General features: G+C 42.9%; 2 protein-coding genes and 1 pseudogene across 2 annotated transcripts; 2 read left to right on the top strand and 1 right to left on the bottom strand.

Moving 5' to 3' along the window:
* Positions 1-97,693: 97,693 nt before the first annotated feature.
* On the bottom strand, positions 97,694-468,266 carry LOC124805532 (O-acyltransferase like protein-like). The gene is made up of 14 exons (XM_047266101.1): positions 468,157-468,266; positions 458,627-458,970; positions 344,431-344,612; positions 307,786-308,003; positions 245,532-245,620; positions 205,989-206,179; positions 196,202-196,362; positions 180,088-180,256; positions 164,878-165,062; positions 153,571-153,718; positions 148,755-148,938; positions 144,688-144,830; positions 130,931-131,042; positions 97,694-98,692 (listed from the first exon to the last, which is right to left on the bottom strand). Exons 1-14 carry the CDS (start codon positions 468,264-468,266, stop codon positions 98,535-98,537), a joined length of 2,394 nt encoding a protein of 797 aa, XP_047122057.1. The 3' UTR covers positions 97,694-98,534.
* On the top strand, positions 190,342-192,769 carry LOC124805039 (piggyBac transposable element-derived protein 3-like). The gene is made up of 2 exons (XM_047265459.1): positions 190,342-190,677; positions 190,999-192,769. Exons 1-2 carry the CDS (start codon positions 190,548-190,550, stop codon positions 192,681-192,683), a joined length of 1,815 nt encoding a protein of 604 aa, XP_047121415.1. The 5' UTR covers positions 190,342-190,547; the 3' UTR covers positions 192,684-192,769.
* On the top strand, positions 371,368-371,485 carry LOC124709236 (annotated as a pseudogene).
* Positions 468,267-576,716: the final 108,450 nt, after the last annotated feature.

Here is a 576,716-nt window from a genome sequence, read left to right as displayed (position 1 = left end):
ATTAGTTCACTTTACTGCATAAATGAGTAAAGGATCTACTTAACTTTAACAGAGATTTTTGTCACAGGACTGACTGATAAGTTACAACTGTTATTGGCTATTAAAGCTTCACTTGATGCACAGATTAACAAACTGTTCCCTTGCAGTACAATGTTCCATACATAAATTAAAGTCCATCAGAAACAATAACAATCACTTTCGTCCTATCCTACGACGTCGACTCCTTCAAATGAGGTTACGATCTGGGCAGAGCTCTTGGTATCTCTATACTATACTGACTTCCGTTTGAGGGAATTGCTTCACTGAGAGGGGAGGCGTCTCCCATACGTACTTACGGACTGTAGCCGAGCCCGCGCTAAAGTCTGTGGTGTCGATTTGTGTCGCTAACTTTGGTGTGGCACGTGATCTCTGTACGGTACCACATTTATTACGTTAAACGTTACCATAAAATAGTACCTCTTAGTGAGTAGATTATGATAGCATTTTAATTTTGAAATTCGGCCGATAATTATATGGGACACTGACAATCAAATGTTTGTTACTCCTGGAGTCCATTGGATAGGCAATATCCAGCTGGAACTGCGTGACCGGGTTGCCCTTGAATTGTTTAGTTCGTGGAACCAACATGTTCCAAAAGACATGCACAAAAATGCGATTTTCCAGGCTGTCATATCTCGACTTGTATTTGTCACAGTGATATGAGGTCAAGTATTTTGAATAGCCCTCGACCGAGCTACCATTTTTATACCTTTCGGATGAACGGGCATACTATAGCCATCCTACAGTGCGCAATCAAAATTTAAACGTTACACACTTTCAGCAGACCAGCCAACATGAGTAAATCGGTTCGTTCTCTTGCATTAGGTGTGGTCTAGGGTGTACCTTAGGTAACTTGTAAAAGCATCACTTGTTCGTTAGCGGTTCCTGAGAAAACCATGACTATTGGGTACGAACAGTACTACACTCATGTTCATAAATTAAGGGCAATTGCAGCATATGGTGCCACACAACGTGGCATTACACCAAACTGGCGCTAATAGCATAGGTACACAGGGAACACACATGACACAGATCTGTAAGTCCACGGTATTTGTGATAAGTTGAGAAAACCGTCCCGAAACGCATGTGCTGCCAAACGCCACTGTTTCCTGCGCATTTACCCCGACGTCAGTATGGGATATGATCACCATGCATAAGTACACAGGCCGCACAATGGGTTGGCATACTCAGGATCAGGTGATCGAGCAGCTGCTGGGGTATATCTTCCCATTCTTGCACCAGTGCCTGTCGGAGCTCCTGAAGTGTCCTTGGCGTTTGAAGAAGTGCAGCGATACGTCGACTGAGAGCATCCCAGACGTGCTCGATGGGGTTTAGGTCTGGAGAACACGCAGGCCACTCCATTCGCCTGATATCTTCTGTTTCAAGGTACTCCTCCACGATGGTAGCTCGGTGGGGCCGTGCGTTATTATCCATCAGGAGGAAGGTGGGGACCCACTGCATCCCTGAAAATCGGACATATTGGTGCAAAATGACCTCCTGATTCATCTGACCTCTTACAGTTCATATGTCAAAGACATGCAGGGGTGTACGTGCACCAATAATAACCCCACCCACGCCATCAAACCACGACCTCCAGACAGGTCCCTTTCAAGGACATTGAGGGGTTTGTATCTGGTTCCTGGTTCACGCCATATGAAAACCCGACGAGAATCACTATTCAGACTATAACTGGACTCGTCCGTGAACATAACCTGGGACCACTGTCCCAATGACCACCTACTGTGTTCTTAACACCAGGCTTTGCGGGCTCTTCTGTGACCAAGGGTCAGTGGAATGCACCTTGCAGGTTTCCGGGCGAATAAACCATGTCTGTTCAGTCGTATGTAGACTGTGCGTCTGGGGACAACCGTTCCAGAGGCTGCGGTAAGGTCCCGAGCAAGGCTACCTGTAGTAATCCGTGGCTGTCTGCGGGCACTGATGGTGACATATCGGTCTTCTTGTGGTGTTATACACTGTGGACGTGCCGTACTGTAGCTCCTGGACACGTTTGGTATCTTCTGGAATCGTTGCCATAATCTTGAGATCACACTTTGTGACACAAGGAGGGTCCGTGTTACGAGCTGCTGTGTTTGACCACCCTCCAGTCGCCTTAGTATTCTACCCCTCATAACGTGATCAATATGTGTTCTTTGAGCCATTTTTAACACACAGTCACCATTAGCACGTCTGATAACTTCTCCACACTTACTCCCTGCACCGTACTCTGACATGCACCAACACACCTCTGCGTATGTGGACTGCTACCAGCGCCACCGTGCGACGACCGCAGGTCAGATGCACCGCATGTTCATACCCCGAGGGGATTTAAACCCACTGACCCCCACCAGAGTGTTGTTTCACCTTGTATTGGCATTTTCCTTAATTTATGAGCATGAGTGTGGTTGTGGAGATGGACACGTCTGTAACTTCTGCTTATGGTAGATCGTCGAGATTTTTAGCACGTGTTCTTAATGATATTCTCTGGGAACTTCTATAATTTTTCTATATCATTATCCGTTACTGACATCCAGAGGTTCAAAGTTTCTGTTCTTATGCAATTGAAGGGTCACGTAATTATTGGTGAGAGGCTTAATGTAGTCTTGACTGACGTACTAGTCACATGGAAAGAGTTTTACTGTCGTCTCAGTCGTTCTGATGTAACAGAATTATGTTTTTAATCTGCATTTTTTCAGCAATACAATTTATAACCCGCTTCCTCTGTATAATGGGCACTTCACGCCCATACAGATAGGCCCAAAATGGTACACTAGTCACAGAAGAGGGCTGAAAAGTGTCTTCACATTCTTTAAAAGAACTTCAAACAAATGTTAAAAATTACGTGAAACTGAAAAGACAGTAAATTAAGCAAAGTACTTCTTATAACATCTTTACTCTTTTAAGAAACAAAGCATAAACCAAGCGTTTTCGGTGATTTGCGATCGATGAACAAAGTATGCAGAAAAAATTTAAAGCAAACGATTCTCTGTTAATCTTATATTATGTGTACTTATTTGTTACTTATACGTGCAAAGATTATGTGTCTAAGTTTTTCAATATACTGTCAAAACGTTGTTGATCTATAGAATTCGTTTTATATGAGCAGCACATCTTGCACACGTCGGTATAGGGAAGGAGCATTTTGGACCGAAATTTTTAATACTTCTGCTGCCGAGGTATGACGTGGAGAGAGGCAGTGGGAAAGAGTGTGAATATGTTCCTCATTACAAGATCTTAAAGGAAAAAGGGGAAATCAGCTTCCTCAATTCTCATTTCTCCTTCCTCACCAAAAATTCTGCTATGCGATCATATACGAGCTTTATTGTACTGAAAGAGAGTATCAGAGAGAGGCTGTGACGGTGAAAAAGAGAGGAGACAATGACAATAGGTGAGAAAGAGAGCGGATACTGTGATGGTGGTAGGGAGAAGGTGGCAGTGAAAGAGAAAGAGAGTTGGTTGAAGACAAAATCAGTGGGAGCCAAAGAGAGAGGAGGTACTGAAAGTCAAAGAGAGACAGTGCCAGTAAAAGAGAAAGAGAGATGGATGGAGACACAAACAGGGGGACAAAAAAGAGAGGAGACAGTGGAAACGAAAAATACAGATGGTTGGAGACCACAGTAGGCTTTGAGGAATGTAGACCCTCCCAGACCGATGAACTTCAACACCCAGTTACAGAGAGGGCGGATTTTGGACCAAAGTTTTATACACCTGATCGGCTGAGATATCTTGCAGACAATAACAATGGGAAAGAGAGAGAAAAGGAGTCAGCGTTAGAGAGGAGATAATGGCATTAGGATGTACTGTAAATCAATGGGAGGAAAAGGAAACACTGGGAGAGAGTCATATATAGACAGTGGCGTTGAGAGGAAGATGGTTCGTATGAAAGCTTATCTGCAAAGAGAGACTGGGTACAATGACTTAGAATGTTCTGTGTTAAAAGAGCGCTATAACTTTTGATGTCTAAGGCGGAATGAGGACTGAGTCAGCTGGTTCGTCACTCAGTCTTTTAAAGAGGAACATATTCACTTTTTTCCGATGTTAATACACTGGTTGATTCCGTGATGATACAGTCAGGGATGTGGAGGTAAATTTGAGGTAAGACGCCCTGCTCAGGAAACGACGGGTTAGAAAGCTATAAGCGGAAATTGTTCTGATACCTCTGATACCATGAACCATGGACCTTGCCGTTGGTGGGGAGGCTTGCGTGCCTCAGCGATACAGATGGCCGTACCGTAGGTGCAACCACAACGGAGGGGTATCTGTTGAGAGGCCAGACAAACATGTGGTTCCTGAAGAGGGGCAGCAGCCTTTTCAGTAGTTGCAGGGGCAACAGTCTGGATGATTGACTGATCTGGCCTTGTAACATTAACCAAAACGGCCTTGCTGTGCTGGTACTGCGAACGGCTGAAAGCAAGGGGAAACTACAGCCGTAATTTTTCCCGAGGACATGCAGCTTTACTGTATGATTAAATGATGATGGCGTCCTCTTGGGTAAAATATTCCGGAGGTAAAATAGTCCCCCATTCGGATCTCCGGGCGGGGACTACTCAAGAGGACGTCGTTATCAGGAGAAAGAAAACTGGCATTCTACGGATCGGAGCGTGGAATGTCAGATCCCTTAATCGGGCAGGTAGGTTAGAAAATTTAAAAAGGGAAATGGATAGGTTAAAGTTAGATATAGTGGGAATTAGTGAAGTTCGGTGGCAGGAGGAACAAGACTTTTGGTCAGGTGATTACAGGGTTATAAATACAAAATCAAATAGGGGTAATGCAGGAGTAGGTTTAATAATGAATAAAAAAATAGGAGTGCGGGTTAGCTACTACAAACAGCATAGTGAACGCATTATTGTGGCCAAGATAGACACAAAGCCCATGCGTACTACAGTAGTACAAGTTTATATGCCAACTAGCTCTGCAGATGATGAAGAAATTGATGAAATATATGACGAGATAAAAGAAATTATTCAGGCAGTGAAGGGAGACGAAAATTTAATAGTCATGGGTGACTGGAATTCGTCAGTAGGAAAAGGGAGAGAAGGAAACATAGTAGGTGAATATGGATTGGGGGGAAGAAATGAAAGAGGAAGCCGCCTTGTAGAATTTTGCACAGAGCATAACTTAATCATAGCTAACACTTGGTTCAAGAATCATAAAAGAAGGTTGTATACCTGGAAGAATCCTGGAGATACTAATAGGTATCAGATAGATTATATAATGGTAAGACAGAGATTTAGGAACCAGGTTTTAAATTGTAAGACATTTCCAGGGGCAGATGTGGATTCTGACCACAATCTATTGGTTATGAACTGCAGATTGAAACTGAAGAAACTGCAAAAAGGTGGGAATTTAAGGAGATGGGACCTGGATAAACTGAAAGAACCAGAGGTTGTAGAGAGTTTCAGGGAGAGCATAAGGGAACAATTGACAGGAATGGGGGAAAGAAATACAGTAGAAGAAGAATGGGTAGCTCTGAGGGATGAAGTAGTGAAGGCAGCAGAGGATCAAGTAGGTAAAAAGACGGGGGCTAATAGAAATCCTTGGGTAACAGAAGAAATATTGAATTTAATTGATGAAAGGAGAAAATATAAAAATGCAGTAAATGAAGCAGGCAAAATGGAATACAAACGTCTCAAAAATGAGATCGACAGAAAGTGCAAAATGGCTAAGCAGGGATGGCTAGAGGACAAATGTAAGGATGTAGAGGCTTGTCTCACTAGGGGTAAGATAGATACTGCCTACAGGAAAATTAAAGAGACCTTTGGAGAGAAGAGAACCACTTGTATGAATATCAAGAGCTCAGATGGCAACCCAGTTCTAAGCAAAGAAGGGAAGGCAGAAAGGTGGAAGGAGTATATAGAGGGTTTATACAAGGGCGATGTACTTGAGGACAATATTATGGAAACGGAAGAGGATGTAGATGAAGATGAAATGGGAGATAAGATACTGCGTGAAGAGTTTGACAGAACACTGAAAGACCTCAGTCAAAACAAGGCCCCTGGAGTAGACAACATTCCATTAGAACTACTGACAGCCTTAGGAGAGCCACTCCTGACAAAACTCTACCATCTGGTGAGCAAGAAATATGAGACAGGCGAAATACCCACAGACTTCAAGAAGAATATAATAATTCCAATCCCAAAGAAAGCAGGTGTTGACAGATGTGAAAATTACCGAACTATCAGTTTAATAAGTCACAGCTGCAAAATACTAACGCGAATTCTTTATAGACGAATGGAAATACTGGTAGAAGCGGACCTTGGGGAAGATCAGTTTGGATTCCTTAGAAATGTTGGAACACGTGAGGCAATACTAAGCTTACGACTTATCTTAGAAGAAAGATTAAGAAAAGGCAAACCTATGTTTCTAGCATATGTAGACTTAGAGAAAGCTTTTGACAACGTTAACTGGAATACTCTCTTTCAAATTCTGAAGGTGGCAGGGGTAAAATACAGGGAGCGAAAGGCTATTTACAATTTGTACAGAAACCAGATGGCAGTTATAACAGTCGAGGGGCATGAAGGGGAAGCAGTGGTTGGGAAAGGAGTGAGACAGGGTTGTAGCCTCTCCCCGATGTTATTCAATCTGTATATTGAGCAAGCAGTAAAGGAAACAAAAGAAAAATTCGGAGTAGGTATTAAAATTCATGGAGAAGAAGTAAAAACTTTGAGGTTCGCCGATGACATTGTAATTCTGTCAGAGACAGCAAAGGACTTGGAAGAGCAGTTGAACGGAATGGACAGTGTCTTGAAAGGAGGATATAAGATGAACATCAACAAAAGCAAAACGAGGATAATGGAATGTAGTCAAAGTAAATCGGGTGATGCTGAGGGGATTATATTAGGAAATGAGACACTTAAAGTAGTAAAGGAGTTTTGCTATTTGGGGAGTAAAATAACTGATGATGGTCGAAGTAGAGAGGATATAAAATGTAGACTGGCAATGGCAAGGAAATCGTTTCTGAAGAAGAGAAATTTGTTAACATCGAGTATAGATTTAAGTGTCAGGAAGTCGTTTCTGAAAGTATTTGTATGGAGTGTAGCCATGTATGGAAGTGAAACATGGACGATAACCAGTTTGGACAAGAAGAGAATAGAAGCTTTCGAAATGTGGTGCTACAGAAGAATGCTGAAGATAAGGTGGGTAGATCACGTAACTAATGAGGAGGTATTGAATAGGATTGGGGAGAAGAGAAGTTTGTGGCACAACTTGACTAGAAGAAGGGATCGGTTGGTAGGACATGTTTTGAGGCATCAAGGGATCACAAATTTAGCATTGGAGGGCAGCGTGGAGGGTAAAAATCGTAGAGGGAGACCAAGAGATGAATACACTAAGCAGATTCAGAAGGATGTAGGTTGCAGTAGGTACTGGGAGATGAAGAAGCTTGCACAGGATAGAGTAGCATGGAGAGCTGCATCAAACCAGTCTCAGGACTGAAGACCACAACAACAACAACCTCTGATGGTGGAATACACGTACTGTTACTGTTGCTGCTAAGATTGTAGGATAGGAATATTCCAGGGGTGGCAGTATGGACTAAAACAAGGAAACAGTTTCTAGTAAACAATGGAATCCGAAATGTATGGCTTAACAGCTACTAGGATTTGTTCATCTTCGATACTGTGAAACACGTCTCTTCTAGTGCAAGCTCTTTGGTTTCCATATTTTTGGAGGAAGAAATACGGACGGAATAGAAGAGATGTGTTTTACAGTAAAAGCGATGAAGAAGTGCCCGTAGCTCTTAAGGTATGCATTTTAGAGAGCATGTTAACTAGAGCTTTTTTTCTTCTTTCAGTCCATACTACCACCTCTAAAAGTTGCTACCCTACGATTATACCAACAACATTGTTTGTACTTTTATTCCATTACCCGTGGTACCAGAATAATTTTTGCTTACTACATTCCACTTGCTCCTTCCCAGGCTGCGATCCCTCACCTAAAAGTGATAGATTTACACTTATCCATCACCCATGAATCTTTGTAACAACATCACGGAGTCACCTTGTAAATCACTCCGTAATGATGCGGTGTTGGCTGCTGGCGGCTGGGCAGTCGGACAGTATGAACATATTTATAGAGGTGATATAAGAGGGAAATTTGGGCTTAAAACTGCGAAAAAGCTACTTGGTACAATGCCACTCACATGAAAAGGGTACTGAGATTTAAATGAATTTTTGATGATGAGTTGTATGTGCGATGCTTATCCTGTGGACGTGACTGGGAATGTAGCAGCGATGGAAATGTAGCCCAGTGATTGACGTGAGGTGCCTTCTACTGTTTGCCTAATTCGTAGATCGCATCCTTCTGTCGAGAATATCATAGCACCCATTCGAGAGCCTACAAATCCTTCTTCCCCCCGCCCCCCCTCTAAGCGCAGTGACATGGTTGGGCCTATTTAAATCGTGGTTAAGCAGGCGCCCGTCGTAGACTGAATTCTTTGCTAAAAGACCCGCGTTATCACTTGGACGATGCTGGTTCGATGGTAAGCAGAGAAAGTTCCGTGGAATTTCATTCCTCTGTGTAGCTCAACCATCTTCTACACTTCGTTCATAAGAAGAACGTCGTTTAATCTAAGTATTGCCGGGGTGCGGAGGGCCAATAGCATACTTAATGTGTCATATTATCGGGCACTCGTTTAGTCCGAACGAATTGACGAACTGGATAACATGCATGGTGGCGACAGTCGCTGCGCTAAACACAGACATCTTCTGAAGAATGGGGTAAGACTGTCCTTGTGGTGTCGATACGACCCCAGAGAGTACCGCACCACAGTCGATAAGCCGCACTCGAAATACTCGTAACGCAGCAGCTGTATGGGTTGGCAGTACGAATTATACCGAGATCCGCCGGGGGTCGCAGTCGACAACCCGTGGGCATCACGTGTTTCGATAGCGTTTGTTCGATGCCTCTCTAAATACCGGAGAACTGAGCTACGGCGAAGAATTCTCTTCAGTGCGCCGAGTCGTGTACAGTCTCCAGTTACTCAGATGGCTCTGAGAACTATGGGATTTAACGTCTGAGGTCATCAGTCCCCTAGAACTACTTAAACCTAACTAACCTAAGGACAGCACACACATCCATGCCCGAGGCAGGATTCGAACCTGCGACAGTAGCAGTCGCGCGTTCCGGACTGAAGCGAATAGGACCTCTTGGCCACAGTGGCCGGCTCTCCAGTTACTGCCGAGTCTACAAACTGCAGTGTTCATCTGTCGTTTCCGAGTCTTAGGCTCCTTAGGCATCATAAGCCAAGTGATGATTGTACGTAGGTATCACTCAGAGGCACAGTGGCAGGACTTTAATATTTAAGAGGACTCGTACTGATTTCAGAAGTCTAATTGTGCTGGACATATCTCAAAAAGAAGGGTCATTTAAGATGACTATTTCTTAGTATTTAACAGGTATATAATTTCATTATTAATTATTGAGGATGTCTCTAGTTGAAGGTAACCTACGCCGTTCTCTCGCACTCCCAATAGTCCTTATCAGGGCCAAAAGAACGCGCTGTGTTGACCACTTATGGCTGATGTTATATAGAACAAGGTCTTTTACACACATGCGAGTATTACTCATCTCTAACCCGCCAGAGACGTTAAACGTTTATGTTTAAATAATTTAAGTTGTTTACTGTTTTAGTTCTTTCTCACAGAATTGACTTTAATGACGATTGCCTGGTTTAATTTGTAGCCTTTAGTTAGAATGCTATTTACGAAAAATTGTATGTAGAATAATACAAAACTCAGCCTTGAAAACAACTAACACTAGCGTAAACATAGTTAAGCTTGTGGTGCCACGTACTTGCCGGTCATCAGCCAGTGGACAGCGATGTTGAGTAGTTAGCCTCCAATGACGTAATCCCCTTACAGTCTCCGGTCGTGGTAGTTGCTGGGAAACGACTCCGCGGGAAGCCTGTTGTTGGCTAGGACGACGATATGTTGCTAGGCATTGTCCAATGTCCCGCTGTGCATTACCAGCAACAGACTATGCTCGGCGGTGTACTTCCTTTAGTCCACAGGCATCCTGCTGCTGGATAATGACCGAGACGTCAGTGCGGAACGGCTCAGCACTTTCCAACTGCGCCCTCAGCTGACAGGTAAGTGGCGCTGGCTCCGACTGCACTGGGTGTAATACGAATAAGCTGTATGTGAGCGAAGGTTTGCGATTAACAATAAAGAATAGAAGAGTACAGAAACGGGTAGTTTCCCAAGACAACTGCCTCTCGAACGCACAGGTACCTATGGTATATATCGAACGTTCGATTCGATGTCGACCACACGCCTCTGGCGGAAAGAATTATAGTAAATGTTTAGTACGTTGCCAGAGGAACATACTTACCGTTTTCGGCTATGAATAGCACTGAGTGAATCCGCTACAGTTTCCAATGTCGATAGTCTCACATCGTGAAATCTAATTGCTCGGTTATGTAGTGTAGAAAGTTGCTTGAAATTTTGTTGGGACTTCGGATCTCTTCCAAATGAGGGTAGTAGGAGTTGTATAGAATATCATGAACTCAAGTCCGCGAAACTCTGCACATGAACTCAAGTCCGCGAAACTCGGCAAGAAAAGTAAGGATGCTGATTTTCTGTCGCAGTTGTATTACGCTCAGTTTCAAGAGAGAAAATCTATAGAAAAGATGTCATAGAAAGTCCCACATAATTAACTTCAGTATTCCGTGTCTGTTCTCTGTGTTTAAGTTTTTTATGAGTCACATTGCTGCAGTATTCCATGTAAATTTTTAATTTGAATGAATGTAGTCTAGTACGATAAATTTATTGGATCATTAGGTGATCTTTATTTAACAAATACAGTGAGAAGTACGCTGAGGTGTCATTTTAGTGTGATAGTGTTTCCGTTCTATGCAGTGACCAAAGTATTAATGGGATGTCACACAACATGCAGTTTTTTATTGTGATGACGAGTGGTTAGTGCAGACAAGTAAGTCTGAATAAACCAGAAAATTTGCAGCTGGCATCCGATGGTAGTGCCCACGGATGAATCGACAGCACTAATAGATCGACGAACATTTACCGGCACAAAAATGTTCGCTTTCTCTCTTTCTCCCGCTCTCTACAGTTTCAGGTGTCATGTACCAGTGTAGCTGAATGGAGTTTAAAACTTTACCGCAGCAAAACTGTCCGATTCACTGCAGTGAGCGACGGGCCAAAGTATAACAAAAACTGACAGGTCCATGTCATAGCAGACGTGCTTCTGCCAGTGCTGCTTTGAAGGTAGGGAAAGGGGTGGGTCTGGCGGGTAAATACGCAGACGTTATTATTTACACAACGTTTACGGTGCGCTGCATTCGCGCTGCTTGCCATAGGAAAAATAATCCGCATCTGTGTATATTTAATGGTCACCGTTCCTACTCGAATATAACATAAAGGGCGTAATCCTGCTTTTGAAGAACGCAGAAGCAGCAGCGACGAAAAACGTAAATTCGTTATCAATGCTGATAGACTGGTCTGATAAATTTTTACGCAACATTGGGTTTTTGCTAATCGTGATTCATTTTTTTTTCAGACTATCACTCTTATGTTAAACAGACAATGGCACCTGTTACGTAGCAATGGATACAGCACAAAACGTGCGGTGACACATCAGTTTTATCCGCAAATCTTAAATTCGTTATGTAGGGTAAAAAATACAGTTGACGAACATTCTTGGGAACTCTGTTCCAGCACTTAAAACTGTTTATTACTGCACAGCAGAAACGTTGTAAGTACACAGTACGTTTCACAATTTCTGAAAGCCACATTTTTCTTCAAATGGTTCAAATGGCTCTGAGCACTATGGGATTTAACTTCTGAGGTCATCAGTCCCCTAGAACTTAGAACTACTTAAACATAACGAACCTAAGGACATCACACACATCCATGCCCGAGGCGGGATTGGAACCAGCAACTATAGCGGTCGCGCAGTTCCAGAATGTAGCGCCTAGAACCGCTCGGCCACTCCGGCCGGCCACATTTTTGTTCCTTCCGAGCAAATGACCAGTGAAGTTCATGATATTGTGGGCAACAGACCGTCGCGTTAGCTCTTTACCTACCACCCGGCCTCAGAGGCCCGTCCATGTTGTTTAATATCTTCTATGTTAGTAACTATATATTTTATGTTAATGAAATTTTATGACTTTTCCTTATTTGTCAAGTTAGTCGTAATTTTGGAAATAAAATTGACCTATGTCTTTATGTTAAAGTGTTGGTGCACGTTTCCTCCCGTACGGGTTATTAGTAATTTTTCAACAACCGTAAGCCTGACTGCGCAGCGTCTGTTTCACCATTTGCCGTTGTTGACTAACATTGTTATTCTTTCAGTGTTCAACAGTCATCCTTTTGATAAGCACACGTTTATTTTGGTACATTATTTCGTACAACTGTCTGGTCTACAAACTGAAAATATTACGAAGAACAGGACTATCAGATGAGGAGATAAGGGAATTGTTGGAAGAGTCTTGTGATTCTGGAAACCCACCTAGTGAATGTGAATCTTCCAGTGACGACGATAATGAGGCATATGTCGCTGAAAACTTAGAAGCACACGAAAATGATGGTTATGAATAATCCCTATACGAAATGAAGAAGAACGATTTAGGGCTAATTCGGCTGAATGTGACTTTTTCTTTTCTCGTATTGGGAATAAAATACAGGTTACACCTCCTCAAGCTGGAATTTATGGTTGTCGGGGCAAACAGGACGTATCTAAAGAAAACCAGGGACATACAAGTTATTCGATTAGGAACTTTGATAATGAAGAATCTTGTTTTATATTGTTCTTTCGTGTACCCATCATTGACAAAATGTGTATGTGGACCAACAAGGAAGGTCGAATTGTTTACGAGGACTAGATACAGTTATACATGAAATGAAAAAGTTTCTTGGTGTTCTGATCCTGACTGGAGTTTACAAGTCAAGAAATTAACATATGAGTCAACTTTGGAGTGTTGAGAATGGCCGACTACTGCTCAATGAAATTATATCTCGCAACCACTTCCATGCAACTGTGAGAACGTTTTGCTTTGACAGTGGAGTAGCCCAATGAGAACACAGGCCAAGTGACAAACTGAAAATAATCGGAAAAGGTTTTTGAAACGTGGGAAATTATCATCATGGATGCCTAGATTCCAGGATGGTGCATGACTGTAGGTGAACAATTCGCCACATTTCGAGGTCGCTGTCCATTTTGAGAGTACATGCCATCAACACGTGGTACAGAATAAAGTTTTGGTCAATTTGCGATAGTGCAACAAACTACTGCTGGACAATGAAAGAGTATTTGGGGAAGGAAGAAGAAACCAGAGCCGTGCGACTTGGAGAGAATGTGGTGAAAATTCTGGTAACTGAACGTGAAAAGTCTGCACGTAATATTACGTTTGATGATTTTTTTAATATTTCTGCATTTAACTCTTTATTTGCTGTCGAAAGATCTGACACTAGTTGGTACTATCTGAAAAGAACAATGGTGAAGTGCCTGCCGATTTTATTACACGTAATGGACGTGAAGTATACTTTGTTATTTGGTTTTCGTCCAAATGCGATGACAGACTCTTATGTTCCTAAGAAAAACAAAGTTGATATTGTCCTTAGCACTCTTTATGACCAACCAAAGGTGCCATCGTCTCAAGCATATACACCTGAAGTTGTAATGACATACAGCGCCACAAAAGGTGGCATTGTCACCTTGGATCAGAAGACGGGATGCCAGAATGTGAAGAGAAAAACAAGGCGCTCGCCATTGGTGGTTTTCATCAATACGGGCGATGTTAGTGTAATGAATGCACATATAATGTAGATGATGCTGGCTACCAATAAAAAAATGAGTCTTTTACGTTCACTTTGGCAACGCAGCCAACAGGGGTAAAGAAGTCAAATAGCACCGGGTCCAGGAAGGGGAGTTAAATGACCGGCTAAGAAAAGGAGAAAACGTGCATATTGTCTAGAGAATAAAGATAGAAAAAGTCAAATTACGTGTTATAAATGCGCCAAACGTATATGCTAGGATGATTCTGCTGTGTCTGTAGAACGTGCGCAAATTTTCAACAAGAGAAGAAACCACCAATAAAAGTATAAAAATTGTATTTTAAAAAATGTAAACATTAAATACATACAATTATTTGAAAAATATTTATACACCAAAAGTCGTTCACAACAAAGTAGTCAAAATAGCATTAGTTTAGATCAATTTAAGCAAAACGTGCCTGGAAGGGCCGACTGGTAGGCAACGTTATACAGATTTTCTGGTAAGTAGAGGGTTAAAGTAACGGAGATGACTGAGATGGTAGATATCTCATGTGGTTGGCTCATAATATTTTCTCTCTGGAGAGCCATCGTGTACGCCTTTGGGTGATTTTTATGTGGAAATCTACCTCGATGTATTAAATCGTCCACCATCTTACTTATGTCCACAGTCCACTGACTTATGGAACTCGTGTCACTAGATATTTTTCTGTGGCAATTAAGGACCATCTCGTTATTAGGAAAATAGTCGTAACATTTTGACTGATCCGGTTTTACCCAACAAGCTGCTGCACAGCCGATGGATGTGCTGTAATGTTATTATTCACTAACTTTGTTATGCATTTCCTGTACTTGCGAAGATGTAAATAGTTACTGCATTACTTTCTTTGTCCAGGAATACGATCACTCGGTTGGACTCATCTTTCATTCCGCTTCAAATCATCTAAGCTCCTCAGCCACTTCTTTCTTTTTGTACACCCTGTGCCGTGCGCCTCCGTTTAATTTCGCGTAATTCCCGCGGGTTTGTAATCCCTCTGGCTGCAAGAGCGCAATGAGCGTCACTGTCGTCGGTAGAGGGCAGGTCGGAGGAGAAGGCAGTTAAGGGCTGCGGCGACCTGGAGAAATGGAGGGAGTGTGACACGGGCGGCGAGGAGCGCAAGTGAGGCGGCGTGTTGTTGTGGCCAAGCGTCTGCCGTGGCCCGTTGCCTAGAGTGGTGTCTTTGCTCACTGCGGGTTTGGCGGGGACGAGTGTTGGTCGCAGCCGTGAATGTTGCTCGTTAAAAGCTACTTCGGCAGGACGCACAGAATTCGGTGTGTCCTCTGCTACCGAAGCTGCAAGCAGTTTGTGTCCATTAGAGACCGGTCTGACCTTTGCAAGTACTGGACGCGGTGGCGTCTGCTGGATGATAAACGTCGGTTTCCGACTGCGAGTGATCTCCGTTATGTTCTTCTCTCGGCGCTCTCTCAACAAGCGTTTGTCAATGGGCCCTGGATTTTACGAGAAATCACGGATAGGTGATTGTATCTCTTGTTAACTGTGGTCTAGTTTAAGATGCCGGTGCACCATGATTGAAAATTTTAATGAAGGTTTCCATTACTGTGGCAGCGGCAACCGCCGTCCTATGTCAGTAGAGCAGGGGGCTTTATTGCCACTGGCGTTTTCTCTGTCACTGCCTCTATCATCATAAATTTGAACAACATTTGTCAGTCATTTTGACTACTTCTAAGGCAATGGCTTTTTGATGATTACTGGCAATAGACGATAGTTGATATATGTGACATATTCATTTGGTCGTATGTTTTTCTGTTTATAATGTAAATGTATTTTCACTTGTGCAATGTTCTTTACTAAAAGGAAGTGATTTTATACTGTTGCCGTTTTGAGATGTTTACTATCAGTTGTGTAGTTGAAATTTAGTCTTTTCAGTTTTGGTGGCAATTTGTTAATGTTATTCTTGGATTTTTGCTTCTTAAAATTAAATTCATTAGTGTTTTTAGAAATTCATTATGGCTCAGTCCCGTTTATAGTTCAAATGGCTCTGAGCACTATGGGATTTAACATCCATGGTCATCAGTCCCCTAGAACTTAGAACTAGTTAAACCTAACTAACCTAAGGACAGCACACAACACCCAGTCATCACGAGGCAGAGAAAATCCCTGACCCCGCTGGGAATCGAACCCGGGAACCCGGGCGTGGGAAGCGAGAACGCTACCGCACGACCACGACCTGCGGACTACTCAGTACCTTTCCACTCAACACGAGATCCCTGCCGCATTTGATACTCCCGTGATACTATATGTTTATATAAAATAATTAGAAACATTTCCCTCTTTCCTGCTGATAGCTGCGGAATAATCTACCTGTAAACATAGGATTACTTTTTAAGATTAACGTGGCCACAGGCGTTATAGACGGAACCATATTGCACTTCTTCCTGTTCTTTACAAGTTTTGTTACTGCTCTATCACTGGCGAGGTCGTTTCGGGAAGGGAAAACTTTTAAATCTTATCTTCCCGGTACATTTGGTTTCAACTTGAATTGAGTACTATATCTGTTATTCAAACAACGTTCACTTTCAAGCCGTACAGATAGTTCAGTTTCAATGTAGCTGTGGTTGTATTCTGATGGGTCAAACTTTGTGCATGAAATCTGCATCATCCACTGACCTTGCTTCACAAATCATGCTAAGTAATGGGGAACAACCAAGTTTTCTTGCAATACTGAGTTTTAGTTTATGAGATGTCTCAGCAGGCAATACAGGTTGCTTTCTTGGTTCTAGTTCTGCAAGTTCATAGCAGTGCAGAAACATATACACCAGAGTTCACTAGTTAGCTGTGGGACGATGCTGATTAAGTACATAACTTTACGTGCGACATAGAGTTGCAGTTCTAAAATCATAAATATACCTTTGTGCAAGTGTTTCCTAAGTGTAGACGCACCTATATGATGGATTTACACGATGCGTCTGAAATTTCTCTAGATAGTCTCAAAAAATAAAGAAAACGAGGGTTACTGACCAAATATGTACCTTTACCGGCATCCGAAGTAATCATCGTTAGCTACAACACACATCCGACATCGTTGTAAAACTGTTGAAAACTGTCAGCAAACGCTTCTTGTGAAATCGCACGAAGCACCGCGACCACTCGTTCTTGGATATCAGCGTTCTTACAAGAGATCAGACCTGATGCTATCAGTAAGATACGGAGACCAAGCGACAGAAACTGGCATAATGTTCATCGACTTGGCTTCCTGTCTCCCAAAAAAAAAAAAAAAAAAAAAGGCGGATGACAAAAACCAAGACGAAGATGATGTGGATATCAATTACGAATTTCTATCAGAGGAAGGCTGAAAAGACGACAAGCACCGTAGTACTGATTGTCACTTGGTATCCGGTTCGTAGTGCTAGCATCAGGTGTCATCTCCTGTAATGATGCTGATGTCCAACAACATGTGACGACGCTGCTTCTACCGATTCCACAAGAAGTCTTTGCCAAAAGTTTCTGACAACCTTACAATCGATGTCACTCGTGTGTTATGCACTGAAGAGCCAAAGAAACTGTTACACCTGCCTAATATCGCGTAGGGTCCCAGAGAGCACGCAGAAGGGCCGCAGCACGACGTGGCATGGACTCGACTGATGTCTGAAGTAGTACTGGAGGGAGATGATACCATGAATCCTGGAGGGCTGTCCATAAATTCGTAAAAGTGCGGGGGGTGGAGATCTCATCTGAACAGCCCTTTGCAAGGCATCACAGATATGCTCGATAATGTTCATTTCTAGGTAGTCTGGTAGCTAGCGGAAGTGTTTAAATACAGAAGAGTGTTCCTGGAGCCACTCTGTAGCAGTTATGGACGTGTGGGGCGTCGCATTGTCCTGCTGAAATTGCCCAAGTCCGTGGTTATACTTATCGGATACGAGCAGATGCAGGTGATCAGACAGGATATGTGTCACCTGTCAGAGTCATATATAAACATATCAGAGGTCCCATAACACTCCAACTGCACACGCCCCACACCATTACAGAGCCTCCAGCAGCTTGAACAGTCCGTTCCCGACATGCAGGGTCCATAGATTAATGAGGTTGTTTCCACACCCGTATACATCAATCTGCTCAATACAATTTGAAATGAGACTCGTTCTACCAGGCAACATGTTCCAGTCACCACCAGTCCAATGTCAGTGTTGACTGGCAACGGCGACGCTTAAAGCTTTGTGTCGTGGAGTCATTAAGCGTACACGAGAGGGCCTTAGGCTCCAAAAGCCCATATCGATGATGTTTCGTTAAATGGTTCGCATGCTGACACTTGTGATTGCCTACCATCGAAATGTGCAGCAATTTTGCCAAAGGTCTGTACTTCTGTCACATTGAACGGTTCAATTGAGTCATCGTTGGTCGCATTCTTGCGAAATCTTCTTCCGACCACAGCGATTTCACATATTTGATATTTTACCGGATTCCTGATATTCACGGTAAACTCGTGAAACGGTCGTATGGGAAAGTCCTCACTTTATCGACTTTACCTTCACCTCAGAGATGCTGTAACATGTGTGGAACTGATTCTTTTCTGTTTTCCTACCACATATGCGCAAGGGCGCTTTGTGAGTGTTTTAGGAAGACAACAGCTCACCATACAGAGTTTAGAAGAGTGCAGCAGTATGGACAGTTATGTAATTAGATAATGATCATAATGTCAGTTCCACTACACTCCCTGTTTAAAAGCGTTATCGCTAATAGGAATTATTGGATGGGTGCCGGCGTAACTACATGATAGCAAAAAGGAAAATCTTAGATTTTCGTTATTCAGGTTTATAGTTCTACTCTACGTATGACTTTATGACACATCAATCATAATGTTAATACATACAGGGTGCTAAAATATTGATATTGAGCTTTCACAACTCTGAAGCGAAAATCCTAACTATTCTAAGGTTCTTTAATAGTAAGATGGTTGATGACAATGTCTGGGGATCGATAAAATACAAACAAATTGGGGCAAGAGATAACAATTAATGTAGAATGCACAAATAAGATGTCAGTTTGTTTATTCAATTCGCATATCAATATGAATCGTACAATTTCAAGCAACTATGTAAGAAGGTTGTATACCTGGAAGAATCCTGGAGATACTAGTAGGTATCAGATAGATTATATAATGGTAAGACAGAGATTTAGGAACCAGGTTTTAAATTGTAAGACATTTCCAGGGGCAGATGTGGACTCTAACCACAATCTATTGGTTATGACCTGTAGATTAAAACTGAATAAACTGCAAAAAGGTGGGAATTTAAGGAGATGGGACCTGGATAAACTGAAAGAACCAGAGATTGTACAGAGTTTCAGGGAGAGCATAAGGGAACAATTGACAGGAATGGGGGAAAGAAATACAGTAGAAGAAGAATGGGTAGCTGTGAGGGATGAAGTAGTGAAGGCAGCAGAGGATCAAGTAGGTAAAAAGGCGAGAGCTAATAGAAATCCTTGGGGAACAGAAGAAATACTGAATTTAATTGATGAAAGGAGAAAATATAAAAATGCAGTAAATGAAGCAGGCAAAAAGGAATACAAACGTCTCAAAAATGAGATCGACAGGAAGTGCAAAATGGCTAAGCAGGGATGGCTAGAGGACAAATGTAAGGATGTAGAGGCTTGTCTCACTAAGGGTAAGATAGATACTGCCTACAGGAAAATTAAAGAGACCTTTGGAGAGAAGAGAACCACTTGTATGAATATCAAGAGCTCAGATGGCAACCCAGTTCTAAGCAAAGAAGGGAAGGGAGAAAGGTGGAAGGAGTATATAGAGGGTTTATACAAGGGCGATGTACTTGAGGACAATATTATGGAAATGGAAGAGGATGTAGATGAAGACGAAATGGGAGATAAGATACTGCGTGAAGAGTTTGACAGAGCACTGAAAGACCTGAGTCGAAACAAGGCCCCGGGAGTAGACAACATTCCATTAGAACTACTGACGGCCTTGGGAGAGCCAGTCATGACAATACTCTACCATCTGGTGAGCAAGATGTATGAGACAGGTGAAATACCCTCAGACTTCAAGAAGAATATAATAATTCCAATCCCAAAGAAAGCAGGTGTTGACAGATGTGAAAATTACCGAACTATCAGTTTAATAAGTCACAGCTGCAAAATACGAACGCGAATTCTTTACAGACGAATGGAAAAACTGGTAGAAACGGACCTCGGGGAAGATCAGTTTGGATTCCGTAGAAATTTTGGAACACGTGAGGCAATACTAACCTTACGACTTATCTTAGAAGAAAGATTAAGAAAAGGCAAACCTACGTTTCTAGCATTTGTAGACTTAGAGGAAGCTTTTGACAATGTTAACTGGAATACTCTCTTTCAAATTCTGAAGGTGGCAGGTATAAAATACAGGGAGCGAAAGGCTATTTACAATTTGTACAGAAATCAGATGGCAGTTATAAGAGTCGATGGGCATGAAAGGGAAGCAGTGGTTGGGAAGGGAGTAAGACAGGGTTGTAGCCTCTCCCCGATGTTATTCAATCTGTGTATTGAGCAAGCAGTAAAGGAAACAAAAGAAAAATTTGGAGTAGGTATTAAAATCCATGGAGAAGAAATAAAAACTTTGAGGTTCGCCGATGACATTGTAATTCTGTCAGAGACAGCAAAGGACTTGGAAGAGCAGTTGAACGGAATGGACAGTGTCTTGAAAGGAGGATATAAGATGAACATCAACAAAAGCAAAACGAGGATAATGGAATGTAGTCAAATTAAATCGGGTGATGCTGAGGGAATTAGATTAGGAAATGAGACACTTAAAGTAGTAAAGGAGTCATGCTATTTAGGGAGTAAAATAACTTATGATGGTCGAAGTAGAGAGGATATAAAATGTAGACTGGCAATGGCAAGGAAATCGTTTCTGAAGAAGAGAAATTTGTTAACATCGAATATAGATTTAAGTGTCAGGAAGTCGTTTCTGAAAGTATTTGTATGGAGTGTAGCCATGTATGGAAGTGAAACATGGACGATAACTAGTTTGGACAAGAAGAGAATAGAAGCTTTCGAAATGTGGTGCTACAGAAGAATGCTGAAGATAAGGTGGGTAGATCACGTAACTAATGAGGAGGTATTGAATAGGATTGGGGAGAAGAGAAGTTTGTGGCACAGTTTGACTAGAAGAAGGGATCGGTTGGTAGGACATGTTTTGAGGCATCAAGGGCTCACAAATTTAGCATTGGAGGGCAGCATGGAGGGTAAAAATCGTAGAGGGAGACCAAGAGATGAATACACTAAGCAGATTCAGAAGGATGTAGGTTGCAGTAGGTACTGGGAGATGAAGAAGCTTGCACAGGATAGAGTAGCATGGAGAGCTGCATCAAACCAGTCTAAGGACTGAAGACCACAACAACAACATGTAACGCGATGTATCGATTTAACCGGAATTGTTTCAGGAATTCAATGTAAGGTGTGTTATTCGTCTGGCGCATTACAATGCTGTGTCCCATCGCTCATGCGCCGACTATAAGACCACGTTCAAACGCACTTACATCTTAATAACCTGCCATTCTAGCAGCAGTAACCGATATAACTGGGCCAGACACTTGTTATCTTATATTGACGGTGCCGACCGCAGCCAGTTTACATATCTCTGTGATTGAATATGCATGCCTATACAAGTTTCTTTGGCACTTCAGTGTAGTTAATGATGTTTAGGTTGAAATCTAGTAAAGGTATTTGTTTGTAACTCTTGTTTCCTTTGTTTTATGGGTTTCGGGTTATACTGAATATGTCAGGTGTCCACTATACGCAGGAGGCGACTACACGGGTAGTAGGGGCTGTGTGGCGTAGACTGGGCGGTTTTTTAGGTTAGAGGGTCTCGGGAAAACACAAGAAGGGCTTTAGTCACAAAGGGTGCAGGCCGAACACAGGAAGAACGTAGATACAGGAACCATCGGTACAGTAGTTATAAATTGTCGTAGCTGTGTTGGGAAAGTACCAGAGCTCCAAGACCTAATAGAAAGCGCTGATATTCAAATCGTTATGGGCACTGAAAGCTGGCTAAAGCCGGAGATAAGCTCAGCCGAAATTTTTGCGAAGAACCTAACGGTGTTCCGAAATGATAGGCTAAATACAGTTGGCGGTGGCGTGTTTTTGCTGTTAGAAGCAGTTTATGTTGTCGTAAAATTGAAGTAGATACTTCCTGTGAGTTAGCTTGGGCAGAGGTCATTGTTGGCAACCGGAATAAAATAATACTTGGATCCTTTTACCGACCTTCCAATTCAGATGATACAGTTGCTAAAAGATTCAAAGAAAACTTGAGTTTGATTTTCAAACACAAACCCGACTCATACGGTTATAGTTGGTGGTGACTTTAATTTACCCTCGATATGTTGGCGAAGGTACCTGTTTAATTCCGGAGGTACGTATAAAATATCATCCGAAATTGTGTTAAACGTATTCTCTGAAAATTATTTCGAGCTGTTAGTTTATGAGCCCACGCGAATAGTAAACGGTTGTGAAAACACACTTGACCTCCTAGCAGCAAATAATCCTGAGTTAATAACGAGCACCAAAACCGATACAGGGATTAGTGAACACAGGGTTGTCGTATTGAGACTGGATATTGTAACCCCAAAATCCTCCAAAAATATACGAAAAATATACCTATTCCGAAGAGAAAATGTCCACTACTCCCAAATGAATAATGTAAGTGTAGACCAGATAGGGCTTGAATTCAAAGAAATAGTATCGGCAGCAATTCATAGATTTATACCAAATAAATTAACAAACGACGGAGCTGATCCTCCTAGGTACACAAAACGGATCAGAACACTGTCGTAGAAACAACGAAACAGGCATGCCAAATTTAAGCAGACGCAAAATCCCCAAGACTAGCGACCTCTTACAGGACCTCGAAATTTAGCGCGGACTTCAATGCGAGATCCTTATAAAAGTTTCCACAACGAAAGTTTGTCTTGAAACCCGGCAGAAAATCCAAAAAGATTCTGGTCGTATGTGAAGTATGTTAGCGGCAAGAAACAATCAATGCCTTCTTTACGCGATAGTAATGGAAATACCATTTAAGACAGTGCTGCCAAAGCAGACTTACTAAACACAGCCTTCCAAAATGCCTTCATAAAAGAAGACGAAGTAAATATTCCAGAATTCGAATCAAGAACAGCTGCCAACATGAGTAACGTAATAATAAATATCCTGGGAGTAGTGAAGCAACTTAACTCACTTAATAAAGCAAGTCTTCTGGTCCAGACTGTATACCAGTTCTGATGCATTAGCTCCATACTTAACAATCATATACAACCGTTCGCTCGACGAAATATCCGTACCGAAAGACTGGAAAGTTGCACAGGTCACGCCAATATTCAAGAAAGGTAGTAGGAGTAATCCACTAAATTACAGGCCCATACCATTAACGTCGATATGCATCAGGATTTTGGAACATACATTGTATTCGAACATTATAAATTACCTCGAAGAAAACGGTCTATTGACACACAGTCAACATGGATACAGTAAACTTCGTTCCTGTGAAACACAACTAGCTCTTTATTCACATGGAGTGTTGAGTGCTGTTCAGAAGAGATTTCAGATCGATTACGTTTCTCTGGATTTCCGGAAGACTTTTGACACTGTACGACACAAGTGGCTCGTATTGAAATTGCGTGCTTATGGAATATCGTCTCAGTTACGTGACTGGATTTGTAATTTCTTGTCAGAGAGGTCACAGTTCGTAGTAACCGACGGAAAGTCATCGAGTAAAACGGAAGTGATTTCTGGCGTTCCGCAAGATAGTGTTATAGGCCCTTTGCTATTCCTTATCTATATAAACGATTTGGGAGACAATCTGAGCAGCAGTCTTAGGTTGTTTGGAGATGACGCTGTCGTTTATCGACTAATAAAGTCAACAGAAGATCAAAACAAATTGAAAAACGATATAGAAAAGATATTTGAATGGTGCAACAATTGACAGTTGACCCTAAACAACGAAAAGTATGAGGCCTTCCACATGAGTGCTAAAAGAAGTTCGTTAAACTTCGGTTACACGATACATCAATAAAATCTAAAGAGCAGTAAATTCAACTAAATGCCTAGGAATTAAAATTTCGAACAACTAAAATTGGAAGGAGCACATAGAAAATGTTGTGGGGACGCTAACCAAAGACTGAGTTTTACTAGGAGTACACTTAGACTACTAAGGAGACTGCCTACACTACACCTGTCCGTTCTCTTTTAGAATCCTGCTGCGTGGTGTGTGTGTGTGTGATCCTTACCAGTTAGGACTGACGGAGTACATCGAAAAAGTTCGAAGAAGGGCACCGCGTCTTGTATTATCGCGAAATATGGGAGAGAGTGTCACTGAAATGATACAGGATTTGAACTGGACATCATTAAAAGAAATGCGTTTTTCGTTGCGACGGAAACTTCTCACGAAATTTCAATCACCAACTTTCTCCTCCGAATGCGAAAATATTTTGTTGACACCGACCTACATAGGGAGAAACGATCACCACGATAAAATAAGGGAAATCAAAGCTCGTACGGGAAGATATAGTCGTTCGTTCCTTCCGCGCCCTATACGAGATTGGAATAATATAGAATTATGAATGCGATTCGATGAACCCTCTGCCAGGCACTTAAATGTGATTTGCAGAGTATCCCTGTAGATGCAGGTGTAAATGTAGATGTAGAAACACTCACAAATTCTTACAGACACAGCTTGTAGAGCACTTTACAAAGGAGAGCTGAATTAAAAAAAGAAAAGTAAGTAATGCGACTGTTTTGGTTAAATTGTGGCTGATTTGGCACCTGAAGTAGTAAAAAAATTAAATTCTTATTTTGCTTGCGGTCCTCATAATATATTATTGTTTGAAATTGAAGATAATTAAAATATATTATTTTATTGGCTAGTGAAATAGCTCCTTCGGAATAGGCAATCCGTTTAAACGTTCGACAGGCGACTGTAGGTGATTCTAAAGTATATGTAAAAGTTTTCTGAAGCATAGTCTACTGACATTACTCCCCTAACGTTGCTGATAACAGTAAAAGTAAACACAAACTCTCTACATTTTTTATCTACGTACGCCACGCTACTTCTATCCCACACACCCGCTCACCCCCAGCACCCACCCATCTAACTCACACACACAAACACACACACACACACACACACACACACACACACACACACACACACACTCACCGCTTTATTCCTGCCATATTATTGTGGAACAAAAAGTAAAAGTAAACACAAACTCTCTACATTTTTTATCTACGTACGCCACGCTACTTCTATCCCACACCCACGCTCACCCTCCGCACCCACCCATCTTACTCACACACACACACACACACACACACACACACACACACACTCACCGCTTTATTCCTGCCATATTATTATGGAACAAATTATGCTGTTACCTGTGTCCTGTTCAAAACCAGTCTGCTTTGAAGAGAAGATTAAAAATAAACCTCTTCAGGGATTAGGCTTCATGCTTGTTATACCCGGTCGATAGCTGTCTAGAAGGCAGTACGAGGCGTGATCTATGATCGTTGGACTTGTAGTCAGCATGGTGCCAATGTCTCCAGCTGTTACGCCAGTAGATTAATACTGGTGGTGCCTTTGTTTCTGTATACAAGCAGCTCCTCATCTGGCCTGATAAGGCTAGGTGGACCCCACCCCGGAAGTGCCTACCTGGACAGAGCTGAGAGTCCAACATAGGACCATCTGCAAGAAATGGAGTGGCACTATGTATTTATTGACGGAGTGGGATTGTGATATTAGGTGTTTTCCTTATCTTTGGGTTCACACGATTCCGACATCGACTATAAGAACTCAGTTCCACTGAGGCAGACTCTCATTTTAATATGATGCTACATTAACTCAATCTAGCCGAGGGACCTGGCATTGCCCAAATATTTATTTATAGCTATGCCCCCGCCTTCGTACGAGTAGTATTTAGTTTTGACTTATAAAGATTCTTCGTTGGGGGAGTATGATTGGGAACATGAATGTAGAGCTTGTTTCCTTCACTGAAGTGTGAGAGAGCGATGTAGAGCTGGTCATATGAAAAACAGCTGACAGTAAGGTCCGCAACACGCAGCGTCTGCCACGTGCTTTGTTTACTATTATGGCGTAACATAAGCTCGTAGGGGACTGAACAAGTTTGAAGTGAAGTGAAATAGTAAAGTTTCAAGAATAAGCAAGATTCGACGCATAAGAAAAGGCTCGCCTGCTCCACTTCTGATTAAAATTTCTGTTTCTATGCTGGGATAGGGGTGATAAAGTAACTTTGTGAGTGAAGGATTCTGACGAACGAAATAATGTTTGTTGCACTCGATCAGAGCTATGTCGTGCCTCACTTTCGGAAGGACTTCCAAAGTGCGAATTAAAGCCCAATATTCTCGAGCCATAGAAAGTCACATCTCACGATCTTCACTGGATTCTTGAAACTACATAGTCCTCAATCTTTTAGCTGTTATGGTGTTTTCAGAAATACTCCACCGTTTCCTAGGCGTTTTCACTCGTAAACAAAATGAACTTAAAATGTAACTAGTGGCACACAAGTCGCTAATAAACTTAATGAATGCTTATTAAAAAGATGCACCAGAATTTCTGCGGACGATAATTAATCTTTACTAACGACAGGCTGTTTCGGCATTTATCTTCATTGTCAAGTACCCGCGAACACAATTTTGACGAGACTGTGTATGAATATCATTTACATTAAAGTGAGTATATTCTACTTAAGTCTAGAATGATGTAACATCCACATTATACATTAGTGAACTCTCTTATGTCTGTCAATGTTTTGATTACACGGCAGATGACGTAAGTATATTGAAATAGTACGTTACTTATGCTTTGATGCTGACAGTTTTAGTTCTACGACGTTATATCTTTAGAAACATGGAGTTAAAAAAAGAATGTAGATGGTACATAAACTAACGCTGTACGTTGCTTTGAAAACAGCGTGGGCGGGGTCTGCCGCCATTTTAAACAGCCCTAAACATTAGCAGACTACTGTTTACAACACTTTCTTGTTCATTATTTCTGTCGTGTGCACGCAAAAACTCTTTTAAATACTAAAATTTGCAGAACTTATGTGAATAACATTTCAAGTGCTTTTCTGTTCTTGAACGTGTATTTGATCTACTAATACGACACATTTATCCTCGTTAATGTAACTTGTTGTTATTGATATATTTTGAATAACCAAGAAGAGAGGGATGTGATGTGACGAGGATATTTTTGTAATCCATGTAATTCCACATATACTGTATTTGTATAGATAGCAATGAAACTGCAACTCCCAGACCTATGCTTGTTTGCTTGCTGGTACTGCACCTTCTTCGTAACATGTTCAGCTTTCAGATCGTATGCACAACATTTTTTATATTCAGGTTTGCAAAAATCTTACCTGCGTATTCTCCCATAAAAGTGCAAAATGAGGAAAGAAGCGAGACATGCTATCGTATCTTGTTCATGTCAACCAAGTGAACGATTATTGAAACGTCAGAGTAAGAGAACTGCATAGAGATGTACCCCCATGCAGAATATAGTTCTTATTTTATTAGATGGTTTATGCATTAGCCTCACAGTAGTTTACTTATCTCCGCACTTTGAAAGGTTATCTATTATGCGTCGTTCAGTATGTCACGGTAATGACAGTTTACAGAGTAAAAAGTAAGGTACTATTTTTTAAAGATCTTGGAGCGTTGTGGAATACTATAAACGTGATTAAGGGAATCGTCTCGAACGCTTAAGACCCATAACATGGATATTTTACTTCAAGATGTATGTAAACAATTTCTTTTTTAAATAAGCCTGATCTGTATATTACGTATGTCTACCTTTCTAACGTCCGCAGCTCGTGGTCTTGCGGTAGCGTTCTCAATTCCCGCGCATATGGTCCCGGGTTAGATTCCTGACGGGGTCAGGGACATTTCTTGCCTCGAGATAACTGGGTTTTGTGTCGTCTTCATAATCATTATTCAGCCCCATTACGGTCGGAGGAAGGCAATGGAAAACCACCTCCAGTAGGACCTTGCCTAGCACAGCGGTGCGGGTCTCCCGCATTGTCCCCTACCCTCCTCGGAGTATGGGACTTCATCATCATCACCTTTCCAACAGTAGCCTATTTGGCTCGTTTCCCGGCATATTTCTCGCCGGTCTGTCAGTTTTTCAGGAATAACCAAACATACCACAATTGGTATGTACGTCTACTTTGATTATGTGCTTAGTGTTAGTTTTGAATTTAGTTTTGAGATATCAAATTATATGAGGCCGTACCATGCTTTGTGATACCCCAATAGTTAGTTAGTTAGTTAGTTAGTTAGTTAGTTTCATGTTCCATGCATCATTTGCACGATAAATCGTAATGATGTCGAACGAGTCATAACATATATTTTCATAACTTTTTTTGTAAATATGCCTTCATGCCTACATCAGCGCGGTTACGATAATGCGTGTTGTAGGGGTTTGAGACCGTTGATACATTGTGGCTCGGATGTCGGACGGCGGACGTCAGCCTCAAGTTTGATATATCATGACTACTTCCTTCATCTTCTACCTCCAAGTTTACAAAGATTATACAGGTGAAGAGCGACTTTTTACTAACTAAATTTTGGTCACAATCATTTTTCGTTGTTGCAGATATTCTTTCAGATTTATCCTACATACAATGAAGGCTTTCACGACCGAATATTTCAGCTGCTGGGAATTCTTCCGGGTTGTAGGGCCGTGGTCCAAGGAAATCTTCTATCCCCGACGTTTCGTCCAAGGCTACGTTGGACATCTTCGGGGGTCGCTGAGTCTTGCCGACTGGCGAGTCGGACGTCGACGAGCGGCCTAAACACCGTGGAAAATGGGCGTGGTCTGGATTTTACGTGATAGCAGAGATAAACCTTGTAAAAAATAAAATATAACTGTCGATCATAGTACGTCAAAGATAAAAACTTCTCGTCGATTCTGTAGCGCCACTGTCCATATATCGCTGAGTTTCATGGCTTATTCTTTTCCGTTAAAATTATCCCCACGTTTACATATTTCGATGGCTTCTCTGTATAGCCGTGGGTAATAGTTCGTCATAGTACATAAAACTTTAGTTTCCGAAAATTTCACTACGTGATCATCTGACTGGAGAGCATGTTCCGCCACGGCTGACCTGTCTGTTTTCCCTAGTCGGAAAAGACTTATGTTCCTTCAACCGTGTATTCACACTTCTATTTGTAGTTCCAATGTAGACCTTACCACACCTGCACGGAATCTTGTATACACCACTTGCAGAGAGCGGAGGGACGTTTATCTTTAACGGAACGAAGTGCTTGTCCTATTTTCTTAGTTGATCTGAAAATCGCTCGAACGTTATATTTTCTTAAAATCTTGCCGATTGGATCCGTTACTTTTTTGATGAAGGGCAGAGAAACCGTGTTCTTCTATCGCTGTGTCCTATCGTTGTCTTGTTCGCCCCTAGTAGCTGAGTGGTCAGCGCGACGGAATGTCATACGTAACGGCCCGGGTTCGATTCCTGGCTGGGTCGGAGATTTTCTCCGCTTAGGAACTGGGTGTTGTGTTGTCCTTCTCTTCATCATTTCTTCACCATCGACATGCAAGTTGCCGAAGTGACGTCAGCTTGAAAGACTTGAACCAGACGAACGGTCTACCCGACGGGAGGCCCTATCCACACGGCATTTCCATTTATCGTTGTCCTTAGGCCTGCTGTTATTCGGTCGCAAAACTCTATTTATTTCCTTACTAGAGTACCCATTCTCCTCAAAAGCCTGCATTAGATGTTTTAACTCGGCGTACAAATCCTTTCAGCTCTGTCCACTAGACTTTTAATTACACCTCTTTTCTGTTGTGGATGATGACTGGAATCCTTCTGCAAGTATCTGTCGGTATATGTAACCTTCCGAAAGAATTTACGTTTCAAGCTGCCATCAGTTTGTCTCATAACGAAGACATCCAAGAAGGATATTGCACTGTCTTTCTCCATTTCCATGATAAACTAGATTTTAGGATTTATACTATTTACATAGCAAAAGAATTCCTCTAAACCTTTTTACCATGTGACTAAACCACAAATGATTCATCCACGTATCGATACTATCGACATGGTTTCTTATTCGCTTTTTCGAGAGCTAATTGTTCGAATTTTTTCATGTAAAAATTAGCGATCGTAGGACTCAATGGGTTACCCACGGCCACATCATTAACCTACTCATGTTTCGAACGTGGACTAGCCTATGTAGGATATCCACGAAGGAAATTTCAACCCAAGTCGACTGTCAGTCAGAGGAAATGGGAAAGAAGAACCACAGTTAAGCCATGTCCAAAGCACACCTCAAATATCGACGGACAGAGACCTCCGAGCAGTGCAGATGGTGGCTGTAAAAGATCACATGAAATGAGGGAGAGGGATCACGTATGACATCTGAAGCTCTACCAGCAACCCAGCTTTCACAATGACTGTGGGCAGAGAATTAAAACGAACGAGCTACGATGAACGAGCAGCTATTTATAAGCCACACATTTATACGCTCAGTGATGCTTGAGATGATGTGTAGTCCCATTATTGGACTTAATAAAACGCTAAATGCGGACGGATATGATTACATTTTACGACATTGTGTACTGTCTACGGTAGAGGAACAGTTCGGAGACGAATGGTTGTATCAGCATCACAATGCACCAAGTCATAAGGTAGGATCTTTGAGGAAACTGTTCATGGACAATAACAAACAAGAAATAGACAGGCCTTTCCAGAGTCCCGACCTGAACCGAGTTGAAAACTTTTGGGATGAGTCAGAATGTCGATTTCGCTCCGGACTCCACGTCCAACAACACTACCTACTCCGATTTTGGCTCTTGAGGAAGCATGCGCCGTCATTCCTCCACAGTTATTCTGACACCCTACTGAAAGTTTCCCCAACACAGTTGAAGCCCTCATATAGGCGGAGTGTGGACACACTCCATTTTAATGTAAATTAATAGACACCCGGACACTTTTGATGAGATAATGTAATGTCTACCTGGAACCAGTGTGCTTAGAAAGAATCCTTACATGCAGACAGTTAAATGATGCGTTGGAGCATGATCTATGAAGAACTCGGTCTCGCTGAATCTGCGGAATGTTGTAGAAAACTGTCTTTCATTTTTGTTTTATTTTTCTCCGTAGACTTTATACGTAGAAAAATGACGGATTCGTCTATGATATATATCCAGCGATCACAGGTCCTGCAGACCACGCGCTGATTCCACAAACTGCTTTTATTCCTTTCTGTTTTGTGCTTGGTGTTCCTCTAGGTGTCTTCAGTCCCCAGAGCTGCCAGGTCCTTCGCCAGACCTGGCGCTGCCTAGCTCCTTCTATGGTGTGTGTGGTGTTCGGTTTTCCCTGGTTGTTGCACTAAGAGGTAGATTTCCTCATTCCTCTTCCTTCTCCATTATCTTTAACTAAGATTGGTCCTCACATTCTCCTAATTACACTTCTTTCAGATATTAATAACCTTTCCTTTTCGTGTTTTATCATGTTCCAGGTTTCTGAACCGTACATGACTGCTGAGAATATCCCTATGCTGTAGATTCTCATCTTATTATTCGCTGATATTGATTTTGAGCTGAGAGTCTCCCTGAGGGAATACATGCCTTTCGTTGCCATTGCTATTCTTTCCTTGATGTCTATCTCTATGCTGTTGTTGCTAGCAAACGAGGATACCAAGTATCTGAAATAATGAACTCTCTTGAACCTCTTACCATCTGTGTGAGAAATTTTGAGCGACTCCCAGTTTCATGAAGGTAACTTCCCTGGCTGCTATAGCAATTAACATTATGAGCACTTACACTTACGTTGTTATATGTTTCACTCCTTTTCAGTCCCGCTAAACTGTAGAGCCGAATTTGTAGGCTGAGCCTAACCAGTTTAATATTTTTTTTGTGGGATCTGAAATTTAAAAACCTCTCTCACACCGGCCTGATTTGGCTTCACTGATCAGGATAGTAATTTTCATTCACAAAGCAGGCTTATCACATTCACACAGTTCAGTACTGTTCTATCCTGATTAAATTGAGCTTAGATTAAATTCCATAAGGCAGTGAAGCAATTTAGAAGTCTCGGTGCGACGAAAATTGTCAGTCGATCTCCTGAAAACTTTGTTATAATTATTAACTATCGGTGATCACGTGGGGAAGACCGGAGATCTGCTGGTAAGACCGTGTTAGCCTATTTATTTGAAGTAACTGGATATCTTGAGCATACAAAACGGCAGGTTCGTCCAGTGTAAATCAGACGTTCTCCACTGATCCCGTGCTACACAGCGTAGTAAGCAGACACTGTCAATAATAATCAGTTAAATAATACGCGAACACACTTACTTTAGTTTAGTTCATGTATTAAATTCCTTCTCATACAGAATCTCATCAAGATGGCGACTAGCTCAACAATACATACATATACATCCTCCTTCTTTCACGGCTAATCGGAAAGCATTGCCTCATTCTTTTCATAAGAGAAAACATAGATAGCAGAGAAGCTATTCCATGGAGTAAATGGACGCTCCAAGGAATAATATGGCTTGAAACTACTTTGCATTGATAATCATCGTATATTAAAGTTTAGGAATCGGTAAGATAAGAAGAGATATTTCGAGATGTGTACTGAGTTATATAATTTATAAAATTTCTGAAAATATCGCGGAGAGACCGCTGCAAGAGACATTACACCAGGAACTCGCTCTTCTAGAGACATGGGTGCCAATACTGTGTGCGTGCGTCTTTTCAGCTGAACTGCACCACACTCAAATTCTCCGCACGTACGGCCTCCATACTGCCCAGAGGGGAGTTCTCCGGGAACTGCGAGCGCTTTCAAAATTTTACGCTGGGAAGAAGACTGCCTCGTTCCGTGTGTTACAAGTTTATACCGTCTCCGGCTCCAGGGTTTCACCTTCCTTCTCCCCCCTCCAACTCCCTTCCCACCCACCCACGCTAACAGCGTTGCACTTTTGTTACATATAGTAGAATCAAAATATGTGTCAGAGCACTGCAATAACTGGAATTTTCAATGCAGAAGTGATGGCAACAGTTAATGATATTTAAATTTTGCGGCAGTTCAGCATTACTTTAACATGGTGTTTCCTTTGTTACTCTGACTGCATCTTAAGGCATTTTCAATACGAATTTCAAAATTAAATCGTTCTTTGCCTATTGTTGGTTGCTGATGCGCTAAAACCCATCTGGGAGAGTATTGTGAATGATTACTTACGGGCCGACACTGAAGTATTATTGTAGATTGTACAAATAAACTGAGCACTGAGCTCTTCAGTTAAGTCCCTTTCTAACTGGTCTGAGACTGCACCCAGTGCCCTTCGTTGGGAAGTCAGGGCCGGCCGGTGTGGCCGTGCGGCCGTGCGGTTCTAGGCGCTTGAGTCCGGAACCACGTGACCGCTACGGTCGCAGGTTCGAATCCTGCCTCGGGCATGGATGTGTGTGAAGTCCTTAGGTTGGTTAGGTTTAAGTAGTTCTAAGTTCTAGGGGACTGATGACCACAGATGTTAAGTCCCATAGTGCTCAGAGCCATTTGAACCATTTTTGGGAAGTCAGGCTGATTCATTTCTGGTGTACCCACACATTTAGCTGTTGCTTCTGTAAGTCATGTAACGGACCAGTATTGTCCCAAATGGATATGCCTGACAGCCTGCAGTATGACATTCAAGATGACTCTACCTCCAGTTTTTGGATTTTTCTCTTTGGGGTAATCTCAGTTCTGAAGTGCATAGCCTTCCAGTTGAAGGTCTGTGGCGGTGAATTGTACATTCTTGTCAAGGTGCCAGAAACAGTTTGTAATTCACCACTGAGAAGAGTGCACTCTTTCATCCAAAAGCGAGGACAACACGTCGGGAGTGTACAGTAAAGTGTAACGGGTGTCATGCCGAAATACACTCCTGGAAATTGAAATAAGAACACCGTGAATTCATTGTCCCAGGAAGGGGAAACTTTATTGACACATTCCTGGGGTCAGATACATCACATGATCACACTGACAGAACCACAGGCACATAGACACAGGCAACAGAGCATGCACAATGTCGGCACTAGTACAGTGTATATCCACCTTTCGCAGCAATGCAGGCTGCTATTCTCCCATGGAGACGATCGTAGAGATGCTGGATGTAGTCCTGTGGAACGGCTTGCCATGCCATTTCCACCTGGCGCCTCAGTTGGACCAGCGTTCGTGCTGGACGTGCAGACCGCGTGAGACGACGCTTCATCCAATCCCAAACATGCTCAATGGGGGACAGATCCGGAGATCTTGCTGGCCAGGGTAGTTGACTTACACCTTCTAGAGCACGTTGAGTGGCACGGGATACATGCGGACGTGTATTGTCCTGTTGGAACAGCAAGTTCCCTTGCCGGTCTAGGAATGGTAGAACGATGGGTTCGATGACGGTTTGGATGTACCGTGCACTATTCAGTGTCCCCTCGACGATCACCAGTGGTGTACGGCCAGTGTAGGAGATCGCTCCCCACACCATGATGCCGGGTGTTGGCCCTGTGTGCCTCGGTCGTATGCAGTCCTGATTGTGGCGCTCACCTGCACGGCGCCAAACACGCATACGACCATCATTGGCACCAAGGCAGAAGCGACTCTCATCGCTGAAGACGACACGTCTCCATTCGTCCCTCCATTCACGCCTGTCGCGACACCACTGGAGGCGGGCTGCACGATGTTGGGGCGTGAGCGGAAGACGGCCTAACAGTGTGCGGGACCGTAGCCCAGCTTCATGGAGACGGTTGCGAATGGTCCTCGCCGATACCCCAGGAGCAACAGTGTCCCTAATTTGCTGGGAAGTGGCGGTGCGGTCCCCTACGGCACTGCGTAGGATCCTACGGTCTTGGCGTGCATCCGTGCGTCGCTGCGGTCCGGTCCCAGGTCGACGGGCACGTGCACCTTCCGCCGACCACTGGCGACAACATCGATGTACTGTGGAGACCTCACGCCCCACGTGTTGAGCAATTCGGCGGTACGTCCACCCGGCCCCCCGCATGCCCACTATACGCCCTCGCTCAAAGTCCGTCAACTGCACATACGGTTCACGTCCACGCTGTCGCGGCATGCTACCAGTGTTAAAGACTGCGATGGAGCTCCGTATGCCACGGCAAACTGGCTGACACTGACGGCGGCGGTGCACAAATGCTGCGCAGCTAGCGCCATTCGACGGCCAACACCGCGGTTCCTGGTGTGTCCGCTGTGCCGTGCGTGTGATCATTGCTTGTACAGCCCTCTCGCAGTGTCCGGAGCAAGTATGGTGGGTCTGACACACCGGTGTCAATGTGTTCTTTTTTCCATTTCCAGGAGTGTAGTATGTCTTAATGAGGGGTCATTGGTAAAATTTGAACCATTTAGGCGGTGACAGAAAATGTTCGACGGCTGCCCTGGCCAGCACATTCTCCAGATGTCTCACCAATTGAAAACACCTGGTCAATGGTGACCGAGCAACTGGCTCGTCACAATACGTCAGTCACTACTCCCAATGAATTGGTACCGTGTTGAAGCTGCTTGGGCAGCTGTACCTGTACAGGCCCCCAAGCTCTCTTTGACTCAATGTCCAGGCGTATCAAGGCCGTTATTACGCCAGAGGTGGTTGTTCTGGGTACTGATTTCTCAGGATCCATTCACCCAAATTGCGTGAAAATGTAATCACATGTCAGTTCTAGTATAATATATTTGTCCAATGAATACTCGTTTATCATCTGCATTTCCTCTTGGTGTAGCAATTTTAATGGCCAGTAGTGTATTATCATATAAATTTAACTGTGTCATGGTTTGCCGTTCATTTCTCTTCTATCCGTTGTAAAGAAGCAATCACAAACCACCAGTTAGTCACCATGATTAAAGCTGCATTCAATAGTAGTCGAGAGATCGATATTTTCATCACAAAGAAGAAATTTTTCTGAAAGAGACTCTAGCAGAGAAAACCCTACGCTTTGAAAAAAATCAAACCGAACGACTTTCGGAATTAGGTTTATAAAGAATTCGTTTACTTTTTTGGTGTGCGGAATATGAGAAGTAAGTTTGCAAAATCACCTCTACATCGACATTACAGCTATGCTCCCCAGCCCTCTTAAGATGGGTCGGAGAGTTTTCTGCCTAGGAACACCTAATGCGTTAGTCTAGAGACTGATGAAGAATCACATAAGGAATGGGGCACTAGTGACCGCCACAAGAAGTTTCTGCCATTTTACGTAGTTTATGTTGTACTCAGGAATGAGACTGCCTTTTGTGCAGCGTGTGTGACTATTTCACTTTCTATACATTTAAATACTGTATAGTGTATGAAAGTTATTTGGAATATATTGTTAATTGTTCAGGTACAGAATTTTATGGTAAGTAAAAGATTACTTTATAACTATTCGTATAACATGTAGACAGTTAAGTCATACTTCGTCAGTTGTGCACCATCTTGAACCTTGAAACAAATAATATTTGCAAATGAACTGAGTTTCTTTTGTCTTAATAGTTTTACTATATTGAAAATGCAAATTAGTTTAAGTTTCGAGTAGCTTCTATTTCAAAATATATTTGACTTATAACAGGTGTTTCATAATACTTCTGCTTAATTTGATTCAATTTACTGATTATTGAGGTATAGTAGAGTAATAATGTTACAATAATGTTGAAATTTTCTCGATTGCAATGCCTTTAAATTTAAGTAAAATATTTGTTCCTAGTTACGTTCTGCATCCTGTAACACGTTTTCACGTTTGGAATAGCTTTAATTTTCCATAGCAATTTTTGTAATTTTAGAGAAATACAGCATCACATAAACATTGAATACCATAATTTTAATATGGAACAATAAAATATATTAATCTTCTATAAAAGAGCTGGCTAGAGACGTAAGTGTGAAAAGTGTACAAAGCTGCAACACTCTCCCGCACTACCATCCTTCCTTCCCACATCTTTTTCCTGTTCCATTCGAAAATGATGCTTGGGAAGAAGAATTGTCGATAAACCTCCTTACAAGCACTAATTTATCTGATTTTGGTGTCGTGGTCATTTCGCGAGATAGAGAATGCTTCAAATCTCCCTCTGAGGTTTCCTCTTCTATCAGAAACAGAATTGAAATAAGACGTGTTTGTTCGTCCTAACATATGAAAAATGGTGTTTCATTTTAACTTTGAACCAAAACGGGCTGCTAGTGATTGGGAGGCTCGAGTATCTTTGGAAGAGGTTGTTACTAGTTCCTTAGGTAATGCGGCAGACATACTTTACATTTTTATTACAGCCAACACGCTCGAAAATTTAAAGAAGTTAAACTATTTGATGAAACTCAGGTTTCTCATTTTGAACAATCACACAGATTTATAGGTATTTTTCGAAAATTTGCCTGACGTTACCCAGGAACCAGGTGAGTGCATTCAGTGAGAATTGAAACTAATGGAAAGACGGCATTAGGGCCTCTGCAATACCATTATGATGGGAGATGTACTTAAGCTTTCAGTAGAAGAGAGAGAGAGAGAGAGGGAGAGAGAGAGAGAGAAAATGACCAGCGGAATCAGAACTCCCAAGCAACAACGAGATGTTTTCGTGTTTATACTTCAATAAAAACTTCATGAGCATTTAAAACAGTCGTATTTCATGCATTTTGTTGTTTTCCTATTATCTGTCGAATAACTTTGTCATAAAACTGTAAGCTATAGAAAAGAGACCAGGGTCAAATACTAAGTCATTGCCAAGGCAAAACGTCCAATGCACCTTACACGTACGTATCCATATCATCAACACTGTCCAGAAGCCACTTTATTTAGGGGCACTAAGTCTCAGTAGATTCTCATGGCACGTTTAAACTGGCTTCATTTGTAAGATTCACATCCATTGCAGGGTACCGTTTGTATTCGTTACAACGAAATACGCGGCGATGTTGAAGAACGGCAGGTGTATTTTGGCGCCTGTACGTGGCGTGACCTCGCCACTGGTGGGCGTCATTAATCAGTATCAGATGTCAGAGGGTCGCAGCCACTCCCCGCCTGTGTTTGAAGACCGGATGGTGAGGGGAGTGGGAGTGGGGGGGGGGAGGAGGAGGGTGGCAGGCCACGTGACAGCCCGTCCACGCCCCGCTGCCCGTGTCACTTGCCGCGTCGTTAACCCGCGAGCTGCTCGTCCACCGCCAGTGGCTGTTTGCTGATGCTTACCCTTGACAACAAGTACCTAATCGCTAATACACAGCTTCCCTAGAAACGCCCACGAGGCCCATGTATTCATAGTGACTATAAATTATAGTAGCCAACAATATTTTGGCATGTATACTCCTGGGATTAGGCTTGCAGGCTATACACACTATAGCTTAGATACCCCGCACCACAAAAATTCAAAATTTTTTCCTTTTGATACTGTGCTGTGTGATACATTGCAATCGTAAAAGACATACAAGTAATTATCTTGTATAGATTTGTCAGCAGCTTCAGTGCACAGCTGATATGAATTAAGACAATATACACTACTGGCCATTAAAGCTGCTACACCAAGAAGAAATGCAGATGATAAACGGGTATTCATTGGACAAATATATTTTACTAGAACTGACACATGATTACAATTTCAGGTAGTTTGAGTGCATAGATCCTGAGAAATCGTTACCCAGAACAACCACCTCTGGCCGTAATAACGGCCTTGATATGCCTAGGCATTGAGTCAAACACAGCTTGGATGGCGTGTACAGGTGCAGCTGCACATGCAACTTCAACACGATACTACAGTTCATCAAGAGTAGTGACTGGCGTATTGTGAAGAGCCAGTTGCTCGGCCACCATTGACCAGACGTTTTCAGTTGGGGAGAGATCTGGAGAATGTGCTGGCCAGGGCAGCAGTCGAACATTTTCTGTATCCAGAAAGGCCCGTACAGGACCTGCAACATGTGGTCGTGCATTATCCTGCTGAAATGTAAGGTTTCGCAGGGATCGAATAAAGGGTAGAGCCACGGGTCGTAACACATCTGAAATGTAACGTCCACTGTTCAAAGTACCGTCAATGCGAAAAAGAGATGACCGAGACGTGTAACCAATGGCACCCCATACCATCACGCCGGGTAATACGCCAGTATGGCGATGACGAATACACGCTTCCAACGTGCGTTCACCGCGATGTCGTCAAATACGGATGAGACCATCATGATGCTGTAAACAGAACCTGGATTCATCCGAAAAAATGAAGTTTTACCATTCGTGCACCCAGGTTCGACGTTGAGTAAATCATCGCAGGCGCTTCTGTCTGTGATGCAGCGTCGAGGGTAGCCGCAGCCATTGTCTCCTAGTTGATAGTCCATGCTCCTGCAAACGTCTTCGAACTGTTCGTGCAGATCGTTGTTGTCTTGCGAACGTCCCCATCTGTTGACTCAGGGATCGAGACGTGACTTCACGATCCGTTACAGCCATGCGGATAAGATGCCTGTCATCTCGACTGCTCGTGATACGAGGCCGTGGGAATCCAGCACGGCGTTCCGTATTACGCTCCTGAGCTCAACGATTCCATATTTTGCTCACAGCCATTGAATCTCGACCATCGCGAGCAGCAATTTCGTTCAAATGGTTCAAATGGCTCTGAGCACTATGGGTCTTAACTGCTGTGGTCATCAGTCCCCTAGAACTTAGAACTACTTAAACCTAACTAACCTAAGGACATCACACACATCCATGCCCGAGGCAGGATTCGAACCTGCGACCGCAGCGATCGCGAGGTTCCAGCAATTTCGTGATACGATAAACCGCATTCGCGATTGTCTACAATCCGACCTTCATCAAAGTCGGAAACGTGATGGTACGCATTTCTGCTCCTTACTAGAGGCATCACAACAACGTTTCACCAGGCAACGCCGGTCAACTGCTGTTTGTGTATGAGAAATCGGTTGGAAACTTTCCTCGTGTCAGCACGTTGTAGGTGTCGCCACCGGCGCCAACCTTGTGTGAATGCTCTGAAAAGCTAATCATTTGCATATCACAGCATCTTCTTCCTGTCGGTTAAATTTCGCGTCTGTAGCACGTCATCTTCGTGGTGTAGCAATTTTAATGGCCAGTAGTGTACATCCCTGAAACATAACGATTAGTTAGTACTTGCTCCTAGTCAAACGCATGGCAATCTGAATCTCGAAACCGCAAAAACTTTTAAAATAATGGTGAACGAAAATATGTCAGTTTCAAATCAGTTCGATTTTGAGGAAAATTAATTTTATTCTCATTTGATCGAAACCATGAGCCATACAATTTTTTAGTTGCTGGTTATGGGCACAGATTCTTGATTCTTTGAAGGTGGGGAAATCATTTTTCAAATAACTTTATTCACTAATGAGATAACGCAGGGAACTTACAAAATGTCTTATCGTTAAAACGGTCCCAGTGACTTCTACCTCCTGTGATACTCTGATGTTGATGAAGTTTTTTCTTAATCAGGTATTAGTAAAAGCGTATTATTTCACGTTGATGGAAAAACATTTTTGTGTATATTTCAGTAACAACCCCTTCAAAGCGTCGTATTAGTAGGTGCTAATGTTTTCATTGCCGTTTACTCATTTTGTTATTTGCTCCTTCAACTCCTTGTTCCTCACGATTGTCTGCCCGTTACATTCCGCATCCGATTCCCCATGACAGTACCACTCGCACTCTTTCACCTACACATTCTTGCATCATCTCCATTAAAACGTATCATTTCAGTCTGACTGTCACTCGTAAATACTACATATTTCTGAACGCAATCTATCTTCGCTCCATATCTGCTCAACGTGTCCGTGCCCAGCCCAATGTCAGTTTTCCGCTTTGGTGCTAGCAAGAAATCCTGCGCCATTTCAACGTTTCCCAGGTTCATTGTCACATATGCTTATTTATTAACCGGTTTGCTTATTCTGACATTGGACGCTGGCATCGTTATTATTTGAAAGTTCTTCATAAGACGTTGAAATAGTACATTTGATAAATGCGTGACTTTACTGTCGCTATCAATAAGACTGCGCTGAACATTCCACCCATTCTGATTTCTGTTACAGGCTGAAAGCTATCATCTGCCTCCCTATAAATTTCGTCTTCTCCCGACAAACACTGCCTCGCTTCTTTGGTGTATAGATCACTGAAATTCTTGTTCTGCCGACTTTTTCCCATTTATCTGGCAGTTTTTTGAAGGATGACTTTGTTATATTTACTAGTGCTTTTTCTGGTATGTAACTTGTAAGTCCAGTATCGATATTCTCTGTATTTATCTTATATATTCTCTACCCTTTCCTTATATAACTTCTTTGTCTGTTTTTACTTAACGTGACACGTGGATTGTGTGTGTGTGTGTGTGTGTGTGTGTGTGTGTGTGTGTGTGTATGTATGTAAGTTAGGACCTTATGGGCGCTGAACGACGAGGTTTCAGCACCCTTACACTCATTAAAACAAACGAATGTGGAAATAATCCTTAAAATTGCTACACACTCGTGAACTCGAGGTGATCAAACAGTCACTCTCTCTCACATGCGCTAAAACAGCTTACAAAAAATGGAAGTAGCTATATACGAAGTAAAAACGCAAGTAAAGCGACAAATGAGTTAAAGGAAAAACCACAAGGAAACGTAAAAAAATTGAGAAAAATGTTGGACAATTCACAAAACTTTAAAACTCGAGCGAAGTTCGTTTGAACTTTTCTTAAAATAGAGGTCAGATCCGATGGGCAAATCAGTCCCGGCCCTATGGTCGGGTCCGCAACTCGTGGTCGTGCGGTAGCGTTCTCGCTTCCCACCCCCGGGTTCACGGGTTCGATTCCCTGCGGGGTCAGGGATTTTCTCTGCCTCGTGATGACTGGGTGTTGTGTGCTGTCCTTAGGTTAGTTAGGTTTAAGTAGTTCTAAGTTCTAGGGGACTGATGACCATAGATGTTAAGTCCCGTAGTGCTCAGAGCCATTTGAACCATTTGAGCCAGCCCTATGGTCGGAAAATAAAACACAGTCCAGTGAAATCACACTGTACGCCACAGGCATCGCACAGTGGAGGGTCCCTTCACCGGAGCAAGAAACCATGCGTTATAGGGCTGTCGCCTCTGTGAAGACGAGTAAGAAGGAACTCGTCCCATCGACGTGACTGGAAGGAGGTACGCCGCGACTGCGATGTGGGTTTTACTAGAAGGAGCCTACTGTCTGTCACTTCCAGCCACTCATCCTTCCACCGCCGCAAGAAACTGAATTTCAACAGCGAGGTTATAGCACGCAAGGAGATGGCACGGTGAAATAGCTGAGGATCACGACACGCCTCCGTAGCTGCTATATCGGCCCTTTTGTTCCCCGCAATACCTATATACCCCGATATACAGCAGAAAGACACGTCCTGCCTCATTCGTTGTAGTTGGAGGAGGGCATCCTTGATATTGTGGACATCTTTTCTGCTGGATAAAAATGTTGTAGAGACTGAAGGGCACTCAGGGAATCGGAAGAGACGAGAAATTTAGCACTAGAAGAACGTCTCATCTACTGCAGTCCGAGATGTCATATAATTCTGCGACGGAGGCAGTGAAGTCTTGGGGAAAACGGACCTTGAGGACAGGATCCGGGGAAACATCAGACGAACCAACCGAGTCCCCCAGTTTACACCCATTTCTAAAGACAGCTATATTGTTGTGGTTCTCATATAAATTGGCAGAAATTACTGCATTGAAAAAAGAAGCAGGAGTGCAGTCTTTCCTGTACTGTACTAAGTCGAAAATCACTCTGGGCCCCTGCAGTTACTGTGGTGGCAGACGGTTGAAATAGTGGGTTTGTTGCTGTATGTGCTACACACCAAGTGACTCTGCCACACGCCGCACACGGATCATAAGCAACATTGTTGCTCGAGGACGATTAGACAAAAGACGTTCCAGAGGTGGATGAGCAACAGTATGGTATGCAGGTGAATTCGGAACTGCGACGAACTTACATACCTGATGCACCGCGAGGAGCCCGGATCGTGAATGGCCGTACGCCTGCCTCAGCACAGAGACTGTGGATGGGGCTGGTCCTGCAAACACCTATGGCTAGCGTAATCCCCTCATGGTGGATAGCGTCTGTGATCTTCAGATAAGGTGGCCTCGCTGACCCGTACACTGCGCAGCCATAGTCTAGCCTGTATGTACAGAAGCCCTATAAAACTGGAGCATACGCAACCTGTCTGCTCCCCAAGACTTGTGGCAAAACCACTTGATGATAATCAGTATCTTCTGGGCTCTGACTTTCAGGTCTCGCATGTCAGGTAACCACAACAGTTTGTGGTCAAAAACGAGGCGCAGAAACCTCAATGAGTCTTTAAAATTTAGAACTGTGTCCCTCATATACCAGTCAGGTAAGTCGAAAATACGGCGGAAATGATTAAAATGAACACACACACACACTTATCTGCAGAAAACTGAAAACCCTTCTTTGTAGGCCACTCCCCTAACCTCTACACTGTAGCTGCAACTGATGGGTCATTATTGCAATGCTGGATGAGGAACAGAAAACAGCAAAATCGTCCACAAATAAGCAGCACTGCACATAACTCCTTACCATAGACACGAGACTGTTGATGGCTATGGTCAAGAGGGTAACACTTAAAACACAGTGCTGAGCAACACCATTCTCCTGCTCAAAGCGATCTGACTGCACGTCACCAACTAGAGAGCTAAAGAAGTGCGTAGACAGCAAAGGCCATATGAAAATGGGAAGCTGTCCACGAAATCTCCATTGATGGAGTTGCACGAGAATATTGTGTCTCCTAGTAACGTCGTGTGCTTTGTGATATCGAAGAATAATAATGAACGTATATCATTGGTGGCCGGGAGACCCCTCGCAGGAGGGGGGGGGGGGGGGGTTCGGCCGCCACTCCACAAGTTCTTTAACGCCACTACGGCGATTTGCGAGTGAATGAGGATGAAAAGATCATGAGAGACACAGAACACCCAGTCATCTCGAGGCAGAGAAAATCCCCGGTCCCGCCGGGAATCGAACCCGGAACCCCGTGCTCGGGAAGCGAGAACGCTACCGCGTGACCACGAGCCGCGTACATATCGAAGTATATGCTAAGACAGTGCTGTTTACGTAACAAAGCCTGTTGAATAGCCGCTTCTAATAGGGTCAGCTAGTCAACAGTGGAGAGAAATATCCGGAATTCACATTGAAGGTTAAATCATTCAAGAAGGATGTCCTTTGACGCCACTGGCAATTATCGAAGCATGCAGTACCTGATTTGGCCCTGACTGATAGCAGTGTAACGAGTATCAGACAGTGCCGATTGCAGCTGCCACATGGAGAAAGAGGAGCTGAAAGACTCTAAATTGTTGGATCTGAAGTTCAACCTTCTCCACAGTCGCCAGACCGTGGCTTGCATAAGCACTAGTTTTTGCAAAAGTCTCTGCCAGTGACTGAACGCTGTCTCTGGGCGTTGTCTGGAGACAGCACTGTTTCAGCACTGCTGCTAATGGTAAACGACAGTGTTTACTGCAAATCCTCCAGATACCTTCCCTTACATTTGTAGAACAAGTGGAACAGTTGGTGGAGTCCAGGAACGCTTTCCATGAGCTTTTCTTGATCTCCTTAGTTACGTATCAAGCCTTGAATCTCGCGACTCGATAGGCAGTGATATTGTCAGCTGTTAGGTGGCATTTAAATCATCAAAGAGCCACACACCTTGCCTGGAGAGCTGAGTGGCATTCACTGGTCCACCAAGGTACAGGTTGCCTCCTAAGATGAACTGAGGTCTTTGGGATGGATAAGTCGGCAGCATGATGGATGACTCATGTGATGTAGTCCACCCGTTCCTCGACGCTGTCGCGGTGTTCAAACACGGACAGGTGGGTGAACAGTGTCCAATTAGCCCTGCTGACCATCCATTTTAGTGGATTCTCTTCAGGTAATGTTCCATCCAGTAGGTACATGCGGGATAAGATGTGGTTTTTGGAATGAAAGTCGTCAATGACTTCCCACTGAACAGTCTCTACGAGGTTGGAGAACAGAAAGGGAGGTTGGTGGCTTAGAATAACCCAGTTACAGTACCAAAATGGGAGGAAGTACCTGTGTTGAGAACGCACAGCTCGTGAGACATCATGAGGCTCTCCAAAACCGGACCCAGAGGGCAAGTAAAATTCGAGTTCCACAAAATATGATGGGCGTTTAAGTGTCCAAGTAGGAGAAATGATCAGAGGAGTTGTTCCATAAGATCTGTCAAAGCCTCAAATTCTATTGCATCTTGTGGCGGTAGATACAGGGAGAAAATAGTGATCCTCCAACACACATGAATCTCAACAGTAACGGCTTGCAGGTCAGTAGCCAGGGGAATATCAGAGGAGTGCTGTACATTATGGACAAACACAGTGACCCCTCGTTGGCCTTTTCCCCAGTCAGGCCATTCTTGTGATAGAGCATATAGTCCCATAACAGGGACACCAGACGCTTTAAATTGCATTTTCTGCAAAAAAAAGCACAGGGGGTTGCTGTACTAGGAGTTTAAGTACTTCCAAATGTGTCTTGAACCAATCGATGTTCCACTAGAGAATGGATGCCATCTATCGTGGCGGTGGCACTTTATCCTGACTTTCTGCTGGGGAAGGTATGACGATGATGATGATGATGAAGATGTGTGGTCTGTGGGGCGCTCAACTGCGCAGTTCTCAGCACCTATAAAAATTCTCCATCTTGACTCAGTCCAATCTCGCCACTTTGATTATGAAATGATGAGGACAACACAAACATCCAGTCTCCGAGTGGGGAACGGAGTCCACAATGGTTAGAGGCTCAGTTATGAGGCGAGATGATGGCCCCAGTCCGACATCAAGGTCCATCGCCTCCAAAGAAGATTCGAGAGAGCTGTCAGATAGGATGATGTCGACATCGTCGGACTGTGTACTTCCTGTCTCCACTGGGCGATTCTTCACCTTCGACTTCGATACTTTTGCCTGTGGCTGCTTTGGAGCCGCTACCTCAGGAGTGGTAGTGGTAGTGACAGCGCTGAGTGGTGGACAAGACTTGATCTTCGGACGGGCAGTAAGTTCCGCAATGTCAGCAAGCATGACCTTTTCTGTAGCTCTTGGGGAAGGGGCAAGCTTCAAAGGATCTGCAACAGCAGAAGTGCATTGACAAACACAGGTACTAATGCCCACACAAGCAACCTTCTTTTGTGTAGTGGCATCTGTTTTCTGGACTGTCTGTTTGATAATGGAAGCGAAGAAGGCAGTGAACGTGGGTGGTTGCATGGACTCGTATAACTCTTTTGGCTACCCATATGGGTTGCGCTTTCTCGTCTTGATCACCTGGATCTTCCATTCTTCACCGCAGTCCCTACTCAAGACAGGGTGATCCCCAGAGCAGAGGATAGGACCAACCGACTCTGTCGTGGGCGGCCTTACCATATTTATAACAAGTCGCTTCTCCATTGCAATTTCTGGGATTTAAAACACTTAGACGGAGGAAACCAGCCTTGACACGCTCTGGAAATTTGGTGCTGTTAAAAGTAAGGATAAGAAAGTCTGATTTGACAAGATCTCCATCCACCTGTTTCATAATGTTTTGCACGTCGACAATGCATTCCCGGAACCACTCAACTTTCCTCGTACAACTGAGGTGTGGCAGGTTCCCCAGAGGTTGCCCACTAACGACTGTTCCATCTCAACAGCTGCGCACCACATCAGGGTGCAACACACCTTGAGATTGAGGTTTTTGTTACAGAGGTTTATTCCATCCTCGTGATCCGTGCGATCAAGCCAAGACCCTCGTTCCCTGTGACACACAACGCTCCACCGCCGCGAAGCACGGTGGTCGCTGCAGCGTTCCCAAAGCTTACAGTGAGAGGGGACTGGCGGCGCTTACCAGCCCCAGTTCAAGAGCCTCGGGGTCGCGAAACCTGGAAACCTGTACCCAGCAAACGAATGCTGAGCCCCTGAGGGCGTGACATCTGTATAACTTTGTTTTCTGATGCAAGGTGTGAGCACACGTTTATTCATTATTTGAGTCAATATAATTAAACTATGGATGAATTTTAGAAGTAATGTGCTGTAAAAGATAGAAATGTTAAATCTATAATTCTAGCAGTGGATCATACTTAGGGAAATTAGGACTGTTACCGTGTAAAACCTGGCAGGAAGTCCCTCCACTACAAAACTCGCATGATGGGAATATAAAATGTGGATTTGGTTCTAGAACTGCAGGGCTCTTTCGTGGAAAGAGCTAGTCAGATCCTAGCATGCAAAGTATTCACTTCTTACGCTGATCGAAGCACGCCAAGTCTCGGTTGTGGCAGAAAATTGGCCTTTTTTTTAGCAGCCCACAGCCACCATCGGCATACTGTATAGCAGCAAGGATCAGTTACTTGGTTTCTTATCCAAATAATAATGCTATTTTGTTTAAACTTTGTGTCGAAGGTACATGTTTAATCCCCAGGTATTTACGAGGCTGGGTCCTTTTCCAATTGCTACAATGTTTCCGAGTATCCTGTTTTACTGAACTGAGAAGTATTTGCTTGCTTTAACTACATGTAATAAACTCTGCGATGTCGTAAATTTCATAGGTTATTCAATGAAGCCCATTTCTGAAGTCCTCCGCGTGTTTCTCGTAAAAGGGTAGTTACTGTTTCACCAAAGTACAGTTGCAAGGAAATGATCTAAGGTGCTTTTGCTTCAGCGTCTCACTTATTGAAATGTCAGTACAGCACTTAAATTTTTAGTATAAACATAATTTAGTCAGAATACTTGCTGCCTAGTAAAAATGTTTATATTTTAAGATGTATGTAATTAAAAGGTGTTTCTCATTTTGCATATTAACTGAAATGTTCAGTTTTGATCTGAGTCGGTTTGTAAAACAGTTTGTGTACTCATGTCAGTTGGTGAGGCTGCCTTCCAGTGTATATTAAAATAACAGTACTAGAGAAGTGCAACTTTCGTTCTCATCACTTGTGGATGTTATGACAAATAAATGGTTACCACTGTTCAGACTGTAACAGGCCTAGGAACCACATGTTTCGTATAAAGAAGAGAATACTTCTTGAGGAAACAAGTAATAATCGGATTAGAGAATATAATTATCTGGAAACCATTTCAGTGGCACTATTTTCCAGTAATTAAGCTTCTTGTCCAAGTTAGTATTGCTCGACCATTAGTAATCATTCACCTATAACGATCACTAGCTTCCTACAGTAATGTGTAGATTCTTAGTGTTATTGAGAGAAGTTACTGCCGAAACATTTATATTACTTCTGTGTTGTTCACGACAAACCACTGTTGGAGTGATTGTGAAATTGCACTACTGCCTTGTATTTTATTTGTAAAACAGAATTTCAATAGCAAGTAAATTAAACAACATTGTTATCTTTCTTTATGAACAATGCTAGTACTTGGGTAAAAATTTGCCTAATTAGGCTGGCGTCATTTCATTTACGTAATTGCAGTTTACTCTGTTACTGACAGAACCTCGGTTCGAATCCTGTTTGTCCTGCTATTGCTTCCTTTCAATAGAAATCTTTTGAGAAACGGAAAACAGTTAATACCTTTCCATTACACACGATCATGGTCGTTTTAAATCCTTCCTTTAAATCCTTTCTTCAACAGAGAAGTAACATGATTGGCGAGTTGCTAATTTAGTAAAAGCCGGTAGTGTTACAAATTGAGAATCTATTCTTACTTCCTCGTTATCCACGTCCTCATAAGTCTGATCGTGTGGTAAATAATGTTAACTCTTCATCTTCTGTCGCTTTGGTTTTGTAGGTTTTAAAGGTTCCTTTCTCCTTCCAACTGACAAAGTTATCTGTTAATTATATCACTGCATCAAATTCTACTTCCTCTACCTCTTCAACACAACTGTGCTTTCCCTGCTTCTTCTCCTCCTGTTCTTGACGTGAAACCTTTGTCCTATCCTCTTCTTCATCTTCCTTGTCCACATCGTCTCTTTCTGCATACGCTCTATTTTCTCTTCTCCTTTCTCCTCATCTACTTCTCCTTCTTCTACTTCAACCATGTCATGTTCTCCTTTATCGTTCACATCACCTTCCTCGTCTTCATCATCACCCTGTATCCTCTCTCCAACGTCCCACTGCCTCAGTCTCAGTCTCCAGATGCTCTTCCTTCTCTTTCCCAAACACATAGTCTTCCTCCTTTGGTTGTTCTCCCTCATCTCCATCACCTTCACCTCTCAGATAACTTACGTGTTCTTTCATATCTTCTTTCTTCAACAGTGACTTCCACTCCTATACTTTCTTTGTGTCTAATCAGGGATCAAATGAACTCCCTCCAGAACTCTTCCATCATACCAATATTGGGTATTGAATTTCCTTCCACTTCCCTGATATATCTTTGTATTTTCATCTGTCTGTGTTCTCCCCTTCTCTACCGATTTGATATACGAGGACTCTGCTACACACGGGTCATATCATTCATTGTCATATCTATTTTCACCCACTCTGTATCTCTCTTCTCGTTAATTTGCTTCTCGCTGCTAGCTTCACCTGTCTGGCACCTGTGCGTGATGTTAGTTTCTTTGGATCGATACGACTACACCTTTCCATGCGGTTGTTGAGTTTGCCTTGTTTGAATGAATTGTTGTCGAGTCTTTCTACTTCAGTCATTGCTCTGCGTTATTGCCAATGTTAGTATATAATTTGCTTTCCTCACCATCGAGTCGTCATATCCAAGTCTGTTTTACGAATCGTCATGTCATAAATGTGGAATCTATACTTTACACTTATGTTTGTGTAACATTCTTTGCACTGACGTTCCTGATAAATGCAGCACAGTTCCGAATCATCTAGTTGATTTTCTCGGACGTTAGATCACAGCTAGATATCTCCGCAATTCATTTTACTCAGTTTTACTGTTGCTGGGCGGCCAAGTCTTGGCGCATCCATAATAAATCCATGTTCTACAAATCTATCTCGTGTGTCGTTCATTGCTTGTCTAGACGGTGGTTTTGATCTGACATGTCTTCCTCATTCATTAACAGCTGTAGTAGCACCACTTTATAAAATGTTTCTAACGTGAAAATCCTTTTTTTCTTTGGTTAATATCGCGACAATTTGGAGGATTACATCTGTAAATTCGTCTCACAGATCACTCTCCGAACAATTCAACATTTTTATTATTGTTTTTCTTTTGTTTGTCAGTCCATTGTATACTAACATTATAAGGCGTAATTAGCAACATTTGGTAATGACAACTTAAATGGTTAAAACGTCCTTCTGCACTATGTCTTGCTCTTACTTTTGTTGTCTTTCAGCCATCTGCCCAGTGCCTTTGGCGCCACCCCGTATTTTTGAAGCGACGAAGAACTCAGGAACAGCCAACAGTTGAAAATTTTCAGTGTTTATTCCTTACTGATTTATAATTTATCCTTTTCCAGAAGTTATTAAACATTAACACCTGTTAAACATGGAAATGTATATTCGATGTTGGCTCTACCTCACTTCTTCCTCGAATAGGATTATTGTGTGGTAATGGCTATCTATGGTCAGCCATGTTTATCACATTAACTTCGTCCGACGTAGGTAGTAAGATTTTTAAATTGCCTTGTGCCAGTCTGAAAACTGTAGTCACAGGAGTCTAATGCTGACGTGAGCCGTTTTGACAACAACTAGATTTTATTACCCCTCTAAGTACTTTCGCTTGTTACTGACCACAAAAATTACTTTCTTAAGAAGCTCTTAACGTCAGTTGACGTTTTAGGATTCTGCTGTTAGTTGCAAGATTCATATTACGATAAAGTAGTCTGAGAACCGCTTGCCGCAAGACCACTTAATTCGAGCCGCATGTGGCCCGCAGTCCGCAGTTTGACGATCGCTGATGTAGTAGTTTCGCGGTTCTATTGTACTGTTACCGTTGAAGCTTCCCTTCGCCCACTCTACTTTTCTATGGGAAATGCCTGCGTCTCTCCACAGTCCTCCACCAATTAATGCCTGTATCGTGTCTGACAATTTCCTCCGAAATTGCGAAAGTTTAATTGCAGTAGGATCACACGCCTGTATGGCACAATTTATTAACCGTCCGAAAATGGACTGATACTTTTCCACTACAATGGCCTGGACTCCATATAAATTCCCTCACTACATTTGCTTGTGTTTCAGGTGGCTATAATTTCTCTGTAAACTTATGAACTAAATTTTCGAAAGTGTGATACTGTTTTACATTAATGCTCTCTCACATACATGAAGCATTACTCGTGACTTTTTGTAACTGCCAATTTGTCTTACTTATTTTCTGCTTTACTAGCGTAGTCCATTCCTCTACGGCGTCTGTCCCGCTTCAGGCTTTTTCGTACTTATCAACAACCTCCAGCAAGCTACTTTTTACAGGTTTTTCTTGTTCAGTATTCCCTTTTTTTACCTGTTCTACAACATTCGCTATCGGCTTCTCAGTTTTCTTTTTTGTTTATTCTTTTACACCCTCGATTTTCTTGCTAGCGTCTTGGTTCACGGTTTGAGCTCATTCCTCAATTTTAACTTAACTTCAGCAAAGATTTCTTCTGACTTAATGTAATCTGTTGTGCCAGCACGCTTTGGTTAGTTCGAAGTTCCGCTTCAAGTTTGTCTTCATCTGACTTTACTTCAGTTTTCAGTTACGTCTTTTCTATTTCTATTTTTGTTCTATTGTATCTAACTTTTCAATTGACTTTGACATGTCTTTGTTTCATTCATTTCCCTGTCCAATTTGTCCTGAATTATTTTAATTTCATTTTTGTTTATTTATAATGTGATTTCTATTCTCTTTATCTTGCTAAATAGTTGTGCTTCTGCTACCCTCTCTTCTTCCTGTACGGTGCTAGTTCGAAAACCTTGGTTAATTGTCTGGATACCTTTCAGTTTCCCTTGGGCTCGAGCAAGCGTGAACAACCACCTAACCGATACTCTTTGTCCAAAAATTGTCGAACTGGTCAAAGCAAGTGCTGTTAGGTACGGAATAACAGCATCCACCACATGGTCTCGATGTAAAACGGTCCCAGCTCCTTCTAACTTCTGTGAATAACTGGCACTAGATTAGTTAAGACAGTTTTACAAAAGTTAGTTCAGATTGTATATTAATGACGTAATTTGTGATACTCGTAAATTGCTGCGAAATCTACGATACCTGTCACTGTAACTGCTGCATGAGTGCATTTAATATTCTCACTTCTCTACCTGCAACGCTCTGATAGCAAGAGGTTCACTGTACTGTCCCAAATACTTAGCAGATTAAAGCACAAAGTGGTCTCAACACCACCTTACTGACCAAAATCAGCTCAAAGTATAACACCACTTCTACGGATTCACCTTAATACAACACGCTTGTTTACACCAACTAATTAATTTTTCGCCAATAGAATCAGCACTCGCTCACTAGTCATAGCACACCCCTGTTCCCCAGTGAACTAATAACTTATTAAAAAAAACCTTTCAAACTGCACTTAATCTTCTTCTCAATTCCACCTTTCACTTGTTACTATTACGAAACAACTTCTCCTTATGAAATGCAACTGCTTTTCACCAAAAATGGACATGTCACGTCCGTCCATTATAACACATCTGAGTCACCGTTAGGCTGACTCGTTCATCAACTCTCAATATTCTTTGTTACACAGATAAGTTATATCCTGCAGGGCCGAAACTTCTAAAAATACGAAGAGAATATTCATGATTACATTTAAAATAAAATTTCAGCTCAAAAGACATTTTTGCTTTTGTGCATGTCGTACAACTAAAGACACTGAATACATTAAAGAGAAGGAAGGAAAAAGAAAAAAAAATATGTATACGGTTGTACTGCTGCATAAATTTTGAAGGCGTTGAAATATATATGCCCAATGACGGTTTTAGCGGGAATTTCAAATCTATAGTTCAATTCCTTTATCTTGGCGGCTCGCGCATGCCCGCCCAGACGCGGGAGACTGCTGCGTTGCCAGTTGCACACGACGCACGCGCCAATAGAAGCAGCGCCATAGTATAGCTAGTTCGCAAGCTTACGTTTAGGGGGGAGCGTGCAGTTCATGAAGTAAAGCCACCACGGCCGCATTAACCCTTTCGCTGTTACAAAGACGTGCTCCCTGCATTCCGCGCTGTGCGCGATTTTGTCACTGCACTGCTCGCCTGTGCAGACACACGGTGTCCCCACTGCTTTGACACACTTAACATTCGATTCAACAAAAACTATTTGGCCCAAAAATTAGATTTTTACATGTCTTCTTGACTGATACCTTCCCCCCATAAATAACTTAAATTTGTTTCGATGTTCAACGCACTTATTATGCAGCATTAAATGTAGTAAACCATTGCACGAAATTTTGAAGAGTTAGCAGAGGTAGAAGTCCATAGCGTATATTTACGTATGGTCGATTTTAGTTGCCACAGTGTTGAGAATGAAATGTCGTCAAGATACCTAAATTTCATATAAAATTTACTGTATAACAATATCTCATTTAAGTACCACATAGGTGTCGTATGTAATATTGAGAAATATTCCGTCTTTCGCGACTGTAACAAAAGTTTTATTTACACTGAGCACGTTTGGCCTTATTTTAAAGCACTTCAATGAATCAAAAGGAAGTAGACAAAATACATTAAACAAAACTGTGGACTTACAAAAACATTAGGACTTGAATATACCGTCTATCAGTGAAGTGCTCTAGGCTATGTCAAATATAATTTTTTTGTGTGGCCCACACAAACATCATTTATTTGCTAAAACACTGATCAGCCAACACAAACGTTGAATATTGTGTTACCGCAGCACAAAACTACGAAAGGTGACTTGGCAATGGAGGAGACAAAATACTGTCCACTGAAGATGCTTCAAAAGAGAGAAACGCGTCTGGTCTAAATAAGTCGCTTATTACAGTTGCAGAAGAGGAATATACTCGTATTTCAGTACCATTGGTAAAACTGCGACTGTGGAACAAAAACAAGAAAGAGAACATGAGTACCATTGTGTATGTGCCATATCTTTCATTGATTGAAGTGCTTTAAAATAAAGCCAAACGCGTCCAGTGTAAATAAAACTTTTATTACAGTCGCGAAAGACGGAATATTTCTCAATATTACATACGACACGTATGTGGTACTTAAATGAGATACTGTTATACAGTAAATTTTATATGAAATTTAGGTATCTTGACCACATTTCCTTCTCAACATTGTGGCAACTAAAATCGACCATACGGAAAGTATACGCTATGGACTTCTACCTCTGCAAACTCTTCAAAATTTCGTGCAATGGTTTACTACATTTAATGCTGCATAATAACTCCGTTGAACATCGAAACAAAATTAAGTCATTTGTGGGGGGAAGGTATCAGTCAAGAAGATGTGTAAAAATCAAAATTTTGGGCCAAATAGTTTTTTGTGAAATCGTTTGGTATGACTATGAATTACTCATGCTTCGTCGAAGTACAATAGGAAATAAACAATTACCGCTCTTCTTTAGTGCGGAAAAGCGGTTCGTGAGATTGATACAAACACCTTTCCTTGCTATCGCCTGAATTAGGAGTCTTATTTCTTGTTTGGTTTAATTAATTAATAGAATATGAAGCAATTGGTATAAAGAACGCTTTTTCCAAACTTTCTATGTAAGAAAGTCTGCTATCAAGTCATTGCTTTTGTTCTATTACTTTATTTATGACTGAACGTTTCTAAAACTGAAGACACTCGTCCATGCAATGGACTGCAGTCGAGATCTGGCAACGTCGTTCTCTGTTCATTGGCTGACTGTGTTTTGTGACGTCAGATGCGCAGAACGAACCTAAACTCGGCCGCCAACATAAATGACACGCACTTTAATATAAATAAATATGTAGTTTTAAAACACAAATTATTTTTATAAAAATATTGGTGTTGGTCGTGGGCTAGCAACATTCGGAAAATTTGTTAACAATAGGACTGTTATGCCTTAAAATGTAGCGCAATAATCTGAACTGCTGTATTGTCTGTACCATCACTGGAAACGAATGACGATGTAAAAGCAAAGTAGACAGATGACTGTAATAGAACATTTTTACATTTTTCCTTATGCTCTATAAGTAATTAGCGGCGTAAAATACTGACTAATCATCATAAAAAGAAAAGTTGTACCGGAAGAGCCTAGCGATTTTTTTTCATTTTCTAATCTAAACAACTGATTCCCACCTCACACTCCTTGAGTAATGGTGTTAATGAATATAGAACGGGTAATTTGCGATCTGTTTTAAGAAATACTGCTTCTTCACAGATATCGGCCATTATGACGTAACATCTTCTGAATTATGTGTCGTACAGTGACATAAGTTTTCAGCCACATATAGTGGTATACGTGGATCCTGTCTGCAACATGTATTGCGAACAAAATTAGTAGTAAGGAAGAAATAAATTAAAAAGATTACGACTCATGTCTCAGTTTTACTACATAAATAGTGAAAAATAGTGGTAAGGATTTTCCCTTGATTGCACTTGGAGAGGTGTCAGGAAGAAGAAGTTTCATGAACGTTTAAAATTATTTGTAATGTTTGTTGAAAGTCGTAAAGAGCTCTCAATCAAAAACAATAGAAGAATTTTGTCTGGGTAACTTGTGCTTGATGAGTTATGCTGCATGAAAACATATACCCAGATCCTTTCTATAATGCCTGTGTTACTGTATTAAACGTTGAACATGGGTAGCTTATGACAGCATTTTAAACTTTTAAATTTCTTCAATAATCATATAAACAACTGAAATCAGTTTCAGCTGCTTCTGAAAACCATTAGATAGGCAATGTGCAACTGTAATACTGTGACCGTTTCAGCCGTTTAGTAATGTATAGTACTCCATTAAAGCATAAACTGTATTGTGAAATATTATTGAATTAAGTAATAAACCTTAAACGCTGCGGTATAAGCTTTTAAACCGCAAATAGTTCTAAAATACTATTTTCCTGGGTTAGCTATCATCAAGTTTCTTCAAACAGTGCTTGCCAGACAGGTTCAGCCTAGGCTTCTGTACACCCTATATACGCCTATTCTAGGATGTTGCAATTAATCGGGTGACATATGTAATTTGCATGCAATTAGAGTAGCCGCTTGTTGGCGTAAACAAAATTAACATAGCTTGATCTGTTCGTAAGGGCTAACACGGTTGGCTCGAAACAAACACTGTCGAAACGTGTGTGCACACCAAGTCGCCATTAACCGAAAAGGCGCGGAGCTAAAAGGCATAAATCAATGGAATTTTGTCGAAATCTGAAAAGGTGAGACTGCTGTTTGTTTCGAAACTATAGTCTTGTAATTTCACGGTTCTTCACGATTAAAACTACATAAATCTTATGTGTACATGCGAATTTTGCCGATTGTATTTTTGGTGAAAGTCCATTGGAGTCGTGGCTCTCTAAAGCGAAAAACTTTGTAAGAAAAAGATTATTTTAACATAACTGGACTTAGCAATAAATTTAAAAAATGTAAATAACATTTTAAGATTATACCTGAGTTAGTTTTACGTTACCACGAAAAACTTTCATTACCTTTGCAAAAAATCATGTTTCGTCGTGTAGTGAGCAAGATGTATGACTCTTCTGAACGTTGAGTCCCGTACACAGACTCTGCCCCCCGCCCCTCTCTCCCACCTCACACACCCACACAGCTCTATATATTGTTGTCACACGAATGTTTACATACAAAGATGGCGATTTACGAAAACAAAACAGTATCATAGAAATTTTGTGTCAGAGAAGTCACAACAGAATATTTACCAATCATAAATATTTCATTACATGTAATATTCATTAATTCAGCTTTAATTATAACTAATGTAAGAAAATTGAAGAAAAGCAACTCATCACAAAAATATTATGGACTCAAGCACCGATTATCGTATATCTTCATCCATGTCAGTTTTCGCTGCTAGTTTCGATACTCGCCGGCCGGTGTGGCCGTGCGGTTCTAGGCGCTACAGTCTGGAACCGCGAGACCGCTACGGTCGCAGGTTCGAATCCTACCTCGGGCATGGCTGTGTGTGATGTCCTTAGGTTAGTCAGGTTTAAGTAGTTCTAAGTTCTAGGGGACTGATGACCACAGATGTTAAGTCTCATAGTGCTCAGAGCCATTTGAACTATTTTTTTTCGATACTCCCTGTATGTAGGCTTGGGGGTTGAGACTACGTGTTGTTCTATATAGCTGAAAAAATCACAGGTGAAAGGAGTAATTATTTAGATAGACGAGAAACGTTAGAAGCGTTACACTTCCTTAGGGTTAATAAACATCGTTTATTTAGTTATTTTCCAAAACTGATTTAACAAAGAGTTACTTTTTTTAATTAGAACATAATTTTTTTCTGCCCTGTGGCTGCTGTATTCAAACTATCTTTACATAGATCAGTTTAAATCAGATTTCTATCAATTTCGGTTAGAGAACGACCAGTGTTCAAACTTTCAGGACTGGAAGTAAAATGCTGTACATAAATTTGTTGCTGTCATGGGATGACAAGCTTCTTCAATACGGTGTTTCAAATGGCGTTGTTGATTCGGACATATACAAGATTATTTCGATTTCTTCGTAAACAGAAATCTATTCCTTCAATCAGGCGACTGTACAGGCCATTCCTCAGGATAACGGTGCCGTTATCATCTTCCAGAAAAAGTGTTGGCTAGTTCTTGCACATCATCACACTCAAGATGTGTAGCGACAGAGAGTTTGAGTGGTCTATAGGCATACATTCTTCTATATGTGCACAGATACTCGATTAAGCGATGCATCGAGAAAAACATGTTCCTATATATGCGGGGATTATAGACTGTTCCAAGAAAAATTTTACCTAAACATCACACTTTTCTTATGCTGAAATGTGGTTTAAAAGGGATCAAAGTTGCCCTCTCACCTGATGAAGAAAGTCTTGCACTACCTTCGTACCTTGTGTTGTTTTCCTTTTGTAATAGCTGAGTACCCAAGCTTTGATCAGGTATGTATTTATTCCAATTCTGTTAGTTCATCTTCCGTTTCCCCGACCCCCATTTCTCTGTCTCCTCAACCCGTTGTCTATCTCCTCCTTCCCCTCTCCTTCACCCTTTTTCCATCTCCTCCTCCGCCCCCCCCACCCCCACTCTTCACCTCCTCCAACGTCACTCTCTGTCTATCTCTCCTGCCCCTTTCTTTGTCCATCTGCTACTCCCCTCTCTTTTCAACTCTGCTCCTCTCGGCCCTCTCTGTCTCTCTGCTTCTCTCTCCTGTGTCCATCTCCTCTTTCTCCCTCGGTCTATCTCCCTCTCCACTCTCTGAGTCCATCTCCTCCTGTCCAATCTGTTTCTTCCTCAATCTCTTTATCTCCTGTTCTCCCTCCTGTGTCTGTCTCCCCTTTCACTCTGTCTCAGTCCGTCTCCTCCTGGTCCCTCTCTCTTCATCTCTTCTTCCTTTTCTCTCTCCATCAACCCCTCCCTCTCTCTTTGTCAATCTCATCCTACCTCATATCGGTGTTCATGTATGTATTCACTCTCGTTTTCTGTCTGTCTATCTCTTCCGCCCCCTTCTGTCTCTATGTTATCACTCCCACCTGATTAGGAGTTTATCAGGTTTCACCACTACAGTATTTCTTCGCATTTAGTAAGAAATATGTGTACCAAGTTTGGTGCAAATTGATCCAGGATATTAGAAGTAATTTTTTTACGCCGAATTTTCCCATATCTGCACATGTCACATATATGTAACACACATCACCCATTTATGCGCACATATTTCCCCTGTATGTATAACGAATTTCACTCTGCAATTTCGTTTCCTCGTAGCTCAATGTTCATGACTCTGTATGTCTTGAACTATGAGTCATAAAATGATATAATTTTGTAACTGCATGTAGCAGCATACGTGGATAGTGTCTGCGAAATGTGTTTGAAATAGACTTAGTAGCCAGTAAGTAATAAATTTAAACGTCATGCGTGATGCGGTAGTCTCTCGCGCATCTCAGTGTCTGTGATGTCATATCTCCTGAACTATGTGTCGCATAATTCCCTAATTTTCTAGGAACATTCAGCGGCTTATGTAGATCCTATATGTAAAAAGTGTTCTTAATAGAGTTTGTAACAAAAAGGTAGTAATTTTAAATGTTGTGCATGATGTGGCAGTTTCTCTGCATGAACAGCATAGATGCAGTATGCGATAAAATTTTTCCCTTTACCATTTTGTGAGGGGTTGTCAGAGAGAAAAAAAAAATCGTAAAGGTTTTAAATTATGCACAAATTTTGTTGAGAGTTACTAAGCGACCTTGTTCTAAAATGCTGGATGAATAACGTCTGGGTATTCGTGCATCGTGGGCTACATTTATTTTCCGTTCCCATCCCATCCATTTCAAAGGTGAGTGGTTTCTTACAGTGAAGCCAATCTAGTGGGGATGCGAAACATACATACATACATACATACATACATATATATATATATATATATATATATATATGTATGTATGTATGTATGTATATATATATGTATATATATGCACAGATAGTTACATCCATCCATTTGTGCAATGGAGGCCAACATAAACATGCAATCTGAATGTAGTTCAGCAGAGTACACTGCCTGTTCAATAGTCAATGAACAGTGCAATTATTACACTGTTCCATCTTTCAATATGCCTTGAAAGGTCTTTTCAAGATCAGTCCGTGCTAATCGTTACCTTAAAGCGAGAAGTGCTTTCGTTGTAAAAAGTTGTCCTCAGAAATAGCGTATGCTATAACAATGTCTGTTTAACATCCTACCATTATTTTGAGGCGTGAGGGACAAAGCATTGTCCCGACTCAAGCGAGTCACCTGTAGTTAACATCAGATGAAGACCAGCAACTAAAAATGATGGTATGAGAAAACAGCATGCAAAATACAGCTATTCACTACCTTTTAAGAGGCAACTGGGAAGGTAAAGTCGACCTAGGTAGTTCTCATCATGGTCAGTTTCGGCTGTGTGCCTTTATTATGAAGTACAGAACAATTCATAAGCACTGGAACGTGTAAAGGTATTTCGTAAGGGAATATAAGGAATTGAAGGGAATATAAGGAATTGAAGAAAGTGGGTAAATGACGTCGCAGAAGACTGCAGTGGTAAACTCATACCAATGCACGTATGAGGCTTGTCTTTAGCTGGCATCATGTATGTTTGTCAGACGCCTAAATGTACTATCAAGGGCAATCTGTAGAGTGTGCAGTATGCAACAGGTAACTGTAATGCCCTACGGACAAAGCTTCAGCTTTGGGACCGTATTTTAAGTAGAAATTGCAGAAGCTTGCCACTACACCTCCCTCGCGAAATACTTTCTCTACGAGGCAACCTAATGAAATTGCCAGTGATATCTGCCGACTTGAACCTGATTTAGCAGGTTTGGGACCACTTGCTACTAGTAGCGTGACATTTCTGCGCACTGTCATCAAAGAGGGGGACTGGTTTGAGCAGCAGCATTTCGATCACACTGTATGAACCACGAAGTAGTATCCAAGCGTAATACAGTGCACGGGATAGAGCAAAATGATACTGAATGGTACCCAGCATTAGATCTCGATTTCATAGATGTGCGAATATGTGAACTTTCGATAACTGCCTTTACTTCGGTTCTGTTTTTATTTCACATTAAATTTATATTTTGTATTTTTTTAATAATAATTCATTGATTTTCTTCTGCCCTTGATTCTAATACGACACATCTTCCCAGATATTAAGGTGATATAAAACTATTTCTCAGTGGTTTAGAGTCTCAATCCATCGTTAATTAACATGATTGATGCCAATATTCAATGGTCGTTGACAAAGGACAGTAGACGGCACTCTCCCTTAACCGAAGCAGCTTCCTCACTGTAGAAGGTACCACGAAACAGCTCTGAAATGTTCACTTCCTCAGCGTCATCTTGTCGAGTGATGGCTACTACTGTAACCACTGGCGTGCCCCGGTGTTCAGCAAAATTAGAGAGAAGTGGTCAAATGACATCATGTGACTATACTACAGAGAGTGACAAAACGATGGCCTGTTAACTGGACACAGTGAAATTTCCGCCTAGAAAAGATCAAGGAGAGGTCCACTAATACCCATGCCCGAACACTGCAAACTAGTCCAGCGGCCGACGAATCTTACATGTCGTTTTACTTTATTGTAACTACTTGAGAGTTGACAAAGGAAAGACTATTCTGACAAATTTCTTTCAGGAGAAAATAATCATTATTTTCCATCCGGCACAATCATAACGTTTTACTTATGACAGAATCTTCAGAAACTACAATGGAAAAAATGATGATGTAATTACAAACAAAGGTATTGAAGATGTATCTCCTCTACTCGACAAAGTATACTTTAAATCAAACATAATATAAAATATGTTCCATAGCCAAGGATCGACATATTGTACTTTCTCTGTACGTAAAAGGCGTTGTCATAGTAGCTATAAGCCCAAGAGAGTATGTGTATATACGCGACGTAAGGTGCGTATATTATCTCCTCCCATTCCTAGCCTTTCGCAGCTACAGGAAATGCCGAGTGCTGTGTCATTAAGGCCTAAGCCGACTACGTGTGGCGGTATTCTTCTCTACGGGCCGTCTCCTACCACTGAATTACCTTTGCCGACCTCCTGGCGCTGTGGTGAATATTTCGAACATACAGGGATTGGACAAAAATATGGAAACTCCAAAATCACATCACTTTACCATGCCTGATACGATGCACGAAACCCGGTGGCATTCAAAACACCTTACAGTATTCTCAGGAAGGATAAACATGGGTCTTGTATGTCTTTCAAGAGTACCTTACACCACACTTCATGCAAAATAGTGACAAGTTACGGTAATAATACTGGAGGTGAAGTGCTATCACTTAAACTTCTCTCCGAAGTACACCAAAAAGGCTCAATAATACTCTGATGTGGTGACTATTGTGGCCAGGGGAGATGCGCCAATTCATCCTCGTGCTCTCAAAACAAATGCTGGACGATGAAAGATGAGAGAAAAGGAGCCGTGTCGGAACAAAGCATCCCATTTGGGGAACAAATATTATACCTTGGGATGAACCTGATCTGCCAAAACGGCAACGTAATCCTTAGCATCAATGAGACCTTGCAGAATAACTATGGGGCCTGCGGAATCCCATGATGAATGCCGGACATTTGCCACGCAGGACATTTGCCACGCCAGATATTTGCCACACTTGCCACATCGCCAGGTAGCTAGAGTAACGATCCTTCAGGTAAGGGATGCCCTTTCTCGTACTTATTCTGTCCGCTTTCAAACCGCCATCTCCACATCTTACTCGATGCAACCAGTACGTAAGGGACCTTCTTCTTCGACATCTTGGCGAAATACAGAGCTTCTTTTCCGAAATCGAAATATTTATAATTTTTGGGAAACGAAATCAAATCCGACGATTATGTCAGTATGTAATTAGTTCTGCCAAATATAAATATAGATCCCTCTGTATGTACAGTAGCTTCCTTTCGCGCTTACTGATTGCGATAGAAACAGTCCATCGCCATGGGAGCAACAAGAAAGGAACGATGTAAAGAGAATGCGAATGTACGCTAATCATTTCTCTTTGATCACTGCATTTGTGCCTACTTCAATTACTATAACTGCATGCCCAAAAGACAATAAGGAAAGAAGAAATGGGTATGTGAATGTTTGAAAAGAAGAACGACATACTCCATATTAATTTACTCTCTAAAATCCGATATCCCTTGCGGCGAAGCATGAGTTAATAAAGTTTAGCGGGACAATGTTCCAAACATGACTGAAAGTACGTTCATAAACAGAGATAACAACATCTATGATTGACATGTCATCTAAAGTCGACGTACAATTTTAAAATGTTAGAAATGAGGAAATGAAGTAATACAGAATGCTACGCTTGTAACGTACGTTGTTGTACTACTTTGTTTAGCGCTGGTATTTACAGGATCACAGATCAAGCATCCTAGGTTTTGGAGGGAAAAGCCGTAATTGGAATGATCTCCACTACAACAGAAACAAGAAACACAACTTAAGGAAAAATAATGTAATACGTGTTCCAGCTCACAAGCGACATTGAAGCAGGTAGTTCCTATGACTTAGTATGGACAGAGTTTATATTCGACAACCGGAATAAATTAATAACTGGCTCCTTTTACCGACCCCCGGTCTCAGATGAAACAGTTGCTGAACATTTCAAAGAAAACTCGAGTCTCGTCGCAAATAGGTACCCTATTCATACAATTATAGTTCGCAGTGACTTCAATCTACGTTCCGTATGTTCACAAAAATACATTTTCAGACCCTATTGTAGACAGAAACAATTCCCGTAAGTGTTCTAAATGTTTGTTTTAAAATAATTTTGAAAAATTAGTTCACGAGGCCATTCAAATATTAAATGGCTACGAAAACACACTTACGTCTTAGGCACAAATAATCCTGAGTATCACGATGGATACAGGGATTAGTGAACACGCAGTCGTAGCAAGGCTCAATTCCGTAACAAAGAAATTCAGCAAAACTAAACGCGAAATATATCTACTTATAAAGCAACTAAAAATTCTATTGACGTCTTTCTAAGAGACAATCTCCAATCCTTCCAAACTGTGTAAGTGAAGACCATATGTGGCTTAAGTTCAAAGAAATAGTATCAACAGCACTCGAGAGATTCATATCAAATAAATTAATAACAAACGGAACTGATTCCCCGCGGTACACAAAACACGACAGAAAGCTGCTGCAGGTATAATTTAGACGAGCGCAGAATCTCCAAGATTGGCGAAATTTTACTGAGGCTCGAAATTGGGTGCGGAATTCAATGCGAAATGCATTTAATAGTTTCCACAACGAAAATCTCTAGAAATATGGCGGAAAATCCATAGATATTCTGGTCCTATGATAAGTAAACCAGCGGAAAGGCTCAGTAAGTACCTTTACTGCGTGTCGGGCGGCGGGTGATGAGGAGGAGGAGGAGGAGGAGGGGGAGGGGGAGACAAGGGACCCAACCCTTCGGAGCAGGTAAAATCGTGGCAAATGTCGGCCGTGGCAAATGTCCGGCGTGGCAAGTGACCGCACACCGATGTGGATGCCCAAATAATCTCCGGCCGCTCCCCCCCCCACCCCTCCCCCTCTTCATGCTCCCCTTTGTTTCACTCTTGGGTGCTAATCTCGGCCAGAGGTTGGAAGCAGTGCGGAGCAAGACTCACCCGAGACACAATGCCTTTCTTCCACTGCTCTTCGCTCCAGGATTTTTGCTTCGGACTCACTTTTTCCTGTTAGGGGTATTTGCATCACTGAAGAATGGTTCTCGAATTCCAATTCCGTCCAAAATTGCCTGCTTGTGGAGCTCCCTTCCTGTTGTTTTGGTGCTGACAGTCTTCACGAGTGCGACATTGAGCTCTGCCGTGATTTTTGCAGCTGTCGTCCTCTTATTTTTCATTAGAGCCGTCTTCAATGACCGTCAGTCACGATCACTCAACGAACACTTTCTTGCACGTTGCGACTTTACCGGATGATGTTTTTCCGCTTTCCCAGTATGCAGTGTAAATCTTTGTTACGGTGCCTTTTGAAACATCAAACATTTCGCTTTGTTTGGTTTTGAAAGCACACACCATACAAGCGCCTAGATTTTGTCCGAATTCTCTTAGCTCCAACACAATGCACTCAAAGTTACACAAAACACTGTTCTGACCACAACGGACGTGTGCAACGTATCGAGAACATTGCACAGGTGCTGATCATGGTCAAAGACAACAGCGCAACCTGCGGGTTTGGATATCACCTGCATTTGTGTTCAGGTATGCAATTCTTACGCTGTCTCCATAATCTGGTCCAACCTCTGTACTTGCAGCTAAACACTGTACATTTGTATATCCACTTTCTCGACTTCGTCTGTGTTCTTGGTGCATACTAGAACAATAATTCATTCACAAAAATAATCACAAGTGATGTGAAGTGCTTGCGGGAATAGACTGTTGCCGCAATCAAATACGTTTCGAGAGCACAAATAAAATCAACTGTTGTCCAGCAAATTTAAAGGCCACAAATCAATATTATAGAATGCAACATCTTTCCTTTACGCTGGGATAATTTGAAAAAGGGATGAATCTGTATAATGTTTTGTTATGTAACACTATGTAAGCTTTGTATTTACTTGCTTCAAAGAATAGAGTTGCCAACATACTGCATCATATCAAGAGATGTTTCTGTCCCGGACTCTTTAAGCATATGATTACCTTCTACAAGTGCAGTACGTGTTTTCAACGCCCTTCACGTCCCTTGGCAACTTTCACAATAAATAATCCCGATACACGAAGAACGTAAGCTATATATATATATATATATATATATATATATATATATATATATATATATAAAGATGATGTAACTTACCAAACGAAAGCGTTGGCATGTTGATAGACACACAAACAAACACTTGCACGCACACACACACATAACCATCTGCACATATACAAACACAAGCAGACATAACCATCCGCACATATACAGACACAAGCAGATATTTGTAAAGGCCTTTACAAATGTCTGCTTGTGTCTGTATATGTGCAGATGGATATGTGTGTGTGTGTGTGTGTGCGCGAGTGTATACCTGTCCTTGTTTCCCCCTAAGGTAAGTCTTTCCGCTCCCGGAATTGGAATGACTCCTTACCCTCCCCCTTAAAACCCACATCCTTTCGTCTTTCCCTCTCCTTCCCTCTTTCCCGACGAAGCAACCGTTGGGTGCGAAAGCTTGAATTTTGTGTGTGTGTTAGTGTGTCTATCAACATGCCAACGCTTTCGTTTGGTAAGTTACATCATCTTTATATATATATATATATATATATATATATATATATATATATATATATTCGATTATTCCCTTGAGTATTCATGATTTCTTCTTCTTTCTTCGTTCTTTCCAAATTCTCTTCATACGTTCACTGTGTTCTGTCTTGCGTTGTTCCGACCATCTTTTTCTCATTCTGTTGCCCATATGTTCTTTAAGTGTGTGTTTCTGTATGATGTTTCTAAACTATTCTCTATTGTTTATGTTGTCTTGTGTGATCCCCATTTCTTTAATGTCTTCTTCTGCTTCAGTGATCCACTATGTCTTGTTTTTGCTCTTGTTTACTATCTAAAAGATTTGTCTTGTGAGCCTGATTTTATTCATTCTGCTGATATGTCAATAAAATTTCATCCTTCTCTTTCTAATGGTGCCTGTTATTGCTTCTATGTCTTTGTAAATCTCTCTAGTTTGGCTCTTCATCCAAATTGCTTCTCGAAACACTGGTCCATACATTTTCCTCCGAATTTTTTTTTCCTGATTTTCAGTCTCTCTGATTTTAGTATGACGATGAATCACTGTAGTTTCTGCAGCATGAAGTGGTTATGGTAGGACTGCTGTGTTGTAATGCCTTAGTTTTGCATTGACAGAAATATATTTCTTATTATAGTGATTCCAATGAGCTTATATGCTTTTTGTAATCTGGAGATTCTGTCTTTATTGGCTATTGAGTTCAGTCCTGATGGTTGGATTATCTCTCCCATATTGAGCAGTAATGGTGAGATTATCCACAGGTTTGTTTTCCATATACTGTGTTTTCTCGTAGATTTGTAGCCCAGTTTTCTGTGAGATTTCGTGTAGTTTTTTTAATGCAAGTTTGGCTTCCTCTCTAGTGTTCGTTAGAATGGAAGATCGTCCGCGAAAGCCAGACACTTCACCCTAATTCTCTTCTCTTTTTTAATTCCAAGCTGAATTCCTTTTATTTCCTTTTCCCATGTCCTCACAATTTGTTCCAGAACCATATTTAATAGAAGGGGGGACATTCCATCTCCATGGCGAACACCAGTATGGATATGAAATACTTCTGATCTTTCTCCCCTGAATTTAACTCTGGAGGTTGTATGTGGTAATGCCTGACCTTGTTTACCTGTCCATCCTGAACTCCTCTAAGGTGTGAAATAAGGTTTGTCTATCTATTGAATCGTAAGCTTTTTTTTAAAAATTGACAATATATACATATATCCAGCATACTTCTTCATTTGGAGAGACGTTCCAAAATGTGAAAATTTAATTGCACTGAATATTTTTTTACAATACTCAGTATTTATTTTTAATAATTCTTTATGTCCTTAGTCAACTTTCTCTGCCAAAAAATAGGGTACCAAAATAGAATTGCTTAGTCATGCTGGAGTAATTTCATCACATTGTATGAATGAACGATGAATATGTGCACGTCTTGTTTAGTTGGTGTAATGAATCCTGTGTATTTGTTATTTGTGGTATCATGTATCGATACCACCTCACGGGCGTCACAGTTGGCAACGGAATTCCAAAGGTTTGCTGGTTGTTTCGGGAAGGAGACCAGACAGCGTGGTCATCAGTCTCATCGGGTTAGGGAAGGATGGGGAAGGAAGTCGGCCGTGCCCTTTCAGAGGAACCATCCCGTCATATGCCTGGAGTGATTTAGGGAAATCACGGAAAACCTAAATCAGGATGGCCGGACGCGGGATTGAACCGTCGTCCTCCCGAATGCCAGTCCAGTGTCTAACCACTGCGGAATTTCAAAGTTTCCGACCGATGCCAATAACGGTCGCGCTGGATCTGGCGATCCAGTGGTGCGGCAGCCACTGAGCCACACCTCCAGTGGCCCTGTACCACGAGCGGCCTCTGCTGCCACGATGTTGGACGGTCGGCAGCAGCAGCGCGCGGACTTGCAGTTGGAGCTTCTTGGTTACAACAACATCGTACATGCTTAGTACAGCGAATCTCTTCCTTGTAGACATAGAGCGATGAACTCAATTTTTTGCTGCATTATTCGTAATGAGTCTTGACTTGCTTTGAGAAATGCAAGTGGGACCTGTTTACCGTCTGTTGCGTTAACTTGTTCGCCAATCATTTCTGCTAGTGCAAGCTTTCCTACGACGACAGTTGCTGCACACTCGGCGGCCCACCTCTCCTTATCGTTGTGTACACAGTCGAACGTAACAGCATATACACTCCTGGAAATGGAAAAAAGAACACATTGACACCGGTGTGTCAGACCCACCATACTTGCTCCGGACACTGTGAGAGGGCTGTACAAGCAATGATCACACGCACGGCACAGCGGACACACCAGGAACCGCGGTGTTGGCCGTCGAATGGCGCTAGCTGCGCAGCATTTGTGCACCGCCGCCGTCAGTGTCAGCCAGTTTGCCGTGGCATACGGAGCTCCATCGCAGTCTTTAACACTGGTAGCATGCCGCGACAGCGTGGACGTGAACCGTATGTGCAGCTGACGGACTTTGAGCGAGGGCGTATAGTGGGCATGCGGGAGGCCGGGTGGACGTACCGTCGAATTGCTCAACACGTGGGGCGTGAGGTCTCCACAGTACATCGATGTTGTCCCCAGTGGTCGGCGGAAGGTGCACGTGCCCGTCGACCTGGGACCGGACCGCAGCGACGCACGGATGCACGCCAAGACCGTAGGATCCTACGCAGTGCCGTAGGGGACCGCACTGCCACTTCCCAGCAAATTAGGGACACTGTTGCTCCTGGGGTATCGGCGAGGACCATTTGCAACCGTCTCCATGAAGCTGGGCTACGGTCCCGCACACCGTTAGGCCGTCTTCCGCTCACGCCCCAACATCGTGCAGCCCGCCTCCAGTGGTGTCGCGACAGGCGTGAATGGAGGGACGAATGGAGACGTGTCGTCTTCAGCGATGAGAGTCGCTTCTGCCTTGGTGCCAATGATGGTCGTATGCGTGTTTGGCGCCGTGCAGGTGAGCGCCACAATCAGGACTGCATACGACCGAGGCACACAGGGCCAACACCCGGCATCATGGTGTGGGGAGCGATCTCCTACACTGGCCGTACACCACTGGTGATCGTCGAGGGGACACTGAATAGTGCACGGTACATCCAAACCGTCATCGAACCCATCGTTCTACCATTCCTAGACCGGCAGGGGAACTTGCTGTTCCAATAGGACAATGCACGTCCGCATGTATCCCGTGCCACCCAACGTGCTCTAGAAGGTGTAAGTCAACTACCCTGGCCAGCAAGATCTCCGGATCTGTCCCCCATTGAGCATGTTTGGGACTGGATGAAGCGTCGTCTCACGCGGTCTGCACGTCCAGCACGAACGCTGGTCCAACTGAGGCGCCAGGTGGAAATGGCATGGCAAGCCGTTCCACAGGACTACATCCAGCATCTCTACGATCGTCTCCATGGGAGAATAGCAGCCTGCATTGCTGCGAAGGGTGGATATACACTGTACTAGTGCCGACATTGTGCTTGCTCTGTTGCCTGTGTCTATGTGCCTGTGGTTCTGTCACTGTGATCATGTGATGTATCTGACCCCAGGAATTTGTCAATAAAGTTTCCCCTTCCTGGGACAATGAATTCACGGTGTTCTTATTTCAATTTCCAGGAGTGTATGTCATGTGTAGTACAGATATTGTGAAACAGTGCCTTTATTGCCAGCGTATTCCATCATGTGAACAGGTACCCAAAACTCACTAACTTCAAGCGTCTGAATACTAGTTTCAGCACGCAATTCGTATTTTTAGTCCTGCATTACGTCTGTAGATAAATCTCGCTGTCAAAAATCAGAATATCATAATATAATTTTCTATTTTATGCAGAGTGCAGGTTTGTCGTGGTATGTAAGTGATTTTGATAAGACGCAATAGATTTCGCATGCCATCTAGATGGATACTCTGCAAATCGCAGTTTAAGTGCCAGGCAGAGTGTTTATCGAACCACATTCACAATAATTCTCTATTATTCCACTCTCGAACAGCGCGCAGGAAAAAACCAAAACGTATTTCTTTCCGTGCCAGCTCTCATTTCCCTTTTTTCTATTAGGAAGATTATTTCTCCCCATGTTGGTAGGCATCAATAAGATATTTTCACATTCGGAGAAGAAACTTGGCGATTGAATGTTCGTGAGAAAATCCCGCCGCAACAAAAAACGCCTCTGTTTTAATGACGTCCACCCCAAATGCATCCGAAATCATGTATCATGTCCGTAGCACTCTCTGCCCTATTTCTCAATAGTACAAAACATGCTACTCTTCAGACATCCTACCAGCTCAAAATTTTCAAATGTGTGTGAATTCCTAAGGGACCAAACTGCTGAGGTCATCGGTCCCTAGACTTATACTCTACTTAAACTAACTTGTGCTAAGAACAACACAGACACCCATGCCCATAGAGGACTCGAACCTCCGGCGGGAGGGGCCGCGCAATCCGTGACATGGCGCCCTAAACCGCGCAACCACTCCGCGCGGCTCCTATCTGCTAAGGATCCTACACTTCGCGGCAGTACTCCGAAAGAGAACGGACAAGGGCAGTGTAGGAAGTCTCTTTAACAGATCTGTTGCATCTTCTAACTGCTCCGCCAATAAATCACGTCTTTAGGTCACCTTCCCCACAATATTTTCTGTGTGTTCTTTCCAATCTAAGTTGTTCGTGATTGTAATTCCTACGTATTTACTTGAATCCAGGGCTTTTAGATTTGATTGATTTATTGTGTAAACGAGGTATAACGGTTTCCGTCTACCACTCATGTGGATGACCTCACACTTTTGTTTATTTAGGGTCAGTTGCCAATTTTTCCACCATACAGATGTCTTTTCTAAATCTCTCTCATTTGGTCTGTATCAGTTAATCGCTGTCCTTGTCAATGACCTCCTTGTGTGTATTCAAGCACGGTTCACATTGGTTAACGAATTTTTTACTCTGTAGATAGAACTGAACTTTTCATTTGTGTGGTATCGACATCCACGTACAATTGAATCTGTGGTCTATGGTTAGGAATGTTCGTATTACAGAGACTTAAATGAACTGAGCATAACGAACCACCATACCAATGGTAATAATTTCATGTAACAAATGTTATCGAAAATATTGTATTTTGTAGGCGTGCTCTGATTCCGGTATCAGTCCCTAACTATCCTCCCTAATAGCAAAGGGCTAAATTTAGTGAGTGAATCGAACCCAAAAGGTATAGTAACGTTTAAACATGGCGTGTTTCATTGGAATAATTGCGTTTTTATTGGGTGTTACGGACCTGGCTCTCAATTCCTGTGGTGCCCTGTAATCAAAGGATTCTTCTTGACTTGCAGTTCAGAATTAATTCATTCCTCAGCAATTCACGTACAGCATATCCTAAATCCTCCCGAAATTTCTTTTCAGTTGCTTAGGTATTAATACTGTATTTTCTGCGTGTGTATAAGGGACCGCAAACACTGAAAGAAACTGGTATGGACATGCGTATTCAAATACAGAAATATGTGAACAGGCAGTATACGGCGCTGCGGTCGGCAACGCCTATATAAGAAAATAAGTGTCTGGCACAGTTGTTAGAACTGTTACTGCTGATACAGTGTCAGGTTATCAAGATTTAAGTGAGTTTGAACGTTGTGTTACAGTCGGTGCACGAGCGATGGGACACAGCATCTCCGATGTAGCGATGAAGTGGGTATTTTCCCGTGCGACCATTTCACAGTGTACCGTAATCCAGTAAAACATCAAATCTCCGACATCGCTGCGGCCGCAAAAAGATCTTGCAAGAACGGGACCAACGATGACTGAAGAGAAACGTTCAGAGTGACAGAAGTACAATCCTTCCGCAAATTGCTGCACATATCAGTGCTGGGCCATCAACGTATGTCAGCGTGCGAACCATTCAACGAAACATGATCAATATGGGCTTTCGGAGATGAAGGCCCACTAGTGTACCCTTGATGACTCCACGACACAGAGCTTTACCCTCGACTGGGCCCGTCAATAGGGACATTGGACTATTGATGACTGGGATTACGTTGCCTGATCGGACGAGTCTCGTTTCTAATTGTATCGAGCGGAAGGAGGTGTATGGGTATCGAGACAGGCTAGTCAATCCATGAACCCTGCATGTCTACTGTGAATTCCGACGGACTTTGGCAATTGCAGCAGGACAATGCGACAACCTCCACGGCCATAATTACTACAGAGTGGCTCCAGGAACACTCTTATGTGTGTTAACACTTCCGCTGGCCGCAAAAATCCAAAACGTGAGCATTATTGAGCATATATGGAATGCCTTGCATCGTGCCGTTCAGAAGAGATATCCACCCCCTCGTACTCTTACGGATTTATGATGTCGATTCCCTCCAGTACTACTTCAGACAGTAGTCGAGTACATGCCACATCGTGTTGCGGCACTTTGTGCTTGTTCGTGGGGGCCCTACACGATATTTGGCAGGTGTACCAGTTTCTTTGGCTCTTCAGTGTAGAATCAAGTTTTTTACATGGCATATCCATTGTGTTCTGTGGGGTAGTATAGTTTTGTTGTAATAGATCCCCGTCTTTATCAGATATGATCTCCAGTTGACCTAATTCCTTCTATGCTCCGCTTTCTCTTTTAATCTGTGTTAATTCAGTAGGCACAGCAGACCATTCTCAAAATATTATTTTCCACCGTGTCTAATGAGCACCGATACGAATTATAAATCCACAAAGAATCGGTCGCCTCTGTGAAGTCGTACTGAGGTCATGGAGATTTTCCGCTGCGAAACTTAATGTATGATTATGAAGCCCGACAGAGCTTGGTATGTAACTTTAACATGGTTTCGTATGACAATGCACGTACAATGAGGGACGGTAAGACAGAAACGAGAGAAAGGAATCGAATAAATTTCCGTCCCTATCTACTGAGAAAAGTGAGTGAACGGTCGAATCCAAGTCACATGGTGGAAGAGATAATGCCAAGAGAAATGATAATATATGTTACGAAAGAACAGAAGCCCTCACCTGTCTTAGTAAACCTCAATTTACATATAATCATTTGAATAAAGGTAGAGACCACTGTTATTTGGTGACGCCTAGCAATATCGAGCTGCTTCTTACTGACACCATACGTCTTTCCAGTGGACTTAAATCTAGTTCTCATCCTTTCCACTTCCTATGCAGTTTTGGCATGTTGTGCCTATTCCTACAAACAGTGCCAAATGATGTTCGGTTTTTGTGAAGCCGTAAAACAGGTGTGGGCTGGAAAACCATTTGTCGACATGCAGAGTATGCTCCTGTTCAAATTATGGTCTCATACGTTGCCACTCTTCCTTAACTTGTGGAACCCAATTTCTATTGTTGCGTCCTTACATACAAAGAGAACAAAAATGCAGACAGTCTGATAATCAAACAGCACAAAAGTGTTTATACCGGATTTACTTCGACTGAACAGAAAACACTGTTTAAAAGGTAATCGACATTTGAACAACAAGAGAATTTGGTCAATGAAAAGCTCCTGATATGGACTAAATGTATTCTGAAGCGTCGTACAAACTTAATGAATAATATTCTTAATTTTTAACAACTCTCCGCTTCCAATACTTGCAGAGTTCTCACTAAAATGTAACTTTCTCAAAAGTAAAATAAAACAATCTCTCCACAAAATTTCCCTGAAAACTGGAATATAAATTATATCTCGGGACAAATAATAGCTTGTTTACAACTTATTTAAATTGAGCCGTAGAAGATAAATAGCAAAGAAACAATATAGTTCGTCAAATCCAGTACCTTTCCATTTTCGTAGTCGAGAATTCAAAGATTCTTGAGTATTTGCCCTCATGTACATATAAAAACGATTCGTTTCGCTCGCTATAAATTACAACAGGTCTTTTGACAGAAACGTCATAAAAACCGAGAGAATGCTTGAATCATGAACCAGTTGACATTTGTGCATTGAACGCATGCTTTACTGGCTGGAAATAGGTTTGCCTCCAATCCAAAAAGCTATTAAGGGTAACTTTCTGATTCTTCAGATTCTGAATAGCTACTGACCACACTAATGTGGAAGCATAAAACTGGTCTGCTATACTAGCCGATGCACAGGGCCGAGGACTGTTGTTTGTTATTTCATGAGTCTGTTTAAGACTCATCACTGCCACCAACCTCAGAGAATTCACACTCACTGTCACTCCTAGACAGTATCTCCAGGATTTTTCTATCTGTGCAGCATCCACGACGTGACATTTCTCTCGAAGAAAGAACAACTCAAAGTTGAAATTGACAAAAAAGCACAAAGCGAAGTCGATTTCTTCAATGAGAGATCTCAGCTGCAAATGTAGAGGCGCGCTTGAACTGTGCAGCCGAACTCTGAACAGCTATTGGAAGAAAAGTGTGAAAATACAACTCTGTTGCTACACACGTCTTGAGCAAGCACGTACCTGTGACTCAGCGTGCTTAAATTCATCCGTAGCACTAGAAGACTGGTGGGACAGGATGATTAAACACGTCAACAGTGCCACAGGAAAGCGCAAGGAGCGCACGTAAACTCGTCAACATTACCTGAAGTGCTACCTCCCACCTGTCCGCTGAACTGCAAGTTCTCCGGATCACGGAGCACATCAGCAAGGGTTTTAATTCCAGCACGTCGACTGCAGCGGTCTTCTTGGACGTGCAGAATGCTTATGATAAGATTTGGCAGGACAACCTTGTGTATAAGATGTTGACACAAACGACCATCCCTGACATCTACATCAAGATTGTAGATGATTTCCTGCACCAGAGGACCTTCCTCGTTGCTCAGCGGAGAAAGAAAGTGTACGCTTTATGTCGATGGGTATTCCTCAGGGCTCTGTGCTGTCCCCTCTTCTTTTTAATGTCTATGTTAATGACATGGCCGTCATCCGTCACCCATTTGGCGCAATATGCCGATGATATGGTGCTTTATATGACCGGCCGCAATCCTGATCAACTCATTGCTCGCCTCCAAAGGCAAGTGGACGCAACGGTCACTTGGTGTCGCTCCAGTAAGATGGTCCTCAATGCCGCCAAAACTGCGGCTGTGTATTTCACTGAACGGCGCCCTATACTCCGCTACAACATCTCGATCTGGGGCGTCCGGGTCCTGTGGGCCCAAGCTACCAAGTATCCCGGGGTCTGGTTGGATAAGAAACTTTTCTTCCACCGCCGCTCAGAATACATCGCCCATAAAGAGTTAAAATTCACAAAGGCCTTGTACCCACTCTTCTCCACCCGAGAGCTGAATTTAGATACCAAGCTCCGGCTCTATCACTCCATTGTCCTACCCTCACTAATGTATGGTTCCTCTGCTTGGGCCACGATTATAAGTCCCGGATGTTGACGCTCCAGCGCCTACAGAATAAAGTTCTCAGATGGAGTCTTCACGCCCCTCCGTTCACCAGTATTGTCACTCTGCATGAGGGGACAAATACGGCCCTTCTCAAGACGACCATTCGCCGTAAGGCTCGCCACCTATACACTAAGGTGGCCGCCCTCCGTGAGACGGTCGCTGCACTACAAACCATCGGCACCACAGTTCCACGGCGCTAACACCGACACCCCGTTCCGCTCACCATCCTGGTGGACTCGGATTCGGGCTATGACTGACGATAGGCCCAATATGACCACTTTTTCTGTCCGTTTTCGTAAAGTCAGTAGCAGTGGCCTGTTTCTCGCCCAGCCACATTTTTCCTTGACCATGGAGTTGACGCATTAGTGCACCGCTCCTCTGTATTTCCACCGTCGGAGGATGGCACCGAACTTAAAGTTCTACAGCCACACATTGAAAGTGCTACTCTCGGCTGTTTTTCAGCCGTTGCTTTGCGTCTCTTCTCATTTGTCCAGCGAGACAATTGGACCAGATTTGAACCGGTGACGCTGTGTATTAAGCAGTCAAAGGGTTAGAGAAGCATGTGCTCATTCTCTGCTTTTTACTTCTAAACATAAAAACAGTTACCTTTATAATTACAACTCTGCATATCATTGTCAGTAATCCCAAGTGGAAGATATACAGGTTGTTAACGGATACTGCGATAATTGCTACCTTAGTTAGTGTTCACTTCAGGTTGTTAGTTGCTTTTCTCTCTATGTCTAGGAGTCTGTCCAAAAATACATCACATAATTTACTACCTGGTGTTTTTCTGCATGATCGTAACTTTACGATGAAGTGGGCTATGCCTGGCGGTGTAGACACACCGTTTTACGTCCACATATTCATGGTTCATCATCTGACTTGTTGCTCAGGAGAAAATAAACTTTAATGGCTTGTGCCATGCGTACGTGGAGGTACTAACCAACCTAAAAAACATATGTTAAAAATGAACAAAATTAGGCTCAATCGCTTTTTCAAATTTTTTATTTGTTTGCAGCCAGTTTTGACCCTTTCCTCATGCCATCTTCAGGCTTACACCAACATTGTGGCTGCTGGTGGAGGCAGACAGAGCGAAATCTGTAGAAGTACGTTGTGACAACCATACTGAACGAGATCCGCAGAAGTAGGGTGGTCTACGAATCTCGCCCCGTCTGCCGTCACCAGCAGCCACAATGTTGGTGTAACCTTGAAGATAGCCTGAGGAAAAGGCCGAGACCGGTTGCCAACAAACAAAATATCCTAAAATGTGATCAAGTCTTTTTTTTTGAAACATTTCATACCGATTGCTTTGCTCCAGTCGAGAATGATTTCTAAAATTTTAAAAACATATGTCTCATAATAGTTATACTTATTAGTCTGCAAATGAAGTGAAATACTGATGTAACGTTGCTCAGTACACTGTCTCCAGTCATAAGTAGCCATATCGGCCCTATAAACCCCTGTACGAGTTGTATAAAAATGTTTATTAAGTAAGAGATACTTCAAAAAGAAAGAGCATGCGTCACAAAAACCTACATAATAGCAAATAAAACAGTTAAACATAATGGGGCATAACATGATTTCTCATATTAGGAACCATACAACAGTTAAAATCATGATTTAAACGTTTAAACAACGAGGACCAGTGCAACAGGTGTTTGTAAGGGGGCATACCACAGAACATTATAGTGGTACTCATCTTCTGGAAGCAGGATATTTACGTTGCCGGTCACTTACCTGCGGCGTCGATGTGGCTAAGGCAGAGCGACACAGCACCTCACTGGGGGCACGAGCAGAAAAAATCGCTGCACCTCTCTCAGCCGTGTAAATCATCACAAATATTAAACAAGGCATCCGTAAATAATTCAGTTTGTTCATTATGTAGTTTCTATGGGTTCTCTCTTCTTGCACTGCAGACCACCAGTTCTCCTAAAACGTTGTGTAGCCTGTTTTTCCTGTTTTGTGAATTATTTCCAATATTTCTTTAACGTTTTTCATGATAAGTTTCACCTTATAAAAATTCCAATCGTCAGGGGTTGGAAGAAATTATGGAAACTCCGAGAGATACGTATGACTCAACGTAAATGCCGATGCTAGCCAAGCCTGCAGGTAACACAGATGTATTTGATGACGAGCGGCACTTCAGCAATGTGTTCAATGTGGTGAGGGTGTCACTCGTGGTCAGAACAGTATTTCGTGTGCTTGTGTGTGCGTTATGTCGGAGCTACGTGGATGCCAGAGTGGGCAAATTGTTGGTGCCTGTATGGTGGGTGTTCCGTAACCAAGGTATCCAACAGGTGTCGTATTTCAAGAGGCACTATATCAGAGTTTTATACTACTTACGGGAAAAGTGGAAAAAACATCATCCGTTAAGTCATAACGCGGACAAAATTGTGTGTTCGTGGCAGACGGTCATTGAAGATAATTGTCACGGAAAATAAGACCGTACAACCGCAAAAGACTCTGCAAAATTGGATGTCGCACTTGCGAACTTTGTCAGCAGCAAAACAACGCGAAGGGAGCTCCATAAGGATAGACCTGCATGGCGAGCTGGAAATCCTAAAGCGCACATCACTTAATCAAATGACCGTAACCGGAAAACGTAGTGCCAAAGCTATAACAACCTGGACTAAAGAGCAATGAAGGGAAGATTTGGTCAGATGAGTCTTGCTGCACCCGGTTTCCCACACTTGGCCGGGGTTAAAGCACAGTAGTGAAACATGGCGAGGATTCGATGACGATCTGGGCAGCCATATCGTGGTATTCCATGGGTTCTATGGGTGCTCTGTTAGGTCGCATTATGGCCAAGGATAATGTGACAGATTTGGTTGAGCAGTTCCATGCCGAGGTACAATGTTTGTTCCGCAATAGTGATGCGGCATTCACCGCCCGTTGTGGTCGAGCGGTTCTAGGTGCATCAGTGCGGAACCGCGCTGCTGCTACGGTCGCAGGTTCGAATCCTGGCTCGGGCATGGATGTGTGTGGTGTCCTTAGGTTAGTTAGGTGTAAGCAGATCTAAGTCGAGTGGACTGCTGACCTCAGATGTTAAGTCCCATTGTGCTTAGAGCCATTTGAACCATTTTTTTTGATGCGGCATTCGAAGACGACTGGGCTCCTATTGACGCAACTTGTATCATCCAGGACCGGATTTGTGAGAACGAGAATGAATTGTCGCATCCCGTCCGGAGGCCATTGTCACCGGATCTCAATATTTTTGAGATTCGATGTTGTACTTTCGAGAGGACGGTGCGACATCGCTGTCCACCTTCATCATCGTTAACAGAAATTTTCAATATCTTGCAGGGAGAAAGGTTCAAGACTACCTTCAAAACCATGCAGGATCTGTATTTTTCTTTTTTCCATTTCGAGACGACTCTAAGCTGCTTTGAACGCTAGGTGGTTTTGCCCCCCTTCTAACAGCCGCAAGTCTCTAGAGGAACGGAAGGTTCCAAACGATTGGAAAAGAGCGCAGGTAGTCCCAGTCTTCAAGAGGGGTCGTCGAGCAGATGCGCAAAGTATAGACCTATATTTCTGACATCGATCTGTTGTAGAATTTTAGAACATGTTTTTTTGCTCGCGTATCATGCCATTTCTGGAAACCCAGAATCTACTCTGTAGGAATCAACATGGATTCCGTAAACAGCGATCGTGTGAGATCCGACTCGCTTCATTTGTTCATGAGACCCAGAAAATATTAGATACAGGCTCCCAGATAGATGCCATTTTCCTTGACTTCTGGAAGGCTTTCGATACAGTTCCGCACTGTCGTCTGATAAACAAAGTAAGAGCCTACGGAATATCAGACCAGCTGTGTGGCTGGATTGAATATTTTTAACAAACAGAACACAGCATGTTGCTCTCAATGGAGAGACGTCTACAGACGTTAAAGTAACCTCTGGCGTGCCACAGGGGGGTGTTATGGAACCATTACTTTTCACAATATACCGCTATATAAATGACCTAGTAGATAGTGTCAGAAGTTCCATGCGGCTTTTCGCGGATGATGCTGTAGTATACAGAGAAGTTGCAGCATTAGAAAATTTCAGCGAAATGCAGGAAGATCTGCAGCGGATAGGCACTTGGTGCAGGGAGTGGCAACTGACCCTTAACGTAGACAAATGTAATGTATTGCGAATACGTAGAAAGAAGGGTCCTTTATTGTATGATTATATGATAGCGGAACAAACACTGGTAGCAGCTACTTCTGTAAAATATCTGGGAGCATGCGTACGGAACTATTTGAAGTGGAATGATCATATAAAATTAATTGTTGGTAAGGCGGGTGCCAGGTTGAGATTCATTGGGAGAGTCCTTAGAAAATGTAGTCCATCAATAAAGGAGGTGGCTTACAAAACACTCGTTCGACCTATACTTGAGTATTGCTCATCAGTGTGGGATCCGTACCAGGTCGGGTTGACAGAGGAGATAGCGAAGATCCAAAGAAGAGCGGCGCGTTTCGTCACAGGGTTATTTGGTAAGCGTGATAGGGTTACGGAGATATTTAGTAAACTCAAGTGGCAGACTGCAAGAGAGGCGCTCTGCATCGGGGTGTAGCTTGCTGTCCAGGTTTCGAGAGGGTCGTTTCTGGATGAGGTATCGAATATATTGCTTCCCCCTACTTATAGCTCCCGAGGAGATCACGAATGTAAAATTAGAGATTCGAGCGCGCACGGAGGCTTTCCGGCAGTCGTTCTTCCCGCGACCCATACGCGACTGGAACAGAAAAGGGAGGTAATGACAGTGGCACGTAAAGTACCCTCCGCCACACACCATTGGGTGTCTTGCGCAGTTTAAATGTAGATGTAGATTAGACATGGGATTGTGTAGCGTTGTTAGTGTTTCCACATTTTAGTCAACCCTCTCTGCGTTAGATCAGCAGTAAAAAGGATTATGGGTCCGGCAGTAAGCTACTGAGGTGAATGAGGACTTTCGGAGTACAGGTAGACCGTGACACATTGGGAGCGTTTCCGGTGGACGAAAGCTCTCCTCGAGCAAGTAGGTCGTGGCTTATTGACCAGGTAGTTTCCCGGAACACTGGGCACGTATTTAAAAGAGTTTTGTATAGGCACAAGCTTCGTTGGACGCAGTTTTCATATATCTGACTGAGAAATGTCGCCCGACCAAATGCTGGGACTCAGCAGGGTAGCTCGTCGAAAGGTGGCGTTACTGAAAACCCCAATAGCGCCTTTGCAAAGCTGAATTCTCCTGCGGGCTTATGAAACGTTTCTGCACTTGTTGGCACCAGGGAGAACACAAAGGGATCGATCGAATAATGGAGAAGCGAGATTTAATTTAACTTGGGACAACCGGTAGAAGTCAGCTGCAGGCATGTAGTCGGCAGAAGCTGTTGACACCAGATAACGATCCGGCACCACCGAGCCAGGAGGCGTCTTTAATTTCCGACGGCGGCGAGAGCAGAGTGGTGCGCGGTGCGGATGGCTCCAGCACCGTCAGCCGATTCCTATCTTGCACAGGGCGACTGACTGCCTAGTGCCTGAGGTACCAGGTCGGCCTGTGGTGTTCGTGAGGCACGGCCTGTCGACAAACTGAGGACCTAGCAGGCGAGTCTCGCCTCTCTTAACCCTGTTACGTCACGACAAGACTGATTACAAGGTTTGTACCGCAATGCGTCTTTTAGATTAGTAGCGACAGAGTGGGCAGACGTGTGAGGGAAGTCTTTATATTTGACGAAAATCGTTGGTACTACACGAACTGCATTACATATTTACTTTAAAAAATTGCAACATAGTAGATTAAATAATGTTCACATAGCAACATAACTGACAGAATTAAAAAAAAATAAATTATATATTTAGTTCAGTACGGACCACAACTTCTGTCCACAGCTTCTCACAGTCAACTACTAAGTAGAAGGTGTGTTTCAGTAGGATTTTCAGCACCATATAGTAGCACAATTACAAAGAAATTGAGGCTATCCCTCTTTTTCTTTTTTTTAAAGAAAAGAAAAAAAAAGACGGAGAAATATTTTCTCACGGATAGGCTGCGTTTAAAAGGAAAACTTTTTTTGCACAGCTGTAGCTCTAGAAACAATGAAAGAATTTCAATAGAAATTTCAGCACCATGTGCTATCGCTATTAAGAATGCGTTTTAAGCTACGTTTCCCAAAACTGATGAATAATAGGTGGCTGTGAGATAAATACTGAGTGATGTAAACTGTTCAGAAGTATTCTCACACTCGCTGGAGATTTTTCTCGCAGTACGGAACGACGCCTCAGGATTCATAAGCGACAAAGGCTTTGCATTCTATTTGCAAAAAAGTTATCTTGTTTTAGAGTTATTGTTATTTTTATGCAAACATTGATAAACTAATGAAGCAACTCAATGAACACATAAATAAAAGTAACTGACCGTAATAACTAATGTAAATAACACAATAAAGGCACAGAAGAGATTCTACAACCCGCAATAGTCTGCGCTACACTATTGGTCGGGCACCAGAGTCTTGGTCCTCATCTGTGGTGCGCATCCCTGGAAGGGCCAAATCCTCGGCCAAGAGCAGCACCCGTTCTTCAGTCCAAGTGGTGAGTGACATGCGGTATTCGACGATCAACAAGAGAGTTCTCGCCGAATGCCTGAGCGCCGATTTTGCGTGCTCGCCTTTTCCTTTGTCATGCGAAAGTGGACGAATACCCGTCTGGACGCGCTCGTGGATACTGTCTACACATCATCACCGATCGCAGCTGTTCTTAGATAAGCAGTTGTTTGTCAGCGTAATTGTTCGTTATCACACTAACTCTTGAGGAGTTACTTAACTAGCAATTAGCTATGAAATGTACCCTCGTGTTTATTTTATTGATTGTTACCTTCGTTCCCTGGTAATTTCTTTGACTTCTATCATGCAACATGTACACTATCTTACAAAAAAATTAAGCATTCAAAAGAGCTGATTTGATGTCAGTGTAACTACATACAATACAACCAAATATTTACTTCGGATCACAAATTCTTTATCACGAAATATTCAGTTTTAGATTCTCTGGCATTTATATAACTTTTACCCCAAAGGGATAAGACACTGACGATGGTTAACAACACCTTATAAAATGTTCACTAATTTGTTAGATACTACAGCACTCTGTCATTCTAAAAAGAAGATGTCCTTATAATTTTTTTTTTGGTCATGAGTCTACCGACTGGTTTGATGCGGCCCAACACGAATTCCTTTCCTGTGCTAACCTCTTCATCTCAGAGTAGCACTTGCAACCTACGTCCTCAATTATTTTGACGTATTCCAATCTCTGTCTTCCTCTACAGTTTTTGCCCTCTACAGCTCCCTCTAGCACCATGGAAATCATTCCCTCATGTCTTAGCAGATGTCCTATCATCCTGTCCCTTCTTCTTATCAGTGTTTTCCACATATTCCTTTCCTCTCCGATTCTTCGTAGAACCTTCTCATTCCTTACCTTATCAGTCCACCTAATTTTCAACATTCGTCTATAGCACCACATCTCAAATGCTTCGATTCTCTTCTGTTCCGGTTTTCCCACAGTCCATGTTTCACTACTATACAATGCTGTACTCCAGACGTACATCCTCAGAAATTTCTTCCTCAAATTAAGGCCGGTATTTGATATTAGTAGACTTCTCTTGGCCAGAAATGCCTTTTTTGCCATAGCGAGTCTGCTTTTGATGTCCTCCTTGCTCCGTCCGTCATTGGTTATTTTACTGCCTAGGTAGCAGAATTCCTTAACTTCATTGACTTCGTGACCATCAGTCCTGATGTTAAGTTTCTCGCTGTTCTCATTTCTACTACTTCTCATTACCTTCGTCTTTCTCCGATTTACTCTCAAACCATACTGTGTACTCATTAGACTGTTCATTCCGTTCAGCAGATCATTTAATTCTTCTTCACTTTCACTCAGGATAGCAATGTCATCAGTGAATCGTATCATTGATATCCTTTCACCTTGTATTTTAATTCCACTCCTGAACCTTTCTTTCACTTCTATCATTGTTTCCTCGATGTACAGATTGAAGAGTAGAGGCGAAAGGCTACAGCCTTGTCTTACACCCTTCTTAATACGAGCACTTCGTTCTTGATCGTCCACTCTTATTATTCCCTCTTGGTTGTTGTACATATTGTATATGACCCGTCTCTCCCTATAGCTTACCCCTACTTTTTTCAAAATCTCGAACAGCTTGCACCATTTTATATTGTCGAACGCTTTTTCCAGGTCCTTATAATACTAAGACGTTAAACATTGATTCTTTAACTTTCGTTGTTAATTTTGGATTGAATGCAGTAGCAGTTCTGAAATCATTTTATAAAAATATTTCCTATATCAAGAGGTAATTAATTGTCTGTGAGATTTCCAGAGCTAATTATTTTAGGCATTTACCTACACATTTGGGAACCTCATAGAGGAACCGCACATTTAACTCATTACCCGATGACATTTGTTTACCAACAATCCATTTAAATTTGATAAAAATACAGAAATTGACAAATACACTAGAAGAAAAACAAATTATATGTACTATTATGTCGTGATCCCAATTTTGACATAGAAACGAATGAACTACAATCGCTGGTAATAAACTCTTCGGAACCTACTCTTCGAAATAGTTCTACCAGACAGCAGAAATTCACTTAAACGTACGTTTAAGTTATACGAGTGATGTAGTTGTATCTGCTGAAATGAGCTCTGCCTGAAATCCAATAAAATAATAAACAAGAAAAGTTAGATTTCCTGAATAATGCTGTACACAAAAGCCATTTTTGAATACTTACCAGTAAAAGGCCACACTGTCGCTTTGTACACTATGAGTTCAAAACACTCCTACTATGTCGTGCTGTGTGTTCCAAAAACGCTAAACGTGTGCTTGGTACCGTGTAGGGTCACCTGTCGGTGCTACAACAGCGGTTAAAGTTAGTGAGAACCTGGACAAGTTTACCAAGTATACGACCGAGTTGCTAGCAGCGGGAAGAGAAATTCAATGGGCTCAACCTTTCAAATTCACCTGTGTTTCTTCGAATTGCGGTGCTTGCTCTCTGAAGTCAACTGTTATTGTCCTGGCTGAAGAAAATTGGGATAAACTATCAACTTCCTCTTATTCAGCGAATTCCCTGCTCATTAAAGAGTCCGTTAATAAGTGGCAACTGTTCACTCACGAAAATCCTCTCTATAAAACTGCTAAGGTCGCAGGTTCGAATCCTGCCCCGGGCATGAATGTGTGTGATGTCCTTAGGTTAGTTAGGTTTAAGTAGTTCTAAGTTCTAGGGGACTGATGACCACTGATGTTAAGTCCCATAGTGCTCAGAGCCATTTGAACCATTTTTTCTATAAAACTCAACATGGATTTCGCAAACACAGATCTTGTGCATAATAGATCTCTTGATGAAAAGGTCTCGGACTTCCTTCTCGCTCGGTACGTCCTTGAGATCGACAGTGCCATCGGAACCGCCTACCAGGTTGACGTCATGTTCTTTGGCTACAAGAAAACACCCGATACAGTCCTATATTGGTGTTTCGTGAACAAATATGCTTATGGAGCATCGAACTAGATTTATGATCGAGTTCAGGAATTCTTTGCAGACATATTCAACACGTCTTCCTTTACGGAACAAACCCGACAGATGTAAATTTAATATCTGGTTTATCCGGTGGAAGTTTTTCGATACATATAAATGATGTAATGGATAACTTTGGAACTGCCATGTATTTACTCGGATGATGCTGTTTTCTGCACTACACTGAGACGAAAATTTCATGTGATAGGTCCTAATAATGTGTCGGACCCGCTTTTGTCTGACGCGGTGCAGCAACTCGACGTGGCATGGACTCAACAAGTCGTTGGAAGTCCCCTACAGATATAATGAGCCATGCTGCCTCTGTAGCCGTCCATAATTGGGAAAGTGTTGCCAGTGCAGGATTTTGTGCACAAATTGACCTCTAGATGATGTCCCATAAATTTTCTGTGGGATAAATGTCGGGAGATCTAGGTGTAAAACTCATTCATTGGAACTGTCCGGAATGTTCTTCAAACCAATCGCAAACAGCTGTGGGCCAAAAATGCATCGACGTTTGGGAACTTGAAGTCCATGAGTGGCTGAAAACGGCCTCCAAATCAATGATCGGTTGAGGTGGACAAGAACACCGAGCCCATTCCGTGTAAATACAGCTCATATCATTACGGAGTCACCACCAGATTGCACAGTGCCTTGTTGACAAAGTGCGTCCATAGCTTCGTGGGGTCTGCGTCACGCTCGAATCCTGCCATCAGCTCTTACCAACTGAAATGGAGACATCCGACCAGTTTTCCAGTTTTCCAGTCGTCTGCGGCCCAACAGGTATGTTCACGATCCCTGGAGGTGCGTTGCAGGCGATGTCGTGCTGTTAGCAAAGGCAGTCACGTCAGTCGTCTGCTGCCATAGTCCATTAAAGCCAGATTTCGCCGCACTTCCCTAACGGATAAGTTCGTCGTACGTTCCACATTGATCTCTGCGGTTATTTTACGTTGTGTTACTTGTCTGTTAACAGTGCCAACTCAATGCAAACGCCGCTGTCTTCGGCAGTTAGGCGGAGGCCGTCGGACACTGCGTTGTCCGTGGCGAGAGGTAATACCTGAAACATGGTATTATCGGCACGTTCTTGACACTGTGAATCTCGGAATATTGAAATCTCTAACGACTTACAAAATGGAATGTCCTATGCGTTTACCTCCAACTACTATTCCACGTTCGAAGTTTGTTAATTCCTGACGTGCGGTCGTAATCACGTCTGAAACCTTTAACTACCCTTTTATACCTCGTGCACGCGATACTACCGCCATCTAATTAAGTGCATATCGCTACCCCATGACTTTTGTCACCTGAGTGTAAAGCTGCACCGCCAGAAGAGTATGGCCAAATGCATGAATACTTGCGGCATGTCGACGACTGTGTGGTTACTAAGATTCAAACGGCAATAGTGAAGTTACGGCAATAGTCAATTGACCCTGAACATGTATAAATGTAATGTATTGTGCTTAAAGACTCAAAGATGCATTACTATTCCAGTGTGCTTTTGGCGATGAGTTACTGGAATTACTAACAACCGTAAAATACCTAGGAGTAATCGTCCATTGCCACCTCCACTGAAGTCACTATATGACATTAGGTATAGGAAAAGCAGATGACACTGAGATTCTTTGGAAGAATCTTAAGGAAATGTAATGTAATGTAATGTAATGTAATGTACGTTACTAATTATTGAATATTGTTGATCAGTCTGGGCCCTTGCTAGAGTGGATTAATAGAAGAGATAGCGGAGATCCAACGTAAAGCGGCGCGTTTGGATGTGGGATTGTTTAGAGGACGCGCGAGAATTACGGAGATGCTCAACACACTTCACTGGCAGAAGCTACAAGAGATGTGTTATGGATCACGTGGGCGTTACCTGTCGGAAGTCCGAGAGCGTAAATTCGAGAAAGAGTCGCTCAGCGTATTACTTGCTTGTGCATAAGTCTTCGGAATGACAACTACGGAAAATGTGATACGAGCACATTACATTAAAGTTCATACCGGGGTTTACCAACAATCATTCTTCCCACATGTAATTCATGAACAGAATAAGGAAAGTGGAATAGATGGTGTAGTATCAAATATGCATTCCGCCACACATCGTAAGGAGACGATGTAGCTTTAACATTTATTGATATTCTAGTTTCGTGTCTGGTTACTCGTTATGTCGTTGCAGACACTTGTCATAACGAGGGAACAGTGTGATGCACGCCATGCGTCTGTGGACTGCGAAACCAGGTTCTCAACCATTTATGCTGTGCGAACCACGTAGTTTGTGAAAAAAGCTTAGAAGCCTAGTATCTAATATATTCAAGTAGAAGGAGTAGACCCATGTATGTGCTTGTTTATATTGCTGATTCAAATGGCTCTGAGCACTATGCGACTTAACCTCTGAGGTCATCAGTCTTCTAGAACTTAGAACTAATTAAACCTAACTAACCTAAGGACATCACACACATATGTGCCCGAGGCAGGATTCGAACCTGTGACCGTAGCGGCCGCTCGGCTCCAGACTGTAGCGCCTAGAAACGCACGGCCACTCCGGCCGGCTGCTTGTTTATACTTTTTACTTATACATTGATGTAGGGGTCCCGGGAGCATGCAGAAGTGCCACATCACGACGTGGCATGGACTCGACTAATGTCTGAAGTAGTGCTGGAGGGAACTGACACAATGAATCCTGCAGGGCTGTTCATAAATCCGTAAGAGTACGAAGGGGTGGAGATCTCTTCTGAACAAAACGTTGCAAGGCATTCCTGATTTGCTCAAAAATGTTCATATCTGGGGAGTCTTGTGGCCAGCGGAAGTGTTTAAACTCATAAGAATGTTCATGGAGCCACTCTGTAGCAATTCTGGACGTGTGGCGTGTCGCAAGTCCCTCGGAATACACAATGGACGTGAATGGATGTAGGTGATCAGACAGGATGCTTACGTATCACTTGTAGAGTCGTATCGAGATGTATCAGGGGTCCCATATCACTCCAACTGCACACGCCCCAGACGATTACAGAGCCTCCACTAGCTTGAACAGTCCCCTGCTGACATGCAGGGTCCATGGATTCGTGAGTGTGTCTCTACACCCACAATCGTCCATCCGCTCGATACAATTTGCAACGAGACTCTTCCGACCAGGGAAAAAGTTTCCAGTCATCAACAGTTCAATGTCGGCATTCACGGGCTGTTCTATTATCGACATTTATACTGGCAAGATACAGTCCCGAGATTACCAAGACCTTCGAGAATGTTTTCACCGATCAAAGAAAAATATTTTTCTTTTGATATAATTATAAATTAACGCTTTAGAATTTTTTGCTTTACTTGTACAGTGAATCCTTGCTTCTTACCGAATTTCGTTATTCTTGTCCAGCGGGAGGTACCCTGTAGATTTTGATGAGTTAGTTTTTGAGCACCAAAATATGTGACATAAATGGCAATATCTTTTGATTGCACTTACTTAGAAGCTTCAGTTCCTTACATCGGCAAGATACTAAATACTTTAGCATATGATTTAAGTTTTAGTTGATGCGTCTACTCATTCCCGAGGAAAAGGAGTCTTTAACAGATAGATTAACAATTATTTGTGTGACATAATTACAAATTCACAATTTTAGGAGTTTTCCTTTAATTTTACTGTGAAACCTCGTCTCTTGACAAATTTCATGATTCTAAGTCAACGGGAAGCACCCTACACGTTTTGATAAGTGAGTTTTCGAGTATCAAAATATGTGACACTAGCTGTACCTGGCCACAATTTGCCGTGGCTCAGCCTGCTTAAATGGAAAAAGAGGAAAGAAGAAATCACACGTTTCTAACATGTGCGGGAATTGGATATATGTCTTAATGGCCTTCTCTCCTCTATCTCTGCCCATGTCCCTGTCCCCCTTACTTTGTCCATCTCCTCCTTCCCCCTCTGACGATCTATTGTCTCCTCCCACTCTCTCTGTCCAACTTGTTCCCCCTCTACTGTGCATCTCCTCCTGCACCCTCTGCCTCTCTCTTTTTCAGTCGATCGCCACCTCCCCGATTTTTCTGTTGATCTGCTACTCCCCTCCTCTTTCTCCGTTTTCTCCTGCCGTCTGTCTGTCTCTGTATCTTCCTTTCGGTTTTTTACATCCATTTCCTCCCATCCCTCTGTGCACCTCCTCTTCCGCACTCTCTCTGATCTTGAGCCTTGTTTATTGTTACTGCAAATTAAGATTCCGTCGTAGTAGTCTGATCACAAGCCAATAAGTGATAAATACAACTTTCCTGACTTTCCTGTTTGCCAACAACTTTCCATATATATCAACGCATAAAAATTTGAAGCAATTGAGGGTCGTAGATTTTGAGATTTTTCGTAACAATGATTCTCCTTTATATATTAATTATACATATTTATATTTTATATGTATTAAAATATACATAGATTAGAGAATTAGATACGTAAAATCACGCCCGTATTATAATGCATAGTTGCGTTCAAATTTCGAAGTAATCGGTCAAAACTTCCGGAGATAAGTGATTTTGAACAAACGAACATTTATATTTCTATTTATATAGGTAAATGACCGTATCTTTTGATTGCATAGACTTAAAAGCTTCAGTTCTATAATCACCCAGAGACCGAAGACCTTAATATGTGACGCAAATTTCGACTCGATGCGTGTACCCCTTTCTCAGAAAAAAAGGGTTCTATTAACAGTCGGATAGACAAAAAGACAGACATAAAAGTGATCCTGTAAGGGTTCGGTTTTTACCCACTGGTGTATGGAACCCTAAAAATGAAGTCAGGGACGAATGTACCCCTGAAAAACAAACGCATGTCAGGAAGGAGAACAGTGTCACTATAACTCTGACCGGTGAATGTACCGTGTTCAAAGATTTGGAGGTCAGTAAGTCCATTATGACTACTCACTCTGTAAAACCAGGACCACCATATCGTTCATGTTGACAATGTTGCTTGGTACATTTCATGTTCTCATGTGTCGCCATATGAGAGTACGTCCAGAATCACTATTCAGACTGAATCTGCTCTCAGACCACAATAGTACGCGTCCTTACTCTTCCTTGGTACAGCCCGTAGGCCCTTGGCACCATCGCAAACGGTGCCTCGATGTGGGAGTGGAAACGGTCGTTGGGCAAACTGACGAACCTCACGGAGTCGCCCTGCGGCTATTGAATTTGAGATTATGTGTTCTGCAGTCTCGTTAAATGTGATTGCAACTGAACCCGCCCTTTGATGTGGTTCACTTCTCGCTTGTTGCACAGCGTAGCGGTCATCTGCCGCTGCGGTTGACCATGAGCGACCACCTCCTGTCTTTCGGACTGCACTGACTGTGGGTCAGAGACTCCCCATGCACAGGAAGCCATGCTGTGAGCGATACCGAACTCATGGGCTACACTCGTAAAATTTTGGGCTTCTTCCAGTTACCCAATGATTCTTCACCGTGTGAACTTAATCAGATGTTGTCTGCCGGCCATGTTATATGGACAGACATCATGACCCTGTACTGTAACTGCTCGCTGATTGAAATTCACTGTGGTTTGCTGCTCCTTCAACAGTTCGTGTTGCGGGGACATGCCCTGTTTGGAGCTATAGTCACGCTGAACTTACACCACATGACGCCCAGCTTTCTACGTACGTTTGGGGAGACCTCTGGCAACATCGTCTCGCACTTTCGATAATTTCCACCAACTAATTACTATGCTACGTTTCTTTATCTAGCTCACCCTTAAGTTTTGCTGGTTAGTGAGTGTCATTCTCAAAATGCAAGGTAAAAATATCATGCGTGGTAAAACGCAGTCTTAACCTTTCCACTGCAGAGTCCCCGAAAAATCCTGGTAGAGTTACTCCCTTAAATCGGTATAACACGATATTATCACAAACACGCAACATTCAAATGCGATTCCAGAATCAGTACACCGCTTCAAAATTTCTCCTTCAATACAAAATATAGGTCGACTTACTTCCAACTACATTTTTGCCCTTGCGCTTAAATGTTGATCATTTGCATATCCAGGCATGTAGTACAGTGCATGCCACTTGAGGTTTGTTGCATATTACCTTCAAGTTGTTGCAGATTTAATGGCCAGCAGCGTAGATCGAGAAAAGATGCAGTTAGCAGGAGAAGAGGAAGTAGAAGAACAATGAAGGAGCAATAAATGCGAAAAAAAGAAGGAATATAGGTGGGAAAGGTGTGTGTGTGTGTGTGTGAGAGAGAGAGAGAGAGAGAGACAGAGAGAGAGAGAGAGAGAGAGAGAGAGAGAGAGAGAGAGAGAGTGGGGGAGAGAGAGAGAGAGAGAGTGGGAGAGAGAGAGAGAGAGAGAGAGAGAGAGAGAGAGGGAGAGGGAGAGGGAGGGAGCGAGTGAGAAATGCAGAGACAAATAACACTATTAAATCTCGGTAGCTGCAGTATATGTCTGTTATACTTAAGATCACACAAAGACGCCAGATAAGTGAGTGTAGACGACCAGGACTGTACAATGCTCAGTCAGTTGTAATTTTTTTTTAATTAAAAAGTTTACGGTAACACAATATATTATAAGATGGACACGTAAAATATTTCCATGATTTCTGACTTCATGACACGTAAATTAAACACAATCATCTTTTGAAAATTTTAATTACTAAAAGGGGCTCTCTTCGACCATTAAACGCGGTTTCTATTTCATACTGATAAACTTGGTAAAAAGATAACGTTTCAGGCCAGACTCATAATTTAGCAGGTGTGCGGCTTTGCTTATGATGTACGTAGACAGGCAGACATTTATTCGCGACTAAGAGAGGGAAATATTACGGTAGCTGACTGTAGAGAGACGGGAAAAAATTTTATGTGAGGCCCATTTTACCGTGTGGTAATGTTAGAGAACGCAGATTTCTAAGGCTCCGTGCCTTGCCTGTGTAAGGTGGTCCGTTCCCACATCGCTGAAAATACAAGGCGACGCCGATGCATTTGAAATTCAATCTCCCGCGTGGAGGCGCCTGCTCCAGATTGTGATAATGCTCGGAGCTTAAAGCGGCGCTGTTTCAGTCGCAGCGGAAAGCACGCTCCGAGAAACACGCAAAGGCGGCCAAATCATACGGCCGCCTCTTTGATCTGCGCTGCTCCTTTGATATGAATTTCGCATCGCATATTCGTACCCGTGCACGGGACGCAGGAAATCAGATATGCGACAGCGAAAGAGGCGGGGGTAACGAGCCATTCAAGAATGCGGAACCTAGATGCAAAACCGTTCGGAACTGTATTCCGAACGAACGAGGAAGTAAAGATAACAGTCTCACACTAAGAAAATAATCCTTAGAGACATTTCTTGTGGCCAGTGGAACAACAAGTGTTCCATTATAAAGGACTCATAATTTTCATTTTCATTACAAAGAGGACAAGTCTAAAACAAACACTTCCGAGAAAAATTTTAGTCCTCAGACCACTATCAAAAATACAGACACAAAATACAGCACATTATGCGAATACCAAATTGTTAAAATTACGAAAACTCATCAGATCTTTAACAGATTTGTAAAAACAGAGCGCAGCTCATCCTGTCACTAACCTTTAAGTTTAGGGCTAACTCATTACCTTTTAATCCTATAGCATTAACATAAGAAACTGAAATGATGAAAGGATTTACAATAAACAATGGATTTTCAGAAAAATCGATTGATAAACTGTACAACAAAGTACGGGGAAATATTATTAATAGAAGCACTGCAGGGGTAACAACTGACACAACCCATATCTTCACAGACATTCCCTATTTAGGCAGTGCATCATAAAAAATTGCTAACTTATTTAGACACGACAATATTAAAATACCCTTTTCCACAATTAACGAACTTTGACACCACTTACATCACACAGTAAACACAAACATTCCAATAACGGAACACAGTTGAATATGTAAATCACAATCTGAGATTTGCCCTGCATTTTACACAGGCAAAACTGGAAGAACTCTCCATACAAAGAACTCAATCATGCTTTTGGACTTGACCACTTCGTCAGATCCACAACACGTAATAACATGTACCTTCATGAACATAGACTAAGTAACGTTCACAGCAGTGTAACTGTACCCCACGAAGAAAACCACGGTAAAAGAACTTGATCTGTCACAGCAATTAGAAATAATGTTACACAAAGAAAGATCTTCTTACAGCATCTGGAATGAACAAATGGAGTTCAGCAGCCACAGTTTTTCCAGTAATTTTAAAATTTTAGTTTTTCTAAAGAAACAAATATGTAATAGTGCAACTATTTGATAACATACAGCCACATTCGACATATTCACAAAAATTTGTTTATAAAGTGTATGTATGTCCAAATTTGTTTGTAAAGTGTATGTCTGTACAACTAATAATGTAATAGCTATGTGTATTCTTAGAAATAATAACAACTGTGTATTTATATTAATGCTGCATCCTCACATTTGAAATTCTTCGACATGTTTGGAGTTGTGTTTACGAATGTGCTGTAAAATGGAAAGTGTATATATGTGTATTCATTCTGTGCTTAAAAATAATGTATCCACTCCTGAAAACAGTAAGTTATTTTTCGATTTGTCTTTGTTTCGTAACTTATATTCACGACGTGCCAATTCATAAAATACCGTTGTGATTTTATCAGGAGTAGAATTAAAATAAACCTGAAAAATATTTTTTGATGTCGACTGTCAAATCTCCTTAAGATGAGCTCCAAGGGCTCCAAATGAATCATGCATTGAAATAAAATCACTATTATTACTGAAGGCAGTTCTTCTTTATTTTATTTAAGCTTTCATCTATGGCGATTTTTGGAGGGCCTGCTTAGTCATAGGATGATGTTGCGGCGTTTAGCTCAGGTGCGTTGTCCCTGGAAAAGCAACGCTGTCGAAATACCAGCCCCCTGTGTATCTTCGTTGTGAATTTTCTCCGACATCACTGCACTTGAGTTCATTGTATTCACTGATTTCATATTACTCATACGTTCTACAAAACATGTTTAAAATTTAAAATTTAGTTACTGGTTATGTTGTTTATGCTATTTATACATCAAACAGTGAAGGAAACACACTACCGAACGCTTTTATAGCTAAAACATGCCATCCGTCACGTACTGATTACTAGTTTAATATATGATACTGGGTAAATTCTACAAGACACTTATTCTATTTTTTACGTTGAATGTTTCTTTATAATTGGATTACATAATAAAACAAGACTTTAGTACCAAATATGTGAATACTGGCACAGTTGACTTCAATTTTTATTAACTGCTTTTGATGTAACGTCTTACCGCAGATTCTGTAACTCACTGCGGACTTCATTCATTTGATCACCAACTATTGCAAAGATCTCCTGACGAAAATCATTGGGAAAACAACACCTACAAAGAAGAAGATACTTTGCAGCTCACAAAAACGCATGAAAACGCATTTCACTTGTTAATCCAGTGATTGCCGAGTTTTACATATTTACATATTTTCTACGTGATTTGACTACATTAATAATTATGACTGTTCATAGTCCGGACCAGTGACGTGATATATTATTTAGTTCTAGGAGTTCTTAAAGAAACTCTGAATTACGAGTACTGCTGCTACAACGTCAGTAGCATCAACATACACAAATTCTAGTAGCCGTGCAGTTTGAATGACACTGATGTTACCGCAGTGGGACTGAGTAATTATTGCCCAGTAGCTCCTTAGTATTTCATGAGCAATGTCATTACTTGTAATTCTAAATTGTTACTTAAATGTTGTATTCATGTGTGCAACAGACGTCTGTATGTCAAGCAAGTACACTGGCATTGCCACATACCTTCGTTCCGAACACGGTATCCATTGTATGAAGTAGCCATCGCACGATATGTTTCAGGTTGTAAATGACGTTATTTGCGACCCTTTCCCTGTCTGTTTTCCTATTTTTTACAATGCTGCAATGACAATAAAAATAGAGATTATGATTCACCTCTTGTTACAATGCGAGTTATTTCTGCTTAAGAAGGACTCGGGCGTAAGAAGGGATAGTTAGAGAGAGAAAAAAATTGTGAAACAGTGGAGACGTGGGTTGCAAGAGTATTACTTACAAGGGAACCTCCCCATCGCACCCTCCTTAGATTTAGTGATAAGTTGGCACAGTGGATAGTTCTTGAAAAAACTGAACACAGATCAATCGAGAAAACAGGAAGAAGTTGTGTGGAACTATGAAAAAAATAAGCAAAATATACAAACTGAGTAGTCCATGCGCAACATAGGCAACATCAAGGACAATGTGAGCTCTGCAGCGCTGTGGTCCCGTGGTTAGCGTGAGCAGCTGCGGAACGAGAAGTCCTTGGTTCAAGTCCTCCCACGAGGGAAAAGTTTACTTTCTTTATTTTTGCAAAGTTATGATCTGTCCGTTCGTTCATTGACGTCTCTGTTCACTGTAATAAGTTTAGTATCTGTGTTTTGCGACCGCACCGTAAAACCGTGCCTCTCCAATGGCCACCGAAAACATTTGATCGCAAGGTCATAGGTCAACCGGTTCCTCCACAGGAAAACACGTCTGATATATTCTATACGACACTGGTGACGGCATGTGCGTCAAATGACAGGAATATGTTGTCGATCCACTTAACTTGTACACTTGGCGAATGGGTAAAAAGATTCTTCTACCTTGCCCGATTTAGGTTTTCTTGTGGATGTGATAATCACTACAAAAAAAGTGATGAAAACATAAGAGTTTGTCACATAAACTGCAACAAATGAATGCAACAGTTTCACATTTGCACAATGTCCCCTGTGTTCTGTCAAAACATATGTTTTTAACGTTTTCAAATTTTTCCGTGTGTAGACCGTCAAGTCCTGCATATGTCCAAGCAAATCTGAACATGTCCTCGAATTTTGGAGAGAGAAGTTGATTATGTGTGAGTGCCTGAACTTTGATAATTGTCTGAAAATTAAAAATTAAACTTTTCACTCGAGGGAAGATTTGAACCAAGGACCTTTAGTTTGGCACCTGCTCACGCTACTCTCGTTGATGTTGCCTATGTTGCGTATGGACTACTCAGTTTGTATATTTTGGTTATTTTTTCATAGTTCCACACAACTTCTTCCTGTTTTCTCGATTGATCTGTGTTCAGTTTTTCAAGGTCTATCCACTGTGCCAACTTACAATTAAATCTGAGGGGGGTGCGGTGGGGAGGTTCCCTTGTTAGGAACAGAGTGTGCACTGGATCATCGTTTTCACGTGACTACAGAGTGTATCGTAATTAATAGCGTAAACGCATACAGGTGAAAGTAAACGATATTAGAAGAAAAAAAAAAGTCTCTGTAATTACAGATCCGCAAACGAATTGTTTGCGAGATAATTGCGACTGTGTTGTTACCGTCCTCTGCTGACGAGATTCTGTGTACACGCCGCATGCTGGTCAGTGGTGCTGTGTTTGTTTACGTTTCTGATAGTGGAGTTGTAAACAGTGTGGATACGACAGTACAGTACACAGAGTGTCACTCGTGTCAGTTGTTTTCGGGGCGTCAGTTGTGTTGTACGCGCTTTGATGGTGACACTGAACATCACAGTAATGAGGAGGACGCGGATATGCATTTCATGTATTACAGGGCCAACGGCAATGCAATGGAGACTACAGACTTGTACCAGGAAGCTTACCTCGCCCGAGGGAACCTCGAGAATCGAACGTTTACGAGCGTACACAACACCTCCGAGAAAAAAAAATGGTTCAAATGGCTCTGAGCACTATGCGACTTTTGAGGTCATCAGTCGCCTAGAACTTAGAACTACTTAAACCTAACTAACCTAAGGACAGCACAGACGTCCATGACCGAGGCAACGTCTGAGAAACTAGGAGCTTTCTACATGCTAAAGGAGCAGATGATCTGAAAGAATTACACCTGTGCTTGAAGATGTGTTGCTGGAAACAGGCGAACAGTCTAGAGGAATCTCGACAAGGAGACTTGCCTCACAAATTCTTGGAATGAAACACAGTAGTGATTGGAGAATAATGCATTGCAGTGAAATGTACCCGCATCGCCTCCTGCGTGCAGTGAGACGGTCTTTGGTACTAGACCACAACAAGCTGTAGGCAAACATATTCTTGAATATAACATTTTATATGCAAATGAAGAACATTTCCTTCGTGATAGTGTGTTTAATTATCACAACTCTCACATTTGGTATCATCTAGGCTCCACCCTATGTGCTGTGCATGAGTCTCCATGTCAGTAATGTTTTTCATTGAATGTGTGCTTTGGGGTACTAAGTGACCGTCTTATTGGGGCGTTCATGTTATCGAACAAGTACTATGGACTGAATTATTTTCAGTTTCTGCTGCATCATCTTGCATGACTACTTGAGGATGTTCCCTCAGAGCAATGCCACAGAATATGGTTCATACATGATGGGGCACCGGCACATTTCGTTGCTACGGTGACACGATATCTAAAGCGCCGATATGGCCAAAGATGGATTATTGAAGTGGGCATATATCGGGGTCTCCGAGATCACCTGATATGAGCCCCAAGGATGTTGGGTGCAACCTTAAAGGTGCAGTATATGCCAGTCCGGTTAACATGGTTTAAGAATTGGAGCACGGACTTCTCAAAGATTTTCAAGAATTTCAAAACGCTCCAAGCGTCTTTGGAAGGATGCAAGTCATTGCGACGACGGATGGAGGTCTGTATCCGGGTATAAGGACTTCACTTTGAACACCTCCTGTAACTATGAGTACCGTCATGCAACTATTGTTATGTTCATTCAAAGCGCCTGCACTTCTGCCAAAGTATCTCTAATAATTTTTTAAAATGTTGTACAGTCTGTTCCCTTTTCTTAACTGGGATGACGTTTATACAGAATCAAGTCAGTGGTAGCTGATAACCACACAATTATCTCTCTAACGCTTTGTTTGCTGATGTAAGTTTACTAAGACAGTTTGATTCTAGCATTGTGCATTTACGCCATTAATGTTGATACACTCTTTATTGTGTGCAGAAAAATGATTCCTGAAGATGATGAATGTATTCATGGACCAAAGTCAAGGTCCCATTCATATACGAATCGTGGTGACGTTCTTTTGTCCATGGAGTACTCAACTTCAAATGCACCGCCCTTGGAAATCTGCGGCTGCAGTGCATCTATTACGGTAAGACGTTTACACAGTGTCCATGTTTGAACGCTTGGGTTGCAGCAGACCTACTGGTATAATTTAATTTTCGTTTACTTTTTTAGAAAATTTCCAGTTTCTTACCTGTTCATTGCCTTATAATTATCATCATTGTTACAAACTGAAATACGCAACTTGCAGGTATTTCTCGAAAGATGACGTGTAAAAATTCTTTAAAAAAAAATAATTTCCGTACAAACTTTTGTCAGCGTTTCCAGTTTATTCCTCTGTTTATGTGTATCATCACATAAAAGTTTAGTATAGCTGCAAGAATAAATTGAGAAAAGAACCGATGGGGTTTACAGAAATAAAGTTTATTCCAACACTACAGTAGAAGGAGTGGAATAGGATATAGACAATGTTGTACAATGACTGTTCCACTCGAATGCACAGTTTCAATTGCTCTTGAATAGTCAATGTATGTATAAATTGCAAAGTTCTGAAGTGCTCCTGCTCGTATAAGGAGACATGTCGTAGGCGAGAGGTGAACAGTGCGTCTTGAAAATAAGTCCCAACTAGTGGAGCCGGTTGTTGCAAGTAAATGTTTTTGTGACATTGAACTTAAAATTCCGAGTGTCGGTTACTTTTGTTCTTACGTGAATCAGCCTACACTTTCGACATGAATTGAGACTAAGATCGGTAGCAATTAGTGTTTTACGACATAATTTGAAACATCCAACTGTGATTACGGATTTCAGGGTATGCTGACACAATAAATTTATTTCTATATATGGCGTGACTCGTGCTAGCTTTCAGTATCAGAACTAAGAACATTTTGCAATAAAATTTAGACAAAACTTGGCTCATTTGTCTATATGATCAATAAAACAGCGCTAATTAAGAGGAGAATCCAACTCAAATCTTGCTCGTTTCTGCCGATTAGCCTCTGGGAATTTGTAAATAAATAGTAATGAAACGTATACTTGCACGTAGCAGAAATTTCCTTCCAATATTGATAGATACATTTCTAGTCTCACTGGCACAAAACTTGTTTGGATTTTGTTTCCATTCATCCAGCACAGTTTCAGTTGGACGCAAAAAGAAATAATGTCCCTATCAGACAAGCGAATTAGCCGCAGGTGTCATGAAAGTGGCGAAGGTAAGACCTTTCGAAATGAGATAGGAATGAACAGTATCAGTTACGACCCCTTTACTTTCCTGGTGATCACAAACCACGGTTCGTAGAAAAAGAAGTGAACTGTTTTGCTCCACGCTGCTATAGCCAGGCCCACCGTCAACTTGGACAGCCACGATTTTCCAGGTGAACTCTTCTGCACTTCGACTTTGGAAGATGGTGCTGCAACAGATAATACAAATCTTACTCCCGAACAAGTATTACTTAAGAACTAATTCCATTATAAATCCAAGAGGCGAAAATTTTTGTTACTTTGTAACATGGAAAAAGTGGCAAATTTACGGTGGTTGTGGGATGATGAACAGAATAACTGAGGCCAGTCATCTGTTAAGGCAATTACCTTAATCTTAACATCTGTTTCGTCTCAGTTGTTCTGTTGATGTACGAGTGGTTTAAAGTGTTCGTTTTTAACGACATAAGTCACAATACTAGTCAACATGTACGTACGATTGTAGCACATGTCTTAAATAATTTTCATGTGACGTAGTAAGGTATTAAAAATTTTGAAAACAAATCCTACGCACCCGCGTCAACTTTTGATCATCATGAAGTTCCCGGTAACACAATCCAAGACAAATGGAAAACAACGCGCAATGAAGGAATGATCCGAATGGGACGAAAATCAGTAGAAGTGGTGTACATTAACAGGCAGATGAACTGCAATTTCAGAAAAAAATGGAATGGAAAACAAATTGAGCTTCATAGTGTGAGGAAGTCAATAATGCGTTTGGCCAGCTCTGGCCCTTATACAAGCAGTTATTCAGTCTGACAGCGATTAGCAGAGCTGCTTGATGTCACCCTGAGGTATAACGTGAAAAAAAAATCTGTCTAATTGGCGCGTTACAGTGATTTCCGAAAACTATGTTAATTTGGAAGTTGCTCAGATGAAACTACTCCATTTTCTCTACTTACACGTACACTTGATATAAATATCCGTTATATGGTCAGAATGGGTTAAATGAGATCTGGAATCTAAACCAATACGGCAAGCGAAAAATGTACGCAAACAACAGAATGTCGATGTTACACGTGTTTATGCCTTACGGATTCGACATCCGTTCAAGCTGTCGCGTGAGACTATACGCCCAATCCTTCATTCCAATCTGAAACTTCAGAAGCAGCGAAGGAGGCAGAACGCACACGCATTGCACATTTTCCACACGTTTACAAGACATGCTTCAGCAGCATGGTAAGAGATCGTACGAGAGGAATTAACGGATTTTGAACGCTGAACGTTAGTTGGAGCTACACCCGTGGGCCATACAGTTCCGGAAATCGGTAGGGAATTTAATATTCCGAGGGCCACAGTGTCAAGAGTGTGCCGAGAATACCAAATTTCAGGCATTACCTCTCGCCACCGACAACTCAACAATTGAGGGCAGCGGCGTTTGCAATAAGTGAAATAACCACAGAAATCAGTGTGGGACGTACTAAGAACGTATCTGTTAGGAAAGAGCGGCGAAATTTGGCGTTAGTGGGCTATGGCTGCAGACGACCGGCGCCAGTGCCTTTCCGTACAGCACTACATCGCCTGAAGCTTCTCTCCTGGGCTCGTGACCATGTCGGTTGGACTCTAGACGAGCAGAAGACCGTGGCCTGGTGAGATGAGTCCAGATTTCACTTGGTCAGAGCTGATGGTAGAGTTCGAATGTGGCGGAGAACCCACGGAGTCATGGACCCAAGTTGTCAACAAGGCAGTATGCAAAATGGTGTTGGTTCCATAATGGTATGGTCTGTGTTTACATGGAATGAACTCAGTCCTCTGGCCCAACTGAACCGAACGTTGATTGGAAACTGTTACGTTCGGCTACTTGGAGATCACTTTCAGCCATCCAGGGACCTCATGTTCCCAAAGAACGACGGAATTGTTATGGATGACAATGTGCCATGTCATCGACCCACAATTGTTCCCGGGTAGTTGGGAGAACATCCTGAGAAATTCGAGCGAATGATTTGGCTACCCTGATTGCCCAGTATGAATTGCATCGAACCTTTATAGGACGTAATCGAGAGGTCAGTTTACGCACAAAAAGCTGCACCGGCAACACTTCCGCAATTTTAGCCGGCTATAGAGGCAGTGTCGCTTAGTATTTCTGCAGTATTTCCAACAACTCGTTGAGTCCATGCCACGTGTAGTTGGCGACTACGCCGGGAAAAGCAGGCCAAACACGATATTAGGTATCAACAATAGGCGTTCGAAGATTGTTAAGAAACCATATCGTCACGATAATCTAAGACAGTTTGATGAGCACCGGATTTGCTGTTGCTAGTTTTCTGTTCACTTTCCTCACTATAAAGGTTGCGAAATATATGACTCGGCCAGGGAAACCGTGTGAACTAAGACAAATGATTTAAAGGTGTCGTTTGTAAGACACGTCGCGACATTATAATGGAATTATGTCAACTACATAAACCGGGGTGTTGTAGCAAAATGCCAGAACACTGATATTTATTCTTAAAGCAGCAAACTTTTGTTATTTTAGAGGAGTTGTTTATTACATCAACGGTTAAGTAAAGAAATGCAAACAACGAAGGGAGGCCATATAGTAGGTACACTCATTAGTTCAATTCTGAGAGAGGTAAGTAAGTAGGTAGGTACATAGGTGGGTAGGTAGGTGGGTGCAGGGGCAGAGGGACAAGGAGAGAGAGAGAGAGATACGTTTTGACTCCAGGTCATATCATCTTATTACACAGTGTGTAAAGAAAACCTATGAATTGAGTTTATCAAAGAGGAATATTGGAAAATATAACAACAATACACCAGAGAAATAAAATTTATAGAACAAATTACGCTTCCAGAAACACTGTTAAACAGGACTGTTTCCCTGAAAAGATTGGATGGCGTAGAATGAGACACTGTGTTCTGTAGACAGTTAAAGTTTACTTTTATCTCTCACGACGAAGTTCGTGGAAAGATCGCACTGTGAAGTGAAACGTTTGTGTTTTAATGATAGCCACCCCGACTCGCTTATCATGTTCTTCAAACTCACTCTCCTATTTCGCGACAATACAAAAAGGATTTGCCTTTCTTTGAGTTTTTCAGCGTCCTCTGTCAGTTTTATGAAGTCGTGATCCCATACCGTACGGTAATATTCGAGATGAGGACGGTCAAGTAGAGCGTAAGCAGTCTCTCCAGTAAACCTGTCACATCTTTTAAGTGATCTGCCAATAAAGCGCAGTCTTTGGTTTTCCTTCCAGGCAACATTATGTATGCGATGGTTCCAATTTAAGTTCCTTGTAATTCTAATTCCTAGGTATTTAGTTGAGTCGACAACTTTTAAATTTATATGTCTTACAGTGTAACCTAATTTTAAAGTAATTTTACTTAGTGCTCACGTGGAGGACGTGAAGCTTTGTATGGTTCAATGTCAACTGCAACTTTTCGCACCATACAGGTATCTTGAGCTAATGACTTTATAATTCTCATTTATCTTCTGACGAGTTCACTAAAGGGTAAAAGACATCATCGTATGGGAACAATCTAAGAAGGGTGCTGATCTCGTCTCTTAAATATTTTATATAAATAGCAGCAGACTGCTTGTAACACTTGCTTGGGAACCGCAGTTACCACTTACTGACGTCCTGTAAATTACCACGAACTGTGTCCTTTCCGACAGAATATCATGAATCCAGTTAAACTACTGTGATGATCCATAAGTACACTTTGTGATTAAAAGACACTTGATATAAGAGGTGTCAAAAACCATCTGTAAATCTAGAAATACGGAATCAAATGGAGATCACACTTATTAATTCATCTGAATGAAGTGCTAGTTGTGTTTCAGAAGGACGATGTTTTCTGAATCAGTGCTACATATGAGTCAATGTGTTATTTTCTTCGAGGGATTTCGTAATGTTTAACCACAGCATACGGATCAATACCATCCTGCAAATCTTTCTCATTGATATGGGTCTACAATTCAAAGGACATTTTAATGCTTCCTTCCTTGTGTGTTGGTGTGACCTGTGCAAATTTTGAGTCAAGCAACATGAAGATAATGGAATGTACTCGTAAGGATATGTGCCATTTTTCGCACAAACAAATCTTTATGGAAACATCTATGCTTTGCTATACTTAACGAAGTCTAAAGGGCTTCTCAAGTATAAAATATTCACATTATACAAATATTATGGTGCTGGTTTTTTCTAAAGAAGTTTGCTGCCGGAAATTGCAGGAGAGATTTTAGTTATGGTAAATAGCAAAGGGAGTCGTGTTTTTCGAAATACATTACTTGCTTATTGGCAGGGAAGCAGCGGTGTTTAGCGAATGTTACTGAGCGAATGTGCTGCACTTTTTCCTTGTCCGAGAGCTTCCCGAGTGACAACCTGTGAAACTTTGCAGAGGTAAGCACTACTGAATATGGAGACAGCAAGTTCATCTTTCAGAGACACTGAGGCTCAAATGGCTCTGAGCACTATGGGACTTAACATCTGTGGTCATCAGTCCCCCAGAACTTAGAACTACTTAAACCTAACTAACCTAAGGATATCACACACATCCATGCCCGAGGCAGGATTCGAACCTGTGAACGTAGCAGTCGCGCGGTTCCTGACTGAGCGCCTAGAACCGCTAGACCACCGCGGCCGGCAGACACTGAGGCGACGGAGGTCTTGGGATACTTCCTAATGTCGTGTCGGACTCAATAAGTCTTTGTATGTCAATGCAGAAATATTGAACCCTGCTGCCTCTATAGGAGTTCGTAATTGCGGAAGTGTTGCTGGTTCAGGAGTTTGTGCACAAACTGTCCTATCGATTATGTCCCATAAATGATCGATGGAATTCATGTCGGGCGATTGGGTGGTAAATCTTCGCTCGAACTGCCCAGAAAGTTCTTCAAACCGATCGTGAACAATTATGGCCCGGTAACATGGTGCATCGTCATCCACAAAAATTCCATCGTTGTTTGGCTGCAAACGGTCTCCAGGTAGCCAAACGTAATCATTTTCAGACAATGATCGGTTCAGTTGGACCAGATGACGCAGTCCATTCCATGCAAACACAGCTCAAACAATGAGCCAACACCATATTGCACAGTGTCTTGTTGACAACTTCGGATCCACAGCTTCGCGCGGTCTGCGACACACTCAGACCCTACCGTCAGCTCTTACCAAGTGAAATCGGGGCTCACCTGAGCAGGCCATGGTTTTCCAGTCGTTTAAGATCCCACCGAGGTGGTCACGAGCCCTAGAGGCGCACTGCAGACGATGTCGAGCTGTGAGCAAAGGCACTTTTGTCAGTCGTCTGCAGCTATAGTCCAGTAATGCCAAATTAATCAGCACTGTGCTAACGGACACTTTCGTCGTACGTCCCACATCAACTTCTGCAGTTAGTTGACACTGTTTTGCTCGTTTGTTAGCACTGACAACTCTACCCAAACACAATACTCTCGGTCATTAAGTGGAGGCCGTCGGCCACTGCGTTATCCGCAATGAAAGGTGATGCCCGAAATTTGGTATTCTCGGCACACTCTTGACATTGTGGATCTCGAAATATTTAATTCCCTAACGGTTTCTATTATGGAATGTCCCATGCGTCTAGCTCCAGCTACCGTTCCACGTTCAAAATCCATTAATTCCATTCGTGCGGCCATAGTCATGTCGGAAACCTTTTCACATCTGAAAAAAAAAAGATAGCTCTGACACAGCCATCTGTATATGTCCATATCGTTACCTCATGGCTTTGTCATCTCGGTGTATTGTCAACATACACAACAATTAGTGTGCGACACTATTGGCTGTCTATGGGCGGCACACAACCACTGGCAGTCTCTGATGGCCGTGCTTATAAATACAAAATTTTGATACTAATTACTAAATGGACCATTTGTCAAACAAAAACGGAAATGTAGTTTTCGTCTGAAAATTACGTACACCTGTTTCGGTCGACGCTTCCGAATGCATCGAAAAGTCAGTCAGTGCGTAGACAGTCAGATTACTATGGGTTTGAGAGGAAGGAGGAAACAGACAATGATGAGAGATATGACGCCGCGAGAAGAATTGGACAGAACACTGAAGGATCAAAGTCGAAACAAGTCTCCTGGTCTAAACGTTCCCTCTGAATCACACAGATTCACACTGGTTCTCAGAACAATTTACGAGTCAGGCGAAGTACTTTCACACTTCAAGAAGAATATAAGAATTCTAATTCCAAAGAAGGTAGGTAGTGTCATTTGTGAATCTTAGCGAAATAGCAATTTAATAGGTCATAGTTCGAAAATTATGATGCGAATTATTTACAGAAGATTGGAAAAGCTGGTACAAGTCGACGTCGGGGAAGATCAGTTTGACTTCCGGAGAAGTGTAGGGACCAACGCAGTAACACCGCACATACCTCTTATCTTAGAAAATATATTAAAGAAAGGCAAAAACACCGTCCAACATTTGTACACTTAGATAGAAATGGTTCAAATGGCTCTGAGCACAATGGGACGTAACTTCTGAGGTCATCAGAAGGAGATAGTATCAACAGCAATTGAGAGATACATACCACATAAATTAATAAGTGATGGTACTGATCCCCCATGGTACACAAAACGGGTCAGATCGTTGTTGCAGAAGCAACGAAAAAAGCATGCCAAATTTAAAAGAACGCAAAATCCCCAACATTGGCAAAGTTTTACAGAAGTTCGAAATATGGCGCGTACTTCAATGCGAGATTCTTTTAATAATTTCCACAACGAAATTCTGTCTCGAAATCTGGCAGAAAACCCAAAGAGATTCTGGTCACACATAAAGCACACGAGTGGCAAGACGCAATCAATACCTTCACTGTACGGTAACAACAGTGAAGTCACTGATGACAGTTCCACTAAAGCAGAGTTATTAAACACGGTTTTCCGAAACTCCTTCACCAAAGAAGACGAAGTAAATATTCCTGAATTCCAACCAAGAACAACTGCCAAGATGAGAAACATAGACGTAGATATTCTCGGTGTAACAAAGCAGCTTAAATCACTTAATAAAGGCAAGGCCTCCGGTCCAGACTGTATACCAGTCAGGTTCCTCTCAGAGTATGCTGATAAAATAGCTCCATATTTAGCAATTATATACAACCACTCGCACACGGAAAGGTACGCACCTAACGACTGGAAAATTTCTCAAGTCACACCAATATCCAAAAGGGGAAGTAGGAGTAATCCGCTGAATTACAGGCCTAAATCACTAACGCCGATTTGCAGTAGGCTTTTAGAACATTTACTGTATTCGAACATTATGAAGTACCTGGAAGAAAACGGATTCAGAAAATATCGTTCTTGTGAAACACAACTAGCTCTTTATACTCATAAAGTGCTATCGACAGGGGATGTCGAATTGATTCCATATTTTTAGATTTCCAGAAGGCTTTCGACACCGTTCCTCACAAGCGTCTTCTAATAAAACTGCGTGCCTACAGAGTATCGTCTCCGTTGTGCCACTGGATTCGTGATTTCCTGTCAGAATGGTCACAGTTCGTAGTAATAGACAGAAAGTCATCGAGTAAAACAGAAGTAATATCCGGCTTTCCCCAAGGAAGTGTTATAGGCCCTCTATTGGTCCTGATCCATATTAACGACATAGGAGACAATCTGAGTAGCCATCTTAGATTGTTTGCAAATGATTCTGTCATTTACCGTCTTGTAAAGTCATCAGATGATCAAAACGAATTGCAAAATTATTTAGATAAGATATCTGTATGGTGCAGGAAGTCGCAAGTGGCCCTGAATAAAGAAAAGTGCGAAGTTATTCACATGAGTACTAAAAGTAATCAGATAAATCTGAGGGCTGTAAATTCAACTAAATACTTAGGGATTACAATTACAAATAACCTAAATTGGAAAGATCACATAGATAATATTGTGGGTAGAGCAAACCAAAGACTGCGATTCATTGGCAGAACACTTAGAAGGTGTAACAGGTCCACTAAAGAGACTGCTTATACTACGCTTGTCCTCCCTATTCTGGAGTGCTGCTGTGCGGTGTGGGATCCGCATCAGGTGGGACTGACGGTTGACATCGAAAAAGGACAAAGAAGGGCAGCTCGTTTTGTATTATCGCGAAATAGGGGAGATAGTGTCACAGACATGATACGTGAATTGGAGTCGCAGTCATTACAACAAAGGCTTTTTTCGTTGCGACGGGATCTTCTCATGAAATTTCAATCACCAGTTTTCTCATCCGTTTGCGAAAACCTTCTGCTGGAACCCACCTACATAGGGAGAAATGTTCATCACGATAAAATAAGAGAAATCAGGGCTTGCACGGAAAATTGTAAGTGCTTGTCTTTCCCGCTTGCCGTTCTAGAGTGGAACGGTAGAGAGACAGCATGAAGGTGGTTCATTGAACCCTCTGCCAGGCACTTTATTGTGAATAGCCGAGTAATCACGTAGATGTAGATGATTATGACCTTGAGTCCATGATACGACGATTATATCAGGAATACAACAGATGGGGACTACAAATAAGACTCACAAAAACGAGTATCTGGTGGTGAGTAGTGATGCTAAATTAGAAGTACATATCAATGACAAAGCAGTTATGAGACACGTAGAGAAATTTAAATATTTCGGGGAACGTACTGATAAAAATGGTTTGGGCCACACAGAAGTAAAATATAGAATACAGCAATGCAGAGAAGTGTTAGGTTGTATGAATTCTTTTTGGTGGGATAGGAATATTCCCAACAGCAGTAAGAAAATAGTAGGTAAGATGATGGTTGAATCAGTGCTATGCTATGGATCAGAATTATGGATCTTAAATGCGGATCCCAAAAGAAGACTAACAGATCTGGAAATGGATTATTTCCTTAGGAGTGCCAGAATATCAAGAATCGAAAGAAAAACTAATGATGAAGTAAGAGCTAGAATGAAGGCAAATGATACAGTGATAGAATTGAAAGAAAATCATTAAAATGGTACGGACATATGATGAGAATGCCAGATCATCAGTGGTCAAAGAAGGTTTATGAATGGAAACCAGCCGGCAGATGGTAAGCGCGGAAGACCACGACGTTCTTGGACAGACCACGTAAATGGAGTAATGGAACATCGCATAATTGACAAGGATGATGCGCTGGATAAAGAGGCTTGGCGGAGGATAACAGGAATACAACAAGATGTTGTAATCAATTAATCTTTGTATTGATTAATCCTGTAATGATAATAATAATAAATAACAACTTTCAGGTTTTCAGTCGTCATTGTAATTCGACGAGAGATGGCCATGAACTTGGAAGACCAGTGAAACGGAATGGGTCGTATCTTGAAAAGCGATTATTCTATAAGCATTAACAAAAGTAAAACAAAGGAAATGGAGTATATTCGGATTCATCAAGCGATGCTAAAGGAATTAGATTAGGAAATGAGACAACTAAAAGTAGTAAATGAGTTTTAATATTCAAGAAAAACGAGACAGAAAGAAACTTTTGAAATGTGGTGCTACAGAAAAATGTGAAGATTTGACTAATATATCCCGTAAGCTACTGAATAGAATTGAGGTGAAAATAAATTTATGGGTAAATTTAGGGGGAGGTTGATAGGAGTATCAACGAATTGTCAATTTGGTAATAGAGGGAAGTGTGGGGAATGAAAATTGTAGAGGGAGACTAAGGGATGGATACTGAAGGAAGGTTCATATGGTTGTAGGTAGCAGTAGTTCTTCGTAGATGCAGAAGCTTGCACAGGATGGACTAGCGAAGAGAGTTGCATGTAAAAAGTCTTCGAACTAAAGAGCACAACACAACACTCTTACGGATATGAGAGAAAGTAACATAAATTCAAACACAGAAGCAGGCACAGACAAGATTCTATTACTTTTTTAATCTTAGACTTAATAAAGTAGATTCACCGAATTTCAACATGTCAGCATTAGCGTTAGACAACTATGTTAGTGTCCAGCTGCATATTACTCTCGTGTCTACTGAGGTAATTGCGAAGCAAGTATATGGAACAGAGTAATGTGTAGCGTCCATGGCGTGACGTGTCAATGCAATAAAAACTTCACGGGATTCTTCAGCGTTAGATGACAGTGTAAACGTGACGTTTCGGAAAGGCTGCTTGCTACTACCATCTGCTAGCGAAGACTCACGCTGCGATCTCCTGCAGCAAGAAACCCGTGAAGAGTAATTCCTTCTCCATTACAACTTTCGTAATTGTAGGACGCATGTTTTTCCTGCTTTCTTTAAACTGTTAGTGTCAATACGTAACACACAAATCGGATAACATAGTCTAAAATTAAAAATATTTATTGGTTTTGCTTAGTGACATGTATTTTATAGTTACAGTGCTGGGTGAATAGTGTTATGAAGATACAGTGTTATGATTGTTTAATCGGCTTGTATCAAGTGAAAGTAAATCAAGCCATTGATAAACGCCAATATAGCAAAAAGCTTCATATCGAGAAAGCAAAATTATCAGTAGTTCACTACTGAAATTCTCCATTCTCATTATTGTAATTCGAGTCATCTTTCGTTACGAGATCCTTTGAAGTTTTATTCATGTCGGTACTGCAAGTTATTTGTTATATCGAATCGTGACAAACTGTTGCTGTAAACCCTAGCACAGACAGTCTCATTTGCTAAAGCTTGTACAGCAACATAATTCAGTTGTTTACAGAATAAACTAGCGGAAAAATCTGGCGTTGCCCAGGTATTTACTTATAGATGTGGGTCCACGACCGTACCACGCAGCTTCTGGCCTTGTGCTTAATGTCGTTTATGACGTCATGTCCCCTGAACTGTGTGTATTACAGTGATATAGTATTGTAGATACATTCAGCGGCATATGTGGATACTGTCTCTCAAATTTATTGCGAATAGAGTTTGTAGCAAAGACGTAATAAACTCAGACATCATGTATGATGCGGCGGTTTTTCACGTATCTCGTTGTTTATGATGTCATATCTCTTTAGATACAATGATATAATTTTTCACCTACATTTAGAGGTGTATGTGTACTCATTCTGTAAAACATATCGCTAAGACAGTTACTCGTAAAAAAGTAATAAATTATTACATCATGCCTCTTACAGTACTTCTAGTACATGAACAACGGGAAATTAAGAAGTGATAAACACTTTTCTTTTCATCATTCCGTAGGAGTTGTCAGTAAGAAAACAAGTTCGCAAAGGTTTGAACTTAGGTATAAAGCTTTTGCAGGTCGGTAAATGCTTTCATTCTCAAGTACTATGTGAATAAATTCTGATACTTCACGAATCGCTGGCTACGCTTCCTTTTCACTCCCACGCCCATCCCTCTGATAGGTAGGTTAGTTTTTATCCCAACAGCGCTTGTGACCTGACAGTAAGGGGGATATGTGTACGAAAATTGGTTGAAATCGGTCGAGTGGTTTAGGAGGAGATGTGGAATATGCACGCGCGCTCACACACACACACACACACACACACACACACACAAACACAACACACACACACACACACACACACACATTTTTGTAATATGTATGAATTGTAAGTAGGCAGGTATATGTAGAGACGTAGTTCGTTCGTTACTCGTAACACTGGTGCGAGATTACAAATGCTCGTGACGGAGAGGGTGAAGTAACTAGAGTTTTATATTTGACAATACGAGCACATGGTGCTCTGATTAAGGCGTAGAAATAAATCCATGTAATACGACAGAAATCAAGTAACATTAATGCGCGTTATTAAATTAGTCATGTTGGAATAACAGATAAGTATGGAAGGATGTCGTTTACGAAACGAAAGCATCAAGTATTGATAGTGAGATGTTGAAAAAGACTGCTTCAGCTGTGTGGTAAATATTTGTTTATGAACCAACTATTTTCATGGCGTTGCACATCTCTGAAGAAGTGGTTCTAATGACACGAAACTAGTTGGTTCGTGGACAGATATTGACCACACAAATGAAGCGATCTTCATCATCATAGTACAATTCTACAGCTGTTGTTCCCCAGAGTATAAAATTTTATGCAATAGATAATATCTACTAGCGACGATTTAAAGTAACTTTGCAGTGGCTTCTTTTCTGCCAGTAAAACCTTCTACACGATTGTTCTGTTTTTGAACGATAACTAAACAATGTTCAGTTTACTGTGTCTTTCAAGATCACAGTGTGCTCACTGGGTTTGGAGTCCTCTGCAAATAACATCGGACGGCTGCAGAAGAGTTTGCGAAGGAGCCAGAAACTGCCAGACAGTGTGGGACAAGTAGTACGAAGTGCAGAGGAGAAGACAAGCGAAAGAAATCAAAGACACGCTGCCAGATTTACGACTGGTGAATTTAATCAATGTGGGAGTGCCACTCGGAACCTAAGTGATCGGCGACGTGAAGGGATGGAGCGAAGACTGCGATCCTCTCACAGAAGGCAGCGGACAAGTCTCGGAGAGGCAGCACATGCGCCTGGTAAGTTTTTACTGCCTCCATCACATCTGGAAACACATATTTGAAAGTTTTGGGTTCAAAACAGTAAGCCCCTTACTCTCCTAATCTTCGTTTAATGTGAAACAGGTTTAATTATCAGATCTGCATCTTCCAACTTCTACTTATTTTTTTGAAGTATCGTTCCTTTACATTTTTTCTTTTTTCTCTTATTTCACTGCTCAACTAAAAGCCTGAGAAATGTTCCTGGTAGAATAACGCCCACAGAAATAAATAGTTTGTTACCTATATAGAAACAAAGCTCTACTAACTTCGAACAAGAATGTGATACAAACAGTGACAAACTCCATTTTTTGTTACGTTATCCTATCTCACCCAAAGTGGTGTAGATTTTGTTATAACTGTATGACCAAATCAAAGCGATTCTTAACTGAACTGATATTGTGATTATTGTTTAGTCAATATGTTATTAATTAACGGTTGCTTTAATTTACTCAGCTGTCTTCCACCTATTTCTGGAACGGGAGAGGGACAGGAATTCGATTTCGCTTTCCCTTTGGCACAGAAGTTTTTCTGATGATTTTAATTTTTGTATAGCTCCATTAGCATCATCTTCACTTCCAGCGATTAAGGTATCCACCTCTTCCGTCTTCAAAGGCTCATGTGTGGTTTTAGTAGGAATATAAAATACTTTTATCATCGGCATAAGAGATACCGTAGCATATACGTTGTGCAAATCACACTTTGCAATTGGGCATGGTAGAAGATCTGAACGATGAATCACGTTAAAATGTAGAAACATTACATGAGTGTTCAAACCAAAACCCATTTTTTAATAAAGTACATAAAAGTGAAAAGTTTCAATTGCTGTCCCGTTGTTTCTGAAATCGTCCCTGGCTTTTTTCTAAACTTTTCAAAATGTTAAGTTTTTAGTGAAAACGAAGTATGAACCCCAGACTAGAGCATCATTGAGCCTCAGTTTTCTCAGACTCTTTGAAGCAGCCAACATGAAATGTAGGAGCTGGGTAGTCAGCCTCCACCACAACGGATCTCGTGCCAAGCACAATATTGAAGGAAGTCTGGGGCTGATTGTTCGCACAAGGAGATGATTATTAAGCACTTGCAGTAAAGAATGTGACGTTTACCGTTCGCGTGGCGCAAATTACCTTCATGATTAACGCGCTAGAAAAATGAACATCTGGTAGGCACTCCGTAGTTGCACTTAGACATACTACAGGGTAGAGACCACGCAGTAGCGTTACACTCTCGCTTCTCATTTCTCGCAGTTATCCATCTCGTTCATCTCGATTCCAGTGCATTCCTAAGTATCAAAATATATTACTTTTGCAAGCTTTCCTAGACTGATCTTTTCTTTAACATGTGGGGCCTTAAGGCCGATACTTGTGTTCTTCACATCTTACTTCAGTGAAAACATTTCTTTTTCTTAAGCAGATAATACATTTTCAACTATCGAGTTCAAATTGAGCTCTTCACACAATTATGATTTCGGTACGGCCTTTCTACTGGGCCGGCCGAAGTGGCCGTGCGGTTAAAGGCGCTGCAGTCTGGAACCGCAAGACCGCTACGGTCGCTGGTTCGAATCCTGCCTCGGGCATGGATGTTTGTGAAGTCCTTAGGTTAGTTAGGTTTAACTAGTTCTAAGTTCTAGGGGACTAATGACCTCAGCAGTTGAGTCCCACAGTGCTCAGAGCCATTTGAACCATTTTTTTCTACTGGTCCACATTCTGATTATTAACCTAGATTCGACGACGAAATCCAGAGCGCAGTAGACAATGACGTGAAGGATATTGCCTTGACTGCCGTAATTCATTCCATTTAATTCAACAATATCGTTTAGAGAACACTGCAGACGCTATACCGAGTATCGGACCATATCTCTGACTATATCCAGGACTTCCTAAACGACAAAACTCAACATTTCATTCTTAAGGAAATGAAAACTATAGACGTAAAGGTAATTTTAGGAGTACCCCAAGGGAGTGTTTAGAGCACTAAACTTTAATAATATATATGTAAATAATCTAGTGGATGACTTTGGAATTTCTATAAGGCTTCCCTCAGACGATTCTCTTCTCTATAGGAAGGATATGGCGCCAAAACCAAACAACGAAATGCTGGAAAAACTGAGGAGAATCAATGATTGGTTCAGGAACTTGCAATAGAGCCTAAATGTTAATAAAGATAACATTTCGTTCACGTATTGGCGAGGAGTTTCACTACTGTTCGAATACGCTATTTGCGAAATGTCATTGTCAACAATAACAGTCGTAAAATACCTACTGATAACCATTCGGAGCGATCTTAAGTGGAATGATCACATGACCATAAAAAACCACATAAAGGAGATGGCTCGTGCAGCTATAGACAGTCTCGGCCTCGCGGTCCCTGGTACTTAAAATATCAATGGCGGGCTCCATGTGGTTCCCAAGTTGTGCAGCGACCATAAACCATAAAATTACCAAATAAGCAGCAACCAGTCGCAAAATGTGCCCTGACTAGTAATACTGTCTTAAGCAGAGGTCAAACATTACTTTATGTTTGATCCTTGCTTAAGACAGTACTACTACTCAGGGCACATACTCATTGAAAGCACCGATGATGTCTGTTAATTAGTTGAAATCTATTTGCAAAAGTGAATAAATAAAACATGATTTTACGACTAGTTGCTGCTTATTTGGTAACTTATAATATCCTCCAAGTATGTGGAAGCAACTACAGTGGTCGCTCTACCCGCACTGTTTCCGACTGTTGTGCAGAACACCAACGACATATTAGAAATGGGGGACTTGAGAAATGAACAGTTGCGGTGCACAGCCTCACAAATGAACAAAAATACATTCTGAAACCAAAATACAGTTTGACGAAACAAATGTTGTGTCCGAGACTAATACACTAATGAGCCAAAACATTATGACCGCCTGCTTAATAGGTTGTTTGTCTGTCTTTGGAACTAAATACATCACTGATTCTGCGTATAGGGTATCCGACTGCTTTTTGGTAGCGTTGTGGAGGTATGTGGTATTAGATATCTGCGCACAGGCCATGAAATTTGCTTAAATGACGGACCGCTGATTTGCGTACGCGGTGAAAGCGACCGATAGCGACCCAGATGGGTTCCGTAGAATTTACGTCAGGTGAATTTGCTCGGTGAGGCACAAACGTGCGTTCACTACGTGCTCCTCAAACCACAGCAACGCGTTCTGGCTCCGAGACACTGAAAACTATAATGCTGAAAGATAACATCGCCTTCAGGAAATATATCAAGCATGAAGGGATGCAGGTGGTTTGCAGCTGTCAGAGTGTCTTCGATTACTATCACATGTCCAATGTAAGAGTAGCATAAAGTCTTCCATAGATAAAAATGCTTCCAACAGCCTGCGTCCGAGAGGCGCTGCACGTTTCGAACCGTCTTTCACCTCGATGAAGGCGTTTATGGAAACGACGGTCGATGTAGTGAAGCAAAAATGTTATTCTCCAGAAGAGTCAACAGGTTTCCGTTGATCGACGGTTGAATCCCGATGGTCCTGTGCCCACTTCAATGGTAATTGACGATGTCGTTGGGTCAACATGTGTAGACGTGGGTGTGGGCTGCTGCGGACCTCCATGTTCAACAACTACTGCTGGAACTACTGCTGCGAAACACTTTTGGGTGCACCAGTATTGTGATATGTCGGCAGAGATGCCACAGATCACTATCTATTCGACTTTACTGAGCAGAGAAGCCTCCGAATCTCACGTTGTGCGCATGAGTGCGGACTTCCAACTATTGAGTGCCTGGTGGTAACCTCACTGTCCTCGCTCAGAAGACGCTCACGACAGTAGTACATGTACATTCGACCAGTTTCGCCATTTTAGGGCGAATCATTCACAGACTCTGCGTAATAATAATCTGCCTTTTTCGAAGTCGCTTATCTCAATGGATTTTCCCATTTGCAACCATAATCTTCACTAGGGTGATCCCCCGTCCGTGTCTGCTCCGCTTACATCCCGATAGGCCGGTTGTGGCCTGAAGACGGAGTGCTATGGAGACCACACCTTAACAACGTGATAGACTTCTTCTGGACTTCACCGTTGTTACTACACATTATAGCAGATAACGGTCTTACCTGCATACACCAAAGCCAGACCCTGGACCCTTCCATCTGATGCCCACAGGGTACAGTGCGATTCATCACTCCAAATCACTCGTTTCCAGACATCCGCTTTAGAACATCTCAACTGTCACTTAGCATTGACTGCAGTAATGTGAGATTTATGAAGAGGTGCTCGACCATCGTATGACATTCAATTTAACTCCCTACGCAATGTCACTGTGCTAGCTGGATTGTTGGTGGCAGTTTGCAACTCACGAGTAATTCCTTCCAATGGTATCAGGCGATTTATTACAGCTAGCTTCTGTAATGCTCGACGGTCCCTCAACATCAGTAAATGAGGTCTCTCTCGTCTTGGTGTACCTCTGGTCCTAATATTGTCAGTCTTATGGGCTGGAGGTCGCAGCTGTGAAGGCAGTCGTTTTATACAGGGTGCTCCATTGATCGTGACCGGGCCAAATATCTCACTAAATAAGCATCAAACGAAAAGACTACAAAAAACGTAACTTGTCTAGCTTTAAGGGGGAAACCAGATGGCGCTATGGTTGGCCCGCTAGATGGCGCTGCCATAGGTCAAACGAATATCAACTGCGTTTTTCTAAATAGGGACCCCCATTTTTATTACATATTAGTGTAGTACGTAAAGAAATATGAATGTTTTAGTTGGACCACGTTTTTCGCTTTGTAATAGATGCCGCTGTAATAGTCACAAACATATGGCTCACAATTTTAGACGAACAGTTGGTAACAGGTAGGTTTTTAATTTAAAATACAGAACGTAGATACGTTTGTGTGGTGTCACCGCCAGACATCACACTTGCTAGGTGGTAGCCTTTAAATCGGCCGCGGTCCATTAGTATACGCCGGAACCGCGTGTCGCCACTGTCAGTGATAGCAGACCGAGCGCCACCACACGGCAGGTCTAGAGAGACGTACTGGCACTCGCCCCAGTTGTACAGCCGACTTTGCTAGCGACGCCACACTGACAAATACGCTCTCATTTGCCGAGACGATAGTTAGCATAGCCTTCAGCTAAGTCAATTGCTACGACCTAGCAAGGAGCCGTATTCAATTGCTAATTAATATTATGAAGCATGTATCATCAACAGCGATGTTCTACAATTATGGATTAAAGTTAAGTATTCCAGAAGCTACGTACTTTTCTTTATAGCATTCATTACGTATCCTGTTTCAGACCTCACGCCAGCCTGCGTGAGTTTAAGCGCGTGCCTTTCGGCTTCCTCTCATTGTGCCTAGGCTGTCTTGCCTAGACACAACAGTTGGAACATTTTATTTCGGTTTCTACTATGTGATACATGTACCTTTGTGAACTTATCATTTATGAGAACGCATGGTGTTACAGCGTGATTACCTGTAAATGGCACATTAATGCAATAAATTCTCTAAATGATGTCCGTCGACCTCAATGCATTTGACAATACGTGTAACGACATTCCTCTCAACAGTGAGTATTTCACCTTCCGTAATGTTCGCACATGCATTGACAATGCGCTGACACATGTTGTCGGGCGTTGTGGGTGGATGGTGTGGATGATGATAGGAAATATCCTTCAACTTTCCCCACATAAATAAATCCGGGGATGTCAGATCTGGTGAACGTGCGGGCCATGGTATGGTCCTTCGAGGACCAATCCACCTGTCATGAAATATGCTATTCAATACCGCTTCAACCGCAGGCTAGCTATGTGCCGGACATCCATCATGTTGGAAGGACATTGCCATTCTATCATGCAGTAAAAGATTTTGTAATAAAATCGGTAGAACATTACGTACGAAATCAGCATACATTGCACCATTCAGATTGCCGTCGATAAAATGGGGGCCAATTATTCTTCCTCCCATAATGCCGCACCATACATTAACCCGCCAAGGTCGCTGATGTTCCACTTGTCGCAGCCATCGTGGATTTTTCGTTGCCCAATAGCGCATATTATGCCGGTTTACGTTACTGCTGTTGAGAATGACACTTCGTCGCTAAATAGAACACGTGCAAAAAATCTGTCATCATCCCGTAATTTCTCTTGCGCCCAGTGGTAGAACTGTACACGACGTTTTAAGTCGTCACCATACAATTTCTAGTGCATAGAAATATGGTACGGGTGCAATCGATGTTGATGTAGCAGTCTCAACACCGACGTTTTTGGGATTCCCGATTCTCGCGCAATTTGTCTGCTGTGTCTACATCTACATCTACATTGATACTCCGCAAGCCACCAAACGGTGTGTGGCGGAGGGCACTTAACGTGCCACTGTCATTACTTCCCTTTCCTGTTCCAGTCACGTATAGTTTGCGGGAAGAACGACTGCCGGAAAGCCTCCGAGCGCGCTCGAACCTCTCTAATTTTACACTCGTGATCTCATCGGGAGGTATAAGTAGGGGGAAGCAATATATTCGATACCTCATCCAGAAACGCACCCTCTCGAAACCTGGACAGCAAGCTACACCGCTATGTAGAGAGCCTCTCTTGCAGAGTCTGCTAAACATCTCCGTAACGCTATCACGCTTACCAAATAACCCTGTGACGAATCGAGCCGCTCTTCTTTGGATCTTCTCTATCTCCTCCGTCAACCCGACCTCGTACGGATCCCACACACATGAGCAACACTCAGGTATAGGTCGAACGAATGTTTTGTAAGCCACCTCCTTTGTTGATGGACTACATGTTCTAAGGACTCTCCCAATGAATCTCAACCTGGTACCCGCCTTACCAACAATTAATTTTATATGATCATTCCACTTCAAATCGTTCCGCACGCATACTCCCAGATATTTTACAGAAGTAACTGCTACCAGTGTTTGTTCCGCTATCATATAATCATATAATAAAGGATCCTTCTTTCTATGTATTCGCAATACGTTAGATTTGTATATGTTAAGGGTCAGTTGCCACTCCCTGCACCAAATGCCCATCCGTTGCAGATCCTCCTGCATTTCGCAACAATTTTCTAATGCTGCGACTTCTCTGTATACTACAGCATCATCCGCGAAAAGCCTCATGGAACTTCCGAGACTATCTACTAGATCATTTATATATATTGTGAAAAGCAATGGCCCCATAACACTCTCTTGTGGCACGCCAGAAGTTACTTTAACGTCTGTAGACGTCTCTCCATTGAGAACAACATGCTGTGTTCTGTATGCTAAAAACTCTTCAATCCAGCCACACAGCTGGTCTGATATTCCGTAGGCTCTTACTTTGTTTATCGGGGACAGTGCGGAACTGTATCGAACGCCTTCCGGAAGTCAAGGAAAATGGCATCTACCTGGGCGCTCGTATCTAATATTTTCTGGGTCCCATGAACAATTAATGCGAGTTGGGACTTACACGATCGCTGTTTCCGGAATCCATGTTGATTCCTACAGATTAGATTCTGGGTTTCCAGAAACGACATGATATGTGAGCAGAAAACATGTTCTAAAATTCTACAACAGATCCACGTCAGAGATATAGGTCTATAGTTTTGCGCATCTGCGCGACGACCCTTCTTGAAGACTGGGACTACCTGTGCTCTTCTCCAATCATTTGGAACCTTCCGTTCCTCTAGAGACTTGCTTTACACGGCTGTTAGAAGAGGGGCAAGTTCTTTCGCGTACTCTGTGTAGAATCGAATTGGTATCCCGTCAGGTCCAGTGGACTTTCCTCTGTTGAGTGATTCCAGTTGCTTTTCTATTCCTTGGACACTTATTTCTATGTCAGCCATTTTTTCGTTTGTGCGAGAATTTAGAGAAGGAACTGCAGTGCGGTCGTCCTCTGTGAAACAGCTTTGGAAAAAGGTGTTTAGTATTTCAGCTTTACGCGTGTCATCCTCTGTTTCAATGTCATGCCATCACCATCCCGGAATGTCTGGATATGCTGTTTCGAGCCACTTACTGATTTAACGTAAGACCAGAACTTCCTAGGATTTTCTGTCAAGTCGGTATATACACTCCTGGAAATTGAAATAAGAACACCGTGAATTCATTGTCCCAGGAAGGGGAAACTTTATTGACACATTCCTGGGGTCAGATACATCACATGATCACACTGACAGAACCACAGGCACATAGACACAGGCAACAGAGCATGCACAATGTCGACACTAGTACAGTGTATATCCACCTTTCGCAGCAATGCAGGCTACTATTCTCCCATGGAGACGATCGTAGAGATGCTGGATGTAGTCCTGTGGAACGGCTTGCCATGCCATTTCCACCTGGCGCCTCAGTTGGACCAGCCTTCGTGCTGGACGTGCAGACCGCGTGAGACGACGCTTCATCCAGTCCCAAACATGCTCAATGGCGGACAGATCCGGAGATCTTGCTGGTCAGGGTAGTTGACTTACACCTTCTAGAGCACGTTGGGTGGCACGGGATACATGCGGACGTGCATTGTCCTGTTGAAACAGCAAGTTCCCTTGCCGGTCTAGGAATGGTAGAACGATGGGTTCGATGACGGTTTGGATGTACCGTGCACTATTCAGTGTCCCCTCGACGATCACCAGTGGTGTACGGCCAGTGTAGGAGATCGCTCCCCACACCATGATGCCGGGTGTTGGCCCTGTGTGCCTCTGTCGTATGCAGTCCTGATTGTGGCGCTCACCTGCACGGCGCCAAACACGCATACGACCATCATTGGCACCAAGGCAGAAGCGACTCTCATCGCTGAAGACGACACGTCTCCATTCGTCCCTCCATTCACGCCTGTCGCGACACCACTGGAGGCGGGCTGCACGATGTTGGGGCGTGAGCGGAAGACGGTCTAACGGTGTGCGGGACCGCAGCCCAGCTTCATGGAGACAGTTGCGAATGGTCCTCGCCGATACCCCAGGAGCAACCGTCTCCCTAATTTGCTGGGAAGTGGCGGTGCGGTCCCCTACGGCACTGTGTAGGATCCTACGGTCTTGGCGTGCATCCGTGCGTCGCTGCGGTCCGGTCCCAGGTCGACGGGCACGTGCACCTTCCGCCGACCACTGGCGACAACATCGATGTACTGTGGAGACCTCACGCCCCACGTGTTGAGCAATTCGGCGGTACGTCCACCCGGCCTCCCGCATGCCCACTATACGCCCTCGCTCAAAGTCCGTCAACTGCACATACGGTTCACGTCCACGCTGTCGCGGCATGCTACCAGTGTTAAAGACTGCGATGGAGCTCCGTATGCCACGGCAAACTGGCTGACACTGACGGCGGCGGTGCACAAATGCTGCGCAGCTAGCGCCATTCGACGGCCAACACCGCGGTTCCTGGTATGTCCGCTGTGCCGTGCGTGTGATCATTGCTTGTACAGCCCTCTCGCAGTGTCCGGAGCAAGTATGGTGGGTCTGACACACCGGTGTCAATGTGTTCTTTTTTCCATTTCCAGGAGTGTAGAATTTCACTTTCGAATTCACTGAACGCTTCGCGCATAGCCCTCCTTACGCTAACTTTGACATCGTTTAGCTTCTGTTTGTGTGAGAAGTTTTGGCTGCGTTTAAACTTGCAGTGAAGCTCTCTCTGCTTTCGCAGTAGTTTCCTAACTTTGTTGTTGAACCACGGTGGGTTTTTCCCGTCCCTCGCAGTTTTACTCGGCACGTACCTGTCTAAAACGCAGTGTCGGAACAGAAATTTTCGTTTTGATCTGTTAGGTAGTCTGTCTGCAATCTGCCTTCTATTACTCTTGCTAAACAGTTAAACCTTCCTCCCTTTTTTTATATTCCTATGTACTTCCATATCCAGGGATGCTGCAACGGCCTTATGATCGCTGATTCCCTGTTCTGCGCTTACAGAGTCGAAAAGTTCGGGTCTGTTTGTTATTAGTAGGTCCAAGATGTTATCTCCACGAGTCGGTTCTCTGTTTAATTGCTCGAGGTAATTTTCGGATAGTGCACTCAGTATAATGTCACTCGATGCTCTGTCCTTACCACCCGTCCTAAACATCTGAGTGTCCCAGTCTATATCTGGTAAAATGAAATCTCCACCTAAGACTATAACATGCTGAGAAAATTTATGTGAAATGTATTCCAGATTTTCTCTCAGTTGTTCTGCCACTAATGCTGCTGAGTCGGGAGGTCGGTAAAAGGAGCCAATTATTAACCTAGCTCGGTTGTTGAGTGTAACCTCCACCCATAATAATTCACAGGAACTATCCACTTCTACTTCACTACAGGATAAACTACTACTAACAGCGACAAACACGCCACCACCAGTTGCATGCAATCTATCCTTTCTAAACACCGTCTGTGCCTTTGTAAAAATTTATCTCTGGCTTCAGCTAGCATTCTGTACCGATAACGATTTCAGCTTCGGTGCTTTCTATCAGCGCTTGAAGTTCTGGTACTTTACCAATGCAGCTTCGACAGTTTACAATTACAATACCCATTGCTGCTTGGTCCCCGCATGTCCTGACTTTGCCCCGCACCCTTTGAGGCTGTTGCCCTTTCTGTACTTGCCCGAGGCCATCTAACCTAAAAACCGCCCAGTCCACGCCACACAACCCCTGCTACCCGTGTAGCCACTTGCAGCGTGTAGTGGACTGCTGACCTATCCAGCGGAACCCGAAACCCCACCACCCTACGGCGCAAGTCGAGGAATCTGCAGCCCACACGGTCGCAGAACCGTCTCAGCCTCTGATTCAGACCCTCCACTCGGCTCTATACCAAAGATCCGCAGTCAGTACCGTCGACGATGCTGCAGATGGTGAGCTCTGCTTTCATCCCACTAGCGAGACTGGCTGTCTTTACCAAATCAGATAGCCGCCGGAAGCCAGAGAGGATTTCCTCCGACCCAAAGCGACACACATCATTGGTGCCGACTGATGTGCGGATTAGCCGCGACAGCAGCTAAAACACCTACTTGGGCATCATCATTTGTTGTAGATTGTGGCTGACGTTTCACATGTGGCTGAACACTTCCTGTTTCCTGTGTCCGGCGAAACAACCGTCACAAAGAAATTGGGCTCACGTACAGGTTTATCACATACCGTTCTTCTGACGTACAGTTTGCGAATGGAGCAGGGAAGCAGGTGGGAGGGAAAAGGGAGAGGGAGGGAGCAGACAGAAACAGTACGAGAATTAGCTACCGGTGCATATCATAGGGTGGCCTCCGGAGTGTAGGTGCAGATATAAGAAAAATTAATGATGTTTTAATCGATGACTATTTTTCACTGCTGCATCATTCTGTACTGTCCTATGAAGTTAATTTCTGTTGAAATGTAAAATCTGTTTTCGAAGATCACAGGTTATCCAGTGATTCGGAAATTTCTTTGAAGCAGCTAATATCGACAAAGTTAGCTGGATTTATCATCCATTTAGAGCCCAACCTTCAGCTAAATCTATTTTTTGGAAGGGAATTTTATTAAGTTGTTTTCCGAGAGTACACTGAAGATAAAAATATACTGCTTCGAACTTTATCGCTTTTTCATATATATATATAAAAGATGGAGATACGCTGCTTGGCGGTAAAAACTCACCTAACAGCGTTTCCATTTCCAACGCGCTATTTGTGCAAAGCTTTATGGATAGTTGCAATAATAAAGAGTAAATAGCGTCCAAGCATTAACGCGCAACACGAAAGTTAGAGTAACTGCATCGTGTTTGAGTCCATGATTTGATTATTATTTAGTGAATAACAAGCTCATCTATCCTAATAATTGTATTAATGATATTGTTCAACAGACTTTGTTTGATTTCAATTCTATCTGAATATTGATTTAACCGCATCAGCTTCTCCCTTCATTTCGGTTCAATGGAGTAATATTTTGAATTAAGGCGACGTGGGAAATTCCTGATACGCGGTATTCATGGAGCAGAAATTCAAAAGTTTACTGAAACACTGCTGTAGAGCGTATCTGAGGTGTATTGGGAAATGTCGGGCCGTCAATTTATTCCCAGGAATGTGACCGACTGCCAAAATAGTTCTAGAACCGGCATGCAGAGAGAATTCCATAGCAACTTCGAGTTCCCACATCCCCTATTAATGTTGTTGCAAGAAATTTTCTTCGGTTTCGTTACTTTTTACGGAATATCTTCGGGTCGAGAATGGATGATACAGAAATATTCATACGCCAAATGACTTTTAGTTAAATTTTACCCTAGCCTTTAACCTTTCCACGTCCTTTTTGGAAAATTGGCTTTTATTTCTTTGTTGAGCTTACTTCTGAACACCAGTATAACCCTAACTGCATAGGACTGTGTGAGACATATAGCTTACCCTTATAAAAGAGACATGTTGTGGAAATTATCTAATTTGGTCTGATGCAAGAGGGGAAGAAACGCAGGTACGTGAAAAATGTATATATTAAAAAAAAAAAAAAAACTACGTAAGGAGACTACACGCTACGTCAAATTTATCTTGCAAGTTAAGAGAGTGTACTGGTTCGAGGTTCAAACTGAGATCCTGACCTTGACCTGTCAGTGAGCTATCAACTATGCTATCTGAACGTTGATCACGGGAAACTCGAACCTTCAACTTGACACGGCTTTTTATACGTTACTTTCAAACTCTAGTCATTACTCGGTACTAAAATCTAAAAAATCTCCTCGTCTCCCTATCGCTGTTTTATGTGTGAGGCAACTGCCAAAAATGAAATTCCTTTTCAATATAATTCCAATACAGACATACATAGAAAGACTTAAGGGTTCGTTACAGCGCAAAGTACAAAGCGTATGTTACTGAATGCAGATAATTAGGTGTTATTACTGCAGCTAGTTTCCCATATTGATTCTCAAGGGCCAAAGGTCCTTCCGAATCACCACGGCAAGTTGACATTAATATTAATAGTAATCTCATTATCTATTGGGTTTTCCGCAGTGTCATATCATTTAGTATCGCATATTCTCCATTCGGATCTCCGGGCGGGGACTATTCAAGAGAACGTCGTTATCAGGAGAAAGAAAACTGGCGTTCTACGGATCGGAGCGTGGAATCTCGGAATGTCAGATCCCTTAATCGGCCTGTAGGTTAGAAAATTTAAAAAGGGAAACGGATAGGTTAAAGTTAGATATAGTGGGAATTAGTGAAATTCGGTGGCAGGAGGAACAAGACTTTTGGTCAGGTGAATGCAGGGTTATAAATACAGTGTCAAATAGGGGTAATGCAAGAGTAGGTTTAATAATGAATAAAAAAATAGGAGTGCGGGTAAACTACTACAAACAGTATAGTGAACGCATTATTGTGACCAAGATAGCCACGAAGCCCACGCCTACTACAGTAGTACAAGTTTATATGCCAACTAGCTCTGCAGATGCTGAAGAAATTGATGAAATATATGATGAGATAAAAGAAAGTATTCAGGTAGTGAAGGGAGACGAAAAGTTAATAGTCATGAGTGACTGGAATTCGACAGTAAGAAAGGGAAGAGAAAGAAACGTAGTAGGTGATTATGGAATGGGGCTAAGAAATGCAAGAGCAAGCCGCCTGGTAGAATTTTGCACAGAGCATAACTTAATCATAGCTAACACTTGGTTCAAGAATCATGAAAGATATTTGTATACATGGAAGAACCCTGGAGATACTAGAAGGTTTCAGATAGATTATATAATGGTAAGACAAAGATTTAGGAACCAGATATTAAATTGTAAGGCATTTCCAGGGGCATATGTGGACTCTGAACGCAATCTATTGGTTATGATCTGTAGATTAAAAATGAAGAAACTGCAAAAAGGTGGGAATTTGAGGAGATGGGACATGGATAAACTGAAAGAACCAGAGATAGTACGGAGTTTCAGGGAGAGCATAAGGGAACAATTGACAGGAATGGGGGAATCAAATACAGTAGAAGACGAATGGGTAGCTTTGACGAATGAAATAGTGAAGGCAGCAGAGGATTAAGTAGGTAAAAAGACAAGGGCTAGTAGAAATCCTTGGGTAACAGAAGATATACAGAATTTAATTGATGAAAGGAGAAAATACAAAAATGCAGTAAGCGAGGCAGACAAAATGAAATACAAACGTCTCAAAAATGAGATCGAAAGGAAGTGCAAAATGGCTAAGCTGGGATGCCTAGAGGACAAATGTAAGGATGTAGAGGCTTATCTCACGAGGGGTAAGATAGATACTGCCTACAAGAAAATTAAAGAGATCTTTGGAGAAAAGAGAACCACTTGCATGAATATCAAGAGCTCAGATGGAAACCCAGTTCTAAGCAAAGAAGGGAAAGCATAAAGGTGGAAGGAGTGAAATGGCTCTGAGCACTATGGGACTTAACATCTATGGTCATCACTCCCCTAGAACTTAGAACTACTTAAACCTAACTAACCTAAGGACAGCACACAACACCCAGCCATCACGAGGCAGAGAAAATCCCTGACCCCGCCGGGAATCGAACCCGGGCGTGGGAAGCGAGAACGCTACCGCACGACCACGAGATGCGGGCTGGAGGGAGTATATAGAGGGTCTATACAGGGGCAATGTTCTTGAGGACAATATCATGGAAATGGAAGAGGAGGTAGATGAAGATGGGAGATATGATACTGCATGAAGAGTTTGACAGAGCACTGAAAGACCTAAGTCGAAACAAGGCCCCGGGAGTATACAGCATTCCATTAGAACTACTGACAGCCTTGGGAGAGCCAGTCCTGACGAAACTCTACCATCTGGTCAGCAAGATGTATGAGACAGGCGAAATTCCCTCAGACTTCAAGAAGAATATAATAATTCCAATCCCAAAGAAAGCAGGTGTTAACAGATATGAAAATTACCGAATTCTCAAATTAATATATCACAGCTGCAAAATACTAACGCGAATTCTTTATAGACAAATGGAAAAACTGGTAGAAGCCGACCACGGGGAAGATCAGTTTGGATTCTGTAGAAATGAACACGTGAGGCAATACTGACCCTACGACTTATTTTAGAAGAAAGATTAAGGAAAATAAAACCTACGTTTCTAGCGTTTGTAGACTTAGAGAAACCTTTTGACAATGTTGACTGGAATACTGTCTTTCAAATTCTGAAGGTGGCAGGGGTAAAATACAGGGAGCGAAAGGCTATTTACAATTTGTACAGAAACCAGATGGCAGTTATAAAGAGTCGAGGGACATGAAAGGAAGGCAGTGGTTGGGAAGGGAGTGAGACAGGGTTGTAGCCCCTCCCCGATGCTATTCAATCTGTATATTGAGCAAACAGTAAAGGAAACAAAAGAAAAATTCGGAGTAGGTATTAAAATCCATGGAGAAGAAATAAAAACTTTGAGGTTCGCCGATGACGTAATTCTGTCAGAGACAGCAAAGGATTTGGAAGAGCAGTTGAACGGAATGGAAAGTGTCATGAAAGGAGGGTATAAGATGAACATCAACAAAAGCGAGGATAATGGAATGTAGTCGAATTAAGTCGGGTGATGCTGAGGGAATTCGATTAGGAAATGAGACACTTAAAGTAGTAAAGAAGTTTTGCTATTTGGGGAGCAAAATAACAGATGATGGTCGAGGTAGAGAGGATATAAAATGTAGATTGGCAATGGCAAGGAAAGCGTTTCTGAAGAAGAGAAATTCGTTAACATCAAGTATAGGTTTAAGTGTCAGGAAGTCCTTTCTCAAATTATTTGTATGGACTGTAGCCCTGTGTGGATGTGAAACAAGGACGATAAATAGTTTAGACAAGAAGAGAATAGAAGCTTTCGAAATGTGGTGCTACTGAAGAATGCTAAAGATTAGATGGGTAGGTCACATATCTAATGATGAGGTATTGAATAGAATTGGGGAGAAGAGGAGTTTGTGGCACAACTTGACCAGAAGAAGGGATCGGTTGGTAGGACATGTTCTGAGGCATCAAGGGATCACCAATTTAGTACTGGAGGGCAGCGTGGAGGGTAAAAATCGTAGAGGGATACCAAGAGATGAATACACTAAGCAGATTCAGAAGGATGTAGGCTGCAGTAGGTACTGGGAGGTGAAGACGCTTGCAGAGGATAGAGCAGCATGGAGAGCGGCATCAAACCAGTCTCAGGACTGAAGACCACAACAACAACAACATTCTCCACACGTCAGGGTCACAAAGATTTCCCATTGAAAATCTTTTCAGCTGTTAGTGTAAAGCGAAAGTAAGTGAACCGTTCGTCTTACATTTCATTCTACTTCTATTCTGACATCATTTGCCAGTACAGAATATTGATGTGTGATATAAACGTCCTTATGAAATCCACAAAGACTGATCGTGTGAAACGCAAGCCGCGCTGTTAACTCACGAATCACAAAATGCGGTCGCTAAACTTCAGCACTGCCGTTTAATGAATAAAATACGAGCATACATAATATCTGGCCGGTTTTGTTATTGTATTAAAGATATATTAGTAAATACACATTGTGCAACAAAATTAAAGGATCACTTTTCCGAAACCCAGTAATTGTCTCCCACGGCACCAAATTTCTACACAGTTCTGCCACGCCACCGTGTACGTGTCACACAATGAGAAAGAAGTCACAGCCCCTCTTACCCACATTTAATCCCTTCTTTTGACATCCCCGTGATGGATGTCAGAACCGCCACTCCCAGTCTTCAAACAACTCTGTTTCCTTATAGTTCGGCGAGAAAAACGCTCCAGACACACTGCCGCTCGGAACTGACCAAAGAAAATTTCAGGGACTGGCATAAAGGTCGTCAATGAAACCAACCCTTTAACTGGGATTTTGATTCTCACGCATTTCCCAGTCGAAAACGACAGTCCGCAGTACGATGAGCAAGAAGAAGATGGTGTTGCCAACATTTGACACTGCTGACAGCCTCGACCATTTCAGTCATACTTTAACGACGTTTTGGGGCAGCACCCCCACTGAAGATGGTCGCGCCTCTTTGGAGTGCAGCGCGACCGCTATTTTTGCTCACGTATACAGGTTGGAATCGCTCAAAAGCAACCGACGAAATTCGAACATGATCTGAAGCAGGAAAGGTTGCTTGTGCTTTTTCTGCACTTCTGTTTTCCACGACCCTGTGACGTCATCACGCGGGAGTGCAACGTTAACATGTGGGTAAAATGGCAAAAACTCTCTCTAAGACCTTACAGTTTGGCAAGACCCTCGGTGCTACCCAAGCAACGTTGTTGCGCGCGTTACAAACGTACCTTTAAGGAAGGTAACATCCCAGGACTGTCGAAGAGGTTGCATAACTCTCGGGCTGTAGAGCGCTCGCCAGGCTAATTTCGTATCAATGTTTCTGACAGGTATATTTCTAACGTGTTCAATAAAGCTGCGTGGGTGACAGCGAAGGTGGTGACGAAATGGTGAGTGTTATATTCACGCACATATTAATGTTGCACTTCCATGAAATCAAACCACAGGAGAGCGGAAAACACAAGTGTAGAAGAAGCATAAACATCATTTCCTACTTCGGATCACGTTAAAATTTCGACGAATGGTTTTGAACGGTCCGTAGTGGTTCCAGCCTGTAAGCAAGAACAAAAACTGCCGTCACGCTGCACTCCAAAGGAGTGCGACAACATTCAGTGGGTACGCAGCCCCACATATGTCCTTAAAGAAGGGCTGAAATATCGGATGGTGTCAGCAGTGTCAAAGATTGTCGAGAATATCTTCCTGATGCTCATCACACTGCGAACTGTTATTTTCAATCGCGAAACGTGTGAGAATCAACGCCACGAGGAAAGACGTGGGAAATGTTTTCCTCGAGCACCGATAAGATAATGGAATGATTTCAAATTTTGATGTCGCGGTTCTGACCTGCTCCGCAGAGGCGTCAAAAGAAGATGTGACATGTGGTTAAGAGGGGCTGCGAGGACCTTTTCATAGTGTGACACGTCCATGGAGGCGTTGGGTAGTACTTTGTTTGAATTTGGTGTCAATGTGGCATCATTAACCCATCTTACAGCTCACAGGAACTTCCCAGTTGTGGCATTTTCCTAGCATGATTCGACACCTTTCCTTTGATGCGTCTCAGAGCTCGAGGGTAATATCACAGGGTAGTAAGAGTTTGCACCACTACAGAGGAACGCTGTAGGCTCCTTCGAGCTAAATTTAGAAATTACATGTCTCAGTGGGAGGCAGTTATGGGGTTTCGAAAAAGTGACCGTTTATTTCTGTTACATAGTCCCAGTCAACCGAGGTAAATCCTCGTATTTAAAAATAAAATGTCAAAGTACCTCAAGGGAGTGTTACAGAATAATTACATTTTACAGTATAATTAAATGAGCTTGTGCATAACGTCGAAAGTCCCTTGATGCAGTTTCCAGATGATGTCGTTGTACACATATACACAGATCAGCTCGAACATTATGACCACCGGTCTACTATGGGTACAAACCCGTGAAGGCGATAGCAGCGTCTCCTTGCGAGTAATGACTCCTAGTCAGACACAAGCACGGTGCACGAAGTAACAGTGAGCGTGCTGGCCGTGTGTAGAATGGGGAAGGCGTGCGATCTATCGCGAGTTAGACCGAGGGCAGATTATGATGGCCCAGAGGCTCGGCACGAACATTTCGGAAATATCACGACTTGAATAGTGCTCGGGGAGTGCTGTGATGAGCGTCTTCAACACGTGGCGAAATCAAGGCGAGACAACGTCCAGACATCATGGGGTTGCGCGCCCACACATCATTACAGATGTCGGACACCGTAGGCTCGGCAGACTGGTAAAACAGAACAGGAGGCGAAAAGTGGCGGATCTAACATCAGACTTTATTTCTGGGCAGAGTACAAGTCTGTCTTAACGCACAGTGCACCGAAACCTCCTAATGATGGGCATCCGCACCCGACGACCCGTGCACGTGGCGACGTTAACACCATGGCATCTGCAACTACGACTGAAATGGGCTCGTTACTGTCGGCACTCGATGTTGGTGCAGTGGCAGAGCGTTGCATGGTCTGATGAATCCCGATACCTTCTTCGTCATGCCCATGGGATTACGCGAATCCGTCGTCTTCCAGAGGAACAACTTCTTGACACCTGTACTGCGTGACTGAAACAAGCTGTCGGCAGCTCCATTATGCTGTGTGGAACATTCACGTGGGCATCCATGGCTCCAGTGGAGGTCGTTGAAGATAATGCTCCATGTCACAAGGCTAGGAGTGTGATGGAGTGGTTCGAGAAACACAGTGGCGAGTTCCAATTGATGTACTAGTCGTCATACTCGACCAATCTGATCATTGCAAGCATTCACATCCAGTAAGTATAGGGCAGTATGCGTATGAAGCGATTTGCAATGGTATGACTACATTGAACATATCATAGGAAGATGCCAGACAGATGTAGTCCACCAACTAAAGTGGTGGGTTTGAAAGCTTTCGTTCGACCAATACGTGAGCATTTCTCGCCAGTTTTGGATCGATACCTGATAAGTCTGATAAAGGAAATATGGAAAGTATCAGAGAACAGCACATTTCGTCGAAGTTTCGTTTAGTAAGCATGAAAATGAAACGGATTTGGTGATCCAAGTCCAGTATCAGACGCTACTGGAAAAGTACTGTGTTTCACGGTTTAGGTTGTCACTAAAAATCCTAGAGCGTACGTTCATAGAAGAGTGAAGCAAAATATTGATTCCCCGTACGTTTGTCACACAAAATGACCGTGGAGGCAAAGTGGAAAGCTTTCGGTCTCACACAGAAGCTTACCAACAAAATGGTTCAAATGGCTCTGGACACTATGGGACTCAACAGCTGAGGTCATCAGTCCCTTAGAACCTAGAACTACTTAAAACTAACTAACCTAAGGACATCACACGCATCCATGCCCGAGGCAGGATTCGAACCTGCGACCGTAGCGGTCGAGCGGTTCCAGACTGTAGCGCCTAGAACCGCTCTGCCACTCCGGCCGGCCGCTTACCAACAGTCGTTTGTTACACACACCATTCACGACTGGAAAAAGAGAACGGGGAAGTAATGATACAGCAAAGTACCCTTCGGCACACTCCGTATGACAGCTTGTTCACTGTAGAGGTAGCTGTTGATGATGTAATCGAACCGAATGAGGAAGAGAGAGAAGTGGTTATTTAATATCATTACCACTGAAGCACACAATGTGCTGTGTGCGTACCTCTGTTGAAGAACATGTGTCTGGTGAGGGCGAGCATTGGCGCCTCGACCAGGAGATGAAGCAGGAGAGCCAGACCCATGGCAACCACGTAATCAGCGATCGCCAGCCACACCTACAACAAAATATCAACTCAGTAAGACGTCACATATACACTTAGCATTCAAACCATTCTCGTGTATGCACAGCACACTCGTTGTTACTTATCCGTCTGATAACGTTTGAAAAAGAACATATCTCATACACACCCACACCCACACCCACACAAACCCACACACGCAGACACACACACACACACACACACACACACACACACACACCATAATTTAGCCTGGATCAATTACTTCTAGAAGCAAAATTAGTTCCAAAATTCTAAGCATTTTGGAAAAGGTTTGCCTCGGTTATCAGGCAAATAGCAGGACACAATCTCCTTCCAGTTCTAAATACTCCTAAAGAAGATTTACTTTGACCAACCACCAGCGGCCTATGATTTTACTGAAAGGAACACAATACAAACAGCAACCCATCCTACCTCGGGAATGATGGATTACGTAAGGAAAGAGAAAAACATACGCCTTCTCAAAGGAGTAAATATCGTGTTTTTAATACTGGCTAGTTAACGGTATAACAAAAACTTACTTAAGTGAATGCTATATAGAAATAGAAAAATCTTATTTATGTTAGATGAAATTTGAAAAAAAGAGGCTTCCAGGATTCTTTGTAAAATACTGTTCATAAAAACTCCAATATTACAATAAAACATGCAAATGCTTACAGGACATTCAAAATTTGTGATTTAATGCAAGTTTGCACATGCGTAATATGAGTAACATACTTCCAATGATTGTTTAGAACATATACAAAGCACCTGTTGTAGGTCTGGTATACCAGATTTTGTTTTGTAAAACTGCGTATCCGACCTTCCCACATAATCGAAACTCTGTTGATATGAAAGATCAATTGGGCTACACATAGTAGGGATATCTCAGAAATCTTACTTTACAGACTTGGCATCTATAGGTCAAACAGTATCCGTCGAAGACCTTTCGTTTCAACATAAGCATCACAAATGCTCACATTGCTCAGACCCATGAGTAACACTTTACCTCCACCCGCTATCCCATAGAGTGAACTAAGAAAGATTTTTGCCCCCATTTCATGTATTCTAAGAGTGTCTGTCGAAGTTGAAAGTCAACAATAGTTTTAGGACGTACTAATCGTTGTTTCCGTCATCCACCAGTCCCCGCCCCCCGTCCGCCCCGTATCCCACTCCAAGACATAGTGGAGATTCGTATAGCATCTCATTTCTTCATCCTCCTTTCCTCTCTTCCCAGAAGACAGAGTTAGCCGACATTAATGGACTTACCAGAAGCTGCTTCAACACATCCAGCTCACCCACTTCAGTAACACGATAACATCCAGCAAACCCACCATGTACTCAGCCTCGTCCTCCGTATCTGTCTTCCCTCTTTTACGTGAATCGTCAGACACCTGATAACATTCCCCAAATCACATTCTTCTGAGATTCGTCGCGCGAATTCGTAAATTCCTTACATCCTGTAGACTTCAAGACCAAACTGATCCCGTATCTGTTCCTCATAAGACGACGGTACTCCACCCAACATTCAGAGGCCACAAACCCATCGTGACTCCTTACTATTGCTGTCCCACTTGTGGATCACAAAGCATAGCCTCCACCAGTCTCCGCTCCCCGTCCGCCCCGTATCCCACTCCAAGACATAGTGGAGATTCGTATTGCATCTCATTTCTTCATCCTCCTTTCCTCTCTTCCCAGCAGACAGAGTTAGCCGACACTAATGGACTTACCAGAAGCTGCTTCAACACATACTCCACAGCACCAACCGCACCAAAGCCATCTGTTTTTCAGGGAATAATACCGCCAAAAGATAATTTTTATTGAATTTCATTTTTATAGGAGACAGTAAAATAAAAGTGACATACGACAAAAAGTAAAGAAAACATTATTTCAAAAGTACTCGCCATAACTTTTAATACCTTTATCACGTTTTCAAATAAACGGCCAATGCCATCAAGGACAAATATTTGCGGTTTTGTGTGGAACCAAGATTCTAACGAGGCGTACACCTCTTCGTCCGCAGGAAATCGACGGCCAGCTCCAAAAATATAGAAATCCAATGGGGAGATCGGGGCCGTATGGAGGGTGTGTAAGCGTTTCCCAGTGAAACATCTGCAGCATACTCTAAACAACCGTGGCAAATGTTGAGCTTCCCAAAGAGGGATAAATTTTTTAACAGTGTGGAGATTGCTTTTGAAAAAATAAACAGATAACCTGCATTTTTCCGTCTGTCTCGTTTTCATTTGATTGTCCCTTTCACAATGACGGAAATGGAAAATGTTACATCGTGTGTACCTTGACCGAACTCAACCAAACTGATATTGCAATATTTCCATGCTTGTGGCGTATTTCATCCTTAGGCGAGCTTGTTTTCAGTACAGCAAAAAGAAATTAATGCCACTGAAGAACGGTGTTAGTGCGTGGTATTTATTAAGTGGGTCTAACGGTACTGGAAATTTTCAGGTAGAGACTGCATCACAGTATGCCCAGAGGAAGCACACGTGCCTTTCATTAGAATCTTTTGGCCTTGTGTGAAAGGTCGAATCACTAGTGTAAGGGACATGGGAGCATCGTACTGACATATTACGAAGACAGTAGCCTATAGCCGAATGACTGTAAAACGAGTGGTGACGAGAGGGACTCAGGGCAAGGGTGTGGTGAGAAGAGTAGACATGGGTCCTTCCAGAAGAAATACACAACAAGAATGGTTCCTCTGATGAATAGATGGATGACAAAAGCTAAAATTAGAGCAGATTTTATTGAAAGTTGTGTTGACACTTCGAGTACTTCGAGTTGCCATGCGTCGGTGCCGCTGAAACCACACTACGGACAACAAAGACTTTCATGGGGTAAAGTCGTAACTGACTTGGAGAATGACTGGCGCTCTGTGGTGTTGAGGGATGCGTCTCGCTCCTGACTGCAACGATCAGAGTGACGTCAATGTAGCCATAATCAGTAAAATATCTCAATGCTTGGTAATCCTTGATACCTATAGATTTAAAACACCATCAAACCTGGTGTGGGCAGCATAATGTAACATATACTTTAAATGTTTTGCTTGTGTCCCAGGCAGCTGGTTCTACTGTAACTTCGATTAAATCATATAATTTAAATAAAGGTTTCTAAATGATGTAGTAAACGGAAATATGAAAAGAAGTTACGTTTATTGCTTCAGTCAGTTACTAACGCGAGCGCGCTTTTTGACTATCGTCCGCTCCTCAAGGCTGATACAGAACAAGACTAAACACTACAATAAAAATTTTTGAAGGCCTCATCGGTCGTAAAATTAAAGCCAGAGTGAAAATATATATGAAGATAGTAACTGTTCTCGAAAGAACGGATACCATTGAAGGCCGTGCAGCTTCTCTAAAATAAATGATAATTAATTGAAACCCTCAACTACCGACAGGTGTTGTTGATATACCTCGATGTGGACAGTTGAAAATGTGTGCCCCGACCGGGACTCCAACCCGGGATCTCCTGCTTACATGGCAAATACACTCCTGGAAATTGAAATAAGAACACCGTGAATTCATTGTCCCAGGAAGGGGAAACTTTATTGACACATTCCTGGGGTCAGATACATCACATGATCACACTGACAGAACCACAGGCACATAGACACAGGCAACAGAGCATGCACAATGTCGGCACTAGTACAGTGTATATCCACCTTTCGCAGCAATGCAGGCTGCTATTCTCCCATGGAGACGGTCGTAGAGATGCTGGATGTAGTCCTGTGGAACGGCTTGCCATGCCATTTCCACCTGGCGCCTCAGTTGGACCAGCGTTCGTGCTGGACGTGCAGACCGCGTGAGACGACGCTTCATCCAGTCCCAAATATGCTCAATGGGGGACAGATCCGGAGATCTTGCTAGCCAGGGTAGTTGACTTACACCTTCTAGAGCACGTTGGGTGGCACGGGATACATGCAGACGTGCATTGTCCTGTTGGAACAGCAAGTTCCCTTGCCGGTCTAGGAATGGTAGAACGATGGGTTCGATGACGGTTTGGATGTACCGTGCACTATTCAGTGTCCCCTCGACGATCACCAGTGGTGTACGGCCAGTGTAGGAGATCGCTCCCCACACCATGATGCCGGGTGTTGGCCCTGTGTGCCTCGGTCGTATGCAGTCCTGATTGTGGCGCTCACCTGCACGGCGCCAAACACGCATACGACCATCATTGGCACCAAGGCAGAAGCGACTCTCATCGCTGAAGACGACACGTCTCCACTCGTCCCTCCATTCACGGCTGTCGCGACACCACTGGAGGCGGGCTGCACGATGTTGGGGCGTGAGCGGAAGACGGCCTAACGGTGTGCGGGACCGTAGCCCAGCTTCATGGAGACGGTTGTGAATGGTGCTCGCCGATACCCCAGGAGCAACAGTGTCCCTAATTTTCTGGGAAGTGGCGGTGCGGTCCCCTACGGCACTGCGTAGGATCCTACGGTCTTGGCGTGCATCCGTGCGTCGCTGCGGTCCGGTCCCAGGTCGACGGGCACGTGCACCTTCCGCCAACCACTGGCGACAACATCGATGTACTGTGGAGACCTCACGCCCCACGTGTTGAGCAATTCGGCGGTACGTCCACCCGGCCTCCCGCATGCCCACTATACGCCCTCGCTCAAAGTCCGTCAACTGCACATACGGTTCACGTCCACGCTGTCGCGGCATGCTACCAGTGTTAAAGACTGCGATGGAGCTCCGTATGCCACGGCAAACTGGCTGACACTGACGGCGGCGGTGCACAAATGCTGCGCAGCTAGCGCCATTCGACGGCCAACACCGCGGTTCCTGGTGTGTCCGCTGTGCCGTGCGTGTGATCATTGCTTGTACAGCCCTCTCGCAGTGTCCGGAGCAAGTATGGTGGGTCTGACACACCGGTGTCAATGTGTTCTTTTTTCCATTTCCAGGAGTGTATCTATTAGGTGCATTACGTATGTATATCGTGGACAGTTGAGAATGTGGGTCTCACGGGAAGCGTACATGGGATACGTCCCTGCAGTCGCGCTATTAATCTGTGCCCTCGGTGGCACAGATCGATAGAGCGTCTGCCATGGAAGCAGAACATCCTGGGTTCGAGTCCCGGTCGGGGTGCACATTTTTCAGCTGTCCCCATCGAGGTTTATCAACAACACCTGTTGGCAACTGAGGGTTTCAATTAATTATCATTTATTCCAAAGTGAAAACCCGATGAAGCTTTGCACAGAAACATTGCCAAGTGCCTATACTATGTGTGTGGCGCACCACACTACTCATTTTTGAGGACACAGTGAGACTATAAAGATTTTTCAAACGGTAATCTCCTGCCCAGCGTGAGGTGCATGCTGTCACAGCTGAGAGATTTCGCCTGATTTCATGCAGTCCACATAACATACTTGTAGCGCATGAAGACAAAGTGCAGCAAATGTTCTAGGAACTCACAGCGGCTGCAGCAGAGACACTCCTGCTGCGTTTTCAGTGTCAAGTGTTGATCACACACCATATAACCCAGACATGGCCCCCACGATTTTCATCTCTCTGCCCACATGAGCCACTGGACATGAGGATAGCATTTTGGCACAGACAAAGAGTTGCAGACCATCGTGGAGAACTAGTGGAAAGCACAGGCGCCTGCCTCCTATGACGAGATATTGAAAGTTGGTACAACGCTACGACAGATGTCTAAACTGAAACGGCGACTATGTAGAATAGCAGCTGTAAGGTGTAGCTAAATGTTGCAGATAAAAGATTTTTGATTTTCGATATGGTTTACATTTCGCAAGTGGTTGGTTACTAAAAAAAAGTAGTTATAAGTCAAGACAGGTACAATCATGAACTCGATACGCTAAAACAAAAAGCTATGGCTAACGGTTATAAATCAAATTACAACGTTAATATGTATAAAGAATCAAACAAAAGTGGATGAACAGTGTAGATGATAAACGCAACATCCTCTCTCTCAACACACACACACACACACACACACACACACACACACACACACACAAAGAAATTTCTGAACAAACTGCTCGCTCTTTGCCAAGAGTAATACAAAGGTAGTCTTCTTACTGACAATCAACGTCGACATAAATGCGACAAAAATGAAATGAGAATAAAATACAATATAGCTCCTGTCCGAAATTTTTCATGTCCAAAACGGCTGGATCATTTGATGTCCTATTTAGAGTACAATGTAATGTAAGTGATGATAAAACAGCTTCCGGTTCACATTTGAAAAAAAAATGCAAGCATAAAGTAGGATGCATATATAAATTGTTTGATACTCATCATTGTGTTCCTAAGATACGTCATTTGGGAACGCTTGATGACCTTAAATTTCTTACTGATTTATAAAATTTCCATAGCAGTTGTCAATTGAACAAAGTAATTCGTATAACGAAAGTTTTTTGAAGTATTGTCCGGTCTGTTATGATACATCTTCTCTTAATTCTCTTTTCTTTTTCCTTTTAGTGCGTTACTTTTCCTGCTATATCGCACTTGTCTCATTATAGCTTGTTTTACCAGATCTTTCACTCTGTCTGATCAGTGTATACACAGAGTCTTCTGTCTATAGTACACGTCCGGGTTACGCACGTGATTTTTTATACAAGATTTTACTTTGAGAAGATTTTCTTTCAGAAACAGTTTATATTATACATATTTTAATCCTGCAAATGCGATGCATGTATATTGTGCAAAACTTAAGAACAAAAGTATATTTCGCATAATGTGTCATTGCCCAATGACATAGCTCGATTAAACTTTTACCATACACAGAAAGAACTGCTGCATGATACTGAGAAGGTAAGTGAAAGAAATACGAAATGAAATGATCAGAAATGACACTTTTCTTCAAAGGCCATTGTGAGGTATGATGGTCCCCTGCACATTACAAATGGGGGATTTAGCTCTTAATAGGGCGTGTGGTCATCACATAGACAGTAATGCATGCTATGCAATGCGTCCCCATTCTGGTCACAAGGTTGGTAAACAATTCTTGTAGTATGGAGTTCTCATCCGTCATCAGCGCTGTTAGCAATTGTTGGATGGTCATGGACGTGCTCCAGTTTGCCTCCCAAACACATCTTCAACGTGCTACCTGGGATTCAGGTCGGAAGAAGGCAGGCCAGTCCATTCACCGAATATTCTCTCGTTCCAAGAACTCCTTCACCAGCACAGTACGATGCGGTCGCTCATTTTCATCCATTAAAATGACGTCTGGGGCCAATCCCTAACTGAAAGCCTCACACGGGGAAGTACACTTTCAAAATAACGTTGGCTGATGAGAGTACCGTGTTCAAAGATGCCTACGAAACATTATGGCTGCAAAAATCATAACAGCTGGATCACCGAAGCGGTCGTTCTCGACAAATTTCCTGGACGCGTTGCGTGTTCCCACCTCTCGTCATATGAGGTTACGTCCAGCAGTATTCCTCAGATTCAGTCTGTCATCCGAGAAAGTACGCGGCTCCACTCCTCAATGGTCTAGTCCCTAACGCTCTTGGGACCATCACAAACAGTGTCACCAACGTGCGGGCCTCAGCAGAACACAGTGTACTAATCGTCGTCAGGCAGAGAGACCCCCCTCGCGCAGCCGACGTCCCATTGTGGTGCATGAGATTGCATGCCTTGCAGTCCTGTTAAATGTGGTTGGAATTGCACACACTGTTTGACGCTAGTCCTTTCATGCCTGTTGCAGAGTGTAGCGACTATCTGATGGTGTAACTGACCGTGGCCGATCAGCTTCTCTCCTCCGGGCAGTAGTGTCTGTGAAAGGGAAGGCTCCCCACTCATGTGAAACAAAGGTGTGAAGAATACCGAACTCCCACTCTACACGCGTCACACTTCATGCTTTTTCCAGTTTCCCGATGGTTCTTCCTGTGTGAAATCATCCAAATAGAGTCTCTGGGCCATGGTGTAATGAACACTACTAAAGTGCACCATATCTGCCCGCTGACTGACACGTGCCATTTGGTCTTACACCAATGTGACGTCCAAATAGTTGTGCACTACTGGGAAACCTCTGGCGACATACTCTCGCACATTCAATCATAGCCTAGGAATAGTTAATATTTTACGGTACTTTATCTAACTCGTCCTTAAGTTTTGCTGGGTATGTATTAGATGCTCACTGAGATCCAGTATAACAAAATCCACGCCTTTCTCCTGCTTTGTTAGACCTAGAATTCCATACTGTAAATACTTTCCGTGTAGCCACAGAATTCGTATTAAAATAAGGCAAAGTATTTGCCTGAGAGAGCAAAGTGCCTGGAGTTACAGACATGGAACGTCAATGGAGGCGCTGCATCCCACCAGAAAGTTCGATTGCTGTAGGGTACTGAAGAGCCATTGTACGAGGTGCGGCTAGAAAAAAACCGGACTGATGCTGGAAAAAAACATTTATTTACAATTATTTACAATTTCATGTTATCTCCTTCAATGTACTCTCCTCCTCGGTCTCTACACCACTCCATACGAATTTTCCACTGTTCATAGCAATGCTGCAGATCATTTTCGGTAAGTCCATACATTACTTCCGTCGCTTTTTCTTTTACTGCTTCAACAGTCTCAAATCTAGTTCCTTTCAAAGCTGACTTGACTTTAGGGAAAAGAAAAAAGTCACAGGGGCCAAATCAGGTGAGTAGGGTGGATGATCTAAGATGGGAATGTTGTGTTTTGCCAAAAACGTCTTCACTGACAACGCACTGTGAGCTGGGGCATTGTCTTGGTGAAGGATCCATGACTTTTTTCTCCACAAATCGTTCCGTTTTCTCCGTACTCGCTCACGTAGGGTAGCCACGACGCTAATGTAGTTATGCTGATTCACTGTTTGTCCCTCTGGTACCCAATCAATGTGCACAATCCCTTTGATGTCAAAAAAACAATCATCATTGCCTTGAATTTCGATTTTGACATTCGCGCTTTTTTTTGTCGTGGAGAACCAGGAGTTTTCCAATGCATCGATTGGCGTTTAGTTTCGGGTTCGTAAGTAAAAAAACCACGATTCATCGCAAGTAATAACATTTTGTAAGAAGGTGGGATCACTTTCAATGTTTTCCAGGATGTCAGAACAAATCATTCTTCGGCGTTCCTTCTGTTCAATTGTGAGACACTTTGGATCCATTTTTGAACACACTTTGTTCATGTTGAAACTTTCATGAAGAATCTGCCTAACACTTTCCTTGTCAACTCCTGTTGACTCAGACACTGCTCTGATTGTTAAACGGCGATCTTGTAGAACAAGTTTACCGATTTTTTCAATGTTTGCATCAGTTTTTGCTGACAATGGTCTGCCAGTGCGAGTGTCATCACTGGTGTCTTCGCGGCCATCTTTAAATCGTTTAAACCACTCAAACACTTGTGTTCACGATAAACAATCATCGCCGTACACTTGTTGTAACATTGCAAACGTTTCACTTGCAGGTTTTCCTAGTTTGAAACAAAATTTGATGTTAACACGCTGTTCTTTCTGTACACTCAACATTTTCCGACGCACAGACAAAACGTCAACTACTTAAAACAGACGCCACGGGCAGACTGAGTGCAGGAGGCAGATGAAACTCGAGCAGTAGGCGGAGCGAGAGTCACGTGACGGGCCACGCGACTTTCAGCCTTATTGCATTCGTTTTATTGTTTCACCAGTACTAGTCCGGTTTTTTTCTAGCCACACCTCGTATTCCAGATGGGCCGAATAAGCACACACCGTTTGTTGTTGGTCTGAAGGACGGTCATATTTTCAACATAAAAGCGCTAATCGAAAGTTCCTGATAAATGGGCAACTCGACTAGACACAGGGTTTAAATGTAACTCTAGATAATACAAGCTTGCTTTCAGAGAGGAGCTTTCTTGGCGAGTGTGTAATGATTTCAGCACGAGTAAAGAGGGAATTCTGAAACAACAAATAGTTCTTACCAAATAATTCGATTCGAGAGACAAGAAATCCATATTGGTCAACAAGGTGAACGGATATTCTCATAGAAAATTTTGAAGAATGGTAGGGGACAGATGCTCCTAGGGTGTAAGAGTTCGCTGCTAGCAGCTGTGGGAGATACGTCCCTGTTACGCCTGCATTTGTTGGGAGGTCATAGAAAACTTTATTTGTGCACATTAGTGATAATTGGCTATTAAGTCATACTCAGTAAACACCTTTCCCATTCCGATGTAACTGCTGTAACGCTCAATATCTGTTGCTGCTATCAGGTGAAAGGCACGGATGACAACCACCAACTCTGTCTATAAACCAATCAGCATCTGGTGACGACATGCATTAAACCACACCAGTAAAAGTCCATGTCTCAACCATTTGTTTACCTTCGTGAAAAAACTAAAATCTAGGAAAAGAGATTTCGAGACAATTGTTAATGACTAGCTGTTACCTGTGGCTGTTTCCGCAAATCAGTAGTTTTGTTATGATGACTGCTGGTGAGTAAGTAAACTATCTTGTGTGTAATGACGCCAGCTGTCCTCATGTGTGTGCCTGTTTCAAAGAGGTCTGCTTATGATGTGCGACCTCCCCGTCCCCTCTCCCCATCCCCTCCCCCCATCCGTCCCCTCCCAAGCTGTTCAAAGCATAACGTAGCGGCATGTATAGCGTTGCTGCGCAGCAGTAGATGTGGAGCATCACGAGCAGGAGCGCAAATCTATGCATCGGGCTATAGCAATAGTTAAACATTATACAACATGTACTTAATGGAACAAATTTGATAACTTTTCATCATGCTTTATGTCCATGTCCACAAGTGTAAAAAAAGCTATTCCATTCCTTACTTCACCATCTTAGGGATGGATAATTTTTTAACTTTCTAAAGTAGCCTATGTTCTGTCTCACTGTTCCAGTGAACTTCTTACGAAACTTCGTTGAAGTCGGTTCGACAGTTTAGATGTGACAACTGACACAGCTTATTTTGCACTTAATAATAATATATGAGTGTAAATATGGTTTAAGCACATTGAAGAGTGTATAAGCATTGTATTCATTAAATTTAATCATATTACATAGCACATATCAACCAATTAAATCATATCCAAAAATATAATTAACTCAAAAGTCAAAGAGTAAATAACTTTTTCAAACAGTAACTCTTTTTCTCTAATTCGCATAATGTTCCTTTAATCAATAACTATCTTCCACTACTCACATTGTAAAGTAGTCATATTTTTACTCAGGGTTCAAGCTACCACTATACCAAATTCCATCGAAATCTGTTAAGCGGTTTAGTCGTGAAAACGCAACAGACGGAATTCAGTTTCTCATTTGTAACATTATTAGAATGGATAAAAGTTTAAACTATGTCATCTTTTTTTCGATTCTGATGAAATAAAGCCTACAAGTTGCCCCAAGCTACGCTCAAGTTACCTGTGAAAATTCCAGGAATATTCCCTTAGTAGTTTTTGAGATTAGCTTGTTCAACCGCACACACGTGACCCTGTTACAGTTTTATCACTAGTATAGAAGTGCGCTTTTTGTATTTTTTGCAAGATATTAATGCGAAAAGTAGTCTTTCTCTTTGAATTGCATAAATGAAATCTTCTCATTGCTACAACACACCGTGACCCTGCTGATAACTGGAGAAGATTTCGCCAGAGTTATTAATGGTTCATGGTTGTATTTTATAATAAGTAACAGAAATAAAGGATTTTTGATCTTAAAGGAGAGTAATTTGTGAATATAAATGCAACTAAAATGTATTTTATTTACTTTTTAGGATTTTGAAAAACTTACCCTTTTATTTGTTATCGATAGAACATGAAACAAGTACAGGTACTTCTTGATGATAAGTGCAATATAAGTGAAATAGCTTCGAAACATAGGACACTTCTAATCATTTACTACATAAACGACGCCCAAAATGGAACATGACGGTGTTTTTATGATACCAACTCACTGCTCGCCGGCATGTCCCTACAATGATGAAACAAACTCACTGAGTGTTGCTGGGGTACATTCAAGCTGTAGCCGCTTTGCTGGCGGGTTGCTCCTCCATTCTGGTACATCGCATCTCTCTCCTGCCAAGGCAGTGTTGTTGCATTTGCGCTGGAGCCTCGGTACTGACACATCGCTGCTTGCTGGTCGCACGAGGAACCTTTACCCTGCGGCTGTCCACATTGCTAGCAGAGTGGATTACTTGCCGTATGTGAAGCGAAAACTATATTATATGCATCGTCTGATGAGAATAATACTGATTCGTTCATGCCAAAAATGTGGTTGTTTACAACGGGAAAGAAGAAGATATATGTATGCACATTTTGAATGTAGAGCGTCCTCACCGATCATAGTTTTACAAGTTCAAAAATTCTCCAGAGCACTATTTCAAATACTTGCGAATGTTTTAACAAAATTTCCAGTTTATTTGAAATATTATTGAACCATAAAAGCGTAAGATACGAAGATTCGACCCACAAATACTGGCATGATTTGTGCTGAAGAGAAATTTATCGAACTATTCATTTTGAAGTAATATTCAAGTTCTTATCCACATCTACATCTTACAGTACATCTGCCACATTTAGATTTTTGTGCTGATATTCTAACCAAAAAAAAGGAAATGACATAAATTATGTGAAACTGAGGAATTAGTGATCAAAAATTATTACACCTCCTATTATCCATGAAGAAATGGTTATGTAATCTGTGTGTTTGTGGTACCAGATAGCTTTGTGTCCAAAGATGGCTGAAATAATTTCGTGTTTACAAATCATTACTTATAGTCCTCAACAACATTATTAACTTGGTGTGATAGTTTCATTGGTGGGAAGTTACGCACAACCTATCTCTCAAGAGACTACTTAAAAAGTTTGAAGTTCCAGTATTAAGTGAAATTTCTAGAAATATTACTACAAGTCTTTACAGTGCTTGTTGTGATCACGAAGATAAGCCTAATCTAATTACAGTTTCCACACTGGCATTCAGAAGTCATTTTTTCCACACTCTCTACCTCAGTATAAGGTACAATGAGAAGTACCCTGTGCCATGCGATTCACAATTGTGCGCAAAACATGGCTGTACATGGACATATGGTAGCAGATGACACTTTGCAAGAAACCGCGGAATAAGAAGCCGTTAAATTCGGCTCTGCTGGCTTAAAGCAGCCAATCACGGCTCAAGTTTCGGCCCGAAATACAAACCAGCTTGGGTCGAATCTTCATTTATTAAACTATTTAGGTTCAGCAATATTTAAACTAAACTGGAATATTTGTTCTGACATTTTCAATTACCCGAAAAAGTGCTCTGGATAATCTCTGAGGTATTCTTATAACTTGTGACACTTTCTAAAATGTGGACGATTTACATAAAAGCATTCATACATCTCCTTCATTTTCTCGTTGTTAATAAGCACATTTTTGGCGTAGACGAACAAGTATTGTTGTCGTCAGATGATGCATAGAATACAGTTTCTGCTTCACAAACTGCAAGTAATGCACTCAATTAAAGATGTGAACAGTTGCAGGGTAAACTTTCCTGGCAGGACAATCAGCTGCTTTGCGCCCTGCGAGCAGGGATGTGTCAGCAGCACGGCTCCAGCACACATTTCCCCTAACTAAAGACCCTCAAGATTATCTGATACATCACATCGTAGTGTACTGCCACATTCCACATTACAGTATAGGATCCATGCAAGAAGTAACAAACCAAACATAAATAAATAGCATTCTCTACGTTTTACCGACAAACAACTCACCACGTGGATGTGTGACAGGTATTCCGGTGACCTCGCAGATGCGTAATGGACCATCTGCGCGACGGAGTGGGTCAGGTAGAGGCAGTAGGTGAGGCGACTCGGCACGCGGAACACGGGATGCGACAGGATGCCGTCCACCAGTCCTGCAACCACAGGCGACGTCACTCTGCAGGTGGCTATTGTCTGCCCTCTAACCGCTGCTGCCAGCTGCGTTTCTAAATCATTTTAACGTCTTCCCATGAAGGAGCAAAACGATGTCCGTTGCCCAAGAACTAACGCTACGACACAGTATGCCCTTGTTGTACTACATTTTCTTCTAGTGCGCTCGAATTTTCAGCATGCAAACCTTAAGCCAGATATTATAGCAGGCGAACGTCAATGTTTTCCTACTTCGAAGTTAAATTTCTTTCACTTTACTTGTTCAACTAAGGTGCTGTTTGTTAGACCTGCTCTGATAGCCAGTTGGACATTACATGAGCGAAATAAAAGAAAGAACAGTGGAAGACAAAGAGAGTTACCCATGATCGGCAAATAAATACACAGAACACCTCATAACAGTGTTATTGTGAAGGAAGTTTCCCATTACCGTCATAAGACACATTGAGAGACGCCAAGTGTGTGGCAGTGAGGACATATGGGGAGTGGAAAGTTAAAAACCAATCCTTTTTTTATAGTACTTCCTTCATCTGCAAACTATGGTTATGATTATTTCTGCTTTCAGCTTTGTTGTTAAGAGGAACGATGCAGTGCCTCATATACAGTGCCCCTTGTACAACTGATGATTGTACGTATTCGCAACTGCATGTTTTGGTACCACTTGACGTATCACATACTTTCCACAATCTTCGTGTTTTCAAACTATTTTACCAGGAGTAACACGTAAATGCGTTGTTTATTCAATATAGTAGTAGTGGAAAATGAAGTATGAACCATCCGAAGCTACAGACACATATGATGTTTCATTCTTTGTATACTATCATAGTCATATGGCTATTAAAAGATTGTTTTAGACAACAGTTTCACTACCCTTTACGCTCATCTTAGCTGCAATGCAGTGATACTACCGATTGACGCTGGTAGTGGATAAAGCTATCCCATAACGTCAGACACATCCTTAGTGGGAAGAAAAAAGAAAAGAAGATAGTGTTGCATGACGCGTGGTGCAACATTAACTGTACCGCTGGAAGAACACGTCTTCCTCGTGTTGCATGAACAGCTCGATGGTCTTCTTGATGTATCTTGCACTTTTCGATGTTCCCTCAGTGAATTCGATAGCTTCGTTGCCATTGTAGGCTATGTCTTCCGACAACTCAGTACTTCGCTGCCAATACTGATAGTTCCTGCTTATCTGGGGGACACACTACTCACAAAAGACCTACGCAGACTCCTAAACAGAATCTGCCCTCATAACGAGACTGAAAATTACATCACTGATACAACCAGTTCTCTCACTGCACCACCACAAGAAGACTGCACGGTTTGTGAGAGGAAGTTTGTCTAGCTGTACGCTTTTTCGTAATTCAGTTTTGAACAAACGCTTCCTGATGGTCCTGAGTGACGCTTTTGATGCTACATTAGTCCTGACTTGTACTCCAGTAGCAATGTGATCGGCAATGGCTGCTCAACTGAGTCCTTGGTGTGAGTATAAATCTGCTTGATGCTGCCTTCCAAAAGATGGACTACAGCCGTGTCCACCTTCCCCTGTCCACTGGCACCAACACTGATACACACGTGACAACCCACAATACAATCAGAACCGAACTCATTGACGTCATCCTAGTTACAAGTACTGATCGCTAAGGAAGCGATGGGCCGAGCAAATCAACCACATCCCTAAGTATTCTTCTTCTTATCCTCCTTTCAGTATAGGAGGGCTATTCGGAAAGTGAGGTCCGAGAGATCACGAAATGGAAACGACACCGAAAATTTGATGAAGCTTTGTATACATGTGTTGAGCAATGTCTCTAGTATGCCTATCGGACGCGTCACATCGCTCTTTTCAATTCAGAGCACACAGTGATCACGTAATGGTGCCTAAAGCAATAGTGGCCCGCATCATATGTGTGTGTCCGTTGAGAGGTTTCGCCTGATTTCATGCAACAGCTTGCTCTGTTCTTTATGGTAGAGGCTAAAACAGAATAGACTATGCTACGCCGTCCTCGCAATTAACCTAGTATGTCGATCCCAACAGCAGGGTACTGTTCCGGCAGATCAAATACAGACTTAGCGTTTTCATGTACAGTGTACGCACAGAATTGCGCACCGAGTCATTGCCTATTTTACCCTCTACTAAATCTGTAGGAAAAGTGGTGTTTCTGTGAATTGCGCGATATTTACTCCACCCAACTACCCTTCAATGATTTATTCATCATAGAACAAGTTCTGAGAGATCAGCTTTCAATGTGCGAAAACTGGGGTGCTTGAGGAACAATTTCCATAAAACATCGAGAACTATTGTTGAACAGAAATGTGACATTTAGAAATGAGATATGAACTCTCTAAACTAGTTATCTCATAAGTAAACTCGCGAGACCTGTTACCAACCTTATTTACGAGGAATAATGTTCTGAAATCCATAAAATATATTTAAAACAGTACAATTTCAACAGTGGAGGCTATTTATGAAATACTGTTAAATATACATTAAATAATTATAGTATAAAATTAAAGTTTGCTTGTATTATGACCTTATGATAAGGTTAAAATCCCCTCTGCAGGAAAAGACATGCATTACGCAAGCAGAGATCTTTATAAACTCATCTCGTTTCGCCGATTAATAATGTACATAAAGAGATAGACTGTGGCACCCAAGTTGATGCCGATAAATTTCTACGAAGCATTCCTATCAGTTCTAGGAAAAAAATGCTAACATCGGACCGACTTCGTAATTCTATGAAGACTTACGGAGCTTAATTACGTTCTAAACGGAGATATGATTAGACGCTAATGTAGTTTGGGAGTACTCCAGGGGAATATTAAAGAGCCAGAATGTCCACGATATACAGAAAGAGTCAGGGAGATAAGTACATTCTTTGAAGGGTGATAGTATTGAGAATTCTGAACAAAAAGCTTCGAATGAACATTGCCCTTTTCTTAACCTTATTTGACACACATCTGAAAATCACGGTCGTGAGTCATATGCCCTTCTTCACCAGCACTGATATGCGACTACAACCAAAGTGACATTAGGCAACGTAGTGTTACTTGTCATAAATAATGTCAGGGGGAGAAGCTAGATTGACCAGAGAATTTAGTTTCACCCGCGTCTCTGGGAGGAACGTCCCGCCCACATTTTACATTCATTTGCTCAAATAAGAGTGAGCTGTCTACAAGCAGCAGCTGTCTACAAGAGCGGCAAAATTGTTTGCAGTTGACGGTGGACTTTTTGAACATGTTTTGTGAGGAAATGTATACAATTGGACAAAACGTTTGCTCTGTTCTCCACTGTTTTATTTAGTTTGCTCGAAAACTATTAAGAAAAGGAGATACGTTCATTTGAGATTTTGTGTTTAGAATTACTAATACTATCACCAATCAAAGCGTGTTCATTTCCTCCTGACTCACCATGTATGTAAACAATGTAACGGCTAACGACGAAAGCTCCAAAGGGAAATAACAATACGAGAACTTTTTAGAGAAATTCAAAAAGAACTGCAAAGGATCGATGACTGGTGCACGAAACGCAGTTTTCGCTTATTATAGAAAAATGTAAAGTGTTGCAAAAAGACACATTACGGATTAGCTACACAAATGGTGATTAATCACTGGAAAACCGAACAAAATGTAGCAAGCAGATGCCAGAGTGAGATCAATTGAAAAACAAGCCTAAGCAAATGTAATTTATCCAGGAGCGACTAGGAAGTATATCTCGTGGGTCTGTAATCCTCTCCAGGTAAGACTGAAAGCCCGGAGAGATAGACTATCGAGAGGAGGGCGGTGCGTTTCGCCACTGGGACATGTAGTAAGAGATAGAGAGCGTCACGAATCACTTTCCGTTTGACATTTTCAACTGGGTATGACGTAAAATCAGACAAATTCCAGCTCTTAATGGTTTGTAGGCCACTCACCAGCTTGTCCCATGGCGCATGCAGTGATGAGCATACCGACGCCAACAGCGTAGACAGGTCTGTGCAGGCCGGCGTAGGCAGCGGCCATCCACGGCGGCAGCGATAGCGCCGGCTGGTACAGCAGCCAACCCACGGAAACCACGCCCAGAGAGGATAGCATTGTCAGTGGGTACAGGGACAGTACCTGCAGAAACACATATTGCTTTCAGTGTAGGAGCAAGTGTAGTGGCAAGGACGGGTCTGTGCAGCCTGGCAACTGAATCCCAAACTGGTACAGCATCCAGCGTTAGATACTGTGCCAAAGTGAGGACACCAGCGCCACCTAGTACTATTATAGTGCCTCCAGCAGCACATGTGCACGTCACGGCATCTCAGTCTCAACAGTGGTGAAGGGTCAGTGCAGAAAGGACCCATCTGAAAGGTCAGGTTGATGCCAATAATGCAGAAAACACGTTTTTTGGCCTGTGTGGGCAGTGGGAACCTATGACAACAGCAGCTTTAGCCTCACGTGGTACAAAAGCCACCCTATAGATAGAAACCAATTAGGGATGCCACCTGGAACCTCCAATAACATACACGGCTGTTGGAGAACGACAACAGTGTTAGCAGTTAAGATAACCTGGTGCAGGCTGGCGTAGGTAGCAGTGACCCATGGGGCGGGCTGGAACAAAAACTATCTGGGACGTGCCAATCTGATTTAGGACCGAAGCACCAATGAATACCATGACACCACTTACAAGGACGACATGGCTGGAAGAGCAGACTGGCATCAGCAGTGAAGACAAGTCTGTGCAGACTAGTGTGTGCAAAATTTTCCCAAGTTGGCATTTTAGCCCCTGCTGGTTCTGCAGCCAATTTTCAGACACTAATCGATTTAGTACAGCATCGCCAGTGGCCACCAGTTAATTCCTGGAGAAAGGTACATATCTGTCACAGCAGGCCGATGCCAGCGATGAACATTATTTGCTGCACCTTACTACACCATCAGTTCTAGCACCAGCTTGAACAGCAATCAGCCTGCTTACATCCCTTCCAATGAGGACAACAGCAGCAGACGGTACCAGGATATCACCTGCTCAAATGCACATATCTGTCTGAGTTAATCGATACCGGTGATGATCAGAGTCCGATGTCAGCAGCAACAATGCATGACAGCAGCGATTATAGCCCCCGCCAGTACAACAAACTGCATGCAGAGACCGCCTCCAATGAGGGCAACGTCACCAGCAGGTATCTGGGCACTTCTTCAATAAAACAGGTGCTTTTCTAAGTAGGACTACTGCTTTTCAGAACAGGACTATATGAGTCGCACAGACAGGTCAGTGGAGGCTGGCAATGACAGCAGCCTATTCAGCTTAAGCTGGTACCACAGACAACCTGCAGATATGAACTCCATTTAAGACAGTGTCAATGGGTTGCAGAACAGTACTTGTTAGTACATGGGTAACAGAGCAGCTGTGTAAGCTGGCGTTGGGAACTTCAGCTGCAGCTAGTACTGCAGTAAGCTTACGGATATCAACTGATTTATCTCCAGGATAAAAATACGTACATGTGTCATGGCTGGCTAATGACGGCAATGATGACTCAGATCTCTCTCAGGCTGGTGTCATCAACATCCCATGACAGCACGAACTCTAGTCCTAGTCGGTACAGCAACCAGCCAGCAAACACCAACACTATTAAAGATAGCAACGCCAGCAAGTATCCGGGCAGCATGTGCAAGCACTTACAAACGTCTATCTTACCAAGACAATGACAGTAGAGAAGACAATAATAGTAGGGAAGACAGAGTAGGAAGGCAGCCACAGGCAACAATATCCAGGTGCCAAGGCAGCCAGTGTGTGGGTATTTACCCCGTAAAGAGCAGCAATGCCTGTGGGTACCAGAGCAGCACCTGCAGCTAAGACACGGCCAAAATTAATGGCACTCGCACATTTCTGCAGGCTAGCGTTGGCACTACACCTCTTTGTGGCAACTCCAGGGTCGGCTGGTACTGCTGCTATTCTGTAGATACCCATCCTCATTTAGGACAACAGCCTGAGACACTACCAGGATCGTAGCTAGAGGCAAACACTTGGCTGTCAGAGAAGACGGATGCAAGCAGCGAAAATATGTCTGACTGGCATATGTATTCATTTGGTTCCCCATAGTCAGCTGTAGCCTCAGTTGCAACCAGTGCTCATATATCAGCTACTGTGAGGTCAGTAGCGCAAACAGATTCCAGGATAGTATCAGCTTGTACACAAAGGATGAGCAGAGGTGCACAAATCACCTAAATAACGCCACTGCAAATCATCAGCCTTTCTCCTGGTGATTTCTTTTGATGTCTGTATCAGTTATTTAATGAAAGTTTTAATACCATAACACACGAAGTGTTTTAGAAGATGAGTGAAAAGACAAATTGAAGCTTAGATATTAAGTTAGTAAATCACAATAATCGATGTTATAAATGAAGGTATGGGCTTTTACCGATATGATTTACATAATCGCTATCGACAAAGAGAGACATTTATATGTACCTACTCATAACGAGAAGTGTGATATAAAGTGCGTAGAAAGTAACAGAAGTTTCAAACGAAATCTCGAGACGAGGTGGTTTAGTAGTTGGAACGCAGGAGAGTCATTCGTGTTCGTGGTACTCAGAATCCAAACTGCTCATTCTGGTTTTGATTTCCAGCGGTTTCTGTAATTCGACTCTCGCGAAGGCCGAATGGTAATTTTGAAGAATGTACAGTCAAGTTCTGTTTCCCTTCTTTCTCTATTTAACCCATTGATTTGTCACTTATGACCTCATAGTCGATGGGCTCAATCCTAATCTTACTTCCTTATGTTTCTTCCTTCCGCCCCCCCCCCCCCATCCCCCACTCCTCTATCCCTTCCGTTCCCCCGTCCACCACCCCACCCTCTGCACCTCGCCAACCGCTGACGTATAAAATGTTTTCTTCCACCAGGATTAGAAGTGACTATTTCCCAGACGGACACCACCCCATAAGACTGTGTTATCGACTCTTCTTTTAATTCTTTTGATGGGTCGCCTTCCTCCCCTACAGCCCGTTCTCACTCACGTCATCAAATCATGTCCTTCCCGGCGGTGTCAGGGATTTTCTCTGCCTCGTGATGACTGGGTGTTGTGTGCTGTCCTTAGGTTAGTTAGGTTTAAGTAGTTCTAAGTTCTAGGGGACTGATGACATAGATGTTAAGTCCCATAGTGCTCAGAGCCATTTGAACCGTTTTTTGAAATCATGTCCAGATTTTGGAGGTTTCTCCACAGTATTTACCACATGTGACGTCGGCGTGGTTGAAAAGAAAAATGGAGTTGACCAAAAATTAACGTCCTACTCGAGGGAAAATATTCTTTTGAAAGATAAACTGAAATAAAGAAGTTTATGTCCTGTTTACTCTCACACCCAAACTGACATTTCGTCTTCCAGAAAACAAAACAAAAGTTCTCGGCTCTACCTTGGATCTTCTTCCTAAAGGACTACGAAAGATTCCGCTCTCAAAGATATAAGCTTCACTTGAAAATCTAAATAGTGTTCTTCCTAACTGAAAGAAAGGTCTTCATCCAAACACCAGAAATGAAAAATATTTCTTCCGACCGCTAGAATTAGCTTCTAATGGAATTAAAACTCTTCTCTCAAGTTAAGTGTGGGCCAGCCGCGGTGGCCGAGTGGTTCTAGGCGCTTCAGTCCGGAACCGCGCGACTGCTACGGTTGCAGGTTCGAATCCAGCCTTGTGCATGGATGTGTGTGATGTCCTTAGGTTAGTTAGGTTTAAGTAGTTCTAAGTTGTAGGGGACTAATGACCTCAGATGTTAAGTCCCATAGAGCTCAGAGTCATTTGAACCATTTTCTCAAGTCAAGTGTAAAGTTTGCTGGAAACTAAGATTCCTCCTCGGAGAGCCTGAAAAGTCACTTTTAGAGTATGATTACTACATGAAGATAAAGCAATAGAATGAAGGTCTGAGAAATGCTACTGATTTACTTAGCTGAGTAAGGTGATATCATCCGGACACCTGTTATTGGACGTTAGTAGGAGGTGTGTCCACACGTCTTCTTTATGACGGCTTGGGCTCTTCTGGGGACACTTTCAATGAAGTTTCCGAATGTTTGTAGAGGAACTTCCACTGGATCTCCACAGGGTACAGAGTGATTGATCACACCAGTTCATTCGCCTCCAGTCGTCCTCAGTCCCGTAGCATCGCTCTTTACACAGCCTCAAGCATTGCTTAGGACTGACTACAGGAATGTGAGACTTATGAGGAGCTGCTCGACCAACGTATCCCATTCCTTTCAACTCCCTAAGCACATTCAGTGTGCTGGCTAAGACGTTGGTAACACTTTGGAGCACACGAGTGATTTCTTCCACTCATTTTATGCGATCTTTTTATCATCACCCTTATCAGTACTCGACAGTCCCTGTCCGACTCCACTACACCGAACCCAGGGTTGTTGTGCGGTTCGGCCCCCAGTGGACACTGCCCGGGAACGTCTCATACCAGACGAGTGTAGCCCCAATGTTTGCGTAATACAGTAATTTGTACGCGTACGTGGAGAAAGTGTTTGCGCAGCAATCGTCGACATTGTGTAACTGAGGCGGAATAAGGGGAACCAGCACGCATTCGCCGAGGCAGATGGAAAACCGGCTGGCCAGCACACCGCACCTCCGCCGGGCGGATTCGTGCCGCGGACCGTCACATCTTCTCGGTTGGGAAGCAGCGCGTTGGACCGCGCGGCTAGCCGGGCGGGCGTGAAGGTAGGTACTTGACACTGGGGTATAACAGAAGCCGCTGCCAGCGTGACGTCAGAATACTCACGGCAGGCGGCGACTCCCGCTCGTTGGAGGCCCTGAGGCGGTGCAGCCAGCAGCCGAACAGCAGGCCCACCACGAAGGCGCCGGCGCGGCAGTGCGTAGTCACGTATGCCTCCAGGTACGTGCGCGTGGTCGTGTTGTTGCCCAGAGTCCTGTGGGAAAGCCAACAGGTGTCCGCTGATCGCGTGTGTCTCACGGGTTGATGCTCACACCATGTGCTCAGTTGCCCATACATACGAGGACTATTAAATGAGTACACTGCTATGAATAAATAAGAACTGAAAAAAAATTAATTTTGCGACACATTTATCTTCTAGGGATACACAACTATCACGCCATTCTATCCCTTTTTCTACACCTCGAAGTAATAAGAACAGTAATGTCTCTCCCCACGGACCGTGTATTCGAACGTCAGCGTTGAGCATGCCGAGTTCAACATATTGTTGAACGCTGGGAAACGATGCTGTTTGTGAACGCAGTATGTGTATCTCATTGTGGTATATGCCATCACAGCGTGCTCCAGTGGAAGTTATCGGCTGTATCTGGCTTGCAAATTACGCAGTTTGTTTACGAAATGGAATGGCGTAAAATTCCTGCGCCAGCTCTATTGAAACGCTGCCAGAGGTGACACACGGAAAAGAAACTTTTTCAAAGTTACCCAGAAAAATAGAATCGCCAAAATCGTTGAGGTAGATAGAAGAATAGCTATAACATACATAAATAAAAAATTAAAAATATTACCGAAGGTGGCAGATAGTGCGAACTGGTGCCCCTTTCAGATACTATACGCAAAAAAATGAATTTTTTTTCTTTCACGTTATGAGGATGACAGGAAGCAGTTTATCAAGAAAAATTATAGAGAAACTTTGGAACATGAAGCAATAAGTGTGTTGCATAAAGGAAATCAATGAGAATATGAAAGAACTGGAATTAGCCCTAGACGATTTGCAAAGCAAAACAGAAAATTTAAAGAAACTAAAAAATAGAGGAACGACAAGTAATAAGAAGAGTGTTTATTGTTGAGGAAAGACAGAACAGATCAGGACGAATTAAGAGATACTGGGCAGTTCGGAATCAAAGCCTATTGATGATGACTAGAAAATGTTTGACTGAAGTGGATCAATGAGGCCGTAAAAGTTGAAAAAGAAGAAAATGCACATTTCATAACTTGTCCATGCTAGTTATGTTGTTCTGTCTGCAGTACACATAAATAAGAACTTTAATATCTATGAACATGTTGTAAGATTCAAATGGCTCAAATCACTATGAGACTTAACATCTGAGGTCATCAGTCCCCTAGAGTTAGAACTACGTAAAGCTAACTAACCTAAGGACATCACACACATCCATGCCTGAGGCAGGATTCGAACCTGTGACCGTAGCAGCAGCGCGATTCCGGACTTTTTTTTAAAAAAAATTTTATTTTTATTTTATTTTATTAGTTTTTTATTACAGAGGCCAACCGGCTCTCTGACGGACTGAAGCGCCTAGAACAGCTCGGCCACAGCGGCCGGCGAACGTGTTGTAAAACAGAACAGAAAGTTCCGTATACAGTCAGTAAGGGTATCAGATTACAAAATTTCCATTACAGTTAGTGTGATATAGACTTAGAATTGTCTTCGATGTAAGCCCTCTTGTAAATAAAACCAGTTGAGAGAGCGAGAGAGAGAGAGAGAGAGAGAGAGAGAGAGAGTACACTTATATTTACATAACATCGAATATTGCAGAATATACGTGTATTGAATTAATAAGAAAGTCTCAGAATTTATTAAAAACACGAACGTGAGTAAAGAAATTTTAATGTAGTGGAATGCGAACCTGCGACACAGCACGCACCAGTTTTAACTCCGCATCTCTATTTATTATGCTACACTGAACTTCCATATGATGCGACATTGTCTTGAACGTTGGTATCTTCTGCAGGCTTTAATCAAGAAATGTTACTAATTACATGCAACTATGACAAATCGTAGCAAAAAATAAGTGTTTTTGATTGATCTTCAATACGCCTTTGTCTTGAAACAGAATACTTTCATAGCACGCAAGTTACAGTTCGAAAATTGTTGGTCTAATTTCAAATGCACGTTCCGAATATCTGTCATGCAGGATACGCTCTATACGTTCGGAAACTCTCCACAACGTGCTTTTTCCAAACTATGACGCCACATATTTGGCACGCTCAATTTTGACGGTCGAATGCATGGTCCCTGTGCCGACGCCTTGAAAGCTTCCCGATATAGGTGGACAGTCGTCTGTTATTAGGCTTCGTTCACGCCATGTAACCAAGCACGCATCTATGAGCAAATGTCTGTCTCAAGGAACAGCCCACTACAGTAGTTTATCTTCGGATGGGAACCATCAGGTATGTCTTAAGCAAGTCCCCTAACTCTGTGGTGATCGAGTCAACAGAAATGTTTGGCAGGCAGAATCGGTTAGCTAGATCAACGTGATGAGTTATCAGAAACCGCAAAGTACGTTCTTCCGCTCAGTTCCGTGAGGACATGCCGATCGGTTTGGTATAGATGCCGTGTCTCTTGATAAGCAAATGACTGCACTGAAACGTCCACCTTCTGAATTATAGTGATATGGTTCCTTACTTCCACTGCATTGCATACTGGCACTTTGTGGAGCATCATATTTGTTTACGCGAGATACTTTGTAGTCGTATTATACCAGGACAAAATTAGTTCTTCAGCCGAGTTCACAGATTCGTTGCAGCAAGTACGAATCAGTACCCAGTTTCTTTACAGTTATCCGGACCTGTAAGTTGTCTCACTGCTTTTACACCCCTTAAATACAATAATGGATATTAATGTGAATATCATAGGTTGATTTTCCTCTTCTTTTGTATTTGTATGGCCATGTAAAATCAAGTGATCCGTTGAAGGATTACTTTAGGTGAAATATGTGTCTCTTGTATTCATTTTAAGAACGCTAGGCATTCAGTATTCATATCATTTGGAATATTTACGGATTTCCGTGATCTTTATTCAACCATGACACGTGTTTGATTAAGAACAAAATTCTCGTATGAGCTACATTTTGATTTCACTTTATTTCAAAAAGAGAGAGAATATACTGCATTCAGCATTGTGGTGCTTAGTACTTTTAATTAGCAGTAAAACTTCAAGAGATGTGGTTTAGGGACACTATCTCTAACTTTTTCACTATAATAGGTGTTGAGGAATACAGAGTGCAAACACCGTTGAATTGTACGAACTGCAGCTATAAGACGTAATTGACAGACAAATATAGCGACTTTGCTAGATCAGATCCACTGTAAGGACTATGATTTCAGATGTATCTTGATTTAGTTTTATTTAAACCTGCCTTTAATTATTTAACACGTTATAACAATATTCCTTTTCTCTAGGAAATCCAAACAACCTTTATTCAGTTATGAGTCAGATTTCATATGAAAGGGTATGTTTCAGAGCAATAAAGTTTCTTCTGAACTCACAGGTTAAAGTATAAAGTAGTTACAGGCTTTCGACTTACTTCTGATGACGATAATCTCTCATTTGAGCAGATTTTTTTACGTGAGAGCCATTTCATAATTTTTGGGAACAAGGAAAAAACCAGGGAACTAGGTTCTGTAGATACGGAATCTGTGTCAATTATTCAGTACACAATCTACGTAATCCTGAGGTGATGATTCCAAATTGAACATGTGTCGTCGTGATGAGACAGCACTTCTTTCTTCGCTAAATGGATTGATGTCTCCTTCAGTCTCTTGTCTATGTGGTACAATATCTAACTATAATATTCTCTAATTATCGTTTTTACCAAACAAAGCACAAAGTACAGCATTTAATTATCTTCATTCACCTTTAGGCGTAACCATCCCATTCATTTAGTGACCTTATTGTCATCGTAATGTGTCTCTGGAGAGAACTGAAATGCTGTTCTTTGAGAATTGTTCATTACACCATTCCTTCAATCTCACTAGATTCATATTCGCTTCACATACAGATGCACTTGCCCGGATAACTACAAAGAAGTTCAGAATTCTGCGATCGAAAAGATTTACTATTTTAAGAACGATAGAAACGTAACAAATTTTTATGCGTATTATGATCTGACGTTGGTACTTTCAGACCGGGTTTTGTGTCACTGGAATTGCTTTATTAATCGTGAATGACATTTTATCCAAATTTCCAGCAGTCATCAATATCTATGGCGGAGAAATGTTACAGGAAAAAGTATTAACAGGTAAGTTTTTTACTAGCCAATAGTTTCCAAAAGATCCATTACAGATTTCTGATTCCTCGTAGTTACTGTTTTACCTGTACGTATTCTAAAATTTGTTAATTTCCTTGTTTTTTTTTTAAGTTTAATCTCTCACTGGAATTCTTGGGTCTTTTGATTAGTGGCTTTACAGTCATGTATTTAAGAATTGTAATTACGATTTAGTACGATAATATACGAGGGTTGGAACTTAAATAGTGGCAACTGTTTACTCACAACCGATACAGAAGACTTACATGTTTGCACCTGTTCCTGTCTTTCAAAGTAGTCAGCAGTATTGTGTAGAACCCGTTGCCAGCGATATGGAAGGGGTAGTATACCTTTAGCAGAGCCTGTTCTGTTGACGGTGCGAATGGAGCGGCCTACTGCCTGTCGGAGCTCTGGAACAGTTCTGAAGCGAGTGCCACGAAGTGGTTCCTTCATCTTCGGAAACAAAACAGTCACAAGGACTTAAGTCCGGGGAGTATGGTGGATGGAATAGTACTTCCCAGTCCCATCGACCTAACAGAGCAGTCACAGCTTGCGCTGTATGCTCCCGCGCATTGTCGTGCAAAATGATGGGCGGGTTACGCAACAACTGTCGCCGCTTCTTTCGCAAAGCTGGTCGCAGGTGATGCTCCAAAAACGAATAGTAATGCGACTTAAGTCCTAGTGACTTTGATCTGATTCCGAAGTACACCGTTCCATTCGCACTATCAACAGAACAGGCTCTGGTAACGGTATACTACGCCTTGCACATCGCTCGCAACGGGTTCTACACATTGCTGGTGACTACTCTGAAGGACAGTAACAGGTGAAACCATGTAAATCTTTTTTATCGGTTGTGAATTAATAGTTTCCACTATTTAAGTTCCAACCATCGTAGAACCATGTTTAACAAGTAGGAATTCAAAATGGTTCAAATGGCTCTGAGCACTATGGGTCTTAACTTCTCAGGTCATCAGTCCCCTAGCACTTAGAACTACCTAAACCTAACTAACCTAAGGACATCACACACATCCATGCCCGTGGCAGGATTCGAATCCGCGACCGTAGCGGTCGCGCGGTTCCAGACTGAAGCGCCTAGAACCGCTCGGCCACTCCGGCCGGCGTAGGAATTCAAAAAGGATTTATGATTATACAGTGGCACCAGTGAAGAGACGATTGTCCTAGTTATTCGAGAATAAAAATGTTTTACATGTTTGTGTTTCATACTTGCAGACAATTTAACGGTGCTACACGTACAGTATGATTGAACCAATCTGTTCACTTCAGTTATGCCCCGAACCACTTAACATATAGCAATTCTGGTTCCACCCACATGAATTGAGGAAACGTTGTCTCTTAATATTGTATACTCTCATTTCATAAGTGTATTAATTGCGTTAAAGAGATACCGGTAGACATTTCATTTATTCAAGTGGAACAATAATAGTGTCGGCTACTAGTATCGTATAGGGAGCGATCAAAAAGTTTCTGTTCGAACGCCATACAGTACAGAATCTTTACTGCAATTACACAAAAATGCCGTGAACATTGATGCCATCGGTCTACCGACGCACTATGTTGAAAATATCAAAGCACGTACCTGACTTCTGCACAGCATTGTCCGACAGGAATCGTCAACCATCCAGAGCCTTTTTTAAGGGATCGAAGGCACGATAATCGCGTGGGAATACCGCAGGGCTATAGGGTAGTTTCTCGAGTGTCTCCCAATTGAGGTGGCGAAACTTCCGCGTAACGCATTTGCGATATAGAGACGTGCGCTATCATGAAGCAGCAGGAAAACTCTGGGTTTCAACAGACATGCTGCCCCATATACATTCTTCATTCTCTTCTGGATATGTACTGGTGTCTGTGCTTCGGCAGCCAAGACAGAACGTTGGCGTGTTTGGGTGCATTTCGTAGTAACTTCGCCACAGCTTATGTTTCCACATTTAACGCACACACCACGGAAAGATACGAATACAACACTAATCCCTTGTTGAAGGTTATATAGCAGTATCGTAGTCGCATTGCGCTGCGTATATGCTGCAGCGGAGCCCTCAAAGGGAAACGTCTTGATGGGCCCTCATATTTCTAAAAGGGACAATTCCAGCAGCTTTTAAATAGCCAAAATTTGGCCAGCTGTTTTGAAGAAATTACCATATTCAACTACGGATTTATCCGATTTGAAAATGAAAACAGTTGCTTTCTTATGCAGAAAATCGTATTGTTATAAGAAATTTTCGCGTCAGACTGGTAGGGCGCTCTGGCTTGTCGCAACTAATAGTACTTGCAAAAGTGGAATAGTGGAGAAACGTTTAGCTGAAAACTGAAGCTAATCACTTTTGGCTACATGAGGATGGACTGACACACCAACTGTAGTCAAAATACTTGCATTTAAGAATGATTCAACCGTTATTTACGGCAGCAGTTGTGCTCTTGTTTCTGCTGGAATCCTGGATGAAAGATGCTCGTTAAAAATTAAATGCAATTGTGAAAGATTGAATTGCGATATAAAGACGGCAAATAACTTCGCGTCATGTGTTTGACGTAAGGTGCACGTGTACATTTCGGAATTACTGCAGCAAGAGCAACAAAAATAAAATAAAAAAAATGGCCGCGGACATTTTTCTTTACGCCATCAAGTGTTCGAATGCACACCCTCTATTGCAAACTACGTTTGTCATCACTGGTGCAAGGCAAGCCACTTTTTTTTTTTTTTTTACACGAACTGTAACAGTGCGATATTTTAAATCATCTTGGGTCTCCGGATCTCGTACATAGAATTTATCTTTGAGTCTACCCCACAGAAATATAATGGCATCCTTTCTTTCAGGAGTACTAGTTCTGCAAGATTCGCAGGAGAGCTTCTGTTTGGAAGGTAGGAGACGAGGTACTGGCAGAAGTGAAGCTGTGAAGACGGGGCGTGAGTCGTGCTAGGGTAGCTCAGATGGTAGAGCACTTGCCCGCGAAAGGCAAAGGTCCCGAGTTCGAATCTCGCTCGGGCACAAAGTTTTAATCTGCCAGGAAGTTTCATATCAGCGTACACTCCGCTGTAGAGTGAAAATTTCATTCTAGATAATGGCGTCAGGTTAGGAGAACTTTCAGACCAACTGGGACGCCTTCACGCCGTGGTCAGCGTCCAGCTGGATGAGCGCTATCCGAGCCACAAGCGAATAGTGAGTCGTGCATCCATCATGATGGTACCACATACATCTGTGTAGTGGTGCCTCTTCTTTAGCATAGTCGGTAGCATTTCTATGAGAAATTATGCATATTGTTTACCCGTTTGCATTTATTCAATAAAATAAGAACCAGTCACATAGTCTCCAATAATACCGCACCAAAAAAGTTCAAATTCTTAGCTGAAGAATAATGCGTATCAGCTACCTTCAGCTTTTCATGACTTGTAAAGATCGTTTCATCGGTAAAGAACATTCTTTGAAAAAAGGACCTATTGTACTGATGTCAAACCAAGAACCGAGACGTCGAATTCCTTGCGACTTTTGCAGTCTTGCTTGTTAATCTGTTGGTGAAGTGTCGCATGACAAGGATTGAAGCTATTTGCTCGCAAATGGCAAAAAGTACTTTGCTTACGTGTTCTAGAGGCATTTGAAATTGTCCGGACCTAACATGAGGATTACGAGCAACAGCTGCCAAATTACATACCTCGTTCGTTCTGCTCGTTGCTGTCTTCTTCTTAACCACAGTGTAGAATTCTCGTTTCCTTCCAATAACAGCTTTTGCGTATTTGATGCATTCTTGTTGGATGTCTTTGAGCCTACTAGCTATCCGTTCTCTTCTCGTTCCTTCTGCATTCTTTGTACAAAAGTAGCATATCTAATTCCTCATGGTTTGCCATATGTATTTTTTTGAAAGTAACCAGTATTAGAGACGTGAAGGACACAGGAAGAATAAAAACTAAGTTTGCACTCTGCGCCTTCTTATACCGATACCGCGGTCGTGGCACAGTCTGTTTCCTCCTTATTCGACGTAACATATTTCCTTATTCAGGTATGAAGTCCTGAACTTGCGCAGAAGATAGAAATCAGCTTCATTTTTAAAATGATGAATCCTTAGTTATAAATATTGTACTTACTTCGAAACAAACAATCACATTTGGAAGAATGAAACTCCGCTGAATTCATCTCTTTTAGAAGTAAAGTACTAACAGCAGAAATTACTATAGTACTACTGAAAAAGCGAAGTCTTCCTCATAATTGACGCTCCAGATAATTTGAGATCAACAGCATATCGTAATCAGACTGTATATTGAGCAACGAAAAATATGTTTGAAGTAATACTACTATAATTATCAGTATGTATTCCGTCATACACTGACAATTACTCCTTATTAACTCCATTAGGGCTTGCACATGTGCGTAGCTACTCTGAAATTGACAGTGAAAAATAAACGGTTGTGTGGTTGTGTGTTAATTCGGACTTCCCGCCAATGAACTTTTGAATAATTTGAAATTTTGAACCATTCTCAGCAAAATGTGAGCGCCAACATACAATCTAACGATTACGGAGAGGATGGCCACTATTGTGTCATCCTCATGTTTATCTGAAATGCCTACATTTCCAGCAGTGCAGAAGGATGCAAGAAAAATGCTGAAGATCCGGAAACACTCGTACTCGTGCCCCTCCTTCTACTCCCTATCCTTATCCTACTCCTTATTCTTATAGTCTTATAACCTTATATACTCATATCCATATCCTTCTTCCTCTTCTTAGGTCTTCATCCATCAGGTTGATGAGCAGCAGTTCGCCATGCACTTCTGTTTTCAACGTTCCTCTTGAGAGTAGTGTGGGCGATGCAGCTGGTTTGCTTCTTGATCTGGTTGAGGTATCCTAGTCTCGGACTGGTTCTTATATTTTGCTCTTCTACTGTCCCTTCAATAACACGGTTAATGATAGACCCATGAATACTTTCCATGTTCGATTACCCTCAGGAGACAAAGCTTCTCTTCCTCCACTGTATGGGACACCTCTTCGTTTGATATGTTCTCCACCCAGGAAATCTTGAGCATTCTGCTGTAACGCAACATCTGTAAGGCTGTTATTCCATGTTTTTCTGCTTTTTTTGGTGTCCATGATTCACTTCCATATGGCACCACACTTCAAAGAAACGGAGGATTCTCCTCAGATGTTTGTCTGTGCTGCTGGATGTGAAAAGGTTTCTCCTCTTGTTAAAAGCAGTTTCTATCTTTTTGCTTGGTGGATTAGACTTCCAGTATCTTTCCTTGGCCGTCCGTCTGATGTCTATATGCCGTATGAGCCGCAATTTCTCGTATCTTATTTTCGTTGCCCTTCGCGTAATGTATGTTGGCGGCAGTAAACTCGTTCGGCAGTCAGTCTCAAATGCAGGTTCCATAAATTTTTTCAATAGTGCCACCTTCCTCCAGGGATTCCCATTTGAGTTCCTGTAGCATCTCCGTACACCTAGCGGTAACAACTCTACCAGCCCGACTTTGAATTGCTTAGATGTCTTCCTTCAATACGACCTTGTACAGATCCCAAACACTCGAGCAGTACTCAATAACAGGTCGCACCAGCCTCCTATATGCTGTCTCTTTTACAGATGAACCACTCTTTCCTAAGATTCTCCCAATAAACCGAAGTCGACCATTCACCTTCCCTACTACAGTTCTCACATGCTCGTTCCACCTCATATCGCTTTGCAACGTTACGCTCAGATCCTTAAACGATTTCACTGTGTCAAGCTGGACACTAGTCATACTTTATCCGAATGTCAGAGGTTTCTTCTTCCTACTCATCCACATTAACTTACATTTTTCCACATTTAGGCCTAGCTCCCATTCATCAAACCAACTGGAAATTTTTTCTAAGGCTTTTACTGCAGTAACTCAACTTCGACACCTTACCGTACGAGCGGTTCTAGGTACTTCAATCTGGAACCGCGCGACCGCTATGGTCGCAGGTTGGAATCCTGCCTCGGGCATGGATATATGTGGTGTCCTTAGGTTAGTTAGGTTTAACTAGTTCTAAGTTATAGGGGACTGATGGCCTCAAATGTTAAGTCCCATAGGGCTCAGAGCCATTTGAATCATTTTGAACCTTACCGTGCACCACGGCATCATCAGCAAATAACCGCAGACTGCTGCTTACCCCACCCGCCGATTCATTTACGTATATAGAGAACCACAGCGGGCCTGTCGCGCTTCCCTGGGGCACTCCTGACGATACCCTTGTTTCTGATGAAGACTCGCCATCGAGGACAACACAGCGGGTTCTAAATTATAATTAACAGCTGTCTCCATCGAGGTATATGAACAATACCTGTCAGCAGCTTGAGATTTCAATTAATTATCATTTATTCTAGAGAAGCAGCATGGTCATCAATGGTATCTGTTCTTTCGAGAATTACTTTCTTCATATATATACAGTTAAAGGCTACCCAGACATTGACCTTTGTTTGTGCGAATACGCATGGGTTGCCCGAACTTTCACGGGAATCGTCACCTTAGTATGCGCGAGTAATGAGGAGATGGGCAAATGTATATTAGGTACATTATGTATGTAGATTGTGGACAGTTGGGAATGTGGATCTGAAGGGAAGCGTGCAAGAGATAAGTCCCAGCAGTCGCGCTACTCATCTGTGTCCTCGGTGGCTCCGATGGATAGAGCGTCTGCCATGCAAGCAGGAGATCCTGGGTTCTAGTCCCGATCGGGGAACACATTTTCAGCTGTCCCCATCGAGGTATATCAACAAACCTGTCGGCAGCTGATGGTTTCAATGAATTATCATTTATTCTAGAGAAGCTGCGTAGTCATTAGTGTTATCTGTTCTTTCGAGAACAGTTACTATCTTCATATACACACTGGTTTCTATTACTTAAAAACTCTACACAGCTCACGTGAGTTCTCCTCCTCTCCATTCATATCGCGCTATAAGGGACAGTCAAATGGAAGCGCGACAGGTAGAGGAGGAGGAGTGGGACGTTAATCATTATGAAGAGCGCTGCAGATATGATTGTAGAAGTGACAGGTGTTGCATATTGAGCAGGGCGACATACTGACATTGGAATGCGCTGGCAGGCTCTAGACTTACTGCAGGAGGCCGTGCGGTACTTACGAGGGGTCCGGTATGAAGGTGGGGTCCAGCCCCCTGCAGAAGGTGACGGCGGCGGGGACGGCCGTGGCGAACACCAGCGCGGAGAGGCCAGCGGGCGCTCCGTAGCGGCGCACAGCCAGCAGCAGCCACGGCGCCACAGCGAACAGCTGCATGTCCACCGACACGTACCACGACGGCTCCAGGCACTGCCGGGCACACAGCTCACCTCAGACCTCTTCCCCTCCGTTCATAGGGAGATATAAGAGGCAGTCGAATGAAAATGAGACAGGTAGAAAAAAACTAGTAAACTATTTATTGTTTCAAATGCAATCGCATTAACTGTTAACAGATTTATCCGACTGTCAGACATGGTGGTCAACGCCGTCGCGGAAAAATGTTTGCGGTTGCCTATGGAACCTTATCTGTGGCCAGGCGCGCATTTCTCCGTCCGAAGCAAATCGACGGCCACGAATCTCTTTCTTCAAGGCTCAAAAAACATCGAAATCGTATGTGAAGAGATCATTAATCTATGGAGGACGTGTAAGGGCTACCCAGCGAAACTTCTGAAGCGTTGTCGGAACAACCTTGGCAACATGTCGGCGGGAATTTTGTCGGTGACTCTGCAGAAATTTCTCTGGGAAGCTCTTAGATATCCTCCATATGGTCCTAATCTCTCCCCAAGTAATTTCCATATTTTTGGAGCCCTGAAGTAAGACATTCGTCGTCGTCGGTTTGCTTGGGAAGAAAAGATGCATGCCTGGGCACAGAAAAGATTCCACAGGCAACCGAAAACATTTTCCCATTAAGGCTTTCACCGTCTTGTCTCACAGTGGTATAAATGCATTAACAGTTATCTCGATTACTTTTAATGCGAAAAAACAGTTTACTTACTTTTTTCCACATTTCTCGTTTTTATTTGATAGCTCCTCATACAGTAGCAAAGGTTGCATTTCATTTTTCCAGATTAGTCTCCAACCTGTTTGTAGTCCAATTTGAAGTAAGTGGCATATGAAAGTCAGGTGTGTGGACTGCGGTGCCACTAATACACTAGTGATGGGAGCTTGGCACTAATGGCTCCCATTGTGTTGCCGCTTCCGCTATCCACGATGTACACTTATACAATAGGTCAGCTAAATTTCAGTGCCTTCAAAATTCATACTTACACTAGCTTAAATATCTCCGAAACTACTAATATATATATATATATATATATATATATATATATATATATATATATATATATATATACTCCTGGAAATTGAAATAAGAGCACCGTGAATTCATTGTCCCAGGAAGGGGAAACTTTATTGACACATTCCTGGGGTCAGATACATCACATGATCACACTGACAGAACCACAGGCACATAGACACAGGCAACAGAGCATGCACAATGTCGGCACTAGTACAGTGTATATCCACCTTTCGCAGCAATGCAGGCTGCTATTCTCCCATGGAGACGATCGTAGAGATGCTGGATGTAGTCCTGTGGAACGGCTTGCCATGCCATTTCCACCTGGCGCCTCAGTTGGACCAGCGTTCGTGCTGGACGTGCAGACCGCGTGAGACGACGCTTCATCCAGTCCCAAACATGCTCAATGGGGGACAGATCCGGAGATCTTGCTGGCCAGGGTAGTTGACTTACACCTTCTAGAGCACGTTGGGTGGCACGGGATACATGCGGACGTGCATTGTCCTGTTGGAACAGCAAGTTCCCTTGCCGGTCTAGGAATGGTAGAACGATGGGTTCGATGACGGTTTGGATGTACCGTGCACTATTCAGTGTCCTCTCGACGATCACCAGTGGTGTACGGCCAATGTAGGAGATCGCTCCCCACACCATGATGCCGGGTGTTGGCCCTGTGTGCCTCGGCCGTATGCAGTCCTGATTGTGGCGCTCACCTGCACGGCGCAAAACACGCATACGACCATCATTGGCACCAAGGCAGAAGCGACTCTCATCACTGAAGACGACACGTCTCCATTCGTCCCTCCATTCACGCCTGTCGCGACACCAATGGAGGCGGGCTGCACGATGTTGGGGCGTGAGCGGAAGACGGCCTAACGGTGTGCGGGACCGTAGCCCAGCTTCATGGAGACGGTTGCGAATGGTCCTCGCCGATACCCCAGGAGCAACAGTGTCCCTAATTTGCTGGGAAGTGGCGGTGCGATCCCCTACGGCACTGCGTAGGATCCTACGGTCTTGGCGTGCATCCGTGCGTCGCTGCGGTCCGGTCCCAGGTCGACGGGCACGTGCACATTCCGCCGAACACTGGCGACAACATCGATGTACTGTGGAGACCTCACGCCCCACGTGTTGAGCAATTCGGCGGTACGTCCACCCGGCCTCCCGCATGCCCACTATACGCCCTCGCTCAAAGTCCGTCAACTGCACATACGGTTCACGTCCACGTTGTCGCGGCGTGCTACCAGTGTTAAAGACTGCGATGGAGCTCCGTATGCCACGGCAAACTGGCTGACATTGACGGCGGCGGTGCACAAATGCTGCGCAGCTAGCGCCATTCGACGGCCAACACCGCGGTTCCTGGTGTGTCCGCTGTGCCGTGCGTGTGATCATTGCTTGTACAGCCCTCTCGCAGTGTCCGGAGCAAGTATGGTGGGTCTGACACACCGGTCTCAATGTGTTCTTTTTTCCATTTCCAGGAGTGTATATATATATATATATATATATATATATATATATATATATATATATATATATATAGATCAGCTGATGAGCGAGATATTTTATTCGAAATCAGTGAAATGCAATGCGTATTTTCTCGTTTTAAGGAGCATTGTTTTGACATTAGTGACTCCCCATGTTCAGGATAACTGTGATGAGCTGTGATCATTCCGCCATCGTGCGACGTTTGCAAGCAACACGAAAGGTTCCGTAATAAGGTGCATGTTCCAAGCCAAAGTCACAAAAAGCAGCGGGTGGCCTTATGTGCATCCCTGCTTGCTCGTCACCAATTGGCTCGTGAACAGCATCGACCATTCCTATCCTATATCGTTGCTGGTGACGAGAAATGGTTTCTTTATACTACCATAAGGAAACTAAAGGAATTTTTGAGACCAAACAAAGAGGCAACTCTCGGTTCAAAGATGTGCGCGCATCCACAAAAGATCACGTTATGCATCTGGTGGCACAGAGACGGTGTGATGCAGTAAGAATTGCTTTCCCGAGGTATAATCACCACAGTTGACATTTGCTGTCAACCACTGAGACGTCTTGCAGACGTAATCTAAGAACAACTACCGGGAAGACCACGTAAAGTAATACTATTCCCCGACAAAGCCCGCACCTGTTCTGTTAGAGCTGCGTTGGAAAGTCGTTCCGCAGCCACTTTATTCACCTGATCTTGTTCCCACAGATTTTCACCTATTTAACAACCTTCAAGGAACTTTCTTCCCGGATGAAAATGCGAACCAATCATGGCTCGACGAGTTCTTCGCCTCAGAAGCATGTTATTTCTGCAATCGCAGAATTGGCAAGTTACTCCAGCGTCAGCAGGCAGTTGTAAATAGCGAAGGAGAATATGTTATTCATGACCTAAGTTTCTGTTATGTGTTTATTAAACTTATGGATATGTGCTACTAACTTATCGATCAAAACAATCGACTGCGTTGTATTAAATAAAAGACTTCTAGTGCCACGCACTAAACTGTTACGAAAGTTAAGTGAAGTTCTGTTTGATAACTATTAACGAATGTTGTTGGTTATTTCTTATTGTGTTAAGACATTTATGTTCTAGTGCCGCCCTATGAAGCAAATCTTTAATTAGATGCTACTGGTGTGCAAACTGCACTATTTTAATCTAACTATATTCAAATTAAGTTTTCTGCTATCGTGATTGTCTCGGCTGCATTAATATTAACATTCGTTTACAACACCCTAACAGGAAAATATCTTAATGTGGTAAATGAAGCCTCCAGATTGGGAAGCTTTTACAGTTTTTCTGGGGTATCAGAGAAGGCGAATTTCGAGCAGTAGGTGAAACCGATTCGCTAGCTGATTTGCTCGGAAGAGGACGCACTACAAATAGACGACGAAAGCGTTATGTGTTGGCTCTGACAGCCGTTCTGTCAGTCAAAATTGGTAGGTTTCGCATTGAAATGCGGTTTCAGAAAAATATTTTCCATAATAATTGCTCCATATCGAAGAAGATCAAATGATCCATTATGAAGTTTAACAGAAAGTTCGTTTCCCTGTATAGTTATTTATTTCAGTGTAGCTTATTTCTGCCAACTTTTAATTGGGTCAGGGGTACTACATGTAGCTTCGTTTTCAGACGATATTCTTATTCAAGGATGTACCCCGGTGCCGATCTCACAGCGAAACTGTTATGAATATTTAGACTGTTCCAGCACGCTTCCCCCACAGTCGCATCCCACTCGACGTCCCTAATACTTGCCACTCAACATCTCAGCAACTGAGATCACGTGCAGGGTGCTACGTGACATATTTGTAACTATGATTTTTCTGATTAAACCACTGTCCTCCCCCCTCCCCCCGGCGCAGCCCCTAATACTTTACAGGTTAGAAATCCTATATGACTATATTCTGGGTAATCTGCACCCCACCTTAAGAAGACCTAGTTTTTTAGTTTTTCTACGCATCTTAATTTTCACGACGTTATATCTTCTGAACCGTATGTTGTACAGTGATGTTAACTGTGAAGTACATATAGTGGTATATGTGGATTCAGTCTGATAAATGTGTTGCGAATAGAAGTCTTAGTAAAAAAAAGTCGTAAATTGAAACGTCATGGCTGATGCTGAAGCTTTACTGCATAAAAAGCGAAAACTGTAGTAAGCGATAAAATTTTTCCTTTCATTATTTTGTAGAGAATGCCAGCGAGAAAAGTTTTGAAAGTTGTGGAAGCTATGTTAAAGTCTGTCAGAAATTACTTAGTTCTCTCAGTCTCAAATATTTGATGAAAACAATCTGGGTAACTGGTGCGCCGTGAGTTATGCTGCCTGAAAGTATACACGTAGGCACAGTATCTTGATTGAATACTTGACTTACTGTGTTAAATCTTTGAGGTAAGATTGCATCTCTCACTGAGTAGATTATAACAACATTTAAAAACTTTTGTCCTTTCACCACCAGTTTTTTTGCTAGTGAAAGATGTTGGGTTGGCAGAAGAGCCAACACAGTGTTACTAGAGGAGGCCGAAATGCACGCGTTTTAGCTTACGCAGGCTGGCGTGAAGAGGGAAGAACTATACTGACGTGAGGCCTAGAACATGACAAGGAATGAGAATTCCGAAAGCGGACGTAATTAGTTTCATACTTAACTTTAATTCATTAATGATGAACGCCGCTCATGACGGTACATGATTCACAATACTATCTGTTAGTAACTGAATATGGCGCCTTGCTAAGTCGTAGCAAATGACGTAGGTGAAAGCTATGCTAAACTGTCGACTCGGCAAATGAGAGCGTATGTAGACAGTGAACCAGCGCTAGCAAAGTCGGCTGTACAACTGGGCGAGTGCTAGGGAGTCTCTAGACTAGACCTGCCGTGTGGCGGCGCTCGGTCTGCAATCACTGATAGTGGCGACACGCGGGTCCGACGTACACTAGCGGACCGCGGCCGATTTAAAGGCTACCACATAGCAAGTGTGGTGTCTGGCGGTAACACCACAAAAGACATTAATGTACATTTATTTTAATTAATATCATAGACAGAAGTGATATATGAAAATAAAAATATTTCTTTTTGTTTCGCTTCCCAATACGGTTAAGGTTGGTACATTCAGCGTTTTTCGTAAGTACCCCTGAGATTTTGGAAAGCGACTGCGCAAAAACCACAAGACACACAAAAAACAGGCACACTTCAGTGGATAGAGCACCTCTCAAAATGTTTAACTCACACGACAGACGCTCAGTATGGGCACCGTTGTTGCGTGCCAAACATGTAAGCGCTTTGTTGACAGGAATTGTGCACGAAGGTGCAACCCGCTTTGCAGTCCTTTTCATTGGATTGCGTGTCTGCAGGCTCGAATTAATTCTACACGACAATATGGAAAGTGTGACTTCTCTACATGTTCTCAGACGCCTGTGTCTCAGTGGAACTACACCGTGGTGCGTATTACGAATCTAAACTTAGAGACATATCCACACACTGACGCCTGTGTCATTTTTCTGTGCGTATCGTAGTCTTTGTGCAGATGCCTTATTAATCTACCTTGGAACACACACGTCCCAGTGGTACTGAAACGGTTAACAACGGGTAATAATTGTAAGAAATGCTCAAAATCCGTTTTTAGTTGCCCCTCATAGCCTACCGGCAATTGACACAAAGTGATTTTAGGTTTTTAGTTGTACTGATAAGAGACGACGATCCTGTGTTAGTGATTCTTCCACCTTCGCACATTCCTACCGCCTTCCTGTTGCTTTACTGTACTACGCATTCAACGAGACTGACTTCATTCAGAGTACTTTTTCTTTCACAAAATCTTCGTTTCGAGTATTTGCGTCGTCCACGTTGGTGGTATTTCGTACTCCATTGTCAGACACTGAATTGTAGCTATTATCTGCCACTGCACTGGAATTTCAGGGTCCTTATAAGATATTTGTAAAGACGTGCGCATTCCTCCTCGTCAACCAGTTGTTTCATCCTAACAATTGTGCAGAGCTGAACTCTCTGTGTTTTTCAGCCGTACTGCCTGGGCTTCATTTTCTGTAGTACCTGGCAGAAGAAGTACTGCTAGACGACAGGTTAATCAATTGGATTGGCACGTTTCGTTTGTAAAATCGACGAAACCAGGTGTGCAACCGCACATCATCTACGAATAAATGCTTCTCTCTACTGACTTGGCAACGCCTGCCACTAGTTTATTCGACAACCCGCCAGACGTCCTAGCATCGCAGAGTAGCGGAAAGTCTGTGGGGACGGCGCTGGGATTCGATAGTACAAAACTTCAAAAAATTTCTGCTCCAGACGTTATTACTAGGAAAATAGTTTGAAAGCGGAGCTCTTTGCCAGTTTTAAGTGTTCTTATATTATTACAACGTTATTTTGTGTTAACCACACCCCTCTGAAGTGAAATTTATGTACTGGATGTGCCAGAATAGGTGGAGACATGTTATCACTTGCAATGGGAACAGTGTTAATAGACACTAGTTTGAATCACCCTGTGTTTTACATTATTTATATGTTATCACGGAGACTGTAACTTACATATTGTAAGACAAAATAACCGATTTCAGGTGACTGAACGGAAAGAGAAAGAATCCAGGAATTTTCTACATCATTTTTCCTCGCAAATACGATCGCTATTTTTTTCTACTTCCGGTCACCCACGAATGTAAAATCTCGTCGAAAATTCGATGAAGCTTTGCGCAGATGCCTTGCGCAATATCTCTAGTATGACCGCTGACCGCCTAACGACGCAATTTTTGGTTCTGAGTGCACGGTGGGCACTAAAAGATCCTTAGAACAGTAGGCTCTCCTGCCAAGTGTGAAGTTCCTGCTAAGGGGTTCCGCCTGGTTTCATACAGCCCACATCACGTGACCAGTTGTTCATTTTAGAATGTGAACTGATAGGGAAGTGTTCTCATTTTGTCAGTAATTTTGCGTACCGTACAATTTTTCTGTCAGTATGAGAAGCTGTGACCATTATCTGCTCTTTGGACTTAATATTTTGTGTTCAAATTGTTCGCTACTGGTACACGCAGCTGCGGCACTTATTAATGTAGACAAGTGGTAAATCCCTGGTCGCAGTTATGATGTTTATTCTGGTAACTTACATTTTCCAGGGGATTTTAATGTAGCCCTTTATTGTAGTAGTTCACTAAATCTAAGAACATAGTTATTAAAGAACTTAGGCACTCGGCTTTGGAGGCATTCTTAAATGACATTTAAATACTCTCAAATCTTACATAAGAAACGGAGTCGTCACATTGTTCATAATGCAAACCATTCGATACCACAATGCACAATAGCTCATTCCTTCTATCCTTCCACATGGATAGTTGCGCTCCTAACACATAATCTACTAGATGGAAGAAATCAATGACTGACTACTTTCATATAAAAACTGACAGGAAAACAAGTTGCGACAGAAGAATTGATTGCTAAACGGATAACTTAACATTTTATCTGCCGAGATAATGATAGAATATTCTTGTTTTAATTTAGTCGTTTAAATAATTGGTTAATTCTACAATGTTATTTGTTTAGTGAGATGTTTTAAGGTATTGGGCGCGCGGGACAGTGACCTTAAATTCATAAAAGACTGGATGGCAAGAGAAGCGGACGATCACTCACGCAGAACTCACATAAAATAATAATTTAAATTTCCATAGCAATTGTAAATGGTAAAAAATTCTGGAAAATGTCTCACTGTACATGGAAAAACGTAAGTGATGCAGTACTTTTTTTATTTAAATCATTAGTGATACTGTTTCAGGCTTCAAGAAAATGTTTGATGGAATTCCATTTGTTTTAGTGTTTGTTGACAAATAACTCCTGTCAGGGAGGCTATTATTCGGTCGCTCCACATGAAAACATTTAATGAGCTTAAGCTTTTCTAGGTCGAACAGGCGGCGATCTCTGTTATCGGTACTGTTGTTTATAGCATACGTCATCGTCTTACGCACAGCAACCCTATCTACTGTGCAGAGAAGCACGAGATGCACTGTGTGCTTTACCGTCTGAGCAGTACACACAATCCAACCCTTCTCTCATCTGCCTTAACACTGTTGTTTGAAAAGCACAACAGAAAAACTTGTTCCCACCGTAGCAAAATTCTTTTCTTCCACTGCATTTCAACTCCCTTCTCCAAATAATTTCTGAAGCAGGAATCGGACTTCGTGATGATCTCCCTCTATCAGAGAACTGAATTCAGTATAGCTACAAAAGGCAGTTAATGAAATGTCTGCTAAAACTGTAGTACTATCATCCCTTGTTTCTGGGCGCACATTTTACTTCACTGCATGTAAGTATATTTTGCAAGCAGTCCCCAACTGCGGCTGGGTTACCAACATTTCTATCCCTTGGAACTGACTCCGTCATAATCTGTCTCTCTTGCATATTATCATTATTGTCAGTACTATCATCAGAACTTGCAGCGGTGACGGACTTGTTACTAGTCCAGTCAGTATTTTTATTCCGGATGGCTTCAGTTTTATGCAAACGTGGTTGACGCCGTTATTCAAGTTGGGCTATTACTCTCTTTCGTGATGTTAAAATTATTATTATTATTATTTTAACTATGACTTTTTCACGGCGGTTTTCTTGTATTGAATATTCACGGTGCATGGTCACGTTGATTCTCCAGAAAAACCCGAACTTGCAACAACATCCATCGCTGCCATCGTCAAGAAAATAGCCGATTGTCGAAGCAGTAACGGAACACACTGATGAGACATCCTCTTGTGCACAGATAACTCGAGATAACTCGCTGACACACACACATTCACACACACAAAGACACACACAAAGACACGCACACACACACACACACACACACACACACACACTAAATTATAATATCTGTCGGAGACATCTGATAACCTCGTCCCACAAATAATATAGTCATTGTGCACTGTTCCAGCCTATGTTTTCTGCAGATTTTCCTTGGTTATCTGACGAAATTCTTCCTAATTTGGACCACTCACAGCGTGCTGTGATATTTTAATGAGAGAAACCTTACTCTTTAATGGACCGAGCCTCAAACAGCTCCCCTCTGCTGTTGAGAGTAGAGAACTCGAAAAATGAAAAACAAAATTATTGCGTCTACCCTTGCACGCATAAATACACACACACACACACACACACACACACACTATTTTAAGTACGTCTCAGTCAATGCTGTTCCTGAAATAAATTAAAATAGTTCCAATTAGTTCGACCTAATTTGAGGATGTTCAACTTGGTTGTCAACCGAATTCCGGATTGGTATGCCTCCCTAATTTATTTCAGTTGGGAGCTCCTCGGCCCACTACCAGCTCGGCAGTAACTCACTGAGAAGAACCGAAACTCCATAATGAGGGAGATTTCAAACAGCCGGCTATACTCCTTGAAGTAGAAACGAAACCTCCAATAATAAAAAAAAAAAAGTAGCTCCATCATTTGTATACTGCACTTATAGAACCAGCAGTCGACTCAACTGTGTATAATCACCATCAAGAACACTTTCACATACACTATACTTTCATTTCTTGTCAATGTCATATTGTCCCATAATTAAAGTAAAATTAACTCCTAACTCTTTGACTTGGCCAAATTTTTTGGCACTTTTCCAATGGCTGTAGGGCCAATGCCACATCTTCAAATCCCCTCCAAAACACTCCCAACAGGTATTTCTCCTGTCACTGAAAAGCCCTAGACTCTACAATGGGTGTTTCTCAAACAGCAATAGAGTGAAAAATAAGTAAGTACATAATTACATAAATGTCATACACACAAAATATCCGCATAAATTCGTACACACACATAAATACATTTGCAAGCACGTGCACAAAATTTTAATTTTTTGTCTGGGAGAATGAATAACAGTGTCTCAGCATTAAATTAAACAGTTCCAATGCCTCTGTATGATCAAGGTTTTCTGCTGACATACGTTGGTTGTGTGATAAATGTCGGAAGAGATAAGCCTCTCTCATTGATTCCCAACTGGTTAATCCTTTTCCCCATTAAAAGCTAATATGGTAATTGTCTGAAAAGAACCACCATTCAATAAAGGATCTGACTATGAATGCGGTAGTGAGGTGATGTGTTACAGCTGTCATAAGCTTGAAGAACTGCATTTTAAGCATCAAGGGCACGAATCATTCTTTATTCTTGACTGATTTCTGTCGTAGCAACCATCATCACAGGAAGACTGCTAACAAAAATGAAATAAGCAATTTACACATAAGATAACGCAGATAAATCAAGTTATTATGTGGAAGTACCTAGAAAGGCAATACATCAGGTGGATAAACAATTTATCTTCACTTAAGATGAACTGAAAGTCCGCAAAGTTCAAGATGTTTACAAACTCATATGGAATACACCATGACTCTAAACAGCATGCAACTAACCTGACAATAACTCACAACCTAGTATAAAGAAACGTCGTGAGGGCTGATCTCAGTTAAAGAGGGGATGTCAATGAACACATGCTTATACAAGAACTTCAAAGAATACAACGCAAAGCATATCCTACCATATCCGACATAGGTTACACACAAAGACATACACTGTCAACAGCCATGGAGCTAGAAACAATATAGGTTTATCTTAGAAGAACTTGGTATTAAAATGTACTATTGTTGTCAACAGTGTAAACATGCACAACATTCTGATAACTAATTACAGTCTGTGTGTTAAGTCATATGGTAATACAACTTTAAATTGTTGTTGTGAACATTGTAGTTTGATATTATTATACAGATATTTATTGTTGTACGAATGTACCAATGTTCAATTTATATCAGAATTTGTATTCATGACATTTTCTATAGTTAGAGTGAGCCAATGTAGTAACATAATAATAATGTCCTATGAGAATGTTGCTTCGCCAACATATACAACATTTTGGGCATATTACGTATCCTACATTGTATGTTACCCAATGTTTAAATAATCTATATTCCGAGATTTAGTCTGGTCGATGTTTGTAATTTAAATGATTAATGCCCAAGGCTTAGGGAATATGATTACTGATTAACACTTGAGGTGAAATTGTTGCCTTTTGTTGACATTATGCTCTTTCAGAAATTAACAAATATATGTTCATATAACTTGATATGTTATACAAAACATAGGACTAAATTGTCTTGTATTTAACAGGTGGGCTCTGCTCTATTTATTTTTGATGTAACCTCATACATACTGTATAAATAATGTATTTATATTATATTTGTGATAGTGATTACTAATTGATCGTTTACTGGACACTCATGAAATACAAACATTAGAGATATGTTGATGGGATTTAAGACTATGGGATTTAAGACAGTATATGAAGCATTAGCCATCCCATTACTTTAGGTACCACTCTTTGAGTAGTAATTTCATTGTGCTTCCATGAATACTGTGTGTTTTTACACTGTTGATAACAATGACACATTGTAATTTGATGAAATTCTAAGATGTACATTTATTCTTCTTTATTCTATATCTCTGATACTTTATATTTTTGTATACCCATATCGAATATGGCAGGATGTGCTTTACATTGTATTCTTAAAAGATCTTGTATATGCCTTTGTTCATTGACGTTGTCTATTTAACTTATCTAAGTCCCCACGCTACTTCCTTCATACTTGTTTGTGAGTTACTGAGAGGTCAATTTTACGTTGTTAAGAGCCATGGAATATTACGTATGTTTTTGTAAACATCTTATAATTTTGAGAACTTTTTATTCACGTCAAGGAAAGATGAATCACTTAGTCATCTGATGTACTGCTTTTGTACATAATTTTGTGTAATTGCTTGATATTTTTGTAAACCTGTTTACATGACTTTAAGTGTACAGACCATATTTTACTATACCCCACTCTTTATGTACCAGTGATGTTCGTTACAAAACTGGAAACATTTCGAATAGACTCTCTCACATAACTGTCACATTTACTTGGAACATTGTAATCATCTGAGACTGATGACCTGTGAAGTACAGTTATGTATTTGTCTCACAGAAGAAAATGGCAAAATTGTGTTATTCTACAATGATAATTTTAAAATTCTTGAAACAGTTTTAGAGATTCTTATGCTGCCGAGTTGCAACAGTTAAATTAATATTTTCAGCAATGTAAGAAGTTATTTAGGAAAATTTGCCACTAACTGAGCTACAAAGAACTAATATTATCAAACCTTTGAAATAATATGACAAGTGATGAAGATTCAACATATTTATTTAAGTGGTCAGTACCATACGTTATAAGAGATATACTCTGGCTTTTTGAGAATATTTGGAAAAAACAGGAATGATTCTAGACTAAACTCGTTTAAGAGTGTATCATACAAAATATTCTGAAAAATTCCCTGAACAGTGTTGAAGAATCTTTAGACAAGAAAATCGGAGAATAACAGGGTGCTTTCTGAAAAATAAGATCCAGTGCAAATCATTTTCAGTACAGACTGTTAATCAGCAAACCTAAATACTATAATTGATTGATTTCAGAAAGCATTTGAATTGGCAGACAATGTTCTAAGAAGTTTGGCTCTTGAGTGAAAGCTATGCGAGAAATATCTCGGAGATATGAAATAAAAACTGGTGTAAGTGAAAGAGATTACTCATAATCCTCATTCTGCCTTAGAAAAATTTAAACGTATGAAATAAGAAAATTCAGATGCTAAGAAGGAACTCGAATGCAATGAAGGCATACTGCCTACCTTTTGCAGATGATTTCGCAATACTTTTACAAAAATCTGACGCAAACAGTTATTCAAATAAATCTTCAAGAATGAACAGCCAATAAAACTGGTCTCAGAGTTACATCTGAAAAAAAAATTTCTATAAAAATATCAAATATCGCCAAAATACTTAGAAACACAATTATGAAGAATTAATGAGGAAGATAATTTACATTTCCTTAAGTAACTGCGCAGCGGAATGTACTAGAAATATGTGCAATAAATGTAAGATCTGTAAAATGGAAAGGGTGTAAAGCCTAAGTTAAGATATCCAAATAAAAAAAAAAAAACGCGGAACGAAAAGAACGTAGTAAGAGTCGACTCTTTACATTCACGTGGTTGCTTAGCAGTGATCTAGACGCTTGAAAGAATACAGTTATTTGAAAGATGGGTTATTAGAAAAATAATGGAACTGTAACAAGAGAAGATTGAAAAAGATGACGCGCTGTGAAATCCGACGAAATATAGATAAAAAAATTACAGCTACTGGCAAAGTAATAGTTAAAATTCTTTGGAAACTTTTAGAAAGCGAATCAGAAGCGTCTAACATAGTAAACATTCAATTTCTGGGAAAAAGAAGTCAATAATAAAATGGACTATGGAAAAAAGAAAGGAACTAAAAATAAATAATATCAAAGAATCGGAAATAAGAGAAAGATAATAGAATAACGAAAAATAATAAATTTAGAAAATGTTATAAGCAAAATAAATAAGAAATCAGAAACAACGTGGACAAAGAAAGAAAATGACAATATAGGGAAATAATAAAGGGTACTAACGCAATTAGAAAAAGAGTATTAATACCAGTAAAAATGAGAAGGAAAGGAGAGAATTCGGTTATCCCATTTGATCATTACGAAAGCAAAAATATAAAATTAAATAATATATATCAAGAACGATGAAGAAATAGCAGACTTTTGGCGACTGAAGATATCAGATTTTTGAATGAGGCTTTTGAACGGCATAGACACCGTGTACTTTAGCTGCAGTTTTACTTCACTGCACTGCAATGTCTGCGATGTATCAATCGCTAATTGATTTTTTCTGTATAATTCGTTGCGTTACTCATTCTGTGTTATTTTCCAGTCTCCTCTTGTTTCATTGCATACATTATTTTTATCATAATCCATCTTTGAATTAATTCTATTCTATCTAGCTTGTACGTCATTGTTAAAAGCCACGTGAATGTACAGACGATATTGCAAGCCTATGTTGTAAAGAAGAAAGGTGCATTTCCGAAGGAACATTACATAGATCTTAACAACTCAGGTACTGCCATGTATTTATCCGCTGATTCGAGGCAGCGACCTTCAATTAAAATGTCCTGTCTTTTACGAGAAAAAGATAATGTGTGTGCGATTAGAAGTTGCGACGCAGGAGCAACAACATATGAAAGTTTGGATCTGGCTGTGAGTCGAGCACGGGTAGCCAAAGCGACCGCTCGCGTGGGAAATCTGAGTTTCAGTCCCGGTCCGACACATATTTTCACTGTCGTTGTTCCGTTATACAGCTGAAAGTTGTTCGCAATCGCAACTGCGAATACATTTCGACAATGTGAAGAGTCGAGCCTTACCACAGTCTAACTTTCGATGCAGACTTTTCAGTACGACTGTTGCCGTTATTACTCCATAATAGAAGAACTGACAGCCTTGAATAGGGGCAACATGGGAGCCAAACATCACAAATCTACCAGAAGCGTATGTAGTTATTGTATCTAGTGTTGCTCGTAATATAGGAAGAATAGCTACAAATCGGAAAGCACCGCAGTAGATGCAGCGTCTGTTTTATTGGAGCAGTGTGCCAAACTGGTTGGACACAAACTCCTCAGCGTCGGTAGGCAGGGGCAGTGGCAGTGTTAGGGGCATCGCTCACCGGGCGGTCGGCGTGCACGTAGTTGTTGACGTGCAGCAGGTTGGTCCAGAGGTGCGCGCGGCAGTTGTCCACCTCGCGGCCCACCTTCTGCTTCCAGAGCGGGCCCGATCCCAGCCCGTACAGGCAGTAAAGCTGGAACACCAACACCGCTGCGTACGCCGGCGTCATCCTGCAACACAAGGCCCCACTCACTCCTTCGTCGCTGATGGATTTTCTGTTGCGTGCCGATTACGACTTCCAAATGTGTGGTATACAGGGAGATTTTTTTCACCTTGTACAAACTCTAGGGATTGATCGATGAGAGGAAACGGAACAAAAAAGGTGTAACGAAATTATGTCCGGAAATGCATGGGTTTTATGCTAGAGATCATTTCATTAATTACTCTTTGTTACACAGGCTGTACGCTGTACCATGCAGTCACAGTTACAGCATGCATAGTTTCCTCCTAGAGCGTACCACCGTTCCTCATACGTCATGTCTTAGCGCCCTCTCCTGCCGTAGTCAATTGTGTCCAATTCACTTTCCCGATGTAGTAAATGTAATACAGTGTTGCACACAATGGTTCGGCATTGGAATCGAGAGCTTGACGACATGGTGTTTACTTACGGAAAGGCAAATGGCAATGGGCAGTGGCAGCAATATTGTATCAGGAGACTTATCTCCACGGACAATAACCGCAACATTCAATGTTGCAAACATGTTTCGCCTTTTGTCATAGACAGGCTCGCTTCATGAAGCAGTAAATAATGCAGGAAATACCCGAAATGTTCCGACACCAGAGTTGGTGCAGAATGTGTTTAACTCTGGGGAAGGCGACCGCCGTGTCAGTTACAGGCAGTTGACTCGCCAGTACAGACAAAGCCGGACGAGCAATGGAACATTCTCTATGACAATTTGTACTATCCACATCACTTACATTGTGTGCAGGGCATACTAGCGACAGACTCTCCACATTGGGAGAAGTTTTGTCACTGGTTTCTTCACCAGGCAACCTGGATTCCGGAATTTGCGCCAGCCACCCTATTCACAGATGAGGCCACCTTTACATGGAGTATTAGCTTCTATTTCCATAACAGTCATCTGTGGGGATGGTATGCAGAACCACCATGGTATAGTGACAATCATCAGCATCGGTGCAGCTGCAGTTTGTGGGCCACGATAACTGGCGACAGTATTTTGGGACTCGTCTTCTTCCCACGTCGCCTAACATGCCGGAACTGTTGACGTTTCTTGCCGGTGAATTTGCCTCCCCCTCTGGAAGAAGTGCCATTGATGATTCGAAGAGTTATGTAACTGCTACATGATGGTGCTCCAGCCCACTTCGTCGTTAAGTCCGGACGCATCTCAATAATGCCTTCCTTGATCGATGGATCGGATGAGGATGTCCAGTTGCATGGCCTGCTCGTTCACTGGACCTCAGCCAGTGCGATTTCTGGTTATAGGGGAATCCCAAGAGTATCGTGTATGCACAGCCCATTCCAGATGCGGAGACACTTGAACAATGTATTCATGCTGCCTTTGACAGTGTTCGGATGCAGCCTGGCCGATGTGAACGTGTGAGACAGAACGTGCTATGGCGCGTACACGCAAGCGTTGAGACACATGGAAATCATTTTCAACACACACTGTAACTATTGCTGCGCGGTACAGCATGTATTAGATCTCAGTCCCTGAAACAATGTATGACTGAATAAATGCATTTCGGGACATAAGTTCATTAGACATAAGTTCATTAGACCTGTTTTGTTCCGTATCCCCTCATCGATTAATCCATAGAGTTTGTGCGCATTGGAAAAACAGTATATTCCAGTCAGCGTTGTCAAGCACGTTTTGTAAATATATGAAGGCTGTAAATGTACCTTAACCACTTTCAGTCTACAACTGCTCCTGGCAGATTAAAACTGTGTGCCAGACCGGGACTTGAAAATGCGACCTTTTCCTTAAACAGGAAAGTGGGCTACAGACTGAGCTACCCACGCACGACTCGCGTCCAACTCCACAGCCTTTTTTCCACAAATACCTCTTCTCGTACCTCGCAAACTTTACAGAAGTTCTCCTGCTTGCCTCACGGACTAGCACTCTTGAAAGAAAGGATGTTAGGGGGACATAGATTAGCCACAGCCTGGAACTGTTCTTCTACAATGGCTGCTATTAGATTAGGGCAACACTCGTCATAAAAATAGCAACACGATTGAAGATGGCATGCAACGAACGTCAAGTAGCCATTAAGTGTAATACGTACTAGGATGTATAAATGACAACCGTTTCAGGGGCACCGCAGGAAACAGGTATGGATAACGCCATCTGCAATTTATACACATATCAAAAAAGGTTTTGTGTCACCTCGGTTGGGAGAGTTCCGGAACTGGGACAGAAAATTAGAAGAGAGATGAATTTCAACATCATTTCCGCCCTTTTTATTGCTCCTAGAAATGAGCGTTAGGCGTCATTGGCCAGGAGGCCCCTTGCGGAGCAGGTCCGACCGTTTATTGCGCATGAAAACCACACATTGCATGTTGTACCACCATACAGCGAGACTTCCAGAGGTGGTGGTCCAGATTGCTGTACACACCGGTACCTCTAATACCCCGTAGCACGTCCTCTTGCATTGATGTATTCGACGTGGCATACTATCCACAAGTTCATCAAGGCACTGTTGATCCAGATTGTCCCACTCCTCAACAGCGATTCGACGTAGATCCCTCAGGGTGGTTGGTGGATCACGGCGTCCATAGACAGCCCTTTTCAGTCTATCCCAGGCATATTCGATCGGGTTCATGTCTGCAGAACATGCTGGCCACTCTAGTCGATCGATGTCGTTATCATGAAGGAAGTCATTCGCAACATGTGCGCGGTGCGGGCGCGAATTGTCGACCATGAAGACGAATGTCTCGCTAATATGCTGCCGATATGGTCGCACGATCGGTTGGAACAATGGCATTCACGTATCGTACAGCCGTTACGGCACCTTCCATGACCACCGGCGACTTACGTCGGCCCACATAATGCCACCCAAAACAGCAGGGAACCTACACCTTGCTGCAGTCGCTGGACAGTGTTTCTATCGCGTGCGGCCTGACCGCGTTGCCTCCAAACACGTCTCCGACGATTGTCTGGTTGAAGGCATATGCGACGCTCATCGGTGAAGAGAACGTGATGCCAATCCTGAGCGGTCCATTCGGCATGTTGTTGGGCCCATCTGCACCGCACTGCATGGAGTCGTAGTTGCAAAGATGGACCTCGTCATGGACGGCGAGAGTGAAGTTGTGCGTCATGCAGACTCTTCCGCACAGTTTGAGTTGTAAGACGACGTCCTGTGGCTACAAGACAAGCTTTATTCAACATGTTGGCGTTGCTGTCAGGGTTCCTCCGAGCCATAATCTGTAGGCAGCGGTCATCCACTGCAGTAGTAGCCCTTGGGCGGCCTTAGCAAGGCATGTCATCGACGGTTCCTGTCTGTCTGTAGCTCGTCCATGTCCGAACAACATCGCTTTGATTCACTCCGAGACGCCTGGACATTTCTCTTGTTGAAAGCCCTTCCTGGCACAAAGTAACAACGCGTACGCGATGGAACCGCGGCACTGATCGTCTAGGCATGGTTGAACTACAGACAACATGAGCCGTGTAGCTTTTTCCTGGTGGAATGACTGGAACTGTTCGGCTGTCGGACCCTATCCGTCTAATGGCCGCTGCTCATGCACGGTTGTTTACATCTTTGGGCGGGTTTAGTGACATCTGTGAACAGTCAAAGGGCTTGTGTCTGTGATACAATACCCACAGTCACCGTCTATCTTCATTAGTTCTGGGAACCGGGGTGATGAAAAACTTTTTTTATTGTGTGTATATAAGGGAAGACTACGCAAGGAACTTTGCATTAAGAAATCGTAATTGAATATTTGCTGCTTGCGAGAAGTTCGTGTTATGGCTTTTGTAAGAAGGAGAGCCTTACACCAGCCCACGCCAAAATTCTACGGCAGCAAGATCGCAGCTTAGCTCGGTAAAATCGGTATCCTTCGGCGGCGTCAATGCAATACAGATGGATACACAGCTTCGGAGAGCCGTTTCCTCGCAGTACCATTACGTGAACGGTAAAATTACTGGGAATTTAGACACTGACACTTTACAGCTATAAGCACTACACCCTGGTTGCTGGTGATGTGAACTGACAGACGCCAACTAAATTAGCGACTGAGATAGTAATTGAGCTGACTGCGACTGACTCTGTCTGCGACTGGGCTCACTGATTATGACTGACTGTGCTCTCCAGTCCGCAGCGGCGGTCTACATACCTTAGGTCGAGAGGGCGTTGGCGGCATTGGCGGTATTGCTTGCGAGCCTGTCTTTGGCCTCTCTCCTGATAGGCGTGCTTGTTCCAGCGCCTACTATCGATCTTCACGCAATCTCTTTGCCGACTGGTAAGCTGGAGACAGCTTACACCAGCATACTGAGAGTAAATGAGAAGTTCCAGAAATGAGAACAACGGGAATCTTCACATCAGGAGTGATGGTAGCGAAGTTGATAAAGTTAAGGAATTCTGTTACCTAGGCAGCAAAATAACCAATGATGGATGGAGGAAGGAGGACATCGAAAGGAGACTAGCACTGGTGAAAAGGGCACTCCTAAAAAAGAGAAGTCTACTAGTATGAATCGTAGATCTTAAAAAATATCTGAGATTGTACATTTGGAGTGCAGTATTGTATGGTAGTGAAACATGGACTGTGGGAAAACTGGAACAGAAGAGAATTGAAGCATTTTTGATGTGGTGCTACAGATGAATGTTGTAAACTATGTGGACTGATAAGGTACGTAGTGAGGAATTTCTGCGCGGAATCGGAGAGGAAATGAAAATTTGGGAAACGCTGACAAGAAGAAGGGAGAGAATAATAGGAAATTTATTAAGACATCAGGAAATAGCTTTCATTGTACTAGAGCGAGCGGTAGAGGGTTGAAAAGCAGAGAAAGACAGAGATACATCTAGCATATAATTGAGGAAATTGGTTGCAAGTGCTACTCTGAGATGAAGAGGTTGGTACAGGAGAGGATCTAATGGCGGGCCGCGACCAATAGAAGACTGAAGAAAAAAAGGAAGAGACAGAGAAAAAACGTGCTTGTGCCGTTTAAAAAAAGTTAAGTGCTGTTCGTTATCCTTTATGGATTATGTACTCCTGTCCACTGTGTGAGCCCCTGAGACTGGTGCATCCCTCGCCAATACTACATTCACATTTTGTCTCATTTCGAAAATATATGAGGTGACAGACTTGGGCGGAATACGCTGCATAATATACATTGCAGAACACAATTAAGGGATCACTTCATCGAAACCTCGTAACATTCTCCGACTGCAACGAGTAAGTTTGAGATCTGCCTCAAAGGTGCCTACAGTCTTCCTCTGTACTGGTGTACAGGCGTGGCGCCCCGCGACGTCACATTCGGGCTCAGCGACGCTTCAAACCGCAAGGTATCGACACATACGAAAGAAGGGCCATCTCTCAGCATTTCATGTCTACGATGGTGCTGGACAGAGTTGTGGTTAAATCTATTGCCAGTATGGCGTCATTAACCCACCTAGCGAGTCACATGAACTTGTGAGCTGTGGCCCTTTTATCGCAGGTGTCGACACCTTGTGCTTGAAGTGTCGCCGAGTCTGAAGGTTACGTCGCATAGCGCAATTTCTTTGCACCATTGCAGAGGAAGATTGTATAAAACAAGGAGCCAAATTTCGAACTTATACGTTACAATGGGAGATAATTACGGTGTTCAGAAAAAGTAATCCTTTAATTTCTTTGCGCATTTTCGATAGATAGATACTTCGATATACACTCCTGGAAATGGAAAAAAGAACACATTGACACCGGTGTGTCAGACCCACCATACTTGCTCCGGACACTGCGAGAGGGCTGTACAAGCAATGATCACACGCACGGCACAGCGGACACACCAGGAACCGCGGTGTTGGCCGTCGAATGGCGCTAGCTGCGCAGCATTTGTGCACCGCCGCCGTCAGTGTCAGCCAGTTTGCGGTGGCATACGGAGCTCCATCGCAGTCTTTAACACTGGTAGCATGCCGCGACAGCGTGGGCGTGAACCGTATGTGCAGTTGACGGACTTTGAGCGAGGGCGTATAGTGGGCATGCGGGAGGCCGGGTGGACGTACCGCCGAATTGCTCAACACGTGGGGCGTGAGGTCTCCACAGTACATCGATGTTGTCGCCAGTGGTCGGCGGAAGGTGCACGTGCCCGTCGACCTGGGACCGGACCGCAGCGACGCACGGATGCACGCCAAGACCGTAGGATCCTACGCAGTGCCGTAGGGGACCGCACCGCCACTTCCCAGCAAATTAGGGACACTGTTGCTCCTGGGGTATCGGCGAGGACCATTCGCAACCGTCTCCATGAAGCTGGGCTACGGTCCCGCACACCGTTAGGCCATCTTCCGCTCACGCCCCAACATCGTGCAGCCCGCCTCCAGTGGTGTCGCGACAGGCGTGAATGGAGGGACGAATGGAGACGTGTCGTCTTCAGCGATGAGAGTCGCTTCTGCCTTGGTGCCAATGATGGTCGTATGCGTGTTTGGCGCCGTGCAGGTGAGCGCCACAATCAGGACTGCATACGGCCGAGGCACACAGGGCCAACACCCGGCATCATGGTGTGGGGAGCGATCTCCTACACTGGCCGTACACCACCGGTGATCGTCGAGGGGACACTGAATAGTGCACGGTACATCCAAACCGTCATCGAACCCATCGTTCTACCATTCCTAGACCGAGAAGGGAACTTGCTGTTCCAACAGGACAACGCACGTCCGCATGTATCCCATGCCACCCAACGTGCTCTAGAAGGTGTAAGTCAACTACCCTGACCAGCAAGATCTCCGGATCTGTCCCCCATTGAGCATGTTTGGGACTGGATGAAGCGTCGTCTCACGCGGTCTGCACGTCCAGCACGAACGCTGGTCCAACTGAGGCGCCAGGTGGAAATGGCATGGCAAGCCGTTCCACAGGACTACATCCAGCATCTCTACGATCGTCTCCATGGGAGAATAGCAGCCTGCATTGCTGCGAAAGGTGGATATACACTGTACTAGTGCCGACATTGTGCATGCTCTGTGGCCTGTGTCTATGTGCCTGTGGTTCTGTCAGTGTGATCATGTGATGTATCTGACCCCAGGAATGTGTCATTAAAGTTTCGCCTTCCTGGGACAATGAATTCACGGTGTTCTTATTTCAATTTCCAGGAGTGTAGATTATCTGTTTAGAAAATCACAAGAAGTTATTTATGCAGTTCAAAATTTTGAAATAATTACGAAATAAAAAAAATTGTGTAAAAACTGAAATGTTGTCAACACTCAAATGCTCGAAAGTATCAGTTGAGAGCTCTCGTCGCATGTAATCTTTTCGCACCAGTTTTCATCGTCTTCTCCGTGCAGAGGAGGAGTATTTCTTCGACAGCAAAGACCTGTCGAAAGTGACAATGTTTGTAATGTAAAACTGTTAGTGAAATCACAAGAGGAATAAAACTTTAAAAAATGAATAAAAATAGGCTTCAGTTGTTTTGTTTATAAGAGTATGTGAAGTGAATGCGAATCAAATAGTTCCGATGCAGTAAGGAAACGTTTCCTAGACAACTTAGACATTAATATCGACGATGAGAGATACAGAGAAGGCAAATTCAGATAAGTAGAATCCATCCATTTAACTTAATGAGAAAGTGGAACTGTTCTCACTGGCTGTCTTACTCAAACTCAATTTTTAAATACATGCGTTCAGAGCAGAATGATGTGACAACTGCAAACTGGTTTAAACAACCAGCAATAAATAAAGAGAGTCTTATGGCCTTGTTGTCGATGAGACTTTAGACCTTTACCACTCTTCCCTCGTATCGTTGACGAAGACAGGCGAATAGGTGAGAGTTTTACGGGAGAATACCGCAAGTATGAACGTTGTCTGTATATGATACAGAAGAGTAAGGCTTGTATGTGCAACAAGAAGAAGGTAGGCGATTAATTTATACTTTTGCGCAACAATGCCGTAACAATCAACGATTTCTCTTTGTGATGCCCACGTATAAAGCTTGCGTATCTGACAACTGTGTAACACGAGAGATGAGGAAAATTCCACTGGCAGGAAACCTGATACATTAAAATTCATTGTTATCTTTAATAACTTTTTGTCGCCAGATAGGACTGACAGAGTAGTGAATACGTGAACGCCTGTTGGTGGGAATGCTATGCTGGCTTCCTGTTCCAGACCCTTGTTAACATTTTAATTAAATTTGTCCCAACACGAGACAGGGAAGCGAAGGCAGTACTTGCGGAAAGGGCTACTGAGCAAGAATTTTTAATTCAATTTTTTGGAGCATGACAGGTGGGGGGACGCCAGGGAAGAGAATTGCTGAAGGTGTTGGAGATGAATATTAATAGAGAGACTGCAAGCGCCTCCCTGCTGTAGCGCAAGGAATAATAAAGTTCCTCTGGCAGCACGTCTACGTGAGATAACTTTCTCTCGCCGCAAGTATCACGTGTCTTGTAATGCGAGGCATATTGCCTGTAGCAACAATACGGTCGTGCCAAGTCAGGTGGCTGGTACTAGCTATTCTCTAGTAATGAATCTACGCAGTTATTTCATTGTAAATAATTATGACAGTGACACTCCTCTCCCTTTGTCATTCTTATTAACTATTACAGTCAAAGCATTCAATAAGATTAAGAAGAAAGCTGAGCTGGAGGAAACCGTCCCGTTAAGTGACGTAATGCGCGAATCTGAAGCCTATGAAACTGTCAAGTATATGATGCACGAGTCCGAAAAATCGACGCGCATCTGAAATTGGGTTACGGTAAATAACAGAGTGATTGTTATATCTGCAGATTAATTTCAGTTAACTTTAATGTTTGAAGATATAAATTTCTATTTTCTACTGGAACTATTATCAGTTGATATAAATTCTACGTGCTCGGAACGCAGTCGCTTAGATATATATAATGAAGCACGCTTGTTTCCCCAAGTTACAGAAATTACAATACGAAACTTAGATAAATCAATGTTTGATGTTGTTTGAAGATGGTCTTAGGGTGGAACATAATAAATACAAGAAAGTTGTCGATTCGACGAAACTATGGTCCATCTTTACTAGCAGTGCCGAAATTCTTCATCGATCATGCCTGAAACTGTTGTAATAACTATAGATAACGCATACAGAACTTTGTTTAGGATCACAAAGTGTACCGTCACTTCTTCGAATTTGATCACAGACATGGAACACATACCCTTGTAACGTGTGGACGTCTTAGATGAATGTGGAATACACCGACACGTTTAAATGTCCTTTAGCGAAAACTTCAAAGAATTCATACAGGTCAACGGGGAGCCTATGCTACTGATTCGGTTTAGCAATCAATCGATGGCTAAACGTTTGTGTTACGCAGTGTGGCTCGAGCTATATAGAATAGAGTTGTGCTCCCTCGCTCATAAACAAAAACCACCGTTTTTCTCCAAGGGTGTCATAGTCCAATAGCGCTGGTAATTGGTCATCTAGATATTGATGATGGACAGCAGCTCTTAATTTGACATTTAATCTTTGTAGTTTGTGATTCTACCGCCCACAATTCATTGCCCACGCAGTGATCCTTAAATGAACGTGATGCCTTGGTCCATGCTCACTGCAGGATTTGCACCTGCCTACAAAAGATATTGCCTTAATTTATTATCCCCCTCTGTGCGAATTCCGTAAATAAAGTTCAAGCTGTGAAGTGCGGATCATCCATACATCGTCTTGTAGAATTCGTTGGTAAAACTGTAACTGGATATAATAGGAGTGCGGCCTGAGATTAAAATAAAAAAATGTGTGTGAAATCTTATGGGACTTAACTGCTAAGGTCATCAGTCCCTAAGATTACACACTACTTAACCTAAATCACCCTAAGGACAATCACACACACCCATGCCCGAGGGAGGACTCGAACCTCCGCCGGGACCAGCCAAACAGTCCATAACTGCAGCGCCCTAGACCGCTCGGCTGGCCTGAGATCTTTTACACGGTTAACCCTCTATTGCACTGTGTATATTTAAATATACATATTTTCAGAACTCTGTACTGGCTCATATAATGTAACTGTGCCACTGACGTGCACTGTATACTCAGATGTACATCTGTATTTTTCGTGTATCACGTCAGATGGCAGCATCTGCTTACGGCAGTTGAGTAAAAGTTTGCAGAACTGTTGGTATGTCTAAAAGGCTGTGGGACTCCGGGCGTGCGATTGTTTGTATTTATTTATTCATGAGTGACGTGTCTTTTGAGCTTTTCTTTCGTCGTGTTTCTATTGGAAGAATCTACAAAAGCTATAAACGTATTGTTTCTTTCGAAATAATTGTTTCTTTGCTTTTTATTCAAACTTTTGTGTGTGTGTATCTGAATGAACAGTGTGCAGTAAAGGTAAAAGTGGACAATTCGTGAAGGAAACATGGATACCCGTTTATTTTACCGAAAAAGACAAGGGAGAAGCTACATTCCTCCAGAAAGCAGTGACGAGGACTGTTTGGACAGTGATGACAGTGATCTGGATAAAACCTACGTTCCTGAACGACTTACAGGTGAGTTAGAAATTGACTAGCAATTTTCATAAAAAAATCATGTAAAGAGTTACATCAGTATAAGAAGTTGATTGGATTTTCGCTACAGTGGCAACTTTTACTTGCTCTAATATACAACTCTTTACAGTTCTTTTCATGTGTGTTCTTTTTCTCGTGACAATATATCAATTGTTGTTGTCCCAAATGTGTTTCATGCTTTTTATCTAAAAAATTGTGACTGTGACTTAGACCAGCATTGTAGCCTAGTCAGCTTTATATAGTTTCCCAGCACCATCTCTTGTTCAGTTTCTGATGACAAGTAATTCACACTCTACTTTTCAGGCTCACAATCAGGTGACAGTAGCAGCAGCGAAGAAAACTGTGATGAGCCAGATGAAGTGGGAGTGCCTTGTGTTTCAAACACAGAGCAGATAGTTGAACCTGAAGTTGGTGATAATCTTCCTCAGGCACAATCTCCATCTCGTTGTAATGTGCCGAAATTGAACCTTCTTTGGAAGAGGAACACGGTAAAATCTGTATTTCCTTCTCCTGTTTGGACTGGAGAAATTCCACCATCTACAGAAGTATTTTCACCACTAACGTACTTCAAAAAGATTTTTGACTCAAGTATCATTGACTACATATGTCAACAAACGAATCTGTATTCGAAGCAGTGTGATGTGGCCAACACCTTCAGTGTTACCTCTACCGAAATTGAACAATTTATTGGTATTGCATTCTACATGTCACTGATTGCTATACCTGGGAACAGAAGATACTGGAACAAGAAATGTGGTGTGAAACAAGTGTCTGATGTAATGACACTACGCAGATGGGAACAAATAAAGAGATATTTACATTTTGCTGACAATACTCAGCAACATTCTGCACCTGACAGACTGTTCAAGGTTAGAATGGTAAGCGACATGCTGCGAAAAAATTTATCAAAAATACCAATTGAAGAACACCTTGCAGTGGACGAACAAATTGTGCCATTCAAAGGTCACAGTAGCTTGAAACAGTATAATCCCAAGAAACCAAAAAAGTGGGGCTACAAAATATATTGCATAGCAGGTGCCAGTGGTATTATTTATGATTTCGAAGTCTATTCTGGACCTGTCAATCAACCCAGTCATCTTCCTAATGTAAACGCCAGTGGAAATGTAGTGCTCAGATTGGCTGAAAGAATACCAAAGTACAAAAATCATAAACTGTTCTATGATAACTGGTTCTGCAGTCCAGAGCTTCAAGTTGAGCTGGTAAAATGTGGTATTCACAGTCTGGGAACAGTACAATTGAATAGAGTGAGAAACAATAAGATGCCTTCTGATGCTGAAATGAAAAAGCAGGGAAGAGGCACATCTGTTGAATCCACTGCATCTGTTTCTGGATATGACCTGATTCTTGTGAAATGGCAAGACAACAGGTGTGTCAGCCTTCTGGGCACCTTTTCAGGTACTCACCCAGAAAGCCAGGTTGCAAGATATGACAAAAAAACAAAGCAACGTATCCAAATAAAATGCCCAAAGATTGTGAAGGAGTACAACAAGTTTATGGGAGGTGTTGACACTATTGACTCCTTATTAGCTCTGTACAGAACGAAAATCAGGTCAAAGAAATATTACATGAGACTGTTCTTCCATTTATTGGACATGAGTTGTGTTGTTGCTTGGCTACTTTATAAGAGAGCCTGTCATGAAGATAGTATTGAAGAGAAAACCCAGATGGCTTTGTTTGATTTCAAGCTTGATATTGCTGAATCCTTATGCTGGTCAGGAAAACCATCCAAGAGACAGTCGCTGGATAGCTCACCAGGCAGTGGCACCAAAAAGAGAAGGCAGCCAAATACAGCAAATGCTGACATCAGGAAGGACAGAATCGATCACTGGCCTAACTACTGTGAAAAATCTGCCAGATGTAAATATAATAAATGTCAAAAAATAACAAAAATAATGTGTACCAAATGTAACACCTATTTGTGTTTTGTACCAGATAGAAATTGTTTCTACAATTTTCACAATGTATAAATTCTGGAAATATGTAACTGCATAGTAGTGACATTTTGCTAACTGATGTATACCCAACTTTTATAATGTTTTTTATTTTTGTTTTTTGAATAAAATTTAATTTAAAGTCTTAATTTGTGGATGTACCATAAATTTTGAACTGTGTTCTCCAAAAATTTAGTACCTTATACGAACTAATATAAACGTACTCATTACATCCGTATTTGCGCAGTGTATATTTGAACATACAGAGTGATATTTTCCAAAATATATATACTAGAAAGTTTATCATCATCTATTTTTCATTCATGGGCACTATGAAGTATAAATCCAAAGTTGTTATTTGAAAATTCTTAGTTTTACTGTTCTTGTGCAATAGAGGGTTAAGTGCATAGATAAAGTAACTATACGTGCATAACTGAATTAGCAAGAGGTTAATTTAGTCAACCAGAAACTACAATTCTTTGCACAGTTCCTTAACTATCATCTTTCACTCGTCAGATATCTGGTGTGTGAAGCGCACGACGCCTGCAGAGACCCGTAGTCCTTGGTGTACGTGTTGCCGTAATTTCAAGCAGCTGAAAGAGACTTTTGACTGTTTTTTCAGATGGAATGTGTAGTTTAGGATATCTTTTGCGTACATAATATGTGCATGTTGTTAAACGTCTTTGACCTAGTCAAAGGAGATTACCATGTCTCCCATTTCAGCTGCGGAACAAGGGAAGTCCAATTCTTCTCCCACGGAGCCTTTGATCTTGAACTGATGACAGCACAAACTCAAAACAGAACATCCTATATGGCGGATATTGTAGATAGTTGAAAATACTTCGTCAAGCAACAGTTTCACACTTAATGGATGAAGTACAGCAACAAACATAATCAATAATTAACGCTCAATGAACGTCAACAAAAAGATAGCCCACACTATTTCATACTGACTGTTCTCTGCACAACCAGTAAGACCCAATATCAATAAGTATTTTTATAAACACCCTATATTAAATGCAGAGTACACCGTTGACTTCCGCAATACTCGCAATGTTTTTGAAATTTAAGTTTCTCAATACAAATTGTTCAAAACCAGGCGGAATCAGTATTAGAAAATATAGGGAATTCACATTATGATGAGCACCTTTTCTACGACATATTTATCGATAATCTCTCAAGCACCATTCGGTCCTGCATGAGAGTGATGGACAGAACTGAAAATTTCAAGAATCGAGAAATCTGCTCCACAGAATCAAGGCGAACTGAATATCCCTCCTGGAACTTACTAATACAGCCTGGTTGCTAGGCTTACCGTGCACCTTAGTATATTGAATCTACTGCGCCGGCGTCCATATCGTGCAAAGCGTTAATTCATGAGGAAAATGGCCATTTTTGAGGACATAACACTAGAATTAAAGTAATTTTTTGAAATATTCTATAAACTTTTGTTTTCGTAGTCAAACCAAGTTGAAAGTAAAAAATGATTAGGGAACTGGCGAAGTTGTATTAACACTACGAATGATTTTATAAAGAAGAATTGACATGAACAGGAAATACACAAGTATTTAGCAATCACTGATGCAGAGAAGGCTCTCTGCAGGGTGTTCGGGAAGATGCTGATTGAAGAACCCAACAAAATTGGATACTCTATGTATATAAAACACTTATTCGTAATCTATACAGAAATCAATGACATTAAGAAAGAAGCTAGAAGAGATATCCGACAAGTTTTCCTTCTATATCTTTATTTATTTAATATCTGTGGAAAGTGCGATACAAACAACTAAAACAGGCACCATAGGGATCAAAATTAATGGTAAATCAGTATACTGTATTCGATTTACTGATGCTTTAGTAGTATTACCAGATTCTCAAAAAGGGACATGAACTACACGATAAAATTGGGCCAGATACTTTGGATAACTACAAACTGATAACAAACCCTAACAAGACTAACATAATGGTGATCAATAGATCAACGAGATAAATAATGGCAAATATAAAGATAGAAGTGAGCGAAATGTAAACCACTGTGAAAATCCAATGGAACTTGCACATATGCGTAGGGCAGTGTCTTTAGCATGCCTGTCGATCGCTTCAAGTCGCTCTTTTCAGTTCAGTGCCCAAGGTGATCACGAAGGAATGTCTAAAACAACGCGTCTCCCGGGAAGTATATGGATCTGGTGAGAGATTTCGCCAGAAGCTGTGCAGTCCAGATAACATAAATGTCATGTGCTTCTTTCTTCAAGACAGTTTCCATAAACATTCTGCAGGGGCAATGACGACGCTCCTGCAGCTATTACGATGCTAAGTGTTTCATCACCCACAATACAGGTGTTAATTGGCTCACTCCGTTGTTCATCTCTGCTCACATGAACCACTGGCTACGAAGACAACATTTTGGCACAAACAACGAAAGGCAGACAAGCTTAAAGAACTGGCGGAAAACACAGTCGGCTGCTTTCTGTGACGAGGGTACTGGAAAGTTTGTACAACGCCACGGCAGATGTCTAAGTCGGAGCGGCGACTATTTAGAGAGGTAGCTAGAAGGTGTCGCTAAATGTTGCAAATAAAAGATATTTGATTTTCACTGTGATTTTCATTTCATGACCGATCAGACTTTACTTTCCGAAGAGCCCTCGTATAAAGCATTTGTTAATTTCTCACTAGTGTACGAAGTCCCTTGACAGGTGGAAAGCGAGACACAGTTGTGTTGTGGGCTGCCTACTCGGCACATTGCAGGCGATCTGATTCAGCGCTATAAGCAGTGCTGTGTCCGCCCCCCATAGCTGAGTGGTCAGCGCGACAGAATGTCAATCCTAAGGGTCCGGGTTCGACTCCCGGCTAGGTTGCAGATTTTCTCCGCTCAGAGGCTGGGTGTTGTACTGTCATAATCATCATCCTTTCATCCCCATCGACGCGGAAGTCGCCAAAGTGGCGACAAATCGACAGACTTGCACCCAGCGAACTGTCAACCCGACGGGAGGCCCTAGTCACACGACATTTAGCAGCGCTGTGACTTACTGGTGATTTCATTCAGTGAGCTGAAAATTACTTCACTGATCGCCTTTCTAGCTGTATATGAAATATCCAGTGTAACGGACATTCATTTCTTCGAAAAATTTCTTCACGTGGCACACGAAGTTGCATTTCAGTTTCGATAACTTTATTTCCGATACACATTTTGGGGCAAAACCTCCACCAACTGGGTATTAAACAATCGTACGAGGCTTTCCATCTGGAACTGGCGAAAACCGAATCTGCGAGATTTGATGTTCTTTGTGAACAAAACATGGACGGTAGTAAAAGAAACTGCGATACTTTAAATTACCGTGAGAAAATGCTTCAGTAAAATCTCATGGGTGAATGAAACTTTACTCTTGGGATATCTTCTTTCAGACAAGAATATTCTCTCTGTGAATTTCGTGACACATTATAATTTTACGATATAAAGCGTGTAATCAAAAGAAGTGCAAAAGCAGAAACACAGTACACTTAGCTTAGAACTAGAATGTAGTATTGTAATAATCAATGTGAAAAAATGCCGTTACCTGAGGTAGCGGTAGATGTACAGGCGTGACAGGGAGACTGGTTTACCAGAGTCCCAGAGGGCCATCAGCTTGAGTGCAACCAGGCAGCCGCTGATGGTGAAGAAGGTGTCCACGATCAGGTGGCCGTTCATGAGGATCGCATCCAGCACGCCTTCGTAGAGCTGCAACAGGCAGGACCAAAACACGTGCACTGTTTAGCTTTCAAGAAGATATTATTACATTGTTGAATACTTAGCTTATCGTCCTTGTACGCGAATGAAGGAACTAAGTTCCGTTCTATGCTAATGGACTGACAGGAGCCATTTTTCTCCGACGTGCCCTTTTGGGTAAATCGGGATTGGCCAATGTCACTGTTTACAGTAATAGTGTGAAGGACACGGTAGAACTGTGGGTGGTATAAACTCAGCCACAGACAACCAGATCTGATCGTACTGTTATTGAATTCTTGAATGGGCATGAAAATCTGAAATTTACGCCGGTTCCCATACGAAGATTTGTTCAGACTGACATTATGGCATGTGATGATTCACTATCTTTGTCACGTTTCATCTTTTATGACAGGTAATACATTACGATCTTTTTTCCAGAGTCTCTCTATGTCTTGGCGTTCTACTGTACTTGTGTTACACTGTTTTTAAAATGCACGACAGGAATCTACGAAGCTCGTCGCGATACTAATCAATTTCACTGACTGAAATGGGAAGAGTAACATTACCAACACTTTGAACGAACGTTACAAAACTGGTATTTCATTATTTCTATGAGTATGGGAGAAGATGGGGTCACTCTTACTTTCAGCATAGAAAAATCTCATTCCTACAGATGAAGAATGGTGCGAGAAGGGTGCGTCCAACACTGTTGGACCTTCTGAGGAGAAGATCGCAGGGCAGCATGACCAGAGAACGTGATCGGGGTCTTATCAGCACTTTTTGTTTCTTTTGGAAAGTCGAATCATCAGTATAACGGACGTGGGAGCATCATACCAACCGGTCCCACAGAGAGTTGGCGGTAGCGCAGCGACTGCAGGTTAGTGGCGAGTAGAAGAACTCAGGATAATATTATGCCAAAGAAAGTAGGCACAGGTGTTTCTAGAAGGACTGTATGTTTGTTCGGTTTGGTTATTTTTAGGGCGCAGATACATATAAAGTCATACGCGCCCATGTTAGAAACTTAGACCACTAATACTATACGTTGAGCCCAATCGATGTAAGCAAAGAGAGCTACGAACAAGGACTTTCTCTTGGAGGCAGGTCTACAAAATACGCCGTAGACACAACGAAGTCACCGAACTAAAGATTAAATGTCCTTCGCCATATTGCTAAGAAAACGTGTTCGGTGGCCCGCGCGTCGTTCGCTAAACCGGTTGATAACTCAGATGGCACTTTGAACGTAATTGTTGAAAAAAAGGGCATTCACTCAGGAAATGGCGCATCGTCAAAAATTGATGACAATGAGCGCCAAGTGGCTGGGGATCACCACTAAAACAAATGACGATGGCTAAAACCACAGTGCCCAATACGGCTTGAGGGCCGAGAGGAGGTCGGCCAAGCCACTGGGAAAAGTTTGATTCTCCGGAGCTTGTTCACATGAGAGAGGACCAGTGGTAATACCAAAGTGACATCACCTGCTGACAGACGGCAACACGGAGATCATCTGAAGGAACGGAAGAACCTGTGAGCTGAGGCAGAAGGACTGTAGCCTTGGGAGCAGAGTCAGCAGCCTCGTTTCCCGTCAGACCGACGTGACCAGGAACCCACATAAAACATCACAATGGCTACCTTAAGAGTGAGCAAGTGGAAGCTTTCATAGACCCATTGCACTAAGGGATGGACGGTGTACAGCACACAGAAGCTCTGAAGAGCACTGAGAGAACTGGAGCAGATGACGCAATAGAAAAGCCCCTGTCACCGGACGTACTTCTTGCCCTGATACCGTGCGAAGTGTTCTGCTGTAAATACTGAGCAATGTTCCGGAAGTCTGTACCGAAAAACGTCGATGCCGATGACGATGGCACACCCAATACCACGGTCAGTCCGAGAGCCATAAATGTATGCAAATATACTATCGCTAATTCCGTGCGAGGGCCGAGAAATTTACAGCGATAGATCGATTATGAAGTAGATTCCTTTGGAAGCGAATGAAGTCCAACGTGAACGCGGGAAAGTAGCGTGATGTTCAGCTGTCAGAGCTATAGTCGAAAGCGAACTCCATGAGGTAATGAGAAGAGGGAGGCGGCAAGTGAGTCATCGAAGAAGGAGGCACAGGATGGGTTACTGTGCATGGCAGAGAAACGGCATACGTGTCCGCAGAGGAGAATATCACACCGGTATGACAGTGGTAGTTTGGCAGCTTCTGCATAAAGACCTCCAACTGGCGTAGTGTAAAAGGTGCCAGGGGCCAAACGGATTCCATGATGGTAGACTGCAATTAGACGGCGCAAGATGGACGGACGTGCAGATGTATAAGCAAAACAGGCGTAGTCTAGTTCCGGACAGACAAGTTATTGGTGCAAACGGAGGGGGGGTAGTCCGATCCGCTCCCCAGGAAGCACCGCTTACAACACGTAGGACATTGAGGGACCGGGTGGAGCGAGCGGCCAGTAAGACACACGAGAGGAACAAGAACGTTTTCTACAAAGCATGAGCCCCAGGGATTTCCTAGTTTTAGTGAAGGGAAGAGCAGCAGGCCCAAGATGTAAAGACTGTGGTAGAAACTCACGTTGACGCCAGAAATTCTTACAAACGGTTTTCTCAGGGGAAAAGCGAAAGCCATTGTTGATGACCCACGAGTAAAGGCGATCGAGACATCGCTGAAGACGCCGCTCAAGGAGACAAGTCCGTGGAGAACTACAATACATCGCAAAATAACCGACGAAAAGGGAGCCAGAGATGTCTGGTGGGAGCTAGATCATAACAGGGTTAATGGCTAAAGAAGGCGACACTCAAGACAGCCCCAAGACACCGTGCTTTCCTCGATAACGGTCTCCGACAAAGTAGAACCCACATGTCATGAAGAAAACGAGGTAGGTGGCCTAGGAAAGCGCACAAAGAGTACAGAGGAAACCAGTCCTGCAGCAGATGTAGTAGCCTTTCTCCAAATCAGAAAACATGGCCAAAGTCTGGTATTTTTTGCAGAGAACCGTTCATGACAAGGGTTGGCAAAGTATAAATTGGTTAAATGTAGAACGGCGCGCTCTAAATTCCAATTGTGCAGTGGTTAGGAAATTTCTAGACTCGAGCCACCATGCCATCCAGGTATGAATCATATGTTCCATCACCTTGCAAATACAGATGGTGAGAGAAATGGTGTAGTAGCTAGAAGGACGGCGTTTGTGCTCACATGGCTTAGGTATGGGTATGACAGTGGCTTCACGCCAGCATCGGTTCAGATACAATTGTAAGTAAGTATGGAGGAGAAATTGCTTGCCCGCAAGAGAAAGGTGCTGCAACATCTGAATGTGAATATCGTCTTGCCCTTGGGAGTAACGTCGGGATAAACTGTGAGCATGATTCAGCTCCATTATAGGAAAGGCAGCATTGTAGAATTCACTATTATGAGAGCAGGAGGATACCACCCGAGCATCCTCTACTCGTTTTCGGTGGAGGAAGGCAGGTTTATTGTGGGTGGAGCTCGAAATATCTGCAAAATAGGGGCATAATGTGTTGGAGGGAGCAGTAGGATCCACTATGATATCATCTGCTACGGTCATGCCGGAAATTGAGGAATGGACGTCGGTTCCAGAGAGTCGTCGTATGTTGGCCAAGACGATGGAAAAGGGAGTGGAACAGTCAACAGTATTAGTAAATGAAAGCCACCTAGCTTTTTTTGCTATCGCGAAGAATGCGATGACACTGCGCACCCAACTATTTATAAGAAATATGGTTCGACGTCGTAGGACGACGGTTAAAAAGGAGGGGAGCAAGTTCTGCATACGAACTGCGTCGCTGCACGCCTCAGTCCACCAAGGCACCGGGACACGGCGCGGTAAAGATCGAATGCGAGGAATGGAACGTTCTGCGGCGGTAAGAATAACATTTGTAAGGTATTCTCCCTGGTCATTATAACTGGGGAAATGCTGTTCGTCGAAGGTCGCCAGGGAGGATTAAAGCCTTTAGTCGGCCTTAGAAAGCTGCCAATGAGGTTTACACATAGGTGGGGTAGGAGACAGCACACGGGTAGCACACAGAGAATAATCGCTCGAGTATGCATCAGAGAGAACAGACCACTCGATACGACTGGCAAGTTGGGCCGTACAGAACATGAGGTCCAAATGGGAATAGGTGGGCGTGCAATCAGAAAGGAACATGGCATATTAAGGCAGATGAGCATCAGTTGACTGAGAAGGTCAGACCAGGGGGCATTGTCGGATAGGTTCTGCAAGAGCCGCAAATTGGGTGGTTTGCATCAAAGTCACCGAGTAGCAAAAAGGGGCGAAGGACTTGGCCAATAAGCTGGAGGAAGTCTGCTCGGTAACACTGAATGACGGACGGATGTAGACATTACAAAGAGAAAAGGTGAATCAAGGAAGGAAAATGCGGACTCCAGAAGCTTGCAGCCGTGTGTTCAGTGAGATGGTTTGAGTATGAGCGTCATTCCGGATGAGCATCATGACTACCCCATGAGATGGCCGGCCGAAGTGGCCGTGCGGTTAAAGGCGCCGCAGTCTGGAACCGCAAGCCCGCTACGGTCGCAGGTTCGAATCCTGCCTCAGGCATGGATGTTTGTGATGTCCTTAGGTTAGTTAGGTTTAACTAGTTCTAAGTTCTAGGGGACTAATGACCTCAGCAGTTGAGTCCCATAGTGCTCAGAGCCATTTTTTGAACCCCATGAGATGGAATGCCGTCTTTGGGGAGGGGGGCCGGATGGGCAGAGTGGACTGGAGAGAAATTCGAGAGATCAAAGTAGTCGTGAGGACGCAATTTTGTTTCCTGGAGGCAGGAAACAAGTGCTATTCCAAGAGCAACCATAATTCCTCCTTGTTGGATCTAATGGCACGAACGTTCTACTGGAGGAAAGCCATGATGGGGAAAGGGGAGGAGGGAAAAATGATGTGCTGTCATCACGAAGACTCGTTGCTACAAGCGCAGAGACTGGAAGATCCTGTTCCATTAGATCTACAGAGGGGTCGACACTCTCACTGGATCACCCGCAGTTTTCTGGGCAGAATAACGGTCGGCGGTGCGCACTGGCGAAATGGAGATTGGAGTAGTGAGGGTATCACGCAGCTACCCAGCTGAAGAGGGTCTCCGAGTCGGGGAAGGAGATCGTTTGCTCCGTTTGATATCTTGGAACTTTTGCGTTTGTCACATGAAAATGCAGATGTTTGTTGATTGGAGGGACGTAAAAACGCGGGAGTAATCCTTCTGTATTTTTAAGTCTACCGGTTGTGTAGCAGGCAATTTTGCCGCCGATGGCTTGTTGCACACCTGGAGGAGGAGAAAGGGAGGCTATTGAGCGATTTTAAAACCGCAGTGCTGAATTAGAAGTCGCAAGTCTGTATGGCAACGTCCGTACTGTAAGTGATATAACGCAGCGACAGGGGAGGCACGTTTTCCTTCACTCGGATTTCCTGGACGGCCCTCTTATCGAAATACACGGTACATTCTAGGGACGAGGCTGCATGGTCGTCATTGCAATTGAGACAGCGGAAGAAGGAGGCGGGCAATCGCCCTCGTGAACATCCGTACGACAAGTAACACATTTGGTCGTGTTTCGACAGGACATTCGAGTGTGGTTGTAACGTTGACAATGGCAGCAACGCAACGGTTTTGAAATGCACAGTTGGACCATCATGACTTCATAGCCCTCTTTGATTTTCGATGGAAGCACTACTTTATGAAACGTGCGAGAAAGAATGCGTGTAAGCGCTAAGGTTGCATCAAACCTATTTCATTACTCGATGGACTGCGGTGATGAACTGATCAGAGAGGTAATCTTGGATTTTTCCCTCGGTCAGACCATGGAGCACTCTAGTGTAAATAGGACCACTTGAAGAATTCAGAGTTCGATGGGCATTAACACGAACGGGCTAGCCGTGGAGGAGCTGCAAGCAGTTATAGGGCTTGATAATCACAATTGGTCTCCAAAAGCAAAGCGCAATTACGTAAACGAGAACAGTGTTGTACAGGGCCTCGAACTGCATCAACACGTTTCTGAATAATGAACGGATTAAGCGTAGCAAATGACTGATCTTCTCCGGTGTGTGCTACCACGAGGAGACAGAGAACGAAGAAAGAAAGAAAGAAAGAAAGAAAGAAAGAAAAAAACACAGAAACTAATAGGTAATATGTCGAAGCCATTTACTAGGGAACACGCAACATAATAAGAAAGAATAAAGCCTCAAGATAAACTCTGGACTGCTGTACTGCATGAAACGATTGTTGCAGATAAAAAGAAGAGAACCAGATTGCTAATTACCAGGGAAACGCCTTCAGGCATTGGCGCAGGAAATACACATCATTTCCAGACGCGGGGTCGACTCCAGTCCACCACCAATAGAGAACTCTGACAATGCCAGGTATTGGTGCTGGCGAAGCGTCAGAAACATCATTGAACAAACGTCGGCCGAAGATATGCAGACGAAAGCAAACAGTCAGTACGTCAGCAAAGGCCATGTGAACAACAACTTTATTCTACTGCTAGCTGAATACCCAGCGTTGCCCCGGTTTGTATTTACTCCATTCTCCTATTTGTCCGTCTCATCCTTCCCCCTCTTTCTCCATCTCCTCCTCTCCCACTTTCTATCCATTTGCTACTCCCATTTCCCTGTGTCCATCACTTCCTCTTTTCCTCTTTCCTTTCTCTGTTCCTCTGCCTCTCCCTCTCTCAATCCAACTGTTCCCGTCCCCTCCTCCTCCCCCCTTCTAAGTCAATCTCTTCCTCTCCCTCTATTCCGTCCTCACGCACTCTGTCAATCTCCTTCTCCTCCTTTTCTCTATGCGTCTCCTCCCACTCCTCTCTTCATTCACCTGCTAATCTTCCCTTTCTCCGTTTCCTCTTCCCCTTGTCTTGGTTCAACTCCTCCTCCCCATTTCCCTCCATCTCCCTCTGCTTGTATCCTCTTCATCCTCTTCTCTCCTGCCTATCTGTCTGCCTCTTCCATTATCTGTCCATTTCCTCCTTTAATTCTCTCTGTCCATCTCCCCCCCCCCCCCTTCCCCATCTACACTCCTGGAGATTGAAATAAGAACACCGTGAATTCATTGTCCCAGGAAGGGGAAACTTTATTGACACATTCCTGGGGTCAGATACATCACATGTTCACACTGACAGAACCACAGGCACATAGACACAGGCAACAGAGCATGCACAATGTCAGCACTAGTACAGTGTATATCCACCTTTCGCAGCAATGCAGGCTGCTATTCTCCCATGGAGACGATCGTAGAGATGCTGGATGTAGTCCTGTGGAACGGCTTGCCATGCCATTTCCACCTGGCGCCTCAGTTGGACCAGCGTTCGTGCTGGACGTGCAGACCGCGTGAGACGACGCTTCATCCAGTCCCAAACATGCTCAATGGGGGACAGATCCGGAGATCTTGCTGGCCAGGGTAGTTGACTTACACCTTCTAGAGCACGTTGGGTGGCACGGGATACATGCGGACGTGCATTGTCCTGTTGGAACAGCAAGTTCCCTTGCCGGTCTAGAAATGGTAGTACGATGGGTTCGATGACGGTTTGGATGTACCGTGCACTATTCAGTGTCCCCTCGACGATCACCAGTGGTGTACGGCCAGTGTAGGAGATCGCTCCCCACACCATGATGCCGGGTGTTGGCCCTGTGTGCCTCGGTCGTATGCAGTCCTGATTGTGGCGCTCACCTGCACGGCGCCAAACACGCATACGACCATCATTGGCACCAAGGCAGAAGCGACTCTCATCGCTGAAGACGACACGTCTCCATTCGTCCCTCCATTCACGCCTGTCGCGACACCACTGGAGGCGGGCTGCACGATGTTGGGGCGTGAGCGGAAGACGGCCTAACGGTGTGCGGGACCGTAGCCCAGCTTCATGGAGACGGTTGCGAATGGTCCTCGCCGATACCCCAGGAGCAACAGTGTCCCTAATTTGCTGGGAAGTGGCGGTGCGGTCCCTTATGGCACTGCGTAGGATCCTACGGTCTTGGCGTGCATCCGTGCGTCGCTGCGGTCCGGTCCCAGGTCGACGGGCACGTGCACCTTCCGCCGACCACTGGCGACAACATCGATGTACTGTGGAGACCTCACGCCCCACGTGTTGAGCAATTCGGCGGTACGTCCACCCGGCCTCCCGCATGCCCACTATACGCCCTCGCTCAAAGTCCGTCAACTGCACATACGGTTCACGTCCACGCTGTCGCGGCATGCTAGCAGTGTTAAAGACTGCGATGGAGCTCCGTATTCCATGGCAAACTGGCTGACACTGTCGGCAGCGGTGCACAAATGCTGCGCAGCTAGCGCCATTCGACGGCCAACACCGCGGTTCCTGGTGTGTCCGCTGTGCCGTGCGTGTGATCATTGCTTGTACAGCCCTCTCGCAGTGTCCGGAGCAAGTATGGTGGGTCTGACACACCGGTGTCAATGTGTTCTTTTTTCCATTTCCAGGAGTGTATGTCCATATCTTCCTCCTCCATCCTCCTCTCTTCATTCTTTGTCCATCTCTTCTTTTCTCTCTGTGGATCTCACCCATTTCAGTCCATTTTCCCCTCCCCCTCGCTCAGTACATCTCATACTCCTTCCCCCTCTCTATCTATCAATCTCCTCCAGCGTCCTTCAATCTCCACGTTATCGCCACACCCCACAGTATTTCTTTCCATACAGTAAGCAGTATGTGTACCAAGTTTGGTTGAAATTGATCGCCGGCCGCGGTGGTCTATCGGTTCTAGGCGCGCAGTCCGGAACCACGCGACTGCTACGGTCGCAGGTTCGAATCCTGCCTCGGGCATGGATGTGTGTGATGTCCTTAGGTTAGTTAGGTTTAAGTAGTTCTAAGTTCTAGGGGACTGATGACCACAGTAGTTAAGTCCCATAGTGCTCAGAGCCATTTGAACCATTTTTTTTAAATTGATCCAAACGTTTAGGTGGAGCTTATTAGCAGTGGGTGTGGCAGCCCACGCACATGTCACATATATTAAATATATATTTGACATGTTACCCACATAGTTCACCACCATCTCTAGCGAATTACCTTCTCCAGATTCGATTTCACGCAGGTCAATGTTTGTGACGTTAATTTTCCTGAACTATGAGTCGTAAAACGATATAATTTTGTACGTACATTCAGCAGCATATGTGGGTACCGCCTGCGAGCCATGTCGCGAATATAATAAGTAATAAGGAAGTAATAAGTTCAAACGTCATGCCTGATTAGGCAGTTTTACTTCACGAATGGTGAAAACGTGGTTTACGGTAAACTCTTTTTTCCTTTCATCATTTTGTTGGAGTTGTCAACGATAAAAAGTTTTGTAAAGGTTTGAAATTATGTGAAAAGTTTGTTACAGGTCACTAGGTGCCCTCGTTCTCAAATATTGGATGAGTAACACTTCTGTTGCCCACCATCCCCACCTCTTTGATAATTAGGTGACTCTTACCCCCTTTCCCCCATGCGATTCTTTCCAGACAGTAAATGACATGTTTACCAAGTTTGGCTGAAATAGGTCCAGTGGTGTAGGAGGAGATGTGGAACATACGTACCCATATATTTGCTTCTGAAATATGCATGGATTCAGTTGAAAACCTTCCGTTTCCCGTAGGGTCGACAGTTCCGATACGAGCGTGAAACGGCAAACGCGGCAGCTGGCCGTACTCACCGTCTCGATTTCGTCGGCGTTGACGAGCGGCCCTGATGTGAAGGCGTCGGCGCGGTGCCCGAAGACGACGAGCGCCGAGGTGAGCGCGCGCAGCCCGTCCAGGCAGGAGAGGTGGCCGGCGGGCGGCGAGGGGCGCTCCGTCAGCTGCCGCCAGCTGGACAACACCGACAGCGACGCCGTCCACGGCTCGGCTGCACAGCACCGGCTGTTACTAGCGGCCGTGGGCTAGACCACTAATTACGAGTAATACACTACTGGCCATTAAAATTGCTACACCAAGGAGAAATGCAGATGGTAAACGGGTGTTCATTCGACAAATATATTATACTGGAACTGACATGCGATTCCATTTTCACGCAATTTTGGTGCACAGATCCTGAGAAATCAGTACCCAGAACAACCACCTCTGGCGCTAATAACGGCCTTGATACGCCTGGGCATTGAGTCAAACAGAGCTTGGATGGCGTGTACAGGTACAGCTGCCCATGCAGCTTCAACATGATACCAAAGTTCATCAAGAGTAGTGACTGGCGTACTGTGACGAGCCAGTTGCTCGGCCACCATTTACCAGACGCTTTCAATTGGTGAGAGATATGGAGAATGTGCTGGCCAGAGTAGCAGTCGAACATTTTCTGTATCCAGAAAGGCCCGTACAGGACCTGCAACATGTGGTCGTGCATTATCCTGCTGAAATGTAGGGTTTCGCAGGGATCGAATGAAGGGTAGAGCCACGGGTCGTAACACATCTGAAATGTAACGTCCACTGTTCAAAGTACCGTCATTGTGAACAAGAGGTGACCGAGACGTGTAACCAATGGCACCCCATACCATCACGCCGGATGATACGCCAGTATGGCGATGACGAAAACACGCTTCCAGTGTGCGTTCACCGCGATGTCGCCAAACACGGATTCGACTATCATGATGCTACAAACAGAACCTGAATTCATCCGAAACAATGACGTTTTGCCATTCGTGCACCCATGTTCGTCGTTGAGTACACCATCACAGGCGCTCCTGTCTGTGATGCATCGTCAAGGGTAACCGCAGCCATGGTCTCCGAGCTGATAGTCCGTCCTGCTGCAAACGTCGTCGAACTGTTCGTGCAGATAGTTGTTGTCTTGCAAACATCCCCATCTGTTGACTCAGGCATCGAGACGTGGCTGCACGATCCGTTACAGTCATGCGGATAAGATGCCTGTCATCTCGACTGCTAGAAATACGAGGCCGTTGGGATCCAGCACGGCGTTCCGTATTACCCTCCTGAACCCACCGATTCCATATTCTCCTAACAGCCATTGGATCTTGACCAACGTGAGCAGCAATGTCGCGATACGATAAACCGCAATCGCGATAGCCTACAATCCGACCTTTATCAAAGTCGGAAACGAGATGGTACGCATTTCTCCTCCTTACACGAGGCATCACAACAACGTGTCACCAGGCAACGCCGGTCAACTGCTGTTTGTGTATGAGAAATCGGTTGGAAACTTTCCTCATGGCAGCACGTTGTAGGTGTCGCCACCGGCGCCAACCTTGTGTGAATGCTCTGAAAAGCTAATCATTTGCATATCACAGCATCTTCTTCCTGGCGGTTAAATTTCGCGTCTGTAGCATGTCATCTTCGTGGTGTAGCAATTTTAATGGCCAGTAGTATGGCTTACAAGTTCCAAACAGGTAACTCTGTCCCACAGGGCAAAGGACCCTAATGAGTACAGGACACGAAGTTACGCCCTGGTGTGTACTTCCGCCAGAAATTCGAAAACTAAATAGTTATATTTCCATCATATATTCATTATCTTTTAATCTATAGCGTGGTATAATCAGTATCAAGGTGTTAGTGCAATGAATCACAGAAATTTAACAAACGAGATAAACAGTTAAAGATCGATTATTTGTAACAAGTGGAGGTAAGGCCAGGGTTGAACTAAGTAAGTGAAACAGTTCGATGCCTTCAAACTCCACAGAACAATATCCCGCAAATCACTTTAATTAGGTGGGTGAACACGGAGCTCTGATAAGTTGAGAGCGAAAAGAAAGAAAGTGCATTATACAGAAAGCAACAGAAGAGTTAGTAAATGATATTTTCCAAAGAATTATTAAGTTGTTCTCGGAAAATAGATTCTCTCAAAATTTTGGAGAAAAAAGAAACGAAAACGCTACATTCAGTTCTGTAAAAATAGAGTCATACCAACAGTAGCCGTTGCAAACGAGCAGTAGTCGGTAAGTAGGGTGGAATGCAAGACATATTTGGGTGTACATACTGACGAAAACTTGAACTCGAAGGAAATAACCGGCCGGTGTGGCCGAGCGGCTTTAGGCGCTTCAGCGTGGAACCGCGCGACCGCTCCGGTCGCAGGTTCTCATCCTGCCTCGGGCATGGATGTGTGTGGTATCCTTAGGTTAGTTAGGTTTAAGTAGTTCTAAGTTCTAGGGGACTGATGACCTCAGATGTTAAGTTCCATAGTGCTCAGAGCCATTTGAACAATTTTTTTTTTTTTGAAAGGAATTATTAGTGAACTTCTCAAACAATGAAGTTCTGCTAGTTTTCTCATCGTATAACTGCTAATTTTGGAAAGATACATATCAACCTCCGAACATATTTTGCATATTTGCACTCAATAATATCGTACAGAATAATTTTATGAGGTAGCTCATCACTTAGAAATAAAGTTCCCAGTGCACAGAAGCGAGTACTAAGAATACTTTGTGGTGTTTACCCACAATAGTCAAATAAGTACCTCTTCAAGGAACTAGGCATTTTCACTCTCCCGTCACAACACATATTTTGCTAATGAAATTCGCCATAAATTACTCAATACAGTTTGGGAACACAGATGTACATACCTACAACGTTGGAGAGGAAATTTCTATGTCTGACAGGTGGCGAAGATGGACAGATCGTTTTGTTCTACTGACTGATTTCTACTTAAAAATTGGCAGGCAGTTATATATATAATATATATATATATATATATAAATGATATTTTCCAAAGGATGATTAAGTGGTTCTCGGAAAGTGGATATACATAAATATATATCCTGGTTTTTAAATGTAGTTGCATAGCTAGGAATAAAATGATAAAGTGTTAACGGTAATCATGTATGCATATCCTGTGAATGAACCCATTCAACATCATCTTGGTAAAGGAATCGTCCAAATGATTTTCTGATAAATCTGTTGCAAATATAGTAGCAAAGATGTAAAAAATTTAAATGCCATGACGTCATCCCTAAAGCGACAGTTTTACTGCATCTTCAGCGAAAATGTAGTAAGTAATAAAATTTTCCTTTCATTTTTTCTTCTGGGTTGTAAGCGAAAAAGTTTCGTAAGGGTTTGAAATTATACGTAAAATTTTTTTGCAAGTTACAAAGTGTTCTCGTTCTCAAATACTGGATGAATAAAATCTAGGTTTTCGCGTGTCGTGGCCTGGACTCCTTTCTCACGCCCATCCCCACCCTTTTGACAGGTAGAAAGTTCTATCCCCTCAGTGATTCTGTCCGGAAAATAAGTGATATGTGTACTAAATTCGTTTGAAATCGGTCCAGTGGTTTCGCAGGAGATGTGGAAGATACATAAATATATACACACAAACATACAGTTGTATAATAATTATGTACGGATATGTTTTTTTCATGATTCCATTTTGACGAAATAAAGGTTATACGGTGCACAAAGTTAGTATACTCACGTCACTTGCAAAAACCCCTAGAAATTCGTATAGAACTTTGGAGTTTACTGTGTTCAAACAGACGGAGAGACACAAAAGTTGTAATGAAACTTTACATCTCGATATCTTATGAAACTGCGTCTCGATATCTTTTTCCTGTGCCATAATTTTGATGAAGTAAGGCCTATACGATGCTCCAAATTACGCTCAAGTTCTGTGAGAACTGCATGAAAATTCGTTTGGTAGTTTTGAAGATTAGCGTATTCAAAGACAGACAGACACGACCGTTTGACTGATTTAGTGATCATATAATTAAACATTAGGGACCGAGAGAAAACATCATACAACCGATTCTCTGTCCCCTAAAATCCTAGGAATACTGGTATTTCAAAATTAGTAGTTTTCTACAGTGTGTCCTACTGTTTCTGGCGAAGAAAACGGTTGAATAAACTTTCGTTAACTTTCCCTCACGGTGTCTTATAAAGTTGTTTGTGCGATATAGTCATTTGTTAAATTTAATACGGTAATTTTCATCCGGTGTTCCTTGCAGTTTCTAGAGAAATATTTCCGTAAAAGCTTTCGCTCACTGTGTTTAGTTTCTTTGAGTATTTCAGTGGACGCTGGAATTTGTGGTTTTAGTCAAGAAATTGGGTGACATTTTTGTGGTATTGGTATTAATTATGGTTTAGTGATATTAATAGAAGTAATTGCTTTCTTATTGGAGAGCGAAATTCGAGATCGCTTTTGTTAGTTCTTTAAATTGTTGTACGGTGGTAACCGATCTTTGGTAACGTCGATGTTTAGTTTTTTCAGTAACTGTTAACATTTTACCGTGAGTGAGAATCGTAGGCTTTGTTGTAGTCTTGTGAGTGGTGGGTTATGATGTGAGATTTGTTGAAAGTATTTTCACTGCGGGAATGCAGTGGGGAAGCCAGTGGGCATTCTAACAAGATCCTCTCTCTGAAATGCAGAGTTTTTAGCAGAAAGAAGTTAATATAGGAGCAGGAGTATAAGGTCTGTGCCTTCAGGTGCAGTTACAAAACGCAAAGGAGGAACTGGTTCGTATGAGGAGAGAGAAGGGTGCTGGGGAGTGGGAATTGGCAGCTGGTAAGAAGGCTGCTAGAAGGAGGAGACTTTCAGATAGTTGTAATTTGAGTATCGTATATAGATTTGTCCAGTTATCAGAGTACAGCGAAGAGGAGTCTCTTCTAGCAGTAAGTGTAAGAAACATGCAGCAGACCCAGCAGTTAAGGCCCATAAAACAGTTTCACTTTCAAATAGAAAAAAAGAAGATTCTGCTATTAGGTAGTTCACATAGCAGTGATGTAAACTGGCAATTGCGGGAACTGTTGGGGACAGAGGACCACGTCAGCATGCCGCAGACCTTAATAATTAAGGGCCATAAAGCAGTTGCAGTTTCAAATACAAAAAGAAGGGTCTGCTATTAGGTAGTTCACGTGGCAGAGATGCACACCAGCAGTTACAGGAACTTTGGAGACTGAGTACCAGATCAAAGGCATTGTGAAGCCTAGTGCAGGGTTGGCTCAGGTGATAGTTAATTTAGGGGAGTTATGTAGGAATTTTACGAAAGAGGATCAGGTAGTGGTTGTACGTGGATCTTGGAATAGTCTTGATAGGAACGGGGAGTATGATGTAGGTGATGATCTGGAAAAGATAGCTACTCAAACTGGCGGCACAAATGTGCACTTCGTGCAATTGTTCCAGCGTTTTGATCGGCGTCAACGTAACGCTGCTGTTTATCATGTTAACATGGGGTTTGAGAAAACAGTGATGGCGGAGACCATAGCTTACAATGCAGTGGTGCCAGTAGAGTGTATCAGTAGATGGCGTTTCACTATGCATGGCCTGCACCCCAATACACTATGTGATCAAAAGTATCCGGACACACACAAAAACAAACAGTTTTCGTATTAGGTGCATTGTGCTGCCACCTACTACCAAGTACTCCATATTAGAGACCTCAGTGGTCATTATACAGAGTGACAGGGCAGAATGGGGAGCTCCGCGGAACTCACGGACTTCGAACATGGTCAGGGGACTGGGTGACACTTGTGTCATACGTCTGTACGTGAGATTTCCACTCTCCTAAACATCCTTAGGTCCACGGTTTCCGATGTGATAGTGCAGTGAAAACGAGAAGGGACACGTACAGTGCAAAAGTGTACAGGCAAACTTCGTCTGTTGACTGACAGAGACCGCTGACATTTGAAGAGGGTGGTAATGTGTAATAGGTAGACATCTACCCAGTCAATCACGCATGAATTCCAAACTGCATCGGATCCACTGCAAGTTCTGTGACAGTTAAACGGGAGGTGAGAAAACTTGGATCACATAGTCGAGCGGCTGCTCATAAGCCACACCTCACGCCGGTAAATGCCAAACGACGCCTCGCTTGGTGTAAGGAGCGTAAACACTGGACGATTGAACAATTGAAAAGCGATGTGTGGATGACGAATCACGGTATACAATGTGGCGATCCGATGGCAGGGTGGAGGTATGGCGAATGCCCGGTGAACGTCATCTGCCAGCCCACAGTAAAATTCGGAGGCGGTGGTGTTATGGTGTGGTGTTTTTCATGGAGGGGGCTGCACCCCTTGTTTTTTTGCTTGGAACTATCACAGTACAGGTCTAAATTGATGTTTTAAACACCTTCTTGCATCCCACTTTTGAAGAGCAATTCGGGGATGGCGATTGCATCTTTCAACACACCTGTTCACTATGTACGGCCTGTAGCGGAGTGGTTACACGACAATAAAATCCCTATAATGAACTGGCCTGCACAGAGTCCTGACCTGAATTCTATAGAGCACCTCTGGAATGTTTTGAAACGCCGACTTCGTGGCAGGCATCACCAACCGACAACGATACCTCTTCTCAGTGCAGCACTCCGTGAAGAATGGGCTGGCATTCCTCAAGAAACCTTCCACCATCTGCTTGAACGTATGCCTGCGAGAGCGGAAGCTGTCACCAAGGCTAAGGGCGGGCCAACACTACATTGAATTCCAGCATTACCGATGGAGGGCGCCACGAACTTGTAAATTATTTTCGGTGTGGTGTCCGGGTACTTTTGATCACATAGTGTAGGTATGGAAAGTGGGGTAGGCACTATGGTAGGCAGTATGGTAGGCACTAGTGGGATCACTCATTGGAAAATCCCTGTAGTAGTTGGTCTTAGAGCTGCACCGTTTTTAGATCTAAGTCAGCTGACAGGTATCTCTACTTACAGGAAGTCTCTCTAACAAAGGAAGCACCTTCAGAGAAAGTCAGCCATCTAAGAACTAAAGAAAGTAGCATATTTCATCAAAGTGTAAGAGGTATAAGAGATAAACTGCTTATAGATGTTGACTATGACATTGCAGGTATATCAGATCACCACTTAAATACTGCGATAATTCAGAAGCTTCCTTTACTTGGACATAGATTACATGGCTGTTTTTCAATAAGTTCGTGGCAGACTGGGGAAATGACAATGTACGTAAAACACAGTATTCCATTTGAGCCCCTATATGTATCAAGGCACCGCACTTAACGGGTATTTGAATTTTGTGCAGGGATTTTTGAATTCAGTGAAACTAAACTTTCAATTATGGTTATTTACAGGTCCCCTAACTCTGGCTTCTGTGCTCAAGATAGACGGGTTCTTGGTTTATTTTTTATGAGGTATCCAACATTAGTTGTATTAAGTGACTTCAATATTACTTTTATATGTGACTGTGCAAGAAACAGGATGTTGGAAGATCTGCTAAATTCATTTAATCTGATTCAGACTGCACTTTTTCCAATCGGGTGCAGGGGAACATTAGCACAACTATAACCAAAATTTTTATTCGTTCTTCATTACTAGATGGACATCCTGTTAATAAAAAAGGTGATAGCCTTTCACACCATGACGTACGAATTTCTAAAGTGAAAGGTTTTTATACTCAAACAATTGTTATATATAAGATGGACCAGAGGACAGAAGATGAAGCAGGAACTGGAAGAGATTAAGACCCACTTCAGGAAAAACAATAGCAGACACTTTTTCGGGAAATTCAAAAAGAGTCTGATTGGATACAAGTGTAGAGAACTGTTTATAAGAGATAAGAAAGGGGAGCTGGCTGTTACTGCGAAGGAGAACTGTCGGATTTTTGCAGAGCACTTTCACGACCTGCTGCACTGTGAACTACCTGAAGAAGAGCTGGAACTGGGGACTGCCCAGAAGAGAGAGAGAGCCACGCTCTCCAACCAGGGAGGAAGTCGCACATGCCATAAGCGATCTAAAGAATAATAAGGCAACTGGAGAAGATGGTATAGTAGCCGAGATGATAAAATGCTGAGGCAACAAAGCAATAAGCAACATGACCAACATAATTCACCAGATCTGGAGAACAAAGAAGTTGCCAGAAGGATGGAAGAATGCAATTGTAGTACCAATACATATGAAGGAGGACAAGAAAGATGCAAACAACTACAGAGGAATATCGCTTCTAGAGGTCGGATACAAGGCGCTGTCAAAACTATTGCTCAAGAGAGTAGAAGAATAGGTAGAAATTACAGTTGGCGACTACCAAGCGGGATTCAGGAAGGAAAGAGGTTGTATAGAACAGATATTTATCCTGAAGCAACTGGTAGAACATAGGGCATTAAAAAACAAAAGGACAATAATAACCTTCGTGGACTTCAGAAAGGCACGACTCCATCAACAGACAGACTGTTGTTAGGATCATGAAGAACAGAGGACTTGATGGAACTACACAAGAACTCATAAAAGAAATTCTGACAGACACAAAAGCAAGGGTGAGATTCAGAGGAGCACTGTCAGAAGAATTTGAGATCGAGACTGGTGTTAAACAGGGAGATGGATTGTCACAATTGTTGTTCAACATAGCACTGGACGAAGTGATCAGGCAGTGGAGAGCAATAAACGAGGAAATGGGAATACCAAAGACCCATTTGGGGGAGAAAGAGGACAACAGGGTTCAAGTGGACTGCCTAGCCTTTGCAGACGACATAGCAATAGTGAGACGGAAGAAGATGCAAAGACACAACTCGAAAACTTAAGTAAGGTAGCCAGAACGGTAGGACTGAGGATAGCCTATAACAAGACAAAGACATTAAATACCACTTCAGACTGGGAAACACCGGAAGGCACTGTAGAAATGGTGGACCAATTTAAATACTGGGAGAATTTATAACAGGAAGGAACAGCAGCAAGGAAGGAATAACAGAGAGGATAAAGAAGATGATGTTAGCCTTCTGCATGACGAGAGAGATATACAATAAAAAGAATATATTTACAGAGGCAAAGATAAGCCACCACAAGGCAACTGTGAGGAATGCAGTATTATATGCTGCTGAGACGATGACACTAGGAAGAAATGCGGCAGAACAACTACAGAAAGAAGAGAGAAAAATACTGAGGAAAATACTAGGTCCCAAAAGAGGTGGATCTACATCTACGTCTATATGACTACTCTGCAATTCACATTTAAGTGCTTGGCAGAGGGTTCATCGAACCACAATCATGCTATCTCTCTAACATTCCACTCCCGAACAGCGCGCGGGAAAAACGAAAGCCTAAACCTTTCTGTTCGAGCTCTTATTTCTCTTATTTTATTTTGTTGATCATTCCTACCTATGTAGGTTGGGCTCAACAAAATATTTTCGCATTCGGAAGAGAAAGTTGGTGACTGAAATTCCGTAAATACACTCCTGGAAATTGAAATAAGAACACCGTGAATTCATTGTCCCAGGAAGGGGAAACTTTATTGACACATTCCTGGGGTCAGATACATCACATGATCACACTGATAGAACCACAGGCACATAGACACAGGCAACAGAGCATGCACAATGTCGGCACTAGTACAGTGTATATCCACCTTTCGCAGCAATGCAGGCTGCTATTCTCCCATGGAGACGATCGTAGAGATGCTGGATGTAGTCCTGTGGAACGGCTTGCCATGCCATTTCCACCTGGCGCCTCAGTTGGACCAGCGTTCGTGCTGGACGTGCAGACCGCGTGAGACGACGCTTCATCCAGTCCCAAACATGCTCAATGGGGGACAGATCCGGAGATCTTGCTGGCCAGGGTACTTGACTTACACCTTCTAGAGCACGTTGGGTGGCACAGGATACATGTGGACGTGCATTGTCCTGTTGGAACAGCAAGTTCCCTTGCCGGTCTAGGAATGGTAGAACGATGGGTACGATGACGGTTTGGATGTACCGTGCACTATTCAGTGTCCCCTCGACGATCACCAGTGGTGTAAGGCCAGTGTAGGAGATCGCTCCCCACACCATGATGCCGGGTGTTGGCCCTGTGTGCCTCGGTCGTATGCAGTCCTGATTGTGGCACTCACCTGCACGGCGCCAAACACGCATACGACCATCATTGGCACCAAGGCAGAAGCGACTCTCATCGCTGAAGACGACACGTCTCCATTCGTCCCTCCATTCACGCCTGTCGCGACACCACTGGAGGCGAGCTGCACGATGTTGGGGCGTGAGCGGAAGACGGCCTAACGGTGTGCGGGACCGTAGCCCAGCTTCATGGAGACGGTTGCGAATGGTGCTCGCCGATACCCCAGGAGCAACAGTGTCCCTAATTTGCTGGGAAGTGGCGGTGCGGTCCCCTACGGCACTGCGTAGGATCCTACGGTCTTGGCGTGCATCCGTGCGTCGCTGCGGTCCGGTCCCAGGTCGACGGGCACGTGCACCTTCCGCCGACCACTGGCGACAACATCGATGTACTGTGGAGACCTCACGCCCCACGTGTTGAGCAATTCGGCGGTACGTCCACCCGGCCTCCCGCATGCCCACTATACGCCCTCGCTCAAAGTCCGTCAACTGCACATACTGTTCACGTCCACGCTGTCGCGGCATGCTAGCAGTGTTAAAGACTGCGATGGAGCTCCGTATGCCACGGCAAACTGGCTGACACTGACGGCGGCGGTGCACAAATGCTGCGCAGCTAGCGCCATTCGACGGCCAACACCGCGGTTCCTGGTGTGTCCGCTGTGCCGTGCGTGTGATCATTGCTTGTACAGCCCTCTCGACATTCGACGGCCAACACCGCGGTTCCTGGTGTGTCCGCTGTGCCGTGCGTGTGATCATTGCTTGTACAGCCCTCTCGCAGTGTCCGGAGCAAGTATGGTGGGTCTGACACACCGGTGTCAATGTGTTCTTTTTTCCATTTCCAGGAGTTTAGATTGCTTTAGACATTAACAGTGTTACATATTGGAGGGAGTGCATCTGTGCGACCTTGATGTAGGGGGAACCATTGGTTCCGCGACATACGCTTATTAAGATTATCTGATTGTATTTTTCCCTAGTCGCCCTTTTCGTTCGTACATACAGTAGTCAAAAACACTGAGTATGATCGAATTTTCGTATTAGGATACCTGGGCATTTCTGAAAGCTTGACTCAAACTTTCACTGTCACTGATGTTCCTGCATATGATATTCAAACAGCGCTAACGGAGACACTCCCACAGCCCATTTATGAATAGCACCGTTGTGGAAATGGAGTCGATGTAACAACATACTCATTATATGAAATGTTCAACATTTCTTAACGTAATGTGCTTATATCATTTCATGAGATTGATTTCATCCTCGTCGACCTTGCTGTATTACACGCGACACAGAGGCTACTCGTGGTTCGGTAGTGCCATTTGGGGTTGTTTGCGTACCAGGCAATTTGTTGTCCAGAACAGAATTCTTCTCATTCACATATGTTTGATGTAAAAATAGAAGACAGTATCTTACACATTAGATGTTCAGCGTGGACGTAAGATGCATCCCACGATTTTTACAGTGGCATTAAGTAGATGTCCATGAGATAAATCCTGCTCTGAATGAAGAATGTTTATTACATATCTGTTTCGATAGTATGGTTTCGAAATATAATTCATTGAAGTACACGAAACTTGTCTGATTCGTATGACAGAGATGTATTATTTCCCCGTAAGTTAAGTATCTCTTTGTCACTAAAACTCTATTTTATGTTTTCAAGAGATTAATATTCGATTGCCTATTACATTAATAATTAAATTACAAAACAATTTTTTAGTACCTATAATAATCGAACACCCTGTATATATTGAGATTGTATTGTTCTGAATTATTATTCCTTCTTTGCAGTTTCATTATCCTGAAGTGGACAATACCACTTTCTATTTTTTCTATTTCTATGACAGAGTAGAGATATCTTCTCAAAGAATAAGTAACGCCGGCCGGGGTGGCCGAGCGGTTCTAGGCGCTACAGTCCGGAACCGCGCAACCGCTACGGTCGCAGGTTCGAATTCTGCCTCGGGCATGGATGTGTGTGATGTCCTTAGGTTACTTAGTTTTAAGTAGTTATAAGTTCTAGCGGACTGATGACCTCAGAAGTTAAGTCCCATAGTGCTCAGAGCCATTTGAATTTTGAGTGAGTAACCATTTGTCACCAAATCTACATTTTATGCTTTGCAGAGATGAATCTAAGACTGCCTGTTACATCAGTTAATGACTATATAATGCTGCTATAATTTAATGAGAGTATGAGGCGTCAACTGAGTTTTAAAGTCTGGTAGTATGGAGCGGAACAAAATTTACAGTGAAAGAATATCAATGAAATTGCTATCCTCACCAAAAGTGAAGAAGAATAACAGAATCTGCTTTGTGGAATGCACAGTCTAGTGAATACAGAATACTGATCGAGGGTAAATCGAAGAAAGGCGTAAGTACTGAGAAGTAGTAGAAATGAGAACAGCGAGAAACTTAACATCAGACTGATGATCACTAAGTAGGTGAAGTTAAGGAATTCAGATACCAAGCAGCACAATAAACCCAGGTTATCACTGGCAAAAAAGGCATTGGCCAAGAGAAGTTTTCTAGTATCAAACATAGGTCCTAATTTACGGAAGAAATTACTAAGAATTTATAGTATGCATAGTATGGTGGTGAAACGTATGCTGTGGGAAAACCGGAAAGGGAACTGAAGCATTCGAGAATGTTAACAATTTGGTGGACTGATAAGGTAAAGAATGAGGAGGTTCTCCGCAGAATCACGGAGTAAAAGAATATATTGAAAACACTAACAAGAAGGAGGGACAGGATGTAGGACATCTGACGTCTGTTAAGACATCACGGAATAACGTCCATGATACTAGAGGGAGCTCTACAGGGTCAAAACTGCAGCTGAAGACAGAGATTGGAATTCATGTAGTTAATAATTAAGGACGTAGGTTGCAGGTGTTTCTCCGAGATGAAGAGGTTGTCACAGGAGATGAGTTCGTGGCAGGCCACCAGTGTTTCTATGCAGTTCATTTTTGGAACACAACCTACGACCAGTTTAGAGACAGAAGTGATGACACTTTCTGAAGGACCTGACTAACATATTGCAGGACAATGCTCAAGTATGTACAGTGCAAGCTGTTACTGATTTTTTTGGCTGATGGGGCTGCTAAGTGCTATATCACCTACTAAACTCCCCTGGCTTAAGCCCTCGTGATTTCAACTCGATTTCTAAACTGAAGGAAACACTTCACGGTATTCGCTTTAGAGCTCCTGCAAACTCGTCGGGCAATAGACCACATCGCTCGAACTGTCAACACATCTGGCACTCCTAAGAGTATCCTACGACTTCCATATCGCTGGAAGCGGGTTATACACAATGCTGGTGACTACTCTGAAGGTAGTAAAACTTTCAAATGGCTCTGAGCACTATGCGACTCAACTGCTGAGGTCATTAGTCGCCTAGAACTTAGAACTAATTAAACCTAACTAACCTAAGGACAGCACACAACACCCAGCCATCACGAGGCAGAGAAAATCCCTGACCCCGCCGGGAATCGAACCCGGGAACCCGGGCGTGGGAAGCGAGAACGCTACCGCACGACCACGAGATGCGGGCTAGTAAAACTTTGAAACACGTATCTATTCTGTACGAGCTGTAAATAAATTGTTGCCACTATTAAAGTTCCGACCCTCGTATATATATGACAATCCACTAGTGTCCCTAATTTAGGCTTCTGGTTTGAAAACTGCTAGAAATGGTGCGGTAATACGTCTACCACCTACTTTCCTTCTGTGACATTCACTGATAATGGCGTCACATCCCCTAAATGCAATGGCCGCGCTGTGCTTAATTTAAGTAGGAGGAATTTGGCCCTGGAACCAAACAAAATAACTTATTTAACATAATGCAATGGAAACGCCTGCAAATAGAGACGAACATAAGTTTTAGTCGTACTTCACATATTTTTGGTGGCGCATTGATTAGCACATTGGACTCGAATTCGGGACCTCGACGGTTCAAACCACTGTCCGGTCCTCCAGATTTATGTTTTCCCTGAATTCCCTAAATCGCTGCAGGCTACTGCCGGGATGGTTCCTTTGAATTGGCACAGCCGAATTCCTTCCCCATTCTTGACGCAACCCGAGCCACAACCCGAGCTCCGTGTTCCGTTTCTAATGACCTCGATGTCGACAGGGACGTTAAACCCAGTCTTATATTCTTCCGCACATATAGTTCTTAAACTATTGGCTGATTCATCTGAAAATGAGCTTGAGAGGCTTGATGTAAAATATTGAATTTATACCACTGGATTTATTACAGTGCCTTTGCATGAAGTAAATTTCATGATATAACAAAAATTCCCTTAAATGTTACTGTCTCTTACGAAATAACGACTTGACAATAACTTAGAAGCAACAGTGATCAGATTATATGTGCCTCAATGGTAACAAGAGAAAAGATTTTAAGAGCTTGTGCGCAATTCAGCAAGCTGGAGATTAGCATTCCGACGGGAAAGAACGAGAGAGGAAGTTGTCACTACTCAGTCACAGAAATTCGCGGTGCTGATGAACTTAAAATATCGTTAACAGAATTGCCTGCGACAAGAGCAAAATGAGGGAAAACTGACGTTAATTACAGTCATTGAAACAAGAGAACGAACAAACTTTTCAGCCGAAAACAGGGCGGTGTAAAAAATTTAGCTTAGACGTGTGTAGCAATGAATTCCTACCTGTTACCAACTGTTCGTCTAAAATTGTGAGCCTTATGTTTGTGACTATTACAGCGCCATCTGTCACAAAGCGAAAGAAGTAGTCTAACTAAAACATTCATATTTCTTTACGTACTACACGAATATGTAATAAAAATAGGGGTTCCTATTTTTTAAAATGCAGTTGATATCCATTTGACCTATGGCAGCGCCATCTAACGGGCCAACCATAGCGCCATCTGGTTTCCCCCTTCACGCTAGCAAGTTTCGTTCTTCGTAGTTTTTCCGTTTGAGATATTTGGCCCAGTCACGATCAATGGATCACCCTGTGTGGGCTGTATGGCTCAATATTTCTTCAGGGTTTCCAACGACTTATTGAGTCCAAGCCTCGTCGAGTTGGTGCACTACGCCGGGCAGTGGGAGGCCCATGACTTTAGTCACCTAAGTGTAAGTGCTGTCTGCTGTGAGGTCCCATGTTCAACAGTGCGTGCTGAACGCTGTACTTCATACCGTTTGTGCCAGCAACGTCATTGTAACCTGTTATCAGATATTTCACAAATCGCCATGTATACTGCTTTACAGAGCAGGCGAGCCTCCACCTTCTGTAATGAGGTGTGGACGTCCAACAGCTTGCTGTGTGCTCGTGGTTTGACAGTCCTTAAACACTTTCATAGATTCTCCCGACAGTGTCACGGGAACAGCCGACAAGTTTCTCCGTTTTCGAGTGCTGCTTCACAGGTGACGCCATAATTATTTTATTATAGTCACGTATGTCAGTGAATTCACGCATTTTCTTCCCCGTAGCGTTGATAAAATGATAATCCGTAAGTCTCTACTCCGTTTATATATTCAAGGCATCACGTATCTGCAACACCAACAGACACCATGAAACGTCGGGGAGGGACATGGTGAAAACATTTCGGCTTATTTCCGTATTTCAAAGATTTGAACCATTTACTCTGTGACTGATTGTACACAATTCCCTTTACAACTGCCTGATATCTAGGGAAATAGTATTCCCCACAACTACCACCAGCTGACGTGGGTGAAGGCATACTGCTGGTAATATATGCCAGACCAGAATGCCTTCCTTCTCCTTCCCATTTTCAGTGAGGCGCAATGTTGGCTAAGGGCGTTGACGAATGACTTGAGCAGCACTTTGGAAATATGTACTGGCACTGTCTTGCTGGAAGAGCACACTTCCATAATGTGACATGAACACCAGGAGAATGTGCTATATTGCGTTCTGGATGCAGCCCGCAGTGTGTCCTCAAGAAACTTAGGTTTAATATCTCAGAAGGCTGGCTATCCCTAAACCACGAACGAAGTAACTCACATATACTGCACTGCCAGGAAATAAAAACCAGCTACATCGAAAGTCAATTGACAGTCGTAGTAAAAGTAAACCTGTCACATAGCTTAAGGTTGGTTTGGGTATCAGAGCGCTTTGCGTGGCATAATCCTATTGGAGGTGGGTGGCATGGCCTGCCTTCTTGCGACACTTGGCAAATTATAGGGAGTGGGGAAACTTATAGTTCAGTGTGAACACGTAACCAAGATACATTTGCACGTTGAAGCCGTTGTCGTAGGTGAAAGAAGTGGCATGTGAAACATGAAAAGATCGTCACTTTCCTAGAGTCGAACCCCATACATTTGAACACACAGTCTCACTCCTTACCACACAGCCATAGCGACAGCAATATACGTCCTTTAAATACTAATTAACTTCTAATATTTCTTGCCTTTTTTACTCTATGCCTATGAGTATTACCTCTAGTGCAGCAAACGCTAATTGTAAAATCCCATTACCGCAACAGTGTTGTCGTATTTCAGTGAAACGTCCGGTCCATTATTTAGTAGTTCACACAAGCACCCATATGAGGACCTTAGCACGTTGACTGCTATAACGATGATGGTGGAGACAGTAGAACCTCCGGCCTGACGTAGTGTGGCCTTCGGCGGCCAAACCTCCCGTAAATGTCAGGTGCCCACTGATCTGAATCGCACTATAGGTTGCAGAGAGTTCAAGCAAAACCTGACACAAAACTGAACATTCTTCAGGCACAAGGTAACAGTGCTGTATTGTGCAGTAAGTACGCTGTCAGTCACTGCGAGAAATGGCGTTATACGGAAAAAAATGGTTCAAATGGCTCTGAGCACTATGGGACTTAACTTCTGAGGTCATCAGTCCCCTAGAACTGAGAACTACTTAAACCTAACTAACCTAAGGACATCACACACATCCATGCCCGAGGCAGGATTCGAACCTGCGCCGTAGCGGTCGCTCGGTTCCTGACTGTAGCGCCTAGAACCGCTCGGCCACTCCAGCCCGCTATACGGAAACAAATATAGATATTGGCATATGTATGGATTGATGATTATCACTGAAGAGACGTTGTGTCTTTTTTTCGTGAGACGTTGTTTGTGTTCCACATGAAGTGGATGGGGCCGTCAGGAACGAACGCCGCAGTAGGAATTCCCCTAGCGGCAGATTCTTAAGTTACGGGAGTAAATTAGATTCCAAAGACGTCCCGCCGCCTAACTTTATTTTCGGTGCTGAATAAAGCTCATCAGGACACAACGCTCAAGCTTTCGAATCTTCAGCCGCCTCGAGTTAAGTCTGGTGCCGTGGCATTCCGAATGCGCACCAAGAAATTCCTTGCCGTTTCACTGGTAGCCAGTCTAGACACCCCTTACACCTGCTGTAGAATCTTCTCTACGGCGAATATCGGAGTGTAATTTGATACTCTATTACTCAGTTACTTTCTATTCGATTCAGTCATGAATCCAGTGCGTGAAAAGTTTCTTAATGCGATCGGTAAACGGGCAGTCGTTTCACTATGTGTTTGAAAAAACTACGGCAAGGTTAGGACTGTTGTGCGTTTGCTAAATAAAATCGGTTCTTCGTGTTGCTGCCACTCGTCTATATGTTATCCCATACAAGCGATGGTGTGATTCCATATCTATTGACACTAATAAATTACCAGTTCTCGCAGAGACACAGATCTCAACTGAAACGATGCCCTTTCTGAGAAGGATTGCATGTTCTCGTGCGACATCCCACCAAAAGGCGTAGCTGGCAATGTGTGATGTCCTCATAATGTTTTAATTATCACCTCTTCGAATTAAAATTACGTAATTATTATTTTCTTTGTTTTGCAGGAAAACATTGTCAGTCCTGATAGACACACTGACATCCCATGTCAGACTACCCTAATATGCCGCCACATAAGCCAAAATGAAGTGGTGCATACCGTCTCCAGTTTCTCATCAACCACGGAGTCTAGGGTTGTAAGCGAAAATCATTCTGATTCCTCTCCAATACTTCAAGCTCTTTAATTTCCCTGTATTGGGAACAGGTAGTATGGACCAGAACAAGAAACGAATGTCCAATAACCATGGGCTACGTTAAGAGTTATGAGCAGTTGTTCAGTAGAGGAAATGTGTTTCAGAGTAGCATCGATAAATAAGTCCTCATAGCTCTTAAGCTATGCATTTTACAGCCCATGTTTACTTGACGTTTTTTTCTCGTTTTTTTCCATACTGCCTCCTCAGAAAACATGGAAAGCGAAGAGCTTCCAGCAGGTATCAGTACGACTTTCGCTTATCGACTAGGTTGTTTCGGAGCCCACGTCCATTACCTCAAATTTATATATTTATCGTTCTAATTATCCCTGAAAGTTTGTAAGATCATCACGGAATCACCTTTTATAAATGCATCGAAAGATCCGTGAGGCTATTCGTAGACTAATGCCTTTGTATACAGTACGGTTGTAGCGCCAGAAAGTTATTCCCGAATATAGGAATTCTAGCAGAGAATCGACATTCGGTGCTAGTATCAATAGTTATTTCTCGCTGTCGTATTTAATCGGCGTACTGGTTTAATGCGAGTCTTCACAGTAGCGTACTCTCTGCAATCACCTGCATAATTGTAAAATCATACAACCATTTGAACTTGATTACTTCAATGAAGCTCTAGTGTCCTTCTTCAGTTTTTACCCTGGACACTTCCGTTCATTTGCAGACTGACGATTTCTTGAAGCCTCAGGATATTTTCTATCAAATGATCTCTTCGTTTAGTCAAGCTGGGCCATAAATGTATTTTTTTCTCGGTTCGATTCAGCACGTCCTCATTATTATTCTCTTTACCCATCTGATGTCTAACATTCTACTATAGATGGACTTGTCATAATTTTCTTCTCATCTATTCATCATCCTCGTTTCGCTTCCGTACAAGGCTATGCTCCAGACAAATATTTTATAGACAGACTTCTTAACACTCTCATTTAAATTAATATTCGAAGAATTTCCAGACAACAATATTTTCCTGAGTTGACAAAGCTTGAAGATCGGAATTTTTTGAAGTACTGTATATCTTTATTTCAGATATACACTGAGGTGAATAAGTCATGGTACAGATTTATGCACGTATACAGACGGCGGTAGTATCGCTTGCACAAGGTATAAAAGGGCAAGGCAAATGCTGTCATTTGCACTCAGGTGATTCGTGTGAAAGGCTTTTAGATGTGATTATGGACACAAGACAGGAATTAACAGACTTCCAACGCGGAACAGTAGTTGGAGCTAAACGCACGGGACAGTCCATATCGGAAATCGTTAAGGAACTCAATATTCCGAGATCCACAGGGTCAAAAGTTTGCCGAGAATATTACATTTCAAGCACTACCTCTCAAGACGGACCGCGCAGTTTCTGACAGCCTTCACTAAACGACTGAGAGCAGCGGCATTTACGTAGAGTTATCACTGCTAACATAACAGCTACATTGCTTGAACTAACTGCAGAAATCAATGTGCGAAGTATGAGAAACGTATCCGATAGGAGAGTGCGGAGAAATCTAGAGTTTAGGGGCTATGGAACCAGACTACCGCACCAAGTACCTTCGCTAACAACACGATATAGCCCGCAGCACGCTTCCTGACCTCGTGACCATATCGGTTGGACCCCAGACGACTGGAAAACTGTGGCCTGGTCAGATGATTACTGCTTGCAGTTGGTAAGAGCTGATGGTAGGGATTGAGTGTGGTGCGCACCCCATGAAGCGATTAACCCAAGTTGTTAACAAGGCACTGTGCAATCTGGTGGTGCTCCTTAATGATGTGGGCTGTGGTAACATGCAATGGACTGAATCCACTGGTCCAAATAAACCGATCATTGACTTTAAATGGTTATACTCCACTATTTGGCGATCATTTGCAGCTATTCATAGACTTCATGTCCCCAAATATCCACGTAATTTTTGTGGATGATAATTCACCATGTCACGAGCCCACAACCGTTCACAATTGGTTTGAAGAACATTCTGGACAGTTCGAGCCAATGATTTGGCCACCCAGATCGCCCGACATGAGTCCCATCGAACATTCATGGGGCATAATCGAGAGGTCAGTTCCGGCGCAACGTCTTGCACCTACAACACTTTCACAACTATTGACGGCTGTAGACGAAGCATGGCTCAGTATTTGTGTAGGGGATTTTCAACGACTTGGCGAGTCCATGTCACATCGAGTTGCTGCAGTACGACAGGCTGGAGGAGGTCCGATACGTCATTGGGAGGTACCCCATAACTTTTGTAACCTTAGCGTATTTAATTCACCTTCAGATTCTTTTATGAAGGATCGTTAAGAACTGCTATTACATTTTCGGCTTCAAAACAGTGTAAAGTGCTTTCTATTTGTGATGATTCCTTCAAGATTAAATTTGTATTTCCCTTGTCAGTTTCTACGATTTTGGCGTAGTTCCTACCGAGTTTATTGTTTGTGTTACGTGTGCGGGCTTCTTCTGTCCTCTGGTGCTATGGAACGGTTTGATTATTCTCAATAAATTCGTGAACTGTGTGGCAGGCCGTTTCTTGTTCTGTCATTTTGCTCGTCAAGGACAGTGGGCTTCTCTCGTTTCAGTGTTGTCTTTTGCTGAGTAATGGCATTTCTTCTACAATGTTTTCGGTTCTTGTTAGCTTCCAATGCACCATATTTTATCCTAGGTTTATTGCGAATGATGCAATATAATTACGAGTAGAAAAGTGGTCTGTGACCTCTAAAGGGTGTTTACATTTCTATTGCTGTTGCTCTATGCAATCAGAACACCCACGTAGCAATGAGTTTGGTACTAAATAATTGTTTACTTTTTCCTTCTGCTGGCAGACAATGCCACAGACATCCAAAAGCGGTACTCACAACAAATTCATGCCTTACTGAAATAAATATACCTTATGGTATAAATATAATTTTCGGAAATGCTTTGCGGAAGGTATAGTAGTTATGACGGCAGTAATTTGAGATTTCAATTAATATTCGTAGCTGCTGGTGGCGCCTAGCTCTAAACTTTTGCATTTAATGTTATTCTGTCTCACGTTCCATCTGTGGGCCGCAGTGAAAATGACTGGACTGATGATCTAGACATCTGCAAGCAGCTTACCTTTAACGAACTTGAAGTGGAAAGGCAAACGCTAGGTACCAACGGGCTATTCCAGAGCAATCCCTCTCTCTAGTTGACGCGCTTCACAGAACAGAGCTTACGAGGTTAGCGGCGAATGCAGATTAGTTACGTTGATGGGATGGGATGACACGGTCACTAATACGAGGCTTGTGGAGCATGATCGTTACGCACATCACTGGCGTCGCAGTTCGTCACTGCTGACAGAACATAAAGATAACTGCAACCATGGCATACCACTTAAAAACACGTTTATTCACTAGACCACCATTTAAAGTTAAGGTAGAAAAGGAAGAAGAAACACATCATAAAGCAGGCTGCCTGTATGAATGGATCAAAGACCGAAGTATTCATATAGATAATTCAGACACGAAATACATTTCAAATTCTATAGGAAAATTTAAAAAAGTTTTGAGCTTAAGATAAAACTGGCAGTTCCAGTAAAAATATTATCATCCGATCACCTATCACATTCTCAGTTCCATGTTTATTTATCAGTTTATTTTTTATTTTATCCGTCTAGTTCTGTATGACCAAATTGAGGAGCTAACCTCTTTGGTCATAGACCGTATCAGTACATAAAATTACAACAGAAAACTAATAATACGTAAAATAAAATGTCTATGAATCCTAAAAACACTACATGCTATAAGTTCATATAAACGCAGTGAACAGTACAACATAGATATTATCTTTATTCTTCTAGGAAATCCTCTACAGAATAGAAGGAGCGACACATGAGGAAACTCTTCAGTTTATATTTGAAAGCATATGGAATACTGGTAATACAGGGTGATCCAAAAAGAATACCACAACTTTAGGAATTTAAAACTCTGCAACGACAAAAGGCAGAGCTAAGCACTATCTGTCGGCGAATTAAGGGAGCTATAAAGTTTCATTTAGTTGTACATTTGTTCGCTTGAGGCGCTGTTGACTAGGCGTCAGCGTCAGTTGATGCTAAGATGGCGACCGCTCAACAGAAAGCTTTTTGTGTTATTGAGTACGGCAGAAGTGAGTCGACGACAGTTGTTCAGCGTGCATTTCGAACGAAGTATGGTGCTAAACCTCCTGATAGGTGGTGTATTAAACGTTGGTATAAACAGTTTACAGAGAATGGGTGTTTGTGCAAAGGGAAAAGTTCTGGACGGCCGAGAACGAGTGATGAAAATGTAGCACGCATCCAGCAAGCATTTGTTCGCAGCCCAGGAAAATCGACTCGCAGAGCTAGCAGAGAGCTGCAAATTCCACAATCAACTGTATGGAGAGTCCTACGAAAAAGGTTAGTTATGAAACCTGAACGTCAACTACCCGAGGCGATGGATCGGCCGCCAGGCAGCCCGTGACAGAGCACTTCATCACTGGCCTCCAAGAAGCCCTGATCTTACCCCCTGCGATTTTTTCTTATGGGGGTATGTTAAGGATATGGTGTTTCGGCCACCTCTCCCAGCCACCATTGATGATTTGAAACGAGAAATAATAGCAGCTATCCAAACTGTTACGCCTGTATGCTACAGAGAGTGTGGAACGAGTTGGAGTATCGGGTTGATATTGCTCGAGTGTTTGGAGGGAGCCATATTGAACATCTCTGAACTTGTTTTTGAGTGAAAAAAAAACCTTTTTCAACACTCTTTGTAATGATGTATAACAGAAGATTATATTATGGTTCTTTCATTAAATACGCATTTTTAAAGTTGTGGTATTCTTTTTGAATCACCCTGTATATTTGAATTCTTGTGATAGCTCACTGAAAGTGGATGCAGCAGCCTATTGCACGCCTTTCTGCACGAGAATCAAGGAGAAGCGATCCAAATGCAGATTGAATTTCTACCTAATATTAACCGAGGGAAAGCTGTTTATTCTTGGGAGTAAGTTAGTATTTCAACCGCAGAAATAATCCTTAGAATGTGATCTTTAATTATACCAATATTCACTTTTCCACAAAATCACCAGCCAATTGGATACATTTCTGCCAACGATGAACAAGTTTTCTGAAGCCGTCACGGAAGAAGTCGACACTCTTGTTTCCGCAACCACAGTCTCACAGTTCTTTCAACGTATTCATCAGAAGCATCTCCAGTCACAGTGGAATGGAGAAAGGCGTCATCTTCATTCTAGTAAAACGAGAGGAGTTCCTGGCAAATTTCAAGTCTGTACGCTGTTCAGGGTAAGCATCCAGGGTACCCATCGTGCACAGATCTTCCGATAGCCAAGCAAAGCAATAATGTGACCCTCACGTTCTAGTGAATTCTGGGTGTTTAGATACATAGTAAACTTTCGTGGAAACTGGAAAGTCCATGTTTAGAATCTTGTTAAAAGTCTTAACGCTGACATTTTTACTATTAGAACAGTATCTAAAGTAAGTGATAGTTCGACATAAAAGGAGTCTGTTAACAAGAAACGACATTAAAGAATACATATATATATATATATATATATATATATATATATATATATATATATATATATATATATATATATGATGAATTTAACAAGATTCTAAACATGGACAAGGACTTTCCATGAAAGTTTACTATGTATTCTGTCCATACTCATCCTAACTACACGTCCAGCAAACCTTGCCCTTTCGAGTCTGATTTCCCCGGATATTCTTCTCATGTTCCGGTACAGCTCTTTGCATTTGAGTCTCGTAACAAATAAATACCCCACTCATACGGTTATAGTTGGTGGGGACTTCAACCTTCCCTCAATATGTTGGCAAAAATACTTGTTCAAAACCGGTGGTAGGCAGAAAACATCTTCCGAGATTGTCCTAAATGCTTTCTCCGAAAATTATTTCGAGCAGTTAGTCCACGAACCCACGCGAATTGTAAATGGTTGCGAAAACACACTTGACCTCTTAGCCACAAACAATCCAGAGTTAATAGACAGCATCATGACTGATACAGGGATTAGTGATCACAAGGTCGTTGCAGCTAGGCGCAATACCGTTTCTTCCAAATCCACCAGAAACAAACGTAAAATAATTCTATGTAAAAAAGCGGATAAAGTGTCACTAGAAGCCTTCCTAAGAGACAATCTCCATTCCTTCCGAACCGACTATGCAAATGTAGACGAGATGTGGCTCAAATTCAAAGATATAGTAGCAACAGCAATTGAGAGATTCATACCTCATAAATTGGTAAGCGATAGAACTGATCCCACATGGTACACAAAACAAGTCCGAACGCTGTTGCAGAGGCAACAGAAAAAGCATGCGAAGTTCAGAAGAATGCGAAATCCCGAAGATTCGCTAAAATTTACAGATGCGCTAAATTTGGCACGGACTTCAATACGAGATGCCTTTAATAGGTTCCACAACGAAACATTGTCTCGAAATTTGGTAGAAAATCCGAAGAAATTCTGGTCGTATGTAAAGTACACAAGCGGCAAGACGCAGTCAATACCTTCGCTGCGCAGCGCCGATGGTGCTGTTACCGACGACTGTGCCGCTAAAGCGGAGTTATTGAACGCAGTTATCCGAAATTCTTTCACCAGGGAAGACGGATGGAATATTCCAGAATTTGAAACACGAACAGCTGCTAGCATGAGTTTCTTAGAAGTAGATACCTTAGGAGTTGCGAAGCAACTCAAATCGCTTGATACAGGCAAGTCTTCAGGTCCAGATTGTATACCGATAAGGTTCCTTTCAGATTACGATGATACAATAGCTCCCTACTTAGCAATCATATACAACCGCTCGCTCACCGATAGATCTGTATCTACAGATTGGAAAATTGCGCAGGTCGAACCAGTGTTTAAGAATGGTAGTAGGAGTAATCCATCTAACTACAGACCTATATCATTGACGTCGGTTTGCAGTAGGGTTTTGGAGCATATACTGTATTCAAACATTATGAATCACCTCGAAGGGAACGATCTATTGATATGTAATCAGCATGGTTTCAAAAAACATCGTTCTTGTGCAACGCAGCTAGCTCTCTATTCGCACGAAGTAATGGCCGCTATCGACAGGGGATCTCAGGTTGATTCCGTATTTCTGGATTTCCGGAAAGCTTTTGACACCGTTCCTCACAAGCGACTTCGAATCAAGCTGCGGGCCTATGGGGTATCATCTCAGTTGTGCGACTGGATTCGTGATTTCCTGTAAGGAAGGTCCCACTTCGTAGTAATAGACGGCAAATCAGCGAGTAAAACTGAAGTGATATCAGGTGTTCCCGAGAGAAGCGTCCTGGGACCTCTGCTGTTCCTGATCTATATAAATGACCTGGGTGACAATCTGAGCAGTTCTCTTAGGTTGTTCGCAGATGATGCTGTAATTTACCGTCTAGTAAGATCATCCGAAGACCAGTATCAGTTGCAAAGCGATTTAGAAAAGATTGCTATATGGTGTGGCAGGTGGCAGTTGACGCTAAGTAACGAAAAGTGTGAGGTAATCCACATGAGTTCCAAAAGAAATCCGTTGGAATTCGATTACTCGATAAATAGTACAATTCTCAAGGCTGTCAATTCATCTAACTACCTAGGTGTTAAAATCACTAACAACTTCAGTTGGAAAGACCACATAGATAATATTGTGGGGAAGGCGAGCCAAAGGTTGCGCTTCATTGGCAGGACAATTAGAAGATGCAACAAGTCCACTAAAGAGACAGCTTACACTGCACTCGTTCGTCCTCTGTTAGAATATTGCTGCGCGGTGGGGATCCCTACCAAGTGGGATTGACGGAGGACATCGAAAGGGTGCAAAAAAGGGCAGCTCGTTTTGTATTATCGCGTAATAGGGGAGAGAGTGTGGCAGATATGATACGCGAGTTGGGATGGAAGTCATTAAAGCAAAGACGTTTTTCGTCGCGGCGAGATCTACACTCCTGGAAATGGAAAAAAGAACACATTGACACCGGTGTGTCAGACCCACCATACTTGCTCCGGACACTGCGAGAGGGCTGTACAAGCAATGATCACACGCACGGCACAGCGGACACACCAGGAACCGCGGTGTTGGCCGTCGAATGGCGCTAGCTGCGCAGCATTTGCGCACTGCCGCCGTCAGTGTCAGCCAGTTTGCCGTGGCATACGGAGCTCCATCGCAGTCTTTAACACTGGTAGCATGCCGCGACAGCGTGGACGTGAACCGTATGTGCAGTTGACGGACTTTGAGCGAGGGCGTATAGTGGGCATGCGGGAGGCCGGGTGGACGTACCGCCGAATTGCTCAACACGTGGGGCGTGAGGTCTCCACAGTACATCGATGTTGTCGCCAGTGGTCGGCGGAAGGTGCACGTGCCCGTCGACCTGGGACCGGACCGCAGCGACGCACGGATGCACGCCAAGACCGTAGGATCCTACGCAGTGCCGTAGGGGACCGCACCGCCACTTCCCAGCAAATTAGGGACACTGTTGCTCCTGGGGTATCGGCGAGCACCATTCGCAACCGTCTCCATGAAGCTGGGCTACGGTCCCGCACACCGTTAGGCCGTCTTCCGCTCACGCCCCAACATCGTGCAGCCCGCCTCCAGTGGTGTCGCGACAGTCGTGAATGGAGGGACGAATGGAGACGTGTCGTCTTCAGCGATGAGAGTCGCTTCTGCCTTGGTGCCAATTATGGTCGTATGCGTGTTTGGCGCCGTGCAGGTGAGCGCCACAATCAGGACTGCATACGACCGAGCCACACAGGGCCAACACCCGGCATCATGGTGTGGGGAGCGATCTCCTACACTGGCCGTACACCACTGATGATCGTCGAGGGGACACTGAATAGTGCACGGTACATCCAAACCGTCATCGAACCCATCGTTCTACCATTCCTAGACCGGCAAGGGAACTTGCTGTTCCAACAGGACAATGCACGTCCGCATGTATCCCGTGCCACCCAACGTGCTCTAGAAGGTGTAAGTCAACTACCCTGGCCAGCAAGATCTCCGGATCTGTCCCCCATTGAGCATGCTTGGGACTGGATGAAGCGTCGTCTCACGCGGTCTGCACGTCCAGCACGAACGCTGGTCCAACTGAGGCGCCAGGTGGAAATGGCATGGCAAACCGTTCCACAGGACTACATCCAGCATCTCTACGATCGTCTCCATGGGAGAATAGCAGCCTGCATTGCTGCGAAAGGTGGATATACACTGTACTAGTGCCGACATTGTGCATGCTCTGTTGCCTGTGTCTATGTGCCTGTGGTTCTGTCAGTGTGATCATGTGATGTATCTGACCCCAGGAATGTGTCAATAAAGTTTCCCCTTCCTGGGACAATGAATTCACGGTGTTCTTATTTCAATTTCCAGGAGTGTATATTTCAAAATATTGCAAGTGAGGCGTAAATTATAGTGATAAACTAACCTCCTTTGATTTTATCATGATGGCGCATACGTAACTAGTAATAAATACCATGACCTCCCAAGTACCTCCACTTGAACTTTTGGGATGTTTTTGTGATGGGACATTTAAAAGCTTTGATACATGGAGGAGGGGACCAAACAGCGAGGTCATCGGTCCGTATGAGAAGACATGCTGAAGGCAGTCTTCACGTGAACGGTGACTGTATGAAATACTTGGAGACGCTGTTGCAAGTGTACTCAGTGATAATACGCGGATTGAGGAAATTACTCAGTCGTAATGCGCCTCATTGGTGAAATCACTGGTTTTGGAATCTATGTTTATTAGGACTATATTGTATCATATGTCCTCTACTCGCCACTTTCCTTAGCACCTATAAGAATCGAACACCCTTTATATATTAAGACTGTTTGCTTCTGAATTATTATTCCTTCTTTGCAGTTTCGTTATCTTGAAGTGGGCCATACTAGTTTTATTTCTGTGACGCAGTAGAGATATTTTCTCAAACATTGCGCAACTATTTATCACATAAACTGCATTTTATGCTTTGTAGTGATTAATCTACAACTGTCTTTTACATGAATTAATGGCAGCATAATGATACTATAATTTAATTTGCCATAGTTTGTGTCTTTACTATGTCGCTGACTCTTGACATACTAGTCTTATATTGGACTGTCGAAAGTAGTTACAAAGATCAAGGATAAAGATAAATAAAGTAAAAGGAAAGCGTGGCTTCGGCAAGTCTATTTCACAAAACAAGGCCATATTCAGCTACGGACTCGCCAGTAACATTATCCTTAAGAAGTAATGGAGACCATCATAGACAAAATGATCGTGTCGTGGTCAATTATCTCCCGTGATGTTGTCCTATACCTCTATGACTGGTATTACTTTGATTCACGACATTACTTGTAGAGAAAATTATTGAAATTTTTCGAAATATACGTCGAAAAGCTCTCAAACACTGAATTACAAAGCACATAATGTTTAAGTTATATTCTACTCAATCAATTGTGGGAGTAACAATCCACACAATATTTAACCTCCGTTCTCAGCAATCAATTCCTGGACATTTACTGCCATGCGTGTTGTCTGATTTCCCCATCTGACATCTATTTGGAGCTCGCAACTATTCACGCAACACAGAGGCTAGACACCGCCACACGTGTTCTCGTTTCGTGGCCAACACGCCAGTGTATGTAGCGACTGGGTATGTGGCGTAGACCCAGTGCCGTTTCCACATTGAACAGCGTCACAGTACCTTCCGCCACAACAGTTATTAGATTATTACTACCTACATCTTTTCCGTTGGTCTGCTCTTAAGCGCTTTACTTGTAGCTATAGTACTGTATCTTATGGTAGGAACAATTTTGCTTTGAATGTCCCTGTACCGGATACCTGTTTAACCTACTGATGATGTCATAACTACTGGACGTCTGTGCTAGACCGGATCTCAAACTCGAGATTTTTCGCTTACCGCAAGCAGTCGTATTATGCTTCCTAGGCATTTCTGAAAGCATGTCTCGAACTTCCATTGTCACTGGCGTTTCTGCCCAACATTTGCGAACAGTAGTAATCGAAGTACTCCCACGAGCTATTTGGTAATAGCATCAGTGTGGAAATGGGTTCGGTGTTACTACATGCTCATTACCTCAAATGTTCAAGATGTCTTAATGTAATGTGCTTGTACCGTTCCATGCCACTGCCTTCATCCTCGTCGTTGCTGTTGTATCGCACGGGACACTGAGGCTCCACGCAGTACAGCAGTTTTAGTTGGGTTGCTTGCACGGCAGGCGCTAACTGGCCAGATGGGGAATGGCTAAGGCCGCATTCCGTTCTGGCCTACCTTTACGACCCTAATTTGCACTGCCTGTCATTTGAGCGGAAATAGAACTTTGATTACCTTCATTCTCCCTGCCGTGTATTTAATCAGGCTGCACGGCTCAGCAAGCAGAGACGACTGGCGAGTCAATCGGCGTATCCACTTCTGGAGCCGACGCGCAACCTTATAGTTACGCGCCCCCAGGGGCTCAGCATTCATTTGCTAGGTACGGGCTTGGCGACCCCGGGGTTCCTGAGCTGGGGACTAGTAAGCGCCGCCAGTCCCCTGTCACCGTAAGCTCTGAGCATACTTCAACGACCACCGTGCGGCGCGGCGGTGGAACGTTGTGTGTCTCAGGGAATGGGGATCTTGGCTTGACCGCCCGGATCGCGAGGATGCAATGAACCTCTAAAACAACCCCTCAATCTCAAGGTGTGCTGCGCGCTGATGAGATGCATGGCTGTTCAGGTGGAACAGTCGTTAGCGGGCAACCTCTGTGGAACCTGCCGCACCTCAGTTGTGTAAGGCTTACCTAGGCACGTGGGGCTCTGTCTAATTGGACTTCTAATTCCCTAGCTGCTCGTGGGACCGAGATGGAACCCTCGAACTTTTCTTCTACTCCTCCCAGCGGAAAGGGTGGGCCGCTGGTAGGTTCTAACACCCAATCTAACAAGAGGGCTCGTGTAGCCAGTCCTCCTGATTCAGGTAGTAGTAACAGAACGCATGCTGCTTCGCAGAATGTGTTTCTCATAATTAAAAGAAAAGATGGGAGCTATGAAAAAGTTTCGCCATTTTATATACAGAAGGGCTTAGAAGGTATTGCTGGCACGTTAAAGTCTGTAAAGCTCTTGCGAAATGGCACCTTGCTGGTTGAAACATCTAGCTTCCAGCAAGTCCAGAACCTTCAGAAGGCACAATGTCTTTGGGAGTTCGCGATAGAGACCGAATTTCACAACACCTTGGACTACAGCAAGGGTTTTGTGACTTGCAGAGATCTCCTTGACATTCCCCAAGACGAACTGAAGTCTGAATGGTCCCGGGAAGGAATTGTCGACGTGTAACACGTTATGAAACGGGTGGATGGTGCTCTCATGAAATCTGACTCATTCATCCTTAAGTTTAACAGCACCAAATGGCCAGAGCATGTGAAGGGAGGTTTCCTACGTCTCAGTGTACGGCCTTATTACCCCAACCCCATGCGGTGTTTTAAATGCCAACACTTTGGCCACACTACTCTCGGCTGTAAAGGGGAAGCCACTTGCGGGAAGTGCGGTAAAGCCGCCCATGACGGAGTTGGTTGCTCCTTTCCTCCCAAGTGTGTCAACTGCTCCGGGGATCACCCTGTGTGGAGTAGGGAATGCAGAGTTTTTCTTGAGGAAAGGAAGATCCAGGAACTTAAAACCACTAAACGCATCCCGTATGGTGAGGCAAAGAAAATCTACAAGTCCATACAGCCGCCCACGTTCGCTGCCTCCTTTTCTTCCGTTCTGAAACAGACAGTCTTGAAAACCGATGCCGCTACACAAACGGAGGTTGCTACTGTCAGCACTAGCACCTGCGTTTGTCAATGTGCATGTGCTGCTGCCGTTCCTGTGAAGCCTGCTGCTCCCCCCCGGCCTTCTTACCAGGCCGTGGTATATGACATCATGGAACTTCCTGCCCCTTCCCGGGTCCAGTCTTGTGCACTGCCCAGCGTTGCTACACCCCCAACTGTTTCTGAGGTTTTGGCTCCAATGCCACCTCAGGCCAGAAAATATAAACCAAATCCAAAGGTAAAGACTCGCCCACTGAAGGAGACTGAAGTTATACAGTCAACTGATGTTGATGTCATTCTCTCTGACGTCTCTCTCAACTCCTCTTCAGAGGCGATGGAGGTTGATGTCAGACTGGGGCAATCATCTCGCCCCAAAACTGAGCCTCCACCTGTTGTGGGCTCACCTCCCCGACAGAAAGTGAGAATGAAGGTACTCCCACCTTGATAGATGGCTCCCATTATACAGTGGAACATGAAAGGATTCCGGGCACATGTGGAGGAACTTAACCTCCTACCACGGCAATGTCCCCTGTGCTTGTGTTTACAGGAAACGCATTTCAAACCTTCTGATGCTCCTGTACTAAGTGGCTATACGTTATATCGCAAAGATGACCTGACTGGAGAAAGGGCCAAAGGTGGAGTCGCCGTGTTTGTCAATAATGACCACCACTCCTCTGATTTCCCCCTGGATACTGACCTGCAAGCAGTTGCAGTTGAAATTCATTCACGTCGGAGGCTTACCGTTTGCTCCCTTTATTTACCCCCTCTGGATGCAGTGAACTTCGAGGCTCTCGCAGATCTTATCGACCAACTCCCCCGCCCATTTCTCCTCCTGGGAGACTTCAATGCCCATCATGTCCTGTGGGGCTCCACTTCTCTTTGCGCTCGAGGTCGAATTTTGGAGAGCCTCCTAACATCTCAAGTGTTGTGCATCCTCAACACAGGTACTCCGACCCATTTCTCTACTGCTACAGGGTCATTCTCAGTCATTGACCTATCTTTCTGCTCTCCAACCCTAACCGACTCTGTTCACTGGGAGGTCACTGACGATCTTCATTCCAGCGATCACTTCCCCATCCGCATTCATCTCCTGGATGGTGTATTGCTGGAGGAGAGGCCGCCATCATGGATGATTGGCAGAGCAAACTGGCCACTGTTCACTCGGTTGGCTGTCTTTAAACGCCACAACAGCGTACAGGAATGGGTGGATCACATCACACTTGTGATCCATCATGCTGCTGACCTGTCCATGCCACGGTCTTCTGGCCCTCTTAAGCGGCGCCTTGTGCCTTGGTGGACAGAAGAGTGCCGTTCAGCCATCCGGGACAGGCGTGCGGCTCTTCGACGATTTAAATGCCGTCCAACAGCGGCTAATCTTACCGCCTTTCGAATCGCGAGAGCCAGGGCACGCCGTGTCATTAAAGAGAGCAAGAAAAGGTCATGGCAGGAGTTCCTGGACTCCATCAACCGTTCCACTTGTTCGACAAAAGCATGGGAAGCCATCCGGAGGATTTCCGGTAAACGCAGCCGTTTACCAATAGCTGCAGTCCTGAACCAGGGATACTTCCAAACGACACCCAGAGCCATTGCTCAGACGCTGGCAGAGCATTTTGCACAAAGTACTGCCACTGCAACCCAGGATCCAGCGTTTCGTCGCTACCGTACGACTGTAGAAAGAGCGAACTTGGACTTTCAGTCGAACAGTTCTGAGGCCTACAACTCCCCATTCTCCATGTGGGAACTTGAATCGGCACTTAATGAGACTTCTGACACTGCACCAGGTTACGACCGCACCTGGTACTCTATGCTGCGACATCTGCCAGCGGCGTCAAAGGAAATCCTCCTTGAATGTTTTAATCTCATATGGCAGACAGGAGTGTTCCCTACTTCGTGGAGGGAGGCAATCCTCATCCCTCTCCTCAAACCAGGAAAGGACCGCACATGTCCCAGTAGTTATCGTAGTATCGCCTTGACAAGCTGTGTCGGAAAGACCCTGGAACGGATGGTTAGCCGTCGTCTGGTCTGGCTGTTAGAGACCAGACAGCTCCTTAGCCGCTTTCAGTGTGGATTCCGAAAATTTCGGTCCACGGTCGACAACCTGACCCTCCTGGAGGCGGCTATTCAGCAGGCTTTCCTCCGTCAGCATCACTGTATCGGTATCTTCTTTGATATCAGTAAGACATATGATAGTACTTGGAGACACTGTATTCTTGCACAACTGCATCAATGGGGCTTTCGTGGCCGCCTCCCCATTTTCATTAGATCTTTCCTGTCTCAGCGGTTTTTTCGGACCCGCGTTGGTAACACACTGTCTGATCGCTTTGAGCAAGAGAACGGTGTCCCCAGGGCAGTGTTTTAAGCGTTACCCCCTTTGCCATAGCCATCAACAGTATAACGTCTACAGTGAGGAGTCCAGTACAGTGCTCCTTGTTTTTGGACGACATGGCTGTTTTCTGTTCCTCCTCCAGTGTTGCAACCGTGAGCCGTCAGTTGCCGCTAACAGTGGGGCGGTTAGAAGAACGGGCTGCAAAGACGGGTTTTCGGTTTTCTGCCGATAAGTGTGTTTGTGTTCATTTTAATCGTTCTCGTCGTCTTTTTACTTTGCCTGCCTTGCATATGGGGGGTACTGTCCTACATTTTAGAGGCAGAGTGCGTTTTCTGGGCATAATTTTTGACTCCAGGTTGTCATGCCTGCCACACCTACGTGACTTGAAAGCCAGAACTCTGAACGCACTGAACATAAGTGCCTCAGCCACAGGTCTTGGGGAGCGGACAGGGCTCGTCTCCTTCAGTTTTATCACGCTTTTGTCCGTTCACGGCTGGACTATGGGTGCACGGTGTATGGGTCAGCGAGGCCGTCTTATTTGCGGATCCTTGACGCTGTCCACCATGCTGGGATCCGACTGGCCACGGGTGCTTATCGGGCCTGTCCCGTACCCAGCCTCTGTGCTGAGGCCGACGGCCAGCCACACTAACATCCGGCGGCAGCTCCTGCTGGTGCGCCAGGCTTGTAAGTTTCTCGCGGCTCCCAGCTCGCCTGCTCACCATCTTGTTGCCCATCCCCCTCTGGACCGCCTTTTTTCCCGCCGTCCCCGGGCTACGTTGCCGTTTGGGATCCGTGTGCAACGTGTGCTAGAGTCCCTCGGTGTGGAGTCTGTACAACCCCATATTCTGGGCTTTAACCGCCTGCCACCCTGGTTACCGAAGAGGTCCGGAGTGATTTTAGATTTATTGCAGTACAAGAGAGATTGCACTCCTGCCACTGTTTTTAATGCAGAAATTTCTGCCATTGTATCTGAGCACCACGACCATGTAGCTGTTTTTACGGATGGATCGAAACAAGGGGATTCCGTTGGTTGCTCAGTTGTTTTTCCGGATCGTGTCCTCGAGGTCCGACTGCCTCAGACTTTTACTGTCTTTGATGCAGAATTGTCTGCGATCTTGCGGGCACTGGAGCAGATGAGGTTTTCTTCCTCTCCTAAATTTCTTGTTTGTTCCGATTCACTCAGTGCCTTTCACTCATTGCAACGTTTGTATCCGGCAGACAAAATAGTCCACACCATCCAGGATGCCCTCCTCCGACTACAGCGACTGGGGAAGGTTGTAGCTTTCTGCTGGGTTCCGGGGCATGTCGACATTGCTGGAAGTGAAAGGGCAGATCTCGTAGCTAAGGAGGCGTGTCTCGATCCACAAGTATCTCAGTGTGCTATCCCCTTGCACGCACTCACCTTGCTGTTGAGCTCACGAGTCATGCGTCGGTGGGAGGATGAGTGGCTGGAAGTGACTGACAATAAGCTCCGTATATTCAAGCCCACAACGCGTGTGTGGTGTACTTCCTTTCAGCCCCATCGACGGGACGAGGTTCTCCTCTCGCGGCTTCGAATAGGCCACAGCCCTATGACGCACGGCTTCCTGCTCCGGCGAGAGGACCCTCCAATGTGTGGTGCTTGCGGCGTCCAGGTCACTGTGCGCCACGTTTTATTGGATTGCATTTTATTTTCTGACCAGTGGGCCGCAGCTGACTTGCCGGCGGACCTGCCATCTCTTTTAGGCAACACTCGGACCAATGTGGTTAAAGTTTTAAAGTTCTGTGCCATGTCAAATGTTTTTCCAAAGATTTTAGGGAGAGGATTGTAACTTGTTCACTGTGTGACAAGCTCGCCCACATTTTATGTAAGTGACCAGCCAATGAAAATTTCCTGTGGCGGGGCCTGCCATCTCCTTTAGGCAACACTCGGACCAATGTGGTTAAAGTTTTAAAGTTCTGTGCTATGTCAAATGTTTTTACAAAGATTTTAGGGAGGGGATTTTAACTTTTTCACTGTGTGACAAGCTCGCTCATATTTTATGTAAGTGACCAGCCAATGAAAATTTCCTGTGGCATTCTTGTTGCTATTTTTTCCCTTTCCTTAGGTTTTACTTTCTTGTGAAGCATTTTCCTTCTTTTCCTGATTTCTTTGAGTGAGTGCTTCAGTTTTATTAGGTCTGTCCACATTCGTTCCTTTTAATGTGTGTCAGGGCGCTGATGACCTCGACGTTGAGCGCCCATAAGCCCCAACACACCACAACTAGTTACGATAAGTGCCAATGGAGAACAGCTTGCAACCAGTCTTCCACCAGGTCGTAGCATCGTCATCGGACTTCAAAAAATTTCTTGGAAATTTCTACCACCCACCACGTCAGACAAAACAGATACCATTCAGATTTACGCATTTCTGTAAAAAGAAGAGGACGGCTCTTTGAAGCTTTTTTCATCGCGAATCCACAAATATCGCCAGAACTCCTACGACGATTTGCGAGGACTGTGTTTGATAATCAAGGGACGCTGTATTGCAGCGTACGGTAATTTGGAAATTTGAATCGGTGAGAAACCGTGTCCGTATGGCCGAAGCAGTTAAGACAATCGCTCATGAGAAGCGGTAAATTCGAATTTAAGTCCCGGTCAGGTACAAATTTTCAACTTTCGCCATTGCGTTACCACAATGACTGTGCGGCTAGCCGTCAAGATTTCCCACACATTGATTCCCTTTCCTTCCACTTCTACATTTCATATTTACTAGAGTGACACTTGTCAAACATTATATCCGATGTCGGACTTCTTCCAAACGAGAGTTAACTACTGTGACCACGGGTTGGTTAATACCTGCTGTGATATCTCAGTACCTGTATAGTCGTAGTCGCCTAGCTAGAACTGGTACAATCACTTGTATGTGCGTTAATGGCTGTAGTACGCTGAGACCTAGCAAACCTGACTTCCAAAGTGTACCCGCAACAGACCAGAATAGAGCTGTTTTTTTTTTCTTTTTTAGTCTAGGACGACTGTGCTGCTCTTGATGTATCACATTTTGACTCTGTTATTACTCAGCAGGTGCTTTCCAAAGGTGCCTTTCAGCCAGCCGCAGTGGCCGAGTGGCTCTAGGCGCTTCAGTCCGGAACCGCGCTGCTACTACGGTAGCAGGTTCAAATCCTGCCTCGGGCATGGATGCGTGTGATGTCCTTAGGTTAGTTAGGTTTAAGTAGTTCTACGTCTAGGGGACTGATGACCTCAAATCTCAAGTCCCATAGTGTTTAGATTAAAAAAAAGAAAAACAACTTTCATCACTCTGCTGTTACTACTTTAGCAGATGAAATGTCTGTTGAAGCAGAGATGTCATTATACCATCGAAAACCCCGAAGGAAAGTCTCTGAGCGCAGGCCAAATGAGCCGGCTGGAGTGTCCGATCGGTTCTAGGCCCTTCAGTCTGGAACCGCGCGACCGCTACGGTCGCAGGTTCGAATCCTGCCTCGGGAATGGATGTGTGTGATGACTTTAGATTAGTTAGGTTTAAGTAGTTCTAAGTTCTATGGGACTGATGACCTCAGAACTTAAGTCCCATAGTGCTCAGAGCCATTTGAACCAACCAGGCCATGCTAGCATTAGAATTTGTTTTCTTAGCTGAGGTTTTGCAGGGAACGTGACATCAACATGTGTTGGCTTAAACGCTGGTAAAAACTCTTATAAGGACAGACACTTTTCCTCAAGACCGTGGAAAAGAGACGACCTGTTCCGCGTGTGTTAGGCGGGCCGTTATTTGGGCTGTGGGGTTGGTAACATAAATATACTGTATGTTACGAGTGGTGGATGTAAATGTTGCGATGTCTCGTGAGACGAACGCACAGTCATTAAAGTCCCATTCTAGTACCTTCACGACATGCACGTTGGGGTATATTGCGTAAATAGTATATGCTTAGTGGTTTATGCGTTTTTCGCAACTATCTCTATTCTTTGTATTAATTATCGATAAAAACAAAGCCTTATTTTGTCAGTATCATAGTTAGCGAGTAACAAAAATCTGGCGTTCGCAATTGCCGTACCAGAGTCAAACCTGTTTAACGACCGATTAATAACACAAAGTGTGTTCAGGACCATATGCACATGAATGCTTTTCGCGACCTTTTGTTTTTTTCTTTCTTTTTTTTTTTTTATAACATCTTATACCATCAGTTTGCTTTCTCAATAATTCTGTAGACTGTTCACCAACCATACGTAATAACACGTTTTGTGCCTTTACCTTCTGGACCTGTCTCTCCATGTATTTGTTGTTTATTTTTATCCCTTCCAGATTATGTCTCATGGGAGTGTTACATCGAAACCAGCAACAACACACACTAAAAATATTACAAAAACATTCAAATTAGTAATTTTCATTAATAATAAATGGCATTAATAGCAAAGACTACAATAAAGGCAATTAAGAATGAATACTGATGATTAGTTTAGCACATTCGAAGCTGTGTGTAGGATCATCAGATGCGGGAGTGATAGTGAAAGAGGAAAAGATAAAAATGACAGTAACAATCGCTGGTAAGAGAGAAAATAGTTTCCATAGAATACTCTCTAGGCAAAGGGGTGGAAAAGCTTGTGAGACGGTGGGTTGAAGGGAGTGAGTTGCTGACAAATATATGGAAGTATAGCTACTATGACACAACGGCGGCCTTTAGCTTTCTTTTAAGTTTGAATGGAATTAAATGTTTCTGGTAGTTTGAGGAAAATTCTTCCAAAGCCTGATTTGTGACACAGAAAATGACCATTGAGGAAATGGTTGTGTTACATAGGGGTAAACAGAGGATTTTATTGAGAACGAGTATTTCTGTTGTGCTGTACAGGTAGTATAAGGTCCGAAGATAAATGAGAGGGGATGCAATGATTGAGGAAACGATAAAGCAAACACAAGGTATGTCAGTCTCCAGACTTATCGGCGTGTAGCTATAGTAACTGTTCATGGACAGGATGGTGTTTTCCAAATAGGGTATGTCATAATTTCTTCGCACACAAGCATTCATTCCCAATTCCGACCGGCGTGAGCTCTCACATGAAGATCTTGAAGAAGATCACCATAATCAATTATAGAAAGTTTAGTGATTCTACTACTTATTCTTTCAAGCTCGAGAGGAAATACGTTTCCATCTTCCTCACAGAGAGCAGTTGTGTATTTAGTCTAACTGACGGTCCAGTATTATCTCCAAGTTCTTTTCAGAAGAAGGAAAAGTTATTTCTTCGCCATTTAGATATAAGGGTGGAAGAGATTCTCTGAACTGAGGGGTCTTCTGTGAATGGCTAAGATTGCTTCCATCTGAGGTGGGGCTACGTTTCAAATCTATGATTTGCGTCCTATCTCGTAAGACAAGTAATAAAAATTTACAAGTTGGATGCCTGTGCGCAACATTTGCTTTTTCGAAGATCGTTAGCGCATAAGTAATATCTTCAATAAGAGCGAATAGCAGCTGTGCTTTCTGTAGTTGGAAACCCAACTGATTTTGTTAATTTGGGTTACGGTACAATGATTTATACAAGAATGTTTAGAAGTTTCTTCAAGCAACGTCAATAATTTTCCGTATCTTTCCTTCCATACTCCCCAAGCTAGTCAGTACATATATTTACAATAGCTAACACTATGCACACCGCAAACCGAAATATAAATGTATTCCGCTTTTAGTGTTCCAAGTAAGTCGAATCCACGAGATATGGAACAGAGAGGGAACAGAACGCTCGTTGCATACAATCACAGGTCCGACTGAGAGGGTTTCGTATACAGAACATAATTATGTCAGTCAAATCATATGGAAGTTAAATATTTTCATCGCACAAAACGCTCAGGGCATTCAGATAACGCCTCATTCAAGTCAGATTACTGTCACATACAAGCACTTTGTTTGAATTCAATGTTCAAGTGCGGGGATAACGTCTCATTTGTTTCAAATTTAAGTTTAAGCGTAGTGTGCTAACTTCCCTTATGGTGTTGTGGAGCTGGGCGGTAAGCTATATGTCCGTCAGCTCAATTTTGAGGTAACGAAGAGTTACATCTAAATTAGTATTCAAGGTGCGAAGTCTTGGACTCTCTTTAAGAACTCATGATGAAATGTTTCAGTACTATTACTGAAACGTAGTCAGCCTTGGCTGATCAATAAAAGACTGCCGTGAGAACTCGACAATATTCAATGGCATGAACTTGAATCTGATATTTCGGTACGACTAATATTTATTTGGTAACATCTGTCTTGTTTGCCATGTGTATTGCCAAATGAAGCTCCCTTTGCATTAAAAGTTGAGCTCAAATAATTGGAAAAAGGACCCATAAAAATTTTTGTCATTGCTCCATTTTCCATTAACTCAGTTTTTCCTAGTGGCAGTCTTAAGTTCAGTCAGAATTTACCGTCATTCATCAGAAAACAAGTGCATCGTATCGTCTTTGTGGCCCACGAGCGCACCCCATGCGGTGGTAGGCAGGTGCTTACCAACTCTCGGCGACCCAGAGGTTTGATGCTGCCCCCAGTGGCGCAGCGTGCACATCACCAGTGCGGCACAGTACACCGCCAGAGCCAGCCTGCAACAGCACACAATGCGCTATGGTTCGTGTCTTCCATGGTCTCAACATTTTGGTCATATCCCTACGAACTAGTAAATACGAAAACTTGAGGTCTGTTTCCAGTCTATATAATTCAATAGTGAGACCAATAGTGACTTCTGTTATTATAGAAGAAACTAACAACCTCGATTGCGGTAATCAAACCAACCTTTACTAGGTTTCAGCCCAAATAATTGAACCTTCTTCAGAAGATATACCTGAATCTATAATTTGTCTAAGAGGGCATGGTCTAGGAATAAAACTAAAACGTCTGAATAGGCATGGTCTAGAAATAAAATTAAAACAACCTGTATAGGCTTGTATATTAGATTATCACGATTGCTGACTGTGCTGCAATGTGAAAGTACAAAAATACTGTAATTAATTTATTTGTCCTGACAAGATCAGGACCATCAGGCCCTCCTTTACATCTGACCACATATTATATCTTACAATGTGTTCATTAACAGTCACAAGTTATCTTAAGTCTTACATTTAATACGAGATCAACACCTACACTTAGAAATAATTATACATAACGTAAGTGGTGGACAATAAGAGAAGCTGTAGGAGGAAACAATTTCATGTCAGTTTATAAAAATTAGAAACACAAAAACTAACCACGTAAAATCAATTTGATAAGGGCGCTGGAAGCAATAGGTGTGGCAAATGACTTTGGACAGTGATAGAAATAGGGATGCGATGACAAACAAATAATTAATAGTGGAGAAAGGTAGGTCCCTTGTCTAACTGAGAAATGAGAATATAAAGAAGCCTAAGTAAGAGATGTCAGAAGCATTTGCTTTACTGTTTGATGGAAAAAGTGGCAATTTTGAATTTCTAAGAGAACAGTTTTTACGTTGACAGAAGGAAATGCATAAGTATTTTCTTGAACGTAACAGGGCATTGGACTGTACGCAGATTGCATGGTAGATTGTTGTAGAGGCAGGCAGCAGTAACAAAGAAGTTTCTTTGATGAATGTGCACAGCTCGAATATTACGTAAGTGATACCTTGTGTAGCACCTATCATGAAATTACAGGTGCCTGATTTTAGATGGTTGGTACTGGGATGCATGTGTGCTGAGAAGCCAGTGGAGTTACCGTAACAGATGGTAGTCAGATAACTTTGTGGGAACAACCGTCGTAACCAGCGTCAATAAACGAGTGTTATAGATGTAACGAAAAGAGATATTCAAGGTTAGTTTTAACTAGAGTTGTAAAACTACGTCAGGCTACCACAGACTACCACAACTAAGCGTAGGCTACTATAGTGTTCCGAGTAGCTCTGTTCAGTTAAGATCGAACCTGCGTTACCTGTACGTTACGTGTGTTGCGAACTTACCGGGCGTTGCCTCATAACGATCTCTTTCTTTGCGTATGCGATATCTTTCTACATTCCCTAAAAACCGAAAGCGGGTTCCGTCTGGAAACTGAATGAGGGTATATAAATGGCCGGCTTGTCTACGGGACATCTTTGTTCTACATAGGTATCCTCACGTCTATTACTTCAGAATAAACAGTATCTACAGTAAAACTAAAACTGAAAATGTTTAATTCAGGTTATATTCGAAAACTGTTGACTTGTAACGTGAGACAGAGTGATGTTGTAGTAAAAATAAAGAAAACAATACCGATTTATCGTACAGCGCTTGAAAACGCAATTTCCTCAACAAAAAGGTAAAATAAAAATGAGCTGCAAACAAAAATATATCGAATATCGTTTCAATACTTCTTTAAACTTATATAAAACATGTATGTCTTCCGGCCAACTGTGACCGAGCGGTTCTAGGCGCTTCAGTCAGGAACCGTGCTGCTGCTACGGTCGCAGGTTCCAATCCTGCCTCAGGCATGGATGTGTGTGATGTCCTTAGGTTAGTTAGATTTAAATAGTTCTAAGTCTAGGGGACTCATGACCTCAGATGTTAAGTCCCATAGTGCTTAGAGCTATTTTTGAACCAAGTTTGCCTTATTCGTAAACAGCTTTCGTATTTGTCAGTAATAACGAGAAGTTCTTGCCTTTGATCATGATGAAGTACTTCTTTTGAATACCGAATAACGACAATAATTATATATAATTTTACGTATGGTGATTTGAACTGTACTTGCATCAAAAGTTACACTATAAGCTAATTTTATTACTTATAAACGGCAATTTACGTTCTTCAAAGATATATACTGCAGAGCGCACTATCACTGAACAATGTGCGGGTCTAATTATGTGCAAGGCAAATAACCAAAGAAACAAAAATACGAATATGTTTCTTCCCATACAAATTCGACCAGTACAACCGATAATCCTGTTGTGTCGCTCCCACCGACATAGGGAAAACGATGATCAAAGTTTACAAAAGTTTATTGACAACGAAAGGAAATGTCTGCTTATAAGATAGTAACAAAACCACAATTTCGGTGTCTCACAGGTATGAAGACTTGACAATATGGCGATTCCACAGTCTGACATAGTAAACCATTTAAGATCTTCACAGACAAACAGACTTGTTTGGAAACTATTCCAAGTCCACTGAAGCTGTCCTGAATAACGGCAGCTTAGGAACCGAAGAGTCTTTCCTGGATGCAGTATGATTGCACCAAGGGAAAAAACGACGAATGCTAAATACAGCAGCGTCGGTCCCACGATGGACTTTGATGGCATCCTAAGACGGCGGGATGAATAGCACCAGCCTGGAGGCTAGGAGAGGCTGTCGAAGCCGGAGGAACTGACCTATGCAGCTGTGGCGCCGACCTTCACAGCGGCCAGTGGCGGAATACTCGTGGCACCATTTTCTGGTCACGATTGTGGTGGACGAAAATAGGTCCCTTGGAAGTAGTGGCCTCTGCTAGAGCGTTACTGTGACAGGGCGAGTTTGGACGCCGGGGCATGCAGGGGCCACGTAGGCTGTATGCGTGCCCGAGATGCCCGAAGGGTTGCCGATCGGTTTTGCGAAGTTCTCTCGTATAGCAAATCCTACCACTTTCTACGTCAGTTTTGTGGTGTACCATAACTACCGAACCGTATTTTGATACAGCACAACTCTGGTTCCAAACATCTGATGTTTTTATTATTACTGCTTTGTTGAATTACACCGCAAGAGTTAGGTTCGGCAGGACGAGTGATTGCCACAAGTATACGTCTCAAATTCTGTGGAAGTATGTTTCGCAACTTTTGAAAGGGACAAAGGCAAGTAGCAGTCTCCCTTCATTTGGTGACAGTATCATTTGCATTGTTTAGATGTTCGTGTAAAGTTACACAGAAAGTATTTTAAATTTTATGATACAGTATGCGGTATTCTGGAGGCGATTTGGAGGCAAATTCAGAGCTAATTAATTTCGGATAGCGTAAGGGTGAGATGAAAAGTAGTGCCTTTGAATTTCTTATTTTGTTCTCAATATCTGTTTGGGTATTACATGTCATGTTCATTACTTGGCAAACTTTCCCGTTTCACTGACGCAAGTTTCAGTCCACTGCGGCTAGAGAGCTCCGAATGTATCGTGTAACATTGTGGTGTGTAGCTTAATCAAGCGTGCTTTAATCAAGCTTCGAATTGGAATAGTTCGTCCACACATGGAGTGCGCCTTCTCCTTCAGCACTGCGATGTCAGACCTCACACGAGTGCTGCGACATCTGCAACAGCTCGATGGTTTGCTTTCACTGTCATCAGTCATCCTCCACACCTCCACAACTTGGCTCAATCCGATTTCCATCTGTTTCCAAAACTTAAAGAACCTTCGAGGACTTTACGTTGATAGCGACGAAGCAGTGGTAACACAGGTAAGGTTGTGGCTCCGTCAACAAAGTCAAATATTCTACAGTGACAGTATCAAGAAAATGGATTCTCGTTGGGAGAAATGTATTGGTTGCCAAGGTGATTATATTGAGAAACAAATATGTAGACACGATGAGTGAAGACTTAGATTGTTAATGAAGTTTATTCTATCTAAAAAGCTTCAACAATTTTCACATCAAGAATTCGGAAGTATTGTTTTGCAGCACGCTCTCGTATGCTACATTTAATTTCCGTCCTAGGTTTTGCTTCCATCTAACAACTGAAAACAAATTTTCATTCATCTAGATAAAGGAGATAATTTCAAGTCTAGCACTTACGTAAGACTGGAGGTCGTTGGCACAGAAATCGCAGCACAGAGTCGACGAATTATCAGTAGCACATAAAATAATAGTGGGCCAGAGGTTAAACCCTGCGGCACAATAGAGATGAAATGCTCCCTGGACGATCTTTCACTCTTACAGTGTAATATAGTACTATTTCTCTAGAAGCTTTTAACGACTTCAGCGCTCTATATGAAAATTTTAGCTATCTTATGTTTCTGAGATGTTTATGGAAGTAGTGGCAACACTACAGACTCTCGGTTACCCGAATTTCGTTTCAGGATTTCAGCTACGAGCAACACTCATGAAGTTTTAAATATGGTCTTCGAAGTAATCGGCTATCTTTTTCTGCAGTCCTGGTACACATTGAAATTACTGTGTCATGGTATCGCAGCACTCCGCTACAGGATCCGAAACAAACTGGCAGCGACCTATTAATAAATGGTATATCGTACTATAATTCGTTTTAAACAGATCAAAGGCAACAGCGCTGCAACATGTACTGAGTTGGTGGAAGTGACAGGCACCAATCCGTTATCACGTGCCGCAGCCCGAATCACTTGATGGGAGAAGAAATACCATAACCTTATGTTTTGGAAGTACTCTGTCCAGTTTAAGGGAAACACTTCCAGCATATGGTAGGTAAGCTGTTGCTTCAAAATTTTCAGCGTTTCTATCATCGATCAAAAGCGACTTAGAGTTGTGCACGGTAGGTGCTTATAAAATACCGTGAGAGTGTGGTAAATCAGTATAGAGCAAACGACGCGCTCGAATCCAATGTCACAGAAGACTATTACAGCGTGGCAGCAACTTAACTGACATACAGCACTTCGCCCACAATTTTGTGGATCAGCCAATACACGGAGGAAGTTTTAAATTTTACAAATACAGACGTTCTTTATAGAATATTTGGAGATCGTTGGATAGGTCGTTCTGAAAAATAAAAATCGCCTGTACGTTCAGCCGAATTAACGCCTATGGACTCTTATCTGAGGAGAAAATAAAAACGGGATGTCGAAAGGGAAACACAGACAAAGACAGAAAACATCAAATGCCATCTAACATGGGCCTGTGCTGCTGTAAACCTATGTGAGTTTCATTGTGTAGTACTGACTGCACGCAATAGCATTGTACCGTATATCTATGTTCAATGTCAGCATAGTAAGCACTTAATATTCCAGAATCTGAATTACATGTTTGTTTACATTTGGTGCGGAAGAGCAGTCATTTGTACGACCCCTTTCCCTGCTCACGGAACAGTGGTCTGTGGTAATGCAACCTTGACGCTGACACATTTAATGTCTTAATGTCTTAGAAATCTTCTTCTAATGATCTTTCTCATTTTGCAGAAAAAATTAGTAGTTCCATTAAAAAACGTTGGACATTATGTTTAGGTACCTATATACGTCAAAAATAATTAATGCACGTCAAAAAATTCGCCACATTGTCTGCTCTCTCTAGGCAAGGCGCAGCTCTTCTTGTTTACTCTTTCTCGGTATATTTTATGTAGCCTACCTTAGCTACGTCACTCTGTATGAACTTTAAACTCTAGAGTTACTGATATTGTAAAAGATGCTGAACAATGTGTGAAGGAGGGTGCCTTGATCCATTATGTTAAGCCTGTTTCTCCAGAAGTGTTAAACACATAGTAACATAATACGTGTACCTTATCTCATCAAAGGTGTCCGGTCACCACCTCGTAAACATTAATATGGACGGGGACAATTACAGTGAGATGTCCAAATCTCTGTGGAGGGATGGCAGCCCATTCTTTCTCAAAAACCGAAAGCAGAAACATCGGACGTTGTGACCTGAAGTGAAGACCTCGTTCTAAGTCATCCCAAAGGGGAAACTTCATGGCAGATTACAACTGTGTGCCGAAACGGAAATCGAACCCAGGATCTTTGTCTTCACCTCTACTATCTGAGTTATGGAGCACGTCTCCTGCCGTTTCCTCACAGCTTTCCTTCTACCAGTACCTTATCTCTGACATTCTACTGCAACCCAAAGGCGTTTCGTTGGTTTCATGTCCGGACTCTGTGCAGTTCGGTAGATTTCAGGAATGATAATGTCCACATACCATAGCCTCATAGATGCTGCCTTGTAAGAGGGTGAACTGATACAAACAATGATTGTCTCTAAAATGTTTTCCTACTCTACACAGTACACAATGTTGTAAAATCTGTTTATATACTTTCACATTTAGTGTTTCACTACGCACAATAAGGGGCTCCTACCGTAACCGCGAAAAGCATCCGCATATCGTAATACTACCTACTCCTTACTTAATTGTTAGCAGTACAGGATGTAATTTGTGGCTTATGGTCTGCTCGATCATTGTAGCCTATTCACTACCACAGTCAACGGACTAGCTCGAATGCTGGTAGCACTTTGGAACTCACGAGTGATTCCTTCCGTGGATTTCATGTGATTTTTGGGAACACCACTTCGCATGGCTCATTGGTTCCTATCCGTCAGTAAACGAGGTCTTATAAGTCTTAGTTCATCTGTGTTTTTCCTTTGCGTTTCCACTTCACAATCACACCACCAACAGTCGGGCGGGTTTCAGAAGGTCTAAAATATCCTTGAATAATTTGTTGGTCCGCGCTGGAGCTAACAGAGCGCTCCTGACCGATCCACTGTGCTGTTACTGTTTCTTTACCAACGACGCAATACTCACCATCTCATTTGATAGGTGTGGGTCCGCCTGTTGTGACATGAGGTGTTGAATTCCGCATTACACAGAAGTGTGCAGATATTTTTGATCAGGTAGTCTGTTAGTCGCTTCCTGGTACATTCTGTTAGCGCATGAAGAGAGAAAGAAATTATTTAATGTCTAAGACACCCCTCAATACTTCTAATCGTACTCTGATGATCAGTATTCTAGATACAGTATGAAAATAGAAAAACCGTTGGTCATTGATTCAAATGGTTCAAAAAATGGTTCAAATGGCTCTGAGCACTATGGGACTTAACATCTATGGTCATCAGTCCCCTAGAACTTGGAACTACTTAAACCTAACTAACCTAAGGACGGCACACAACACCCAGTCATCACGAGGCAGAGAAAATCCCTCACCCCGCCGGGAATCGAACCCGGGAACACGGACGTGGGAAGCGAGAACGCTACCGCACGACCACGAGCTGCGGACTGCTCATTGATTAACAGACGTATTTCAAAGATGGAATGGAATCTAAAAGTTTCTGATGCTACAGTCTTATCAGCATAAAAGTCTAATACTCCATATTAATTTAATATTCAAATTCTGGATTTTTTATAATTTTCATTGTTCAAGACTACGAATTTATTCATAATTTGTTTGTCAGGAGCTGGTTGATCGTCGACACTGATTTATGCCTCTTATATGCGGTACGAACTGGCTACCTTATTAATGGTGGAGGCAAGTCACTTGGATCAGGAATGGATGCCTGTGGAATATCTCCCTTAATCTTGGGCACATTCACGTGGAACATTGTAAACATTCTTAAACCACGGTGAATACTCCATCAACAGTTCAAGAGGGGAATGAAAAGTGGTACCTGTGGTCGGGTTTTCTCGTATAGAACCATATTGTGGATGCACTCTAAAGATATAGTTTTAACACAATACAGTGAGTTCCAGAAACGTTGCGAAGAACTTCGAAGGGTTGTAGAGCGTGTCTTGAGAAACGGATCGGGGACAGAAACTCGTGTCTGTGAACGTCATTCAATGACACTTCAGAGCGTCGAAATTACAGACATCGGCGCCTACTTCTAGGCCACCCCTTCGACAGCTACGTCAGTTTGTACACTGATGGACTGAAGCGGAACGCTTCGCCATGTTGTTTGCTAAATAGTGATAGTGACCGATTGCCACGATCGTCAGTGGAGAGGGGAGTTGTTGAGTAGATAGGCTACGTCTCATATGAATGGGATGCCTTCGTGAGTAGAGGTTTCAGTCACGGTTTTCCACCAGAAGTTTATTTTTCCCTTGTATACCGAAAAAAGTGGAGGTTTTAGAGGCTTACAGGAGAAAAATAAACTGCGAATGGAAATCCGTGACCGAAACCGTCATCCACCAAGGCCAACAGAGCATCATGTAGGACTACAAGGCCTCTCTATGCCACAGCTGGTTCTATCTCCTCCATTGACGATCGTAGCAATCAGTCACCATACCTGAATAACAAACAACATTACGAGACTTTCCGCTCATGATCCGTCAGCTCATTCACGTCACGTTTGCCGCCTAGTGTCAGGCACCCAGGCCTGCAACTTCGACGGTCTGTAGCGCCGTTGGGTACCGTTTCTGGACACGGGTTCCTACCCTCGATTTGTCTCTGAAGACATCCTCTACAACGTCTGGAAGTTTTCTGGAACACCCAGCACATTTAAACTCTTAATGGGAAAAAAAGGAAAAAAAAAACAAGCACCACGAAGGAATTATCCGAATGAGACGGAAATCGGTAATTAGGATGTACACATACACACATACAGACACACACACACACACACACACACACACACACACACACACACACACACACCTTCAGATATATTGGACGATTTATTCTAGAGCATCACAAATTGAGCTGGTCAATAATGTCCACCTGTGGCCCTTATGCAAGCAGTTATTCTTCGGCTTGCCACTGACTGACAGAGTTGTATGTCCTCCTCATGGCTATCGTGAAAACTTCTTTTCAATTGGCCCTATAGATTGTCAAAGTACCAAGCTGGTTAAAGGCCTATGCCCATCATCCTCCATACGTTTTCAGCTGGGGAGAGATACGGCGAAATTTCTGGCCATTGTACGGTTTCGCAAGCACAAAGACAAGCATTGGAAACTATCACCGTATGCGGGCAGGCAATATCTTGCTGATATGGAATTGACGTTGGCTTGCCACTAAGGGCATCAAAACGGGGCGTATAATATCGTCGTCATACGTGTGTGCTGTACGGGTGCCGCGGATGACTACAAAAAAGGATCCTGCTATGAAGGGAAATGGCACCCCAGACCATTCTCCGGATTATCGGGATGTATGGTGGGCGAAAACCTAGTTAGTATTGCATCGCTGTAAGAGGCATCCCCAGACGCGCTTTCGGAATAGAATCTCATTTAATAGAGTATAATTGTCTTCAGTGATGAATTGTGCTTCGAACTCAGCCCAATGACCAGAGGAGACGCGTCTGGAAACTCTCCAGACGGTGGCGGGTAACAAGGTTTACAATCAGTAGTGGTGATCTGGGATAACATTTCATTTCGTAGCAGGACCCCTTTGGTTGTTGTCCACGGCACCCTTACAGCACAGTGGTATGTTGACGATATTCTACGCCCCGTTTTGTTGCCCTTCATGGCAAGCCATCATAGGTTCACATTTCAGCAAGATAACGCTCGATAGCATAGGGCGAGACTTTCTAATGCTTGTCTTCGAGCTATCCAAATCATACCTTGGCCATTAAAGCCACTATATCTTTCTTCATTTGACAAAATTTGGCGCACTCTAACCTGGTCGGGATTTTGACGAGCTAACGCCGCAATTGGAGAAACTTTTGCAACATATCCCTCAGGAGATCGTCAAACAACTCTGTCAGTCAATGTTAAGCTGAATGACTGCTTCCATAAGAGACAGATAAAGACTAGTGCATTACTGACTTGAGCTGTTTGTGAAATCTCTTTCGCTCGAATAAATCATTCAGTGATTAGTCCTGGTTTGAACTAAGCCCCGATGATATGCAAAGGCGTGTCTGGAGACGTCCAAGACGGCTGCGGTATACCAACCTGTCTGTCAGCCGTTATACGCCTCCTCGACGACTTATGTCTATAATCTGTGTCGATTTAGACAGTGTTAACTCTCTTGATAGCCCGCCGAGTTAGACGTACGGTCTAAGACACGATTTTCCCGATTGGGAGGGAGTGCCTGGTCCCCGGCACGAATCCGCCTAGCGGAGTTGTGTCGAGGTCCGGTGAACCAGCCAGTCTGTGGATGGTTTTTAGGTAGTTTTCCATCTGCCCCAGTGAATGTGGGTGGTTTCCCTTATTCCGCCTCAGGTACACTATGTCGGCGATTGCTGCACAAACAAGTTCTCCGCGTACGCGTACGCCACCATTACTCTGCCATGCAAACATAGGGGTTAAACTCGTCTGGTGTGGGACGTTCCCTGGGGAAGGGAGGGGGGGAGGGTTCCACCGGGGACCAAACTACACAATAACCCTGAAAGAGTGGTTCCGTGTGGGATGGCGGAGGGGTGAAGTGGACTGCGATAGTCGTCGTGGGTTTGTGGACCACTGCGGCTGCAATGGGTACGGAGCCTCTCCAACGTTTCTAGGCCCCTGCTTAACATATAATACAATACAACTCCCTTGATAAGTATGACTATCCGAGTGAATAGGTCTGCAGTAGGTAATAAGAGAAAATATTTTTCAGTTAGCTCATTAGAAGTCATAAAACAGATTTTTACCACGTGGAGTGGCCACATGGTTTGAGGCGCCATGTCAACTGATTGAGTGACCCCTCCCACTGGAGGTTTGAGTCCTACATCGGGCATGGTTGTGTATGTGTACGTGTATGTGTGTTGTTCTTAGCATAAGTTAGTTTCAGTTAGTTTAAATAGTGTGTACGTCTAGGGACCGATGACCTCTGCAGTTTGATCCCTTAGCTTTTTTTTCTTTTGTTATTTTCAAACCTATCTACGCTGCTCTTCAGCCATAGAAAAACATACATTAAACAGGAATATATAAAAACAAACGTACATAGAGTATAAAAACAGGAGACAGGCATATTAAAATAAAGGAAGTTATTCACAGATGCACTGGTTGTAGAAACAAGTTCAGCACTATGCACAAACGGAGATACAAAGTTGCACACGTGAACGTAAGAGCACTGTAGGAGAGACACTGATGAACTGATGGGAAGAGAAACATTAGCACAATGGCGACGAATTTCGGCGCACTAAAACATACTGATTGCACGAAAAAGTCGGGGGCCTCCCATAGGGAAGAGGGAAGGGTAGGAGGGTGGGGGGGAGGATGCCAGTGGGAGAGAAGAAAAGAGGGGGAGGGTAAGGGGGGTGGAAGCCTGGAAGGGGGAGGAGAGGGAGAGAGGAGAGGGGAGGAAGTGTTGAGAGAGAGGGGGAAAAGAGGGAGCACTGGGGGCAAAACACAGGAGGAGGAAGGGGAGTATCAAAGCTGGTAGGTGGGGTAGATGGAGGGGACGTGGGCAACATCAGGGAGGGGGAGTTGCGGGAAGCCACCTTGGGCAAGGGTATGGAGTATGGTAAGATGGAGAGCAGTTGGGATGCAGTAGTACAGGTGTGGCAGCAGACGGGGGTGAGAAAGGATGGGAGAGACAAGTGGGTGAGGAGGAGGAGGAGGAGGCGGAGGAAAGGAATTGTAGAGGATTCGCATGGGGGATGGGAGGCGGATGCGATAGGCGAGGCAGAGTGCATGGCATTCCAGGATTTGAAGGGACTTGTAGAAGGTAGGAGGGGCGGAGATCCAGGTAGGATGGGAATAACAGAGGATGGAGCGGATGAGGGATTTATAAGTGTGGAGGACAGTGGAGAGGTCCAGACCTCATGGGCGGCCAGAGAGGAGTTTGAGGAGGCAGAGTCGGGAGTTTGGCTTGGATAACTGGAGGGGGGGATTCCAGGAAAGGCGACGGTCAAGAGCGACACCAAGGTACTTGAGGGTGGGGGTGAAGTTAATAGGACGGCCATAGATGGTGAGATAAAAATCAAGGAGGCGGAAGGAAGCGGTGGTTTTGCCTACAATGATTGCCTGAGTTTTGGAAGGATTGACCTTGAGCAGACATTGGTTACACCAAGTGGTGAACCGGTCAAGATGGGATTGAAGAAGGTGCTGGGAGCGCTGCAGGGTGGGGGCGAGGGAAAGGAAGTGAGTGTCAGCAGCGTATTGGTGAAGGTGGATAGGAGGTGATGGCAGCGGCATGTCCGCCGTATGTGGAAGGTAGAGAAGAGTGGAGATGATGGAACCTTGAGGCACACCGGTGGACGGATGGAAAGTGTAGGAATTCGTGTTATGGATAGTGACATAGGAAGTCCCTTAGGAATTCACACACATTTGAACCGATTTTTATTGAGTGCTACATTTACTCCAACTGTATCATTGTGATTAATAGCCTGTATCTTCGCGGCTCTGTTTGGCAGATCTATGGGAGTGCACGCCCAGGTTTCTAGAACGTGACACCTCTTACAGGAACGTACGCCAGGGCAAGCGCTGCACGGCACACCTGCGCAGTTTTGATGAACGCCGGCAGCCGGCTTAAGCCTCGGCGCTGGCGCGACAGCTGGGATTAGCCGGCGATTGTGAGGGCCTCTAGCAAGCAGTCGGGCAGGCGTTTAGAGAACTGCAAGATTGCCGCGGTTGAGCCGAGGCCTCAGAAAACCCGTGCGGCAGACCCTAATCGGCTTATGGCTGCAGGCGCTGCTGCCGGGGTCGTGAGCTGAACTGCCGCCCGTCATTATCTGCTATGTGCTGCCGCGAGACAGCCGGGGGCTTCATGGTGCAGCGTGAAGGAGCGGCTGTGCACTGCAGTGCTATATACGAGGGGACGTTCAATAAGTAAAGCAACAAATTTTTTTCTGTAAGCAGGTTGGTTCTATTGACAATTCCAATACATAATGTTATTCCCCACTCTTTTGGCTACAAACCCCTATTTTTCGACAGAATCTCCGTTTGTAAGACGACCGCCTTACGCTATATTACTGGGAGGGCCTCTGTGTCCGCATGGTACCACTCAAGTGGTCGACGTCGGAGCCAACGTCCTGCTGCGGCAATAACCTCCCCATCGTCAATGTACGGCGTTCCGCTGATTGTATCCTTATTTGGGCCAAACATATGGAAGTCGCAATGGGCAAGATCTGGTCTGAAGGGTAAATGAGGAAAAACAGTAAAGTTTCGTTATCTCCTCTCGAGTACGCAGATTTGTGTGAGGCTTTGCTTTGTCATGGAGGAGGGGAAGCCCGTTTGCATTTTTGTGGCGACGAACACGCTGAAATAGTTTCTTCAACTTCCTGAGTCTACCACATAGTTGACTGTTGCTCCATGTGACAGAACAACATCTCGAGAGTCCCAGAAGACCGTCGTCGTGGTTTTACCAGCTGAGGGTAAGTTCAATGTCGCACTTTGAACTTTTTCTTCGGAGGGGAGGTGGTGTGGTGCCACTCCACTCCACGGACAGCTGTTTTGTTTCCGGTTGGATGTGATGAACACATGTTCCATTGCCTGGGACGATGTCTGACAAAAAGTTGTCACGATCAGCATTGTAATGCGCAAGCAGTTCCGCACAGATGGTCCATCGTTGCTCTTTATGGTCTTCAGTTAGGCATCGAGGAACCCAGCGGGAAAACACTTTTGAGTACCCCTAATGTCGGTTGAGTGTGTCAGCACAAACAACATAGACTCTTTAAGGTCAGTACCGCCATTAGGCTGTTGTTACATTTACACTTACACAATCGTGATTTCGGCTTCAAAGTGCCATTATCAAGTGTTTTAAGTGTTATAAATTGCCTAACATGGCATACTGTCGTGTTAAAATACACTATTAGATACATTGTCTAGGAGTCAATGTTTCTGGCAGACCCTACTGCTTTGTTTCACTACTGAGTACACCATCTTGACTGAATGACAGTAGGCAATTTATAACACTTAAGCACTTGATAATGGCACTTTGAAGCCAAAATCATGGTCGTGTAAGTGTAAATGTTACAGTAAATAAACAACAGTCTAATGGCAGTACTGACTTTAGAGAAATATATTATGATTGTGGCCACACATTATGAAATAAAAATTTATTAAAGCAACATACACGTCCAGCTGTGCTGTGGAGTGTTTGATTGTGATCCGTCCATCACCTCGAATGAGAGTGTCCACACGTTCCAAAGTTGCAGGAGTCGCAACTGTGTGCGGCCGGTCAGCAAGCGTGAGATCTGGCAGCCTTGCGCGACCTTGTTGTGGTGATGACAAACACCTCGTCCTCGTCCTCGTCCAGGGACTCATAGTGCTTTTGTTCAGTTCTAGGTATCCGTAGACATTATGCAAGTGCCTATGAATATCAACGATGTTCCAATTTCTCGCCAAAAGATACTCAATGGTTTGAGATGCAACTCTGTTGCAGACGCCATTTTGAAGGCTGCATATAGCATAGCCACTTGTTGGAACTTTATGAACCTAAAGGTGCTGAAGCTGGAATATTCCACCATGTCCCACAACAAAGGTCGAATTTTTTCAGCAGAAATTAGCCGAGAAAATAAAGAATGTGCTGCGTTACTTATTGAACGCCCCTCGTATGAAAATAATAATGAAAAGAGACACAGGGGAAAGTTTACGAATAACAGACCCAAGAAAGGTCCAGTAAACATGCGCACGCAAACGAACAATTCGAGAGGTACGCTGATGACTCAATAGAAACAGATCACCTCCCACAACGAAATTCAGTGGCGCGTCTGGCGTAGCGCCACGCGAAGCCATAACGAGAGTATATAAGCTGAGCAGTGGTGGGTGAGGAATCACTCTAACAACGATATGGGACGCAAATGGGAAAATGATGTTATATAAGCGACTTTGACAAAGGGGAGATTTTTATGGTTCCGCGCCAGGGAACGAGAAACACGGGAACTGCGAAATTGGTCGGCTGTTTGCGTGCTACTGTTGTGAGAGTCTATGAAAACTTATTGAAGGACAGTGAAACCACTAGTAGCCGAGGTAGATGTCCACGCCTCACCACAAAACGTGGAGCTCAGGGGCGTACCTGCTCCGTAAAGCAGGACAGGTGGTGATATGTGGCAGATCGGACGAACGAGTACAATGCTCATGTAGGCACAAGTGTTTCGCAGCATTATTTTCATCGTTGAACATAGGTTCCAAACAATGGCTCTGAGCACTATGGGACTTAACATCTGAGGTCATTAGTCCCCTAGAACTTAGAACTACTTCAACCTAACTAACCTAAGGACATCACACACATCCATACCCGTGGCAGGATTCGAACCTGCGACCGTTTCGGTCGCGCGGCAGAACATAGGACTCTGCAGCAGGTGACTCCTACGTATTTGACTGTCACTGCAGGGGATCAACTTGTTACGATTGCAGTGGGCACAGGATTGTCGAGATTTGACCGTGAATTAATGGAAATTTGCCAACTGGTGGGATGACTCATGTTATTGACACCAAGTCGAAAGTCATGTCCAGATACGCCGTCATCCAGACGAATAGCTGCTTGAACCCAGATATGCTCCATCGACACAGGCCCCTGGAGGGAAACTTATCCGATGGGTGCCATTATCTTGTAAGCTGTGAGCTGTGGCGGTAGTCGAAGAGGTCATAGTATCAGAGGGCTACGTAAATATTACAGCGGACCCACTGATTCTCTTCAGCTCTCTTGTCTTCCCCGTCGGTGTAGACAGCTTCCAGCAGGATAATGGTCCATATCACGAAGTCAGAATAGTGCTACAGCGCTTTGAAGGGCGCTCAATAAGAAATGCAACACTTTTTTTTGTGAAAGCAGGTCGGATTTACAGAATTCCAATACACAATATTATTCCCCGCTCTTTTGGCTACAGAACCCTATTTCTCAACGTAATTCATCGTTCAATGAAACGGCCTTACGTCACCTTACAAAATGTCAAAATGTTCAAATGTTTGTGAATTCCTAAAGGACAAAACTGCTTATATCATCGGTACCTAGACTTACGCACTACTTAAACTAACTTAAAATAACTAATGCTATCAATAACACACACATCCACGCCCGAGGGAGGCCTCGAACCTCCGGTGGGAGGAGCTGCTCAATCCGTGACATGACGCCTCAAACTGCGCGGCCACTCCGCGCGTTACACCACCCTACTGGGAGGGCCTGTATGCCATCATGGTACCACGCTACTGGTCGATGTCGGGGCCAAAGTATTGCTGCATCAATAACGTCCCTCCTTCAGCAGTTTGGGAGCATACATGTGGGGTAGAAGATTACTAGTTATAGGGAGCTCCAACTTTAGGTGCACTATGGAGCGCCATAGTCAGGTAGAGCTCAGGGCTGGAAAGGCAGCCAGTGGGTATTCGGTATATATGCCAAGGGTGGGGGGGGGGAGGGGAGGGCGGGGGACTCATCTGAGGTATGGAGGCGACCTTGAATGCGGCTAACGAGCGTGCAGGTCGCAGTCGTCTGCAGGTTGTGGCTCATATCGGCACCAACGACGCCTGTCACATGAGTCTCGAGGCCATCCTCAGTCCATGCAGGTGGCTCGAGAAACTGGTGAAGGCTGCTGGTCTCGCGCATGGGGTGCAAGCAGGGCTCGCAATTTGCAGCATTGTTCCCTGTTGGTCGGGGTCTTTTGATTTGGAGCCGAGTGGAGGTTCTCAGCCAAGGGATTCGTCGACTCTGACGGCCGCAGATTTATAGACCTACTTTATCGGTTGCGGATTTGTAGGACTCACCTTGATAGCTCAGGGGTGAACTACACAAATGAAACAGCGACTTTGGTTGAAGAGTGCTTGCGGAGTGCACATGAGAGCTTTAGGCTACGCGGTAGTTTGATGGCTACTCGCCACTTGATACGCAGCAAAGAAAGTCAGTTTGCGGTCAGAGCAAAGACACGTCAAGTATCCAAATTTTATTAGTAAATTGTCGAAGTAGCCATACCAAAATTCCCAAATTTACTGCCCTGCAAGAAAGTTCTCGTGCTCAAATTATTCTCGGGATCGAGAACTGACTGAAACCCAAAGTCGAAAGCTCTGAGATATTTAGCGAGTCATGGAACGTATATAGGAAAGCCAGAGGAGGGGCTATAAGTGGGGCAGTGACTGCAGTTTCTATTGAGGTCTACTGAAGTCGAAGTTGAGTGTGACAGTGAAGTTATCTGATCGCGTATCGGCCACTCGAGTCTTCTGTGATAGTTCTACAAAGTCATTCAAAGAATTTCTGTGGGCAGTAGCACGTAAGTACCCAGATCATGCATTACCAGTTAAGGACTCTTTAACTTACCAGTTATAGACTGCAATGTCTATGGATTGATTGAAGGGGGTACAGACAGACAGTCATGCGAAGTAGGTTTGAACATTTTTTTTTTCTAAAAACTTTCTTGAGCAGCTGGATCTGCAGCCCACAAGCAACGGAAATTAGATCCTGTAGCTACAAATAGGCCGGACCTTATCGACAACGTCAATATAGAAATAGAGACTAGCGATCGTGATGTCATTATAAAAACTATGGTTACGAAAGTTAAGAAAGCAATTAATAAGGCTGGGGAGTGTTTCTGCTAGAAAGAGTAGATAAGCAGTTGCTAGCATCTCACTTACACAGTGAATTGATATCACTTAGTTCCAATAAAATGGACGTAGATGAATTATGGGAGAAGTTTAAGCAGCTTGTAAATCGTTGTGCGGAGAATTATGTGCCTAGTAAGTCGATTAAGGACGGAAAAGACCCACTACGGTTTAATAACAAGATTCGGAATGCTGTTGCACTTTCGGTTCAAAAGAGAACGCACAAATTGCGACAAGCTAAGGTTAATAGAGATTCGTGCGTCTGTGAATCTTTGCGCGAAGCTTACAACTACTACCATCATCATACCTTATCAAAAGATCTGGTAGAGGAACCGATAAAATTCTGATCTGATGTAAAATTGCTAAGTGGGTCTAAGGCTTCCATCCACTCACTTTCTGACCACTCTGGTGTCACAGTTGAAGGTGGCAAAACGAAAGCCGAAGTTCAAAATTCACGTTCAAGAAATAGTTCACGCAGGAGAATCGTAGAAACATACCGTCATTTGACAATCTAAATGACTCCCGAATGGATGACAAATAATAAGCATCCATGGAGTAGAGAAATAAATGAAGGATTTGAAAGAAAATACGTCAGCAGGTCCGGATGGAATCCTTCTGAATGTACTCTACGGCATTGGCCCCCTTAAAGCTTGCATTTATCGTCAGCCCAGAGTCCCAAGCGACTGGGAAAAAGCGCAGGGAGTCCTGTGTATACGAAGGGCAATAGAACGAACCCGCAAAATTATAGACCAATAGCCCTAACGTTGGTTTGTTGCAGAATCCTTGAACATATTGTCAGTTCTAATATAATAAATTTTCATGGCACGAAGAAGCTTATGTTCACGAATCAGCATGGTTTTAGGAAGCATGGCTCCTGCAAAAATCAGCTTGCCCTTCTCTGACATGATATACTGCGAACTGTGGATGAAGGGCATCAGGCAGGTTCACGAAAGCGTTTGATTATCTGCCCCATTGCAGGCTGTTGAAGAAGGTACGAGCGCATGGATTAATTTCACAGATGTTACAACGGCTCGATGACTTCTCAAGTTGTAGAACCCACTATGGTGTCCACGTCGAATGAAAGTCTCCGCACGCTCGAAAATTGCAGAAGTCACAGCTTGCGAGACCGGCCGGCAAGCGGGATACCTGGCAGTTTTGCGCGTCCTTGTTTCGATGATGACAGATGTTTCGCTCAACCACTCCGGAAGCCTTGGTTCACTCCTGGTGTCCGTAGACATTCTGCAAGCTCCTATGAATATCTACGATGCTCTGATTTTCTGCCAAAAGAACCTCAGTGGCAGTTCTCTGCTTCGGACTTACCTCCATTCCAGACTCCATTTTGAAGGCTACGTATAGCATCGCCACTTATCTGAATTTCATGAAGCTATAATGGCTTCAGCGTGTATAATTCACCATTTCCAGCTACAAATTCCGCATTTTTTAAACCGAAATTGGCGAGAAGAAAAGGGTTGCATCACTTTCTGGCCGCCCCTCATACTACACTACTTGAAGTTTCGCTCGTACAGGGAGACTAATGACAATATTTGAGTAATTATTCATTTATTCCGATCTCCATATACAGATGGAACGGCAACGAACGGTCACACGTCATGCAGATGGTGGTGGCCATTTGACATGCATTCCATATTCGTTTGCAGAGTATACTTGTAATGATTTTTTTTTTTTTTTTTACGTCGTAGCTGCTCACTCTGGTGACTCTCAATCACATTTACGTTCCTGTCTTTTCTAGCGTATACGAAACAAAATCTTTCTATCAGCTTTCGTCATATTGAAGGTCATGGATTTGAATGTGACTTCTCAGCGCTTTATGCAAGGGCTACCTTCTTTATATTTATCAAGATATGTTTTTCTGTCCGTAAAAGTAATGGTCTCAAATAGGAAAACTGTTCCACATATTCAGTTTCAGATTTTGTCCGGTGTCGCGTTTGCGGTCAATTGCTGATCGCTCTTGTCTACTAGAAATCGTATTTTTTTATTTTAGAGTTTATATTTAAAAATGCTCACAGCATCTTCTAGTACAGTCAGCGCAGCAAAAATTCTTTTCCGAATTATCAGCTAAAGTAATCTAGGCAACAAATTGTGTGTAATAGTTACAACGAGGCAAGTCATTCGCACTACACCGCTTACAGAAGTCTCCAAACAGAGATATCAAGATAAAATAGTACCCCGTTTAAAAGTTTTCTAATAAATTGTCCCGAATTATGTCTGTTTGTGAGCGAGAAACTTGTAATATATTTGTCACATTTATTCTTTGGTAGTTTTAAGTTGCTTATGCTTCGATGAAATTGATACAGACGAAAACTATGGAACAAAAAAATATTTTCATTGAAAAAAGTTGACTGCAGCTCAGATAAAAACATTGGAGTTTCCGCTGTATACAGAGCCATTTCCTGCTGGTTATGTAAATCAGTGCAAAACAGGTTATCTGAGATATTCGTGGCCCCCCGAATGATATTTCTTCGAAGGAAATTGCTGTTAGTATTAGTTATATAATGATTATATATTATCGCATTAAAATTCGAGAACTTACATACGCAGTAATTATCTCATCTGAATATGCGTATAATTCTCAGAAGCATGTCTTCCTCTTGGAGATCCGTGTGCGTGACGTGTGCCGGATTCGATGACTACCGATCAGAAACGCTCGACGAAGTACATTACAAAATAATGTATTCAAAAGTTGAAGCATAACCCACAGGAATTCAGCCACTCTTATGTGAATGTAGCCTAAGCGTGCAGGCATCATGCAACCTGGAGACAAATCTGCTTCAGAAACAGTGGGTTGACGAAAATGAAAGTGCATCAAATAAAGCCAAAGTCTGAATATATGGTTTCGCGGCGATATGAATTAGTAAAACATTCTCGGGTTTCAGCCGCGTCAGGTAGTCCTACGAGCTGTCGACCGAGCTCTCCTCAGCCCTTGTCAACCGCTAAACGACTGCCGTGTCGCCGTCTCCACTCCGTTATACAGCCGCGCTGCTGGCTGTGACGTCACTGGTGGTCTCTTCCTCACCAAGTGTGGTAATATTTTCGTTCGGAGTCAGACGCGCCAGCTTCAACCTCGCGATGCCAGAGTCCACCGATGGTGTGTTCAGACATTTTTATTTCTGCCGCTTCTTTTATGACGCTATCCCAAAAGGTCGTAGTCCTCATAACGACACAGGTCTCGTCGAACAGACGGTTAATTTTTCAGTGTAGCGTAGGCGTAAGCACCTCTCGTATTCCATCCGGCTTTGCTGCACAGTGCATACTGTTTGGCCGACGAAGTACCATTACTTTTTACACTTCAGACATACTAAACCGTAGATCACCATTCACAGGCCCTATGAGAGGAATTTTTCCTGGGGCCCTCAACGCTCGTGTGATGCTGCATCTCTTCAGGAGGTGGCTACCCTTTCCCGACACTGTACTACAGAAAGGCATAAACACTGTTGTTTTTTTATCTTCTTCGGTGGTGTTTCATCTGCGTGTTTCACCATAAGCACCCTGTGATACCTAGCGGTTATTGTAGCCGTTTTTCCGGAAGACTTTTCGCAGATGGCTTAGTTGTAGAGGAAAGTTTCCCCATGTTCGAGGCTGTTTGCAATATACTCGCTGTTACTTTGCCCATCCGATAATGGACTGGTTAAAATCACCACTGACAATTATCAAATGTTTTTAAATGAAATCATTCCGCTTTTAGCTGTTAAAACATTATTTATTGCGATGAAAATTTTATGATGTGGTCATTTTCAAGCATTGTTTATACTAATGTTTCACCAGCTTCGTGACGAGTATGGTATGTGGAAGAGCAGATAAAGTCACAACACCATATCCAACTGCTCTTACATAGCATTACACAGTTTTATATTATTGGATGGATTAGAATACCCCCAGAGTCCTTGGAGATAACCATGTGCTGAAATTGCAGTCGCAATAAAAAATGTTCTAACAGCCAAAAGCGTAACGATTTTATCAATAAAGTTTCAGGTAGGCTGTGGATCCATTTATCTTCAAACTTCTGAATTGCCTTATGGATGGAGCACTTTCATGCTGACAAGTTCTGGGGGATATTTGAATGACTCTACGACCAATGTATAAGAATCTGGTGACAGTAAAACACCTGATAATTAATCCAAGCAGACCGACCAGATGTCTTTTGTTTACATTAGCTCGAAACTCACTTATTTTGTACGTCACTCAGTTATATTTATGGCGTTGTACTCAGTACACCCTTGCTCCATAATACAGACTCCATTTCATGCACTGAAATTTTATCCTGACTGGTTGTGCTGTTTACATTATCCTTACCTCATCGTTTGATGACAGAGTAACTCCTTTGTGCTTATACTTCGTGCAACATTTAATCCTTTACTTCACGACGACCGTGTCCCGTATCTCGTCGTTTCGTATTTGCAAACAAAATGTTCGCTTCCCACCGTGATTATTAGGTTCTTAATATTGTACATCTACCTCCTGCTTTTATTTATTAATTTTTTCCGGAAAGGTCGTCATGAAAATATTACAGGAGGCTACACGTCACGCTCAGGCACAATAGTGACATATAATAGGCATTTCTCTCGCTTTTAACTCTCATAAATAAGTACACAAATCGGCGTAGAATTACTGGGTCATGTCAGTAACATTTAGTCTGATATCTGTAGCTGTATGTTCAGTTAACATTGCCGTATTTGGTCGGAGACTAAGATATTTAACGTGCCTAATGCGTTACGACGTTACAGAAGCCTTGCATTTGGGAGACGCTATTTCTTCGGGACTCGCGGAGCGTTAAGTGTGAAGGCTTAAGATGAACTGAAATCAAGCCAGTGAAATAAGAGCCACAGCCAGCTGAAAGGGAACATTTCAATGGAGAACACCTGTTGCGTGCAATGTAAATGACTCTGTAAAGGGACCATGTCTCTTCTGAATGAAAAGGCGGTTTAATGGACTGCAATCTCCACAACAAACGGAAAATAAATGACGAACATCTTATCGATAAATGCTCTCAAAATAAAAATAAAAATAAATAGCTTGGTTATAAGGTGATGAAAAAATATGTGTTATTGTGGCAACTCATATGTTTCTCCGTACGAGAAGCGTGTTCTAAATTTTTCATCATGCTTGAGTTACGTCTTCACTCTACACTACAGCTGCGACTGTGGGAGGGAAGAATGGAATATTATGTTTTGTGAGATAACATTTCGATCAACAATTTAAATAGCCACTCGTATTATTTTTATTAACTGTGATCCATGGGATTTCTCACAGTGTCGCTGATTTTGTTGCAACGTCTTCAACCAAGCGGGACTACTTCTGCTCTTGTTACGGAATCTGTCTATAATTATTATAGTTCTTATGGGACTAAAGGAGGATATCTAGTGATGCCCATGCCTGCATAACGTATTTGTTCAAAGACAGCTAATCGAAAAATAATTAGGATAAAATATTTGTACCCCCATTATTCTACAGATATGGGAAAGACCTAAGAGAGTGTAAAAATGATAAACTGATAGACATTTAAATGTTTCTGAAGTAATTCCGATGTCTGTGACAGTAGTATACAGTTTACACCATAAGACATGAACGTCTGTGAAAACTGGTGGCAAACTGTAAATTATTTAAAGTTAGAAATGTTTGAGACAATGTGCTAAGTCACTCATCAAGGTTATAAGTTACGTATAAGAAGCTCTAAAGAAATGGAGAAAGATGTTCGACGAGAAGAGAAAATTATTTTTATGCTCTATTGCTCTTGAAGTGTCAGCTTTTCATTGCCAACAGTGCAATGGTGTTCAAACTGAGGAACATTCAAACTATATTTCTGACATCGATCTGTTGTAGAATTTTAGAACTTGTTTTTTGCTCGCGTATCATGTCATTTCTGGAAACCCAGAATCTACTCTGTAGGAATCAACATGGATTCCGGAAACAGCGATCGTGTGAGGCCCAAATCGCTTTATTTGTTCATGAGACACAGAAAATATTAGATACAGGCTCCCAGGTAGATGCCATTTTCCTTGACTTCCGGAAGGTGTTCGATACAGTTCCGCACTGTCGTCTGATAAACAAAGTAAGAGCCTACGCAATATCAGACCAGCTGTGTGGCTGGATTGAAGAGATTTAGCAAACAGAACACAGCATGTTGTTCTCAATGGAGAGACGTCTACAGACGTTAAAGTCACCTCCAGCGTGCCACTGGAGAGTGTTATGGGACCATTGCTTTTCACAAAATATATAAATGACCTACCAAATAGTGTCGGAAGTTCCATGCGACTTTTCGCGAATGATGCTGTAGGATACAGAGAAGTTGCAGCATTAGAAAATTGCAGCGAAATGCATGAAGATCCGCAGCGGATAGGCACTTGGTGCAGGGAGTGTCAACTGACCCTTAACATAGACAAATGTAATGTATTGCGAATACATAGAAAGAAAGACCCTTTATTGTATGATTATATGATAGCGGAACAAACACTGATAGCAGTTCCATCTCCCGAGGAGATGACGAATGTAAAATTAGAGAGATTTGAGCGCGTACGGAACGATTTGAAGTTGAATGATCGTATAAAATTAATTGTTGGTAAGGCGGGTACCAGGCTGAGATTCATTGGGAGAGTCCTTAGAAAATGTAGTCCATCAACAAAGGAGGTGGCTTACAAAACACTCGTTCGACCTATACTTGAGTATTGCTCATCAGTGTGGGATCCGTACCAGGTCGGGTTGATAAAGGTGATAGAGAAGATCCAAAGAAGAGCGGCGCGTTTCGTCACAGGGTTATTTTATAATCGTGATAGCGTTACGGAGATGTTTAGCAAACTCAAGTGGCAGTCTCTGCAAGAGAGGCGCTCTGCATCGCGGTGTAGCTAGCTGTCCAGGTCTCGGGAAGGTGCGTTTCTGGATGAGGTATCGAATATATTGCTTCCCCCTACTTATACCTACCGAGGAGATGACGAATGTAAAATTAGAGAGATTTGAGCGCGCACGGAGGCTTTCCGGCAGTCGTTCTTCCTGCGAACCATACGCTACTGGAACAGGAAAGAGAGGTAATTACAGTGGCACGTAAAGTGCCCTCCGCCACACACCGTTCGGTGGCTTGCGGAGTATAAATGTACATGTAGATATAGATTTAGCAGTAAATGGAAGGAAACAAAAAAAATCTAAAGTCGGTTGTAACACGGTAAACCTAAGAACAACAGATTGTTAGTATCAAAGAATTTAAGGCACTTTGGAAGGTTTGTATCAAAAGAAAGAAAAAAGTGTCAAATGGTTCGAATGGCTCTGAGCTCTATGGGAATTAACACCTGAGGTCATCAGTCCCGTAGACCTAAGGATATCACACACAGCCGTGCCCGAACCAGGATTCGAACCGGCGACCAGAGCGGTCGCGCGGTTCGACAGTGAAGCGCCTAGAACCGCTCGGCCACACCGGCCAGCATGTGGAAGTATCAACAAATTTAATTGGACAAAGGAGAAAAGGTATTCTATTTTTAAATTCACTGTTCCAATAAAATATATGACTGGAAAAATTTGCGTCCAGTGGCATCAGGATATAATATGTGCATGGTGAGGAGTGTAGTGTAAGTCATTCATTTGTCATGGTCATCGGCGATAAGATGAGGCCCAAGGGGGCCGTCTGTCCGCCCTCTGTTTTGACTCTGCAGGAAGTAATGGTACGTAGTTTAATGGTGAAAAGTGTTCGCGGCATTAATTCTAGGGAACAACCGTGACCAGTGGATAATTATTTTCTCTTGGTGAACAACTTCAGCCATTTGAATGGTCGCACTGTGGGCCTGCGGGAAGCCGGATTGACGTATCGACTGATTGGTGCGCAATAAATAGATGGCGTGTCGCAGCTTTCAGTGTTGGCCTGTGGAACATTCTCATAACCGTAGGCCAGATCACGGACGTTTTCGTAGTACAGACGAGCGTCAAGAGAGTCTGGAGCAATGGAACCGTTGCAATGTGTAAACATCAACCGAGAACCAAGCCGAGAGGGATGCCGGTCTACTTGTAGAGGATCGCGAAATTTCACAAAAAATGCGTACAAATCAGAATCAAAATAAGCAGTATCTACGTGATCAGATGTAACTGAATAGCATCAACCAATCAGTCGTGAATTTGTAGAGAACCCGGTTGCACTGACGCAAACTCTTGTCAAAACTGAAACAAACGTACCCCGACGAGGTATATTGTTGGGAGACTCGACAGATACCACAACAACGGAGGAGCGATGTGACACTGGCCGGTGTACACAAGAGACTGAGGACACAAAAGTTTGAGACACGCGGTGCTGCTATACAGGTGGAAGAAGGAATAACCCGCTCGCTCGACGCACACGGCGGAACTACCACTAAGCCATCCGGACACAGTGGTCATAGCGACTGCACGGACTATCCTAGAACATCTCCCGTCAGACCCAAATTTTCAGCTTACCCGCACGTTACTAGCGTAGTGCCCCTTGCCATTATCCTCTTTATTCACCGCATTTCGCTGAACCTCGTAAGAGGTCGAGCTTTGTGTGCATCTGTACTCTGTTCAAATGTGTGTGAGTTCTTGAGGAACCAAACTGCAAAGGTCATCGTGCCTAGACTTACACACTACGTAAACTAACTTAAACTAAACTGTGCTCAGAACAACACACACACCCACGCCCGAGGGAGGACTCGAACTTCCGGCGGGAGGGGCCGCGCAATCAGTGACATGGCGCCTCTTACCGCGCTGGAATCTGTACTGAAGATGACACTGGCCGTCTACAGCGTGTAAATTTTAAGTTGACAAACCAGAATAACTCGAAAAAATAAGCTTCACACGAAAAAATGTGTAGAATACAAAGTTGATTATTTTCGCGGGTGACATCTGCTGGTGCTAAAATTAGCCAACCACCCAGGCCCCCTGGGGGTGGGCCTGGAGGCAACTTTAAAATTTCAATTGGGAAGCCACATTTTTTATTGCAGAATAAGATTCTACATGAAAAACTACGTACATTTTGTCTTAAACATTTTTTTTTATTCTTGGTAGTTGGCGCTGTAATTCAAGAAAATCCATGTCCTCATTTTTTGCGTGCAGAATGGTTACGGATAAATAAAAATACTTACTTACTTCGTAAATTTTGATTCGCCAAAACTAAAACCCTCCCTCTCTCCCAATAGAGGGACCCAAAAAAAAAAAGAATATTTATGTGGGTCAACATTTGTAAAACTCTAATTCCTCTCTCTCAAACCCCACCCTGTTGGGGGAGAGGGAGGGTTTTAGTTTTAGCGAATCAAAATTTACGAATTAAGTAAGTATTTTTATTTATCCGTAACCATTCTCCACGCAAAAAAATTAGGACATGGAGTTTCTTGAATTACAGCGCCAACTACCAAGAATAAAAAAAAATGTTTAAGACAAATGTACGTAGTTCTTTTATGGAGAATCTGATTTTGCAATAAAAAATTGGGGTTCTCATTTGAAACGTTAATGTTGCCTCCAGGCCCATCCCCAGGGGACTGGGGTGGCTGGCTAATTTTAGCACCAACAGATGTCCCCCTCGATAATAATCAACTTTGGATTCTACACATTTTTTCGTGTGAAGCTTATTTTTTCGAGTTATTATGGTTTGTCAACTTAAAATTTACACTATATATATGTGGTGTCTGTTCTTTCAGACGTGTGCGAAAGAACAGACACCATTTTGAATCAGCAACCATGATCTCTTCAGTGCAGATGCACACCAGGCTCTAAGTCTTACGGGAATCAGCGACAATGCTGCGAGTGATGAGTATAATGGGAAGGAGCACTGCATTACTAGTGTGTGGATAGGTTGAGCCTCTGGACCTGGCGGGATGCGTGCTGGCGTAGTCCGTGCAGTTGCAATGACCGCTGTGCCTGGATACTTAGTGGTCAGTAAGCAGGAGATCCGGGTCCATACCCCGATCTGGCACAAAGTTTCAACTTTCTCCATTCACTTAAATCAATGTACACTCGCAGCCAATAGCTGTCTTAATTCATAGTCGCTGCTGGATCAAAATGGAGCCTGTTCTTTCAGACTTGCCCGAAATTGAGTTCATTATGAAGTATTACCGCAAATGAATTTTAAATATAACTTTAAATGGTTAACTCAACATATAAGTGGGCTCGAATTTCGCCCGTGGGCCGCAGTTCGTCAGTGTGATACATCCATGATGAAAAACTAATACAATTTCCTGGTGATGTAAAGCGACATCTAATGCACCAGTATGATCCAAAATGGATAACTTTAGAGGGATGCTAAATACGTCAGGTTGTAGCCAGCCTCGTGTTTCATTCCTTTTCTCACAGGAAACTTAATTCCCCCATATCGTAGGTCTAATTATTCGATAATTTCTAGTCTGTATGCAAAAGAGCGGTATTGTCTGTGCAAGTGCTTGGTGATTGTAGAGCATTCCCTTTAATTTTTTTAATTCTAAACTGCATTTTGGATTTATTCTTCTGGTGGTTAGTGAGGAGTGGAATTACGTCCCTTATTGTTTCCGCACGCCTTGGCTTGCCTCCAGTGGGCGCTGCGAGTGACCGGGGTAAACCCCGGTCGCCCGAGGCCCTGGCAGCAGCTCCCTCTGCCTGCCCCATTTACTGCGGCAGACGGTGGTATGCATCACTGACACGACTAGCAATGCCGGTGGAAGAGAGTGCGTAAGGGATTTAGTGAACTCCCTCAGCCCTTGTTGTAATGACGAATATGAGTACGGAGTTTTCTCTAAAGGAACCAGACCACCTACATAAACGGCATTCCATATAAGATAACATCTCACTGTTGTTAAACATGTTTAGGTTTCCCTGTCTCGTGCTGCCTGGCTGCCGACACCTAGAGCGTAAATATTGAGATGGGGAAGTTACAGAAAGTTTTTGCGTAATGGCCTTCGGTTGGTCGTAACATTGGGAGCGACGATTGTCCATAAGGCGCCACGCGAATCTTTTTGAAACCTTCCGAAATCCGACGCCGAACCGTGGAAAATAAAGCTGTCAGGAGTCTTCTGATTAGAGATATCAAGTGCGTGGTCTCAGACTGGCCAAACGGCAGTTTTGGTGGGCTCACACCTTGAAGGAACAGGAAAGCACAAGTTTCGTTTACACTTCCGCCTAGGAACTGAAAGAAGTCGAGCGGTCCTGTGTTAGGAGCTGCACAGAGGTATCCAGTGCCTGGAGCTGATGCAAAGTCTGGACTTGGAGAGGAGCAGTCGCCCCCGGTAGCTGAGTGGTCAGCGCGACGGAATGTCATACCTAACGGCCCGGGTTCGATTGCCGGGTGCGTCGAAGATTTTCACCGCTCTGGGATTGGGTGTTGTGTTGTCCTTATCGTCATCATATCATCCCCATCGACACGCAAGTCGCCGAAGTGGCGTCAACTCGAAAGACTTGCATCAGGCGAACGGTCTACTCGACGGGAGGCCCTATCCACATGTCATTTCCATTTCCAGTCGATTTGTGAGCAGATGGCCGCGTCCTATCAGCTTCCATGTCCAGCTGCTATCTCACCACACCTCGTCTGTCACGTATGACGTAGGTTTTGCAGCGAAGTGGCGTAAATAATTCGTACAGGATGATAGTTGTTTCACATTAATTATTCAGTCACTATACTGTGACCTGTCGGCTATGATTTTACTTTCCGGAGTTTTCTTTCCCTTTACTGACTAACCTTCAATGCAGTCATCACCACTAATTTAATTTAGCGATTAGTAGTCATTTAGCTACACTCCATACAAATACTTTCAGAAACGAAAGTATGGAAGTGAAAGTATGGAAGTGAAAGGTGGACGATAAGACAAGAAGAGAATAGAAGCTTTCGAAATGTGGTGCTACAGAAGAATGCTGAACATCAGATGGGTAGATCACATAACTAATGTGGAGGTATTGAATAGAATTGGGAAGAAGAGGAGCTTGTGGCACAACTTGACTAGAAGAAGGGATCGGTTGGTAGGACATGTTCTGAGGCATCAAGAGATCACAAATTTAGCATTGGAGGGCAGCGTGGAGGGTAAAAATCGTAGAGGGAGACCAAGAGATGAATACACTAATCAGATTCAGAGGATGTAGGATGCAGTAGGTACTGGGAGGTGAAGAAGCTTGCACAGGATAGAGTAGCATGGAGAGCTGCATCAAACCAGTCTTAGGACTGAAGACCACAACAACAACGAAGGTCATTTAGCACGATTTCTTATCGATTAGATCTATTCTGTGAGAATATTTCCCGTTCTTCCCTTCCCGAATATCAATGATTATCACGCATTCGTATGTGTACAGCGTGGGGCAAATAACAGTCTCGGAAATAGAATTCCATGGTACAAACAAACACAACAGTGGAAATATAGTACTGACCTGACTATAGCAGGTGTTGAAACTGACCACCCCCTCACCTCTTCGCACTTATGGACCCTGGCCAGCAATTTTCTGAAGGCGGATCGAAGCCGAACTCCTAGAACTGCTGGAATCTCATGCGAAATATTCTTCTGCAGTTATTGAAGACTATAAGGGTTGTTGCGATACACTATAGACTTGAGGGCTCCCCACACAAAATAATCGCACATTGACACATCAGGTGACCTGGCTGGCTAGCTGGGGCCTGGTCCTGACTGACCTCTGCTAACAACTCTGTCAGGTGTGAAGATCGTGTAAATATGCTCCAATGTGCGCCCGCTGTATGGGTAGATGACCCATCCTGTTGGAAGTACACGTGGTGTGCGTGTCCAAGGGGTGTGGTTACATACTGATCAACCAGAACTTTATGACCACTTGCCTAATAGCCAGCATGTCCACCCTTGGCACTGATAACAGCGGCGACGCGTCGTGGCGTGGTAGCCATGAGGCCTTGGATGGTCACTGGAGGGAGCTGACACCACATCTCCACACACAAGTCACCTAATTCCTGTAAATTCCCGGGAGGGTGGCGATGAGCTCAGACGCCACGTTCAATCCCATCCCAGATGTGTCCGATCGGATTCAGATTTGGCGATTTGTGAGGCTAGCACATCAACTGGAAATGGCCACTGTGTTTCTCGAACCACTCCATCACAATACTAGCGTTGTGACACGGCGCGTTATCTTGCTGAAAAGAGCCACTGCCATCTGGCACCATGATCGTCACGAAGGGATGAACGTGGCCTGCAACCAGTGTAAGTTACTGCGTGGCCTTTAGAATGCCTTTCATGAGCTCCACCGCACCAAAGAATGTTCCCTGGAGCACAATGGTGCCGCAACCAACTTGTCTCCATCCAGCAGTGCAGGTGACAGGACAACGGATTCCCACCCTCCCATCGGCACGACGAGGAAGGTCTCGGGATTCATCAGACCATGTAACGCTCTAGTACTGCGCCAACGCCCAATTGCCGATGCTCACGTGAACATTTCAATCGTAGTTGCCGATATTTTGGTCCTAATATTGGCACATAAGTAGGTCGTCAGCTGCGGAGACCCGTCATTTGGAGTGTTCGATGCATTGTATGTTCAGACACGCTTGTACTCTGACGTTAGTTTCGCCTCAGTTCACCTCCTGTCCTGTTTTACCAGTTTGTCCTGTCGACGAAGTCCGACATCTGTAACGCGGTGCGGCCGCCAAAGCCCAAAACTTCTGGACGTGGTTTGACCTCGGTTTCGCTACGTATTGAAGAAACTCACTACAGAACTCTTCGAACATCGGACAAGTCACGCAGTTTCAGAAGTGCTCGTGTTGAGCCCCCGGGCCATCACAATCCGCCCTCACTCAAACTCAGATAGATCACGCACCTTCCCCATTCAACAAACGAACAGCACCCTCACTGATATTATATGCACCGTGGGTGTGTCTGACTAGCAATCACTATTCACCAGGAGACACTGCTATCACCTGGAAAGTTTTATATCGATAGTAGGTCGTTGGTAATAATGTTATGGCTTATCAGTGTATGCATACATTCACGTCCTGTCGTATCCACTCGGCCGGATCACTTTTATTTTCCCTACTCTGTATATGCACTCATTCTCTCATGACGAGTATTTTATACTTATTTGTGCTTAGCTATCATTTAAATGCACACCAATAAATGTGAGTGATTTGTAGCACTTGTTTCATTACAATATGTGAAGGGCTCCATCACTATCTAATAATAATTAATTTTTATCAGTGTACACAGTTACGGTCCACGTTTTAGGGCCAGCCCCTTCCTTTCGTTTCCTTTCATACAATTCCTTTAGGTACACCTGGACGGTACTGGGGTATTTTGCACTTTTAATGGAAACACTCATTGCATGTCAGTGGCAAATTCTTAATCCAAGCTGCGTCTTGCAGCGTATATCTCGGCCTCTGACGTTACCTGACCTCAGTTCTGTGAATTTTGGCACCTGGTATCATCTCGTAAGTAAAGTGCACATTATTCCCGTTGATACAGTTGAAGAATTGAACCCGTGACCGATACAGTCGTGCTGGTTGGTTGGTTGGTTGGTTGATCCGCGGGAGGGTGCCAAACAGCGAGGTCATCGGTCCCATCGGATTAGGGAAGGATGGGGAAGGGAGACGGCCTTCCATTTTCACAGGAAACATCCTGGGATTTACCTGAAGCGATTTAGGGAAATCAATGAAAACCTAAATCAGAATGGTCGGACGCGCGTTTGAGCTCTTGTCCACCAGAATGTGAATCCAGTGGGTTAACCACAGCGTCACCTCGCTCGGTTACAGCCTTGTAAAGCTTTGCGAGACGATCCAAAGGTATTTAAATGAATGCGTAAATCACTGTTGAGACGAGTGCCGTATTGCATCCAATGCGACGAAGACACGTTCAACACCTGCTTCAGTAAATACAGTAAATTATGGCACGTAACGTGCTAAAGTAGAAGTTTATTGTACTTCTTGTAAAGGTAGATCATGTGTTAGATGTGAAATAAACTAGCACTATATTTCAGAAAGAAATCGTTAGCATCTCATAACCACACATTTCCCATTATGTCGGAGAGAAGTCGCTAACAACATATGTTTCTGCTTACGTTACCGTATACTTTCCTGTATGTCAGTTTTTGCTTTAAACTGGGATACACCCTGTATATCAGTCTCTGTCATCATAATTTCAACAAGGAAATTGCATTTAGTAGTTTAGTACAAAGGGTTCTTAATGTTATAATGAAAACTAAGATAGACAGGCGGAATTACGTGTAACAAGAGCTGTAGATCAAGTAATTAACAAAAGAATGTGTTCTTTCGTTTGATCCGGAGATTTGATGATGACTGCGAAAGAGATAAGGAGGAAAACACGAACTCCTTTGCGTAACCTTATTATGCCATTATTGTTTAAAGTAATAATCAACATGATTACTGTCACAAGCGCTAATTCGCTGTTACATAGACTGCTTCAGTAAGCGTTTATGTACTACAGTGCTTTTCGCGAGATACATAGGGAAGAGCGAGAGGAACCTTACATTGGGATCCAACGATTACAGCGACGCCGTGAGACTAAACAGTTTCAACGGATACGCAGTAGCCAACAACATTTGCAAAACTGTACATCCACTAATGGATTAGATGAAGACCGTGAAAAGATACATATACTGAATAATGTGAAAAAATTGACTCGTTTGAAGAGCTACAAATTTTCTTGTATAGAACGAAAGGCTAGAATATTTAAATGATAAATCTGTAAGTGACTGGAATACTAAATTGAAAGGCTTTGAGAAAATTCCGCAGTAAGCTTAACGCGGTTAGTGATGGTTGTGAACCTTAGAATCCAAATATTTTTAAAAAATGCGTTGCAAATGTGTATAGCTGACGTGGATGTGTACATTTGGTAACTCATTAAAATATTTAGGCCCGATGGATCTGTTAAACACTTTGTGTGAGTACTGTGCAATATTTATGTTACTACAACAAGTTGCTGTACTTTTATTTCCTGCATCAGAATTGGATCCGTAGGAGTTTTCGATATTAAATCAGTTTCACTGACTGTGCTATGCACCATGAACCGGTGTTCGCTAAAACGAAAAACTGCACCTTTTTCCATAGAATAATGAATGGTGCCGAGAATACTCTGGTATGGCTAAGGAAGAAAGTTTCCACAAACGACGGCTTTATATTGTTGTAATTGTAATGGCAGCGAATGTTTGTCCCAGTTTTCCATTTAGAACCGCTGTGAAGCTGACTTGGTTTTATTTCGATTTGTCAGAAGTAATTTCATTTAAATAGTTTATGATCAGGGAGAGGACAAAGCTCTTTCTTGCTTTTGGATGTCTGCTGTTCTTAGCTTTTATTAATGTTTGTTTGTGGATTAGTGCCAATGTCAGATGCGGGACTCATTAGCATCTTTTTAAATAGGAGGTATTGACAAAGAGAAGTGGCAAAATAGCCAATGAGATATGTTCTTTATTTTCCTTTTACAGTTAAAGACTGAATCAGAAATATGGAACGGGCGTTAAGAAATTTTCTACGGAGAAGACAAGTGCTCCGTAGAAAATCTTACATAACTGCGAGTTCTCTAGTTTTTCAAAGCGGAAAGTAACGATTGTACTAAGTAAAAGGCTTTTCCCGTCTAAGACACTAAGCAAGAATATTTGAAGTTATTCAGTATTTCATATACAGTTTTGAACTCGTTGTGCAACCAATGATTTTTTTACGTTAACGTGACGACTGAGTTGCTATCTAGCAAGGAAAGCAAGAAAAGCCGACATGCAAGGACAGCCCAAACGAAAAACCAAGAGTAACTAATGATGAAATTTTTTCACCTGATTCGTGACAAATGAGTTGCCAGAAAGCAAGGGAAGCGAAAAAAGTTGACATGCAAGGACAACCAAACAGGAAATCCAAGGGCGCCACATTGAGTTTTTGAACAAAATTGCGAAGTCAGAACTGCACAGAGAGTCAGAGATCCCGGTATCTCCGTCGTCTGCACTAGCGAGCGGTTCTGACCAAGGTTTTCGGGAGGTTTCCCTTGGTTACTAGACAAATGCCGGAACTGCAGATTCTCTCCCAAATATACTGCGGGGAAAAAATAGTACACCCTTTTAGAGATTCCCAGTTCGCTCAGGTTTATTGTTGCAACATTGCGTATGGAGTACATGAAACGATTACATTTATAGATCAATTGCACAGGCGGTTGTGAGGTGCCAGGCATCGACCCCTGGTGAAACACACGTATTAGTATATGGTAGTACATGGCATAGCATCCACGGGCGGTAATACAGGCGCTGACTATGGTATGCAGCCGATCGAAGAAGATGGCGAATGCTGTCCTGGAATAGGTTATGCCACGCCTCCTCAACCTGTTGACGTAGTTCTGTGAGAGTTGTGGGCTGACAAGTCACACGAGCCTCTTCTCGTTCCACCACATCCCACACGTACTCGATAGGAGACGTCCGGAGATCGTTCTGGCCGGGAAAGTTGCTGCACGTCTTTCAGAGCACGTTGAATTTGACGAGCATTATTTGGGCGAACATTATCCTGTTGGAGCAACACATTACCTCCCTGTTGCAAGAATGGGAAAAGTACGGGTCTAACAACATTCTGCTCCTATCGAGTGCTGGTTAGCATCTCCTCCAGAAACATCAAAGGCGAACGGGAGTTACTTATCAAACTCCCTATGATATGTCCTGGGGTGGGCCCAGAATGTATTGGACGAATGCGCTCTACAAGACAGCTCTCACCAGGTCTACGTCGCATGTGTAAGCGACCGGTACTTGGGTGCAGGCAAAACTGCTTTCATCGTTGAAGGCCATGGCAGGAGGATCGAAGTCATACTCTGACGGCACCCGTCGAACACGTCGATGCTGTGATGTGTGTGGAAGACAGTATAGAGGTTCAAATGTTCAAATGTATGTGAAACTTATGCGACGTAACTGCTAAGGTCATCAGTCCCTAGGGTTACACACTACTTAACCTAAATTATCCTAAGGACAAACACACACACCTATGCCCGAGGGAGGACTCGAACCTCCGCCGGGACCAGCGGCACAGTCCATGACTGTAGCGCCTGAGACCGCTCGGCTAATCCCGCGCGGCACAGTATAGAGGTGTTCACGCCCGTAGTCCCGCTGCAAATAAGCGCTTTGAAACCGTGTTGACAAGTCTGGTCTCACAAATCCTCTGATCTACGCTGCGGAAAGAAGCTTACAGTACAACGATGCCGTCTGCCGCCTGTGCTGTGTGGACGTCCATAAACTCGTTTGAAAATGATAGAATGTTCACGTGAACACTGATACCAGTATCGTTGCAGAAGTGATGCAGCACGTCCAAACTGTGTGGCGATTGTAAGTCAGCAGGCTTTCGTGGCTGTTGTCAATGAAGTTAAAATCTGCTGGGTTATTAGGCCGTGTCAGATTTCTGCTAAAATAATCAACGTTTCGACCACTCTGCTCGGATCTTCCTCAGGATCTTCCAGTGTCCACAACTACCAGAACGCTGTCAGATAATAGTTGTTTGTTTGATTTTTTGGTTGGTTGGTTGGGTTGTTAGGGTTGAAGGGACCAGACTACAAAGGCCATCGGTCCCAGCGAACAATATCGCGTTCTCTTATAAAGGTGAGTTTTCCAACATTCGTACTGGGGAAGTGGTAGGATTGCTTAAAATTCTTATGACTACCATTGGTGAGCCATCGTCATAGGCTAATATTCCCGCCCTGACAGGTATTTAGATACCACTTCGCACCACCACCCAACCCAGAAGCAAGCAGTGTTCAACAGTCTGTCTTCACGTGCTTTCCGTAACAGCGATGACGACAACTTGGAAGAGGATTTGAATTTTTTAAAGAGAACATTGAAGGCAAGTGGCTATGATACACTACTGGCCATTAAAATTGCTACATCAAGAAGCAATGCAGATGATAAACGGGTATTCATTGGATAAATATATTATCCTAGAACTGACAGGTGATTACAATTTCACACAATTTGGGTGCATAGATCCTGAGAAATCAGGACCCAGAACAACCACTTATGGTCGTAATAACGGCCTTGATACGCCTGGGAATTGAGTTAAACAGAGCTTGGATGGCGCGTACAGGTACAGCTTCCCATGCAGCTTCAATACGATACCATAGTTCATCAAGATTAGTGACTGGCGTATTGTGACTAGCCAATTGCTCGGCCACCATTGACGAGACGTTTTCAATTGGTGAGAGATTTGAAGAATCTGCTAGCCAGGGCAGCAGTCGAACATTTTCTGTATCCAGAAAGGCCCATACAGTACCGGCAACATGCGGTCGTGGATTATTCTGCTTAAATGTAGGGTTTCGCAGTGATCGAATGAAAGGTAGAGCCACGGGTCGTAACACAACTGAGATCTAACGTCCACTGTTCAAAGTGCCGTCAATGCGAACAAGAGGTGACCTAGACGTGTAACCAATGGCACCTCATACCATCACGCCGGGTGATACGCCAATATGGCGATGGCGAATACACGCTTCCAATGTGCGTTCACCACGATGCCGCTAAATACGGATGCGACCATCGTGATGCTGTAAACAGAAGCTGGATTCATCCGAAAAAATGACGTTTTGCCATTCGTGCACTCAGGTTCGTCGTTGAGTGCACCATCGCAGGCGCTCCTGTCTGTGATGCAGCGTCAGGGGTAACTGCAGCCATGGTCTTCGAGTTGATAGTCCATGCTGCTGCTAACGACGTCGAACTGTCCGTGCAGATGGTTGTCGTCTTGCAAACGTCCCCATCTGTTGACTCAGGGATCGAGACGTGGCTGCACGATCCGTTACAGCCATGCGAATAAGATGCCTGTGATCTCAATTTCTAGTGATACGAGGCCGTTGGGATCCAGCACGGCGTTCCGTATTACCCTTCTGAACCCACCGATTCCATATTCTGCTAACAGTCATTGGATCTTGACCAACGCGAGAAGCACTGTCGTGATACGATAAACCGCAATCGCGATAGGCTACAATCCGTCCTTTATAAAAGTCGGAAACGTGATAGTACGTATTTCTCCTCCTTACATGAGGCATCACAGCAACGTTTCACGAGGCAACGCCGGTCAACTGCTGTTTGTGTATGAGAAATCGGTTGGAAACTTTCCTCATGTCAGCACGTTGTAAGTGTTGGCACCGGCTCCAACCTTGTGTGAATGCTCTGAAAAGCTAATCATTTGCATATCAGAGCATCTTCATCCTGTCGGTTAATTGGGTCTGTAGCACGTCATCTTCGTGGTGTAGCAATTTTAATGGCCAATAGTGTAGTTGTTCAGTCGACAGGACTTCTAGGCGGAATATTAATCACGCTACTAAGAATGACGATGAACCGCCTTCTCGCTCCATTAGGTTACCGTTCATTTCTGGGGGCACTGACAGCATAAGCAGAATTCTAAAGAAATATGGTATTCAGATCTCTTTCTTATACAAAATGAAAGATTTTTTCCGACGAAAAAGGGATGCACCTGATTGCCTCCATAATGCATGTGACTATCAATTGACATGTGGTTGCGACATAGGGTATATAGGCGAAACGGGAGGAACTGTTAAAGAACGTATTAAGGAACACGAACGGCACACGCTGCTAAAACAAAGTGTAAAATCGGCAGTAGCTGAACATTATGAGGACTGTGGCTCTGACATAGATTTTAATAACGGACGTGTGCTGGCTAAGGAAACAAATGTTTATAGAGAAAAGGTCCAACAAGAGGCTGAAATTTCCAAGAATGTATCTTATTTTAATAGAGTGGACGGCTATAGGCTTCCGGCATCGTGGCTTCCCGCCGTCAAGGAAGTGAATATGCGGCCGCGATGTACGAGCGCTGCAAGTTACCTTGGCGGACAATAAAATTTTGGATAAAAATTCCCCCTCTCTTTCCTTGTCCTTTTGGCTTCTAGCCAATGACGACGGCCAACCAATAGCAGTAGGAGGAGTTTCAACCATTAACTCTTCTCCAGCGTAAGTGTGGAATAGGCCTTTCTATCCCGTTACGATGTGACACCAATAGTATCCACAAGAGTGTAGCCAACAACGCCCCTTCTTCTGCATCAGTGCGGGAATATTAACCTATGACGATGGCTCATCAATGGCAGTCATAAGAATTTTAACGAATCCTACCATTTCTCCAGAACGAACGCAGGAAAACTCCCCTTCATATGAGAACGTTACACTGACAGTGTCCTCTCTTTCAAACTCTCTCACTAGGCTATAGGAAGCACGAGAACGCCTCCGGTAGCTGTGACACTACGCTGTCTGTTGGCGGACGACGCTGAAACCGTTATCAGTACTTTTACTATCTCCCAAGTGGCTTATGCTGTTATAGGATCAAAATCGACGTCGTCTTTCCAGGGGTACTATTTTTTCCATCAGTGCATCTCCAATAGGGATTCACTCTGCCCCACTCCAAGCCCACTCGAACATTTGGCTGAGAATAACGATGACTGTTTATTGGACTGGCTCTGCTCCTTGGAGAAGTGATTGAAATATTAAAAAAATATATTTCTTTACAGTACACTGCACATAAACGCCACATCGAATTTACTCTCTCTACTTGTAGCCAAATACACTTCCAATACAAAGCTGTAGGCAGGTTTTCGTAGGTTGTAGGGAAAATGTAATAATTGGGGACCCCATCCCAGGTATTCACTATTACTATTCCTCCTGCTACCGCACCACCAGTTGGCTTCGTTTTTTATTTTTTCCCTTTACGACGTACGACGGAGGGGGATTGGAGAGTAAAAGTTTCTAATCACTCAAACAGAACGCTCAATCTAGAGAATGAAATGAGTATGTCTTTCTTAAATCCTAAAAGCTACTTAGACAATTTCATATACTTCATAATATTTCATAATACCGCCTTCAGATATTTTAAAGAGCATATGTAAGTTTCACGAGACCAAGTACGTCATAATAATGACTGGCAGAGCAATTTGTTTGTCAGTCCTCCCAGCCATAATTGTTCATGACAGTCACTTTCGAACCATATTGGTTTCATAGCGAACAGGAGAAGATAATTACTTGATTTTGAAGTGACCTAGAGTTTTCTACTAAATTAATTGAAACTAGGAAATAATAACGCCGAGGTGTCATAAAATAAATAATAAGTAGTTTATCATGTTCGGAGCTTCGTACGTAAGCAGAAACGGTATGAATTCAATCTATATTCGCATAACTAAGATTAGTACTCTGACCTGCTCTTTCGTCAAGTAACCCGAGTCATACATAAATTTCTGTTCCGTGGTTTGCATCTACCGTCATGAATGAAATGTAATCTACTATGAAAATTACAGCAGCCTCATCGTAGGTCTTAATTAAGACGACGTACGTGAATAATATTTGATTTTTTCCCGTATTCCTATAGTACAGTCTTTTTATCTTAGGAGTTAAGCGCTAAGATACTGATACACGGTGTGCTGATAGAGTTCGTGTATAACTGAAAGATTAACATTACTGATGACCCATAAGAAAGCAAGGAGATCATGGGATAGCGATTGTTTAGTCGTTTGATAGTATTATAAGGATAAGAATGCTTTCAGATTAGTGCTGAGTCTCGCGATTTATAACATTTGCAGACAAATAGTGGGTAATGCAGAGCTCAAAATGTAAAGAATTCGGTAAATACTACCAGGAATGCTTGTTAACCAAGGAGATAATGACGTTTATCGTTTGTTGACGTGCGGAATGGCTGCAGGGGGCGGAACATGACCCCAACGTAATATCTACAAGCAAACATATTTTTCATCTGAAGGGATGCAAACATGTTTTTAGTTGCCGTGCGCAAACGTTATTAGTGAATTAATTTCAGGTAATTGACTGCTGGGACATTTCTGTAGTGCGGCGACATTTTAAATAAACGACAGCATCCGTTCGTTGGTAGAGACTGCGCCGCCGTGGTTGTAGTATATTCAACGTGTTGTAAGGCTTTAAAAAGTAAAATAAACAGGCGCCGTAACTCGAATGACGATCATTACCTGTGGCAGCAAAGGGATCTATCAACGTGAGTAGCAAACAACGAGATACGAGAAAGCGTCGCTCCATTATCAAAAACATGGAGATTGAATCTCATCAGTAATGCCGTTCACTGCTGCCTTGCTGTTTCCTACAGTACTGAAATCTATGTGTATGGTTCAATTTGAAGCTTTTTGGTAGCTAATATGCCACTGCTAACGATTTACAAGCATACAATAAGTACACCAGTATTTCAGCAGGGACGATAATACTTGAAAATGGAAGTTATACATATCTCACACCTAAATTCCTTTAAAATTGCATTAATCTCTGTTAATGTCAAGAGCTTCCCAAATAAAACGTATAAAATATCACGCCTTTATTATGTCTACTCGTAAGAACGCGAATGTCCTCACAGCTCAGGTGTGAAGACTCATCAGACTTATTAAATAGCCGAGGATAGCTAGCAGTAGGTATAGGTCTGGTTTGTGCTTACAAGCGTGACACTGAGCACCAGCTCATCATCCATGGCAACAGTGGTCAACTTCCCAGTGTTTTCTTTATTAACCAGTCATCACTCACTAACACACAAGGAGTATTCCTACAGATGTAGGTAGGTTCGTCAGAGTAAATCAACGACTGTAGTGCGCATTAATCTGTTACGGTGACAGTTGATTGGCTGATGCCTGGTTAGAAAGATTTTCGCTTCCACGTGGGAAGTCCACTTTGTGGATCAAAATGTATATGTTGAACGCCACTCATAGCATTGATTAGGGACCATTCCGGCCCAGAAACGGAAGTGAGCAGAGAGAAGGTTGAAATACGGAATTCTTTCTTCCGAAGTTGTTTCACGGAGGAAGATCGTAATACGGTCATCGCAAGAACGCCAGTTTGGCAGATAGTGAGATAAGTGATTGCGGGGCAGAAAGCGAACTACAACCACTTAATACTGGAACATTATCTGCACTAGATGATACACTTGTGAGAATCTACAGAGGTTACGTGAACGAACTTTCTCTCGTTTTAGCAACAGTTTATCATAGGTCGATGGAGCACCTACGGGCACCTACCAACTGGAAGGAAGCGTATGTCATTCCTGTTTCCAGCAAGGGTCGTAGCAGAGGTGCTCATAATTGTAGGCCAGTATCGCTGATGTCAGTCTGTTGTAGACTTGTGGAACATGTTTTATGCTCACGTATTATTATGTTTTTTAGAGATAAACTGAAAATCAACATGGAATTCGCAAATAGTGGCCCTGTCAAATTCAGCTCGCTCTATTTCTCCATGAGATTCATCGCTCTGTAGACAACGGCGCTCAGGTTGATGTCACGTTCCTTGTTCTCAGGAAGGCATTTGATGCAGTCCCGCACTGCCATTTGGAGAAAAAAATACGAGCTCACTGGGTATCGGGCCTAATTTTGTGACTGTATTCGGCAGTTGCTTACAAATAAAACTCAACGCATCGCTCTTAACGGACAAAATAGATAGAAGGGGAAATGTAGTTTCGGGTGTGCCGTAAGGAAGTGTGACAGGAGCGTTACTGTTCACAGTGTATATAAATGATCTAATGGGTAACGGAAGCTCCATTAGGCTGTGTGCAGATGATATGGTTGTCTATAATAATGGAGCAACGCCAGAAGACTATAGCGCACTGTTGGAGGATCTGCATAGTATTGCTGCGCTGTACTCGTACTGGCAGTTGACTCTGAATGTAAATAAATGCTACATATTGCACACAAACAAACGATGGAATCCACACGTTTTGGAATACACTACTGTCACCAACTCAGTGGAAGAGTAACTACCATAAAATAGCTAGAGGTAACAATCTGGAACTACCTAAAGTGGAAAAACCACTTTAAAAATTTAGGAGAAGCATACGAAGAATACTCAGGAAACGTAATAATTCCACGAAAGAAGTGGTTTATAAATCACCTGTTGGAGCATTTCTCGAGCATTGTTCATCAGTGTGGGTCCCTTACCAGGCTGGATTAATAGGAGAGACAGACAAGATTCAACGAATAGTGGCGCGTTTCGTCACGGGCCCATTTAGTCGGCGGGAGAGTGTTATGGAGATGGCAGACGCTACAAGGGAGCAATACCGCCTACTACACTCCCCTGACTTAAGCCCTCGTGAGTTCAACTCGATTTCCAAACTGAAGGAAACACTTCACGGCTACGTTTAATATTGAAATTATGAGAGAATACGGGAAGCGTCAGATGTCATATTGCTACTTCTGCATACCGAACGAGAAAATACAAGAAATTAGAACCAATGCGAAAGAGTTCCGACAATATTTATTCCCTCGCGCAATTTGCGAATGGAGCAGAGAAGAAGGGAGCAGGTAGTGGAACCATAAATAAGCTCCGCACACAAAGTAAGGTGGCTTGCAGAGTATATATCTCGATGTAGATGTAGCTACGATGTTATGGCGTGGTGTTCTTCCGCGTGTTACTCTTTCGGAATTTGGTTCCTGTACAGGGACCCACTTGTTTCTAGCATCGCGATTGCCGAGTGGACTTACTGCTTCTGATAATACTGGATGTTTCAATAAACAACCTGCTTATCTTTTAGCTATGCACCGAGAAGAAGCTGTTCGAAGATCACAGAAGGGATTTCTTTTTGACACGCCCAAATCCACCTTATCTCAATCGTATGGAAAACTGTCATGATATCATAGAATGACATACCTTCATGATCCACCGTTCGAGTCTTGCGACGTACTCAGTGAGGACATGATGTCAAAATAGAGAGATCTCTCACAGTAGAAAAGTGAGACTGTCAGGTAGAACCATAATTTATGAACGTAATATATGTTGAAACTTCCTGGCAGATTAAAACTGTGCGCCCGACCGAGACTCGAACTCGGAACCTTTGCCTTTCGCGGGCAAGTGCTCTACCAACTGAGCTGCCGAAGCACGACTCACGCCCGTTACTCACAGCTTTACTTCTGCCAGTACCTCGTCTCCTACCTTCCAAACTTTACAGAAGCTCTCCTGCAAACCTTGCAGAACTAGCACTCCTGAAAGAAAGGATATTGCGGGGACATGGCTTAGCCACAGCCTGGGGGATATTTCCAGAATGAGATTTTCACTCTGCAGCGGAGTGTGCGCTGATATGAAACTTACTGGCAGATTAAAACTGTGTGCCCGACCGAGACTCGAACTCAGTCGGGCACACAGTTTTAATCTGCCAGTAAGTTTCATATCAGCGCACACTCCGCTGCAGAGTGAAAATCTCATTCTGGAAATATCCCCCAGGCTGTGGCTAAGCCATGTCTCCGCAATATCCTTTCTTTCAGGAGTGCTAGTTCTGCAAGGTTTGCAGGAGAGCTTCTGTAAAGTTTGGAAGGTGGGAGACGAGGTACTGGCAGAAGTAAAGCTGTGAGTACCGGGCGTGAGTCGTGCTTCGGTAGCTCAGTTGGTAGAGCACTTGCCCGCGAAAGGCAAAGGTCCCGAGTTCGAGTCTCGGTCGGGCACACAGTTTTAATCTGCCAGGAAGTTTCATATCAGCGCACACTCCGCTGCAGAGTGAAAATCTCATTCTGGAAATATCCCCCAGGCTGTGGCTAAGTCATGTCTCCGCAATATCCTTTCTTTCAGGAGTGCTAGTTCTGCAAGCTTCGCGGGAGAGCTTCTGTAAAGTTTGGAAGGTAGGAGACGAGGTACTGGCAGAAGTAAAGCTGTGAGTACCGGGCGTGAGTCGTGCTTCGGTAGCTCAGTAGTCTGCCTTCGGCGGTGCTACGGCACGGACGTCTGTTTACGTCCCTGCCGGAGAAGTTGCGCGCTCGCGCAGTTGTTTACCTCTTTGGCGTACTCGTGCGTTTAGACGACTCGATATAGAATGGCACGTGCATACCGAAAGTCGACTCTCAAGATTAGTTTTTCGAATGAATATGCGAGACCGAAAGCCTACGAAATAGAAAGGTTCCTACGAGACGAAGTTAAACTTGACTACAACGAACTTATAGGAATCCACCTCTCCATAGTGAGCAGTGTCGTTTACGTCAAGCTGATTAACGATGCAGTATGTGACAGAATCATCCGAGATACTAAACATGGACTCAAATTTCGTCACTCTGATGAACATGTTGGAGAAGTAACTATTGATCATGCAGGACTGGGCTTACGAAACATACTTATTTTCGAACTTCCCTTCGAGGTTCCGTCTGACTTGGTCGTTGACGCCTTACGCCCATATGGAAGAGTGCTTAGCTACGTTGAGGAAAAATGGTCCAACTTCACGACTTACCCCGTTCTCAATGGGGTGCGTCAAATCAGAATAGAACTGACTCAACATGTACCCTCGTACTTGTTCATCGGCGGATGCAGAGCTATAGTCATGTATGATGGACAACCCAAAACATGCTCAGGCTGCGGGAAAGAGGGCCACGTCCGTTCCGAATGTATGCAGCGGAGGATAGTGCAAGTTCCAAACGGCGCACCCGTATCTCCGTCCACGTTGACGCCGCTGCCACTAACGTATGCGGACGCGTTTCGAACGGATCCCATCCCGAAGAATGACCAGCTACAGAATCCTGACAATTTACGGCAACCGACTGCGGCAGAGACCGCCTCCAGTGACGAAACGACGCACACCTCTGCCGCTCCGGCGCTGATGATGCACTTAACCGAGCGGAAAGGATCGGTAGGAGAAATGGAAATTGATCCTGCTGTTGTGCCGAAAGCTGCTTTCGTCCCTGAGCACCGGGAGTCACTTCCGCACTCGGATACGGAGGCGCACACGCGCAAACAACGATCGCCGAAGCGCCACAAGAAACGACGGCTAGCGCCGTCGGATACCTGCTTACTGCAGTCCACGGCAGACGAACTTGGGTGTAACGTCGATACAGTGCATCCGGATGTGCAACGGGTGGTTCTACCTCCCACACAGCAGTACGACGCGAATCATGCTACACAGGGGTTAAATACAGACACACCGGACGGAAAGCCGACGGAAGGAGTCCCTCCACCCACCGGAGCAACGCCACAGCCTTCGGTCAGCTCGGCCGGAGAGACACGACGGGAGCTGGACCGCCAGCACAGGAACTGGGCCGACGAATCCGATACTGACCCCCACACCGACGACGGACCCGCCATGGCGAGTGCTGCGTCCACCGGATGTTAACCACGCAGCAGATGCAGACTGACGCACGGACAGCATGTCACCGGGCAGCAGCACACAAATTAACATAAGGGTTCATGTGCGCTTGACGCACTGAGGAACAGCGGCAGGCATATCGAACAGCCTCTATTAATATTAATACGATCAGATCGCCTGTCAAATTGCAATTATTACGAGACATGTTGCATGCGTCAGACGTCGACATCGCTCTGCTGCAGGAAGTATGTGTTGAGAGCTTCCCCGACCTCTATTAGTACGATACGTACATTACACCTACTACCGACAGCGGCAGCGGAACAGCGATACTTCTACGTAGCGGCATAGTAGCCGAGGACGTGGTGTACCTGCCGTCAGCGCGAGGACTGGCGCTCACAGTGCTGGGAGTATGGATAGTGAACATTTACGCACCGTCGGGGTCAGACAGACGGCGCGACCGATCCCGATTTTACGCAGAGGAGATTGCAACACTCTTCTTAGGTCGGTATGAACATGTCTTATTTGGAGGCGACTTCAACTGCTTGCTCGCACCAAAAGATCAACACCCACGTTATACTTCGTGCCCGGAGCTGCGGCAACTCATACAGGACATGAATCTCATTGATACATGGGAGAAGATACATGGCGACAGACGTGGATACACCTACGTCACGAGTCACTCTGCAAGTCGTCTCGATCGCATTTACGTAACACGTCGTCTCGAACCTGCGATCCTCGATGCGGAATTGTGGCCTGTCGCCTTTTCAGATCACATAGCATATATATGCACGGTCTCCCTGAGCCGTCAACAAGTGTGCAGGAGTCGCAGTGTTTGGAAACTGAATACAGCACACCTTCGGGAACCTGAGTGCAGACTCTTAGTCGAAGACACTTGGCACGTGTGTGAACGACGCCTCCCGACATATCCGACGACGTTGCAGTGGTGGCTGGAATGCGTTAAGCCTGCATTGCGCCGAGCGTTAAATGCATACGGAAGAGAGCAGATGATGTGGAGGCGATACACGACGGAATTTTATTTCACGATGCTCCGCGAACTTTCTGTACAAGCACCTTCACAGGAGCGTCGTGCCGGTATAAAACGAGCACAGGCCCAAATAATTTCCATAACGCGCCGCCGACTGGAGGGTGTCGCAATCCGTGCAAGGGCCTTTGAACGAGTCCGTGGAGAATCCCCGTCGATGTATCACGTTATCAGAGAAAAACAACGTAGCCGCAGAACCTTAATACAGACGGTCGTACTGCCAGATGGTCGCCGCATGACAACGCAAAAAGACATTGCCAACGCTTTCGTGGAACACTACGGTCATCTCTATCAAGAAGCGGAACACGATCAGGCAGCCTTTCATGAGGTCCGACGAACGCTCTCCGCGTGTCTCGACGAGTCGGCCAGCCTGGAGTTAACAGGTGAAATCACAGTTGACGACGTAATGGAAGCGATTGATAAGGGAGCGGCGCACAAATCGCCGGAGCTCGATGTGTTTCCGTTAGAGTTCTATCGTACATTTAAAGATCTCATGATTACACGATGGACTGCCATGTACTGCGAATTGATGTCTCCCAACGTGACTCTTCCACCCTCCTTCGTGGAAGGAATGATCATCCCCATCCACAAACAATCTGGCGGCACAGGGATACAGGCCTACCGGCCACTGACCCTTCTTAATTGCGACTACAAGATCTACGCCAGGATACTTGCAGCACGCTTTAAACGCGTGATACGCCAAGTGATTTCACTCGACCAAACCCAGCCAGGAGGAGCTAGCAATATACAAACGGCACTCAGCGACTACCGCGATGTTATCGCACTGGCTTCAACATGTCGTCTCCGGGGTGTATTGGTATCGATAGACTTCGATCGCGCATTTGACAGGCTGAGTCATGCTTATCTCACGGAAGTGATGACGAAAAAGAAGTTTCCGGAAAGTTTTGTCACCGTCGTCATGAGACTACTCCACGGAGCCGCATCCAAAGTGCTCATCAATGGACGCTTGATGGGGCCCATCACCATCTCACGATCGGTCAGACAAGGGTGCCCGCTGTCAACGATATTGTATGCCATCGCTGTCGAGCCGCTGCTTTGCGGGCTCCTGAATCGACTCCAAGGAATGACGATAAGGCACAGAAAGTTTATATGCCGAACATACGCAGATGACCTAGTGTTTTTAGCACGATCAGGTGACGAGGCAAGAGTGGCCTTGCATTGGATTAATTTGTATTGTATGGCTATGGGAAGTCGCCTGAACATGGCAAAGTCGGGAGCGGTGAACATCGGGAGAGGACTCCCGACAGGAAGTGTAGCACCATTACAGCCGATCAACAAGATGAAATGCCTAGGAATTATCTTCACTACAGGCATTCGACGCACGGCGGCACTGAGTTACAGACATCTTCTACAAACAATTCGTGCGAGTGTCCGAAGTCACAGGTTAAGGGCACTGGATATGATACAACGGGTCACCTTTGCCAACACTTATCTAGCCTCTCGCATCCCCCACCTGGCACAAGTTCTTCCAATGCCGGTGGTGTTGGCCCGCCGAATCCTGGCAGCACTAGGATATTTTGTGAGCACAGGTCTGCTTTTTAAGGTAGGATACGAAACCCTCACCCTTCCTCGTAGTCGTGGAGGTCTTGGACTAGTCCACGTAGGCGACCGAGCAGTGGCTATTTATGTAACCACAATGATAAAGATGTTGACACGACACCAGGCAAGTCTGACGGGCAGCTTGATAGACGAACTCGCTCCACCTTCTCGTTCGGCTCCGGTAGCGGTGGCTCACATCTCACCATCGCTTGCCCATATGCGAACCTCCTTTGTGGAACACAGTTATGTACATATGGAACTACCGACTACCAGGACGGCGACGGCACGTGATATATATCACATCTTGACTCGACGACGGCCGAATAATGCCGTAGAGCGCCGCCAACCAACAGTTACGTGGTCAGTGGTATGGCGTACAGTGCACCACCCACACCTTGATACGGGAACGCGCGCACTGTGGTATCAGGTGGTAAATGGGAAATACGTGACTCGTTCCAGGTTGCATACAATTCATATGGCGGACGAGCCACTGTGTCCGCAGTGCAATGTTATAGACACTGAGGAGCATCGCCTGATATGCGGTCCTTCGGCGGACGTATGGTGTTTGGTCAAAAAAATGATCGCCTTCCTCCTTCGGGTGGGCCGCAAACAATAGAACCACGCACACTACTTCTCCCAGATAGGACATATTATCCCCGAACGAAGACAAACGCAGTGACTTGGATTCGAGGTTTGACAGTGCGTTATCTTTTCCGAGACGGCAGTAAGAATGTGCTTGACTTTTGGGCCTTACTACAGGAACATCACTCACAGCTTATGAGACATCCGAGATATCGAATATATTACGCAAATTTTTTAGGGAGTGCCTTGCTTGATCCCCCACCCAGTTGGGGTGTCCCGGGTAGGAGAATGTAATTATTGTCTATAAGTATCAGAACAAGAAAGGACCAAGACAGTGGAGAGGATCCACAAACACACGTGAAGACGTACCCGACACCAACGCGAGGTATGACGGGATTAGGGAGGTACGCGCCTAAAAGAGGAACGTACAACGTTATTGTTTTTTACTGACAGAAGCAGGATATTTTATTTTATTTTTTTTCACTATTATGTAAAAAAAAGTCCACTTATTTACGTTTCCCAGAAAAATTTTATTTTATAAAGTCATCGTCTTATATATTAAAAAAAATGCTAGAAGCAGTTTATGTTTGTTACTGTTACACCGAATTAAAAAAAATAAAAAAAAGATGGTAGAGCACTTACCCGCGAAAAAAAAGAAAAAGTTGGTAGAGCACTTGCCCGCGAAAGGCAAAGGTCCCGAGTTCGAGTCTCGGTCGGGCACACAGTTTTAATCTGCCAGGAAGTTTCATATCAGCGCACACTCCGCTGCAGAGTGAAAATCTCATTCTGGTAATATATGTTGTTGTCGTCGTTTTTATTTACTTTTGTATACGTTACAACTGGGACACCGTTTTTACCCTCCCATAATTTATGAACGTAATATATGTTATTGTCATCGCTTTTATTTACTTTTGTACGTTACAACTTGGACACCGCTTTTACCCTCCTAATGTTTGGACTATTGGCTGTATGCCTGATGACTAATACTCGAAATTTCCATAACAATAAAAGGAAAAAAGAACAAAAATATTTGACAGCCTTAAGCGGAAAGAACCAAGTTTAACAGTTGTATGAAATCTATGGAGACAGCATCAAAAAGTAAAATGGTTTTTGTAACACAATTTTTGATTCAGATAGTGTATTTTTTGAGTTATTAGGCCCATGCACTTTCGGCAACTTTTCACCACTTACGGCACTCTAGGGGTGGCCAGTACAATCTTTTAAGCGTATGACATATTCCTTCCAGTATCCTTACCTTCGTTAGGATAAAAAACTTGCGAAAAGTAATGTATTGGTGTAAGTATGTTTAACGCTTGTTTCCAGAATGAATTTTTCAATTTTTCACTGTGATATGAAAGTTTCTTGCGTATTAAAACTGTGCGAGAGACCGAGATTCGAACATGCGACCTTTGCCTTTCGCCAGCAAATGCCCTGTCCTCACGCTTCCGCCTCTACCGAAACAATGTAAATGTTTTTATTTTTTTATTTCAGTGCTGTGTGTGCGTGTCTCTGTGCACATCACAGCTGTGAAGCTACCCAAGCACGACTCACATCCCCTTTTCACAGATTAACTTCTTCAGCCATTACCTTATCTCATACCCTCTAAGTTACACGTAAGTTCCTCTGCGAAACTTGCAGGACTAGGGCTCCTAGAAGAAAGAATATTGCACAGACATGGCTTAGTCACAGACTGCGGGTGTTTCCAGAATGAAATGTTCACTCTGCAGCAGAGTGTCCGTTAATATGACACTGCCTGGCGGATTAAAACTGTGTTCCAGACCGAGATCTTTGCCTTTCGCGGGCATGCACTTGCGAGCGCACACTTGGCTTCAGAGTGAAAATTTCATTCTGGAAGCATCCCCCCAGGCTGTGGCTAAGCCATGGGTACACAATAGCCTTTCTTCAAGCAATTGCAGTCCTGCACGTTTCGCAAGAGAACTTCGGTCAAGTTTTGAAGGTAGGGGTTGAGGTATTGGCAGAAGTTAATCTGTGAGGGCAGGTTGTACATCGTGCTTAAGTAGCTGAGTCAATGTTAGTTCCCCTTCACGCTTCAGGTGGAGCAGATCGTGTATTTTCGCTGTCTCTACTGTAATGCACTGATGGCTTTCTTTGTTTTCCTTTAGTGTGTGTCTCTGTGTGCATCAAATCGTCGTTTATCCAGCGGCGTATCTTGTTAGTGTAGCTCTTCTGGGTGTGGCGTTAACACCTGCCATGATGTCTACCATGCTTCCCAAGAGTATTCCACGTAATGGTAATTTAAGTTTCAGCTTCTACAAGTCCATGCATCATGCTCAGCCTAGATCCTTGGAGAGTCACGACTGGCTTGTAGACAAGATTGAGGTCGCTACAGAAAAGGTGATTACGGCTTACTTTGGTTCAGATGCCAACATATTTTTTGTCAGATACTTCAAGTGGACCGGGTAATTAGGCCTCATGTTACCAAAGGCTTCTTACTCCATCACGGCGGAACTAATAGCATGGTTCTGCTAATGCAGAAGTCGAATGTACTAATCTTAGGATTTTTAATCTTCCACTTGAAGTTGATGGCTGTTGCCTTAAGGAAGTACTGCTCCAATATGGGGAAATACGGAGTATAGGAAGAGAACGCTGGTCCCCCAAACATCGATTGTAGTGTTATTCGCTCAGTGGAGATGTGTGAAAAACGGAACATCCCCTCTCACTTACAGGTGTGTGGTTACTGTGTCATTATTACTCATGCAGGACAAGTAAGGACCTGCTTTCACTGTAATGAAAGTGGTGACCTTCAATGTAATTGCCTGCGTCATGTGGTTTTGTTAAAATCAACTTACGAACAACGTCGTAAGTAGGCATTAGCAGATCTTGTTCCATAACAGATGGACGTCATGTCTTCCCAGGTACTGAGGAACAAATCGGAACTACTGCCTCATAGCTCTCGATATTTTTCACCGTACATTCGCGTCATGACATTGCAACTGTAGTCACCATAATACCACTATCCTTAATTGAGCACAAGTATTGACGGATTCAGGATGGTAACGACTCAGATGAATTCCCCTCTCACCCCCACCCCCCGATTCCCCACCCCCTGCAACGATTCAACGATTCAGTCGGAGGGCGCTTCTACCCTAACCAAATCTGGGTGATTCCAGTGGAATTGAGAGAGTTTCTTCAGGATGGCCTGAGGATAGGAATGTTGTATAGCCCCACTCCATAGCGTCTCGATGGACTTTACGACCATACCTCAGGCCACACATTGTGAAAAAACTTCTCTACTCCCGCTCCCGCCCCTCCCCCCTCCCCCCGTTTTTTGAGGAAATTTTGCAACCGGTCCATAATGATAATTTAATGGGTGACACTGTTATGCAGGAAAAACTGGCTAATAGCTCAAATATTATACTGTCTACTTCATCTTTAGCCACTGAACCGGATTCACGACGCCCACTTCCAGTCGGGTGGGGTGTGGAGATTCCTTCTTCGCGCCAGTTCTGGACGTTATATGTGATTCCCCAACGTAGCCACATGCAGAGGCTGCGTTGTTGCGTAGCCACAGTATACAGGGTGAGTCACCTAACATTACCGCTGGATATATTTCGTAAACCACATCAAATACTGACGAATCGATTCCACAGACCGCACGTGAGGAGAGGGGCTAGTGTAACTGGTTAATACAAACCATACAAAAATGCACGGAAGTATTTTTTTTAACACAAAGCTACGTTTTTTTAAATGGAACCCCTTTAGTTTTGTTAGCACATCTGAACATATAAACAAATACGTAATCAGTGCCGTTTGTTGCATTGTAAAATGTTAATTACATCCGGAGATATTGTAACCTAAAGTTGACGCTTGAGTACCACTACTCCGCTGTTCGATCGTGTGTATCGGAGAGCACCGAATTACGTAGGGATCCAAAGGGAACGGAGATGGACCTTAGGTACAGAAGAGACTGGAACAGCACATTACGTCCACATGCTAACACCTTATTATTGGTCTTTTTCACTGACGCACATGTACATTACCATGAGGGGTGAGGTACACGTACACACGTGGTTTCCGTTTTCAATTACGGAGTGGAATAGAGTGTGTCCCGACATGTCAGGCCAATAGATGTTCAATGTGGTGGCCATCATTTGCTGCACACAATTGCAATGGCGTAATGAATGTCGTACACGCCGCAGTACATCTGGTGTAATGTCGCCGCAGGATACGTTGTTTCATATCCTCTGGGGTTGTAGGCACATCACGGTACACATTCTCCTTTAACGTACCCCACAGAAAGAAGTCCAGAGGTATAAGATCAGGAGAACGGGCTGGCCAATTTATGCGTCCTCCACGTCCTATGAAGCGCCCGTCGAATATCCTGTCAAGGGTCAGCCTAGTGTTAATTGCGGAATGAGCAGGTGCACCATCATGCTGATACCACATACGTCGACGCGTTTCCAGTGGGACATTTTCGAGCAACGTTGGCAGATCATTCTGTAGAAACGCGATGTATGTTGCAGTGCTCTCCGATACACACGATCGAACAGAGGAGGAGTGGTACTCAAGGGTCAACTTTAGGTTACAATATCTCCGGATGTATTTAACATTTTACAATGCAACAAACGGTACTGATTACGTATTTATTTATATGTTCAGATGTGCTGACAAAACTAACTGGGTTCCATTTAAAAAAACGTAGGTTTGTGTTAAAAAACATACTTCCGTGCATTTTTTATGGTTTGTATTAACCAATTACACTAGCCCCTCTCCTCACGTTCGGTCTGTGGAATCGGTTCGTCAGTATTTGATGTGGTTTACGAAATATATCCAGCGGTAACGTTAGGTGACTCACCCTGTATAACGTTTTCACCCGGAGCGTGCGGTGACACGCTAAAAGAAGAGGCATAAAAATCCAAAAAACCGATTCTTCCATCGATTCTGCCGTTGACCACGGCGCGCCACACTGATGCCATCTTTCGGTGATGACTTGTAATTGATTCCTGTAGATAACGGATGCAGGCACATATTTTTCTCACTCAGAAAGAAAACTCAATCAGATCTGAACTCCCATTTACAGCGGTGCACATTTTATACGTGATTGAAGGTCCAAGTTCGTGTTTTGCAAGAAGCGTTGTTTGATTAGTTTCTCCTTCCTGAAGTTTCTACCTTTTTTTAATGTAGCATCTAAACTTTCTACATTGTTTTATGGGGAAGGTGTCCTGATAATTAATATCGAGACACTTAAAAATGATAGGCGCATAGGCAGTACCTCTTCCGATATTTCTTTAATTTTAAATCGTTCGTGTTTTCACAGGGATTGCATTGCATAGTTATTTTATAAAAGTCCGCAGAGAACTGGGATAGGAGGTGATTTTAACTGTGCGTTGTTTCCTGCAGACCTGACCCTCAATTTCAATTACGACGGGAACTTTTGTTAGTTCATTGCGGTTACGCGATTCGTTGATCTGGAAATCTCCAAACCTTGTTAAGCATACATACTTTAGCACTACCTCGAGCAACAGACTTGACCGGTTTCGACCTTCTGATTCATTGTGTGGCAACTATTGGCGATAGATATTATACCCCCCCCCCCTAGCCACAATTATCACTGTGCCGTGGCTATGACTTTCAATCAAGTGTGAGAACTGTTGCATCTGTGTCGTTCCTCTTGGGTGCTAACTGTATCACATTTAGAGAATCCTCTTCTTGATGACGTTATTCACGAAGAATGAGATCGCGGTCTTCGTTGCAAGGGCTAATATACCTCTATTACGGCCTGCTACATAGAGAATGTAGAGAATGCAATACTGCGCCTTCTAACGGCGTTAATGTGATTCAGCGTTCCAAGGGCGAATTTTACTATGTCGTTTTATGAGATCGTTACTATAGCGCTCGTCAAAGGTCCCCTCTGGATTGCAGATGCTCGGCGCTTGGAAGCGAAACTACTTCCGTTAAAACGGCACAAATGATAAGATATAGGATGAGCGTAAAACCACGCTCCTCGCTTCAAGATGAAACAACCGCCTTATACCTTCTCATTTGGTTTAGATCGCGCTGTAAACGCCTGTTTATTACGACCGTTAGAAAGACTTGCATGTGACGACGTTACAACAAGACATATCGCGTACGATACACCAATACTTCTCAGATCGTATGCAGCGCCTGCTTCTGAAACTGTGCTGCTTGATGAGTTTACCTCTTCTCTGGATTCTGTAGTCACTCTCGCATTAAATGACGAATTTTTAGATGGCTTTTGGCGAGGTATCATCTGTGATTTTATTGTTCATTCACCTCCGAGGAAATCTCCGGGACTGGGGACTAGATGGCCTACGTAAAGAAGTTTATGTGCAGTTTTGGCCACTTATAGGTGACACAATAAAGATGCTGGCAAATGAGGTTCGGGTGGCGGGGGGGGGGGGGAGGGGGGGGGGAAGAGGGGTAGGGGGGGTAGGGGGGGAGAGGGGGCTGATTCCCGCCCCTTTGAAGATTGGCAAGATTGTCTTGATCCCTAAAATATCTCGATGTTCAATCATTGACTAATTCCGACCGATTATGCTGCTTAATTTTGAATATAAAATTTTTGGGTGGGCAGTAAACAGCCGTCTGCTGGTCTTGCTTGCAAAAATCTTTGCGGTTTACCAAAGTTGTGTTTCTAGTTGCACGTTTATGACCTCTATCTTAGAATGCCAGGATGTTGTGTTGCTGACTCCCACCACTTCTGCGCCTGGGGCGTTACTTTTTATTAATTTCATTAAGGCGTTTGACCGAGTATCACAATTTCTTGTTGTGGGTACTGGAAGCTGTCGGCCTATACGATGAAGCTTGTCGAGTGTTACTAAATGCGTTTAGTAGCATCCAAGCGTCTGTGGTCGTGAATGGCCAAGATAACCCAAATCATTATCTGACGGGGTGTCTCACAAGGGTGCCCCCTCCCCATGTCAATGTTTTTATTATTTCTGGAGCCTTTACTTCACCGTATCGATGCTCAGCTACGTGGTGGTCGCTACTAGGAGAGCGGTTTTCGTTACGAACATATGTGGGCGATGTCATGGTCTTAATCCGTAATTCAGATGAAATTCCCTTGCTCAAGGAAACCTTAGATACTTTTTGTTACCTCTTTGGAGCGTGCATTAATGAATGGAAACGAAACTTGTTGAACTTACCGGGATATACAGCCGCCACAATCTCATGGGCCATGGTGAGTGATCGCCATAAATCGCCAGGTGTCATCGTTGATCCTTGCCCCATGAAAAGCGTTGTCTCAATTGGAGATCGGTTACCGATGATTCTCGAGCATGCGCCTAACTCCCTTACATCACTTCAGAAAGTCTGGATTTTAGATACCCATATTTTTTGTGTAAAGCGTATTATGTCGTACAAATTTTCCGATTTCCGTGATAATGGACTGTAAACCTAAACATGTCACTACCAGACACTTGTCTCGTCGCTGTGAAGGTGTTGCTTGCTCTCCCCTGTTGAACTTGTTTTGGCGAGGATATCTTGGAGGATGGTGTGACGAATCAGTGCAGCAGCTGCCTGCAAACTGATATATTAAGCCAATACGATTCTATGGCTCTTAGGCTACTGCGTTCACTATATGGTGGGAGGCGAGACCAACTTGGGCCTCGTATCTTTCAGCAATAAGTGGTTACTGCTCACTGGAAATGGCGCCAGATGCCGCCTTATCGCTCTTTATTGGCCGTATGGTGTCTCTTGGTTTTAACCGCCAGGGGACTGGGTAGCTTATATTTACGTCACTGTAATGCTTCGGGAAACCTTCCCTCCCGGAACCACTGAAAATATTTCCTTCTTGAGTCACAAGAGCCATAGTTCATTGCAAGAAAAGAGTTCTAGTCTAAAGAGATGAAGGTCGATTAAAAAGGAGATAATGTGCGATCTGATGATTTATCAACGCCCACTGTTCACCTTGCCTGCAACGAATACTTTTAGAATGTTTTTCTACCACAATCTGCATTCATCTTTCCACTGTATTAAAAGGTTTCCTTTGACCATACAACAACGTGCTTATATATGTTTGCACCATTACTGGTCTACCTAATAACTCTTACTCCCGTTTAATACTTTTTCATCAGTAATAAATGCTCATGCTTCCCATCACCAAGCACTTTTCTGCTGTGTTTCGTAATGTTTATAGCTATCAGGCAAGTCGACGTGAGAGTTTACTTTTATATAATATAAATGGTAAATGCAACAATTTCCTCTATATGACGAGCCTTATTACACGTCTATACAGTGATATCGCATTATGCCTGGTTAAGATTTATTAGTGTGCTTCTTTCACAAACTTTTCAATGAAATTCCTGTTGTGCTTTTAAGGCACAGACATTGTCATTAAAATTCACGCCTAGGATTATATTATGAGGAAATCATATTTGAAAATCGTCTGAAAAACTGGGTCAAACTTGTTTCAAAATTTTAATTGCGAATTTAGCAAATTGTAGCAATCGATGATTGGCTTTCAGTTTCTTATCTGTCATCCATCCTCTTGGACAAGTACCTCTGCTCGAGATAAGGGATATTTACGTTGTTGTATAATGGTGGAATATCGTCCAGTGGGAAAAAATTGGGATAGAGGAAAGGTGCCTATTATGCGATAGTACCCTAATATGAGACACCCCAACTGTGTTCATGTTAGGGGTTACACTCTGGTGGAGAGTTTCTTAAAAGCGTCTATTGCGTGCCAGACAATGACACAGCTAGTAGGACGCCATAGTTGAGCCGGACACATTACGTAGAGGTTGATACAAAATTTCTTGTGTTAGGAGTTTTAGTGAGATCGGTGTTAAGACAATATTTCAGCTTAAATGTGAATGGATATTACTGAACTCTTTTATTGTTGTTATTTGTGACGGTATTACCTATAATTATTGACAATTAGGCTCATTTTCAACGAACGTTGTTAGCAAGTGCGTGATTCTTTGTGTAAGATGGCGAAATTCCTAATATTCAATAGTTTGGGGATCCAAATACGCGACAGTGTCGCATGTTACGATACTTATCCCATATTGGGGGAACTCATTCTCTCACGATTTATTATATGTAATTTACGCAATACTATCATGAGATAACAACATTTTATTATTTATTGTAGTAAAATTTTGGCACCTGCGTTTATTTTAATTCGATTAAATGATCATAAACAGGGATTACTTTGACTAGTCTTATGATCAGAAATTGGAATGTTTTCTGGAACTTTCTTTCAAGGCAGTAGTTTGCTCAGAAGTTGATCAATATTCGTCGAAATTCACAGTACTCCGTTCATAGTACGTATAAAAAATAATCTAACATATAAAATCATAGAAGTTGAAGTCCTTTAAGAAGTATGTCTGATTATTGTATTTATTCTTTGTTGATGGCATTGTCACCTAAAAGGAAAACATGGGATAAAGACACCATGGTTCGTGCCATTACATGTGTGAGAAATGGCGAGATGGGGTACTTAAAAAGCCTCTAAAGTTTTTGCTGTACCAAAACGTAGTTTGGAAAGGTATGTGAAGGATAAAACTCGTACACCCGAGAAGCTGGTTGGTGTTAATCTTGGCAGAAGGCCTGTTCACTCATCTCAACTGGAAGATGAACCAGTGAAATACTACCTTGCAATGGAAGAGCGATTTTATGCTCTTAAATGTGAGGACATACGAAGCATGGCCTTCCAGTTAGCTGCCAGGAATAGGCTGAAGAATCCCTTCAATTCAGAAAAGGCTTCAGCAGAAAAGAAATGACTTCGAGCTTTCCTTAAGAGATATCCCATTTTATCAATGAGAACTCCTCAGGATCTTGCAGCAGCAAGAGTGAAAGCTTTCACTCCAGAAAATTTGGGGAGATTTTTTTATATTTACGAATCCGTGCTACCTAAAGTCAACCATAACCCACATCGAGCCTTTAGTGTTGACGAAACTGGGGCGACGTCTGTGCAGCACAAACACAGCAAGGTTATTGCTATGAAAGGGAAGAGACAAGTTGCTGCCTTGACTTCAGCAGAAAAGGGAAATCTCATCACAGCTGTAACGTGTATGAGCGCAGCTGACACTTATGTTCCATCACTAATCGTCTTCCCAAGGAAGAATATGAAGCAGGAATCGATGGACGGTGCACCTGCAGGATCAATATCAGCTTGTCATCCAAGTGGCTGGATACAAACTCACATTTTTACTCAGTGGTTTGATCATTTTGTGAGTCATGTAAAGCCATCTTCAAATGACCCTGTCATTTGGATTCTTGATGGGCATTATTCCCACACAAAGAATCTCGATGTGTAAGATAAAGCACGTGAAAACAATGTTCATATTGTATGTTTGCCACTTCACTCAACGCATAAAATGCATCCACTTGACGTCGGATTTTGGGGCCTACAATGCCCAAGAGATATATATGTGGTTAAGAAGTAACCCAGGTCGTGTTATCACCCCGTCATTAACAGCCAGGTTATTTGGGGCAGCTTACAACTGAGCAGCAATAGTGGAAGCATCTGTGAATGCCTTCAGAAAAACAGGTCTCATCCCATGGAACAGAAACATCATTAGGGAACATGAATGTTCAATTCATCGCCATGCTGACGCTCTTCAAGAAAGAGATGCCAAAAACGAAAATGAAACTACTGATGGCGATGGTCAGGCTGTCAGCCCGGCAGACATCAGACCTCTCCCACACATCGCAAAACCACCTGGATATAGTCAAATAGGCCAAACATCGCGTTCGTGCTCTGCTGCGTTACTAACTTCAACTCATTGTCCGAAGCAATTGCAAGAATCTAAACAGAAGAAATCAGAGGCTGAAGCTAAGGAAGCAGCCAGAAAGTTATTTGGGGAGAAGAGTGGAAAATCTTCAAACCGTAGACCTAAAGCAGAAGAATCGTCTAGTGACTCGGCATCCGATGTCCATCTTGACGACGGGATTCAGATAGAAGTGATGACGATGACGCAGCGTGTTTGTTCTGTACTGGCCGCTTTTCTAAAGACAAACGCGGGGAGACATGGGCACAGTGCACGAAATGATATCGCTGGGCTCATGAAGATTGCGGTGCACAGAAGACAATTTTGTTTGCCCCGGATGTCGTAAATATAAACCTAAATAGTGTGAAATGAGTGAAGGATAACAGAAATGAATGAATACGTAAAAAATGTATATTCATATGTCATTATCCTGTAATAAAATAATTATTACTGTCTCATATTAGGAAACCTTGATCTCATTTCTACGAAATGCCTTGTTTGTGAAGACTTAATAACTACTCTGAAAAATTGTTTATTAATGCAAATAAGGTAATTGTATGATAAAATTAAATAATGCAACATATTATTACCATCGTAAAAATACAATTGTACTTACGTTTAGGTCTTTCAAATGGATTTACAAAACTGTGTCTCATATTAGGCACCTTTCTTCTACTGAAGTACTGAGGAATCATCAGACGCGTTTGAAATTCGCCGAAGATGAGGACACTGCGTTAAGGAACAACATAGTAAGCAGTTCAATTGAAGAGGAATGACCGTCTCTAAAGACAGATCTCACAATTATTGGGCAGACAAATACAGGTACAGTGGAAGTAACTGCGAAAGAAACGTTGGGTAACAAGAGAAATACGTCGATTTATTAGCGAAAGGAGGATTATCAAAAGTGTTCAGGAATAGACAGGAATACAGAAATATCACTTAGACATGAGATAAATAGGAATTGCATAGAAGTCAAGGCAAGGCGCTAACCGGGAAGTGTCAAAAAAATCTAAAAAGAAATCATATTAAGAAGGATGATTAAGCATGTAGAGTGGTCGAAACAGCCTTCTATGAAAAGAAAAGCAGCGGTAGTAACATCAACAGTGCAACGAGAATTCAACTGTAAAACGTTGATGTAGAAAGAGTATATTGAAGTCCTTTATGAGGAGGAGAAATTGTCTGATGACGTGACAGATAAATAAACGGGAATTGACATGTAGGACGTAGGGAATCCAGTATTAATCAGAATTTAAAAGAGATATTGATGATTTGAGTTCAAATGAGGCAGAAGGGATGGATACCATTCCATCGGGATTTCTAAAACACTTAGGGAGTTGGCAACCAAACGACTATTCAAGTCAGTGTGCGGAAGGTATGAGACGGCGATATATCATTGCACTTTCGAAAAAAATATCAACAACGCAATTCTGAAAACAGCAAGAGCAGGTAAGTACGAGACCTATCCCACAAACACCTGAACAGCTCGTGCATGCAAGTTGCTGACAAGAATAATACACAGAAGAACGGAAAAGAAAACTTAGAATCTGTTCTACGACGATTAGTTGGAGTTTAGGAAAGGTAAAGGCACCAGAGAGACAGTTCTGACGTTTCAGCTGGTAATGCAAGCAAGACTGAAAAAAAAAATCAAGACACTATCATACGATTTGCCTCCTTAGGAAAAGCGTTCAACATTATAAATTGGTACAAGACGTTCACAGTTCTGAGAAAAATAGGAATAAGCTATTAGGATCCACAGGTAATATACTATATGTATAAGAACCAGGAGGGGACAATAAGACTGGAACACCAAGAACGAAGTGGTCGGATTAAAAAGAACGTAAGAGAGGGATGCCGTCTTTCGCCCCTACTGTTCGTTCTGTATATAAGAAGAAGCAATGACGGACATAAAAACAAAGATTCAAGAATCGGATTAAAATTCAGGGAGTAAGTATTTGAACGATAAGGATTCCTGATGTCGTTGCTATAATCTTTGTAGGGAAAGAAGAAGTCCAGAATCTATTGTATGAAATGAACAGTCGAATGAGTACAGAATATTGATTATTAATAAACCGAAGATATACGAAAGTAATGGGAAGTGGCATAGAAGAGAATAGCGATAAAGCTAAAGTAAAAATTGGTGGTCATGGAGTAGGGGATGTTAAGAAATTCTGTTTCCTTAGAAGCAAAACAACCTATGACGGACGAAGCAACAATTGCTTACAAAAGTCGACTAGTACACTAGCACGTGCATAAAAGGTGTTGCTACGGAAAAGAAGTCTTTTAGTATCAGACATAGGCCTTAATTTGAGGAAGAAATTTCTGAAAATGTACGTTTGAAGCACAGCATATATTGTAGTGAAACATGAATGGGAAAACCGGAACAGAAGAGAAACAAAGCATTTGACATTAGGTGCTACAGAAGAACGTTGGATATTAGGTACACAGATAAGGTAAGGAACGAAGAGGTTCGGCGCAGAAATGGCGAAGAAATGGTTATAAGGCGGCTGTCCACGTCGGAGGTTCGAGTTCTCCCTCGGGCATGGGTGTGTGTGTTGTCCTTAGCGTAAGTTACTGTAAGGTAGATTAACTAGTGCGTAAGCTTAGGGTCCGATGACTTCAGCAGTTTGGTCCCATAAGACCTTACAACAAATTTCCAATTTCCAAGACTTATAGGAAAGGCACTGAGAAGAATTAGATACAGGATGATGGGACATCTGTTAAGACATTAGGGAATAACTTCCAAGGTACAAGAAGGAGCTGTAGAGGGTTGAAACTGTAGAGGAAGACATATTGGAATACATTCCAGATATAATTTGACGACATACGTTGCAAATGCTATCTGGGATAAAGAGGTTGGCGCTGATGAAGAATTTGTGAAGGGCCTTACCAAATTCAGATCAGTGATGAATTAAAAAAATTTTACGAAGTGAGACGGTAAGCGCGTCCACGGAAGGAAACAGATACAGGAGGCACTCACAGCAGGAGCGGGTGCGGCGCGAGGCGGCGGCCGTCGCGGTCGCCGCTGCTGTGGCAGGCGTCGCTGGAGACGGCGACGTGCGCGCCCGCCTCCGGGGGCAGCGCGAGAGCCGCTGCGTCACGAACGAGGGAGGCGGCGTCGTCGGGCCCGCACGACGGCGGCAGACACACGCCCCACCGGAAGACGTCGCGGCGCCGCTCTAGGCGGTGCTGGCGCCCCTGGAAAAGCACACCGCAGCGCCTGATCACCTTCTGCCTGAGGACAACACATAGCACGGGTGAATTACACAATGCACTGAGAGGGCGGAAGTCAGTTGGTAAGAGAGGCACTGCTCGAATGTCGTGCAGAAGTCACGGAGGCATCGACCCAGGTTGTCGACAATGTACTGTGCGAGCTGGTGGTGGGTCCACAACGGTGTGGGCTGCTTACGTGGAATGGACAGGGTCCAGGTGGCGGTAGTATCGCGTACACACAAGATATAAAATGGCAGTGCATTGGCAGACTTGTAATTTGTACTCAGGTGATTTATGTTAAATGGTTTCCGACACGATTATGGCCACACGGCAAGCATTTGAACGCCGAATGGGGCTAGATGCATCGAAAATTCCATTTCGGAAATCGTTAGGGATTTTAAAATTCCGAGATCCACAGGGGCAAGAGCGCGCTGAGAATACCGAACTTTAGACACTGTCTCTCACAACGGATAAAACAGTGGCCGACAACCTGCACATAACCACCGAGGGCAGCGATACTGTCCTCTGGTTGTTCGGCTGCCGGGAACTTCTGTTGAATCCATGCCACGCCGAGTTGCCGCACAACGCTGGGAAAAATGTGGTCCGCCATAATGCTAGGAGGTATCCTACGACTTATCTTGCCCCAGTGAATGCAGCTACATATGCATTTACACTGAAGCGCCAGAGAAAGAGGTATAGGCATGCGTATTCAAATATGAATATGTGTAAACGGGCAGAATATAGTGCTGCGGTCGGCAACACCTACATTAGGTAACAAGTGACGGACACAGTTGTAAGATGGGTTACTGCTGCTGCAATGTCAGGTTATCAAAGTTTAGTGGCTTTGAACGTGGTGTTATAGTCGGCGCACGAGCGATGCACACTTGCATCGCCGAGGTAGCGATGAAGTGTGGATTTTATTGCACGACGATTTCAGGAGTGTGCCGGGAATATCAGGCATCCGGTAAAACACCATATCTCCGACATCGCTGCGGCCGGTAAAAGATCCTGCATGAACGGTACCAACGACGACTGAAAAGAATCGTTCAACGTGACAGAAGTACAACCCGTCCGCAAATTGCTGTAGTATTCAATGCTGGGCCATCAACAAGTGTCAGCGTGCGAACTATTCAGCGAAACATCATCGATACGGGCTTTCGGAGCCGAAGGCCCACTCGTGTGTCCCTGATGACTGCACGACACAAAGCTTTACGTCTCGCCTGGGCCCGTCAACACCGACATTGGACTGTTGATGACAATAAACATGTTGCCTGGTTGGACGAGTCTCGTTTCAAATGGTAGCGAGCGAATGGTCGTGTACGGGTATGGAGACAACCTCATGAATCCAGGATCCTGCATGTCAATATGGGAATGTTGAAGCTGGTGAAAGCTCTGAAATTGTGTTGGGCGTGTGCAGGTAGAGTGATATGGGACCCCTGATCCATCTACATACGACTCTGACAGGTGATACGAGCGTAAAAATCCTGTATGATTACCTGCATCCATTCATGTCCATTGTCCATTGCGACGGACTTGGGCAATTCCAGCAGGACAATGCGACACCCACACGGCCAGAATTGCTACAGAATGGCTCCAGGAACACACTTCTGAGTTGAAATATTTCTGCTGGTCACCACACTCCCCAGACATGAACATTATTGAGCATATCTGGGATGACTTGCAACGTGCAGTCCATAAGAGCAGCTCTTTCGGATTTATGGACGGCCGTGCTGGATTCATGGTGTCAGTGCCCGCCAGCACTACTTCAGACATTAGTCGAGCCGATGCCATGTCGCGTTGCAGCACTTCTGTGTGCTCGTGGGGGCCGTACACGATATTAGGCAGGTGTACCAGTTTCTTTGGCTGTTCAGCGTAACTTGAGCATGTCAAATAAAGTTTTGTTCAGAAAAAAATGTAAAAAGCAAATGTTCTTCTGGTACACTCCTCGACTTAAAACCTGCATATGGCTGGTCGCAGCAGAATCTAAATACGCGCCGATTGCGACACGGTAAAAATACGCGGCCGGGCTGATTATGCTCTAAGACCGGCTATCTGCACATACTGTTAATAGTGTTGGCTGCAGTTGTTCTTGGAGGAAGACTCGTCTTTTATTCGAGGTGTTATGCAGTGCTTGCGCAGCGGTAAATAGCGAGTCGTCTGAAACCAACGTCTCGCGGTCGAAACGGCTCGTTTCCTGAATTTCTCTAGCGCCTTTATTCTGAATGCTATAGTGCTCAAATTGATGGTAGCACAGTTGCAATGTATTTTACTTTTTGATGTATCAGTAATAACAGTCAGATAATTTTTTTAAGAAATACTTCTTGCGGGGCAGTCCCCTTCAAGGCCACATATAAAAGAACTCTCCGGCACCATTTGCTGACACTCGGTCGTGGCGTCGGCACAGTGCTCCGTCCCCCCTTGCCTAAAGCGCGACCTACCGCTCATCGCTTTACATAATATAAAATGCTTTCCTGTCGTTGGGAGATGCTACGCAAAAATGTCTACTATTTGGGTTTCGCGCCCGATAGCAACAGAGGCAGAAGACCCGCTATACTAATATGCAAGGCATGAGTATTGTCCTAAGTTAATTTTATATTTTGTGAACCAATCAGAATACTTCATTACATTTTTATGCTAATATTAATTATTTATATTTCGTTTATCTTCCTCTTAGATGTGATACTTCACGCAATTTCTTCGTCAGGAATTCGTTTTTCTTCGTCGACCAATTTAATGAATTTTAAACATAATTTTCATTCAGTGTATTTTGATGTTTTTCGCCACGTTTTCATTATAAACTGACTAAGAATATTTTTTATTTTTTAATGTCGGAAGTTGATTCTGGGATTATAATACCGTATAAATCAACTGAATTTAGGAGCCGCTGACCGAACGCCAAGTATTCACTTTAGATTACGTATGAAGAAACATTATACATTCATTGTAGCATCTGCTAATGGAGTTTGAGGACAATCTGCGTGATACCTCCGGGATTCCTCAGGAAACTTACGTTGCTCTACTTTGCATCTTCTCTCTTCCCTGTGTAGGTCCTATCTGGTAGGAGTCTGACTGACAAGCAATGCTCACATATAGGTCGGACAAGATTTTTATAAGCTACATATTACAATAGCAATAGTACTATAACATTTCCTTCAAGGACGCCCCTCTGTCAAGAATGATATTTTTTGTTCTGTGTGCTAGGAACTCTTTATTCCAACCACAAAGCCAGTCTGATATTTCGTACACACATACTTTGTTCATTAGGCGGAAATGTATTGAAAAACTTCCAGATGTCAAGGTACGCAGCGCCAACTGAATCTCGTGGACGAACAGAGCGAGCTGGCCTTCACACTATCTATGTTTGCGAATTGATGTTGATTCCTACAGAGGACATTTCGGTCCTCCAGAAAGATCTTAATAAGTGGGCAGGAAACAACTCCAAAAGGTTTATAGTTATGTACATAAATGCAAGCGAAAAGTAGGGACTGGTGTGAATAAGATATCACTCCAATTTCATATGCTCCATCAGAAAATATATAGCTCACGTATATACACCATCCCTTAAAAGGTAAATGTAATTTGGTAACCACAAATTTTCTAATTTGATAACATACAGAGTGAAAAGAGGAATAGCAAATAATTGCTCTAAACGGTTTGCATGATTTCCTCGCAAGAATGAAAAATTAATAAGGAAACGAGAGAATAAAATTTTCTAAGTTTGATTAGCTGGCGTTAGCCATGTGGAAGTATCAACAAGCAACCAGTCGGGAAGCGTAAACATTTCAGTAGTGTTACTTATTCAGGAAGACACCAACCTCGATACTCTTGAGTAGCGAGCCCTGCAGAAAGTCATTACACGAGAGCAGAGAGAACTGCCTCGTAACGTTATGTAAGAGGCAAAAAGAGTGTAACATACTCGTTAAGCAGATGTAGCGGAACTGAAGACCGCTGACGACTCGAGAAGAACGGAACCGATTTGCTGATTACGAATGACGTCATAGAGAAGAGATTCTCCTCGACGACATAAATACCCTATGACACCCATCAGTACGATCTGTGGCGTTCATGTCGTTCCCACTCCCCCTGATACGGTATGGCTACATCTTGTGTGTGAGATTGCTCTATTATTGATCTTACACTTGCTGCCTTACGAGGATATTAACTTTTCGCAGCCACTGATAATGAAGCGCAGCATACAGTACTGATGGGTAGTCCAGGGGTCTACCGGCAAGGGCCCGGACCACGAAAGAAGCTGCCCAAAACTGCAGCGTCGCTCTAGTTTTACGGCTTATTGTACCGACGGGCCATCTTCAGAATTCAACACGACATCACGGCATCCGGCATCACGGTCCACCTTATAGGACAATGCCGGCAGTGATCGGGAATGAGTACTCCACGAATCGGCATGTGAATCAAACGTACGCGTCGTTGTCACCGCCAGTCTCAAGCAGGGCTACAGACGGGGTGTACCTACCTCGTCAGCGGGCAGCAAAACACCGCGCCAGTGCACCATCGACTTCCACTCCCAGTTGATTCAGCGCAATTGGCACTCTTGAGTCCGCTATTAGTTTCAGCTGATTCCTCTCCAGATTGCATAGCCACCAGCCGTCGCAGAAGATACGGCAACAAAATGAATTCTGAGCAATAAATGAAATGATCTTGAATGCTATTTTACTGCCTAACAAATCACCTCAGATTGCCACAAGCTCCCTTAATTGTAACTCACTCACACCCACTAGCACATCGCTGTAAGCTGCTCGTAACATCCATTCCCACTTGCCCTCTCTCACTCACTCATTCAGCCCAACTCATTGTCATTCTCTCTTTGCATCTCCCTGACATTGTTTACTGAGTCACAACCACAATTCCCTTCATTCTGCCCTACTACTACAGTCCCCACTAACTGCCACTGTATCCCTCTTGCGCTCTCTTATTTCTAATATCCCATTCCCTCCTTCTCCCTCTTGCTCTCTCTTATTTCAAATATCCCATTCCCTCCTTCTTACCGCTGCCGTCTTTTCTCACTGTCACTATCTCTCTCTTCCTAGTTGTCATTGTCATTGGCTTGCACTCACTTCCACTTTATCTGTCCCCCTCCCACCCTCCTCGCACCATCGCCATCACTCTTTTCCTAGCACTGTTCTGTCACTTTCAAGCATGTTTCACTGCAACTCTCTCTCTCTCTCTCTCTCTCCTTCACGCACACTGCCAATATGTACTTAGTTCCTTATACACCACAACCACTGTCTACTGCCTTCCAGTATTTATCTTTGCCACCGTCTTTTTCTTTCTCAGCATAAAAAAGCGTGAATATGATGGTATACCAAATTGTTTGGAAATTTTTTAAATATGCTGAGGAAGACAGCATGAGGCAGCTGGTACCCTGTTTCAGTCACAGTACTTTGAATAAATGGGACTATGTTCGCATTTCTTTTTGATTCGATAGGAACATTTTCCACTGGTTTCCTTATTTCCCCTACTGCAGCAGGACATGTCAGGAAAATGATAGGAAATGTATTGGCCAGCAAAACTAAGATAGTTTACTTATGTGAAATTCAATTTCAGATCTCAGACGTGCAAACAAATTTTCCGTGTGCTTAATTACTACAATATGCGTTTCCAGACGATAACGGAGGTCATTTATATCATATTTATCGGCGCTAATTTACTTAAAAAACTACCGTATTTTACATGCGTATTTTACGTGTACAAGTAGGGTAACTTTGATCCACAGTATCTCGGAAACAGATAAAGATACAATATGTGAGCGAAAGTATCCAGACACCTGGCTGAAAATGACTTACAAGCTCGTGGCGCCCTCCATCAGTTATGCTGAAATTAGATATGGTGTTGGCCTATCCTTTCTCTTGATCACACCTTCCACTCTTGCAGGCATACGTTCAGTCAGGTGCTGGAAGGTTTCTTGGGGAATGGCAGCACATTCTTCACGGAATGCTGCACTGAGGAGGGATATCGATGTCGTCTGTGAGACCTGGCACGAAGCCGGCGTTCCGAAACGTCCCTAACGTGTTCTACAGGATTCAGTTCAGGACTCTGCGTAGGCCAGTCCATTACAGGGATGTTATTGTCGTCTAACTACTCCGCCACAGGCCGTGCATTATGAACAGGTGCTCGATTGTGTTGAAAGATGCAATCGCCATCCCCGAATTGTTCTTCAACAGTGGGAAGCAAGAAGGAGCTTAAAACATCAATGTAGCCCTGTAATGTGATAGTGCCACCAAAACAACAAGGGGTGCAAGCCCCTTCCATGAAAAACACCACCACACGATAAGACCACCGTCTCCGAATTTTACTGTTGGCACTATACACGCTGGTACGTTTACTGGGCTTTCGCCATACCCACACGCTGCCATTGGATCGCCACATTGTATACCGTGATTCGTCAATCCACACAACGTTTTTCCACTGTTCAGTCGTCCAGTGTTTACGCTCCTTACACCAAGCGAGGCGTCATTTGGCATTTGCCGGCTTGATGTGCGGCTAATGAGCAACCGCTCCACCATGAAATCCAAGTATTCTCACCTCCTGCCTAACTGTCATAGAACTTGCAGTGGATCCTGATGCAGTTTGGCATTCCTGTGTGATGGTCTGGATAGATGTCTGCCTATTACACATTACGACCCTCTTCAAGTGCTGATGGTCTCAGTCAACAGACGAGATCGGCCAATACCCTTTTGTGCTGTACGTATCCCTTCACGTTTACATCGGAAACAGTGGACCTACGGATATTTGGAAATCTCGCGTACAGACGTATGACACAAGTGGCACCCAATCACCTGACCACGTTGAAAGTCCGTGAGCTCCGCAGAGCGCCACATTCTTCTCTCTCACGATGTCTAATGACTACTGAGGTCAGTTATATGGAGTACCTGGCAGCACTGTGCACCTTATATGAAAAACGTATGTGTTTGGGGTGTTCTGATACTTTTGATCACATAATGTATGAAGAGAATTTTAAAGGTTATTCGAGATAGGGATCTTAGAAATACATCTTAAAAATTACAGCCACTTTCCCTGCATAGCCGTCTCCTTATCCGCTACTGCTTTTTGGTACCCAGAATACATGTTACTGGGTTTTTGAAACGTGGGATACGGTTCTTCTGAATACCCATAAAATATACCGTTAAAACTTGAGCAGTTTTCTGTTGTTATTTATTATACTGATTTTACTTCATACTGGAATTTACTTGTAGAAGTAGGGTAAATTTGAATCTCTGTATCTCGGAAATGGGTAAAGAAATCAAGAAAAATTTCAAGACTGTACGAGATCGGGGTGTCAGAAATATATCGTAAAAATTTCAGCTATTAGCCGTGCGTGGCCGTCTTGGAACGTTCGGCTGTATTTTGGTCCGCTAGTGACAGCGACAGTCTAGTGAAAAAGCTTTTTTCCGGTTTTCCGAAGACTCGCGTGTGAACTGAACGGTGCCACGATAAGGCCCTTAAGGCACACAGTAGACTGAACATCATGTAGAAAGAACCAACCGATTTGCTCAATTGTCTAAGCTGGAGGTTTTGTGAAATATTCAAACACTGACCCTGTGCTACAGGATAGTTACAGTAAGACGACCCTTCTGTGGGATGTACAAATGTCCCCTACCCCAAAGGCTATCCCAAACACTTGACTATACTTTTTCTCTCCCAAAAAGAACTCGAGGCATGAGCAACTTAAAGTGCTGTTTTCATGCACGGCGTTTTGAAGCACCTCACGTGCTCATGCTGTCATATGCGTACCGCTAAAGTGAAACTCTACCAAAGAAATAAATTAAAAATCTTTCCTTCTGAGTATTGCATTGCATGTATTGTATGTTAACCGAGGACCTAGAAACGACGGAGAGGCTCCGTCCCCGCCGCAGCCGCAGTGGTCCACAACCCCACGACGACTACCGCAGTCCACGTCACCCCTCCGCTGCCCCACACCGAACGAGGGTTATTGTGCGGTTCGGCCTCCGGTGGACCCCCCAGGGAACGTCCACACCACAAGAGTGTGACCCCTATGTTTGCGTGGTAGGGTAATGGTGGTGTACGCGTACGTGGAGGACTTGTTTGCGCAGCAATCGCCGACATAGTGTAACTGAGGCGGAATAAGGGGAACCAGCCCGCATTCACCGAGGCAGATGGAAAACCACCTAAAAACCATCCACAGACTAGCCGGTTCACCGGACCTCGACACAAAGTTTCTTGGCAAACTCAGTACTCCTCACTTTTGGTTCCTTCTGACATTAGATAATGCACTGAACGCCCAATTAGCCGTCCGCAGCTCGTGGTCTATGGGATAGCGTTACTGCCTCTCGATAACGGGGTCCCGGGTTCGGTTTTCGGCCAGGTTGGGGATTTTCTCTGCCCGGGGACTGGGTGTTTGTATTGTCCTCATCATGTCATCATCATCATTAGTGAGAGTGGCTAGACTGGATTGTGAAAAGTTAACGGACAAAGGGGTCCCGGATTCGATTCCCGGCCGGGTTGGGGATTTTCTCTGCCCGGGACTGGCTATTTGTGTTGTCCTCATCATTTCATCATTTGTGTAAGTGCCTAGACTAGATTGTGATAGTAAAATGGAGTCTATAAAAATTGGGACATTGTACGGGCGCTGAGGACCGCGCAGATGACCGCCCCACAAACCGAACATCTTCATCATTATCAGCCCCTTTAGCCAGTTAATAGTGTCTTTTGGTGTTAGAATGAGCAATTGTATACGAATGCATTACTGAGCGGCAGAGTCAGTTGTATGCTACGATTACACAATAACGTTTGACAAGCGACGTAATTTTCAAATGCTGTTGATGTTACTGGAAACATCAGCCAGTTGCGCGTGCGGTTGCCCAACCGTTACGAAAGACTCAACTAATTTCCTACTGTCTGTCAGCGAAAACAGTTCAGCGGAAACGCTTTAGTGAATTCGTGGTGGTACTAACGTGTACACGCAGGGGTAGGAGACCAGCAAAAAGTACCAAACCGGAGAATAGCTATCAGTCACTCTCAAGATGAATGGTCTTCGCGTGTAATTAGTGTGGGAAACGACGCAGGAAGCAAAGGCGGGATTGCGCGGCTCACGCAAAGCGCCCTCGCCAGTCGAGTTTCGCGGTCAAGGGCGCGGCCGAGCAAGGTCGCGTAACACGACTACACGGCGGGTGGACGCGTTGTGTAAGGCGGACGCAGCCTCTGCTGTGCGGTGCGGCGGGCAGCGAGCGGCGGCGCGGTCGAAACACGCTCGTCATCCCTGGACTGGGCTCTCCTCTGGCAGTGATGCTACTACGGCTCTGAAAGGAAACTCAAATGCCCAAGAAAGACTGAAAACAATTAGGAAAAGGTCGTTGCTACTTTGACAACGTTAATGCGGAAAGATGACAGCAAGACGTCTGCCTTGGTGCGAAACAACTTTTATACCGAGCTTTTGTACACTTGAGTCGGCCGGTGTGGCCGTGCGGTTCTAGGCGCTTCAGTCTGGAACCGCGTGACCGCTACGGTCGCAGGTTCGAATCCTGCCTCGGGCATGGATGTGTGTGTGTCCTTAAGTTCGTTAGGTTTAGGTTCTAGGGGACTGATGACCTCAGATCTTAAGTTCCATAGTGCTCAGAGCCATTTGAACCATTTTTTTGTACACTTGACGATACTTACTAACCTGTCTCAAAGACGTGGAATCATCTACCTCTCTGCTGGAGCAGTACCTTTCTGAATGGGAACAGTAAATGAGTGGTACGAGTTTTGACTGGAGAGGGTCAGTACGAAGGCATGGCGGCACAGTTTATTTTGGGAAAGTATTCATCATGAAGAATGAAGTTACAAAAAGTATATGTTTTTTTATTTTGACCTTTCCTCATTTCTTAGGATTCCGTGCCTCAAACGGTAAAAAAGGATCATTTATAGTATCACTATGCTGTCGGGCGTGGCCGGCACTTGGATGGGTGACCATCCAGCCGCCATGCGCTGTTGCCATTTTTCGGGGTGCACTCAGCCTCGTGATGCCAATTGAGGAGCTACTCGGCCGATTAGTAGCGGCTCCGATCATGGAAAACCATCGTAACGACAGGGAGAGCGGTGTGCTGACCACACGCCCCTCCTATCCGCAACCTCACCTGAGGATGACACGGCGGTCGGATGGCCCCGATGGGCCACTTGTGGCCCGAAGACGGAGTGCTAGTAGAACCACTATGTCTGTCTGTCTGTCCGACTGTTAAAATCCCTTTTTCTCAGAAACGAGTAGACGTATCAAGTTGGAATTTATATGACATAGTTAGGAGATTCGTTGTTCAAATGTGTGTGAAATATTATGGGACTTAACTGCTAAGGTCATCAGTCCCTAAGCTTACACACTACTTAACCTAAATTATCCTAAGGACGAACACACACACCCATGCCCGAGGGAGGACTCGAACCTCCCCCGGGACCAGCCGCACAGTCCATGACTGCAGCGCCTCGGCTAGTCCTGCGTGGCAAGGAGATTGGTAAATATAGTTAATGTTGTGGAGAAATCAAACCAAAGATTGTGATTTATTGTTAGGACACAGCTCCAATAAAGAGACCGCCGGGCGGTGTGGCCGAGCGGTACTAGGCGCTTCATTCTGGAACCGCACGACCGATACGGTCGCAGGTTCGAATCCTGCCTCGGGCATGGATGTGTGTGATGTCCTTAGGTTCGTTAGGTTTAGGTTCTAGGGGACTGATGACCTCAGATGTTAAGTCCCATAGTGCTCAGAGCCATTTGGACCACTAAAGAGACCGCTTACACAGCGCTTCATCGCCGTCTTCTGGAGTATTGCTTTGCTGTGGCGGAGCCACATGAGACAGGAATGACGGAGGACATTGTAAAAGTATTATCATGAAGAGAGAGTGCCAGGGATACGATACGCGATTTGGAGTGGCGATCGTTAAAATAATGGCGTTTACCATTGCGGCAAGCTCTTGTCATGAAATTTCTATAAGCAACTTTATGCTCAGAGAAGGAAAATATTTTTTGGCGTCTATCAACATAGGGAAAAATGATCATCATCATAAAATTAGAGGCATCAGAGCTCATACGGAATGATTTAAGTGTTCTTTTCTCCCGCACGCTCCTCGAGAGTGGAACGGTTGAGAAATAGCTTGAAGGTGGTTCGATGCACTCTCTGCCAGGCACTTCATTGTGCATTCCAGCGTAGTTATGTAGAAAGGCTACACTCCCATCCTGGCGTAAAAATTTTAAGTTTCTACATCAATGCAATCAAAAGATACAGCCATATGTGCCACATAATTTGATATCTTGCCAGTATCGATATCGATGACATCAAATATCGCCGTAATTCTCTTTCCCAGGATGGACGAACTATCTATAAAGATAATTAGTTTGTACGGAACCCTCGGTGCGCGTGTCCTACTCGCAAGTATAATAAGAAGAGAGATTTTAAATTATATTTTTAATTTTAACTTATAAGAGAAAGTAAGATTTTACACTCTCCTTAATGAAGACCAAAGACTTCACACACGGTTTATTTCATCATTAATCTATTCTCTATGAAGAGGGAAGTTAATATTCCTTGAGAATCATCAATAATAAGGATTTTTTTGTCTTAACAAGAAGAAACCATAAATTAAATAAAAACACCATAAATATAATTAAAAACCAAAACTACCTCCTTGTGTTAATGAAAACCGCACATTTCGGAAGAGAAACTTATCAGCGGTGGAGAAGCCAGGCCAAGGAGGGCAAATTAGCAAGTACAAGGAATGTGGTGCCCTCAGCCTCGTGAAGCCAATGGAGGAGCTACTTAACCGAGCAGCAGCGGCTGCAGGTCACGAAAACTGACAGTCAGGAGATCGTCTCTCCGTAGTGCATCCAGTGATGCCGTTGGCGGGGGATGACGTGGTGGTCAGTCTGATACATTTCTGTCTAATACATTTTGCAGTCCTATTTACCACGGGGAATGTTCGATCATTGTTTGCACTTCCAATTTCCGTAGAAACCATTGGGGATCAATAGCCAGTTTTTATTCAGACATCCTAGGTTTCATGTGAATTGTCTCAATGATCTTCCATTCGTTAAAGATTGTTTTCGGGAATTAATAATAAATACGGTGCGATTTTTTTCTTGCCTGTTGTATCCGATGGAAATGTAGAGGAACTTGGTTCACTGAAATTCATTAAATCTTGCTCATGTTGAGCACCACAGCTAACACTAATGTTGTCCGCATCTCGTGGTCGTGTGGTAGCGTTCTCGCTTCCCGCGCTCGGGTTCCCGGGTTCGATTCCCGGCGGGGTCAGGGACTTTCTCTGCCTCCTGATGACTGGGTGTTGTGTGATGTCCTTAGGTTAGTTAGGTTTAAGTAGTTCTAAGTTCTAGGGGACTGATGACCATAGATGTTAAGTCCCATAGTGCTCAGAGCCATTTGAACCATTTTTGAACACTAATGTTAATGAGTACTGAAAACAACCTCAGCTGTATTACTCGTATTACAGATTTATTGTGTTACGACTTGTTGTCAAGCTGTCCTAAAGTCCTGATATAAATTGTCTGGTTGTGGTATGTAACTTGGAGATCAAATCCACAAAAAATTATCGCAAACATTCTACAGATCGCCTGGCCGGCCATGGCAAAAAGGGACATTATACACTGTGAGGGCTCTCTCTTGATACTCAAGAGAAGTGGATTATTTGCTCACTTCAGCTTTCAATTTCGCCTCTCTCTCTTATCTGACGTCATTAACAACGTAAATACTCAACTGCACTGTGTACACAGTTACCACACACACTAATCAGTTAGGTTTAAGACGAAACATTCATACCCCTTCTTGCCTAACTGAAAATAATCTATAGTCAACGCTTTGAGAAGAAAATTGCTCAAATTAACAGTAAAGTTAAGGGATCCGATGAGGAAGTTTTGCAGGTAGGGAACTTGGTGTAAGAACAGCAAAAATAGTCTTAGATGCTTTTGGTCAACTTTATTCTGTTTCCATATCCGAGCTTCCCTCATGTCTCAAAAAGAAAACTTACACAGTCGGGTTGTGTTAGCAGCTCCAAATTTGGCAATGAGACATGGAATTTGAATGCGGAAACTGTTCACCACCAGCAATCAATGGGACAGCACATTTCAGGAATTAGTATGAGAAAGAGGTAAACAAAAGGTCGGGAGTACCAAGTGATATGGAAGACTTAATTGTGACTAATAAAAATGAAATCGAGACGATCAGAATATGTAGAAATGCGAATGAAGGTGGTAAATGGACCATGGGAGTTCACTGTTCGTTTCCAAGACGTAAGAAAAGATCCAGGAGATTATTAAATTGATATTGCATATTTGACATTAGAAAGTGTGAATTAACTGCTGAGGGTGCGCATTGTCGAAGCCCTTATCGCTTGGGAAAGAGTGCACGTGACTTTTACCGAGCCGTAGATGGCTGGTATTGAAGTTGATGATGACGATTAAAATTTTCCGAAGAAAGAGGCTCTACATGATGCGAAAAAGTGAGCGTTTTCATTTAGGTGCCTCAACATTGTCATCAGGAATCCCTTCAGAATTTCAGTACGGGCTTACTTTGCCGTTCAGTAATCAGGGAAATATGGTCAAAGAGTTATTGCTCCGCAACCGATGGAAGGAAGGAAGTTTTGCGTTTAACATCCTGTCGACGACGCGGTCATTACGGACTCAACGCAACTTGGTAGAGAATGTGAGGGGAATGAACTTACGTGTGTTCTTTTCAAAGGAATCAGCTTGGCATTAGCATTTAGCTATTTGCGCAAACTACGGAGAACCGAAGGTTTAATGGATGGACCGAGATCTGGACCAGCGCCCTCCTGAACGCAAGTCCGGTGTCTTACCATTGCGCCACCTCAGTGGATCTCTGTGACTGAGTCAGGGCCGCCGAGAATGCGGGCAAGAACGCTCTGTGACAGGCAAGGACATTGACAATGTCGGTCTCTGGGAACTTATTTACGTAAGATCAACCTGCGACCTCTCAAGTCCACAGATCGTTTCCTGCTTGTCATTTCTCGAACGAAAAGCTGTCACGCAACTCAACGAAGGCTGTTATTGTGTCTGCAGGCCACACACGGCGCGTCGTTAGGGAGATGGGTGGTGAGCGTGAAATTGAGGCAATAGTTGAACCATTCCTACTGACGTGCAGATTGCAAGATAAGATTATCTGTTTTATAGGGACACAATGCTACAAATTGTTATACTATTCGCTATAGATTTTTTAGTTATTAACTTGTGGAACGCCAGGTTTATCCAAAAAGCGATGTGGGTGAAACGAGAAGATATTTAAAATGAGTTGACGCGATATTAAAAAATTTCTATAAGCACCTCTTTCACCTTTAACAATAGCAAAACTTTTCTGTTATCACGTTAGAACACTTTCTTTTACGAAATAAACTTTCACATTAGGACACAGCATAACTCAAAAACGTAAGCAAAAAAAAAAAATTGTAAATATATCATTATTGTGGCACCTTCCCGCACCCTTACCATATCAGCTTCCATGTTTACATACATATTCGTGAAATATCGGATTAAATACATTTCAAATACCTTGTTCTATCCGATTAGTTGTGTCTTCCGGCTAATTTGTTGCGGCCCAGTACAATTTTTTTCTCTTGTGACTATTTGTTCGCCTTAGCACTTACAGCCAAATTCTTACTTACCTGTTACATCTACACCAACTTCGCCTCTCGTCAGTTTTGTGCTTATCTTGGCTAACCACTTAATTTTCATCCGATCAAACGCTTCAGTTCGTTCCTTTTTAGCTCACAGCCCATGTACACTTCCACAAAATATACACCTCCATACAAAACTGAGCTCCAGACATAAGTTTATCAAATCTAAATTGTTAAGAAGTAGACAAAGTGAAGAAATTAACCTACGTCCAATCAAAATAACGCAAGAAGAGCGAGCAAATGGAAAACATAAGAATCAAAATAGCGAATGCAAAATGAGCATGTCGTGAAAAAATATCCTTCTGGTTTCAAACAGAGACCTTAATTTAGTGGAACAGTTGTGAACATATGCCACCTTCACATATCCACACAATGCGGAATAGAATGAAGGTGAAGAGCCACTGACTCGGCCTGTGAAGTACGTAGATAAGAATAATATGCCGGCTGGCGATAAGAGAAAATTGCTCTTTTAACAGCATCTGCGAGAAGAGGTTCATTACTAAGCGAAATCCACAATTCGAGAATAGGGCCGATCCTGTTTTTGGCCGGGTAGTCAAATATCAGTTCCGCAGCATTTTCCACAATCATGAACATGGAACTGGGTAGAATAGCTACCAAAAACTCAAGCGCTGATGCCGCGAACGTGATTCTGACCATAAACGTTTGAGTACTAAACCATCACATCGGCATAAATGCGGATACGCGACAGCACGACCAGCTTTATTCCCTCCGTGTGTCTCTGGAAATTATAGCATTAGAATATCGGATGGTGAATATAATGGTGAACAGAACATGATACTCAACTAGACATATATTTATGTATTTCATTTACATTATTTTCTACATCTGTCAGTAATTTTCGAGGATAGTGTTGTTCTTTTCCTTACTGGCTTTTACATCTCTACCCTTCCAGCAATCTACATATAGTTTGTAATCTATAGCACTTAGTTCTTTTTAAATAGAGTGATGATTCATAACAATTGGTCATAGGTTTGTTGCAAAATTTTGACACTGTCGCAGTCTTCAACCTTCCTTTTAAGAGTGCACTTGGTTAAGTGATTGTATGTTTTAAATTTGACTTTATGTTGCACGGAATTAAGAGGTGGTGATATTCTGTGTCGGTACCTAGATTACTGACCTACAGTAGCAACAAAGGGCCCGCCAATATTGGGCGTAAATATGAATTATGGGGAAAAAATCATTTTCGTATACCTTCATGTACCTTGTGCTAATGTCTAGACTATTGTCATAAACAGTGGATCACAGACTGGTATCTATCCTCTGTACCATCAACTGTGATTCTACAGCCGTCTAAAATCTGACGATGGCAAATGTTGCCCCCTCCTGGCTTTCAGCTTGCTATATTTGAGCCGCGGTGCTTCATGTCTCCTTCTTCTAGCACCACCGTCTGCCACCGCGCTTCATCTCATCTTAAGTAATACGGACATGTGCATCGAAATAAACAATTCGCAACCCACTGTATACTGTCTAAATAGATGGCATTTCATACTAATACTAATTTCCCCCTATCCTTCTACATCTGCATATGAGAGGATAGAAAATTGGTTATAAGTGTACGTTCGTCCACTAATACTCGAACACGATTCTCATGATATGTAACGGATGCCATAGAGATCTTTACTATTTCTCTGTTTAGGGTGTTCAGTATCGTGACTATCTACTCCTTTACTAATACTTTATGAGATATAGGTAATCTACATTAAATACATTCATGACGAAAGGCTAGTTAAAATATTGTAATATTTGCTCTGTGCCAGTGTTTTTCACTCTTGCTCAAGTCATTCTTCAGCAAGAATAAACCAAACTGTGTCTTTAAAAATGAGCCACGTTTATGTCATTGTCACTTAACCCTGGGCGCGCATCTCCTAATAAAATGGTTTCTTCCATATTATGATGGAAAGTATACTCGTTGAAATTTTGGTGAACTTTAAACACTAAGCCAGAGAGTGATGTGTGAGAAGGAAGTCACGTGTCAGGAAAGCTGTATTCTACCTGAAGACGTGTTAAGGATGCTTCATCCGGTTTCACTAGCCGGAAGGAGAAGCAACACGGTCGTTGTCCCTTTTACTGACGATGAAACCAGCTACTGAACACAACTTCTTATCGACCATGCCCAGCCACTCTTATTGGCAACGACTCTTTGCGAACTATCTCATTCATGAATTTGCGGCACACAGTGTACCCCAAACTGTGTGGGGTGCACAACCCCTTGCCTACCGTAGCGGCTGCCTCTTTCTCACGAACTCCCACACGCACCAGTGCACAGTAGAATGCATTTTCTTCCCTGCTCCTGCAACTGTAAAATAGCATTCTGGATATTCTACATTGTTTTATCTTATGGGTACAGATTTTGGAACAGGGTGCCAAGTGAATCGAAACAGATAGTGAATTGCAGCCTCTCCTCATATCTCAGCTGATCCACAACGCTTTTAATAGCATAGAGTTAAGCATGAAACACACTAAATTGATATGGGGGCGAATTCTGAGGATACGGTCGGTAAAAAAACGATGGAATAACTACTAGTGTCCTGCTTGGACCCATAACTACATCGTACTTTAATAACAGGAAGTGACTTACAATTAAAAAAAGAAATTGTCTCGAACTCTTCAGCGAACAGTTCGATGCATTTCAGTCATTCGTAGATTAATTCTTAGATCACTGTTGCTATTTGAGTTTACATATTATCATATTGTCATTTGGCGGTAGTCAGTGGAGCCTGTACACTAGAAAATGGAGTGTCGACTGGAAAAACTGGAACATTTCCGACATGTTTCTCTGTCTGAGTTCAATGGAGAGGTGACAGCAACTAACGCAGTCAGAAGCATTTGCGCCGTTTATGAGGATAGTGGAACTGGAACAGAGAAAGGCGAGAAAATAATTTTCTCGTTTTAAGGAGGATCACTTTGACATTAATACTCTCGATGTTCATGAAGACTTTTGGGGTTAGATGAAGATCGTTTAAACTCATTAATCAGCAATAATTCACGTCATTATACATCAGAACTTGCAGATGTGATGAACTGTTACCATTTCACCGTCATTCGACATTTGCACGCAATGGAGAAGGTTCAAATATCGGGTGTATGGGTACTGCATAATGTAAGCAAAAAGCATAAAAATCAGCGGGTGCAATTGTCTGCTGAACAACACCGACACTTCCTATCCCGTGTCATTACTACTGACGAGAAATGGCGTCTTTATGCTAACATAAGGAAAACAAAGGAGTAGTTGAGTCCAAACAAAGTTGCAACCCCAGTACAAAGACCTGGGCGCATCTACAAAATATAGTACACTCCTGGAAATTGAAATAAGAACACCGTGAATTCATTGTCCCAGGAAGGGGAAACTTTATTGACACATTCCTGGGGTCAGATACATCACATGATCACACTGACAGAACCACAGGCATATAGACACAGGCAACAGAGCATGCACAATGTCGGCACTAGTACAGTGTATATCCACCTTTCGCAGCAATGCAGGCTGCTATTCTCCCATGGAGACGATCGTAGAGATGCTGGATGTAGTCCTGTGGAACGGCTTGCCATGCCATTTCCACCTGGCGCCTCAGTTGGACCAGCGTTCGTGCTGGACGTGCAGACCGCGTGAGACGACGCTTCATCCAGTCCAAAACATGCTCAATGGGGGACAGATCCGGAGATCTTGCTGGCCAGGGTAGTTGACTTACACCTTCTAGAGCACGTTGGGTGGCACGGGATACATGCGGACGTGCATTGTCCTGTTGGAACAGCAAGTTCCCTTGCCGGTCTAGGAATGGTAGAACGATGGGTTCGATGACGGTTTGGATGTACCGTGCACTATTCAGTGTCCCCTCGACGATCACCAGTGGTGTACGGCCAGTGTAGGAGATCGCTCCCCACACCATGATGCCGGGTGTTGGCCCTGTGTGCCTCGGTCGTATGCAGTCCTGATTGTGGCGCTCACCTGCACGGCGCCAAACACGCATACGACCATCATTGGCACCAAGGCAGAAGCGACTCTCATCGCTGAAGACGACACGTCTCCATTCGTCCCTCCATTCACGCCTGTCGCGACACCACTGAAGGCGGGCTGCACGATGTTGGGGCGCGAGCGGAAGACGGCCTAACGGTGTGCGGGACCGTAGCCCAGCTTCATGGAGACGGTTGCGAATGGTCCTCGCCGATACCCCAGGAGCAACAGTGTCCCTAATTTGCTGGGAAGTGGCGGTGCGGTCCCCTATGGCACTGCGTAGGATCCTACGGTCTTGGCGTGCATCCGTGCGTCGCTGCTGTCCGGTCCCAGGTCGACGGGCACGTGCACCTTCCGCCGACCACTGGCGACAACATCGATGTACTGTGGAGACCTCACGCCCCACGTGTTGAGCAATTCGGCTGTACGTCCACCCGGCCTCCCGCATGCCCACTATACGCCCTCGCTCAAAGTCCGTCAACTGCACATACGGTTCACGTCCACGCTGTCGCGGCATGCTACCAGTGTTAAAGACTGCGATGGAGCTCCGTATGCGACGGCAAACTGGCTGACACTGACGGCGGCGGTGCACAAATGCTGCGCAGCTAGCGCCATTCGACGGCCAACACCGCGGTTCCTGGTGTGTCCGCTGTGCCGTGCGTGTGATCATTGCTTGTACAGCCCTCTCGCAGTGTCCGGAGCAAGTATGATGGGTCTGACACACCGGTGTCAATGTGTTCTTTTTTCCATTTCCAGGAGTGTATTATGAGTCTGACGGAACAGGGTCGGTGTGCTGTACTACGAATTGTTTCCTCCGGGTGTAAACGTCAATGCTGACACTCATTGTCAACAACTGTGACATGTTGCAGACGCAGTCCGATAACAACTACCAAGAAGATTGCGCGATGTGATGGTACTCCAGGATAATGCCCGCCCGCATTCTGCCAGACTGACAAAAAACAATATACAAGAGTTGGGTTGGGAAGTCGTTCCGCACCCACCTCGTTCACCTGATCTTGCGCCGTCACATTTTCATCTTTCCTGCTGCCTATCCAACAACCTTCAAGGAACTTCCGTTACAGATGAAAATGCGTTCCGAGCAGGGTTCAAATGGCTCTGAACACTATGGGACTTAACATTTGAGGTCATCAGTCCCCTAGAACTTAGAACTGCTTAAACCTAACTAACCTAAGGACATCGCACCAATCCATGCCGAGGCAGGATTCGAACCTGCGACCGTAGCGGTCGCGCGGTTCCAGACTGAAGCGCCTAGAACCACTCGGCCACCTTGGCCCGGCGCTCCGAACAGGGCTCGACGAATTCTTCACCTCAAATCCATCGTGATTTTTATAGTCATGGATCCTAAAAGTTATTCCAGAGCTGGCAGATTGTCGTAAATATTCAAGGAGAATATATTATTGATTTCTATAGTCTCTGTTAAGCGTATCTCTTGTGATTGTTAAAACTCATGGAAAAACGCTGCGAACTCTTGCACCAGCACTCATTGTCAACAACTATGACGTGTTGCAGACGCAGTCCGATAACAGCTACCAAGAAGATTGCGTGATGTGATGGTACTCCAGGATAATGCCCGCCCGTATTCTGATAGACTGACAAAAAACAATATACAGGAGTTGGGTTGGGAAGTACCGAGCGATTTTGTACTTCCTGGACAATTTCTGTAAAATCGTTGTAAGTTTTCACACATATTAATTGTCACAGGATAGGCAAATAGCGGCTGAAGTATGAATCCTTGTTTGGCCGCAAGGATCCTTCATCGAGCACATAAAAGCGGCTCACATGCCAACGTGTCTAAGCGCCTTATAAGTAATAACCTGTACTGCTTGATCATACGAACGACTTCTTACATTTTAACTGCCTGCAACAGTAACGCAATGGACGTCAAACTGCAGTCGTAACTAGCTATTCAGTTAAATGCCTTACCACGTACTAAATGTACGCCACGAGAAAGTACTGCTCGCGGTAACGATGTGCAGCTTAAGGTATCCTTGCCGGCCGCGGTGGTCTAGCGGTTCTAGGCGCGCAGTCCGGAACCGCGCGACTGCTACGGTCGCAGGTTCGAATCCTGCCTCGGGCGTGGATGTGTGTGATGTCCTTAGGTTAGTTAGGTTTAAGTAGTTCTAAGTTCTAGGGGACTGATGACCACAGTAGTTAAGTCCCATAGTGCTCAGAACCATTTGAACCATTTTTTTAAGGTATCCTTATTCAGGAGCTAGGTACAAGGACAGGAGAACGATATGGAACATATACAAAGAAGAGGTGGCAATAGTGAGATGTGGGGAACATCAACAACAAGCAAAAATTAAACAGGGTGTGAGACAGGGATGTGCACTCTCCCCTGTCCTCTTTAATACGTACATACAGAAAGCAATGGACGAGGTCAGAGAAAAGTTAGGACAAGCTAATGGAATCAGGATCCAGGGAAAAATAGTTGATATGCAGCGTTTTGCGGATGACATTGCTGTCCTAGCGGAAAATGAGGAAGAATTACAAGTAGTGTTGGAGGAAATGGAAATCACTCTTGCCACACGGTACAACATGAAAATTAATAAGTCAAAAACAAAAATCTTATTTGCAAGCAAACAAAATAATCAAGCAATTACGAATATAAGGCTGAATGGAGAGAAGCTGAAAGAAATACAAGACTTTGTCTACTTGGGAAGCAGAATAACATCAGATGGTCGTAATAGGAAAGATAAAAGGAAAGGACTCCTCACATCAAATATGATAAGTCTGTCGTTAAGGAAGCGGTTATTAAAGACCTTTGTTGGGAGTGTGCTTCTCTACGGCAGCGAAACCTGGACACTTGGAGAGAACGAAAGAAGAAGGATTGAAGGATTCGAAATGTGGTGTCTGCGACGGATGTTAAAAATTCCATGGACGGCCAGGATGACAAATGAAGAAGTCCTGCAGAGAGCGGAGGAAGTTCCAGTTCTTTGGAAGACGGTCAAGAAGAGGAGAGATATATGGATGGGACACATTCTGAGACATGAAAGTCTTCTCCACACTATAACGGAAGGCCTTGTGGAGGGCAAAAGGGCAAGAGGCAGACCTAGAAGAAAGTACATAAGCCAGATAATGCAGGACCTCGGATGCGGAAGTTTCACGGAATTGAAGAGGCTGGCCGACAATCGCACTGAATGGAGAGCTGCTGCAAATCAATCTTAGGATTGGCAACTTAAGAAGAAGATCCTTATTCAGGGAAATAAGCAGACAACACGACAATTTAAAGGTAAATGAAGCTATCATTCCGGTGGGTGTTGCAGCAGAGGTGAAGGCGTGAAGGATGGGCGCGTCTGTGGCTACGCCATGGGGGTAGGGGTGCCGGCGCTATTCACGCCATCCGCTCCTCACACCTCTAGAGAGGCGGCTTCGACTGGTGTGGAGTCAGCCCTCGTGACACGACCAGAACAAAGAGTGCCGGGGTCTCAGCCTGGAGAGCACCTTTAAGGCCGGTGGCCCGCGACATCGACTTACGTCGCCTCTTCTTTCCTGCTAGAGGCTTCTCGTGCGTCCTTCCCCAGATGAACAGCGTGAGGGTGGGGGAATTTCTTTATTCTTGCATTTGTTCTTAAAACTAATAGAGGCGGTATTCAAGGATATTTTCTGAGTATCTTGGTGTAAGGAACCTGTGGTCTGCAGTTGTACTTTACAGACCAGTAAAATGATTACAATATCTCGATATCTTACCACAGTTACGAGCGTAGTTTTTCTCCGATAGGTCAAAGTAAGAAAACCGTGTATACAAAATAATTTTATTATTAAAACCTACGTGTAGTTATGAAAACTTTTCGACGTAATCACCGTGCGATCCAGGCATTTGTCGCGCCTCTGGGCAACTTTCTGATACCCTCTTCATGAAATGTCACCGATGTGGAACTGAAATGAGAGGTGACGTTCTCTAGATGTTCCACGTTAGACTGCAAGCCCTGTCCTAGCAACACTTCTTCAGTTCATAGATGGGATGGAAGTCATTCGGCGTATTGTAAGGCTGGTGATGGAAAATTTCGCTCTTAAATTTCTCAAGGAGCCGTCATTTCAGAAGTCAGCGTGCCTCGGTTTTTAATTGCTCTCCGTTCATTCTTTTTGAATTTCTGCCGCACTATTCCTTTTACTTCAAGAAAACCAATATTGATGTTAATAAAAAATTAACTGTTAGTCTATGGCTAAGATTTATCATTCCCTCTGTTTTTCTCACACCTATAACTTACTTTACACAAAGTTACCTATTTATTCTCAGGTAGGCAGCAACATAAGGAACACGTTACTCTCATAATTTCTAAACTTTAATTTTTATATCGTTCATAATTATTATTCAACGGATATTAGTTTGAAGATATCAGACCTGCCGTTGAAATATTCCAGCGTATGTTAAATGCCTATTTCTTAGGAAAAATAAATGACACTGACAAATTTCAATCGGCTAACCAGTTGAATTGTACTGATCTGCAGGGTTAACTGCCATCTCGTTAATATGAATCATATAATTTTGCATGTAAATATAAATACTCTGACATTGCGTTGCTCTAAATTCTTAGAAGAGCCATAAAGTCATTTTGTGATGTTGTTTGTTTCCAGTCTCACTTGGTAAATTTACTCTTCGAACAAGAATGTAGCGATAGGGGGGAGGGTACCCCCCTCCGCCGAAATTAAAAGATACTAAGAACAAACAAAAAGTTTTTCCGTTTGAGGGCGTTGCCGCATTGTATATGCAACCTAGCGCTACTCCGATGTTGGTATATAAGCACCGACATGGGGGCGAGGGATTGGTGTGACATTCGTGTCTTTCCTAAGGGCATGAAGTAAATGCGGAGATATGAAGTGTGGCGATGATGTTACCAAATACGCCCTAACAGGACCAGCGTACTGTTATTCATTTCTTGGCTGCCGACGAACAGATACTGGTGGACATCAACTGGATGTATGGGGCAGCATGTCTGTCGGAAAGCAAGGACTAATGCGAAAGGGATGCTGCTGCTTCATGATAACGTAACGCAGAAGTTACGACAACTCAAGTGGGAGACAATCGAGTAACCCCTTCCAGTCATTGTCACTCCCCATGCGGTTATCACACCTTCGGTCCCTGAAAGAAAAGGCTTTGATGATTCCCGTCGGACGGGGATGTACAGCAGGCAGTTATGGACTTCTTCAAGCAGCAGTACACGGTGTTTTACCCAAGCCTGGTGAGTCGGTGGGATGATTGCCTCATTGCTCACGGTGATTTTGCCTGAGTGCCATACAAATTCTGGACTATACGGCCTTCGAACGGAAACTTTTAGATCGCCCCCTCACATTCCGATTTCAGTCATATGACGGGAAAGTTATAAGCAGTATCGGTAGTCAACAAGGCCAACGACAGACTGAAGCTACCTGCTATCGCCTATTCCTACTTCACACAAGACCAACTATTCTACATTGTTGCCCTTACTTAAGTTCAATTGTTGTTTTGTTATGTGATGTTTGCGGTTCTAATAGTTTCTAATTACGGATAAGTTAGCAACATGAAAGAAGAGGAAACCCGATATTGATGCGTCCACTGGCCTTATGATGACTTAAAAATATGTACTCACTACTATTATCGCCTAATTACCTATCTACACCAGTTTAATGTTGGAACCGACATCCCCCCCCCCCGCACCCCTCTTCGGGATTTGCAATATTTCAATATTACACAATGCAGCGGAGCGGTAGAGATCATTACAGATTACACTAAATTAAAATCGGTGGATTTTCTGTGTCGCCCAAAAATCGCGTCGATGAACATAAATGTCACCCAAACGGCGATGGTTGCATTTCTCCAAAATATTTGCTCAAAATTATATAATTATTGGCAAACTATCCTCCAGTTTCATCAACAGGACAGTACTCAATTATGAAAACCAGTTCCGATACGGAACGAAGGGGAGAGGTTTGTGGAGAGTGGAAGGGTTATCTGATTTTTCAATGAGCTGCTTGAATTCGTCAGAGCCAACTGCACCCTGCAACCTCCCGTCTGTATTACAGAATATATTTACGCTCCTGTAATACTATAATAACTGAAGTCACGAATTCCCTGCAAAACTAAACCTTAAAAATGCACGCATTAATGCGCTATCAGATGATGAAATATGTACAGTTAAAGGAAACACATGAAGCGTCAGAAGTTGCAACGTATTTTACGTCATTTGGAAACAATGTAACAACAGTTTTTCCATGTGTTCCATGGAGCAGGATAGCTCTGCACCTTGAGGCACTGAGCTAATAATCCCTGATTCGGGAGGTGACGGGGTTCGAATCTGTGGTGTCACCGCCAGACACCACACTTGCTAGGTGGTAGCTTTTAAATCGGCCGCGGTCCGTTAGTGTATGTCGGACCCGCGTTTTGCCACTATCAGTGATTGCAGACTGAGCGCCGCCACACGGCAGATCTAGAGAGACTTACTAGCACTCGCCCCAGCTGTACAGCCGACGTTGCTATGAAAGGTTCACTGAGAATTACGCTCTCATTTGCCGAGACGATAGTTAGCATAGCCCTCAGCTAAGTCAATTGCTACGACCTAGAAAGGCGCCAGTTATCCTTTGCTATGTATCTAATGAAGCATGTACAGTAACAAGACCAATGTTCACCAATTGTGGATTAAAGTTAAGTATTCCAGCAGCTACGTACTTTCCTTTATAGCATTCATTACGTATCCTGTTTCAGACCTCACGCCAGCCTGCGTGAGTTAAACGCGTGCCTTTCGGTTCCCGTCACTGTGGACTGGCTGTCTTGTCAGTCCACAACAGAATCCATCCGCCAGAATCACTGAAAAAGATTTTCTATGGTTTCCCATCTTCAGGTTAGAAAATATTCCGTGGTTGGTCCCTTGCTATTAGCCATAGCCAGTACCTTTCCTTCCTTACTGATCCCAATTCCAATTAAAGATGTAACCTCTGTGCTTAAATGAAAAGATCTACATCGAAGACGAGCCGATCACCTCTTTGGAGAGTCCTGGCACTAAAAACCATATATATATTGGAAGGCTGTCAGTGGTCGTTACTTTGTCCTGGGTGTCTGTGCACAAAGAAGATTCACTTGCGGAATGTCTACATATGATTTCTTCAAGTTTTACTAAAGAACTATGTTCTACTTTAAATGTCTTATTCTTAGTACCCTCAGGACAGTAAGTCCAACCGACACAAGACTAATGTATTTCTAAATAAACATCATATAAAAGAGTATCCGGATAGTAAGTCCAACCGTCACAAGACTAATATATTTTTAAATAAATATCATATAAAAGTTTATTTATAAATACGTGAGAGTTGTGATGGTAGGATTCACTATTCCAAGGACATTACGAATAAGACATATAAACGGCAACGTTTGTTGTACATTGGAGAGGAGTTTCAAAGGCAGTATAACCATATTATCATGGATAAATACAAACTCATTAGTGAAATCGCATACATTAGAAGGCCAAAGGTCTTGTCAAAGTGGTAATACTGGTTCCCCTCAGATTACCAAAATTAAGCGCTATCGAGCCTGGCTAGCACCTGGGCGGTTGACCGTCCGGTTCTACAGAGCGCTGTTGGCATGTGGGGTGCACTCAGACCCTGTGAGGCCAATTGTGGAGCTACTTGTTTGAGAAGTAGCGGCTCCGGTTACGGAAAATAACAACGGCAGAGAGAGGTGTGTGCTGACTACATGTCCCTCCACATCTGCAATCGGTGGTGCCTTTCGGCTGAGGATGTCAGAGTGGTTGGTCGGTGCTGTTGGACCTTGAGAAGCCTGTTCACGGAGTAATACATTAGAAGTCTGGCTGAAATCAATGCGGGAATCAGTGTCAAGGACCCAGAACCGTAGCTCATAGTATTTGTATACTCCGTTCTGTTTTATAAATAAATTTTGTTGCCATAGTTTCAAGTTGAGCGCTGAAATAATAACTTTTTAAAAAAATTATCACTTAAGAAAACTGAAGAATTTGGGATGTGCTGAAAACATTATGAATTGGTTGCAGATAAGTCGTAAATTTAAATTTAAGTTTGTAACAGGAGAAATATAGCTATTCTCAAAAGAGATTTGAATCAATTTAACTTTGAAACTTATTAAACCCAGCGTTGAGACTCTTCTGCTCAGCAGCAGCAAATCTTACATGAGGAAGCTGATCTGTGTTTTGTTGGCAAAGAGGCAGTACATTAGATTCGAATTTTAATTCGTTTGCCCATATAGTGAAGCAATAATATTCCCAAATAATGGAAAATTCAATTGCATATTTCGATACGTGTTATACTTTTCTAAGAAAAGCCTCTCTTGCTTAATTTTATAGATCAAATACTATTTATATGAAGGCCTCCTGATAGCAAAGTGTGTACATAAAATTAATAAATAAACATGTGTGTTTTCAGCATAAAATGAAAAACGTGAGCCTTTTTAGTGTCTTCTTTAACAAAATGAACCCACATTTTGACAAAATCCTGGCTACGTTCTTGCTCTGAAAACATGAGGGTAGAAAAATTTCTATTTTTCGTGGTCTCTGTATTAAGAATCTAAAAGTTTAATGTATTCTGTAATAGTATTCTCAAATTATAATTTTGAAATGGAGGCTGATGATCTACGGCCATAATGTATTCCTATGTTGGGTTTCATTACTGACACAGTATTCTTACTGGGCCTTTCCCTCCACTGTCTCATCGTAATACCTCTCGTCTTCGTAATATCCGGAAACTGTGGTTTGTCTTCGCAGTGAGAAACTTCAGACTAAACAATGAACTGAATGATGTGTCTTTATTAAACCTGTCATTCTTCTGAAGGTTGTATGCGAATAAAAACTTATCGTAACTGAGAACCAATATTTCTTTCCGACATTACACCTCTGTTGTATTTCTCAATTGGGTAATTATTAGCTTCACATGTAACTTTTCATATCCATGCAGCATATTTATTTCTCCGAAATTCTCGCATATTTTTTGTCACGTTTCCTATTGAAGTACTTGAAATTGGGCATTCCGTCGCTGGTTAACAATATGCAGAAATGTATGTTTAGCATCTACTGCTACGCGATAAAATATATTGTGATGCAATTGACGTATATCTTAGTGATTCTTCTTTACGCTTCTCTAACGCTACTCTAAATCCCGAAACACGAAGCCATCAGCTTCTGTTGGTGTCATATATCTTTCAGCAACTGCACATTCGCAACTCAGGTAAGGCTACCCCAGAGAGTTTGTATTGACGGGAAAACCACGATCTGTTAAATCTTCGCTTTAGTCAACAGGCAAACGAGCACACTCTCAAGGTCATTTCAACTATCGGGGGAATGCCATAAGACTTATCTGAGTGCCATTAGGAAATGTAATATGTCCCTCGAAGACAAACAGATTACGTTCTTCGGTACTGCTCAAACGGGGATAGGATACCGGGTAATCTAAATTACTCCGCCGGCGCGGCGCGAACAAAAAATGTTACACGGAACTGGGTAGCAGCCAAAGACGTCAGACTTGGTACTAATGAAGGAGTGCTAGAAGTAGGTTAACCGCATACATAAACAGTAATGAGATGGATGTTAACGCCACAACCTTAGAGGAAAACATCGTCTTAATTTCTTGTCTCCGAAACAAGTGAAAAATTACCATTATGCAAATTTTAGACAGGCGTTTCCTCACTGTCATAGCTGAGGTAATTTCATTCCCAATTTAATTGACGCGCCATCGCTGGAATGTACAACATACGTCATTATGCAGCAGACGTCTTTATGTACTATTCGGTCAGGACAATTTGAGTATAAAATAAGAGCACTACAATGAAGACCACTTAAACTGAGAACCCTTTCCAGGAATGTGGATATAATAAGGTTTATTTTACTTTAAAGAAGAGCAAAATCAAAGTTCTTCTTATGAGAAGATTTTCAGCTTCCGTGTATAAACTGCGTGGTTGGGTAACAATGTACGAACTTAAACTACGGAATCACTGGTCGCATGATTTCAGTTAGTCGCTTTTAACTTCAGCGGTATATTTTGTCCCACTTTTAGATACACAGTTTGAACCACTCATCCAGCAGTTTTATTTTCGGGCGATCTTGTTTCACAAAAATATACTCCTCACTGAAATTCATTGCCGGCCGAAGTGGCCGTGCGGTTAAAGGCGCGGCAGTCTGGAACCGCAAGACCGCTACGGTCGCAGGTTCGAATCCTGCCTCGGGCATGGATGTTTGTGATGTCCTTAGGTTAGTTAGGTTTAACTAGTTCTAAGTTCTAGGGGACTAATGACCTCAGCAGTTGAGTCCCATAGTGCTCAGAGCCATTTGAACCATCTGAAATTCATTGGCAGACCATACGAGTGTCACTCATTCACTTTTTATCACAAATTACCTAGCTGGGCACTTAGCATTTGTCATGTACGATGGCATTATTAAAGTAGAGTTTGTGTTCGCAATAGCTATGTAATCGATAATACCTGTTCACTACTGCAGTTCAGCCATTCCGTAACTAGACACAATAACTATGTTAAAAAATTGAATACACTTGTCGCGGTAATTGTCCATACAAGGAACTGAAAGCGAAATGGCTGCAGGAAATATGTGAACCAAACTTAACAAAAATGCTCATTGAAAAGGCAGATCCAGTAAAGAGAAATGTTTAAATAGTTTTTGGAAAACGGAGGGGAGAGAGAGAGAGTGGAAAGTTGGAAGAGATACGTATCTATTTGGAGAATATAGAAGATCTGGCATTATAGTTAAAATGTTCAGAGGTTTGAGAGACTTGCAATCGATGAAGACGGGTGGTATAGAAAAAAGAGATGAATGCAACCAAAAGATTATTTAAGTTACTGTGTAACATCTGTGTCTGTGGAGACATACAATCAGACTGTAGGAACAATACCACCCACGTAATCTCGAAGATAGGAAGAGCAGATAAATACAAGAACTGCCATACAATCAGATGACATCTATTGCTCTGCAATTGCTGGCTAGAATGACATACAAAACTACAGAAAATGAATCTGAGCATCTGTTGGATCAGATGTTCCAAGACTTTTCCTATGACGGAACACTTTGAGAATCCTGGTACACTGATGGAACACCTTGTTTATTTAAGGTTAATAAAATTAATAAAATTTTGAAAAATGAGGACAACTAGTTTTATTCAGTAATTACGTCAATTTTAAATTTTATCTTGTAAGACTGATATCATTACAAATTTTAAAATGTTTAAAAAATCAGTATATTCTTAATAGGGTTTCGTGGAGCACATACTCACTTTCAGCAGAACATCAATGCTTCATGGACAGTTTGGGAAAACCTGTGTTAGATGATTATCAGCTAGGCTTTGGGAACGTTGAAGTCAGTAGACAGGAAGCGCCAACAACTGAATTAGAGATTTAAGAAAATCGACCTAATTTCACAGGATTTGTCTCTCTAAAAATAACGTTAAGTGGTGCACGATATTTGTAATCCTGGGGCAAACAGGTAGGCGTTATGGTGAATATACAACATACACAACAAGTAAGATGAAAAATCGAGAATGATAGACCAAGACAGAAGACCTCAGGTTAAAGAAAAAGGGCGTATAGGAGCGATATTAGCTTTCTTCGCTTGTATTAAACTTGTGCAGCGTAGAAGCAGGGAAGGAAACAATGCAAATCATAATTCAGGATGACAATATGCCCTTGATATCAGAACAGATATTTCCGATAAACTAAACGCCTATTTAGGAAACAATGAATGGACGCAGTGTAGGAAATTTGCTGTATTATAACAAAATAAGTCGTAATAGACGATACGAGAACATAAGAAGCAGGGCATTATAAAAAAAGAAAGCACTGGCAAAATGTTGCTCTGTCCGGGGATAATTGCCATGAAGTTCCTGAAGGAGGGAAATGAGAAACGGATAATATTTTCTACGTTTCGAAATTCGGTGAACAGTAGTACAACTAACTCTCAACTGATGACTTAATTGACAAGTGCTAATGTGGGGGTTATGAATCACTGGAGCTCATATCGCAGTTTCATTATTCTCTCCAACAACTGTTCGACGATTCCTATTTCGCTGCTGTACAGTTTCCTCGGTGAAGAACTGCCGAATAACCCGAAATAAGATGAGCGTCATCGCACATTGTCTGGAAAATGTTGAGTGGATAGGGTTACAGTCCTGCCACTTTATCCATCAATGTAAACATCATTTCATTTCTCTTTTCCATCATAATAGCCTGCATTGTAAGTAATAAAGCTGTCAGGTTATGAAGGAAAGTATTTAACAAATGAGGGACGACGGTCATTCAGTGGGATGAAGTCAAATAATGAATGAATGAATGAACGAATGACTGTTTCAGAAGAGAGAAAACTGCAAGAGACAGAGTTGTTTCCCCAAACACGTTTTGATCCAATGCAATTATTTCGAGATAATGCCATTTCGGAACATGGTTGCGCCATTTGTTGTTTATAGTGCCATCTATCGTGACAATACGAAATGTTAGATACAATCGTCACGTATTTTATCTCGCAAAATCCGAATCTACAATAAAAATTGGATGTTACTGTTTAATGTTTGAAAGTTAGCCCACGTCCCACCTCTTGGGCCAACATCGCCGGATAGCATTTTTTACAAACAATTTAATACATCTTTTTCCGTTTTTTATTCATACGAAAGAGATATTTTGCTCTCTCAAAATAAAAATCTCGCCCTGCGTATTCATGGCTTAATCCATAGAGCCAGTTGGATGATTAATATTTACGTACTTCCAATGACATCCCCTACCGAGTAAAGACCACCTGCAAACTATTCCATACATTATGCTCTTCAGCGATAAGCATCAATTCTGTTCGTGTAACATTCGTAGGACAGTCGTACACGTCTTCCCTAATTTCTTGGAGTACAGAGAGGACTTACCTTGTCCATTCTACGTTCTTTCGCTTTACTATCTGTCCCGTTCACCGTTGCGCACGTTCTTGTTAAAAGTTTCAAAATGTTACTTACCACGAACTTTGAACTTGTGAAATGGCGACACTAATCGTTAGAGATAAAATTTTTTGTACGAGTATTTTGTCTTCTCTTTATTCAGAAGCAATTGTCAGACGGACACAACAAGAAGTGAGTTTCGGCAGAATTTTGAAGGAAAATAAGTTCCTAACAACATTATTGTTTCTAACGAAAGATGGATTTTTCTTTGCAGCTTGTGTTCAGATAAGACCCACGATGGCTGAACGTCATAATTCGTAACCGGGTAAATTTTCCTTTTGCTACGACAGCGACGGATTGTAACAGTTAAGCCACTCATGGCAAGTGTGAAAACGACGAGTACTCTGAAAGTTTCACCATTTTGACGGTAGAGATTAAATTACAGCGGCAAGACCCATAAGTTAGTGAATATTGTTACTCACCCGTAGCGGTACCTAAAGGTAGACAGCAATTTACAGACTGTAATCACTATGAAGTAGAGTGGACGCTGTACAGAAATTTCCTGGTACACTAAAACCAGTTTTTGAACTTGTACTATAACTCGAATTCTTGTCTTTCATCGGCAATGCTCTTACCGACTGAATTGTCCGGACATAACTCACTAACCTACCGGTCGCGACGTCGTCCTTCCAGTAATGGTAGTCTAGCACGGTATGCAGGAGCGATTCTGTACAGTTCGTTAAGTAGAGGAGACTTAGTTGCAGGAGTGAAGCTATGAGGGCAGTACGTGGGCCGTGCATGGGTAACTTAGACAGTAAGAGTACTATCCGTGAAAGGCAAGGTTCAGGGCTTAGTTGCCTTGCCGGTATACATTTATAATCACACAGAAAGTTTCTAAGCAGAGCTTTGGCTGCAGAGTACTAGAGATAGTGTGTACGAAGCGCAGCTCGGCATGTATTCCTATTACAGGTCTTCCCACGTGCAATTCTTCATAGGTTTTTACTATAATGCTCAGTTTTTGCAGTACCTTATTCTGCTGTAATACAGTGTGTCGAAGTAAACATGTGGACCATTATCAATAGTTATATCAAATGGCTCGGAGCACTATGGGACTTAAAATCTATGGTCATCAGTCCCTTAGAACTTAGAACTACTTAAACCTCACTAACCTGAGGACATCACACAACATCCAGTCATCACGAGGCAGAGAAATACCCTGACCCCACCGGGAGTCGAATCCGGGAATCGTGGCGTGGGAAGCGAGTAGTTATATTACTGTCTTCCACTTTTATAAAGTTTTTATAGAAATATTAACGGAAGGACACCGTTATATTTAGGAAAATCAGTCCTAAAAATGGACAAAATGTAAAAGTTAAGACGATAAATCATACGGAGTATACTCTCCTTTCATCTACTGAGAAACTTTTTACAGTATTTTCACATGACTTTTGCAATACATTGACAGTTCCCCAGAGCTTCCACTTCAAGTATAATGGTCATTTTCGACTGAAGCCACTGATTGTGTTCTACAAACCGCTGTCGTTATGTGGGTTCCATTCCCCACAGTTAGGCATTTTAACTACACCATCATAATACATATATTGGCTAATGAAATTCTTCATAAATAATTCACCACAATGATGTTCACACCCACAGCAACATAGGGAAAAATTACCTTCCTTGCCCTTCATTAAAGGTGCAGGGGCTCAGAAAGAACTTCAATTATTGTAAAAAATTTCTTTGATCATTTGCCGAATAACATAAAATGCGGAACAGGAGCAAAGTCAGTTTTAAATACAACCTAAAATCATTTCTTCTGTTTCACGTAGTAATTTCTATTCAAAAACAGGTAGCCTGTAAAAGAAAATCTAGTTTTTAACTACAGTTGCATGAACATGTTCATTAATCTTAACACTAAACATTTACATGTATCCAGCAACCTGACTCGTACGACGTCATTTTGGTAAAAGAGTCGTTCAAATGAAATTGTAACTGATTAACTGATTAATCCACCAATATATATGTAAGGCAGCGCCCAGTTCCATCGAAATGTGGCGTCTATTTAACGATCGTTCATCCGGAATGCAAACAATATACGGCGCATCCCAGCAGTAACGGTCAATATTCACTAATCTGTCGGTAATGATCATTCGAAGTGGAAAAAATCTACTATACACGGGTTCTAAAATGTATACCTTGAGAGATATGTGCACTTGTTCATCTTCGATAATGTGGAAGACATCTCTTCTAGCGAAAAGGTGCTCATAGCTCTTAAGGTATGTACTCTAGAGCCTATATGTTTTGGATTTTTTTTTCATTTTTGGTTCACACCATCTATTTCCAAAGTATGGAAAGCAAAAACTTTCAATACAAGAGATCTGTTTCATAATACCGAACATGAAGAAGCACTCATAGTTGTTAAGGTATGCATTTTAGAGCCCATGTTTATGAGATATTTTTCTTCCAGTGCTGCTTCCTATCATATACCTGTATATTGATCATTCCTGCTGGGAAACCCCATATTTGGTCGCCGAAAACGCCAACGCTATCAGGTCGTTTCTCTCCCTTTTCTGAGATGAAGTTGTTGTACAACATGATTCCCCGTGCCAACGGCAACAGTTTTCCCTAAAACCGATACAAAGACTGACCCACATTTCAGAATACTTCCTGAGTCACAGATCTCTCACATCCTACCCTATTAAAAACCCATTTCGCAAACTTGCACTTCGTATTCGTTGTGTAAATTCTCTGGAAAGCATTATTGAACAGTTTTGGGAATTAATTTCGAGGACAGATCTCAGGACTCTATTCACTAATACGCAAAGAATTTTCAGACCTTGGCCGCAAGGAGAAATGATTGAAATCAATGGAGAAAGTTGAAAACTTGTGTCAGGCCGAGAATCGAACCCGGGTTTCTTCTTATTAAGGCAGATGCTATGAGTACCGAGTCATCCGGACACTGTGGTTGTTTGCGATTGCGTGGACTACTGTAGCAGACCCAAATTTTCAACCTATCCACACACTAAAAATGTAGTGCCGCTTGCCCATTGTGCTCGTTACTCGTGGTGTTTCGCCGATTCCCAAGAATCGGTGAAATACCGTGAGTAATGAAGATAGTGAACAAGGGGTACTAGATTTGTGCTTTGTCGATAGGATGAATTGAATTATATTACAAAAATTGTAAATTAGTTACAAACTAAGTCGCACACACACTTTATTCAACACGTAAACGTCACTACAGATATTCAGATTTAGCTTATGACATGGCTGCCGTCATTGGCGATGATGTGGCGCAGACGAATAACGAACTTCTGCATGACCCGCTGATCTGTCAGAACATCGAAGCTGTCGATGATCTCCTGAATGGCTGTTTTCAGCTCAGCAATGGTACATCTTGTGTTTAATATAGCCCCACAGAGAGGAGTCGCATGTATTCGGATCCGGAGAGTACAGAGGCCCATGCCAGTGACCTCTGGGTACCCTAGAGCCAGAGTGCTGTCCCTAAAGTGCACCCCAGGACATCAAACAGTCCCCTGCTTCGATGGGGTCGGGCTCCGTCTTGCGTGAAACACATCTTGTCGAATTCAGGGACGCTTTAGATACAGGGGATGAAATCAACTTCCAAAACCTTAGCGTATCGTTCGGTAGCTACCGTGCTATCAAGGAATACCGCACCGACTATTCCATGACTGGACACTGCACACGACACATTCACCCGTTGAGGATGAAGAGACTTCTCGATCGCGAAATGCGGATTCTCAATCACGCTAATGCGCCAGTTTTGCTTACTGACGAACCCATCCAAATGAAATTGGGCTTCGTCGATAAGCCAAACCATATTAACATCAAAATTTTGTTCGTCAAATCTGTGAACAATAGTGTTGGCGAAACACCACCGGTGTTCCATGGCATGGGTCGTAATGGCAGATGGGTTTGAATTTTGCATGGGAAGAGATGCAGGTCTTAACAAATGTGGCAGTGTCTCCTGGTTGATTCTCACCTGTTATGCAACTTGTCTGATCGATTTCCTGCGGCTGGTTTGAAACACAGCGCGTGTCTTCTTGATTTCAGGTGATTTTGACGACGGACATTCGCAACACTGTCATCACGAACACTACCCGTTCTCTCAAAATTGCGAATCAAAATTGTTAATTTTTAGCACACTTCGAGCGGTCGTCTTCAACTAGGACTCAATCGCAAACTTCTGTGAGCTGCAGCTGGGCTGTTATCGCTCTCATAGTAGGCCTTCACAAGCGCTATACGCTCTGGCGTGATATTATCACGAGCAAATGGCCGACAACAGCAAGGCACGTGGGTATGCGCATACTAATTCCCATCATGCCTGGCGGCCAACAGTGCAATTTTAACGCCGTAACGCATAACGAAAACTGTTCAGTAGTTATGACGAATTCATTTTATATAGTTAGTTCAATGATCGTCACCCCATATGCATGTGGTCGTGAATATGGAACAAAACTATGTACGCTCCTCAGGATGCGGGGAAGTATTTCTTTGTTGCAGACACACGAGGCTGTGCATACCCTCATCATTTGGTCAGAAGATGATTCCGACCATAGAACAAGGACTCTGTAAGTAGCGAAGTTGGTCCAAAACTTTCGTTGAGCAGTTTGTCCCACATTAATTCGTAGCGTGGCGTAGCCAACCAATACGTTTGTAGCTGCGCAAAGGAATCAGTAGTCCCTGAGCTGCAAAAGCGAGCGGCAACGTCCAGTCTTGTCTAGCAATGGCTTCGAGTGGTCTGCAGTATTGGAGCACACAGACAAAAATAGCCACGGAGTTGCAGCGCCGCGTGGCGGATGCGTGAATTACCTAGCTAACTGCCTGAGTACTGCAAGGTGTCCGACAAGTGACACAGAGTGCCATTGGCTGTTCAGTATAGTTATCCACTACGTGTCTTACCCTGATGTGGTGCCACGCTGAGCAATATTGCCCCTGACAGGGCGGCAGCCCTTCTGGCGCGGTCAGCGTGACGTGGGCCAGGCAGTAGCGGCCGCGCGCGGCGAGCACGCACTCGTCGAAGTCTCCCAGCTGCGTGGGGTTCGTCAGCACTCCGGAGCCCAACTTGGCACTCGCGTCGACCACTGCAACAATGATGTGCCGAGTGTGAGCTAGCACACCACAAACTTCTGAAGCTGTCTATATTTGCAAAAAAATGTAAATCTACATATGCTGGCTGTTACTAAAATACACTATGTGGTTAAAAGTATCCCCAAACACATATGATTTTCATATTAGGTGCAATGTGCTGCCACCTACAGCCAGGGAATCCATATTAGCGACCTCAGTAGTCATTAGACATGGTGAGAGAGAGCAGAAGGGGCACTCCGCGGGACTCACGGAATTCGAACGCGGTAAGGTGATTGGGTGTCACTAGCGTCATACGTCTGTACGTGAGATTTCCACACTCGTAAACATCCCTAGGTCCACTGTTTCCGATGTGACGGTGAATTGGAAGCGTGAAGGGACACGTACAGTACAAAAGCGTACAAGCCGACCTCGTCTGTTGACTACACAGACCGCCGACAGTTGAAGGCTGTCATAATGGGTAATAGGCAGACATCTATACAGACCATCGCAGAGAAATTGCAGACTGCATCAGGATTCATTGCAAGTGCTATGGCAGTTAGGCGGGAGGTGAGAAAACTTGGATTTCATGATCGAGCGGCTGCTCATAAACGACATATGACGCCGGTAAATGCCAAACGACATCTCCCTTGGTGTAACGAGCGTAAACACTAGACGATTGAATAGTGGAAAACGTTGTGTGGAGTGATGATATCACCGTACACAATGGAGCGATCCGATGGCACCGGTGAATGGCATCTGCGAGCGTGTGTGTGCCAACAGCAAAATTCCGAGGCGGTGGTGTTATGATGTGGTCGTGTTTTTCATGGTTTTTCATGGTTTTTCATGCTTGCGCCCCTTGTTGTTTTGCGTGGCCCTTGGGGATGGCGATTGCATCTTTCAACACAATCGAGCACCTGTTCGTAATGCACAGCCTGTGGCGGAGTGGTTGCACGACATTAACGTAATGGACTGGCCTGCACAGCGTCCTGACCTGAATCCTACAGAACACCTTTTGGATGTTTTGGAACGCCGACTTCGTGCCAGGCCTCACCGACCGACATCGGTACCTCTCCTCCGTGCAGCACTCTATGAAGAATGGGCAACCATTCCCCAAGAAACCTTCCAGCACCTGACTGAACGTTTGCTTGCGAGAGTGGAAGCTGTCATCAAGGCGAAGGCTGGGCCAACACCATGTTGAATTCCAGCATTAGCGGTAGAGTGCGCCACGATCTTTTACGTCATATTAATCAAGTTGTCAGGATACTTTTGATCAAATAGTGTAGCAGCAGCAGGTAAGATATCAAATAACTAAATTTGCTCATTGTGCATATAGAGTATAGTAGCAAGAGCACAGTATTAAATTTGAACTTGATTTGAGGCATACAGGGTATGAAATTTAGTATAGACACTTACACCCCTGACAGAAGCAGTGATTAACCCGGCTGGGCACCGAGCCAAACTGAGCTCGCATGACAGATACGGGTACGTCACACTATGCTGCATCAACCCTGTTATCAGAGTTGAACTGGGTGCGAAATGGGGGAGGGGATTATGACCACTGCGTCCTTGGTCATCTCGATAATCCCACAGGATAGTTCTAACTGCTAAGCAGCCCTCACGGACTGGCTACGTGTTCCCTTAGCTGTGGACTGGTGAGCGGCGGTGCTCTGTAACTGTTAGTGGGGCTTGTTGGTGGAACTTTGTGTGTCACAGTGGAGCGGGAATCTCAAGGTGTGCTGCGCGCCGATGAGATGCATAGCCGTTGAGACGTGCAAGTAGCTGAAAAAACTGCCATGTCTAATGTGTATAACGCTTTCTCTAGCAAGTGGACCTCAGTCTGGGTAAACTCTTGAGTCTATAGCTGCTAGTGGCACCTCCATGAAGCCAACATCCATTTCCAACAGTCCCAGTGGTGCGGGTGGTCCATTTGGTACCATTAACACCCAAAACGCAAAGACAGATCGAGTGGCTAGTCCTGGACGTCAGCGAATATCATAGGAAATATTCTAAGTAACAGACCACATCCCTTAAAAAGTAATATTTTTATTGTAATTAAATGTATGAATAGTTCATTTATAAACAGTCAAAATTATACGTAATTAAATTTATAGATGGACTTTCACGACAACTTAGAACTATCAAGAAGTGTTGTAACTGTACAGTCCTGGTCGAGACGATCAAAGCTTGCCTTGTAAACAAACCATTAACTGCCCAATCACTGGCAGAGTACACAATGAACAGTGAACTGTTGTGACCTGTCGGTATATCATGTATATCGTTTCCAGAGTAATGGGAAAGCGAAGGTGTCCCTGAAATCACAAATTTTATGAAGAGAATAAATGGTGTATGGAGGACACATCATCTTTTATTCTGACTTTCCAGTTACCGAAACCGAGCGTGAATATTGCATTAGGATAGCAGGATTTATTCGCGTTAGGTCCTATGCACTGCTTTAACAATCAATGTAACCATCAACGCTTTCTTCATATCACCACATTATTTAAAGTTCATGCTATATGCGGAAAATGCAGTTCAGCTGAGTAAGAACAAGACAGTGCACTGCCAAAGCCATGTTTGTCATTTGCTTCCAAACTCATCCAGTTTGGATTAACGAAGGTCTACTATTTCAGGAAGAGAAAAATATCCCGAAGGCAAAGGTTAAAAATGCATCTGAGATGAAAAAGGCAATTAAGGGCAGAAAGCCAGCTACGTTCGTGAAGTCATTCAACTCAAGATTTATCACAGATCAGTGTTAGCATCCAGACACCCCCATCTGACCAGAGCACAACAACCAGTATCTGTAAATTTAGCTACAAACCTGAGCCCGTGGTAATACAAACAAGTTTGCCTAAAATCGAACAATCGTGGCAGCAGAACGCGAGTGATAGTACACACAACAGATCGAAAAAGAGAAGCAGAAAAACCTTTCTAATTTTAAATGTAGGTACAGGCAATAGTTCGAAAATGAAAGCAAACTTATACATTATAAGCAACTGTGACGAAAAATTGAATAAACAAGAAACAAGAAAATGTTAATCAGGTAGCCATGTCACTGTCCCAAAACTCTAAGCTGGAGACGACAAACAATAGGCCAAACACTTCGTGTTCAAAACTGTCACAACATACAACCTTGGTTCTGTCTGAAAGATCAAACGATGGCCGTAGTATTGACAGTATGGACGTCAATGTTTGCTTCAGAGAGCCAGAAAGTTCCTTACCTTTTCCTCTCTCTACTATCCCATGTCAGTCATCCTTAGAAGCTACTGGGGAAAAGGCAGAAATAAATCACACTGCTAAGATGGCTTCCGTACTATTCTGGGCATGAATGGGATCAGGTAACATGGGGAGGAACTGCGACTATTAGCTCAGGAAGTACCAATGTGTATCTGTTTCTCGGACACATATTTTAAATTGAGAGAGAATGATGAAGATGAGGTGCTCATGTTGGTAATTTAGAAATGGTAAGGGCAAGAACAGCTACTTCTGAGATCGGCAGTGGTATCTTCAAGCGGAGAATTGGATTAGGATTGTCTGTGAGATGTAGGGGTTACAGAGATAAGCATATGGAATGGTGAGTGTGAAGGGAGGTTTTGTTTAGGGAATTGCATGGGTTTCATTTTCTCTCGTTAAGTAGGTGCATGTTGGAGGAGAGGAAGTGGGTTTTGGTGTAGTCCATTGTACATGCGCTGCGCCATTTTCATTCGGTGAGGACTATCTTTGGAAGTTAGGTTCAAACGAGTGTGCTCGAAATAGATATTACCATGATCTGGGGAGTAGGTGCATTGAGTTGTCTGAGTACCAAAAGCTATTTGTTGTAGGATGTGGGATCATTTAACTGGATGGATAGTCTGGAAAACTAACCTTGCGAAACGGATAGAATCTTCAAAGGTATGTGGAGGGCAGAGGAAGTTGTTAGAAGGAAGTGACTTATCAGCTGTACGTATGGGGATGATGACTTCGCGATTTACGGGAAGGGAGTTTTTATTTCTATTTTTGGGAGTGGGTTCGATGAGCCTCGCCTCATGTACCTCAGGTAGGTCGGTATTTTAGGTTTGGGCATACTGGTGAAGATTATATTGATTTTAGTGGGTGTGGTTGCTTTGAAGAGGATTATTAACTGTACGCTTTAAGACGATGACTTCACAGTTTAAGAGAGGTGAGATTGTGTTAGTATTTATAGGAGTAGGTTGGATGAGCCTGGTGAGAAGCGTTGCATGTAGGTCGAGATCTTACGTTTTTGCATTGCTTTTGAAGATTATGATGTTTGCCGTGGCAAATGGCACGAGTTTTCAGTTTCCAGTCAGGTGATACACTGTAGAACAAAATGGAACTCACTCAACGTCTGAGATTTGTGGTACCAGAGTGTAATATGGGCATTCTGATAGGTAACAGTGTTATTGATGTGTTATTTATTATTTTTTCACAGTAATAGGTGGTCAGTGGTGCTCTGGAGGCCTGTCTCTTCAGCCTCTGTTTTGACAGTGCAGTTAGCAACTCTACTAAGTTTAGAAGTGAACAATGTGGGCAGCATTCGTTCTAGGGTACAAGAATGCCCCGCCGAGGAGTACGTACTCCTGTTGAAAAACTTCGGCTTTGTGGACCTTCAGGAAGCTGGATTGGATATATAAACAGATTGCTGAACATACTGGTCACAATACTTCAATGATGTCTTTGCTTACAACAGGGACCTGTTGAACATTCCCACACTCAATTGTCTCGCGAGGTATGTGGCACCTTGCCAGGGTCTGCGCGGCTCTCCCCGTTAGAGGTAACCTCAGCAGTTTGGTCCCATAGAAACTTACCTCACGACCACACTCATAAACCAGATTCTGGAAGCACAGGTAGTACAGATGCATGTCAAGATCGAGACATTGAGACAAGAGCAGTGGCCGGCCGAACACCATCGAGGGCAAAATCTGGATAAATGTTGCATATGATGTGCTATCAAGGACCTTTGAAAACCGTCTTCTTGAAGCAGGACTACGACCACTTGTGCCTCTGGAGGGTCTACCACTGACACTACGAGACCTCCAAGCAAGGCCACTTTGGTGTCGGGAAAGAATGCAGCAGAGAGTGTAATGGTACTCGTCTTCAGTGATGACAGTTGTTTCTGTCTGTATGCGAGAGGTGGACGGACACGTGTACGGTGTAGACCTGTTGGGCGGCCTATTACAGAATATATTCGACCACGCCACAACCTAGGGTTAATGGTGTGTGAGCTACAACTCGCGATCACATTTGGTGTTTCTACAGGATTAAGTAACCAGTGCCCACTATATTGCACAGGTCGTTGTCCACGTCCTACTGTCATTTCTTCGACAGGAAGATGATGCACTTTTTCAGAAGGACAACGCAAGTCCACATGCGGATGCTGTCACACAACGTGCCCTTCACGGAAAGTACAAACGACTCTCCTATCCGGGAAGAACAGCAGATGTATCGGCAATTGGAAACAAATGAAACATAGCGAAGCGAAAACTTACTCGTTGTCCAGAGCCTGCGAAGAACTATTGCCGAATTTCAACAAAAGGTACAAGGTGCTTAGGACAATATATAGTAGGACGCTATTCCCCACGTTTACGACCGGTTGAGTGCGAGAATACGCATATACTTAGCCGCCATAGGGGGTACACTGTGTATTGATGCGACTGGTTGGGAAGCCCCCAGTGCGAAAGTTATATCTCATTTAGTCTGAATTTTTTATCACATTCTCTTGCAATGACGAACTATCAGGCACATCACTTAGCAATAAAATGGTCTTGTGCATGAGGGTGCTCTTTTTCTTTACGGCAGTGTATGTTGTAGACACCACTAACTGGTCTATGGCCAGGGATGGTCGTCTTTGTAGGACACTGTTGTTCGAACGGCGGCGCCACTCGACGCGAAGTGTCTTGTTTTGACATAGAACATCGCCACTGAATCCCGCGACTTGTTAAGGTCGATGTCCATATCGATATCGACTTTATCGGTATATAACGAAAGTCACAACAGTTACTCGCAGTCGTGAGTAATTTTCCTTTTCTCATTCTGAACCTGAAGAGAATTACTGTTCTTAAGCAACGAGATTCTTGAGAAACAATATTTACGGTGTAACCGAACATTAAAGCATTACATTCTTAGTGGAGTGGCCTAAAATGTTGCGTACTATTATATGAGATAGCCTAAAATGTTCAGTAAGCATTTAATGTAAATAATTATTCACATTTTGATCACATTCGTGACATAATCATAAAGGATGAGAGATTTAAATCTTCAAACGCTCTGTTACGTATGATTAAGAATTTTTTACAATGATGTTGAATGCTATGACCTTATATTTCTGATACTTATTGTGCCATATGTGCTTTCCATTCCTTGCAGCGGTCGCCATTACCTATAATTTACTTGCGCTATGTACACGATTAAATATTTTGGTTGCACTCTGTTGCTCTGTCATTGAATTTACTGCCTTTGGAGTGCTCTCCACTGCAACCGTAGCCTTCTTTGAAGGCGGGTTCAAAATAGAGATCTTCATTATTATTTCTAGCTACTTTGTCAGTTAGCGTATTCGTCTCACCTACACCTGAAGTCAAATGTGAATATCGGTAGGACTGATTGTTTCAACGTCAACATGTGGCTTTTCTCTTTACTGTTCCACCATATCTCTCTGACAGTATTCGTCACATTCAGTCTCTCCCTGTTCCATTCAAAAGACCCTAAAGGTTTCTCTCCTTAGAGAGAAAGCAGACAGGTGGATCACATGAGTCAATGTATGTTTAGGCCTACAGTCATCGCTTTGCTGAAGATGTCAGTCCTCTATGGCGACGGTCTGCTTCCTCCTCTTTTGCGTTTGCACCGTGATACACGTTGGTAATCTCCTCAATATTTCTTTAAAGGCTAACAGATGTGAAAAATTTCTCGGTTCTGTTCCATCAGCGATAAAGTTGATTTGAATTGCACATTCCGATAAAAATATCCATATAGCTCCATGTATTGGGGTATCCACCACTAGACCTCACGAGACGTGAGGCCACCAGTATAAATGGAGACAGGCAGTATTGTGTTGCCAGCATGAAAGCAGCAACAGCAGAATGGATCGGTAAGCAGATTACGGCGATTTGCAACGTGGAATAATCATGGGATGCTGCCGGAGTAACAGTTCCATCACGGACATTTCAACCCTTCTATAGCTGCCCACGTGGACTGTTGATGTGAAACCAAGACCAGGCGTATTTCATGTACTGACGGATGGGGGCCGTAGAGCTTGCGGAGGGTGGTTGTAAAAAATAGCGGGAAATCAGCGGAAGGAGTCACTCGCGAGTTCCAAAGTACTGGCAGCAGTCCAGTTACTAGTAGAACAATAACTACGTAGAAGGAATTAAAAAGAGTGAGGTACAATGAACGAGCAGGTATCCACAAGCCACACATTTCTGAAATCAGTGGTATGCTACGCTTGAAGTTGTACAAAGGGCCTATGGCTGGATAGTGAATGACTGGAAACGAGTGATTTGGAACGATGAATCACATTGTACCCTCTGGCAATCAGATGGTAAGATTTGGCTTCGGCGAATGCTTGGAAAATGTTACTTGCCGTTATGTGTAGTGCCAGTAACGCAGTAAGAAGGAGGTGGTGCTATGCTCTGGGAGTGTTTTTCTTGCCTTGATTGTGTTCCCCTTATTTTGCATGAGAAGACGTTAGCAGCGGAAGGATAACAACACATCTCACAGCATTGTGTACTGCGTAAAGTAGAGGAACATTTCGCAGACGATGGAGGTTTGTGTGAGCATGACAACGCACCTTGTCATAAAGCAGCAATGTTTTGTGTACACTAACATTCCTGAAATGGACTGGCCTGTACTGAGTTCCGGTCCAATAGATTACCCTTGCGGATGAGTCAGAACGTTGATTTCGTTCCAGACTCCAGCGTCCAACATCACTACCTTCTCTACTTCCTGCTCTTTACGAATAATGGGCTTCCTTTCTTCCAATGACATTCAGACAACTCACTGAAAGTGTCCCCAGCAGCGTTCAAGCCGTCATAAAAGCGAAACATGGACTCACCAGATGTTAATGTCCTTTAATATGTGTTCGGATACTTTTGATCGGTTATTATGATTTTCGACAATGATTCAATAACTAAAACGTGGAAGGTTATTTAAATTTTTTCTTGGAAATGTACCTAAACATAGTAGATTGCTTATATACTGAAGAGCCAAAGAAACTGGTACACTTGCCTAATATCGTGTATGGCCCCCACGACCACGCAGAAGTGCCGCAACGTGACGTGGCGTGGACTCGATTAATGTCTGAAGTATTGCTGGAGGAAACTGACACCATGAGTCCTGCCGGGTTGCCCATAATTCCGTAAGAGCAAGAGGGGTCGGAGATCTCTTCTGAACAGAATGTTACAAGGCATCTCAGATATGTTCAATAATGCTAATGTCTGCAGAGTTGGGTGAGAAAGAGGAAATGTTTAAACTCAGAAGGGTATTCCTGGAGCCACTCTGCAGCAATTCTAGACGTGTGGGGTGTCGCAGTATGCTCCTGGAATTGCCCAAGTCCGTCGGAATGCAAATTGGGCATGAATGGATACAGGTGACCTGACTGGTTGCTTACGAACGTGTTAGCAGTCAGAGTCATATCTAGATGTATCAAGGGTCCCATATCATTCCAATTGCACACGTCCCAAACCATTACAGAGCATCCATCAGATTGAACTGTCCTCTGCTGGTATACAGTGGCCATGGATCCAAGAGGTTGTCTCCATACCATTAAGTCCAATCGCTCGATACAACTTGAAACGAGACTCGTCCGACCAGACAACATGTTCCCAGTCCTCAACAGTCCAATGTCGGTGATGACGGATCCAGGCAAGGCGTAAAGGTTTGTATCGTGCAGTCATCAAGGGTACACGAGTGGGACTTCGGCTCCCGATTCTCTACACTGGTCGTTGTTCCCGTTCTTGCAATATCTTTTTCCCGCCGCAGCGATGTCGGAGATTAGATGTTTTACCGTATTCCTGGTATTCACGCTACTCGTGAAATGATCGTACGGGAAATCCGCACTTCATCACTACCTCGGAGATGCATTGTCCCGTTGCTCGTGCGCTGACTATAATAGCACGTTAAATCTTAACAGTCTGCCATTGTGGCAGCAGTAAGAGATCTAACAACCGTGCCAGACACTTTGTATTATATAAACGTTGTCGACCGCAGCGCCGTGTTCTGCCTGTTTAAATATCTATGTATTTGAATAAGCAGGCCTATAACAGTTTCGTTAGCGCTTCAGCGTAGCTTTACGTGCAAAAGTGAGTGTTTTATTAATTATAGTGCAGTTTTAAGACTCATTGGAAATATATCGGTAATATGAATTTAATGCTCACTTCACTCAAATACGTCAATATTGAAACATGATTGTAACGGTTGGCCACAGTTAAGTAACATCATTATTGACTGAGTAATCTGGTTTAATTACACAATGACAGTAGTATGAAAATCACATAATTATCTATTATCCATGATCTATAGCTTCTATTGCACACTTTTTAATAGTTCCACGTGTCGTTTAGAAATGAAGCTATAAACATTTCTGAAATTGCAGTTAAATCAACACCATTCACTGCTGACGGGCGTTGATATACATCAACGGGGACAGTTGAAAAGGTGTGCCCCGACCGGGACCCGAACCCGGGATCTCCTGCTTACTTGGCAGAAGATCCATCCAATTTTTTTTAAATTTCATTTTTTTTTCTACATTGCTCTTTGAATTCGTTTCGGGCGGACGTCCGATGACACCCGTTCAGGTTGTTCGTTGATCCGTTCACTCAGTTTTCTTTTTATTACTGACGCCAACCAACCCTCTGACCGGACACGCTGAGCTACCGTGCCGGCACCATCTGAGCCACAGAGGGCACAGAGGATAGCGCGACTGCAGGGACTTATCGCCGGAACGCCCTCTGTGAGACCCGAATTCTCAACTTATAGTCCACACACTACATTCGTAGTGCCCCTGCCATTATGCCCATTACTCGTGGCAGACAATCCACCGAGTCTCGTAAGAGTTTAGGCAATTCGTGTGCATCCGCACCCAAGAAGGTTATCAGCCGGTTAGTCTTAACGATATGAAGATGGCATCGGTTCTTTCGGACATGTCCTGTTCTCAGTTAGTTGTTGATGATGAACTTACGGTCAAAATGAGATATATTCAAAAACAATTCAGGAGAAAAAGTAGCTTGTACAAAAATTTCAAATATTGTCGCAAATACTGAACTAGTCCTCACCCACCTCTGACCCTCACTCGGCCCCAGAAAATAATAACCGCTTTCATAGCACAGTATTTCTATCCAGCAGTTGGTCTTGCTGTCCAAAAAGAGCACGGGGAAAATATTTCGTTTCCGCCGACATGAATCTGGATGGTATCACAAATAAGTTAGAATCTATCGAATCTGGTATCCAGGAAGTCAGTTGAAATCACTAACTCTGCACTTTAGCGCACTATCTCAATATTCTGTCAATGTGACGTGATTGAGTTTCTACGGGTAGCCATAAAGTACCGATTGTGATTACATCCGCTGTGAAACAATCTAAGTGACTTACACTAATATTAATGTATTGTACAGCTTTCGCATTCCTGTTCCACTGTCTCCAAACTTCACGATGATATACACATAAATATCTCTGGAGGAATAACAATGTATTCGTCGCAGCTAACTTGAGGCAAGGAACTTTGCTTTTGGACACAAACATTTAAATCATGTTACAGAAACCGTAGGCCACGCTATTGTTTAATCATTACATTAATGTAGCATGATTTAGTCAAGACAAAGCAGTACGCTGTTTAATAGTGAGTGATGTTTCAGTTTCATGCCAACGCTCATACCATCAGCTGAGGAGGCTCATATCCAGAAACTGGAAGGTACTATACATTCCTAAATACCAAGCCTCTGCCAGGAAATTGTTCTACTTCCAACTGAATAATACATTTGCTCCCATTCCGATTTTCTGTGCCACACAGTTGACGTCCACTTTCAAGGATGACGGAGCCTTAGCGTTATGTTACGCACCAGTAGTTACCGGATCGTTAGACAACACTAACGAGGGCAGCGTGTGTCATCCGAAGAGCGTCACGGGTTTCCGTGACACTCCCCCCGTCCACCCGCCTCCGCAGGCCGCCACCATCTGTCCTTTACGAGCACTTGTTCCTCTTCTATATTGTGAAACACCTCTCCTGCTGAAAGCTGTTTGTCTTCCACATTTTGGGAAGAGGTAGGATCGACCAAAACAATAAAAACGTGTCCGGGAAACGCTCGCTCTAAATTGGATACCTTAAAATCTATGAGCACCTTTTCAGTAGACACTTGTTTGACAGTAGCGAAGATGAATAGGTGTTTATAGCTCTTAGGGTATGCATCTTAGAGTCCTTATTTACTTGATATTTCTTCTATATTTGGTCCATACCACCGCCTCCGAATTTCTACACTCAAGCTCATAAATCAAGGATAATGCTGATACATAGTGAAACAACGCTTTGGTGGGCAGTTTGCGGGTTTAAATCACCTCGGGGTATGACCATGCGGTGCATTTGACCTGCGGTCGTCGCACGGTGGCGCTGGCAGCAGTCCACATACACACAGGTTTGTTGGTGCATGTCAGAATACGGCGCAGCGAGTAAGTGTGCAGACGTTTTCATACGTGTTATAGTGACTGTCTGATGAAAATGGCTCACATATTGATGACGTTATGAGGGGTAGAATACTAGGTCGACTAGAGGCTGGTCAAACACAGCAGGTCGTAGCACGGGCCCTCCGTGTGCCACAAAGTGTGATCTCAAGGTTATGAGAACGTTTCCAGCAGACAGGAAAGGTGTCCAGGCGCTACAGTACGGGACGTCCACAGTGTATAACACCACAAGAAGACCGATGTCTCACCATCAGTACCCACAGACGGCCACGGAGTACTGCAGGTAACCTTGCTCGGGACCTTACCGCAGCCACTGGAACATTTGTCTCCAGACACAGTCTACAGACGACTGAACAGACATGGTTTATTCGCCCAGAGACCTGCAAGGTGCATTCCACTGACCCTGGGCCACAGGAGAGCTCTTAAAGTCTGGTGTCAAGAACGCAGCGCATGGTCATTGGAACAGTGGCCCCAGGTTATGTTCACGGACGAGTCCAGGTATAGTCTGAACCGTGATTGTCGCCGGGCGTTCATCTGGATTGAACCAGGAACCAGATACCAACCCCTTAATGTCCTTGAAAGGGACCTGTATGGAGGTCGTGGTTTGATGGTGTGGGGTGGGATTATGATTGGTGCACGTACACACCTGCATGTCTTTGACAGGGGAACTGTAACAGGTCAGGTGTATCGGGACGTCATTTCGCACCAGTATGTCAGCCTTTTGAGGGGTGTAGTGGGTCCCACCTTCCTCCTGATGGATGATAACGACGGCCCCACCGAGCTGCCATCGTGGAGGAGTACCTTCAAACAGATCAATCGAATGGAGTGGTCTGCCTGTTCTCCAAACCTAAACCCCACCGAGCACGTCTGGGATGCTCTCCGTCGACGTATCGCTGCACAACCCCTAGGACACTTCAGGAGCTCCGACAGGCACTGGTGCAAGAATGGGAGGCTATACCCCAGTAGCTGCTCGACCACTTGATCCAGAGTATCCCAACCCGTTGAGCGGCCTGTGTCCGTGTGCATGGTGATCATATCCCATATTGATGTTCGGGTACATGCACAGGAAACAGTGGCGTTTTGTAACACATGTGTTTCGGGAGGGTTTTCTCAACTTATCACTAATATCGTAGACCTACATACATATCTGTGTCGTGTGTGTTCCCTATGTGCCTATGCTATTATCGCCATGTTTGCGTAATGCCACGTTGTGTGGCACTACATTTTGCAGTTATCCTTAATTTATGAGCATGAGTGTAGTTCACCCTATATGTACTTACTAGTTAAGAATTGGGTTTCCTCTCCACAACATATTTCCTTGTTACTGTGGTGGCACAGCTAGTATTCAACTTACACTTTCAAATCCGCTAGGCAGCACGTTTACTACGTCTACACTTTTTCTTCGTGTTATTGTGGTTTCTAGCTGTTGAGAGAGTTTGTGTGGTGTCTATATCAATGTCGTTCTCTCCGCATCAGGTAAGAGGTGCGAAAGCACATAACCAACATCAGGGAGAAAATTATGCTTACATTCCAAGATTTCTCAAAATTTTGGTGTCGTCCATGAGTTGTAATTATCAAACTTAAAGCAGGACACTAGAAAGAAGTAACTATCGATCTATCGTTCTCCTATCCTTAACATGCTAGCTGCTCCTTAGAAGTATCAACGGTCACATAAAAGACTATTGGTCTTTTATAAAGCACCGAAACAAGCTAGCGTTACACAGTTAGTCTGAATAAAAACTCCTTCAGTCACATGTTTTCCTGTTTCGTTAAATTACGCGGTGCATTTCAAACCTTGTGGTGTAAATCGTCTAATACAAAATTTACATTTGCCCTTTATGATAAAGACGTTAGGTTTAGTATTTCGTGAATTATGTGTAGAAATACGTGAGAAATAATGGAAAACTTATCGAACAAACTAGGGAGAATATTTTAACCGTTTGAGGTCAGCATACTTTAGTTTATTCATACTACAGTCGTACATCACGTCGCTCAAGAAGCACATTGTTTACATCTGTTTAAAAATATTTCACAGATGTAGTTTAACCCCGTGTGATTGAAGATGGAGTTTATCACTTGGCGTCAGAAACCAGATTATTAAGAAGTTGATACATCTAAGGAATAAATTTAAAGTATTTCTTTAATATTCCTAAAATAACTATGTCTATCGAAATCTGTTTGTTCATTTAACATAGATTCCGACTTTTTGATTTTATGGTGGCATGTGAGTAATTCTTATTGGTCTAACACATTTAAGATCCTGCCATTGGCTTCATTGTGTCGTACTACTAAACTGTTTTCCGTCTTGTTTATCACATACTTGGTTTCTAACACATGCAGTGCAATAAGTCTGAATGTAATTATGTGCTCTTGGAGACGAGTTTTAAAATTTCTGCCTGATTTTCCACGTACTCGTAGTAGTGAGGACAATGGGGGCATGAAACTTTAATCACTCCACTGCTGTTAAATTTTTAGTTATCTGTTTTTATATTGTGAACTGGTAACCGTCCTACCTGCTTTCAGACTCAACCACTCTGAAAAATCACTTATTGGCCAACATACGTTAGAAACGAAACACTTGATTAACAAGATAAAAAATAAATTATAGTGCTACAGAGTGAAGCCAATGGTAAGACCCTAAATCTGTTAGAATAATTGGAAATAAACCTTCACAAAATCAGAAAGCCTGAATCTATGCTAAGTGAACAAATAAATTTCGATAGACAAAATTATTTTAGAAATTTTAAGGAGTTGTTCTAAATAGATTCCTTGGATATATCAACTTCTTATAACTCAGGTCTCTGACGCCCTGTGACATTGTATCTTTGATCACACCAGGTTAAACTACGTCTGTGAAGTATTTTTAAACAGGTGTAAAAACACATGTGCTTCTCGAGTGACGTGATTTGCGGAAATGGAATTAATAAACGAATGTATACCAAATGCGAAACGTAACATCTTTCTCATTACAGGAAATTGTATTTTACTTCACTCAAAAGCAAATGTAAATTATGTATCACACAATTTATGCATCGTGTAAGTTTATAAAATACGACAAAATTGTGACGAAAACGTTTTTTTTTTGAAAGTCCCTGTGTACTGAACACAGTCACGTTCACAGCCATAAAATACGGATAAAACTAAAACTAAGCTAGTATTAGGAATGGATTCAGCATAACGTAAGACTTCTAAGTCTTGAATGGAATCATATAACGCTGGATTGAGTATGAACTTCCGCTTTATCGTCATTCGGAAATACTGAGAAAGCTTTTAAACAAATTCAACTAAATATGTAGCAATAGCCAATTTTCTTTTTTTATATAAAGAAAAGAAAGCATGTCTCTATGTCTCTATGTTGGAGAAATATATGTCATGGCTGTATCTCCAAACAGACTTCATCAGATAGGCGGACAATTTAGAATACGGAGAGGAATCAGGGAAGGAGTTGGCACAGCACCAAATCTCTTCTCAGCAGTCGAAGAAGAGAATTTCAAATTCCTGAAATTGCTGAAAGGGAGAAGAAGTGCATGTTACTGGAGCATATGTGGGCCGCGTTTTGCTCACGACTTTCGGCTGTTTTCCTCCTTGGTTTAAGAATCACGATAGAAGGTTGTATACATGGAAGAACCCTGGAGATACTAAAAGGTACCAGATAGATTATATAATGGTAAGACAGAGATTTAGGAACCAGGTTTTAAATTGTAAAACATTTCCAGGGGCAGATGTGGACTCTGACCACAATCTATTGGTTATGACCTGTGGATTAAAACTGAAGAAACTGCAAAAAGGTGGGAATTTAAGGAGATGGGACCTGGATAAACTGAAAGAACCAGAGGTTGTACAGAGTTTCAGAGAGAGCATAAGGGAACAATTGAAAGGAATGGGGGAAAGAAATACAGTAGAAGAAGAATGGGTAGCTCTGAGGGATGAAGTAGTGAAGGCAGCAGACGATCAAGTAGGTAAAAAGAAGAGGGTTAGTAGAAATCCTTGGGTAACAGAAGAAATATTGAATTTAATTGATGAAAGGAGAAAATATAAAAATGCAGTAAATGAAGCAGGCAAAAAGGAATACAAACGTCTCAAAAATGAGATCGACAGGAAGTGCAAAATGGCTAAGCAGGGATGGCTAGAGGACAAATGTAAGGATGTAGAGGCTTATCTCACTAGGGGTAAGATAGATACTGCCTACAGGAAAATTAAAGAGACATTTGGAGATAAGAGAACCACATGTATGAACATCAAGAGCTCAGATGGAAACCCAGTTCTAAGCAAAGAAGGGAAAGCAGAAAGGTGGAAGGAGTATATAGAGGGTCTATACAAGGGCGATGCACTTGAGGACAATATAATGGAAATGGAAGAGGATGTAGATGAAGATGAAATGGGAGATACGATACTGCGTGAAGAGTTTGACAGAGCACTGAAGGACCTGAGTCGAAACAAGGCCCCCGGAGCAGACAACATTCCATTGGAGCTACTGACGGCCTTGGGAGAGCCAGTCCTGACAAAACTCTACCATCTGGTGAGCAAGATGTATGGAACAGGTGAAATACCCTCAGACTTCAAGAAGAATATAATAATTCCAATCCCAAAGAAAGCAGGTGTTGACAGATGTGAAAATTACCGAACAATCAGTTTAATAAGCCACAGCTGCAAAGTACTAACACGAATTCTTTACAGACGAATGGAAAAACTAGTAGAAGCCGACCTAGGGGAAGATCAGTTTGGATTCCGTAGAAATACTGGAACACGTGAGGCAATACTGACCTTACGACTTATCTTAGAAGAAAGATTAAGGAAAGGCAAACCTACGTTTCTAGCATTTGTAGACTTAGAGAAAGCTTTTGACAATGTTGACTGGAATACTCTCTTTCAAATTCTAAAAGTGGCAGGGGTAAAATACAGGGAGCGAAAGGCTATTTACAATTTGTACAGAAACCAGATGGCAGTTATAAGAGTTGAGGGACATGAAAGGGAAGCAGTGGTTGGGAAGGGAGTGAGACAGGGTTGTAGCCTCTCCCCGATGTTATTCAATCTCTATATTGAGCAAGCAGTAAAGAAAACAAAAGAAAAATTTGGAGTAGGTATTAAAATCCATGGAGAAGAAATAAAAACTTTGAGGTTCGCCGATGACATTGTAATTCTGTCAGAGACAGCAAAGGACTTGGAAGAGCAGTTGAACGGAATGGATGGTGTCTTGAAGGGAGGATATAAGATGAACATCAACAAAAGCAAAACGAGGATAATGGAATGTAGTCGAGTTAAATCTGGTGATGCTGAGGGTATTAGATTAGGAAATGTGACACTTAAAGTAGTAAAGGAGTTTTGCTATTTGGGGAGCAAAATAACTGATGATGGACGAAGTAGAGAGGATATAAAATGTAGACTGGCAATGGCAAGGAAAGCGTTTCTGAAGAAGAGAAATTTGTTAACATCGAGTATAGATTTAAGTGTCAGGAAGTTATTTCTGAAAGTATTCGTATGGAGTGTAGCCATGTATGGAAGTGAAACATGGACGGTAAATAGTTTGGACAAGAAGAGAATAGAAGCTTTTGAAATGTGGTGCTACAGGAGAATGCTGAAGATTAGATGGGTAGATCACATAACTAATGAGGAAGTATTGAATAGGATTGGGGAGAAGAGAAGTTTGTGGCACAACTTGACCAGAAGAAGGGATCGGTTGGTAGGACATGTTCTGAGGCATCAAGGGATCACCAATTTAGTATTGGAGGGCAGCGTGGAGGGTAAAAATCATAGGGAGAGACCAAGAGATCAATACACTAAGCAGATTCAGAAGGATGTAGGTTGCAGTAGGTACTGGGAGATGAAGAAGCTTGCACAGGATAGAGTAGCATGGAGAGCTGCATCAAACCAATCTCAGGACTGAAGACCACAACAACAACAACAGATAAGCCTCCGCAAAGAGTAGAACAGATTAACAGATAAATTTTTATACTAAGCTTGATAATAAATTATTATAATAAGGCATAAGCCATGTTCAATAGTACAAATTAATGAAGATGTCTTAGAATCAGTTGATGGAAATTTTATGTAAGGCGGTTGATGACATCGACAGAGCAGACAGGGAAATGAAAGAAATACTTAAGAGTAACGCAGTCTGGTGTCAGTTTCAGCAAACTAAATATAAGACAGTTACAAATTAAGTATCCTATTAACAGAATATTTACTTTATTTCGCGTTTTTTACTGAAGATTTCTTGTACTCATAACACAATATTCAACTTTTCCAGTTCTTTCGATGCGGACAAAGCTTAACTTATTCAGTAATTCTGGTCACTGTTCAGAATCAGTAATGTCAAGACTTTATCTACACTGGAAGCATCATAGTAAAACATAAATCTTTCTCAAAAGATCCAGATAATTTGTAGAATACGTAGGCTGGTAACTGAATTTGGTGTTTCGTTAAGACGTATCTCCAGCAACTATAGATTTCTTACGAGTGAAAGTACGCAATCCACATTTAGGATTTCCTTGATTTCTCCAAACCGCTCCAGGCAAATGCCGGGATGTATACTCTGAAAAGGGCACAGCCGATTTTCCTCCCTAACCTTTCATAATCTGAGAGTTGCAGCGATTCCGCAGCCGAAACAAATTTTTTCAGTGCCAATAACGTTTCGCACAGCCTGTCGTTTGCTCGATTAAGATATTCACTTATTCTGGTGTCTCTACCAGTGCACAGTTTCGGCATTGGAGTTATTTTAAAGTGAGTATACTATCATTCGCTAAAGGGTTACAATAAGAGCGTTCGTATCATCGTACATTGTTGAAAAACATTACGTTGTCTTCTTGAGTAGCAGCTTTAACGCCCCCTTTACGTTTAAACTATTTATACTGTCTCTATGTTTTAGTAAGCTGGCATATGAAGCCCAGTATAACGTGACTACTCTATTATAGTGTTTATGAACTTTGAACTGTTAGTTTTTCACCCTTTATCTGGGCAACAGAGCTTTATATCTTTTCTTATGATGTTGCCTGACTGGTATAAAATTTTTATTGAAATAATCTGCAGCATATTAACTTTTAATTCTGATTCCTGGACTTTTGATCCTGTATCTTGGAAGAAACTGTCTTGTAAGCATGCATAAATATGGTCCTTTGTTAAATTGAAGATAATGATGAATTCGAGTGCGTCGATCTTTTCTTGTAGTTATTTTGTATGTAAGTGGTTAAACCGAAGACAGAGACTTGCAATTCTTTCGTTTCAGTCAGCAATTATTGATTTTTTAAATTTTTGTCTCCAATCGTTATCATACACTGTTATCATGCTCTTCACCACATTAGCTCACTCTGTTCATCACTTTGTAGAAACAGACTTGTTTCATTATTTAATCTAGGCCCACATTGTTCTTTCTAAAACTGTTACGTCTGTCAACATTTCTACATGCCTCTAATGTCGTTCGCTGTCTGGAGTCTCGCATCCGCCCTGCGGCTCCTGCAGCTAGTGCCCCTCATCCGTCGCCTTATGGTCCCGCTCTGTTCCGTGTCCTGCCGGGGTCTGCCGCTAACGACGTCGCCTGCGGCCCCTGGCATTTCCCACGTCTCGCATTATTAGCGCCTCTGCGTCGCACCTTACGCTTGCTGCCGATTACACCACATGGCATGGCACGCTGCCCCAAAGGCTACATTCCTCTTTCAAGCCATTTCCAATCTTTCCAGATGCTTTTTTCTTAGCACGCTTTGACAGTGGCCTGTTCATATGCGCTTTCATATTTGCCCACAGTATTTTTCCTTTCTAAAATCGTGAATTTATCTTTGGATTTTCTGCAAGATCGTCCTCGGGTCAGATACTATTAGTCGAACCGAACTCCTTAACTTATCTCGCTGTGGCACAACTGACTCATACTTCTACCTTTGGCGTGTCGTCCGGACCTTCAGCCTTCGCCGTTGTCAGGCCACGAGGCCGAATAGATTCAGTTCGACACTTGGATTTCGGAATGTTGCATTCTGCTTTCTGCTTGAACGGCGTGACGTGGTTCCTAGAATATTGGAGATTCTACGTGAGACCTCTACAAATATTTTCTGTGGTGGGTTACGAGGCGACGTGTTGCTAATTTCAGTCGCGATGCTGAGTTGCAGAAAGGCACAACAAAAAGACTGTCGGAAAGTTGGGTTTCGGCCAACAAGGTCCTTGTTAAAAGTAGACACACACAGTCTATGGCAGGAGGAACCACACGGCTCTGGCTCCAGCTGCCGGGGACTGTGGTCATGTGTGTGTGAGTTGCGTTTACGTGAGTGTTTGTGTTTGTGTGTGTGTCAGTGTGTGTGTGTGTGTGTGTGTGTGTGTGTGTGTGTGTCTCTGTGTGTGTGTGTGTGTGTGTGTGTCTACTTTTGACAAGGATCTTGTTGGCCGATAGCCAACTTTCCGACAGTCTGTTTGTTGTGCCTTTCCACGACTCCGTGTCTCCGCTATAACGTGAGCAGCAATTATCCTTTTCATTATGTATTGTTATAGTCCATCCTGGATTTTCGATTGTTTCATTTCAGTCAAGTCATCCAAATACTCGTGAGACCTGGTACTCAAGCGAAGACAGGACTCGGTTACGATTGTGGACGGGGCCGTAATTAGTTACTATTGGTTGCCTTTTACAGTTACACACAATTTTTTAAACCAATAATTCCAGACTCAACAATAAATAAAAATAACACATATTATTAATGAAAGAATAAACAACTGTGTAAATAATAATGTTTTAAGTGAGTTGCAATTTAGCAAATCACCATTAAATACAGATGCAGCAGATAATGTTTTAAAAGCAAGCCACTGTGGTCTGGGCAGAAGGCCTTACACGCCAGGAATGACAATAAATTAAGAATTGTTTAAAATTCGCTGCAGCTTACAAATTACAGGTATTGAAATATTAAAGGTAAGTCGCCACAAACACAGCAGACGGCATCAGACGCCAGGAATGGCAGTAAATAAGGGTTTTAGGCTTACTGCTAAAATAGAAATACCAAATTTGAATTTTAAGGCATGTGACCACAATCGCTGCTGAAGTCCTTACACGCCAGGAACGGCAATAACATAAAAAATTTTGAAACCTGCTGTGAAACAGCAAATACAGAAGCAAAGGTTAATTAAAAACAAGCAACTGATCGCCAAACGGGTGAAATAAGATGATGGTAAACTTTTTAACACAACCCTTAACATCCACTGAGCACTACACTGCTAGGTTTATTCCAGAAGACGACCAGAACTATTAATTAGACATAGATAACCTTTAATGCAAGTATTACAACGTATTATAATAAATAATACAATAATAAAACACAAGAACCAGTACATAAGTTCCTTAAAGGGTACTGAGGCACATTATACCAGCAGAAGGCGTGGGCTGAAGGAGCGTTACACTGAACTACTGGCCATCAGACCTCCTTTTAGAACACACATGTCTTACAAGAACCAAGGGGCCACAGACGGTGCTCCAGGAATCGAGCTCTGAGAAGGTCCGGCAAGAAACACTTTCGCGAGTGATGAGATAGGCAGCCAACAGTTGCATTCACTTCACAAGATGGGAACCCAGACTAGTGATAGTCTAACGAATGGCTAATGATCGTTTTGCTGAAGCAACCTGATGTTCCATAAACCAAATGCAACGATGGAACAATACGCCAAATCCGGAACCGGCGGTCTGCACTACGTTCCCTGAATACTGTGTTTAGGTCTCCCAGAACGAGAATGGAACCACTACCACCACAGTAGAAGAATCACCCACCGGCCTTCAATCAAGAAAGCTGTCAAAACTACACGCCTTACCGGACTGCAGCGGCAAGGCGAGGAAACATACACTGCCGTTACATACACTAACCCCCGGGGCAGGAACTGGGCGTTAGCGGCCACCAGGCAAGAAAAATTACCGCTGGTTGAACTTAACAAATTGTAACAAGTTGAACGCAGCAAATAGTAATAAGAAGTAGAGGAAAGCTAATCAGATCCGACTTCCCCAAGAACTCCACTTGCTGCTCTTGACCTCGGCGACACTACGAGCAGCAACACGAACCCAAGTCACTGGAGAGATATAACAATGGTGGAGGTTTCTCTACTTGGATTGAAATGCACTCATCTTAAAGCTTACTGGATCATGTTTACGACGAGGTTGCGCATCCTCGTGACCACAGCCATTTCATCCAGCTGTCCATGCGTGGCGCCATCAGTCCTAGTGTGATCTGGTACTGCGCGATCCTAGCTCCTGAGTCCCCAACCGAACTGGCCCACTCACACGACCCGAAAAAACAACGACGTCGTCCCAAAAATAGGGCAACAGTTACTACATATCGATAACCGCCGCTGCTGCCACTAGCGGACAGGCAACGCTTTCGAAACGAAGTGGCGACACTCAAAACGTGAAGGAGACAAACAACCGCAACCATGTCAACTAAACGATACCATCTGGCCTCCAAGAGAGGGCAGAAACCTACAAACAGCACCAACGCGACCCGCAGCATGGCTCAACTCGCAGTTATTTTGCAAACATTCCACACACAGAATTGTAGCGAAGCATAACGTGAGGCAGTATTCTTTAGTGTGGTGACACAAATGCTGGCAGATCTCTCGTCTTTCGTAGGATAGAAGCTGATTTACAGGAGGGAGTAATGTCTATTGAATCTGTCTCATAGAATATTCACTCATATCTTCCTCTCGCGCATTGTAAATAGTCTTTTTGGTAAAAGACATATCTCTAAAATGTAAGATTTTTCTATGATGTGAATACACTCTGCATGTACTGAGAACACACTTAGTTTTGAGGTCAATGCAAGTATTTGCGACATTTGTGTTAGTTATTTCGCGCAGTCTAAGGCATTCCTTAATTATATTAAATACAAGGGCTGTTCGATACGTACTGCAACACCTCTTTTTTGAAAGCAGATTGTTTTTATTCAGGATTCCATTACACGACTCTTTTGGCTAAAAAAACCAATTTTTCAACACAATCTACGTTCAGTGCGGCAGCCCCACGTCGCCCTTCTGGGAGGGGCTGTGTGCCCGCATGGTACGGCGCTGCTGGACCACGTCGGAGCCATCGCCTTGCTGCATCAGTAATCTCCGCATCAACCACGTACTGTTTGCCATGGATTGCATCCTTCATTGGGCCAAACGTTTGGACGTCGGAATGTGCGAGATCCAGGCTCTCGGTGGATGAGGAAGAACAGCCCAACATAGTTTTGTGAGCTCATCTCGTGTGGGCTGCCTTGCGTGTCCAGCATACGGAGAGGTGTTTGCTTGTGATTCGTCTATCACCTCGATTGAGAGTGTTCGCACGTTCCAACATTGCGGGAGTCGCAGCTCTACGCGGTCGGTCGACGCGGTGGAGATCGGACAGGTTAAAAAAACTCAATGACCACTACCTCTTTGCCTTGAACGCACCTCTGTTACAGACACCATTTTGAAGGCTACGTACACGCCCGTAACCTATCGGAACCTCGTGAAACCATAGGGGCTGAGCAGGCAATATTTCACAATGCTCCACACCAAATTCAATTTTTTTCAAAGGAAACTCACTAAGAAAAGTAAGTGTTATATCACTTATTCAACGCTTTTCAAAGTTATATGTGAGTGTGCTTCCATCTTTCAACACCTGTTAATATAGTAGTTGTCGTATCAAAGGCCAGTCAGTGTGCGGATATTCAAACAATTAAATCGTACGCTTCTACTTCAGTCCATTAATAATAAATGTTACGGCGTAAAGTCAAGGCCCTCAGTTCACGTCAAATGAATTTAAAACATTCTATGAAAGCAATGGCACACAGCATCTAGCTAGTTCACCGTTTCATCCACAGTCAAATGGCGGAGCGGAACGTATTGTCACAACCTTCAAGCAGCAGTTGGCCAAACATAGCACCACACACACCTAATGGCCTCAAGCCTTGCTACTGTTTCTCGCCTGCTATCGTTCGCATCCACGAGATGGACCATCACCGGAGGGATTGCTTCACGGCCACCGCCATCGGACACGAGTCCACCTGCTCCACCCTCATCAGCATCCGTTGCCGGAGGAAGGCCGCAAGAATCTCTTCGCCCCACATGATATCGTGTTTTTCAGGGTTTTTAGCGGCAGCAGACGGTGGACGCAAGGCGTGATACTTCGTCGATTTGGCGCATGCATGTGTTTCATTTCAGGCCTCGACGGATTGCAGCGCCGACATCAGAATAAAATTCGCCACTGTCATGTGCACCGCGATCCTTCTTTATCTCTTCCCCCTGATTCATGGATCCCGAGGACAGTGCGGCCACAGCAGCCGTCAGAAGGTGTCACCACGAAACCGTGGGACGACCCCATGGAGACGGTGCTTTCGCCTCCCCGCCTCTTCTCATCCTAGCGATGGAGCTGGACTACCAGACACCTTTTACATCTTGCTATGGGACTCAGGAAGTGGACGCGTTTTCCGAAGGACGTTTCCGCCAGAGCGAATGCCGGATGGCGGGGTACGGCTGGAGGTCTGCCGTCTCCTGCGGCCACAGCCTCTAGTCCACCGTAGCATCGACGCTCATGCCTCCTCCGCAGTATACTATTACGGTCCGTTGCTTTGTTGGGGAGGAGTGTTACGGCATAAAGTCTAGCGCCGGCACGCCAGTGGGGAACGAGAGAGCAGAGAGGGCTGTGACAAGACGTCAAGCAATTGCACGCTCTCCGACCCCTCCCCAGGATGACAACGCGACAGCAGTGGCCTCTATGCGAAGAGGACATAAACGCTGCTGCGCCCGACTGGCCGCGGCCCTGTTCCACAGAAGCTTGACGACTAGCGACCTGAATGCAAGAGTCAACTGTGTTAGCTCACTTGTATTAGGAATTGTATATACTGAAGAGATTTCTTATTTGCATGTCGCCCTTTGCTTGCGACATTTCTGTGTTATTGTCAAAGTTCAGTATTGCCATTGTTCATTTCGTAATGAAACTCATTAATACGATTTGTTTGAATGTTGTCAAGCGATCCGACAATGTAGCCTTCCTAGACCTCACATATTTGACGCCAAGGCAGGATTCAACACTAAACATTCCGTTCTTTTGCATGAGTGACGTTCTGGTGCTATAGGTAGATCCTTCTGGAATGTAAATGACTGCAGAAGATAGTGCGCTTGCTTTTCTATAATAATGATGTAGTTTCTGGTACATACGCTATAGAGGCGAGCTACAGTTTCAAAAGGGTGCACAGGTTTTGCTTCTAAATTACGTCACTATCTCATTGGTTAAGTAAATCGTTTCCATAATCGATGTTTTGCACTCTAGATTTAGTGTCACAGATACGAGGAAACATCCTCATTGTTCCGCTTTCGGTGAAACTAAACATCTTACGTAATTTTTGGATACGATTTGGTGAGTGACTACCCACTACTGGGTTTTCGAGCACGAAACTGTATACATTCATTACTGTTACTCATATAGTACCATCCCGTATTGTTCCGTGTTTTCGAGTACTGTAGAGAAATTTAAAAATGTGACGCTAACGGTGAATTGCATGCTAACGATAATGCTTATGGACAGTCACTGAGCTGGGCGTCTTCTGAATTGCGACGCATTATTCCTTGAACATATGATGACATAAAAGGAAGAATGGATAAAAAGCTCTTGTCCTAGACTTGTAGGAGAACGGCTGCGAGTACCTTTTATGTAACACCTGGAACGGTTGCAGTTGCTTTTGAAGGAACTGACGTAGATGTAATGGCTCGTTGATGTCTGGACGAGAATTCAATTATGATTGACGTCTAGAGATAGGAAAGTGTAATATTACTGGAGAATATAATTAGAACTTCAAGGTACGTTAGCGATCATTATTCCAGTACTTTTTTCCGCTGAAATCAGCATGTATCATTATTAGCTGTTTATGGACCGGAGGGACACGTGTAGGATGCATTACTAGTACGAATATGCATCACGGTCATTGCCCCATATGGGAAAATTATTATTACACTGATTTTCAGTTTTCGTACAATACGGCAGATACCATCCACCTTCCAGTTGAAGCACTACGCTAGCACAGATGTTGACTCCGTGCTGCCCGTGAAGGTCAGAACAACCCTGTGTATTCTGTGACTATTTCTTCAATTATCTGTGCTCAGGTCGCCTACTTGACGTAACTGTGCCCAGAGATACAATCGTTCACATAATATACCACAGCTTAACAGATCTGGTTTTTACCGAACTACACCTCATCTTGATATAGCTTATTTCTTAACACAACACACAACGTGTACATAATCTGGGATTGAGTTCATGTTGGATTTATGTGTCTATACAATACTTTTAAGTATTCAGCAATTAATAAAAATGTGAGATGACACAGAAATTTTCGACTATATGGTCACCTTACATAGTGACCCTTTGCGTCGCTTCTGGCCAGGAAAATTTTTGATGGTAACGAAAATATATCCGTATGCGGCTGATACTACACTCACTTAAAATGGCTTCACAGCCGGAATATGCAGCAGTGCAGAATCTAAAACAAAGGAATGTATTAACGCAAATGTCGACAGCCAGTGTAATAGTGTGCTGTCACTCAGAAAACCTAAGTTTTCAAAAGCCTTTGACACACGTTTAATATATTCGTGCCCGGTGTCGACAAGGAATGTTTATATTCACACAAAGTTCCAGTGAACACTGCTCTTATAACGAAAGCAACTAACCGTACCCACTGACAATTGACAATAGTTAGGGCTTTCATTCGTTGATAGCTTTCGACGAAACACGTTCCACACATTCTTTTTACAACTTCTAAATAGCTAGTATTTATTTTTTATGAGTAAGAGATAAAGATTTTGCAGTTTATACATCACTGATTCTATGATACAAGCTCTGTCGCTGAAAGTTTTACGCCGGTTCGCTCCCATACACGTCCTAAAATTCTAAACAGAATTGCTGGGACAAAAGGGAGTTTTATGCAACACCACTATTATACACCCTCTCTTCTGTCAGCGCCTCGAAGGTAACTAGCACAATTCACTCTGCCGATCCCATCATAGAATGTCTGACGGCTGTCATCCATCTTTTAATGGAGCCGTAACCAACTTCACCCAACGTATTAATATACAGCCTTAGAAAAACAAAATGGAACACAAGTAAACAAATGTCTGTTTTAATTTCGAATGCCCAAATATAACAAAGGCAACGGCCTTGCCGCAGTGGATACACCGGTTCCCGTCAGATCACCGAAGTTAAGCGCTGTCGGGCGTGGCCTGCACTTGGATGGGTGACCATCCGGGCCGCCATGCGCTGTTGCCATTTTTCGGGTGCACTCAGCTTTGTGATGCCAATTGAGGAGCTACTCGACCGAACAGTAGCGGCTCCGGTCAATGAAAACCATGATAACGACCGGTAGAGCGGTGTGCTGACCACATGCCACTCCTATCCGCATCTTCATCTGAGAATGACACGGCGGTCGGATAGTCCCGATGGGCCACTTGTGGCCTAAAGACGGAGTGCTTAAATATTACAAGAAAGCTGTACTAAATATGAAAAGGTGTAAATTCAGTATTAAGAGCATTAACAGTTCTAGTTTCACAACACGTAATCCCAGATGTGAACGTAGGTTTGGTCTTACCAGAAACAATTATTAAACATAATCTAAGCACTCTATCGACACGAAAATGACACAAAATTATCCAGAATAAATACCATATAAATATATTATTACTTTAAATCAGGTTTTCCATCGATTACTGAAGATCGAGCGTCATAATGACGATATGATTTGACTCGCTTCTTAAGAACATAATGGCTGTTGCTGAGAAACACGGAGCAACGTACTAAAATCTAAAACTGTATAGGGAAAAGACTCGGCAACATTCTTTAGTCGTCACCAAAATTTCCACTTCTTGGAAACATGTTGACTCTTTAAGACTTCAGTCTCTTTCCCTTCTTAGTATTACCAAGTTGACCGACGGCCAGTTCTAACCATACACTATCAACAGCATACGAAATCCTGCGTCATCTCTCTGGAATGTCTCACAGGAAGTTACTTGTGACGAAGTTCCGCCTTATCCATTTTATCACCACAGGCTTAGAAGGGCAGCTGCTACTGTACCTGAACTTCACAAAAGGCACTGCGTGGGCTGCTGATCCACAAAACGCAAAAGACAAAAAATAAGAACACATCTTTGCTTTGTGTTTTGATTTCATGCAAAACGTCCAACTGCCAAAAATACTAGTGCAGGAGTTTTTCCATCTGAGGCAACTAAGTGTCTTCAATATCTATAACGTAATAAGCAACCACAGTTATTTCGACGTATATCGGGAGGGAACAGCCAAAAACACTCCCAAATGGTGTATGCTCCTTCCTGATGTATTTATTGATCAGATTCTCCAAAACGCTACTGAACCTGATCTGTATTCAGATAACTGTTTCGGCCAAAACCAAGAGAATGATTTGGTTCGTCTAGTACTTCCTTTGTCGGATATGAATCGGTTCCAAACCGTTCACTTGTTTCTTGTCCGGGATCACGTTTTTCTCTCCTATGATCGTGATTTCTTCACGGTAAAGAGAAAAATGAGGAATGCAATTTTTTCACTCCGCGAGGTAACTGAATTGATGTTGAGCAGTAGGCAATTAATGAAATTCCAAGTTACCGATGATCAAGATTCTTCGATCATAAAAGATTACGGACAGGGAAACTGGTGGTCACCTTGCTGTAAAACATAGTATTTCTGTGGAAACGCTGACGATGCCGAAATCTGCTCAGGTGAAATTTTCGGTCTCGTGATTTTTCCATTTCGTGTACAGATCTGACCCAAAAGGTGTTGTTGAATCTCGCGAATCCATAAATTCAGAGGAAAAACACACCTCCATCCTCATTGAGAGGATTCCCAGCGACCACATCTTTCGTCTATCTACCGGTACAGCGTATCCCACTGCAAAAATCTCGATAAAACCTAGAAAACTTGAATATTTGAAAAGAACTCCGGGAGTACATCCCAGTAGATTCCAGAGAACTGTTTGAGGAAATCACCTCCTGATGGCCCATTCGTGACGGCCAACCAAACGAGTACAGTGATCAAACAACGCTGCGGTTTCTTGAACGCTTTTGATTTATCTTGAAGTGTCTCTCATACTTTCAATTGCCTTTTCGCATAGTAAATGTTCCATTTCACTTGAACAATGTTCGTTTGTCATAAAAACATTTGCTTTTCATAATTCATTGGAGGAACCGAAGAAACTTTCCTTGACTTTTTCCTGGTATGTTAAAAGGGCAGTTGTCCTCGATCTTTAAAAACGTCTCTAAAATACAAACCTTGATTTAAAACTATGTTTTCTCATCAAATATCTCTTCTTCGCTGGTTCCACACGCACGCACCACCCAGTCGAACAATTTTCCAATTTTCGGAATGATATAGTTTTGCTCGTTTACTGGTAGTTAGCCTCAGTTTAGTACTGCCTCTTTAACATTCAACGATTCAATCAGAATACCTTTACAACCGTCAAATGGACACTACTGCCAGTAGCATATGATGCTACAACTGCAGGTTATCAAGATTTAAGTGAGTTTGAACGTGGTGTTGTAGTAGACGCACGACCGATGGGACACAGCATCTCTGAGGTAGCGATGAAGTGGGGATTTTCCCGTACGAGCATTTCACGAGTATTCTGTGAATATCAGGAATCCGGTAAAATATCAAATCTCCGACATTGCCGTGGCCAGAAAAAGATCCAGTAAGAACGGGACCAACAACGACTGAAGAGAATCGCGCAACGTGACAGAAGTGCAACCCTTCCGTCTATTGCTGCAGATTTCAAAGTTGGGCCATCAACAAGTGTCAGCGTGCGAGCCATTCAACGAAACATTATCGATATGGGGTTTCGGTACCGAAGGTCCACTTGATGGCTGCACTCACCTGGGCCCATCAACACCTACACTGAACTGTTGATGAATGGAAACATGTTGCTTGGTCGGACGCTTCTCGTTTCAAATTGTATCGAGCAGATGGACGTGTACAGGTTCTGAGACACCCTCATGAATGCATGGACCCTGCATCTCAGCAGGGGACTGTTCAGGCTGGTGGAGGCTCTGTAATGGTGTGGGGCGTGTGCAGTTGGAGTGATATGAGACCTGTGATACGACTCTGCCAGTTGACACGTACGCAAGCATTCTGACGAACTTTGTCAATTCCAGAAGGACAATGCGACACACCACACATCCAGAATTGCTACAATGTGGCTCCAGGAACACTGCTCTGAGTTTAAACACTTCCGCTGGCCACCAAACTCCCCATACATGAACACTATTGAGCATATCTGGGATTCTTTGCAACGTGCTGCTCAGAAAAGATGTCCACACCGTCGTACTCCTACGAATCTATGAGCGGCCCTGCAAGGTTCATGATGTCAAAATTCCGTCCAGTACTATTTGAGACATTAGTCGAGTCCATGCCATGTCGTGTTGCGGCACGTCTGCGAGCTCGTGGGGGTCCTTCACGACATTAGCAGCTGTGCCAGTTTGTGAATTAGCATTAACAATAGTAATAATCCTAAATATAAAATAAAGAAAAGGAACCTCGAATACACAGTAGGAGGGGCGCAGCGCCACAATGTGGGCAGCACTGATATGTTTCAGCACGGGGGAGGTCACTTCATTTAAGTAGCACTGATCTTCCGCCTGTTCCATTTTAGCTATGGAAGAACGAGTGTGTACATGCTTCCGTAGGCGCTCTAGTCTCTGTTACTGTATTCCATTTACCGATACCCGAGGTATACAGTTGCTGCAGCAGAACTATCGCACACTCGCATCGAATAAAGGTTCACTGAGTTTTCTCACTAACGTAACGTCATTCTTCCTTTAACGATCCCCAATAACTTTTCCCGACTACTTCTATTGCACTTTCGCATGGAACAGACCACACCTGCTTCGACCCTGCAACGCGTCCTTGAAATCATGCGATGCCTGCATTCATGTCCACGCCATGAGGGCTCTAAGAGCTGGAGCAGTACTATAAAATTGAAGGGGCCGACAGTATACTTCGAGGTAATGCGTGCAATTCGTTTGGTTGAATTCGAGACAAGAAGATAAATAAAAAAGGCAAAACCGTTTATATAGTAGAAAGCGTTTTCTAGCCATACGTATGAAATTACTAGTATCCAGCATATAATTCATTAGGAAAAATAACAGATAACGTGATTACACTAATCTCTGCTTATGAAACACAGTGTCCCAATTGATTCACTCAATGTCACTCCCAGCGAAAATCTCTAAGGACAGAAAATTGAAATCTGTAGAGGTTGTGGCCTTATACTGTTTGATCTTATACTGTAGCCGTCGTTTAAGGAGCACTTTTGTTTTGTTTTGAAATTCCACCCCAAAGGTGGTGAGATAGGGAATGAACGATTTTTTGAAATAATGTCGCTATTAAGGCAATTTTGGAGCTAAACCTACGAAAAATGGTATTCGATTTAACGGTCAAAAATAAAGAAATACGGATTTCAGGATTTTGGGAAGTTTAATCCTTATGGGAATGAAATAGTGTGTGAATGCTTATTTCGAAAATAAATCGTAATTAGGGAACTACTGAAGTATTTTGGAGTTCCAGCTTGAAACACGTATGTAACATAGCAGCGATGGCGAGGCATTGTAGCATCTGTGACCAGAGAGTATGCGCTTGACCGCGCGAGTGTTGCGAGCGGTTCTCAGTCTGTCAGTCAGTCGTTGCGAGTCTGTAGCTCTGTCTAGTTGAGGGCAGTACTCTGTCAGTCGTTGCGAGTCTGTAGCTCTGTCTAGTTGAGGGCAGTACTCTGTCAGTCGTTGCGAGTATGTAGCTCTGTCTAGTTGCGTGCAGTACTCTGTAGTAGTCGCGCAGTTCAGTTGCGAGCAGTACGCTAGTAGTCGTCATGCAGAGCAGTCGGTTAGTGGTAGCAGCCCAGTGGGGTTGCGTGATGTGGTCTGGCGACAACACTGGTCAAGATGCTGAATGAGGTATACTGTTAATTAAGATAATCATCGGATAATGTAAAGTTTAACTAATTTTCAACAAGTGCCCCCAATAATAACTTTGATTTCAAAAGCAATTTTACATAAAATTTTCATTTAATTGAAGTAACTATTTCGTTCCACTTCCCCTAAACAATAGTTTCAGTTTTCAATTAGATTACAAAAGAAAAAAAAGGGAATATTATTATTTGCAATGCAGTTCCTCCAAGCGGTGCGCAACAACAAGAGCAGAAATTTGATTAGGTGTTGTAATGAGGTAAGAATTTTAATTTTGATTTTTTGCACAGGGCCAAAGACCGATATTTCGGTTTAATTGAATCATTATTATCACTGAGATTTTCTTATCACTGAATGGACTTTAATTTTTTATGAAGAACTTATACTGGAGTCAGATTGCGATTCTCACTTTTTTTGTCATTAAATTTAATTGTTAGGGACGTTACACTTGGCTCCCATTTCTATTAAGTATTGTCATTTACATTCCTTACAAATTTTTGTAGGGAGGTTACACTTGGCGACACCCAGTCCAGGATCGTATTTCGTTGAGAGTCTTTTGAACAACAGTCAGATATCTGCTTAGATATAATTAGGATTTGGCGCAACGCTTTTATTAACTTGTGACTTTCTTTCTACAGGTCAACGGCAATTTGTTGCTCTATTGTATTTGTGTGTTGTTTTTGCATTGTGCTTATTTATTTTGTGAATAATTTTGACTATTGTTAAAATGCCGCGAAAGACAGTAAATAGTGTATCGCGAGGTATTATGAATGAAATTACCGACCCAAACAACTTTGCCGATAGGACATGTGACACGCAGTGTAATGATGACAATCCTGCGTTCACTAACAATCAGTGCATTCCAACCACTAATGATGACTTTCACCTTAATGATGAACAAACGAACTCAATTGTCTCGTCTGTTAATTTGACGACAATTGATGACGCAGAACGCTCTATTGTAATGAGCGCTGCCCAGCTTAACACACCCGATTCGGGAAACTCAAGTAATGTACAGACAAATTTGTCTAATGAAAATGAACAGGATACTCAAAGTACGATGGATCTATTTAATTCCGAAATAATGTCTGACAGTGTACATCCGACTGATAAACCTTTCTGTAAATTACAGAATGACCAAATGGTCACGCAAAACATGACAATTTCAGATCCACCATTAAATAGCACGGAGAATAGAAATGCTAATTTTGTGTCGGATCCACTTAAGGAATTGTTGCTACAAATTCTTGAATCAAACAAACAACTTAGTGACCAGGTCAGACAACAGAGGGAAGATAGCAAACAAGATAGTGAAGATCTCAAACAACAACTTAATGAACAGGTCAAACAACTTAGGGAAGATAACAAACACTTAAATGAGAAACTTGACAATAATGACGAAAATCTCAAACAACTTAGTGAACAGGTCAGACAACAGAATGAAAAATTAGACGACAATTCCAGACAGCTTAGTGAACAAATTAGAGCCGTTGCCGCGCAGTGCCATGACACTAAGGAACAGTTGCGCGTGGAAATTGAGGCTTGTTCACATAAAAATAGCGAAGAAATTAAGTCTGTTGCGCAAGAATTAAGGGAAATGCAGACAGCCGCAACAGAAACACTCAGAGACGAAATTAGCGGAGTCGCTAAACAATGCTCTGAAAAAACTACACAATTACGGTATGAGTTTAAAGCAATGACGGTAGAACTTTCGCGCACAATGGACGCAAAGATAGACGCGAAATTCGAACAACAGAACACTCAGATTAACGAGCGCTTTAATCAGCACATACAGAACAGTGATACGCGTTTCCGCAGATTTATTCAAGATCAAAACAAAGTAAAACGACAAGTCATGGAAACAATCACTGCACAAAGACAAGAGGACAAACGTAAAATGTTCGCGAAAGCAAAAACGTATGTAGACAATAATATTACTACAGTGTCCGACAAAATTAATACCATAGAACAGTTGAACGTGGAATTAAGGGATGAAATTTCTGATCTTAAATCAAAAACAGGTACACACAGAGTAAATATTCAAACAGTGACAGATAGATTCGAACAATTAGATCTAACACAGGATTGCGATGTCATCAAAGCTGATATTAAAAAACTGAGCGAAACTACGCGTAAGTTGCAAAAACAGATTAATGCGTCTGATTCTAAAACCGATGATCAGGTTAAAATGCTGTCTGAAAAATGTGATGAATTGGCCAGTCGTATTGATGTCATCGAAAATACTAATGACAATAAATCAGACGATACTGCACCGGTTTCATTTATCCAAACACCTGAATTTCAACATTTACAGCAGGCAATTAATGAGATCGATTCGTCTAACAACACGTTACGTAGGAAGTTGTCAAATTTACAACAAGAAGTAACAGAAATGAAAAACATTTCAGTTAATAACATACCACAACAGACGCCACTTTATGAACATGTGTCAGACTCACGCAGTGCGTATAATTTGGGTAATCTACAGAGAGTACGGGACTTAGATTCCGATCAACCACAGTTCAATAGATTCTCTTACGATCCTGAATCTGTTCCATCACACAGAGATGATAATTTCGACTACAAACATTTTCTGTCAGTGAGAAAGTTTAAGGTTTTCAAAAACGATAGAACGCAGATTCACCCACTGGATTGGATTCAACAATTTAGCTTTGCTCTTCCACCGACTTGGCCTGTAACACATAAACTTGAATTTATTTGCAGTTTTTTGGAAGGCGAACCGGCAACTCGTATGAGACCGATCGCGAGACAGTGTTACTCGGTAGAGGAATTTCAGAATGCTTTTCTGTCAGCGTACTGGTCGAAGACGACACAGCGCGGAATTAAAGATCAGTTAATTAGTTTGCCAAATTATGAGAACTCCAATTTTCCCAGTGTGACGCAATTTTTTGAGCACATGGTACAACAAAACCAATACCTGAGTGAGCCGTACAGTGAATCCGCACTTATACAATTATGCATTTCCAAATTACCACGGTCATTACGAGTGTCACTTCTAACAGGTCAGCAAAAGAAAATATTTCAGCGTTCAGAGGTCTTTTACAGCTCTTGGAAGTACAGCAATCTGATTATTCTTTTGTAAACAAAAACTTTTCGTATAATAACCAAGGTCAACAAAAGTACAGCAATTATGATCAGACACGTAATTTCAATAGGAAAGATAACAGACGCTTTAGGAACGACTACTACCAAAACTCTAATAACAGCCAAAATTCTAATTATCAATATCGTCAAAATTTTCAGCAACAGGAACCACACTTTAGTAACAATAGAGGTATTTCACGACAACAACATCAAAACCAGCCGGTTAGCATACCTAACCAACAATGTAATGCACAAGGTCAACCAAGCTTTAATGTTCCGCCGCGTGCACGTATAGTCCCTGATGCAAGAAATAGTAACGTACGGCAGCAAGGAAACAACTACGTACAAAGAAGACAGTATTTCAATTCCTATCGTAATGCACCGTATAGGAATGACTATTACGACAGACGTAAAAATAATGAGGACAATTTTCAGCGTACATCTAACAACAGTCGGTCATACCAACAGCAAAATTATGCACGAGAACGTATTCTCATGAATGAACCCGACAGTAGGTACCATCCAGAGCGTAACACGTCTGGAAGAGGTAATAGAACAGTTCAAATAGTCGAAATGCCACAGAATCCTCCTAATAACAATAACACGTCAGATAGAATCTGACTAGATACTGCACAGGACGCATCTTCTAATAACACAAGCACTACCTTTGACACGCAAAATGTTGTTCACGAAAATGTAATTACTTTTGACGATATCAGAGACACTCTCTTGCAGGAAAGACCAGTTATTCAGAAAACCATTTTACATCCTGTTATCGAAATTAAGATTGGTTCATCGAAATTCTCAGCAGTAATTGATTCCGGATCACCTATATCAGTAATAAATGAGGAGACTTTCAACGAGTGCAACAAAGAGAATACTTATCCGACATTACCTTTAGGCAAAACAAAAGTGAAAGGAGCAGTACCGAGTAAAGGAGTAGACGTTAAATTACAGACGCATTTATCATTTTGTATTGGAGGTCATACTTTCCACTCTAATTTTTGGATTGTTCCTTTATTGACAACAGACGTTATTTTAGGTACGAATTTTCTGGTACAACACGACGCAGTTATTGATTTTCAAAATTCTTATTTAATGTTAAAGGATGAAAATGTACAATTGGCTTTAGAATTTCAGCACTCTTTATCTGCGGAAGAACAAACAATTAACCGCACAGAGGTCATTTCCGTAACACGTAACATAGACTGTAATCCCACATTGTTCACGGATACGTACGTACACAACTATAATACTCCAGACGAAGCTGACTACGACATAATGCAATTGATTTCTGATAAGGTTAAAGAGAGCAGTGCAACTACAGACGACGAACGAACGCAATTACACGAAATTCTTTTACAGCAAGCTCCAGTTTTCGACAACATTCCTGGTACTATGTCCGGATTTATGCATGAATTTCAAGTCAAGCAGCACGATACATTTAAAGCAAAGCATTATCCTATTCCATATATCCATAGAGAACAAGTTAAAAAAGAATTGCAGGATATGCTTGATCAAGGAATTATAGAACCAGCAGTTAGTCCGTACATAAACCCGCTGCATATTGTTAAGAAAAAAGATGGCTCGCCTTGTACTTGATTCACGTCACATTAATGACATTATTATTAACGAAACAGATCGACTACAGACATTAGAGGAACTTTTACAGAAATTTCACGGTACAGCTATTTATTCTACATTAGATTTGAAATCGGGATTTTGGCAAATTCAACTTCATCCGAACTGCAGAAAATACACAGCTTTTCTCTGTTTCGGCTACTGTTATCAATTTTGAAAATTACCGTTCGGCTTAACTATTTCTTCTGCAGCTTTTATTCGCGGTTTGAACACAATACTTCCGACAGAACTTAAGGACAGAATTACGACGTATGTAGACGACATTCTTATCGCAGAAGCTAACTGGACTGAACACAATCTGATTCTTGAACAACTGTTACAAACTTTTCATGCACAAGGACTTACAGTTAACCTCAGTAAATCGCATTTTGGCAAAACTTCTATAAAATTTCTTGGACACGTGATTTCAGCAGAAGGCATTGCACCTGATCCGGAAAAACTTCAGGCTCTACGTGACATTAGTATTCCTACGACAAAGAAACAACTACGCAGTTTTTTGGGCTTAATTAACTTTTTTCGTAAATTTATTCATCACTCTGCTTTAGACACACCCAGATTATGTCAATTAACAGGTAAAAACACTATTTGGTCTTGGGATAAGCAAGCACATTGTGAATTCATGAACCTGAAGCATGCTTTGTTGAATGCTCCACTTTTATCGCACCCCGATCTTACTAGAAATTTTTCCATTGCCACCGACAGGTCTAACACCGCTTTAGGCGTACATATTTTCCAGGAAATTGAAGAAGATGGTTCAACAGTTATTAAAAACATCGCATTTGCAAGCCGCATTCTGTCACCTGCTGAACGAAATTATTCCGTTACAGAATTGGAAACATTATGTGTTGTATGGGCTTTTACGAGATTTAGGCACTTTCTTTATGGCAGACATACCACCGTCTACACAGACCACAGAGCAATACAGTTTTTGCTTTCAGCTAAATTTACTCACGACAGATTAAGCAGATGGAAACTTTATTTGCAAGAATTTAATTTTACGATTGTTCACATTCCCGGCACACAAAATGTTATAGCAGACGCACTATCGCGTTCTCTCGGCAACAATCAGTAAGACGTAGCAACCAACTTCTGCAAAACAAATTTCAGTGTCATGTACATTCAGCAAGTCGCATTTGAAAACTTTATTTCATCGTCACTACAGGACATAGCGCAAGAGCAAAATAAGGACAATGTGTGGAAAGAAATTAAACACCTTTGGCAAGATAGGAAAAATGTTACGATTAGGAACCACTACACTGTACGCAATGACATTCTGTTTCGCCGCTCTCATCCTGACAGCAACAATTGGTTATTATGCATTCCTGACGAACTGGTTAACAAATTAATTTGGTACACTCATTTAAGTTACGCACATTACGGAGCACGAAAATGTTTTCTTATACCTAGACAGAACTCTTATTTTACTAACATGGAGAAACGTATACGACGAGTTTTAGGGTCTTGTAAAATTTGCCAGAAAGCTAAATCAGACACCACTTCACATATTCCTCCATTATATCCCATTATACCTGTTAAATTAAGACACATGGCCGCAGTAGATATTTTTGGTCCGATTCCGAGAACTAACAGAGGTTTTTGCTACATCTTTGTCGCTGTTGAGCTCACTTCAAAATTTGTTACTTTCACTCCGTTACGTAAAGCTACTGCTAAAACTGTTTCGAAAGCATTTGTAAAACATTTTCTATTTCATGTAGGGCATGTGATGAAAGTAATTTCCGACAATGGATCACAATTTCGTAGTAGCGTATGGACACGCATGTTACGAGCTAGAAACATTTCTCCGATTTATATATCCAAGTACCACGCTTCTTCGAACCCCTGTGAAAGATTAATGAAAGAAATTGGTAAGCTGTGCCGAATATACTGCCACAAAAGACATATTGATTGGGATACACACATACTCTCATTCCAAGACGTAATTAATTCCATTCCAAATGAATCCACTATGCTATCTCCGTCTATTATACTGAAAAACGTTGAACCACCAAACAAAATTAAAGAATTAGTAAACTTCCCTAAATGTCGTCGACTAAGACACCACGAAATAATTGACATTGCGCTGAACAACATCAAACGTGCCGCAGAGCGCCGGAGAAGACGGCAAAAACAGGTTTGTAGACGCCGAGACTTTCACGTTGGACAGAAAATATTAGTACGTACACATTATTTATCCAGTAAATTAAAAGGTAAGTGCAGTAAATTTGAACTTCTATACGCAGGTCCATATCGGATTCGCAGCATCCCTCACCCCAATGTTGTACACGTCGAATCTTTGAGAACTAGAAAATCGAAAGGCAACCACCATATCTCAAACATTAAACCGTTTATTGAATGAAGACACTTTATGATTCAACACACTATGATGTCATTTACTAATGCAATTATTTCACTTGACTAATTACTGATGATTATCGCATTTTTTATTGGCAAGTGCCCGGCAAGGTAAGGTTAGCAGGTCGCTTTTATGTCGTTACACATCAGACCGTGCACATTTTCCACTTTTTTGTGTATATGATTGTACTCCAGTTTTGTTTGTATGCACTGTGAAATAGTTAAGATATAACACACCTGTTGACTTTGACATTTTTTGCCTTATGACATCTCAACATCGTGACTGTTTTACATTTTTGCTGCTGTATTGTGATATTATCTGTACATTTTGCCTCTGAACACTGTCAATGCCTTTGACATATTACGTTTTCTGTCATGTTATGCTGTATGGTTAATTATGTTACCATAAACCAGTCATTATTTAATGGGTATATGATTTAAATGTAAGACATTAATCTTTGTTCATCAATTTCAGTAAGAAATGGTGCGTGTAAGAAATAAATTCAACAGAAATGGGAATTTCACCTACGGAATAAACGAAAGAAGATGCAATAACTTTATGAGGAAGAGTAAATGGATCAGGATTAACAAGCATTAACAAGAATATACTATACTCATCGTAGAATAGCAGTCTTAACTAATTTTTTCTTTCAGAGTACAAGGTGATTGATGCAGGCTGTCAGACTGAACTACACATCTTAGTTTTAGTGATGAAATATGCTAGACATAAGGAATAGTTGTATAATGAGTAATGAAGTGATTTTTTGCAGATGATAATGAATACTGATGAATAATGATGAAGGATATGGTATTATGAATAATGAAGTTTTTCTTTACAGGTGATGATAATAGTGAAGTTATGATGATATGGATAATGAAGTGATTGATAATGAAGTTTTTTCCTTACAGATGAGGATAATGTTGGAATTTTATATTTATGCTATGTAGTTATTTAAGTATTTGTTGCAGTTTGTTTTGACAGCAGGTGTTATATTGCATAGTAGGATGACGGAAAGTTTTGGAAAGGACAGCTATGGAACACATTTTATACACATTTCACTACCTGTTAATTCGAAGTTCACTACTTTTCAGCACAGTGTGCGTTTCTTCTTTCAGGTCAATAATCCATTTTGCATTTTTTTCCAGGAGATGCATTTCATGATACTTACTAAACCTGTTACTTATTATACCTGTTATAGTACTTGCATTTTTATTTTTTACCCATTTGTGTTTACCATTTATAAATGTAATCACATATACTGCCTTGCTACATAACCTTGCTACAGCTGACTCATGACGAATGACATTACCTATCCTCATTTGCAGCAATAGGTCAAAAGCAAAAAGTGTTATGCCTCAACAATTAATTATCCATATCATCCCAACGCAATGCATTGCTAACAAAAAAATGTATTAACAGTCCCAAATAGTGATACCAGTTTGAGAAAATTCTGAATAATACTGATTAGCTCTGAATAGTATGTCACTTGAGTAATGACTCCTTAATGAGACAACAAAAATACACATATATATAAAATAATGCTTAGTAACTGGCTAGTAATTGCCACTGTTATTGTAATGAGACTACTTATAATCCCCATGATTATTAATGCTATGACTATAATTAACTGATTTTTAATAATGACTTCGTAATGATCTGAATAATACTGAATGAGGAAAAATGCTTTATACTATTCGATACCTGATGGCCACTGAGTGCCAATAATTAGTGTCACTTAATGAATTGTTATTAATTATGCCATTAATTAGCTCTTGTTTTCAATGTTCATACTTTGTAATTGGAAATGAATGTGACTGTTTAATAATGCTTTGTAATTAGAAGAAGGCTAATGATTCTTACTAGATTGGAATGACACATAATTAATTAACTATGCTATTGTTTCATAATGCTTTGTGATTAGGAAAAAGCGAATGATTATTACTATTGGAAGACAAATGATTAATTAATTATGCTATACTTTATAACTGGAAATGAATGCGATTGTTTCATAATGCTTTGTAATTAGAAGGCTAATGATTATTACTATATTGAAATGACAAATGATTAATTAACTATGCTTTATGATTGGAAATGAATGTGACTGTTTAATAATGCTTTGTAATTAGGAAAAAGCTAATGATTATTACTATTGAAATGACAAATGATTAATTAACTATGCCATACTTTGTAACTGGAAAAGAATGCGATTGTTTCATGATGCTTTGTAATTAGGAGAAGGTTAATGATTAATACTATATTGGAATGACAAATGATTAATTAACTATGCTATACTTTGTAACTGGAAAAGAAGCGATTATTTAATAATGCTTTGTAACTAGGAAAAGAAGATTACTGATTCTATGTAAAACAATTAATGAACATTTTTCTGTAATACTACATACATGGTACAGAAATGTTCAATAACTGGGCTATGAATGCCGCAAACTACTACTGTAATTGACAATATTATGTGACTTAATGTCCTTCACCTTATGAGCTAACTACCCCGAATTACTGCGATGTCCATTTGTCCTGTTTATCCTAGTGATCATGGAGCACTATATTTGGTTTTGCACTAATTATACGTTGATGTGCCGTGTAAGAGCGTGGTGTTGACACGACATGCTGTCCACCACCGTGAGCGATGAAGACGTTATTATGGTCCCACTGTTTGGTGTACCTAATATACTGCCAAAATAAAAAAAAATGGAATATTACTACGACAGTTCAGTGTCTTGGCTACGCTGATAAATTCTGAGGGGAAAAGAACTTCAAGTTGTGTCACTTGGTGTTGTACTTCTGTGGAAAGATATGGACTTTCAAAACAGCTGTGTGCAATCTAAAGTGCTACAACCATGATGCAATCCTTCCCTTTCCTATCCTAATTCTTGTCACATAGTGAAAATCATTTTTGCTAACATTATTTATGTTCATAGGTTATACATTTTTTTTCAATTTGCTGAACTCCAGTGCGAGTACACTTATGTCACTTGTCGATATGATTTTTTTTTGCTATTATGTTTATTTATTGCCAAAATGCTAAAGACATTTTTTTGATTTGTTCTGAAGTACAGTATATGTGCACTTTTGTCTTTTATATTGTATATACATTTTTTATTTTCTGAACTACAGTGCATGAGCACTTCTGTTAGGTGTTAATATGTTTTCTACTGAACTTCAGTGCCTGTACACTTTTCTCATTTTTCAATATGATTTCTACTATTCTGTATATTCAATACTTTAATGCGTATGCACTTATGTCATTTGTTACTAATTGTACATACATTTCATCAATTACTGATATGTTCTCAACTGCAGTGCATGTGCACTCATGTCACTTGTCAACATAATATTTTGCCAGTCTGTTTATTTGTTCTGAATATGCTAAAGAATTTTTTTTCAGTGCCTGTGCACTTTGTTATCTGTCAAATAATTTGTATATACATTTTTCTGATTTGCTACTATGTTTTGTACTCACATTTTGTCTTTGTCTGATATATTTTGTACTTAGTGCATGTGCACAACATTTAAATATTCTGTAAGTTGTACAATTTTGTTAATTAAAGAAAAATTTTGCCGCGCTTGGCAAGTCCAAATGACTCACCATCGCTGCCAAATTTTTGCCCCCCCAGTGGAGGGTTATGAAACACGTATGTAACATAGCAGCGATGGCGAGGCATTGTAGCATCTGTGACCAGAGAGTATGCGCTTGACCGCGCGAGTGTTGCGAGCGGTTCTCAGTCTGTCAGTCAGTCGTTGCGAGTCTGTAGCTCTGTCTAGTTGAGGGCAGTACTCTGTCAGTCGTTGCGAGTCTGTAGCTCTGTCTAGTTGAGGGCAGTACTCTGTCAGTCGTTGCGAGTATGTAGCTCTGTCTAGTTGCGTGCAGTACTCTGTAGTAGTCGCGCAGTTCAGTTGCGAGCAGTACGCTAGTAGTCGTCATGCAGAGCAGTCGGTCAGTGGTAGCAGCCCAGTGGGGTTGCGTGATGTGGTCTGGCGACAACACTGGTCAAGATGCTGAATGAGGTATACTGTTAATTAAGATAATCATCGGATAATGTAAAGTTTAACTAATTTTCAACAAGTGCCCCCAATAATAACTTTGATTTCAAAAGCAATTTTACATAAAATTTTCATTTAATTGAAGTAACTATTTCGTTCCACTTCCCCTAAACAAAAGTTTCAGTTTTCAATTAGATTAAAAAAGAAAAAAAAAGGGAATATTATTATTTGCAATGCAGTTCCTCCAAGCGGTGCGCAACAACAAGAGCAGAAATTTGATTAGGTGTTGTAATGAGGTAAGAATTTTAATTTTGATTTTTTGCACAGGGCCAAAGACCGATATTTCGGTTTAATTGAATCATTATTATCACTGAGATTTTCTTATCACTGAATGGACTTTAATTTTTTATGAAGAACTTATACTGGAGTCAGATTGCGATTCTCACTTTTATTGTCATTAAATTTAATTGCTAGGGAGGTTACGTTTGGCTCCTATTCATTTATTATTTCTGTCTTAAATATTTCAGTGGAGAGGTTACACTTAGCGCAATGTCCATTGGCATTCATAAATAATATTTCTATCATGTAAATTTTTGTAGGGAGGTTACAAGCTATGACAACTAATATCGGAAAAATAATTATTTCAATGTATTTGTAAACTCATCTCCCCAAGGGAGTTAAATAGGGACTGAAAGATTTTGTGAATATATCGCTTCTCCGTTAGATATAAAGAAAGTTAGGGGATGCAAGTTTCTATGGAAATATCACCACAAGAGCGCAAAAGGCACGATTAACAAAATGGTACACATGGCTCTGAGCATTTTGGGACTTAACTGCTGGGTCATCAGTGCCCTAGAACTTAGAACTGCTTAAGCCTAACTAACCTAAGGACATCACACACATCCATGCCCGTGGCAGGATTCGAACCTGCGACCGTAGCGGTCGCGCGTTTCAAGACCGTAGCGCCTAGAACCGCTGGGCCACTCCGGCCGGCCACGATTAACGAAAACCTTAGACTCCAGCTACGAGAATCGCTTTTCGTCAGAAGTACATTCTGAATAGACCATGCTTTAGAATCCTTAATAAGTGTAAAAATTTAGAAGGTGTTGCATTTTGTGAAATAAGTCAAGGAAAGCTATTTAACACTCAGCACGGTAAACTGACTTAATCAAAATTGCATTGAAAAAGAAACGGCTCATTAATAAATCAGTTTTTCAGTGGGCCTAATATATGTTTGTAAAATTATTGTTGATGTAATTACTACACAAATGCGAGCGAAGCACGGGCGATGATGTAGTTCTTACTAATCTGAGCATTAGCGACTTCTTCCACTGATGTATTCAGTTAGTCGCTCTAGAGTATCGTTTGCCATTTCCTTACAAATGCGCTCAACTTCCCAGAACGCTTCCAGAAAATCTGTCTTCAATTCTACTTCCCTAATAATGATTTTACGTATTCATCGCATTTTATCACTGACAACCCTGAATAATTAATCGATGCGACCTGTCCCAGATGTCCGTTACTAATCTTTATATCGCACGTTATATCTGGGATACTTTGTGTTGATGCATAGTGCCAGAGATCCTCCAAGTGCGCATTTATTCAGTGAATCATTTCTGAGTGTTGCAATTTTGAGAGCCGTTAAAGTGTATTCTTTCATGGCATGCGATAATGGCAGTAACAAAATGTGACCCGTTTTATTTTCATGAGCAACAGAACAGCCGCCCCGTCAATGCCCGTTACTGAATTGATGCAACGAAACGATGGCAGTAGTTTACTATCTGAACAATCATGCCGAAATTTTACTCTGAATTAACTGCGCAAATAAAATATTTCCATTTGTGGCTAAGGTAATAAAACATTTACGCAGTGCATGTTTTACTTCTGACTTCACAAATGGGAACCAGTGTGTTGGGCAGTTACAGCGATATTTGTTGCCTCTCACTACAATGCACAGGACACGATAGCATCAGCTATAGTTATCGTTCGTTTGCTCTTAAATCGTTTAAAAGCCTGTACAGATTTTGACGTTTTAGAGAGATTCAGCAATCGCTTAGGAGCAGCTACTACAGTACCGTTCTACTAGCTGAAAACAAGCATTATCGCGGATTATTTCATCACCATCTCACAAAGACTAGAACATGGCAAAGTGCTGTTCTAAACGCAGTATGACCTCGAGATCATTGTACAGATTTAAAGCACAATATTCTTATTATCCCTGTATATTTGGTCGAAATTATTCCCACGGCAGTACTAACAGTACTTTGATGGTGTTATAGTATACGAGTTGCAGCAGAAACACTGTTTCAGTTCTACAGTCAAGGAAATAAGTTTAAACTTGGCAGCACTGCTGTGTAAGCTCACACCGCAGCTCGTGTGAATAAGTTAAATTACTATTATTGTCTTGGAGGTATGTACCGTTTATGCAACCAGTTGAAGGCAGTTTGTTTGTTGCCATACGCATTTCGCTTCATTTACATTGGAAGCATCATCAGTGACCTGTAATACATCTTTCCTTTTTTACATACACTAAACCTGTTATGTGATAGATACAATATGCTGCTATAGTACATTATGTCGTTGATTTTAATCTAAAAAACAAGAGAAAGACACGACAAAATGTATTACATCAGCATATTATATCTACCACATAATACGTTTACTGTATGTAAGAAAGGAAAGATGTTTTACAGGCCACAGATGATGCTTCCGAAATAAATGAAGCCAACGCGTATGGCAGCAAACAAACTGCCTTCGATTGGTTGCATAGACGGTACAAGCTTCCACGAATTTAAAGCAACTAAGGGAAAGACGGAAAACAGAAAAGATGACGATACTATTATTTTCTTTAATCTAGTTATATTTATACGTACAGAACGTAACAAAATGCGTGGGCCAGCTGTCATCCCATGTTCTTGACTCATACATAAACACTATTCTGTGGCGCTGTGTGTTACAGTGTTTAAGAAGAAGCACTATAAAGGAATACCCAACCACAGAACTATCTAAATAAATCTGTTGGTTGTATTCAAATGATACTGATTACTGTGTGAGAATCAACAACGATTCTCCCAAAACTTATCTTGTGGAAGATAATTTGCTGTGCACCACAGCCGAAGGATACGTAAAATCTCCGAGGCAGTTCGGCACCTCCGAGATGTACACAAATATGTCTTAGCTTAGCGTAGGAACAAACAGGCGTTGGTTTTAAGATGTTCTAAGAAGCAGAAACCACAGCCTTGCTGTTGACGAGGATTCATTGTGGGTAACAAAACTATTGTGTCTCAACTCTGCCTGATAGGTCTGCGAGGGCGTGCTGAAAAGTAATGACTCAGAATTTCTTATGCGAAAACTCTTAAAAAATTTTAAATGAAGAAAATCCTTCAAGTCTGCGTATTTAATTGTCAGTATAGCCATCTAGGCGACAACCGCATTTCTCCGAACGAGATACCACTTCGTTGGTACCATCACTGTAGAATGATTGTTGACGGGGCCACAACCTCACCTCTGCTTCCAGTGGTTCATCACTGTAAACGTATATCTCTCGAAAGTATTCCTTAAGTTTTGGAAACTGTTGAAAACGGGATGGGACCAAGTTGGGACTGTATGGAGGATATCCGATGACACTGGACCTAAGGCGTCGGACTGTGTAACTGTTGCACGATTCATGTGTGATCTGGCACTGCCATGCTGAAGTAGTGGGACCTCTGGACGAACCCATCGAGTTCGCCTTTCAGTACCTTACAGACATTATGGTGGTGCCTTTAGGCGTGAATTACAAATGCGCGACAATTTGAACATCTCAGAATACTATGAACATGAATTTGCATGTTGGTGGCATGGCCTTGAACAATTTTGGCATCGGTGATCTCTCGTGGTGGAACTCCATTGATGCTCTGTTCTTTATGGGCTCGAAATGGGGAATCCAGCTTTCATCTCCTGTCACCAGGTTGTTAAGGGACCAATAACCCTCATGGTCTAAATGCAAAAGAAATTATTGACAGATGTCCTGTCTCCTCCGTATGGGAATTCGAGGCACTCACCGTGCACACGGTTTTTTGTACTGATGTTCTGCCATGGTGGTCTGTGCCGCTCTCGTTATGTGCCGCTCTTGCCTGAGAACTTTGACTGTGTTACCCGAAGATTTTCTCTGATGAATTCATCAACTCCGTTCCTGTGAGTCACGTCGCTTACCGCATGCAGCCGTCCACTCCGTGCTCTGACACTTACGTTGACGTTAGTACCACCGTTTCCTTCATTACAAGCACGAACAGCCCAGCGTCTCTTATTACTGATTTCGATCCAGCCATCACACTGCACAGATTTACTTCTTCTATGAATTTCACTTGGACGCGCTATTCCTACAGTTATAAAATCGATTACAGGACACTGAGTCTTACGCACTGACATTGTTACCGCTATGTCACACAGTATAATTCGGAGCCCTCTAGCGGCAGACGGTTGCATCTTGCGGAACCGAAACGGGAAAGTCGACCGAGTTTTGTCCATGGCTTGTCATCCCTCAACTGACACTGACGACAGAAAAAAAAAAACATTTCGAAGGTAGTACTTTCCGGCACGCCGTCGTCCATTTGCATGAATACGCCACAAGGTATAGCACAGTGCCTCGTGGAGCATACATTCCACCAATATTGTAAATTTTTCCCTGTTCCATTTGCTTACGGAGCGTGGGTAAAAAAGTAATTGTTTCTATATCTCTGCACGTGCCCAAATATTTCCTATTTTTTCTCTTGTGGTCCCTCGAGAGGTAAACAGGTTGTTCCCAAAGGGTCTTTACAATGATCACGTGTTACAGAAATAACGATAAGTATAAACGTGTGATTTCCGGAAGGTTCAAAAATGGTTCAAATGGCTCTGAGCACTATGGGACTTAACATCAGAAGTCATCAGTCCCCTAGAACTTAGAACTACTTAAACCTAACTAACCTAAGGACATCACACACATCCAAGAGCGGTGAACCGCTCGGCCACATCGGCCGGCCACGATTTGCGGAAGGATTTGTTACGTATTGGCCCTGGGAATGTCTAATTGTCGTGGACGTCGCCGAATACATTTCACCAGAAGTGCAGCCACATTATCACTCATGATGGTGAAGTTTTTCGTAGAACGACTTGCACGAGGACGCCCCTGAATTTAACATCGACAACCAAACATTTGTTCTCAACTTTATCAATCATTCCCATTACATTCGGCTTCTTCGGTACATTAGGTTGATCAAACTTTCAACGTAGTCTGCGAACTGTCTCTGCACAACATTCACCACTTTTTCAATAAGGTTTCTTTGTGACAACATGTTGTTCCACCGTAAAGTTCTCCGTTACTATCCATAAAGAAAACAGATGAACATCATGTAACGTTCAGTGCTGCCAGCTTACTAGAAATTGTGGAAAATTCATAACACGTGTTTTTTATGGGACACCATTTACTTGTAAGAGAAGCGTTATTCGTCGCGTAAGGAGGATAAACGTCCAAATGCACTTGTCCGATTTCGAAACAGGCTAAACCCATCAGCACACTGGATATAGAACCAGCACGTGGTGTAATGCTATTGGTTGCTATTGGGTAAAACCACGATTACCTATAGTTCGCGTAGCTGGTAATTTGCGTAGCCATTAAATTCTGAGTTGTTGAGGTCGGCTTCTGTGACTTATCTTAGAAGCGTCGGTGACGTTACATTGCGACAAGACAACGCAGTATTATGTAGGGTGAATCACCTGAAACTTGCACTGCAAATATAGCGGAAATGTGCTACTGATGTGCGGTTTTCAGAGAGTGAATTGGTAGTCAAGGGCTCCTATTGTTAGCCAGTCGCCCGCATCTCGTGGTCGTGCGGTAGCGTTCTCGCTTCCCACGCCCGGGTTCCCGGGTTCGATTCCCGGCGGGGTCAGGGATTTTCTCTGCCTCGTGATGGCTGGGTGTTGTGTGCTGTCCTTAGGTTAGTTCGGTTTAATTGGTTCTAAGTTCTAGGGGACTGATGACCATAGATGTTAAGTCCCATAGTGCTCAGAGCCATTTGATCCATTTTTTTGTTAGCCAGTCAACATCGTCAGATTGTAATACTTAGAACGTGTATTTTTCTGTGTGAAAACACTTTTTTAAATGGAAGAATGCCTACTGACATTAAAAAACTGATAGTAAGTTAAATTAGAATGTCAGTGGAGTTTCTTTCAGAATTCTATAGCTTGTCGTTTACGAGATTCGTATTTTGAAAAGTTCCCACACAGATACTTGCTCAGTACCTGTGGTATTGTTCATACACTAGTTTGGAGGATTCTGACCAGTAATGAGACAACTGACCATCAGAGGTTGTGTTCCGAATGACCACCGGCAGCGGCAATACCAACTTCCAGACTGGTCTGGAGCGACTGCTGCACGCTTGTTACCATTTCATCGGAGATGTCCGAGCAGTGTCCAGTAATATGTTATTGCATATCATCGGGTGTAGTTGGTATTTCCTTGTAGACAGCATCTTCAAGATTTCCACACCGAGAAAAGTCTACAAGCGTCAAATCTGGGGAAAGTACCGGCCAAGGTAGAGGTCCTCTGCGTGTTCCTCCTAGTCTGCAGAGGAACTGATTCTAGCATCGGTGGAAGATGGTCTGTTAGGAGACTGTGATACTTGTGCGCGCTCAGTGTGCTTGAAAAACAGGCCTAAGAGCTGATGGTTCACTACCCCATACCACAGGTTTACACGTCGTGGACGCTGACGTTCCACCAGATGAAGCCAAACGGGGATTGTCAACATACCGATTGTGCGTGCTAAGGTTCATACGGAGGCATTCAGACAGTCGTTTATCCCTGGTTCTATTTCCGAGTTGAACAGGGTAGGAAATGACCAGTAGTAATACGGGGTACCCTGCGCCAAGCGCCGCAAGATGGACTGCGCATTATCGACGTAGATGTAGAGGTACATGCAGATGCAGAACTACGCAAGTTGAATGACACGAACGAGCGTCGGTGTGGAAATTTTCCAAATTACGATACTTCCTAAGCAGCTCGTACTAGAATCCTTCATCACACAACATTCTAATTTACCCTACGTTTTGTTTGTTAATGACAATACGCATTGTTCCGTTTAGAAAGAATCTGTTTGCGCAAAAAACCCACTTTCTAAGTATTATTACAATCTGTTTATTGCCTAACAACACAAGTCCCTGACTACTAATCCATTCTGTGAAAACCGCAAATCAATAGTACTTTCAATTTCCGCTATATTTATGGTGAAGGTTTTAGGTTGTTCATCCTGTATATTGCCCTTGCTGTCGGTCATGCTAGCCGGTGCTGTATCTGGATTTCTCACCCACTGACAATAGCTGGTCTTGGGCTGCCCGAAGCCACTCATTTTCACGGCTCCTAAATCACGACATATTGAAGTGGCCTTAAGTGATGTACCCGTGTCTTTAATCGAAGCTCACTTGCACTCGATGCCCTGCGGTTGAGAGCCAGTGTTACGACCACAGGTGGCAGCACCGTGTACTAAATTCCGTAAGTTGTGTGGACAAAAATCCCGTAAAAATTCAATCACGAAATCTTTCTATAATACTCTGTACCCACAGTAATTCAAATTTAGTTGATTGGTATCCTCCCTCTAGCAGTATATTTGAAGGGCAGCCAATAAGTGAAGATAAAGGTAGACGTTTGGCAATACAGAGTAGAAGAAATTGAAAGAGTGCATAAGGTACAATTAATTTGGAAGTGGAGATAAGTCTTAAGTGTAAAACTTGTAGACGGAGATCAAGGTTTGATTTAAGTACGTAGGTTCAATTGTCTACTAGCGACGACGATTAAGCAAATGCGAAAAGACTTGCAGACGAGTGATCAGCATGGGTAAGTGTTTCAAATGAGTCGTCAGACTATTGAGCTCCACAGTCCAACAGATTCGACTCTTACACGTGCTGGACACGCTTTATAATGAAAGCAATGATGAAACAAACTAAAAACTGTACCAAATGGACTGACAGGATCCAAAAGCCGTGTTATAACAAACTCTAGAATTTGCGTGTGGAAGCAACATATTAATTAAACCACAGTGTTTTTAACAGCAGTCGCTGGAACATACATTGGCAATTTGAAACGTTTCGTTTAACTTAACGTTAAAAGTGCAATCCACAGCAGTATGTGAATCATACGTAGGCGTCTGTGTAGATGGTTTTCCCTAGGTACATCGTAACGCTTGCCAGTGATTCATACTTATGTAACGATTGCAGAAGCACATGCCCTCCTCACGACCGAGGTGCTGCGTGAACATGACTTATAGTCCACTGCATCGTTACGTGACGTCCACAAGGTTCAACAGGTCGTGTTAAGAATGGCAGTATAAATTGCCGTAGTACAGGCAAAGAGGCAGGTTCCTGCTTTCGCTTGACGAGACATGAAACCTCAGGGCCCAGTCTCTAAATTTTTTCGGCTAAGAAAACAAACTTTAAGTCTTTTTTTTTTTGTTTCTTCACATGTGGAGCGTAAGTCGAATCTTCTGCCATATTCCTGAAATATGGAGCTCTGCATACAGGATGCGTTGAATTTCAATGGGAAGATAAAAACTGGAAACGTAGCAGAATACAACTATTCATGGATTTTAAGCAAAACGCATCCACTGGATCCTCACTACCACGCTTAAGACTTTCACAACAAAGTTGAGAACAACTCTGTAGCCGCTGTTGGCCACTGTTGGTCAGATAGGCCACTATTTGGTTACAGGTCTCGGTCAGTAATTGCATACTCATAACACTCTCTGGTGTAGAGTATTAAGACATAGTCACTATGTCGACCTTTATCAATACTGACATCGTTAAATATTGTCACCACGTACCAATTATGCTGCAAGTAAAGTGAAATAAAATGTTAAAAGCAGAAGTAAATATGCAAGCGGATAGCCACTAACGAAGGGGTTTGCAGACCACAGATATTTTATGGTCCAAAATAACTGTTAATGAACTTTACTGATGACTAATAAAACGTATGTACTACTATTTAAAGACATTGTTAAATGTTTTAAACGAGAGTAGAAATATCGTAATTATTCAGGGGTTTTCGTAAAGAATGATCTGGTTTCAAAAGTCCATATTTATTCATAAAAACGTACTAAGAACGTGGGATGAATTGCAAAACACAAAATCTTAAAATTTTAACTACGCTGTTAAAAATGCTCCATGTGTCCAACAGCAGCAGCACGTATTACATCTTTATACATATTTACTTCGGTTAATTGTCAGTGATGAAGCAACATTTCATGTTAGAAGCAACGTACGCATATGGTGATTGCAGAACCCTAACGATGTTACTGAGTGCGAAAGAGACTCATCTAAAGTGAAGGTATTTTGTGCCATTTCTCGCGAAAAGGTATACGGTCCCTTCTTGTTTGAGGAAAAGACAAGTGACAGGAATGAGCTTTTCTCAAATGCTGCAGATTTGGCTTTTTCTGAAACTTCAGGAGGACTCCCATGGCTTCATTTTCCAACAGGATGCAGCTCCACCACACTGGCACAACAACTTACGTCAGTTTCTGAGACACTGCCCTCCATTGCTGGCCTCCAAGTTCGCCAGACATGACACTATGCGATATTTTCTTGTGGGGACATATGGCGGACTGTGTCTCCATCTCCCCTTCATCTCCTGACATCGAAGGGTGAAGAACAGATTAACAGCAGCCATAACTTCTGTAAACGTTCGTCTAGATGTTGGAGTTCCTGCTGCTGGTGGGTACATAGTGCATTTGTAACAACACAGCTAAAACTTTAAAATTTTCTGAGTATCTTGCAATTCATCCCATATCTGTAGTATGTTTTTATCAATAAGTACAGGGTTTTGAAGTCAGGTCACTCTTTTTGAAACTCCCTGTATGTCATAACAGTAGTATTGTTATACCGTGACTCTGTTATAAAGATTATTATACAATACTTGCGTGTTACTTTCCCCATTGGTTTATCAGTAAAATTGTTCTCAGACACTAATGTCCAACGTTGAGCATGAAAAATTTATACAAAACACGTATTTATTATTTATACTTGTTGAACGAAGTGGAAAAGAAGGATAAATCTGCTTTTGTTTGACATCTTAGAAACTCAGTTATATATTATTTGGTTCTCAAGAACCTCTACTGTGTGCATACTAACAAAACAGCTATTGACCTAATATGAACGTTCACGAGGGTAACGATAACTCTTACAGTATGCTTCCGTACACAGATATGAAAAAACATATTCTTGCCGAAATAAGACTATACGTCGATCTGATAGTAAGTTACGTTGAGTCAATCTATTCCCACAATCGTACTCGGGATCTACCGATGATTTTCATTTCTATTTTGAGATATATGTTATCCGATCTTTTCAACGCTCTCAGAAACATAACCTATATATTAAGTTAGACAACAGAAACATGTTAGGGCAATTAATACCGCATTTTGGGTGCCTGAAGATGACATGATTTTTAAACGTCTTGCAAATAAAAATATGGCAGAAATAACACACAAATTTCTAAACTGCTTGTCGAAAATATAAACACTACAATAATTATTTGCTTTGTCTAAAATATGAGACAAACAGAGCACATATGATTTTTGCCTTCGGGGAAGCAACATGACGCAACACAGCATTGCTAGGAAACATTATATAAGTATAAAAACCTAGCTACTATTATACAACTTAGTTAATATCTACCACGTAAGAAGGACAACAAGACATTTGTTTCACTTGAAATGAGAAGAGAGTTCGAGAGGGGCGAGGGCGGGGGTCAGTAAACACGTTAAAACTCAAGTGGTGAGGTAAGAGTACAAGAAGAAAGCAGCATTAGAAGAGTCGTTAGACACGTTGTACTTGTGATCAGCCAGACGAGAAAACATGCGAAGGAAGATGGCTAAAGGAATACGTAGTACAGATTATCGTGTAGAACAGGGCTCTGCTGGTTTCGTCACAAGTCATTATTATCTAATCCCGAAAATGAGCGTTTCCTTTTGTGCAAATGGCTTTATGTTTGGAATGAACTGGAAGCCATTTACAAACGCATTAAGAAAGTGTGGCCTTGTACGAGAACTACGAACTTGACTAATGAGTCGCGGCTGTGATTTTCGTAGCCCCTGCAGATTTTTCCAGTAGACTATCAACTTACTCGTATGTCACAGTAATTGCATGAAAATTACAAGAGATTCGTCATCACTGTTTCGTGCTGACCCTGAGTGATGATGATTACAACAATTTCTATACTCTGTCTTATCAAGTTTTCCAGCTGATGTGTTCCAAATAAACTTCACGGGTCTGCCGTCAAAAAATGTTATACGGTATTTTTTCAGAATGAAAACTGTCTTCATTGCGAAGTTACTTAATACCAATGACACGTTACACCCTTTCAGGGCATCGTCAGATTGTCTATGAAAAACAGTCAATTAGAAACAAATAGAGATGGAGGTATAGTTCCACCTTGTACGGCTGTGCAGGTAAAATGAACTAAAAGGAATAGGATCTTATGTAAAGGTAGCTGGATACGTAACCCATCCGTCATAAAGCCATATAAAATAGAAGCTGTATGCTACAGTAATCGGTTACGTAATCCATTCGTTATAACAGCCGGCCGGTGTGGCCGTGCGGTTCTAGGCGCTTCAGTTTGGAACCGCGTGACCGCTCCGGTCGCAGGTTCGAATCCTGCCTCGGGCATGGATGTGTGTGATGTCCTTAGGTTAGTTAGGTTTAAGTAGTTCTAAGTTCTAGGGGACTGACGACCTTATGTGTTTAGTCCCATAGTGCTCAGAGCCATTTGAACCATTCGTTATAACATATAAATGCAAAGAGGACCTAATTAAAAGAAAAAATAAGTCAGAACATCATCAAGAACGTGCAGAAGGTGATGGAAAAATTTTGAAAGACTATCATACGTTACCTTTAAAACCCAGCTGACTCCACCGTAGCAGTACAAAACAGGGCCACATTTGCAAAATACTTAAGAAGTATACATGCAGTTGAGACGTATACATGCAAACCATTGCAACCACATGAAGCCAAAAGTGTATTAACGTACCCTTGAATAAAGCAGAAAAAAATAGGTAAAATGTTGACATAAAAATAGCAGGTCAAAGTAAGTCATTAAAATTGTCATACGGAGTGAAACAGATAAATTTTAAAATGCATGCACAGCGTATGCATATAAGATCAGCAAACCAAACATCAAGGTATCAGGGTTAGGGGCAGTCGTAAGCGGATAGATTACATACCCAGTTACTCTTGCGTGCATTTCCCATTTTAATTGGCTTTACGCGCGTGGGTTGCACATCTAGCTACTTTTACGTATGTTTGCATTAATTTTGGTTCCTTTTACCTGCATAGTCGTACAAGATACTACCGTCCCCCGTCCTCTATTTGTTTCTAACTGATTGGATTCTTAGTTTTTTTAGAGACTCTGACGATGTTACATAAGGATAAAACGCGTCACTGTCATTAAATAACTTCTTACCCAAGACTGTAGTTACTCCGGGATAATTCGAAGGAAGGACGGAGCTTACGGACGCTCAACGCTGAGATTACCAGTGGAAATAATTCCAAACTGGTTGCTGTACCAACCTGCCACAACAGAATGGAAAAATTTTGTATGATATTATTCAGCAGGGAATCCGAGAAACGTATTTGCATTTACTAAGCTCTTTCGTCTGGAACAGAGTCACAAGCTAAAAACGTCCGTCATATTTTTATACTTCTGGGAAACTATTACCACAAGATAAAAGACCGTGCCACCAGCTGTGGCTTGTCTTGAAACGATTGGGAAAACCCTGTACGACAAATGGCAGTCACAACAGTAGAGTCTCGTACGTAAAAGGTAATACAACTCAAACCTGCAAACAGAAGCTTCCTTTTGTTCTGTAAATTCACCTTTGGCGAAATGTGAGCGGATAGGATAATAAAGCTCATGGTGTGGATTATATATTGAGGGATTTCTCTTCTTTGTTTAAGTGTGTTGCCAAATGACAGTACATAGAAGAGCCCTTCAGAGTAATTAAGCAGAAAATAGGGGAAATTAAAAGCAAGGGAGGTAATATTAAGAGTGCAATGGGAATTCCACTTTGAAATACAGAGGAGAGAGCTAATAAATGGAAAGAGTACATTGAAGGTGTATATACGGGTGAAGATATGTCTGGTGGTAGAAGAAGAAACGGGGGGTAAATATGGAAGTGACCCAGTATTAGAATCGTAATTTAAAAGAATTTTGGAACACTTAAGATCGAATAAGAAAGAGGGGATAAATAACATTCCATTAGAATTTTTAAAATCATTGTGGATGTGGCAACAAAACAATTTTTTACTTTGGTGTGTAAAATCTATGAGACTGGTGATGTGCCATCTGACTTTCGGAAGAACATCAGCCACACAATTCCGAAGATTACAAGAGCTGATAAGTGCATGAATACCGCACAACCAGTTTAACAGTTCATGCATTCAAGTTGCTGACAAGAATAGTATATAGAAGTATGAAAACGAAAATTGAGGATGTGTTAGGTGATCAGTTTGGCTTCTGGAAAGGTAAAGGCACAAGGGAGGCAATTCTGACGTTGCGGTTGATAATGGAAGCAAGACAGAAAAAAAAGGACTCGTTCATAGGATTTGACGATCTAGAAAAAATGTTAGACGATGTCAAGTGGTTAAAGGTCTTCGAAATTCTGCGAAAAATAGCGGTAAACTATAGGGAATGACGAGTAACATTCAATATGTACAAGAGGCAAAAAGAACCAATAAGAGTGGAAGACGAAGGACGAAGCGCTCTGATTCAAAAGAGTGAAAGACCCGGACGTAGCCTTTTGCCCTCACTGTTCAGTCTATACATCGAAGAAGCAAGGACGGAAGTAAAAGAACGGTTCAAGAGTGGAATTAAAATTCAAGGTTAAAGGGTATCAATGATAAGATTGCTGACGACATTGCTATTCTCAGCGAAAGTGGAAAAAAAGTTACAGGATCTGTTGAATGGAAAAAGAATCTAATGAGAACAGAATATGGATGGGGAGTAAATCGAAGAAAGACGAAAGTAATGAGAAGTAACAGAAATGAGAAGAGCGAGAAACTTAACACCAGAATGGGCTGTCAAGAAGAAGGTGAAGTAAAGGAATTCTCCTATCTCCGCAGCAAAATAATGGATGAGAGGATATAAATAGCAGACTAGCCCAGGCAAAAGCGGCAGTCCTTGCAAAAGAAATCTACTAGGCCTCATTCTGAGGAATAAATTTCTAAGGATACGGGTTTGCAGTACAGCATTGCATTGTAGTGAGACATGTACTGTGGGGAAACCAGAAGAGAATATAAGCATTTGAGATGTGGTACTACAGAAGAATGTTGAAAATTAGTTGGATAGATAAGGTAACGCATGGGGGGAATCGGCGAGGAAGAGGATACGTGAAAAGCACTGACAAGGAGAAGGGGCAGAAGGGTAGGGCACCTGTTAAGACAACATGGAATAACTTCCAAGGTGCTAGAAGGAGCTGTAGAGAGTACAAACTGTAGAGGAAAACGGAGGTTGGAATATATACAGCAAATAACGAAGACGTAGGTTGGAGGTGCTACTCTCAGATGAAGAGGTTGACACAGAGAGTAATTCGTGGTGGGCTGCATCAAACCATTCTAATTATTCAAAGAAAGGGGGTAATAGTATCATGCCCAAGGTAGTGGTAGGCTGCTAACTACAGCAGTCGTAAGCACGTTATTTTCTCAAGACACCTGTGGGGGGAGGGGGAAACTTGAGGGATTTCAGAACAGGAGAGAAGATTCTCAAGAGTTCTTAGAGAAAGATATGCGCCGAGATATTCCAACCATGGGTCCAGCAGGTAGGACTATTTGGTTTAACAAGCTTCCCCCACACGGTACTAAGCATGGTCCACTGTCTTTGGAGACGATTGATCAGCCTATGGATGGCTTTCCAGGAACAAGTATGGTGTGGATGCCTTTTCGAGGTTCACATTGTGGTTTCCTACTAGATCGTTGGCCACGCATTCTGAGATACTTTGGCTGAAGAGGGTTTTTGGTAGCTTCGCTCCTTACCGAGTATTACTTTCCGACAATGCCGCGGAACTTACCGCCAGAGTCTACACAGAGTTCTTATATGAGCTAGAACTCAGGACTCCTACCACTACACATTATAAGCCAAACCACTCATTTTCGGAGGGTGCAAACCATAGACTAAACGAAGCCTTGATTACTTACCATCACGCTGATAAAACTCTGGAATAATGTATTAATTTATTCAAAACACTAACTCGTTCTTACAACTACTGTAGTCTAAATACGTATAAATTAGAACACACTTAAGAATTTACTAATCACATTAGAAAAATGTTAGACAATGTTATAAATTATAAAGGTGCCAGTCATCTCCTTCGACAAAAGAAGTTTGTAGAGTCCTGGACCTTCGTCAAGCAGACAGCAGAAATGTTTCACAAGCTGTCGAAATATGGATCGATCTTTCAGAATGTTCTCGTCTGTAAGCCTTTAAGAACGAAAAAAAAAGAAAACCAAAGGAACAAGCACTAGAACCTTTTCTTCAGAGCGAGAAAGTTAATTTCAGAACGTGAAGAAAGTATACAAAACTGGCTCATAGAGATATTTCCAGAGCGGTCTGCAAGTACACTCATCAAAAAAAAAAGTTTGCAACATCCCGGTTCCCAGCACTCCTGAAGATAGACGTTGACTCACGGAGACTGTCCCTTTGACTGTTCAGAGATGTCACTGAACCCGCCCAAAGATGTAAACAACCATGCTTGAGCCGCGCCTATTAGACGGAGGAGGTCCGACAGCCGATCAGTTCCAGTCATTCCATCACGAAGGAGGTACTCGCCTCGTGTCGTCTGTAGTTCAACTATGCCTAGACGGTCAATACCGCGATTTGATCGCGTACGCATTGTTATTTTGTGCCAGGAAGGGCTCTCAACAAGGGAAGCGTCCAGACGTCTCGAAGTGAACCAAAGCGATGTTGTTCGGATATGGAGGCGATACAGAGAGACAGGAACTGTCGATGACATGCCTCGCTCAGGCCGCTCAAGGGCTACTACTGCAGCAGATGACCACTACCTACGGTTTATGGCTCGGAGGAAACCTGACAGCTACGCCACCACGTTGAATAATACTTTTCGTGCAGTCACAGGACGTCGTGTCACGACTCAAACTGTGCGCAGTAGACTTCATGATGCACAACTTCACTTCCGACGTCCATGGCGAGGTCCATCTCTTCAACCACGACACCATGCAGCGCGGTACAGATGGGCCCAACAACATGCCGAATGGACCGCTCAGGATTGGCATCACGTTCTCTTGACCGATGACTGTCGCATATGCCTTCAACCAGACAATCGTCGGGGACGTGTCTGGAGGCAACCCGGTCAGTCTGAATGCATTAGACACACTGTATAGTGAGTACAGCAAGGTGGAGGTTCTGTGCTGTTTTGGGATGGCATAATGTGGGGCTGACGTACGCCGCTGGTGGTCAAGGAAGGTTGGCGTAACGACTGTACGATACGTGAATGCCATTCTCCGACCGACAGTGCAACCATATCGGCAGCATACTGGCGAGGCATTCCGCTTCATGGACGACAATTCGGGTGCCCGTCGTACACATCTTCTCAGTAACCGATATGTACTGCAGTCTGGACCACCACCTTTGAAGGTCTCACTATGTTGTGGTACAACATGCAATGTGTGGTTTTCATGAGCAATAAAAAGTACGGAAATGATGTTTATGTTGATCTGTATTCCAATTTTCCGCACAGGTTACGGAACTCTCGGAACCGAGGTGATGCAAAACTGTTTTTGATCTGTGTGTCATGCGTTTTAGGATTACTGGTTCTGATAATTCCTCCTGCCACAATGTTTTCTGATGCAATTGCTCATAGTCCCATCCAAAGAAATGGCGGAAGATAATGGAGCAGGAAACAGCAAAGAAAGGAAACTTAGCAACAGGATTTATTACTTTTGTGAACAGCCTTATTTCTTGCCTGCCAAGACTACCATCACTGAGAGAGTTCCACCAAAGGGCTTGTTTGGACAAAATTAAATGTACAAACGTATTTTCACTTCACAAAACGCGGTGTTCCCAATGCTGCTGTATGTCCCCTCAGGAAAACATAAACGCCAACGGGGTTAGGACCTACAACGACATCGTGCACACCTCGTTTTGAGCAGTGAAAAGGCGTTCGTAAAACCGAAAGTATACGAATTACATTCAATATGTGTGTGCAATGCTGTCAGAATGCTGAAGAAATCGAATCAATCACAGCAAAACGTCAGTAGTAACAAATATGTAAGCAACATATTTTGCTATATCGAAACCGTATTTTTAAAAATCAAGGGACGTGTTAACTTGGTGATAAAATTCACATTTACATCGTTTGGTTTGCAGATGACAAGCTGCCTGTGCAGGACACCATACAGATGGTCCTGCAAATGCATATAATCTAAAATAAGGTTTAGAACAAGAACAGCCTTTAGACCTAATTTTGCTATATCAGTTACAACTTCAATGCTTTACAGTTTTTCAGTAAACAAAACCCACTGATGGCACAGAGATACCGAAACATGTTTGGATCACAGGAACAAATCCATGTTTTTCATAAATGGCGAAATTTGTTTCCAGTAACTGTTGAACAAAAAAGAGATGGGTTGTATTAGAGCTTCACGACTGGACGTAAAAACGGTTTAGATTGAGTTAGTATAATAGTCCATTTGATACTGAAGTACATCAGTGTAGACAGCATAAATATTTTATTTAGTGTATTGTGCTGCCTTCTTCTGAGAATATGAGGGAACATTATACCAGATGACAAGATTATGATAAATTATTTTGCTACTAAAGTTAATAAGCAGATTTTCAATTCAAATGAACATCATTTCTTGCCAAGAGGCCGGCCGCTGTGGCCGAGCGGCTCTATTCGCTTCAGTTCGGAACCACGCGGCTGCTAAGGTCGCTGGTTCGAATCCTGCCTCAGGCATGGATGTGTGTGATGTCTTTAGGTTAGTTAGGTTTAATTAGTTCTAATCCAAGGGAACTAACGACCTCAGTCCCATACATACATACATTACATACATTAATCCTTGTTCCATAGATCATGAACGTGTCACTTTGACATAAGTTTCCTTTACACAAAATTAATTAAATTTTTACAGTTACTACTTCATATCTAAGAATTCATCTATTGAGTAGAAGGAGTTATCATTCAGTAATTCTTTTAATTTGCTTTTAAATGTTGGTTGGGTATCTGTCAGACTTTTAATACTATTTGGCAAATGATCAAAGATTTTTGTGGCAGTATAATTCACACCTTTCTGTGCGAAAGTGAGATATAATCCAGAATAGTGATTATCATCCTTTCTTCTAGTGTTGTAGCTATGCACTTCACTGTTATTTTTGAAATGGGATGGGTTATTAATGACAAATTTCATAAGTGAATATTTGTATTGCAAAGGTACTGTGCATATCACGAGTTCTTTAAATAAATGTCTGCAAGGCGATATTGGGTGGGCTCCTGCTATTATTCTGGTTACATGCTTTTGCGTAATGAATACTTTGTCTCTTAATGACGATTTGCCCCAAAATATGATGCCATATGAAAGCAGTGAATGAAAATAGGCATAGTAGGCTAATTTACTGATATATTTATCACCAAAATTTGCAATAACCCTAATAGCATACGTAACTGAACCTAACTGTTTTAGAAGATCATCGATATGTTTCTTCCAATTCAATTTCTCATCAACACACACTCTCAGAATGTTTGAGTATTCTACCTCAGCAACAGACTTCCGTTCATAGTCTATATTTATGAATGGTACTGTACAGAATCGTATAAACTGTGCTTTCTCAAAATTTAGTGAGACTCCATTTGCAGAGAACCACTTAATAATTTTCTGAAAGACATTATTTGCAATTTCCTCAGCCGATTCTGGCTTCTTAGCTGTGATTACTATACTTGTATCATCAGCTAAAAGAACTAACTCTGTATCTTCATGAAAATAGAGTGGTAAGTCGTTAATATATATTAAGAACAGTAAGAGACCCAAGACAGAACCCTGTGGGACACCATTCTTGATACCTCTGCTGGTTTTTTGTAGACTATGTGTACTATTAATTTCAACCCTCTGTATTCTTCCAGTTAAGCATGACTTAAACCATTTGTGCACTGTTCCACTCATACCTCAATACTTAAACTTATGTAGAAGAATTTCATTATTCAAAAAATGAGGAGCCTTTTAGAAATCCTAAAATATCCCAATGGGTGATGTTCGGTTCTTCATTGCATTTAACATTTGATCAGTGAAAGCATATATAGCATTTTCTGTTGAAAAGCCTTTCTGAAAACCAAATTGAAATTTGGTAGTACTTTATTTTTAAAAATATATGATGCTACTATTGAATACATTACTTTTTCTAGAATTTTGATAAACCTGTCAGAAGTGAGATTGGGCGGTAGTTGTTACCACCAGATCCATCCCATTTTTTATGCAATGGTTTAACAATAGCATATTTCAATCAATCTGGAAAAATTCCCTGTTTCAGTGAGTTACTACATATGTTGCTGAGTATCACACTTATTTGTTGGGAACAAGCTTTTAATACTCTGTTGGAAATGCCATCAATTACTTTTGAGTGAATTTATTATTTTACTAATTTCAGTAGAAGAGGTGGGTTGAATTTCCATTTTATCAAATTGCGTAAATATTACCACTTCCATATACTGCCTAGAATTTTCCAATTTCTCTACAACACTTAAAAAATGATTATTACATATGTTTTATACTTCTGACTTCTTGTTAACAAACTTTTCATTGTGTTTGATAGAAATACAATCTTCCTGTGCTCTCGGTTGCCCTGTTTCCCTTTTCACAATATTCCAAATTATTATCTTTTTACTATCAGATGTGCTAAACTCAGACATAATGCACATGCTTATAGACTTTTTAATAACTTTTCTTAATACAGTGCAGTAGTCTTTATAATGTCTCATTGTTTCAATATCATTACTCCTCATAGCTATAAGATACATTTCCATTTTCTGTGAACAAGATATTTTTATCCCTTTAGGAAGCCATGGATTTTTACATGTTTTCTTACGATTATATTTCATTGTTTTCTTAGGGAAACTGTTATCAAACATACTCACAAAGGTATTATGAAATAGGTTAAATTTTAAATTAGCATCATGTTCCCTGTACACCTCATCCCAGTCTAACTGTTGCAAGCTTTCCCTAAAATTTTGAACTGTTAAATCGTTAATGGAACGCACTATTTTGGAGGACTGTTTTGTATTACTGTATGGAGCTATATCATATACTGTAACGAGCTGTGCATCATGATCAGACAGACCATTCTTAACAAGAAAAGTTTTTATTTGTTTAAATTTATCTTTGTCTATGAAAACTTTATCTATCAGTGTGCTGCTTTCCTGTAACATCTGAGTGGGAAAATCAAAAACTGATGTCAAATTGGAAGAAACAAGTAATGCTTCGGGGTCATGCTTTCTATCTGACTCTTTCGTCTGCCAGAGAGCACAACAAAGAATCAAAGTTTTTCAAAAATAGTTGAAAATTTCGAAATGGGGACCTATACACGGCTACAATTATAAAAGTGCCTTTATTTAAAGCTCACATGCACATGTTTCTGTGTGTTGCTTTACGCAAAATTTTTTAGTTTCCACAGTGCTTAGTTTCCATAGCGCTTAGAGCCACTTGAATCTTGCCAAGAACAATGAGTTTAATCCTTTACCCGGTTCAAGAGTTGACCTTCATTAAAATGTTATACATAAAAGTGCGCTGTTTCTTATTAGGCTGAAGCTGAGTGTGGCATCCATCAGGTAACCGGGGCTGCAGCGAGGCTACCAGGTACAGTGCGAAAGCCGTCAGGCTTTGTACGCGTCTCTCAACTACAACAACCCAGTTCGTATGCGGGTGCACAGGACTCGATTGCTGTGATTACCTGCAATGATTTTGTAAGGGCATTCACCAAATTTCGTGAGGTCCAAGGATAAACCGTTTGACCAATAGGCACCGAAAATGTCACGCATGCCGCCAGATCAACCGCAAAACTAAGGGTTTCTACTATGCTGTCACACTAAATTAATTTTATTTCGTTGTTAAATTGCAGTCGGATTACACAGATAAAGATACCATCGCATATTTGTCATATGCGAAGATCACTCTAAAGGAAATGCATAATTTTTTCCCAAAATTCAAATTTTATTCTACGTCTTTACTACTCACGGAGTTCATAGAAACATTATTTCCCTTTGTATCCAAATTTAAGTCAGCAAGTGGCCCTGTCGTAATGCTCGTCTGAAGCAGCACGCTGTTATAGAGTCTCTGCATTGTGAGAACGAGGCAGTGACAAACATTCAAAAGAGATTGAAGAAGATGTGTGAGGATGACGCTGTTGATTGCAATAGAGTTAGTCGTTGGGCGGACATATTAAGTAGTGACAATGGGCGCGCTAATACTCGGGAGTCGGAAACTCACATGCAGCGGCACACTCCTGATAATGTGCTGCGCATCCACAGTCTGATTTTCGCGCACGAACGCATGACAGTGAACGAACTGTCACTCCGAATGGCAGCTAGAGAAGTGAGTGTGCGCAGAATATTGGGGCATTTGAAGTTGAAAAACGTATGCACTAGGCAGCTTCCGAGAGGGCCCAAAAACATGGTCTTACTACCTAATTTGGCACCATGTAATTATCATGAATTCGGTTAAATGAAGGAGTCAATTCACGGAACGAGATTTGAACATCATGATTCCATTGTGAAGACAGTTGAACAGTGACTGAAACGTGCTGTTGCTGACTTCTGGGGTGCATGTATACAGGCATTAACTCTACGGCGGTTTAACTCATTTGAAAGGGCCGGAGATTATGTGTAAACATGAATGCCTCTCAAGTATGTATCCACACACTGTAAAAACATTAAACATGCAGATAATAAATCTCATACTTAAAACAAAATTTGGCGTGTTTTTGGGAGTTATTCTCGTAATTGGGATGGCAAAAGTTTCTCTTTGCCAGTCGTTCCCTTATATTTAGAGTACACAAATGTTTCGTTCAGGAACGTTTGTGAATCTGAGCACCCAAAAAGAAGCAACTGTTGGAAGCTCTATACATAAATTTGTGGCCGCGTAGGAGAGACGTTCCAGAAGTAATGAAATAGCTTTATTTCTGATAGTTGGTTGGTGTTATCCAGGATTCCAATATGACACATTATTCTCCACTGACTTAGCTACAAAATCCTGTTTTTCAACATACTTTCCGTTCAATACGACGGCCTTACTCCATCTTATTGGGAGAGCCTGTATATCTACACGTTACCTCTCTAATGGTCGACGTCTGAGACAATGTCTTATGGCAGCAATAACCTCCCCATCGCTGGGAAAGCAGTCTGCGTGGTGCCACCTGGGGGAGGTGTGTTGCCTTCCGAAACTGGGTTAAAACCGCCAGGAGACCCTCTGATCCCGGGCCATAACAACGCAAATCACAACACCATCACAATCTCATAACATCTCCAGGCTGTGGAACGGTGAGGGTTGTCGTGAGTCAAGGAAGGACGTTAAACTCCCGTCAAGGTAGGGCAGTAAACGCTCCCAACCCGAGGCGAAAGCGAAGGGTGCGTGACACAGGGGAAGCTGTGTCCTGGGACGGAAGATCTGTCCCTGGGAGGAGGGTAGAGTGGGGCTGTTCGGCTGCAGGGGACGTTTCTCACTCTGTGTGCGACCCCTCTGCGCTGGGCAGTTGCTACTCCCTTCCCTCTCTTTCGCGCAGAGCACAGACCAACAGGTGTTCTGCATGCCGGCGACCTCGTTTGTGGGCGTGGGACCTCGGCGCGAATCGGCAAGGGTGCTTCGCCGCGCCCATGGGTAACTGGGGCCTGTTCTGCCAAACCCAGGAGGTGGTGACATTGCCTGGGCCAGGTTAGCTGGGTCCAGACCGTTGAACGACTGGGTGACCGGCTCGCCACCTTAGTAGGAGCCAGTCCTTGGCCGCAAGGTGGAAGCTTGGGCAAGTAGGCGGCGAATGATGAGGAGTGCATCCGCTTCTCCGGAGTGCAGCGTGCACTTGCCGGTGAGCGCTGAGTGAAATGACGGGGCCAGTACGTTGGCAACGGTGTGCTGAACCCGGTAGCTCAGGGGTGCCCGTGGCCTAGGGACGAGGTTGGTGGGCGAGCTGCAGCACTCCCCCCTCCCCCCCCCCCTCAACGACGGAGGAGCTGGTTCGTGCTTAGGCTCCCAACCCATTGTTTTTCGCTTATCTACTCATGGCTGACGAAGAGACAAGCGACTCGTGTGCGTCTGCGAGGGCTTGAATGCTTCCTGTTCCCTTCCCATCATGGGAGATGGAGCAGATCGAGGAGAGTGTTAGCGATAGGCATATGAGGATCACACAGTTATTGGAGTCCAATGTTGAAAACGGCAAGATTAACCAAACTGCTATCTTGGCACTGAAAAATGAACTTGCCTCCTGGGCCATCACTCATGCGAAGTTTGAGGGCCGAGTTGAAGAACGTCCAAGAAAGAGTTACAGTTTTCGTAGACAACAGATCAAGTCATGGGCGGTTGTAGTGGCTCAAGCTGCACCCAAGACCCAAACCACGAGAGAGACTATCGCGGAAGTGTCACAGAAACCGGACATGGCGCTCTTTTTAAGACCTCTGTCGGATCAGGACACGAAGAAAGTGCAGGAGATTTTTACAACAATGGTCAATCCAATTAAGAAAAAAATAAAAGTAAACAATGTTAAGGCAACTAAGAACGTTGTAATTGTAGAGGATAGGAACAAAATTCTGAACAACCAGAAGTTATGTAAAGCAGTTAAGTGCAAACCTCCCGAAAAGAGGAACCCACTTGTGATTATGTATGATGTACCTGTCACAATGGATAACAGTGAACTCTGTGAAACAATTAGAAGTCAAAATTTTGATGATGTAACTGATGAGGATTTCAAAAATGAATTTAGACTAAGATTTAGGACAGGACCAAGAGAAGGAGATGTCGTAAACCATGCTGCAGAGGTATCTGGATCTATGTGGAAAAATCTCACATCTATGGGCAGGATGTACGTTGGATTCCATGCCGTTAATGTGCGCGACTGTTTGGTGGTGCCTTGCTGTCGTAACTGCGGGGACATGAATCATATTCATAAATATTGTGATCGGAAGCCAGCTTACTCCAGGTGTGGAGCAGAGAACCTTGTCAAGAAAAACTGTACGAGATTTGGAATTTGCATTCCTTGCGTTAAAAGAGGCAAGAAGACCTTCAATGCCATTCGGAGAAACTGCCCCAGTCTGTTGGAGCAAAGACTGATCTCATGAACTGATTATAGTTCAAGCCACATCGTCGTGCAGGATGCCAAAAAGGAAGTCCCTGGGTAAGCGGTGAAGGGATGCGGCAAGGGCTGTTAATAGCAAAGAGTTTTCAACTTTTGTTGCAGAAGGCAAATTGCGGAGAATGGAAATAGTGGACGCGTGCGTCCAGACGGAGCCATGGAAGCTGCTGGCAGCTCCCTCTCCCCCCCCCCCCCCCCCTCCCTAGACCAGAGTTTGCTAGAAGAACGGGCACTGCAAGTTAGGCGTCCTGCTGTGATGGGCCAGCCAGTATTTGTGAAAGGTAGCTCCACACCTGAAGAACCAGTGCAAGTGAATGCAGTTAGTAGCATGAATGCCATAGTAATCTCAGATCAGCCACTGGTCAGACGCTTGGATGTTGATCCCCTAAGAATTTATCCTAACTTAGAACATTCTTTGCAGTTATCCCGTCTGGAGGAGCCGGCTGCCCTGACCACAGCACTATGGCACATAGTGTGGGTAGGACATAAGCACGGACGTAAAGTCACCTTCTCGGCTATGGTGGCTGTTGATAGAATACAGTTGGAGACCATTGATACGTGGTAATAATTGCTGTTTTGAAGAGCGTGCCGCAGCGCGTTGTGTGAAGCAGTCGCCCTCCGTTTCCGGCGGTGGCACCGCTGTGGAATCACAGCTTTGGTGTCTCCCTCTGGTGGGAAAGGGGAAAGGTTGCCTGTTCACGTGCATTTAAGGGGCGCTTTGAGCTCGCTAGTTGGCCAGTCTGGGGTCAGCCTATAGTCAGTCTGGGTCTGTCCCTCGTCCGCATTTGTGAGGCAGTTAGGGTGTGTATGTCGTTCGGAGTGCTAGTATGTCTGTCGTTCGGATCAACCTTTAAAGTCGGTTGGATCGATCGGTTGGTCGGTCGCGCACTGAGACACAAGATGACTTGTCGGTTTTGAGCGTCGGTGCATGTGAGGTCGCCACGGAAGTCCAGTGGGCTGCGACGTATAGCAAGGGGTAGTGATTTCGCGGTCGACACGAGAGCAACAGGAGTCAACCCCCAACATCAGTCTGGCCGGTGCGAACTGCGACGTCGTGGTGTAACTGGCTCTCCGAGCGCTTCTGGGCCCCTTCAGTTACCATCTTGTGGATGTGGCTCGGTCCTTTCATGGTGCAGGTATGTCGTTTTGCCAGTGGGCGTGTTTCCTCTGCATGGTTGGGTCCAAGCCAGCATTTCCGCCGTCGTGTGTCTGGAAGTGAGTGAGAGACGCACCAGCTTTGCAGTCACGGCGAAATAGCAGTCGCAAACGGAGCAGCGGGCAGTCGGTGGGTTGGTGCGTACGAGAAAAGACGGGAGATCGACGCGCCTTCCTGCGTCCGTTGAAGCGGCTGCCAGCGGACGGTTCGGGAGAGCGATTTGGGGGTGCTGCGCCAGGTCTTCTCGAGAAATCACCGTTTATTAGAAGTTACATGATTGGTTATATGTTGTGTGATTACTCTTGTTAAATTCTACTTGTTTTCTTGGTCAGTCTCTCGTCCCCAGCTTGCTCGTCTGTCTCTCGTCCGCATTTGTTAGGCAGTTAATGTGTGTCAGTCGTTCGGAGCTGCCTCTGTCATGCTCGTCGGATTCGGCGTGTTAACGAATTTTTGCTTGGAGTTATGTTTTTGTCTTGCCTATCATCTTGATAGGCGGTATATGTGTACTGTAGGGCATGTTAACTCGTTTGGCCAACCTTGTATAATTTTTTATAAGATTGCATTTCATGGGCTTTTATTTAAATGGTCATTTTAGTATATAAAGTTGCCATCCGTCCACCGTAAGTTAATCTGTTAATTTTAGTGTTTTGTACCATTTCCATCCCTTCTACGAGGTGCATAGTTTGTGTGCTTGTGTGAATTGTTAAAACTTTTTGTTTAAAGTAATCTGGTGTGTTGCAGATTTACACCAGTGTAGTCTTTCAGAGGTTGTTGTGAGCGGTCGTGACTGCGGCCGTGTCAAAAGGGAGCGGCAAGGTTCTCAGCCCGAAAACTCATACACTCAAAAATTTATTGGTATAAATTGTAAGTTGATGTTTAGAGGGTGCTTTCTGCTTGTAATTTTAAATCTGTTTCGTTAAAAAGAACCGCTTTAATGAATAAAATTCCCATTTGTTAAAAGCAATTTGAATACGATTTCGCCGGCCGCGGTGGTCTAGCGGTTCTAGGCGCTCAGCCCGGAACCGCGCGACTGCTACGGTCGCATGTTCGAATCCTGCCTCGGGCATGAATGTATGTGATGTCCTTAGGTTAGTTAGGATTAAGTAGTTCTAAGTTCTAGGGGATTGATGACCACAGATGTTAAGTCCCATAGTGCTCAGAGCCATTTGAACCATTACGATTTCATTAGTTACTCTCTGGCAACTACTTCTACGCTCACATAGTGTGATTAAATGTTTTAATGTTCTTGATGAATCGCTGGTAAATAAATCCTTAAGAGTACTTTTTTGAAAATAAATCCACGGTTCGACCATGAATCTCCCCACCATTTTTGGCGTCCTGCGTGACCTCTTCAAAAAGTTATCGAAAGAATGAATGAAACATTTGATCTTGATGAAATTTAGAATCAGGCTGTCTTAGCTAACGGTAGGATAGCATATGACTGAAGGAAGACCTTCTCAGATTCATACGTATTTTCCATGACTACTACGATCCAGTTAGGACAGATAAACGCTCATAATAGTAGACTGGTCATGCAGGAGCTCAGGAGGGTGGTAGATGAGATGAGACTTGGCATACTCTGTCTTCAGGAGTCATACTCTCTTACAGGAAACATAGCTTTCTCTGCGGTAAACTGACAAATAGTAAGCTTCGGCAATGATCCAAAGGCCTCCATCATCATTATAAACAAAGCCTTAAGAGTTACAGTGCTTTCACATATCTCAGATGACCACTGTACTGTCGTTGAGCTCCAGACGCCCGTGGGAGTCATACACTTAGTGAAGATGTACTTTCAGTATGGTGACGATATAGATGTGTACCTCGCTCTGTGGTCACAAGATAGTGGTGGTGACAGAAGTTAATGCGAAATCCCCCCCCCCCCCCCTCCTGTTGCATAGTGCAACTCGGGAAGGAAGAAGTGAGAAAATGGAGGAGACGATCATGTCTGTGCAGTGCACAGGTCCACAGTCTGGGCTCACGGGCTCACAAGGGCCGTGCCTGCCACGGTCGTGAGAAGGGTGCAGCGTAACATGTTACGGCGATCGATTGGAGCCTACCGTACATCCCCAGGGGGGGGGGGCACTGCTTATTTTCATGGGGCTGTATCCCTTAGATGCTAAAATCAGGGAACAGGCAGAGTGGTATTGGGCAAAAAGGGGACAAGTTGAAAAGACTGAGGGCATTTTGGGGGTGCGAGTTGGGGACAAACTTTCGATTAGAAGAAGGGTGGACGAATTATGGCAGATTCTGGGATACACGCAGAAAAACCTACGAGTTGCTGCCAAACATCAGAGAACGGCTTCGAATGAAACATTTTCAACCAAGTAAGGGACTGCTGCACTTCCTCACGGGGCATGGTCCGTATCCGGTATATCTCTGCCGGTTCGGGAAACGGGAAAATGGAGACTCCCTCGTGTGAATGTGGTGCCGGGATAGTTACACCAGACCACGTGGTCTACGAGTGCCCCATGTTTGATAACGTTGCTGCAGAATGAAGGAACCAACTACCTGATACATATACATTTCACTTGATTAGGAATCCAGTCACGTTCAGTATCATCGACAGACTTGCCAGCGAGGTATCCGCCAAGGTCCTGCGTGAATACCGAAGGGAGATTGATTCGTGAACAATGAATCGACATTCCACTCCTATCGCATTCCGCCGTGGCGTGGATTGGCCAACCGTCGTGACGATTGGAGTCCGCCAAGTCCTGGATTAGGGGAAGGGTGTGAAGTTACCCAAACTAGTCACCGCACACTGATGATGACCTTAGTAGTTAGAATTTATTAGTAGAATGTTGTTTGGGATACCATTGAAAGACCTGCAGAGATTTCCAAGTCAAGGCCAGCCCAGTGCCAGGGTCGCGCCCACTGGGTTTAGCTCGGTAGGCATGGCCAAGAGTTGGTGGGTTTTGACTTTGCTGGCACACCTGTAACGCTGCAGGATGGAGCTTAGTAGGGAAGATAGTATATTAGGGTGAATAGTAGGCTTGCCCAAAGAGTAGCTGGTTTTCCATCCTGTAGTTAAGCTTAAGTAGATAAAAGAAAAGTAAATGCCGCTTGTTAAGTAACACATTGTATGTAATTAGGACCCAACTAAAGTTTTAGATGGTGCGTTATCATGTATAATAATTGTTTTTGATCAATAATTAAAAAAAAATAACCTCCCCATCATCCTGTACGAGGTGTTTGTTAGTGATCCATCGATCACCTCAGTGGGAGTGTCCACACGATCCAACATTGCAGGAGACACAGCTGTGTGCAGCCGCCCGTTACGCGGAACATCGGGCGAGTTTGCCTCCTCCAATGAGTCACCGTGGTTTTGTTCACTGCCAGGTCTCCGCTGAAATTCTGCAAGCACCTCTGAATATCTCCGACGCTCTGGCTTCCCTGCCAAAGAAAGTGAATCAGAGCTCTCTGCTTGGGACGCACTTCCGTTACAGACACCATTTTAAAGGCTACTTATAGCGCAGACACCTCCTGGGACATCATGAAACTGTAGAAGCTGAAGCGAGAAAAATTCCACAGTGTCATACAACAAATTTCGCTTTTTTCCTCCGAAACTATAAGGAAAAAATGTGTGCTATTACTTACTGAAAGCCTCACGTAGGTACCTATATCATCCATAATGCACAATCCAGTGGCACTTGGCTGTGAGGGAATGCGCTGAAATCTCACCACTAAAGTTTCACCAGTAACTGTAAGAGAAATGAGGTAAGTTTACGACATTTGAAAAAATATTCAGCAACTCGAGACGTAGGCGTTCGTCATCAATAACAGTAATAATGTCATAGCGTGGTAATACACGCAGAGGATGGGCAACGACAAGGAACAGCTTATCTGGCGCCTGATGATCGTCGTAGAAGAATGGGGGGTGACAGGATACCAACGCTCCTCTCAGGCGTACATTCCGGCCGATTCAGAAGGGGGCTTGGTCAGTATCAAGTACAAATTGAGAGGTTTCTCATCACCACTTATGAGGGTAATTTCAGCGCCGTGCAATGTGGCAACACGATCATCCGACCTGGTGTCCAGATCTACAAGGAACAGTTCGATGTTGAGTTTGCCTATCAAGTCTAGAATGCTCGAGCACATAGCGTCCACCTCGCGAACTTCTTGCTCCAGAAGGCAGGAATCAACCGAGCCTGCGCTATGTCTCGTTAAGCAAAACGCAGTGCAGTCACCAATTCGTTGACTGTTTCGAACTTTACAGCTTTGCTAGGTATGGTCCTATTGAAGATTTTTCACCTGCATCCGACCTCTGAACCGACTTACCCAGCCAGTTATTCCTCTGACAGAACACGCTGAGCTACCGTGACTGAGGGCACCGAGCCAAATGTGTTTCTATGTTTACAAATGACCTAGCTTCAGACCAACTGACTAAAACTTACAATACGTTTTTGAGCAGCGTACATACGAGGATCTATGTGAGTGCAACCTCCCGTATTAGAATGAGTGGTCAAAACTGTGTGTAGAAATTCCGCTTCTAGTGCAATTTTCAATCTTGCCCTTTCAGAGTGGTGAATGGGGGGAAGGGGGGGGGGGAGGGGGAGGGAAGTAGTGCAGGTGCGGTGAGGGCATGTGCAACGTTCGGAGAAACCGTGGCTGGGATGGCACCTCATATGCACTGTTGGGGAGCACCCTTCGACGCTTGTTTGCTGACATGACATGAGCGAGAATCGCAACAGTTTTCTGAACCGGCCTTATACGATTTTCGAAAATGATGCAACAATTTGTTTTCTCGCCCCGTTTCGATTCATTGCGAAGTTTGTTGTTAGCCATCGTGTAATATTCCAGCGACAGCCTCTGAAGTTTCATGTAGCCTTCTAAATGCCACCTATAACGGAGGTACGTTTCAAGCAGAGAGTTGCCATTGGATTTCTTTTGGCGGAAAACCAGAACATCGCAGATATTCAGGGCGCTTGCAGAATGCCTATGGAGACCTGGCAGCGAACAAAAGCACCCTTGATCGTTGGTCGAGGCGTTTGTCATACCAACAAGGTCTCGCAAACTAGCTCTATCTCCAGCGTGCCGTCAAGCCGCACACGGCAATCCATGGAGTGGCGCCGCACCGCCTCTCCTGCAAAGCAAATGTTCAAAGTCGCGCTGTCAGTCGGTACAGTCATGGCGAAGATCTTCTGCGACTCTGAAGTGATTATTCTACTTGATGTCCTCCCTCATGGTGCTACGATGAACTCTGAAGAGTATTACCCTCAGGATACACAGTGCTGACCATTAAAATTGCTACACCACGAAGATGCCGCGCTACACATGCGAAATTTAACCGACAGGAAGAGGATGCTGTGATATGCAAATGATTAGCTTATCAGAGCATTCACACAAGGTAGGCGCCGGTGGCGACACCTATAACGTGCTGACATGGGGAAAGTTTCCAACCGATGTCTGATACACAAACAGCAGCTGGCCGGCGTTGCCTGGTGAAACGTTGTTGTGATGCCTCGTGTAAGGAGGAGAAATGCGTACCATCACGTTTCCGACTTTGATAAATGTCGGATTGTAGCCTATCTCGATTGCGGTTTATCATATCGCGACATTGCTGCTCGCGTTGGTCGAGATCCAATGACTTTTAGCAGGATATGGAATCGGTGGGTTCAGGTGGGTAATACGGAACGCCGTGCTGGATCCCAACGGCTTCGTATCACTAGCAGTCGAGATGACAGGCATCTTATCCGCATGGCTGTAGCGGATCGTGCAGCTACGTCTCCATCCCTGAGTCAACAGATGGGGACGTTTGCAAGACAACAACGATCTGTACGAACAGTTCGACGACATTTGCAGCAGCATGGACTATCAGCTCGGAGACGATGGCTGCGGTTACCCTTGACGCTGCTTCACAGACAGGAGCGCCTGAGATTGTGTACTCAACGACGAACCTGGGTGCACGAACGGTAAAACGTCATCTTTTCGGATGAATCCAGGTTCTGTTTACAGCATCATGATGGTCGCATCCGTGTTTGGCGACATCGCAGTGAACGCACATTGGAAGTGTGTATTCGTCATCGCCATAGTGGCGTATCACCCGGCATGATGGTATGGCGTGCCATTGGTTACACGTCTCAGTAACCTCTTGTTCGCACTGACGGCACTTTGAACAGTGGACGTTACATTCCAGATGTATTACGACCCGTGGCTATATCTCTCATCCGATCCCTGCGAAACCCTACATTTCAGCAGGATAATGCACGACCGCATGTTGATCCTGTACGGGCCTTTCTGGATACAGAAAATGTTCGACTGCTGTCCTGGCCAGCAGCACATTCTCCAGATCTCTCACCAATTGAAAACGTCTGGTCAATGCTGGCCGAGCTACTGGCTCGTCACAATACGCCAGTCACTAGTCTTGATGAAATGTGGTACAGTGTTGAAGCTGCATGGGCAGCTGTACCTGTACACGCCATCCAAGCTCTGTTTGACTCAATGCCCAGGCGTATCAAGGACTTTATTACGGCCAGAGGTGGTTGTTCTGGGTACTTATTTCTCAGGATCTATGCACCCAAATTACGTAAAGAGGTAATCTCATGTCAATTCTAGTATAATATATTTGTCCAATGAATACAAGTTTATCATCTGCATTTCTTCTTGGTGTAGCAATTTTAATGGTCAGTGGTGTCGATGAAACGACTTCAGTGTGTTCGTTGCCAGGAAAATACAAACAAACTTCACCTTCTCCGTTACAATGCAAGGCGCCACGTAAGTACCCGAAAGAAGCTCACAAATCTTCATTCGACTGTTGTACCTCATCCAGACTGCAGCAAGGGTCTCGCACCTTTCGACTTACATCTGTTTGGCCTAATGAAGGATTCTCTCCGCGGGAAACAGTACGTGGAAGATTGGGAGAATATCCATCCTCAATAGTTGGCTTCAACGTCGACCAGAAGAGTGGTACAATACGAGCATACAGGCCCTCCCAGTAATGTAGCACAAGGCCGTCGCATTGAACGGAGATTGCGTAGAATAGCAGGGTTTTACAGCCAAAAGAGTGGGGAATAATATGATGTATTTAAATCTGGAATAAACTAACTTGCTTTAAAAAGGTTACATTATCTACTGAGCTCCTTTCTTAATTTGTAGAAAACTTACTCGATGATATGCCAAGAAAAACGTAAACATACGTGCTGTATCGTCGGGCATAAGCTTACAATATATCCAAAGTTACTAACATGGCCGCGACTATTTGCGTTGGTCTCATTGTTTTTCATCGCAAACTTCCTGACAATGTATGATTCTGACTGATTCGGTCGCCTGGGTTCATTTTCTGACATTAATCTACAAGATATCAATCTTGTACTACAAATATCGAAGCCAAAAATGTTTTATGCCAATCAGGTGAGGTCTTTAACGATTTATGATACCTTGTCGCACAGTATGTCATGATTTTAGCGAAGAATGCTGCCGACAACTTTTTTTTAAGGTGAATTGGAACGCCATGTCCCGACAACGTTAAATTTGGTGAATTGGCTTCCCTGTATTTCGGGAACCACTGTACCATATGAAACTTTTACAGGACATTAAGCTGTGTGTTCTGAGCCTACTGAACTACAATAATTACATTTGAGCCACTGCTTTCGGAAATACAAGTTTTTAAGTACACGGTTACAATTTTGTGTAGCTTTTTGTACGTTAGTTTTAATTATACACAACATTATGTTCTTCTTTTAGTTCAGTAGACTCAGGATATATATGAAAATTTGAATACTCCACTCCAACTGGTTTCTGAGATTTAGGAAAAAATGCAACAGAAAATGTAAGTACAATGAAATGAACACCATTGGCTGCTTATAGGCGTTGACAAACGTCAACGGGGACAGATGAAAATGTGCGCCCCGACCGGGACTCGAACCCGGGACCTCCTGCTTACATGGTAGACACTCTATCCATCTGAGCCACCGAGGGTAAAGAAAACAGCGCGACTGCAGGAATTTATCTCTGGCACGCCTCCCGCGAAACTCACCGTATTGTGCCGCACTACATTCGTAGTGCTCCCGCCCATTTTACTCATTACTCGCGGCACGTTGCCGAATCCCGTAAGAGTTCGGGCACTGTTTGTGCATTCGCACAGAAGAAGAAGGTGGTCAAGTGGCCGGGGAGCCTTAACTATATACATTCCTGGAAATAGAAAAAAGAACACATTGACACCGGTGTGTCAGACCCACCATACTTGCTCCGGACACTGCGAGAGGGCTGTACAAGCAATGATCACACGCACGGCACAGCGGACACACCAGGAACCGCGGTGTTGGCCGTCGAATGGCGCTAGCTGCGCAGCATTTGTGCACCGCCGCCGTCAGTGTCAGCCAGTTTGCCGTGGCATACGGAGCTCCATCGCAGTCTTTAACACTGGTAGCATGCAGCGACAGCGTGGACGTGAACCGTATGTGCAGTTGACGGACTTTGAGCGAGGGCGTATAGTGGGCATGCGGGAGGCCGGGTGGACGTACCGCCGAATTGCTCAACACGTGGGGCGTGAGGTCTCCACAGTACATCGATGTTGTCGCCAGTGGTCGGCGGAAGGTGCACGTGCCCGTCGACCTGGGACCGGACCGCAGCGACGCACGGATGCACGCCAAGACCGTAGGATCCTACGCAGTGCCGTAGGGGACCGCACCGCCACTTCCCAGCAAATTAGGGACACTGTTGCTCCTGGGGTATCGGCGAGGACCATTCGCAACCGTCTCCATGAAGCTGGGCAACGGTCCCGCACACCGTTAGGCCGTCTTCCGCTCACGCCCCAACATCGTGCAGCCCGCCTCCAGTGGTGTCGCGACAGGCGTGAATGGAAGGACGAATTGAGACGTGTCGTCTTCAGCGATGAGAGTCGCTTCTGCCTTGGTGCCAATGATGGTCGTATGCGTGTTTGGCGCCGTGCAGGTGAGCGCCACAATCAGGACTGCATACGACCGAGGCACACAGGGCCAACACCCGGCATCATGGTGTGGGGAGCGATCTCCTACACTGGCCGTACACCACTGGTGATCGTCGAGGGGACACTGAATAGTGCACGGTACATCCAAACCGTCATCGAACCCATCGTTCTACCATTCCTAGACCGGCAAGGGAACTTGCTGTTCCAACAGGACAATGCACGTCCGCATGTATCCCGTGCCACCCAACGTGCTCTAGAAGGTGTAAGTCAACTACCCTGGCCAGCAAGATCTCCGGATCTGTCCCCCATTGAGCATGTTTGGGACTGGATGAAGCGTCGTCTCACGCGGTCTGCACGTCCAGCACGAACGCTGGTCCAACTGAGGCGCCAGGTGGAAATGGCATGGCAAGCCGTTCCACAGGACTACATGCAGCATCTCTACGATCGTCTCCATGGGAGAATAGCAGCCTGCATTGCTGCGAAAGGTGGATATACAGTGTAGTAGTGCCGACATTGTGCATGCTCTGTTGCCTGTGTCTATGTGCCTGTGGTTCTGTCAGTGTGATCATGTGATGTATCTGACCCCAGGAATGTGTCAATAAAGTTTCCCCTTCCTGGGACAATGAATTCACGGTGTTCTTATTTCAATTTCCAGGAGTGTATAATGAAGGCTTACCGGCCACTTGACCATCTTCTTCTTCACGTTTTTTTTTGCAAGTTTTTTCTTCATTTCTTCTTCCTGGACTCCCTAGTGGCCAACAGTGCCAACTGTGCTGCATACTCTGCTTTATCAATGCGAACTTTGTCCATCTGTTCAAGTACTCTGATGCTGTTTGTTCCAGGATTAATTCCCATATGCTGTAGCACTTTCACCCTACCAGTGTTCCCATCATTAAAAGCAATAACAGCATCAATGAGCCTTTACTTTAGTGTCCTCATTCCAAAAAAAAATTTTTGGTGACTGGCATTTTAAGTCTGACCATGCTGACACTTCTTCAGTAATTCAGGATTTTCCAGGTTTCTGTAAATAAGTTTTATTATATCCATGACTGCTGCTGGGATGGAATGTTTGTGGCTGTATGAACTATTTGAGTACTGGGCATTGCGGAAATTACACCGTGAATCAAGTCCAGGGCGCCAAAGGTGGTGTACTGGTTTTTTCATCAGTTGACAGTCTGTGGAAGAAGGTAGCCCATACTGCCTGATGCATTTTTAACAAATCCCATTATTTCTAATGGCCATCCCATAATACTGCTGTAGTTCATTAGCCATATTGTCTGTCAGCCTGTCTCTTATGGTTTTACCATCAGAAACTTTCTTGTTTCTCAAACTTTGTTTCAGCTTCCTCAACCTGGTGCCCATCCTCTTCCGGACATGACCAACACTGTTAACCTTTATAACACAGCAATCCACAGCCTTCTATATAAAGAATTACCGATTTTATTAGATCTTGAAGTAATGCACGTGTAGATTATATTTTAAACATAAAATAAAATACCTCCCATGGAAGTTTATAAGTGGTATATATATCATTTTATTCAGACAATTGCAAATTTTATGAAATAAAATCAGAAAATGTGACCAAAAAAAATCCGTTCTAACTCCCCTTAAGGCAACTATATGAAAGCCGTCTACTACAGAAACTTATCATACTCGGTATTCATTCGCGTTTTGATAAGCATTTGCGCGTCACAAAGAACCTACAGTCACTTCTCCGTCTGCTACTGTAGCTTTATAGTTGATTGAGATCAACCAGTCCATATCTCTTAGGTGCAATTTTTACTTCCACCTGCTGTCATAATGACAGCTTGCTTCCACAGACCTTGCCTAGTTATACGTTATGTAGTTTATCACATTGCTTGAGGAGGGACTGTCTGCAATTGAATTTCACATGAGCAATGCTAGTTTCTTTGTTCGCTATCCCAGTTTGCTTGTAACACGTCGAGATTGATACTTATTTCTTGTTCAGTGATCTGGGTTTGCAAATTATTTGTCTCCTTGCTTTTCCAGCCGTTGAATAATATTATGGGTGTTAATTAAACAGTGTTACTTCCCTACCTTTTGTTAATGTATGGAAATGTCATGTGGTCCGTTGAAGGTAAACTGTATGTAAGAAAAACTTTGCATTTATAGCTCTGAGCACTATGGGACAACATCTGAGGTCATCAGTCCCCTAGAACTTAGAACTACTTAAACCCAACTAACCTAAGGACATCACACACACCCATGCCCGAGGCAGGATTCGAACCTGCGACAGTAGCGGTCACGCGGTTCCAGACTGTAGCGCCTAGAACCGCTAGGCTACCACGGCCGGCTTCGCTTTCATTTCCAGCATGATATAGATACTGGTGTGCTAAACTAAAGGACAAATGTTACTTCCGCATGATTTGTCATTGCCAAGTAACAGACCTCGATGAAACTTGGACCATACATATATAGAACTACTGTTGTATAGTGCAGAAGGTAAATGAAAGATATATACAATGATCAGAACAAAAATAACACTTTTATTCAAAGACAATAATTACACTGAAATCATTTATGACGGTTCCCCGTGTTACGTGAGTCGTAACTGTTATGTTTCGCGAAGTGTAATGTAATGTCCTCGATGCTAATGGTAAACGGGTGGAAGGGGACAAAGGATTTGTCACCGTAGGATCTATACAGGGAAGCAAAATATTAGTTTACACAAGTGCTCTTTAAATAAATGTAATTTCGCCAACTCGTGCGAAATAACTGATGCACTGTTGACTTATCGTGGCAGCCGTGACTAACTATAAGCAGAGGACCGACAAGGGCTTGCTTCTGTGTACACTGAATGTTTGCCTGTAGAGCTAGCTGTCGACAACTCGGTACAACTTTCAACGCAGGCGGAGGTAATCTCGACTAGAAGACTGGTGCTCAGGTGTCGGCCGCTTTTAACACCGTCCTGACAGTCTTTATTGGTTAGCCTGGAGTTTCTTCATTAGTGGCGATGTTCAAAGCACGGCTCGCAGCGCCTGGAGGAATCTTCCAGGCGCCGACTCCAACAGTATTAACAGTCTACGACACTGCCCCCTGGACACTACAAAATCCGGGAGATGTTCGTTAAAAATGTTTGTGATCATCACGGACAGCGGCAATGCACGCACTGTGACGTGAATCTATACTGGCCACAATGTTGGTAAAAACTTCTTGTTATAGGGCACTCCAGCGTGAGTGACAAATGCTAAATTGTCGTTGCTGCGTGTGGACGTGGTACAGTACGCCTCCCCTCGACGGAATTTAAGTCTGGAGAACGGAGAGGTCATTCCACTAGCCGAATAGCCTCCTTCCCAGAAGCTCCTAGATCTGTGCTTTCGATGCGGTCGGTCCTTTGTCATCCACAAAAATGAAGTCAGGGCCAAATGCACGCCTGAAAATACGCAAATGGGGAAGTAGTACATTGCAACAATACCATTGACCAGTGAGTGTACCGTGTTCAAAGATTTGGATGTCAGTAGACCCATACGCCATTATGCGTACCCACAACATAACGCCTGGATCAACAAAATGATCATGTTCGACAAGGTCCTTGGATGCATTACGTTTTCCCAACCTCTCCCTACGAGCGTACGTCCAGCATTTTCTGTCAACCGCCAGCTGGACAAGAAGAAAAATATGATTGCTTGCGTTGTACTTAGGTCAATACATAACCAGCCACACATAATGTAAAAGGAAAAGGTAGAACACTTAATTTAATCGTTACGCCAGACCGGGTAGTTATAATTAAAGTGCAGCTACTGATGGACGCCCAGTGTGGGCTGTACTTATCGTATGGCAGTGAAACGTGGTAGACATGGTAACGCATTAATGCGGAGTCGACTCACGCTGGAAAAAAGTAGTTCAGATTTTGGTCACCAGGTGAAAATGGTTCAAATGGCTCTGAGCATTATGGGACTTAACATCTGAGGTCATCAGTCCCCTAGAACTTAGAACTACTTAAACCTAACTAGCCTAAGGACCTCAGACACATCCATGTCCGAGACAGGATTCGAAACTGCGACCGTAGCGGTCGCGCGGTTCCAGACAGAAGCGCCTAGAACCGCTCGGCCACAACGGCCGGCTCACCAAGTGAAAATCGGTAGCTGTACGGCGACTCGTCGATGTGTATGGTGCTAATATTGATCAAACTGTGTAAGAGGCAATTAACAATAACATCAGCATTATACATTTATCGCTTGTTGGACCTTCTCTGCACAGGCCTCACTCCTGATCCATTACGTATGTAAACATTTCTGTACGTCTTTCTTGCATTAAAAGTGTCAGATTTGTTCCTGGTGGCAAAAAGTGGAACTAATTCGTTTTCTAGCGTAAAGCGGTTCCTCATGAATACGATATCTACGAAGTTTCGTCGCTATGCGATAATTACAACCCAGACTTGGTCTGCGATGTAATTATAACCAACGTGTACTTAGTGCTTTCCGTGAAACGCCGAGTGGCCGCTACTTTGAAATAATTTCGTTGTAATTTTAAACTGAAGTTTTTACGATGTTCTCTTCATCTCTTTCTCTTCGTTTCTTAAATTTGACTTGTCTCACATTGCAAGATTTCTTGTGATCTTTATATTTTCATTGTATATGTCATATTTCGTATTTGTATCCTAAACATCTTTCCGACAATAGATTTCGATAGTCTATATGTTACACAATAGAGGTTCTGAGTACAAGCAGTGTGATCTTTGCTTGTCAAAAGAATTGTCATTCCAGTGAGCATCCTAAGCGAAGACAGTGAGATAATTGGGTGTTGGCTACACTAAAGAGTGATCATGAAATACCTTGCAGAGCACAGAGAGAAAATTACAGAGGAAGATGAACCGTAAAATATGATTGGGTAAAGAGTAATTTCAGTTGTGGAGATGCCTAGGTACAGTGCTTGCTGCATTGCTTGCTTGCATGTAATTATGTGTTTGAGCAGCGGAAGTTTTCACTACAATTTCTCTTTATTAGTTTAGGTTAGTTGGTTTCATAGTTCACACGAGTATAAGTAAAGTGTTCTGTTCACTCCTTTACCGTTTTCAGCACTTAATCTCTCCACAGGGTAATATTTGTTACAAAAGATAATTTCTGTGAAGGTGATTGTATTAGTTAGACAATGAGTTTCAATTTTTGCTATACGGGTTTTCAAAGTTTTGTGTCCCTTTGATTATTTTACAAATTCGAATTCCATCACCATTCTCTCACGAAAGAATTTTATATTATCTGATTATATGTGTCACTGCATTCCACTTTGCGGAACATTGATTGAAGCGTGAGCTGCTTAGAATAGTTGCATATCCTTGCAACTTCTTTCCTATTCAGCCTGCCTCCTGCTACACTGCTTAACTGCTTACTTTATGATCATCACTGGTTGTAGCACTATGTTGCTGCTGCTACTGCTAAGCGATTAAAAATTTTTTAGGGCCAGTTATATTACACTCAGCATACAGTTCATTCATTCAGTGCTTTAGAAATAATTATCAGGCTCAGCACAGGTAAAGTTCAGTTAGGATTGCATTTCTTATGCAGACAGTTTTTTTTCACATTGCATTGTTACTTTTGCATATGCATCATTTGGAGTTCGTTCAATCGTACTATGTACGCAAATTCAAAAAAATGGCTCTGAGCACCATGCGACTTAACTTCCGAGGTCATCAGTCGCATAGAACTTAAAACTAATTAAATCTAACTAACCTAAGGACATCACACACATCCATGCCCGAGGCAGGATTCGAACCTGCGACCGTAGCGGTCGCTCGGCTCCAGACTAGCGCCTAGAACCGGACGGCCACTCCGGCCGGCTACGTAAATTCACAGGACATTTTGATCAAAACATTTTGATAATTTACTCATTCAAAAAATTGACTAGTAAGTTTCTAGTGCATTTTTACTGCGTTAGCTTTGTTGGTAGGAATTGCAAGTCACGTATTCTAACGTCACGCATTGTAAAACTCCTCATTCCTTGGTTCAAATGGCTCTGAGCACTATTGGACTCAACTGCTGTGGTCATCAGTCCCCTAGAACTTCGAACTACTTAAACCTAACTAACCTAAGGACATCACACACATCCATGCCCGAGGCAGGATTCGAACCTGCGACCGTAGCAGTCGCACGGTTCCGGACTCCGCGCCTAGAACCGCGAGAGCACCGCGGCCGGCCTCCTCATTCCTGCGCAATACATTGTTTCACATGAAACCTTACTTTAGAGGTATGGATTTCTAACTACTTTGGGAAGTAAATTAAAATTGCGATTACACAATTTCAATTTTGCCTATTCATTTTTCAGACAGCATTTCCGTAATTACAAATGGCTCTGAGTACTATGGGACTTAACTTCTGAGGTCATCAGTCCCCTAGAACTTAGAACTACTTAAACCTAACTAACCTAAGGACACCACACACATCGATGCCCGAGGCAGGATTCGAACCTGCGACCGTAGCGGTCGCGCGGTGCCAGACTTCCAAACTGTTGATCCTAGAACCGCCCGGCCACTCCGGCTGGCCAGTAATTACACTACATGCATTGTTCAAGATTACAACACAGATATATGACTTATAAGGAATAACAGCACAGTAGAGTTCAGTTTCATTTCACAAGATTAAACATAGTATAGTTATAAAACTCAATATACTATTTAAGTGCGTAATGAATCAAAACCATCTACAGAACCTGGAAATAACAAAGTAACTGACACTTTACTGGTTGAGTTACTACCGCTCCCGTATATTCGTACTCGACGCTGAGAGATGGGGCTGCTTTCGTTCACTGCAGCAGTCGCACTTTTCCCACACGCGGCGTGTTCCTCGTCTTCCGCGTGAATCCTCGCCTCTTGCGAGGAGCGAGCCGCAGAACTCTCAGTACAAGTGCACCGTAAATAAACTGGGGGCACATCTTAACCCTCCTCTCTGGTTTGTAAGTGAACCAACCTGCAGTCGAGGGGACTCACTATACAGCTCCCAGCATGAGAACATTTGTCAACCGCAAAAAGTTTTCCTGACTCGGTACACAGAGCAGGTGCTGATTGCTTCCTCTGCTTACTTTTACGTCTGCTTGTTTACATAACGTTGGAAACTGATTTCCTTACAGTGATCTTCTACACAGCCAGAACGAATAAAACTCTGCAGAAGTTCAGAAAAGGGTCCAAGTAAAATATTTCTTTATGTTATTTCATTTATTTATTTATTAGGTTTCGAGGGGCAGAGCTACTTGGATATGAAGTTTACTGAATTATGATGAAGAAAATTTAGAAACTAAAGAATTATTAAAACACGAACTAGAATACGAAAAATAACCCATTACGCAGAAAAGTTCTCAACTGTTGCGAAGATCTTCTTTCTTTTCTTCGATTATGGTGGAAACGTACTGAAAATGGAACCTGTTCAATACTGCACACATTTCTCTACAGTGGATAAGGAAGTGTTATGCAAGTGCAAATCACTTATCCTAGTGTTTACGGAATGAGTCGACGTTTCCTACTACAAATCCCACAGCGAAACATGCTGTGTTGGCAGAAGAGCCAACACCGTGTGGCTAGAGGAGGCCGAAATGCACGCGTTTAATTACACGCAGACTGGCGTGAGGTCTGTAACAGTTAAATGTAATTAATATAGCCAATAAGGCACGCTGTTGCTGGAATACTTAACTTTAATCCATAATTGGTGTACACCGCTCTTGACGGTACATAATTTCCATCTCAATATAAACTGGTAATGGCGCCTTGCTAGGTCGTAGCAAATGACGTAGCTGAAGGCTATGGTAACTATCGTCTCGGCAAATGAGAGCGTATTTGTCAGTTAACCGTCGCTAGCAAAGTCGGCTGTACAACTGGGGCGAGTGCTAGGAAGTCTCTCCAGACCTGCCGTGTGGTGGCGCTCGGTCTGCAATCACTGACAGTGGCGACACGCGGGTCCGACGTATACTACCGGACCGCGGCCGATTTAAAGGCTACCACCTAGCAAGTATGGTGTCTGGCGGTGACACCACAAAACATTTGTTCAGAGACGACAGAATTAGAATCACGAGCCGGCCGCGGTGGCCGAACGGTTCTAGGCGCTTCAGTCCGGAACCGCGCGAGTGCTACGGTCGCAGGTTCGAATCCTACATCGGGCATGGATGTGTGTGATGTCCTTAGTTTAGTTATGTTTAAGTAGTTCTAAGTTCTAGGGGACTGATGACCTCAGATGTTAAGTCCCATAGTGCTCAGAGCCATTTGAACCATTTTTAGTATCGCGAGACAGGTGAACCAGAACACGAAGTTCGCTACCTGACACGGCGGATTGGTCTCACCGCCCTTCTTTGGGCTGCAAATATTCTTGGTGGGTGGACAAAATTGTCCCAAAATACTCGCTTTTACAAGTTTCGTCTCAGAAACTGTATTCAGTGCATTTGTTGTAGTCAGACGTTACTCTGTCCTCTGACAACCAATAACTGTTGGTGTAATCGATTACCCTGTTTGCGAGATCATTTATGTTCGAGTCGATATCTTTCACATAAACTCTTGTCATCGCCAAGAGATGTCAATTAGCTAGCAGACAATGGCAGCCACGGACACCCACTATTTCTTAAAATCCTCTCAAACATCAAACTGTGTGAAGGAGATATGGTGACATATAGACTCAAGACGGATTTTTCATTGGAGTACTTGGAGTACGGAACTAGTGAACTATCGATGTTTCACGTTGAAAAAGACATCTCTGACGTCTATAGTCACAATCCAGTAGAGAAAATAATGTATTATAATTCTATGCAGTTACTATTTGACACCTGGATATGTTTACAGTGTACACTTGTATTGACGGTATTATTATGACTAAAAAAAAACGGTAACGGCCAAAACAATTTTAAGCAATGTAGATTATCTGTGCATATGCTACTAGTATTAGTAATGACATTTTTGGAGATAATTACTTTAGTAATAATTACATCAGCTTAATCAGACTAACCTATAAATGCGTAACTGCATCAGTGAAGACTAATGGACGCAGACAATGACTAAATACCGATGATAATAATTGCTAATGGGACTCGACGGCTCCAAATGTATTACGATTTGTGACTAACGGTGGGGTTTTACCTCCCATATTTTGCGAAACAAACGCAGTCCCAGCACTGACATCAATGGCATTTGATACAACAGACTGAAATAGAGTAATTTAGTATCGGAATGATTATCAGGTTACCTACAAGAATTTTGGTCTAGTAGCTGATAACGGTAGTGCAAATGATTCCACATCCACACTTGTCTGCTCCATTAACACTACATGTAAGAGTTTCAATCGCAACAGGCTGTGTAGTTAGATGATACATGCCGCAGTATTCGGGATTAGTGCTGTGCTGCTTAGTACAGTCACTCCGATAAAATATCCAGACGTAATGTTGCAAAGCAGATGTAATGAACACGTTGGGTGAAGGCGAACGATCGACTTTGTTTTTCTTGGAGAACTCCAAAAAGTGTAGATCATCTATAAACGATAGCGAGTACAAAATATTTGTGCAACTCATTCGTGAGTACTGCTTGATTGTTTGAGATCCCCACCAGCGTCGAAGCAATTCTGAGGCGTATTCCTAGATTTGTTACCGCTAGGTTTGTCCAAGACGTGAGTCTTACGGAAATGCTGCGTTAACACAAATGGGGATCCTGGAGGCAAGAGCACGTCCTTTTTGCGAAACACTATTGAGAAATTACGAAATGGATTCGCAGTTTACGAATCCATTTCGTAATATTTACAACTAGTGTGAGTAAGACAGCATCCCATTTGAGAAAAATCCTTGAACCATGAGATGGATGAAATCAGATAAAATGGTCACATAATCCTCGGAAGTAATGCGGCCTTGTGAAGTAAGCCCAGGGCGTATGGAATTCCACAACGTGGCTGTCCATCTCATCGGCCAACTCGCGTCTTGTTTCACTCGTGGGCTGCAGATTCTGCCGAAAGTTGGAAGCAGTGAGAAACATGACTCATCCCACCAAATGACTTTGTCCCATTGTTCCATACACTATGTTTTATGGCTGGTGCCCAAACTTTCTCTGCAACGGGCATTTGCACCATTGACGAGTGGTTTTGGAATTATAGCTCACCTGAATTTTTCTGCGAATAGAGCACTCTTCATGTTGCTTTGCTGCTGACTGGGTTTGCCGGTGCGACATTAAGTTTTTCGGTCCCTTTTGCAACTGTCGTTCTCTTATTTTTGCCACAATCCTCTTCAATGGCCACCTATCACTATCAGTCAATCACACCTTCGTCCACATTGTGACTCAGCGGTTTATATTTTTCCACTTTCCCTGTTTGCGGTATAAATCTTCGGTATAGTGCTTCTTGAAACACCAATTACTATGTACATATTGGTTAACGAGGCACCTACCATATGCGAACCGGCAGTTCCCAATGTTCAAATTCACTTAAATCCAACAAAATGCACTCACACGTACACAGATCAGTATTCCGACGACGAGTGACACGTTCAGGGAATTAATGAAATTGCACAAGTATCGTTCGTGCTCAAAACAACAGTGCAGCCTGCAGGACTGGTAGGCACTTGTATTTACGTATAAGCACGCATTTATCCCGTTGTTTCTATATTTTGATCCAACACCTGTGTTGCCAACAGTTTTAAATCAATATCAAGATGGAGATGGCCTTGTTGTCATATGTAATATTAGGTATAAAATCTTGAAACAATGATCACAAATATTCTGCCGACCCCCTGGGGAAAGCATGGTAAGTAGACACGGAATATTGTGTACCCTAGATTGTGAAGGCACAACCGCCCCACGGGAGAGATAAACACATAACGTACTACCTGGCCTCTCTCGGGTGCGATAAACCTGCTGTGGGATCATAATAGTGCCAAGCAAAGACAAACCTCAAACAAATAATTAACATTAGAGTCTAAAATATCACTACAAAAATATTAAAAGCAATTGCCAAACATAGAAAGAAACAAAGATTAAGAAAACGTCTATGCATAGTAACAAGTGAGCAGATGACAGTGCTTACACAAAACTACATCGTCGTTCGACAGATACGATAGTAAGTGGTCAGTTACGCAATACGGTGGTAATGTAATTATGTAAAATATCACAGAAACGGTGCACGTGATCCCACAGAACTATCAAAACACGTGAATAAGGCTGTCACAAAAGATGAATTGTCATTTAAAATGCAAAAGATCTGATACAACGAAACTAGCAGTTTCCGTCGTATGATGTAAATAAAATTAAATTCGATGTATCTTAAACTTATTAGAGTTCTTTACAACGTAAGAGAAACGCAGCTGTATCATCAGCAGGCAGATGAAACTGAATGATTGATTACTCACCCTTTGTGAAGCAGTTACATACGAAATAATAGAAACAATAACTGTGATCATACACAATCATCGTGACTACAATGTAAAAGATGTTACTTGAATCTACCCGTTGTCATTGAAGATGTAAGACAAATAAAATGTAACTAAACTGGATGTTTCCAGGCATGTGTTGCTAACGAAATGAAAGTGAGCTATGTTGATATTGCTGTATATCCTCACACAAGTTTGTATCGTCCTTAGAAAGATAAAACAGTGAGTAGCTAATTACACAACTGTTCGTGAAGTATTCATTTACAATATAGTAGAATGGTTTTGAGGCGTGAGTAAAATCGATTCCAAAATAGCTTGTTGTCACTAAACATGTAACCTGGATGTGTGCAGTCAGATACTGACAAAATTAAAATCTATCCATTTTCAACTCGTTAGAATTGTGTGTGATAAAAGACGAAATATCAGTGCTTGCATTACGTTATGTCGCTATTAAGAAGATAGAACAGTGAATGAAAGGTCAAGTAAATGATTATTGAGCAAAAGCCATTACCTGATAGTTGTATCATTATAATGTGATGTACAGAACGTTAAATTTTCCAAAAAAGATGTTCTTCATCGATAGTGAACAAAAGTAAAACTAAGACTTTCAAGTTGTATTGAAGTACGTTAAAAAGAACGTTGTACAATTAATCTTATGTTAATAATAAAAGCAAAGCAGAAATGCAAATATAATAAGGGTACATACAACTTAATTTTAAGCTGCGAGACGAAAGCAAGGAAACCCATCTAATATACTAAGTATAGCGTCTCTGCATTTTAGTGGACGCCAATATCTGGTTTATGACACTAGAAGACCTATATGTGATAAACGAAAATAAACACGAGAACTTCAAATAAATGAGTTCAATTACTCATGCTCAAAAAACCGGAGCTCTTCCAGGACTCATCTTACAAATTTTTAACAGTGCAGAAAATATACAGATAGGGAAAACGTCATATCTAGGTACACTTTTCATACTTTCGTCTTTAGCCAGCCCCGTAATAGAAGTTTAGTATATTTCCATATTCCATTTTAAATGATAGCATTCACTTCTTAAGTGCTGCAGTCTTCTTCCAAAAATGTGAATAAACCTTCCAAGGTACAACAGGGCCACGTACCTAGGGAAAAATATTTTATTGAAATCTAAAGGCGTGGCACTCGACAAAATCTTATCAATTTTGTATTTAATCACCCGTCTGTTACATTATTACTCTACAACATACCAATAATCAGTGTAAGAGGAATTTCAGTCAAGCAGATATACTTTAAAAAACCAGTTACACGTTAAAGACATTTTTAAGTAGAAAATATTGAAACCAAACACAAATTTATATTTTCTGTACAGGCAAAACGATTACGAGATTAAAGAATTTAATTCTGTACCGTTTGTGGTTTATTGTCATGGTTGGTATCATCAGACGTAAGTCGTGGAATGGCTATCCTTCCTGTTTGCTTGTGGTCTTCTGTGTGTGGTTACAGAAGTGCTTATCTGGTTGCAATTGGGACGCGGAAGTGTCCAGCTTGTAGCTTTACTGAGCCAGGTTGAAAGGCGGCTGCTTACTCGCTCGTGAGGAGCCTCTAAGCAAGTTGTGAACGCGGCTTTTTTATGGGCCCTAAAGATGGAGCCCATCTTTCGGAACTAGTTTACTGGTGATCGTTTCTTTTTGGGAACCATTCATTTTTATTCGCTCAGGGTTCCTTCTTGATATAATATCTATTTGTGTGCTGTATAGATATTATATGAGGTACCCGAAAAAATATCAAGTACATAGAACTATTATTCTACCTGATGTAGACTGGTTGTTTACTACGATTTCCTTAGCCGAATGCCGACCGAAGTGGCCGTGCGGTTCTGGGCGCTGCAGTCCGGAACCGCGAGACCGCTACGGTCGCAGGTTCGAATCCTGCCTCGGGCATGGATGTGTGTGATGTCCTTAGGTTGGTTAGGTTTAACTAGTTCTAAGTTCTAGGGGACTAATGACCTAAGCAGTTGAGCCCCATAGTGCTCAGAGCCATTTGAACCATTTGAACCTTAGCCGAATGTGTTCGCAGATCGCAATACATTAGTCGGGTAATGTGACGGGCCAGTGGCCACAAGCCATGCAGAGGGAGTCCAGAACAAGATGAACGGAAGTACTAACTACGAGACCTACTTGCGTCCCAGCGGGGACATGCCTAATCTTCATCCACTTTTGGCAGAAGCTTGAAGTAGTAGAAAGTGTAATGTCTTGATTTTAAGTTCGTTTACAGAAAATTATACATGTTTTTCATAAAGCGTTTATTAACAATTCTGTCAACAGTTGCAAAAACTTTTCTATCAACAGTCGACGGAATCGTTAGTAAATGCTTTATGAAATTTAATAAAGTCCCTGACTCTATATCAACAAGATACTGAAACTATTTATAGGATGATGCTGTAGTATACAGAGAAGTTGCAGCATTAGAAAATTGCAGCGAAGTGCAGGAATATCTGCAGCGGATAGGCACTTGGTGCAGGGAGTGGCAACTGACCCTTAACATAGACAAATGTAATATATTGCGAATACATAGAAAGAAGGATCCTTTATTGTATGATTATATGATAGCGGGACAAACACTGGTAGCAGTTACTTCTGTAAAATATCTGGGAGTATGCGTGCGGAACGATTTGAAATGGAATGATCACATAAAATTAATTGTTTGGTAAGGTGGGTACCAGGTTGAGATTCATTGGGAGAGTTCTTCGAAAATGTAGTCCATCAACAAAGGAGGTGGCTTACAAAACGCTCGTTCGATCTATACTTGAGTATTGCTCATCAATGTGGGATCTGTACCAGGTCGGGTTGACGGAGGAGATGGAGAAGATCCAAAGAAGAGCGGCGCGTTTCGTCACAGGGTTATTTGGTAAGGGTGATAGCGTTACGGAGATGTTCAGCAAACTCAAGTGGCAGACTCTGCAAGAGAGGCGCTGTGGATCGCGGTGTAGCTTGCTGTCCAGGTTTCTAGAGGGTGCGTTTCTGGATGAGGTATCGAATATATTGCTTCCCCCTACTTATACCTCCCGAGGAGATCACGAATTTAAAATTAGAGAGATTCGAGCGCACACGGAGGCTTTCCGGCAGTCGTTCTTCCCGCGAACCATACGCGACTGGAACAGGAAACTGAGGTAATGACAGTGGCACGTAAAGTGCCCTTTGCCCTCCGCCACACACCGTTGGGTGGATTGCGGAGTATAAATGTAGATCTAGATGTATGTGATGTATGTATGTATGTGTGTGTGTGTGTGTGTGTGTGTGTGTGTGTGTGTGTGAATTACTACCATCAAATAACTGCACTAAACTATCATCTATCAAATCAACAGTAATAGTTTTCGTTTACAACTTAGGAGCTGTAAATTAACTGTGCATCAAAGTGTCATTCTATATGTTGACTTAATTTACGTCTATGGTTACAAACTTTTTGTTAACAGACAACCGGTTTCGGTCTATAATGTCCATCATCAGATCTGTTTTATAAAAACAAAGTCCTAATGTACTGCAGTCATAGCGGCATAGTCACTATGGCTGCAGTACATTAGGACTTTGTTTTATAAAACATATCTGACGACGGTCATTATAGACCGAAACCGGTAATCTGTTAACAAAATGTTTGTGACCATAGACGTAAATTAAAGGAAACTTATTGTATATACGGATCACTGCTTTATTCGCGACAGTTTCGTAGCTTGTGACAGTGTCATTTGGTCTGGGAAGTGAAGATTTGGAAAAGTAGCGAAATTCCCACAAAGAAGCTGAGAAACTGTATACTAAAACTAAGTTTATATTAGTAATGACAGCAACTACAATACTATGCTGGGAGGTCGGCTAAACTTAAAAAGTGAAAATAATCACGACATTTTTTTCAAAACCTTGATAAATTATCGCATGTCAAGGCTTCGAATATCTTTGCAATCAGAAAAGATAATCAGTTTTTGAACAGTCAGCAGCTAGCTGACAGGCGTCTCTAGGTAGAGGTAACGTATTATTCATCATTTATTTGTGAAAGACAACTTGTGATACGAACAGGCATTGAAACGGTTATATGAAAACCAATAAAACAGTAAATCTCGTTCTAAAACACTTAAAAGATCAATTTTACACAGAAATGTATTTGAACATAAAAGAAAATAAAACTTCACTACTACTTGAATGCCTCTAATTTTTTGCGTAGTTTGGTCATTTAACATACTACAGGAAATGGCAGAAAAATTTGTTCGCACTAAATGGCCTTTCTGTTAAATCATTAGTTTTTGGAAAAAGATCTCTTGTATTTACCTTTAGGCGTAACATGTTTATGAGACGGTTATATTGATAGTTTTTGAATTGACTGTGAGCTTTTTTCTCGAAGAACCATCTTATGGCGTATCTTTACGTGCTCCAAAGTGATCCATCATGCATTGTGGATGGCGAAAACAGTTTACGTACTGAAAAAAATTATGTTCCTTTATGAAGCTGAATTGAGACTATAAATCTTAACGACTACTTCTGACCAAGCATGATACTGCACCGTTCCAGAATCCAAAACTCTGTATTCGCTTCACAATTCTTTTGGAACTTCATATGTTTAGATCAGGTTACCGATGTAATATCCCGCGTGTGGCTCCTGTTTCTTGTTCTGTCGAATTAATCTTGTGGACCAAGAATTAATGCAGCAATTACACTGAACCGTGAAGGAGAAAAAACAGACGAAGATAACATAAAAATTCAAGTAGGAATCCATCAAACCCAAAAAATTATGATTAATCCGACTTAACTGCTCGTTTCGAATAAAAGAGCATTTTTCGACAATTTAATTTGTATATAATTGGAAGGAGAAACAGCATTGGTCGTAGTTTTTTGTTTTATTATCCGCAAAATCGATTTTCGGTCACTTAGTGACCATCCTCAGTGCTGTAAGATAGAATTAAAATTGTTAGGCACTGGTATTAACAAACTTAGAACGATCACATAATCTGAGCCGCGAACTTTCCGAATTTAATTTGTGTGACACGTTCCTTAAGACTGACTCTTCACAGTGAGATGTAAACAAAAATGTCAACATTCTACACCTAGCCACTAAACTAAATGTTGTAAATTATCCAACTGAGACAGGGATCAAGTTCATGGAGCACTTAAGCAAGTAAATTAAAAAAGATCGAGGAGCATAGACATACGCACTTTAGTTTGTCTGAGTATCCCATTAAGGTTCCAGGGAAAAAAGTACACTTCATGGAAGAACAAGTACGTCTGAAAGAAATATATTATTTCTTCTTCATATTTGTGGATTATATTATTAAAGTTAAGCAGCAATGTTTTATTAATAATTAAGTTGAAAGTAATAAACTTTGTCGCTTAAATGGTACTTCTGAATAATATTTTTTCAGCTAAAGAGTAAACAGGATTTTATACCATTGTACGAATTTTCAAACGGAGAGGCATCCCTTTCCCTTTTCCTATGGATCTGAAATCACAGACAAATCAGTTTCGGGTGCGAAGACACCACCCTAGGTGACGGTACAAGGAAACAGCCAAACCTGAAAAATAAGAGGCTCCCTAACCGTCACGTTTAATTTTTGGAAGAAATGCGAAAATTGCAAGTTCTCTTCTGCAAACTTTCTTACACTACAGTTAAAAGTACGACATAAAGTAGTTGTTAAATCAAGCAGATGAAATCTACAAAATCGGCAAATAACCAAAAAAACAACTTGCAGCGTGATAAATACGTGTCCTACAGTTAATCAAAAGGACAAAGAGAAAAATATTCGTTTTTTTGCTTCATGAAACATGTATATATCACACACAACTAAACTTTTACGTATGTTATACAGTTATAAAAAGTTGAAATATAATGTGGAATGTGTGACTACACGAAAAAGATCGATACAGACCGCTACCATTCCTAGAATAGGGACCGTCCGCGACAGTTACAAAAACGAGGACTGGCCGCGACACTTCCGGTAATGAGAACCTTCCGTTCCTGGACAAGAACTGGCCGCTACTGTTCCAGGAACGAGAATCGGCAGCGAACTTTCCGAACGTTCATAGAAGGACCGATGTGATCGATGAACGACTTTCCTTTAGAAACCTTTCCTCGGTCCATTTGCCCATTTTTGTGAAGCGTTCCTTTGGACCCGTTCGTTTGCGAACAACCTTCATGTGATTCGAAAATCATCCACTAGACTGAAGTACCGACCTAAAACATCATGTATTCCTAGGTACACTAAGTACAATACTCTCCCCTATTCCAGTGGTTGCTGCGCTACATACGTAGTTTCCGTAGTGTGTGCTTTACTCAAAAACGATTTCTTCCGGTATCAAACGTTCACCAAACTACTGTAGTAACCTGACTGTCATGACTGTAAGATGCAGGAGCATAAAATCAGCTAGCACAAATGTTGCCATATAGTTAAATAAGGAAAATAAGCAAAATAGTTGAAAATCCTAAAGCAAGCTGGTTTAATATGTTTCTGCTGCCTATTAGTGGAACGAGATGTGGTTAACTGCATTAATAAAATTGTCGTATACTTGAAGACAAATGACATACAGGGAAGAGTGCAATAAACACTTCGTAAACTTACGAAACAACAAAATACAGCACGTCAAATCGCATGAACGAATTCACAAGTATACTACAGGATTTTTAATGAACATCGTAAAGTGAGATTATGCAGATATACCGCACGTAAATTAATGTCTTCTAATGTAACCATCACGCACAAAAGAAACTAAAAAACTTTAAATGTCGTGTATAAGAAAGGGAAAGTTCAGGTTATGTCATGAATGTTGACATTTACTAAATATCTCTTTGAAGTTGTCAGCATACCTCCTGTTACACAACTCTGTTTGTCCATTTAACACAATTTCTGGTTGCCTCTGTAGGTGTGAATGTTTTTAATTCTTCCAATATATTCGTACAGCCACCTTTTTCAGCCCTCTGGACAATGGTAAGATTATTTTATGTGTAACTGACATTATAATCATTTTCACGTAAGTGCTCATCAAAACACGAAAAATTAATCTCACTTGAATTGACATGTTCCCCATATCATGTGACCAGCAGCTGTTCCCTCTGGCTGACATACCAACATCTGCAATCACCTGCATTTCAGCTTATAAATGCTCTGGCCGTAAAGATTAGTGATATTATCTGTTCTGTGCAAAAGGCGCGAATTCAGCTTATTATTCGTACCGTTAGTCATGGAATCTTAGTGTTACCGAATGAATTTGCTATTTTGAGATTTTGTCCACGGAGGGAAGAACGAAGTACTTTTTTGTTTTCGTGAGGTGCATTATTTTTCAATCTAATGTCTGTGTTATCCTTGGAGGCTAAACTGTCTAATTTTCCGTTAAACGTTTTTCAACCATCATTGGGTTATTGCCATTCAATTTCCTAAGGTTAATTGCAAGTCGGAATGGATATGACGTAATGATGGTTGAAAAAATGTGTAACGGGAAAGTTCACAGTTCAGCCTCCAAGGCTAAGAGAGAAAATTAAACCTCACGAAAGCAAATAGTTCGCCGCAGTACCAAACATAGCCGAAATGTCGTATGTAATGGCATCCGCCGTTCATAGTTAAACTACTAATGAATAACACACGGATTTTGTAACTTTTGCAGGAAATGTATATCACTAGCAAGTAAACGTATCCAAGGAGTACACTTCAATTTTGATCGTCTTTGAATACGTTATGGTATAGGGGAAAATAGGCTACACATTCTGCCGTTAAATGGGTGAAACACCTCCTGAAAAATACTGAATGTAATATTTGTGAATGAATTCGTGGAAACGGTTACAGATGCAGAAAAAACAAAGTTCCATGGTTTTCAATGCACATTACAACGCTGTACTCCGGTTTGCGGAAAAAGTCAGTTTCTTTAAAATTCCCCTCCCCCCTCCCAATATATTGTTTTTCATTTCGCCACTTGACTACTAGAAATAAGTATAGCATCCTTAATATCAAGTTCAATCCTATACGATGAAGTGTTATTCCAAAGGCGCATTTGTCGGAAATAAGCTATAAATATCTCTATATAACTGTATGTGCGACCGACGTGTTTTCGTTCCAATGACGATTTTCATGTTGCGTTGTTTAATAAGTATATCCCAGATAAATATGTTCTAATTCTATTCTCTACATGTATACGAAACATAAAATATTATGTGGTACTTGTTTTTTTCTTTTTCCCAGTTAGTGTGATTTTTGTTTCCAAGTTGTAACCATTTTGATTTAATTACGTTGTTTGTACATTGTTGTGAGTCTGTATAATAATGAGGAAGCACGGATTTGTTTGGGTCAAGACAATGCTGAATGCACGTTGATTCTCCGCACCAAACACCTCAGACAATTCTGAGCACAATACTACTTCATTATATATGAATATGGCATTAACGTTGCCATACGTTTTGCTATAAGTCAAATGTCGAAATAAAAAACGAATTTTGAGGGAAAGACGAGATCTCGAAAAAAATGACTTTTTGGACAAATCTGCATGCACCGTTGTAACGTATATTTGAAACCATAGAACGTTAATTAGAAAAAGTTTTATATCTACTACCGTTTTAACGGTATACATTCAGGAATATTAAATTCAGTTGTCTCCAGCTGATTCATCCCCTTAATGGTCGGATAGGCACACATAAATAAATTGTTTCTCTTATTTTGCTGTACGTTGCAACATATTCAAAGCCGTTGAAAATAGAAGTGTATCCCTTGGGTAGGCTTAGGTTTTTAGTTTCATCAGTCCGGTATATACGCTGAGCTAAATTTTATCGCTTGGGAATGCTGAAACATCGACCAGAAGTGACGGAAGTTCCTCTCAAGGCGTAGAGAACATATAAATTTGAGTGAGAATAGTACTTCGAGTGTGCTCGACATGTCAAAGATTACTTTAACACCTGTCGATGCGTTCTCAAAATCAAAAAATCCTAATCAGAGTCAAAAATCTCGCTTGGTATCGAGTAGGATATAAGCGTAGATGTGGTACTGAGTCAAAGGATTTCTGGAAATCGAGAATTGCAGTATATACCTGCCTTGGTTAGTGGCTTTCAGGACGTCACGGGAGAAAACTGAGAGTTGGACTCCAAATCAACGATTTTTTCTAAATCCGCCCTGATTGGCACGGAGGTCATTCTGTTCGAGATCCCTCGTTGTATTTGACCTCACAATGTGTTCTATGATTCTACAACAAACATATATTAAGGATAAACATGTTTACCACAGAAACTGCCAGGTAGTTCGTCCTAAAACTTTTAAAGAATATAGGAAAGCGGTAGTGGTAGGATGCTACTGAACAACTGACAGTCTCAGAAAACAAACAAAACGAGCAGAATGCTGTCCGTTCCTAAATTCATGTCGCGGATGTTACGTCATAGTTTCCTCTGAATTCTAGAACGATGTGCACATTTCATATTCCCCTAAATACCCCAACAAGTTATACAGGGTGAACATAAATAAACCGACAAACTGCAAAGTCAGAATCCCTTTAAGAAGTGGATGAAAAAAGATTCTATCAACATGTGTCCAGATATGTATAGTTGCCATAGTAAATATCGCTGACGAATAACAGCTCCTCTGACCAAGTGCTGTGTGTTCGTTGTGTGTTGCAGGCTGTGTGATTGACGCAGCGTGTTGTATGCAGCAGAATGGACCGTTACTCATCCCGGGAACAAGCTGAAATGGCGTGTGTGTACGGCCAAGCAGATGGAAACGGTAGAAGTGAACCGGGCTATACCGCAACAAGTTTCCTCACAGACGCATGACTCAACATTCCAAGCCCCTTTTGGGCGTTCGTGTGAACATGAGTCCTTTCAGACAAACATAAGTGCCGGAAGGCGGCGGCCTGTGCGTATATCAGATTTGGAGCACCCGGTTCTGCAGGATATTGAGACGAACTGTAGTACAAGCTCCAGCCAAGTAGCCCGCCGGCATGGTGTAAGCTAAAGTGGGATTATGTATATCCTGCAAGTTAACCGCTATTATCCCTATCACCTGCTGTCCCATGCAGGCCATGTTGAACGTTTGATGTGACGTGATTGTGATCCAGTTCTGCATTCTATTCCGGGACGATATGTTGCCGTTGCACGCACAATGACGATTTCCGAAGACATGTTCATATGACCCTTTTGCCTCCATTCCCAGTCAAGAATCCGTCCAGGTAGATTGTCGGTTTCGTTAATGTCCACCCTGTACGAACTGAAAATTTGCAACTAGGAATGCCGCTACATCTGGCAGAAAGGACAGAATTTCGTCAAGAGCTACAGGGGACATTCCAGTTTAAGTGAGAATAATACTTCGTGTGTGCTCCACATAATCAAGGGTACTTTCAAATCTGTCGATGGCTCTTCGTCCAAGATAATATGCTCCGTCCTCAAAACGAAGAAATCCTCAGTAAAGTCAAAAATCTCGCTTGATATCCAATACGATCGTACTACTAATGATAAGCATAGATGTGGCACTTGCTACTCCAGTCCAATGGCTGCCGGTGTTGTGTAACATACCACCTCCTCACATCAGGAGACAAAAACATCTTGTCATCTGTGGTCAAGAATACTGAATAACTCGTCACTTCCAATTCACGAAGATGTGAGACAGCTAGAATCATCCAGGTTGAAGTCCCGTAAACCGGCATGTAAAACGGCCATGGAATTTTAAGCAACCATTTCGACCCCAAAGACAGCTGGCGGAAGGAATGGATATCTTCTGCTCCACAGGGCATCTTGAAAGTTGAAGATCCAACAGTAAGGCTCAATGGTTTCAGCTTGCCAAGATACATTTGGAGCAGGCTTAACCGTTTCACATGTGGTGTGGGAAGAAGTGCTTCGATTCTTCATAAATGTGTTTGGGTGGACACCTCATACTGTCTGTGCTGACATTCCACAAACAGTGAAGCATATAGCAGTGGACTGTCGCCTCCGTGCCTTCCCTGGAAATCTAGTGGATTCGAACCCGGTTACTTCCGAAGTGGTGGACTGGATCAATGACTTAGATATAAAGATCTAAACTGTATCTGTCGTACAGTATTTTATGTGTTATTGTATCATATGCTAAATAATAATATTGTGGTACTGAGTCAAATTCTCGTCGCAAACCGGTAAATACGGAATGCATCTGTGTCGATTCATAGTTTTCAGGATGTCATGTGATAAAACTCCGAGTTTTGTTTCACAAGAGCGACGTTTCCGGAATCCGTGCTGAAAGATTCTACAAGAACTGGATGTCAAGGGTAAACATACGTGTACCACAGAAAGCGTCAGTTCTTTCTTCCTACAACCTCCAGAGGAAACAGGAGAACAACTCAGTGGTAAACTGCTACTGAACTACGAACGGTCTCAACTGACTAGAAAATGCGTAGAACGCTCTGCGTTCATAAATTCAGGTCACGGATGTTACGTCGTAGTTTCCTCTGAATTCTAGAACGAGTTGCACATTTCACATTCCCTTAAATACGCCAACAACAAATGTTTATCAACTTGCGAGAGAAGTTGTTCTCTTTTCGCTCACACAGTGAACGAATAACGCACTGGTGTCATACACCTGATGGGTCAGAATATTACAGACTGTAAAGGATCATAAATCAGCCGTCAGAAACGAATATTTCAGTGTTGATACGGCCCTGAATAAGCAGTGCATGTGAGGGATATTTTTTATGAAAGTGCTAACGCTTGTTAACGAACAATTATCGCCACATAGACGTTAGCGGCCCTACCTTGAAGAAATAAAATTAGCCTTTACAGTTGCCTACGACGTGCCAAAAGCGAAGGTTACGACTAACACATTCACTCACAGATTCGTTCATTCCTGGCGTTCCGCAAATCCAGCTTTCAGTACACGTAAGCGGTCAAGTTCTACATTAGGCTGAAGCAGGCACTGCCAGCTTCTTCACTGAAGCTAACAACAAACTGAGCCGAGTGCTCATCTGGCGCACGCGTTTCAACTTCCGCTTCGTCCTGTGCACGGCGCTGTTTAAAGTGGTGGCGAGTTAGGCAGCACGGTTTTCCTGCAGCTGGAGACGGCGCCGTAGTGGCTACCGTTTCATCTCGTCGCGCCGGCCAGTGCGGAAGCGGTGGTCGGCCGATGTAGCCTGCCATCCCGTGGGGTGGCGCACTTTGCGAGACGTCATTCGGGGCGTGTTATGTACGTCAGACTGCTCGGTTTTCCTGGTGTCGTTCGAAGCAGGAAGAGTGCGCTTGCCGACTTGCAGGTGCACTGTGCCTTGTCGTCGTTACCGTCGAGTGAAGCATGAGCCACTTAATGATAACGTAGTTTTCAGGTAGCGAAAAGTGTAGGGGCAATAGTCCGCTAGTTATCAAGTTGAATCCTTTTTTTACTTAAAGTTTTTATCTTATTTTCACTACAAATAAATCTAAATAATGCTCAATGTATTATGTGATTAATATTTTCATAGAGGAGATGAAAAAGAAATTGAAAGCAAAATTTGGTATTGCAAATAAATTTGCAAGAAACTGTTGTACTGCAAGTAACTTTCCAAGAAGGGAATTGTAATTTACGAGTACAAAACTTCAGGAGAAGAATTTCATCAAAAACCTTCAAAACGCCTCTTCTCTTAAAGAAAGAAGAAAAGAATTCATATCCCGAGAAGAGGCCATCAAAATACATTCCACTGTACATCACCAGCTACCCTTTCCAATATTTGCGGAAATGATGTGTTACGTGGGGTTTACTGCCAAAGAGAGGAAACCTTTTAGGGACAATGTAAAGCAAGTTAGTTTTTCAGTAGACACTTCATAATGTGACCAAAATGATGAGAAAAGTCAACTGTAACATAATACATGTGTCTAATTTTATAAACTAAGCTCTTGTCTATGCCTTATGATCCCTCACTGGAAATTAATTTGTTATCCCCAATTTTCCTTTTGCTTTCGTCTTCATGCATTTCAAGAAAACATTAAGAAATGCATTATACTGAGAACTATTTGGATTTATTTTCAGTGTAAGAAGCCTAAGAATTGAGAATAACAAAAACATAAAAGAACGTCCCCCCCACACGTACTGAACCCCACGAACCTCAGACCACAGTTCTGAGCCAATAGCTGTATGGAAACTACTTTACATATATAGGCTCATATCTCGTCCGGCCCTCCCCATAAAAGCTATTTTTCCTAAACCTTTGCTCATCTGGAGCTCATATTTCTGTCACTTTCATTTCTTGTCAAGCTCTGCATACGCCAGAAATTTGGACCAAATCGGCAGTGACGAATAGATGCGGTCCCCTTATAAGTACGACAAGGCTTATATATCTTGGGCTCCGTTGGTGAGTTGTAAGAATTAAGTACAGTCGCCCGTCCTATTTACAGCTTCCCTCTACGTTAGGAACGGACTTGTTGGACTCCATGCGAAGGTGGGTAATGTGTGAGTCATTAGGTTTTCTGCAGCACGGTGTCATCACATCTTGAGAAATATGGACTGTTTGATGGTGTTATTTCCACAACTACACGAGATGTATTCGACGATGTTACTTTGGTGGAGCATGAAATCTACCTGGAAGCTCGGCTTTTAATCGCATCTGACCGCTAGCTGCACTTTTCGATTAGTGTGCACTCTCCATTGTTTATTGATGAGCTTGTATTATGGAACGCGATCGCATTTTTTTATTCCTGTCGTTGTCGGTTCTGCACAGGGTGTCGATCGGTAATTGGGTTCTTTGAACTTTATACAAGGGGAAATCCATGATAGTATTGACTGTTTGTTGTGTGAGAAACTTTCAACGTAGCGAGTGCTGGTGCACCGTCTTTGGCTAAAGAGTTGTTCAGAGCAAGTGTGTCACTGTCTGTTGTCTGGGCGAAGCCAGTTGCCAGTGCCACATCAGAGGGACGTGAAGTTACTTTGATTCTGTTTTATGTGTTTGGGGTTGTTCCCTCGATTGGTTTTATCTGACTTAATTTCTGTGGTGAGAAATTTCAAGTGTGACTTCGCATCTGCGGCAGGAAACGTTTGTCTGAGTGTGATTGCTTGATTTGTTGCAGTCAGTTAGTACTTGGAGGATATTTTTACAATTTATTTCGGCTAGTAGTTACGCACGGCATATATTAGTTAGTATGCCGTTTCCTTGACTATTTCATACTGGATACGAAATACTCCCTGTTGCTCAGTCGGTGTACCAGTGACGAGTTGCGTAAGGACTCAGACCAACCGTATAGTTCCAACGGGCGTTATACAGTACTTTAAGAATTATTTCATCCACACTAACAGCAGTGTGGGGAGAGAGGAGCTAAGTCCTCGAGTTAACTAAAGTCAAAACTGTGTCGCTGGCTACTACCGCCTTACAATAAACAGTAGTGCCCGTCGGTCTAAATAAACTTAGCATTAGTGGCTAGTGCAGTTTGTTCGGCTATACTTAGCATTAAGTCAAGAACATCCTTAAGCGTACTATAGTATAAGCACTAGTTGCGGCATAGCACAGCAATAAGTTATTGGTGGTGGTGTGGTGTTACCAGAACTTTAATCACTGCAGGCACATTAGAAGTGTTTTGTGCGAACTAACCTTGTCGTAACATGCACTTTCAGTCAGTTGTTCACGTCGTGTGTTGACACTGTAGATTACCTGTTGGTGTAGCCTGGTGTTGGGTTTGTTTGTGTGAACAGCGGTGCGTGTAGATCGGCAAAATTCTGAATTAAATTACTGAAGACATCTGGTTTAGTGTTTTACGTAATTTTCAGTTTTTTTTCCCCAGGAGAATGCAATAGGCCGTGCTACTAATACTGTTTCCTGTTACAAATTAATGTCGCCAGTGTTTGGTAGCTCTCCATGTCTACAGTGGCGCCGTCGCAGGCCGTCAGAAACCAGGAAGCGGGAAACAGACGTTCCAAAGACGTAAGCGGACTCACTTGATATTAAAATTTCAAATATATGGAATATTTAGCTCTAATGTCTACTTAGTCAACAAAAACCAGTTCTCTTTTTCTCAACCGCGCTACCTCGCTCAAAAGTATGATTAATTCTCATCCACTTAAACTAATAATTATTTACTGATGAGTTAATATATGTTTGTTAGAACAAAGACAGACACTGTGAAAACCGTTCTCGGCTATTGTTTTTATCCAGTACTCTATACAAAGCATTTATGTAATTTTAGACAGACCACTACCAACTGTCAATAAGCTGGCCAAAGTCCAGATCTTCTCATCTAAATGTTAGTTACGCAGAAATTACATCCTTGAATCTAAATATCGTGATAAACAGTATAAGAAGTGGCTGATAAGATATCCGTTTACTTTATTGTTCTGTATTTGATGATTCACATTTTTCTACTTGATATCTACTGGTGACCTGTAATAGCTTTTACACCAGAATTTAAACTCTGTTCTGAAATCCAAGGAGGGGTAGATAGTCTATATGCAAATTATAATTTATGTCTAGTATACTAGTTGTGAACTACGAATTCGTTCTCGTTAGTCACTAGAAATACTGGTATGAAGCATACGTATGCGTATGGGTATGTACTCGTATGTGTAAAATATCTCTATGTGAAGAGGCTTCTGTAAGATGTTCGTTTATCAAGTTTACACAACAGTCTTATTGCACACTGCTGTCTAAAAATACATTTTTGATCTTAGCTGCATTTGTTTAATGCCCTAGAAGACTACGCTATAGGATAGTAATGATTGGAAATATGCGAAGTACACCGGTGATCGTGTCTGCAGCTCAACAGAATGGAAAGGGTCCTAAGAGCGAAGGAGGCAGAGCTGAGCCTCATGGTTAACTTATCCGACTGCTGGTGCTACCTCGGTTTATTACTCCTATGGATGTCCAGGAACTTTACATACAGAGCCTCATCCGGTATATTGCCATTGATATCTACTTCTGGTACTTTTAAATCATTTTGTGTTCTTTTTAATGGCATATTATGAGTTTTTGGGAGATTAACAGTTAAGTTGTTGGTTGGCAACTATCGTTAAGCCTGATCCATTACTTTCATGATTCTGTCTAGAATGGGTGTTACTGTGACCTTTATCAGTGTATTTGTGTCATCAGCAGACATTACAGTTTTTGACGAATCCCTGAGGACCTGAAAGTTTATAGTTTGACAGGTTGTCGATGATGGAACGTTACACGTAACAGAACTTGCACAAGTATTTTAATCATATGGTGCAACACTACTTAGTAAGCGTAAAGTCGAACAAAATAAAGAGAAATTTTCCGATACGCAGTTTCCTAATGAGAAGCTATCTATCGCCGTGAATAGAAAATTACTAGAGGCTGGTTCTTCTGGCCGCAGAGATTGGCCAAGTCTTTTTTCCAAGCAGAAATCGGAGCGATGATGGTTCATCGCGTGGCAGAGGATTCGCCAGTAAGCACCCGTCGGCTTACCTGTGCATTTTGTTTGATTTCCACACTATCATTATTATCTCAACAATATAGCAGAAATACTAGTTCTCGACAAACTAAAATCCTCACTGTATCTGTAACACCGCCCTCTTCTCAAAATCATTTTCCCTCCCGGGAACTTGGTCTTGTAACGACCTTCCCCTGGGGAAGCAAACTCTTTACCAACTTTAAAAGATGTTTAATGGTCAGTCTTCTGTTGCAGTAGTTACCAGTTTCCCATGCTTGTGTCCATCTCAGCATATTACTCCCGGCTTCCTCGCCTTTCCTTTCACGTAGACTGCAGAGTCTTTTGTCGAAACAAGTTTCTCTTTCCTGACAGCTACCCTCTGTCTCTGACACTTCGGTCTTCTCTTCGGTCCCTACGACTTCAGTTTCTCGTGATATTAAACGTGGATTCAGAAGTGCTAAATTAATTAGTATTATTGTTATTCGTAACATCTGTTATCATTACTGCTATTCACAATTATTATTGATGTTTGTAATATTAATTATCCTCATAAAAATCTCAAAAATACATATCTAAGCTATAAGTACGCATGGAATTTGCGAATGTTTAGTAATACTTCATGGTATGTATAGCGCCTGCTTCGATGTGAGATAGTGACAGAAAGCCCGAATCTGTTCATAATAAATAATACAATAAAAAAAAGATTGCTTTAGGAAAGGGAAACGTATAGAAATGAAGGAAAGTTTACCAAAAAATTACACCCCTTAATTTATCAGACATTTAAGGGCAGACTAAAGGTATATCGTATCCCAGGTGTGTGTTTCATAAATGAAAATGACAAACGTGACTTAGGCAGCACTGAAAATTGCGAAATACTTGCAAAATATTTTGATCAGCTTCGTAATTGCCCGGGACCAGCCCATAAGATGGAATTTTCAATAGAGCCTCACTTAGGTGAATATCAAAGTAGTTTTAGGAACAGCCGATTATGTTCAGGACAAATATTTAACCTGAAATCAGTCATTCGCCACAAAATACTAAATTTAAAAGCTATTGCAATTAGGTTTGTTGATTTCAAAAAAGGCCTTTGATTCGGTTGACAGACTATGGATAAAACAATCAGAGAATTTAGAGTAAAGTCTAAAGTAGCAAATCTAATTCGTTAAACACTTAGAGACACAGCATCCAAGTGAAACTCACGGGAGAGCTATATCAGCCCTTTGAAATATACAGAGGTTTATTGGTAGGTGATTGCCTATCACCAGTTGTGTTTTAGAAAATTAGTGAGAATTTGAAGTAAGTAGATTTCACCAATACGTTTGAGGAGTGGAAACAAAAATAATGAAATAAACTGTCTCGCATTTGCAGATGACTTTGCTATAATTTCTGAAAATGTAACATTTGCTGTACCGCAAATTAACTTTTTAGAAAACGTATCTTGCAGGTTCGGCTTAAAACTTTCCGCACAGAAAATTAAATTTTGTACAAACATTAACAATGCACCGAAATTTCTTAAAACATATATTGGCCAAATTGAAAAGATTAAAAAAATTTAATATCTAGGGAATACAGTCCAAGAAGAGGGTGTGGACAAAGCTGCTATAGAGGAAAGGGTACATATGTCTAGCATTAAGCTAAGGCTTAGATATATTTGACATACCTGAAAGGCGAATTATTAGGGAAATGTATGAAAAACTAAGAAGGGTTGGAAATTACGTAATAATAACGAAATATATCGAATCATTGACAACATATCAGAAGTAACAAGATAAAGAACACTTGTAACTTTTGGACACGTGTCGAATGTAAAACAGCAGATTAAGGAAAAAGATCTTCAAATATTTGCGGCATAAGTTATCAACAAGTTGGATCCATGAAGTAAAAAATGGTTACGAAAAGAAATAATATAAAAGCTGAAGAAAAACTGAGAGAGAAGTGTTTAACGATAAAATATTGAATATGGTTGTTGTTGTCTTCAGTCCTGGGACTGGTTTGATGTACCTCCCCATGCTACTCTATCCTGCGCATGCTTCTTCATCTCCCAGTACTTACTGCAAACTACATCCTTCTGAATCTGCTTAGTTTATTCATCTCTTGGTCTCCCTCTACGATTTTTACCCTCCACGCTGCCCTCCAATGCTAAATTTGTGACCCCTTGATGCCTCAGAACATGTCCTACCAACCGGTCCGTTCTTCTTGTCAAGTTGTGCCACAAACTCCTCTTCTCCCCAATTCAATTCAATACCTCCTCATTAGTTATGTGATCTACCCATCTAATCTTCAGCATTCTTCTGTAGCACCACATTTCGAAAGCTTCTATTCTCTTCTTGTCCAAACTATTTCTCGTCCATGTTTCACTTCCATACATGGCTACACTCCATACAAATACTTTCAAAAACGGCTTCCTGACACTTAAATCTATACTCGATGTTAACAAATTTCTCTTCTTCAGAAACGCTTTCCTTGCCATTGCCAGTCTACATTTTATATCCTCTCTACTTCGACCATCATCAGTTATTTTGCTCCCCAAATAGCAAAACTCCTTTACTACTTTAAGTGTCTCATTTCCTAATCTAATATTCTCAACATCACCCGATTTAATTCGACTGCATTCCATTATACTCGTTTTGCTTTTGTTGATGTTCATCTTATATCCTCCTTTCAAGACACTGTCCATTCCGTTCAACAGCTCTTCCAAGTCCTTTGCTGTCTCTGACAGAATTACAATGTCATCGGCGAACCTCAACGTTCTTATTTCTTCTCCATGGACTTTAATACCTACTCCGAATTTTTCTTTTGTTTCCTTTGAATATGGTAGAAGACTGAAAAAAGTGTAAGAAGTGGTCAGAAGACAGGACGAAAAAAAATCATAGTGAGTGCTGGAAGAAATGAAGAGAACAGCGATTGACTTGTGGTTCTTAATTGGGTCATCCGAGAAAATTAATGTTGCAGCACACATTAATTACGAGCCAGGTGTAATCAGTACACTAGACAAGCATGATTGGAATGGAGTTCTCTCAAAACTTGCAAAGCGGTAGTAATGTGATACTGGAGGTACGAAACCAGAATGATAGCAGTAAGGGCAGTGGCAGAAGTGCTTCAGATCCATGTCATCGGTGCCTCGAAAGTTTATTCTTATTCCCAAGCAATGTGTACAAGTTGTGCCATTTATTTTGCCCATCACAAATAACTATTTGTCCAAATGTATCAAGCCAATTTAGTTTAGCCCTCCGGGGATCTTAAACAGCCTTACTTGTCGCTCAGGTCGTCAAGAAACACTATAGTTTCTATGCAATAGCCCTCTCATCAAGAAATACTGAGAAATCTATCACAGCGTACCGTTCACGTTAACGTAATTTTATTAAAAACACAGAACTGGCCTCCATGCTGGCCCAAAGTGCGGGTACCCGCCTGGATAAGCTAACTCGTACACTTGATGGAGTTGTCAGTAAACAAATAGAAACATACGAAAAATGAACACCGGCCATTCTGTCAACCGTCTCCAGTCGAAGGTTTGTGTGTGTACAATGTATACGTACGAAACGAAGATTAAAATTCTACTCGCGTGTGGAGAATGGAAGTTAGCAAAACAGTAACTACAATGATGCCGGTCTTCCTCAGCAGTATTACCCCTGCCTTAAACCACAATAAAAGAAATAATTACGATCAGTTTTGTTGGCAAGAAAGTACCTTCCCTGTGCAGAGAATGTCGTTTAAAAGTAGTACAGTTCTGTTCTAAAGGTACCCGCGTTGTAAATAAAAAGAACAGCAATGACGTTTCATTTCAGTAGAACAATGTGAGTAATTGTTTTGTCCCTTCGTTTCAAACGTATCCGATACTACTCAGACTTAGCGCTTGTTAACCACTATGAATTCCGTATTACACAAGGGACTTTATGGTTAAAATCGAATACTCAAAGTGCATGAGCCTTGCGTGCCTGCGTGTAAATCAGCAGCCAGCTACATTGCATGTGTATCTATGATCTATACATTGTGCTGAATGTGGACTTTCAAATTTCCGAGTATGCTGCACACTGCGCATGCGCATAAATAGCGGACTGTGGTGGTGTCTACTAACATTGGCTGCCCTGGCTGAGCCCACTCCTGTTAAGGAAATGGATTTGTGCCTTCGTGTCTTCATAATCTTTACTGTGTTCACTTTGGTTCCTTAACGTCCTGAAACGGTTGCATGTTGACGTGGTGTATTTCCTACTTGTCTTATCTCACAAAAGAGTCGAAATACCTGAATGTCAAAAAGTATTCACATTTTACAGAGAGAAAGCAGGTATAAATAAGAACGTAAACAGACAAACATGTTTCATTGAAAATTATTTCAATAGCGTAAAAGTCAGGATTATTTAAGAAGAAAAATAATTTCAGTGACATTTGGCACTCGGCGAGAAAAAACAATACAAAGGAGAAAGTAAAAAGGAGATGCTTACAACGTCGTATGTATTGTTTCATGTGTTTGGAAGTATATATTACCTCGCGCAAATACTTGTATATGTTTTAAAGCGTTTGTATGACACTTGTACTACTCTTTTAGCTCTGAGAAGTGTAGGGAATTTGCGGGTCAAATGAAGAATGGAATACAACCCATTGGATTTGACCTTTGAGGTCATTGTTTACTCATAGATATTAATGTATTTATTTTCAAGCCATGGATAATAAATCGATTACATTCTGTGGCGAGCCGTCATGATTGTAAGTCATAGTAAATGAATGTGTTTTTAAGACAGGGCTTGACATTGTGTGCGACTTTTATCGCTTTTATTAATTTAAATCGTTTGCTGGTTCCAGTTCATTCGGTACTTACTTTCATTCTTAATGTGTTTGGGGTATATTGGAGGAATTGTTTTTCCTTCTGGACAATTCTAACTTTTTGATTTTCGTTTGTGGGTATGGATCTATCGTCTCCTATGAATAAAATGGTTCAAATGGCTCTGAGCACTATGGGACTTAACTTCTGAGGTCATAAGTCCCCTAGAACTTAGAACTACTTAAACCTAACTAACCTAAGAACATCCCACACATCCATGCCTGCGGTTCCAGACTGTAGCGCCTACAACGGCTCGGCCAACCTGGCCGGCCATTCCTATGAATATGGAACATTTGAAGCAGGATTTGTCAACCGCAGTAAGGAACACAAATTTTACAGTTCTCGCTTTCTTTCGCCTTCGCTAGTACTAGTATTACTACGATGCTGCTGGCCGGTACGACCGAGTGGTTCTAGGCGCTTCATTCTGGAACCGCGTGACCGCTACGGCCGCGGGTTCGAATCCTGCCTCGGGCATGGATGTGTGTGATGTCCTTAGTTTTAAGTAGTTCTAAGTTCTACGGGACTGATGACGTCAGATGTTAAGTCAAATAGTGCTCAGAGCCATTTGAACTACGATGCTCTTCAGTAGATGATAGTTCTATCGAAGGCGAAAAGACCGAAGTACAAAAAATTTGTATCCCGTACTTCAGTTGATCCACATAGGTCAACTGAAGAATAGGATACTAGTGCTCGCAAAGACGAAAAAAGCGACATACGTAACATTGGCATCCTGCACTTCAGTTGAACTACGAAGGTAGTATCCTGTTTCTCAGCTGACCTACAGAGGTTACCTAAAGTATGGTATATAAATTTTATGCATGTCGCAGTTTTTTGCTTCCTCTAGCACTAGTATCCTATTTTTCTTGTTTCGTCTTCGCTAGTGTCAGCATGCTATTTTTCAGTTGACCTATATAGGTCAGGTGAAGTACGGGACGCAAATTTTACGTATGTCGCTAGCAGTAGTATCAGCTGAAGAATAGGATGCTAGTATTAACGGAGGCGAAAAATGCAACACCTGTACACCTACATAGTTTACTGAAGATTGGCATAGTAATGGTAGCGAAGGCGAAAATGTCGACATACGTTTAATTTGTACCTCGTACTGCAGTTCATCTATACGGATCAACTGAACTACGGAATACAAGTCATATATACAGGGTGGTCCACTGATCGTGACCGTGGCAAATGTCTCACGAAATAAGCGTGAAATGAAAGAACTACAAGAACGAAACTTGTCTAGCTCGAAAGTGGAAACCAGATGGCGTTATGGTTGGCCCGCTAGATGGCGCTGCCATAGGTCAAACGGATATCAACTGTGGTGTCACCGCCAGACACCACACTTGCTAGGTGGTAGCCTTTTAAATCGGCCGCGGTCCACTAGAATACGACGGACCCACGTGTCGCCACTGTCAGTAATTGCAGACCGAGCGCCGCCACACGGCAGGTCTAGAGAGACTTACTAGCACTCGCCCCAGTTGTACAGCCGACTTTGCCAGAAGGGGATCACTGAGAATTACGCTCTCATTTGCCGAGACGATAGTTAACAAAGCCTTAAGCTAAGTCAATTGCTACGACCTAGCAAGGCGCCATTTATCCTTTGCTACGTATCTAATGAAGCATGTACATCAACAAGACCAATGTTCACCAATTGTGGATTAAAGTTAAGTATTCAAGCAACTACGTACTTTAATTACTAGACTCAACTCCTTTAACTGTTCCAGACCTCACGCCAGCCTGCGTGAGTTTAAGCGCGTGCCTTTCCGTTACCCGTCACTGTGGATTGGCTGTCTTGCCAGTCCACAACATCAACTGTTTTTTTTTAAGTAGGAACCCCCATTATTTATTACATATTCGTGTAGTACGTAAAGTAATATGAATGTTTTAGCTGGAGCACTTTTTTCGCTTTGTGATAGATGGCGCTGTAATAGTCACAAACGTATAAGTACGTGGTATCACGTAACATTCATATTCATTTACGTACTACACGAATATTTAATAAAAAATTGGGGTTCCTATTTTAAAAAACGCTGTTGATATCCGTTTGACCTATGGCAGCGCCATCTAGCGGGCCAACCGTAACACCATCTGGTTTTCACCTTCGAGCTAGACAAGTTTCGTTCTTTGTAGTTTTTACGTTTGATGCTTATTTCGTGAGATATTTGGTCCGGTCAATATCAATAGGCCACCCTGCATATCAACAGAGGTAGGACATGGTAACGTTACTTCTGTCTCTTTTCTCTTCGTTCTTTTTTGCACTAGTATCCCATTCTTCATCTTAGCTATGTAGGTCTACTGAAGAACAGGATTCCACAACTCAAATAAGAGATATACTTAACATTATATTCGAAATATGAATGTATGTGACATGTATCTACTATATGTTTTGTCTGTCCTACGTTCATTTGTTTCTCAACATTCGTCTCTGCTCTTAAATATTTGGCCCGATCACTATCAATGGATTGGGGATGTTTGGGCGAGGAGACCAGACAGCGAGGTCATCGGTCTCATCGGATTAGGGAAGGATGCGGAAGGAAGTCGGCCGTGCCCTTTCAAAGGAACCATCCCGGCATTTGCCTGGAGCGATTTAGGGAAATCACGGAAAACCTAAATCAGGAAGGCCGGACGCGCGATTGAACCGTCGTCCTCCAGAATACGATCAGTATCAATGGACCACCCTGTATATCAACAGAGGTATCCCATGGTAACATTACTTGTGTCCCTATTCCCTTCGAACTTTTTGGCACTAGTATACCATTCTTCAGCTTTTCTATGTAGGTGTACTGAAGCATAGGGTACCACAACTGAAATAAGAGATATAGTTAACATTATGTTCGAAAAATGAATGTGTGTGACATATATCTACTATCTGTTTTCTCTGTCCTACGTTCATTTGTCTCTCAACATTCGCCTTTGCTGTTAAATCTGTGCAATACATCATCTCTGGTAACTTCTGACGTCATTGGTGGAAGCCAACGAGTTGTATCCCATTCTTCAGTAATTACGAATTTACCATGGGGCCGTTACCAAGAACATCGACTAGAAATTTCGTTTTGGCAATTAATAAACTTTGTTACTTTTACATGTTTCCACAAATAGATTATTTTCGTAAAAAGTATAGGCCCTCATAACCTCACTTTCATCCTTCATGTGCCGAACTTCCCAGCGGACAGATGTCACAACAGAAGCGACTGGGTGCTGACGTGCAAACGAAAACGTTTATTAGAGACATACGAACCTCACAAGGGAATCTCTCCATCACACCCCCTCAGATTTAGTTATAAGTTGGCACAGTGGATAGGCCTTGAAAAACTGAACACAGATCACTCGAGAAAACAGGAAGTTTCGTGGATGTTACTGTTTTTGTGGAATTAAAAAAAATGAAAAAAAGAGGTCCTTGGTTCAAGTCTTCCCTGGAGTGAAAAGTATAATTTTTCATTTTCCGACAATTATTTTGCGAAGCTGCACAGGTCCACAGAGCAGTATTGTTTACGTGATCGTGTGTCAATTATCAAAGTTCAGGCACTCACACATAATCAACTTCGCTCTCCAAAATTCCAGGACATGTTCAGATTTGCTTGGACATATGCAGGATTTGACGGTCTACACACGGAAAAATTTGAAAACGTTAAAAACATATGTTTTGACAGAGCACAGGGAAAACTGTGCGACTGCGAAACTGTTGCATTCATTTGTTGCAGTTTGTGTGACAAACTCTTATGTTTTCATCACTTTTTTGGGAGTGATTATCACATCCACAAGAAAACCTAAATTGGGCAAGGTAGAAGAATCTGTTTACCCATTCGTCAAGTGTACAAGTTAAGTGGGTCGACAACATATTCCTGTCATGTAACGCACATGCCGTCACCAGTGTCGTATAGAATATATCAAACGTGTTTTCCTGTGGAGGAATCGGTTGACCTACGACCTTGCGATCAAATGATTTCGGTTCCCATTGGAGAGGCACGTCCTTTCGTCTGCTAATCACACGGTTTTTCGGTGCGGTCGCAAAACAGACACTAAACTTATTACAGTGAACAGAGACGTCAATGAACGAACGGACAGATCATAACTTTGCGGAAATAAAGAAACTAAACTTTTCACTCGAGGTAATACTTGAACCAAGGACCTCTAGTTACGTACCCGCTCACGCTAACCACGGGACCACGGCGCTCCTACGCTGATGTTATTCTTGATGTTGCCTATCTTGCACATGGACTACTCAGTTTGTATATTTTGCTTATTTTTTTCCAAGTTCCACAAACTTCTTCCTGTTTCCTCCATTGTACTGTGTTCAGTTTTTCAAGGCCTATCCACTGTGCCAACTTATAACTAAATCTGAGGGAGATGCGACGGGGAGGTTGCCTTGTCAGTAAAGGGATGAATCGCCAGAGGCGCTGCTGTTGACTCACTTGTCAATTCGTGCAAGCGAGTCGATCGTGTAAAAGAGGCCTTAGACACGAGCGGACAAGTGGGACGTACGCTTAGCGTCGATTTGCGCACACACGGGAGAGGTGTCTGGGCTACTCACTGGCTACGGCCCAGAAGGTGAAATTGTGTAGCGCCGTGAGGAGGTCCTGGGCTTGGCGGCGGCAGTCGGGCGTCCGCGCGGCCCCCGGCAGGGCGTGCAGCGGCCACGCGGGCCAGCCGGGCGCCGTGGCCGCCGCGGCGCCGGCCAGCGCCGCCATCGCGAGCAGAGGCAGCGGCAGCGGCAGGAAGGCGCGTCCCATCATCTCGCGGCCGCGGCGGTGTGCCACTGTGCGGCCGCGGCGTCGCGCGCTCTCCAGCCGCCAGCCGCCAGCCGGCTTGCGTAAGGCCGGCCGGCCCGCGGCGAGGGCAGCTCCCGGCGTCCCCACCACCGCTAATGACGAGAGCCTGATGGCAGCCGGAAATTTACAAACACACCCTGCACATCCTGGTCACTAACGTCAAAGCTCCCTATATCGCCGTCACCCTGAAGTCCGATGAACCCTAACCGTATGTTTATTTTGAGATTTTTGCGTAATCTGCACACATTTGATCATCGTCTGCCACTGTTGGATAGTATATCCTATGAGGTGCGTTCAGCCACAAGAAACCTTCCTCTGCAGAATCTGGTCTCTTCTATTTGTGGATATGTGAATGTGTGGTATGAGTGTCTGAAGAACAGACTCGGCTTATAGAAAAATTAAAACAGCATTCGGTGAAATTAAAAGCAACGCCGGTAACATTATGAACGCACTGTGAATTCCACTATCAAATAAGAGAGCAGAAAGGTGGAAAGAGCATATTGAAGGCCTCCACGAGAGGGAATACTCTGTAAAGTTTATATCTAAAGTAAGATGTGATGTTTATGTCTAACAATAAGTTATATTAAGTAGTGTCCTGACTGTGTATCTGATTACGTGTATCTGTATATTTACCTGACCCTGTTTTAAACAAGCCGTCTTCTACTAAAATGTAGACTTTCACGGCCGGAAATGTCATGTCCATTAGCATTATCCGGGTTGTTATGCCATGGTCGGTTGATGAATTCTGTGTCAATTCCCAACGTTTCGTCCCCGTCTGTGCGAGGCATCTTCAAGGGGGTCTGTAGCTCGATGGAAGGTCCAACACACCCGCTGGATCGCTAGTCAGTAGCGAGCCAGCGGGTGTGTTGGACCTTCCATCGAGCTACAGACCCCCTTGAAGATGTCTCCCGCAGACGGGGACGAAACGTTGGGAATTGACACAGAATTCATCAACCGACCATGGCATAACAGCCCGGATAATGATAATGGACAAGCTGTCTACTGTAAAGAAGCAATACCAGTAAACCGAAACTAGTTAAAACCTGTGCGCGATAATGGCAAAGTAGACGTAAGTACATTCAAATCTACTCGGTGTTACTACAGCTCTGCAAATCTGAATAAGTGCAAAAGTGGTCCCTGTGCGAATTTCCGCAATATGTGTGAAATAAATTTCTTACCGCGTATTGGTGTCGCCCTGGATAACGCGTTGTTCTGTCCTCAGCCTACTAAACTAACTACAGTCGCAAAAGCCAAAATTCAATATATTTGACTGAGATATATTTAGAATTTGTTAGAATTAAAACGACTTGGAATTGGGAGGCGGAACATGACTGAGAAGAATGACTGTAATATCTTACTTGAAAATCTTACTCTATTGTGAAACTGACTTGCAATTGTTAAGCGATATCATAAAAGTTACATTTACGCAAACAAATGACCCTTACAAAAAAACACAATAAAAATTTGGGGTTACATACAAAGCTGGTGACATTCAAATTCGTTCTACAGCAAAAGCGCATAAATACATGAATATTGATGTAAGAATACGTAGAAAGATTCTTCATCAAAATTTCGTAATAATGTCTATAGTATTTTCTTCCTTAAGTTTACCTCAAATCTTATTCCTTCCATAAATCATTAATACACAACACTGAAATTATTACATTGAATATTTGAAGCCTCTGACGCGCTACTTCTGCTTCTCTTGAGCGACAACTACCTACCACTGCGCGACGTATCACGAGCTCTTTGTTAGACATAGTCTGCCTCAGCGATAGCTGCCTCACAGCGCTCTATCACACGTACGTCTTTGAAATCGATATATTTCTTGTGCTGGTGGTTCAAATGGCTCTGAGCGCTATGGGGCTTAACATCTATTGTCATCAGTCCCCCAGAACTTGGAACTACTTAAACCTAACTAACCTAAGGACATCACACAACACCCAGTCATCACGAGGCAGAGAAAATCCCTGACCCCGCCGGGAATCGAACCCGGTAACCCGGGCGTGGGAATCTTGTGCTCTTGGATAGTACGCTAAAATTTACAATTTTCGTTATATGTACCTATTTCAACTTGTCTGATGACGTGATAGAAGAGACAGGAACAGTGAGGAGACAGGGCATCCATTGCTAGAATCACAATTTAGTAGAGTTTTGTAACACATAAGATCGAATAAGGCATTCCATCAGAATTTCTAAAATAATTGAGGGAAGCGGTACAAAACGAGTATTCACACTGGTGTGTGGAATGTATAAGCCTGGCGATATAGCATCAGACTTTCGGTAAAACATCCACATAATTCCGAACATCCAAGAGCCGACATGTTCCAGAACTATTTCACAACCAACTTAACAACTTACGCATCCAGTTTGACGACAAGAATAATATACAGAGAAATGGAAGAGAAAATTAAGGATGTTTTAGATGACAATCAGTTTGGTTTTAGAAAAGGTAAAGGCACCTGAATGTCACTTGTGACTTTGCGTTTCATAATGGAAGCAAGACTGGAGGAATGTCAAGACACGTTCATAGGATTTGTTGACCTAGAAAAAGCGCTCGACAGTGTAAAATGGTAGAGGATGTTCGAAATTGCGAGGAAAATGGGAGTAAGCTACAAGGATCCCGCCCGGCTAGCCGTGCGTTCTGCTTCCCGAGCGGGAAGGCGTGCCGGCCCCTGGCGCGAATCCGCCTGGCAGAGTACTAGTGTCGAGGTACGGTGTGCCGGCCAGCCTGTGGATGGTTTTTACGGCTAATTTCCATCTGCCTCGGTGAATGCGGGCTGGTTCCCCTTATTCCACTCAGTTTCACTTGTCGGCGATTGCTGCGCAAACACTGTTTCCACGTACGCATACGCCATAATTACTGTACGACTCAAACACTGGGGCTACACTCGTCTGGAATGACACGTTCCCGGGGGGAGGGGGGGTCCACTGGGGACCGAGCCGCACAATAACAATAACCCTGGGTTCGGTGTGGGGTGGCTGTGGGGTGAGTGGACTGCTGTAATCTGTTGTGGGGCTGTGTACCACTGAGTGCTACGGTGGGGAAGAAGCTTCTCCATCGTTTCTAGCTCCCCAGTTCAATACATACATACAAGCTACAAGTGTAACGTCCCCTTAGAAAAACTTATGAATGGTTGTGCTGATAAACCTCTTACATTATTTGATTTTCAAACAGCTGAGCAGAACTGAACGTACTCAGACATATCGCTCTTTACCTATTCCGATCAACACTAAGCTGACACACAATATTTTTTGCGCAACGCAATCTGACTTTCAATAATCCCTACAAAAGAATGGCCCTAATTAACATTAACCTATACATTTCACAAATCACTTACCTCAAAAAAATCTTCATTACTCGAACTACTGCAATACAGCGAGCGCCACTAATGCCAGCTAAATAAAAGATTCAAACTACTGAAGGCACTAACTACTGATAGGCATAGTTAGCAAATGAAAGATTTTGATAGAGAGCAAACAATGTATTTACCTTAATAGTGTTCAAAAGTCATAATATATATAGCAGTTCATGACATCCAGTCTTACAAATTTACTGTGTCTGATGGACACACGTCCAGATCATCGGCTCTCAAAACTCCGCCATCTCTCCCCCCACATCCACACTGCTGGCGGCTCACCTCCAACTGCGCAACGCTACGCGCTGTTAACAGCAAACTGCCCAACACTACAATAGCGACTATTTCAACAATGACCACTAGCCACAGACTGCACACAGCGCAGCCAGTGATTTTCATACAGAGCGCTAGGTGACAATACCAATATAAAAACCTAAACAGCCTGCTTACACAAGGAAGGACGGGTAACATAGAATCATGTTCAGGAAATAAAAAAGCAGAACACCCTGAACGACAAGAGATAGGACGTTATTATTCACAAGCCATGTACGTTAGTCTGTTGTTCAGAAATGATTATCATTTGAGTGGCCTCGGTTCAGCATCTGTCCTGTTTCCTTATAGGCACAAGGTCCGCCATGGGTCCTAATAACTTGCTCCATGCGCGATGGCACCGACGCGTGTAAGGCGCTAATGTCGTCGTGCGGTATAACCACCCATGCTGCTTCACGTGGCTCTGTGGCGGCTGGCACTGTGTCACAGCGTTTCACCATACCCCACACGTTTTCAATTGGCGACAACTCTGGTGATCTGGCGGACCAGAGAAAAAGACTGACATAGTGTGACAGGAAGAAGGCACGTGTTCGTGCAGAAAGATGTGATCATGCATTGCCTTGCTTCGGAGCTGTGTGGCGCTAGCCGGCTGCCTTCATCAGCAATCACGGCTTTGGGGCGAAGCCCAGGTACGACCTCCGCATTGTCTGCCCACTGTCGTACGCTTGGCCGAAGCTGTACTATCACTCTGTCGGAAGGCGTATGTAAACTGTGGATGGAAGGCACCTCACGTCCTGTCGTTTCCGCGCCGTCTCACCGAATTACCTTTTGCTCCTCCTTCATCTCTCAGTTCAATTCTCTTCGAAATTTTCTTCCTTTAAGCGTTGTCTTTCGCGGAAATAATTTTTAATGCAGTCCAATGACACATCACCGTTTCATTGCCACATTCTCTGTGGAGTGTGCGAATATCCTGTCTGGCATGGGCTGGTGTGCGGCTCGGGAATTCGCAGCTTCCTTACGATTTCACATTCTTACGCTGTTTTTCTGCATTCTTGATGTGAGAATAGTTACACAACACTTCTTTGTAACCGCTCTCTTTGCGTGAGGCCTAGAGAGACTGTTGCCTCGGCTTCAACTCAGGGTCTGTTGGAGTCTATGATTTATAAGGAACATCCTCATTGTCAAGAAAAATATCTTTGTAAGAACGCTAAACTCTTTCGCACTCCTACCTGCGCGAACTCTCTATGTTTTGTGTAGGACCCTCCCTGTGCCCATGAGGTGCTGGAATTGTCGGCATATTCCTGCTTTCTCAGGCAGGTAACGTGACTGCTGTCAGGCCTGAAGAACTCACATGCTTTCACGCGTACATTCTTGACATTCCATTCTAATGACTGCAGGTATCTGCCACTCCTCGGCACGCTTCTCATTGTCACACAGGCTCTTCACAACGTGTCTTTTCTTGAGCGAGGCGAGGACGTCCGCCCGGCGTCCCACTGTGTGCTGCAGTGTCTTCTTCGGGCTCTCGCCACAGGGTGTCCGGCTCCCTCCTCCTCCTCAGCGGCTAGCGCTGCGAGTTGGCAAAAGGGGCCGGGACCGGAAGTGTCATAATGTCAATGAAATTACTGTATGTAAAACGTAGACGTATTGCAAACCTAGCGTCCTCTTTTAGCCGACTTCATTTAAGTCTGCTCACTGGTTCTGGACTTTGTTTCGTCTTTTGTTTTGGTCACAATAAATACCTAAGTACTACGCATTCGTATGTTAAGTATAAGCATAGTAAATACTAAAGGCTATTATGTGGTAAGATTTCTTCAGAGACGCTTCAGTTCTGTTGTGGATACAGTGTAACCATTCGTTTTACTAATGATACACTGCATAATTTCCATTCAGCCTTTGAAAACAGTGCATGACATGTAGGACAGCTGTTCAGAAAACAATGTGGTTAACACAATTTGAAAGTTTGGGAAGAAGAAGTTTTGAAATGGAAAGTGGCTAATCTTCGGTGCAGGTCGCCACGATTTTCGTCTCCTGTACCTATCACTATCACTTCATATCAGCACTTCACTTACACCCAACATCTTCAATTATTTCTTACATTATTGTAATGGTCTCCAGTCCTAAGACTCGTTTGATGCAGCTGCCCATGCTCGTACATCATGTCGAAATTGTAGTGGTACGAATGTTTTAATTCGTCGCCACTAATCTGGACGTGTGATTCTGAAGCAATCTTATGCATTTAAAGCGACATGTCCTCGGAGTCTCTCGTGACGGCATACATGAATAAAACGTTCTCGGTATTCAAGCAGCGTCAGTTCGAATAAAATCCTAGAGTTTTCGATGACCATCTCCGCCATCGTCGTCAGTTCACTGACTGCCGGGGCAGCCATCGTTTCTCTGTTATATAGGCATGATGACATCATCAGCAGCCAATCAGATAGACCCAATGTGACTCGCGCGAGTAAGTCGAACCAGGCAGCTAGCGTTAAACATCGAAAGAAAGCAAAAACAGATGCGCGACGCAGGAGCGGCAGTTTCAAACGTGGCGCCCGCCCATGGCGCCACCTGACGCCACCAGCGCTGCCACTAGCTCCGCTAGGTGCCCGGGCCGACTTACGTGCGCGAGCCGCATTGGGTCTGCCTGATTGGTTGCTGATGATGTCACCACGTATATATAGAAACCGTAGCAGCCCCGGCAGTCAGTGAATTTCTCACTACGATGGTGGAGATGGTTATCGAAAGCTCGAGGATTTAATTCAAACTGACACGGCTTGAAAACCGAGAATTTTTTTATTTTAAAGCTACACCTTTTTGAACTATTAATGATATGAACGAGGGGGTGGTCGGGGAGCATTATGGTGCACATGTGGTGGCACGTGTTTCAAGGTCGCGTTGGGGGAATTTCATGCGTCTTGGGCAGGTAGTAGTAGCGAGGTCGTTACGTTCAGACTGACATGTTGCCAACCTCTGGCATCGTGCTAAATAGACCTTCCGCGGAAACGTAAAATTATTCTGTTGATCCTGTGAGAGCAGCGTACTTATGCCGCCAATTGGATTGGCAACATGGGATGAAGCAGTGCAGGAGGTTATGTGAAACCGACCATCGATAAAAAGCGAAGCGAGAGGGAACAAGAGATCACTTGTACACGAGGAGTGTTACTGAGGAGAAGTGTTGCGCGGCCACATCCATGGTGGTCGGGTGTGTGCGGTGGTGAAGTCATTGTCGCCGTAGTAACCCTCTCTGCAATTCGCCAGTCAACCGTCTTTGCACACCAGAACCTTGATAATGTTGTTCTTCCGCTTCGCTCAATGCACAGCACATTTCCGTACGCTTTTCTATTATAACTTGTGCAATGAAATGCACTCCTGGAAATTGAAATAAGAACACCGTGAATTCATTGTCCCATTGTCCCATTGACACATTCCTGGGGTCAGATACATCACATGATCACACTGACAGACCCACAGGCACATAGAGACAGGCAACAGGGCATGCACAATGTCGGCACTAGTACAGTGTATATCCACCTTTCGCAGCAATGCAGGCTGCTGTTCTCCCATGGAGACGATCGTAGAGATGCTGGATGTAGTCCTGTGGAACGGCTTGCCATGCCATTTCCACCTGGCGCCTCAGTTGGACCAGCGTTCGTGCTGGACGTGCAGACCGCGTGAGACGACGCTTCATCCAGTCCCAAACATGCTCAATGGGGGACAGATCCGGAGATCTTGCTGGCCAGGGTAGTTGACTTACACCTTCTAGAGCACGTTGGGTGGCACGGGATACATGCGGACGTGCATTGTCCTGTTGGAACAGCAAGTTCCCTTGCCGGTCTAGGAATGGTAGAACGATGGGTTCGATGACGGTTTGGATGTACCGTGCACTATTCAGTGTCCCCTCGACGATCACCAGTGGTGTACGGCCAGTGTAGGAGATCGCTCCCCACACCATGATGCCGGGTGTTGGCCCTGTGTGCCTCGGTCGTATGCAGTCCTGATTGTGGCGCTCACTTGCACGGCGCCAAACACGCATACGACCATCATTGGCACCAAGGCAGAAGCGACTCTCATCGCTGAAGACGACACGTCTCCATTCGTCCCTCCATTCACGCCTGTCGCGACACCACTGGAGGCGGGCTGCACGATGTTGGGGCGTGAGCGGAAGACGGCCTATTGGTGTGCGGGACCGTAGCCCAGCTTCATGGAGACGGTTGCGAATGGTCCTCGCCGATACCCCAGGAGCAACAGTGTCCCTAATTTGCTGGGAAGTGGCGGTGCGGTCCCCTACGGCACTGCGTAGGATCCTACGGTCTTGGCATGCATCCGTGCGTCGCTGCGGTCCGGTCTCAGGTCGACGGGCACGTGCACCTTCCGCCGACCACTGGCGACAACATCGATGTACTGTGGAGACCTCGCGCCCCACGTGTTGAGCAATTCGGCGGTACGTCCACCCGGTCTCCCGCATGCCCACTATACGCCTCGCTCAAAGTCCGTCAACTGCACATACGGTTCTCGTCCACGCTGTCGCGGCATGCTATCAGTGTTAAAGACTGCGATGGAGCTCCGTATGCCACGGCAAACTGGCTGACACTGACGGCGGCGGTGCACAAATGCTGCGCAGCTAGCGCCATTCGACGGCCAACACCGCGGTTCCTGGTGTGTCCGCTGTGCCGTGCGCGTGATCATTGCTTGTACAGCCCTCTCGCAGTGTCCGGAGCAAGTATGGTGGGTCAGACACACCGGTGTCAATATGTTCTTTTTTCCATTTCCAGGAGTGTACATCAAAAGTCCATTCTAAGGAAATAAACTCTCGCCCTGAAACTGTTCTTCCGAATGGGATAGAAATCGTCAGATGTGATGTACATATACAGACGAACAAATGGTCATACTTTCATAAAAGCAGGATGATTTATTCAAGAGGAACAACTTCACAAATCGACAAAGTCGATGACATATTGGTCCAATTCTGCAAGCAATTATTCGGCTTGGCAATGATTCATAGAGTTGTTGGCTATCTTCCTGAGAGATTCTTGCCAACATCCAGTTGGCACATTGTATCGTCATATTCTCGAGTTTGTTGGAGGACCCTGTCTATACGTGCTCGATTCAGTAGAGATCCAGCGACCTTGTTGGTCAGGGTAGGGTTTGGCAACCACGAAGACCAGCAGTATAACCTCTCACCGTGTTGGTGAACTTGTGCACTGAGAGGCAATGCGTGCATTCGGCTACATGCTGGTGAATACTGGCTATCAGGTTGCCCGCGACGACTGGGAGAAAACCTGTAATCAAGGCTCATTTTGCAACTTAAGCAGCTCAGAATGCGCCTTGACCTTTCGCTCTCTGCAGCTTGGTTTCGGGCACCATCCTTACGGGCCTTTATGCCTAGCACTCGTGAAACCCGTCTCATAACCGTTGGCCAGTAACCAAGTTTTCTCACGCTATCGCGTTTACTTCTTTATCATTCTCCTTGAATGCAAGAAGTTACCTTACTTCCTCAGTCCCAGCCACGAGCATTGGACACGTATTATCTGAGTCCCCTCGTACATTTCTAATTTTATTCTCTATCATTTCTACATTACTAATGATAAGCTTCTCTACGGCTTCTGTCAATCTGTGCTGACACATTGTAACCTCGTTTTTCCATTGTACATAAATCTCACTCTACTTACTCAATTCCACATACCCGTTCAATCTGGCATTGTTCTACACAAGTCCCTTCTTGGTGCATTATTATAAGTTGTTCTAATCCTGGCGAAGCTTCCACCAATCGCGACTCCATCGCAGTTAACTTTTCACCTTAAGCATATGCAGTGTCCTGACATCATCTGAATTGCATTTCCTGCTTTTTTGTGTCTTCATTAAATTTTAGTCCTGCTGGTCGATCTCCCTCAAGTCCTGCTGGATCTCTTGCAGCTCATTTCTTGTTTTATCTTATACCTTATTCATTTCTTCCTTTCACTTGTCCATCTCCCCCCCTACCTCTGCTCATTTCTCGCATAACTTCCACTAGTGCAGCTAAGCGGTCTTCTTCACAAGAGGATTTCACAAGAGGATTCTGCGACAATGGTGGGGATGGCTGGCTCAACTGAGGATTTCTATTTGTATTTCGTCATAGTCCCTTGTTTTAGTCGTTTCGCATGAGCACCTAACGGTAATGTTGTTAGCATCAAGAGCACCTCGTTTAGTTGAAAAGACTCGTTAATCGTCTCAATATCTTTACTATTGTGGAAAGGGACATTCCCTCTTTAATCTACTCTTGTTGCGAGTCTTCTTTGGCCTATGCTTTAGCCGAAACGAGATCTGACACTGTCTTCTTAGCAGTTCATCCACACATAAATTCATAAAACTTACACATAGGTACCGCTCCAAAAATTCGAACTAGGTCAAGCCTTTTCACGTGTCTGTGAGCATTGGATCAACATGGATGAGCACACGTTTGCACAATACACCGATGCTGTCCTACTGAATGGAGAAGCTCATGGTAATGGAAGAGCTGCTGGTCGCCTTTATCAGGATCGTTCTCCACAACTTTCGATTCTATCGAATACTCTTTTCGCCACAATTACGCAACGACGTCAGGATAGGGTACCTTTACCTTCAGAAGGCGTAACTGTGGTGCTCAAAGGAGATGCCACACCGTATCGGGTCGAAGAGAACCTGTCAACGATTACACGAGCTATTTCTTCGGCTAGTAATCAGTGGAATACTAAAACAAAAAGCGTGCTGAGTCACGCCTGATCAATTACCTTTAAAGATGGACATGTTTTCAAATGGTTGTATCACGAACAGTACATTTCCGGTCACTGGTTCCAATTTAAAATATTATCTACTTAATGCCCTCTACAAGTCCTAGGAGTTAGTAACGAGAATTTCCGAACACCATTAATATATCTGGAAGTCCAGAGTTAGTAGAGAGAAAGTTTGCAAGTGTCGTAAGTCCACCATAAAGAGAGTGACTGCCAGAAAATTTAGTATCTTCTTGATATCACCACCGGTAAATCACGCTAGAAATAATAGTATAAAAAGAGATGACATATATGAATTGTTAGAATAATGCAACTTAGGACTGCTAGAGCTGTATCTTGACAAAGCAATCAATTCTGGTATTTTCTTATATATATCTGTGTGTGTGTTGAAAATTTGTTGCGATCGTCTACTGATACGATCTGTTCCGTATCTTGTGGTCCTGTTTGGTACGCTGTAATCTAAACTGCATATAAAACATTTGCTCAGGGTCTTTGTGTTCTGATGATCTTTGTTGAGCGTGTTGTTTCATTGCCCTGACAAAACAGTGTTGAAATTTTTGGAGCGGGACCTACGAGTATGAAAGTTTTGTGAACTGCTAGGGAGACAGTGTCAGATCTCGTTTGGCTAAAGCATAGGCTAAAGAAGACTCGCAGGAAGGGTAGAGTAGAGAGGGAACGTCACTCTCCACAATAGTACAGAATCAAATGTTCAAATGGCTCTAAGCACTATGGGTAGTTTAATGAACCGAGAAAGAGGATGAAGAAATCGTGGTATCGCAACAAGAGAAATCGGCGGCAGCTCACGTGAATGCCAAAGAAATCAGTGGCAAAATTGTTAATTCCACTAAAAATAGGAATTCTCAGTACAGTTAGCCACCCCAAGTTTTGTCACAGAATCCTCCTGTGACATCCTCTTGTGAAGAAGACAACCGAGATGCACTGGTGGAAGTTATGCGAGAAATGAATAGAGGTAGGGGGGAGATGCACAGGTGAAAGGAAGAAATGAATAAGGTATGAGATAAAACAAGAAATGAGCTGCAAGATATCAAGCAGGACTTGAGGAAGATCGACCAGCAGGACAACAAAGTTAATGAAGACATAAACAAGCAGGATGGGCTATTTAGATGATGTCAGGAGACAGGATATGCTCAAGGTCAAAAGTGAACTGCGATGGAGTCGCGGTTGATGGATGCTTCGATAGGATTAGAGAGCAACTTAAAATAATGCACCAAGAGGGGACCCGTGTAGAACAATGCCAGAATGAACAAATCTGTGGAATTGAGCAAGTAGAGTGGAATTTATGGACAATGGAAAATCGAGGTTACAAAAGTGTCAGCACAGATTGACGGAAGCAGTAGAGAAGCTTACCGTTAGTCACGTAGGAATGATAGAGAATTAAATTAGAACTGCACTAGAGGACTCAGATGATACGTGCCCAGTGCTCGTGGCTGGGACTGAGGAAGTAAGATCATTTCTTGCGTTCAAGTAGATTGATAAATGAGTAAATTGGTGACAGCGTGAGAAAAATTGGATACTGGCCACGATTATGAAAATATCAAATGGAAGGTAGCACGAGTGCTAGGCATAAAGGGCCGTAAGAATGATACTCGAAACCAAAATTCAGAGAGAAAAAGTTCAAGGCGTATTCTGAGCTACGTGAGTTCCAAAGGGAACCCTGATTACAGATTTTCTCCCAGTCGTCACGAGCAACCTGATAGTCAGTATTCACCAAATGCAGTCGAATGCACGCATAGCCGTTCATTGGAGTATTGGAAAGGGATAGTCAATGACGAGCTTTGGCGTGTATAAATAGCAGAAACAAGTGTTTAAGGGTTAATGTTTCGTCAGCTTAGTGGAATTAGTGTAGGTGAAACGACATCAGCTGATACGACATAACCACGAGCAACCATGACAACCCTTGTGAATACCTATCTAGCAAACATTTTTTCATACGGCCGAAGCACAGAAGCGATTCGTTTCCGGACGTGAGTTAGTAAACAAAATAGTATGTATTCACTTCCCTATACACGTTTGTAGCGGTTCTTTCCGAAAACCCTATCTAGTCAGTACTTACAATGACCCTGTGAGCACCCCAAGCTCGACTGCAAGTACAAGAAGCCAGAACTGCAACTGCCCGTAAGAGCCAAGACACAATTTTTTGAAACATTTAAAGCAAATAAATATACAGCGCTGCCATTACTTTTAACAATTGTATGTTACTAATACAGGCTGCCCTTTTATTTGGTAATGGCCAGATGCCGCTCGAGCTTCCGATGGATTGTCGGTAATTCATTCACTAATTTCGCAGTGGCGCTCTACAACACACATTTTAACAACAACATATAAGCAAGCAGCTATAATGATACATGAAAAACACCTTTGTGACGCATATACATCCAGGTTATGAATAAACAAGTTCAGGCGACGAAATTACCGTGCCGGCAAAAATCACCGGACCTTTTGAATCATCACACCAGTCCACAACCTCGATGGTGCCCTTGGCAGTGCTGATCTGTCGTGTTGTCTCAGCCGAACATGGCGGACATGCTCTCCTATATGGGGGTTAATGACTCCATTGCCTCCGTAATAGGCGACACCACACTCACACTGTCTCTCGCGTACACCCGCAGAGTTGAGCACTTTTACTACGTACTGTGACGACTCCGCAAAAGTGTTTTGATGCCTCCTCGACTAAGCACCCTTCATGCTCGATCTCTGAGCCCTTGACGTAAGGTAAGCGCACTACTGGCAGCTGTTATTCTGTTTCATTTCCTTTATCTGGCTATGTACTGAATTTAATAGCTCTTTTTTGTTGTCATAACCATTGGCTCTGAAGGTATTATGTAGCTCTTTCAGCTTTTGTCTGATATCTACTGAAGCACTGTCTTGAGCTGTCAGTGTGTGAAGGGTGGAACAATTTTGAGCAGGATTATGATAATGGCGGCATTCGGACAGTAGGAACCGCCGCGAACGGTTAAAGTAACAGGTTGTGCACAACCGCCGCCGTCCCTCTGGTACTGACAGGGGGAAAACACAGTCCTAGCAGCTTATCGCTGATTCGTAGCGGGCTCCCAACTGCAAGCAAGCCGTGAAAGCCACAAATAGTCTGCCACGTATTCCCTCCCACTCTCCTAAGACCCACCAAAGTTATTTTAGTCGATTACTTGTCATAGGGTGTAGAACTTCCTTGTAGAACTTCCTTTTCAATCAGTATACCGCCATGCGTAAGCTGCTGCTCCAGCCAGCTCTGCTTCCGGATAGAGAGTTTAAAAAAATTCATTTTTTGTGAGGTTCGAACTCACGACCCCCGGTTTACTAGACCAGTGCGCAACCATTGAGCTAAGTAAACGGCGGCTATCCATTTGTGGGATATCCTTGAATTTTCGCGTCATAATGATGAATCGTACAGCCTACGAGCAGATATCGAATTACGCACACAGCTGGTACCGGAGATGTCCATATTCTCGTTTTCCAACTCACTTGATAGTTTCACCTTTAAGCTACCGAAAATTGTCGGTCCACGCAGTCTTGACGTGGTGCACAGCTAGTGGGAAAAACGTGCTCTTCTGTGAAATGCACCTCTAAGCTCCTCTCTGGCTGCAGGATGCTGTTGTCCACAGTGGCACAGACGTTGTCCCTAGGCTTTCACGTCAACTGCCCTGGTCAGCAAGACCACCAGATTCCTCGTCACTTGAACACGTGTTTAGAAAGTCAGATTTCTCGTCAGTTGCGGGACATGTTGAAGAGGGAACTTACTCGTCCGCAAAGACCTGCATGAGCAGTTGCCGAACTGCAACCATAGGAGCAAGATGTTTCTGAAAATCTATTGCAGGATACCTTTCGGCACCGCTGTAATCGCTTACATGCGGGAATACGAGCCGGCGCTGCCGTCATATGGGACATGAGGGGATGGGGGGTGGACGGTTTGTACACGATTTACTGATGTGGCTGTTTGGCACCCTTCACTGTGACGTATGATTTTTTTCTTGGTCTGAATTTCTCATACACTGCTTCTATGATGAACTACTTGTGACCTCCCTTGTCAATAAAATGACGGTGGCCGGCCGCGGTGGCCGAGCGGTTCTAGGCACTTCAGTCCGGAACTGCGCTACTGCTACGGTCGCAGGTTCGAATCGTGCCTCGTGCATGGATGTGTGTGATGTCTTTAGGTTAATTAGGTTGAAGTAGTTGTAAGTTCTAGGGGACTGATGACCTCAGATGTTAAGTCCCATAGTGCTCAGAGCCATTTGAACCAATTGAACCAAAATGACGTTGTCGATGAGTAGGTTGCCTTTTATTTTACCGATAGTGTAGTTTCAAATGTAATGAAGATGACGTCGGTGACCCAGTGAGACAGAAATGATATACAGATATATTAAAGCACTTACTCCACAGCTGATAACTTTACCATCGGGAATGCTGCTACATCTCAGTCAAAACGTCGGTTTATTTTACTAATTTGTTTTACAAGGCGACGAGTCTAAACAACCATAAGTATTTTAAGAGGTCATTTTTTTCTTTTTTTTCCCCTATAAAGCCTACTTCTTCACATGTCAGTGTTCGCCATTAATCATGGTACACCCCGTATTTTAAAATCGCTGCTTTCCTTCTCCACCGCCCCCTGTCCCTTCCTCCATTATGGTCCTGTATGGCGAACTGTATTCCAGGCCGTCATCGTCTCGTTACGTTTTTCATGTATTCATTTTCTCGACGTTCCTGCAGAGATCCTAAGGATTATCACTTTATTTGTGAATGTAATTTTCAGTATATGTTAGTAACACTACGCTGCGAAAGTTTCGATTCTCTTCTTTCCTAACGTTCATGCAGCCCCTCATTTAAGTGAGGCCAAACGGCACTCCGCGAGAGTGGGCTGACCAGCCGCAATCCTGCTTGGCGTTCCGAGCGCGGGGCGAGGAGTAAAAGGTAAAGGAGGAGAAAGAGGAAGTCTGCAGCCGCACGTCGCTAGAGCAAAGCGGTCGACCTGTCACACGTCAAGCGGTTTCCTGGCAATCTTATCTGAATGAAACTAGATTCACGTTCTGCATTGGGAATATTACTGCGCCTACGCATTTTTCTAAAATACAAACATTGGAGAATCCACAACATTCGGTTCCCAGTCGGATTTGCCTTACTTCTCGTATCTTTCAAGGCCACGCAAGGGGCTTAATGCGTCATCGCACTATTACGAGCTGGAACGATGGAGCCTTAATACCACACCAGCCACAACGACTACAGGACGCTCTATTTTTCTGACGAATGGCTGTGAATGCTGGCTGAAGCGAAGAGCGCCAGTAGGGAGTGGACTTAAGAGTAGTAAAGTGGTGAAAATATCTTTTATGGTAGACATTACCAATTATTACATTACTAATTACTTCAATTCATTATTGATTTGGTAAGTAATGTGTCAGCACAGCATGGAATTCAACCTTTACACAACGACACAAGCTCATCACAATAGGCTGTGGGGTGGTAGGACTGCACCAAGTGGCACGTCAGGCAGTCACCGTTGACAGTTGCAATGAACATTTATTTGGCACGTTTAAACAAGACAAACAACACATGAAACCATCAACACATTTTTAGTATTACCATTTGGGTGACAGCAAGTCACTTAAAAATTTACAAATTCATAAACCACGGCACTTATGGCCTATTACACATTTAGTGAAATGAGTTCAGAACTATTTATTCAAAAACTATGATCAACCTCAAAAGCAATTAACTAAAATTTAACGAGGAAATGTAGTCTGTCGTTACTGCCGATAAATACAATAACCAGGTGGCACTTACTCAAGGACCAGCCAAACTGTTTTCAATGGCGGTTAACACTGACAGTAGCAATCTACAAACAGAATGTATCAGCACTCCAGGCCCTAGTAAACGTTAATCATCACATCATATACAGCTCTCACTAGAACCTTGCGTACTAAGCAAGCTGAAATTAACACAGGACAGAGTCAGTAGGAGTAGCAACGGCCGGCCAAGAAAATGAAGTCAGCACCACTGAACCTAGTAGTAGATTTCGGCCACAATTTACAGCAAAAGCAAGGACCTTACCGTCTTGCTTGTTCGAAAAAGCCAGCCGCCGCAGATGCCAGGAGACATGAAGCGAACGAAATACACCAACGGCTTCCCAGTAACGTGACTGCTTCCACGCCGGCGATATTTGCTACGGTGCCGTCACCCGGGTAAACAGCCTCTATTAGATGGCCTCTTCCTACTATCTCGCACGGCGCCTGTACTGTCAGCCAGACTTCCCAAACGACGTTACTGCTAGGCATCCCAAAGCAAAATCCTCGCTACTTGCTAGAGCTTATCCCTCGCTCCCCGACCGGCCAGGTAGGTGGCGCTATCGCACGCCCTGCGCACACCACCGCAAAGATAACTCTTACGGGCGGCGGGAACATCGCTAATCAAGCCACACGGCTGAGTAACAGATATGGCGACAAGATTGATGCTATCAAACAGAAAGTAATCCTATGAAAAAAGAAGCTTCAAGTACATGACATGGAACATCTCCCATAAGTTGAGGCAGTCATTTGTGGACCAGACATGATTGACTAAGTTTCAGTAACTGAAATGCCTCATTGTGAGTTCCCAAAGAAATCCCAAGATATTGCACTTCTGAAGACGGATTTGGATTTATTTTTCAGACCATTAGCGCTTATGGCTGATAATGTACCTCATTATTTCCTGCTGATAGACTCACATTGGAGCATGCAACTCAACGACCTCTCTGTCCAGTCCTGAAATTTATAAGATTTTTGTAAAATGTTACGCCTAAAACAGTATCCTCTATAATGTGAGATACGTCTTTCGGTCGTAATAACCAATATTATAATCGTCTGTCCTATTTAGTGGCACACAGTTAACAAGGGAATTAATTATTTATAATATTATTGCCTAACAGTTAATCTCTGAAGTGATGCATTAGGCAGCCGGTTCATATTCCACTGTCTTTAATACGAGGATTGAATTGTCTCATGTAAATGCAGTTCCAAATGTCTCATTCGTCTTACATTAGATATTTGTAGTTACTTCATGACTCTTTAAAGATATCAATTCCTTTGACTGACACATTTTATGAACTGGACGAAATTCAATGAGAACACTTCACACGGTGTTATTGTAGTGTCACCGCCAGACACCACACTTACTAGCTGGTAGCCTTTAAATCGGCCGCGCTCCGTTAGTATATGTCGGACCCGCGTTTAGCCACTATCAGTGATTGCAGACCGAGCGCCGCCACACGGCAGGTCTAGTCGAGAGAGACTCCCTAGCACTCGTCCCAGTTGACGGTCGACTTTGCTAGCGTTGGTTCACTGACTACATACGGTCTCATTTGCAGAGATGCCTTCAGCTACATCATTTGCTACGACCTAGCAAGGTGCCATATTCAGTTAATACGAATGTATTCTGAACAGATAATATTGTGGATCATGTACCGTCAAGAGCGACGTTCATCATTAATGGATTAAAGAATCAAACTAATTACGCCTGCTTTCTGAATTCTATTTCCTTGTCATGTTCCAGACCTCACGTCAGTATAGTTCTTCCCTCCTCACACCAGACTACATGAGCTAAAACGCGTGCATTTCGGCCTCCACTAGTAACACGGTGTTGGCTCTTCTGCCAACACAACATTGGCGACGACTGTAAAAACGGTGTTCTTATCTATACTGCCCTGATTTCATTGTGTCATGGCTTCGCCACAATCTCTAGATGTACTGTCCGAATTCTGTCATTACTGGATGCCCTTGGACAGCTCGTCCAGGGTCAATGTGCAATGCAAAACGATGCAGCAGCCGCCGCTCCACCACTAACGCAGCCACACACGACTTTCAAACCTTTTGATGCTGCACTGGGAAGCTGGTTGGAGTGGTCACGCCAATTTGGATTCCATCTCGCCGCCTATAGAATTCAAGGTCACGAGCGGCTGCCTTTTCTTTTGTCGTCCATTGGTGTGCAAACCTACTGTGTGATAGTCAAATTATTTCCCCGACGCAACGTAGCAACTCTGTCCTACGACGACATTTTGTCTGCATTAGATGCACATTTCAAAAAATCGGTCAATGTACTTGCAAAACGGTGTACATTCTTTAGTACAAAACGTGCGGCAGGTCAGACTAATCGGGAGTGGGTTGCAACCTTGCAAGGCCTTACTAGGGATTGTGATTTTGAGTGTCAATGTGGACTCCCATATTCAGATACTATGGTATGTGATGCAGTTGCACAGAACGTTTCTGATGTTCGTATAAGGGAACAGATTTTGAAACTAGTCAGCCCCTCCCTTCAACAGTGCTGGACATATTGGATCGGCAGGACACACTAGACTTTGCTCAGGAATCGTTTGAAACTTCGCCAGCCGTGTATCAGGTTAACCGGCCCGCCGGGCAAGCTGCACGGAGCAGTAAACAGCCCTCGCACCTGGCCGGGCCGCTGCCGCCAGGCTCTCAGCAACGAGTGCCGCGCCAGCAAGTAAATGCAGTGCTCAAATCATGCCCGCGGTGCGCTACTGAACATTCGCGTGAAACTTACACGTCACGCCAAACTATTTGCTTTTATGTCATAAAAAAAGGACATGTTCAGAGTGCTTGCCAGAAAAAGCTCAGATCGGAAACATAAACATTTCCAGGCCCTTTGCTTCGGGCCGAAATTGAAATCGAATCAAGGATACTCAGGCTTACGAAACTTCGCCCATGGTAATTCATGTCGTTCATTCCACTCCGCCCAGTGCCACTCTCTCTAACACTGACTGTGTTCATCCCGCAAATAGTGTGCGTCGACATCGTCGAACTCCCGTCAAGTCACAAGTGATTTTGTACCAGTGTCAGTTCACGTTGCACGAGGCAGTAGCTCTTGTCGTCAGCGGGCCAATAAACTTTTTGTAGATTTCGACATAAACGGCAAAGTGATACCATTCCAGCTCGATACCGGAGCTGCAGTTTCACTGATCAACCCCGACACTTGCAAACTGCTGGGCACACCTCTGTTACGTGCCGCAAATGTTACGTTAACTAGGTATTCAGGTCAATAGATCCCTGTGTTAGGACAGTGCAGCCTTCTTGCAACATAAAACTGACAAACAAAACTTGTGTCATTTTATGTCCTTCGTTCTTCTTCTGCAGTGAACTTGTTTGGTTTCGATTTATTTCAGTTTTGTAACTATAGTAAATCAGGTCCTATCATTGAACCAGACTGTGCCTTCAGACAGTGTTTCTCGTCTATGTGAAGAATTTGCAAACATTTTTGCACCAGGTGTCGGTTGCACTAAGAACTATAAAGCACAATTGGAACTGAAAGTAAACGCGCAACCTAAATTTTTCAGACCGCGCAAAGTTCCCCACACATTGCTTGATGTTGTTGTTGTGGTCTTCAGTCCTGAGACTGGTTTCATGCAGCTCTCCATGCTACTCTATCCTGTGCAAGCTTCTTCATGCCCCAGTACCTACTGCAACCTACATCCTTCTGAATCTGCTTGGTGTATTCATCTCTTGGCCTCCCTCTACGATTTTTACCATCCACGCTGCCCTCCAATACTAAATTGGTGATCCCTTGATGCCTCAGAACATGTACTACCAACCGATCCCTTCTTCTAGTCAAGTTGTGCCACAAACGTCTCTTCTCCCCAATCCTATCCAACACCTCCTCATGAGTTATGTGATCTACCCATCTAATCTTCAGCATTCTTCTGTAGCACCACATTTCGAAAGCTTCTATTCTCTTCTTATCTAAACTATTTATCGTCCATGTTTAACTTCCATACATGGCTACACTCCATACAAATACTTTCAGAAACGACTTCCTGATATTTAAATCTATACTTGATGTTAACAAATTTCTCTTCTTCAGAAACGATTTCCTTGCCACTGCCAATCTACATTTTATATCCTCTCTGCTTCGACCATCATCAGTTATTTTGCTCCCCAGATAGCAAAACTCCTTTACTACTTTAAGTGTCTCATTTCCTAATCTAATTCCCTCAGCATTACCCGACTTGATTCGACTACATTCCATTATCCCCGTTTTCCTTTTGTTGATTTTCATCTGATATCCACCCTTCAAGACACTATCCATTCCGTTCAACTGCTCTTCCAAGTCCTTTGATGTCTCTGACAGAATTACAATGTCATCTGCGAACCTCAAAGTTTTTATTTCTTCTCCATGGATTTTAATACCTACTCTGAATTTTTCTTTTGTTTCCTTCACTGCATGCTCAATATACAGATTGAATAACATCGGGGAGAGGCTACAACCCTGTCTCACTCCCTTCCCAACCACTGCTTCCCTTTCATGCCTCTCAACTCTTATAACTGCCATTTGGTTTCTATGCAAATTGTAAATAGCCTTTCGCTCCCTATATTTTACCCCTGCCGCCTTCAAATTTGAAAAAGGGTATTCCAGTCAACATTGTCAAAAGCTTTCTCTAAGTCTACAAATGCTAGAAACGTAGGTTTGCCTTTACTTAATCTAGCTTCTAAGATAATCCGTAGGGTCAGTATTGCCTCACGTGTTCCAATATTCTACGGTATCCAAACTGATCTTCCACATGGACGGCTTCTACTAGTTTTTCCATTCGTCTGTAAGGAATTCGCGTTAGTATTTTGCAGCTGTGACTTATTAAACTGATAGTTCGGTAATTTTCACATATGTCAACACCTGCTTTCTTTGGGATTGGAATTATTATATTCTTCTTGAAGTCTGAGGGTATTTCGCCTGTCTCATACATCTTGCTCAGCAGATGGTAGAGTTTTGTCAGGACTGGCTCTCCCAAGGCCGTCAGTAGTTCCAATGGAATGTTGTCTACTCCCAGGGCCTTGTTTCGACTCAGGTCTTTCAGTGCTCTGTCAAACTCTTCACCAAGTTTTAAATTGTAAGACATTTCCAGGGGCACATTGCTTGATGAGGTTGCTAAAACATTACACGGTTTGGAATCACAAGGTGTAATTGAATTGAGACTTTGTGTGGACTTCAAGGCAATCGTGAATCCACAACTAGTGATTGCAACATTGCCTTTACCCCGCCCGGAAGATCTTTTTGACAAACTGTGCCTGGGCAAATATTTTACAAAGTTGGACCTAGCAGATGCGTACTTGCAAATACCGGTGGACGAAGAATATCAGCGCGTTTTGGTGGTTAACACGCATCTTGGTTTCTATCAATTCAAACGACTGCCATTCGGGTGTGCATCCGCCCCTGCATTGTTTCAGCAATATCTACAAACTGTTTGTGCGTCGGTCCCTACTGCAGCAAACTATCTGGACAATATTGTGATCTCCGGAAAGACGGAAGAAGAACATTATTTCAGGTCTTGCGACATAATGGTCTTGGCTTATGGAAGGACAAATGTGTGTATTTTGCTCGTGACTTTCCATACCTGGGCCATGTACTCAATGCCCAAGGCACACATCCCAGTCCCACGCACCCCCGTGCCATACAAGACTTACCTTCGCCGCAGAATTTGAAGCAGCTACAGAGTGTGCTGGGAATAATCAACTATTATCGCCGATATGTGCCGCATGCCTCTTCCATTTCAGCTCCGCTTCATCGCTTACGCCGTAAAGGTGTTCCTTTCGTCTGGACGACGGAATGCGAACGCGCCTTTCGCCAGTTGACATCGGCGTTGCTTTCCAATACTTGCCTTACGCCATTCGATCCCCGGAAGCCCCTTTTGCTGATGGTGGATGCATCGAATTTCGGGATCGGTGCTGTGCTTGGGCACAAAGATGGCTCGCACGATAGCCCTATTGCCTTTGCGTCTAAATTGCTCTCGTCTGTGCAAAGAAATTATTCACAGATCGAGAAAGAAGCGTTGGCTCCCGTATTTGGTGTTACAAAGTTTCTTGACTTCTTGTATGGTCGTCACTTTACCATAATCACAGACCACAAACCTTTGACATCGCTTTTTCACCCGAACAAGCCTGTACCTCCACGTACAGCGCAGAAATTCATTCGCTGGTCTATTTTCCTCTCGCAGTACCGCTACGATATCTTGTATCGGTCCACTGCTAAGCACGTAAACGCCGATGCGTTGTCCCGTTTGCCTATTGCTGAGGATAGGGCATTCGATTCCTCCGAACTTGCTTGCATGTTCAATGATTCGGAAACCGATGACGTGGTCGAATCGTTTCCGATTGATTTTCGTCGTGTAGCTACAGCCACAACTGCCGACCCTGTCCTTGCTACCGTTCTGCGTTTTGTTGCTACGCAATGGCCCTTGTTAAAGTCACCGAATGGGGACTCGTTGGTTCGCCGATTTTTTGCTCACAAGGAGAGACTTTTTGTTCGGTGTGGTGTTTTGCTGTTGCGTTCTGATAATGATCAGTCCAGGGTCGTGGTACCACGTTCGTTACAGTCCTCTGTCTTAAAGCTTCTCCACCAAGGACATTGGGGTATAGTGAGAACGAAACAACTTGCTCGTCAGCACTGTACTTGGTTCGGAATCGATGCCGCGATTACGAATATGTGCTCTTCTTGCATGGTGTGTGCCGAACAACAATCAGCACCGCCGCAGAAATTCTTTCGGCCTCCACTAATAACACTGTGCTGGCTCTTCTGCCAACACAACAGTTATTATTTCACACATAATTATTCTTAGTACTGAAAATCGTAGCAATAATTTGCTGTAAGAAGACTGTACTCTACCAGAAACCACGAACGAGTGGGAATTTAAAATGGCCATAGTTAGATTCACATTATTCTTTAGTGACCAGGGAGCTATGTCAGTATTAGTAAATATTCATATTTCTTACCATCGATTTCTCTGGACTGCTACGTAATCTCTGACCGAAACGAGGTAACGCAAATGTTCTATTATTTCGTAAGATATGTCACATCGCGATTCCCCCGACAAGCCGCTAAACGTATTTATTCGTTGAACCTATGCGTGCGATGGTTTTTTTTCCTTATTGAAATCGACAAAGTCCCGTAAAGGTAGGGTCTAACACATTGTAATTTGCTTAGCTCCTTGTGTTCGTCTCTATCTGGAACCATAGTTCCTGGTATATTATATGTCCTAAAATCGGAATGTGTATAAAAATGTAAATGTCACACCAAAATGTTCAACATCTGTAAATAAACCTTTTTCCGCTCAACGTATTAGTACTACCTAAGGTACTTAATTAATCAAGCAGTAAAATTTACTGCATTGGCAAGAAAATAAAAACAGTTGAAAATGAACACACGTGATAAATTCCTACTAATAACGCTATACTGCAATATTCACCTCTTAGAGGTAAATGCAGTGTGGCGAGCGCTTCTTGCTGTCTCCCGAGTGTGTAACCTACGGCATATAGCCATGTACCTAACACCTGCTTGGAGTAGTGCAGTGGTGGGGGAAGTCGGATCGCTGAGCAGGCACTTGGGCAGGCCTGATTTAATTCCATATAATCCTTTGCTCTATACATTTTTAGAAACTGGTAGGAGCAATGTGGTCATATGTAAGGTATTACTACACTTTATAACTGAGGAGCATAAGCAATTACGTTTGTAGAAAACTTACCCTTCACCTACCGAAAAATTACAGGACTTGAAAAGACAGATAGCGCCAGTCAAACAGGGCAAGAGCAGACTCTTAAGCCACAACCAGTATGTGGGATTTTCTCAAAAACCAGTCATCGATAACTTAACTGAAGTGTTTTCATGGTTCAGAAAGCATCATGCCCTTTAAAGTCTGACGGACAGTTAGCGGGACGCCACAGAACCTCAAGCATCTAAAAGCACTTCAGCCAAGCAGTCGCATCTTCGTCACAAACAAGTGGGTTGTTGGCGGTGATACGGCCTAACAAAGGTGTTAATGAGAAGAGACAATAAATAGGTCCTAGTGGAAGGAATGGGTAACAAGCTCAACATCGTTTGATTCTCTTAAATAATAGCTTGTCAAAATTTACTAGCACAATACAGCTGACAATATATTACAAATATTCGTAAGTTCCTTTCTTTTGCCAATAATCCATTCACTAGCTGCCATAATTAAATTTTACTTGCTAACACAGCGTAACATTAGGAAAAGTTCACCAACATTAATAATCCAAAGTTTGCTTTATACACCAAAGGGATTACAAATGTGGTTTACTACCTTGAGACATTAAATTATTTTAAGAAAAAGCAGTGACATATTGATGATCTTTATGCTTCAAAAATTTTAGGCCAGACAATTAACTCAAAGAGGTTCCTTCGACCATAATTAATAAGTTGTGAGGGACCTGTCCATTGTGAGATCAGGGTGCTAGCCCGAACATGTCACATTACAGTCCGAGATAGACCTTGGGCACACGACCCGTGGCAACAAGGCATGAAGTCGACAGTGGCTCCGCCTACAACATACATAAGACCTATATTGAATAAAGATTAAACAACAGTTCACCGGCCCATCTCAAAAGACGATGTAATCAAGGGTGGTGCAGAAGCGGCAATAAGAAAGTTAACAGCATGAAAACGCCAACATCAATTTAAAAAAAAAAAAAAAAAAAGAAGACATTAAACAACAATAGCACTAAAAAGTCTTAACCTAAAATGATGTACCTGAGACATTTGATTAGCCATAATAGATTCAGTGGTTTGTCTGCGAATGAGACAGTCGAACAGGCGTAACTCAAGATCGTATCATAAAAATACATTACCAAAAAACGGGCCGCAAAACACATGCTAGCGGTCAATAATCACGAAACCGGCGCAGCACAAACAAGAGCCACCGCCTGGAAAGAGTTTCACAGAAATGTAAAAGAACGCTCATCATTAAAACATGTAGCGGCAAATCTCATGCTCTATCTACGACCAAACACTAGTCATTAAACGGTCCGCCCGGAGTACACTAGTAACGGCTGACACGCCACATTAACTGCCTCATACCCTCAGCGTCAACACACTTGGCCCGCTGCTGGCACATGCGCACATCGGGATAGCTGGCCACGCTAACCCAAAACAAATAAAATACACTTCGCCTGGTATCCGTCCTCCCCAAGACACCCCTCAACAGACACCCTTCAACTCACGGCCCGACTGTTACCCCCACCGTTCCGCCTCCAGAAAGCGGTATACCGAAAGATGGTGCTCAAGTCTGCTGGGTATGAGATATAGACCTCACCAGGTGACTCAGTCTCCAACCACCCCCAGTCCCCTCCCACCTCCAATAAACTAAACTAAGGGAGGGGAGATCATAAAGAAAGCACATACATTTGTGAGAATTTGCTGCCGGAAGCATCGTCCTTAACTCGTATTGTGACCAGGTTGGGGACCTCGAGATCACGTCACGGACCCACAAAGCATGGCTCGATATCTTTCGTTCCTTATTATAGAGCATTTGACCGGTGCCTACGGTTGTAGCGCGCCGTTCACTTTGGTAGACCTTGGGGATATATGCTCTCGGCAATTTACTCTAATTACCGCAGGAATAATCTCAACTAGAGGTTAAGCAGCTGTTTCTCACAGGTTGGAAAATGGCGAAATTACACGATGGGTAAATATGAAGGACCTCGCGGGACTGGAGACAAAATTCGATCATGGGAGGGAGCGATCCCACTTCGATTGCGTCTCCGAGGAAAAAGTTATAAGCTCAGCTTTTAGATTTCTACTAACCGTTTCCGCGTTTGGGCTTATTAAGGAGTGATAGTTACCTAATGTAAGCTATGCCCAAAATAAAACCGGCCCAACTATCGAGAGACGAATGCTGGGGCATTATCACTAACAAGAGTACCAGGAGGGCAAAAAGAGAAATTATGTTACTCAGGTCTCTAGTCTATGCCCCGCAATCACTCGGCCGCTCGGAAATAAGCGACAGCAACAAAAATGTAGCGATAACCAGCGTGATCCAGGGGAAGGGGAACCACATATTCGATAAAAAGGCTTTCCGTACGACGTTCGGAACTGGTGGACTGCGACAGCCCTCCCTTAACCCCAAACTAGGCTTCACGCGTTTACATTACGGCACTGCCCTAACACCCCTCTAAAGGAAAGAGCACGTCACATGCTGTATAACTTTGTGAAAGGTTTTGTACAGTGGTCCTAAGCTATGCGGCACAAATATAAAGGCAGATAGATGGGACATGAATAAGCAGATTTCGTACGGGAATGTGTGTGCGGGTTGACACAATACAGCAGTGTGAATCACAAGAAACTGAAAAGGCATTTAAAGACAATGACATCAGAAATTTACACTCCTGGAAATTGAAATAAGAACACCGTGAATTCATTGTCCTAGGAAGGGGAAACTTTATTGACACATTCCTGGGGTCAGATACATCACATGATCACACTGACAGAACCACAGGCACATAGACACAGGCAACAGAGCATGCACAATGTCGGCACTAGTACAGTGTATATCCACCTTTCGCAGCAATGCAGGTTGCTATTCTCCCATGGAGACGATCGTAGAGATGCTGGATGTAGTCCTGTGGGACGGCTTGCCATGCCATTTCCACCTGGCGCCTCAGTTGGACCAGCGTTCGTGCTGGACGTGCAGACCGCGTGAGACGACGCTTCATCCAGTCCCAAACATGCTCAATGGGGGACAGATCCGGAGATCTTGCTGGTCAGGGTAGTTGACTTACACCTTCTAGAGCACGTTGGGTGGCACGGGATACATGCGGACGTGCATTGTCCTGTTGGAACAACAAGTTACCTTGCCGGTCTAGGAATGGTAGAACGATGGGTTCGATGACGGTTTGGATGTACCGTGCACTATTCAGTGTCCCCTCGACGACCACCAGTGGTGTACGGCAAGTGTAGGAGATTGCTCCCCACAGCATGATGCCGGGTGTTGGCCCTGTGTGCCTCGGTCGTATGCAGTCCTGATTGTGGCGCTCACCTGCACGGCGCCAAACACGCATACGACCATCATTGGCACCAAGGCAGAAGCGACTCTCATCGCTGAAGACGACACGTCTCCATTCGTCCCTCCATTCACGCCTGTCGCGACACCACTGGAGGCGGGCTGCACGATGTTGGGGCGTGAGCGGAAGACGGCCTAACGGTGTGGGGAACGGAGCCCAGCTTCATGGAGACGGTTGCGAATGGTCCTCGCCGATACCCCAGGAGCAACAGTGTCCCTAATTTGCTGGGAAGTGGCGGTGCGGTCCCCAACGGCACTGCGTAGGATCCTACGGTCTTGGCGTGCATCTGTGCGTCGCTGCGGTCCGGTCCCAGGTCGACGGGCACGTGCACCTTCCGCCGACAACTGGCGACAACATCGATGTACTGTGGAGACCTCACGCCCCACGTGTTGAGCAATTCGGCGGTACGTCCACCCGGCCTCCCGCATGCCCACTATACGCCCTCGCTCAAAGTCCGTCAACTGCACATACGGTTCACGTCCACGCTGTCGCGGCATGCTACCAGTGTTAAAGACTGCGATGGAGCTCCGTATGCCACGGCAAACTGGCTGACACTGACGGCGGCGGTGCACAAATGCTGCGCAGCTAGCGCCATTCGACGGCCAACACCGCGGTTCCTGGTGTGTCCGCTGTGCCGTGCGTGTGATCATTGCTTGTACAGCCCTCTCGCAGTGTCCGGAGCAAGTATGGTGGGTCTGACAAACCGGTGTCAATGTGTTCTTTTTTCCATTTCCATGAGTGTATTAACAGGTTAAAAGGTGCTCGAAAGAGCGGCCACCAACAACGATACACGGCTCACAGCGACGGTCCATGGATCGGCGTTCATTAGAAAAGACGTCAGGCATGTCGACCTATGTCCAGCAGCAACAGACACGAGGGCAACCAGACCTTCTTCAGAAGTGACGTGACTCTCATACACCAGGCTTTTCATATGACCTCGCAAGAAAAAATCCACGCAGGTTAAATGGAAAGAACGCAATGGCCAGGAAACTAGACCGCCCCGTCCAGTCTACTGCTGGCCGTAGACAGCTTTCAAGCGATTCTTGTCGTTTCGACTGAAGTAAGCTGGGGCTCCGTGGTGCTGGAACTACATTCGTCTGCAGACAGCTGGTGGGGCATCGCGCAAAATTTCACGTAAGGCCTATCGTTGGAAGATGTAAGTGTGGCCAGTTTAACTACTTGGTAGACGAATGGTGGGCTCCATGTGGTTCCCAAGTCGTGCAACGACCGTAAACCACAAAATTACCAAATATGCAGCAACCAGTCGCAAAATCATATTTTATTTATGCACTTTTGCAAATCGATTTCAACGCATTAACAGCCATCATCGGTGCTTTTAACCAATATGTGCCCTGAGTAGTAATACTGTCTTAAGCAGATGGTTCTAATGGTTCTGAGCACTATGCGACTTAACTTCTGTGGTCATCAGTTCCCTATAACTTAGAACTACCTAAACCTAACTAACCTAGGGACATCACACACATCCATGCCCGAGGCAGAATTCGAACCTGTGACCGCAGCGGTCGCGCGGTTCCAGACTGCAACGCCTAGAATCGCTCGGTCACTCCGGCCGGCTCTTAAGCAGAGATCAAACGTAAAGTCACATACTGGTTGAAAGCACCGATGATGGCTGTTAATCAGTTGAAATAGATTTGCAAAAGTGAATAAATAAAATATGATTTTGCGACAGGTTGCTGCATATTTGGTAATTTTACTTCGTAGCCGTTAATGTACACAATGTCTGCCCAAACATTAATGGAAAGCCTTTCTTGGTAAGCGTGTGCTATTGTGCGATGTGGGTTACCATGAGCCCACAGGCGAGAATTACGGATTTTCAACATACCTGATCGCCTAAAGGTAGCCTCATCAGTAAATAAAACATCTGTAGGGAAGGTTTCATTGGGAGCAGTCTGCTGTAAGTACCAACGAGCAAAGTTGAGACGCGGAAGATAATTGTCAGGAGTCATTACTTGAACTGTCTACAAATGTTATGGATGCATTCCGTCTTCATTTAAAGTACTCAAAACACTTTGACAGCTCACACCCAAAGCACATATAGGGACTCTAGATCTTGTCGAAGCATTATCCTCTTCTGTGCTTAGCATTTTTTCTTCCACTTCAGGAGTTCTGCGATATCTTCCAATGTCAGTTCCACACCTGGAAGCATAAAACGATCCACTCGTTCACAGCTCCGTATGAAGACGCTCGAATGTTCGGCGATCCAATTGATTCCTACCCGGGGCTCGCTCCCTGCACATGCATTAAGCAGCTAATCCAGTTCCTTGTGCCGACCCATACATGAAATGCATGTCGTCCAGTTCCGCATTTGTGAAATGGTGCATGCTGCCCGAGATCTGTGCGGGAAAAGATGAATCCAGCTAGCGAAGCTCTTTTATATGCTGCAGTCATCAGCGTTCTCTACCGGCACAAGGCAGCATTGCCGCACACACATTCCTATACGACATCTGCTTACTTCGGTCCCCTCTACGTGAAGTTATATTTTTGACGTATAGTTCAGGGCCATCCAGTATACACTACCACTCATTAATTTCAATACATCCTGCCCGCATCTCGTGGTCGCGCGGTAGCGTTCTCGCTTCCCACGCCCGGGTTCGCGGGTTCGATTCCCGGCGGGGTCAGGGATATTCTCTGCCTCGTGATGGCTGGGTGTTGTGTGCTGTCCTTAGGTTAGTTAGGTTTAAGTAGTTCTAAGTTCTAGGGGACTGATGACCATAGATGTTAAGTCCCATAGTGCTCAGAGCCATTCAATACATCTTGGTATTTCAGATTTACAAGACAGATCAAACGTTATTTCTCGCAAAATATAACTATATTAACTTCTACATATATAATACAATCACAGTCATTATATTTTACTTTCATCAAAGTATCTTCCTTTGGACTTAATAACTGCCTCACAAACTCGAGGCATGCGGTCAGTCATTTTTTGTAGGTATAGTGAATCTGTACGATTTCACATATCCTTTACAATATTCCAGAGATGTTCCTTGGTGGATACATTAACTTCCCAGATACGTCTGTCCACTTCATCCCAGACCATTTCAATGGGATTACAATCGAGACTTTAGGACAGCCTTACCATATCATTTAGTACTCTCTGTTTTCTCTTCGATGCAAAGTAGTTCGTACAGTATGACAACATGTTCTGGGTCATTATCCTGTTGTAAGGTGATCCCTTTCCCTATTAAGCGCAGTACACTTCGTATTGCATGATACTGAAATATGCGGTGGTACTGCTTCTGATCCAGACATCCTTCTACTTTCACAGTGTCGCCAACTGTATCTCCGGCAAAACCTCCCCAAACCGTAGTAGAACCTCCACCGTGTTTAACTATAGGTAGAACACACTACTGGGCTACTCTTTCCCATACAAATCTGCGAACAAATATTCTCCTTCTGGTTTCAAACATATCGAACTTCGATCATCGATGAATAACACCTTCGTCCACTCTTCCGATGTCCAAAATACGATGTTTTCTAGTCCATTCAAGTCTCTTCTGTTTATTTATGGGCCTTTGAAGTTTTTTTTTTTTGCTGTGATACATCCCTTCGAGTCGGCTCCAGTCAGTCTCATTTTACTGTTGCAACAGATATTGTTATCGTGTTCATTTCTACCAATTCTGCACGAATTTGCGGTGCTGTTTTGAATCTGTTACTCTTACTGGTAACTCTGGTATATTTATAATCACTTTTAGTTGTTTTACCAGGTCGTCCTGGTCGTGTTATGTCCTGTTGTCTTCAGGGTGTATTACACTCCCCCTGTAGACACACTACACTGTTTCGCAATTTGGCGAATACATAAACCTGCTTCGTTAAGTGCTACAATTGCAGCACGTTTTTATATGGATATTTCCACTTGTGGAGCATTACTAGCGATGTACACACTTCAATGAAACGAAGGAACTGACGTGCAGGAACCACATGTTATGTATCATAGCATCACTACAGGGAACAACAGAGGTGCACCAAATGCGGCGTCTGTCGTCAAAGAAGTAAACAAACATATCAGATAGATACATAGTGTTTATGTAAACAACTTTGTTTGTTGGATACTATTGTATCTTGATGACCACAAGCAAAAATCATGACATGTGTACAACTGTTGTACTACTCCTTTGCTTCTTCAACCGTAGCCACGGTATTAGACCTTATCTACAGGGAACTACATGTCATTTTTTGGGTGTATTGAAGTTAAAGAGCGGTAGTGTATATCTAAATGCCCTCCCAAAAAAGACTGATGGTAGTATCTAAAGATAGTGGGAACACAATTCCAGGTTTTTTCCACTGCCTGTCGCGCTTTGTCTGTAAACACGAAATGCCCCTTTTAAGTGGATACTTATACAGTACCTCTCTAGTCTGAAGATGCTGTTTTATCTAGAAGAATTCTGGCTCTGAATGTTGTTACTGAACAAGATCACTAAATAACTCAGGCACCTCAATCCAGATGACATCAACATTACCTTCCTGATCACTCATCCGTGGAAAACTATTCTATTCATCCCCAGATTCAAATATAATGCTTAGTGTATCAGCAATGACATGTTCGACAGGGGCTGCCAGCTAGGGGAATTTGGGAATGAACTTTCGAAAAAAGTTTATTCTACCGACAATCTGAGCTACTCCCTTTTCAGTTGTACGATGATGAAAATTTTGAATAAGGCAAGTTCGGGTATAGTCGACTTTGAAATGCCTCAAAATGAAATCTCTGACCACACGAAATGTTTGACTGATTAACAGTGAAGTCCTTTTCTCTGAACTTTGCCAACATCTGGTGGAGGTAGTCCAATTGTTCGGGAAAAGTGTTGCTGTGAATGGCCTCGTGCAAATAGCTGTAAACCAACTGGAACTTGATATCACCCAAAAGAGAATCGAGCAAGGAAGAGAACCGCTGCTCCGGTGGACAACCCGAAAGGGAAATGACTGGATTCGTACAAGTTCCAATCTGTAACAAATGCCATCGCAGTTTTTGATTCCTCCGCCAGGGTATTTGATAACAGGTTTGGTTGAGGTCCAGGTCAGGAAAATACTTCGCCCTAGTTATCTACGTAAAACAATAGTGTAGATCGGGCAGGGGATCCAATTCCAGAGCGACCTTGCTGTTCAAGGTATGGTGGTCAACGATTGGTCTAAGTCCCCCATTGTGTTTTTCACAGCAAAATTGCGAAAAGTGTAGGCTGAAATGGACGTCCGGATAACTCTTTGGTCAACATCTTCTCAGCTTCCAGACGGAGCACCTACGTTTTTGGAGGCGTCACGCAGTAGGGCGATTTCATTACAGGAATCTAATGTGTCAAATGAATACGATATTCAATTTTATTGTCGTTCCCAATTTGTTACTAAGAACTTGAGAGAATTGTCACAACACTGGCCACAATTGCTGAGCTGCCTCCACTGACTGATGCACCAAATCAAACTCCCTGTACCCTACAATAGCTGAACAGGCTCCAGACTAAATGAGCAATCTGACAAAAGGGGAATCTCGCCAATGGGGAAAATCTAGAATAAAAGCGTCCTTTCCCATAATCCAAGACCAGTCTGGTCTTTGTAATAAGGTCATAGCCCAGGGGAAAATCAGTACTCAAACCCTTAATGACTTTGACCTGAATAGGCATGAAAAATTGCTTACCCCACAACAAATGCGCAACGAATCAATTATGGCAAGCTGCTGCCTACTAACAGTGTGGCACCTGGTAACCACGGGTAGTAATGTAGAAAATTCACAGATGGTAAGGTGTCTAAGACAGCCCTCATAGATGGAAGATACTGAGCTAATAGAGTCCAAAAGAGCGCACGCCGGCTCATGAATTTTCTTACAAAAGCATAAGGGGAAGGATTCAAACAACCTACAATCAGATGACTACAGGTGCTAGGCATAGAGGAAGTACCAAGGCGTCTGTTTAACCTCTGGTGTCAGCTGTTCTGCACTGATTTAAGTTTTAGAGGGCACGAACGGGCAAAATTCTCCAGTCCCCACAACTGAAACAACGCCCCTTCATGTGAGCGACATCATTAAAAATGATAGTGCTGTCATATGCAAGGCCCCCGACTACCCTAGCCAGCTCGCGTCTGGCTCCCCCTGAGCAATGTCAATTACGTCATGGACGATATGGCCTAAGCCGCTCTTTGTGGTATGCTTTGCCGAAAGCAAACATGTGAGCGACCCTCTTTATTAGTGCCCTGAACAGTGGTAGCCATCCCCTCCTCTTCTAACAGCTGCGTATAGAAAGCAGGGGCTACAGGATGCACTTTGACATGTAATCAGGAAGGGGATCGACAACGTGATGCACGTGGTAAAAATATTTCTTAATCAACACATTCTGGATCAGTGCCGAAAGTCACCGCCTAATACTCGTTGAGCGCACCTCACGTACATCACCCTTAGAGACCAAAACATTGCTGACCATTTCAGCTTACGAACCTTTACACAAGGAGTAAATAATCTGAAAAACTAATTACCAAGCAATCTTGAAAACAGTGCCTTGTTTCTTCCGATTTAAAGAGAACGACAAAAATGTTACCAACTGGATAACGATATCTATAACAAGATAATCTATTCCCTTAATCATTCTAAGGAATGGATTCTGAAGTTTGACACATTCCGTCCGTTCTTCAGGACTAAGATTACCCCCTTTACACTCTTCTGTCACACAGCTTCCCTCCCCATCACGGGTCCCGCGATCCTTTTCCAACGCGCTCGACATCCTTTGCAAAGTCATTACCAGATGCAGTATTTCGAGACACATGAGTTTACAGAGTCCAAATCCTCCACTCAGTTAGAAAAATGCCCAATATGTGCCTAATGCATAAATACGATAAATTTTCTCGCGAGAGAGACATCAGTTTTGTGACTGGTTTCATGCGGCCCGCTACAAGTTCCTCTCCTGTGCCAACCTCTTCGTCTCTGAGTGCACTTGCAAACCTATGTCCTCAATTATTTGGCAGATGTATTACAGCCTCTTTCTTCCTCCACAGGTTTTGCCTTCTACAGCTCCCTCTAGTACCATGGTAGTCATACCCTGATGTCTTAACGGATCTCCTATCATCCAGTCCCTTCTCCTTGTCAGTTTTTCCCACATATTCCTTTCCTCTCCGATTCTGCGCAGAACCTCCTCATTCCTTAGCTTATAAATCCACCTAATTTTCAACATTCGTCTATAGCACCACATCTCAAATGTTCCGACTCTTTTCTGTTTCGGTTTTCCCACAGACCATGTTCAACTACTATACAATGCTGTGCTCCAAACGTACATTATTAGAAATCTCTTTCTTGATTTAAGGCCTATGTTTGATGCTAGTAGATTGCTGATACGAACAACCACCACCAGTGTAACGGAACGACCACAATGAAAATTTTGTGCTGGACTGGAACTCGAACGCAGATCTCCCGGTTTACGCGAGCGGACGCTTTGGGTATCCGTGCGATACCTGCGTCAGAATGAAACTTCCATATGTCACGCCCCAACGTCATAATCTGTACTCGTAGACATAGTAAATAATTCACGAACAGGGAAGGATATTTTTTAATTGAAAGTCGCTACCCATTATCTGTGGATAAATTCGAAATTGCATCACCTGTTCATAACAGCTGTACTCGCCGCAGTGCTGTTCCTTCGGACTTGCACCCATCTTCGAAGGAAAATTGCATCGTTCTTCCTAACAACACAGACACTGCAATATCATAAATACCTGTGTGCAACATAGTGCACTTCTAAATTTCATTTCTATACGGTTAAGAATATGTGTAATGTTTTACTGTAAGCTGGGTCCGCTGTATGGCTGTGGGAGAGAGAATTCGACTGGGATGCAGGTGCAAGTGAGTCATAAAACAGTTCCTCACTGAAAACCGAGTCCTGAGCCAGGTACACACTGAACGGATAGGCGCTGTCAGTGTCCCATGTCTCTATAAGAGCCTCGCAAAGAGCTAGAGGCGGAATACAACAGCCTGTAAACTTACATTGTGATACAGGAATCTGCAGAAGGATGGGAAAATGCGACATAACAATAGCGATAAGACTCTGTTGGACTCAACAAAGGTCAGCGGTAGTTGATACTTAAATTCTGCAAGGAGGCTGGTTCACCAAAATTATTTTCGTAGCGGGCATGAACACTTATGAGCTGTACTCGCAGTCGCTATCATTGGCCGAAACGTGAAACCACTCCTATAGTTAGAGATTTTTTCGTTGGTGAGAACTTGGAAGGTCTACAGTGATTGTCCAATGAAAATCGGATGCTGTCAGAGTCAGCAACATTTCGATAAGAGCAGATACCCACTCTTTTCCAGAGGGGAACTTCTTTGTATTGGCCAGTTTGGAGGAAGAAACGTTTTAGAATCGTAGGGCTTCTTCCTAGAGCTGCTCAAAGATGCTGTGGCTGAACTTATAACTCTCAGCTTTATCTACAGGCAACTTGTGGACCTCAGTTTAAGAAGATGGTTAACAAGAACAGAATTCGTGTACGTATTGACGAGAGGATGACGAAATCGTTCGTCTCGACTAAGAGTTTTACTTTTCTAAATTAACTAACGTACGGATCTGAGTACTGCACGATTCGACCAGCTGGCCAAATATGGACGCAGTGGAGACCCTGTCAACCTCTGTCAATGCTGATATGCTGCCTTACACGACTAAGTTGTTTCTCCACGCCTTTCACAGTTAGCAGTCAGCATCTAACGCTATTCACACCCCTTATATATTCTGCCAGACATAGTTACAACACTATACACGAAAAACGCAAATGAACAGCTCTGACAGTTCTTCTTGTCACAGAGGATTTGCCATTTTAATCATTTACATATCCAGTGATGTTGTCTATGTTTATCTGACGTACGACTCTGTCTTCTAGGTGCTTCACTCATTTTGAATGATATTAGATAAGAATGACTCGTCGCATGAACGTCGAAATGGCAGATATTGAGATAACCGATCGCGGAACTGAAAGTCAGGCCGGCCGGAGTGGCCGAGCGGTTCTAGGCGCTACAGTGTGGAGCCGCGCGACTGCTACGGTTGCAGGTTCCAATCCTGCCTCGGGCATGGATGTGTGTGATGTCCTTAGGTTAGCTAGGTTTAAGTAGTTCTAAGTTCTAGGGGACTGATGACCTCAGAAGTTAAGCCCCATAGTGCTCAGAGCCATTTAATTTCGACTGAAAGTCATCTACAATCGCGTAGAAGTGGAAAGACGTCAGGACCAGATGAGATACCGATAAAATTCTATAAAAATTACGTGGAAGAACTTGCTCCCCTTCTATCAGTAATTTATCGCAGATGAGTCGAGCAACGAAAGGTACCTAACGTCTGAAAAAAAGCGTAAGTCATTCCCGTTTCTAAGAAAGGCCGTACGACAGATCCACTCAATTATAGCCCTATATTGTTGATGTTGATGTTGATGTTGTAGAATTATGGAACATGTATTAAGCTCAAGAATTATGACTTTTTGGAAAATTAACATCTCCTCAATAAAATTGAACATGGAGTCCACAAACAGAGATCCTGCGAAACTCAGCTCGCTCAGCGCAGCGGACAACGGCGCTCGGATTGATGCCGTGTTCCTTGATTTCAGTAAGGCATTTGACACCGTCCCACATTGCCGTTTAATGAAAAAAATACGAACTTACAGATTATCGGAGCAGACTTGCGATTGGATTCAAGACTTTCTTGCGGATAGAACTCAACACATCGCTCTTAACGGAACTAAATCGGCAGATGTAATGATAATATCCGGAGTTCCACAGGGAAGTGTGATAGGACCGTTGCTGTACACAGCATATATAAATGATCTAGCAGAAAGCGTCGGATGCTCTTAAAGGCAATCTGCAGATGATTCAGTTGTCCACACCAAAGTAGAAACGCCAGAAGATATTAAGTATTTGCAGAACGACCTGCAAAGAACTGATGAATGGTGCAGGCTCTGGCAGTTGACCATATATATAACATAGTGCTAATACATAGGAAAAGAAATCCACTACTGTACAGCTACAATATTGACGACAAACAACTGGAGACAGCGTCTGCCGTAAATTATCTGGGCGTAACTATCCAGAGCGACCATATGTGGAATGACCACATAAAACAGATAGTGTGAAAAGCAGACACCAGACTCAGGTTCAACGGAAGAATCTTCAGGAAATGTAACCCATCCACGAAATAAGTGGCTTATGAGGCGCTTGTTCGCCCGATTCTTGAGTATTATTCATCTATCTGCGATCTCTGACAGCTAAGACTGATAAAGGAGATAGAGAAAATCCAACGAAGAGCGGCGCATTTCGTCACGGGATCGTTTAGATGGCGAGACAGCATTACGGTGATGCTAAACAAACTCCACTGGCAGACGTTACAAGAAAGGCATTGTGGATCACGGAGAGATTTACTATTGGCATTTTGGGACACCACTTTCCAGGAATTTACTTCCCTCCACATACATCTCGCGTATTGACAAGAGGAGAAAATTCGACAAATTAGAGCCAGTACGGAGGCTTACTGACAATCATTCTTTTCACGCACTATTTACGAGAGAACAGCGTTGGAGGGATCAGATAGTGGTACCCTCTGCCATACACCATTAGGTGGCATGCGAAGTATGATGTAGAATAATTATTGGAATGGGGAAAGCCGCTGATTTAAAAGAGTTCAGAAAAGAAGAGACGGTGAAACCTGACAGCTGGGAAGTCTACCACAAAATCGGCGAAGTTCATCGGTTATTTCTCTGAACGTGTTGTTAACGAATCAAATACATGGGTACCACAGATATCTTCAAAACCGCAAGAGAACGTTCGTAGTTCACTCTGTAAGACAGTCTAGGCAGCAAACAACATCTACCGCAGCAGACAAAGGAGAACAGACATGCTGTAGGTACATACGTAACAGCTATAAATCACAGTTCAAAAATGGTTCAAATGGCTCTGAGCACTATGGGACTTAACATCTAAGGTCATCAGTCCCCTAGAACCACTTAAACCTAACTAACCTAAGGACATCACACACATCCATGCCCGAGGCAGGATTGGAACCTGCGACCATAGCGGTCGCGCGGTTCCAGACTGTAGCGCCTAGAACCGCTCGGCCACTCCGGCCGGCATACATCACGGAAACTGCTCTTAGTATTCTATTAGTGGTGTATTACACAGCGCTTTCCGTGAATTAACAGTATAAAGTGATTGTGGCAGTTAAAAAATCCTAGACCTTCGGGACATGTCGCTCAACGGAAAACTGGACTGAAAGTAGGTGGGTTTATCAACGATGAGAGAAGTAGAACCACGAATCTCTTAGAATTGAATTACCAATGGCGACACCATTGCTACGAGAAGACCTGCATCGCTAATCCCATAGCAAGTATGTAGTCAATCATGCAGCATAATACACCTTCGAAATCTTTATTTGTTCATCCTGTGTAGAAAAAATCTTTCGGAGGAACGAGAACTCACCTTCTGCAGGTAACTATCATCTGTATGAAAATTTTTTGAATAAATGACCACGTACAAAAATGATCTAATACCAGTTGCTCAATAGTGACAAAAGGGTAACTTCGTGTGTATACTGTCTGAAGAACACTGGTATCAAAACGAGTCAGTAGGGCATTGCGAAGTAATTTGCTCACTACAATAATGAGATATTTCCGCTTATATGTGGCAGGGTTACGGTTCGTCTGTGATTACTCTGCCTACCGTGTAGTTGATCTCTTTCTTCTAGTAGCCGCCACAGGCAAAGCAACACCACTTGGAAATTGGCCAATTTTCTACAAGGAAAAGTGCTGTCTGGCTGCGAAGTCATGCGAGCGTAAGTTCAGATTGTCTCTTTTGGTACAGACTTGTCACGAGCTGCGTAACCTACGTGCTTTTATTTTCTAAGGAACAGAGGAAGAAATGCTACTTCGCAACTCTTAAAACTCGATTTAATCAATGTCTGAAGAAACAGTCATTGTTGAAGAACTTACAGCTGTACTAAATTTATGAAATTTGTTTGCAACTGTGAGATATTTCTGATGTTAGCTGTATTAAATACGAAGATAGTACCTGTTGGTGACAAAATTTTTGCCAGAACGAGTCCCGAACCTGGAATTTTGACTTGACAGAAAGATTCCATAATTGCGAATTAATTTCGTAAATTTATCAAGTTTGTTACGTTGTGAACCAGGAGCTACGTGATCTGCTGTAAATTTTTCATTTATGTTAGGGACAGAAAGCTCATGAATTCAAGGTGGCACATGAAACCTCCTTTATTTGGATTGATTACTAGCTTCAGCTAACAATATAGCTATCGTCAGTTAGTAAAGCATTTTTTCCTGTGTACCATTACGGCTTCAGACATCATTAAAATCTTTCTTAAAATGACAGCATCCATACATTACATAATTAAAAACAGCTTCTCATTGTCGGCGGCCTGTGTAATTGAACGATGATCATAAAAGAAGGCGCTATGCCGTTACAATTTAGTAACTGACACAATCAGTACTGACATCAATTCCTGACAGAGATCATCGTATATATGATCTATATTACGAAATGATGTAAATACTGATTGTGACAGTTACTAAGTTCATAAAAAAATGGTTCAAATGGCTCTGAGCACTATGGGACTCAACTGCTGAGGTCATTAGTCGCCTAGAACTTAGAACTAGTTAAACCTAACTAACCTAAGGACATCACAAACATCCATGCCCGAGGCAGGATTCGAACCTGCGACCGTAGCGGTCTTGCGGTTCCGGACTGCAGCGCCTTTAACCGCACGGCCACTTCGGTCGGCGGGTTCATAAAAGAGATCATCCTACAAACGATCTCTGTTACGAAATGTTCCTTATATTGATTGTGTCAGATACTCATTTGAGATCTTCATATAAGACAGATGCGATGTCGTCACCATTGTCTGTTTCTTCAGACATCGATAAAAAGAAGTATTACAAGCAACGGGCAAAGAGACGATCGTAATACTAATGCTGAACACTTTTGTCTCCTTGAAACCTGTGGCGAGAATCCAAGTAAAGTTGTGAGCGATGGGGTCATAGACATTATGAGATAAAGAAGCTTGGGCAGGTCCTCGGAGAGCCAAAGAGGCTTCACCGAACGCGACTGCAAGGAAATACCCCTATATAGAGTTGTGTGGCAAGTGCTTAGCTCGGCCACTCTTGCTTGATACGAACGTTCAGTCCGCTTAGTATAAACGGTTAACGGGATGCAGGTGTGCCACTGTGTATCACCTGTGTATTGACGGATATGGATGACTATTGCCTCGGCATTTGATGCGCCAGATGTTGCTTTCCTCAGAAAAGAGTCGCCCGACAGGATAACGGCACTACTGCTCCTATTCCCGGATTAGGCGTATTTCCCGGGAGCAAAAACTAATTCTGTGACATGGATACGCGGCCACGCCGTCCGCCATGTTTTCGATCATAGTCAGAAGACAGTACTCTATTTTTGACACTGCTTAAACGAAAGATACTGTGCGTTCTTACGGAACCCCAAGTACCAGGAATATATCCAAATTTTCCCCGGAGCGTTTTCCATAAACCACCCCAAAGGTGGGTTTATCTAGACTGGGAGTAGTTGAAGCACGAACCTCCTGGAATTGAACTATCAACGGCGACACCATTGCTACAAGGAGGCATGCATCGTTAAGTAGCTGCATGGAGTGTCCTCACGTCGTAACGAAACGACGTCTTTCATTTTTCATTTACCCTGCCCTCGGTATTATGACGAACGCCGTAGTAAGATCTTTTGCAGGAAATTGGTGACTGTGTCAAAAAGGAAGTAGGAGAAAAAATGGTTAAGGTGACTGCTAGCGACAAACGGAATATCCAGGTTTGAGTTATAGTCCAGCACAAATTTCCATTTATCAGCAACAGGTAATATCTTCATATCTAATGCAGCTAATGACAGAAAGATTTCCTAATGGCGAATAAATTTCATAAACACAGGACTGTACTATAACGCGACGTTTTCAGTACCACTGTGTTTTGAGGACCAACTGGACACCTTGATTTTTGAAGAGCTGCTGTGCAAACTTCAGGAAGGTAACAGTCACATTTTATTGTTAAATTTTTAACATCAGATGTAACGGCATTCATGTGCTATTTATTAATCGCAAGCCATGACTCATTCTGCATCAATTTACACCGAAGAAACCGTCATCTACGATGCCTGTCAGTTCTTCATAGAGATGACCTAGGTGTAAATGAAGTTATGTTTCTGTTATGTTCGTACATAGAATGGAATGTTGCGTCAGTCAAGCGTAAATTTAGTCTGAACAATAACTTTGTTTATACGGCATTTTATCAGACCCGGGCTGTGGGTGATTCATCTTAAAATTCTTTGCTCGGTAAAGTAACATCCAATTTTGACACAAGTTTTTTAGTAATCAAAAGTGAGGTAAATTGATTCAAACAAGGTCGTAATTTTCCTAATATTTTGCCGTCTTAAACCACAGACTGAAACACCAGCAAGTTGCAAAATATCCTACTGGTCCATTGATGATTGCAGGTGTACAAAACAAATAGTATGGTACGTCTTACTTAGAGAAATGTGTATTAAATATCTTTGAGCAAGAACAGTGCACGTTCATAAAATATTGATGAAAAGTAAATTTGAAATTGAGCTGAATACATTACCAATGCTCAACTATTTTAGAAACATTCTGGGAGATTTCCTGTAGCGTGAATGAGATGTTTGAGTTGCCAGCAGCGTAACGGCATTGAAAGTAATGGGCACAAGGCGGCCATCCCTTCACCAGGTTAACATGAATCTTGTCTCATCCGTCGCAAGGTGTTTTGACAAATGTAGTAGGAATCTGATACGTTGCTTTCCGAAAGGTAAATCACCAACCGTTGTGGTCTACGGAAGTCGTCAGGACCGACAGCACTCTTCTCTGCCTGGTGACGTCTCTGAGTTTAATATTGCCGACGTCGTCTTCTGCGCTGGTAGCTGATGCAATGATGATCCACGTGTCTGTATATAGACCCGTGGGTACACAAGGGCTGAATAAACTCTGCTTTTGATGGCTGCCGTTTAACGTCCATACTACGAGTGACAGCTTCTCGATGGATTTATTTCCGAACTGTCATAAACAGTGTGTCCTAGCAAGCGTGACTCTTAATAGTGCTTCACAGCTACGCCAAAATCGATCGTCTTGAACACAAACATCGAATTGCCCAACAGTGTGATGTTTTGCAAAGATCACGCTCTTGATAGTAGCGTCAAACACTGACGTTTTACAGTGTCCTACTATCCGACGGTACATCTTCCCTGATGGGCCTTCGAATGTCGAGAGGTGACCGAACAATGGAGACATCCACCTGTAACAAACATGAATTAAATGCAGCCTCCTCACTCAAAACTTCATAGCACAATGACGTTCCCTTCAAAGGCCACGTGATCATACGTACTCATAAAAAAATTCTGACCTGCTGAACCTGAATGATGAATATAATACGAAGCTTTCTGGTACAGTTTTTAATGTCTTTTTTTCCAAAAGCAAATTGTTATGGAATTCCTCAGGAATTATGGAATTATTGGGACAGGGGTATCTGTGAATCAAATAGGTTTCAGGCCTGCATCCATAATGACCTCAATTATTCATAGATTTTTAGGTTACAAATCCTTTATCCACCTTCCGAATGTACTATTGAAATCCAGTGAGAGAATAACGCAGTTCATATAATCAGATTCCTAAGATGGATATTGAAATCTATGTGCATACCATGTCACATGCCTGTTTGGCATCACGAGGAGAGAAGGTCCCAATTTCTCGTAAAGAGCTTTACATTTGTCGCGTGTATTGTGGCTATCACGTTAACTACGGATGAGTAAGACAAGTGACGGCGGAAATGAGCGGAATCTATGACGAAAGGAGAAGCTGTATATCATGGCCTTTCAAAAATGGCTCTCAGCGCTATGGGACTTAACTTCTGAGGTCGTCAGTCCCCTAGAACTTAGAACTACTTAAACCTAACTAACCTAAGGACATCACACACATCCATGCCCGAGGTAGGATTCGAAACTGCGACCGTAGCGGTCGCGCGGTTCCAGACTGTAACGCCTTGAACAGCTCGGCCAACCTGGCCGGCACCAAGGGAGAAGCTGTTTATCATGGCCTTTGTAGGTACTGCACTTACCGGAAATGGGAGTAATGAAGCCACTGACTTACACACTTGTAGAGATTGAAGTAGATATAAATACTAATATCCGTCATAAAAATTTGATTATATGCTGTTATTGGGCTATTCTCAGATTTCCCAAAGTTTAGATTGGTCAGGCTGCCTCAGCTCCGCAGTAATTTGATGGTACCACGATAATCTTGAAAGAGAGTGACAGGGGGACAGTGAGAGAGAAAGAGAGAGAGAGAGAGTGAGAGAGAGAGAGAGAGACAGACAGACAGAGACAGAGATAGAGGGAGAGACAGAGGAACACAGATAGAAAGCTACCGGTTGGTTATAATTAAAGCGCACGGAGATCTAGCTTGGTCTGTAAATATCGCACGGAAACGAAACTTGGTAGATATGCCAATGCCTTAATGCGGAACACATTGACACTGAAAAAAATATTGTTTCAGCTATGGCCACCAGGTGTAAACCTGGGGCGGTACACTGTTCTGCGCGGCGGCATGGCACCCACATTGCCATCTGACGAGCCATAACGTGAGTGAACAGCGTCTCTACCGAGAAGAGAGACGGTTCGCTGTCAGACAAACTGCTTTTGTGAGCAGCAGTAATTAAAATACTGCGCTGAGAGACTATTGCCTACTGAGAGGTCTGAGGAGAGGCCCGATGTCATTAAATGGTTTAAAGAGGATGATAATGAAATTCGGGAACACGGGTGAGCTGGTGTGGTGCTTGGAAGAGGAAGGCGTCCTGTCCCGATGAAAGTTGTTGACGAGATTCCTGTTGCTGTAACTGACCATGCAGCACGTGCCCCGGCAGTGCTAGTGCTCTTGCAGTGTCACCAGAATCGTCCATCCAATGATCAACAGTACGGAATATTTTTCGTCTATTTTACACTGATACCAGCTCAAGATTCAGTCGGTGCAGCAACTGAAACCGCAACGTTCTTAATTTCCTTTTCGGTTTTTATCCCAGGTCGATTCTATGAAGTGACGAAGCATATTTTGCGCTAAAGGATGCACTGAATACACTAAAATGTCTAATTTGGGGTACTGTTTAACCGCGTGTTGTGGACGAAGAGTCGTTGCACTCGCCATATATGACTGTGTGATGTGGATTCACAAGCACCTCTATTCTCGGTCCATTCTTCTTTGAAGAGAACAACTCAGACGGTCGGTCAGTTGTACCCCGGCGTCTGAATGTTATCGAGACCTACTTGGATACCATGTGATTTCTGATTTTGGAGAGCGCAGCTGTATGAAAACCAATGTTTGCTCTGAGGATGGGGCAACACCTCGTGTCACTCGTTACTGAAAGATCTGCTTAATGTAACCTTGCATGAATGTGTTATCTCTGGAGATTTTGCAGATGCGTGGCTTGCAAGACCACCTGACGTAAATCCATCTGCCAACCCATCTGTGGCATACAGCATACCAGTGCTTAACAGTATTGGTTGAAAACAGTTTTGGTTGCAATTTTAGTTTCTTTGTTTTTCAACTACACGTTTCACCTTATTGAGGCATCTTCAGGTTGATCTACTTAGAAAACAGAGAACCAATACATATATTTAAGTATCGCGATCGCTTGGGTAACCTAAAAGCATGTATAAACAGATCAAATATTGAAAGAGCAAATACCTTAATTTAGTATTTCTTAGAACGAGCCTTTAGACAGTGTAGCCAAAGTGCATCGTCGAATACATCAGGCCAACATCGCCTCCGTTAAACTCAGTAAAAACTAGAAATATAAAATAGCAAAAACAGGTAAGAGAATTCACCAGTGATGGGACACCCAGAAAAGCAATCATTTTGCCGAAGCCTTATGATAAGGCCTGACCTTCCTAGATGGACGTGAGTTACCCCAAGACCTGCATAACGCGTTCCTGTTCACAGAACCGAGTAATAGAATAAGATGGGGCTCAAGTATTTAAGCATAATGGACCACAGCGTCGTGTGCTAGTACAGACACCCAATACAAAATCACCTCAATAGCTGGCGATGCCAAGCAGCTGCTGGTAAGAATGAGAGATCGTAAACTGGATATACATAGCCACTAAGATAAGTGTAATGCACATAAAACATTAATAAGATAGAATTGCAACCAAGACTGTTTTCAACCAATACTCAATCCACCTGACTTTTGGCTCTGGGAATGTCTAAAAGAATGCGTTTACCACTGACACGTTCTGTCTCTACCTGATCTGAAAGTAGTGTACACGGATACGTTGCTGAGATTCCATCGGAACCTCTGCCAGAAACTATTGAGCACGTCATTTTACGGATGTACGTAGCATGTCGTCGACGTTTCCGATGCTCATACTGAAAATATGTGTGGACATTGGTTAATAAGAAAGTAAACTTTATGCCCTATTCACTTGTTTGACCTTTTCTTCTCATGTCCCAGTCCTGATCCTTTACATATGGAAACATTTATGTCGTCTCTCTTGCATTCACAGCTCCAGAGGTGCACCTGGTGGGCAAAATTGGAACTATTCTTTTCATCTTAAATCGGTTCGCAGTTGTTTCTTTGATGTTAATCTACACCTACAAATGCATGAATACTCTTCAAGTCACGTTTAAGTGCTTGTCAGAGGGTTCTTAGACGCATCGTAAGACTATTTCTCGAGCGTTTCATTCACAAACAGCACGTTGAAAAAAAATGAATGTGTAAGTCTTATCTTGCGCACTCTGCCTTCTCTTTGAGCCGTGGAAAAAATTGCTGTTTTGAAGAGCGCGCCGTAGCGCGTAGTGTGAAGCAGTCGCCTTCCGTTTCTGGCGGTGGCGCCGATGTTGCAATCGCAGCTTTGGTGTCTCCCTCTGGTGGGAAAGGTTGCTGTTCACGTTCATTTAAGGGGCCCTATAAGCTCACCAGTCGGTCAGTCTGGGTCAGTCTCTCGTTCCCAGCTTGCTAGTCTGTCTCTCGTCCGAATTGTGTGGCAGTTAGTGTCTGTCGTCCGGAGTGCTAGAATGTCTTTCGTTCGGATCAATCTTTAAAGCCGGATGGGATGAATGAGAGTCTTTCCACTCCGCCAGTAAGAGAACTCAGCGAATGGTCGCCCGGTCGGGGCTCGGTTCCTGCAACTGAGCCTGCTCGTTAGGCCGCCAGTCTGCTCGAGTTGCTCAGGCAATGGTCATTGGCGGTTGGATCGATCAGTTGGTCGGTCGCGCACTGAGACACAAGATGACTTGTCCACCTTGAGCATCGGCACATGTGAGGTCGCCACGTGAGGCCAGTGGGCCGCGCCGTAGAGCAAGCGGTAGTGGCTTCGCGGTCGACACGAGAGCATCAGGAGTCAACCCCCGACATCGGTCTGATCGGTGCGAGCTGCGACGCCGTGAGACGGGAGATCGGCTCGCCTTCCTGCGTCTGTTGAAGCGGCTGGCAGTGGACGGTTCGGGAGAGCGATTTGGGGGTGCTGCGCCAGGTCTTTTCGAGAAATCGCAGTTTATTAGAAGTTAAGTGACTGGTGATATGTTGTTTCATTTACTTGTTTTCTTGGTGAGATCACCAGCCGCTTTGTTTTGGGGTCGTCCCACCATTCTTCTCCGTTTGCCCACCCACGAGAAGGTGGATATTTATGAATTGGGTGGTCCGTTTTTCCCTTGTGGAGTAGGGGCGGGTTAGAGCACCCTGCAGTTCGGATTGTTCGGTAATCTCGCTATCAATCTGCCGTACGTTAGTAGCTGCCTCTGTCATGTTTGTCGGATTCGGTGTGTTAACGAATTTATTGGTTGGAGTGTAACAGCCTAATTCCTGAATTATGTTTTGATCTTGCCTATCTTCTTGAGAGGCGGTGTCTGTGTACTGTAGAGCATTTTAACTTGTTTGGCCAACCTTGTATAATTGTGTATAAGATTGCCTTCCATGGGCTATTATTTAAATGGTCATTTTAGAACATAAAATTGCCACCCTTGCACCGTAAGGCTTTTCTTAGAAGTTAAAATCAAGTTGCACCTTCGGTGGCAAGTTAATCTTTCAATTTTAGTGTTTTGTACCATTTCTATCCCTCCTACAGGGTGCATAGTTTGTGTGCTTGAGTGAATTGTTAAAGCTTTCAGTTTAAAGTAATCTGGTATGTTGCAGATTTGCACCAGTGTAGTCTTTCAGAGGTTGTTGTGGGCGGTCGTAACTACGGCCGTGTAAAAAGGGAGCGGCAAGGTTCTCAGCCTCTGAAGAAAAATTGTAACTTGATCATAATTTTAAATCTGTTTCTTTTAAAAATGCTTTAGGCACCATTAAAGTGAATAAATTACCGTTTGTAAAAACGGAATTTCTTTATGATTTCATCAGTTACTCCCTGGCAACTACTTCCACGCTCACATAGTGTGATTAAATGATTGGTGAGTCGCTAGTAAGTGGAATAAATTCTCAAGAAAATTCTTTGACACTAAATCACGGTTCACTCTTATTTTATTACTGTGGTCACATCTCCCTATGTAGGTGTGACTCAGGAAAATATTTTCGTTATTTTCGTATCCAGAGAAGAAACCTGGTGAAGTAAATAACGTGCAAAGATTTTGCCAGAAAGATACAGTTCTTTGTTTTAACGATTGCCACCCCAACTTGCGTAGCATGTCCATGTGACCTTCTCTCTCTCACTCTCTTTCTCTCTCCCTCCTCTTTCGCAGTAATACAAAAACAGTTGTCTTTCTTTGAAATTTTCCCATGTTCGCCGTCAATCATTTCTGGTAAGAATTTAATACCGCTCATTAATATTCTATAAGAAGACGGACAGGTGTAGGTAATCTCTATAGCAGATATCTTACATAGTCTATCTGCCAATGGAACGAGACTTTGGTTTGAAATCCGCAGAACCTTTTCCCAGGTGATGATTGCTATTCAAGTCATTTGTAGCTGAGATTCGGACCCACCAGTACAAAAGGCGGGAAATTCTGTGCTGTCAGTACAGAAGCAGTAACAATAGAAGACAAGTGCAGTGACTTCAGACTTTGACTAGTCATTAGATGACACCAGAGTGACAAATCCACAAGGGATATTTCAACCGTTCTAAAGCGGCCCAAGTCGGCTGATGGTGACGTGACTGTGAAGTGAACACGCGAAGCAACAGCGACAACTGAACCAGGACCAAGCAGACCACATGAAGTGACGGACTGGGTGAAAGGTGGGTAAATGAAATTGCTTAAGGTTGCGCACGAAGTCAAAAATGGTTCAAATAGCTCTCAGCACTATGGGACTTAAAATATATGGTCATCAGTCCCCTAGAACTTAGAACTACTAAAACCTAACTAACCTAAGGACGTCACACTACACCCAGTCATCACGAGGCAGAGAAGCACGAAGTCAGTCCTACGCGAGTACGCCAGAATTAAATACCTATATTTATGATCTGGGATTATGGTCGGTAATTCATTTTTTCCTCCGACACTCTCAGTGTGGTCACGCCACATTTAGTGACTACTAGACTTGCTTTCATCGTACAAGATATGTCAAATAGGTCCAGTTAGATATATTAATGATGACAGTTTGTCCAGCGGATAACTTAGATCAATTGAGAAAAGTGTGTAGCAAAATGTGACGTTTGCAAATTAAGGCTTAGTATGCGCTTCAATAAACGTTCCTTAAATGGATTTCTTTATTTATTCTCGGCACTCATTTCCACCTCTCGTCAGTGATTCTGTTATAACATGTAGGAGCCAACAGAAATCGGGATTATGCCAGCAAATAAAACGAAGAGTCGGTCCATTTATGATAAAAATAACAAATCATTCAAAATGGCAGTGCATTGGCCTCAGTTAAATTACACACATTCGCAGATTGTTTATGATACAAAGTAGTTACGCTCTACAGGAACACGTGACCAATATTCTGTCCCACCTCACGATAGTAAATCAAATATAGGGTGGATAGGGCAACGATCACTTAATTCACTCATGTACCCACTCAAACAAATCGGAAGAAAGAAGGCTGTATTTACTTCTACAATTCAGTACTACTAAAGCAAAGGTGAGTATCGAATGCGATAAACTGGACGTAGAAACACGCTAAAAACTAGAAATGAGAGACGAGAGGAAATTCCCATTGCATGTGAGTATTCATTCTAAATGGCTATTCACGTAACTCTATTAAGTAATAGGTTTCCAGTGACGTATATATGCTGTGGTTCTCGCTCATTGGTTAAGTTGAAACATGACAATTTGTCCACACTTGGAAACCAAACTCGTTTAGAATACAAAACCAGGGTACCGCGAAATTGCATGGAATAATCGCTGAATACATTTGCATTTACCACTGGAATATTCAATGGGAGACTCAGTTCCACACTTGCAGCATATTGTATGGTGGTCTGACGGAAAAAGATTTGACTTTTTAACATCCTATCTGTCTGTTTAAAATAGCGAAAAATTCAACGGAATAAATACTACACTTGCCGTGCGAGAGACTACACATTCAAATTAAAAGGTAAATAACTCATGAAAGTCTAACCAAATGCTGAAGCAAGCACCGTAGCAGCAGTTCAGAAGGAACAACACCCACCGTGCTGAGCACTCACACCTAGGTAGAAAGGATCACAAGAGAATCGCGAATCATTTCTCCTAATAGCTGAAAGAAATACATTAAACAACATCACGAATTAAGGTTGTTCATTCTGAGCCGTGGCGCCATTGAATTAGTAGGCTGTTCTGCCTGGAGTCAGTGGCTCATGTGTAGTATCGACTATCCGTCTTGCTGCCCCATTGCCAATGTCTATAAGGGTAAGTTGCTATTTGCGGATTGTGTCCGTGAAAGGTCTTTGCTTGTCGATATGTATATTCGCTGGCCCGAGAGGGAGGCACGAAGTTTGGGGATTGGCGGTAGCGTCGCGACAAGAGGTGGTCACGAGGTCCGAACAGCCGAAGCCACGAGCTGCGTAAGTAGGGCCAGCACAGAGAGAAGGTACCGGAGTACTTCACTGGGGTCAGCGTCGACTGGAAGCAGCAGGCCGACATCCCGTCGGTTGGTTGGCAACATTCGTGTCGGACGACTGCTCGTGGCCCGGCTGCCCTCTTGTACCTGGCTTTCATCGGAACCACTCAGTAACCGCTGCGACGCACCGTGGCTCCATAGAACTACTTGCTGACAAAGGGTAGTTCAAATGGTTCAAATGGCTCTGAGCACTATGGGACTTAACATCTATGGTCAACAGTCCCCTAGAACTTAGAACTACTTAAACATAACTAACCTAAGGACATCACACTACACCCAGTCATCACGAGGCAGAGAAAATTCCTGACCCCGCCGGGTTAGTTGTAATCTTAACAAATTGTTGTACTAAGCTGTTCGTTTCTGTGTTTGAAAGACCGGTTCATTATTGGTGTAATTTAGCTGGACCTTGTGGTTCCGCCGAATGAGTTCTCTTGTAATTAATTTTTCACAAGTAATGTTTTAAGACGTTGCTTTAGAGCGGCTTAACAAGTGACAATCAGTTTAACTTTGAAAATATTAACAGCCAACTGTCACGAGGACTTTATCAAAACAAAATTGTCAGAAGGGACGGGTTGGGATCCAGTCGCACCTGGTTTGCCGATTGAAATTAGGAGGTTGGTTGCTTTGAAGTAAGCTTTATCATTGTCATGCTTTTTGCTAATCTCTTTAACCTTTAAGCACAGATTCGCAATTTAACCCCGAACCTTTCGACATACAGCTTTCAAATTAAAAGTTAAGTCATCTGTTTTGAGTAACTGAATCACTGTTGTCATCAATGGTGCTTATACAGTTTTTATGTGTTGCAGAAGGGCATTTAATAAGAAAGACTGTATCCAGCACGGTAGTAAACACCGCTGTTCCACCTGTCAAAGGCGGGCTGCAGGTCTGGCCGCCTTGTAATCATTGTCATATTGTTTGCTGCTTTGCAATACTGCACTCCAGATATCTTTTGCAAAGATTAAAAGCTTAATGAACTTTAGGTTTAAGTTCAAAATAATTTTGCAGATTTGTCTACTTAGTTAAAGAAAATTTTATGGTTAAATGCTTCGATTATCTATAAAACACAGTCTCTATATTGTTAAATAAACAGGCTGTGTGAAAAGAAAGTTATATTGGTGGGCCCTCCCTTCCACGTTTTCGTTATTTCCATTAAGTACCATTCCAGTACCTGCATCCATAACTGAACAGGACCACTTATACCGCACGACTATTCGCGTCGTCTCGCAACTAACAGGAGTGGGAGAGACGGTTATCGTTAGAACAGTGTGGAAAACTCTGCGTTGATTTCATACTTGACCAAAAGTCTCTGCTGACCTCCCTACCGGGTGAAATTGGCAGATCTCATCCCATACACAACGAACATTGCATGCCTGTGAAAATGTTAAAGTGAAAGCACTCACATACTGTGCCGTCCGTGATGCCACTCTCAGGAGGAATAGGTAGGTATTACATAAAAACTATAAGCTTATATTTTGGCTCGCCATTTCTCCAGAGGCTCGTTATCGACTGAACTGCGTATGGTGTTAACTTATTAGTGTGTTCCGACCTGAAAGCTCTATATTTATGATATTTATGAAACGACAGTCTTTGACTCTTCCATTATTACTAGACGATAAATGACTATATCATCTGTAAGTAGTCTTACAGGGCTGCCAAGGTTTTCCTGTAAATCGTTTATATACGTTGAGAACAATAGCGGGCCCGTAACACTTTCTTGGAGAACATCAGGTAGCACCTCCATTTCACAAGAGGATCTCACATCAATCATTAAGAGATGTGACCTTTCACAGGAAACCACGAATTCGGTCGCATAGATACGATGCTCCATAGACACTCAATCAGATTAGAAGCCGCCTGTAAAGATCAGTACCAAAGCTTTATGAAGATTAGAAATACAGAATCGACTTGAGGTCGCCTGTCAATAGCATTCATTACTTTGTATGAATAAAGAAACAGTTTTGTTTCACAAGAACGGCATTACGTGCTGGTTACGCGGTAATAGCTCTTTTTCTTACGTTACAGATATTATATAGTGTTCTACGTAACTTGCAATTAAGTAGCACCTGAAGATGGGATTAGTGTCCGGAAACGGAGGTAATGTACATTGCTTTATACAAATTTAAAAAAATGGTTCTAATGGCTCTATGCACTATGGGACTTAACATCTGAGGTCATCGGTCCCCTACTTAGAACTGCTTAGAACTTGCGACCGTAGCAGCGGCGCGGTTCCGGACTGAAGTGCCTAGAACCACTCGGTCACAGCGGCCGGCTACGAATGAAAGAACTTTGAACTTACAGCTGGTGTGATGTCTGTGCACCATGAACAACGTATACTGAGGTGATAAAAGTCATGAGATACTTCCAAATATTTAGTCTGACCTCCTATTGCCCGCCGTAGTGCAGCAGCTTGACATGCACTCAACAAGTCGTAAGTCCTTTGCAGAAATGTTGAGTCATGCTACCTCTATAGCTGCACACAATTGCGAAAGTGTTGCCGGTGCAGGATTTCATGCGCGAACTGACCTGTAGATTACGTTGCACAAATATTCGATAGGATTCTTGTCGGAAGATCTGGATGGACAGATCATTCAATCGAATTTTCCAGGATTTTCTTCAAATCAGTCGCGAAAAATTGCTGCCCAATGACACAGCGCATTGTCACCCATAATAATTCCACCTTTGTTTGGGAACATGACGTCCATAAATGGCTTTAAATCGTCTCCAAGAATGCGAACATCCAGTGTACCCAGTCCATTCCATGTAAACAGAGCCCGCACCATTACGAAGACATTACCAACTTGCACAGCGCTTGTTGACAACTTGGGTATAGGGCTTCGTGGGCTCTACACGACATCAGCTCTTACCATTTGAAATCAGAACTCATATGGCCAGGCCACGGTTTTACAGTCGTCTAGGATCTACCCGACATGGTCACGAGCCCAGGAGAGGCGCTGCAGGCGATGTAAAGCTGCTAACAAAGGCACCCGCGTTGGTCGTCTGCTACCACAGACCATAACGACAAATTTCGCCACTCTGTTAGCACTGAAAACTACTCAAAGGCTGCGGCTCTCTGTGAAAGTCTTCGGCCACTGCTTTGTCCATGGAGAGAGGTGATGCCTGAAATTTGGTATTCTTGACACACTCTTGACACTGTGGATCCCGAAACACTGAATTCTCTAACGATTTCCGAATGAAATGTCCCATGCTTCCAGCTCCTACTACTATTTCGCATTCAAAGTTTGATAATTGCCGCCGTGCTGCCATAATCACGTCGGAAAACTTTTCACGTGAATCAACTGAGTAGAAATAAAAGCTCTGTCAATGCGCAGTCCGTTTAAACCTCGTGTACGCGACAGACCCCCTTTTTTATATGTGCATATCGCTATCCCATTTCCCCTTTCACCTCAGTGGATGTCCCAACAGAACATGTTTTTGCCTTATTTATGGAAACAAGAGTTATTTTACCCCCCCCCCCCCAAATATGAATTACACTATGTGATCAAAAGTATACGGACACCTGGATGAAAATGAATCACAAGTTCGTGGCACCCTCCGCCGGTAATGCTGGAATTCACTATGGTGTTGGCGCACCCTTATCCTTGATGACAGCTTCCACCCTCGAAAGTATGCGTTCAGTCACGTGATGGAAGGTTTCTTGGTGGGTGGCAGCCCATTCTTCACGGAGTGCGACACTGAGGAGAGGTATCGATGACGGTCGGTGAGGCGTGGCACGAAATCGGCGTTCCAGAACATCCCAAAGCTGTTCTATAGTATCCAGGTCAGGACTCGCTGCAGGCCAGTCCATTATAGGAATGTTATCGTCGTTTAACCACGCCGCCACAGGCCGTGCATTATGAACAGGTGCATATGAACAGGTGCTCTATCGTTTTGAAAGATGCAATTGCCATCCGCGAATTACTCTTGAACAGTGGGAAGCAAGAAGGTGCTTAAAACGTCAGTGGCGCGACTGCTACGGTCGCGAGCCGGCCGGAGTGGCCGAGCGGTTAAAGGCGCTACAGTCTGGAACCGCACGACCGCTACGGTCGCAGGTTCGAATCCTGCCTCGGGCATGGATGTGTGTGATGTCCTTAGGTTAGTTGGGTTTAAGTAGTTCTGAGTTCTAGGGGACTTACGACCACAGCAGTTGAGTCCTATAGTGCTCAGAGCCATTTTGCTACGGTCGCAGGTTCGAATCCTGCCTCGGGCATGTCTGGTGTGTGATGTCCTTAGGTTAGTTAGGTTTAAGAAGTTCTAAGTTCTAGGAGACTGATGACCTCAGATGTCCCATAGTGCTCACAGCCATTTGAACCATTTTTGAAAACATCAGTGTAGGCCTGTGCTGTGATAGTGCCACGCAAAACAACAAGCAGTGCAAGCCCCCTCCGTGGAGAACACGACCACACCATAACACCACCGCCTCCGAATTTTACCGTTGGCACTACAAACGCTGGCAGATGACGTTCACTGGGCATTCACCATACGCACACCTTGCCATCGGATCACCACATTGTGTACCGTGATTCGTCACTCCACACAACGTTTTTCTACTGTTCAATCGCCCAATGTTTAGGTTCCTTACACCAAGGGAGGCGTCGTTTGGCATTTACCGGCGTGATGTGTGCCTTATGAGTAGCCGCTCGACCATGAAATCCACGTTTTCTCATCTTCCACCTAACTGTCATAGTATCTGCAGTGGATCCTGATGCAGTATGGAATTCCTGTCTGACGGTCTGTATAGATGTTCCATCATCTTTCGGGCGTGCACTCGGGACAGCGACAATTCTTCTTGCGATATTTCGGCTAGAAGCCTCCCAGCCATCTTCAGGGCGAGTCCTCAGCAGCTTTGTATCACGTGACTCTCCGTATAAATATGCACGCGCAAACTCTATGAACTCAGTTTCCGACTCGCCTTGAAGATGGCTGGGAGGTTTCTAGCCGAAATATCGCAAGAAGAATTGTCGCTGTCCCGAGTGCACGCCCGAAAGATGATGGAACATTAAGGTCTGTATAGATGTTTGTCTACTACACATTACGACCTCTTCAACTGTTGGCGGTCTCTGTCAGTCAACAGACAAGGAAGGCCTGTACGCTTTTGTGCTGTAGGTGTCCATTCACGTTTCCACTTCACTATCGTATCGGAAGCATTGGACCTAAGGATGTTTAGGAATGTGGAAATCTCGCGTACAGACGTATGACACAAGTGACAGCAAATCACCTGACCATGTTCGAAGTCCGTGAGTTCCGCGGAGCGCCCCATTTTGCTCTCTCACGATGTCTAATGCCTACCGAGGTCGCGGATATGGAGTGCCGGGCAGTAGGTGAGAGCACAATGCTCCTAATATGAAAAACGTGTGTTTTTGAGGGTATCCGGATACTTTTGATCACATAGTGTACGTCGCGTATGTAGAGAGCACTCGCGGAGAAACTGCGGCAGAGACACAGAAAGACAGGGGCAGAACGCGGCCTGTGTGGGAACAGCAGCAGGTGCCCGGTCGCAGATGAATAGTCGGTGGCGGCGGCAGCGGCGGCGCGCGGCTTGCTGGATTTATGGGCGAGACCGCAACTTGTTGCTGGGAGTGCAGGCCACACCAGGGCTGAACACCCGGTGGGTGAGCCGGCGCTCGATAGCTCGCCCCAGCCGCTCTTCCGGCCTCTCGCTTCCCATCTGATAGCAGCGCAACAGCTGCTGCCGCCACCAGTGTACAAACCTCTGGGACCACCCAACACTGGTCGCTACGATCCTGCCGAAAGCTCAGGTTTCATTCACTGGTGCTGCCACTGACGCATTTTACAAATACGAGTGACTATTGCAGTTCCAAGTCCTTATGAATGCAAGATCCACCCAATGCTTCGCAAACATACAGTCATCCTTCAGTAAGAGGTGTCCAGTTTGTCTTGGCAACCCTAAACCTTTCGCTGCTACAGACGTGATCTTTGCACTTCGTACCGAGGCGGCTGTTGTTATTGGTGTACTGCTCAGCAAATGACGGTGTCTATGCTGAGAGACGGGTTTCCGGCCGATATGCAATACTTATCGACCGATTTTTCGACATGTACTGGGTAAAAAATTCGATTTTTGTACGTCTGGCAGACTGATATCTTTCTAACATTCTGCGTGGTGTCTGTTTGTTCTAAGTCGTGTCTCCCTACCACTTTCACGCAACGACGCTCAGAGCGTGTTTTTTAGGGAATTGACTAGTTTGAACCTGGGACCTGTTGCTGGTAAGGAGACGCCAGAGTTCAGAAGAGTTCAGTGAGACTAGCGATGATATAACCAAATACTTAATGATTTCAGTGTCAGCTCCACTGCACTCCCTGTAAAAGAATATTAATACTAACTAAATTTAGTGGAAGGTGTTCAAGGCTTTCCAATTTTTAGTTAGCTGGTAAAATAACGTCAAAAAAGCAGTTAAGTTTACCATTGGCAATTTTATTCTACTCACAAAACATTGTTTATAAATTGCACTATTGATAAAAGAAAATGTTTTAATACATGATGATAAAAACCAACTGCGTTCAACAAAAATGTGAACGAATATTCCCGGATCGGGTTTCCAGGTTCTACAATGGATCGAATGATGACCTATGCCATATCACATCTATAATCTAGGTTTAAATTAAGTTTCACAAAAGAGAAAAATATCATAATGGTCTACAGTGACCCTCAATTATCTTTAATTACTTATCTCACATGTCATAAATTACAGTGGCTTATGTGGCTTCTCAATAATTATATAACAGAATAATCATCGGGTTTCAGATTTTTACTTCAAGTAGCAAATGTCAACACCATGAGAGTTAATTGAAGATCGACACTAGTATTACGTAAAAAGGGCGTGTATCAGGTGAGACTTCTGCAGTTGAGAGTGAAGCTTTATGCGCTGTTATGCGGCATCACGTGCTTTCAGTACGTTGTCGTTGGTTAGGCAGCGTCAGGGGGCGGCGGGCGGTGCAGCTCCATACAGCTCGCCGTCTCGGAAGCCACTCTCTTCTAACTTCTCCTTACTACAATTTACCGAAGTTGGTTTAATAAAAATATCTGGCTGTGTTTTCATTTGACCAGTCAGGGTCTCAATGTTAACCTTAAGCTCCACTTATAAAAATTCTGTCTATCCAATGAGAAACGTTATACTTTTCATGGTGGGGCAATGTTTTCAACGTTTGCAATGTAACAGAGACGCGAGAAAGTCTCACGCTAAAACTTGCAGTTCGTGCGGTCCTGTTAGTGTTGTAGTAAGATCTATACTGTTCTTCTGGAGGGCTCTATCATTTAACATGGGCTGGGGGGTGGTCCTGGCGGTTGCAGGAAACTTGGGTGTCCGTCCCTTATTGTAGGGCCTTCTAGCTTACACGGTTCTCCTCTCGGTTTCTGTTTCCGTTTCTCCTCTCGGAACTGCGTCTGTTTCATGGTTGGAAGGTATGACACGCATTTAGGCATTCTTGTGTTAGTCTGTGGTATTCCACTTGCTCACTCGTTAATCGTATTACTCTGGTTAATTTAATGTCACGATTTATTCGGAGCTATGTGACATAGTGTTGGATTTGCTTATCATGTCAGGGTTTTCATGGAAGGTGTTGGATTTGCCTGAGACCTTACATCTTCACTCGATAAAGAACTTAATTTCCTTTCGTTATCCACTGCGTCAAGTTACGTAAAAAATCCCACGGGATTCTAAGGAATTTGCAAAAGTAATAACGCACTAAGTAAACTTTGCCCATGATTGATTTTACCTCATGCATTGTAGTAAATTAAATGTAGGTAAGATATTGAATTTATTTAACTGACAGTCGAAGGCTATCTCATTTTGTCCTCAAGTTATAGGCTTTTATACCCGAGGGACAGTGGCCACGATATCCCCGTTCACGTCCTGGTGCATGGCAAATCATGTAGACATAACAATCGTCAAACCTTTTTTATTCACTGGGGTATGGAAATAGCTCGTCTTCAGCAGTGAGAGGTTGGCGGCTCAGGACTCATTCAGACGCCAATAGCACAGTAAAAATAAATTTCTGTCCAGAAGAAAAGAGAAGCAGGATCAGATTCTACATAAAAAACTACATTCATTTTGTCTTGAACATTTGTTTTTGTTCTTGGTAGTTGGCGGTGTAAAATTAGGTTAACTAAAAAAGTGACTCACGAACCCAATCTTTTACTATAAAAAAATAGGTTCGTGAGTCAGTTTTTAGTTAATGAGTTCACTCGTTTGTAAGTAGGATTTTCGGTTGGTTAGTTAGCTACTCAGATGGTTTGTTTGATCATTGAATGTTGTGTGGCCTCATGACCACGCAACAAACAAACCTTATTCGGAGCTGTGGAAAAAATTAATATTTGGGTGAACTTTCGTAAAACTCTAATTCCTCTCTCTCACACCCCACCCTTATGGGGAGGATTTTAGTTTAAGCATGTCAAAATTTACGAAGTAATATTTTCTATTTATCCGTAACCATTTCCCATGAAGAAATGAGAACATGGATTTTCTTGAATTACAGCTCCAACTACAAGAATCAAAACAAATGCTTACAACAAAATGAACGTAGTTTTTTTATGTAGAATCTTATCCTGCAAAAAACGGTGGTTCCCGTTTGAAGTTTTAAAGTTGCCTGCGGCCCCACCCCCAGGTGGCTGGGGTGGTGGGCTAATTTTAGCACCAGCAGACGTCTCCCTCGAAAATAATCAACTTTGGATTCTACACATCTTTTCATGTGAAGCTTATTTTTCGAGTTGTTCTGGTTCGTCAACTTAAAATTTACACCCTGCATACTGGAGTTGACCTGCGCGTTTTTCCAGTCTGTTGGGGCTTTGTGTTGGGCGAGAGATAAATGCAAGCCAGGTAAGGGGCCAACGATTCTGGGTAAAATCGAACTGAGATTATATCCTGACTTGGTGGTCTATTTGCTTTCAAACCTTTCAGTAGTTTCTGCACGCCAGGTATGCATGTACCATTCTCCTGTACAAACGAATTCCTGAATGTGAAATTCAAAACTTTGGCTTCTGCTTTGCTATCTTCACACCAGACTGGTCAACGATAGACTGAATGGAGGCCTTAGACCCCCAATTTTCTCGGCTTCTCTACCAGATCTTTTGGTAAGGTGTGACGCTGGTAGCAGTGTATGCTTCGTGCATAGATCTTTCACAGACGCACAAATCTCCACTAACCTTCACTTGTCGTCATTTATGCGTTCCCTTTTGAGCCTAGAGTACAACAGTCTTTGCTTCCTCAGCATCCACCGAATATTATTTTTAAACCATGGTTGGTCCAGTCTACCCTCATCCACTTACTAGGCACATAACTCTTCACGATTTGCAATCTGCCTAAACTTTGTCCATAATTCCTCCACATCCATTTTATGGGATCTAAGTGATGCCAATTCAAATGGTTCAAATGGCTCTGAGCACTATGGGACTTAACTTCTGAAGCCATCAGTCCCCTAGAACTTAGAACTACTTAAACCTAACTAACCTGAGGACATCACACACATCCATGCCCGAGGCAGGATTCAAACCTGCGACAGTAGCAGTCGCGCGGTTTCAGACTGTAGCGCCTAGAACCGCTCGGCCACCCCGTCCGGCGATGCCAATTCACTAAGTGCGATGTTAATAGTGCTTAACTGCTCTATCTAAGTCTCCTAGACTTCTTGACTGATTTATTAACTTTCGTAATCATAGTTGCTATAATGACATCAGGGTCGCTAATCTCCGTTTCTATACTGACATTGCCGATAAGGTCCTGCCTTTTTGAATTTCCATTGAGTGTGGGCTGTCGAGGTAGTTGCTGAAGACAATTTTCAAAAAGCTTGTTCAAAAGTATTTTGCATGACTGTCTGCACCCCCTGTAATAAATCATAGAGATCCCAGTCTAATCTCGGCAGACTGAAATCGACTCCAACTGGTATTGCATGATCTGAGTATTTAGGCGCTACTAACCGTAGGCTTTATTTGAATGACTCTGTAACTGTCACAACAGAATCGGGTGGCTGGTAAAAACACATAACTACTAACTTGGTTTCCCCTACACCTGTTACACGCTAGCAGATGAATTCACTGTTACACTTAAATTCGACCTCAATGGAGGCAATATTTTTGTCTACTGCAATGAACACTACCCCTCCTGTAACCTCTAATCTGTCTTTACGATGTACATTTCATGACTCGCTAAATATCTCAGAGCTTTCCGTTTCTGATTTCAGCCAGCTCTCGGTCCCAGAATAATCTGAGAGCGAGAACTTTCCTGGAGTGCAGCAAATTCGTGAAATTTATAACGAATACTTCGACAGTTCGCTGATAAACTTGTGACAGTCGAAGTTCCTTTATTCTGAACGCTGTCTGCCTTCCCTTGCTGTGTATCGGCTGGCGAGTGTTCATCAGGGTAACTCAAACTACTGCATAGCCTATAAGACGCTGATGTGCACTCCACAAGTAGTCTGCTACCTGTGTAGCAGCTTCCTTTGTGTTGAGCACCTCTGATATATCAAGGGGAGTCCTACAAATCTCTACACGAAAACGCAGGTCTAGAAATCTGTAGCCAAAACCGTCACCGAGCCGACGAAGCCTTTGGTTGAGACCCTCCTCTCGGCTCCAAATCAGAAGAGCCCGATCAACTTTGGTAACGATGCTGCAAATTGCGAGCTCTGCTGGCACCTGCACGCGAGGCCAGCAGTCTTCAGCACCTCCGCCAGCCGCTTGTACTAACTGAGTATCGCCTCAGAACCCATGCGACTGGTGCCGTCGGTGCAGACGTGAACCAAAACATACAGACGACGGCACCCTGCTGACTCAATAGCCACATGGTGGGGCCCCCTGGCAGACATACAAAATACACTAGATTTCTTTTCAGCCCTGAACGCTGTGTGCCTAAGTCGATCCGTAACGCCCCTTACTACTCTGCTTGAGGATCGGCCATGCCGAGGCCAGGCAAGCAGTCTCCACATTGGTCCTCCGGCTCGAGCGACGCGAATGCGTTGTCACCCACCCCTCACCCAGCCGTGAGGGTGGATCCAAAGCGGCGGATGCACTTCAAGGTGCCTCGGGATCAGAGCCCATCGGCAAGACAAGTGGCACCTGAGGTATCCCATATTACCCGACAGATTCTCCGCCAGCGCTACACGCTGAGGCACCAGCCTGAACGTGACTGTTCGAAGCCAAAGGCACATTCAGCTGTTCGGGAATTGCAGCCAGCTCCTCCTTCGTCTGCACGCAGCATGCATACATCCAAGCCATCAAAGCAACACTAACTGAAAAAGTGTAAGAGCAGACAATTCTAGAAATGCAAATTGCTACCTTCTGATGTGTCGCCAATGGACATCAATGTGTTAATGAGCTACGTAGCTGACTGTTAAGTGAGCAACTATTGCGTTACAGCCAATGTCTTTGCAGTTACAAAAACGCGGGTTAAACCCCTTTACAGAGAAAGACGCACGAAATTTAACAAGTAATCGACGAGGACAACACAGATAAAGATACACACTTAACTTGCAACTCTGTAGACATATATCACCTGAGGTGGAGCCCCGTCCACGCCCACACCGGCATGATGGCCAACACAATAGGTCTACTGCCATCTCTGCATAAGGGCACTGCGTACGTCTGGTTAAGGTTAACCATTAATACTCGCTCACCTGGAGATAGATTGGGTCGAAGTCGAACGAAGGGTAGCGGTTTGAAGGGCAGAGGACAAAAACACGAGAGCTAGAGCCAGTCCTTATCAAGTACACTTACACCCGGAACTGCATAGGAATGCCTTGTACAGTTCTGTCAGTGGACACAGCAGTAAATTCTCTCCAACCAGAATTTCTTCTCTGATGTTCTTTTTCCTGATGAATGTTCCTTGTCAAGCAAAGACAAAAAACAGTCATTATTGGTCCAGCAAAACCCACAATGGCTTGACAGGTGGAATATAATCCTCAATGGAGAATTAATGTCCGGTGTGGCCTGTCTGGTACTACGAGGGTAGGAACTTTAATAGTGGCAACTATTTGCTTACGGCTCACAAAAAATAGATACATGTTTCAGAGTAACAGAACTGAACGTACTTGAGCATTGTCCAGAAAAATGATGGTCATGTCCTGCAGGAAGTGTCATCACATCCGTCACTAAAGTTGGTCGTAGATTGTGTTTCAAAATTGAACAGCATAGAGACAAAAGTTATGACACTTCCTGCAGGACCTGACCATCATTTTGAAGGAGAATGCTCAAGCACGTTTGTAAGGTGTCAGGCAAATCCAACACCTTTCATGAAAACCCTGACATGATAAGCAAATCCAGTAGTATGTCACACAGCTCCGAATAAATTGTGACATTAAAGTAACCAAAGTAATACGAGTAACGAGTGAGCAAATGGAATACCACAGACTAACACAAGAATGCCTAAATGCAGTCACACCTTCCCACCATGCGACAGACGCAGTTCCGAGGGGAGAAACGAGAACAGAAGCCGAGAGCAGAACCGAGTTAAGCTGGAAGGCCCTACGATAAGGGACGGATGGACACCCACGTCGCCAGCTAATCGCTAGGACCACACCACCCGCAAGTTTTAGTGTGAGACTTTTTCGCATCTCTGTTACGTCAGGACTACCCCCAGCCCATGTTTAAAGCTAGAGCCTTCCAGAAGAACAATATAGATCTTACGATAACGCTAAAAGGACCGCACCAGCTGCAAGGTTTAGTGTGAGACTTTCTCGTGTCTCTGTTACGTTGCAAACTTTAAAAACATTGCCCCACCATGAAAAGTATAACGTTTCTCATCGGTTAGACAGAATTTTTGTAGACGGAGCTTAAGGGCAACATTGAGACCCTGATTGGGCAGATGAAAACACAGCCAGATAGTTTTTTTCTAAACCAACTTCGGTAAATTGTAGTAAGGAGAAGTTAGGAAGAGTTGCTTCCGAGACGGCGAGGTGAGCGGAGCTGTGCTGCCTGCCGCCCCCTCACGAAAACCGACAAGGTAATGAATGCACGCGATGCCGCATAACAGCGCATAAAGCTTCACTCAGAACTGCAGAAGTCTCATCTGTTACACCCCCTTATTGCGTAATACTAGTGTCGATCGTCAATTAAAGCTCATGGTGTTCACATTTGCCACTTGAAGTAAAAATTTGAAACGCAATGATTTTTCTGTTATATAGTTATTGAGAAGCCACATCAGCCACTGTAATTTACGACAAGTTAGATAAGTAATTAAAGATAATTGAGGGTCACTGTAGACCATTTTGATATTTTTCTCTCTTGTGAAACTTAATTTAAACTTAGATTATAGATGTGATATGGCATAGGTCACCCTTCGATCCATTGTAGAACTTGGAAAACCACTCAGGGAATATTCGTTCACATTTTTGTTGAACACAGTTGGTTTTTATCATCCTGTATTAAAACATTTCCTTTTATCAATATTGCAATTTATAAACAATGTTTTGTGAGTAGAATAAAATTTCCAATGGTAAACTTAACTGCTTTTTCGACGTTATTTTACCAGCTAACTAAAAATTGGAAAGCCTTGAACACCTTCCACTAAATTTAGTTAGTATTAATATTCTTTTACAGGGAGTGCAGTGGAGCTGACGCTGAAATCATTAAGTATTTGGTTATATCATCGCTAGTCTCACTGAACTCTTCTGATTTCTACATGTCATGTGTGGTCTGGCGTCTCCTTACCAGCAACAGGTCCCAGGTTCAAACTAGTCAATTCCCTAAAAAACACGTTGTGCGAAAGTGGTAGGGAGACACGATATAGAACAAACAGACACCATGTTGAATGTTAGAAAATGGCGACCCTGCCAGGATGGTAAAATACTACGATTGAAGGTCGACCACCTGCCTAGCTCGGTCAGAAAAATATCCTGTTAAAAAATTTTCGTAAATTAAAAATAAAATTTTTTTAACGTTATAAATAGTCGAAAACAGTAGCTGCAGCGATAGATAGTAAGAAAGTATTCAATAAAAGTGAGACATTGTGGCAGAGACAATAGCATAAGTAAGTTGTGACTTTTAATATTGTTAGAATTAAGTTTTCTCTCCAATGCAAGCGCACCGGTTGCGGATACGTCGTTGACAAGTTGGTTCTGACCCAGCAAGTAAGTGAATGGTTTGTCATGTCGTGTGAAGAAAAAGTTTATGAAACGCGTGAGATCGTATGAGCGCATGTTGACGCGAAGTAGGGCGCGTGAATTGCTTTTAAAACAGAAAATAAGGGATTCGGAAAGATTAGCAATGGCAAATCGAGACCTTGACCGAATTGGGGTAGAGACCCAGCATGAAAATGGACAGAGAATAGAGGACAGTACAACAGACGATGCAGTATCGAGAGAAATAGGACATATAACGCACCATAAGGCATAGAAAACGTAAGTCAGCATACGACAGAGGACAGGAAAGTAGAGAGACAATCGAAGAGTATTCTAACTTGCGTCTTGAATACGTAGAACCCATAGTACAAGTAATCAGAGCTCCCTCACCACAGAGTAGAAGGAATGCGAGCAGAAACGTGTCACAGCACAGTTCAATGTAATCGGTTGCAAACCAACAATTGGGCGAAAACACAGAGCGTAGGACGTCGGAAGAAAACACAACAGTGCCAACCAATCTGGCAGAATTATTACAATTAATGACGGAAACCATGACAAGACAAAATAAAGGAATTGCGAACCAAATTAAAATTCACAATGCAGAAATGACGAAACAAAATGCAGAGACCACGAGACAAACGCGTGCGATTAAAGAACAAAACAAAAAAATTCAGTTACACCTAAGTCATATTGAAGACTAGGCAAAAGAATGTCGAGAAGTGATAGGAAACTTAATAACAGGTTACAATCAATTGATAACAGACACTAACAAGGTGCAAGTGGACGTACAAACATTGCATAATGACACTCAGGACGAGATCAAAACATTACGTAACAATACCCAGGGAGAAGTCAAGAAACTAGAGAAACAGATAAACGTAATTACTAAACAAGCAGCAGGTACAGCGCGTGAAATTGTTGAAAACAGTGTGTTACACAAACGTATCACAAAAGCAGTGCTGAAAAGATATGATAACCGCATAGTCAAAATAGAAGAGCGAACGAAGCGACAATTTCAGAAATTGCGAACAGAGTTGTTGCAAACCATTGAAGAGCGTAGTGAACAGGATCGAACAAGCACAGAGTCTGCAACCACATCCGTATCTGTAACAGCACCAGAAAAACAAGCAATTAACGAAGATATTACACATTTGCGGTTCCAATCACAGGCGGAAAGTAACATACGTGAAATCAGGCAGCCGGCACAGCAACAAACACGTTTCGAAATTCTTGATGAGCAAACAACATCACAAATACATGCGGAACCACAAATGTATGTTTCAAGACAGTTTGGATCGTGCAATGAAGCAGCAAGGTTAGCCAGACAAGATACCGCACCAATACCTGACAATGGAAAGCCAGGTCGCGAAGAGTACAGTGCAGTGCATTCAGCTACACGTTCACAACCAAGGGAAGAAAATTATTGCGTACCACTCCAGCGATACTACGCAAGGGTAGGCGAAAGTTACAGTGGAAAATATCCAATGGATCTACCACAACCAGAAAGAACAACGGGAGAAATGATAAGAAACAAAAGTGACGAAGAATCGCGAATTTCATATGGAACTATGACGAAGTACGACAACGATCATTTCCTCACAGTCAGAAAATTTCATCACTTTCGAGAAGGAAACTCATTACATCCACGTACTTTTATTGATCAATTCCGAGTAGGATTACCAGAACACTGGACGCTAGCACACAAATTAGACTTTAAATGTGCACACAGTGCAATGCATTCAGCTACACGTTCACAACCGATGGAAGAAAATTATTGCGTACCTCTCCAAGAGGTGGTCACGAGGTCCGAACAGCCGAAGCCACGAGCTGCGTAAGTAGGGCCAGCACAGAGAGAAGGTACCGGAGTACTTCACTGGGGTCAGCGTCGACTGGAAGCAGCTGGCCGACATCCCGTGGGTTGGTTGGCAATATTCGTGTCGGACGACTGCTCGTGGCCCGGCTGCCCTCTTCTACCTGGCTTTCATCGGAACCACTCAGTAACCGCTGCGACGCACCGTGGCTCCATGGAACTACTTGCTGACAAAGGGCAGTTCAAATGGTTCAAATGGCTCCGAGCACTATGGGACTTAACATCTATGGTCAACAGTCCCCTAGAACTTAGAACTACTTAAACCTAACTAACCTAAGGACATCACACTACACCTAGTCATCACGAGGCAGAGAAAATTCCTGACCCCGCCGGGTCTGTGGTATTCCATTTCCTCACTCGTTAATCGTAGTACTTTGATTAATTTAATGTCACTATTTATTTGGAACTATGTGACATACTGCTGGATTTGCTTATCATGTCAGGGTTTTCATGGAAGGTGTTAGATTTGCCTGACACCTTACATATCACCACCCTTCGAACTTAATTTTTTGCACTGAAGTTAGGCAATGATTGAATCGACGTCTAAGTCAGTCAAAAATTATTCCATTATCTAAATTTTGTTGCCTACTGTTCAGCCACGTTATCCTGGTTCTATGCTAGTTTGTATTACTCATTTATTTTTTTATATTCTTCCACATTATTCTCAAAAATATGTTTATAGTGACAAGAGAACAATATTTTCATGCTATTATTATTATTAATTTTTAATTATTTTCTTTCTTTATTTAAGTGTGAAGTTTGTTTCTTAAGAAGTTTGTTATCGAAAGTGAGGAGTCTTTCACATCAATTTTCTTAGAAATATTTTTTTTTATAAATGTAGTATTATTAAATAAAATCTATTCCTAACACATTTTCTAAATATCATGTAGAAGTAAAATATTTTTGTTTCTAGACTCTCAATTCAACATTGTTACACTAACAAATAAGTATTATTTCCAAGAATTGCTTTGACAAAGAAATATACATACACCAGTATGGAGATATTATCCTAACAAATGGTACAAATGTTAAAAAAAGGGAAAACATCCAACAAGATGATTTTTTATTCTTTGTTTTTATAAGGAGAAAATAAGTAAAATATAGTTATTCTTTTATTTTTATGAGGAGAAAATAAGTCGCATATAGTTTTAGTGTTTATTATGTTTTACTTTTGTTTTTTATATTCTGTCCATTTCAGAACTAATGACTTATTTTTATCGATAGTCTATTTTTTACTTAAGTCCATAGTCAATGACTGTTATTTTGTAGCTTATTAGCTGTCTGGTGTGCTTAACGTATTTAGTTTTTCACATGTTTCTTTTGCACAATTCCTACATCACATAATTTAATTTCTCACATTAACACAATCCTATGAATGTTTAAGCATGAGGTTGGCGAATGTTTTATGCACGAAGGTTATGGACTTGAGCGAGATGGATGTGGAGAAGTATTTGATGTACACCTTCGTTCGTCATTCCCTGTTGACTTTGCAACGGTATGTTGCAGGTGTGGAGGTCCCATAATGGAATGGCGCTGTGAGCGCAGAATCTCGTGGTTTACTGCCTTTGTATGCGTGAAAGTCATCGTTATGTGTCGCTGAAAGCGGTCGTTTTTCGTTGTGATACTTCGCAGACGACTAGTTTACAATAGGATAGGGATTTGGGAAGGTATGTCGTCTGTTCTTCACCCATCTTCTTTCTTGGTCTCAATCTTGCGAATCTTCAGCTTCTGTTCTTCATGCTTTTTCACTGCTTCTTGCTTGATTCTTGGTTCTTCTCTGGGCAGGATATGGGAATATTTATTGATAACTAGTCGCTTTGAAGTTCTCCTCTTAGTAACAGTATGATAAAATGTTTGGACATGTCATCTCTACTTTGTGGACGTTTACTTCAGTTTCGTGCATCAGCGTGCTGTTTAATAGCGGTAGCGTGACTTTTACACATATTTTTTGCCAGTGGTGGCTTGCCCAAGCGATCTTCCCGTCGGTCGGTTTTTTGCTTGCTCCGCTGAGTCGGGGCGTTCCAATACCCTCTTGGCCTTCCGTGTTCTGTCCGAGCAGGGTTCCGCCACTCTGTGGTCTCACTGTCCTTTCGCTTCTCTCGACACTTCTGCCTTGTAGGAATCGTGTGTTGCTAATTACGTCCTTTTCTTTATTGATAGTTCTCGCATTGCATCTTCTGGGTCGTCGCATCTGGTCCTTGCTGGAGTTTTTACAATAGTTCTTACAAAAAGTTTTACTTATAATCATCTAACATATGTCTAGTACCTACATTGTTTTACACCTTCTTAAAAAGCTTTGCAAATTTTGACGCTCTTTCCATGTTACAATTCTAAGATATTTTGAGTCTTAACTTCTACAGGAATCCTCAAATTCGTTTTTTGTTTTTGTGTAGTGTCGTGGTGTATAGCATTTTAGTACTTCATTCTGTTAGACTATCTACGCTTTATTCCTTCACCTTAACCTATGGTACTATTGGTGTTATTTTTGTTTTTGTTTTTATTGAAACTACTTTTTTTTCACCTTCCTCTCTCTTCATTCTTCTTTATCCTGACGATCTTATCTGCAACATAAATTTGAAATCTTGTGCTGATTATTTACCAGTAATAAAATTAATCTTCAAGTTTTTTGATATGGCTCACATGGTGAAGTCCTAGGGTTTTGCCTGTTTTTGGGTTCATTAGTTCCACAGCATTATCACGAGCAATTTTTCTAATTATGACAGATCCTTTGTATGCAGCGTAAAATGTATGTATTTTGTGTTTCTGTTTGCTGGAGAGATGGTGTGTTTTTACAAATACTTTCTGGCCTACTGAGAATGTTCTTTTAATTGCTGTTCTATCTCCTCTTTCTTTTCTTTTAATGGCTGCCATTCTGATTTGGAGAGTGCTGTTGCTAGGACTTGTTTGTGCTGTCTACGTGGTACAATAGGAAATCTAACATTTTCTCTGGTTATGTTAGGGGGTTCAATATTTTTAAGTACAGTAACTGGAGGTAGTAGTGTAGTGCTATGTGGCATTTCATTTATTACTTCTTGAAAATCTTTAAGGTATATATCCCATGTGTTGTGTTTTTTGCCTGCATATAATCGGCATAAAGTGCCTATGTCCTTCATAGATCGTCCTGCTGGATTTATGCTAGGTTTGTACTTAGATATGTAGATGGGTTTTATTTTGCGTTGTTTTAACATGTTCTTCCATTGCACTGATTTGTATTGTGGGCCATTACCCGAAATTATTCGTTGCACTCGACCTACTTGTCTGAGAAAATCTTGTCTAAATGCTTTACTTATAGTAAGACCTGTTGCCCATTTTAATGGTGTCAAGGTAACATATTTAGAAGTAAGTTCCAAAACGACAAATATGAAAATATATCCATTTTTTGTGCGTGGTAGGGGCCCCATCAAATCTGTTGCAGCTATTTGTTTCAATTTTTTAAGGATTATTGGAAACATAGGTGGTTTGGTTTGGAAAGTGACGTGTTTAGCCCTCATTCATTTTTTGCATTTGACTAATACTGTTCTAATTCGTCTTTCCATATTAGGAAAATGGCTTGTTTGTTTTATTTTTAAAAAGCATTTCTTTGGTCCAAAGTGGCCATTACTTAAGTGTGTATACCATACATATTTATTAATTAGTTCATCTGGGATATAAATTAACCATTCATTCGTTGCAACATTTCGTCTAAAAAATAAGACATTGTTTTTTTTACGAGATAGTGCTGTCAAATATCTGGAAAATCCTTACTTCTCCACTTGTGTTTGATTCCTAGTATTTTGGGATCCTTGTCCTTTTCTTTGCTTATGTTTTCAATGCTGTCGTAATGTAGTTTTCGAAAGGTACTTGTTTCATATAGTGCATTGTAAACTGGTTTTCTGCTGGTTCCAAACTTATGTTATTGGATGCACCCTGTGTACATCGTGATAAAGCATCTGCTAATACATTCGCTGGTCCTGGTATGTGTGTAATAGTGAAGTCAAATTCTTGTAGTATTAACATCCATCTGGCTAACCTCCCATGAGTTAGTTTGGCGGATAACAGAAATTCTAATGTTTTGTGGTCAGTGTATACTTTTGTTTTTCTTCCGAATAGGAAGTATCGAAAACGTTGTAAGCCCCATACAATGGCCAATGCTTCCAGCTCCGTGACTGAAGAGTTTTTCTCGCTTTTTGTGAGTACACGACTGGCAAATGCAATTGTTCTATATGATCTTAGCCCTGCCTGTTCGTAATCTTGGAATAAAACAACTCCTAAACCTGTTTTCGCCCTGTCAGTGGCCATACAAAAATTTTGTTTCAGATCGGGATGTGCTAAAATCGATGCTGTTGTTAGTTCATTTTTCACTTTTAAAAAGTCTTCATTGGCTTGTTGATCCCATACCCATGGCGTGTTTTTTCCAGTCAATGCACATAGGCGTGGTGTTGCGAGAGAGTCGATCCAAATAAATTTTTTATAGAATCCGGTGAGACCTAGAAATCCTCTGAGAGTTTTCTTATTATATAGAGTACAGAACTCTTTGATTGCCGTTAGTTTTTCTGGGTCGGGCATTACCCCTTTCTCTGAAATTCTGTGTCCTAGAAATTTGACCTCTCGCCTTCCAAATTTGGATTTTGTTATATTTGCTGTGACCCCATGCTCTTTCATGATCTGTAAATACTGATTTATTGTGTCGTTCTGATGTTCCCAAGAGGGTTCTGCTATAATCACATCATTAGCATAACAAGTAATTTCTTGTAAAACTTCAGGACTGAGTATAGTATTAAATCCCCTAATAAACGCTGCTAATGATATGTTTAAACCAAATGGCAATCGTTTAAATTGGTAACATCTACCGAATACGATAAATGCCATAAACTTTCTACACACTGGGGGCAATTCTATTTGCCAGAAACTACTCCGTAAATCAAATTATGAAAATAGCATCGTGGAAGTTTTTTATCAATTCCGCTAATTTTTCTGGGCGATCTGTCTCAGTAATTATGATTGTGTTGATCTGTCTGGAATCGAGCACTAACCTGATGCTCCCATCTCGTTTTTGTACAATATGGAGCGGGCTGTTACATGTGGAGGTAGCTGGTTCAATAACATCGTCATCTACCATTTTAGATATCTCCTGGAATACTTTATTCCTGTAGCTTAATGGGATTTTATAGGGTGGCACTCTAAATGGTTTGTGCTGTTTTACTTCAAACTTGTACTGAAAGTGTTTAATACTGCCAGTCTTAGGTAAAAATACCTCTGCTTTATCTCGTAAAATACCCTCTAATTCTCTTTCACTGTGTTTCGAAATACCCTGAACTTCTTGCAATTTTTCGTCGATTTCATTACGGACTTCCAACATGCGTTGAGGCGATTCCCCCTTTTGTGCATACCATTCTAATTCTTCATCCTCTTTATCTCGCATCATTCTTAATTGTTTGTTTATAACTGGTTTCTCTTCTAATTTTAGCTTTTGCTCAAAGAGAAGTTTGACATTCCCGAATGTTACGCTACCTTTCCCCATATCTATTATCGCTCGTCTCTCATTTAAAAAATCCGCACCTATAATCAAATCTACAGTAAGTTTAGGTATAATCACGAAGTTGGCCAAGATCTTTTGACTTTGACACGAAAGAGTTAACCTTCTTTGTCTCATAACTTCCGCAGCATTGTTTCTAATAGGACCTCTTACTGTAATCGTACGTGTTTTTAGAACTGGCAATTCCTCATTGGTACTACAACGCATAAATAAATTTTCTGAGATCGCGGTTAGTTCACTTCCGCTATCAATTACGATATTGACTGGGATATGCTTTACCATGGTCTTCACAATTGGTTGAATTTGAAAGGGTTGGTTCTGTTCTTCTTTTTCTTGCATCAAAGAATACTCCACTGAATCATACATGAATCTTTTCAGGAATTTCCCTTGTAAATTCGTTCTGTAGGATAAGCTTCGACTGCTACTTCTCTCTCTTTTATTTCCTCTTCTCTATTTCTTCCTTCATTTACGCTTTCTTCAACATCCTCTACTTTTTCCTCATCCTCGTCTATCTTCTCCTTCTTCGTCGCTACTTCCACATAATCGCATCTAAATGCTCTAATTATCGCTTCATAACTTCCTTCAATATATACGTTGGGTTATGTGCCCGCTAGTAACATATTTTCAACTTCTGTCGACTGCGCAATATCCTCATTGAATTCGCTTTCCCTGGTTTCCATCTCAAATAGCTCTGCAATGCTCGTTACTTCGTCCTTTCCTCCTACATTCGTTGTGCATGCCTCTGGTAATTCATCTTCCTCGTCAGTATTCTCCCAATTAATTTCGTCCCAACACGATATTGTTATTTTCCTTTCTTCGTTTTCATCTGGTCCCTGCGGATTTGTTTCTTCCTTCTTCTCTTCTCGTGATAAGGTATTTACTTCTCTGTTCAAGGTGCTACAACTGTCCTGGGTCGATGCGTCATTGTCTTTGGCATGGGCGCTTAGCTGTCAATTCGAACGTTTATCGGCGTTTGGTGGTCTTACCCCCACCTCTTCTTTCTGTATTCTCCTTTCTTGCTCCGCTTGTTGATATTGGTTTCTTTGTTGATAATTTGTCGGTCTATTGGTTCTCAAATACCCGTTCCGGTTGTCGTTATTCCCTCTGTAATAGTTGTTGTCGTTCCTGGGTGAATTGTAGTTATTGCCATATTCTCTTCTAAGTCCATAACCGTTTTTTTTAATCTATTGACGTTACTTGGTGCGAAGTTATCACGTGGTTCGTAATTATTGTTTCTTCGTACTGCGTCTTGTGGATTCCACTGCTTTTTGCTTTCGTTTTCACGTGCGCTTCGTCTTTTTCTTGCGTCATCTTCCGAAAATATGAGCTCTAGTTCCTTTAGAATACCTTTAAATGCTTCTACGTCATTGTCTCCGCGACCTACTAATGATAGCTGGTATTTCAATGGTAACTTCATCGCGCATAATTTATACAACTCTCCGTCACTGTATGGTACATCTAAGCATTGATTTTTCTTTGCCATTACTTCGAATAATTTCACCGGACTCTTCTGTCCTGAATTTTCAAAATATGGGTTCTGTAATAATTCGTACTTCACTCTGTTCTGTGCTTTGCTAGACCAATATCGTGAGAGAAACTTCTCTCTGAAATCGTCATACGACCGGCATGTCGCTGCAACATTCTGCATGGTTTCTGCGACTGTTCTTGACATGTGTGCACATATAAAGTCTAATTTGTGTGCTAGCGTCCAGTGTTCCGGTAATCCTACTCGGAGTTGATCAATAAAAGTTCGTGGATGTAATGAGTTTCCTTCTCGAAAGTGTTGAAATTTTGTGACTGTGAGGAAATGATCGTTGTCGTACTTCGTCATAGTTCCAAATGAAATTTGTGATTCTTCGCCACATTTGTTTCTGATCATTTCTCCCGTCGTTCTTTCCGGTTGTGGTAGATCCATTGGATATTGTCCACTGTAACTTTCGCCTACCCTTGCGTAGTATCATTGGAGTGGTACGCAATAATTTTCTTTCATCGGTTGTGAACGTGTAGCTGAATGCATTGCACTGTACTCTTCTCGACCTGGCTTTCCATGGTCAGGTATTGGTTCGATATCTTGTCTGGCTAACCTTGCCGCTTCATTGCACGATCCAAACTGTCTTGAAACGTACATTTGTGGTTCCGCATGTGTTGCGGTGCCGTTTGTTCATCAAGAATTTCGAAACGTATTTGTTGCTGTGCAGGTGTCTGATTTCGTGTATGTTACTTTCCGCCTGTGATTCGAATCGAAAATGTATGATATCTTCGTTAATTGTTTGTTTTTCCGATGCTGTCACAGATACGGATGTGGTTGCAGACTCAGTGCTTGTTCGATCTGATTCACTACGCTCTACAATGGTTTGCAACAACTCTGTTTGCAATCTGAAATTGTTGCTTCGTTTGAGCTTCTATTTTGACAATGCGATTATCATATCTTTTCAGCGCTGCTTTTGTGATACGTTTATGTAACACACTGTTTTCAACAATGTCACGCGCTGTACCTGCTGCTTGTATAGTTTATCTGTTCTCCAGTTTCTTGACTCCTCCCTGGGTGTTGTTACGTAATGATTTGATCTCGTCTTGTGTTTAATCACGCAAAGTTTTTACGTCCGCTTCTACCTTGTCAATGTCTGTTCTCGATTGATTGTGACCTGTTACTAAGTTTCCTATCACTTCTCGAGATTATTTTGCCTCGTCTTCGATATGATGTAGGTGTAACTGAATTTATTTGTTTTGTTCTTTAATCTCACGCATTTGTCTCGTGGTTTCTCCATTCTGAATTTGAATTTGGTTCGCTATTTCTTTATTTTGCCTTGTCATGGTTTCCGTAATTTGTTGAAATAAGTCTGCCAGATTGGTGGGTTCAATTGCGTTTTATTCCGACGTCCTACGCTCTGTGTTTTCGCCCAAGTGTTTATTCGCAACCGATAGCATTGAACTGTGCGAAGACACGTTTCTGCTGGCATTCATTCTACTCTGTGGTGAGGGAGCTCTGATTATTTGTACTATGGGTTTTACGTATTCAAGACGCAAGTTAGAATTCTCATCGACTGTCTCTCTACTTTCCTGCTCCTCTGTCGTACGCTGACTTACGTTTTCTATGCCTTGACGTACATTATCCTCGTTATGGTGCGTTATCTGTCCTATTTCTCGCGATACTGCATCGTCTGTTGTACTGTCCTCTATTCTCTGTCCATCTTCACGCTGGGTCTCTACCTCTATTCGGTCAAGGTCTCGATCTGCCATCGCTAATCTTTCCGAATTCCTTATTTTCTGTTTTGAAAGCAATTCACGCGTCCTACTTCACGTCAACATGCGCTCATACGATCTCACGCGTTTCATAAACTTTATGTTCACACGACTTGACACTTAATATACCCAAGACTGACAGTCCATTCACTTACTTGTTGGGTCAGAACCAACTTGCCAACGATGTATCCGCCACCTGTGCGCTTGCATTGGAGGGAAAAATTATTGTAACAATATTAAAATTCCTAACTTAATCATGCTATTGTCTCTGCTAGAATGTCTCACTTTCTATTGAATACTTTCTTACTATCTATCGCTGCAGCTACTGTTTTCAACTACTTATGCCTTACAAAAAAATTTTTTCTTTCGAAAATTTTTCAACAGGATATTTCTCTGACCTAGTTGGGCATGTGGTCGACCTCCAATCATATTATTTTACCATCCTGGCAGGGTCGCCATTCTCTAACATTCTGCATGGTGTCTGTTTGTTCTAAGTCGTGCCTCCCTACCACTTTTGCGCAACGATGCTCTGAGCGTGTCTTTTAGGGAATTGACTAGTTTCAACCTGGGACCTGTTGCTGGTAAGGAGACGCCAGACCACACATGATATGTAGAGCTCAGAAGAATTCAGAGACGCTATCGATGATATAATCAAATACTTAATGATTTCAGCGTCAGCTCCACTGCACTCGCTGTAAAAGAATCTAAATACTAACTAAATTTAGTGGAAGGGGTTCAAGGCTTTTCTATTTTTAGTTAGCTGGTAAAATAACGTCGAAAAAGCAGTTAAGGTTACCATTGGCAATTTTATTCTATTCACAAAACATTGTTTATTAATTGCACTATTGATAAAAGGAAATGTTTTAATACATGATGATAAAAAACAACTACGTTCAACAAAAATGTGAACGAATATTCCCTGGGTGGGTTTCCAAGTTCTACAATGGATCGAATGATGACCTGTGCTATATCACATCTATAATCTAGGTTTAAATTAAGTTTCACAAAAGAGAAAACTATCATAATGGTCTACGGTGACCCTCAATTATCTTTAATTACTTATCTAACTTGTCATAAATTACAGTGGCTGATGTGGCTTCTCAATAATTATATAACAGAATAATCATCGGGTTTCAGATTTTTACTTCAAGTAGCAAATGTGAACACCATGAGAGTTAATTGAAGATCGACACTAGTATTACGTAAAAAGGGGGTGTGTCAGATGAGACTTCTGCAGTTCAGAGTGAAGCTTTATGCGCTGTTATGCGGCATAACGTGCTTTCAGTACGTTGTCGTTGGTTAGGCAGCGTCAGGGGGCGGCGGGCGGTGCAGCTTCATACAGCTCGCCGTCTCGGAAGCCACTCTCTCCTAATTTCACCTTACTACAATTTACCGAAGTTGGTTTAGTAAAAATATCTGAGTGTGTTTTCATCTGACCAATCATGGTCTCAATGTTAACCTTAAGCTCCACTTACAAAAATTCTGTCTATCCAATGAGAAACGTTATATTTTTCATGGTGGGGCAATGTTTTCAACGTTTGCAATGTAACAGAGACGCGAGAAAGACTCACGCTAAAACTTGCAGCTGGTGCGGCCCTGTTAGTTTTGTAGTAAGATCTATACTGTTCTTCTGGAGGGCTATATCATTTAACATGGGCTGGGGGGTGGTCCTGGCGGTTGGCAGGAAACTTGGGTGTCCGTCCCTTATTGTAGGGCCTTCTAGCTTACACGGTTCTCCTCTCGGTTTCTGTTTCCGTTTCTCCTCTCGGAACTGCGTCTGTTTCATGGTTGGAAGGTATGACATGCATTTAGGCATTCTTGTGTTAGTCTGTGGTATTCCACTTGCTCACTCGTTAATCGTATTACTCTGGTTAATTTAATGTCACGATTTATTCGGAGCTATGTGACATACTGTTGGATTTGCTTATCATGTCAGGGTTTTCATGGAAAGTGTTGGATTTGCCTGAGACCTTACATCTTCACTCGATAAAGAACTTAATTTCCTTTCGTTATCCACTGCGTCAAGTTACGTAAAAAATCCCACGGGATTCTAAGGAATTTGCAAAAGTAATAACGCACTAAGTAAACTTTGCCCATGATTGATTTTACCTCATGCATTGTAGTAAATTAAATGTAGGTAAGATATTGATTTTATTTAACTGACAGTTGAAGGCTATCTCATTTTGTCCTCAAGTTATAGGCTTTTATACCCGAGGGACAGTGGCCACGATGTCCCCGTTCACGTCCTGGTGCATGGCAAATCATGTAGACATAACAATCGTCACACCTTTTTTATTCACTGGGGTATGGAAATAGCTCGTCTGCAGCAGTGAGAGGTTGGCGGCTCAGGACTCATTCAGACGCCAATAGCACAGTAAAAATAAATTTCTGTCCAGAAGAAAAGAGAAGCGGGATCAGATTCTACATAAAAAACTACATTCATTTTGTCTTGAACATTTGTTTTTGTTCTTGGTAGTTGGCGGTGTAAAATTAGGTTAACTAAGAAAGTGACTCACGAACCCAACCTTTTACTATAAAAAATAGGTTCGGGAGTCAGTTTTTAGTCAATGAGTTCACTCGTTTGTAAGTAGGATTTTCGGTTGGTTAGTTAGCTACTCAGATGGTTTGTTTGATCACTGAATGTTGTGTGGCCTCATGACCACGCAACAAACAAACCTTAATCGAATCTGTGGAAAAAAATTAATATTTGGGTGAACATTCGTAATACTCTAATTCCTCTCTCTCCCACCCCACCCTATGGGGAGGATTTTAGTTTAAGCATGTCAAAATTTACGAAGTAATATTTTCTATTTATCCGTAACCATTTCCCATGAAGAAATGAGAACATGGATTTTCTTGAATTACAGCTCCAACTACAAGAATCAAAACAAATGCTTACAACAAAATGTATGCAGTTTTTTTATGTAGAATCTTATCCTGCAAAAAATGGGGATTCCCGTTTGAAATTTTAAAGTTGCCTGCGGCCCCACCCCCAGGTGGCTGGGGTGGTGGGCTAATTTTAGCACCAGCAGACGTCTCCCTCGAAAATAATCAACTTTGGATTCTACACATCTTTTCATGTGAAGCTTATTTTTCGAGTTGTTCTGGTTCGTCAACTTAAAATTTACACCCGGTATACTGGAGTTTACCTGCGCGTTTTTCCAGTCTGTTGGGGCTTTGTGTTGAGCGAGAGATAAATGCAAGCCAGGTAAGGGGCCAACGATTCTGGGTAAAATCGAACTGACATTCCATCCGGACTTGGTGGTCTATTTGCTTTCAAACCTTTCAGTAGTTTCTGCACGCCAGGTATGCATGTACCATTCTCCTGTACAAACGAATTCCTGAATGTGAAATTCAAAACTTTGGCTTCTGCTTTGCTATCTTCACACCAGACTGGTCAACGATAGACTGAATGGAGGCCTTAGACCCCCAATTTTCTCGGCTTCTCTACCAGATCTTTTGGTAAGGTGTGACGCTGGTAGCGGTGTATGCTTCGTGCGTAGATCTTTCACAGACGCACAAATCTCCACTAACCTTCACTTGTCGTCATTTATGCGTTCCCTTTTGAGCCTAGAGTACAACAGTCTTTGCTTCCTCGGCATCCACCGAATATCATTTTTAAACCATGGTTGGTCTAGTCTACCCTCATCCACTTACTAGGCACATAACTCTTCACGATTTACAATCTGCCTAAACTTTGTCCATAATTCCTCCACATCCATTTTATGGGAACTAAGTGATGCCAATTCAAATGGTTCAAATGGCTCTGAGCACTATGGGACTTAACTTCTGAAGCCATCAGTCCCCTAGAACTTAGAACTACTTAAACCTAACTAACCTGAGGACATCACACACATCCATGCCCGAGGCAGGATTCAAACCTGCGACAGTAGCAGTCGCGCGGTTTCAGACTGTAGCGCCTAGAACCGCTCGGCCACCCCGTCCGGCGATGCCAATTCACTAAGTGCGATGTTAATAGTGCTTAACTGCTCTATCTAAGTCTCCTAGCCTTCTTGACTGATTTATTAACTTTTGTAATCATAGTTGCTATAATGACATCAGGGTCGCTAATCTCCGTTTCAATACTGACATTGCCGATAAGGTCCTGCCTTTTTGAATTTCCATTGAGTGTGGGCTGTCGAGGTAGTTGCTGAAGACAATTTTCAAAAAGCTTGTTCAAAAGTATTTTGCATGACTGTCTGTACCCCCTGTAATAAATCAGAGATCCCAGTCTAACCTCGGCAGACTGAAATCGACTCCAACTGGTATTGCATGATCTGAGTATTTAGGCGCTACTAACCGTAGGCTTTATTTGAATGACTCTGTAACTGTCACAACAGAATCGGGTGGCTGGTAAAAACACATAACTACTAACTTGGTTTCCCCTACACCTGTTACACGCTAGCAGATGAATTCACTGTTACACTTAAATTCGACCTCAATGGAGGCAATATTTTTGTCTACTGCAATGAACACTACCCCTCCTGTAACCTCTAATCTGTCTTTACGATGTACATTTCATGACTCGCTAAATATCTCAGAGCTTTCCGTTTCTGATTTCAGCCAGCTCTCGGTCCCAGAATAATCTGAGAGCGAGAACTTTCCTGGAGTGCAGCAAATTCGTGAAATTTATAACGAATACTTCGACAGTTCGCTGATAAACTTGTGACAGTCGAAGTTCCTTTATTCTGAACGCTGTCTGCCTTCCCTTGCTGTGTATCGGCTGGCGAGTGTTCATCAGGGTAACTCAAACTACTGCATAGCCTATAAGACGCTGATGTGCACTCCACAAGTAGTCTGCTACCTGTGTAGCAGCTTCCTTTGTGTTGAGCACCTCTGATATATCAAGGGGAGTCCTACAAATCTCTACACGAAAACGCAGGTCTAGAAATCTGTAGCCAAAACCGTCACCGAGCCGACGAAGCCTTTGGTTGAGACCCTCCTCTCGGCTCCAAATCAGAAGAGCCCGATCAACTTTGGTAACGATGCTGCAAATTGCGAGCTCTGCTGGCACCTGCACGCGAGGCCAGCAGTCTTCAGCACCTCCGCCAGCCGCTTGTACTAACTGAGTATCGCCTCAGAACCCATGTGACTGGTGCCGTCGGTGCAGACGTGAACCAAAACATACAGACGACGGCACCCTGCTGACTCAATAGCCACATGGTGGGGCCCCCTGGCAGACATACCAAATACACTAGATTTCTTTTCAGCCCTGAACGCTGTGTGCCTAAGTCGATCCGTAACGCCCCTTACTACTCTGCTTGAGGATCGGCCATGCCGAGGCCAGGCAAGCAGTCTCCACATTGGTCCTCCGGCTCGAGCGACGCGAATGCGTTGTCACCCACCCCTCACCCAGCCGTGAGGGTGGATCCAAAGCGGCGGATGCACTTCAAGGTGCCTCGGGATCAGAGCCCATCGGCAAGACAAGTGGCACCTGAGGTATCCCATATTACCCGACAGATTCTCCGCCAGCGCTACACGCTGAGGCACCAGCCTGAACGTGACTGTTCGAAGCCAAAGGCACATTCAGCTGTTCGGGAATTGCAGCCAGCTCCTCCTTCGTCTGCACGCAGCATGCATACATCCAAGCCATCAAAGCAAATGTCTTTGCAGTTACAAAAACGTGGGGTAAACCCCTTTACAGAGAAAGACGCACGAAATTTAACAAGTAATCGACGAGGACAACACAGATAAAGATACACACTTAACTTGCAACTCTGTAGACATATATCACCTGAGGTGGAGCCCCGTCCACGCCCACACCGGCATGATGGCCAACACAATAGGTCTACTGCCATCTCTGCATAAGGGCACTGCGTACGTCTGGTTAAGGTTAACCATTAATACTCGCTCACCTGGAGATAGATTGGGTCGAAGTCGAACGAAGGGTAGCGGTTTGAAGGGCAGAGGAAAAAAACACGAGAGCTAGAGCCAGTCCTTATCATGTACACTTACACCAAGAACTGCATAGGAATGCCTTGTACAGTTCTGTCAGTGGACACAGCAGTAAATTCTCTCCAACCAGAATTTCTTCTCTGATGTTCTTTTTCCTGATGAATGTTCCTTGTCAAGCAAAGACAAAAAACAGTCATTATTGGTCCAGCAAAACCCACAATGGCTTGACAGGTGGAATATAATCCTCAATGGAGAATTAATGTCCGGTGTGGCCTGTCTGGTACTACGAGGGTAGGAACTTTAATAGTGGCAACTATTTGCTTACGGCTCACAAAAAATAGATACATGTTTCAGAGTAACAGAACTGAACGTACTTGAGCATTGTCCAGAAAAATGATGGTCATGTCCTGCAGGAAGTGTCATCACATCCGTCACTAAAGTTGGTCGTAGATTGTGTTTCAAAATTGAACAGCATAGAGACAAAAGTTATGACACTTCCTGCAGGACCTGACCATCATTTTGAAGGACAATGCTCAAGCACGTTTGTAAGGAGTCAGGCAAATCCAACACCTTCCATGAAAACCCTGACATGATAAGCAAATCCAGTAGTATGTCACATAGCTCCGAATAAATTGTGACATTAAACTAACCAAAGTAATACGAGTAACGAGTGAGCAAATGGAATACCACAGACTAACACAAGAATGCCTAAATGCATGTCATACCTTCCAACCATGAAACAGACGCAGTTCCGAGGGGAGAAACGAGAACAGAAGCCGAGAGCAGAACCGAGTTAAGCTGGAAGGCCCTACGATAAGGGACCGATGGACACCCACGACGTCAGCTAACCGCTAGGAACACACCACCCGCAAGTTTTAGCGTGAGACTATTTCGCATCTCTGTTATGTCAGGACTACCTCCAGCCCATGTTAAAAGCTAGAGCCCTCCAGAAGAACAATATAGATCTTATGATAACGCTAAAAGGACCACACCAGCTGCAAGTTTTAGCGTGAGACTTTCTCGTGTCTCTGTTACGTTGCAAACTTTAAAAACATTGCCCCACCATGAAAAGTATAACGTTTCTCATCGGTTAGACAGAATTTTTGTAGACGGAGCTTAAGGGTAACATTGAGACCCTGATTGGTCAGATGAAAACACAGCCAGATAGTTTTTTTTAAAAACCAACTTCGGTACATTGTAGTAAGGAGAAGTTAGGAAGAATTGCTTCCGAGACGGCGAGGTGAGCGGAGCTGTGCTGCCCGCCGCCCCCTCACGAACACCGACAAGGTAATGAATGCACGCGATGCCGCATAACAGCACATAAAGCTTCACTCAGAACTGCAGAAGTCTCATCTGTTACACCCCCTTTTTGCGTAATACTAGTGTCGATCGTCAATTAAAGCTCATGGTGTTCACATTTGCCACTTGAAGTAAAAATTTGAAACGCAATGATTTTTCTGTTATATAGTTATTGAGAAGCCACATCAGCCACTGTAATTTACGACAAGTTAGATAAGTAATTAAAGATAATTGAGGGTCACTGTAGACCATTTTGATATTTTTCTCACTTGTGAAACTTAATTTAAACTCAGATTATAGATGTGATATGGCATAGGTCACCCTTCGATCCATTGTAGAACTTGGAAAACCACTCAGGGAATATTCGTTCACATTTTTGTTGAACACAGTTGGTTTTTATCATCCTGTATTAAAACATTTCCTTTTATCAATAGTGCAATTTATAAACAATGTTTTGTGAGTAGAATAAAATTTCCAATGGTAAACTTAACTGCTTTTTCGACGTTATTTTACCAGCTAACTAAAAATAGGAAAGCCTTGAACACCTTCCACTAAATTTAGTTAGTATTAAGATTCTTTTACAGGTAGTGCAGTGGAGCTGACACTGAAATCATTAAGTATTTGGTTATATCATCGCTAGTCTCACTGAACTCTTCTGATTTCTACATGTCATGTGTGGTCTGGCGTCTCCTTACCAGCAACAGGTCCCAGGTTCAATCTAGTCAATTCCCTAAAAAACACGTTGTGCGAAAGTGGTAGGGAGACACGATATAGAACAAACAGACACCATGTTGAATGTTAGAAAATGGCGACCCTGCCAGGATGGTAAAATACTACGATTGAAGGTCGACCACATGCCTAAATCGGTCAGAAAAATATCCTGTTAAAAAATTTTCGTAAATTAAAAATAAATTTTTTTAACGTTATAAATAGTCGAAAACAGTAGCTGCAGCGATAGATAGTAAGAAAGTATTCAATAAAAGTGAGACATTGTGGCAGAGACAATAGCATAAGTAAGTTGTGACTTTTAATATTGTTAGAATTAAGTTTTCTCTCCAATGCAAGCGCACCGGTGGCGGGTACATCGTTGACAAGTTGGTTCTGACCCAGCAAGTAAGTGAAAGGTTTGTCATGTCGTGTGAAGAAAAAGTTTATGAAACGCGTGAGATCGTATGAGCGCATGTTGACGCGAAGTAGGGCGCGTGAATTGCTTTTAAAACAGAAAATAAGGGATTCGGAAAGATTAGCAATGGCAAATCGAGACCTTGACCGAATTGGGGTAGAGACCCAGCATGAAAATGGACAGAGAATAGAGGACAGTACAACAGACGATGCAGTATCGAGAGAAATAGGACATATAACGCACCATAAGGCATAGAAAACGTAAGTCAGCATACGACAGAGGACAGGAAAGTAGAGAGACAATCGAAGAGTATTCTAACTTGCGTCTTGAATACGTAGAACCCATAGTACAAGTAATCAGAGCTCCCTCACCACAGAGTAGAAGGAATGCGAGCAGAAACGTGTCACAGCACAGTTCAATGTAATCGGTTGCAAACCAACAATTGGGCGAAAACACAGAGCGTAGGACGTCGGAAGAAAACACAACAGGGCCAACCAATCTGGCAGAATTATTACAATTAATGACGGAAACCATGACAAGACAAAATAAAGGAATTGCGAACCAAATTAAAATTCACAATGCAGAAATGACGAAACAAAATGCAGAGACCACGAGACAAACGCGTGCGATTAAAGAACAAAACAAAAAAATTAAGTTACACCTAAGTCATATTGAAGACTAGGCAAAAGAATGTCGAGAAGTGATAGGAAACTTAATAACAGGTTACAATCAATTGAGAACAGACATTGACAAGGTGCAAGTGGACGTACAAACATTGCATAATGACACTCAGGACGAGATCAAAACATTACGTAACAATACCCAGGGAGAAGTCAAGAAACTAGAGAAACAGATAAACGTAATTACTAAACAAGCAGCAGGTACAGCGCGTGAAATTGTTGAAAACAGTGTGTTACACAAACGTATCACAAAAGCAGCGCTGAAAAGATATGATAACCGCATAGTCAAAATAGAAGAGCGAACGAAGCGACAATTTCAGAAATTGCGAACAGAGTTGTTGCAAACCATTGAAGAGCGTAGTGAACAGGATCGAACAAGCACAGAGTCTGCAACCACATCCGTATCTGTAACAGCACCAGAAAAACAAGCAATTAACGAAGATATTACACATTTGCGGTTCCAATCACAGGCGGAAAGTAACATACGTGAAATCAGGCAGCCGGCACAGCAACAAACACGTTTCGAAATTCTTGATGAGCAAACAACATCACAAATACATGCGGAACAACAAATGTATGTTTCAAGACAGTTTGGATCGTGCAATGAAGCAGCAAGGTTAGCCAGACAAGATACCGAACCAATACCTGACAATGGAAAGCCAGGTCGCGAAGAGTACAGTGCAGTGCATTCAGCTACACGTTCACAACCGAGGGAAGAAAATTATTGCGTACCACTCCAGCGATACTACGCAAGGGTAGGCGAAAGTTTCAGTGGACAATATCCAATGGATCTACCACAACCAGAAAGAACAACGGGACAAATGATAAGAAACAAAAGTGACGAAGAATCGCGAATTTCATATGGAACTATGACGAAGTACGACAACGATCATTTCCTCACAGTCAGAAAATTTCATCACTTTCGAGAAGGAAACTCATTACATCCACGTACTTTTATTGATCAATTCCGAGTAGGATTACCAGAACACTGGACGCTAGCACACAAATTAGAGTTTATATGTGCACACAGTGCAATGCATTCAGCTACACGTTCACAACCGATGGATGAAAATTATTGCGTACCACTCCATGAAGAGTAGGCTGAAGTTCAAGACATTAGTCAGGAAGAATCAATACGCAAAGAAGTGGGATACGGAAGTACTAAGGAATGACGAGATACGTTTGAAGATCTCTAACGCTATAGATACAGCAATAAGGAATAGCGCAGTAGGCAGTACAGTTGAAGAGGAATTGACATCTCTAAAAAGGGCCATCACAGAAGTTGGGGAAGAAAACATTGGTACAAAGAAGGTAGCTGCGAAGAAACCATGGGTCACAGAAGAAATACTTCAGTTGATTGATGAAAGGAGGAAGTACAAACATGTTCCGTGAAAATTAGGAATACAGATATACAAGTCGCTGAGGAATGAAATAAATAGGAAGTGCAGGGAAACTAAGACGAAATGGATGCAGCAAAACTGTGAAGACATCGAAAAAGATATTATTGTCGGAAGGACAGACTGAGCATACAGGAAAGTCAAAACAACCTTTGGTGACATTAAAAGCAACGGTGGTAACATTAAGAGTGCAACGGGAATTCCACTGTTAAATGCAGAGGAGAGAGCAGATAGGTGGAAAGAATACATTGAAAGCCTCTATGAGGGTGAAGATTTGTCTGATGTGATAGAAGAAGAAACAGGAGTCGATTTAGAAGAGATAGGGGATCCAGTATTAGAATCGGAATTTAAAAGAGCTTTGGAGGACTTACGGTCAAATAAGGCAGAAGAGGTAGATAACATTCCATCAGAATTTCAAAAATCATTGTGGGAAGTGGCAACAAAACGACTATTCACGTTGGTGTGTATATATGAATCTGGCGATATACCATGTGACTTTCGGAAAAGCATCATCCACACAATTCCGAAGAAAGCAAGAGCTGACAAGTGCAAGAATTATCGCACAATCAGCTTAACAGCTCATGCATCGAAGCTGCTTACAAGAATAATATACAGAAGAATGGAAAAGAAAATTGAGAATGCGCTAGGTGACGATCAGTTTGGCTTTAGGAAAAGTAAAGGGATGAGAGAGGCAATTCTGACGTTACGGCTAATAATGGAACCAAGGCTAAAGAAAAATCAAGACACTTTCATAGGATTTGTCGACCTGGAAAAAGCGTTCGACAATGTAAAATGGTGCAAGCTGTTCGAGATTCTGAAAAAAGTAGGGGTAAGCTATAGGGAGAGACAGGTCATATACAATATGTACAACAACCAAGAGGGAATAATAAGAGTGGACGATCAAGAACGAAGTGCTCGTATTAAGAAGGGTGTAAGACAAGGCTGTAGCCTTTCGCCCCTACTCTTCAATCTGTACATCGAGGAAGCAATGATGGAAATAAAAGAAAGGTTCAGGAGTGGAATTAAAATACAAGGTGAAAGGATAACAATGATACGATTCGCTGATGACATTGCTATCCTGAGTGAAAGTGAAGAAGAATTAAATGATATGCTGAACGGAATGAACAGTCTAAAGAGTACACAGTATGGTTTGAGAGTAAATCGGAGAAAGACGAAGGTAATGAGAAGTAGTAGAAATGAGAACAGCGAGATACTTAACATCAGGATTGATGGTCACGAAGTCATTGAAGTTAAGGAATTCTGCTACCTAGGCAGTAAAATAACCAATGACGGACGGAGCAAGGAGGGCATCAAAAGCAGACTCGCTATTGCAAAAAAGGCATTTCTGTCCAAGGGAAGTCTACTAATATCAAATACCGGCCTTAATTTGAGGAAGAAATTTCCGAGGATGTACGTCTGGAGTACAGCATTGTATGGTAGTGAAACATGGACTGTGGGAAAACCGGAACAGAAGAGAATCGAAGCATTTAAGATGTGGTGCTACAGACGAATGTTGAAAATTAGGTGGCTCATACGGTAAGGAATGAGGAGGTTCTACGCAGAATCGGAGAGGAAAGGAATATGTGGAAAACACTGATAAGGAGAAGGGACAGGATGATAGGACATCTGCTAAGACATGAGGGAAAGACTTCAATGGTACTAGAGGGAGCTGTAGAGGGCAAAAACTGTAGAAGAAGACAGAGATTGGAATACGTCAAGCAAATAATTGAGGACGTATGTTGCAAGTGCTACTCTGAGATGAAGAAGTTGGCACAGGAAAGGAATTCGTGGCGGGCCGCATCAAACCAGTCAGTAGACTGATGACCAACACAAAAAATGTGCTAACATGTCTGGAACAGTCGCAGAAACCATGCAGAATGTTGCAGCGACATGCCGATCGTACGAAGATTTCAGAGAGATGTTTCTGTCACGATATTGGTCCAGTGAAGCACAGAACAGAGTGAAGTACGAATTATTACAGAACCCATATTTTGAAAATTCAGGAAAGAAGAGTCCCAAGAAATTTTTCGAATCATTGGCATAGTAAAATAAATGCTTAGATGTACCATACAGTGACGGAGAGATGATTAAATTACGCACGAAGAAGCTAACATTGAAATACCAGAAATCATTAGTAGGTCGCGGAGGCAATGACGTTGAAGCATTTAAAGGTATTCTAAGGGAACTAGAGTTCAAATTTTCGGAAGATGACGCAAGAAAAAGACGAAGCGCACGTGAAAAAGAAAGCAAAAAGCAGTGGAATCCACAAGACACAGTACGAAGAAACAATAATTACGAACCATGTGATAACTTCGCACCAAGAAACGACAATAGATTAAAAAAAAAACAAAGAACCGGTTATGGATTTAGAAGAGAATATGGCAATAACTATAATTCACCCAGGAACGGCAACAACTATTACAGAGGGAATAACGACAACCGGAACGGGTACTGGAGAACCAATAGACCGACAAATTATCAACAAAGAAACCACTATGAACAAGCTGAACAAGAAAAGAGAATACAGAAAGAAGTGGTGGAGGTAAGACCACCAAACCCCGATAAACGTTCGAATTGACAGCTAAGCGCCCATGCCAAAGAGAATGACACACCGACCCAGGACAATTGCAGCACCTTGAACAGAGAAGTAAAAATCGTATCACGAGAAGAGAAGAAGGAAGAAAGAAATCCGCAGAGACCAGATGAAAACGAAGACAAGAAAATAACAATGTTGTGTCGGGACGAAATTAATTGGGAGAATACTGACGAGGAAGATTAATTATCAGAGGCATGCACAACGAGTTTAGGAGGAAAGGACGAAGTAATGAGTATTGCAGAGCTATTTGAGATGGAAACCAGGGAAAGCGAATTCAATGAGAATAATGCGCAGTCGACAGAAGTTGAAAATAAATTACGAGTGGGCACACAACCCAACTTATATAATGAAGGAAGTTATGAAGCGATAATTAGAGCATTTAGAAGCGATTATGTGGAAGTAGCGACGAAGAAGGAGAAGATAGACGAGGATGAGGAAAAAGTAGAGGATGCTGAAGAAAGCGTAAATGAAAAACGAAATAGAGAAGAGGAAATAAAAGAGAGAGAAGTAGCAGACGAAGCTTATCCTACAGGAAGTTCGAATTCACAAGGGAAATTCCTAAAAAGAATCATGTGTGATTCAGTGGAGGATTCGTTGATGCAAGAAGAAGAAGAACAGAACCAACCCTTTCAAATTCAACCAATTGTGAAGGCCATGGTAAAGCGTATCCCAGTTAATATCGTAATTGATAGCGGAAGTGAACTGACTGCGATCTCATAAAATTTATTCATGCAGTGTAATGCCAATGAGGAACTGCCAGTTCTGAAAACACGTAAGATTAAAGTAAGACGTTCTATTAGAAACAATGCTGTGGAAGTTGCGAGACAAACAAGGTTAACTCTTTCGTGTCAAAGTCAAAAGATCGAGGCCAACTTTGTCATTATATCTAAACTAACTGTAGATTTGATTATAGGTGCAGATTTTTTAAATGAGAGATGAGCGATAATTGATATGGGGAAAGGTAGCGTAACATTCGGGAATGTCACACTTCTCTTTGAGCAAAAGCTAAAATTAGAATAAATACCAGTTATAAACAAACAATTAAGAATGACGCAAGATAAAGGGGATGAAGAATTAGAATGGTATGCACAAAAGGGGGAATCGCCTCAACTCATGTTAGAACTCCATAAAGAAATCGACGAAAAATAGCAAGAAATTCAAGGTATTTCAGAACACAGTAAAAGAGAACTAGAGGGTATTTTACGAGATAAAGCAGAGGTATTTTTACCTAAGACTTGCAGTATGAAACACTTTCAGTACAAGTTTGAAGATTAATTTTATTTCTGATAAGTAATCAGCACAATATTTCAAGATTATGTTGCAGATAAGATAGCCAGGAGAAAGAAGAGTGAAGAGAGACGAAGGTGGGAATAAGAAAGTAGTGTCAATAAAAACAAAAGCAAAAATTACACCAATAGTTCCATAGATTAAGGTGAAGGGATAAAACGTAGATAGTCTAACAGCATGAAACACAAAAATTCTATACACCACGACACTACGCAAAAAACTAAAAAAAAAGAAACGAATTTGAGGATTTTTGTAGAAGTTAAGACTCAAGATACCTTAGAATTGTGACATGGAAAGGGCGCCGAAATTTGTATAGCTTTTTAAGAATGCGTAAAACAATGTGGGTACTAGACATATATTAGATGATTATAAGTAAAACTTTTTGTAAGAACCATTGTAGAAACTCCAGCAAGGACAAGATGCAACGTCCCACTACTTGAAACGAGAGAAGTGTCAAGAAAGAGAAGGACGTAATTAGCAAGACACGAATCCTGCAAGGCAGAAGCGTCGAGAGAAAGGAAAGGACAGCGAGACCAACAGAAGGTATCGAAAGTGGGCAATAAATTTGCCCTCTAGGCAGAACCCTGCTGGGACGGAACACGGAGCCGCACAGTGGCAGAGCCCTGCATAGATGCGATGGGACGCCGAACACTGGAATGGTCTCCAAGCGCCCCAAATGAACCGAGCGAGCAAAAAACGGCCCAACGAGAAGAATGCTTGGGCAAGCCACCACTGGCAAAAAAAAAATTGTGTAAAAGTCACACTACCGCTATTAAACAGCACGCTGGTGCACAAAACTGAAGAAAACGTCCACAAAGTAGAAATGACATGTCCAAACCATTTATCAAACTGTTACTAGGAGGAGAACTTCAAAACGACTAGTTATCAATAAATATTTCCATATCCTGCCAAAGGAAGAGCCAAGAAGCAAGTAAGAAGCAGACAAAAAGCATGAAAACAGAAGTTGAAGATTCGCAAGATTGAGACCAAGAAAGAAGATGGGTGAAGAATGGATGACACACCTTCCCAAATCCCTATCCTATTGTAAACTATTCGTCTGCAAAGTATTACAACGAAAAACGACCGCTTTCAGCGACACATAACGATGACTTTCACACATACAAAGCCAGTAAACCACAAGATTCTGCACTCACAGCTCCATTCCATTATGGGAACACCACAACAGCAACACAAACTTGCAAAGCCAACAAGCAACAATGAACGAAGCTGTAAATCAAATACTTGCCCACATCCATCTCACTCAAGTCCATCACCTTCATGCAAAAACATTCGCCAACCTCATGCTTAAACATTCATATATTGTGTGAATGTGTGAAATCAAATTATGTGATGTAGGAATTGTGCAAAAGAAACATGTGAAAAACTAAATAAGTTAAGCACACCAGACAGGTAACAAACTACAAAATAACAGTCATTGACTATGGACTTAAGTAAAAAATAGACTATCGATAAAAATAAGTTACTGGTTGTGAAATGAACAGTATGTAAAGAACAAAAGTAAGGCATAATAAACAGTAAAACTATATACCACTTAATTTCTCTTCATAAAAAAAAGAATAACTATATTTTACTTATTTTCTCCTTATAAAAACAAAGAATAAAAAATTATCTTGTTGATTTTTTCCCCTTTTTTTACATTTATACCATTTGTTAGGATAATATCTCCATACTTGTGTATTTATATTTCATTGTCAAAGCAATTCTTGGAAATAATCCTTATTTGTTAGTGTAACAATGTTGAAATGAGTGTCTAGAAAACAAAACATTTTACTTGTACATGATATTTAGAAAATATGTTAGGAATATATTTTATTTAATTACTACATTTATTAAAAAAAATATATTTATAAGAAAACCGATGTGAAAGACTCCTCACTTTCAATAACAAACTTCTTAAAAGCAAACTTCACACTTAAATAAAGAAAGAAAATAATTAAAAATTAATAATAGCATAAAAATATTCTTCTCTTGTCATTTTTGAGAATAATGTGGAAGAATATAAAAATATAAATTAGTAAAACAAACTAGCATAGAACCAGAAAAACGTGGTTGAACAGTAAGCAACAAAATTTAGATAATGGAATAATTTTTGACTGGCTTAGACAACGATTCAATCATTGCCTAACTTCAGTACAAAAATTAACTTCGAAGGGTGGTGATATGTAAGGTGTCAAGCAAATCCAACACCATCCATAAAAATCCTGACATGATAAGCAAATCCAGTAGTATGTCACATAGCTCCGAATAAATCATGAAATTAAGTTAACCAAAGTAATACGAATAACGAGTGAGCAAATGGAATACCACAGACTAACACAAGAATGCCTAAATGCATGTCATACCTTCCTACCGTGAGACAGACGCAGTTCCGAGGGGAGAAACGAGAACAGGAGCCGAGAGCAGAACCGTGTCAAGCTGGAAGGCCCTACGATAAGGGACGGACGGACACCCACGTCGCCAGCTAACCGCTAGGGCCACACCACCCGCAAGTTTTAGCGTGAGACTTTTCGCGTCTCTGTTACATCAGGACCGCCCCCAAACCATGTTAAAAGCTAGACCCCTCCAGAAGAACAGTATAGGTCTTACGATAACGCTAAAAGGACCACACCTGCTGCAAGTTTTAACATGAGACTTTTTCGCATCTCTGTTACATTGCAAACCTTAAAAACATTGCCCCACCACGAAATGTATAACGTTTCTCATTGGATGGACAGAATTTTTGTAGGTGGAGCTTAAGGTTAACATTTTGACCCTGATTGGTCAGATGAAAACACAGCCAGATTTTTTTTAAACCAACTTCGGTAAATTGTAGTAAGGAGAAGTTAGGAAGAGTTGCTTCCGAGACGGCGGGGTGAGTGGAGCTGTGCTATCCACCGTCCCTCACGAACACCGACAAGGTAATGAACGCACGCGATGCCACATAACAGCGCATAAAGCTTCACTCAGAACTGCAGAAGTCTCATCTGTTACACCCCCTTTTTGCGTAATACTAGTGTCGATCGTCAATTAAAGCTCATGGTGTTCACATTTGCCACTTGAAGTAAAAATCTGAAACGCGATGATTTTTCTGTTATATAGTTATTGAGAAGCCACATCAGCCACTGTAATTTACGACAAGTTAGATAAGTAATTAAAGATAATTGTGGGTCACTGTAGACCATTTTGATATTTTTCTCTCTTGTGGAACTTAATTTAAACTTAGATTATAGATGTGATATGGCATAGGTCATCCTTCGATCCATTGTAGAACTTGGAAACCCACTCAGGGAATATTCGTTCACATTTTTGTTGAACGCAGTTGGTTTTTATCATCCTGTATTAAAATATTTCCTTTTATCAATAGTGCAATTTATAAACAATGTTTTGTGAGTAGAATAAAATTTCCAATGGTAAACTTAACTGCTTTTTCGAAGTTATTTTACCAGCCAACTAAAAATAGGAAAGCCTTGAACCCCTTCCACTAAATTTAGCGGTGTTAAGATTCTTTTACAGGGAGTGCAGTGGAGCTGACGCTGAAATCATTAAGTATTTGGTTATATCATCGCTAGTCTCACTGAACTCTTCTGAATTCTACATGTCATGTGTGGTCTGGCGTCTCCGTACCAGCACCAGGTCCCAGGTTCAAACTAGTCAATTCCCTAAAAAACACGCTTAGAGCGTCGTTGCGCGAAAGTGGTAGGGAGACACGATATAGAACAGACAGACACCACGCAGAATGTTAGACTGATGTTTGACTGATGGGGCTACTAATTGCCATACCACCTACAGCACTCCCATGACTTAAGCCCTCGTAAATTCAACTCGATTTCTAAACTGAAGGTAACACCTCTATCGACTTTAGGCTCTAACTAGTAATAAGCAGGTGGTTAACCAAGGAAAGATCTTGTAGTAGAGAAAACAAAGTACACTCCTGGAAATGGAAAAAAGAACACATTGACACCGGTGTGTCAGACCCACCATACTTGCTCCGGACACTGCGAGAGGGCTGTACAAGCAATGATCACACGCACGGCACAGCGGACACACCAGGAACCGCGGTGTTGGCCGTCGAATGGCGCTAGCTGCGCAGCATTTGTGCACCGCCGCCGTCAGTGTCAGCCAGTTTGCCGTGGCATACGGAGCTCCATCGCAGTCTTTAACACTGGTAGCATGCCGCGACAGCGTGGACGTGAACCGTATGTGCAGTTGACGGACTTTGAGCGAGGGCGTATAGTGGGCATGCGGGAGGCCGGGTGGACGTACCGCCGAATTGCTCAACACGTGGGGCGTGAGGTCTCCACAGTACATCGATGTTGTCGCCAGTGGTCGGCGGAAGATGCACGTGCCCGTCGACTTGGGACCAGACCGCAGCGACGCACGTAGGATCCTACGCAGTGCCGTAGGGGACCGCACCGCCACTTCCCAGCAAATTAGGGACACTGTTGCTCCTGGGGTATCGGCGAGGACCATTCGCAACCGTCTCCATGAAGCTGGGCTACGGTCCCGCACACCGTTAGGCCGTCTTCCGCTCACGCCCCAACATTGTGCAGCCCGCCTCCAGTGGTGTCGCGACAGGAGTGAATGGAGGGACGAATGGAGACGTGTCGTCTTCAGCGATGAGAGTCGCTTCTGCCTTGGTGCCAATGACGGTCGTATGCGTGTTTGGCGCCGTGCAGGTGAGCGCCACAATCAGGACTGCATACGACCGAGGCACACAGGGCCAACACCCGGCATCATGGTGTGGGGAGCGATCTCCTACACTGGCCGTACACCACTGGTGATCGTCGAGGGGACACTGAATAGTGCACGGGACATCCAAACCGTCATCGAACCCATCGTTCTACCATTCCTAGACCGGCAAGGGAACTTGCTGTTCCAACAGGACAATGCACGTCCGCATGTATCCCGTGCCACCCAACGTGCTCTAGAAGGTGTAAGTCAACTACCCTGGCCAGCAAGATCTCCGGATCTGTCCCCCATTGACCATGTTTGGGACTGGATGAAGCGTCGTCTCACGCGGTCTGCACGTCCAGCACGAACGCTGGTCCAACTGAGGCGCCAGGTGGAAATGGCATGGCAAGCCGTTCCACAGGACTACATGCAGCATCTCTACGATCGTCTCCACGGGAGAATAGGAGCCTGCATTGCTGCGAAAGGTGGATATACACTGTACTAGTGCCGACATTGTGCATGCTCTGTTGCCTGTGTCTATGTGCCTGTGGTTCTGTCAGTGTGATCATTTGATGTATCTGACCCCAGGAATGTGTCAATAAAGTTTCCCCTTCCTGGGACAATGAATTCACGGTGTTCTTATTTCAATTTCCAGGAGTGTATTTACCAGATTTTCCCTTAATCATGTGACAGCCAGTTCAAAGATTATACAGGGTGAGTCACCGAACATTACCGCTGGATATGTTTCGTAAACCACATCAAATACTGACGAATCGATTCCACAGACCGAACGTGACGAGAGGGGCTAGTGTAATTGATTAATACAAACCATAAAAAATGCACGGAATTATGTTTTTTAACACAAACCTACGTTATTTTAAATGGAACTCCGTTAACAAATACTAATCAGTGCCGTTTGTTGCATTGTAAAATGTTAATTACATCCGGAGATATTGTAACCTAAAGTTGAGGCTTGAGTACCACTCCTCCGCTGTTCGATCGTGTGTATCGGAGAGCACCGAATTACGTAGGGATACAAAGGGAACGGTGATGGCCCTTAGGTACGGAAGAGACTGGAACAGCACATTACGTCCCCATGCTAACACCTTTTTATTGGTCTTTTTCACTGACGCACATGTACGTTACCATGAGGGGTGAGGTACAAGATACACTCTTGCTAAATGATGCCAACACGCTTGCTATTGTTGCTTCATCGGTGGCGGATTTTGGTTCTCCAGCTTTAGGTTTATCTGCGGCAGAACCTGTTGCTCAGAATTTGGCCAAAAGCTTGGCAACTGCGCCGTGAGTGATGGGCTGTCTGGTTGGGTGACTACTGTTGAAATCCTCAGCAATGTCCCGTGTGCTTCTTTCTCCTAATATCAAAATGATTTCAATGCGTTCTTCATGTGTTAAGGACATTTTGTAACCTGTAAATAAGGAAACAATGATGAAAACGGTAGTACGAGTAAATGATACCTAACAGCTAAACACATGTAACATATCAGGCATGGGATAGTCCCTTTGCACCGTATCAGACTCCATTTTATGACTTCTCAGTACGTAATACTCACGCTGCCGAGCGTCCCACTGCTGCCGGAAGTAATTGGCTATAACCAGAGAATGAATAAAGCTATGTTTAAAATAACAACGGCATTGTTTTTCTGGTGAAATCCTCTATTTGTTTGATATGTCACATGACCACATTCCCATTTGAAATTTTGGAGTTGAATCCAAGATGGCGGCTTTCAAGATGGCCGCCATGTTGGTGTCATAGCCTATTAAGTTTCCCCCTTCCCGTTACTCGTGTGTAGGGACTCTGTTTCCATGTTTGCTACTCCATTTGGATTTTATGAGGGTGTTTCCGGACTTTTGGACCACCCTGTACATTAAGTAATTCTAATTTGCTGCTTGCTTGAGGAGGGAGTTATTGGTCATACTGGATATTGTTTTTAAGATGGCCAAGTGCTGATTGTATTTTAGCGGTTTTATAAATGTGGACTTGTATAAACTGTTAGTCTATTAATCTACTAGATGTTGTGTTTAAGGAGTGACATTATAGAGGCCTCGACCTTCCACGTTAATTCCGATTTCCTAAGTCACAATGTTGTGGGTGAAAAACTTTGAAGCAACAGGAAGTGCACATCAGGTGCAATCATCAGGAAGGCCCAAAAGACGTCGCTCACGGGAACGACTAGAGGAGGGCCAAATGATGTAACCAACAGTCCAAAGCGTTCAGGGAGGCAAACTGCGGCGGTCGTGGGAATGCCTAGTCCTATAAGAAAAAAGCATTTTTCGGAATGATTTAAATTTTCAACCGTAAAAGGTACAGGTTTTACAACTGTTAAATGAAAGTGGAGGTTTTGGAATTGAGTGTTCCCCAGTTTGTTGAACGTGTCGTTACCGGTGACGAGATTTGGGTGTTCGAGTACGACCCGGAAACCAAGCGCCAGCTCTCCAAGGCCGGAGAATGCAAGAATGAAGAAAAGAATCACGAAATGCTTGCTTATGCGGTTTTCAATTGGCAGAGAATCAGACTTTGCCCGTCAAAGCCAAGTGGTTAATGAATACTTTCACCGAGACGTTCTTGAAACACTACGCCAAAGGGTCGGGCGTGTGAGACTAAATACGAAAAACATAACGACAATGCGCCATGTCAACATTAATGTCAGTAAACAGTTTTTTGGCTTGTAAGAACATCCATGAGGCTCCTCAGCCTCCTTATTTCACCGGCTCGTGTCGTTGTGACTATTTTCTCTTTCTAGATTGAAAACACACATCCAGAAACGTCACTTTAATGATTTGGACAACATTGAAATGACTATAACCGACGAAATGAAGGCGATTCTACTAACAGGGCCCCATTGCTGCTATGAAGAGTGGAAACCGTCTATGTCTCGTGGCTTTATTACCACACCTCCTATTACACAAACAACGTTTACATGTGACTGTTCCTCATGAGCGCGGTGCAACAATCAATACATATTACGAAACTCCTGACTAACTGCGACGTGCTTTCTAATTGACGATATGCTGGCTTTGGTACAATTTTGGCTTCTCCTAAGTGAATCTCACTTCACGACTTCTGAATGTAATACCTTTTGCACCTGAAAAGCTCTCGTATCTCTGTAGATTTTCCTGGATGACGAAGCTGTGAAATTTGTTGTTACCAAGTGTTTATCATAACAGGTGGTTTCATTTGAAAGAAACATTGCTAAATCGAAATCATCACAGCCCGCAAACAGTAACAGTCACAACATGAGACGTCAGTTTTTGACAGCATATGCTCTTTCGCCATTATTTGTGCACTGATGGTTATTGAATGTAAACAGAATCGTATGGCTCTGTCACATATACCGCAATATTATTAACTGCCAGCATGCACGATTTTGCATCTGTTCCAGTTCACAACGAAAACGAAAACAAAGCAAAACTGAGTAATTCTGAACTAAAAACTGTGTGAAATTTTGCAGCTGCGTGGCCGGTATTTTGATACATCTCCATACATTACGAGTATTATTGGTAAAGCGGTGTGTAAACTGGTTAACTTAAAAATTCCTCTAGTGAGCTGTGTATATGAGAAAAATATATCTACAGTTTAATGAAAGCTGCCATCTGTATCTAAGTAAAACTGATCGCGTATAGTACTGCTATTTTCACCTTTATTGGAGGTTCCGCATGATAATGGCTCGCCGGCCGATGTGGCCGAGCGGTTCTAGGCGCTTCAGTCCGGAACCGAACGACTACTACCGTCGCAGATTCCAATCCGGCCTCGGGCATGGATGTGTGTGATGTCCTTAGGATGGTTAGGTTTAAGCAGTTCTAAGTTTTAGGGGACTGATGACCTCGAATGTTAAGTCCCGTAGTGCTAATAGCCATTTGAACCATTTGATAACGTCTCAACGCCACAATCCGTATTCATATTTTACTTTCTAGTAAAGAGAACAATGTCCATTTACTAAGGAACATCCTGACCTCTGCAGTTCCGACCGATCGCCATCTTCTTCTGTCTATTGAGCCACTGAACGTCAGGATGATGGGGCTACGATCTCACCACCCTCCCAGCCCTTGGGCTAGTGTCATCATTGTCAGAATCGCCACTGCTCCTTCAAGTCATTTCTTTGCCGTTCTCACGAGACTGTGTAGAAGCTCAGTAGCCAAGCACTCAGTTTCCATGTTTCCAATTTTTCACGCACGGCATTGTGTAACAGGTTTCAAGGAAATATAGCAACAATGGAGCTAGTACCAGCCCTACGACTTATCTTAGAAGACAGATTGATGAAAGGCAAAGCTACATGCAGAGCATTTCTTAATCTAGATATAACTTTCGACAGTGCTGAGTCGAATTCAATTTCAGAAGTTCCGAAGATAGAGGGAATAAAATCGACTATAGGTAGTCTGCATCATGTAGAAAAACCAGTCTGTTGTTGTAAGAGTCGAAGGGCATGAAAGGGAAACAGTAGTTGAGACGTGAGTGAGAGTGGATTGAAGCATGTTATTCGATAGGCATATTGTGAAAGAAGTAAAGGAAACGTTGGAGATATTTCTAACAGATATGAAGTTCAGGGAAAAGAAACGGAAGTAGTACAAGACTTTCGCTAGTTAGATAGCAACATGAATGACGTTAACCTAAGCAGGAATCATATGAATTGCAGACTTGTTGCAGAAAGAAAATAATTATTGAATAAGATGAAAATTTCATCACTTAATATGAGCTCAAGGGTTAGGTAGGGTCGGGGCGGAAAATATATGAGGGCATGCAAGAAAATTAACGACACGCGGTGGATGGTAGTGGACGTTGATGAGCATGAGAAAGACCGTTGCTCAAAAGAAGCTTTTATGGTGTCAAAGAACGAAAAGAGAAAAACCACAGACGGCTTGCAACAACGGAGCAGTTGGCCCTGTGTCAAAATAAACTGCGTAGAACGGTGACGGATGTGGGCGGCAGAGGCTAAGACGGAAATTAGAGAAGCAGTAACCACTGTAAGCCCCCGCAATGGTGAGCTATCTTACGAAACTGTCGTTTCACCTGCTCGAATAGATTTCTGTACTAATACACACATCAGTAATCTGCATAATCTCTTTAGAGACTGGAGAATATCTTCATATCTTTTACAACTGTGCACTTCCCCCTTTTGATATTAAACAAGTGGTTCTTCGTCTGCCTGTTACTAAACTTCTCTTTCGGACACGCATGCTAATTTTCTTTTTTCTGTTCTCCTGGCTAGCGTACTGGTTCGCTGACAGGGCCCTACACGGCCTGCCAACCTCATCATCCTATAGTTTCTAAATTGTTCTCAGATTCCAGCCTAAAGAACTCGATACGAAATATCCTACGGTGAATAATTGTTACAGGGGCTGTACTGGAAGTGCTGCACCTCCGAACTCCGATAACTTTATTGATACAGCAAATAATATTCATTTAGGTCGTCTGAATATCCCGTGATTATAGCTGCTACGTGGAAGACGGTTACACTGATTTTCATGTTGTGGTCGTAAAAGAACAACGTCCCTGAACAAAATTTTATCAGAGTATCAAAAGGCCTGTCACAAGTTTAAAAACGGACTTTAAAAGCAGATAAAGCGCAACTGAGTATTTGCATTTTCGAAATTATAGAACGAAACAGTGAGAATTATTGTCATTTTCCTATAGGTTTTCGTAAAGGTTTGGGATTATTTTCAAAAAATCTTTACTAGGCAAATTAGCCGTTCATTCACCCTATGTCAGTATAATGGATACGTGAGAACTACAGCTTCAATTAGATTTCATCAGAATTGTGACAAATTCAGAACTGGACTAGGAGTAACAAAAGAAGAATCCATATCACCAAAATTCCCTCCAGTCCTCCCTCCTACAAGAGGGGTTTAGATCCTTTAACTGTGAAAACGAAGACATACGGTTTGATGCAACACCTTTTAACAAATGACAACATTCGTTTCGCTTCTAATGTAGACAAACTTCGAACAATGGAACTAGTTAACGCAGCGAGTTTGGTAATAAACCTTAAAATAAATTATGACTAAACTAATTTACAACGGACACATCGAGCTAAAAGTGCAACAGACCTGCAACTAGATCAGAGAGTCAGCTGATGAGCTTTTGTGTTTAGGGCAGTTTAGAATAATGGCAGCATGGGCAGCAAAAGAAACTAACGAGGAGTGCACAGTACTCTTAGTAAACTAAAAACAGCTTGTAAAATTATCAATCCGATGTGTCTGAAAAGGTTTACAGTCATTTTTTGTAGTCAGGTGGTAGACAGAGACTTTTAATGGGAAAATACTTAAAACATCAGCTACCAGAGCGCATATACATGTGGAGGTTTACTAGAAAAGTCAGGAAAACAAGCAAATGAAGAAAGAACACATAGAGCGGAAGACACAGTAATGACTGTAACGGAAATGGAATGCTCCGTCGCTTACAAAAGTCACATAGGCGCGTGTTAGATCTTTTTTTCAGGAACTGGCCCCCAGGCCCCCACTGACAACTTAAGAAGCCATTAACTGGCATTCGATGATAGAGCGACTGATCTCCGAAACTATTCATGAAATAAAAGACACATCGTTCACAATTGAAGCAGAGATTCAAACTAATCAATATGATCATCACTTGCGGTTGTTCGTCAATCAAGACTTTGTGTGTTAAATTTCTTAATCTGATGTCCATTCAAATTTCGCGTCACTCGCATAACACAGGCGCTACTAGCGCCATATTGAGGATGCGAATCGAGTTTGCTTTAAATAAATGCTGTAGACGTCATGAGCGTTCAGAATGGACTTGGTCAGTTGATGTTAGTCAAGAATGCTGTTAAGGAGACAAAGACGTCATTATCAACACCTCTCTGAGTTTGACGAGGTCTGCGGCTGGTCCCTCCGGAGGTTCGGGGAGTCCTCCCTGGGGCATGGGTGTGTGTGTTCGTCCTTAGGATAATTTAGGATAAGTAGTGTGTAAGCTTAGGAACTGATGACCTTAGCAATTAAGTCCCATCTGATTTCACACACATTTGAACACTTGAACGAGGTCGTGTAATAGGGCTACGGGAAACTGGATGTTCCTTCTGCGATACAGCAAGAAGGTTTTGTAGCCACTGTACATGACTGCTAGCAGCGGTGGTCACGAGAATGTACGATCGCAACAAGACGGCCACGTGGCACTATCGGGAAGGAAGACCATCGTGCTTGGAGTATGGTTATGGTGCATCGTACTGCATCTGCAGCAGCAATTTCAGCAGTAGCTGGCACTATAGTGTCACAATGAACTGCTACAAATCTCTTAAGAAAGTTGGTAATGCCTTGGTGCCAGTGACGACCGAGTGTTGGTTAGAAAGCCAGTTGAGGCCTGAAAACAAAGTGTCTGCGTGCTAGGCATACTGGATAGATGGTTGGTTCAAATGGCTCTGAGCACTATGCGACTTAACTTCTGAGGTCATCAGTCGCCTAGAACTTAGAACTAATTAAACCTAACTATCCTAAGGACATCACACACATCCATGCCCGAGGCAGGATTCGAACCTGCGACCGTAGCGGTCACGCGGTTCCAGACTGAAGCGCCTTTAACCGCACGGCCACACCGGCCGGCTACTGGATAGATCCCTGGAGTTATGGTAAGGGGTGCAATTTCGTATGACAGTAAGAGCAGTCCCGTGGTTATCCCATGCACCCTGACTGCATTATACATGTCAGTCTTGTGATTCGACTGTAAGTAGCCTGTGTATGTGTTTGTATGTTGGCAGCGCTGTAGACTGCATTAATATCACTGACAGCGCTGTGCGCCCTCTGTAAGAGACTCTGTGGCTGGTCGACTCGCAGTTTTGAAGTGAATAGCCAGCAGTGATGGAAGATTTAATAGTTAGCAGTGATGGAGGTTAGAGGTCTGAAATTTTAGTGTGAGAGGACGGTCTGGACGTGTCCGTCATGGAGATTTAATTTTGTTGACGATTATATAATTTTTGGAACTGGATGTTACGGATAATTATATACTTTTTGAACTGGTTGTCACATGATTAAGGTAAAATCTGCTAAATAAATTGTTTGCTCTGCTACGAAATCTTTCCTTTGCTAACCACCTGCCTATTACTAGTTAGAGCCTACAGTAGTTAGAATCTTTTATTTAGCTGGCTGTATTGGTGCTTGCTGTATCGCTGTAGTTCGTGTAATGATTTTCTGTGAGGTAAGTCACTTATGAAATGAAGTGTGGGTTATTGCTAAGATTTCTTCTAATTCAATGCCATTCTTCTGAGTTAATTTTAAAGCAGTCAGATCGCGTTATCCTTGAACATTGTGCGTAATTAATGAACGTGAGAAGTTTGAGTGGTGCTTGTCAGGACCAATTCTGTAGGTCAGTGTTGAAATGATAAAGACAAGCAAAGTGACACTACTTCAGTTTCACTCAGTGGTTTCAGAATTAAATAACGCAGAAGTTTCGCCTTCTCAGTCATTTCAATTCAAGTAAAAAAAAATTTACTCAGAAGTTTTACCTGTGGACCCTTAGCCGATGATATTTCACTGGAATCTTCGGATTTTCTGGTACTTTGAATGATTAGTGCGTGATTAGAAATTAGTTATTGTCTACTGCTAGCGCGTTGTCTACTGCTAGCGCGTAATTGTGTAGAGAATTTACTTTGTAGTTGTATTTTCTTATTGTTGTATTGTATTGTAATGAGCAAAAAAGTTGCGGCATGCATGTGGATATGCATTACGTATCTCACAGTTGCGTTTGCAGTTAATTAGATATTTATTATTTTCAGTACTATTTTAGTGTGTCTTCTTATTTTTGCTTTTCAAATTGTTCTTTTTGTGTGTTACGTTGTTAAATATTGTGATTATCATGGCGTGTGACAAGCGTGACACTAGGCTGAAAGTAAAGTGAGTAATGCCAATGACGACGAGCGTAGCTTGTTAGCACAACTTAGTAATGAACTGATAAAGATTCAAGATAATAATTTGGTAATCGTGTATAGGGACATAGATCAGGCGATAAATGATAGTGTAGAGATGGAAGCAATCAGTGAACTGGGAACTATTGTCGATCGATTGGTCGGTAACTGTTCGCCTCAGGAACGCGAAATAACAGAACAAAATCTTGCAAGTACTGTAGATTTAGGTTTTGCGTTATTACCCTTTTCTCAATTTAGTCAAGACATACTTTCTGCTTTTCGAAAACTAAGTATTGCCGGTGTGAATACACTGCCGAAAAGAGCAGTCACTCACGCACTGTTATTGCATTTAATTCTAAAAGTAGATCAAATAAGCCAGAAGCTTCAAAGGTTAGGCACAATGAAACAAAATCAGGAATGAATACTGCAACAGCTTCCAAAGTTAGACACAGCTGAACAAAACCTTGAAGATTTAACCGCTGAGACATCCGAAGTCGAATCGAAACATCAAAAAGTTTCATAAGATGTAAAAAAACAGATTTGTGAACATTTTCAGCCTATCTTTTCGCGACATGAAGGCACATTACAGAATCATGAAGCTCACGTAAAATAACTGCAGATTATGGTTCATGAAAACCGTATTACCTGGCAGGCTAAAATTAACTCAGTCGCAAATACCGATACGGTTATGCAAGTTGCAAAGAATCAGGAAAACCTAAAAGACACAGTAGATACGATTACGACACAAAAGCCACACGACAACAGTATATGGTATTTCGGGGATCTTGAAAGGAGTCAGCAAGGTTCAGCGAGCCTTGAGAAGGAACCGACGACACGACGTAAGAATGACAGATCTGCAACTCGGCGTCACAATGACTTTAACTACAAGCTCTTCATCACTACGCGTGAATTCAGAACATTCAAGAATTCTAGTAATAATATACATACACAGACGGTTTTTCTCCGAATTGCACACCAGAGAAAAAAATTAACAAAAAACCATGCCACATTTCTCGTGTAGAACCGTTTATTGAGAAATAATTTGTTTCTGACTTAGTCTCTGCCATTAAATTTTCCACTTCAAGTTACTATTACGCTTTCTTACTCTTAGAAACTGTTAACATGCAGCCATGTTTTGAAGTCAACTATCTAAACGAGAACCTATGGAACTTATTAAGACAGTAAATTGACGAGTCCACTTTTATGGGGAACAGGCGACACAGTCTTATTGTTTGTACATTTTGCTCGCTAGCTGCGCGATTACGTCAAGACTAAAATCCACATTCTTAGAACATATACTAATAATGAGGTTTTACTGCAACATTTTGGTTTACCTGAAAAGACAATTTTATTTGAAGTGCTTTCTGAGAGGTCACAGACGATACAGTATTAAGTTTGTTTGATAGCTGCACGATTGTACTACGACTCTACTTATGAGTGACGCAATATTCATTATTGATTTTGCGCTGTGTCTGCACAGATTGTCTACGATTCTTATGAAAAAATAAAATACGTTTTGGTAATATCTTTTGTGGCATAGCTACAGTGAGACACGTATTTTTCGTAACACAAACCAAAAAACTGTTTACTGAAATTAATGTTGACATGGCGCATTGTCGTTATGTAACACCTACTTGTTTTTGGTGTTTGGTCTCACACGCCCGACCCTTTGGCGTAGTGTTTCAAGAACGTCTCGGTGAAAGTATTCATTAAACCCTTGGCTTTGAGGTTCAAAGTCATTATCAAAGATTCCCTGCCAATTGGAAACCACATAAGCAAGCATTTGGTCTTTAATTTCTTCATTCTTGCTTTCTCCGGCCTTGGAGAGCTGGCGCTAGGTTTCCAGGTCGTACTCGAACACCCAAATCTCGTCACCGGTAACGACACGTTCAAGAAACTGGGGAACACTCAATTCCAAAACCTCCACTTTCATTTAACTGTTGTAAAACCTATATCTTTTACGGTTGAAAATTTAAATCATTCCGCAAAATGCTTTGTCTTGTAGGACTAGGCATTCCCACAACCGCCGCAGTTTGCCTCCCAGAACGCTTTGGACTGTTGTTTACATCATTTTGCCCCTCCTCTAGTCGTTCCCGTGAGCGACATCTTTTGGGCCTTCCTGACGATTGCACCTGATGTGCACTTCCTGTTGCTTCAAAGTTTTTCACCCACAAAATTGTGACTTAGGAAATCGGAATTAACATGGAAGGTCAAGGCCTCTGTAATGTCACTCCTTAAACACAACAACTAGTATATTAATAAACTAGCGATTTATTCAAGACCACACTTATAAAACAGGTAACATACAATCAGCACTTGGCCATCTTAAAAACAATATCCCATATGAACAATAACTTCCTTCTCAATGAAGCAGCAAATGAAAATTACTTGATGTACAATAAATCTGATGTAATTTAAAGGTGGCTCATATAATTTTTTTGAGCAATACACATCCAGCACAATACATTACACTTAGTACAATTCATTGGCTAGCAAATTTAATTCTTTTTTAAATACATCAGGGATGTTAAACGTTTTTCAACTGGGCAGTGACGCTAGGCTGCCCTGGCCAAAAGGTGACTTAAGGTAAAATGCCGGAAGCAGCAGATCAGCCGTCCAAAATAAAACCTAAACGCTGCGGCCCAACCGGGATTCACTTCCCATTAGACGACACGTCAGCTTCAGTACACCGAAGCGGAACGTGGCGCCGCATCCACGAAACCAGACTCTCAGAAACTGGAACAAAAAGAGACCGCAGAAGACACGGCAAACACCGACCAAAAATCAACCAATATACGTTAAGAATTCGATAAACAAAATACACAAACAAATTACTGTTGAGTGCACGTATATAAGGAAGTAAATATAAATGGCTAGATTTACAAAATACAAGTTTTACCAGCAACAGAATAACTGGTGGAAATTTCTTTTTACTTTACAGCAATATACCAGGGACGTCGCTTGATGGCAATAACGCAAAATCACACTGCTTTTTAACAGTCAACCAACTAGCGGGGTTAAAGCATCTAGTAACTGCTTGTCTGCATACAGTCATACAGACTGACGGCAGCTCTTACTTCGACAACAAGTTCATTAGAACCAACCGACCAACCAGTACTCTCACTGCAACGCAAATCGTGTCACGAAACGAAGGCACCAAAACCGCTTACACGTACGATGGTCTCGAGGGATGGGTCACTGCGATAAAACAGGCTCCAAAGCAATGCGACGAGCAGCGGCCGAAGTTGACATCAGGCAGGTCCACCACAAACTCGCGATCGTCCTGCAAGGTAGACCGGCCGCGCCACCGCTGGCCAAGCCCGCGTGTTTGCTCCGTCGCCCCCCGAGCACGTCCTACCGCCTCGTAGCGAGTCCGACGATCAACTCGCCTACCGCAAATACCCGCCGGCAGATCACAACAGGGCAAAGATCATAGTACAGTCGGGTAATCGATAGTCGTGCCAAAGATCTGGTGTGCCAGAAAAGGCGCATCGCGACTCAAACATGACTGCATGTGCCGATGCCACAAGATCATTGCGTCTAAAGCTGAAATGACGGAGGTTTTCCCATCTAGCAGCAGTATCACATCACCGTTTTTGTAAAGGATTCACAGCCACAGCACGTTCTTCTGCCATACTCTGTATTACAAACAACACTTAAAATTGTAAATATGTAGTACTTTTAGCTATGGCATTTTACTCTAGACAAAAGTAACTGCATAAATGTATGTTTCAGTTATATGATTAGTTTGGAAACTATCGAACTTAAGACTGTATGAATTGCATTGCTTTTATCTCAAATTTCAGATTAATAACTAACATTAAAAATGTAGATTTGAAAATGTTTACGACGCGGTAATATGTATTTCGGAGGACAAATGGATTATCAAATTGTGACTATATCTATGTTGAGCTCCGGAATTTATTTGATTATGCAAGTGACTGTTCGCTTATAATCTGTAATATTTTGGTATGATTTATAATATTTTGGTCCTTTTTTTATTTATTATCTTAGGAAAAATTTATTAGTTTGTAGTCGATATGCTGTCTCAGGATGAGAATTCTTGACAAATTGACTTTTTTTAAAATTTTGTGCTGTCGGTGAAGTCTTACATTTATCAGCAATTATTTCGGTAACACAAAACAAACTGTTGTCTCGCAAACATTATACTATCAGAACTGTATTTGCCGCAATGAAAATAACTGATAACGAGTAATGTTACAGATTGCATTGTCCCACACATCTGTTCAGGAGAAGGCTTTGTTCAGAGAAGGTCAGATGAAATAGCAGCAACAGTTAAGAGTAGCCAGTATTTGGAGTGCTGTCAGCTGTAGATAGTTCTGACACGATCTGTATGAAACTGGCAGGTATAACACTTTAAATTGTGAAGTAACTTTAACTGAATAAGAACGATACGTTACTCACTGCACTGTTTTCAGTTGAACCCTTATCTAACTTACAACTTAGTGATACAGTCTATAAGTTTTTGCAGCGGATTCGAAACGCAACACTATATCTGAAGCCATACCTAGACGTAACGACGAAAACAGCTTCAACAGTAATCTAGATACTAATCTAATAACGATTCCGTTAGATGCGAAAAAAAATTTTTGTGCTTTTCCTCCTGGAAGGTATGTCATGTTAGGAGTGGTAGAATGCATTCTACCACCAGTTAGTGTGGAATTATTGCATATCAGCTTTAAGGAGTTAACTGAGGGATGGGAAGCTACTGTCACCATTGGAGGATCTGTCCTACGACTCTGTAAATCTCATGTCTTATGTCTAGGTATGGGATTGTATCTCGTAAAATGACATACTGCCGGGAGAGCGGTGCGCTGACCACATGGCTCTCCGCATCTGCCTCCAGTGACGCCTGTGGGTTGAGGATGACATGGCGGCCGGTCGGTGCCGTTGGGCCTTCATGGCCTGTTTTGGTGGAGTTCAATTTTTATGAGACTATATGAAAATTTTTATCCTCCTCACACTACTGGGTCGAAAAAGTGAAAATTCACTCTCAGATTTGCATGCCCTGTGGTGTTCAATTAAGAAATATGGAATTTAGTGATGACAAAATGTGTGAAGGTTCAGATCTCGGACGCAATCCACGTAGAAGCTGCTCGGGAATATTTTGAAAAATTCACAGAGTTCTCAAGTGGAATCTTCAATTGTTCTACACTCTCTCTTTCACAGCGAAGACCAATTCTTTTGTCACCAGAAACGGCATTCCTTATCATTCGCCATTCTCCATCTTTCTTTTACCTTCAGCCGGCCGAAGTGGCCGTGCGGTTAAAGGCGCTGCAGTCTGGAACCGCAAGACCGCTACGGTCGCAGGTTCGAATCCTGCCTCGGGCATGGATGTTTGTGATGTCCTTAGGTTAGTTAGGTTTAACTAGTTCAAAGTTCTTGGGGACTAATGACCTCAGCAGTTGAGTCCCATAGTGCTCAGAGCCATTTGAACCATTTCTTCCTTCCGCACTTATCTCCGTATTACTGATGAACATAGCATCATTCGTCATCAGTCTTAGTGTGGATCATGCCTGGATATAACAGAAGGCCGGCCGGTGTGGCCGTGCGGTTAAAGGCTCTTCAGTCTGGAACCGCGTGACCGCTACGGTCGTAGGTTCGAATCCCGCCTCGGGTATGAATGTGTGTGATGTCCTTAGGTTAGTTAGGTTTAATTAGTTCTAAGTTCTAGGCGACTGATGACCTCAGAAGTTAAGTCGCATAGTGCTCAGAGCCATATAACAGAAATTTTACCGCCAGTCATGTCAGTTGGTATTTATATAAGGTCATATGGTGTCACTCATCGTTAATTCCGCGAGATTATTGAAGAAAATGACTTATCATATTATACAGCAGTACGCCGGTTTAGCTGTGGGAAAGCTAAGGCGTGATTTTTTGAGCTCCGAACAACAATCAAAGTTTTCTTGAATGATGGGAATCATCCTCTGCCTGAGTTAGAAGACAATGAGTGGTTGTGATCCACCATCATTTTCTACCGCCTTTGACAAGAGAGGAACGACTCCTCTATTTTTTCTGGACATGCTTTTGCCACCATCATTCGTGGCATACCTCAAGATTTCCCATTGAAGATTGTATGCCTGAACAGCATTTTCTACACGTACATTTAATCCTTTAGACAAAAATTGTTTTGCTTCAGTCTCAGTGGAACAAATACTTTAATACATGCCAAACATTCAATCAGCAATCAGAGACTCTATACCTGATAGATTTCGCAGTTGAAACTTTGAGTGCATTAGAAATAAATTTTGTGTCTCTCTTTTCAGATTTTGATGCAGTTGCAAACGATGTCAAGATTTTTCAAAATTCTTCTAATGTCTATGTAGAGTCTCTTGTTCAAGAATTTAGAATAATAATGGTTGATTTGCAATGTGGCGGCTTTTATAAAGATAAATTTTTAAACTTATCATTAATGGAATTTATCAGTCTTTCACTCACACAGTTTGATCAGTACTATAAGCTTGTTCCTGGCCTTTCTTCCGTTTTATATACTACTTATCTCTGAGAAAATAAAACCCTCCAAACTGAAATATACAAAAAATATTTACAGATCTAAACTAACTAAAAAGCATTTGAAATCGCTGCTGATAATATTCACTATTAAACTCGATACACAACTGCAAGCAGTTGTAAGTCGGAAGCTGCAGCTACATAAAGTAATCATAAACACAATGCTAAGTTTTCAGGCAATCTCATATAAATTGTTAAAACTTAAATTCTTCAAATACATCATATAGGTCATTAAATGTGCGCCTCAATTTGTCATAAAGTAAAAAGACTGAGTATTGTAAATTTTTGCCGGATTTACTTACATTGGGAATTTTTCATTAGTTTTACTTCGTTTAATGAGCTTGAGTAGTTCATGAAACCTACTCGTTACCAACATTCATTTAGTGAAACATTTTTCCCGTTGGAATCAATGTAGAATAGGTCAATGCGTTCCATTCCGAAAAAAGCGCACGCGTACAGATTTATAATACAGTACTGTATTTTTTATTTTTAGTACCGTACACTCTAAAAATGGTTCACATGGCTCTGAGCACTGTGGGACTTAACATCTGAGGTCATCATTCGCCTAGAACATAGAACAACTTAAAGCTAACTCACCTAAGTACATCGCACACATCCATGCCCGAGGCAGGATTCGAACCTGCGACCGTAGCGGTCGCACGGTTCCAGACTGAAGCGCCTAGAACCGCTCGGCCGCACCGGCCGGCAGTACACTCTAATTTAGAAGAAAATTATATTTTTCTGTGCTTGCACTTCAAAATTTATCTATAAAGATACATTCCATTATTGTTAATTAAAGTCTTAAAGTGCACAACTGCTGCCTTATGGAAATCTTTAATGAATTCATGTTATTTAACGACTATAAATCAGAACTGCAATTCATAAACAGAAACTTCAAGGGAAATTGTTACCATGCACCGGCGAGGAAAGATCTTGGATGAAGAGAACATGGATGAAACGAATTTGCAACATCGTCGCGTGGGGCGGCTTGAGATCAGTACAGCCGATGTAACATTATCGAAGCTGCCACTTTACACTGACGAATGAGTGACTCAGTATTCATTTATAGTGGCTAAGGAAGCCGATCCAGGTCAGTAGGTAGTTTATGAAATGGTTATTAAAGACTGAAGAAAATAACGCTGCCGCGCTGGGTGGCCACGCCGTCTTTGACGCCTTGCCACGGTTCGTGCGACTGCACCCGTCCGAGGCTCGCACCCTCCCTCGGGCATGTGTGTGTGTGTGTGTGTGTGTGTGTGTGTGTGTGTGTGTTGTTCTCAGCGTAAGTTACTTTAAGATATAATTTGTAGTGAGTAAGCCGAGGGACCGATGACCTTAGCAGTTTGCTCCCAAAGGAGCTTACCACAAATTTTGAATTTGCAAACTACTGTAAACGGACGCTTGACGAGAAGTTGGTTAAGCAAGTCAATATCTAGCATTTTCTTCTGCTGATCTTGCGAACCACTTGTTACGGGAGGTGCACGATGAGCAAAGTTCGACTGTAATAAGCCGGCCTCTGTGACCGAGCGGTTCTAGGTACTTCAGTCCGGAACCGCGCTGTTCCTACGGTCGCAGGTTCGAATCCTACCTCAGGTATGGATGTGCATGATGTCCTTAGATTGGTTAGGTTTAAGTAGTTTTAAGTCGAGGGGACTGATGACCTCAGATGTTAAGTCCTTCAGTGCTTAGAGCCATTTATTTCGACTGTAATAAACAAAATTACTGGCGGGCCAGATGCCATGCATGTCCGATCCGTTACCAGGAGCCGAATTGAATAATTTCGCGGGCCGGTTTTGGGACCCGGTCAGTATATTGGAGACCCCTGCTTTATGATGTAGCTGAAGATAGCGGGATAATATGTTTTATGGATACGGAGCAAAAGTAACATTCCTAGGATAAATTTGTCCAGTGTTTCCAAGTGATATGAATTGCTATGTCACACAGGTTTGAAGAGGGATAGTCTGCTCTAAAGGAGTATGATTTTTGTACGCAGACCAGCACTCAAACAAAACTAAGTTAGTTTGACTAGAAATGAGCCAGAAGCGGTGCTCATACCTTAGTTGTAGTTCTCTTACGCTCATTTTCCCACTATTGCTTGATGTGACGTAAAGATTCTCTACTGCGCTTGCAATATCACGCACACGAGAAAGAATTTTAGGGGGCAGGGCACCTCCAATGTCTCGCAGCACAACAAATAACCTTCCAGTCAATTTACCGTCCAGATTAACAGTCAGAATAATTTTATGGCAATGCTTTAAGGGATTGATTTTAGTTGATCCAATTTCCAGGGTTTCTTTCATGTGAATTTTCTGTTCAAATTCCGATTCGTCGGAAATGAAAACAAATTCCTTACTGAACGATGCGATTAGTTTGTTTATATCATCTACAAATTTTCTACCCGATTCATCAATTCTCTGTGCATCGTCGAGTTTACATTTCATTATCTTACGTCATACAATTCTGAAGTTGTACAACTATCCACTCCTTCCAGTGAAATCACTGACGTGCATAACGTAGAAGGTCAGTATCATCCATATCCTGTAAACTGTTTCGAATATTCTTGAAACGCACAAACGGCATTTGTTGTAATAAGTGCCTTCTCCACCATTGAATATCCGTAGTTTTTCTTATGCACTACACTGTGATATTGCTGCGGGTTTATTTGAAATTTGTTAATAACCGTTTTTTTACTATGTTGCGGACGATCATTGTTGTACGTAATTATGTCCAGTACCCGCTCCTTCGACCACTATTGTCCTTTTCTACCTTTCACTGGAGAAGGGATTTGTGTCTACTCGTCGGACAAGGATGATAAACTACATGGATCGACACCTGTTTCGATACACTTCCACTGTTTGAGAACATATTGTCATCACTGAACTCCTCGTGAACATTATGAGCGCTGTAGTGCGTATACGACACCGCACATCAAACCGATTCATCTAGCAGAAACGCTAACATTTCATCTGCCGCTTGTTTTTCACTCTGCGAAATTCCTTGTGTTACTTTCTGAGGAAATGTCAACTTCGGCCACTGTAGATATAAATCAATGATTGCTTTGTCTATATTTGGCCCTATTCTACTTTGTATCAACATCACTACCACTATAGCACTGTTGTGAGTTTCTCGCCGACTATGCAGTTGAACTACGCTTAATAGTCTCACGCTGTGCTCACCATCAGATACCTCCAGTCCCGCCTCCTATTGCCTTTAGCAGCTAATATTGTGGTTGCATGGTAGTGCAGTAAACATCATTGGCCTTTGAAGACATCGCACTCAGGGGTCCATTCTGAATCAGGGAATATTAAAACGAAAGTCATAATGATGAAGTTTCTCTTCAGACATTACGTCACCATCCTGTTGTCATACCACTGCAAAAACAACTGATGCGGTAGTGGCGTTACAAATTCTGCAGTCACAAAGAGGTCTAGGGCCTAAGGGAGTATATGTGCAACTTAACTCGAGATTTTAAAGTAATTAAGCTTCAAAATTACTGTTGACGCACCGTAGATCACCATGGCAAAAAATATTCCCTTTGACTGTAATACAGTTCTGATTACACTAACCTACAGAAGAAGGGAGCGAAACATACAATTGTGCTGTATCACTCACTTCCGGCAAAAATGAATATTTCGGTCGATAGGGAGAGGTACTGGATTGCTTAAACAGTTTTTAAAATGGTTTATTGTTCGGTACAATAGCATAAAATTTCAACAACAGATCACCAGTTGTGGCAGTCAAAGACCGTCTTGAAGTCTGCGAGCTACTAAAGGAAATTAAAATAATTTGTAATATACGCACTTCGACGTTTGTCGCAAGTAACACTGCCACAACAGCTACGAATTATCACTGGGACTCCATTTAAAAAAATAAAAACAGCGCATTAGTGCCATGAATGGAAATTAAGAAGTCCTCTACAGAACTGATGAGCTCAGTATAATAATTTCAGAATCCTATATCCCACTGAAGCGAATAATTCGGGAGATGCGGGTATGTATCCCAGTCCCGTAAAAGTTTTCGCCTAATAATGTTGATTTGTTCCAATTCTCAAATTTGGCTAATGTCACTGAAAACCTTTGAATAAACCTTTCTATGGCCACTGGGTCACATAATGTGTCATTTCTCTCTGACATGTCTGAAAGGACAGACAACAAACACATGTATATATCAATATACTTCGCATTCAGGGGTCCATTCTGAGGACCATCAAAGATCCTTCCTCTCAGGACGGATACACCTCAAGGCCGATCACTTGCGGATATTTGAAATGGCCAGTCAGAAGTTCCTGGGTGGTTGAGGCCACGCTAATGGTCTGTAACAGGCTGAAAATTTTGTTTGGCTGGCTAGCTTGCTCAGATGGCTGAGAGTAGGGGAAGAAATACGAAAACAGAACAGTCTTCATTACTGCCAAATTTATTCGAGATGGCAACTTTCTCTGGGAGTCCCACCACCTTCATTGCCTGGTGCAGATGTGGCTATGTCACGTGAAGTCACAACACCCACTTCCTCTCCTCTTCCCAACATACCCTCTCCCTTCCGCCACTTGTGAATTGGTGGGAGAAAGACTTAGTCTGTGATGAACTGCTGGAGAGGAAGAATCAAAGGTACGGTCTTTGTTTATATATATGTGGCTTGTCCTACAACTGTGTCCCTCCTACACTTGGTAATTGCTGTCAAAGGCTCAGGCTTCATTGATCTGTTGATGTGGAAGGTACTGTGTGTGTGTGTGTGTGTGTGTGTATGTGTGTGTGTGTGTGTGTGTGTGTGCAGTGTGTACTATTGATGAACTGTGGGTATCGAGCCGAGAGGAGTTTAATAGCTATATGAAATGTAAACATACAGTCGAGGACTGCATCTGTAGTGTCCTTCTTGATGCTCATAACTATGAGCGAAGAAATAGTAATGACGGCGATGCAGCAGGATGGGGTGAAGTTGCATCTTACAACTGATACAGACGGTTGCCTGAAGCTGCATTTCACAGTTGATACAGATTGTTGCTGGTGCTCAAACTGACGATCTCCTTTGAAATGACTCATCAACCTGCCTCTTCCACCACAAAAAAAATGATGCCACCAATCCAGCAGGAAAGTGATATTCCTCCTATGTGCTACATTTCTTTGTGGTGGACAGCACATCGTTAGTAGTAATGTGCTGAAATAGTAACAGTCTCCGCTGCAACCAAACAGACAGGTCTGCAGTGAGCCACCCTCTTCAGCAGCCTCAGACCAACTGACCTGGGTGGCAATTTCACCACCACACGGTGCTCTAAAGTATGGTGTCATCAGGAAAATTGGCAGAAACCAATAGGAACACAAAGTTGTTCCTTCCTTATCTGAAAATTGCTGAAGGCCAATAGGAACGCAGGATACAGTCCGTGATGTCAGCAGCAACCTCCAGCGTGTCCAGACCTGCAGAAACCTACAATATGTCCAGGACAGCTTCATCCACCACTGGCTCATTAAGACCTGCAGCGAACTCCAGCCTGTTGGGGCCGGCAGCAGCAAGTTGGATCCTGTAGTGATCCTGGTCAGCGTGTTGATGCAGGACTGTCTGCTGCTATTATCTAACCTGGCCGTCGATTTGTGTAATGTAGACACTCAGTCAATCCCCGACTCACAGAAGAATTGCGCTGGGGCTCCTATGTCACACAGTGAAGGTCAGTTCTGGTCTCTGACATAGGCACCACCACAGAATATTGGGTTGGTACTGCAAGGTCAGAGTGCTGATGTGGTGGATGAGAAGTTGCTGATTCCTCCCAGTACTTTTCACTTCAACTCATAATTTAACACCTGTCACTTCAACGCATTTAGATGGCCGGTGTGGCCGAGCGGTTCTAGGAGCTACAGTCTGGAACCGCGCGACCGCTACGGTCGCAGGTTCGAATCCTGCCTCGGGCATGGATGTGTGTGATGTCCTTAGGTTAGTTAGGTTTAAGTAGTTCTAAGTTCTTGGGGACTGGTGACCTCAGCAGTTAAGTCCCATAGTGCTAAGCGCCATTTTTTTCAACGCATTTAAATATTGGTATGGAAACATCAGTGGACAGTGACTACACCAAGAAGTACGAGGGGCGTTCAGAAAGTAAGCTCCGATCGGTCGCGAAATGGAAACGACTATGAAAATCCGATAAAGCTTTGCACAGATGTGTTGGGTAGTGTCTCTAGTATAACCTCAGTTAGCATCACGTCGCTCTTCTCATTTCTGAGCTCGCAGTGAGTGCGTAAAGATGTCTAGAAAATAGTGTCTGCCGCCAAGTACGAGGGCCTGGTGAGAAATTTCGCCTGAAGCTATGCAGCTAACATTACATAACTGTCGTGCTGTTTCTTCTTCAAGACAATTCCCAGCCGCATTCTGCAGGGGCAATGAAGATGCTCCTGCATCGTTTTGAAATGGAAATGTGAGATTACCCACAATACAGTCCACAATTGTCTCCCCCTGAGTTTCATCTCTGGTCACATGAACCGCGGTCTTTGAAGACAACATTTTGACACAGACAACGAGGTGTAGGCCAGCGTGGAGAATTGGCGGAAAGCACTGGCGGCTGCCTTCTATGATGAGGCTATTGAAAAGTTGGTACAACGCTATGACAAAAGTCTAAGTCAGAACGGCGACTACGTAGAGAAGTAGCTGAAAGGTGTAGCTAATTGTTACAAGTTAAACATTTCTGATGTTCACTGTGGTTTCAATTTGGCAATCAATCGGAGCTTACTTTCTGAACAGGCCTCGTATTAAAGTGCAGTTTATGGAGTTAGAATAGGAAGAACTGTGTAATGCAGAGCCCTGTATCGATCATCAGATGACCACCAAGTATCAGCCATATCGTTCTCCGCTGGACACATCACAAACTTGTTTGGCCTACAGATTCCCTTGTGTTGGAAACACCGAGCACATGGTTGCCTTATGTTCAAACTGTGTAACGACATCGTATACTACCTCAATACATACATTGTGCATGTAAACAACTTAGAACATTGCATCAACATAATGCCAAAAGAAGAAGCTAAAGGAACACCCATCGCTTTGAGGGAAATACACGCTTAATTCTGTGCATACAAGAAAGCTTTATTTCCTAAATTCTGTACAGGGGCAAAGATGAAGGAAGAACGAGTTGATTTTCTTGATGTTATGCGTCCTGTATATGACTATTAAATAAAAACAATATCTATATTAGAGCAAATCACATTTTATTTCTTTCTGTACCTCTGATAACAGTAATAATAATGTTACTGTTCTCATTATTTTCAATCCATTGTGTAGATTACTGCAGCAGCAGCAAGGACTTTGTTGTAAGCAACTCCCACATAATATATGAGTGATAACTGTAGGTCTATCCAGCTGTCGCAAGACAAATGTTCTCATTTTACCGCTACCACATGCGGCTGGAGTCTGATTTGAGCATGTATGTGTATTTTTGTGCCGGCCGGTGTGGCCGAGCGGTTCTAGGCCCTTCAGTCTGGAACCACGCGACCGCTACGGTCGCAGGTTCGAATCCTGCTTCGGGCATGGATGTGTGTGATGTCCTTAGGTTAGTTAGGTTTAAGTAGTTCTAAGTTGTAGGGGACTGATGACCTCAGAAGTTAAGTCCCATAGTGCTCAGAGCCATTTGAACCATTTTGTATTTTTGAAAACACTATTTCACCCCATGTGCCTGCTGCTGTAAAAGATACTACAAGCTGTTGATGGTATAACATACACAACATTCAGTCAAAGCAGTGAAATCCTTCCACCAGATAAAGTAGAGCCTGACACTGTGTTCATATGTGATTATGTTGCTGTCACAAACGAGGATCAAATTCTACGATACTTCTGTTTTGGTCGTCATATGGGCGTTGTCATATTTTATTTTTGAGTCATGCATATTCCAGTCTTAAAACAGTTGGTGACAGATAACGCAAACCACATTACGGCCTTCAAAGAAAACATCTCGAATTTAAACAACGCGAATGTGGGAAATGATCTCGTCCAATGAATGTATAAAGATATGTGGAGATTGCTGGAATCACATACAGTACAGGTTTTTTCTAACTGATAAAACAAGAAACTCGTAGATGCAGCTTCCAGGAATTAGTATACATCACACCATGGACAAGTTTGCATGCTGGACACCCCACCTGGTGGGTATTTCGTCTATACTTAGATGGAAAATTTCAGCCTCTCAGACATGAGGTTAAGGACCTACAGACGTATGCACAGACCCTTTTGAGACTGAGCACCGAGTCAGATGCTATGATTACTCCACTTCAAGGAAAAGTAATCAATGTAACAGTCTTCCTCAAATTAAGGCCGATATTTGATGTTAATAGGTTTCTCTTGGCCAGGAAAACCTTTTTTGCCATAGCTAGTCTGCTTTACACCCTTACCCCTTCCGTTCATTTACTTCGTGACCATCAACCCTAATGTTAAGTTTCTCGCTATTCTCATTTCTACTACTTCTGGTTACCTTTGTCTTTCTTCAATTTACTCTCAGTCCATACTGTGTACTCGTTAGATTGTTCATTCAGTTCAGGAGATCATGTAATTCTTCTTCACTTTCACTCAGGATAGCAACGTCATCAGCGAATCGTATCATTGATATCCTTTCACCTTGAATTTTAATT

The sequence above is a fragment of the Schistocerca piceifrons genome, chromosome 7 (genome assembly GCF_021461385.2).
Source record: "Schistocerca piceifrons isolate TAMUIC-IGC-003096 chromosome 7, iqSchPice1.1, whole genome shotgun sequence".
NCBI classification, from domain to species: Eukaryota; Metazoa; Arthropoda; class Insecta; order Orthoptera; family Acrididae; genus Schistocerca; species Schistocerca piceifrons.
The sequence above is the reverse complement of the archived record's forward strand: the minus strand, read 5'-3'. Positions and strand labels throughout refer to the sequence as shown.

What these genes read in the sequence shown, in the direction of transcription:
- LOC124805532 (XM_047266101.1), bottom strand. Translation starts at nt 468,266, where the DNA reads ATGGAGTCGCGATTGGTGGAAGCTTCGCCAGGATTAGAACAACTTATA. An exon ending in ACGTGCACGCCGACCGCCCG is followed by an intron (nt 165,063 to 180,087) that starts GTGAGCGATGCC and finishes TGTGCCCGGCAG; the next exon opens with TGCCTGGAGCCGTCGTGGTA. An exon ending in ACACATGTTCTTCAACAGAG is followed by an intron (nt 98,693 to 130,930) that starts GTACGCACACAG and finishes TATCTGTTGCAG; the next exon opens with CACCATCTTCCAAAGTCGAA.
- LOC124805039 (XM_047265459.1), top strand. Translation starts at nt 190,548, where the DNA reads ATGGATACCCGTTTATTTTACCGAAAAAGACAAGGGAGAAGCTACATT. An exon ending in CGTTCCTGAACGACTTACAG is followed by an intron (nt 190,678 to 190,998) that starts GTGAGTTAGAAA and finishes TCTACTTTTCAG; the next exon opens with GCTCACAATCAGGTGACAGT.